Raw genomic sequence first — 576,716 nt, forward strand, 5'->3', positions numbered from 1 at the left:
AGTACATTTCTCTAATAGTTTAAGACAAAATTGTCATGGTTGACAAAATGTTTTTTAATTTTCCTTTCTGTGATTGCAGAATTTGTTTTCTTATGGTTTTTAATAACTTCCCCCAGTCACTGGCTTATTTCAAGAAACCAACATATATTGGGTGCATCAGTCCTTTCTCACCCTGCTATAAAGAAAAACACGAGATTGGGTAATTTTTAAAGAAAAGAGGCTTAACTGGCTCATTGTTCTGCAGGCTGTACAGGAGTCATAGCAGCTTCTGCTTCTGGGGAGCCCTCAGGGAGCTTTCAATCATGGCAGAAGACAAAGGAGGAGCCAGCCCTTTACATGGCCAGAGCAGGAGGAAGAGAGAATGGAGGGAGATGCCACACACTTTTAACCAACCAGATCTGCTAAGAACTCCATCATGAGAACAACTCCAAAGGGATGGTGCTAAACCATTTATGCAGGATCCACCCCCATAATCCAATCACCTTCCACTAGGCCCCACCTCCAACATTGGGAATTACAACTGAACACAAGATTTGGGTGGGGACACAAATCAAAACAGATCAAATCACATCATTGGGTTACTACTCTATAAAAGGCATTGGGCTACAACTTTATCCAAGAGTTCACTCTAAGTAAATAGACACCTAGAGAACAAATAACTCTAATCTAGGGCTGTATATACTTATCTGTGTAACACAGGTTTCAGGTAAGATGGAGTTCAGTAAAGGAACAATTTGCAGCTGAGTGAAGACATCAGCACACATATACCCTAAGATTTTTGTCATAGTGCCTGAAATGCACCATAGTGGTGCTACCACTTGGATTTGAGGCCCCTTTGCACAATCAGAGAAAGCTGTTGAAACCCAAGAGGTTGTGCAATTTCAGGATCTATGACCAAACTTTAGGAAATGTTTCAGGTGAAGACCATCTCCAGGACATCTCAACTTTTTCTCTTCATGTGATTGCCATTCTGCCTGCCTAGACTGATTGTATTATAGCACTAGAAACCCTTAAGTCTACTCAATATAAACAGAAGGTTGCAGCTGTTTGAGAAAACCCATGGGGCCTTGCCCTGATGTGTCAAAAAGGGTCTGCCTTCTCTTAAAAAATACTAATCTGGTTTAAAACTATCAGAATTGGCAAAATAATTTCTCTTTTATTTTAGTTAATTTGCATAAGCAACTTGTTTTCTACCATTAGTTTTTTTTTTATATTATAATTTAAGTTCTGGGGTACACGTGCAGAATGTGCAGGTTTGATACACAGATATACACATGCCATGGTGGTTTGTTGCACCCATCAACCTGTCATCTACATTAGGTATTTCTCCTAATGCTATCCCTCCCCTAGCCCCCCACCCCCGACAGGTCCCAGTGTGTGATGTTCCCATCCCTGTGTCCATGTGTTCTCATTGTTCAACTCCCACTTATGAGTGAGAACATGCAGTGTTTAGTTTTCTGTTCTTGTGTTAGTTTGCTGAGAATGATGGTATCCAGCATCATCCATGTCACTGCAAAGGACATGAACTCATCCATTTTTATGGCTGCATAGTATTCCATGGTGTATATGTACATTTTCTTTATCCGATTTTATTCATAAAGTCTTTGCCAATGCCAATGTCCTGAATTGTGTTGCCTAGGTTTTCTTCTAGGGTTTTTATGGTTTCGGGCTTTACATTTAAGTCTTTAATCCACTTGAGTTAATTTTTGTATAAGGTGTAAGGAAGGGATCCAGTTTCAGCTTTCTGCATATGGCTAGCCAGTTTTCCCAACACCATTTATTAAATAGGGAATCCTTTCCCCATTGCTTGCTTTTGTCAGGTTTGTCAAAGATCAGATGGTTGTAGATGTGTGGCATTATTTCTGAGGCCTCTGTTCTGTTCCATTGGTCTATATATCTGTTTTGGTACTAGTACCATGCTGTTTTGGTTACCGTAGCCTTGTAGTATAGTTTGAAGTCAGATAGCATGATACCTCCCACTTTGTTCTTTCTGCTTAGGATTGTCTTGGCTATGCAGGCTCTTTTTTGGTCCATATGAAATTTAATGTAGATTTTTCCAATTCTGTGAAGAAAGTCAATGGTAGCTTGCTTGGGATAACATTAAATCTATAAATTACTTTGGGCAGTATGGCCATTTTGACGATATTGATTCTTCCTATCCATGAAGATGGAATGCTTTTCCATTTGTTTGTGTCCTCTCTTATTTCCTTGAGCAGTGGTTTGTAGTTCTCCTTGAAAAGGCCCTTCACATCCCTTGTAAGTTGTATTCCTAGGTATTTTATTCTCTTTGTAGCAATTGTGAATGGCAGTTCACTCATGATTTGGCTCTCTGTTATTTGTGTATAGGAATGCTTGTGATTTTTGCACATCGATTTTATATCCTGAGACTCTGCTGAAGTTGCTTATCAGCTTAAGGAGAATTTGGGCTGAGACGATGGGGTTTTTCTAAATATACAATCATGTCATCTGCAAACAGGGACTATTTTAGTTCCTCTTTTCCTAATTGAATACCCTTTATTTCTTTCTCTTGCCTGACTGCCCTGGACAGAACTTCCAACACTATGTTGAATAGGAGTGGTGAGAAAGGGCATCTTTGTCTTGTGCCAGTTTTCAAAGGGAATGCTTCCAGTTTTTGCCCATTCAGAATGATATTGGCTGTGGATTTTCATACATAGCTCTGATAAATATTTTGAGATATGTTCCATCAATGCCTAGTTTACTGAGAGTTTTTAGCATGAAGTGCTGTTGAATTTTGTCTAAGGCCTTTTCTGCATTTATTGAGATAATCATGTGGTTATTGTCATTGGCTCTGTTTATGTGATGGAATATGTTTATTGATTTGAGTATGTTGAACCAGCCTTGCATCCCAGGGATGAAGCTGACTTGATCATGGTAGATAAGCATTTTGATGTGCTACTGGATTCGGTTTGCCAGTATTTTATTCAGGATTTACACATTTAGTGTTCATCAGGATATTGGCCTGAAATTTTCTTTTTTTGTTGTGTCTCTGCCAGGCTTTAGTATCAGGATGATGCTGGCCTCAAAAAATGAGTTAGGGAGGATTCCCTCTTTTTCTGTTGTTTGGAATAGTTTCAGAAGGAATGGTACCAGCTCCTCCTTATAACTCTGGTAGAATTCGACTATGAATTCATCTAGTCCTGGAGTTTTTCTGGTTGGTAGGCTATTAATTGCTGCCTCAATATCAGAACTTGTTATTGGTCTATTCAGGGATTCAACTTCTTCCTGGTTTAGTCTTGGGAGGGTGTATGTCTCCAGGAATTTATTCATTTCTTCTAGATTTTCTCATTTATTTGCATAGAGGTATTTATAGTATTCTCTGGTGGTAGTTTGTATTTCATTGGGATCAGTGGTCATCTCCCTTTTATCATTTTTTATTGCATCTATTTGATTCTTCTGTCATTTATTCTTTATTAGTCTGACTAGTGGTCTATTTATTTTGTTGAACTTTTCAAAACACCAGCTCCTGGATTCATTGATTTTTTGAAGGGTTTTTCATGTCACTATCTCCTTCAGTTCTGCTCTGATCTTAGTTACTGCTTGTCTTCTGCTAGCTTTTGAATGTATTTGCTCTTGCTTCTCTAGTTCTTTTAATTGTGATGTTAGGGTGTCAATTTTAGACCTTTCCTGCTATCTCTTGTGGGCATTTAGTGCTATAAATTTCCCTCTACACACTGATTTAAATGTGTCCCAGAGATTCTGGCATGTTGTGTCTTTGTTCTCATTGGTTTAAAGGAACATCTTTATTTCTGCTTCATTTCATTACTTACTCAGTAGTCATTCAGGAGCAGGTTGTTCAGTTTCAGTTTCCATGTATTTGTGTGGTTTTGAGTGAGTTTCTTAATCCTGAGTTCTAATTTGATTGCACTGTGGTCTGAGAGACCGTTTGTTATGATTTCTGTTCTTTTGCATTTGCTAAGGAGTTTTTATTTCCAATTATGTGGTCAATTTTAGAATAAGTGCAATGTGGTACTAAGAAGAATGTATATTCTGTTTATTTGGGGTGGAGAATTCTGTAGATGTCTGTTAGGTCCACTTGGTCCAGAGCTGAGTTCAAGTCCTGGATATCCTTGTTAATTTTCTGTCTTGTTGGTCTGTCTAGTATAGACAGTGGAGTGTTAAAGTCTTCCACTATTATTGGGTGGGAGTCTAAGTCTCTTTGTAGGTCTCTAAGAACTTGCTTTATGAATCTGGGTGCTCCTGTATTGGGTGCATATATATTTAGGAGAGTTGGCTCTTCTTGTTGCATTGATCCCTTTACCATTTTGTAATGCCCTTCTTTGTCTCTTTTGACCTTTATTGGTTTAAAGTCTGTTTTAGTAGAGACTAGGAGTGCAACCCCTGCTTTTTTTGCTTTCCATTTGCTTGGTAAATATTCCTCCATCCCTTTATTTTGAGCCTATGTGTGTCTTTGCACTTGAGATCGGTCTCCTGAATACAGCACGCCAGTGGGTCTTGACTCTTTATCCAATTTGCATGTCTGTGTCTTTTAATTGGAGCATTTAGCCTGTTTACATTTAAGGTTAATGTTGTTGTGTGTGAATTTGATCCTCCCATTATGACGCTAGCTGGTTATTTTGCCAGTTAGTTTATGTAGTTTCTTCATAGCGTGAATGGTCTTTACAATTTGGTATGTTTTTGCAGTGCCTGGTACCGGGTATTCCTTTCCATGTTTAGTGCTTCCTTCAGGAGCTCTTGTAGGGCAGGCCTGGTGGTGACAAAATCTCTCAGCATTTCCTTGTCTGTAAAGGATTTTATTTCTCCTTTGCTTATGAAGCTTAGTTTGGCTGGATATAAAATTCTGAGTTGAAAATTCTTTTCTCTAAGAATGTTGAATATTGGCCCCCAGTCTCTTCTGGCTTGTAGGGTTTCTGCTGAGAGATCCACTGTTAGTCTGATGGGCTTCCATTTGTTGGTAACCCAACCTTTCTCTCTGGCTGCCCCTAACATTTTTTCCTTCATTTCAACCTTGGTGAATCTGAAGATTATGTGTCTTGGAGTTGCTCTTCTTGAGGAGTATCTTTGTGGTGATCTCTGTATTTCCTGAATTTGAATGTTGGCCTGCCTTGCTAGGTTAGGGAAGTTTTCCTGGATAATATCCTGAAGAGTGTTTTCCAACTTGGTTCCATTCTCTTCATCACCTTCAGGTACACCAATCAAATGTAGATTTGGTCTTTTCACATAGTCCCATACTTCTTGGAGGCTTTGTTCATTTCTTTTCACTCTTTTTTCTCTGATCTTGTTTTCTCACTTTATTTCATTGAGTTGATCTTCAATCTCTGATATCCTTTTTTCTGCTTGATCAATTTGGCTATTGATACTTGTGTATGCTTCACAAAGTTCTCGTGCTGTGTTTTTCAGCTGCATCAGGTCATTTATGTTCTTCTCTAAATTGGTTATTCTAGTTAGCAATTCGTCTACCTGTTTTCAAGGTAGCTTCCTTGCATTGGATTAGGACATGCTCCTTTAGTTCAGAGGAGTTTGTTATAACCCACCTTCTGAAGCCTACTTCTGTCAAGTCATCAAACTCATTCTCTGTCCAGTTTTGTTCCCTTGCTGGGGAGGAGTTGTGATCCTTTGGAGGAGAAGAAGGGTTCTGGTTTTTGGGATTTTCAGACTTTTTGCACTGGTTTCTCCCCATTTTCATGGATTTATCTACCTTTGGTCTTTGAAGTTGGTGACCTTCACATGGGGTCTCTGAGTAGACATCCTTTTTGTTGATGTTGATACTATTTCTTTCTGTTTGTTAGTTTTCCTTCTAACAGTCAGGCCCCTCTGCTGCAGGTCTGCTGGATTTTGCTGGAGGTCCACTTCTGACCCTATTTGCCTGGGTATTACCGGTGAAGGCTGCAGACCAGCAAAGAGTGCTGCCTGTTCCTTCCTCTGGAAGCTTCATCCAAGAGTGGCACCCACCAGATGCCAGTTAGAGCTCCCCTGTATGAGGTGTCTGTTGGCCCCTACTTGGAGGTGTCTCCTAATCAGGATACCTGGGGGTCAGGGACACACTTGAGGAGGCAGTCTGTCCCTTATCAGAGCTTGAACACTGTTGGTAGATCTGCTGCTCTCTTCAGAGCTGCCAGGTAGGGACGTTTAAGTCTGCTGAAGCTAAACACACACAACTGCCCCTTCCCCCAGGTGTTCTGTCCCAGGGAGGTGGGGGTTATATCTGTAAGTCCCTGACTGGGGCTGCTGCCTTTTTTTCAGAGATGTCCTGCCCAGAGAGGGGACAGTCTGGCCACAGCGGCCTTGCTGAGCTGGGGTTGGCTCCGGCCAGATCGAACTTCCCTGCAGCTTTGTTTACACTGTGAGGGTGAAACTGCCTACTTAAGCCTCAGCAATGGTGGACGCCCCTCCCCCCACCATGCTCGAGCATCCCAGGTTGAGTTTAGACTGCTCCTGTGCTGGCAGTGAGAATTTCAAGCCAGTGGATCTTAGGTTGCTGGGTTCTGTGGGGCACTGAGCCAGACTACTTGACTCCCTGGCTTCAGCCTCCTTTGCAGGGCAGTGAACAGTCTGTCTCACTGGCGTTCCAGGCGCCATGGGGGTATAAAAAAAAAAACTCCTGTGGCTAGCTTGGTCTCTGCCCAAAGGGCCGCCTAGTTTTGTGCTGGGAACCCAGGGCCTTGGTGGTGTAGGCACAAGAAGGAATATCCTGTTCTGCAAGTTGCAAGGACCGTGGGGAAAGTGCAGTATCTGGGCTGGAGTGCACGGTACAGTCCCTAATGGCTTTCCCTGGCTGGGAGACTGAGCTCCCCAACCGCTTGCACTTCTCAGGTGAGGCAACACCCCAGCCTGCTTCAGCTTGCCTTCCTTGGGCTGCACCCGCTGTCCAACCCGTCCCAGTGAGATGAACCAGGTACCTCAATTGGAAATGCAGAAATCACCCGCCTTCTGTGTCAATCTCACTGGGAGCTGCAGACGCAAGCTGTTCCTATTCGGCCATCTTGCCAGCAATCCCCATTAATGTTTTTAAAAATGATGGTTAAATACCTGTCACATACAATAGCAGCTGAGAATATCTAAAATATGAAAATGTATAGTGCTCTTTGGTTAAACACTTTTTCATAAAAAGTCAAAATTTTGCTGCACATAAGCTTAGCTATTGTTTGGACAAATATTATGCTCTCTCCTTTTTTTACAAAGGAAAGAGGATCAAAGAAATTGCTTGGCGAGAATGACATATCTAGTAAGTCCAAAACCCATGTTCTTTCCAAAATACAACACTAAAAACCTCATAAAATGGCACTTCAAAATTTGCATTGTCACAATTATGGAAGGTTAAAAATCTAGAAATGAATCCGAGTAGACATAAAAATTTAGTATATGATAAAAGAGGCATTTCATACCAGTGGAAAGGGGATGGATGATTTCATAAGTGATCTTGAACACTGTTAAATCATCTGAAAAAACAAGTTTCTTTCTCACATCAAAATAAATTCTAGATAGACCAATAATTTAAATGTAAAAGGAGAAATCCTGAAAGAACTACAGCAAAATATAGGTAGTTATTTCTATACCTCTGATATGAAAATGATTTACTAAATATTACAACAAAATAGAAATCATAAGAGCAGCAAGTGATACATGTGATTACATGAAATACAAAAATTTCTTTAAGACAAATTATTATATACGAAATTAATACAAACAACACACATGAGAAACATATGCATGCTATGCCACAAAGCATTATTATTAATATATAAATATTTCTTACATATCAATAAGAGGTGAACACTCTAAAAGAATAATGAAAATGTCTTAAATAGAAAATTCACAAAAATAAGAAAAAGAAATAACCAATAAACATAAGAAGAAATGCAATCTTACTATCACAGGGATTAACTAAGCTACAAGTTAGTATATGTCCAAATCCAGGATTAACTACAAGTTAAAAGATTTAAACAAGGGTAAATTACTTAGTTTAACATTTCAAACTATGAAAAAGTCTCTGTTCCTCATTTTCCTTGCCTTTGATATAATGGTATTAAGAGGAATTATGTCAGAATATTTCATACTGTTATTGTGAGGATTAAATTCTGTAATTCATTTTAAATGCCCTAAAATGTGTTTTTCTCGCATATAGTAAGTGCTGAAGAATTTTTAGGTAAACAATGAGAATTCATCTTTCACTTCTCATATTGTAAAAAACTTGTACACATCATAATACTTCTAATAAGCCATGAAGAATTAGACCCTGATATACACAGCTAAGTGAGTGCAAATTGATGGAGTCTTTCAAAAGGACAAAATATATCAAGCCTTAAATATATATATATTTAAGATAATATATATCAAGACATATATATATTAAGATATATATATATCTTTCTCAAAATATATTAAGTTCTGAGCAAATAACTAACATTTATCAAATGTGTTATTTTCATTAGAGAAAAGTTAAATAATCAACAATCTGAAGATGGTTAAATAAATTATGATATATCTTTAAAAATATGTGTATTACATATATGTGTGTGATATATATGTATATATAGTATATTTAGCACTATCTACATATTTGTACATATAATGTTTTATGTGAAAATAAGGTATAAAAGTATGATCAGATTTCAAGCAGGTAATATATATAACATGTATACACAGGTTATTACTGAACACAGCCATGGCAGATGATTTGAAATTTCTTTCTTAACTATAGTCTCCAAAGTTTTATAGTGATTAGTTTCATAATAAGAACAACAATAAGAAAAGTGTGGCATTGTTGTTATTGTTGCTTTCCTTAAAAGGACAAAGAGGGAGTGGGAAATAGAAAAATATTGCAATAAGCATTTAGGAGAAGTTGGTTTTAGATATCCATATGGTTCAGATTCTAACACGGTAAATGGGGACATTATCTCTAGGATATGCAACTCATTTAAGTAATGAGTGCCAACCCAAATCTTGCTAATGTATTTATAACAAAATAGATTGAGTGTTTCTTAAAACCATGGCAAAGGCTGTTAATATACTAGGCTAAGTCAAAAGCTAACTTGTTGACTTTCCCATCGACATCATATAAACCTTAGCAAATCAATCATCTAAATGCATATAAATAAGCAATTCACATGGATAATAGGAACATTGCATTTGGTTTTCTAAAATATATTTATTGGGCATCTAATTTCACACCAGTCCTATACTATACCCTGGGGAAACTGACCCTGCTGTAGCAAACTGCTCACTCAGGTTGGGGAGAGAGACATTTAACAAACACTCACTGTCAGATGGGAGGGGAAGTGTGGCATGCTGCTACTCAACAGATATTTACTAACTGCCTACTATGTGTGAGGTGCTGCTGCACACGCTGAGGATACTGCCATGAACGCCGCTATTGAATATCCCTTCCCTTACAGAGCTTACATGCTAGTGAAGGAAGAGAGAAAATCAAACAAATAAAATACAAGGTAGGTGAAATGGTGGTAAATTCTAAGAAAAAAAAAACAACTGGAAGGTGGGTGGTGAATCATGAGCAACCGGAATTAGGTAAAGAATCATGGAAGCCTGCCAGAAAAGGTAACATTTGATGAAGACCTACTGGAGTGAAGAGGGTGAGCCATATGGTATTTAGAGGAGGATTATTCTGGAAGAGGGAAAGGAAGGGGAAGAAGGAGAGATAAGCAGAAGAGAGGGCCCAGCATGGCAAGTCTAACACTTTCCTTGAACAGTAAGTAGTCCACATGGTTGGAGGCAGTGAGGAAGGAGACAATACAGCAGGTGATGCTGTCAAAGAGATGAACAGTAATTCAGATCCTATGCAATCTGGCAGACCAATGTAATGGTCTTTGTGTTTTACTCTGAATTCATGGCAGTGTTCCAAGGATAGGAATCACATGATCTCTATGTTATAATAGGATCACTCTGGTAGTTTTATTGAGAATAGATTGAAGGAATGCAAATATAGAATTAGGGATACCAACTATAAGTATATTGTACTTGTGCAGGTGATGATGCAGGTAGCTTGGAATGGGTCAGTGGCAAGGTATGAGGTGAGAGGTTGCTGGATTCTGGATATAATTTGAAAGCAGAGTCAACATAATTTGCTGATGCATTGAAAATAGGGTATTACAGGAAGAGAGAAGTTAAAAGTGACTTTTAAAAATATATATGAGCAAGGGAAGAATGAAATAACCATTAAAAAATAAGAAAAAGCTACAAGAGAAGCAGCTTTCGAGAAAGAAAGATAATAAGTTCAGAATGTGAAGTTCAAGACTCCAAATAGACATCTAATGGGAGACGTCACAGAGGCAGAGGTATAGAAGGAATCTGGGGAAGGAATTAGGGCTGGGATATAGACATGAGCGTCATCAGCATTTAGAAGTTATTTAAAGTCATTGGACAAGACAACGACTATCTTAAAGAGGGGCTATCAATAGAGATAAGAAGAGGTTCAAGACTAAGCCCCAGGACTCCAATGTTAAGAGACTGGGAATATAAGAAGGAATCACTAAAGGAGAGTGAGAAGGAGAATTTCTTACAATAGAAAGAAAACCAGTAAAATATCCTGGAAGCCACAAGAATAAACTGTTCTAAAGAAGCACAATGGATCAAGTGTAAAATGCTGTTGGTAGGTCAAGTAGAGGGAAGATTGAGAAATGACCATTAGATTCAGAAACATGGAAGTTATAAGTGACGAGGACAGAAGCAATTTTAGAGAAGAGGTGGGGGTACACTCATGAAAGGAAAGGAAGCCAAGAGTTAGATACAACTCTTCCAACAGTCTTGCAGTTTGAAAAATAGAAAAAGGAAAAAAATGGAGCAGATGAAGAAAGAAGTAAAATCCAGGTGGTGTCCAGATTTTTATTTTTAATGTGAAATAAATAACAATGGTCTGTATCTTTATAGGAAAAATTCAGAACACAGAAAAAGATAGATGATGCGAGAGGGGAGATTATTGGAGCAGTGTGCTTGAGTAAGCAATGGAGGACCCAGTGCACAGGTAGAGGGTGTCTTAGCGTGTGTTCTTACTAAAACAAAGGCTTATGTGTTAACATTTTATCATGAGGGTGAAATCCCACCCAAGGAAGCAGAAGTGAGCATAAAAGGAGTGTTGTCTGAAAGAAAAAAAAATCAAATATAAGAGAATATGTAGGATCTGACAATAGCTTTATGACAAACGAATTGCTTAATCTTGCAAGACATCTTCAGAGATACTATATCGGAGAAGTTAGTGAATTCCCAAAGAATCCATCTAAGGGGGAGACAGGGAGAAGAATTCGTTCAATTGTTCATGCCTCCCATATGTCAAAGTTGCCTCAACGAGGGAAGATGAGGGGTGGGAGGCAAGAGGTGTGCGTCCCTAGCAAGGAGTAAGGAAGCTGCCATTGAGTTATGCTTATGAATGACTGAAGACTTGAAGCAGCTCCCAGAGTACGCGCCTTGTCTGGTGGCAGCAGCAGTATGAACCTAGCTTTTTAATGGTGTAAACTGTCATTGCTGCTCCAGGCAGAGAAAAAGGAAAGTACACTGATCTGTGGTGATACATAAACCGTAAACAGTACAATAGGTTCAAACCTTTGGTTGGAGAATTGATAGTTCATCCAAGAGATGAACTAAGAGAGATGCCAAGTTATTTGGGCATAGATGGAGGTAGGTGGGTAATAGTGGGACTTGTAAAAATGCACTTCTGTTTGCCTCTATTTATCAATAAAATTATCTGAGAATGAGAAGAGGGGATGAGGAGGTTTTAGAGGCTTGTGAAGAGGGGAGATTAAAATAGTAATGTAGGAGTATTGGGGTACTTGTTTAGAGAGTCTGCCACTGCTTCCTGGGGAAGGGAATCTTGAAACTGAGACCTTAAGAATAAGCTGTAGTTATTCTAAAGAATAGAGGATTTATCTTCTGGAAAAGGGAATATAGTATGTGCTATAAGACCTGAAGACTGGGAAAAGCATAGCACATTTGAATCTGAATATTGTTGAGTCCAGTGCATGATGAGAAGAGTAGGTTGGGATTATAGAAATAGATGGGTAGAAGATTTGTTTTTCAGGTCTTATATTTCCAGGAATTGTATAGATAATATCTATGCCAGGAAATAAAAATTAAAAATATACTAAATCAACCAAAATACATTCAATTTTAAAATAGCTTATTATTCTTAATTACTTTTGATTAAGCAGGAGTTTGGTCTTTTCTGATGACATGGATAATAAAAATATCTGGTGAATTAGTTATTGAAGCACAAGTCAAGAGAAGAAATGCATGTCTACTTGGAAATTTCAGATACACTGGAAATTACTGATTTCCCTAATGAAAGTCACAATTAGCTTCATGAACAGTAAGCATAAGTGCAATTCACAAATATGAAAAGTATTCATCATTTCACACATAACAGACTATATTATCCTCAGCTTCTCGGTAATATAGCTTTATAGCTATTACATTGGAGAGGAATTTAATGATGTACTTATGATATTTAGTATCTTTAGTAGAAGCATACTAAGAACGTACTCAGAATTGCACAAACACACACCTATGCACAAACATATACATTCATAATTTTGCAAAGAAGCTAGATAAAATGTGAAATGCAAGAACATAAAAATAAAACCAATGACTATCTTGGCAATAAGAGTTCTTTCTCTCTACTTAGGCATCTCTCTGAAAATAAGAGTATGCATTAGCATCAATTTGGATAGTAATATGTTTCAATACTTACATCTCTAGGAGGTTTTTATTCTTCTCATAAATACTCAAAATATACTTGGACATAATGGCATCTAAAACTATAGAGAATTAAGGGCAAATTTGACGGAGTAATAATTCTCTATTTAAAAAGGTAACATGGGGTATATTCAAATTTTAGGACTTCATATAAACTTGCTAATATTTCTGTATTTATCTCACATGTCCTAAAATATATCTCTGAGGACAACCCTTTGATTTTATTCATTCTTCAATGTAGTATCAGTGTGTCTACTATGTTTTTAGAGTTATGTTAAAAGTTGTAGAGAATACAAAATACATCTCCTTGGGGAGATGCCCAGAAAATGCTTGTGAGAACTTCAGCTTTCCCTTTATCCCCCATTCAAATAAGGTAATCGGCTAGGCTTCTCTAACTGGAAGGGGAGTCTGCTAGAGTGCTTCCATCATTAGCCATTAAAATACAACGGAAAATTTAAGTCACCACATGCATGACATGCTGTGAAACAGGAAGGGGGCTGAAGTGGCTGTGGCGTGCCTCCATTAATTACTCCCATGGAACTGAGCACATGTCTAGCCAGGGTCTTTTACTATTTTCCAAATAATGAGTACTCTAATGGCTTCAGCTGGAGCAGCCCGTGCTCATTCCCATACTTGGCAGCCAGTGTTCTTTCCTTTCTTCCTTCCCTCTATTCTCCACACACACATTCTCCCCCCTTCCTCCCTCCCTTTTTTTTGGTCTAAATTTGATGAAGGTCTGGTTTTTACTTCCTGAAAGCTTAAGTGGTTGAATTAAATCCCAACTTACTTTGGTCAATCATCTAGGGAGCTCTTTAGGAATTGGGGAAACATTTTATTTATGACTCAGCTTTCCACCTGTGCTGACATGGCATGGAATTTACAGCTATTATTGAAAGCGTTATAACCAGCACCTCAGAAATTCCACATTCTCTTGAGCTGCATTATTATGGAACATTTGTCAGGCAGCCAATTGCTGTGTCAGCCCCTAATTGATTTATATTAGCATCTGTAGCAATGAAGTGGGGTGAGGGAGGGGGTGAACCTGGGCCCACTTTAGACTACCTAATTGCCCAGTTACCTGTGGACATGAGAGATTTGCAAAAGAATTGAACATATAGACCATATTTTTCTTTTTATTTTTATGCAATGTGTTTAACATTATACATGTTAATAAAGCCAGTATAAACTTTTATTACTCTGTGAAAAGTCCAGTGAGCTTAGCTTCTCCTTGCCATTATCACTTAACTATAAAAAACACCTGGCTCTAAAAGGTGGGCTTCATTTTTCCCTTGAGGGGGCATAAAAAAAAAACTTCACAATTTTTTCTTCTCACAACCTTATTTACACAAAAAAAGTAGTTAGCTTTAATAGTTCTTTTTTACATTTAGGCCTCACTCCTCCTGCATTAGAAATATACATTACTCATTTAGAAACACCTGGTCTGAGGTTGAGTCCAAGTGGAAGGAGCCTGAAGAAATCGGCAAAAGGGAGGTCATGGTGAGAATGCACAAGAGACGCATTCACTATAATTTTGGTTCTTGGTACAAATGGTTATATGCAAGAGTTCCCAAATAGTAGTGAAACTCCTAGAATGTCTTGGCAAACATGATTTTACCTGTTGGCATCTTTGGTGAACACCGTGATCCCTGCCACTTCCTAATGTATTATATCTGGCCTTGCCAGATGGCTGCCAGTCAGAACCACTCACTTCTTCTGGCTTCTGGACACTGTCTCTGCTACTCTTTGGGACCACATTGAGATAGTGGTAGAGATGAGCAGGAATCTATCCCTTCATCTTATTAATCTTTGCCTCCTTAAAAGCCTGCCTTTCCTTCCCCTACAGAATATGACAGTACATTTCTATGCATAAATACTCAATGAACCTTTGTTAAATTATCTATAGCCAACTCCACTCTGTAGCAATTCCATAAAAACTCCTAGAAAATGAAGTCTTTAGAGATCATTTTCTCATTTTTCTTGGTCTCTATGTTGAAATGCAGCGACAGTGTTCTAGAGAGCAGGTTACGTTACCTATTCTGAAGAGCCTCTGGAAGCTACAAAGCGAAGCTTTATTCGAATAAAGCTTCTCTTTGTAACCAACTTTCGGTGCTCTTTCTTCAGTAGAGGCTCATTGCTGACCCCAAGAACAGTTAAGGGACTTGCCCTAGGATCATTCAAAAAATACCAGCTCAACCACAATAAGAACATGGGAATCCAGCTTCCCCTGTGGGATCCTGGGTGCTTACACCCATTCTTTACAGAGCACTGTACAGTTTTCTGAGTGCTTTGGTATGTCATTTCCCTTGATCTCCACAACTTTCCCATGACAAAGACTATACTTTTTTCAATAACCACATTTCGTAAGTGAGGAAATAAAAAATAATTTCCAGAAGCACTCAAAGTATAGTTTCAAGTTAGACCCAACTCTTTGATCTCTAATGTATGATCATAAGTATAGCTTTTCCTTTAAATCTATAATATCAGAGTGAGATAAGTGAGGTAAGTGTAGGAGTAGGTCTCATTGTTCCAGAACAAATATAGTATTTGCTCTAGATTTTCACGGGCAAAAATAAAACCATGTTTCCTATTTGCCCCATGTTACTCAATAATAAGAGTAAAAAAAAAAGAATGTTAGTAGCTATCTTTATTTAATCTGGGTGCTGGGAATCATGCACTCTTGCATTACATATAACAGTCATAGTAACCCTGAAAAGTAGGTGTTATTTCCAATTTACACATAAAATAGAGGCTTAGAAATATTAATAATTCATATATTAAGTATGGAGTTAGAGTAGAGATTGGAGTCTAGATATGTCTGACTCCTAAATCTGGGATCTCGTTATTAAACTACTGTGCCACATTAAGTTATAAACATTTGTTTTGTTTGTGTAACATTCTCAGTGCTTGTTTCACAGTAATTAAAAAGCATTGATGAGGTCTGATATAATCATTTTTTATATCAGAAAGTTTCTCCCTTATTCTCATCCTCTTGACATATTTTCTCTTCATTCAATAGTAAATACCCAGACATTTCTAAAAATATGGCCTCCCTGAAAATAAACTCAATTGTAAATATTAAAACATAAAATAGATTTAGTTCATATATTTCTTTCCAACTATCCCCTCAGAAAGTCATTGAGCCTTCTTGATTGTGAAAAGGTAGATACATAATTTGACTGCTTTTACCAATAGGTATCTAACTGGTCACAAAGTAGTAACTTAATCATACAACACATCATTAGACTTAGCTTGTCATTAATCTTTACAATATGGTCAAGAGGAGTCCAGAGTTTATGAGCCATCTCGTTGTATTCTTAGAAAGCATTGCATTGGTGGGCAGGCATGATTAGTTACATCTGGCTACAGAGCGAAGACCTAATGTCTAAAGAAAATGATATTACAGTTCACAAGCTCAAACACAATTACATAATTGAGGATTAGGAACTACAGCTTCCAGTTCCACACAAAATATCTATCATGACCTAACCTCTTAAATAGGCTTTAGTTTCACTTACTTGTAAAACATCCGAGATGCTGTGGTTGGTTCTCAATTAGCCAAGATGACCACATATTTTAAGAATGATTTTCATTGACTCCATCTTCCAAGTCTATAAACTGAGTCATGTTTTTCCCCACCCTAAGTGTAACTTTATTTAATCCTGCCCTCCTTCAAGGTACAAACTCATCTTTCAACCTCCCTTCATTGACACACTCCTTGGTAACAGTTTACACTTGTCTTCACCTCAAAACCACTATTCAACTCACCTAGGTTCTACCACCACTGCTCTTCTGATATTGATTTGACAGAGTCATAAGAATGCTCAAAACTAAAGACCATTCTTGGCATGCCTTCTATTGGAGTTTTCCACAGAATTGACATAGAAAGAACATGTAGGTACATTCCTAGGTTCAGGCCCTGAAATTCTCTGTTTCTCTGTCTCCTTCTCTCTGTTTCATCAGTAATTTTTAATTGTCTACCAGATCTCTCTAACTGGCATATAAATATGCTGGGCTTTTACTTATCATCTTATAAAACAAAACCAAACAAACCTCTTTTTACCTAGTTTTTCTTTTGCAGTGACTGTTCTATTTCTTGTTCCTCTGATAGTAGAATTGAAAGGATTGTTTATTTTTTTATCTATTTTTTTCCCCTCCCACTCTCTCTTGAACCCATTGTAATCAAGCCTTGCACCCATGAATCCATCGAAACAGTGACTATCATGGTCACAAATGATCTCCACATTATTAAGTTTACTGATAAATTGTCAGTCCTCATCTTGTTAGCCGACTTGATATGGTCAGTATATTAGTCTGTTTTCATGCTGCTATAAGTGTTACCAGGGGTTCCTTGCTCCCAGAGCTACCAAGAAGGTGGCAGGCTGCATCCAAGATGGTGGCAAGCCTTGTGTTCTCTGACCTGGGGTTATTGGCCTCACGGATTCCAAGGAATGGAATCTTGGGCCATGCAGTGAGTGTTATAGCTCTATTAGAAGCTGTGGGTCACGGAAGAGAACCATGGAACCCAGTGACTAGTGTTCAGCTCGATTAGGATGAACCCGGGCACATAGCTGTGCAGGAACAATGGCAAGCCTTTAGCCCAATCCGGAGCAGCAATGGGTGCCTCACTGGATCAGGAGCACAGCGGACACCCTGCTGGATCTGGAGGGATGGAAGTCAATGGCGGGTCTGCAATGGCAGCAAACAGCAGTGGTGGGCGGCGAGCGAAAGATGAGCTCGAGCCATAATAAACATGGACCAAAAGAGAGTGCAGTTGCAAGATTTAATAGAGTGAAAACAGAGCTCCCATACAAAGGGAGGGGACCAAAGAGGGTAGCTGTTGCTGGCTCGAATGCCTGGGTTTATATCCCGATCATTGTCCCTCCCGCTGTGCTCTCAGGTGATAGATGATTGGCTATTTCTTTACCTCCTGTTTTTGCCTAATTAGCATTTTAGTGAGCTTTTCTTATTACCTGATTGGTTGGATGTGAGCTAAGTTGCAAGCCCCGTGTTTCAAGGTGGATGTGGTCACCTTCCCAGCTAGTCTTAGGGATTCTTAGTCAGCCTAGGAAATCCAGCTAGTCCTGTCTCTCAGTATCCCCTCTCAACAGGAAAAACCAACGGCTGTTGGGGAGTTTGGCCAACGACCACTTTAACTGCCTCCTGCTGAATCGGGGCATAGTAGGGGTTGTGCAGTTGAGATTTCCTTGGGAGGGGTGCCTTCAATGTCATTAACATTGGAGCATGGGCTAGCAGGCCAGTCCAGGGGTCCACAGTAGATTTTAGTCATGGACTGCATCTGCGGCTCCATTTGAAGAACTATTTGTAGTTTTACAGCTTTGATTCTGGAAGAGACAAACTTAACAAGGAGGGTAAAGATACAGGGATTGAAATGTATGGCCTGCAGTGCACGGGATTATTTCTTTGGCACACTTCACAGGCCCTGACTATCTGCTTGATAGTTTCAAAAAGGCCTGGTCCAGTAAATAATGATTTGGCCATCTGATGGGTGCTATCAATGCCTAAGTGAAAGGTTTGGTGAAGGGTTTTAAGTAATTTCCATTGGTTAGCTGCAGGCAGAAGTATTTTTTCTTCTTCAGTGGCTAGCCATCTTGAGGGGAGGAAACTATGTTCTCATGAGGTTCCCCATTCTATTTCTTCTGCTGAGTACTGGGGGTTGGTTTCCCAGAGGGGATTACCCCATACTAGGTGTCTTTCTATAAGCATTTCTAATGGAGGGTCCTGCCTTGAGGCTCTTTTGGCTTCAATATCCGCTTGGCAGTTCCCTTCTATTTCCCTTTCCTTTCCTTTCGGATGACCCCAGCAGTGTAAGACTGCCACCTCTTCAGGTTTCTGTACAACCAATAATAATCTCCTAATGGCTTCCTGATGTTTGATAGGTGTTCCCTCGGAAGTTAGGAATTCCCTTTCTCTCCATATTGATGCATGGGCATGGAGGACTAGGTAAGCATACTTAGAGCCTGTATTTATATTTACCCTTTTTCCTTCTCCGAATTCTAGTGCCCAAGTGAGGGCTACCAGTTCTGCCAGCTGAGTGCTAGTTCCTGGAGTGAAGGGATTACTTTCAAGTATTCCATTATCACTGACCACTGCATATCCCGCTTTTTGAAGTCCTTTTTGTACAAAGGAACTTCCATCAGTATACAAGTTGAGGTCGGGATCAGTCAAGGGAACCTCTAAAAGGTCCCCTCGAGTGGCGTAGGTTTGAGCAATTACTTGTTGACAGTTATGTTCTATCTTTTCTTCATTGTCTGGAAGAAATGTGGCTGGGTTAAGAGTTGCACAAGTGCGCAGTTGCAGCACTGGCCCTTCAAGTAATAGAACCTGATATTTAAGTAAATGGTTATCTGACAGCCACAAGTCTCCTTTAGCAGTGAGTATGCTGTTCACATCATGAGACGTCCACACAGTAAGATCTCTTCCCTGTATCATTTTAACTGCTTCAGATACTAAGACTGCTACTGCCGCCACTACCCATAAACAATGAGGCCAACCCTTTGCAACAACATCAATTTCCTTACTCAGGTATGCCACGGGTTACAAGCTCATCCCTCGGACCTGTGTAAGGACTCCTAGAGCTATTCCTGTTTTTTTTCTGTGACATAAAGAAAAGTCATGCCCCGTTGGCAAGCTTAACACTGGGGCTTAGGTTAGGGCCTTCTTTAGGGTCTGGAAAGCTGCTTCTGCTTCAGGTGTCCATCTTACTAAATGGGTATTGGCTTTCCGAGTCTCCTTAATTAGTGTATATAATGGTCTGGCTATTTTGCCGTACCTGGGAATCCATATTCGGCAGAAACCTGTTATGCCAAGGAACGCTCTTAGTTGCTTTAGGGTTTTGGGATGAGGATAAGCCAGTATAGGCTGGATACATTCCTCACTGGGGGCCCTGGTGCCTTTGGGTAATTTTAGCCCTAAGTATTTAACCTGCTGTGAGCAGAGTTGAGCCTTTGGTTTGGAAACCTTGTAACCACAGGTAGTGAGGAAATTTAAGAGTGCTTGGGTGGCTTGATGGCACAAGGTTTCTGAACAGGCAGCTAAAAGTAAATCATCCACATGCCAAAGGACAAGAGTGTCCAGGTATGAGAGCTGGCTCAAGTCTTGGGTTGATGCCTGGCCAAATAGATGGGGGCCATTCCTGAACGCTAGGGGTAAAACAGTCCAGGTGAGTTGAGATGTTGAGTTTGAAGGATCTTCAAAGGCAAACAAGAATTGAGAGTCAGGATGTACAGGGATGAAGAAAAGGGCATCCTTAAGGTCCAGGAGTATAAACCACTCTGCTTTCTCTGGTATTTGGGAAAGCAGAGTGTAAGGGTTAGGTACAGCTGGGTATAGAGGAACAACAGCCTCATTGATAATCCTGAGATCTTGCACTAACCTCCACTGTCCGTTGGGTTTCTATACTCCTAAAATTGGAGTATTGCAGGGTCTATTGCATGGTTTTACTAGGCCTTGGGCTTTTAGGTCCTTAACAATATTTTGGAGTCCTTGTTGGGCCTCGGGTCTAAGGGGTACTGCTTTTGGTAGGGAAAGGAGGTGGAATCCTTTAGTTTAACTTGAACAGGATGGGCATTCTTTGCTCATCCATATTGTCCTTCTGTTGCCCAGACTTCAGGATTAATTCCTTCCTCAAGCAGGGGACAACAAACAGGTGTTCCTTCTCCTATGTTCAGGTGTATAACGGCCCCTGCTTTGGCTAGGATGTCTCTCCCTAACAAGGGAGTGGGGCTTTCAGGCATAATTAGAAAAGCATGTGAAAAGAGTAAAGTTCCCCAGTCACAACTTAGTGGCTGGGAGAAGTATCTAGTGACTGGCTGTCCTAGGACCCCTCGGATAATGACAGATCTGGAGGACAGTTGTCCAGGACAGGAGAGTAAGACTGAGAAGGCTACGCCAGTGTCCAGGAGACAGTTAACCTCCTGGCCCTCAATGGCCAAGCATACTGGAGGCTCTGTGAGGGTGCTGGCATGGGCTGGCACTTGCCCTGGGCACCCTCAGTCCTGCTGCTGGATTATCTGGTTAGTGGCTTCTGACTCAGAGGACCTTCATCCCCTGGGTCAGTGGGCCTTCCAGTGATTCCCTTGGCATAAGGGGCATGGACGAGGGGGTGGCTTATTTCTACTTGGACAATCTTTTTTAAAGTGTCCTTGTAGACCACACTGGAAGCAAGCCCTATTAGGCATTCAATTTTCCCAGCTTTTCCCTTTTCCAGAGGCTCCAAAGTCCGCTTGCCTGAGGGCCATGACTAAAGCGGTGGCCTTTTTTGTATCCTGTTTGTCCCGTTCCACTTGCTCCTCCTGATCTCTATTATAAAAAACCGAGGTTGCCAAGTTCAATAGGGTTTCTAAGTTTTGCTCCAGGCCTAAGGCAGACTTTTGAAGTTTTTTTTTCTAATGTCTGCAGCTGACTGAGTGATAAACTTATCTTTTAAGATTAGTTGGCCTTCAATAGAGTCAGGTGACAGGGAGGTATGCTTCCTCAATGCCTCCCTTAGTCTCTCCAGAAAGGCAGTAGGATTTTCTTCCTTTCCCTGTTATAGTGGACATCATTGAATAATTCATAGGTTTCTTCCTAGTTTTCCTTAAGTCCTTCTGGCACGCAAGTTACCAAATATCTGCGACACCAATCTCCATGTTCTGATTCTGTGTCCCAGTGGGGGTCTACACTGGGAACTGCCTGCTGGCCTGTGGGGAATCGTTCTCTTTCCTCTGTTGTCATCCTATCATTGACCTGAGTGAGATACCAGAGATCGCCAAACTCTCAGGCTGCAGTTATGGCGGCACTTCTCTCATTTGGGGTTAGTGTCTGATTTAGCAGTAACATTATATCTCTCCATGTCAGATCAAAGGATTATCCTAACCCTTGTAAAACATCAATATAGCCATCAGGGTTATCTGAGAATTTACCAAGGTCTATTTTAATTTGCTTTAATCTGAGAGAGAAAAAGGTACATGCACTCTGGCTGGGCCGAATTATCCTCCTCCCACTGCTTGGAGGGGGCATAATCGGGGAATATTGGCACTCTTTGGTTCCTTGTTTACCCCTTTGTCTATCTCCTTTTGGACAGTTTGGGTTAAAGGGGGGTCCTTATTAGTTGGGGAAGGAGTCGGGGGCATGCTGGGGTAGGGAGGTAGACTCTGAGGGCTTCCTGTAAGGCATAAATCACACTTTTTACATAATTGCGAATTGTCTTTTAATGAAAAGAAAGTTTGTATGTATGGCATTCCACTCCATTTGCCTTTTTTTCTACAAAAGAGGTCTAGCTGTAAGATGGTGTTATACTTTATACTTCCCCCAGGAGGCCAGGTTTCTCCCTCTTGAAGAGGATATCATGGCCAGGTGGTTCTGCAGAAGAATATAAGTCATTTCTTTCTTAGCGTCTGAGGGTCAAACTTGTCTCAATTCTCCAGAATACATCTTAGGGGCGTTTTTGCCTTGGGGGGAACATTTCCCTTCTGGAAAAAGAACATAGGGATGCCAGCACCCCTAGTCATTTCCCGTAGAGCATTAGTCCTAGAGTGTCCTCTATGGTACTAATGCTTATTCCTTTCCAGGGTGCACAACCATGGACTTCTGCTTATCAGATTAGTTAAGCTCACTGATGCAGCAGTCCTGCACTCCTTTTCCCGCCTTTCTTGACCACAAAGAAAGGGGTCTGGGCTGCTGAATTCTAGTGGTCCTTTACCAGGGTGCCCAACATTGCTTTTGTGCTCAGGGGTGAGTCCTAGAGCTGGGCTGGGTTCCTGAGTATTTCATAACAACCCAGCTGCCCCATCAAGATGAACTCCCATAAACAGTTCTTATGCAAATTCATTTCAGAGAGGGTGTAGGTAACCTTTTGAGTCAGGATTGAGTAGTCTTTTTTGATTGTGTAAGTACTTTAAGGCTTGGCTGAGTGCAAACAGCTCACACGTTTGAGGAGACCAATTATTAGGCAATTTTTCTAACTCTGCTTCCACAAGAGTCTCCCTATCAATTACTGAATACTCATTGTGGTTTTTTCCTCAATCACCTGGGAGGAATCATCTATCATCCTGTCCTGAAGGGAATTCCTCCTAGGTCTTTTTGGACTTTTATATGGTAATTAAGATTTAAATCCCCTGTTAGGAAATCTGCTGGGTTAAGGGAATTATCAGTGGTTGGTGTTAAATTACCTTTTTTTAACAGGATAGCCCCATACTTTAAGATTTTTGAGTTAGTATGCTACCTTTTTCTTTTTTGACTCAGGATAATTCTGAACTGGTGAGGTGTGCTCACAATGAGGTTTCCTCACAATGAGGTTTCCTCTAAAAGTTTCTTTTCTACTTTCTTCTGTTAGCAAAGCAGTTGCCGCTACAGATTGAATGCATCGGCGGGTTACAGGGTTAATGAAGGGTTTTTGATAGGAAAGCTACGGGTTGTCAGTGGTCTCAGTGTTTTCAGGCTACGCCCTTGTTTACACTGACAACAAGGTAGTATTGGAGTGTTATGGGGTCACGGAGAAGACCTTCAATTATCAATTATAGGTTTTAAATTTACCCTGGCTTTTAAAGGAATAGGGCACACTGATTTTTACTATTACTATCTTTCTCTTTCTCTTTGACTCCCTCTTTTTCTCTCTCTCTCCTCTGTCTCTTTCTCTCTCTCCTCTATCTCTCTCCTCCGTCTCTCCTCCGTCTCTCTCTCCTCCATCTCTCTCTCCTCTGTCTCTCTCTCTCTCTTCCCTCTCTCTCTCTTCCCTCTCTCTCTCCCTCTTCCCTCTCTCTCTCCTCTATCTCTCTCTCTCTCTCTCCCCTCTGTCTCTCTCTTAGCCATTTACAAACTTGAGGCCCTGGCAAGGGTGGTAGAGAACGGGTCCCACGTAACTGCCCATGTTGAGAGCTGTATACCTAAATCGGGAGGGACACCAGGGATAAGACTCCCTGGGTTTATTGTCTAGATGCCTAAGGATGCAGCCTAGAGCTTCCTTAGATCCCTTTGGAGATACAACTTGCTAGAGGAAATGAAGTCTGAACCATTAGTGCCTAGGAGGCAGGGATCAGAGGAAGTAGATTCGGCGGTAAGGAGAATTTTGGGGCTACACTTTCAAGAAAGTCCTGGTCAGGACCCAGGAGGTATGGGTCAAAAGGAAAGGTAGGGGTGCACACATGGGCGACTGTTAAGTAGAGACTTCTGGCTGTGCCATGATCTCAATGGGCTAATGCTGGGAGTTCGGGACAACAGGTTTCTGCCTCTAGTCAGCCCTCAGCTTCCCCAAGAAAATTGAAAGTGGAAGCTGGTTGTAGGCTCCCAACCCCAGATAGCCTCACACCTGAGTCTTAAGTCCGGTGGCCACACTAATCGTTTTTAACTGGCCGACAGGTGCTCGGTATTTTCCTCCAATTCTAAGGAAGGATAGGAAAGAATAGCAAGTGAAAGTGGTCCGATATTACTCACCATTTTGGAGGTCCCTTCGTGGTCGCCAAAATGTTACTGGGGGGTCCTTGCTTCCAGAGCTCCCAACATGGTGGCAGGCTGCTTCCAAGACGGTGGCAAGCCTTGTGTTCTCTGACCTGGGGTTCTTAGCCTCATGGATTCCAAGGAATGGAATCTTGGATCATGCGGTGAGTGTTATAGCTCTATTAGAAGCCGTGGGTCATGGAAGAGAACAGTGGAACCCAGTGACTAGTGTTCAGCTCGATTAGGATGAACCCGGGCACTTAGCTGTGCAGGAACAATGGCAAGCCTTTAGCCTGATCCGGAGCGGCAATGGGTGCCTCACTGGATCAGGAGCACAGCGGACACCCTGCTGGATCTGGAGGGATGGAAGTCAACGGCGGGTCTCCGACGGCAGCAAACAGCAGTGGTGGGCGGCGAGTGAAAGCTCAGCTCGAGCCGTAACAAACACGGACCAAAAGAGAGTGCAGTTGCAAGATTTAATAGAGTGAAAACAGAGCTCCCATACAAAGGGAGGGGACCCAAAGAGGGTAACTTGCTGGCTCGAATGCCTGGGTTTATGTCCCGATCATTCTGCCTCCCGCTGTGCTCTCAGGCGATAGATGATTAGCTATTTCTTTACCTCCTGTTTTTGCCTAATTAGCACTTTAGTGAGCTTTTTTTAATTACCTGATTGGTCGAATGTGAGCTAAGTTGCAAGCCCCGTGTTTAAAGGTGGATGCAGTCACCTTCCCAGCTAGGCTTAGGGATTCTTAGTCGGCCTAGGAAATCCAGCTAGTCCTGTCTCTCATAAGGACATATCCAAGACTGGATAATTAGTAAAGGAAATTAGTTTAATTGACTCACAGTTCTGTAGGGCTGGGGAGGCCTCAGGAAGCTTAAATCATGGTGGAAGGGGAAGCAAACACGTCCTTCTTCATGTGGGGGACGGAAAAAGTGCCAAGCCAAGGTGGAAAAGCCCCTTATAAAACCATCAGATCTCATGAGAATTCACTATCACGAGAACAGCATGGGGATAACTGCCTGCATGATTCAATCACCTCCTATCATAGGTAATTGAATCATGTGTGTGATTCAATTCCGTGTGTCCCTCCCACAACACATGAGATTTATGGGAACCAAAATTCAAGATGAGATTTGAGTGGGGACACAGCCAAACCTGGACACTCCCAAATCTCATGCCCTCACATTTCAAAATCAATCATGCCTTTCCAATAGTCCTCCAAAGTCTTAGCTCATTTCAGCATTAACCCGAAAGTCCAAGTCCAAAGTCTTATCTGAGACAAGGCAAGTCCCTTCTACATAGGAGCCTGTAAAATCGAAAGCAAGTTAGTTACTTCCTAGATATAATGTAGGTACAGGCTTTGAGTAAATACACCCTTTCCAAATGGGATAAACTGGCCAAAACCAAGGGGCTACAGGCCCCAATCAAGTCCGAAATCCAATAGGGCAGTCATTAAACCTTAAAGCTCCAGAATGATCTGTTTTGACTCCATGTCTCATATCCAGGTCACACTGATGCAAGAGATAGGCTCCTGTGGCCTTGGGCAGCTCCGGCCCTGTGACTTTGCAGGGTACAGCCTCCCTCCTGGCTGCTTTCACAGATTGGCATTGAGTGTCTGCGGCTTTTGCAGGCACAGAGCGCAAGCTGTCAGTGGATCTACCATTCTGAGGATTGGAGGACAGTAGCTCTCTTCTCGCAGCTCCAGTAGGTGGTGCCCCAGGGGGAACTCTGTGTGGGGGCTCCGGCACCACATTTCCTTCTGCACTGCCCTAGCAGAGGTTCTCCATTAGGGTTGAACCCCTGCAGCAAACTTCTGTCTGCACTTCCAGGCATTTACACAGATCCTCTGAAATCTAGGGGGGAGTTCCCAAACCCGAATTCTTGACTTCTGTGTACCTGCAGGCCCAATACCATGTGTAAGTCATCAAGGCTGGGGGCTTGCACCCTCTGAAGCCACAGCCTGAGCTGTAAGTTGGCCCATTTTAGCCCCAGTTGGAGCAGCTGGGATGCAGGGCATCAAGTTCTGATGCTGCAGACAGCAGGGGGGCCTTGGACCCCCTAGGGGTCCCTCCTAGGCCTCCAGGGCCTGTGATGGGAGGGGCTGCCGTAAAGGTCTCTAACATGCCCTGGAGACATTTTCCCCATTGTCTCGGCAATTAGCCTTTGGCTCATTTCATATGCAAATTTCTGCGGGTATATTGAATTTCTCCCCAGAAAATGGGTTTTTCTTCTCTACTGCATTGTCAGTCTGCAAATTTTCCAAACTTTTATGCTCTGCTTCCTCTTGAATGCTTTGCTGCTTAGAAATTTCTTCTGCCAGAAACCCCAAATTATCTCTCTCAAGTTCAAAGTTCCAGAGATCACTAGGGCAGGGACAAAATTTTGCCAGTCTCCTTGCTAAAGAATAGCAAGAATCACCTTTATTCCAGTTCCCAGCAAGTTCCTCATCTCCATCTGAGACCACCTCAGCCTGGCCTTTATTGTCCATATCACTATCAGCACTTTGGTCAAAGCCATTCAACAAGTCTCTAGGAAGTTCCAAGCTTTCCTACATTTTCCTATCTTTTTCTGAGCCCTGCAGACTGCTCCAATGTCTGCCTGCGACCCAGTTCCAAAGTCACTTCCACATTTTCACGTACCCTTATAGCAGCACCTTCACTCCCAGTACCAACTTACTGTATTAGTCCATTCTCATGCTGCTGTAAAGGCATATTCAAGACTGGGTAATTTATAAAGGAAAGAGGTTTAATTGACTCATAGTTCCATAGGGCTGGGAGGCCTCAGGAAACTTACAATCATGGCAGAAGGAGAAGCAAACATTTTTCTTTACATGGCAAAAGGAACAAGTGCCAAGCAAAGGGGAAAAAGCCCCTTATAAAACTATCAGATCTCATGAGAACTCACTACCCCAAGAACAGCACAGGGGTAACTGCCCCCATGACAAAATTACCTCCCACTGGGTCCCTCCCACGATATGTAGAGATTATAGGAAGTACAATTTGAGATGAGATTTGGATGGGGACACAGCCAAACCATGTCCGTCAGTCATTCCCCTCTCCTTGATACTTTTTTCACTTGGCTTTCACTACCTTTGCTTCTTTTCCTCCTATGTAACTAGTGGCTCCTTCTCTATCAGCTTAGATGAATACTCCTCATCTTCCAGACCTGTTACTGTTGGAGAGGCCCAGAGCTCAGCTTGGACCTTGTCTGTTTTCTGTCTATGCCCACTCCCAAGGTGAACTAATTTGGTTCAAAGGCTTTAAATACCATCTCTATGCTAATGACTCCTGAGTTTATACATTCATCCTAGATTCATATTCAACTACTGCCAACCTGACAGTTCCATTGAGATGTCCCTCAGAATCCATACATCTATCCAAAGCTGAGCTTTTTTTTTTTTTTTTTTTTTTTGAGATGGAGTCTTGCTCTGTCGTGCCCAGGCTGGAGTGCAGCAGCACAATCTCAGCTCACTGCAACATCCGCCTCCCAGGTTCAAGAGATTCTCCCTCCTCAGTCTCCCAAGTAGCTGGGATTACAGGTGCCTGCAACCATGCCCAGCTAATTTTTTGTATTTTTAGCAGAGAAGCGGTTTCATCATATTGACCAGGCTGGTCTTGAACTCCCAGCCTCAGGTGATCTGCCTGCTTCGGCCTCCCAAAGTGTTGGGATTACAGGCGTGGGCCACAGCGCCCCACCAGCTGACCTTCTCTATGAACCTGATCCTTCCGCAAACTTCATCTGAGATTTGAAAACTCCATCTTTCATGTTACTGGAACCAAAAACCTTATGGTCATCTTTGAATCCACTTTTTATGTTATACCCTACAGCCAACCTATGGCTATATAAACAATAACCTCACTACCTTTACAGGTATAACTCTAGTCCAAGTTACTATCACATCTTGCCTGGATTATGAAATGGTTATAGTCTTCTTGCTTCCAGCCTTGCCCTCTTTAGTTTATCCTCAGCATAGCCATAAAATGAACCTGTTAACATGCCTTCCCTCTGACCAAAGTCGTTCAACTTCTATGCCTGTGCCATAGAGAAAAAGCCAGAGTCCTTGCATGTAAGGCCATTTTTAGGACCCCTGTGTTACCTCTCTGGCTTCATGTGTGACTCTTTTCTCTCTTGGCCAGCTGCTTCTAGCTACCTGCTCCTGCCCCAACACCACTTCACTGGCAGTTTGTCCGTTCTGTGTGGAGTGCTTTTCCTGCACATAACATGACTGGGTCCCTCACTTCTTTAGGACATAGCTCAAATGAGTGAATTTCCCCTATCTAAAATTTCAGCCCCCACCCCAAATACTAGTAAACTCATCTCCTCGCTTTTTCTTTCTAGCACTAGTCACTATGTAACATACTATATAGCATTTATTTTGCATAATCATCTATCCTTCTCTATAAGCTCAATGAGAATAGCATCTTTTGTCACTGTATCTTCTGCAGGTAAACACAAAAAATAAAAAGTGTTCAATGCATGTTTGTTGAATAAATAGTAGGCAATGAATACATTTTAAAACTCTTCGTTGCTCTTCATTTTTCTTTTACCTTTCTGAAAACTCTTTTCAGGTTTCCTTTCAATTCCACTTCATCTGTTTGTCCTGTATACTTTTGTATCTTATCTACACACTCAACAAACTCTCTTCATCTTGTAACCTCTCAGAACCTAGACTCTAACTTGCATGCAAGTGATTCTCGCCTCTTCAATCTCGACCATTTTCACATTATACCCACTTTCTAAGAGCCTATTGGAATTCTATTTTAGTTTTCTAATAAATCTTTCAAATTGTATAAAATAAAATGTATTATGTCCTCTCTCCAAACTTACCATGTTTCATATCTTGCTTAGTGACGTTAAACTCCATCTAATCACAAAAGCTAGAGCCACAGTCTCTTTCTCAGTTAGGAAATCCCTTTATGGCCAGAATAGCACTATGCTTTAATCTTCACCCAGCAAATATAAACATATATGCATGTGTATGTGTCACATATATGGTACATACACATGGCTACATATGAGACATAGAATTAGAGAACATATTTATGGACCACATTCAAGCAACAAAAAACAACAGAAACACACACAGCAGTGACAGAGACTAAAGTCAGTGCTCTATAAAGCTCTAAGTCAGAACACTGGCAGAGCCAAAAGCTTAATCAAGAGCCAAAAGTTCCCTTGGTGTTGCAGGAAATGGAGGCAGGCTCAAACTGGACACGGGAGCAGGGCTCTCCGCCTATGGAAACAGCAGTGACCACTGACTAGGACTAAGGTATATGTCAATCTGTGAACTTACAGTGCTTGAAGGAGGTAGTACTTGAGCCAATGCTGGCCAGCTCTATGACTATGACAGGTACCTACATCATCCCTAGCTTTTAATACAAAAGCTGGTTCTGGACTAAGAGTCCCGTGGTACCACAAGGCAATCATAAAACCACTAAAAAGGGAGAGTCAACACTAAAAGGAAGAAAAGGAAAAAGATAAACCTGCAAACAAAAATTCCAAAGCACACAACCAAAACTAAGAGAGATGGTAAACGACACAGAGATTCTGTCAGTTTTGAAAAAATAAAAATACAACAATCTTGGTGATTTTGAAATAATTTTAAGATTATCAGAGACACAAGAAAGCACCATATAATTTTGTGAAACACAAGCAGGTGGATACAATTTAATAAGAAATGGCTAAAAACAGAAACATCTAGCATTCTGACATATGTAAAGATACAGTCCTTGACATAAAAAAGGACTTTTTAGATTGCAGCTAAAAATTAGAGCAGTAAGATAATTAATCTTAATAATTAAGATAATTATTCACCTAGAAAGAACATGTGAGAGTAAATGAGAAATATAAAAGATTATTTGAGGCTCCAAAACACATCTTAAAGGGATTTGAGAATTTAAGAGTAAATGGAAAGACAGGTAAGCAGTTTTCTAAAAGGGCAAGGTTTTTCCAGAATTATAACAAATTTTCAGATTAAATGTGCATCAGGTCAGGTATGTTAAATAAACGCACATTTAGAACCATTACAATGAAACTGAAAAGGATGAGAGATAAAGCAAAAAGACTTAAAAGCTACCAGACGGAAAGATGGATCAGTAGCAGAGCACTAACAATAGAGTGAGAACAGATTTCAACAAACGATTCTGAAAGACAGTCAAGTAAAACGACCACCAATTTAATACTTTTTATTCACTAAACCATTATTCAAGTTAGGGCAAGATGAGGATATCTTTAGACCCACAAAAGCCATGAGAACATATTTTTTAACAGGTTAAAATAATTCCTAAGGAATACACAGCTGGCTCTTCAACAGTCTGAATTTGAACTACATGGGTCCATTTATATGGAGATTAAAAAGAAAAAACCACACACACATGGACCAAAAGTACAATATTCAAGGGATGCCAAACCTTCATATAAGGAAAGTTGACCTCAAATATGTGGGTTTCACAGGGCCAACCACGGGACTCGAGTATGTGTGGATTATGGTATACACAGGTGCTCCTGGAATGAATCCCTGGAGTATACTGAGGGACAACTGGTTTATCAAGAAGAAAAATTAACCAAACATAATGAAATTAAAGTGATTGAAGGAATGGTAAAGTATGTTGGTCATTCTAATAAATATGAATGAAGACAATGTAGGTGAGCAGGAAAAGTTTGTTAAATCACTATCTTTTCTTTTCTGGGAAGACAAAGAAGTATAACCCTCTATTAGTAAAAAAAACAAGAGGAGAGGGATAGAGAGAGAAAACATGTTAAAATTTTAGTAGTAACTTTACAAAGAATAAAAATATAACTAACCTGTAAGTTCCAAACTAGCAAGGGAAAACAAGAAAAAATTCAAGTCAAGAAAAGGAGAAAAAGAAAAATGATGAGAAACAGAACAAAAAAAAAAATAGCAGAAAGAGTTCTGCAGAGCGTGGTGGCTCACACCTGTAATTCCAGCACTTTGGGAAGCCGAGGCAGACGGATCACAAGGTCAGGAATTCAAGACCAGCCTGGCCAACATGGTGAAACCCCATTCCTACTAAAAATACCAAAATTAGCTGGACATGGTGGCGGATGCCTGTAATCCCAGCTACTCAGGAGACTGAGGCAGGAGAATGGCTTGAACCCAGGAGGCGGAGGTTGCAGTGAGCCACTATACTCCAGCCTGGGTGACAGAGTGAGACTCCGTCTCAAAAGAAAAAAAAAAGAAAAAAAAAGTTCCAAAGGTATTCATAATTCTCAAATGATAACAGCATGAACTCACTGTGATGGTTAATTTTACATGTCAACTTGACTGGGTTAAGGGATACCCAGATAACTGGCAAAATATTATTTCTGTTTTTGAGGGTGGTTCCATTAGAAATTAGCATTTGAATCAGTGGACTGAGTAAAGAAGATCCCTTCACACCAATGTGGACGGGCATCATCCAATCCACTGCGGGCCCAGATAGAACAAAAAACAGGAAGAAAAGTGAATTCACTCTGTGGTAGAACTGGGAAATCCACCTTATCCTTGTCCTTTGACATCAGAGCTCCAGGTTCCCAGGCCTTAGGTCTTGGACTGAAAGTTACATCATGTTTTCTGGTTCTCAGGTCTTTGGGTCAGGCTGCATTACATCACTGGCTTTCCCGGTTCTCCAGCCTGCAGACAGCATACTGTGGGATTTCATAGCCTCCATAATCACATAAACCAATTCCCATAAAAAATCCTCCCATATGTCTATATATATCCTATTGGTTCTGTTTTTCTGTAGAACCCTAATACACACGCCTATAAAAAACTATAGATGACCATGTTGGGAAAAGTTTTAAGTATATTTTGATTATAACAGACACAATTTTTTTATTGTGATTAAAACAACACAACATAAACTTACCATCTTAAAATTTAAGTATATAGCTCAGTAATGTTAAGCATATTCACATTGTTCAGGAACAGATTTCCAGAACTTTTCCATCTTGCATATCTGAAAATCTATACCCATTAATCAAGAACTCCCATTTCCCCCTCCTGCCAGCCCCTGTAACTACTATTCTACTTTGTTTCTTTGGCTACTTCAGATACTTCAAAAATGGCACAGTAAGATTGGAAATGACAAAACTGGGAAAAATATACCAAGCAAATAAAAAAATTAACTTTGTAATGAATAGACAGATATCAGACACTCCAAGCAAATTTAAACCTTGAGTAACACTGATTTTTAAGAAGTGGGCCATGGGAGATACATCAATGAAAGAGACAAAGGAAAAAGACCAGCAAGACAAGTAGGACTAGAAAAATGTAGAGATTCAGAAAGGTGCTACAACAATGTTTAAGTCCAGTAAAATAAAAACTGTAAACATATGGTCAAGTTTGGAAGTTAGGAAAACTGGCAATCTTGGCAAAAGCAATTTCAATTGAACATGAACAAATTTTGATCTTCCTAGGTTGAAGAGGAACTAAGATTTTGAGACGTTTGAATGAGAAAAATAAGAGAGGGGATAATCTAGAGGCAAGGTTAAGGGAAGATAGATATTGAATTATAGGATTCTCACAATCATATTTATAGGTTGAGGACAAAGTTAAGATGGAGGGACAGCAACTTCTCACTCCAGCTACATCACTATAGTTCGTTCCCCCATAAACCCCATACTTCTTAACTTGGAGCCACTCACTGTTCCTACAGAAAAAAAAAAAAAATCTCTTGATGCATGTGGCCATCTGTTTACCTTTAGTAAACTGCATAAGGTGACTTCCTGCTAAGTGCCCACACATCATCTAATTCATCATGTGATTACACTGCTAAGTGCTAGACCACATCATCTGGCGATTGTCAAAAACACAGATTGTTTTACTTCATTTCTTCCTAGAAAGTATCTGATTAACACAGAGGTTAACTGTCTTTAGTATTTCTTATACAATGATATCACAGCTGGCTTAGTAACTATCTGCTTCCCTGTGAGTTTCTCAGATGGTTCACATGGTTCTATGGGAAAACAGCTATTATGCTTGGGGTAAAAGCAAAACTTTTGTCTTAGAAGAACTGGATTCTGCCAAGTGAGAAAGAAGAAAAAACATTTCAGGACAAAAGTTTTGTCATTTATCTAGCACTTTCTTGAGAGAATATTTGTCTTAGTAATGTTACCATAGCCATAGCATCTAAGATAGCACCTAGCACGGTAGCCACTCCAATGTTTGCAGAACTGAAGATGAGATAATATATACAATGATGTTTAGTTTATAAAAGGACACGGTGCATAGGGGCGGATAAGGAGTACTGTATGGTCAAAACATTCGGGGGTGATGAGAGCATGGCTTGAAGGGTGAGCTGGGATGTGTACGAAAGGTCTTATATGACATAACTAGGATTTAAAATTAGTCATGGAAGGTTTTTAAACAGGGAGGTTGCCCATTCAGATTTATTTTAGAAAAAAGTATTTCTGGTGACAGCAAAGACAATGGATTGGATAAAACAAAGGAGGATAAAGACTAGTTAAAACACTGCTACAAAAGACAGACAAGGGGTTGAACTTCAGCTGTGGCAATGGGGTAAGAGGGAAGGTATCATCAGCCTTGAGAAAACTCAGGAGCAAAACCATCAGGAATGGTGATTACTGGTGATTAAACAAGAAAGAGTACCAGAACTGGAACTGCTGTGGAATGCAGGTGGAGAAAAGAGATAATTGGCTTAGCCTGGGACACGCTGGTGAGGTGCATGTAACACTTCCAGGTAGTACAGTTAGAAAGTAAACATTCGGAGACAATCACTGCCAATAACAGGGGCCTACTGAGCTATAGCATTTAACACATCGATAATAAGTATTTATTCATGAACGTGCTTCCTGTCCCACTGATAATTAGAATAAGATTTTATTCATTTTTCACATCACCAGAGCATAAGAAATGTGTTTGAAAACTGAGTGTATTGTTACCAAATTTCAACTCTGAGCTGTAGTTAGATCAAAATAAAACCATAGGAAGTAATCTCAAAATAACCAACAAAACAACTACGATAACCTCATAAAAGTATTAGGTGTTGTACTGAAGAAAAAAAGAATTAAGAAAAAAGTTATACTTGTAAAATAGAAGACAAAGTTCAACATGAAACCCAACAAAGGTATATAAAAAAATTATAGAAGAAAAGCAAGAACTATACAGCAGTTGTGAATTCCCTTGTCATATTCTTTAAACTGTATTCTTAAAATTTCTTTAATTAAAACATGTAATTTTAATTAAAAGCCACATGTGAATGTTGGTTTAACTTTCCAGGTATTCATGGATATCAACCATCATGCAGGCAGATATGGAATCCAGATCTGACACTAAAAAAAAAATAGGAATGAAAAATGAACTTGTAATTTTTACAGTAGTAAGAATGGACTTGATAAATTATGCACATTTTAATCTAAAATATAGACTTTCATATGTTTTATCTTAATAATATACCTTGAGTAAAATAAAATGTCTTTGTCAAAAGACATCCCATTCAGTAACAGATTTTTCAACAACAACAAAAAACCAAATGGCCCAAGATATTGAGATAATTCAGAAAATATGTGGGCAAAACCTCTTCTCTATTAAAATAAAATACCAATGAAAATACTTCTGTGCCATTTTAGCTCACGTTTGAGACCAAGCAAGACAATTATTTCAGGACTTTCCTATTACACATTAGTTTAAGAAATGCCCCATAAAAAAGGTTAAGTTCTGGCACCTAGATATTTCTGGAGTATGAAAATTATTCAATTCATGAAGAAACTGTACCTTTCTTTGAAGACTAATTGTTTTCTTGGCAGGGTACTGTGTTATCCAATGTGTTAACAGAATGCTGTCTTAAACAATGAGTTCAAAGTTATCCTATTACATAAATCTGATCATTTCAGATCGCAAGAGTGGGAAGGACAGCTCAGGCATTTTGCAAGGACATTTGGTTCCCATTCTCTTGAAGAATACCAGTGTAGCACATCTATCATAATATTGGTTATAAATTACTTCCTATCACATTGAATTGAAAGAAATAAAGCCTCCCAAGTGTGTAGAAACACCAAACCACTTTCCTTGGTTCTGTCAATCTTTAAAAAGTAGTGTGGCTCTATTCTGAGCAGTAACTTTTGGTTTCTTTCTGTAGAAAGGCTGTGAAAATAAATTATATATATTCCACAGATACTTAACTTTCATAAAATTTTGCCAGAACTAAGGAATATTTTTCCCCAATATCCTACAATTAGTGCCAATAGTGGAATTAAGATATAAATAATACAGAAATTTTGTGAACATCTATTAAAATATGTTGTACATGAACTCCTATCAAAAAGCATAGGATGATTAAACTGGAATTTTTAAGTATTCCTCCAAGCAATGTGACATTTATCTACATTAGGCTTTTTACCTTGAGTCTATGTTATTTTAGGTTATCTTACCACCTACTAGATTGATTTTGTTAATTCAATTTGGAGTCTCAAAATCATATATATTCTTTTCCTGCAAATGTCAAAGAGAAATCAAGTTCCTACTCTTTCTCCAGACAGTTAACATTACATCTAATCCACAAATTTCAGCACATACACCCAGTAAAAGGGTAAAATCATACTGATGTAGAGTGAATCTAATTTTTGAATTTCAGGCGTTAATGATTTAAACCTTTGTGCTTAAGTACGGAAAAATTAAATCCTTTAAAAGAAGTTCATAATAACTGAAAAAGGCCCCATCTGGCAATAATGAAGACAAATTAACAATAAAATTTTGAAAATCTGGCAATATGATCAAGCCAAAGCATACGAAATTACTTCTCTGTACTTAGTCACTGGTGGTCCAAGGAAGGATCAACTTCCTGTCTTGGATTCTGGCGTCTAAATTAAAGCAGGAAAATCGACTGCAATCTGGGTTCCAGGCTTCTGGCTCACAAGCAACAAAGCTCGAAACTCACTAAAAGCAGGAAGACTTTAACCCCAACATATTCTCTAAGAAGAATCTGCTTTTTGAATAGCTGCTTTCAGTTTAGTTCAAACACAAGACAATGGCATAAATTCACACCTTGGAGGTTAGTTGACTTTTAAAGCTTATTGTGCTATATTAACTCCTTTTGTGCCAATTTATCTTGAGCAAGAGGGTTTTTCTTTAAACTACACATATGAGCTAGAATTTACTACAGAAGAAAAAAGTTTTATAATCTGAATTATTAAACTGAATTTTTTTTCCTTTCAGTTACTTTGAATTGTGTCATCTAGTTTTGAAAATATGGTTATATTCCAATGAGAACACATGGACACAGGAAGGGGAACATCACACACTGGGGCCTGTTGCGGGGTGAGGGGAGCAGGGAGGGATAGCATTTGGAGATATACCTAATGTTAAATGATGAGTTACTGGGTTCAGCACACCAACATGGCACATGTATACATATGTAACTAACCTGCACGTTGTACACATGTACCCTAAAACTTAAAGTATAATTAAAAAAAAAAAGAAAATATGGTTATATTCATTTTTCTGTGTATATATGCCTGCCATGTAATTACATTTTTCAATGAATACTGTTTTAAAACAAATGTTTTAGTTTTATGTGCTTAAGTAAGATATTTTATACTTAGTTTTTAACCAAACCTTGATGATCAAAGAAAATATTTTGGTAATTGTTCAAAAATAGCTTAGAAGTACCATTTATATACAAACTGCTCTTCCAGCAGAAAATCAATAAAAACAGAAAACAATTCTAGCAGCATCTCATTACAACCTGGAACAGTGCATGAAAGTCCACTTCTGCTAGAGCCATTTTAGCTATAGACATATGCAATAAACCACTCGCTTGCTGTAAGAAAAGGGACGGCAAAAGTGAAACTACTTGGATAAGCATAAGGCATTAGACCACGTAAACCATTATTATAATTAAAGAAACATGAATTGAGCAGTGATTTATGGTAGTTGTACTATATTACACCAGATTATAACAACAAATCTTTTTTTGTTCGTAGATTTAGAAATAATGTACCTTAAATCTCTGTAGCTCCTTCTCGTTTACAATTGTGCTTTCATATGCACAATCTGATTTCAATCTGTATTACAACAATCCTGGGAGGTAGAAAAAACGGTCATTTTTGTTCATACTTTAATGGGCTAAATATAATTCCCATCCGTTTGAGACATGATAATGTGAACTAATTAAGCCTAAATTGTGCTAAAAATAATAAAAATTGTTATTGTATAAATGGGGCTTGGCATCAAATTGACACATTTTATTAAATATAATGTGCAAAATATAATGAAGTAACTTCTATTTAAAAAATGGTACAAGGCAGGTATTATTTAAAATGCTTTAGTAACTCATTTTCCATAAAAAGAAATCTGGCATTATAAAAATACATAAAATAATCATGATTTATATCATTAATTTACGTAAGATACTTTTTTGCATAAAACAAAGTTAAAAAATAGTTTAAAAAGGTATTCTTATATGAGCATCATTCCCAGTATAAAAATTTTCATAACTTTTTGTAATTTTGGTTCATCTGTATAAATAAAGCATTTTTATCCTTTTAAAATTCATAACTCCATTTAAAAAACATAAGATTCTCTCTCTTTTAAATAAAAGTTCACTTGAGGTAGTATGTTAAGCTTTTCCTTTGGTCTCATTCAGTCTATGTGTCCAAGTCATAAGACTGAAAATTTGGAGTCCTGTAGTTTTCTAAAGTCTGTTTAAAGGTACAAATGTGATTTTCTTCCTGAAAATCTGTCCTTTCTTTCCCATCTTCCTCTGACCCAGAGTCCAAGTCTGGGGAAGAATGAGCTTTCAAATAAAAGGCTCTTGGCTGACAATCTGATGGCTGTCCAAAGCTTGAATAGGCATCTAGGTGAGGTCTCCTGAGAGCTTTTCCAAAGGTACCTGAAAGAAAGAAACACCTTGAGCACATGGGTCCCTTTGCTAGCATGTGAATCAATAAAACCCATTGCAAATGAAGGAACATCTTACCCCATGAATATGAGTAAGTGTTTTCTACAAGTCCACATTATGGCACTCACATACATGTACATCTGTCTTACAGCCAGATCACTTCTAGAATGGAGCAAAAGACATTTGCCTTCCCTCATATTTACATCCACTGAACAAATGCATCTATTCTTTATCATTTCTCATGACCTGTAGTAATGTTAATGGTCATGCAATAAAGTTCCCCAATATAAGTTTCCCCACATCCTAGCTGAGAGCCCAATTTTGGTGACGGGTGTGTTGGATGGTAACATCCAAGTTAACTGAGGCTAAATAAAGAAATTTTCTTTCAAAATAAACCTGTGTCCTGCCCTTTCTTCATTAATTGTAGCCAAATATTACTCAATTGAATCAAATTCTTGCCTCAGTTATACAAAGCATATTATTTTAATTTTTTCCAAAAAAGGAATATAAATAATTACACTGTGATAAAACATAACATTTCGTAGAAGTTGGGTAAAATATTTGAAAATTCTCCTTTTTTAAATTTTATTGTCAACATGGCAAGTTGTGGCTGATTTTTCCATCTCTCTGTTCAGTGAAAAGATGACCTCAGCTCTTCCATCCTATTATCCCCATGCATCAGACGAAAAAATTCACTACCTAATCTCAGTGCCAGCCAGCATCTAACACCACCGACTTGGACCTTAAGGCTGGTTTTCTTGGCCAAAGGTAGTCCAGCTTGTCAGACTAGCAGTTGTTGCTAGGTAGGATGTTGTTTTCCACCCTTCGACTGCGGGTTCAGTTGGAAGCCACCAGACATACCAAACCACAATCATGCAGAGCACACAACTCCACCCCAAAGGCCGTGGGAGCCCAAAACCACTTTTTCCACATGGCTGACAAGCTGAGCTCCTAAGTCCTCCCCAAACCCTTGTCTTGGAGTAGATGCCACACACAGTGCTACCCAGAAAGCTCCTGAGGCTTAGTTATAGATTAAACACATCATCAAGTAAAATCCCACCTCTGACTTTGCTTTTGGAGGCATTTACACTAACTAGTCGGATGTCATGGCAGCCTCATTCAAGAAACCATTTTTTACCAGTTTGACATTCAAGGCTGTCATTGCTCTCTCACACACAACTTGGAGTATGGATCCTCAGACGAGGTACCTGATAACTTAATAAACTTACCCATGAAAGAATTACTCGAGGCAACCGACGCTGGCTCTGGATTTGCACTAAAATCTAAAGAGGACTTGTTTAGACACAGATTTTTCATTCCAGGTCCTTCATTGTGAGAGTAACTAGTGTTAAGTAGCTTCCTCACATGTGAAGGCCACGATATATTACTGAAGCTCCGTTCGCAGGATTCTTCTGAAGGATGAGAACATGGGTAGCACTCCTTTTTCTTTATGTAACTGGGCTCATAGTGGTCCATTAAAACTGTTCTTGGGTCAGGACTGCAACCTTTTTAATATGGGGGCAGTAACAGAAGGAGATTACAGTTAGCACATCTAGAAGTCTCTCTAAGAAACAGAACTGTACTCAAGCAAGAAAACCACCTACCTGTATGATATGTTTCAAAAGGATCTGAGCCATACACATTTCCCTTCAAATACATAGGGCCTGTGGATCCCAAAAACGGACAAAGGAACAGATCTGTGGCAGCTTCCACATCAGCTTCACTGCTATTGTCAATATGGCAGGTCCCTTTGAAACAAAAATCTTAGTCAATGATCCAATTATTCAAGTGCCATTCAACATTCTCCCCAGTTTTGGCATCTTCCATATTTATAGATGAAAGTTTGACTAGAACATCATATAGACAAAAAAATTGCAAAAATTTACAGTAGGGTTTTAAAAAATTTATTAGAGGACTTAATTAGCCATTGTGCTAGGTGTGGTGGCCTTATTGCTCACTTGGTTTCTACGGGAAACTGATATGTGCAGATCCTGCAGCCAAAGCAGCCATGGTCTAAACCACATACCATCAGCACTGTCCCCTTCTTACAAAAGGTCCCAGATGACCAGAACCAGGATTGGCACTTGGCCAATGACCTCTTAATGCCCATCTCAAAGATAAGCTCAGCTAAACATATCATCTCATGAGTATCTGAACCAAACAACACAGAAATATACGCCATTTACTGCTGGACACAGCAGGTGAAGAGTAAATGATATCATCAGGGTTAGAGATGTCACGATGACGCATGTGTCTGGGAAGCAGAAACTGGGCAGCAAGAGGTGGTGGGCTGAGAGAAAAGCAAATATGCAGAACGTGACACAGTAATGCTGGTGGCCCAGAGCTACTCTGGGAGCAGCCTCATCTCCAGCCTCAGCATCTAGGCAGCCTGGCATTATTATGCCCCAGTTCTGTCCCTTTAGGTTTTCCTTAAGTGTCTTTTCAGTTAACCCCATTATGCTTTAATGAGCTTGGGTCTCCACTCTGCCTCTAAACGGGTCTAACCAGAATACTCACTTCTATGCTCAGATCCTGTAACTCTACGCTCTTTATTTCTGGCTTGCCAAGCACTTTTAGTTTATCCACCTCTGACGAAACTGTGAAATTGAAAACATATACTTCTCTCCCAACTACAATGTCTGGCACAGAGCGTATAATAAATACTTATGGGAAAAGTTGGTCATATATTTTAGAATAACATCGATGGCTTCCACTTGCTGAGCCCTTAATATGTGCCTAGCGCCATGTAGTTTTCCATCTTCATTTCATTTGCACAAGTACCTCACCAGAAAGTATTGTATGTGCCCCACAGTACATGCAGTAAGTAGTAGGTCTTGTACCAAACCTGTGCTCTTGTATTATGCTGTCTCCATTATTATTCTCAAAACTATGCAGCATTGAAAGCAAGGGTCAGAATTAGACTTCTCAAAGAGGCTGGGTGCGGTGGCTCACGCCTGTAATCCCAGCACTTTGGGAGGCTGAGGCAGGCAGATCACCTGAGGTCAGGAGTTCAAGACAAGCCTGGCCAACATGGCAAAACCCCATCTCTACTAAAAATACAAAAACAAAAGAAAGCATTAGCCAGGCGTGGTGGCATGTGGCTGTAGTCCCAGTTACTTGGGAGGCTGAGGCAGGAGAATCGTTTGAACCCAGCAGGTGGAGGCTGCAGTGAGCTGAGACCACGCCACTGCACTCCAGCCTGGGTGACAGAGCGAGACTTCGTCTCAAATAAATAAAAATAAATAAATAAAAAATAGACTTCTTAAAGAAAATAATGTAAACCATTAGACTTTTAAGCCCATTCATGTAACCAGTTAATATCATTTAAGGGCCAAAGAACATTTATAATGTAAAGGATACACAAATATCCTTTACACATGGAATAATTACATTTTTCTAAACCTACTAGTCTTTTTTTATTGTTAGAAACAAAGATTTATTTCTTTCCTAGTATTTAAGAGAACGGTATAGAACTATACAATTTCAACCTTGCTAGTGATCTTGGGCCAGGTCCTAAATGTCAGTGTTATCAATGTCTTGTGAAAATGAATATCATATCTGAGCCTTCCACCATATGACTTCAAAACAATTACAGCCCACATTCATTTTAAACACTTACCACTACTGTCATGTTGTGGTAAGAAAAATCCAGCACCTGAAGATGTGACAAACTGGTGGTGGCTTCCACTTTCTGAAGACACGTACCCATCCTGCCTGTCAGCTAACGTTCCCTGAGATGACAAATAACTAGGAATATCTGCTGGCAAGTTGGTCTCATCTGTAATAAAACAGCAGCATTTTATTAACCAAGGATGATCGTTAATTGTCCCACAGGCATCCCGGGTGAATGGCATAGACTATTTTGGCTTCTGTATACATCAAATTAGGGGAGATCTACTCTGGCAAAACCATCTCGATTGTACAGTATTCTGGAACGGCAAATTAGGGCTTTGCTGCTCTGGGACGTATAAGCTGACTTTCTGTTTTATCACCCATTGGATGCACCTCCCAAATTTCAAAACAACAAATGTTTAAACAGATTTTTTAAAAGGCTGAAGGCCTAAGAATTTTCATGGGACAGTATCTAAGCTTTCGAATTATGCTTGATTATTGCCATATTCCCTTCTTAATATTACTAATCAATATCTGACTTTGCACATACTAATCAAGTCACAGCTCCTCTTCCACTAATAAAATCCAACCTAAGTACATGCACATACGCACAGACAACAAGACATACAACTACTGCAGAGAGTAAACCTTATCATTAAAGGGCTGTTCCTGGTTCTCCATCACTATCTTATGAAGGAGTTAGAAATATTTTAGTCAGTGACTTGGATTTTATCTCACAGCCACAGGATACCCTGATGTCATTTTAACAAAAAGTATTAATCTTTAAACATCAGCTTTATTTGGGGCTGGAGTTTTTTAGCGAATCATATTTCTGCAGCTTGAAACAAATGAGTCACCCTTCTGAGATGAACTCAGACTGCAAGACACACGTTCTAGAAGTATTTGCAGAACCACAAATACACATGACTCCGGTGACCTGTGCCAAGCTTCTGTTTACACACCTGTGTTGGTAATGCTGCAATCTTCATTCCTCCGCCTTGTGTGGTATATGATGACCACCCACACGAGTGACGTGCCCACCACACAGCAAACCACGGCTATGATCACGACACCCACAGTGGCCCATCCGTCATCGTCTAACGATGGGGCTGTCATCTGAGGGGAGTCGCAGGTTGGAGTGGGGATCACACTGAGGCGCACGTTTCCTCTCTCAGTGCCAAGGGTGTTAGACATCTCACATGTGTATTTCCCAGCATCACTGACATCTGAGTCCACAATAATCAGAAGCTGATTGCCTGCTGCAAAAAAGTGCCTCTCGGTTACCACCAATGGGCTATCATCTTTGGTCCAGTTCAGTTTAGGGGGAGGGCTTCCTCCAGCAATGCACTGTAGGACGGCTGTTTCTCCCTTGGTTACAGTTCGGTCCAACAGTGGCCGCAAAAATGATGGTGTTTCTGAAATAACAAGTTATGCTTTTAATTTCCCAAATAAAATTTAGTTTCCATATCATAAAATGTAGCATTTAAACTTATTCAAATTGTAACCTAAAATTTTATTCTCCCACAACTTACTGGACACACTTTTCTAAGAGCCTAAACATATACAACATTCAGTATTTCACTATTCTGCTGTCATTTACTCATAACACCAGTTAAGGATAATATCTACTATTTTTAAAATCTCAGCTTCCCTCACTTTTGCAAAAGTCGGGAAGCTGGTAGTAGGGGGGGAGAGTGGGAAACAAAAGCTTTTTAAAAATAGAAAGTACAAAAATAATTTCAAGCACAAGGGTATGTTGATAAATAAAAAAAATCAGAATGCTTAAGTTTTTTAAGTGAAACTTTTTAGGGCCGGATGCCTGGGCCTATATTAAAACTCTGACAATAATTTACTTTTATTATTTAGTATCTTAATAGGTTACGTTAATTAGCTCTTTCAAAGATACGTGAATAATAATTGTGTTTACATTTTTAAAAAGCATTTGTTTAGGTAAAAGATGAAAAAAAAACTCTGACTTCCGGAGAGGTATGGTAGGCTGAGAAAAGAGAGTAAGGCCTTCCCAATTTGTTCCCACATTTTTTTTTAATGTTCTTTATGGTGTTAAGACTACTGATATAGACAGCACAGTGGGGAAATTAGAGGAGGGTGATCCCCCATAAAAGGGAAAGCATCCCAACTTTTCCTCGGCCCCTCTCTTCAGGATGGAGGGGGCAGGGATTCACCTCAGTGGCCAGACTTGAGGATGTCATGCAATCCCTGACTTCAAAGTGTTCAAGAGGCCATTTGCATTAATACTTTCTAGGAAAAGGCAATGCCCCATACATCTTCATCTCTTACTCTCACAACTTCTGATACTTAGGGACCTTGGATGAGCTAGTATCTTCAAGACTGATTTATACTACAGAATCTTAACAAATTCACCCACCTAGGACAGTCAGAGTTGCATTTGCTGAAATACTTCCTGCACTGTTCTGAGCTGTGCAGCTGTATACCCCAATGTCCTCTATCTTCACATCCACGATAAAGAACACGTCATCCTCGGGCATCACATGCATGCGTCTCTCCCGTGCAGCTGGGAAGTCTGTGCCCCCATCCTTCTGCCAGGCTATCTGGGGGGCTGGGTGCCCCACAGCAGCACACTCCAAGCGTGCCATGGCCCCAGCTCGGATGGTGAGATCCATGGGGGTCTTGGTGAATGAGGGAAGCACTGAAATCAGAGAAACAATATAGGCATTAGCACAGTGGAGTCTTACAGGTTCACTTGCATTCCTTTTTATTATTTGTTTGTTTGTTTGATACTTACAGATTGTCCCTGACATAGATTGGGCAGGGGTTAATTCCAATTTCAAGTCAAGGAAACTAAAGTTGAGATGGAAAGATTAAAAGGCTTGCTCAAGGTTACAGATACAGAAACAATGAAGTCAGGATAAAACAGAGGTCATCTGATTCTCAGAATGAAGGTCTTCCTGCTATTTTCTGCCACTTTTTAGTTTCCTCAACAATCAACTGTGAGATCTTGGGTGTATCAATTAATCTCTTTGTACCCTGACCACTCACTTCATCTATTTTTTTTTTAAAGTCTCTCCTGGTAGCTCTAACATTCTGTGACTTTTAAGATACATGTTTTGCCCTACAATTTAAACTCAAAACTGTTCTATGTGCCAGGCCACAGCCATCATTTGCTGAGTGAATGCATTAATGAATCATATTCAAAATCTTCTACCACGGCAGATACAGATAGTTAAATGATAAAGTGGCAAGGATCCTACTGTAAAACTGTATACCTACCACACAAAGCAAACAAGAATAGACTTCTGTTAACAGTGGCTAACAGTGCATTTACTGAGCACTACCTTGTAGCCATTTTGCTACATCCTTTACACATATTATTTCACTAAATGAGCATAATGCCTCTAGGGGGCAGGTCCTATTATCCCTAATTGAAAGATGTGGAACTGGAGGCGGAGAAGTGAAGCAACCTGCTGAAAATCACGCAGGAGTGGCAGGATTCACACACAGATCTCTGAATTAAAGGCAGTGTGCATCCAGCATGATGCTTTGCAGCCTTCCAGATCAGTATACTACACTGTAAACTCTCAAAGAGGAAAACATTGCTGGGCACGGTGGCTCACACCTGTAATCCCAGCCAGCACTTTGTGAGGCCAAGGTGGGCAGATCACAAGGTCAGGCGTTCGAGACCAGCCTGACCAATATAGTGAAACCCCGTCTCTACTAAAAATACAAAAAATTGGCCGGGCATGGTGGCGCACGCCTGTAATCCCAGCTACTCAGGAGGCTGAGGTAGGAGAATTGCTTGAATCTGGGAGGTGGAGGTTGCAGTGAGCCAAGATTGCAACCAGGATGTCATCCAGCCTTGGGTGACAGTGCAAGATTCCGTCTCAAAAAAAAAAAAAAGAAAAAGAAAAAAAAAAGAGCAAAAACATGTCTGGTTCATCTCTGTGTTACTCACCACACTGAGTACGGTGTCGTCTTCAACATAATTGCAGGTTTAGATACAAATAACCAAGAATCTTAATTTTGTGGAATGAAAGGTAGGGAAAGGAAGAGTCAGGTGGGGAACTGTGAGAAGAAAAGACAGGGTTAAGATTAAGAGAGAAAAACAGGTGCTTTCTATTTCTAAAAGGTATCTTTAAATGCTAAAGGAAAAGTCAGATCACATACTATTTACTGTAAGCTTGGCTTTGACAGAGTAGGATGAACCAAAGTGATTGGAGATGACACACTGATATTTCCCCTCACTGGCAAATTCCACCTCGCGCAGCCGAAGGATGGTGGTATACTCCATCACCTCGCCACCTTGGGCCCGGAGGTGTGCATAATTTTCCATTTCAGCATCATGCAGTAGTTCATTGTCTTTTTTCCAAGCAAAAGTCATTGGGGAATCACTGCTGCTGGCAGCTGAGCAGATGAAACTCAAATTGGAACCTTTTATTGCCGACTGTGTTTCTGGCTGAACCGTGATCTGGGGTTTGGGAAAATCATCTGTTAAAAATGGAGAGGAGGAGACAAAACAATGTTAAGGCTCAAGAGTCCAAATACTACTCAAATTTGAACACCAAGAAATGCAAAAACAGTGGCTTAGGTTTTACCCTTTGTGTATGTTTTCCAGATGGACTAGCCGTCCCCATGTTGAAATGATACACTGGGAGAGTATTTATAAAGTAACTCATTCATCTCGAATACAGATGCAGATCTATTTATCAATCACTATTACCTGAGAAAAGACTGTTATTTTGGAGCTATCGGAAAACCCACACTTTATTCCTGATCCCTTATGCTTTCTATAAGTAGAAGAAGAAAGCAGTTTAAAAACTTCCAGGCTCAGGGATCATTTTTGAATGCTACTATCAGAAACTGCAATTGTTCCCATGTTCTCCCCAGATAATGAGCAGCAAAATTAGGAAATCAAACATCAATCATGATTAATCAACAAAGACAGCCATTAACACTTCATTTACCAAAACAGAACCACTATTTAAAAACAGTAATTTAGGTAGAGGCAAAAAAAAAAAAAAAAAAAGCTGATAGCAAAAGAAAAAGCATCTGTAAAACAAACTGTAAGACACTGGCTTCAGCCTGGAGCTTTGAGCGGCCAATCGTGCCGCCGCGCTGCCCTGTCAAAGCTACATTATAATTAGAGCTAAGCAACTCTTTCATTCTAACAGTTATTTTTAGTTCTCTGTTACATTTTGGAAAAGTTACCTTTTTGAACTTCAGTTTCTCAGCCATGATCTAAACCCAGAAGGAAACATCTGAGATCTACCAAAGCGTACCATTTGGGTGCTACTATTTGAAAAGACAACTTTTTATGTGTATTGAATGGGTTATAGGGGATGCTTTGATAACTCCAGGGCTGCTATTTTTCAATGTCTGCATATTGTAATCGAGGTGTTTTCTGTACTATTCTGAAATTCTCATCTAATAAATCGATGTTCAGATTCACAAGGAAGTGAAAAAAACGATGGATACTATACATGTGTTTCAACGTAATAGGGGGATCAGATCTTGGGACTAAAAAACTATGAAACAAGGACCATGGGAAAGGAGCAGTTCAGGCCCTTACAGATGAATGCCAAAAGCTTATTCAGTTCCAAAAGCTACATCAGAGGTTTTATTTCCAGAAACTACTGGCACTGCTTAATGCTGCAACCTAAAAATATATATCGTGGACAAAGCAGTTTTAAGTAAATTTTTAAATGCCAATGCAAAAGAAGGTTCTTAATATTTTAACACCCATGCTTAAATAAAAGCAAATTCTGATTTATTGGTTTATAAAACATATTTATTTTTACAGAGGTCTCCATGGCAGCTAATAGTAAATGGCAGCATCATGTAATAGACAGAAAGTTACACCAGAGATGAAAACTTTTCTTTTAAATCCAGATCTGCTACTAACTAGCTATGTAAAGTTCAGGTAACTAGATTTCTAATGCTGAGATTCTTGGATGCTAAAACAATGGACCTTAAAATTATTTATAATAAATTCACATTTCCTATTACTTGTAAATGTTTTACCGACCAATAGTTAATTTTTTAGCACCCCATAAATCATTAATAATTTTCTCTTTCATGTAAACCTCCCAACAAGCCTCAGAGTTGGGAAGAGAAGAAAGGAGAGTCCCCATTTCATGGATGCAGAGACTAATATTTAGGGAATTTAAGTTAAGTAGAAGGGCTGAGATTACCCTTCCATTCTCCCAAGATCCAATTTCATTCTCATTCCACCGCACCATCCTGATGCCAAAACAAAGATGAAGCAATTTTAGAAAACTCTCTTTCCCATCTGTGAAATTAAAATAATCAGCAAACTATAGACCCATTTTCCTCTACCTCAGCAGAAATAAAAGCTTTATAAAGAGATCATAAATCTATTCAAAACCATTATTTGGATAAATGGGAGGGGGAAAAAAGAAGAATAAATAAAAGGCAAGGGCAATACTTATACTCACCACACACAAAGCCATCTGGGCTAACAGCAAAAATGCTTCTTCCTTTTAGCAGCTGAGGATGGGCACAACTGGCATTTACAAAGCTCTGAAAGTTGTTTTCCGCCACCCACTGTGGGAGCCATTTTAGCTGGCAATCGCACAAAAGGCTTGATGTATTTAAATGCCTGAGGAGAGTAATTACATTCAATTTGTTCTGTATGAAATGCAGATTTCTACAAGTAAACTAAACCCAAGTAAATATTAACAAAGCAATGAATTTGGAAACTGAATACACACATCCCATGGAATAAGTATCCCACAGTCCATTTTAAAATACAAGAAATGTATCTAGCATGATTTTCTGTTGTTCTTACTGTCCTACTGAGACAGAAGTGTTGATTTATCAAAAGTTCCTTACAACTGAAAAAATTACTACTATATTGGGTGACTGTACTATATTTGGTCCCACAAAGTTGCGAATTTAAAATAGAAAGAAAAACTCATTTCAACAAAAAGAACAAATAAACTCCTTTTCTGTTGCCTAGTATAAAAATTAAGTAATGTTAAGAATGTGCCAGGCACTTTTTATAGATACATAATCCAGGATGCCACACCATATGACAGTTTTCCCCTCTATACTTTCAGACTCCTAGAAGGAAAAGAAAAGCTTACAATTGTTGCAGTTTCTTCATTTGTGAAAATGCATTGCCTTGTAAAGACATGATTGCGTTGTCACTCAGGTCTCTGAAAAATCACCAAATCAAATGCATCAGAGCAAACTACCATCATTTCGTGCTTTTGGACAAAGTTTGGGCCCCCACTGCCCACCCCATTTGCCAAACAAATACTCCCTCTATGTGTCAAATACATGACTGGGGCAGCCCCAGAAGAATCCACTGCAAAGCTTGTGCTGAAGACCCAGGGCATTTGTATCACAGATAGGTTTTGTTTTAGTGAAAAAGATTCACTTTCTGTCATCACTTAAAGATTATTTGACTCATTAGGGCCCATGCTGTTCTATTATTTCATTCTATTACTCTTTATTCAAATTAGCAACTATTGGAAACTTCTAAATATACAAATAAAATATACAAATAAAAAATAAAAATAATTATGCTTTTATAAAACATTTACACAGTATTTTTGAAGATATGCACTCAGTTAAGTGATTTACAAGTGTTACTGCATTTATTCCTACAACAACCCAAAATATGATGGTATTACTACTTAGCTCAGCACGAAAGGGGAAGGTAAGGGTTGAAACAATTATTTTCAATTCCAAAACCTGTGCTTTTAACCATTAACCTAATTCTGTCACCCACAGCTCACTAACATAAACGCAGTAAGATGTTCAGACAAGATATACTTGTTAAAACCAATACTTCAGGCAGGAAATTCATAAAATGAGCACATATTCTGGATTAATTCTCTTTATACAGAGACTTATAAGCACTCTGCATTAAAGTATTCACCACAATGATTACCACTCTGTTTTTCTTTACAGGGGTCACAGTATACAAAGGGAATATTGAGTGAGACAAGTGGGAAGAGAAGACAAAGAAAGAAGGGACCAGACATGGCTAGACGAAGAGGCTGGGGCAATCAAGGAAGATTTAAGAAAACTGAAGCAGAGATTAATACTCCACTGATCCACTAATTCCACGTTCCCAGAAACGGAATGGGCCAAATGACAAACCCTTTTGGCTAGTTTTCTTTTCAAAATAATCGGTTTCAATAAATACTGCAATGTTGGTCTGCCCTTCCAAAACTCAGCTTTGCAGAATCATTCTACTATAATTTGAACTGCCGCACTCACTGTCTGGGTGGCTCACGATCCAAGTCTCCCTCAGAGGAACTGGTGCAGTCAGAAGGTGACAACACAGTGGTTTACAGATAACAGCTAAATCTTCACTCTCAATACACAGCACACATAGGAGAACCCAATATGTATTTTAAATTGTAACTTCTTTTGTCCTGGTTAATACATATTAAAACTTCTGGATACAAGCATTCCTTAACAGTCAGAGTCGATATTATACATTACTTTGTACTTTTACTGTACAAGCGTAAAACATACATCCATGGTTATAAGCAGCTGGTTGGTTCCCTTAGTTAAAACATGCAAGTTTTGATTCCTATCAATGTTAGCTAGCTTTCCTCTCTTAGTGGCTGAAAATTCCTGAGCCCCTAAATGACATTTCAGAAATGTGTGCCAGGAGTTACTAGGAGCTACTGGGAGTAGCGGCAGAGATTGTACAGGCAAGAGCTAGTGTGATGCAGGGACACTGTGCAAGTCGGGGCAGCTCTGGGTTGCGTCCTGCTTCTGACAGCTACTAACTGGTGGGTCAAGACGAAACAAAAGAAAACAACAAAAAAGAGAACAATGGTAAGGGGGGGTTGTATGTTTCATAATTAAACAACAATAAGAGACCAACAATTCTCAAAGTAGTGCTAAAACTCTCCTATGTCACTCTTAAGGATTGTGGAACATTGTCTTTGTTCTTTAAAAGCCAAGTCATCTCCTTTAACTGTCCAGTGGAATCAATAAACTCTTAGAACCTCCGCTTAACAATAAAGATAATAATAGCTATTGAATTGTATTCTGACTAAGAATTAAATGAGAATATATGTGAATATGTGGTACAATGCCTGATATATAGTGGATGAACTACACCTAGTAGTTTGTTTTTTTTTTAATTAAATAATCACTGTTTGAGAAAAACAATTAAAAACCCATTAAGGAGATATAGCTTTTGTTCTTAAATACAAAGGAAAGCATACACCTGTATACTTCTATATAGGTAGGTAGGTAAGTAGGTAGACAGAGAAAGAAATAGAAAGATAGGGAGATGTTTAAATATATTTTATGGAACCGGAAGGATGCCAACAAAATTACATTCCAGTTTGTTTTATCTTTCATGACACATAAGTAAAAACCATCTTAGAGATTCTCTTTTAGGGTAACTAAATTCTAGCTACTCACAGATGCTCCAATGCATCCAAACCAGTGAAGGCTTTTTTAGTAATAGAACGGATCCGATTTCCTTGGAGTATCCTGGGGAAAAAAATTACATTGGAGCACTTAATTTAAAAAGCCATTTTGGGGTGGAACTCTCATAAACAGAACTGCTTTTTAAATTATGTGTGAGCAATTCCATTTTCTTCAATTAAACAATATATCCTGTAAAAATGTGTCCATGCCATCTATTTCAATAATGTAGTCGAACATGGTTTTTGAAGCATTCAACAAAGAGCCCAACAAAAATAGGTATTCAGTAAGTCACTCTGCTGATTAAGTTAAATCACTGTTTTTCAGAGTCCTTTTAGGAATAGGTAGAGACTTTATTTCAAGTAAACTGTCTCAGAACACTAACAAAGCAGATAATAGTGAACGTTTTCTCCTTCCTCTCCTTCTCTGTGGATACCTTCCATCCATAGGAGTTTGGGACTATAGGGAGCTGAATTTGAATACTGCTGGCTTAACACATGTAATTTGACCATCTGCAAGACCATTTTATGGTTAATTATAAGATGTTTTCATCCTGTTTTGCTTGTAACCTACCACAGCATTATCAGTGGCTACTAGATTACTTCATTAAAAAAATTCCTACGGGGACAGTACAACATTGAGGATTTCAAGATGTGGAAGTGCCTGCACTAACTTTTACGCAATGATAATTCCAAAAGTGTAAGCCCTCAACATAGATGAAAATTATTATGAGGATATTAAAGTAAATTACACATACTAAAATGTTGAATAAAACACTTTCACCTAAGGAAGAAAAAGTTAATAATATACATCTTGCGCAACAGCAGGCATTTGGGGAGAGGATCAAGGGTGGTAACCAGATTAAGCACTGATTTCTCATCTCTTCATGATGTCAACTTGTATAGCTGACTTCAGTGAAGACAAAATTTTTAAATCAAAGAGTGAGCTAAATTATGAGGCAATTCATACTCACAGTCGCCTCAGTTTGTCAAGCCCAGAGAAAGCACCATTCATGTCTTCAATAGTCCAGGAAATTTCATTGTTCTTCAGATCCCTAATTTTAAAAGAAGCATTCCCTTTAGAGTGATAAGCTCAGAAAGCCTAGTATCACCACCCAGGTGGCATATCATTTGTAAAAAATTTCTCATAATTCCCCACATTATCTCCACCTCTCTCAAAATAATAGAAAACTCTTTTTCTCCAACTTACCTCTTACACCCTGCCTGATTCCCTCAACAACATTTTAAGTTTTTCCCTAAAATCCGAAAAAGCTGACACTGGCCCTATTAATTCCTCTATCAAAATGACTACATTCTGAATGATCCGAACAGTCTGAAAAATACATTAAACTTTAAAACCACTCTTCCAACCACGCATGCAGAAGTTCGCCAAAGCATACAGTATGTCTTTCAATTACGTAATGCTTCAAATAGCGAACAGAGCAAAAGTTTCTGACAGAGCAAAAATCAAAAGCCCATTGCACAACCTTAAATTACCATTTGAGAAATTTTTCAAAGGTCAATTAATTTAACTCCCTTTTCTTTCTCTTAGGACAGAGATCAGGTTGAGGATATAACTGGCATGATAAACAGTATCTTCCTTGCCCTTTGTAGACCTTTTTGCTCTAAGTAATTTTTAATCTGTATTTTACAAAGAAAAACTTAGTGGACTTAAAATTGTTTCCCTCTTAAGCAGTTACCAATTTCCTGGAGATCCTGAGAAGGTTCACTGTAATCACCAAAACAAACTGATCACTGTCCTTTTTAATCCCTATACGAAACACATATGGATGAAATGGATCCATTGTAATCAAACTGATCTGGGAAAGATTAAGATACTACTTCTGAGGCTGTATGCATTTCCTTGACAACAAAGGAAATCTGCTAGGAGAAAAGTGGGCATATTTAGGAACCAATTACGTTCGAGTACTGACAGCAAAACGTGTAACTTACAAAGTCTTTAAACTGGAAAGCCCCCGGAAGGCACAATCAGCAATGTAGCTGACTCTGTTGTTCCCAATGTGCAGTGTATTTAGTAAGCTTAGGCCAAGGAAGCTTGAATCATCTAACCTTGATAAGTGATTGAAAGTTAGGTCCCTGTAAAGAAAAAAGAGAAAAGCAATAGCTTTTATTTTTCAATTCAACACAATGATTTGTTTTCCAAAAGACAGGTACTGTATGAGCTACACTAATCCTTATTTTTAAATTCTGCCTTAATAATATCCAAGTAAATATTTCTAATATCAGTAATTAAAAAAATACGTTCTCTTTACTTGAAAATAACCATCATTGCTTTTGCCAACGTGACATAGAACTGCAACAGTAGAACTGGCTTCAACTTATCACAACAAAAATAAGACTAGGTTGCATGTGAAAAAAGCTGTCACCTTGGAAACTTTGTTATGAAAATTTCACAGATCAGTGGTAAGAAGCTCATGCCCTGGCATGATCCCTGCTCTCAAACCTGAGGAGAATAAATAAAAGGCAACTCACAGCTCACTGAGCTTCTGGCAGAACTCCCAGGCATCAGGGCTGATCCTGTTGATGGCATTTTGGCTGAGATGAAGTTCCTGCAGCATCAGCAAGCCGTAAAGCCAGCCTTTGGTAATCTCTGTTAGGTTGTTATGGTCCAGCTGCCTACATTTACAGTAAGAATCAAAAGCAGGATCAAAACTTCATTATCTAGTCTCTTCAAAGGGGACATATGATTACAACCTATTACAGATTCCTATTGTTATTAGATGTTTAGCTTTTGTTATATGAAGACGTCAGCAAAAAAATACTATATAGTTTATACTATACTAAATTTAGGTACTTATAAATTATCGATCACATTACCTGAATCAAAACTGAATACTGACTTATAAATAAGATTGTGGATGATGAGATTTTAACATAGGATTTCACATAAGACCTGCTGAATGTACACTGAGCATTCTATGATCATACTACCTCAGTAGGAACTGTGATAACCCACACTTACAAAATTTCCATGTTGCTCAGCCCCCAAAAAGCTCCATCCATAAGTTTCGTTACTCCATTTCTTTGCATTTTCAGAGACTTCAGAGCACCAAGGCCTTGGAATGTCAGTCCATCTACATTTTTAATCTTGTTTCGGTTCAATTCGCTGCATTGAGTATTACAAGAGTTAGCTTATATGACAATTAAATTCTGGAGGTAGTAATAAAATGTGTCATTACTACAATATAGTTCAACCAGTCAGTGTTCAATTACATACAGTGTTTTCAGTTTCTAAACATTTTTATTGCAAAGAATTTCAATTTGTTAAGCAGGCAGTGAATTTCCTACTGAAATGTGTCATGTGTTTTTGGAATAATAAAATACTGAAACTAGACTGCACTTTAATTTCTAAAGTCTTGTCCACTCAGTATAGACACAAACAAATTAAGATTTGTTTTTAAACAATCCAGAATGAGATTATTAAATGTTACACTAAAACATGAGGTCTATCAAGGAGCTGGGCCTCAAGTTTATCCTGTACAATCTGTTTACAAGTTGGTTACTATCTTTCACCCTTCTTTTTAGGTTTAATGCTTTCTCTTTAAGGCAGTAGTTCTCAGCCTTGGTTGCACACTGGACGCAACCTGGGAGTTTTAAAAATTTCTGAAGCCTGGATCTTACCCTTAGAGGTCCTAATATAATTGGTCTAAGGTGTGGCCTGGGCAGTGAGATTTTTTAAAAGCTCCCCAAGTGTTTGTAATGTGCAGCCAAAGTTGCCCTATTGCAGGAGTCTGTTCACAGATCGCTCTACCATTATTAACAAGACAGATCTTTACAGCCACTTAAGCTATCAGAGCCTCCTGGAGTTGCCGGTATTATTCTCATAAACCACAGCTGTTGAGACCTCGGATTTTTTCAGTGCCACAATGGCACTTTTGTACCAGCCTTGTTCAATGATTACACTGTTCACTCTTTCAGTAACAATCTAACGTGTCTTGTCAAGCAGCAGCTGGCACGAGGTGACGAGATGATGTTTAAGGCTCTTTCCAATTTGGAGATTCTACAGCTCCAACTCTCAAAGGAAAGGCAGCTACATCCTTGCTCCTAAACTCCTTTTTGCCACATTGTAGATTTTAAGGAAAAGACACCAAGGGTTTGGAGGAGGTGAGAAACAGTATCTAAGAGGACATTTTACTTACAGATGTTGCAGTTGGGGCAGTTTAAACATCTTGGGTGGGATAGCTGAGATTCGGTTCCTGTTCAGCTTTAACACAAGGAGTGTGTTGGCCAAATTGTCAAAATACCCAGGTTCCATTGATGTGACTCGGTTGCTGTTGAGATACCTGTTGAAAGTTTAAAGATGAGCTTCTCCTTCTGATTTATTTGCAAGTTAAAGTGCAGGCCATCTCTGTATTAGAAGGAGTCTCCAGAGAACTTAACCATCAATGGAAACTTAAAATAATTACTTTTTAGGTCCTCAAGGACAGATGTTAAGATTCACACATATTGCTGGGAAAAGAGTGATTAAAATATGTGACGGATGCAAAATTTTTTTATAAATATCCACTTTTTATGACATTCATTTATTAATAAAACATAGCAATGGTCTGATTTTGATTGTTTTTTTAAAAATGAGCACTTTTCACACCATCTAGGTTTTCTAATAAAAAATATGTAATTTTTTGTAATCTAAAAGTGTAAGAATAAACTGAAGATTGTGGTCATTCGAGCTTACAGCAAATTTCAAGTCAATAAATTATACTTTCAATCCATCAGTAGTAAAGTAGACAAAGTTTGTTATATCTTATTTTTTCATTGTAATATTTTCATTACAGGTGAAAGTTTTTGCTAAAGAAAACTTCACTTACAGATATTTGAGCTGTAGGGCTGGAAATGCAGTTTGGAGCTCTGAAATATTGTTGCTGCTAAGGTCCAAAGTTTCAAGGGACTGAAACTCTTTCAGATGTTCAGGGAGTATTTCAACAATCCTGTTTCCAGCCCTAGAATTAAAAGAAACCACAGTTAACAAGGTTAACGGTACAACAATCTGAAAGAAGAAAAATATTTTCTATTCCTGACTGGTTCTTCAGAAATATGGAACTGACTAATCTGAACAGTACTTTTAAAAGTTAAAGAGCAATACCATGGCCATTTTAAGTTATTCATTAAATTATAAATCATAATATTCAAATATGTGGAAAACATTCCTATATAAATCTGGGGTTCTGTTTAGCAGCTGTGGCTGTCTAAATGCTATGCACTTAAAGACAGTGGTTTGATTTTTCTTTATCCTATTTTTCTTTTTTTTTAAAAATTTTTATTTATTGTTATTTTTTAGAGACAGGGTCTCACTCTGTCACCCAGGCTACAGCGCAGTGGCACACTCATAACTCACTGCAGCTCAAACTCCTGGGCTCAAGGAATATTCCCACCTCAGCTTCCAAGTAGCTAGGGCTACAGGTAAGTGCCACCTCATCTCGCTAATTTTTTTATACAGTCGGGGGGTCTCACTATGTTCTCTAGGCTGGTCTCAACTCCTGGCCTCAAGCAATCCTCCAGCCTCAGCCTCCCAAAGTGCTAGGATTACAGGTGTGAGCCACCACACCTGGCTATTTTTCTTAACAGCTCTGCTCCCTTCTCCTTATTAAATGGTATACGAAATGCCTAACACCAAGGTGGCATACCAGGCACTCATGAGTTAATTCCCTATTCCTTCTTCTTGATTCCTAATCTATTTCCAATTCTTCTCTTGAAAAGTGCCCATATTACAGGTGCCAATGAATTTAAAATACTTGTCAGATTGGGGATCTCTCTAGAACCATGCTAGAGAGATCCCCTTTTCTTTAAGAAATAGCAAGTTTCAAGGCACTGCCATAGTCTTCAACACCAATGAATATGCTCCAGCCCTTTCAATAGTACAAAAGTATTACATAAGAAGAACACTCCAGTTTGAATAATCCCTTGGCATAATTAGATCCAAACATGTTTTACATTAAAAGTCTTAAACATCAGACCATGACGTCCAGTATGGCAGCCACTAGCCACATGAGGCTCTTTAAATTTAAATTAATTCAAATTAAATGCTAAAATTTAGCTACTTAGTCACAGTAGCCACATTTCAAGTGCTCAATAGCCATCCACTCCTGGTAGCTATCAAATGGTACAGCACACATACAGAATGCTTCTACCATTGTGTAAAGTTCTACTGGTGACTGTTATACTGAACAAATGGAAAGAAACAAACAGAAAAAAAAAAAAGAAGTCATTTCAAAGTTCTTCAAAAGTCATCAATCAATATAGTAACTCCCAAGGGAAAATGCAGCATTAAATGACAATTTTGTTAGAAAATGGCAATCAAACGGATGTGCAAGCCATCATAATTGTCATATTAGATCAGGCAGTTTGGTCTTTTTTAGACCATCTTTTGGCAGGAGAAAATAACGTCAAGGTAGAAAGGATACCTACAAATCATAGAAAGGTCTCCTCTTTACAACGCGAGAAACAATGAAACAATCTGAATGCTCTAAACAGAATTCTGTGTCTTACATAAGTCACACACTGGTGTTTGTACACGGTCTGCAGTTAATCTTCGATTAAAAAGAAAACTTACAAAATATATCTTGTGTATTTTTTGCACCCAAAACTGGATTTCTACAGTGTTCTGAGCTCTTCTGCATTATTGTAACTCATCAGTCTCTCACTATCACAGTAGGTTCCCAAGTGAGGTGTACCTCTTACATATTTTCACAAAATCTTGTGCTGCAAGCTGACGTCAAACTTACACCACTGGTCTTCTCTGCCATACTGAGATATTCTTAGAAGCAGAATTCTCTCTATATATCACCCTTAGAATGTGTATAAAATCTAACAATATTGAAGATCGATTAAGTGCCAAGCCCTATGCTAAACACTTTTCATATATTATGCCCTTTAATCATAATAAAATTTCTCTGGTACAGACATTACAAAACATCTTAAAATTAGGGCTTTTCACCTAACAAGTTCAAGCATTCCCGAGCCAGCTCAAAGAACAAGTCTGATTGTTCCTAAAGCAATCCCTTAAGGCTTCTTTCACAGAATACAGAGTATGAAAGATATTCTGGCATTTAATTTCTTATGCAGATATGTACCTCCCTTGAAAAGGCCGCTACTTCCCACCTTGCAAAAATGCTGAACTTCTGGTTTTAAACTGATCTGGGAATCTACCCTGGCTCATTGAGCCATCATCATGCCAACATTAAGAATGCCCCAGAACAGAGGCCCTCCCAATCTGTGCTTGCCCACTTTGCAGGTGAGAGGAGGCCCCAGGGCTTGTGTGTATTTACCATCTACCAGAGTCAGATGGCCGACTTTCTGTCAGGTGCCACCTTCTTCACAAGAGAATAATAAGGGGACAAAACGGGCATACATTTTAAATTTAAAGAACAAATTAAGAAAGCTTCTCGAAATAGTGTTAAAACTCTTCTGAACAGTATTTTTAAGGACTGTGGGTGGATTGTCTTTTTCCAACTTTAAAATCCAAGTCATCAGAAAATCTAATGTCAGGTAACTAGCATAGATAATGTATATCTTAAGAGCTGAACTTTATGATAATAGTAAAGTTTTAAAAAAGAGACGATTCAGCAGTCCCATGTACAAGTCACAAATGAGTATCAAGCCCTTCAGATTCTCATAAAGTCTTAGAGGCTTTTGTTTAGAGTCAAGTCAGCCATGACCTCTGATTTTGACCATTTCCCACATCTGGATTTGCCTGTGTATAAAGTCCTTGATCTAGCTGTGAGGTATAGGGTAATGCAAGTGAGACAATTAGTCAATTCCTAGGTCCCGGAGATGGATTCCATCCAGGAGACACGCCACAAGGCCTTAGGGTCAGGGTGTGTGGGTTAAATAAAACCACACTGCTCTAGGGGACAGAAGTTTTCTCTTAAATGCATAATCCAAATGTTTGCATTACTAGGATGTCCTCCTACAAACACTGGAGTCACTCTGAAGTGCCCGAGTGCCCCTCTCTCTATCCCCTCCCCTATCCCTAGCCCTATCTCCCTTCAAACTTTGCATCTGGTTTTGGTCCCCAGGCTGTCTGAGGCAAGTATAGCTACGCTTGTATTTAACAACAACAAAAACAAAACACTCAGCTATGGATGTGTGCAATAAACAAAGCAAATTAGTTGGGGGTGGGGAGGCAGGGAGGCCCACAGGTGTCTATCACGTTGGTCAAATAAGGCTACCAGTTAGATAACAGACCATACAGTCTTTGGTTTATATATCCGTTTGTTTATAAGGTAATTATGAACAAGGTATTAAAACTGCCAATTACTTGAGTGACGAATAAAATTTTCCTTGCAGTAAAAGTATGCTCCAGCCAAAGCCAGCAATTTCCTGAACTGCACACCTCCTAAATCGCAGTGTGAAAGTGCTCAGTTCTAGACGGAGCGTGCACAGTGCTGTCTTTGTCAGCACTGCTTCCTAGCACAAAAATCCCTTACAACTGTGAGAATAATAGTCCTTGTATCACAAAAATTTAAATCTGTCCTAATGGAACTGAATTAAATCCAAATACTCGTTTCTTATTAGCTCTCAGACTAACTGGCAAGTACCCACCTGATATACACCATACCAGTTTAACACAAAACAAACAAACAAAAAACTTGCTTTGTATAATAAAGGGGGCTAAAAATGGGAGACAACTACCTTAAAAAAGCTAGATTAAAAAATCTTTTTTATCATCTAGAATCCTAAAAAAAAAAACATATTTTATGGAGTTGGTCAAAAATACCCACTTCTAGTAGACAGAGATTCAACTCAACCCCACCTTTCATTTTTCTCCAAATAGGAATAAATGCCAAACTTGATCAACACATTAAAAAGCGCTGTAGTTAATTAATATTTTTGGCAGGAAATGTGCAACGCTTGAACAAAAACAAAACTCTGAATACCTTTTTCCATTACTTAATGTGGAAACACCATCTTTCCATTGTTCAAAAATCACAAAATAAACTGTAAATACTGGAAGGTGTTTCAGTCTTGTACAAATCCATCTTAGAGACTAGGAATATTTTGGTCTTCTATGTTTGTTGATAGTACAGGGAGTTCCATGGTTAACTAATTTCTGAAGTGAAGTATAATTAGTCCCTGTGGACACACAGACCTGGGGACTTGGGTTGGTCAGGAACACCAGATGGTTCCCTCAGGCTTCTAAGAGACCACTGGAAAAACAGGAGAACCACGTATTTTGGCCTCAGCTTCTCGGGTCCAGTGATAATGGTTTCATTTTGTTGCCTATTTCACTTTTCAGCCAACTTTGCCAAATACCTTTAAAATGCAGACGCAAACATGGCTTACCATTTTCATCTGATGATATTTACTCTGAGAGCACTGGAGTTCTACATGAGCAAGATGGACATGCCCCTTGACCTCACAGAGCTTAAAGTCTAGTGGGGAGGATAGCAGGCAACAGGGAGCTGTCCAGTGTGGTAAGTGCAGCGACAGGAAAGGAGGAGTGGGCAGTGGAAGTACTGTGGACAGACTTCTAGAATGTTGGAGGTCAGCAAAACTTCCCAAAGGAAGGGAAGAAACGGCCACACTGAGATCTGTGGGATGAGTTAGCTCAGCAAAGGACAGTAGAGGCTAGTGCTCTAAGCCGAGGCAAAGATTTGGGCAAGTGAGAGCAGAGCAAAGCTTCCCTTAGAGGAAATGAAGGAACACCTGATGGCTAAGTACAGAGTGCACGGGTGGAGAGTGGAGAAAGAAGAGGCTCAAGAGTGAGGCCGCCGGGAGATGACAGCAGTCAAGTTGGGCCCTGGAAACCACATCAGACATTTGACCTTTATCTCAAGATCAACTGTGGGGAGGGGGCCAGAGGATGTCAAATGGTGGGGTGACAATATCACATGTACATTTTAGAATGGCTACTCTGATGGCTGTGGGTGGAAAGACTGGGAGGAAGAGGGCATGACCAGGCGCAAGGGCACCAATCGGAGGCTCCTAACTTCATGCAGGACAGACGACAGAAGGATGACGAGCGACCTTGATGCCCACTTGGGGGGCGAAACATCACACTTCCTCTGGTTTCCAGGGCACACACTGTGCTTTTCTCCTTCCCTGACATACAGGATCAGCTCTTCCAGCTCTGCAGCCTCTGGCCACAGGGACCCAGTTCAGCTCTACTGGAGTTCTCATTCACTATCCATTACCATTGCATTTGGTGCTTCTGATATGGGAGGTTTTCTAAGACACAGAGTGCAGACTAGGGTCCCCCTGTGCTCAGGTGTGAGATGCTACTGCCCAGAACAGCCCAATACTGGCATTTTAATGCCTCTGTAATCACTAAGAAAATGGATAAGTGCATTATTCTCACATATAAGAACTGTGCTAGTTTGTTCGGATACTCTTAACACCTGCCTTGAATCTAAATCTGGACCAAATTAACAACAGTAAAATATAACTTATGAGGTTAGTGATATGACCACTTAGTGTGATGACTGGTTCTACTTCTTGATTCACTGTAATCTCCAGAAAGCATAAGTGTCTCAAAAGAACCTTCATGCTCTCTTAAGTGGATATAAATGGTGTTAGTTTAATTCCAGGGTCTGAAAGGAGAACCACAGAGTGGAATATTCTTTGTTAGTGAGGAACCAGAATATCAGGTTTTCTCACACTGGAATTCCTAAACCAACAAAAGTGTAGCTTCCTGTTGAATAATGTATATCTGTCAATAGTTTTAGCTGTCTCCTACCTAGTACACGGATAACAGGCAGCTTAAGACCTTGCAGCTGTGATGTGTAAGGACATGCAATCTAGGCAATTTAGAGAAGGTATCTGCATGCAGCATTTGCCTTTTAGAGGATGTGTGCACTGAAATTTAATGTGAAGCCATTTTTTATGTTTGCAATACCGTCTTTCCTTAGAATGCATCACTCTAACCACATCCCCTAAGTCCAATTCAGTGATTGCAACTAACAAATTGCTGAATCTGTGGTCATTCCATACAAACAACCATCGAGCAAGCAGATTAAATGTATGGACTGGTACAGTCAAGCCTGGCCCCAAGGAAATACTAATTTCTATATATAACTTGCAAACAACCAGCTTAGCACCATTTATAAAGGAATTACAAACTGTTAAAGAAAACACTACATTCTGCAAACACATTAAAGGTCACTTATATTTCCAACAATAACCCCCACTCCCTCCGAAAAGCTTCCTTGAAAACTATCTTGACTGGAATAACTAACACCCCATAATATCAGGCAACTTTTAACAGAAGTTTGGCAAGCAAAGAACTCCTCTCATATAGATAAAAAATAAACTGCTCATCTCTTTTCTAAAAAGATAATTAAGAGGTTTCATTAAAAGAACACATGTTTAGACTGGTCCATTGGTACTGCAGCATCAAAGAATAAAGCCAACTGAGGAAACTTGTGTAAGGAGACAGATTCTTGATGAAGAATTAAGGACACTAACCAGCAAACGAGTGTTGGTGTAAGAAGCAAAGAATCAGTTCTTTCAGCAAAAAGTCAGGTCAACATAAAATATAATTATCCTTTGGATCACAAACATAATAAAGATGGCCATGTATTAATATTTTAATATAGAGGTCCTGCAATAATCAGTGTCTTATTCATGCACCAGTCATAACACATGTTAAAAATGAAAAAAGAAATATGAGCCAAGCTCCACGGTGCATGCAAGTAATTCCAGCTATTTGGAAGGCTGAGGTGGGAGGATTACTTAAGGCCAGGAGTTCAAATCCAGCCTGAGCAACATTGCAAGACCCTGTCTCTTAACACAACAACAACAAAAAATCAATAAAAGAAAAATAAGTCAAAAGCCCCATTCACACCACATACAAAACAGCCCTTCTTTGATCTCCAAGTATAAATTCAATCTAGTCCTTCATGTAAATGGAAATTTGAAAAGCAAATCCTAGAAGACAACAGGATAAAGAAAACATTGAAAAAATATTTAATCTGAAGTAATTTATGTACAATAAAAATGGACTCTACTTTGATTTAGTAAACTTAAAAATTTTTACTGTTTCTTTTTTGGGGCAGAGGCCTTCCACCGTCATTTTCACATATCGGACCATTGATCTGGTTTGAGTCTCCCCTACTAGGCTTGTGATTTACTTGTGAGTGGAGAGAACCTCTGATTTATCTTTGGTTCCCCAGAATTCGGGATAAAACGAATGGGTACAAGACCCCAGAGTGAACAAACTGGAGTGCAGACACTCAAGAGCAGCTGTAGATTGCACCATAAGGATTTAACTTAGCTATTGTTCAAAATGCATATGAACATCAGAAAACAAAATGTCCATTACTGCTGCCAGCCAGAAAGCGTAAACATAAAACTGTGATACTCTATATTAATCAACCTGCTGATAAGATCTGACACAGTAACTCAAACTACAGCTCCCCAGAGAGGAGATTTAGATTCTATTCCTGGTTCTGTGTCTTTATCTACTACGTTTTTGTGAACCTTAATTTTCTCACCTGTAAACAGAGGGAAATGAAATGAAATGATCTCTTCCAGCTCTAATGAGTTGTGACTCTAGATCTGGATGAGAAACACTGCAAATGACCAGATTTGTTGCAGAGAAGTCATACAACTGCATCATGTAAATACTGTAGCCTCTTGTAGAACCTACCCTCCCTCTTGGGGGTTTCTTTCACCTCTCTCCTCCTGGGAGCCCCATTACCTGGCTGTCTAGTCTTCCTCTTTCTTGGCTTGCTCCTTCATTTTCCTGGGGTCTATCTTTTGTTAGCTTTGCAAGAAACCATGTGTAAAAGCTGTCACTTCATGTTTGAAAATATCTTTACAGGACAATTTGGGTGTGTATAGTTTAGGTTATTAATCCTTTTCTCCCTTGTTTTTTTTTTCTTGAGACGGAGTCTGGCTCTGTTGCCACGGTGGAGTGCAGTGGCACGATCTCGGCTCACTGCAACCTCCGACTCCCTGGTTCAAGCAATTCTCCAGCCTCAGCCTCCCGAGTAGCTGGGATTACAGGCACATGCCACCACGCCCAGCTAATTTTTGTATTTTTAGTAGAGATGGAGTTTCACCATGTTGGCCAGGATGGTCTCGATCTCCTGACCTCATGATCCGCCTGCCTCAGCCTCCCAAAGTGCTGGGATTACAGGTGGGAGCCACCACGCCCAGCCTCTCTTAGGATTTTGAAGACACTGCTCATGGATAATGCCAGCTTGGGGAGCCAGAGGCCATTCTGACTCTCTGCACCAGTGTTTTGTAAACTTTAGCACACATCAGGATTGGTGGGCAGGGGCTTCTGGAAGACCAGATTGTTAAGCCCACACCTTCAGGGCTTCTTTTTCTCTGGGTGTGGGTGGGGACCAAGGAAGTTGCATTTCTACCAAGTTCCCAGGTGATGGTGATGTGCTAGGAGCACAGTCCTCATAGGACCATCTTTGCCTTGTTTTCATTGAGACGTAACTCAGTAGGTCCTTTCAATCTAGAAATGTATATTCCTCACTTCCAGGAAATTCAAAATTTTGTATCTTTCATAGTTTTCTCCTTTCCATTTCCACTGACGTCTCTTTGTGAAATTCCAATTAGATAAGTGTTAGCCTTTTTAGTTCATCTTCCGATTTTCTTATTTTTTCCTCCCATGACTTCCATACCTTTGTTTTTTGGTTCTTTTTTCTGAGTTTTTCAACTTTCTCCCAACATTTTTATTATGTTTTTAAAGTGTCTGGTACTGTATTTTTAACTTTTCTGAATATTCCTTTTACTGTTTTTTTCATCATGTTTTTCTGATTTTGTGGACATAGTACCCTTTCTTTTCTCTCCAAAGATATTAAATTTGTTTTGATGTTCCTTTCTCCTTCCATTTATCTCTGATTCTCATTTCTCATTTGTTTCAAACTCTGACTTCATTGTTAGAAACGTCTTCAAAAGTCTGATGATCACTGGCTACTCATTCATACTTAATAAAAAGCAGCACTAAAAGCCTTCTGAGGGCTGTGTGTGGTATGGGCTTGTTGAATGGTGAGTGCCAGCACAGGTGAAGGAGGGACCTATTTTAGGACAAAATGGCCACATGTCAGTTTCTGTGAATCTTCTCCCAAATTCTCCAATCTCCAGTCTGGTGAGTAGAGCTTGGATGCTACCATCTGGGAAGGCTAACAGGAAATAAACTGAGGGCTGGGGGTGTTGCCTTCAGTATTCATATTTGACTTAATTTTCCTGATTTCAGAAGATGTTGCCCCCCCTCAATCATTACCCCTGCACAGCTGGGCCTCTGTCCTGAATCCCAGGTACTTTCTATTTAAGGTCTCCCAAAATTAAATTTCCAGACCTCTGTGTCATGGGAAAGGTAGTTACTGGGCTGAGTTTTGGAGGGGAAACCTGGAGGTCTGATTACTTCTATCCTCCTATACAAAAGTTTTAATCAATCCTGTTTTCAGTCCTACTCTGCACTCCCATCTTTATAGGTTCTAAATTCCTAAGCCACTTTGAGGTTCTCAAGCACCTTTTTTTTTTTTTTGATCAACTTCACTATTTCTCTAAGTCAGTTACAATTTATCCATTTGCTTGCAAAATTTGTATGGCATCTTTCATTTGAACTGTATCTTCTCTTCATGTTCTCTATTTTCTCTTTGCTCCCGTTGGTATGCACTTTTTATTCTTTTACTTTTATTTTAAAGGGATTTTAGGAAGGAGCAGAGTGAAATAAATGCACTCAGTCCATCATGCTTAATAGCACGCCTTCTATAGAAATTCAATGAATGAAACCAGTTTTTCTCTAAACACTAAAATAAAACCATTAAGTTACTATAGTCTGTTTTACTGAAAAAAAATTCAGCTTAGATTTGTGTATTTTTTAAAATTAGCCTACATAAAGAATTTTCACTTCAGATGATAGTACAAACCAGAAAACACTGCATCAGTTATCATATAGACAGTTGATTCCATATAAACACATTCAGTTAAACTAATTTCATTTTATGTTCTGATATGGTACACAGACCAACGGACCAGAATGCAGACACAGAATAGCTTTATTTCACCAGAATATTTATCTTGTCCTTGTGAATAAGGCATAGAAAATGTGGTGACAATTATCACATAGGCAGGTGAGTTCACATCCTTTGTCTTTATTCACAGACTGGCATTAACCTTTAGGGAAGCAGCTGGTGGCAGCTACTGTGGCCCCGTGCTGTCGACATTTGTATGAACATAGAGACGTGAATGACCAAGTGCAAATGCCACAAAACTAAAAGTGTAATTCACATATTTGATGAATCGTGATCCAAAACCTCTCAATGTACTAAAATATGCTCAAAAAGCAAGATGAGAATTGAGCTGGGATAAGGCAGTGTTTTGGAATTTTAATCAAGCATTTTTACAAGGCCCATGTAAAAGCAATTCTTATGAAAAGTGACAACAAGCTTACTAATAACAGCTGACTACAAACTCAGTATGAGCCAATAATACAACATGGTACTTAAAATGCTAATATAATCTGAAACTTCATTAATGTCTGGTATTCTGGTTGAGAGATGACCCCACCATATTCTGTATAAGTCAGACCACATCTCAGTTACCTTGTTCTGGCCATTGTGTTTATACTGCCATGCCAGACAGGTGTGTGATGGAGCGGACTTTAAGGCTCTAGACTTGCATTTTCCAGTATAACAGCCATTAGTTATGAGTGGCTATTTAAATTTACACTGAAAATTCAATTCCTGGGTCACACTAGCCACATTTTAAGTGTTCAATATTCATGTGTCTAGTGGCTACCACCGGGTACAGCACAGATACAGAACATTTCCATCACTGCAGAAAGTGCCATTGGACAGCACTTGTCTATACCCCATGTCATACAAGAAATGGGAATGAGAATTTAACCCAGGAGAAGGGAATGCTTTAAGAAAATCTCATATTTTAAGACTCACAAGAATTATGCAGAAAAGAGAACTGCTCTCTCTAGCACACAGAACGACAACAGGTAGAAGCTGCTGAAGGGTAGACCTCTGCTTAACGTATAACAAGACCTAGCAATTAGAATTAGTCACTACGGAAAGGCTGCTCACCAAGAATGAGCTTTCGTTCTTAGAAGTGATTAAGGAGAGGGCAGTCAGACAACCACCCTTCCAGGGATTTCTCTACAGAGAAAAATATCTCTTCTGATTCCAAGTTGCTAGAATTATGCAACAACGCACTAAACTATCAACAAATGGGTTATAACCAGTTATATAATATAATATAGCAAGCTGTTCCTAACTCCTTTCACTTTTTCTTTGAAATTTACATGGCAACTGTACTGAGGAAATTAAGACAGGAAAGGCCAGAGGAGAATAAGAGAAAGAGAGATTTATACAATTAATTGACTACTTCCCTGAGTCTGTAAACATCCATTCATCTTTGAAGAGTACTGTCCTCTATCCTAGGTCGATACTTTGTGTGGGATCACAAAGCGATGTGACTCAATTCAAAAGCATCTTATTCTTAAAAAAAAAATGTAAAAAAAATGCTCATTTTGATTCTATATCATAATTTCTTATTTTAAAAATGGTTAAAATTGCTCATGCACACTAAAAATGACAGTCGGAGAATGTCTACTATGTTTATCCTACCCTGTATGGTACCTGCAGCATGAATGTTACCTTAATATTTCATTTTGCCTTCCACCTCACTCTAGAGACTGCTCTATCTGCTCAATAAAGCTATATGAGAGACAGGGAGATGGCAGGCAGGTGATTTTAAGTATTAGAAAGCAGGTGTTTATATTTATAATTGCCTTTTCTCTTTTTTTTATTTTTTCATTATTATAATACTTTAAGTTTTAGGGTACATGTGCACAATGTGCAGGCTACATATATATACATGTGCCATGCTGGTGTGCTGCACCCATTAACTCGTCATTTAGCATTAGTTATATCTCCTAATGCTATCCCTCCTCCCTCCCCCCACCCCACAACAGTCCCCAGAGTGTGATGTTCCCCTTCCTGTGTCCATGTGTTCTCATTGTTCAATTCCCATCTATGAGTGAGAACATGCAGTGTTTGGTTTTTCATCCTTGTGATAGTTTACTGAGAATGATGATTTCCAATTTCATCCATGTCCCTACAAAGGACATGAACTCATCCCTTTTTATGGCTGCATAGTATTCCATGGTGTATATGTGCCACATTTTCTTAATCCAGTCTATCATTGTTGGACACTTGGGTTGGTTCCAAGTCTTTGCTTTTGTGAATAGTGCCGCAATAAACATTATGTGTGCATGTGTCTTTATAGCAGCATGATTTATAGTCCTTTGGGTATATACCCAGTAATGGGATGGCTGGGTCAAATGGTATTTCTAGTTCTAGATCCCTGAGGAATGGCCACACTGACTTCCACTAGAGTTGAACTAGTTTACAGTCCCACCAACAGTGTAAAAGTGTTCCTATTTCTCCACATCCTCTCCAGCACCTGTTGTTTCCTGACCTTTTAATGATCGCCATTCTAACTGGTGTGAGATGGTATCTCATTGTGGTTTTGATTTGCATTTCTCTGATGGCCAGTGATGATGAGCATTTTTTCATGTCTTTTGGCTGCATAAATGTCTTCTTTTGAGAAGTGTCTGTTCATATCCTTTGCCCACTTTTTGATGGGGTTGTTTTTTTCTTGTAAATTTGTTTGAGTTCATTGTGGATTCTGGATATTAGCCCTTTGTCAGATGAGTAGGTTGCAAAAATTTTCTCCCATTTTGCAGGTTGCCTGTTCACTCTGATGGTAGTTTCTTTTGCTGTGCAGAAGCTCTTTAGTTTAATTAGATCCCATTTGTCAATTTTGTCTTTTGTTGCCATTGCTTTTGGTGTTTTGGACATGAAGTCCTTGCCCATGCCTATGTCCTGAATGGTAATGCCTAGGTTTTCTTCTAGGGTTTTTATGGTTTTAGGTCTAATGTTTAAGTCTTTAATCCATCTTGAATTAATTTTTGTATAAGGTGTAAGGAAGGGATCCAGTTTCAGCTTTCTACATATGGCTAGCCAGTTTTCCCAGCAGCATTTATTAAATAGGGAATCCTTTCCCCATTGCTTGTTTTTCTCAGGTTTGTCCAAGATCAGATAGTTGTAGATATGCGGCGTTATTTCTGAGGGCTCTGTTCTGTTCCATTGATCTATATCTCTGTTTTGGTACCAGTACCATGCTGTTTTGGTGACTGTAGCCTTGTAGTATAGTTTGAAGTCAGGTAGCATGATGCCTCCAGCTTTGTTCTTTTGGCTTAGGATTGACTTGGCGATGCGGGCTCTTTTTTGGTTCCATATGAACTTTAAAGTAGTTTTTTCCAATTCTGTGAAGAATTGCCTTTTCTTTCATGTTTTAAATTTAGTACTTAAGCAACTTTCAGCCAAAGAGAGAGGAGGTGGTACTGCTAGAGCTCTGTTTCATTTCTTTGGTCTCCATCAAACGAGGACCCTGAACCTCTGCCCTATAGAAGACAACTGAGAAACCAAAATAAGGAAGAGAAGGGGGAAAAATAACTAGGCCAGGAGAGAGACACATGTTGAATCTTGCCATCCCAGTCATGAAAAGAAACTGGCTGTAGCTTTATTGTCTTGTCTCTCTTGGTAGAACAAGTCTCCTTTTGGCACAGAGAAGTCTCTTGGTAGAAGCTGTACCTGATACTTTAAAGCACCAACTGAAATGGCTATTACTAGAATGAAGGTGAGAGAGGGCATGAGGGAATAGTGTGGGTTCAGGATAAGTATCGGTAATACAAGAGTTTTTGTGGCAAGCTATACTGAAAAGTCAAGTCATGCAGGTGGGAATGAATTTTACGGGCTTCAAGAAACACCACAGAAAGGTTGCCCAAAATGGGTCATTGTCAAATCTAAAATTGTCATTACCTTGGAAAAAACAAGTCTTATTAAGGAAAACAATGGAGACACAGGAACAGAAAAGTTACCCATATATATTAATCTGGACTAAGCCATCCATTCATTCATCCAACACACATGTACTGAGCATCCACCATGGGCCAGGCACTATGCTACATGCCAGGGTTGCAATGGAGAAAATAAAAGACATGATCTCAGCTGCTGTAAAATTTCATTTTGGTGGGGGAAACTTCTTTTAAAAGAATAACAAATAGATGAGTAAAAAATACAATTACTTATATGATGATAAAGTAGACATTATAATAAAGAAGATATAAAAATGTATAAGGGGAAACCTAAGAGTCTGATTTAAACAGTGCAGGCAGGGTGAGTATTCTAGGCAGTGGGAAATACGTATGCAAAAGAACACAGGGCTGGAACAACCTGGCACATCTGGAGAACTGAGGAGTGACTCCAGAGACTGCTCAATGGGCCAACAGGATGCAGATCATGCAGAGCATTGTACGTCTTGAGAAGGATTTTTTTCTTCACCTCAGAGCAATGGGAACTGTTGAAGGGTTTAAGGAATCATGCAGCAATTACAAATTTATGTGTCAAATACAGTCATTCTAAATTGAGAATTCAAAAACCTAGCAACCTTGAATTCTGGGGGCCAGTTTATATTTAAATGTGAAGATAAACTTACAGTGTTTGTCACAAATACAGCTCTGTGTATAGTAAACTCTCTTTTATGTGTAAGTCATCTATAAACATTTAAAATCCAATAAAAGATTACAACTTATCATATTAAGACGTTTATGTGTTTATTTTGTAAGACTTGAGCTGCATAAGTTTATTTCCACTAAACGTAATATCTGGTTTGTATGTACTGGTGAAGGCTGCAGTCCCCTGCTGTGGTTTTAACATGTGTCCTCTCCAAAACTCACGTTGAAATGTAATGTTCAATGTGGTCGTACCGATAGGCCCTTTAAGAGGTGATTGCGTCATGAGGGCTCTACCCTCGTGAATGGATTAGTCTACTGATGAATTAATGGTTTAATAGATTAATGAGCTATCATGGGAGTGAGACTGGTAGCTTTATAAGAGGAAGAGACACCTGAGCTATCGTGTTCAGGCCCCCTTGACACAAGATGCCCTACACCGGCTTAGGGATTCTGCAGAGTCCCCACCAGCAAAAAGGTTCCCCAAATGAGGCCCATCAACCTTGGACTTCTCAGCCTCCACAATAAGAAATAAATTCCTTTTCTTCATAAATTAAAGACTCTATAGGTATTCTGTATAGCTTTCTGCATAGGTTTCAGGTATTCTGTTATAAGCACAGAAAATGAACTAGGACAACCTCTAATAAAATGATGTCCTTTACATGTGAAGCAAACAGCCCATTCATCTGCATCAGGAGAGCACACGTCCTAGATAAATTTGGCAGTAAAGATGTCAAATTCCATGGGTTTCTCTATACTCAGATCAGAGTATAAGGATGGGATATGGTTTCTGTCCACTTAATAAAAACAAAACTCTCCAATTTCCCCAGAAACTTAAGTTCTAACTGTGGCTAAAGCTGCTCCTCAACTTCCATAATTAATATGAAAAACTGATGACCACTTTTCAAATACTGAGTTATAAAAGTTCCCTTTTTTTAAAAAAGGTAGCAACTATTTGCGGTCTACTGCACGTTACTAAGAGATACCCTCACTTGAAAACACATTTAATGCTTGCCTTCCCTCTTTGCAACTTTACCTCTGAATTCAGAGCATATTAAAATATCAATATTACTTTAAAGTTATATGTTGAGTTTGATGAATTAAATAAACTCTGTGCCATGTACTCAAGCAACAGTCTCTCAAATGTTTCCCAAAGCTGTTTTTTTCATGGTCTGATTTTTGGAATGTAATGAGAAATGCACGCTTATGAATGAAATTCTCACTTAATATGATGCTGGGTTCAGTATATAAATAGCAGAATATTGCAGATCTGATTTGTGATCACTATGGCCAACTCTACCCTATTCATCATTCATAAGCCAACGCTCCTATGACTCCCACCTCGTGGCCAGTTTCCCTTTGTGAGAAAAAGAGATGTGGCCCTAACACATGGTAGGGCTCACAACACTGAACAGCTCCAGGGGTCAATGGAAAAGAGGCATTTGGCAAGTCAAAATTATTATCAAAGCCACATTTATTTGTTTTTATCCACTTGATTTTAAAAATTAAATGACTTTAATGAATGAAAATGAAATGACCTTTAGTACTATCAAACACAAGGAGAAAAGTAGATTCTTTGCTTAACTGTAGTCATTTTATTCCCCTGCTTAAAAAAAAAAAAAAAAGTCTTCAATGAAGACTCCCCAAACATGCAAACCACCTAAGCATGGAAGAAGCTTCCTGAGCTGATCCCTGCAAACTCACACAAGTTTCCTTCCTTCTCCACCTCACTTCCCCTCACGCTCCACACATCCTGAAACCTATGTGCTGGTACATGCCCAGGCATCTTCCACTGTCCCAGGCACACTCCACGTGTGCTATGTCTTTACCGTCTGTCTTCTCTCTTGTTCAGAGCACCTTGAAAGTGGAGGCCAAATCCTATTTTTCCTTGTTCCCTAGCACTTAGCACACAGTAGGCATTGTTGCTGGGCATTCTGAAGAGCTTGAAATTCACCTTATAGATACAAAAGCCCTCAGGCTACAAATATTGTTGTTATTTATAATTGAGTACCCACCAAAATTATTAGGAACCATGAAGAGAGAAGTTTTCCTGAAAATTCACCCCCAATGCAAAATGGTTTTTCCTTCCCTCATCTCTTGCTGCCAGGATAATGTTTCTAAATCCTGCATTCCTCCTGTGACCCTCCCATTCAAGAATCCACTTTGGCCCACTGCCTCCAGTCTCTGCTCCTCTGCCAAGCCCACCACAATGCAAAAGCAGCAGCTGCTGGCGCTCACATTTTCAGAACTCTTTCATGTACATTATGCCATTTGATCCTTTACCGGAACCCCAGGAGAGAGATGGGCAGACATCTTAGACTGTTTTCACAGATAAACAAAGAAAAGTTAATTAAGTCTGTCTAAGGTCAGACAGGTTAGTAGTGTGAGACGAGACGAAAACCTGTGCATCTGTGAGTCCAATTCCCAGCTCAGGGCTCTCTTCTAATGCACAAGGGCCCGTGATTTCTCTTGTCTACTCGATTCTTAGTGAGCACCTTCTGTGTGTCTGAGACTGTAGTGGGCTGAGGGGATTGAGAGCTCGCTAAGATAAAAGTTGGACCCTGGAAGGAGATGTGTGACCATGTCATTAGAGACTACACATGCTGTGCTTGTGAAAGCTTCAAAACTGGAAAAGAAAAATCGCCATCCTTGGGATTCTACAATAACTATAGTTAATGACATACAAATTGCCAATACTCCCTACCACCCAGTATTGATCTCTGTAGCACAGCAATGGGCATGACTGTCCTAATTTCCTGCATCCCCAAAGCATCTCCAATACAGAAGGATGCATGATGTGATGGAACCACATCTCGCGGCATTAGGTTCCAAGCCAGCAGATGGCGGAAAACCATGTATCATCAACACACCCTTGAAGATCTCTTATGACACCAGCAAGGTACTTTATGTAGACAGTCTTCCCCTCTCAATGAATCTAACATGGGCAGTTTTCCTTCAGTGTGGGAAGAGATCAGTGTGGAAAGAGGAGGGTTTTGTCACTGTTGTGCATTTTAAATTTTTAGTTCAGGGCCTGTCAAAGTAGTTCAGAAATGTGAAGGGCACAGGGGCCGTGAAAAAGCTGTATGCCTGAACACCAAAGTCACCCTCAGTGGGCTGAGATATTCATGCTTAGAAAGGCATATGGGAAAGGGGGCTTTTATTTCCCACCTCATACATACTCCAGGGCATACACTCACCAGCTAGGGTGGTCAGCTGAATCCTTGTGTTAAGTGACTTCTCTTGTTCTTTTTTTACTTTTAATTATTGCTGCTATTGTCAGAATTATTATTATTTTCTCAAGCATGCATAGTTGAACACAAGTTATGTAAAACGTAGGTATGCTGTTGCCACTGTAAATCTTTAGCCACTGGTTTAAACTAAGTGTATAGAAGGAGATCTGTCTGAATTACGCTAAGTGCAGCAGCATGTGGTTATTCCATGAATATTCTTTAATTCATACATTCATAGATAATGTAATTCATACATTAATTAAGCACTAACTTATGCCATATACCTGCATTAAGTGCTGAGGAAAAGAAGAGTTAGCTACAGAGGCCTCAAAATACAGCAGAGGATAAAAATATAAACAAAATTATTTAATTACTGCGTAAGTTGGATATACAAGGTAAGATGGGCCTGAATGTGGCAGGGCAGGCTCAGCAGAGATGACTCAATGTCCCCAGAAACACACACAACTCCCTCCCTCACTTTCAGTCCCTGATTCAAGTATCTTCCTCCTGGCAAGCCTTTCTCTACATCCCCATTTAAAACTGTAAAACCCCTCTTTGGCCACATGCTTCCGACACCTCTTCCCTGCTGCTTCTCTCCAGGACTTAATCCCCTTCTGATCACATCTCTTATTTATTTTTTGTGTTTCTCCTTCCATGAGCAGGTCAGCTATAGAGGGCAGGGATTCCTGTCTGCTTTCTGAATCCTAATCTTAGAACAGTACCCAGAACATAGTAGGATTTGGTAAATATGTGCCTTTCCTGACTACATTAAAGAACAATTGCCAGAGCTCTCTAATCCCTTCATTCTCCTTTCTTTCTCTTCATAGCATTGATCATGAACTGATGTTATCTTTTCTTTTCTTCATTTATTTTTCTCTCCTCACTAGAATGGAAGCCTCAGGCGTCAGGATAAGAGGGAGTTTGTATGCTTTTTCACTGGGTGTCCTAGCACTTAAAAGAGGGCTTGGTACATAGTAGATACTCAAAACATTGTAGTTGAATGAATCGTCATCCTTATCACAGCTCACATTCACTGAGCACTCAGTACATGCAAGACAGCTTTACCTGTATTCCCTGTATCTTCACAATAACTCTATGAGATAGACATCAGCATTATTCTCATTTTAGAGATGACTGACACAGTCAGTCAGTAACTTGCCCAAGGTTACAAACCTGGCAAAGGGTGGAGCCAAAAGTTAATTCCAGGCCACCTGACTTGAGCTTTACTTTTAATCACTGTTCTACTGACGTGACTTCACTGAAGAACAGGCCACCATGGCTTCTCAGCCATCATGTGGTTTAATTATCTGCCCCTCTAAACCATCCTCCTGCCACCTCCAAGTCATTTGCCACACTAAAGACAGTATGACATTTTCAAATAGCAGCTCTGATCATGTCATTCTGCTTTACGTCTCTTCAATGGCTTTCCATTGGTAGAGTACATGTTTCGGTGTCCTACCAGCAAAGGTAATCAATATATATAATAACCTCTCTGGAATGATGACAATGTCACCTCTGGGAAGATGACAGGCTATAAAGACAATGATGGACTAAGAAATGCTTTACTTTTGAGATAAGAAATAAAGAGAAAAGGCTTAGTTGATTATGATATGACCTTTATCAGTAATTCTAGAAATATTTATGCAATATCTGATAAGAATATTGCATATGTTAAAATGGATACTCCTGGGCCCCACCCAAATCTACTAATTTAGAATCTCTAGGGATAGTGTCTGATAATCTAACCAGCACCCTGGCAGGGCGCGGTGGCTCACGCCTTTAATCCCAGCATTCTGGGAGGCTGAGGCGGGCGGATCATGAGGTCAGGAGATCGAGACCGTCCTGGCTAACACGGTGAAACCCCATCTCTACTAAAAATACAAAAATTAACTGGGCGTGGCAGCATGCGCCTGTAGTCCCAGCTGCTGGGGAGGCTGAGGCAAGAGAACGGCATGAACCCGGGCAGCGGAGCTTGCAGTGAGCTGAGATTGAGCCACTGCACTCCAGCCTGGGTGACACTGCGAGACTCCGTCTCAAAAAAAAACAAAAACAAAAACAAAAAAAACAAGTACCCTAGGTGCCTCTTTGACAGTCACTGACCTAACATTCTTCAACTCTAGGACACCAGGCAAGCATCTGCATGCTGGGTAACACTATATAAACCATTAGCATCAAGACTAAGACCCAACTAGCTCCGTTTAATAACCAACAAGGCTCTTTTGTTCAACTACAATGCTGTAGAACTCACAGATTCAAACTTCCCTAACCCAAGGCACAGATTTCAATCATGTCCAATGCTCGAGCAGGTCATTCCACACCACGCAAAGCCAGAGTTCATACATTCAGAAAAATCAACTCCCTCATGTAAGCCAGGTCAATAGAGTTTTACTGTAAGATATGTTCATTCCAAAGACTATTCCACTTCTTTAAAATATGTCATCCTGCAATAGCTAGGATATTGTGAGAGAAAAATTTAAAAAACATACAAATCATGCCTTGCACCTAGCACACTGGTTGACTTCTGAGCTAGTTCTGTGTGGGATTCAAAGGAAAGCATGTCTATTCAGGCCTTGTGCATGCTAAAAAGGTTAGAGATGAGCTTTGTTAGTGGGAAGATTATCGCAGATTCCTATCATCCCAGATTCCCTGATATTATGAGAATAGGTCCCTAACTGAATTTGTCTCTGGACATGCGGTACCCTTTGATCTAATTATCAGCTCCTGGCTCCTATAGCTAAGAGAAGACAAAAGTCTCACCAGGACAGTCTTCTCTGCATGCAGCCCCTCCAGCTGGGAGGGGTCTTCATGGCACAGAGTAGAAAGAGTATGGAGCAGTAATATTAAATCCTATGGTTAAGACTTCAACTAATTACTCATTTTCTTTACACACAAGCTTTCAAACTATTTAACCTGTGCAAATAACTCATAAAAATGTTTTCCTCTGCAAAATGTAAAAGATACAAACAAAAAACAACCACAAAAAACTCTTAATATGAAAGTCAAATCATTCTAAAAACTACTTTGAAAGATATGAGATTTAATTGTGACGCTACAGCAAGTTTTCAATCTGTGTCATGTTATATAACTTAACAGATTTTTTTTAATCTCAGAAAAGCATTTAAGAACTCATTTTTAGCTTTATTTTCAAGTGTTTTTATATAAAAGAAAATGTTTTACTCTACACAACACAAATTAAAAGTGCTTGAGAAACAATAATTGTATATTACAATATCCAATCAAGCCTGCAGGAGGAAACAAAACATTCGTAGATGAAAACAACCAGAGAGGTAAATTTTTCAAGATATTTCATAGGTATAAAAAGAAGTTTTTACTCTCCACATTGAATTATCAGGCCCATGATATAAATTACTCTTCGCAGAGTCTATGTAATCTAGGTAACACATTGGATGTATCATTATGTGAGACGAACAAAGCAATCACTGGCCAGAGGTATTGTAACACATTAAGGAGAAAGAAAGTGAAATTATTCAGGGTGATTTCACACCCAGCACTTGCTAAAGTGAAACACAAAAACAATATGGAGAAGAGGACAAATTTTAAAGGAGCACAAATTTCTAACTTTTGAGAGATCATTGTAGCTTTCTAATTATAAGTTATAACGTTAAAGTGTAAAACACTAGGGGCTGGGCGCAGTGGCTCACACCTGCAATCCCAACACTTTGGGAGGCCGAGGCGGGAGGATTACGAGGTCAGGAGATCGAGACCATCCTGGCTAACACGGTGAAACCCCCTCTCTACTAAAAATACAAAAAACTAGCCGGGCGTAGTGGCGGACGCCTGTAGTCCCAGCTACTTGGGAGGCTGAGGCAGGAGAATGGTGTGAACCCAGGAGGCGGAGCTTACAGTGAGCCAAGATCGTGCCACTGCACTCCAGCCTGGGCAACAGAGCAAGACTCTGTCTCAAAAAAAAAAAAGTATAAAACACTAGGTTACTTATAATTTTCTAACTTCCTCACAAGTTCTTAATGCTCTCAACGCTATACCATGCCAAAGAGTAGACTGCTTTCCCCATGCTGCCCAGATTACAAAACTGCACTGCAGATCCTCTCAGCCATGAAGTATGCCATGACCCTCAAGCTCTCTTAAACATACTGACAGAATCTGCCAATATGCAGTGCGAGGACAGCAAGAGCAAAGTGGAATTTAAAAAGGCCACCTTGGTCAAACAAGAATAGCTGCAGATGTTTACGATACCAAAACCAGCACTCCATTTAGATTCTAAAATTTTAAGCAATTGTAAAAGACAAAGAAAAAAGGTATTTATGCTAGCATAAAAATGTTTTTTAAATACAGTGTTTATTTGTCAAATACCGACTGCTTTTTCTTTCACTCCTTTCTGTTTCTGATCTTTGGAAAAACCACATCAGTATCAAATGTCACTTAGCTCTTATTCAAACAGAGGAAAGCAGACACAGCGGCTGCACCCGTGACTTAGCTGACCTGGGCCCTCAGTAAAAACAAACCTCTATAAATCACCAGATGTAAGCAATTGGGTAGTGATCACTCTATTAATTGAACAGCTTTCCTGAAATTTACTGTATAATTTCAACCCTCCCAACACCTCTCTCAGAAGCAACTAACAATGGTGGTTTTTTCCTTAAGTTGCTTAAAGAAAAACATTTTTTAACATCAGTAGCTTAAATATATTTTTAAATTATTTAAGATTAAGGTGGTAAGCTAATTAGATTTTAGAAATTAAACCACAGGCATTCTAAATGCTACCTTTAAATGCTGAAAGTCAGAATTATTCCAAAACCTACGTCAGTGCATGTATATACAACGTTACCTACACTAAAAATACAGAAAACTTGGTACAACCTTAATTGTATTTGAAAACTCATATTTGCAAAACAACCTGCAAAGTTATTTCTGTCTTCAGTCACATATTTACTTTTTTTGAGTTGATGTCTCTGAACTCTGATTTACACTGCAGGTACCACACTTAAAACAGGATACTCCAATGGCTTATTCTCAACTCCGGTTTCTCCTCACAAAGCAACTCTGATCATTCTCCACTAGGAACTACGTAATACATAACCCACAGATCCCCATGCCAACCATTGAGCGATACTAAAATTAAAGTCCTAGTCTACAGAATACGATAAAATACACATTTCTATGGTGTAAAGCTGGCCTCTTTGAATCTCGAAGACCAGTTCGGCAACAACAGCAAAGTGTAAAGTGTGTTGTTATAAGAATACATGAAATTTAGCAGTGAGAGAGTTAGAGGCTAGAAAACAAGTTAACCAATTTAAAGCGCGTATCTTTACTATGCCCTGAAAAAAATATTCCATTTTTTTCTTCTAAGATCTCTATGCTAGTCCCTATGGAACTCCCACTCAAGGTTCCTGCAAACATACATGAGGAATTCTGCTGATATTCACTTACAAGGAGAGAAGTGTAATATTTGCCGAGACTGGTCCCAGATTTGGAATGGTCTCCAATTCATTGTTGTTCAGTTTCCTACAAATGCCAAAAAAAAAAAGAAAAAGAAAAGCTGATTAGGTAATCTGTAATTCACAGAGGTGAAAACTTTACATATTATTTCAAGATACCACCCAAGTTAAAAGTTTTGAATAACTCACTATAATCCAAGTATTCCTTACGGTTAAATAGTATAAGGGGTAACGTATTTTACTCAAACCTTAAAAACAAAATAACGAAGACTCACACTTCTCGAAGGCTTTGAAGGTGGCTCATGGAACTTGCCTTGATGAAAGATAATCTGTTGTGACTTAAGTCCCTATAAGAAAACAAAAATAAAATTATAAGTCATTTCTAAAAATCACTAATAGTGCTAACTGGGCTTATGAAGTATCTCTATGAACACCAGTGAGAGCAGGAGAAATAATTGGTCTATTCTGTCCACAAACTAGATGGCAACCAAAATGCCAAACTCAAAAATACAAGCTCCAAGGACAAAATTAGTTTAGGGAGACTGGCAGATTCAAATACTTTAAGCCCACAAATGTTTTAAGAGATGTTTTTTTGGCACGTGGTGAACAGATCTTTTGTGAACTGGCAGGTCTGCTTCACCCTCCCATCTCCCCACTCCTAACCTGATATGATGACATCATGGTTTAAGAAAAGGAGCTAATTAGGCAGGTTGCTGAAACTAAAGCCTCTATAGAAATCTTTTTATTGTCATACATTTAAGCATCAATGTCCTTATTGCAGTCAAGGAAAACAGAAATTGCTTTGCATACATATTTGTTTCTCTGCGTTAAAGCACCAAATCATTTAAAGCATTATTTTGTGTGTGAGTGTTGAGAGGGTAGAAAACAATCTGAACCCTCTGCTTTCTTAAATTCCCCAAATATCAATATCTGATAATATAAAATTTAAACCACATCGCCATCTAACAAAGTTCAGCAGATTGCACAAAAACTTGTGAACAGATTTCAATCATTAAAATAAATGTGCTTCTTACTCAATAACTCAATTTAACTTAGTAACAATTTCCATAGAACATCATTACTATTAAAAACAATAACAAACTCATACATATACAATACTCTAGGCTAGAAAGTCATCTCATTTAAGATTCAAAATATGGAACAAATTCCAGCAAATATTCTTGGTTATATTCCCCATATGTGTTAACACATTGACTATGTGCCTTCAAAATAGTGTAATAAAAATGAAATGGTTCCAGAGTGATGAAAAACCGGGATAACAAATAGTATGGCTTGAAGCTTCCCACTGAAAGGGTTATCCAACCCATACTAATTTTTTTGGTGTTTAAAACGGAGTTTTTTAAATAACCAAAGTTGATTGGAGAAAAGCATGAATTATTTGTTATATGCATAAGTACACCCCTCCTAAAAAATAAATAAAGAGAAATCACCTCCAGAGAAGCACAGTGTTACTCAGTGTTTAGTTAACAATTAGAAATCAGAGTTCCTTTCAGTCTTTGAGTTTCTGTTTTGAGAATAAACCTGGATTCTCTTTTTCACCTAAAAAAAAAAATCTGCAAGGTTTTATTTGAAGTATGTTTGCCCAAAGACCTACCAGACAGTGACAGACATGAGTAGATTTGTTCTGGTAGAGTTATAACATGAAAAAAATCTGGCACAGTCTTTAAACTATAAAAATCCTGCAATTACAACCACTGCTGTGCATGCTCACCACGCTGGCTGGAGCCAGACACTTTCCCTTGCAGCCCAGCTCAAGTCCATCTGGAGTTCATCAAGGAAACCGTGAGCCCAACAACTCACGTTAGGATTCAAACAAAACCTGTGTGCTTTTAGCACCCCAGACAGTCACAGATTTCCCACATGGTTTAAAAAACAACCAAGGAAAAGAGTCTTTCACCTGGGAGGTAGCCTGAGTCAACAGAAAGTCTCATTTGGACCCACTTAACTAAAGAGCATTGAGCCAGCGTAAAACTGCATCCCCTATTGTTTCAGGTCTTAAAAAGAAAGGGGAAGCAATCTGGCATTAATATTTAACACAGGTGATTCTCTTTTTAATTAAAAATAAAAAAACACTAAAACTGAGGATTAACTTCATTTTAAGGATTATTTCACAGGGCAATCCTGTGAGAGAAATGAGACGGAGTGCTTAACTTTTTTCAACTAGTAATGGGATAAGATTCCTCCTACAAAAGACCTGTAAAAAATAAGAAACTCCCTTCAGAGACCAGTGCACATGCTGGGGACCCCTCATTTCTGATCCAGAAGCAGGAGCTTGAAACTTTGAATATTTCAGTTATTGCAACACATTTCCATTCTTGAGTTTTGTGTACTATTAAAACTACATTATATGTAGGAGGAAAAAAAACACCCCTTAAATGACATTTACTGCTAAATACTTACAGCTATGAAACTTTTAGTGTACCTAAATTTAGATTTAATATAGTTTACATTTGAGAAATGATTACTTTCCAGTTAAGGGATGTCACATTTTCCTAAATCTTCCTTACATTGTTTTTATGGCTAGACCATTAAAAACAGATTCAAGTTGTACAACGTCGATGTTTTCTTAAACCCAGATCATAAAACATTCAATAAGAAAGGCAGATTCTTCATGTTTAGAGTTCCATTAATAGCATCTTCCCCACAAAACTTTTACAAAAACTTTTTGTAGTGGGGTTAATGAATGGGAAAGGTAGTAAGGTACGGAAGTGTTAACTGTACCCAGAGCTCAGCTGGCCAACACTTGAAAGTCAAACTCTTTCTATATGGTTAGACAGACTTCTCTCTTCCTGAATATTAGCAAATGAATAAATATATATGAAAATAATCAATTTGCAACATTTGGTTCAAGCTGTCATTTTCTTCCTTTTAGCATTTGGAAATCTGACTTCCAAGTCAAATTTTAAATGCAAATCCAGCACAGCTTCTTAAGCAATCCCACTGGGGCCTGCAGAGCTGCTAATTCAGCACAAATCTGGAAAGCTGAAAAACAAAAAGCCAGGCTATAGCTGTTTTAAGACACTGATCCAAAGTGACTCATAAATCAGCCTGCTATATTCAAGTTTTAGTCTGGAAAATACAGAAAAACAGCTGTGAAAACCATAAGGACTATTACCCCCACCCCACCCCCAACTGTGGTCCGGACCATAAGATTTATAACAGGTCAACACTAAAGAAGTCACACCAGCAGAAACTACCTTTGGGACTTTCGCCTGGGTCCTGTTGAGAACTCAAACATTTCTACATAAGACAAATAATTCTGAAATGCCAGTGAGAATTTAATAATACTGGAAGTTCTCATTGGCAATTTAGCAACTTTTCCGTCTCTGGGCTAAATAACATTCTAACAAGCATTCCTCTTTAGGTTGAGAACTGTTTAAGCGCAAACTCTTGACATAAACTCTAGCTTGCCTTTAATGGCAGTTGTGAGCAAGGCTTGGCGTAGTTACTGGGTTGTTTTTTTTTAGACAAAGTCTCGCTCACATAGTTACTCTTTAAGAGCCACTTTCATTAAAGCATTAGAGGTTATTTTCTAAAAGGAGTACTGATACAGTATTATTATTTTACAGCTCAAACTATTCGACTTTTCACACATGGGACTCCTATAGTAATAAATCACAACCAAATAAAGTGGAAAAAATACATACACACGTAATTTTTCTTAAACTTGCAAATTCAACAAATGAAACAAAAGATAGACACTGAACTTTTTCTGAAAAGTGCTTTCATAAGCCAGTCCAAAGACAAACTCCTACTATTTTGATTACCCAAGGAAAGGGAAGGTAAGATATGGGGAACAAAAACATGCATTTTTCTATTTATATCTGAACTCGGAAATCATCTCCTTAAGACGATTTTTCTAATTACGAAAAACTTTAGTAGCTTTTTAGACCACCTATTCTAAAATACCAAATAACAGAGAAAGTAAAACTCAATTCCACGTGTTTTTCTGCTCCTTTCAAAAGTGGAAAGAGGAGACCTCTAGAGCTTTAGGTACAAACAAAAGAAATATTTACAATAAAGAATCCAGACCACATGGTTTGGTGACACCTACAAAGATGGTTAAAAGTCACAGAAGTACAGGAATGACAGAGCTGTCCAATAAGTGATCACAGCAGGGTTCCTGACAACAGACTGAGTGCTTATTTATACAAGTGGAACTTATTTTCACATACATTTAAGGAATGTGGGCTAGTATTGAGACAATTTACTGCTGGTGGAAATGTAATTAAAGACTGTGCTAACCAAATAAACTCTAATTTGTTTTTAGTGTGCCACCAAATTATCTGCAAAACAAAATCCTAATTAGGTCAGCTACTTTTAAGACAATGTTTAAATAGGTATCGAACCCCTTTTGGTTCAACTCAACTTCTGATCAAGGGCAACACAGATTTTTTTTCTAAACATCTAAATCCAGGAAAAAAGAAAAAAAGTACTGCACACTAGCATGATCACAATAGACAACTTGACATTGAAAAACTATCGAATACAAGTTAGATGCCGTGAATAATCTAAGCATATCTAAATACACTCCAGGAAGCACTGTATTCATTTTCTCTTTCTCATCCCTCTATTATTCCTAAGTGTTCACCTCCAGTCATTTACATGTTCAGTTCCATATGTTGTCAATAGAGCCATTCACTCATGAATAAGGCAGCATGACCTCCACAAGAGGCAATTTAACAGAATTAGCCACAACTAATTGAAAGTCTCCCTGCTTTCGGTTAAAGACCTTATCTCCTCTTCCAATTGCAATAAAAACTACTAAATAAAACGTCCCAAGAAATTAAATATCAATCCAATACTAATTCTACTTTATTAAACTAAGGCTTATTAAAAACACAAGGAATATACTTTCTGATGGCCAACAATTCTACATTCACAAAAGTTATTTAGATTAGCACAATAATTTTAAAATATAAATTCTTAAACACCTGACCAAACCTCCTACCACATTAGGGCATTGGAATAGTTCACTAGAATTGTTTTAAAAACTTAAAATTTTCATTGCAATTCTGCTAAGTCAAAATATAAGATTACGTATGAAGTGCACTTTTATTTTAAACAGAACAACTACTTTAAAAAATACAAATTTTGATTGTTTACTTTTTACAGCACTCCAATTTTAAAACTGGGACTGAGGAAGAAAAGAGATGACATTTGGAAAAGATCAGCATTTCCAACTAAATTACATTTTCTTCCTTGTTCTTCACGCAGTTGGCAGTGATTTCAGGTTTTCAGACTTCGCAGCTAAAAATCCAAAAACTTGCATAAGAGCTCCCTGCGCTCTCCCCTAAACCGTCTGGGCGTTCTGAGGAGCTACAGAAATCACGCCCTTGATTCTGGATAATCGAGTTCCGCCCTTTCCATAGCTACCGACCAGTCTTTACAATCTGGTTGAGGAGTGGGAACTTACGGTCTGCTAATGTGAAAAAGCAAGCAGAGGGAGAACAACAGAAGTACGTCCACCATAACTTGGAGAATGACCGAATTCTGTTGAGGGGGCTTCCCAAATGAAAAGCCTGACTTCAGTTACTGGGTGGGAACAGGAAAAGGAGTCTGACGCAGCTAGAAACTAAAACTGAACCAGACTCATAACTCAGCGAGAACTGCAAACTCCTGATGTGTGCAGGTTGCCGCTTATCTCCCCTGGGCCTGGCAGGAGCAAGCATTTGAACCCCTTGGCTAGCTTAGGGCGCAGGACTTCATCCCCAATCTCTGGCGTCGTTACTGGCCCCCAACCCTGGTCTACCTGCAGCCAGTTAGGACGCGCCAAGAGCCCACCTGCGCCGCCCGCAAAGCACGTGGGAGGGAAACTGAGGCCCGGACAGTTCTTTTTCCACGCCCACGGAGCGCCGATCGCGGCCTGGGCCAGAAGGAGCTATACGGCAAAAAGGGGACTGCACGCCGAACCCCATTCCCCGCCGGCTCCTGTTTTCTCGAATCTCCAGCGGCCCGGGCCCCCTCCCCCCGCGGGAAGAATACTTACAGCCGAGCGACCCAGGACGGGAGTGGCTCGGGAAGACGCGCTAGCCGCTTACGACTGCAGTCCAGCAGGTCCCCGAGGCAGCGGCAGGTAGTGGGGCATGGGCGCTCGGCGGCTACCCCAGAGGGCTGCCCGAGTTCCCCGCGACCGCCGCTGTCTGACCGGCCAGCGCGCCCCAGCACCGCGCACAGCAGCAGCCCCAACCCCGCGGCGCGCGCACGGAGGCTCGGCGCGCTCATCGCGGTCCAGCGGCCTAGGTCTCTACCCGAAGCTCCCAGCCGGCGCGCGCTCGGGGCCCGGCACAAACTTCCAGCCGAGGGTGCACGCCCGCCCTCGCGGTCGCGTGCGCGCTCCTCCCTCGCGCTGCCCGGTCAATTCCTTCTTTTACTCCCGGCGGCGAAGCCCTTTCATGCCCCCAAACAGCAGGAGGGAAACCGAAAAGAACTGCCAACTGCAACAGAGTTGCAGCTTGAGCAGCGTCGGCTCGCCGAAGCCCCTTCTTGTCTGCAAAAGAAACTTTTTCGCCTCCACCCCGCGGCACTGCGCCAAGTCCCCGCGCGGCGGAGTAGCAAGGCGGGCGGGTAGAGGCCGACGCGCGCCCATTGGCCGACTCGGCTGCGGGCGTCCCCGTGGCCACGTGACAATAACACCGCTCCAGCCGGGGGCCTACGCGCGGGAGAAAGTGGAGCTGAGATTGTAGGAAATTCAGAGTTATATTTTCCAGCCTCTCCAGCCAGAAGTCTCCACTACGTCGTGGGAAACATATATCAAATGGAGTTGAAAGGCAAAAGGAAGTGAGCAAATACTGGGCTAGTTCTCGGAGTTGGAGGTATTTAGGAGAACTTCAGGGAAGTAAAGTTTAATTAGCAGTGTTTTCAGGAAACTTTTCAATTCCAAATTAAAGACACTGATAAATTATCCTACCATCCACAGATGAAAGAGTGGTTTCAATGAAAACAGCTCTTTCAACGTTAATGCTGGTGGGTGTTCCCCCATACATCGGCTTCAAAAGTAAAAACAATAATAAAACGTAAAACTCGTGGTTTTGGAAAGTGTATATTGAATTACAAATAGCCAGCCTTCGTGCACTGGATAAAGCTGGGCGGGGTGGGGGATGGGAGATGACCTTCTAATAGACCTCGATGGCAATCATAGATTCCTGGTAATAGTAATAATAAAAGTAGTCACAGTGACATTTCAAAGTAAAATGAAAACTAAGACCTTGGAGGAAAAAATTAGTATATGCACCTTGGTCCACTTGCGCTTTGAGTAATGACACATGTTGATTGAGAATGCTACCAGGGTAAAAGTACCTCCCGGCCTCCTCAGCTGGGGGAGTGGATGTTTGGGGCTGGATTCAGGCTACAGGACTTCCCAGTGAAGTTTGTTCCTTAACTTACAGGTGATCAGCGCCACAAGATGTTGAAACTAATGGAGACCGCAGAGATCATGTGCTAAGGGGCCTTCCTCCTCTGGGTAAGGAAATAGACCTAGAGAACGTAACTAATGTGTTTGTTGCAAAAAAAATAAAAATAAAAGCAAGACAGAAAACATGAACAAACCAAAAAACAAACCCTGGAAGCTTAAAGTAAGTTTTCACTTCTATACATTGTTTATTGCATGCTGTCTGCCCAAGCTTGTCTGTCCTTGGAGTTGCGTAAACTGCTCATGATTGAGGAGTGGAGATAGCTTGTGGAGTTGAGACTTTAACCCTGACTCTAAGGCCCATTGATTTTTCACTGTAGCAAATCACTCCCACTTACGGGGGAAGGAAAAGACTCACTTTGAAGTTAACACACCCTATTTTAGATATGGTATCCCATTTTCTTATTTCCAGCTACCATTAACAACAACGCTACTACCTTTTTGGATGATGTATAATTATAATTAGAAAATATCTATAATGATGGCACCTTGGTTTTGAATTTATGATTTTGTCTGCTTGGGAGTAGACAAAACACACTACAGTCATAGTAAGGATTTTCCAGCTCAGTATCCCCCATCTATTTTTATTTATTTTTTTTATTTTTTTATTTTTGAGATGGAGACACTCCAGTCTGTCACCCAGGCTGGAGTGGGGTGCAGTGATGCGATGTCGGCTCGCTGCAACCTCTACCCCCTGGGTTCAAGCAATTATCCTGCTTCAGCCTCCCAAGTAGCTGGGATTACAGGTGCCCACCACCACACCCGGCTAATTTTTTTGTATTTTTAGTGGAGACAGGGTTTCACCATGTTGGCCAAGCTGGTTTCTAACTCCTGACCTCAGGCTATCCGCCCGCTTTGGCCTCCCAAAGTGTTGGGATTACAGGCGTGAGCCACCACACCCGGCCCCCCATCTATTTCATACAAGGAAAATTAGGTATAATTCATTGAAGTTTTTAAAAAGAAGAAAGATTCCATTGTACACATGCCATTATGCATAAGCAAGGTAACATCAGTATGGAGGCTTGCTCTTGAGACATGAGACATATGACAGGGATATAAATGTGCTACCATTTTGGGGAGTTTTGGCTCATTTCCTTTTCTCATTCTTTATTCTCCTTGTATAATTTCATCTTCTTCCATGAATTCCATTTACATTTACATGCTGACATATACAACATCCATATTTCAGCCCAGGTCTTTTTCCTAAACTCGAAATCCATATGTGCAATTACCCACAGGTCATTAAAAATTGGATGTTCAAATGTAACATGTCTAGAATTAAATTTCACCACCCTTGAAACTGACTTGTTTCCTCCTGAATTCACTGTCTTAAAGAGTGGATACTTCCCTCCATCCAGATGAATGCCCCAGAAACCTGAAAGTCACCTTAACATTACTTCATTCTCACCACCACCACCACCACCACCAGAGTCAATCAATTAGCAAGTCATGTTAAAGCTAGCTCCTAAATGTATCTTCTCTCTGTAGAAATTATGCAAATCCAGACCACCAGCAGCTCTTGCCACCTATCAGGCATTCCACTGCTTTCTCCTCAGGGCAGTTAAGTGATATCTCTGAAGGTCAAATCTGAGCCTGTGACTCAACTGACCAGTTCTTTTCTTGGGTTCCTAGTGTCTTGAGAATAAGGTTCAAATTCTTTAGAGTGACTTATACAGTTTTGTTTGTTTGTTTTGGCATTGAGCCTCTATTTATCTCTTTAATTCATTGTCTTTCATCATTTTTCTCCTACTCTAGGAGCTACTTGCAATTCTCTTCCCAGCTGTACTCTTGCCTTCAGCCCTCTTGCAAATGGTTCTTCTGTCCAAATCATTCTCTGCTCCTTCTTCTGCCTGGTTGATGGCATTCCTTCTTTGGCAAACACTTCCCTGAGTCAGGTTTAACTATCTATACCTCCAGTATACTTCCAGCACATCAGTATTGACTGGAATGTAATAGACCATTTTCACTCTAACCCCCAGGTAATACTACAGAATTTTCCGATAACCATGTATTCCTTATCGCCTTTAAGGGTTTTACCAGCTATTGTGAAGTTAAATTACCTAAGTTTTCAGTACCCCAGTTTCTCAGTCTGTAAATTGGGAATACAATAAAAAACGATCTTATCTGGCTGGCTTCCATTTATCAGTTACTGGATTAGCAGTCACTCTGTTCTCTCTGTACAACCTGACTGATGCCTATGACCAGCTGAAATCTAGAAACTACCAGCCTCTCCTTAGAACAGCCTTTGCATATTTGCTCCTACCTGTCAGGTGCTGATCCACAGTAGTTACAGACTTGTTTATATATATTATTAATGTTACACAATATTGTGTAAACCAAATACAAGTGCAACAAGAAAATACCTTTATTTCTATGATAATGAATTTGAAGGTTGGGAAAGATTCTTTAAAGGTAATCGATAAAACAATGCTATCCAATTAGATGAAGATAAGACAGTTGTAAATATGGGAGGAGGAGATTACAAATATCTAGGAGATTTTTTTGGAAAGGTTACTTTGCAAGTAAGATCTTGTTCCACTTTAATTGTATTTGGGAATTAATCAACAGAGGACGTTTTATGGGTGTGGCTTAAGCTTACTCAGAACTTAATGGGATCATTGAGAGAGTAAAAGAGGATGACATGGAAAGAATACAGCGCACATTAAAAATCACTGTTCTACATTTCGATATGTGCTTAACCATGTGGTCAATACAAAGGGGAACTAGTCCTACATGAAAACTTAATTTTTTTATTTTTATTTTTTTGAGACAGGGTCTCACTCTGTCACCTAGGCTGAAATGCAGTGGCGGGATATTGGCTCACTGCAGCCTCAACTTCCTGGGCTCAGGCGATCCTCCCACTTCAGCCTCCTGAATAGCTGGGACCACAGGCGCATGCCACCATACCAGTCTAATTTTTGTATTTTTAATATATGTATATATAGATATATATATATATAGAGAGAGAGAGATGGCGTTTAACCATGTTGTCCAGTCTGGTCTCGAACTCCTGGGCTCAAGAAATCCATCTACTCGTTTCGGCATCCCAAAGTGCTGGAATTACAGGCATGAGCCACCTGCCTGGCTGAAACTTTACATCAATGTAATATTTTCACAGGCTTCTCAAACCTTTCATGAACCACAGGGCAGAGAGAACTTCCACTGGGTATCCATCTGGGCAGATGAGAACTAATATCTTTTGAGGTCCCTTACAGCTCTGTTCTGATTCCTTTACAGTATATAGAAAATAGGCGTGAAGGCAGAGTGACAGCAAAGATAGTTGTAATAGAGGAAGAAGAGGTACATAAAATTCTGTTTAATCTCCCAAAATGTATCAGGGAATAACAGTGACCTAGAAACAGGATTAATGTATCACTGAATTCTCTGATACTCTTATGATGTCATTTTCTTGTATACACACACACACACACACACACACACACACACAGAGGACACAGTGCTATCAAATGTTGAATCTCAGTTTTTGTGGATAATGGCTTACAAATAAGAATTTAGTATGAGAAAGTCAAATTCATTTTGACCAGAGGTCTTTTAACATTTGAAATAAAATGAGATAAGATGTTGGATTTCTCTACTCCTTCAGAGGTTTACACTGGTTAACCAGGTAGTTGGAAGTTAGCTTTCCATTGGAAATTGCTGAGATCACACCAGACAGTTTCTCGTTTCCAGCTGTGTCCCAGTGAATGGCAAGTTTCATCCATTTTCAAAAGGGTCTCCTACCACCCATTTTGTGGTGAGCATAACCCAATCCCAGTGCTCTTTTTAGTTTTCCTGGTCTTTTTTCTTTCTCTGGCAAGTGTGAGACTTTCTTATCTTGAGTGCTGGCAAGGCCAGTGACTCACCGATAAAAAGTAATAGAGGTGCTAAACTGTCAGTTTTAACATCCAAGGACAAGAATGAAAGCTAAACACTCAGTACTTGCTTTATCATTACAATGAATGACACAGTTTGTGTAAGTGGGAGCTGTGAAAAGGGAAAAGAGATAAGGCAAAGGAGGAAGAAAAGCACAAAAATCCCCAGATAATGATGCCAAAAGCAAATGTTGCTGTACTTTGTAACTTAACCATATCTTTTCCCATTCATTAAGGCATTTTAGAAGAAATAGATAACCTTCCTTTCTCTCTCTCTCTCTCACACACACATACAAACACACAAAATGCACAGCTTCACTTAGAGAGCAGATTACTTTACACAACCCCTGCTATGAACATGTCTTAACTTTCAGAAAATATTTAGAAAAATAAAGATAGCCACCCATCTGTTTTTCTCAAGTTGGCCAACTGTGTGATATTATTTGAATTGAAAACAAACAGTGTTATCTCAACTGCAAATTAATATATGCTATTTTGTATTTTACTCATTTCCCATGTCACCGTCTGGGAATAATGTGAGCTCTGAGGAAAACTCATACTGTAGACAACACTGGATATCCTGGAAATCATTTTGGAGCTGCTGGGAGTCTGGAGATGGGGTAGGGAATGGGAAAAGGGGGAGGGCGCCTTCAGCTTCCACCAGACCCTCCTTAAGGCAGAGTGTCCTTCCCAGCAGTAGAGCCTTTGAGTGGTCTCCAGTTTTCCCATTCCTTTGAGAACCTCAGAACACTTTCTCTTCTTTTTCCAATCCTTGCTTCTTCTTCTTCTCTTTTTTTTTTCTGTAGCCAGCTGCAATCCTAAAACTCCACTGAGAATCTCAACTCATGTCAAATAGCCTACCCTGTCAGGAATACAGAAATCTAAATGCTTGAAAAATTGTCAGAGAAGAAGCGGGGTGGTCAGAAGGTGAAATGCTGTAACTTTGGATTTCCTCACACTTCTATGCTCCATTTTTCTCACCTGTAAAATCCAGTGAAAAATGATACCTTGCTGTACCGTAGTACAATATTTTGTAACTATAACGTCCCATATAGATTCTAGTTCCTATTACTTCCAAATTGCTGTTTTCATTATTCAGGGAGACAAAGTGAGTGCGCTACGGAAACATCCCACTGCTGAGATTAATTTCCAATGGAATGTTGGGATTAAGTAAACCTTCAACTATTAATATAAAATAGAATGAGGAAAATAATATTTAATTTTAAAATGAAAACAAAACTTAAACCACTTTTAACCTTAATACAAGGCTCTAAATCTGTCTGTTATGACAGCATACTGTACATATTCTGAGATTTTTTTTTTTAGTAGGAATTTTATTATGCCATCTCAAGAAGTTACTGCATAACTCAATTTGTTATGATTTATGCCATGAGTTCAGAAAGAATCATTAGGCATATTTACTAAAAAGACTTATATATCCCTCCTGGGAACTTTTTGCAGAATGTTTTTCTCCCACTTCTTGGATGAACAGTTGGCCTATGCACTATTCTAAGAATTAATTTGCATTTCAGAACCATGAGAGCACTTATACATGAGTTATTTATTGCTTTTATTTATAGTTTCATCCTCTTACACATATTACATTTACCCAGGCCTGACTATCAAATTATTAAGGTGACTTTGTCATAAACATTGTCAGAATCAAGTTCCCTGCACTGAAAGCTCTGCTTCTGTCCCTAAATATAAGGATTGCTATCGAGTTACAATATGATTCCACATATGTATTTTCAAATAGACAGTGAGGGATAATTTTGGTGGAATGGGGTCAGTTTCAGCAAGATGCTGTGCACCTGTCACAGTACGGACAGTACGGATACTTCCTTGATAACATCTTAAAATTTAGCCCAAAGCTTTCCACACTTCTGCTATGTGTATACATCCATGCAGAAAGATTTCCGCTGAAATACTGACGTGGAGCATGAAGATGCTCTGCAAGAACACCTCACTCATCTGCTTGCCCCAGGCACAACTGTGACTACAGCAGGAAACCTCTTCTGCTCCCACAGCAGTTATTTCAGACTTGAAAAACTTTTTTTTCAGTCAGAACATTCATCTTTACAGCCCACATAAATAAACTTCTGCTCTCTTGTCATTTGAATATGTTTGATCTATTTTTATCCTGGGCAAAATCGAAGCTGTCACCAGCAATATTCCTTAGCTATCTCTTTGCAAATTAAATAATTACAATTCTTTTTTTTTCTTTTTTTGAGATGGAGTCTCGCTCTGTCACCCAGACTGGAGTGCGGTGGCATGATCTCTGCTCACTGCAACCTCCGCCTCCCAGGTTCAAGTGATTCTCCTGCCTCAACCTCCTGAGTAGCAGGGATTACAGACACGCACCACCATGGCCAGCTAATTTTTTGTATTTTTAGTAGAGACGGGGTTTCACCATGATGGCCAAGCTGGTTTTGAACTCCTGACCTCAAGTGATCTGCTCGCCTTGGCCTCCCAAAGTGCTAGGATTACAGGCATAAGACACGGCACCCGGCCTAATAGTTACAATTATTTTAAACACTTTTGCATGAACACTACTGTTCTTCTATCTCACACTCTTATGTGTATCAGGGATGTCTTTCTGCTTATGTGCCTTATAGAAATGAATATGGAGACATTGAGGTATGAGGCCCTTTCAGCTATACAAATGATATTTGACATTTATCAAGCTCTTATTACTCTTACTATTCTCTAGATATTTGATATTATTAACTAATTTATTTTTTATAATCACCTTCTAAGTTATTATCCCCACATTACCAGATAAGGAAACAGAGGGATGGAGATGCTAAGGAATTTACCTGTGATGGAGTTGGGATACAAACTCAGTCAACCTGACCTCACAGTGTACCCCTTGACCACTATGCTACCCTGCTTTCCACTAGAGTCAGAAGAAGCAAGGATTTTCACTGTCTTCCTTAGTGCTAAAAAGGAGTTTCCAGTAGATTGAAAACAATAAGGAAAGTATGGACCTTGCCTGGTTTTTTGAAGGTGGTCAGTTGCAATCACTCCCCCTCCTTTTTTTCCTCCTTTCCTCATTGATCCAAAAAAGATTCATTTTATGCAGATGTATGAATCAATCACTTTAGGGTCCGATTTGTGAAGGTTGATGTCCTGCCCAGATATCAGAGTAGTGCTCCGAATCTAACCATTAGAGATGAACTATGGGGTTCAGACATTACTGTCTTTCTGAAGTCCTCTTTGGCAATATCAATATACCCTCACCTCCAGGAGTGTTACATAAGGTATCATTGACATTTTATGGTCAGTGTTCTATAAAACTAAGTTTGGCTCACAGGAGAACCTAGGTGGTTGGTAATCAGAAGAGGAAAAGGATGCAGAAAGGGAAACAGGCTTTTCTTTCTTCACAGTTTTGTCTAGGGCTGCACCTAATTAGGGGAACCATGAATGGGGTGCATGTGGTCCCACAAGTCCAGGGAAATGAAATATTAATGCTAGAGATTGTTTTTACTGTTGAGATACTTCACATGTGGTAACAGAATTTTTCTTTTTGTTTATGGGCAAATGCTAATTTTTATGCTTTTCTAACTTCTGAACAGTATAAGGAAAAAATTTTAAACAAAAGTGTCCCAAATTGGCTGAGTTTAAATTCTAGTTTCCCATTCAGCTTTTTATGTTTTGAGGCTGAGCTTCAAGTCCACTGCCAAAGGAACATCTCAGAGGCTTCCGTTCTTTAGGAGACTACCTGAGTCATCTCAGTGAGGCTTGAGTTAGAATCTTCCCTCAAATTCAGACACAACACAAATTCTAAAAGTCATTATATTCATTTAAGTTATATTCATTGTCTTAATTTATACTTAAGCCATTCAGTAACATGATAAATACTTTCTGCTATGAGTAACACAATACACCTACTAGAATTCTGATAAAATCTATATTTTCTGATAAGAGAAAGTACTAGAGACATATACTCCTTGTGTTAAAAGCTGTGAATTCATTTTTGAATTTTTATTATCATCCAATATTGAGAGCTCTAATTATGATTTTATCAGTCTATGCACAAAAGTAATTCATATAAAAGTGTATCGAATTTTTCAGATATATAAAAAATATGTTCTTAAAAGTAAAGCTTATTTGGGCAGTTAGTCCTAGAATATTAAATTATTTAATGTAATGGTAATATTTTTTAAAGCCAAGGCATCTTAACAGTAGGAATTTGGATAAAACATTTATTTCACCTAATGAAAATACAATATGAGGAAGTTAACGGAAACATGAATAATTAATTGCATTAAATGTCGGTAGGTCTGTTCGAAAAGGATTCTATAGCATTAACAGTTGATGGACATTTTCTTGAAGTTTGTGATTATTCATTTAAATTGATAAGCTTGTGAAGTAAACAAGAAAATATACTATGTTTTTACCATAACTTTTGATCTTTTTCTATAGTGTTCATGACAAATGTCTCAAGGTGAGGATAGTATTCTCCATCATGTTAATAATTATACTTGAGTTCTGGTGATCTAAGACAAGAATGGTGGAAACAAAATTATGCATAATTTGAACATACTGATAGCAGCCACTAAAGCTCTTTCTAAAAGTTTTGCCCTAGGCAAGTTTTTAAAAATCATCTTTTATAAAATCACTCAAATGTAGTATTCTTGCCTCCATTAAAAATAGCTTCAATATCCTAAGGCAATCCATATTTGGTAACTATAGTTACATCTTTAAGTTGCATTTTATATGTGACTAGATCTGAGATTAAGAGCTGTCAGCTTCTTATAACTCTGATATTTAAAGGAAAAAAGTTTAGGTCAGAGAATCTTTAAAATATCTTTCATCTTTTATCCTCCTTAATTATGAAACTTTATCCTGAATATGATTCCTCTGTCTGCAGTTTAGAAGGCACAACACACTAAGATAAAATTGAACAATTTATAGATGATAGTGGTTCTCCGAGGATGATCAGTGTAAATCTAGCATCAGACATGGAGGAGGATTATTAAACACAAAAACTATTCAAGCCAGGTATGGTGGCTCATGCCCGTAATCCCAGCACTTTGCATTGCCGAGGTGGGAGGATCACTTGAGGCTAGGAATTCGAGGTTATGATGAGCCATGATCATGGCACTGCACTCCAGCCTGGGTGACAGTGACCCTGTCTCTAAAATAATAATAATAATAATAATAATAATAATAATAATAATAATAAAAAACCAGAAAGACTATTTGGCTCTTTCCCAACTTACTGAATTAGATATTCTACAGATGGGTTCTGGGGATCTGCAGTTTAACACACCCTCCAAAATTTGAGAATCTGCAAGTTGCTACTCTGGAATTGTGAGGAACAAGTTCTATTACCATGTAGCTCTTCTTATGCTTTCTTTCCATGGGTGATGAAATGCTAAACGTGCATAAACTCTTCTCTTTTTCCATCTTATTCCATCAAAGAATATAGATGAATCTTAAGGAATACAGAAAAAGACACTCTGATTCTATCTTGAGTAATCATCATAGCCTGGACAAGTTTGGAAATTTGGAGAAAGGCGGAGGGATATTTACTGGACAAGAATACCTTCTGTGATGTGAAGGAATAGATACTTATATGGTAAATAACCATGAAGAATCTGCTGCTGTACAAACTAATTTGTACAGTCAGCCAGCACAGAAATATCAGATATCCACATAGCAGCAGGCCACATCATTCACTTGTCTATTTATGCAACTGACAAAAGGAGAATCATTTAACTGAAAGTTATGAAAAATCTAGAGATAAGGAAATTCCTATGTATATTTTTATTGTAACACTTGTTAGGGGTGTGTGTGTGTGTGTTTATGTGTGTGTGTGTGTTGGTTGGTTTATTTCCAGTGATGTGAATTCCTTGCATCTTGAGTCCAGGGCCTGTCTTAATGATCTGAATACCCATCTCAGCTAGTAGTATCACTTTTTATCCACTCACCCAAATTCTTACGGATCTTCCTCACTCCTCTCTTTCTCTCACAGTTTCCAACCCACCTCCCACCTCAGCAAGCTCTGTCAGCTCTACTTTCAAAATACATACTGATTCTGACCAGTGTCAACACCTCCACTCCCACCACCCTGTTTCAGCCATCATCGTCTTTCACCAGAATTAATGGGAAAGCCCCTTACCCCATCTCTGATACTAGTCTCAAATCCTGTAATCATTTCTTCACAAAGCAACCCATGTCTCCTGGTTAAGCATGGACCAGATTCCGCTGCTCTCCCACTCTGAATCTTCCCATGGTTTCTTTCACACTTGGAATAAAATCCAGAGGTTTGCCTGAGGTCTACCAGGCCCCACAGGATCCATTTGCTTTCTCAACCTTATCTCCCCCTGGAAATACCACACTTGCTCCCCTTCCTTTTATTTCTGGCACATACCAAGGCTATTATCATCTGAGGCCAGTTGCCCTTGCTGTTCATTCCACCTGGAACGCCAGAGCCTCATGCCTCATTGTCGCCTCCTTAAGGCCTCTTTTCAAATTTCGCTTTCCAACGAAACTTTCCTAACCACATCTTCAAAATAGCTTTCTTCCTCTCCCTGCCTCCAGGCAATCTCTAGTCCTTCTGGGACTTATTTTTCTTCTTTGTATTACCACTATCTGAAATTATATCTGTATTTTGTATTGTTTATGCCCTCCACCAGAATATAAGCCCCGCAGGGTAGGAACTTGGTCCTGTTTACCACTGAAACTCCATGCCCAGAGCAATGCCAGCCATGCTGTAGTAATCAACAAAACCTTATAGAATGTCTAATCCCCAGCGCTGACACATAACCAGAGCTTCACATATCTATGCTGAGGGTCTAAATGAATGAATATTAGAAGCTTTGTTTTTCTGGTTGCAAATATTCCCCTTGAGCAGAATGTACTCCGTACAGGTGGCCATTCTAGCCTAGTCCTGAATTCTATTTCCTTGACCATATTTCCCCATGGGAAGGTTTATTTTCTCTTGTTTGAATGAAGGAAGTCAAGGAGCAGTCTATTTCTTATTAATTAAAAAAAGATTTGGGATTTATTTCATCCTGTAAAGTAATCAGAAATTAATTTTGCCCAACAGAAGGATACAGGGTGACATTCAAGTTATCATTAAAGCAAGTCAATATGAGCGATAAAACAACAGAGAGTTAATAATGGGCAATTCTCTACTTGTTTCTATCTTACTCTTCTCCAGTGAGGACCTAAATATTCTAAAACAATCCAGTTGTGTCTCCTTGTAATTTCAGATTCCTCATGAGATTACCAGGGGACACTGACTTAGGTTTTAGACACAAGCTGTCTTACTGTCACATTTCTAAACAGAAAGTCTTTCTTTATGGAACAAAAATAGTAGAGCGTGTAGCTGGAAAGCTAAATGGAGAAGCTAAGACCAAGCAGCCCTTTGGTCTCATGGAACAGTGTCTTTCTATTAGTACCTTAAAAAGTATCTTCAAAATATCATCTGCTTTCATAGGAAGAGAAGTATACCCTCTCATAATATTATCCAAAATGTTTTGGAAACTGACATTAATGATGAATGCAAAATAAAATCATACAGTAGCTTTATGTTACAGTTTCTTCCCCATCTTAGAATCAGTTTGTGGAGAATTTCAGTTTGTAGACAACTGATTCCCACATGTGAATTATAGTTAAATTACACCAGTGATGTCACTGATGTGGAATAAAAAGTGCTGTGAATTTTAGTGATCGCTATTTCACTACAGCTGTGAGCAATGTGTTCCATAAAGACTGGTATAATTCTCCCAGGAGTCATGTTAAAAACTTCACTCTTGCAACTCGTAAGCAACTAATGCTTAAAAATGTATGCAAAAGACACTTACCCACAAGGTCAGTATTTTATGTATTTCCTAGCTAACAAGTTTTAAAAAGTTCTTGTATTATTATCTCCATTAAACATTAGGCTAAAGTCCAGCATATGCTATGTAAATAAGCAAGTCTGCAAATTAAAGTAAGAGAGTGATCAAATACAATAAAGGTGATTTTCTGGTTTGAAATAAAAGCATAAGCACGCGATGTCTTTCAGCTTTAAATATTGAAGAAAAATAGCCTGGGTCAAAGGTAGAACAAGATTTTTCGTAAAGAGCTTTAGGATTGCCTACTTTTATTTTGGTTGGATTAAAGCAAATCGTTTGCATTACTGTAACCTGGGTCAAAGCTGGCCTGCGGGGATGGCTGTGTGCCCAGCAGACCCACTCCACCAGGGAACTGCCATGGTGGCCCTATCCACAGGTGTCCCATGGAGCACAGTCCTCTCCTTGGGGGGTCTCAATGAGTCACCATGGAATTTTCATTGAAGAGAGAAAGTTTCCCAAAAGAAAAACAACAACCGGCAACTAAAAATAAGCAGCTGTATTTAGTGTGGAGAAAGTGAAATTATTTCTTATATCCAGAATCCTTTACCTTTTTGCCCAAATCTGATGTGGTATGACTCTTAACAGATTACAGTCTTTGTCTAAGACATCTGTCTGGGTCCTTCTTGGCCACATTTTGCAAAAGGAGTATTTATTCCAGTCATTGAAAAAAATAGAGACTCAGGCCCGGCGGGGTGGCTTACGCCTGTAATCCCAGCACTTTAGGAGGCCGAGGTGGGCGGATCACGAGGTCAGGAGATCGAGACCATCCTGGCTAACATGGTGAAACCCCATCTCTACTAAAAATACAAAAAAAATTAGCCAGGCTTGGTGGCAGGCGCCTGTAATCCCAGCAACTTGGGAGGCTGGGGCAGGAGAATGGCGTGAGCCCAGGAGGCAGAGCTTTCAGTGAGCCGAGATCGTGCCACTGCACTCCAGCCTGGGCGACAGAGCAAGACTCCGTCTCAAAAAAAAAAAAAAAAAAAAAAAAAAAGAGACTCTTGGGTTGAGATTATGTGGGGGAAGAAAAGGGTTATTTGGGACAACAGTTGATAAAAAGATTATCAAGAGTGAACGTGGATAATGTCTTTGCTATGTGTCCCTACTATTATGAGCACTGAGAATGCAGAAATTATTTCTAAGTTATTTATCACCATACTCCCTGAACCTAGCTAAGTGTCCAGGGCCTAGAACATTGTACATGCTCAAGAGGTGTGTGTGTGTGTGTGTGTGTGTGTATGTGTGTGTGTTGAAATGAATAAAGGGAGAAGGGAAAAACTTAAAGAGGGAAAATGACCATGATACTGAGTATCAGGTCTAGAAAGTGATATATGGCCATTTTCAGAAGAACATGTAGATCCCTGAGCCTGAAGAACTAGGCTGTTGAACAAAGGACAAATCAGTGTGGGTGTTAAGAACTAAGATGGTGAACTCTGCCAGGACATTGGGTGCCTTTCTAAAAAGTCCCAATAGTGTGGAAACAAAGCTGCCCGACAGCTTATGGAAACTGTTTATGACAGCCACAAATGCCCAATGGACATATTTGCTCCTGTGGCAAGGCCCACTCAGCAACACCTGACACACTGGCCAGTGCTCCCTTTCCTTGCAACACTCCCTCCTCCTGCTCTTCCCACTCGAGTGTACATGAATCTTGAGAGCACGTGGATCTGTCTCTAGGCCTGGAAGACATAGAAAGGTTTCCAAAGACACTTCATTTATAATCAGGAAGTCTCTCAGACATCAAGCTATTTTGGCTTAATTAAGAAAAAAGATCCTTGACAGCTACAAGTGGAAAGTTCTTGGGATGGGATAGCCTTTAATAGCCCCAAACTTGGCAACCTTCTAAGAAGAAATTCTGCCAGTTCTTAATTTTAAAACTAAGGCTATATTTATGCAACACTTAAACAACTGGTTAATTCAGTGAAACTATCGCCCCAATTTAATTTGACGACATGTAAATGAACAGACTTTTGATTAACTAATTCACCTTCCAACTACTTGTCAAGATCTTCCAAAAGTGGGCTGATTTCTATTTCACACAGCTGAGATTTATGATATCATTAAAGAGCTAAGATTCAGTGACTTTAAACTATGCTTGAATTATAACTTAAAGCAATGTCTTACCTTAATAATGGTAGGGATATGAAGATTTGCTTTCAAACTTAGTGCAGCATTTCTGGCTTTTAAGTTTTAGTGACATATTTATCAAGGGCAACTAGGTGCCGAGTGCTCAAACGCACCTGTAATCATGCTTTTATCTTATGTTCAGAAAACTATAGCAGCCTTATTTTTTTTCTACATTTTGTGACACTAATCTCTTTCCTCTAATCTGTTTTATACTACTAAGGAAATCTTAAATATTATTTCATAGTTTTCCTCCTCAGAAAACTTCAACATTATGTATGTATACATATCTCATTATACCCAATATAATTGAACCTATAAAAATAATAAAAATATGAATAGGTATACACCAGAGTGATGCATATGGAAGTGTTTTAAAGATTCTTGTTTATAATCTGTGTTTTATTATTTTCTGCAATGCGTCTTACCTATGTAAAAGAAGTTCATTTACTTTTTTTTTGAAGATTCAGTAACTCAATTTTCTTGATTTAAAAAAAAGAAAAAGGTGGAAAGCATATATGAGTGTAGAAATAATCAAAATATAATGGTAATCACTATTAATGTAAATAGACGAAACTTTCTCGTTAAAAACAGTTGTCAAATTGGATTTAAAAACAAATAAAATACAAAAATCAAGCTGCATTATGTTTACAGGATATACACTTAAAACTTCTGGATAAAGATTTAAAGCCAAAAGACAGACAAACTCTGTTTACCACTCATTGATAAACAAAAGAAAGTTAATGTAGTCATTTTATTATCAGAAAAAGTAAACTTTAAGAGGCATTCCTAGAGATAAAGAATTCAACCACTGCTAAGATATAATAGTGCTATTCTCATATGCACCTAATAATATAGTCTCTGGGTATAGCCAGAGATTTTATACTACATCTCTCAGTAACTGATAAATCAAGCAGAAAAAAATCAACAATTCCACAGAAGATTTGAACAGTACAATTAACAAATTTGATCTGTGTAATATTCAGAGAACATCATACTCCACAACTGGGGTGTAAATATTCTTTTCAAACACAGGAAAAACTTTATGAAAGTTGACTGCGTTCTAGGACATAAAGATATACTCAACAAATATTAAGCCATTGATAACCATATAGCTCACATTTCTTAAATACCACCCAAGGAAGTAAAAAATCAATCTAGGCATAATTCTAGGCAAAGTTGACTACGTTCTAGGGCATAAAAGATATACTCAACAAATATTAAGCCATTGATAACCATATAGCTCACATTTCTTAAATACCACCCAAGGAAGTAAAAAATCAATCTAGGCATAATTCTAGGAAGAAAAAAACAAATATCTGAAAACTTAAAAATACATTTTCAAATAACTGATAGGTTTAAAGAAAGAAATCATAATTGAAATGTTAAGTATTTAAAACTAAATAATAACAAAAATATATTACAAAACCTGTGGGTTGAAAGTAAAGTAAATTTTGGAATGAATTTCATAGCCTTAAATATTTTAATTATATAAGAATGCTCAGAATTAATGAGCCAGACTGTTTATCCTAGAAAACCAAGGTTAATTTGGTAGCAAATTAATTAATTTAATTTACTGCATTAATAGATTAAAGGAGAAGTGCTTAATTATATTAATAAATACAGAAAAAAGTTTGGTAAATTCAATATTTATTAATGATAGAAAGATCTTAGCAAGCTAGGAATAAAAGGGAATTTCCCAAATCTGAAAAAGGTCATATCCAGAAGTATATTATAAATGTCATACTTGGAGTGAAATATAGGAAACATTCTCTTTATAATCCAGAACAAGACAGATATGCTCATTATCATAATTTCTAACCAGTTTAAAAGAGTTTTGCAAATGTATTTGATAACAAAATCTATATACAAAATTCATTTGTAAATCCACATGCCTGTAACAATCAGGAAATGTAATTCAAATAAAACAAACCAAAAAACTTTTTTTAATAGCTCTTAAATCAACAATAACAATAATAACTACCATGAACAAGAAAAGAACTATTAAAATACACTAATGTCCTTTATTGAGAAAATTATAACATTTTATTGTAAGATATTAAGTAATACCTAAATAAGTAGAGACATATACAGGTTGAGCATCTCTAATTGAAAATCCAAAATCTGAAGTGCTTCAGAATCCTAAACACTTTGACCACTGACATAATGCCACAGGTGGAGAAATTTTACACCTGATGTCATGTGACAGGTCGCCGTCAAAATGTAGTCAAAACTTTGTTTCATGCACAAAATGATTCAAAATATTGTATAAAATTACTTCAATCTATGTGTATAAGGTGTATATAAAATGTACATAAATTTCGTGTTTAGACTTGGTTTTCATCCCAAGATGTCTCATTATATATATTCAAATACCTCAAAATTCAAAACATTCCAAATGCTTCTGGTTCCAAACATTCTGGATAAGAGATGCACAACCTATATACCATGTTCTCAGGCATTATAAGGAAGTGAATTCTCTCAACTTTGGTCTAAAAATTCAAATTAATTTCAACTGGTTTTTCATGGAATTGGACAAACTAATTCTACCGTTTGTATCGATGAACAGAGATGATCCATGTGCCACTTGACCAATCAGATATTGTGACAGTGGACAGTGTGTTGTCACAGTACAAAAAAAATAGAACATTAGGACCAAATAAAGAACCTAGACAGAGATTCTTTCCTATTTGGTATTTGGCTTTTGGAAGAAGAGACATTGCAAATCAGTGGGAAAAGAAAAAAACAATGTAATTAATGACGCTGGAAAAAATGATGACCCCTGAGGATGAAAAGTGAAATTGAAGCCCTATCTCATCTCACACTCAAAAATCAATCCCAGTTGGATTAAAGACCTAAATGTGAAATGCAATATTTAAGAAATGTACTTTAAAAAGACAATATACCTCAGTATATCCTGTTGTTGGGATATAGAAGCATCTCTTAACATATTTAAATGCATTTAAATTAAGTATTTCTGGGCTGGGTGCGGTGGCTCATGTCTGTAATCCCAGCACATTGGGAGGCTGAGATGAGTGGATCACTTGAGCTCAGGAGTTTGGGACCAGCCTGGGCAACATAGCGAAACCTTGTCTCTCTCAAAAATACAATTAGCCAGGTGTGGTGGCAGGCACCTGTCGTCTCAGCTACCTCGGAGGCCGAGGTGGAAGGATCACCTGAGCCCAGGAGACAGAGGTTGCAGTGACCTGAGATAGCACCACTCCACTCCAGCCTGGGCAACAGAACAAGGCTGTCTCTAATTAATTAATTAATTAATTATTTCTGTTCAGAAAAACACTGTTTCAGGACACACACACACACACACACACACACACACAGAGAGAGAGAGAGAGAGAGAGAGAGTAAAAGATAAGCCAGGGACTGGGAAAGAATATTTCCAACACATGTCACTGAAAAATGTTTGCTAACTAGTATATACAAAGTCCTCCTATGGTTTAAAAAGGGGAGAAAACCTAACAAAAGCGAATAGAGAAACTGGCAAAAGGCATGAATAAACATTTCACAGAAGAGGAAATCGGAAAAGTCCATAAGCATATGAAAAGATGATAAACATCATTAGTAATGAAGTAAAATATAATTTAATATATTTACATGTTAAATCACAATGAGGTATTTTATTATGCACCAAATTGCCAAAGATTTTCAAAGTCAGAAAATATCAAGTGTTTACATGGATATAGGACAGAGACTGGCTAACTTTCCGTAAAGAGCCAGATAGTAATTATTTTAGGATTTGCATAAATTTTCTCATAACTACTTGACTGTGCTGTTGTATTACAAAAGCAGCTGCACACAATAACTCACCAAATGAACATAATTTTCTTCCAATAAACCTTTATTTACATAAACAGGCAGCAAACTTGATTGGGTTCATGGCTGAGATTTGCTGATCTCTGATGTGGAGGAAAACAGAAATCACGTGGGAGTATAAATTGGTATAAACCTTGGAAATAATCTTTGAAACTAGTTTGTGTACAGTGTATCCTGGCATGTACTATATAGGAACTCCAGCATATGTACACCAAAGAGGAATGTACAAGAATGTTCATGGCAGTTTGCTTATAATAACAAAATAACAGAACAACTTGTTTTAGCCTATTCAGGCTGCTATAATAATATATCATAAATTGGGTAGCTTGTGAGCAACAGGAAATTTATTTCTCACAGTTCTGGAGGCTGGGAAGTCAAAGATCAAGGTGCCAGCAGGTTCAACATCTGATAAGGGCCTGTTCACAGACAGCACTTTCTCACTGTGTCCTCACTTGGCAAAGGGTGGGAGTCCCTCTTGGATCTTCTTTATAAGGGCACTATCCCATTTATGAGGGCTCTTCCCAGGTGACCTACCACGCTCTCAAAGGCCTCACCTCCTTGTATCACTACATTGGTTATACACATTCAGATTATATGCTATAGCATGATACGGTTAGGCTTTGTGTTCCCGCCCAAATTTTATCTTGAATTATAATTCCCATAATCCACACTTGTCGAGGGAGAGACCAGGTGGAGGTAATTAAATCATAGGAGAACTTTCCCCCATGCTGTTCTTGTGATAGTGAGTGAGTTCTCACGAGACCTGATGGTTTTATAAGGAGCTCTTCCCCTTCACTCAGTTCTCCTTCCTGCTGCTGTGTGAAGAAGGTGCCTTGTTTCTCTCTAGCCTTCCACCGTGATTGTAAGTTTACTGAGGCCTCCCCACCCATGCAGAACTGAGAGTCAATTAAACTTCTTTCCTTTATAAGTTACCCAGTCTCAGGTATGTCTTTATTGGCAGTGTGAGAATGGACTAATACACAGCATAACTCACATTATATCATCAGTAACATGGATAAATGTATTTTGTAATGTTGATACAAAGAAATGCTATGCAACAGAGCTAGACGCAGTAATTCCTGGATGCATCTGAAAAACATAGTATTGTAAAAAAGGAGTGATCACCAAGGAATATGTACAGTATGAGCCCATTTGAATAAAGTACAAATAAACAGACAACACTAAAATACATATGTGTGTGTGTGTGTGTATATATATGTATATATAATTTGAATCACATGCTATGTGACCACACTAAATTGAGAAGCAAGACAATAATTAGTACAAACTTTAGGAATGTGTTCACCTCTTGGGGGAAGGACAGACTGAGATCTGGGAAGGCCAAACAAGGGCTTCTAAAATACTGGGAATGTTCTCTTTCTCAGTGAAGTTAGTAGACCTTTAGTTGTTGGTTTCATTTTATTCCTTAAATGCTAAGTATGTATTTTATATACTCTTGCATATGTGATATTTTGTAACAATATATCAATTCAACTGCAGTCTGAAATCAAATTAAATTACGTTTCAGGAAGATCACTCTGGCAGAGGTATTTGGTACGAACTAGAAGAGGAGGAAAGTAGTGTCAGGAAGACTAGGTTAGGAGAATATTATAGTATTCCCTGCATAAGGAGTGGTAGTCATGTAATTTGAGAAAAAGGAGTGCCTTTAATAAATGTTTTGAGGTAAGGATGTAAAGATATTAGGTAGAGGTGATGGAAAGGATAGATAAGCCTAGGAAATTATTGTTGTTGTTGTTAACAATTTGGACCTTTTTAAAAATAGTTTTTGAGTACTTAATGAAAATATTTAAGAAAATGAGAGGAAAAAGCTATTGGAGAACTTTAGAGTGATCTAACCAAGTAATTATCCCTCCAAAGGAGCCTAAATGAAATGTTTACTTGAATGAACACAAAACAGAAGAAACAAAACAAAGTCTTGTTGTAGCAGTTCCCGAGGAAAGTTGAAGAGCATTTATTTTGATATAAAATAATGAAAGAATGGGTCACATTAATAATATCTAATGAATAAAGACCAAATACCTGGTACCATGCAATTAGTAGCTACTTAGAACATGAAAAGGTAGGGAGAAATGTTATCAACTTACATGGTGGCTAAGCCCTGGGTTCAAATCCTAAGTGATCTTTGGCAATGTTTTGAGAGTTTCTAAGGCTCGGTTTCCAATCTATAGAACAGGTATAATAGTATCTATTTCAGACAGTTTTTTGTGAGACTTAGTGTTTTTAATGTGCTCACTAGATCGCATAGCATACAATCAAAATATAAGTGACAAGAAAAATACAATGACTTTACATAATTAGCAACAATTGCGCTATTAAAAAATAACTGTTAGGTTTCTTTTTCTAATATCATTTTGGTTTGTTTCTAAAGTTTTTATAAGTGGAACTATCAGCCACTTGGGTTTTCTGCTTTGTTTTGCTGGAATTGCTCTCTTCCTCTGTCACTTTAACGAAACATTGGCTAAAATGTTGACTTTGTTTTATCTCATGCCTTGATACATTTCCTTATCTTTCAGTGACTTTTGAAAGGGTATATTCACTTAGTAAGGCTAGTTATAATTTCACAGAAAATGTCTTTCTCTCCTGTGACAGGGGTGTATTTTTAGGAAAAATAAAAAGTAAGTATACATCTTACTTCTAGCCACCTGCAAGAGAAAAATGAGTAGAAACGGGGTGTACATGCATTTAAATTTTGCTACTCCAGCTTCCCTTTCCTGTAGGAAACTCAGTTATAGTTTTAAAAAAACAAAAGAATAGATGAAAAGAAGGAAATGGAAAGCCCTTGGGGGAAGGAAGAATGTCACCGTTTGGAGTGAATAACTTAAATCGGCTACTGATACAGCTTAAGTTGAAGTTGTCGTTGCTTTTCCTGTTTTATTTTTTATAGGGTACATTCAACCTTTAATGGTTCAAAACTTATTTTTTCCACTTAATAGTAAAAACTATAAAGTCATGTCTTAACTGTATGAATGGGGATTACTTTAGGATTTTTTAAAGAGGCATTGCCTTGGGAGAAAAACACATATAGTCTTCAAGGTGAAACTTAAAATATTACCTTTAAATTCTTAATTATATTTTATGGAGATAATACTTCAGTCTTACTTGACTTTTGAATTAGATTGTTTAACACTTGGGGATATACACAGCTGCTATAAGAAATTAACTTTAGAAATATTTTAAAAGAAAATTGGAAAAAGAAAGAAAATGAAAATTTGTCTTCTCTATGAAAACCTAAATCTCTGTAGTCATTTTCTCAAACTGATCCAGCAGTAATATGTTGATTGCCATATTTGTAATATTTTGTTTTTTATTTTTATATTTAATATATATTTTTTAAGACAAGGTTTCACTGTGTCGCTGAGGTTAGTGTATAGTGGCAAGATCATAGCTCACTGGAAGCTCCAATCCCTGGGCTCAAGCGATCCTCCCTCCTCAGCTTCCTCAGTTGCATGTGACCACACCCAGCTAGTAATATTTTAATAGTAAGTTATGAATCACCAAACTATATCTATATAGTGCTTTAGTTATAGGTAGTTTTGCTATGTTTTATAAAAGAAGACAAGTTAGGTTTTCCTAAAGATATAGCCAGTCTTTTTCCTTTTTGGGGGGTTAGTGGGGGTGAGCTAATCACTTCTATTTATAATTTGCTTTCATTCACTTGCACTTCTTATATAGGTTTTCAGATGTCAACCTAAGTAAATACTGAAAAAAAGAAAAATCAAATACATACATATGGAAAATCAGAATCATTCTTATGAAGAAACTCATTCATTAGAAAAATTTGAAAATGGTTTCCTACCACTTCCTTCAAAACTAGGAGAAAATAAGTGGTGACCAAAACCGTAAGACTAGAAGCATGGATAAATTCAATTAGCAATTAAAATTTTTTTTCATTTTGGTAAAATCCAGTCAAAGTAAGTTATAGACTCTTAAACTAAATTATTTTAATACGCATTTTGCTTTTTGCCTGTTACGTAGACAGGAGCCAACCTCAATGTCAGTTTGGTGGGATATGAATCAGGTAGTTACAGTGCCCACAGCTCTTTCTGTTGGTGGCATGAAATGTAGTGAGCTGTGGACTGAGTTGTAATCCTGTTTACTCAGGCTATTTACTATCTCCCAATGATAAAGGATGCAGTAATACCCAAGACTGGCAGAAAAACACAGGAGTGTGAGTAAATAAAACCAAAAATGAGATGTAGGCCCAGGCTTATTAACCCCACAGCAATGAAAAGATGACGACAGAGTCTAGACTTTACTCTCCAAGCCTGATAAATGATTATAATGGCCAGTACTTTTCAGTGTTTGCCATACCCTAGACCTGGAGTCTGCTACCCCTGGGCCATGGACAGGTAGCAGTCCGAGGCCTGTTGGCAGCTGGGCCACACAGCAGGAGGTGAGCGGTGGCTGATGGAGCATTACCACCTGATCTTTACCTTCTGTCGGATCAACCTTGGCATTAGATTCTCACAGGAGTTTGAACCCTATTGTGAACTGTGCATGCAAGAGATCTAGGTTGCATGCCCCTTAGGAAAATCTAACTCATGCCTGATGATCTGAGGTAGAACAGTTTCATCCCCAAACCACCTCCTTGCTTCCTGTCCTTGTAAAAATTGTCTTTCATCAAACCAGTCCCTGGTGCCAAAATGGTTGGGACCACTGCCCTAGACACTTGACTAAGAACTTCTTCCTGTTTTTTTTTTTTAGATGGAGTCTCGCTCTGTAGCCCAGGCTGGAATGCAGTGGTGCGATCTCTGCTCACTGCAACCTCCACCTCCCAGGTTCAAGCAGTTTTCCTGCCTCAACCTCCCAAGTAGCTGGGATTACAGATGTGTGCCACCACACCCAGCTAATTTTTGTATTTTTAGTAGAGACGGGGTTTCACAATATTGGCCAGACTGTTCTCGAACTCCTGACCTTGTGATCCACCTGCCTCAGCCTCCCAAAGTTGCTGGGATTACAAGGGTGAACTACCATGCCCAGGCAAGAACTTCATATAACTTATATTGTGTCTTGTTCCTCCTGATAATATTGTATAGTAATTACTCTTATTATTATCATTCCATCAATGGGGAAACTGAGGCCGAGTGAAGCTAAATAAATTTGCTTAAAGTTACAAGCTAAGTAAATGAAGGAGCTAGCTTTTGAACTTAGAAGCAATACTTTCTTTATTTTTCCATAAGTTATTGGGGTATTTGGTTACATGAGTAAGTTCTGTAGTGGTGATTTGTGAGATTTTGGTGCACCCATCACCCAAGCAGTATACACTGCACCATATTTGTAGTCTTTTATCCCTGTCCCCCTCCTACTCTTCCCCCCATGTCCCCAAAGTCCATTTTATCATTCTTATGCCTTTGTGTCCTCATAGATTAGCTCTCACATGTCAGTGAGAACATATGATGTACGGTTTTCCATTCCTGAGTTACTTCACTTAGAATAATAGTCTCCAGTCTCATCCAGGTCACTGCAAATGCTGTTAATTCATTGCTTTTTATGGCTGAGTAGTATTCCATCATTCATATATATATATATATATATATATTATATATATATATATATACACACACACACACACACACACACACACACATTTTATTACATTAAGGTATGTCCCTCGTATGCCGATTTTGCTGAGAGTTTTAAACATAAAGGGATACTGGATTTTGTTGAATGCTTTTTCTGCATCTATTGAGATGATCATGTGATTTTTGTTTTTAATTCTGTTTATGTGGTGTATCACATTTACTGAATCGCATATGTCAAAACATCCCTGCATCCTTGATATGAAACCCACTTGATCATGGTGGATTATCTTTCTGTTATGTTATTGGATTTGGTTAGCTAGTATTTTGTTAAGGATTTTAGCATCAATGTTCATCAAGGATTTCAGTTGGTAGGTTTTTTTCTTTATACTTTAAGTTCTAGGGTACATGTGCACAACATGCAGGTTTGTTACATATGTATACATGTGCCATGTTGGTGTGCTGCACCCATTAACTCGTCATTTACATTAGGTATTTCTCCTAATGCTATCCCTACCTCCTCCTCCTACCCCACAACAGGCCCTGGTGTGTGATGTTCCCCACCCTGCGTCCAAGTGTTCCCATTGTTCAATTCCCACCTATGAGTGAGAACATGCGGTGTTTGGTTTTCTGTCCTTGTGATAGTTTGCTCAGAATGATGATTTCCAGCTTCATCCATGTCCCTACAAAGGACATGAACTCATCCTTTTTTATGGCTGCATAGTATTCTGTAGTGTATATGGGCCACATTTTCTTAATCCAGTCTATCATTGATGGACTTTTGGGTTGGTTCCATGACTTTGCTATTGTGAATAGTGCTGCAGTAAACATATGTGTGCATGTGTCTTTACAGCAGAATGATTTATAATCCTTCGGGTATATACCCAGTAATGGGATGGCTGGGTCAAATGGTATTTCTAGTTCTAGATCCTTGAGGAATCACCACACTGTCTTCCACAATGGTTGGACTACTTTACAGTCCCACCAACAGTGTAAAAATGTTCCTATTTCTCCACATCCTCTCCAGCACCTGTTGTTTCCTGACTTTTTAATGATCACCATTCTAACTGGTATGAGATGATATCTCATTGTGGTTTTGATTTGCATTTCTCTGATGGCCAGTGATGATGAGCATTTTTTCATGTGTCGGTTGGCTGCATAAATGTCTTCTTTTGAGAAGTGTCTGTTCATATCCTTTTCCCACTTTTTCTGTGCAGAAGCTCTTTAGTTTAATTAGATCCCATTTGTCAATGTTGGCTTTTGTTGCCATTGCTTTTGGTGTTTTAGTCGTGAAGTCCTTGCCCATGCCTATGTCCTGAATGGTATTGCCTAGGTTTTCTTCTAGGGTTTTTATGGTTTTAGGTCTAACGTTTAAGTCTTTAATCCATCTTGAATTAATTTTTGTATAAGGTGTAAGGAAGGGATCCAGTTTCAGCTTTCTACATATGGCTAGCCAGTTTTCCCAGCACCATTTATTAAATAGGGAATCCTTTCCCCATTTCTTGTTTTTGTCAGGTTTGTCAAAGATCAGATGGTTGTAGATGTGTGGTATTATTTCTGAGGGCTGTGTTCTGTTCCGTTAGTCTATATCTCTGTTTGGTACCAGTACCATGCTGTTTTGGTTACTGTAGCCTTGTAGTATAGTTTGAAGTCAGGTAGCGTGATGCCTCCAGCTTTGTTCTTTTGGCTTACTGTAGCCTTGTAGTATAGTTTGAAGTCAGGTAGCGTGATGCCTCCAGCTTTGTTCTTTTGGCTTACTGTAGCCTTGTAGTATAGTTTGAAGTCAGGTAGCGTGATGCCTCCAGCTTTGTTCTTTTGGCTTACTGTAGCCTTGTAGTATAGTTTGAAGTCAGGTAGCGTGATGCCTCCAGCTTTGTTCTTTTGGCTTAGGATTGTCTTGGCAATGAGGGCTCTTTTTTGGTTCCATATGAACTTTGAAAGTATTATTATTTTTTTTTTGGTTATGTCCTTTCCTGGTTTTGGTATTAGGGTGATGCTGGCTTCATAAAATGAATTATGGAGGGTTCTTTCTTTCTCTATCTCATGGAATAGTGTCAAAAGGATTGGTACCAATTCTTCTTTGAATGTCTAGTAGAATTCTGCTGTGAATCCATCTGGTCCTTGACTTTTTTTTTTGTTGGTAATTTTTAAATTGCCATTTCAATCTCGTTGCTTGTTATTGCTTTGTTCAGGGTATCTAATTCTTCCTGATTTAAGGTAGGAGCATTGTATTTTTCCAGGATTTTATCCATCTCTTCTAGGTTTTCTAGTTTATGTGCATAAAGTTGTTCATAGTAGCCTTGAATTATCTTTTGTATTTCAGTGGTGTCAGTTGTAATTCCATCTCTGTTTCACTTCTTAGTAAGGTTATTTGGATTTTCTCTCTTCTTTTCTTAGCTAGTCTTGCTAATGATCTATCAATTTTATTTATCTTTTCAAAGAACCAGCTTTTTTTGTTGTTGTTGTTCTGAGACAAAGTCTTGCTCTTGTTGCCCAGGGTGGAGTGCAATGACACAATCTTGACTCACTGCAACCTCTACCTCCTGGGTTCAAGCAAATCTCCTGCCTCAGCCCCCCGAGTAGCTGGAATTACAGGCATGTGCCATCACACCTGGCTAATTTTGTATTTTTAGTAGAGACAGGGTTTCTCCATGTTGGTCAGTCTGGTCTTGAACTCCCGACTTCAAGTGATCCACCCACCTCGGCCTCCCAAAGTGCTGGGATTATAGGCGTGAGCCACCGCGCCCAGCAGAACCAGCTTTTTGTTTCATTTATCTTTTGTATTTTTGTTGTTGTTGTTGTTGTTTCAGTTTCATTTAGTTCTGCTCTGATCTTGGTAATTTCTTTGCTTCTGCTGGGTTTGGGTTTGGTTTGTTCTTATTTCTCTATTTCCTTGAGGTGTGACCTTAGAGTGTCAGTTTGTGCTCTTTCAGTCTTTTTCATGTAGGCACTTAGGGCTATGAACTTTCAACTTAGCACCGCCTTTGCTGTATCCCAGAGGTTTTGATAAGTTGTATAATTATTGTCATTCAGCTCAAATTTTTTTTTTTTTTTTTTTTTGGGACAGAGTCTCTCTCTGTCACCCAGGCTGGAGTACAGTGGCACGATCTCAGCTCACGGCAACCTCCATTTCCCGGGCATCCCAAGTAGCTGGAATTACAGGCATGTGCCACCACATCCAGCTAATTTTTGTATTTTTAGTAGAGACAGGCGGGGTTTCAACATGTTGGCCAGGCTGGTTTCGAACTCCTGGCCTCAGGTGATCTGCCCGCCTTGGCCTCCCAAAGTGCTGGGATTACAGGTGTGAGCCACTGCGCCCAGCCCAAGTAATTTTTTAATTTCCATCTTGACTTCGTTTTTGACCCAGTGCTCATTCAGGAGTAGGTTATTTAATTTCCATGTATTTGCATGGTTCTGAAGGTTCGGAGTTGATTTCCAGTTTTATTCCACTGTGGTCTGAGAGAGTACTTGATATAATATCAATTTTCTTAAATTTATTGAGGCTTGTTTTATGGCCTATCATGTGGTCTATCTTGAAGAAATTTCCATGTGGTGTTGAATAGAATGTGTATTCTGTGGTTGTTGGATGAAATGTTCTGTATACATCTGTTAAGTCTATTTGTTCTAAGGTATGGTTTAAATTCATGTTTTTTTGTTGGCTTTCTGTCTTGATGACCTGTCTAGTGCAGTCAGTGGAGTATTGAAGTCCCCCACTATTATTGTGTTGCTGTCTATCTCATTGCTTAGGTTTATTAGTAATTGTTTTATAAATTTGGGAGCTCCAATATTAGGTGCACATTTGTTTGGGATTGTGATATTTTCCTGTTGGACAAGGTCTTTTACCATTATATAATGTCCCTCTTCGTCTCTTCTCTTTCAACTGCTGTTGCTTTAAAATTTGTTTTGTCTGATATAAGAATGGATACCCCTGCTCATTTTTGGTGTCCATTTGTATGAAATGCCTTTTTCCCCACCTTTACTTTAAGGTTATGTGAGTCCTTATATGTTAGGTGAGTCTCCTGAAGGCAGTAGATTGTTGGTTGGTGATTTCTTATCCATTCTGCAATTCCCTATTTTTTAAGTGGAGCATTTAGTGTGAGGTACCGTTGCATTCATCGTGTTCCTTGCTGCCTGTGTACTTTTGTCTTTTTGCTTTCTCTTTTTAACTTGTATTTTTGTTTTATAGGTCGTGTGTGATTCATGCTTTAAAGAGGTTTTGTTTTGATGTGTTTTCGGGATTTGTTTCAAGATTTTAGAGCTCCTTTTAGCCGTTCTTGTAGTGATGGCTTGGTAATGGCGAATTCTCTCAGCGTTCGTTTGTCTGAAAATGACTGTGTCTTTCCTTCATATGTGATACTTAGTTTTGCTGGATACAAAATTCTTGGCTGATAATTGCTTTGTTGGAGGAGGCTGAAGATAGGGCCCCAATCCCTTCTAGCTTGTAGGGGTTTCTGCTGAGAAATCTGATGTTAATCTGATAAGTTAATCTGCTATTTATCTTATAGGTTACCTGGTGCTTCTGTCTCACAGCTCTTAAGATTCTTTCCTTCATCTTAACTTTGGATAACCTGAAGACAATATGTCTAAGCAAAGATCTTTTTGCAATGAGTTTTCCAGTTGTTCTTTGTGCTTCTGGTATTTGGATGTCTAGGTCTCTAGCAAAGCTGGGGAAGTTTTCCTCGATTATTCCCCCCAATATGTTTTCCAAGCTTTTAGTGTTCTCTTCTTCCTCAGGAACACCGATTATTCTTAGGTTTGGTCTTTTAACATAACTCCAGACTTCTTGGAGGCTTTGCTCATATTTTCTTGTTATTTTTTCTTTGTCTTTGTTGGACTGGGTTAATTTGAAGACCTTGTCTTCGAGCTCTGAATTTATTTCTTCTGCTTGTTCAGTTCTATCACTGAGACTTTCCAGAGCATTTTGCATTTTTAAAAGTATGTCCAGAGTTTTCTGAATTTTTGGTGGTTTTTTCTTTAGGCTCTCTATTTCCTGGAATATTTCTCTCTTCACTTCTTGTATCATTTTTTGGATTTCCTTGCATTGGGCTTTGCCTTTCTCTAGTCCCTCCCTGATTAGCTTAATAACTAACCTCCTGAATTCTTTTTCAGGTAAATCAGGGATTTCCTCTTGGTTTAGATTCATTGCTGGTAAACTAGTGTGATCTTTGTGGGGTGTTGAAGAGCCTTGTTTTGTCATATTACCAGGGGAGGTTTTCTGGTTCCTTCTCATTTGGATAGGCTCTGTCAGAGGGAAGGTCTAAGGCTAAAGGCTGTTGTTGGCAGATGCTTTTGTCCCACAGGTATTCCCTTGATGTAATACTCTCCCCCTTTTCCTATGGATGTGGCTTCCTGTGAGCCAAACTGCAGTGATTATTGTCTCTCTTCTGGGTGTAGCCACCCAGCAAGTCTACCCAGCTCTGGGCTTGTACTGGGGGTTGTCTGCTTAGAGTCCTGTGATGAGAACTGTTTATTGGTCTCTCAGCCGTGGATCCTGGCGCCTGTTCCAGTGCAGGTGCTGGCGGGTGGGGAGGAGGTGCAATGGACTTGGTGAGGGCACTCAGCTTTAGTAGTTTAATGCTCTATTTTTGTGCTGGTTGGTCTCCTGCCAGGAGGTGGCACTTTCCAGAAGGCATCAGCTGTAGTAGTGTGGAGAGGGACCAGCGGTGGATGGGGCCCTAGAACTCCCAAGATTGCATGCCCTTTGTCTTCAGCTACCAGGGTGGATAGGGAAGGCCATTAGATGGGGGAGGGGCTAGGCGTGTCTGAGCTCAGACTCTCCTTGGGCAGGTCTTGCTACGGGTGCTGTGGGGGATGAGGGTGAGATTCCCAGGTCGCTGGAGTTGTGTACCTAGGAGGATTATGGCTGCCTCTGCTGAGTCATGCAGGTTGTCAGGGAAGTGGGGGAAAGCCGGCAGTCACAGGTCTCACCCAGCTCCTATGCAAGCCAAAGGGCTGGTCTCACTCCCACTGTGCCCCCCGCCCCAACAGCCCGGAGTCTGTTTCCAGTTGGTGGGCAAGAAGGGCTTGAAAACTTGCCCCAGGCTACCCGCCTCCCAGCTGTGAAAGAAAAGGGCTTGGTTCTTCCCCTACCTGTGGAGTCTGCACACGGGATTTCTGCCCTTCCCATAGTTCTGGCCCAGAGGTTTCTCACCTGGTTCAAATTATTACAAAGTTCAGCTAGAGATTTTCTTCTCCCTGTGGAGTTTTACACCCTGCTCCTCTGGTCACCCTCCCGATGGATCCCTGTGGTGCCAGGCAGGAATGACCTGCTAGGGGCTGCAGTGAGCTACCAGGAAACTGCTGCTTCCTCTACTCCTATATTTTGCTAAGCTTTGAGCTGATACTTTAAACCTTTTACTGTTGTTCTGGAGTGAAGGAAGATTTTAACTGACTCCTAGTGTAGGAGATTCTATGGAGAGACCAGAATTAAGTGTTCATGTGTGTTAGTTAAGATACTAACATTCTTGTTCAGTTTGATTTGAGGATCTAGTAGCAATACCAATGCCCTGTGGGTGTCCAATGGTATTATGAAAAATCTGATGAGAAATATTGCTTGTTATAATTTAGATAAGCAGTTGAAAAACATTTTTAAAAAGTTATATCTGTAAATTAGACATTTTGTTTTGATTAACTGTCATATCTCCAATTGTGTATGGAGTTTCAGCAAGAATATCAGAATAAAGGCATCCCAAAATAATTCATTTTAGGGAAGCTATAATATATGTGTGGAACATGCACTAGGTTAATTATTGCAGTCATTTACAATGACATAAGGTTTATGTAGCATCATGAAGAAAAATAATGAAAATATTGGGATATGCAGAGAATATATTGCATATATACTATAGTTATGACTATATTCTGAAAGGCACTTTAAAATATTTAGAAAGAAATACAGCAAAATGCTAACAAATTGTTGGATCATGTGGGTGGGATTTTTTTCTTTCTCTAATTATGAGTTTTAAATAATGTATTTAAATTACTTTCATAATGGAAAAGAATGAATAGAACACCAAAACAGAAAAGCAAGAATGTATTTGGAAGAGGCATTTCAGGCTTGTAATCAACAGAGTTTCTTGACCTGTGCATGTGGCTGATGATCAAGAAGGAGGAGCTGAAGATGATTCCAAGTTTTTCTGAAAAGTTAAATGGATTCTCCAAGATGGAAGGTGCAGGTTTTCAATGAAGGTAATTGAGTTCAGTTTAGACATTGTTGAGTATTGCAGTTAACCCAAATAGTGAATACAGGAGGTAGGGAAAGGGATTTTTGAAGAAGAAAATCTGTTAAGTTTTTGCTGTCAGGTTTGTTATAAGCTGAACATCCACCAGACAACTGGTAATTTTATACTGATGTTTGGAACAGAAGTAAGTAGTGATTATCAGTAGGAGAGCTACCTGCTGATACATAATGACTGCAACTCTGAGTGTTTGTAAAATCACCCAGGAAAAGATCTCAGGGAGGAAAGCAGAGCCAGGGAAAAAACCTTGTGACACTCAGTTGGGAGGAATGGACTTGAGTGGGTGAGATGGGGATGCAGAGTCCACTTCAGAGGCTAGTGCTTCATTTCTTCTGTGAGTTATTGAGGATATTGGGAATAAGAGTTAGACACTGAAAGTAAAAGCTACTTAGGCATATAACTGAGTTTGAGAGGTGATGAAGAAAGTAAATGTGGATGACTCTCAGGTAAGTACTATTTGAGGGTATGAATGGTAATGTCACCAAACTTATTAATGGAATAAAGAGGGCAAGCAGGTTTAGGGAAAAATCATGGATTTAAATTTTGAGTCTTAAGAGAGTTCATGGTACATCCAGGAAGAAGTAATCAGTCGGCATGTAGATCGGAGTGGAGCTTATGAGAGAGGTCAGGGCCAGCAATAAAGACCAATGTGGAGATGACGGTAAAACTGTGGCGCTGGGTTGACATCCCAGAAAGAGTAGGTCAAACAGTATCAAATACTGCATATAGGGCCAGGACAAAGACTGAGAGGTAGCTGCTGATTTGGCTGTTGGGAGGGTCATTGGTACTTTGGTCAGAGTATAGGACAAAAAGTCTGAATGCAGTGGGTGGGGTAGTGAGTGGGAAGTGAGAGATTGGCAACAGCAAATACAGGCCACTCTCAAGAACATTGGTAGATATAAGGTGCAGAGCCCCTTAGACTGGGGAAGAGATGTAGGTTATGGTTTTATAATGTAGAAAAGGAGCTAGGGAAGAAAGAGTGGTTGAAAAGACCTCCTTGGGAGATAATGGATCAAGTAGGCCCTAAAGAAGGTGGAGGGGAGTGGCGATACCTGTTGCTCTAAGGAGACCACCCTGAAACACCTTGTAAACACATATTCAACCAAGAGTTCTCTTCCTCTCTCTATATACATGCAAACTTAAATTTATGTTATAACTAGTCTGGGATTGTTCCAGAAAAATAATTAACAATCTTTAAATAAATATGTTCCTGCTGTTCTTCACCCTTGAGCTAGCTATTAGAGTTACCCAAGTAAGGAACAGCTCCATTATCAATCAGGTCCTGAAATTTGGATTGCCTGCCCTTTGATTTTGAAATCAAAGCCTATTTCTCCTCAATTCTTTGACAGTGGAGACTGCCTTACTTTCCTCAATAGGTGCCCGAAGCGAATATTCCTTGGAGCTTATCTGTTAAGTCCTATCACCCCAAAATATCCTCCAAGTTTGGCAAAAATCGACCTAGCTTTTTTTCTTACTTTATAAGGTAGTAATAGAGAAAAAGTCAATTTCATTTACCTATACATTAAGCATATAGTGCATATTTTGCATATATTGCCCCAAACCTTCATTTTTAGAGTAAAGAAAAAACAAAGGTCTTAAGGGGTGACTAAGTTGTCTAGGGTCGTAGAGCTGGGCAACAGCACAGCAGGAACCAGAAATGAGGCTCACTGGCCTGAGTATCTTATATTGTATGGCATGTGATTGCCAATTTATATCAAACATGTGAATGCTTTTTCTTTCTTTCACTTCTTTTTCTTTAAATGTGTATACTGTGTTTGTCGTACTTGGCTTCAAACAATAGGTTCATCTTCTTATTACTGTGGACGATCTGTTTGAAAGTTTTGCTACCTTCAGGTGTGAAAGGATCTGGCTGCCAAATAAATGAAATACTGTTTCCACTTGCCTCAACTGTGATCTTATAAAGCAGCTATAATTGGTTTATTCCCTTTGTCAAAAGAATGAGTTTGTAGGACTTCTTAAGCTTTAACATTTGCACGGTTGCATATACCATGTCTGGAGTGATGTATAAGTAATAAAAAATAAAAATAAAATGAAACAAACCTATCTTAGAACTGGTATATTATTGATTTCAGAAGTTGGTTGGTTCTAGTTTTATAGATTTAAATATAAAACATATGAAAAGATTCTTTTGAAATTGAGCCTTTAAGGTTTTCTTAGAAGAGGAGATTTTGTATGTGTCAATTGAATTAAACATGACGGGGGATTCCCAGGGTGGAAATTTGAGCTCTTTAGAGAGTGTTAGGTGGTTGGACTGAAGGGACAAATAATGCAGCGACTTGGAAAGTTTGTAGGTCTTATCAAATCTTATTTACCCTCTTGAGGGTGGCAGCTTGTAAATCAAATTAAGATGTGTCACTGTTGGTAACTAAATTCCATGATAATTTTTCAATTATTTTCTGTGGCAATAATCCTACGTATTTAGTTTGGGTTGATTCCATTTCATTTTGGAACTGGAAGTTCATTTGTATATCATGGACCTTTTTTGTTTCATTTGAATGATATAAATTTTTTGATGACAGAGTACAACTAAACAAAACAAACCTATAGCCATTGCCGACTCTGTTATATTTAAGGGTATTTCTTCAAAATCAAGACATAAATAAAGTGCATCAACAAATAGGAATGGGTTGGTCTGACTTTAACAATTATGTGGGCAGGAGTAGGCTTAAATTATAGCTCAGCAGTTGGGGAAACCCTTCTTATTCTAAGAAGCTGAAGTCAGTGACTTGGAAATAACATCAGTGTGTTAAGAGTTCAGTGTGTGACACGTGTTACTTATTTGCTGTGGACATCACTATAGTGCATACACTTTGGCATTTTGAGGATTGAAAATTGTCATAGTGATTGTTTTTCATGTTTGTATTAGGTGATTTTCTTTTTCATTGATTTTAAAAGCCTACTATGCATCTTGTTCTAAATTTTTAAAAAACAGAAAAAACTTAAATAGAAACACTGCCATATTAAACTTACCATGTAGAGGTAACTACTGTAAACATTTGGGTCTTCTTCCCTCCTGGATTTAAAATATATTAATAATAATAGTAATACCAATAATAATAAAAACAAAACAATAACATAATACCAGCTAACATTTATTGAGAACTATGAACCAGACACTTCTCTGTGTGATTTATATACATTTCTTCATTTGATTCTAACAAAATATTATGGGGTAGGTAATATTACCATTCCAATATTACAGGGGACTAAGACACAGAGAGGTTAAATAACTTGGCCAAAGGTACACAGAGTAAAGTGTGGAGTGTTTGAGTGTAAATTCAAGCAGTCTGAACTGTTACTTTCTGCTGCCACAAATATATGCTCATTTATATTTGATTTAAATTATACGTTAGAAACAATGTAATATTCTGCGTTTTTAAAAACTTATTTTCATAAAGATTTCTCATGTTAATAATTCTTTATAAATGTAAAGTCATCTAATTTTTCATTATATAGCTGTACCCTATTATATATAATTATTCCCTTTAAGTCAGGCATTTAGATTGTTTATAGGTATTTAATATAAATAATGCTATGATGAACTATTTTTATATAAATCATAGCTTATCTGATAATTTTCTTTCTTTCTTTTTTTTTTTTTTTTTTTTTGAGACAAAGTCTTCCTCTATCACCAGGCTGGAGTGCAGTGGCATGATCTTGGCTGACTGTAACCTCCGCCTCCTGGGTTCAAGCCATTCTCCTGGCTCAGCCTCCCGAGTAGCTGGGATTACAGGCGCCCACCACCACACCCAGCTAATTTTTGTATTTTTAGTAGAGATGGGGTTTCACCATGTTGGTCAGGATGGTCTCTATCTCCTAACCTCGTGATCCGCCTGCCTTGGCCTCCCAAAGTGCTGGGATTACAGGCGTGAGCCACCGTGCCTGGCATCTGATAATTTTCTTAGGATAGATGTCTAGAAGTAGAATTATTGCCTGCTATGAAGACATTTTAATGTCACACTTTTCTAAATTATTATGACTACAAGGCCATTTGGAAAAAAATACCCCACATCTACACATAAACTTCAAATCTTCCTTAAAATTTAATTAATGGGACTACTTACATTTTAGAAGCTTTTATGATGTGATGAGAGAAGGCAGCAGGCTAAGCAACGGGGAGACCATTCTCTAAGTCAAGCCTGACCTTTGCTCATTAACAGGCCACTGCCTTATCTTTGTATGAAACTCCTGGAGTTAATCCATACACAGAGTACCCATTGGTTTTGAATATGCTGTGTTCTCAGAGCAGCTTTTTAGGGGAACACAGCAAGAACAGAAATTAGGCCAAAGATTGCAGAGCATGTGCAGATGCTTAAAAGGCACAGCACAAAATGTTGTTTTTAATCACAATTCTTACAGACTTCTTTGTAACAAAAAAAAGAGCATAAAATAAAATTCTGTCCCAAAGGAGCAGTTAGCATGAATATAGGAATTCCAAGGTACATTATGAAATAAAGACAGAACGAGGCCTTGGGAAACATCTTTATTGTTGAAGCGGAAGTACCAGTGATTTGAATACTTCTTCAATCAGTACCAGTGATTTGAGTGTCCCTAAAGTGCTACTGGTGGTGGTAGAACTCAGTTCCCCAAAATATTTTTGCTTCTATTAGTAACCCACCTGCTTTTCTCTATTTTCTTGTTTAGTTCTTCACTTCTGTCTTTCATCCTGGCCTTATCATTCCCACCCCCCAAAAACCATTTATTTGGCTTTATCTTAGTTTACATATGTATATGTATATGCACACACACACACGTGCATGTATGTGTGCATGCATATGCATGTAAATATTTTTAAAAATATGTACGGTCTTCATTAGCCAATAGTCCTGGCCCTTAAGTGAAAATATAAATCATTATGCAATGTCCCCTCTTTATTCTTTGTCTTCACTTGGTGTTTTCATGCTGTCCCCTGTTCCAGGCAGATTTTTCCACCTGGGACCAAATTTGTCATGGCTATTTTCTGAAAAATGATGGCTAACTAATCGAGTGAGCAAACTCATGCTAAATGAAAGGGTATGTTCCTGGCTCTAGTAAACTGAAAAATGAAAGCAAGAGGCTTAAATACAAAGTGATTATAATGAGAATACATAAATTTCTAATAGCATTTAGGATTGTCTAGGAGATTAAGTTTCTGCAGTTATACCTTTCCTTAAATAACATACAAATGCCCCTTTCTCAATGCTCCCTCAGGGAAGGTAAAACTATGTATAATGTTACCTATTATATAGGATCTATTGGTTCTTTATTCAGAGGCTTAGGTTTAAATTCTTGACTTTCAAGGAACACTATAGAAAAAACTCCCCCTTGGTGACTCTCTAAATACCAAACAACTGTGGCTCCCAAATTTGGCTGCACATCTGAGTCCCCTGGAGAGATTTATAAAAATGCAATGAGGCCTGGGAATTTACATTTTTTCAAAAGCTCCCCAGTTGATTTTGCTGCTCAGCCAGGTTTGAGGACTGCTGTTAAAGTGGCTGCTTGGACATTAGCTAAGTCATTTTCTGTGCCTTCAGTGGATGTTCAGTAGGTGGCTAACAGTTATTGAGCATGTACATTGTGCCAATCACCATGACATTTTACAGCCAAGGAAATTTGTTTAGGTTTGTGAGTGGCAGAAACGGCGTTGAAGTGTCCAACCCTCATTTTTATGATGCTTCTCAACAAAACGTTGATTTAATTACCAAAAAAGGTAAGGGACAGGCTGAAGTTAAAAACTCACTCATTAACTCTCACATCTTAGTCAATCGGTTTCTTCATCATAAAATGGAAGTAATATCTTTTTAAGATACTTTTTTTTTTTTTTTTGAGACAGAGTCTCGCTGTATCGCTCAGGCTGGAGTGCAGTGGTGTGATCTCGGATCGCTGCAACCTCCACCTCCCGGGTTCAAGTGATTCTCCTGCCTCAGCCTCCCTAGTAGCTGGGACTACAGGTGCATGCCACAATACCTGGCTAATTTTTGTATGTTTAGTAGAGATGGGGTTTTGCCATGTTGGCCAGGCTGGTCTCGAACTCCTGGCCTCATGTGATCCACCTGCCTTGGCCTCCCAAAGTGCAGGAATTACTGGAGTGAGCCACCGCATCTAGCCAAGATACTTTTTACTTTATTATGAAATAATTTTATACTTAGAGAAGAGTTACAAAGCTAGTACAGAGAGTTTCTATATACGCTTCACCCAGCTTCCTCTAATGTTAATTTCTCATGTAATTTATATCTAATATAAACATTTTACATAACCATAGTATATTTATCAAAATAAGAAATTAACATTTGGGCTTCCCCAGTTTTTATACTATCTGAGTTCATTCAGGTTGCTATGAAAAATACCTTACACCTGTTAATTTATAGATAACAGAAACTTATTGCTCACAGTTCTGAAGGCTGGGCAGTCCAAGATCAATCCAAGATCAAAACACTGGCAGCTCTTTTGTAGAGTATCCTTCATTTTGAGTTTGTCTGATATATTCTTATTATTACATTGATGTTATGAATTTTGAGATATACCCCAGAAGTGATATATTTGTGTTGCATTGTACTGGGGCCTTTGTAAGATTTTTGACAAAAAATACATGTATTCTCTCATTAGATATATTTAAGTAACAGATAGATGACTATTTGCAATGCTGAATGAATCTCTGTGCTGTGTGGGGCTGGATCTTCAAGACCCCTTTCAACTCTAAAAGTCTAAAACTAATAATTGAGCATTGCAAATAAAAAGTCACATATGAAAGATGAATATGAAATTTGAGTAGAGCTAAAAGACTAGAGAATTAATTTTCCAAATAGTGATCCCTACTTTAAAGAGTATTAGGGTTTTCCTACCTGGGGGCTGAACTCAGAATGTGTTCTCTGCTTTGTACTGGGGGCTTTTCCCAATGTGGAATTGGGAATGTGGAATCCCAATGTGGAATTGACCTTCAGTCAATTTCCCCTTATTATAGCCCCTGAAGTGGCATCTGTAAATGCATGTTTGCTATGGGTAATTGAAGCTACTAGGTTTCTCTTGTGGTTTTCCTCTGTGTTACTAAAGATTAAATTGATGTGTAGTTGAGTAGCAAGCCATCTAATTTGAAAGATAGAAATGACCTGACTCTAACTATGAGTGTAGTTTGGATATGTTAAGTAACCTTTTTGTCTTAATTTTTCCAGCTGTGAAGCATAATTCCTACTGAAATATATTGACTTCTACAAGTATTGGACTAAAAACATATCTCCAGAAATATAACACCTACCCCTGGGAAAGTCTGATGTAACATGGTTAACCTAGAAGAGTTAATGCTGTGTGTCAACATATGCCTTGTAAAGGTGCTACATTATATAATTGTAAAAATGAAAACACTAAACAAAAGAGTTTATTTGAAATCTACTAAAGTCCCTCTGGTGAAAAGGAGGCACGATTTTAACACTGTAAATGCTATGTTGGCATGTCAGCTGTATATCTTGGAAAGACCACAGTGCTATGGAAAATGGTCTCAGAAATTAGAATGCCTGATTTAGCCAAAAGGCTTCAGCCACCTGCCAGATATATGACCCCCTAACAAATCATCTAATTGCACCACTTGGCTTCTTCATCTGTTACAGTAGACAATCAGACATGAATTCTAAGATTCCACCTCCTAAAATCTATAATTCTTTGATTTTTTTCAAGACCTCAGCCTACATATCCGTAAAGTGATTGATTCTGTCTTGCTAATACTGTTCATAAATACATATTTCTGATATTCCTTTGACCATTCAGAAAATGCTTGGCTACCCATTTTTTCCAGCCTGAAAAAGCAACTTAAAAAATGGTTAATCATTTGTTTGAAAAAATTGATACTTTTTTGTTATATATAAAATGACCTCTTCAATCTCAACAGAGAATATGGGATCTGGTCATGTTTGAAATAGAAAATGATGTCATAAGTAAATACGTATAAAATTTAATGATTAAACTATCTGCTCTAGATGTTCCAAGTTATTTTATTGGCATGAAAACTGTAAAGTGTTTGGAAAACAGTTTCATTGTGACAGGTATAATCAACACATTTTCTATAGTTGCAGACCTGTTCACAAACAATGTTAAAAGAAAAATAAAGTGACATAATGTCTGGGAAAGAATTCCCTAATAGAAACAGACCCAAGTCCATGGTTTGTGGTTTTGCAAGTATATAATTCCTTCTGGGAGGCCTTCTGGACAGATTTGTATCTATCCTAAAAGGAGTATCTATGTTTAACTGCACAAAGGTGATATCTCTTCTGTGTGGTCTGGTCCCTTCTGTTATCCTTGCTGATCTAAGAGAAAGAAGCATGTTACCCTATCAAACTCCAAACTACACTTTATGAACATCTACTTCCTTCTGTAACCTTTGCCAGCTCTAGCTAACCCTTAAAGGTTCAGGACAAAATACCTTTTGAGGGTCTTTAATGTCAGCTTCAGTCAATTTCTCATCATGCTGAAAGGCAAATGGAGCTTTGTGATAGGCCAAATGTGTCATGAATAAGCAAACATACCAATTCATGTTGAATTCTAGTGTGGGATCATTCCCATTTAAGAGTTATTTGTTTTTAAAAATAATGGGGAATCAAACTCTTCAATTATGATTTTTTGTAATAGTTTTAATGGTTTACAATAGACCACCTTCAAATAAATATATCAGCTGCTTTGGTGATCAGTTTCAAAATCAGAATATTCAAATTTACATAGAAAATGGCAAAATCAAACACACTTTTCAACAATGCCTATAAAACTTGTCATTACACTATAAATATGAATATCACACTCAATCTCAGTTGTGTAGTAAATGTTTAACAGCTAGCTCTCTGGGGGAAAACCTTTGATATTTGTAGTGTTTGCCCATGTTCATGGTGTAAATAATCTCATTATGGCCAATTTCAAGCAACCCAAGTTATTGAATATGGAATTGGGAAGAAATGTGTACAGTCAGCTCTAGTACACCACTGATCATACCCATTAGATGAATGAAGAAAGATGAAAACCATTTGGCAGAGTCATAGACGGCAAAAGGCCTGTTTCCCAGGTTCAGTCCTGCAAGCCCAGCAATTTCAGACGTAATTGCCTACTTCACAACATTAAGAATATGTTTCTGGTCAGGTGCAGTGGTTCGAGTCTGTAATCCGAGCTACTCAGGAGGCAGGGGTGGGAGGAAGGCTTGAGATCAGTAGTTCGAGACCAGCCTGGGCAATGTGGTGAGACTTTCTAAAAAAATTAATTAATTAAAAAAATAGTAATTTTCTGTACAAAAGTAGATTAAAACCAAATGTAATTTCTTTTTGATAATACTTTTTACCACTATTTAAAAAATGAATTCTTAAGAATTGAGTAATTTTCATTCAAAATTACATGTGTAAGAGATTCCTCTACATGAAATTAGAGAGTACTCTTAGGCTGTTCAGCCATACAAAGCAGACAAATAAGTGAATAGTGAGTGTCCTGTTGCTCAGCCACTGAATAAAGACAGCCCTGGAGATCTTAGCTGTCGCAGCTTCCTATAACTTTGAAGAAAAGAAATTTGAGAGCTAGGACTTTGCTCCCATGGGCTGTGCAACGCGATCTGGTTGCACCCTTTTGCCATGTCATAGAAAAGTCAAATCCTCTTCCTTACTTTTGGGTCCTAATTAAGCCTTATTTTAAAAGAACAGCTAAAATTACAATTCTGACATTTGACAGGAAAGACTCTGAAGATAAACTTGGCAAATGGTTACTTAAAGTTCTTAGCTAATGAAAGTATTTATTTGTTTTATGGTGTTTGCTGTAATCAGAACACATATACGTTCACACCTCTTTTGAATGCTTGTATTCATTAAATGTCTGCTTAAAATACCTCTTCCTCAGGCTAAGGACTTCCCTCTGCCCCATTTCTGGAGGGAATGTTCATTTAAATGTTACCTTCATAAATCTTTTAAAAATAAATATTTTACATATTTAAGATACACAACATGACATTATCAGATACATATATAGTAAAATGATTACTACGATGAAACCAATTAACATATTCATCATGCCATCTAGCTACTCACCCACCCCACATCCCCCCACCCTCGCCCCCATGACAAGAGCAGCTATAATCTCCTGAACACTTTTTCTGTTTCTCTTCTTTCTCTCCCTTTCTTCTTTCCTGCTGCCCTCTCTCCCCACTCCCCCCAGCTCTTTTCATGAAGAATGTGAAGAAATAAACCCGGAAATTGAAACACAAATACAGGAAATTCCAGGGTAAGCTTCATATGGGAGAGTTAATATGGTCATCAGGATGTTGCATTTTAGACTCTTCTGATGTATTGACTATACTAGTATAAGGTAACCAGATGTCCTACGTTAGGCAAGACGGTGTCTGAGATTTCAGCTTGTTTTCTCTTGACAATATTTCTCCTCAAATGCTGCTACTAAAGCCACCCTGTTTACTGGCTTATTTTGATTATAGAAATGCTGAAAGCCTCCCTGACAATCCTACTTGTCTTCTGGGGTCCTGGGAAGTGGGCATTTGACCGCATGTTCTCACTTATAGGTGGGAGCTAAACAATGACTACACGTGGTATTAAGGTGGAAAGAATAGACACTGGGGATTCCAGAAGGTGAAAGTGAGGGAAGGAGGCCAGGCTAAAAACTATCTAGTGGGTACTATGTTCATTATTTGGGTTCACTAGAAGCCCAACCCCCAATATCATCCAACATACCCATGTGACAAACCTGCACATGTACCCTCTGAATCTTAAGAATAAAAGAGAAAGAGAGAGGACACACAGATTTCCATTAAATATTTCAACTTTTCTGTGTGGCTGAAATTTTTCATTCAAATTAAAAAATAATAGGAAGAAAAAGAAAGTGGATATTTGATCTGAGATGAGCTACGATAGTACTCAAAAGGCAGCAGCAGAGAACTCAATCATTCACTAGCTGGACCAGTCATTGCCATCTAGCAGAGAACAAGTCCGTAGCCAAGGGCCTTCCTTTCTAGTGGCAGAGGTAAAGAAAGGTGCTTTGCTTGAGCATCATGAGGATTCTTTGCTTTACCAAACTTTAGTCAGGTTCCTGGACCTTCTCCTAGGCCCATCTGTGCACCTCCTTGTAAAATCCAGTTTTAGAAAGTCCCTGCTAAGTTTGTTTAGTCGGGATCCCCCATCCTTTGTATCAGATCATTCTTTATTTTATTTTATTTTATTTTATTTTATTTTATTTTATTTTATTTTATTTATTTATTTATTTTTTGAGATGGAGTCACCCAGGCTGGAGTGCAGTGGTGTGATCTCAGCTCACTGTGACCTCCACCTTCTGGGAGTCAGGCGATTCTCCTGCCTCAGCCTCCCGAGTAGCTGGGACTACAAGCACGCACAATCATGCCCAGCTAATTTTTTTTTTTTTTTTTTTGAGACGGAGTCTGGCTCTGTCACCCAGGCTGGAGTGCAGTGGCACAATCTCGGCTCATTGCAAGCTCCGCCTCCTGGGTTCACGCCATTCTCCTGCCTCAGCCTCCCGAGTAGCTGGGAGTACAGGTGCCCGCCACTACGCCCAGCTAATTTTTTGTATTTTTATTAGAGACGGGGTTTCACCGTGTTAGCCAGGATAGTCTTGATCTCCTGACCTTGTGATCCACCCGCCTCGGCCTCCCAAAGTGCTGGGATTACAGGTGTGAGCCACCGTGCCCGGCCTTTTTTTTTTTTTTTTTAGTAGTGACGGGCAGGCTGGTCTCGAACTCCTGACCTCAAGTGATCCGCCTGCCTCGGCCTCTCAAAGTATTGGGATTACAGGCATGGGCCACTACACCTCGCCAATATCAGATCATTCTTGATATCTTATCAGGTTCTTCCTTCTCCACCACTCCCCAAGTGATGTCTGATCTCCCTGGTCTTCAGCAAGAATCCATTTAGGATGGTTTAGTAAGAAACTCCAATACCCACAATGTTTCCTTTATCCACTGACCCTCACCCTGCTCCTTGGCTATAAAGTCCCACTTGCCCATGCTGTATTTGGAATTTAATCTAGTTTTGTACTGAGGTCTCTTTTCACCTATTACAATAGTCCTGCAAAAATTTGGTTTTACTGTTTTAACTGCTGTCCAGCTATAGTTTTTCTTTGAACCAGCATTGATGCAAGCAGCACCTGGAGACAGGAGAAGAGGGAGGCTAGTAAGAAGGAAGTAATTATCTTAAGGATCAGTGAAGTAGTAAAAGCCGAAGGCTACCTGGACACACTTGACATTTCCCCTGCCCTATTGTTCTCAGAAAATTCTGTCTCTAGCTTCATTTCCTGGTCTTACTTTCACCCCCACTTTAAATTATATCTATCTATCTATCTATCTATCTATCTATCTATCTATCTATCTATCTATCTATATATGTACTTATATATATATATATGTGTGTGTGTATTTTGTTGCTTTTTTTTGAGATGAAGTCTTTCTCTGTTGCCCAGGCTGGAGTGCAGTGGCACGATCTCGGCTCACTGCAACCTCCGCCTCCCGGGTTCAAGCAATTCTCCTGCCTCAGCCTCCCGGGTAGCTGGGATTACAGGTGCCTGCCACCACGCCTGGCTAATTTTTGTATTTTTAGTAGAGACAGGGTTTCACCATGTTGGCCAGGCTGGTCTCGAACTCCTGACCTCAGGTGTTCCACCCACCTGGGCCTCCCAAAGTGCTGAGATTACGGGTGTGAGCCACCACACCTGGCCTGTATTTTTTTATTTTTATTTTTATTTTTTGAGATGAAATGTCTTCTGTGGCCCAGGCTGGAGTGCAGTGGCACTCCAGTAACATCAGTAGGGATAGCATCAGGTTCAGGAGGCTGAGAAAGAGACTCAGATCCAGCAAACAGGACATGGGGTCTTATTGAAGGAAACTTACACATAGAGCTGGTCCAGTGGCAGTGAGCTGTACAGGAGAACTGCAACCACTTGCAAGAAGCATGTGGTTTATATGACATTTCACTTAGCACCCTCTCCCTAACAACCTCCACCTGGCAGCCTTCATTTAACCCAAAACAAAGGGGCTTGATTCCTCGAGTGGCCCGTGTTCCAAGGGAACAGGCCAGAAACTCAGGTGTTCTTCATAGATAAGGAATGAATCTTGGTGTTGGCTACTCCTAGGTTCCACAGTTTGGAATTCTGAACGTATATACATTCAGGTGCATCTACCAAACAGGGTCATTCTCAGGATTTGATTAAGATTTTGCTATCGGGTATGTCTACTATACATGATCATAGCTTACTGCAGCCTCTAACTCCTGGGGTCAACAGATCTTCCTGCCTCAGCCTCCCTAGTAGCTGGGACAACAGGCAGGTGCCACCACACTCAGCTGATTAAAATTTTTTGTTGTTGTTTGTTTTGTTTTAGAAGTAGAGTCTCACTATGTTGCCCAAACTGGTCTTGAACTCATGGCATCAAGCAATCCTCCTGCTTCAGTCTCCTAAGTAGCTAGGATTACAGTCTCCAACCACTGTACCGGGCATCCACGCACCTCTATAAAAATTCGTTTACTTTTGTTGCTCAAGATAATACTTATTTGTGAATCCAGTGGGCATTTATTCCTCGAATTTCCACAACCAGGGGAAAAGCCTATCAACTTGACTTGATTGATTCTCTGTTATCTGACAATGCCCATTTCCTGATTTTACACATCAGATGGATTTCTTAACCCAGAGCATTATCAACCTATCAGTGAAGATGCATCCCACATCTGTGCTGAGTCTCTATATTTGAAATCACATCTGAAATTTATGTTGATTTTCTGCTAGTGATGAAATCCTACATTTAAATTTGTGCCACCCCATAGTTATATAAGTAAATAGAGTCTGGTCAGAGTATGTGGAGTATCCAAGCCTTCCATGAGCTGATCCACTCATGTTTCTAGTCTGACCTTCTGTCATTCATTACCTGCCACACCCAAACCTGAGCTCCTAGCATGCGCACAGTTGAATCATCAGGCACACTTTGCAGCTTCCTATTTGTCTGTCTCCGTACAGGCTTTTCCTTCTGGCTGGAATGGACTCCTCTCGACTTCCCTTTTCTCACCTCTGCTTGAAATATGTGCACCTTTTCATAATGGTAAGACAAATAAAATAAATTCAGTTTGAAGTTTTAACAAGGAAAAAGAAATCTGAAATGTAAAGGCCAATAATAATCTGCATCTGCCCCAACATGGTGTTTGGAATTTTTCAACCATGATAAAGAATGATCTAAGCAAGGGTGTTTTTACACCATTCTTCTAATGTTCTTTATTTCTTACTGGTGTCAAGACCTCACTGATGTGAGACAACCATGACAATGATGCGGAGGGTCTGATTCCATATATATGTACAAATAGCAAAATCTCAGCAGTCCTGAGCTTTTCTAACGTATGTATATGTTGACATATAATACAATATGTCATCTATGTTATATATAAATGTGAAAGAAAATTGTTTTAAAAATAGTTTTTTAATTTTCCAGGGCAAATACTCCTCTTCCAAAATATAACTTCTGTAAGACAGAAATGAACAATAGGAGCCAAGAGTAATATATTTCATTCATTTATTATTCATTCAAAAACTATTTTTGAGTGCCGGCTATCTGACAGACACTGTACTAAGGAAGTAGCATTGAACAAGCAGTGCCTTTATAGATCAATAGTTTTGTAGAGGAAAGTGGAAAATAATAAGCATAATAATAATACTTAACAATATAACAACAGCAATAAGATTACATTGTAATCAGTAGTATGATAAAGGAGTCAGAGTTATGCCCAGCATACGTAAGGCTATCTAACAGGGCAAAGATGGAGGCTTTGACTAGAAAAATAAAGTTTTTTTTTTTTTCTTTGAAAGCTTTCAAACAGCAGAACATGATCAAATTTGCATTTCGTAAGATCACCTTGAAGGGAATAAATTGGTTAGGCATGAAGTCACATACGATGAAAATAGAACTGTCCCCAGAAGTTTGGTAGGGGTCGTCTAGAAGTTCAAATACTTCTAAGCAGAGTGAAAGCATATCGGGTAGCTCTGGCAATACATTTCAGGAGGGAATATGCACGTGCAGGTCCATATTTGGAAGTAAAGGACGCAGGATGGCCTTGTCAAGGCCTTACTAAACCAAGGTCCTGGAGGGACTTGTGTTCATTGCTAGGCAGGTAGGATGGAGGAGGCTGACCTCACTGGGTGCAAAGTAGTCGGGTGTTAGGAGTTCCCGAATGCTCTCCTCCCTGCCACCAGTGTGCCTCTCCTGCACTCCATGTTTTGATTTGTGATCATTTTAGACCATGACTCAGCACATATGACTCTCTTCTCTCATAGGAGACTTTGCCTTCTGTTTGCTGCTTGGCCTCACAACTTCCCATTCTCTGAGCAGATGTACAAGCCATTTGCCAGTCATAGAAATTTCCCTTTCTAAAATCAATACAACTTTCAAAATGAAGCTGTGGGTTTATTAAGATAATTGCAAATGGTAACATATCTGAGAGAAAATCTTAATAGAAAGTTATTTAGAATACAAGTCAGAAAAAATCAATGTGTTTATTGAGGTAGACATTAGTCTAGACATTAAATACCATTAACAAAATAGTCTCACCTGTTATTTCCACCTAAACTCTATTTTCAAATTTAGGCATGCCTTTTAAACTCTTCCTTATGTTGTCATTGAACCTGGTTAGATGCTGTTATGGTTAGGCTTTGTGTCCCTACTCGAATCTCATCTTGAATTGTAATCCCCAGGTACTGAGGGAGAGACCAGGTGGGAGATGATTGATAATGGGGGCGGTTTCCCCTATGCTGTTCTTGTGATAGAGAGTGAATTCTCATGAGATCTGATGGTTTTATAAATGGTAGTTTTTTCTGTGCTGACACATGCTCTCCCTGGCCTGCCGCCATGTAAGACGCACCTCTTCCCCTTCCGTGCCTCTTCATACTTCATGCATGACCAGAAAGCTGTTGCATGACATCATGCCTCATCCTCTGTATACAGATAGTGGACAAATAATATAAAGGGAGCAAAAAGCCACTTCTTTCCAGGAATATTCTAGTCCTTCAAATTGAAAGTGATGATCAAATGAAATGAGTTACTTCTAGTCTTTAAATGGAACAGAATTTAGACATTATGAAATTTAACTCTAGATGTTAAGGCAGACTTTGGATTCATCATGGAGAATATACCAAATGCTTAAAAGATTCTTACTTTGCTTATAGCTTTGGATGATCTTTGATACTGAGAATCACAAAGAATTATACTCTAAGTAATCACAGATGTACTGTGAGAGAATGGTTTCTTATACACACTGATACAGTTAGATTTGACTTTTAATTTTTCTTTTGGTACAATATATACCATAGTAATGTAATCAGATTCTAAACTCTAATTTTACTTGCTAAGTTTCCATATTTATTTTGTTGATAACTGATGCATGATTTATGAACATGTGTGCTTTTCTATTATGTGTTCATATTTCACTTCCTTAGAGTTTTACTGTTATTTCCTACAGTAAAGGAGCTACTTTTTTTTAAAAAAACTAAATTATATTTCATATATTTAGGATAGTTTATTTCCTTTGATACTCATTTATAATTAATGAAGCAAAGTTTAAAATTTTTAATAGGATAACGTTTGAAATTAATAGTGTTTTGAAAAGTAGAGATGTAAAAATCCTTGGCAAGAGTTTTTATCTCATATAGACTGAATGAATTATTAAAAGCGAACTTCTACCTAAATCTAAACCTTATTTTCTTCATTATATTGATTTTCTTGTTCCATGAAAACCTATCAAGTTTTCTAGAAAGTTTATGGTAATATTTTTGTGTTCTTTAGTCATAACTTATTTTCATGTAATACATGTAATATATAGGTTTTTGGGGATAATTTTCAGTAGTCTTTCTAGATTACAAAATGGATACCTATGGAAACATAAATGTATATAATTTTGAATATAAAACCATTTGTAGAATGTAATAGGAACACATTCAAAGCAAACCTGCATCACAATCTTTTGCAAAGTAGAGAATATTCATACCATGAATACTGACCATCTATTATATCTCTCTGGATTCTGCTACTTTATGATTTTCATAAACATGACTATTTTCCTTCATGTGAAGACTAAAGATAAAATGCCTCTCTCCCTGATCAAACTTCTTCACACTGTTCTCCAGTAGCATCTTTTCCCACTTCAACATCTGGTAAAGCAGCCTAAAGACAAGAAAGTATTTCCTGCAGGGAATGCAATTTTTGGCCTTCTTGGTAAGGAGGACTTCAAATGAAACCAGACCTGGCTATGAGCTACCCATCCATCTTAATATTGCCTGGACTGAATTCACTTGGGGTAATCCTTACTTTCATTTGCAAAGGAATTGTAATCTGCTGTACTTTATTTGTGGTTTTTGAGAATAGCTTTTCTGTCTTCTATACTCTTCCTTAATATTACTTCCTCTGAGCCAGCCTGTCTAGCCTGGTTCTGAGTATAAATAGCTCCAAGTGTGGAGCACTAATGCCCTGCTATTGCTGGGTTATGTGAAACCCTTTTTTTGTGTTGAACACAAGAAGCCCATGATTATTCCTACCACAGATTCTCACATTCTTAATCAGTTCCACCTGGCCAATAAACAGTAACGCCAGGACAGCTTCTCTTCTGTGTGGGTTTTCTACTTTATGGGTAATAAAACTGTCCTTGGTGTTATTTAGGAATCCCTTTGATGCCTACTAGTTTACTGTATTGATATTTCAGGGGTATTGGCAGTCGCTGGTGAGCCTTCATTACTGGCATCCCTGAACTGTGGCAATGAAGTAGTTTGGGTAAATAATGGCGGGGTGGGGAACACAGCTGGTAAAGCTTTTTTTTTTTTTTGTACTTACATGTATCAAGGAAAAATTTAGAAGTGGCCTTATGGAAACAAGCAAGGCTAAGAAATGGTTAGATTTCTTTCAAACCTACAGGAAGGAAGTAAGGAAAGAAAGAAAGAGAGAAAAAGGAGAGAGAAGATGCAATGTAATTTTTTGAACTTGTAAACACCTCACATTGTTTATTTGCAATGGTATTTTGTTAAAATCGTTACTAGATACCAAGCTCCTAGTCTGCAAGTTAAAAAGATGAAGCTGGGCTAATTCTCAGCTTCTTTGTATTGAATTAGCTAGTAAAAATGCTCTCTGCAGATGTTAGGGAAGAGAGGGTATTAAGGGCATTCTTTGTCATCACTTTTCTAGTTCCAAGTTTGAGTTCCATTTTCAGTACATGGTTTCAGTAACGTGTAAATGTTTCTTGAAAGGTGGCTTATATTTTTATTTTTATTATTAATGTTTTTTTTAACCAACCGGTGTAGGATATTTGAAATGGGAAAGACTACATGGTAATAGAAAATGAACTCATGTTAGATCAAAAGAAACAAATAACCGATGCATCCAAGAAAAGTAAATGCTTTGTGAACTTGAAGAGCTCTTGTTGGATGGCACTATTTATTTTGAACAAATTATTTTAACCACATTAACTGTTAAAATGGGGACTCCTTTGGGCTTTGAAACAGCTTTTGATATAGTGCCTTTCTTTGTATTAGTATTACTTATTCTTACCTTAATTAATTATTGCGGTCACTTCTTGAATGGAATAAATGCCATCAGCCTTGTCATTACTATCACCATCATATTTTTATCATAAACAATATTAACTGGCTACAGTGTAAAGAGTTTCGAGTGTGTTTTATAATATACAAGAGAGACCTCTCCTGTCAGTGCCTAGTGCCCAAATGTCGTTTATCAAATGTATGATTACTGTTGGCATCATTATGTATACTTTTAAAGATTCAAGTTTTTCTTTGAAAGTACTTTTCCCCCTGCTTTTAAAAAATATTTCTATAGGTTTTTAAAATGTTAATCAGGAGAGATAAAGCCATTTTGCAGATGGTGAAATAAACTACTTGAGATAGCACAGTACATTAATATGAGCAGAATGTGTATGTGGGTGTTCATGTGTGTGCATGTGTTTAAGCTCATCCATTCAACGAATATGGACCCAGCATCGATTATACATGTGCTCGGTGCTGTAATAGTTGCTGGAATACAAAAATGAATAATACAGAGTTACCATCCTTGAGAATCATATAGTGTCATGGGGTGATAGATTTTCAAAACAAGTAATTACAATAAAAATGATAGTACTGTAATAGAGGCCAACTGTGCCTGGAGGAATTGAGAAAGACTCTCTGAAGAGGTAACGTTTGAATGGAGCTTTGAGTGTTGAACTAGGGTTTGGCAAGAGTAGAGCAGAGAAGAATGTTGCAGTTAAATGGAGAAGTTGAAGAGATTTTGAGGATTAAGAGCACATGATCTGTCTGGAAATAACTGGAGTACAGATAATAAAAACAAGAAATAAGTTCTTGTATGCTATTGCATAGCAGCATGACTATAGTTAACAATATTGTATTGTATATTTTAAAATAGCTGTAAGAGACAATTTTGCATGTTCTCATTGCAAAGAAATGATAAGTGTCAGAGGTGATGGATATGCTACATACCCTGATTGGATTATTACACAATGTATACATGTTTCAAAACATCACACTTTGCCTCATACATATGTACAAATATTAAGTATCAATTAAAAATATTTTAAAAGAAAAAAAGTAAATATGGCAAAATGTTAAAAAAAATTCACAACCCTACCTCCAGCAAATTTTCTGCAGTTATTATTCTGGTATTTATTTTTGGTTGATTTTCTCCTAAGACTAGTTCAGAGAGCTATAGAGTCTAACTAATTTTTAGTTCAATCTCTCTCTTTTTTACATATGAACACTAAGTTTCATCTGTTAGCAACTTTTTGAAGCTAAACACGTTGTATACTAAAATATATTTAGTGTGTTTTTCCACTTCTTGTTTCAAGATGAGAATATTATCAGCGTTCTTTAGGAAATTTCCCATACCACTTCACGGCTCTCCTTTAGACCTTAAAATACCTAGTATTTTCAGTCCCTCCCACCTCCAATATTTCTGTTTTAGAATTTCACTTGTCCTTTATTTATACTGGTAGTGTTCAAAGGAAGTTTTCTTTTATGACATTCTTATATGAAACTCCAGTATAGAAATCAGATTAAAATTTTTTTATACAAAGATGTATATTGAGTTCAAATTCATATAATATGCTTATTATAAATCTGTTAATAAGAACAATGAAATTACTTTGATTAGCACAAAAATTTAAAAGGTATATTAGAGAAGATAGTTGTAACCTTATATCAACTGTAGCATCAAATTGATTTCTGTATTATTTGGTTTCACAATATTGAGAAAATCCTGATTCACACATTAAAGTGGTTACAAATGGTAGCAGTGTTTTTTGTTTCCTCATTTGTTTTTATTTTATTTTTAATTTTTGTCTGTACATAGTAGGTATATATACTTATTGGATACATGTGATGTTTTGATACAGGCATACAATGTACAATAGTCTTATCAGGGTGAATGAGGTACCCATCACCTCAAGCATTTATCATTTCTTTGTGTTAGAAATATTCCAATTCTATTTTCTTTTTTTTAATGTGCAATAAATTATTGCTGACTATAGTCCACCCTGATGTGCTATCAAATACTAGATCATATTCATTCTATCTAACTATATTTTTGCACCCATTAACCATCTCCACAACCCACCCCAACCCTTTTTAAAACAACCTGCCTTGAAGTTTCAAGATACTCTTCATCTAAAATGATCCAGAAACTCAGAAAAGTTGCTGGAATTTTTTGTCCAAGATGATGCAGCAAAATCTAATATGTGAACCTATTTTCATTGTTAAATATTCAGCTGAGAGGTGGTTAATGTATTTCTTTTCTTTCTTTCTTTTTTTTTTTTTTTGTTTTTTTTTTGAGACAGAGTCTCACTCCATCACCCAGGCTGGAGTGCAGTGGGAGGATCTTGGCTCAATGCAACCTCTGCCTCCCAGCTCAATTGATTCTCTTCCCTCAGCTTCCTGAGTAGCTGGGACTACAGGTGTGCACTACCTTGCCCCGCCTTTTTTTGTATTTTTAGTAGAGATGGGGTTTCACCATGTTGGCCAGGCTGGTCTCGAACTCCTTCACCTCAGGTGATCCACCCGCCTCTGCCTCCCAAAGTGCTGGTATTGCAGGTGTGAGCCACCGTGCCCAGCCTGGTTAATATGTTTCTTAGCCAGCCTAAATTGTCATTGTTGCCTGGAAAAATACTCTTTCAAATGAATTTCTTGTAATGGGAGGTTTGATAATAAAATAATATATATGAACTAAAAACAATGTAATTTCTTCTTCTCTCTAATTTTTACTTACTAGTGTCTCTGGTAAAAGGGTTTATGCGGGAGCAAGTTGGTTGACACTTGTCATCAGTCTGCCACAACTTGTAGATAGTTGAAAGTATGTTAGAAGAGAGGAGTGAAAAATGCAGCAATTCTAAACCAGAATGGCAGGGTCTCCATGGAGGGCCTCATGACCACATACCTCATTCTTCCAGAATTATTATATCTGCTCATATGAGTTCTCTGTGCATCCTTGCATTTATTAATAATGTATACTTAGTCTTTTAAAAAAGTACTTGAAATCATAAAGATTTTGATAGCTTGATACTATTTGATCACAATGAACATAGGGAATTTCTTACAATTATATAAAGTCAACATTTCTAGCTGGTTTTAAATAAGAAAATAACCTAGGCATTGATAAAATTGACTTTCAGTAAATCTGAAGTGTGAGGGGGAAATATTTTATCATGGTGTTTGTCTCTGTGAGTTAATATTTATAATACTTTTTCTCATTTATTTTTCAATGGAGATAAAATTTATGCAAACACTAATAAATCAGTGTCATCCTAATTGAAACTTGGCAAGTGAGAGACACTCGGTTACCTGTCCTACGTTATGCACGCCCACCCTTTCATACTTGGGGCAGATGAAAAGGGGAAATGTCAAGATATCACTTGAAAAATGCATTTTTAAAAGTTAAATTAACAAAAAGTAAGACTTACAATTTAGGAAGTGATGGGGGGTACCACTGATGAATACTTTGCTGCACTGTATTTCAGCAATGCAGTCCAGCATTGAAGGTCTCTTTTATTTCATAAAGAAGTATACTTTTCTGTAGAAAATTTAAATATTTTAACCTGCAATGCATTACAGGGGAAATTATTTATGAAACCACAAAAACAAAAGGTATTTATTCTACCATGGAAATATACATTTAAAAAAATGTCCATCTATAGTTATTTCAGTCCTTCAATGTAGTATGGACATATTTTTGAGGCTATGTCTGGGCACACAAGCTTTTAATGTAACTCAGTTAAAAGTAAATTTATTAAAGATGTAATTTGTGGGATTATGTATGCTATGAAACCTGGTCTGCTTTAATTATGACAATTTCTTTATCCATTGATGGGCACTTGGGTTGATTCCATATTTTGGCTATTGTGAATAGTGCTGCAATAAACATGAGAGTGCAGACATCTCTTTGATGTATTGATTTCCTTTCTGCTGGATATATACCCAGTAGTGAAATTGCCAGATCGTAAGGAACTTCTTTTAGTTTTTTGAGGAGCCTCAATACTGTTCTCCAGAGACTATACTAATTTGCATTCCCACCAATGGTGTATGAGGCTTCCCCTTTTCACAGTGATTTCTAAGGACTTTACCTTTACATATGGGACCAGAGTATGAACATTTTGAACACCATATGAGGTGATATGGAGATTCAAGGCTCCAGTCCCTGAGTAGCACTCAGTTGTCCCTCAAAGCCACCAACACCGGAAAGAACTAGTCAACATATTCCTGGAAGTGACTCCCTTGGTCAGTAGCTGCTAAATGATCTTGGGCAAGCCATTTCTCCTTTTTCACATATGTGATTTTTAATGTCCTTTTAAGCTAAAAAGCATTACCTCCATTCTAAGGAGGTAATGCTTGCTATCTTTTTGAAAGCGCAGTACTTTCAGAGGATAATCATTAAGATGTGGTGATTCTCATCTTAAACAGTACAACAAAGTGTATATTTCTTGAGCCCTCATTTATATATAATAATGGTGTAAATGGTGTTTATTAAACTAATGGGTAAATGGTGTTTATTAAACTATGTTGACATTTGTTAAACTCCCCATGTTAAGGCTGAGAGAGCCTGGGAACCAATGAATAAGAATTCCAAAAAAATCACATCACATTATGCCATTTTCTCTGAATTTTCTCTTTTTCACAGAATCCTATTTGTTAAAACCCTAGCTTCATGCTATTCTTTCTCAGTTGTCCACCATTTCAGATTCATTGTATTCATTAGGCATGACAGGCACATAGCTTAGGTCCTAGTAGCTTTTTAAAGGTCCTTTGGAAATATTTGAGCCCTGAAAACAAATGATGTCTTCCAAAGTCCAAAAATAAAACCATAAAACCAGCATTGATAAATGTTTAATGAAATGCCTACAAAATATAATATTAAGTCAACTTCATTAATTGTTAAAATTAGTATTCATAAAATTTTCATAATATTTGGAAATAAACTGTAATTTAGATTTCTCTTTTTGTAAGAATTTCTGAGTATGCAAAATGATTATCATAAAATTATAACCAATTGTAAATTCAGTGAGATGCTTAGCCAAAGAATTTCAAGAGCAAAGTTACAGGAAATCCTTTCATAATTTTGTACTAAAAAATTGAATTTATATGTAATCTGTGAAAACTTTAATACGTTGTTTATTAGGTATAAAAATCAAATAACAATCACTAACATTTATCAGATGTTCATTATGTGCCAAATATTATTCTAAGATCTTGTTCATTATGAATGTGCTATTGATTTTTTTCTCTCTCCCTCTACTCCATATCTAATCAATCTCCAGCCAGACATTTCACTTGTATTTTTTCCTTAAATCCATCCGATTACTTTTCTCTCCATTGACACCTGCCCGTCCTCCAACTCAGAATCCCAGTATCTTTTGACTAAACTACTTCAAAAGTCCTCCTGCATCCCCTCCTGTCTCCAGTGGTAGAGTAAACCTATAAAAGGGAAATTCTGCTTTAAGCCTTTTCATGGCTCCAATTACTATTATGATAAAGTATGAAATCCTAAACATGACCTCAAGTCTCACCCTTTTGCAACCAGTCTGTTTTCAGGGGCCCCTCTTTATGCTATACCCAGAGAAATTGAACATCCTCCATAGCCTCCTGCCTCAGGGACAGGACAGGAGCCCCGAGGTTTGCGCAGGGCGGGTGTGTCTCATACAGGGAGGCACTGGCAGTAGAGTAAGACCCATATGAATCTGAGGCTACTGTCAAAAGGAGGGCATGAGTTCCCACTGGGAGGGAAAGGAAGGAACACTTATTGAGGCATGGCAACACTTGCAGGGCCTGGCTAGGTGTTGGACATGCACCGTCTCATTGAATACTCCTAACAGCCTGTGAGGTTGATCTTATGATTGTGTGCACAGATGAGATGTGCAGGGCAGCACAGCTAGTGAAAATTAGACTTGGAATTTGAAACTTGACTCTCAAGCCAGTGTTTTTCCACGCACCATGCTGTTCTGCCTTGTTGTTTCATCACTGTTATAACCCCAGTCTACCACAGAGTCTCAAGACAAGGAGTATCTACCCAATAAATGTTGGGTGAATTTGGAATGTCAGAGTAAGTCACCTTTAGTCTAGGGGCTTTTCCTTTGAAGAAAAACACTGTTTTCATCCTGGGAGTTGAAACAGGTTTTGCAGAGGCTTTGTGACCTTATCCATCTATCTATGTATATATCTATGTATCTGTGTATCTCTCTATCTATCTATCTATCATCTATCTATCTATCTATCTATCTATCTATTTATGTATAGGTAACTATATTCTAGAGGTTTGAGACCATACTAGTAGGATACTGTTATGGATACAACACACACACACACACACACACACACACACACACACACACATATGAGATATTAGAAATATATCATATTAAATATATATCTGATATATGTATCATATATATCTTATATATGTATCTCAGATATATATCTGATACATATGTAATATCTGATATAAAATCATATACATCATATATGAAACATATAATGATATATATAATATAGATGTATATATTATATATGTATAATATGTATATATACATATATTATATGTATTATGTATATATGTGTATATATTGTGTATATATACAATATATAGATGTATATTATATATAGATGTATCCATAACAGTATCCTACTAGAATGTATATATATAACATATCCTACTAATATATACACACATACACAGACACACACACACACACACACATATATGAGATATTAGAAATATATCATATTAAATATATATCTGATATATGTATCATATATATCTTATATATGTATCTCAGATATATATCTGATACATATGTGATATCTGATATAAAATCATATACATCATATATGAAACATATGATAATGATATATATAATATAGATGTATATATTATATATGTATAATATGTATATATACATATATTATATGTATTATGTATATATGTGTATATATTGTGTATATATACAATATATAGATGTATATTATATATAGATGTATCCATAACAGTATCCTACTAGAATGTATATATATAACATATCCTACTAATATATACACACATACACAGACAGACACACACACACACACACACACATATTTCCAGCATGTCTGTTATGAAGTGTTTACTCAGAAGTAAAATTTAGCAGTTTTTCAAATATGATGACATAGTATTGCAGTGGCTTTTAAAAAGTACCTGGGTACATTGTTTAGTTTAGTTTTTATTAGCATGTATATATAAATATTTTAAAATGTTCTCTCGAGCGGGCAGGTAAGCACTTGGAGGCTTGCCTGGCAGCAGCTTACCAGCAGCCAATGGATTTCTCATGCCAAAAGCTCCTTCTTTCAGCAAAGGAACAGATGAGCGTCCAGATGATAGCCACATGTGTGAGAGGCGGATGTCAGCCTCCATCAAAGTTCCTCAGAAGCTCACCCATCATTGTAGCTTTCTTTGTTGCTTTCTGTATATGTGGTTTAAAAAATCTTTTTAAAGATGTAACAAAGACTTATGACACTTTTAGATCAGTTCTTTGACTTACAATAGAAACCAGTGATGGCTTCAAACGGTCATCCCCAGCATTGTTTCCTGATTGTTAAAGTTAACAACTAGGAATATTTATTTGTGTAAGCGAGTATTTTCTCCCTATAGAAAGTCTTCAATACAGACCTTTGATTATATTTTATTCCCAATAAATTATAATTTAGAACATAAAATATTTTAGATGAGACATGGGACAGGAGGAGGGGTGTGGCTACCCGGGAGGTGAGTATAGGCACTTACCTGGTCTAAAGAGAAGACATCGGGGATCTGCACTTTGATTCTGGTTCCTGGACTTTACCTATCCCACCTAAATCAGGTTCTGCTAGAACCCCTAGCTCACTAGAGATGGTGGCTGCTAAAAACTGTACTACCCTGAGATGTGTGAGAATAGTCGAATGGAAACTGTGATGTTCTCTAAGTGAATGCATGTTTGTTGGAGGTAATGCGGAGCAGGGAATGGGATTCCCAGGAATATGGACCTGGATAGAGGCATCTTATTCTGCTGTTTTCTAGCATGTGACCTTGACCAAGTTTTCTGACCTCTTAGATCTTAGCTTTTTTTTTTTAAATCTATCAATGGAGATCGTAATATTAATACTTTCCTTTGTGCTGCTGCAAGAAACAAATTAAATAAACCATGTGTATTAGACTCTCAGGGATGCCATAACAAATTACCGTAAGCAAAGTGGCGTAAGACAGCAGAAGTGTATTTACTTTACTCTCAGAGTAAAGGCTACTCTGGAAGCTAGAAATCTGAAATTAAGGTGTTTGGCAGGGCCATGCTCTGAAGGAAACTTTCCTTGCCTCTTCCAGCTTCTGGTGGCTACTGGCAATCCTTGGTTTTCCTTGGCGTTCCTTGGCTTGTGGCCACATAGCAACAATCTCATCCTCCATCTTCACGTGGCCTTCTTTTCTGGGTATACATGTGTCTCACATCTCTCCTTTGTGTAAGGACATCAGTCATAGGATTTAGGGCCTATCCTAATTCAGTATGACCTCATGGTTTACCTTTATTATATCTATAAAGATTTTATCTCCAAATAAGATCTCGGGGTTAGGACTTCAACATAGCATTCTGGAAACACAGTCCAATACACAACAGTATGTAAAAATGCTTAGTACAGTGACAGTACATATATATATATATTTAATAGCCTATTGCATTTTCATTTTTAGATATGTGAAAAATTCATCTTGATAACGGAAAGCTTTCTTAGAAATCATTTTTGTGAGCTTCAGTTTATTCATGTTTTCCTTATATTTCATAGTTTTATAGAGTCATAGATTCCGACTTTTCAGACTTCAAAGGTCACTCAGTACAGCTACCCATCCAGCTGGTTTGGAGTATTCTCTGCATCTTTAACAAGTTGTTCTTTAGCCCCTGCTTCCCTTTCTAGCTCCAGGATAAGGAACACAGAACCATTCAAAGAACCTATTTTACCTTCTAGTGTCAGTAAGTCTTCTGTCTCTTAAGTCCAAATCTGTCTCCTTTAATTTTAGTCACTAGTTCCAGGTCTCCAGCTGGAAGTAACATAAGAACCAATTCAATTCTTCTTCCCCATCTCTGCCTCTCACCTAGTTCAAGTCAGTTATCACGACCGTGATAACCATAACCCTCATGGTTCCCCGCTGATCAGCCCAGTTTCCCCGGCTGGGCTTTTTTTTTTTTTTTTTTTTTTTTTTTAATATGGTCGCAAGTTCCTTCAACATTCTGGTTATGATTTTATTAATAGATTTTAATTTGTCTATAACAAATAATATGATTTGCCTTGTCAGGTAAATCGCAGAGTGGAATCCTTTGGAGGCCTCAGTTCTGACACAGACTGAGGAAATGGGCGCTGGCAGTGGTTCAGCTGGACCTGAGAGTGGACCCCAGGCTGACCCAGTTGGATTGAGCAGTGGTCTGGGAAGGGGGCTCTGGGGCCCAGTGACTCCAGAAGAATTTGTGGTATTTTAAAAAATGCAAACAATCCTGGCTAACACGGTGAAACCCTGTCTCTACTAAAAATACAAAAAAATTAGCCGGGCATGGTAGCAGGCGCCTGTAGTCCTAGCTACTTGGGAGGCTGAGGCAGAAGAATGGCGTGAACCCAGGAGGTGGAGCTTGCAGTTAGCTGAGATCGTGCCACTGCACTCCAGCCTGGGTGACAGAGCAAGACTCTGTCTCCAACAACAACAACAACAACAACAAAAGCAAACAAATGATACACAGGTACTTAATATAAATAAACATTGATAGTTGTGGTGAACTTACTTGAGCTCTTCCAAATGGATGATCATTAATAGACAAACCACTTAGATTTAGGAGGTCTACATTTCCTCAGCTGCTAAATAATAGTACAGGTAGAATCTGTGTTTTCCTATCTGAATTCCTTACCTCTAAATTTTTTGTTTGCTAATGTTACCTAGTAAAGAATTATATTTCTGATCATTATCTTTTTATTCACTTATTTGCAAGTTCTTGCCAATGTCCAACAAATTGATGCATAAACCCAGTATCATTTTTATCAATAGTCTACCATAACATTCTTTAAAAAATTTATTTAAAGTGACACATACTGTACATATTTATGGGGCACACAGTGATATTGTGATACATGTAATGTATAGGGTTCAGATCAGGGTAGTTACCATACCCATCTCAAACATTTACCATGTTCTTAATTAGAGACTACGGTATGCAAGGCATTGTGAATTTTACAATCTCAGGGTACAAGGCATGTGTGCAGGATTTTAACTCATTGACACACACGCATTCACTCATGAAACAAAAAATACAGCTTATGGGATACAGTGCATTAAAAAAGACAAAGATGGCTTGTATCTGTCCTACTTAAATATCTTGGTTAATTTGAAGATTAAATGATGTAATGTATGAAAACAACATTAGCAAGTGTTAGCAGACACTGCAACTCACTGTGCGCCAGATTGTTCCACAAGCTTTACATGTGTTCACTTATTTAATCTTTCTAACAAGTCTATGTGGTACATGCTAATAATATAACCAGTTTTCAAAAGGGGGAACTGAAGCTTAGGATGGCTGAATGACTTACTCAATCATATGACTAGTCACTGGAGGAGCTAGGATTCAAATACAGCCAGTCTAACTTGAGAATTTGTTCTCATAACCACTGTACTATATTACTACTCTTAAAAACATGTAAAGATATACATTAATCTATTCATACAGTATGTTACCACATCATTACAAAATGATGTATCTTGCATGAAAATGGAATTGCTGGAATTAGGCAAGCTTTGTTCATTCTGGGGCTTTATATTTACTTGATTATTTTAGTCTAAAATCATCAAATTAGGTATGAGATGGCCACATTAGGATAGTCAAATTATTTTAGTTACTAAAAAGTCCAGATTATATTCTGGGTGTTTTGTACAATATTAAGATAAGTTCTGTACTTGGCTTTAGAAAAATACTTGGGTGTAAAAAAAATGTTTTTCTCTTACTTTTTAGGTTACCATCTTGAAAGAAAAATAAGAAAGCATTGTTTTTTTTTTTTTAGAACATAGAAATTATATTCTTTGAGATCATGTCCTTTGCAGGGTCATGGATGAAGCTGGAAGCCATCCTCCTCAGCAAACTAACACAGGAACAGAAAACCAAATACTGCCTGTTTAAGTGGGAGTTGAACATTGAGAACACATGGACATAGGGGACACAGGGAGGGGAACAACACACACCGGGGCCTATTGGGGGTGAGGGGCGAGGGGAGGGAACTTAGGGGATGGGTCAATAGGTGCAGCAAAGCATCATGGCGCACTGATACCTATGTAACAAACCTGCACGTTCTGCACATATATCCTATTTTCTTTTTTTTTAAGAACTGAAGAAAAACAAAAAATAAAAACAAGAAATTATATTCTTTTAATTTGAAAATTTTTTCCCATCCTTTGATTGTTAGAGGGTTTACTTCCCAAATAAAACCAAAATATACATCATTTGCCTTAAATTCCCTTCTTATTTCTGAAATTTCTTTACTCATAGTCAGGGGATACTCCTGCTGTGAATGAATAAGAATTTTTGCTACTTTGTTCCAATTTGAAAAGGAAAACGATTGGTAGAACTGGGCATCTCTCAAATTCTTCCGGTATTTATTCTCCTGACCTTGCTCTTTAAGGTCACCAATATTTTTGGTGACATTGATAGATGAAGTAGCAGGTGATTCCCAGGGATGGATATGTTGTTCCATATCTAATTGATTGTGGCACAAAAGCCTTTTATGTTTCTGTCCCATGACCAAGGAGAGGTAAAGAGATTATACTCCGTGCTCTCACAATATGTGGGAAATCAGTATTGGAGGAACTATCCACACTGGGGGTGGTTGGATAGATAGGGATTGAAAGTAGGATTGTTTATGTCTCCCTCTTAGCTTTCTTTACCAGAACATTAATTAGATGTGAAGCTAATAGAATACAGTATATGCTATAGGGAAAGAATATGACCTATCATGAACATGGGTTCTTGAATTAGATTCCTTGGATTCAAATAATATTTTATTGCTTCATAGGTATGTGTCCATAAACAAGTTACTTAATTACTCTGGGCTTTGATTTCCTTATCTACCAAACAAGAATACCAAAAGTAGCCATTTCATGGCTTATCATTGGGATTATCAGCTAATTCTTATAAAATAGAATAGTAACTGACACATGGCAAGCTCTCAATGAATGTTAGTGATCACTATTGTTATCAACAAAGAATACTATTATTTTTGCTTCTTTTTATGTCTGGCAAACTACTACTCATCCTTGAATGTTCCGTTGTCTCTTCTATGAAGTCTTCTCTGACAGTCATTTGCTCCTCTTTGTAACTTCCATATTAAATTGCCTGCAACAATTACAAAAATTCTTCCAACAAGAATAAAACTTCATGGTCCACAGCAAGAATAAAAATTCTTCCAAGAATATGCTTGTTGTATATTTTTCATCTCCACTACTTGCAAACTCTCAGATATCAGAAATTACTTAATTATGTAATTATTTTAGAAAGCAATGCTCAGCACAGCACTTACTATATTAGGCATCTGTGATTGGTAAATAAATAAAAAATGAGAGGATGCTGAACTATAACATGGTCTTTGCTATATCATTGTCTATTCTTGGTTCTAAGTATACTGCCAAATTAAAGTTCATTGCCAGAATCTGTTATTGGCAAGAGCAAGGCAACTGAATTACCATAAAGAAGGTTATCAGAGTAAAATTGAAGATATGATTTTGGAATTACACTTACTTTTGGCAAAATGATACAAGACCATACAAATAATAAAATTTATAACTAGTTTTCCCATCTCTAATCTCAATGCTGTTGAATCATTTCTATTTCGTTCTAACAGATTATTCTTTCTAAAGCACTGCTTTCAAGATTTTTTTTCTGCTCCCAGACCTACAATGTTTTGTCATACCTAGTGAAAATTATACTAGCTAAAAATTTTGAGTGGTTATTTGGTACCAGGTACTCTGCTAAGCATTTCCATCTTTATCTTATATAATCAACCCAGGTATTCTCTTAGAAAGGAAACTCAGTGAGAATGGACCCTTATCTTTTTAAGTCAATACTCTTCCCAGATTAATGCCTGATTAATGCTCTCGATGGTACTGAATGAATAAGTTAGGCACTATTATTTTTATTTATGTATTTATTTATTTATTTTGAGACAGAATTTTGCTCTGTTGGACAGGCTGAGTGCAGTGACATGATCTCGGCTCACTGCAGCCTCCGTCTCCGGGGCTGAAGCAATTCTCCTGGTTAGGCACTATTATTATTCCCTTTTTATAAATTAGAAATATAAGAAACAGCAATTGACCCGGAGAATAAAAGGCAGAGTTAGGATTTTAACATATGTGGTCTGTCTTCCTCTTCTACAGATAGATATTAATATCCTAAAGGTTATACTTCACCCTTTTCAGCCTAGCATTTGAGTAAGGAGCAGCAAACTCTGACTGCAGAAAGCTTCAGACAGGCTGCTGAAACTTTTGAACTTGCCGGGTTTATTTCCAGTGACAAGTGTTTGCCCTCCCTAGATCATCTTTGCATTTTTTCTAATTGTGTTCTATGTATTGACTTTGTCGTTCCAAATAGATTGCAGCTCTTGGAAGGCAGTATGTTATCCTAGTCTTTATTATTTTTCACTGGCCTAATTCAAGTGGCTAAGCTTTACATTTCTGAAACAAATAAGTATTTATTCATTCAGTGAGTATTTATTGAGCGCACCAATTATGTGTGATTTTGGATCTGAAGTTGCAGCAATAATCATGAGAGGCAATGTTCTTATTTTCAAGATATTTATCTTTGAAGGCAGAAGATAAGTAATAAACATAATAAGGCAGTGATTAGTGCAATGGAGAATATAAAACTGAGGAAAGAACTGGCAAGTGATGGCAGGTGGCAATGTTAATTTGGTAGTGGTGGGGGCGAGGGCAGCAAGGGAAGGCATTTCTGAGAAGATAGCACTTGAAGTGGGTCGGTGAGACCTGAAAGAGGAAGGAGGCAGTCATGAGACAATACTCTGTCCCGGGGCAAAGGCAACTTAAAAGATGGAAATAAACTCGGCATGTCTGAGGAAACAGAAGGATGGCCAGTGTGGGTGGGTCATTGGAATTGGGAGAACAGACATAGGCAGTAACCAGACTGTGTGGCACCTTCTTGGCCATGGACTACGGACCACTGACTATGGCTTTTAATTCATTAAAGTGAAATGAAATGCTGTAAGAAGATGTTAAGCAGCAGAGAAAAATATCGGCTTTGTATTTTGAAGGATCATTCTATTAAAAGGTAATTTTAGTAGGATAGGAGTGGAAGAATACACAACTTTTTTTTCTTTTTTTTTTCTTCTTTTTCTTTTTTTGAGATGGACTCTCACTCTGTTGCACAGGTTGGAGTGCAGTGGCAGGATCTTGGCTCACTGCAACCTCCACCTCCCAGTTTTAAGCGATTCTCCTCCCTCAGCCCTCCTAGTAGCTGGGATTACAGGCACATGCCACTAATTTTTGTGCTTTTAGTAGAGACGGGGTTTTGCCATGTTGGCCAAGCTGGTCTTGAACTCCTGACCTCAGGTAATCCACCCGCCTCAGCCTCCCAAAGTGCTGGGATTACAGGTGTGAGCCACTATGCCTGGCTATAGACAACTGTTAGTAAGCAAGTGTAGTAATCCAGAAGAGAGATGGTACAACGTATTTCAGGACAGAAGGGATAGAGATGGAGGGAAAAATCAAAAAACCTCCAAAAACAAATAGGATGTAATTAGAGGAAGAGCCAATAGAATTGACTAGTGAGTTGTATGTGAAAGGTGACGAAAAGAGAATTATAGATGATTTCTAGGTTTTTGGCATGAAGTCTGAGTAGACAGTGTAGCTGTTCACTGAAGAGGGGATGCCTTGGGAAGGGAGAGAGAATAAAAAAAAATTAATAGGTGGATCTAGGTATTAAAGAGATAGATCATACGTATCTATTTAGTTCCTTACTTATTTACCATCTTGGTCCACAAAGGATTTGAAACATTTTATAAAGGGAACACATGTTATAAATAATGATAAAATAGACATACAGAGTAGGGAAGAAGGGAAATATAAGCAGAAGTAGAAAGTCACATACTGGGTAGAAAAAATATATGCAGGTGATTAGACTCTAAGTAGTTACTATTATTCAGACTTAGATTTGTCTCTGAGAAAAAAAGTGAGTCTTGGTCAGTTACTTAGTTTTTATTATCAGATCAGAGGAAGCATAACTATCCTTCAGAAGAAGCAAACTTTTTCAGGCCTTAGGTTTTAAAAGAAATTCTTCACAATGAGGCTCAGAGGAGGATGCACTAGAGAATGGAGTGAGAATTCTGATTCAGTTTCAGTGAAGAGCCTTCTTAGGAAAGGACTATGCTAAATAGACATAAAATGCTTGTAGAGTAATTCAAAGAATTCAAACTTTTCAATAGGACCTACCCCTGAGGATTTCTTTTCTAAGCTCAAATTCTTCTTAAGGACTTTCCTGGATGATACTGACAGTCTTCAGTGGACAGCCCAAGCTACCAGTCTTTTAGGTGGATTTAGCCACCATTATTAACATTAAGGCCAATGGTCTATACGAATTTCCTACTTAATGTGTGATAATGAAGGTCTTGGTTTTTTCTAAAAGCTCAGAATTGATTTTGGGTTCAAATTTCTAAACCAGACTACTTTGCTTTTTTCCCTTCCCCTCCTTCAATATTTCATTTCTTAAAAAATTCTTCCCATGTACCCCCAGAGACAAGTTCTTTGCAGGACCATGTGCTGTGGCATTTATGATGAAGAATATGCACTCCTACAATTGTATACAGACGAGGTTATCTTGAACTTTGGGCCATGTTTCAAGACACACATGTTTATTTAGACATCGGGCTTATCTAGTAATTTTTTGAAAATTGGAGAGCAGGTCTCTGTTTCTCTGAGATAGATCTATAGAAGATTTTGTCTACAATCTGTGATTAAAGATAGAGTTAATAATTTGAACATGGAATCTTTTCTTAAAATATGTAACAAATGTAGGAAGACAATTTTACAACAAAGAGCTCTGCTCAAAGTTCTAATGAAATTTCTTCTTATAAAAATATTCAGGATGGTATTAGGTATTATAAGTTTTCTCCTAGAGTTGTTTTAGGTTTTACATTTAAGTCTTTAGTCCATCTTGAGTTGGTTTTTTTGTATGTGGTGAAAGGAAGGGGTCCAGTTTTGATCATCTCCATATGGCTATGCAGTTATTCCAGCACCATTTGTTGAATAGGGATTCCTTCCCCATTTTGTTATTGTCGAAGATCAGATGGTTGTAGATGTACTACAGCTTTATTTCTGGGGTTCTCTAAGCTGTTCCATTGGTCTATGTGTCTATTTTTGTTCCAGCACTATGTTGTTTTCATTACTGTAGCCTAGAACTATAGTTTAAATCCAGGTGGTGTAATGTTTCTGGCTTTGTTCTTTTCACTTAGGATTGCTTTGGGTATTTGGGCTCTTTTTTGGTTCTATGTGATTTTTAGAATAGTTTTTTTTTCTAATTCTGTGAAAAATTTTGTTGGTACTTTGATAGAAATAGCATTGAATCTGTAAGTTGATATAGTCAGTATGGTCATTTCAACTTTAGAAGAAAACTTAAAAGAGATCATTCTGGATGGACACAGGCCCTGGCAAATATTTCATGATGGAAACTCTAAAAGCATTTCAACAAAAACAAAAATTAACAAATGAGACCGAATTAAATTAAAGAGCTTCTGCGCAGCAAAATAAATTAACAGAGTAAACAGATAACCTATAGAATGGAGGAAAATATTTGTAAACTATGCATCTGACAAAGGTCTAATATCCAGAATCTATAAGGAACTTAAACAAATTAACAAGCAAAAACAAACAATCCCATTAAAACATGGGCAAAGGATATGAATACACACTTCTCAAAGGAAGACACACATGCAGCCTACAGGCTTATGAAAAAATGTTCAGCATCACTAATTATTAGAGAAATGCAAATCAAAACCACAATTGAGATACCAGTCAGACTGGCTATTATTAAAAAGTCAAGAAAGAACAGATGCTGACGAGTTTGCAGAGAAAAGGGGATGCTTATACACTGCTGGTCGGAATGTAAATTAGTTTACCCACTATGGAAAGCAGTTTGGTGATTTCTCAAGGAATTTAAAACAGAACTACCATTTGACCAAGCAATCTCATTATTGGATATACACCCAACGGAATATAAATTGTTCTACTATAAAAACACATGCACGCTTATATTCATTGCAGCACTATTCATAATATCAAAGACGTGGAATCAAGTTAAATTCCCATCATTGGTGGATTGGATAAAGAAAACATATACACCATGGAATACTACACAGCCATCAAAAAGATTGAGATCATGCCCTTTGCAACAATATGGATAGAGCTGGAAGCCATTATCCTAAGTGAAGTAACAGGAACAAAAAACCAAATACTACATGTTCTCACTTACAAGTGGGAGCTAAACACTGAGTACACATGGACACAAAGAAGGGAACAATAGACACGATGGCCTACTTGAGAGTGGCAGGAGGACAATGAGATAGGAAGAGATTCATTTCTTTTATGAACTTAAGAAAACATCTTGTGAAGCTGAGATTTTGAGAAAAGAAATGAGGTAGTCTTTTGATAAATTGAGATAAAGAGGTTATTAGATATGTGTTTTAGCACACTTCCATTTCTGCTCATTACATACTCTTTTTCCTAATAAATTTCAAAGATTACAAAGCAACAAGAAACATTACAGAGAAAGGTTTCCTGTTTTGACCGATTTTACATATTTCTTTATTTTTTTACCAGATTGCTTCATCATTATTTTCCCTGTCTGATATATTTGGATGTGTCCCCAACCAAATCTCATCTTAAATTGTAACTTCCGTAAATCCCACATGTCATGGGAAGAGCCCAGTGGGAAGTGATTGGATTATGGGGCAGATCTTTTCTGTGCTGTTCTTGTGATAGTGAATGAGTCTCATGAGATCTGATGGTTTTAAAAACAGGAGTTTCCCTGCACAAGCTCTCTCTTTGCCTGCAGCCATCCATGTAAAATGTGACTTGCTCCTCTTTGTCTTCCACCATGATTGTGAGGCCTTTCCAACGACGTGGAACTGTAAGTCTATTAACCTCTTTCTTTGGTAAATTGCCCAGTCTCAGGTATGTCTTTATCAGCAGTGTGAAAACAGACTAATACAGTGTCTATCCAGGCAATAGGATGAAAAGTCCCTGTTCATAAAGTCCTCTCTTCCACTGGAAGATGTTAAGGAACATCAGAGAGTGAGGGTTTGGTGCCTGTTGTCAGAGGACCAATGTTTCAATTATTGCTTTGGGTAAGTTAGGGAACTTCTGAGTTTTCTTATTTCTAAAAACGGAAGAGGAGATGATCTCATCTTCCTCTTTGGGCTGTTCTCAGGCTTAAGTGAGTTAATATGAAGGAAGGGGCCCAGCCTTTACATAGATGTTTGGGAAAGAGTCACCAAGACAGAAGGGAGAAATTACAGCATTTGTATAGAAAACAATATGGCATATTCTAGTTTCAAGTATTGCTATTTTTGAAACCAGCAGAACCATTGTATATTATAGGTTCTCTTCACAGGTTTTAAGTTACACTCTTCTTAATAGTATAATTGCATCCATTCACTCATTATTCATTTATTCACTCACTTAAATATTTATTGGTACCTAATTTGGGTCATGACACAGTTTTAGGTACTGGGTGTGAGAACATGAGCAATATGTAGAATGTTGAATTTTATATGCAGCTGAATTATCATATAAATGTGAAGGTTTGGTTATGTGTCTCAGAATATTTACTATACAGAGACCATCTCTGAAAGAATTCTTAGAGGATATAGAACAAGAAGATGAGAAATGAATTGAGGGGGAGAGATAAAATATATCAAGTTAGGTTATATTAAAATTCAGTAAAATGGCCAGGTGCAGTGCCTCACACCTGTAATCCCGGCACTTTGGGAGGCTGAGGCAGGGGCATTGCTTGAGCCCAGGAGTTCAAGACTAGCCTGGGAAACATAGTGAGACCCTGTCTCTACAAAAAATAAAAAGATTAGCTGACTATGGTGGCATGTGCTTGGATTCCTAGCTCTTTGGGAGGCTGAGCCAGGAGGGTTGCTTGAGCCCAAGAATTTGAGGCTATAATGAGCTATGATCATGCCACTGTGCTTCAGTCTGGGCAACAGAGCAAACTGTGTCTCTAGAATAAATAAATGAATATAATGTATTTTTATATAAATGAGGAAAGATTAAAAGGGAAACCTGTATATCCACAAAAATCTCGCAGAACAATTTCAGATAAAACCCATATGGGCCTGAGAAGGATGGTTGTGGAACAGATGAAGTAAGAGCATATTGAGCTTCCCATTGTATTCAAGGGAACATATGGATATTGAAAACCTCAGACACTAATTGGAAAAAAATTAACATTAGTCTTGGCCTCAAAAAGAGAAGAATAAACATGGCTTTTATTACATTTAAACTAAAAAATGAAATATTCTATCTATATCCAATGGAGCCTAGAAAAACAAAAAAAAGGGGGGAAAAACACGGAGTGTTTCATAGATAATACAAAATATGCCAATAGAAATCAGTTTTAGTATAACTAAAGGAAATATGATCTATAAATTCAAAGATCAGAAGTCAATCTGGCTGGATCTAAATATAATATTCAGTAATATTTTGGATAATGAAGACATACTTAAAATGATGCAAAAATGTTGAAAATAATGGGATAGAAAAAGATTTTCCAGGCAACTAGGAACCATGTGCTTAAAGTAAAACAAAACAAAAAAGTTTCAAAAAAGACAAAGAAGATCATTAGATCCAGAATTTACAGAGGCCAAGAATGCAATGATTTGGAAGGTAGACTAAAAGAAAAGAGCAAATAAATAAGAGCCAGTGATGCTCTTGTAGGAGGGAAAGGAATGGGATCGAGATTTTTATCTATTGGAAAAAATGGTATAAATCAGATGGATGTACATGAACTAATGGTGATACATGCCATGGCCAATTATGTCCACTGATGTTCAAAAGAAGCAAAATAAAGCAAGGTGATGGGAAGGGGGGATATGTACTTAGAAGGCTATGGGGCTAATTAGGAAGCCCTTGGATTGTTATGAAGCTTGCCGTATTATTTGTCTAACATACTGATGCAGAGATATCCTAATAACTACTTAAGGGAGTTATATAAATGAGTGAATAAGAGCAAGGACGTTGGTGTCAATGAGACATGGGTTGAAGTTCTTACTATATCTTGTGTTTGTGGTCTTGGGGGAACTGCTTAATTCAAGCTTTGGTTCTTCCTTTTTAAACATCACATTATAGGGATGATATGAGGATGAAATGAAATAATGCATGTAAACTGTTTAGCATAGTGCTTGCCACGTGATACTGTCAAGAAAAGAGCATGTTTGGAACAATTTTCAGGTCTCTTTAATTTCTCTGACAATGCCTATTATCATTATTTTCACTTCACTGCATATGTAATTCTGGGTCATAACTTTATTCCTCAAAACTGTCTTGCTGTTTTCCCATTGTCTTAGAAATTTACAGTTGCAGAAAAGGATGAAAGATGCCAGATTTATTTTTAGGACACCTGTTTCCTCAGTTTGGATTAAAAACATATATTTTCTATGTCTTTGAATTCCAAAAATTTTGCTGAAATTCATGTAAGTATGGGTGCTTTTATCAGTAGTTTAATCTCAAACATGTGTGACCTTTCAATCTACCTATGGAGTTCTTTCTTTAGCTCAGAAAAAAGTTTATTATATTTTTGTTCAGTGCTTTGTTTGGTTCCATTTTTATCCAGGTTTTCTAACATAAATGTTTGTTTTTTACAAATATTTCGTGAGCAGTATAGAATACAGTTTCTTCTTTGTGTGTGCACGTATGTGTATGTGTATGAAATCAGCCTTTTTAATTACACTTATCTTCTATGTTCATGTTTGTTTTTGACCATTTGATATTTGCCTTCCAAAATTTTAATTAGCTCTCTCTAAATTTGATAACTTGTTTCTTCACTAAGAAACAATTTTTCTACCTTTTTCCAATACTTGAATTATTAAGTAAATGTTGATGTCACTAAGACATATTGAAAGATAAATAAGCCAAATGCTTTTGAATTGTGATCTATTTAAGAATGTGTCAATATTAAGTTTTCTATACTATTGTGATTTTGCCTATTTCTCCTATTAACAATATTTAATGAAATACGATTTAGGGCATAAAAGTATATGCTATCTTAATGATTTATCCTTTATCATGTTAAAATGTCACTCTTTAAAAACTATCTATTTGATATTTATTTTTAATGTTTCTGGTATTGAGTTTCGAATACCTAAACCTATTATGTTTGAATTTGTCTAAAATATGTTTGTCTGTCGTTTTTGGATTTTTGTGATGTTGTTTTAGCTTTGTTCTTTGTAATCAGCATACTCATGTAAACACCAAATTTTGTCTTTTGATTCAGTTTACAAGTCTTTTAACAAGGAATAATTATCCATTTTATACTTGAAAAGTTTTAAATAAATAGTGCACGTTCCTGTCATTTTGTCCTTTTTCTTTTTTGTTTCTCTATACTTGCCTCTATGTTGCCCCTTTAAAATTTTTATTTGTCTTGAAAAAAATTTTTTTTAAGTTACAGTATAGTACATGGTTTATTATCTTTTATGTCTTCCACTCTTTTGGAAAGTATAATTTTTGCAAAGTGGCTTCCTTTAAATTTTCAAACGTTATGTTTAATCTCTATTCAGCTCATTTTCAAAGTTGAGTAAAATATTTGAGTGGCTCCCTTTGAGATATGGTGTTTAACATGCTATAATTTTCTTCTATCTCTTCCTTCTACCTCCTTTTCAATATAACATGGAATTTTAAATGCAGATAATTTGTATAATATTGCATAATTTTACACTATACTTTTTAAATAAATGGACTGATATTAATTCTTTAAGTCTTAGCTCAGGTGTTGCCTCCCCCGCTTATGCCCCCTACTTCATAAAGTCTCTCATATTTCTTTTTTTTTAATTTTATTATTATTACACTTTAAGTTTTAGGGTACATGTGCACAATATGCAGGTTTGTTACATATGTATACATGTGCCATGTTGGTGTGCTGCACCCATTAACTCGTCATTTAACATTAGGTATGTCTCCTAATGCTATCCCTCCCCCCTCCCCCTACCCCACAACAGTCCCCGGAGTGTGATGTTCCCCTTCCTGTGTCCATGTGTTCTCATTGTTCAATTCCCACCTATCAGTGAGAACATGCCATGTTTGGTTTTTTGTCCTTGTGATAGTTTGCTGAGAATGATGGTTTCCAGTTTCATCCATGTCCCTACAAAGGACATGAACTCATCCTTTTTTATGGCTGCATAGTATTCCATGGTGTATATGTGCCACATTTTCTTAATCCAGTCTATCGTTGTTGGACATTTGGGTTGGTTCCAACTCTTTGCTATTGTGAATAGTGCCACAGTAAACATATGTGTGCATGTGTCTTTATAGCAGCATGATTTATAATCCTTTGGGTATATACCCAGTAATGGGATGGCTGGGTCAAATGGTATTTCTAGTTCTAGATCCCTGAGGAATCGCCACACTGACTTCCACAATGGTTGAACTAGTTTACAGTCCCACCAACAGTGTAAAAGTGTTCCTATTTCTCCACATCCTCTCCAGCACTTGTTGTTTCCTGACTTTTTAATGATCGCCATTCTAACTGGTGTGAGATGGTATCTCATTGTGGTTTTGATTTGCATTTCTCTGATGGCCAGTGATGATGAGCATTTTTTCATATGTTTTTTGGCTGCATAAATGTCTTCTTTTGAGAAGTGTCTGTTCATATCCTTCACCCACTTTTTGATGGGGTTGTTTGTTTTTTTCTTGTGAATTTGTTTGAGTTCATTGTAGATTCTGGATATTAGCCCTTTGTCAGATGAGTAGGTTGCGAAAATTTTCTCCCATTTTGCAGGTCGCCTGTTCACCCTGATGGTAGTTTCTTTTGCTTTGCAGAAGCTCTTTAGTTTGATTAGATTCCATTTGTCAATTTTGGCTTTTGTTGCCATTGCTTTTGGTGTTTTAGACATGAAGTCCTTGCCCATGCCTATGTCCTGAATGGTATTGCCTAGGTTTTCTTCTAGGGTTTTTATGGTTTTAGGTCTAACATATAAGTCTTTAATCCATCTCTAATTAATTTTCGTTTAAGGTGTAAGGAAGGGATCCAGTTTCAGCTTTCTACATATGGCTAGCCAGTTTTCCCAGCACCATTTATTAAATAGGGAATCCTTTCCCCATTGCTTGTTTTTGTCAGGTTTGTCAAAGATCAGATGGTTGTAGATATGCAGCATTATTTCTGAGGGCTCTGTTCTGTTCCATTGATCTATCTCTCTGTTTTGGTACCAGTACCATGCTGTTTTGGTTACTGTAGCCTTCTGGTATAGTTTGAAGTCAGGTAGCGTGATGCCTCCAGCTTTGTTCTTTTGGCTTAGGATTGACTTGGCGATGCGGGCTCTTTTTTGGTTCCATATGAACTTTAAGCTAGTTTTTTCCAATTCTGTGAAGAAAGTCATTGGTAGTTTGATGGGGATGGCATTGAATCTATAAATTACCTTGGGCAGTATGGCCATTTTCACGATATTGATTCTTCCTACCCATGAGCATGGAATGTTCTTCCATTTGTTTGTGTCCTCTTTTATTTCATTGAGCAGTGGTTTGTAGTTCTCCTTGAAGAGGTCCTTCACATCCCTTGTAAGTTGGATTCTTAGGTATTTTATTCTCTCTGAAGCAATTGTGAATGGGAGTTCACTCATGATTTGGCTCTCTGTTTGTCTGTTATTGGTGTATAAGAATGCTTGTGATTTTTGTACATTGATTTTGTATCCTGAGACTTTGCTGAAGTTGCTTATCAGCTTAAGGAGATTTTGGGCTGAGACAATGGGGTTTTCTAGATATACAATCATGTCATCTGCAAACAGGGACAATTTAACTTCCTCTTTTCCTAATTGAATACCGTTTATTTCCTTCTCCTGCCTAATTGCCCTGGCCAGAACTTCCAACACTATGTTGAATAGGAGTGGTGAGAGAGGGCATCCCTGTCTTGTGCCAGTTTTCAAAGGGAATGCTTCCAGTTTTTGCCCATTCAGTATGATATTGGCTGTGGGTTTGTCATAGATAGCTCTTATTATTTTGAGATACGTCCCATCAATACCTAATTTATTGAGAGTTTTTAGCATGAAGGTTGTTGAATTTTTTCAAAGGCCTTTTCTGCATCTATTGAGATAATCATGTGGTTTTTGTCTTTGGCTCTGTTTATATGCTGGATTACATTTATTGATTTGCGTATGTTGAACCAGCCTTGCATCCTAGGGATGAAGCCCACTTGATCATGGTGGATAAGCTTTTTGATGTGCTGCTGGATTCGGTTTGCCAGTATTTTATTGAGGATTTTTGCATCAATGTTCATCAAGGATATTGGTCTAAAATTCTCTTTTTTGGTTGTGTCTCTGCCAGGCTTTGGTATCAGGATGATGCTGGCCTCATCAAATGAGTTAGGGAGGATACCCTCTTTTTCTATTGATTGGAATAGTTTCAGAAGGAATGGTACAAGTTCCTCCTTGTACCTCTGGTAGAATTCAGCTGTGAATCCATCTGGTCCTGGACTTTTTTTGGTTGGTAAACTATTGATTATTGTCACAATTTCAGAGCCTGTTATTGGTCTATTCAGAGATTCAACTTCTTCCTGTTTTAGTCTTGGGAGGGTGTATGTGTCAAGGAATTTATCCATTTCTTCTAGATTTTCTAGTTTATTTGCGTAGAGGTGTTTGTAGTATTCTCTGATGGTAGTTTGTATTTCTGTGGGATCGGTGGTGATATCCCCTTTATCATTTTTTATTGTGTCTATTTGATTCTTCTCTCTTTTCTTCTTTATTAGTCTTGCTAGCGGTCTATCAATTTTGTTGATCTTTTCAAAAAACCAGCTCCTGGATTCATTAAGTCTCTCATATTTCTATGTGGACTTAATCATGTCTTCCTCTTTGAATATTTTTCATGTGTTCTTTCCAGCATGTTCCCTATTGGCATCATAATTACTAGTGTAGACATATTGCTGGCATTGTAGAAGAGTCCTGTATATTTAAACTACCATCAGAAGTTTTATGTTGTTGAATAGAGGTCACATAACCCTGCTTTTTGGCTAATATTGATTTAACCTGGTAATTTAAATACATTCTTAGTATATGTTTATTCTAATTGAAACCTTTCCTTTCATCATAGATGGGAGGTGAGGTATGGATAGAAGGAATTTCAAATGATTTGGATTTGGGTTTGATGTGTTAAGCTCACTTTCTGATTTATCTGCTCCACAAGTGAGATGTTTTCCAAGGAAATCAAGCATGACGCTTGTGTCTTTTGATACCCTGTGCTCCGATTTCAAACATGATGCAGCTGATGCTGATGCCCCCATCACTGAGAACAAGAATTCTCTCCCTGAGGTTGTTAGCATTACTGGTACCACTCATGACTTTAGGCAAAATGCTTATTGATAATGTCATATTTTTACTCTTAAGGAAACTAAACTCATTGATTTCTAGAATTTATCTAAATGATGCTACAAAGTTTCAAACCTATGTTTATCATAATTGATAAGAACATTTCATAAGAACAATTTCATTTCAAGTGTAAATTGCTGAGCAATGCAACTCCAAGCATTAAATTCAAATATCAGCAAAAATGTATACGTGTATACACCATACATGTTTGTAGATAATAAAGAAAAATAGACTGTGTCCTGCCACATCATATTTATTATGCAAGTTACTTGTAATATATTTAAGTACAAAAATGAAGCTTTGAGATAAAAATTTAAATAAATAAATACAAGGAAAAGTAGTAGAAAGTGAGTTTTTCTCAGCCACACTTTCCCAATTCCCCATTAACTTCAGTGGTATCAGTTAACTCCTCTTTCTTTCCCCACTGATCCCTACCAAACTTTAAGCCTTTGAAATTCTACTCTCCCCAAAGAAGGAGGCTATATCCTTTGCTTACCTGCTTCCCTTAGCTAGGTGAGACAGGTTTTTCTTTATGTCTTTTGTTCACATACTAAATCTCAACTATATGGAGAGGCACTAGAGTTTTCACAGACATTTGCTTGCCTTAAAATTTTTGTAACTTATGCCTTCTTTTGAAACTTTTTTTTTTTACAATAAAAGTGCATGAGACAACTTCAAATCACATCAAATCACATGGCTAATGATATATTAAATGTGGAAAGTTTTTATACCTACTTTCTCTTCTCCCCAAGAGGACACTCTGGGGACTATAAGGAAATATTTTGTTGAAAGGAAATAGTTAAAATTTTGCTTTAACATATCCTTAGCAAGAGCAAGCCATTTATTCTCTTAAACTCAAAGGATAGTGTCCCTTGGGGACAGGGCCAGTCGGATTTGCTCTCCAATCCAATTCTTAGTGAAGAGCTTAGACTGAGAAGGCTGAGTAAATGTTGAAGGAATAATTTTTGCACAGCTTCACTGAAGAATGAAATGGTTGGGAGAAAGGATTAAATAATTTTATAATGGTTCTTTACTCATTATTGCATCATGTCTTCCTATAAAAATATTTTCATACTTAAAGATAGTATACTTCTTTGTGGATAAAATATTTAAGTTCATAAATTCATGTATGTCATTTGAAAACCAAATTTGGAAGCACTGAAAAATTAAATATAAATATTAAATTTCTGCTTTGAACCCACATGGAGTAAGAGGGACTAGATTTACCCTCTCCCCACCCATGTGAACTAGAAAACAAGGTGAAATATATGAGAAACACTGAGGATCTGGCTCAGTGTTTGGTACTGATGGACAATGAACACTGAGAGATGAGAAACTAATGGTGTGAGTCCTATGATTGCCTCAGGTTACTGCCTTGATAGAGTTTCTAGGCCATGGTATAAGTAGAGAGAACCCAGGCAGAGCTTGGTGGACTGCCTGAGTTGGGGAGATGGAACTGGGACTATGGAGGGATAAAAATACCTGGAGTTCAGGGGACAGGATTCAGGAGGATAGCAGGTTGCATGGGGAGAAAAAAGTTTAAAGATCGTAGGAGTCCCATTTGAGTATTTGGCAGAGTATTGATAGGCATGTGTGTGAGAAAAATACCTGAGGCTGACAAAGAGCCAGTTGAGAGTATCGGTGGGTAGAATGCCTAGCACTCTCATAGGATTGTGAATAATACCTACTGGTCAGACTCAAAAACCTTATAATTCACAGGGCACTGGGCAGAGAACTCAGAATGGTCTTGCCTCATTAGAAGGGACTAATTAAACTTAGGCTAAGTGCTGTTCTGATCTTACCTAGCACATCTTAGAAGAAAGGCATGAAAGAATATTTTTAAGTAACTTAAGTGCATCCCAGAACAAAGTTTTAAAATATTTGTAGTAAAACAAAAATATCTAGTACCTGATATGATAAAATTTATAATGTTGGCATCAATCAAATATTACCAGGTATGCAAAGAAACAGAAATAATATGTTATATTACTGATTATCATATTTCTCTTCATAATACATATTACCATATTTCTCTTCTTAATACTGAAGAGAAAAATCAATTAGTCAAAAGCAACCCAGAATTATCAGGCAATGACATTAAGACAGTTATTATCATTGTATTCCATATATTTAAAAAGTTTGGTAGAGACCAGAAAGATACAGAATCATCCAAATTGGACTCCAAGAGAGTAAAACTACAATTTCTAAGATCAAAAATACACTGTATAGAATTATCAATTAGACATTACAGAGGAAAGATTAGTGAACTTGAGGACATAGCAATAGAAACTATCCAAAATGAAATACAGGGATAAACTGTATGAAATAAATAAAGCATCATTGAACAATGAGACAATTTCAAGAGACTGATATATGAGTAATTGAAGTTACTGAAATGGGAGAAACAGAACAAATACTTGAAGATATATGGCTGAAAAGTTTCCAAATTGGATGAAAACTGTAACTATACACATCTACAAAACACAATGAATCCTAAGCACAGAAGTATAAAGAAAACTAAACCTGGACATATTATAATGAAATTGCTCAACATCAGTGATAAAGAGAAAATTCTAAAAGCAGCTGTAGGAAAAAAAGATGTTACATAGAAAGGAAAATTTTAAGAATGACAGCAGATTTCTCTGAAAACAGTGCAAGTCAGTGGATCAACTGAAAGAACTGCAAGGAAAAATACACAAATCCACAGTGATATATCAAGATTTCAATATACTGTCTCAATGTTTGATGCATAAGTCAGAAAAAATATGGAAGCCTTGAAAAATACTATCAACCAATTTGACCTGGTTGACATGTATGAAATACCCACTACTGAACAACAGATAAACATTTTTCCCAAGTGCACACCAAACATTTACCCAAGTAGACCGTATTCTAGACCCCCAAATAAGTCTCAATAGATATATTGAGACTGCAAAACTCATGCCTGTAATCCTAGCACTTTGGGAGGCTGAGGTAGGCGGATCACCTGAGGTTAGGAGTGCGAGACCAGCCTGGCCAACATGGTGAAACCTGGTCTGTACAAAAAATACACAAATTAGCTGGGTGTGGTGGCGCATGCCTGTAATCCCAGCAACTCTGGAGGGTGAGGCAGGAAAATCACTTGAACTCGGGAGGCGGAGTTGCAGTGAGCTGAGATGGAGATCGCGCCACTGCACTACAGCCTGGGCGACAGAGTGAGACTTTATCTCAAAAAAAAAAAAAAAAAAGTTATATGTGAAATTCCCAGATATTTAGAAATCAAATAATGGACTTCTGAATAATTCAGAGGTCAAGGAAGAAATAAAAAGTGAAATTAGAAATTATTTGAATTGAATGAAAATGAAAATAGAACATATAACAATTAAATGCTACCATCTTAAGAAACTAGAAAAAAAAAAGAACTAATTAAACCCAAGGTAAGGAGAAGAAATAATATAATAAAAGTCACAGTGGGAATCAATCATTGAAATAGGAAACTTAAAAACAATAGAGAAAAAGTAAGTGAAAGCAAAAACTGGTTCTTTGAGAAGACAAAGAAAATTGATAAACCTTTGGTCCAAGTGATTAAGAAAAAGGGAAGAAGAGACAAATTACCTATATCAAGAATAAGAGCGATAACATGACTCCAGATTTTATAAATATTAAAAAGATAACTTTATAGGAATAAAGTCAACATCTTAGATAAAATGGACAAATTCCATGTAAACCACACATTGTTAAAGCTCTCTCAAAAATAATTAGATAACTTGAATAGTCATAGTAAAGAAATTGAAGTTGTAATTAAAAATCTCTCCACAAAGAAAACTCAGGTCAGACATCTTAACTAGTGAATTCTACCAAACATTTAAGAATGACATGAAAGAATTTTAAACAAGCTTTTCCAGAAAATTTAAGAGGAGAGAATACTTCCCAACTTATTCTATGAGACTATTATTGTCCTGATTTCAAAATCAAACACATCACAAGGAAAGAAAACTGTACATCATTATTTCTTGTGAGCACAGACACAAATTTTTTTAAAAAGTTAAACAAATCAAATCTAACAATTTATAAAAAGAATAATACATTGTCACTAAGTAGAGTTTTCCAAGGAATGCCGTGTTGGTTTAACATCTCGAAATCAATCATTGTGATTTATTTTGACCTCCTAGTCTCAAGGGTTTCTCCTGTATCAGCCTCCTGAGTGGCTGGGACTGCAGATGCATGTCACTACACCTGGCTAATTAAAACAATTTTTTTTGTAGAGATGGAGTCTTTCTATGTTGCCTAGGCTAATGTATTAATTAAAAACTATACAAGTATCTCAATAGATACAGAAAAACTTTTAACAAAATTCAACATTGATTCCTGATAAAAACTGTTATCCAAGTAGGAATAGAAGGCAGTTCCTCAATCTTCTAAAAGTCATCTACAAGAAACCATCAGCTGTTGTCATAATTGTGAAAAGCTGAATTATTTCTTCTCTAAAACCAGAAACAGTACGAACGTTTCCACTCTCACTATTCCTATTCAGTACTGTCCTATAGGTTCTAGCCAATGTAATGAAAGAAGAAAAAGAAATAAAGATAGCTGGACTGTAAAGGAGGAGGTAAAACTGTCTTTAGTCACAATTGACATAATTGTCTATGTACAGATTTTGATGGGATCTACCAAAATAATTATTAGAACTAATATATGTTTAGCAAGTTTGTAGGACATAAGGTCAATACACAAGAATAATTGTATTTCAGTATACTATAAACTAATGAGTAAGTATTAAAATTAAGAAAACATTGCCATTTACAGTAGCATCAAAATATAAAATACTTAAACATAAATCTAACAATAATGTACAAAATTTGTACATTGAAAACGACATACTTACGATGAAATAAAGGAAAAAGATACCTAAATAAATGGTGAATTATACTATATTAAGGGGCTAGAAAACTCACTATTGTTAAGATGTCAATTCTCTTCTAATTGATTTGTAAATATAGTGTAATCCCAATCAAAATTTCAGTGTAGGCTATCTTTTTAGAAGTTGACAAACTGATTATAAAAGTGATTTGAAAATGGAGAAGACCTAGAATTGCTCAACACTATTAAAAAGAACACAATTGGTGGACTTAAATTCTTCCTGATTTCAAGACTTAATATAAAGCTACAGTAACCGAGACAGTGTGGTGAAAGTGTCAAGATAGACATAGATCAATGGAGAAGAATAGAGTCCAGAAATAAATCCGTATATATATGAAGAATTAATTTTCAATATAAATGCAAAGGCAATCCAGTGAAAAGGGATAATGTTTTAAACAATGGTGCTGGAGCAATTGGATATACATCTACAAAAAAGTAAAAAATAAAAAACAACAACAAAACAATTTTAATCCATACCACGCACCAAAAAAAAAAAGGATTATAATTTTAAATGGAAAACCTACAACTATAAACCTGCTAAAAGAAAGCATAGGAGAAAATTTTTGTAGCTTTTAATTGAGCAAACATGTATTAGGTAAAGCACTTAAAGCAAAATCTACACAAGAAAATGTTAAGAAATTGGACTTCATAAACATTTAAAACTTCTGGTCTTTGACACGGTTAAAAAATGAATGAAAAGGCAAGCTACAGCCTGGCAGAACATGTTTACAAATCATATTTTTCATAAAGGACTTGTATTCAGAATATATTTTAAAACTCAAAATTTAATAACAAGAAAAAAATTCAATAAAAAGAGGAAATCATTTAAACAAACACTTCACTAAAGAAGATAATACAGATGGCAAATAAACGGATTCAAGGACTCTGGATATTATTAGTCCTTAGTGAAATATAAATAAAAATCACAATAAGATTACAGTATGAGCCTATTAGAATGGCTAAAGTTAAAAAGACGGAACTTACTAAGTATCGACCACGATGTAGTAAGAATTCACTTTGGAAAACAATTTGGCAGTTTCATAGAAATTTAAAGTATATAGCTACCGTGAAATGCAGCCATTCCACTCCTAGGAATTTACCCCACAGAAAAGAAATCATGTGTCCAAATGTCTACATGAGGGTTTTTTTTTTTTTTTTTTTTTTTACCGGCTTTATCTGTAATGAGAACAAACTAGAAACAACCTGAATGTTCACCAATAGGTAAATGGATAAACAAATTGTAGTATATTTATATAATACTACTCAGCAATATAACAGTATGAACTATTGATGAATACAAGAACATTTATGAACATGGGTGATTCTGAGTTAATTGTGCTAAGGCAATAAAACCGGGCAAGGTAAAGTAGATACTATATATACTGGAGTAGTGTACCATATGATTTCATTTAGATAAATTTTTAGAATTAAAGTTAGCAAGTTAAATGTTGTTTTGATATAATATTAAATTTTTCAAATTTATGATGGATATGGAGAATCTCAATAGCTCCTTTGTAAAGAAATGCATAATGCTTATCTCAATTCTTAATATTATAAGAATGAATTATTTGGGATTTTAGATCATTTTTAAACTGGCTTGCGAGAGTATTAAGTCTTTTGGGAATCTTTGACTAAAAATTAAGGAATGTGAAGTTCAAAATAGATTTTTCTTTTTAGTTTTCTCACAAAGACAGTTTATTCCTCTGACTTAAATTGGATGATTGGCATAAAAGTATCAAGTAAGCTTCATGCAAGAAATTTTATAGAATATTATGACTTCAGAGAGCTACAGACATCAACGTTTATGATTTTTTCTTTCTGATTTTTTTTTTTCTGAAGGAAACACAATGAGGCAAATGTGATCTGCATAGCTCCACCCTTTGTGAACATCCTTGAGTTGGAAAAGTGCTGTGAGAGGCACGTGTCAATCTTCAGAAGCTGAAGTGACTTGTCTAGGTAGGGAGCATGTTCTGACAATGGAGACCTCCCCTGGGGATGTTTGCAAAGTGAGAGTTCGTTTTCACTCAGCCTCTGTATAATTTCTAAAATATTTTAAACCAGTTTTTATGTCATTTTGATTTTCAAATGAAGAATAGATTCAAACGTTTATGAGGAGTGAACTCATTCCTGAATTTCCCAATATATCCCAATATGTGATTTCTTAGAGATCATCGAAGTGCCTCATACTTGAAACCTCCAAGAGGTCATCTTGGAATGCATTCTATACTAGCAGCTGTGTTTTCTGGTGAGGCCTTTGCACACATAGATTCTTCTTGAAGAAGTTTGAGATCAATAAGGCGGATTCACTATGATCCGTATCCTTTTACTCATCTTGTGAAATTTTCAAATTTTATTTATTTATTTTACATTTTTTTAGAGACAATCTCACTATGTTGTCTAAGCTAGTCTAGAACTCCTGACCTCAAGCAATCCTCCTGCCTCAGCCTCCTGAGTAACTGGGATTACAAGTGCAAGCCACCACGACTAGCTTAATTTTTCAAATTTTTGAATTTGTCAATAAATTTTCCATTGGCATACCTTCACTTTATGTATGTATTTGTTTTAGACCTAAAATTGGTACAAAAAGCATCTGGGTAAGGAGTAAGCATGAAGAAAGATGTGTCAGAATTGGCAGTAAAGAAGAGCACAATGCAAAAATGTTTTTTTTTTCCCCCAAGGTTTATTTATTTATTTATTTTTATTTATTTATTTTTTGAGACGGAGTCTCGCTCTGTCACCCAGGCTGGAGGGCAGTGGCGCCATCTCAGCTCACTGCAACCTCTGCCTCCCAGATTGAAGAGATTCTCCTGCCTCAGCCTCGTGAGTAGCTGAGATTACAGGCACACGCCACCACTCCTGGCTAATTTTTGTATTTTTAGTAGAGACGGGATTTCACCATGTTGGTCAGGCTGGTCTCGAACTCCTGACCTCAAGTGATCCACCCGGCCTCAGCCTCCCAAAGTGCTGGGATTACAGGCATGAGCCACAGCACCCGGCTAAAAATGTTCTTTAAAAATATGTATACCTGTGTCTGTCCTCCTCACCTTCTGGAATAAAATTAAGGAGAAAAAATATCTATAATGTTGGGCTGCATTTAGGAAAAATGTATACAGCTAATAGAGATAGATGGTTTTTCCAAATACCAAATATACATGCTCCATCATTGGTATCTGACTTGTGGAGGCAGTAGCCAATTCAAAAGGGTGATCATTACAGTATTTAAATTCCAAACATAGTTCCAAATAAAAGGACAAATTCGGTAAGAGATAAGCTGGTGTTGGCCAAAAAGAAAAGACTCTCAATATGGCTTTGTGGATCGTGTTTTTAACAACACAAAGATTTCTTTAGTTCATGTTTAAGAAACAAATGATCAGCAGTTCTTTCTGGTGAGTTAGCAAAATGTCACATCTAAATTGATGCTGATAACTCCATACTTAATTGGATAGATTTGGTTAAATAATGTTCATAACAACAAGTTAGTCTTGAGCCAGCCATGGTAGTGGAAGTCACTCTCACTCACTAATTATTGTTGTTGCTATCAATGAGACCCTTTTTTCTAAAACTATTAAAGGGAAAGAAAGAAGATGGTTGATAGTCACAGAAAGAGTGTTTTCCTCCACTTCAGTTTTACCAGTTTCAGTTTTGTAGAATTAGAGCAGCATGTGTAATTGCGCTTTTTGCCATTCATCTGAGTAAACTTCCACAATTGTACAAATAGAGATCATAGAACACATCTTTAAAGCTAATTAAATCAACATGATGGGCTCCTACAGCTGCTTAGATTGTGTCTGTGGCTTTCCAGTACGTAAAACAAATGTGTGGCCATGGAATAATAAACTTCTTGCTTTTCTACCAAAGTAACTTCCCTCCTCTACAAATCTTTACTTACTGACCATCAAGCACATTTTCCTCTATTTTTGTTCTATATTATGGCCCACATTTTACACATTTTAAATAACAAGTTTTAGTAGGGCAACTTTTTTTTTTTCCTGAATACTCTTTTATTTACTTTGATACAATAACAGCTTAATTATTATATAGTAAGTGGAATAAGTCTTTTCTGCTAAAACTATGAGCTGAAGAAAGAATATGATTTCTATAGCATTGTTAATATTTAAATTGTTTTCATATCAGCTATCAATAGCCAAAGCACCAAAGTTTATTTTATGTTTATTATTTTATTATCTCCACTATGATCCTATGAGGCATTATTACCCTCAGTTATCAAAAGATGAAGCTGAAGAAAAAAAGGTGGAGTGATTCAGGGAAGGGAGAACTGAGATTAATGTCCAGTTCTTTTGATTTCCACCTTAGCTTTCTTTGCATCCAAGTAGAATATTGGCTTTGGAAAATAATTGGGGCCTTTTAATTGAGGGAATGGACTACATTCTACTGGCTTTAAATAATTCCTTTTCATATTTATTGGCTAGATATCTGTGAGCAAATTGTGGTCATGTCCTTTTTTTCTTTTTTGCTGACAAGGAAATTTTCTTCCTTACTACTAAAGAAGGAAGTTTGGCGCATTTTGACTTATTTCTTTCAGAAATAAAAATATCTCTCAGTTAGGCACATGTAACACTTGATTTCTTCACTCCTCTCCCAGAAAGTAGGGCAGTGAGGACTCTTCATGTAACTAAAGGCAGGACAATTTTCATGTGCTAGATAAAAGATAAGTTGTAAACCACTTTTGGTAAACTCTTTTTGTCCTTTTTGGGATATTGTTCTGTAACCATGCATACATAACACATTACATATACACGTGTGCTCACGGACACTTGCCAGATAGAGCTGGGGTGGAGCACAAGCCTCAAGTTTCATGGAAGTGTTTTCTGTTTTGGAGCAGAGAAGTGTTCTTCTAAGCCATCTGGCTCCTATTAGTGCAGGTTCTGCTGTCAGCATTTACTTAAATAGGGAGAGGCCCTGTCTATGTCACCCTCGGGAGGATCACTATTTCATGGCTAGATTGGTTTAAGTTTTTATTTATCTACCAGGACAAAATGGTAACACAAATAAATGCCTTATGAGATATTTTCAGAGTTTAGTCATAGTCTCTTAAATATAACTCCATTGTTCATTTCCACCATAGTCTTTATAAACTAAAGCAATCTTAGTAGACCTTCAAATAATATTTGAAAAACATCTTCTCCAATTATATCTAGGAATATCTTTAGCCAAATCCCGATGCACATTTCCTACATAATGTATCTATACACAAAATATGTATAGATATATATAGCAACATGGGACAAGTCATGACGATCCACATGACCACTGGAGAATGTAACTCTTTAAAATATTCTGTTCCGATTTTCCGTTTGTTTTGTTAGAACTAGTACATTTTGCAATTCTGTTACCATCATTATAAGAAATAATATGTGTGGTAATTAAGAACTTGGACTCAGGAAACAGACAGTCTGGGTTTGAATCCTAGCTGTACCACTTCCCTGCTGTGTGATCTTGAACATGTCACTGTACCTATCTGTGCCTTTATCTGTAAAATTGATATCCTAATAATAGCTACCTCATATGTACTTGTGAAGATTAAGCAAATTAATATACATTTACTGCTTAAATAGTGTCTGGTACATGAGTGCTCACTAATTGCAAACTGCTATTTTATTACAAGAGAATATAAAAAATGATCTTAATGTGCTCTTTGTATTTAATACTATTTCACCAAAGGTAATTTTAACTTAATAATTGTTAGAGTTACAAAGTATTTTCCATCTATGTATTAAAAAAAAAAAAAGACATGCAATTTCTTCTTAAGGCAACTCCAGTAATTGGATATTTCGAGACCAAGAAGGAAATAAGGTTACTTTATAACTAGACCCATTGGGGTTAGATGTAAATTCATTTCAAATTCTTTCAGAAAATTCTACTTTCTCTCTTTTAGTTATCCTTTTCATCCTTCTAAAACAATATTCCCTTAGGGGGTAGGGGGAATAACTTTAATCGCTATCTTCTCTGCTCCCTTACCCCAATTTTATTTGGCCAGCAAAAGTCTCCCGGGAATCTCAGTCAATACCAGTCTCTCTCCCTTTCTCTCTGTTTTTCATGCTTCTCATCTCTCTCTCTCTCTCTCTCTCTCTCTCTCTCTCTATCTCTGTCTCTCTGCCCCCAGCCCAATTTTCACTTCCCACTAGAAAACCTTTCACTGATCTTCCAGAAAGTGATTTTTCCCTTCTTTGTGTCATTACCAGATTTTGCTCATTATGACTTATTATATTGCAATTACTATTTGATATGTTTGTTTACCATGCTTGATTGTGACTTTCTTGAGAATACCAATCATATTGACCTTTGTATTGTCAACATCTAGGACAGTGTCCACTACACATTTTTTTAAATTCGGTACATATTTTTTGTATAGATAAATTATGTAGGAGATGTGCATCGGGATTTGGCTAAAGATATTCCTACATATAATTGGAGAAGACGTTTTTCAAATAAATATTATTTGAAGAATACCAAGGAACCCACTCCTCAAATTTGTCTTTTCATTGGCTTGCTGCAGTCACCTATAATCCCCTATTAGGGATCATTTAAAGGTCTTGGTACATGTTTATCTATTTAAGACATTATCTTGTCCAGGATTAGTAAAAACTAACAAGCCAATATGCCTATTAGCAAGGATTAGCTTATGTGAGACTGAAGAGATTGATAAACAAAAATGGTAAATTGTGATGTTAATAGGGTCTGGTGTATGGATTATTAGAGAGGGCATTGATCAGTAAGGGAGTGACTTAGAACCCTAAAAACTTTGTAACTAGGAGCTGGAGTTGAAGGGCATCCAAAGGTTGATAGATATCCTGAAGGCCAACTTGGCTTATGTTGCCATTAAGCTGAGATTTGGCTTCACTGAGTCACAGCAGTCAGAAAAGGGAGCTCCGGGTGAACATTTTGCTTGAGTCATGCAGCTCTCCTCTCTCCTACAAAGGTGGAAAACCAATGTCCACGTGCTAGAGCTCACTGGGCCCATTGCAGTTATACAGGACAGGCACTGCTTGCTCTTAGAAAAATAAATTAGATTCAATAGTGGGTTGAAAGTTTAAAAAAATGATCGTAGTTTAATACAAGACAGATACTCTGCCCTGTTATTTCTTGATTCTCTACTCATTAGAGTTGCTCAGAAAGTTAATCTATCCACACACAATTCATCACATGTGTTTATATTTCAAAAAGATATTGAGATGGGAATTACTGGTTTTATAAGCCCTGTCTGTCTGACTATTAAATCATTTGCAGACTGTCAAACAACATTCACTTTGGAGGGGTTAGAAGGTCCTAGAACCGCACTGCCCCCATTTCCTTCACTGGGAAAAGCTGTTGATATATGAAAAATAGATGTTTAAATAAGCTACCTGCTTTTGTATGAATAACTCCAGGCATTTTAAGCCACATGTGCAGTTGGGTAGAGGACCTCACATATAACTTTTGGAGCCAGTTTTATACAGTGTTTAAAGTTTTCTCTGGCTAAAATTTAACCACATTTGGAAATTCTATGAACTTTTAAATGAGTGCTCTATCATTCTGTTATTCTATGGCCAGTTTTTTATAGCGATAACTGCAGCATCTTCTGATTTGCCCCCTCCCTATCCATTTCCATAGGTACAAATAACAGTACCTAGCCTGTCTTTACCTTTCCATAATCAGATACATCACAGCAAGAATTGTCTTTGAGTGCAATTTTATAATATGCTGTTTCTTTTACTTTTATACACATGCAGTGGCTCTTCCCTCATATTAAGTCCCTACTTTAATTTTGTGGCTCAGGACCTTCTACTGTTTCTCAAAACTATAGATTGCCCTCTGGGCTACATTCTAGCTTATATCCTTTATTCTACCCAAAAGGCACCTAATTCCTACTCCGCTTACCTCACTGTCCCTCCAGTTAGCTTATTTTTAAGCCATTGTATTCTATTCTCCATGTCTAGAAATTCTTCCCTCTTCATCTTAGCCATTGTTTCTTTCTTTCATATAAGCCTTTCCACTGAGGCACTGATCAAAATAACCTGTGGCTTTTCAGTATGTAAATGTGTTTATGAAGAACTACAGTGTAATCAGTTATGTCAACCAATTGATCAACTGTTTAATGATCACTATGTTCTTACAATGTGGTAAGCATTATAAAGATTAAAAAATAATTATCATAAAATATAGTTTTTTATATATTATAAAAATACATAAATTATTATAAAATATAGTTTTTGTCCTCAACTATGATATAATTATGACTTGAGTGCAGTATTAACATAATAAAATTCTAAATACTGTGATATAGATACAGTTAAATATGGTAGAACTCAGTGGGTTAAGAACACTGCTCTAAACCCTAAGGACATCCAGCATTCAGTCTCTTAAGCACCTTTTTTACATTCGATTATTGGTGTCCCTCCTTCAGGACTAACCCTACCACGTTCTAGCTTTCTGAGCTGTCCAATATGTTAGCCATTTGTCACATGCGACATGTGGCTAAGGAACATAAAACATGTGACTAGTGTGACTGAGGAACAGAAATTTAATTTCATTTGATTCCATTAATTAAAATTCAATTTAAAAATGAAAATTCAATTCAATTATTAGAAAACTTTTACATACGTTTGGAGCAACTTAGGTTCATAAATCTACTTTTCCATCTGTAAATTTTATAAATCTAAATAAAGGCCAGTATTACCAGTGAAAATTCATCACCAGAATTGAGATGTGCTATATGTGTCAACTGGATTGTGAAGACTTAGTAAAAAGAAAATAATGTAACATATCTCATTTTTAAAACATTGATTGCATGTTGAAATGATAGTATTTTGGATACATTGGGTTAAATGAAATACATTCCTAAATTTTATTTCACTTTTTTTTACTTTAAAAAATGTGACTACTAGAAAATTTGAAATTACACATATGGATTACATTACATCTCAATTAGACAACACTGTTCTAGATAAACCAGATCTGTCCTAGATTTGTACATGTCCCTGAACCCCAAGGCCAGCTATTTCTATGGTGTCTCTTGGTCACCCAGAGTTCTAGTGCATTTTGGCCTTCTGCTGATTCTACCATATTAATCTACAGGTAGGTTGTATTTAAAAACATAGTCCTGTATTATCATGTGCTACTGTAGTGAAATATAGTGAAATACAGACTTCTGCTCAGATGGCCCTTTTGCTGTTTGTCTATTGATCTAAATGTTTTTATTCCTTCTTGTTCACTCTTTTCTTTTGCTACAATGGCTTTGGTCTCTGTACTAGGCTTTCTTCTTCTTCCTCAATCTTGTGTGAGAAAATGAGTTGCTTTTGGCTTTAGCTTCTTGTCACAATCCTTCTATTTCTGGGACAAACTTGTTCTTGGCTTTGGGCCCTTCCTTTCTGCACCCCTCCCACTGTTGCAGGTCAACTAGAGGATAATGCGAACCTTCGGGGAAACTGCTCAGGTTCCATGTGCATAAATCTAAGCAACATAGGCAGCGTTGCACTCATGATATTTCCAGAGCATAAGGCTCTGGGGCCCTGTGCTTTTTAATTTTTATTTCCTTAAATCTACCGGACATGGTCTTTAAAATTCATGTTTGCCTCACCATCCCGTTATTTATCATTAATCAGATTTAGATCCAAACTGGCAATTTCCTTAGGCGATTCCTCTTTTCTTTGGAGATGAAGTCCAACATCCTTCTCATATCATTTAACATTCTACACCATTTGACCCCAACTGAGTTGTCCACTTTGACCTCCAGAACCTAACTGTAGCACATCATGGTCTCTTTCTTTCTTAGCTCTCCTACCATTAATTTTTTATACCACATTTATAATGTAGCTCGTTCTGATTTTCAGTTAAATAGAGAGAACCAAGTTAACTGAGTTATGAAACTGCAACAATAACAGTACAATAACAATAGTTGACATTCATATAGTGCTTAGTGTATGCTAGGCACTGTTCTAAACACTTTATATACTTCTACTCATTTCATCTTCCTTCGGTAACCTATAAGTGTTGTTATTATCTCATTTCACTGTGCGAAAGGTTGAAGTACAGCAGATCCTTGAATAACATAGTTTCTTTCAACATTATTTCATTTTAACACTGATGAGGAAAAAAAAACTTCACTCTGGCAGGGGCCACTGTGTGTGTAGAGTTTGCACATTCTCTCTCTGTCTGCTTGAGTTACCTCCAGGCACTCTGGATTCCTTCCACATCCCAGAGGCATGCGCATTAGGTGAATTGCATCTGCGTGGCCCCGGTGTGAGTGAGTGTGGGTGTGTGTGAGTGTGCCCTATGATGGAATGGTGTCCTGACCAGGGTGGTCCCAGACTTGCTCCCCTAGGTGCTAGGAGAGGCTCCAGCCATCCAAGGCCTGAACTGGAATAAGTGGGTAAACACTTATCATACTTGTTTTTGTTAATCTTTCTTAAATGTGTGTATTACTCACATTTATTTCAATGTTTAATACTAGAAGTGTTTAAGGTCTTTATTTAGAAGTTTAGTGATGTTTTGTGACCAGAAATATAGGAACTTATCTCTTTCTTATGTCAATAACCTGTGATAAAATGTTTTGCTTAAAGTTAGTTTCTGAGAACCTATGGATGATGACATTAAGGGAGGATTTACTGTACAGGGAAATTAAATAACATGTACAAGACCACATAGCTAATAAAGGGTAGAGCTAGTATTTCAACATAGGCAATCTAGCTTTAGAGTCTATGCTTATGTATTTGAGCTAAATTGTTTTGGAAACTTTGTCTCAGGCACTTTACATAGATTTTCTCATTTAATCTTCACAACAACCTGTGAGGAAAGCTATTAGAAGGTAAAGTAACAAAAAGAATTTTGGAAGTAAAAGAGATTCCACTGGACTAGACATATGGCAGTTACTCCCAAAACATTAGTTTTGATAGTGCCCTACATCAGAAGTCAGAAAACTACCAGTGTGCAGGCCAATTCTGGTCCACTACCTGTTTATGTAGATGAAGTCTTATTGGATCACAGTCATGCTTTTTCATATATGTGACAACTATGGCTACTTTTGCATTACAATGGTGGGATTGAGTAGTTGAGGGTGAGACTCTATGGCCCAAAGCCTAAAATATTTTCTGACTCTTTATAGAAAGGTTTGCCAACCCTTGCTCTGCAACATACCTGAAGAGTAAATGAACGCTGCTATTAATGTTAAGATTATACAATAAAAGAAGTGCTTGTTTACTGCTTCCTGCCCAAACACCCTTTTATTCCTTTTTTTTTTTTTTTTTGAGATAGAGTCTTGCTCTGTTGCCCAGGCTGGAGTGCAGTGGTGTCAACTCAGCTCACTGCAACCTCCGTCTCCTGGGTTCAAGTGATTCTCCTGCCTCAGACTCCCAAGTAGCTGGGATTAGAGGTGCACACCACCACACCCAGCTAATTTTTGTATTTTAGTACAGACAGGGTTTCACCATGTTGGCCAGGCTGTTCTCGAACTCCTGACCTCAAGTGATCCACCCAAGTCGGCCTTGCAAAGTGCTGGGATTACAGACGTGAGCCATGCCGCCTGGCCCCAAACCACTATTTGTTTAAAGACCTTCTTTATATTATCTGAGGGGACATTAGGTGCTTCACTAAGAACTAATGGTTTTATCACTTCCTGTGGCTCACGTCAGCAAAACAGCCCTTCGTCTCCCATATCATATTGATTCTTTCTATGGCAGGTGTCGTGCTATTTGATTAAATTGATATGTTCTCGAAAAGCTGATATAAATTAAAGTTTGGAACATTGAAACACATTTTCTGTTCATTTGTATTATAATTTATGTGATGTTTTATCTACTTGAAAGGACACATAACTCTTTATAAAATGTTATGTGGCTGCTCTTTCATGATGCCTTCTTTCCACTCCCCCCAAGTACTAGCACTGATGTTTCTGTCCACTTGTCATTGTTCTATAGAAAGAGTTGAATCCCACTGTGAAAGCTACTATTATAAAACAAAAAAACAGGTATAATGATTCATAAAATGAATAATCTTTTTCTGATGGAAATAATTGACCTATTGAATTTTAGTATTAACATTTTCTTAAACTGAGACACCCCTATTGTGAGCAACAATGAATGTTTATGAACTACCTCTTCTATTTAAAACATTGTATTAAGTAGTATTGATGATTTTTCATCATTATTATACTATACCAACCAATGGCAATGCTAAAATAATAAAAAACCATCTTTGTTATATTTATTAAAAAAAACCAATAAATTACAGGAGGACTAACCATGTACTGGCATTCCGCTAAGTGCTTAACATGTATATGACTTAATTATCCCTTTAACTCTATGAATTCAGTTGTATTTTTGTCCTCATTTTGCAATGCATACTTTGCAATGTCTACTTCATAATGTATATTTGACATTAATAGAGGAAAAAGAATACAATTGTTTGAAATTAAGTATGTAAAAGAAGGTTAATTGATGGGTTTCGTTAATTTTCTAAGTGATGTATAATGCTGTATATCTAAGAGTATTATGATTTTTTAAAAAGCTTTAGTGATACAGCTAAAAAACAAAGATTTCCATGAATAAAGGATTACATTTGGGATACTAGAAGCTATCTTTTTAAGACCAGAAAAATTGAAAAATGTGAGATGAAATCTGTATATTTGTGGGTCATTCATTCACTTTTTATTTAGCATTTATTTATTGAATATTTACTATAGTCCATTTTCTCATGAATCTTATAAACAGGGATGTATTCAACAAGCAAGTAAACATATTAAATTGACGATTATGAAAAGGGCTTCAAACAACATGAACAGAGTGGTGATGTAAATAACAATAGAGATGATCATATAGGTTAGACATAGGAGACTCCTCTGAGAGGAAAAAACTTAAGCTTGTAGCTTGAGAATGAAAAAGAGCCTGCCATGGAGAAGGTATGGGAGCGGGTGGCACATGTAGGTAGAAGGAATGGCATATTCTAAGAGTATCAGTTAGTCTTGGAGCTAACAAGGCAAGAGGTTGACTTTAAACTCATTGATCCATGAGCTTTTAAACTCATTTAAACTCATTGATCCATGGGCTTTTTCCCCTTCCAGGAGACACTTCTGTGGCCCATCCATCTTTGGGCTTCTACAAGGAAAATTACAAAAGTTTATTAAATGTTTCTATCATCAGAATAATTAGCAATTATTGTAACTGCATTTAAAAATAACTAAAATATTTATGTTAACTAACGTAGAAAATGTCTTTTTAAAAATGTCAAACTTTTATAATAATATGAATGCATTGTATACCCATCAGCAGACTCCTGGAGGGCCAAATGTAAGGTCACCATGGAGCAGTTATAATCCTTGTTCCTTAACTCAATTCCCAGCTCAGCATTCTGTCAACTCTGTTTGTTTAGGCAATTTACATAACCTCTCTGGGTTTTAGTTTACTCTTTAGCAAAACAAGGATAAAGATGTATATTTAAATATTACTATGAAAATTGTTTAAAATATTTTGAACGTAACTGACACACTGTGCTTGGCAAGAAGTAGGCATTCAAATATTAATTGTGATAGATCTTTTATGTATGTTAATAATAACAATGATTCATATTTATTGAGAACTTACTGTGTACCAGGTGGTTTTCAAGAATTTTCAATGTTCTTAACTCATTTTATCCTCACAAAAATTCTGTGAAATGATTCCACATGTTTTACATGTTTTCTTATCTCACATCTAAGGAACCTAAAGCTGGAGATTATGCAGCTTGCCCAAGATCACAGAGCCAGTAAATGGCAGAGCCAAGAATTCAACCCTGGTGGTCTGGCTTTGGAGCTTGTGCCCTTAATGACTACCTTTTAAGTATGTTTTCTCATATAAAAAGAAATTGTTGAAAACTGAATCTTGTCAGTTTCTCAGGTAAGCAGCACAAAGCAATGTAGTACTTTGGGGTGAAATCTGAAGCTAAGAGAATGTGCTTACTTCACACAACCAATGCAGGCAATGCATTCTGTTCATAAGTGACCTCTGCAGTAGATTAAGACCAGTTTTCAAAAGAAAAAAAAAAAGACAAATTGGCCATCAAGATATACAGCTTGTTATTATAAAGAGTCCTGAATGTGTATCACATAAGAGTTTCCAGAGCAATTTATTGTCAAACAGATAGCAGCATGTAAATTTCCAAGAATCAACCTGGCATCACTGGAAAAATCACACCCTTGAGGCCTGGGTATTGTAGACAGTTCCACAGCAGCTGAATCATAAAGACTTTTATAGATCAATAACCCTCAACCTTGCTGCATTACAAAGCATCTTCATCAACAAAGAGAGTTTCAGGGAGCCGCAAAAGCACAGTGGAATTATTGGAACAGGTGGGTTTTGTGTGTATGTATGTATTTTATTTTTCACAAGGTTATTGCTGGATAGATACATCATGACTTAATGTTGATATTCCAGAATAATGTAGAAAATGATACAATGTCTAAATACGTGTTACTGACTTTTTCCTCCTTTTCTGGGGCAATAGAATGCTTTTCATACACATCCTTAAATCTAAATAAAGGATAAGTTATTGGAATGCATTTAGTTTCAAACAACAATGTGTCCTAAATTTTTATTCTGAAACTTTTTGTGTCCTTGAGCCTTTGTTGCTTCACCTGTAAACTTTAAAACAATAATAACAGCTTTGTAAAGTTCTTAACCCCCAAAGACATATCTCATTGAGCTACTTATCTGAGAAAAATATGACTGAGATGATTTATTTCATGGTAATTTGTTCCAAGTAAAGTTTAGATTGCTGGTTATCTTTCTTTACCATATTGCCTAACATAAGAGAAACAAGTAAATTCTTACATATGTCTAATGAAAAAGCAAAAAGATTGTATTTTTTGAATGACGATGGTCTATTATTGCTGATCGTATGAGGCAGTGTTTGAAATATTATACAAAACGTTTAAGAGACATGTGAACTGAGGGTGATTTTTTAGGTTGCTTCCATCTCATTGTTGGATATTGATTAAGGAGTTTTCAAAGAAGAAATTTTGAGTGCCTATCATATGGCAGATGTTTTATAATTCGTGTAAGAATTTATATGTTTCACAATAGTTACAATGGTATTTTTATCTCTGTGCTTCAGGTGTAGTTTTGAGACTCAGGCTCTTAGCTAACTAGTTGAAGTTAACAAAGGCATTAAGTAGCAGAGTAGGAATTAGAACCTATATTTGTGTGAATTCCAAAGCTCTCCTTCCACTCCCTTACTGCCTCTCTGTTTTAATTGCTTTGGAGTAATCTCAGCATAATCTATTTGCTTTAATACTAATCATCTATTCTTGTGATTACATAATGTGGCATCTACAAAAGTTGACTATGATGTGGTTGATTTGGCCCAGTGTGTATACACCCAGATGCTTATATTTAAGATGAGGTCTGTAGCCACAGATAGTTTAACTGATTTGACTGGTTAATATAGCAAAAACAAGCAAAAGAAAAAAAAATCCCTTTAACATTGTTTTTAACTGAATTTACCAGTTAACTTAATTAAAACATTAGACCTGGAAAATACATGTATGGCCAAACTAAATATTTACACTTACATAATAATATAGAAATACTAAATTATATCTACCCTATTTATTAAAATATAACTGTTGAATTTAATAGTAAATATAATCAACTATGACATGAAGAAATTGTTTTATAATGGCAATGAAGATTGTATAAAATCGATTAGATATGAACATTGAAATATTTTTGGGTAAAATGACACGATGTCTGGAATTTGCTATAAAATATTCCAGCAAAGAATAAAACAATAAAAGGAACATGATTGGTGAAAAATTGATAAAGCTGAGTGATGAGTAGGTACATAGAGTTCATCTTTTTCACACATGTGAAACTTCCACCATAAAGAGCTTGGAAAAACAATCAACTAATTCTATATACACTAGGTTGAGGCAAAGAAACAAGATAACTTTGATTGCTTTGATTGAATATGGGTTTAGAATTTTAGCAGTTTCATGTGTTGTTAAAAGGCATCCAGAATGCATATTCTCAGGACGCACTGATACTTTTCAATGTTTTAATAAGATATAATTTAATGATATAAAGGTATGAATTTCAGGAAAACATGATATTGTATATCCCTGACCAAAAGAGACCTGGCTTTGGGATCACATTTACATTCAAATTTTTATTCCCTTGAACATAGCACTATAGTATGACTTTAGTACAAATATTGTGTGTTTCTCATTTAATTTTAATAAAAACTAAGACTTTCTCTGGAATAATATTTATATCCTAAAGAATGATGGCATATTGCTTCATTGTATGTCATTAGCCCTTCATAATTTTTTTCTTTTGTTCATCATTTAAAATGTCATTAAAACAATTACAGCCTACACTCTGCTGAATCATATAATTGGAGATGTCTTATTAAGATGAGATTTACTGTATAACTTTATTTTTAATATACGAGAAACCAACATTTTTTAGTTTTATGCTTTTAAAATGTGCAAATGAATGAGTTCTCTCTCCTTTATTGCTAAAAGAATAGTTTTAATTACTTGCGTTTTTTTCACTCATTTTTTGAGAGCATTTTTTTTAATCACCAAATTAAATCAGCAGATTTTCTATTAAGCCTCTTTCTTTGGCCTTAGGCAAATTGTGAGGTAAATTTGATTGTGGTTCCCTGCAAGCCTTCCTTCTGCAGTTTATCTCTTTCTTGTGGCATTCCTTTCCTCCCAGGAGCATCAAAGTATCATTAGAGTTGAAGCTTGCTTTCCTTCGCTGCTGGCTTCTCCTCCAGTCTCTGAATCTCTGTCTTCACTCAATCTTTCCAAAAAATGAGGAATCAATTGCAAGTAGCCAATGCATCTATTTGGCATCTTGCTAATGAATATTAGCAGTTTAAAGGTTAGCATGCCTTGGTAGGTCTTCAAGGGAGTGCAGGAGTTCCAAGCCACACTTTCTTCATCTGTCAGTTTTAACCCAGATAAGCAACTTAATTTTCATATTAAATCAAACAGATATATTGGGGAGCAGGAGGCACAATTTGCATTCATGTTAAAGCAATATTAGAAGACTTCAAAGAAATTTCAGATGGGAGATGGGTTGCTTTGGGAGATGCCCTCCAACTCCAGGGTGTATGTATTCACTCTTCAGTTTCGTCCTGACCAGTGATGCCTCTGTGGAAAAGTTTGAGAAGGGCCAGAATGTGACCTCTCTCATGTACATTTATGTTCTCTCTTGGTTTTAATAACGTGGCCTTTATGGCATTCTAAAAAATGGTGGAAATATAGATACTTTTGAAAAGGATGAGGATCTTACTACTTTCAAATTGCTTGTTTATAGTTACTTTCACTTATAGAGATTCTGGGGCATTGATCACATATGTATTTTGCTATTAATCTGACTTATTCAGAACACTTATAGAGATCAGATATCTAGAGCACATGAACAAATCATTACTCTAGAGAGACATGGTCATTGCCTTTTAGCAATGTACACCGTATCAAGGAAAATTATAGAACAAAACCAAAAATCTATGTGTGCAATACTGTATAGGATCAAGAGCTAGTTGATATAGCTGACACCAACAATTCTCCAATATTTTATGGAAATTAGAGGAAAGGCATGCTTCAGAACAGGGATATAAATGACACATTCTTCCTTTTTCATGTCCTATATGAAATATATTAAAAAGTGCACCTTGTTCTAAAGTTTACTTTTCTTTTAATTATTTTTAAAAAACAGCATCTGAAAGATAAAAAATGTATCAAAAATAGAACAATATTTTCTTGACTGAAATTCCATTGTACTCTAAATGATTTTCTCATTAATACTGAGAGCCTTATTAATCCAAAAATTGGACTTGAAAATTAATACAAAAATAAATGGAAATGTAAAATAAAGTATGTTAAATGAACATTTCACTGGAATAGATGCCTGCCAGTGGGTTAAAAACAAGAATCTCTGAGTCTGAATTTTCATTTAGTCTTTTGTATTATAGTTAATATGAAAATTAAAAAAAATAGAGGGAAACAGAAGGCTCTTTGCTGGAAAATTGAGTTCCTTGGGGAAAAGAAAACAACAGGAGAGAGACCAATTTAGTCAGGGCAAGTTATAATACACCAATCATGATGATTGATCCTGCGCAAGCAGAAGGCACATGGAAACAATTTAAATGTTGTCCATGAAACTACTGCTTTCAGACCTCATGGGATTTTATTTATCAGGATCACTGATTTCAGAGGCACCGTAGAGCCAGGAAAGAATAAGAGGTTTGGAACGTTGTTCTTTGGGATTCAAGGTGGAAAATGTACAAAAAGAAGGGAAGCAGTTGGTATCACTTCTTGTCTCTTTGTCTACTGCTTCTGTAACAGAATTTTCCTCTGAACCTTATATTCAATGCTTAATTTGAATAGTCCATGTAGTTGCATTTTGAGAATTTGGAAAAGGCATTTTAGTTAGCGCCCCATCCTGTCCCTGTATTCTTTTTCTTTAGCTAACTCCAATTCTGTCTGGCAGGTAGGAATTCATTTAGGTGGGCTGCTTTTTAAAAACTAAACAAAAAACAGTCATTACTACTATTATGCAGGTTTTACATATAAATACTCTGTTTTGAAAAATGACTCTTTCTTGGAGTCACTTGAAGGTAAAACAGCCTATGTTTATACATGCACATTTTTCTCCCTTACACATATGGAAGAAAAGTAAAACCGTTGCAAAATTATGACACTTTCAAGCAAATTCTTTTTATGATTAATTTCTTGCTTTTATTTAAGATAGATTCTCCCCCAATGTTTATATTTTGATTTTGAGGGAAAAAGTAACATTTTTGATGATGCCATTTAGTAAAGGGATTATCTGATTCTCTAAGGTTCTTGGGGCCCATTGGGCTCAGGCAGGAATTTTTTGGTAGTATGCTAGACTGATTCTGATTGTGAAGATTGTCAGACACCTGTGATTGATTGAAAGGAAGAAAAGCATTCCTCTCAGCTGCTAGTAGAATAGGATGTTTATTTTTAGTTGACTTACTTTTTTTTTTTTTACAAAAATGGCAAAATTGGTGATTTGACTAAATTGACTCATTCAGAACACTTATAGAGATCAGATATCCAGAGCACATGAACAAATCCTTTTCTTTAGTTTTGCATTGGTATCTGAATGCTGGCTTTCCTGTTTACTGGATTAACATCACTAAACTTTAGCTTTGCCATCTAAAATGAAGAATAATAATACTACTTGCCTCATAGAGTTTTTGTGTTATTTAAATGAGATAATTTGGGAGGCCAGCATCAACAGCTTCAAGATGAAGCTGAACATCTTCTTCCCAGCCACTGGCTGCCAGAAACTCATTTAAGTGATTGATGAATGCAAAATTCTTACTTTTTATGAGAAGCGTATGGCCACAGAAGTAGCTGCTGACGCTCCGGGTGAAGAATGGAAGGGCTACGTTGTTTGAATAAATGATGGGAACGACAAACAAAGTTTCCCTATGAAGCAGTGTGTCTTGACCCATGGCTGTGTCCACCTGCTACTGAGTAAGGGGCATTCCTGTTACAGACCAAGGAGAACTAGAGAAAGAAAGCGAAATCTGTTAGTGGTTACGTTGTAGATGCCAATCTGAGCGTTCTCAACTTGAGAGAAGGATATTCCTGGACTGACTGGTACTACGGTGCCTTGTTGCCTGGGGCCCAAAAGAGCTAGCAGAATCCACAAACTTTTCAATTTCCCTAAAGATGATGTCTGTGAGCATGTTGTAAGAAAGCCCTTCAACAAAGAAGGTAAGAAACCTAGGACCGAAGCACAGAAGATTCAGCGTCTTACTACTCCATGTGTCCTGCAGCACAAACAGTGGCGTATTGCTCTGAAGAAGCAGCATACTAAAAAAATCAGGAAGAGGCTGCAGAATATGCTAAACTTTCGGCCAAGAGAATGAAAGAGGCTGAAGAGAAGCACCAGGAACAGAGTGCCAAGAGATGCAGACTCTTCTCTCAGCGAGCTTCTACTTCTGTCTGAATCCAGTCAAAAATAAGATTTTTTTGAGTAACAAATAAGATCAGACTAAAACAAAAATAAATGAGGTAATTTATGACTCTAATGCCTAGGTCGTAAACATTAGCTATTATCATTCAGATTCATAATTATATATCTAGATTTCTATTCTCCTTGTAGGAACAGAGTGAAAATGCCAAATTGCTTATGGAGAGAGAGAGGAAGGCATTTCTTCTTTCATTATAGAGATTGAGAAGCTTGGACACAGGGCATTCGTGGACACGGTTATCTACTACGTGGCTTCTTTTTCCGTTTTGTTTCTACCATCCACATTTCTCCACCCCTAACCTTGCCAGGCTCTTCTCTTTTCCTGTGTCTGCTTTCTCCTTGCTTATACTCCTCTTCCTCCTTGTTACTTGAAATTCCGTAAAATATTTTTTCTTCCCTGGGCCTTTGGACATGCTGTTCTCTCTGAGTGGGATGGTCTTTCCCTCCAATCCCTCTGTTCATTGAATTTGAAACTATTATTCAAAGCAACATGTCTTACTTCTATATTTTCTGATTCACTACTGGGTGTTCTTTGCCCTTCTGTGAGCACCACTTGTATTCTGAACCTCTCTTCAAACCATTTCTTGAACTGCGATATTGGTTATTTATGTACTTGATTTTATATACAGACCAAATTGCATATTCTCTCTGGGTAATGGCATAGGAAAATGACATAGGTAGGCAGTATGAAGAGATCCCTTCAATAACCATTTCCAAATAACTATAAGGAAATGCTAATAGATATGAAAGGAATGCTGCTGACTTACTTTGAGGAAACTACAAGTACATCAACGTGGTAATATCAAAGGGAATCTTAGAATGACAGGATTTTAGAGAGGATCTTAGGAGGATGATAACAGGAAAACATTTAACTTCTCAGGGATTAAATTTCTCACAGAACTGGATTTCCATGCGGATGCTCTATCACATCTTCCCTGGCCATGAGTTCTCTGCCTTCTCAACCCTTGACTTCCAGGGTCTTCCTCAATAATAAAGCCTAATGTGGATTCTTTCTGGGGATAATTATCCACCAAAGATGGGAAGGTACCATGGATAGCCTAGAAATTTATGAATCTCTAGTCCATTTTGTTGCCCACCTTGTGCTCCACTGAGTGACATCAGTGGCTGTGGGACATACTCTGCCATGAGGCAGACAGTAAATTGACACCACATCCACTTTCCAGAGTCCTGAATAAATAAGTGGGGGGCCAGGAGAAGAGCATATGCTCTTGATGTCTTAGTTAGCATTTAAGTTATTCTTAGATATAAAATAATATATATGGCAGGCTCTATCCCCCAGCTTATTTGGTGCACAACAGTCTTTCACTCAGCAACCAAGCTGGAAATTGTGCTCCTATTCTCACTCAGCTCCTCCCACTCCCTGGTGCTACTCAGTGGACCTCCTGGATATCTAATCTACTCTGTACACTTGTCAGCATCCCTGCCTACGTCTATGCCTGCGCTAGCTTTGTAACTAAACTGAATGATGCTTTCACTCTAATCTATTTTTTTCACTCAGACAGGAGTTCTTTTTCTAGGATCCAATTGTTTTATGGCATTACCCTAGTAAAAACTGCCAAGAGCTTCCACCTTCTTATAGGATTTTGTCATGTAACCCCCTTCCCAATCTGGCTAGTTTGTGTTTTCCTATTCCTAAGATCCTCTCTGAGATCCTGTCATTCTAAGATTCCCTTTGATTTTCCACATTGATGTACTTGTAGTTTTCTCAAAACAGCATGTCATTTCATATCTCTTAGCATTTCCGTGTCTTGTTACCTGCCAAGAATGCCTTACCCTGAACCCTACTCTCCTTTACCCAGCTAGTTCCTACTTATTGTTTAAGATCAGCTTCAAATGAAATCTTCCCCTTTATATTTCTGTGTATCTACAACACTGGGTGTTAATACATTACAGTATTTCTCACATTAAATTCTAGCCATTTGCACAGTTCTCTCTCACTAGACTCTGAGCTATTCATTTTTATAATCCCACCTTCCCACACATTTCAACCATCTTTTCTTCAATCCCTAGCAGTAGCTATTATATAGTAGATGCTTAATTTACTCAAAAATTAAATCGAACTGTTAAATAAGAATGACTACAATTTAAATAAAATATTTAAATATTTTAAATGAATAAATTAATTTTAGAATAAATATACTGAAAATTCTATTAATGTGAACCCTAATTGACCAGTTCATTTCATAGAAGAGTTCTCAGTTATATTCCTCAAATAAATTTCCTAAATAAGAGCAGCTAAATTATATTTTCTTTTTAAGTTATAAACACTTGAAGTTCTCAAGTTGAAAAACTTGGATTATATTAATGATCATGCATAATGTATAAAATGATCACTTATAAAGTTAATTTTTAAAAGTTTGTAGATTAACAAAGCAGATCTACTGACTTTTGCTAATGTTCTAGCTAGTGAACTGGACTTTGTAATCCAATTAAAATGTTTGTTTTTTTTTAAAAAAAACTCCAAACTTTCTGTGTCTCTGGAGTGCTCAGCTATAGTGTATGATTAGTTAAGAAAACATGCATATGATCACTTAGTTGGTTTGCCTTTAAGTCTCAGCTTTTCATTTTTGAAATTATCTTAAACAGTATTTAGACTTTGGAGTCCTGTACTGTTTTTCAAGTGTTAATGGAAAAAAAAAAAACAAAAAACAAAAAACTTCAAAGACCTGGGCCCTTTAGTTAAAAAAAAAAATAATCTGAAAGTTCTCACAGTTATTGGAGATTTATCTGGTTTAGCAGAAATTGTTTGAGTTGTACGGTCATCTTATTGATTTTTTATTTTTTTTCAACAAGATTACTCATTGGAGACTAGGAGTTCTTGATATCCAATTTTAGTACCTCATCTTTCCTCTACCTGCAAAAAAGGATTTTTTAAAATGCTGTTTGAGCATTTTAAAATTTTTGGAAAATAGTTTTCTGAATATCCAGCATTAGTTTTTCACTTCTGTTTCTTTGGGCAGAAATGAAGATTATGAAGAAAACTGCCGAAGAAGAGTTAAATAATCACCCTTTTCTGAGCCAAACCCAGGGCCTCTTGGTTTGGGTGAGATCAAGTATCAGCACAACATTTTTTAATTTGTGTCCTTTAAAAGGGTTCTTTTCAGGACACTGTGAGGAATGTGAGGTTTGGCTTCCTTTTTCACGTAGGAAGTGCTGAAAGGAACACTTTATGCCTTTTATGACTATATGTCTCATGAAGAATTTTTAACTTTGTCATGGTGTACAACTAGAATAGTATTTATTAACTTTTAGCTCGATAGAGCTGTGTGCATCTACAGCCAGGCCCAGCTACTCCTCCTCCATCAGGTGCTCCTATATCCATCTCCTTTATTCCCTCCATCTGACCAGTTGCCACTCCTATTGGTTTCATTTGAAACGCCTCTAAAACACACCCTTTCTCACCCAGGCCTTTCTATCTTTTCCTCCTCATTCCTTGTTCTCTCTGGTTTAAACCATTCTTCACACAGCTCTTACTCATCTTCACCCCTTTTCCAAAATGTCCCAATTTATCATACAAATTGAAACGGTTTTGCCTAGTTTACAAAATGCTCCTTAATCTGTTCCTATTGTCTATACCCCGTCTTGATTGTTACTGCTCTTTTGAACCTACTCACAAATTTCCTGTTTCCCAAAGTAGTGAATTTTGGCGCATACTTCAGAGTCAGAGCTGTTTGTTAAAAAATATACATTGCTGACTTCAAATTTTGGGTTCCAGCTTGGGAATCTGCATTTAAGTGGATTCTTCCAAGTGATTCTTATGTGCATTAAAGTAGAAAGTCTCTGCCCACTTGCCTCTCCTGTCCTCACTGACTCTGCTTCTCTTTAAATTCTAGAAAACATGCCTCTTCTGCATAGGGTGAAGTCTCCAACACATGTTCACTTGTGCTGCTTTCTGATGATTTGTGTTTCTGCAACTGGAGTATAAGCTCCCTGAGGCAGGGGTCATGTTTGTATTGTATGATGAGGCAGAAAGATCACTGGGCTGGAAGTTGGACAAGTTGACCTTTATTGCAGTTTCTACCTATGAGGACAAACATGGGATCTTACCATCTCAGTTTGCTCATAGGTGAGGGTGAGAACTGGCAGCAATGATGTCTAAGTTCCTCTGTGCTCTAAAAGCTGCAGTGTCACAGTTACAGAAAGGTCAAGAGCTTCAAATCTTAGCTCTGCCATTAGCTGTGTAATTTTAAGCAAGGAATAATTTCTTCATGTCTTCAATGGGGGGGGTAACATATACCTTCTGAGGTTGCTATGAAGGTAATACATGTAAAGTGCCTGGCACAATGCTTATATGTAATGATATTTGCATATTATTATTCCGTGTTCTCCCACACCTCTCCTGGTGCTGGATAAAGACAGGCTATGACTTATTGGAAGATCACACTCTTTTAGGACACTGTCCTCTTGCATAGCTTCTATCTGTAGACAGTTTAGTTCAATGATAAAACATGAAACTGATTAGGTGCACACTTGGCTCCACTGCTTAATAACTCAGTGACCCTTGTGCTTGTTATTTTAACTTTTTTGAAATGGAAACTCAAATACTGTCTTTACCATAAAGTTGTTGTGAGGTTTAAATGAAATAACACATTTAAATGCCCAGCCAGTGCTTAACCCAGAGCGAACGTTAGCGACTATTAATACTTCTGCCTAGGGTTAGCCTGATTCAGATGAAAGCACACTGCTCTGAGACTCAAAAGACCTGCATTTGAGTCCTGAAATAGCCATTATCTCACATGATTTTCGACGGGTTATGGTATCTGCCTAAACTTTAGTTTCCTGCTCTGCAAAATAATAGTAACCCATTCCGTAGGGCAGCAAAAGAATTAGATAAGGAAATGCATGGGAAAATATTTTCATAAGGTGAAGTGCTACACCAGGCATTACTTATATTTATTGTTATTATCTTCTCTGTATCCATAAAACGAAGGAATTAAATAAAATAATAGCCAATTACTTTATTGTTTATTTAAAATGTACCAGGTTACAAGCATTTAATCCTCTCACTTAATCCTCACAAAATCCACTGTATATATTATAATTCCTCTTTTACAGCTGTGGAAATTGAGGTTCAGAGAAGCCAAATAACTTGCTCAAGGACTCACACCCAGTTGCAAAATTGGAACTGAAAACCAGGAAAATCGACACCAAAGAGCAAACCCTCAACCACTCTTAGATTTCTAAGATCCCTTCCAGCCAAGCAATCCTGTTCTCTTGGTCATGGCTCTTCACAGAGAGATTGGGCCTGGTGGTTGGAAAAACATGTTGGGAGCTTTCCAATTGAGTGGAAGAACCCCTGGAGTTTTAGAACAAAACCAAGTAGCTGTTAGATGGCTACACTTTGCCTTCACTGCAGGTTCCTGATTCTTTATGGTTGGACATAGAAGCTCCCGGGACCCTGCAGCCCTGCCTGCATCTCCACGGACTGGAGAAAGCCCAACTGTTTAAGTTTCCTCACAGAGAAGACTCTGGCTTCTGCCTCTCCTTAATTTTGTCAATTGCATTTCTTTATTTCAATGCCAATCTAGTCAGAGGTTTCTTCTGCTTCAGCTTCCATAAGCTTAACACCTTTCCACATCACGACTGTGACTGTTTTTCTTGTGATGACACATTTTAAATCTGGCATGTGTTTGTGTTTACCAAGTTACTAAAACCCCATTCAACGAAACGGACTCCCGAAATCTTATCTTTTTGTTTGTTTGTTTGAGATGAGGAGTCTCGCTCGGTCGCCCAGGCTCGAGTGCAGCGGTGCGATCTCGGCTCACTGCGACCTCTCCCTCCCGGGTTCACGCCATTCTCCTGCCTCAGCCTCCGGAGTAGCTGGGACTACAAGCGCCCGCCACCACACCCGACCATTTTTTTTTTCTATTTTTAGTAGAGACGGGGTTTCACTGTGTTAGCCAGGATGGTCTCAATCTCCTGACCTCATGTGATCCTCCCGCCTCGGCCTCCTAGGGTGCTGGGATTACAGGTGTGGACCACCGCGCCTGGCCCTGAACTCTTATATATTTTTCAATGATTTTTCCATTAAGTTGATAATTAAGTCCCCACAGTACTCCTTTCTCCACCTTTACCTTGTCTCACGTACAATGGTTTTTAAAAGTCCAAGTGTCTGATGATGTGCATCAGTGCTGAGACGTATTATCTCCGTCTGACTTTTGAACAACTATAGGTGGATTTATGTGGTTTTTCGCACGTTTACTGTAAACTCGGTAGCTACTGAGAATTATGGTTGATTCTTATGTAGCACTTGTAAATTTGCCAAGTGCTTTTATATATATTTTAGATCTCAACAGTATTATCCCCATTCTGTAAATGAGGAAACTGAGGTTCAGAGTGGTGAAGGGCTCTGCTCTAGGTCACAAAATAGAGTTGTTGGGACTCGAATATGTTTATTGAGTCCAGGTCTCATATTCTTTGCATTACACCACTCTCCCTATATATTTTCTAATCCCTAACTGGTCTAACTTGCAAAACGAGATTATGTAATTATGGCAGAAATACCTTACATTGACATAGTGTTTTATAATGCACTCATATCTCATTTGATCTTCACAGCAACCTTTGAGTGAGATTCTTTCTTACAGGTAAGGAAACTAAGGTTCAAGGGAGCTAGATGGCTTGCCCAAATTCACACAGCTAATCAGAAGCATAACCAGAATTATATTCTTCGTGGTTTTTATACTCTGCCAACCTGCTGATTGTGACTTGGATAATAAGATACTTTAATCCCCATTTGTTTTATTAAAAAAAGATAGGGAAACCAAAGATTAATACGAAGAAACCAGTCACCATCAAATCACATTCGCAATTATATATTTTCTTTTAAAGTTCTGTAATTGAAAATATTCTTTTAAAGATCTGTTTTAAAATTTAAGAATAATGATAGGGATTTAAGTTAATGATTGAAAAAAGCCCCTCCTTTTTTCTTTTAAGAAATGATAGAATTATTCTATTATCATATTCATAAGATAGCCCAAAATGGGCTTTTGATTAGGATTGCAATTAATGACTGAAGACATCTGAAATTTATATTCTTTCACTAATTAATTAATTTTTTCAATCATTATTCAACAACTGCATTGTAGCAAGTGCTATGCAACAATTGCTGCATTAATTATTACAAAAGAGAATTTGAGATACATTTATAAACAAACCAAAATCAAGGCAGAGTTAGGTAGTTTGGCCTCCAGTGCATATGGGATTAGACTTTATGTCATTCTTTATTATTTCCACGAAAATAACAATGTAGATTAGCATCACTCCAGCTTCATTTCATTTAAGCCAAAAGGGGAAAAAAGTTCAGTTTGTAGTTGGATAGTCTTTATTCCTCTATTTTGTAGCTATATAATTTCCTTTTCTTCCCCGCTTACCTTGCTGTGTGTGAGTGGGTGCCTTATTTGGGGTTTATTTTTATTTTTAAAAATTCTGTATTGTATCTATAAGGAAAAATATACACATTGAATAAAATTGCATTAAAAATTAACTTTACATTGTTGCTTTAGAGGTTTGGAATTTGATTTTTTTAAGAGAATTAGAATTTAATTAATTAAGGAAAACAGGAGAGAGTATTTGGCTCATATGCCACATGCTAATCTATACATCCAGAAAAACATACCAATCTAAGTTAAGAAGAAAGACAGCCTGACAGTGAGTGGGATAGTTTTAAGAGTGAGTCTCATCCGAGGCCAGAAAGGCACACATCAGCCAGGGTCAGCCTGATGGCTCTCAGCAGCTCTATGGGTCTCCTGTCATCTCATCAATTCTTCTCCTGACCCTACTTTTTAGGCTTCCATTCAATGCAAAAAATAAGTCTATAATTGCACAATCTGAATGAGAAACAAACAAGTCCTAAGCAAGTCCTTATTTGTTCAATTTAGAAACAGCATCTCTGGGTGACCCCAAGCGCAACATTGGCCAAAGGAGCTACTCTCCATTTTCACTTTATGTCGATCATTTTTTGCTGGTGTAAAAATTTTGATTTCCATATTTATATGTAGAAAGTAATAGAATTTTAATTGGCCTGACATGTTAAGAATTTCTGTAAACTAACATTGGGGTTTTCTTTGAATATCAAATGTTACCTGTGGAAATGGAATACTCTTAACTCTCACACAATGTAGTTAATTCATGGGCCTTTGACAAGACTGTAATGCTGGGAGACTCCTCATAGCAAGAAGTGATTTCTTCATTGAGAATCGAGAAAAACGTTCATGACTCCAGAACAACACTTTCTTTTTAATGAGAGAATATTTCTCCTTTGACTATAACTTTAATTAAACTCTATTAACTTTAATTTAATTTAAGCTATTAAATAGTTCAAATGCTATTAAACTCAAAGAACATATTTTTTTAAAAGGTATTTAGTTCCTGGGCATTTTTCCTTAATCTCACACAGCCTTAATTACTATGCACTTATTGTTAAGTATATCATAAAATAAAATATAATGTATAAATTGCATTAATCTCTATAAAAGTAAACTTGAGGCAGAGCCATAAACTAACCAAAATCAGAGGTACAATAAAAAGGCAAGGTACATAAAACATCTTCAAACACTTGGACCTCCATGGATGGTGAACAGATTTTATTGCATTCCTCTATTATTTCCCTAGAAATTAGAACAGACTTTTCATGTATGGTGCATTATTATGTAATATTCTCATTCTATTATCTTTTTATCCTGCCCTATTTTATATTCTTTATTCTTTTATTCTATATTCTTTTTATCCTGCCCTATTTTAATGTCTTTTCCCCAAAGTAGAGCTTCTCTGAATCTGTAATAATTTTCAGAAGTTTGCCAAGTCATATATTCTCCTTTCATAATTACTCGTATAATTATGACACCCTGGCACATATTAGTAACCAGGGAAATGGGGTTATTTAATTATATGCTAATGAACATTTGCAATTATACAATTTTTTAAATCCATAGGAAATTAAGAAAATGCTTTTCATCAAGCAGAGTATTGCTTGAAATCTATTTTTTTCAATAATACAGCAGATTAAATCACTAAATAAAAAGTTTCATTGTCATAGAAGCTATGAATGTTAACTCTCAGAATATGGAATCTTTGATTCTTGGATTGAAATCAATTTTGGATGTCCTCAAGTTCAATTTTTCTATGGCTTCAATAACAGATGTTTTATTAAACCTTTTCTAATTTGCAGTACACACTTGTTAATGAGACGTTGCTTAAATACCTCCAGGGATGTAATGTTTACCGTCAAAGAAGGCTGCCTGTTCTGATGCTGAACAGTGCTAATGATTAGCAGATATCTCTTGAGCACCTAATATGTGCAAGACATTCTTCTAGACATGATGTAGAATATAAATTTAAGTCAGAATTTACTTTTGTACATAAAGTGCTGACACTCAAGTAGAAGATATCAGAAGTCTACATTAAAAATGGCATGATTGGACCACAATATACACACTGCTCACATGCCAGTTTAGATTTTATATGCTCTGACCTCCACTAAACAGTTGAAGCAATTGCTCGCTCATTAGGGCAGAGATAATTCCATGCCACTCATCATAGCCTTTACTTTCAACTTTATCTCCGCTAGGTCCCCCAAGCTGCATCTCTTTGAGTTTACACTTGAACCTTCTCTTCCTGCCCAGCAACTTTTAATTGACAGCATATTTGCACAGGTGTCTGGGAATTTGATTTGGCACTTCCCAGAGGCTCTTGTGCCTGACTGCACTTTCAGTTCTTTGTCACTTCCTTGACTGGGCAAACAGTCACCACCCACCTGTTCAATTCCAGAACATTCTGGCACAGGTGCCAGTCCAGCCTCAGTGCTCCAGCCCTGCTGCAGCCAGCGAAGCCAAGTACATATTTCATGGAGAATAGTCAGTCATAAACGCTGTGGAAAACTGAATGAAAGTTCTCTTTTGAGAGGGTCCATTTTACTGTTGGAAAGCCCTTCTGGTAAAGGCAAGAACGACCAACCTTTTCAAATATGGAGATCACTTTTAACATCCAAACGCAAATGTCCAGTCACCTGTTAGCAGTTATACTGTGGCCTCTCTTGATAAACTAATAGTAACAATAACAATAATATAAGTTAAACATATTCAAAATACTATTATGTTATTTTCTATTTTATTGATTCTAATCTTTTTATTTTTTAAAACAGTGGCACTTATGCTAGTGAGATATATTATTCCTTCCAATTGTTGGCAGTGCTTTTTGTTAGTAGCTTTATTAAACGCTGGTAGTAATTCCATGTACTCCTGAGAATACATATTTCATAGAATTTGAACCAGATGATGATAAAAATACAATATGGACACATATTATGCAAGCTGATTATACACATTATCTCCTTTAGTCTTCAAAACCACTCTATGGGATTTGCACTATCACACTTTATTTTATGGGTGAGGAAACAGGTTTACAGAGAATGAACAACTGCCCTGGTCATAGAGTTATAGGTGACAAAGCTGGGGTTTGGCTCCAGGCTGGTCTGTCTTCAGGGTCCCTACTCTGTGACTATGCAATGGTGTTGCTCCAGCACCAGGAAGGTGGTTGCAAACAAAGGTAAGAAAGTCTGAGGTGGCTGAGAGTAAGAACTGAATTGAGAGTTACCACCATCCCCAGCCCAGCTGCCTCTGTTGTGCTAGCTGATATGTCAACCAGTCTTTAAACTAACAGGAACTGAAAGAAATTTATTTCAGTTTCCTAAAACAGCCACTGAGGCAACTTAAATTTTGAGTTTCAGGTGATTTTATTCATCCATACATGTTTGTTTACTTAGAGCTTTCAAGGTGTATGTCTATAGAATGATAAGCATCTAGGTTATCTGAACACATCCCTTGGTTTTATCTTCTAACCAAAACAAGATCATTATATAATTATTAACTTGGGTCTTCCAAGTGAAAACAAGGACAGTAAGAAGTTCCAATTATAACAAAGTATATGATGTTTCGTGGATCATAAACAGGAGAAGCAAATGAAATAGGAGTTAAAGAGGAAGGTGGTGTTATTTTGGCCTTACTATGTCAGATAATGCTTTATGTAAAAATAAGTTGGCATTTTTCCTGCACGTTGAATAATAGTTAAGCCTTGGGAATTTAGTGTTGATAAGGGGATGGGCCTCTAGATAGAAGGAACTTTCATTTATCATGAAAACCAGGACCTATTGCAGAGTAAATGGGGGCAGATTTAATAATTACAACAAAGCGATGAAAACACTGGGACTGTTCTGGTTAAACTGGCAGGTGGTCACTCAAACTATAGAGGAAAGGGTACAATAGCTAGCTCTATTGGCTACAACAAGGGAAGAGAATAGTAAAGAATAAAATGAGAAAAGTGCATTGGAATCATATTGTGAGGACCTTGAATGTCAGGCAGTATTTTATGGACAAAGTTTAGTCACTGAAAATTTGTGAATAGATGGATGTGTGATATAAACTGAACTGTCTTCCAGAGAGATGAATTTGACAGTAGAGAGTAAGATGAATTGAAGAGGGCAGATAATGGAAATATTTACTTGATATGGCCATGATTTCTCTTCCATCTACAAGACTTCTTAGAGAATTTGCCTCATCCACAGTAAATAAGGATAGTGCCATGTATCTTTATTTTTCCTGATCACATCTGATAGAACCAGGGGTGGACATAGGGCTTTTGTTGGTTCAGTGAGATATTTTCCTCTCAGAAATTTGGAATTGGGACCAGAAACTGGGTTGTTAAACTGTGGAAATTCATCTTTTTGGAATTCTTGAGGTGGACCATGAGCAAAAGGATGAGTCTAGCAGGAGAGTAGTTGCGTGTGGAGAGAGACTGATGCTGCAAATGTGCAAAGTGAAGCAGATATGTGAGAACAAGTGTGCGTGTGTGTGTGTGTGTGTGTGTGTGTGTGAGAGAGAGAGAGAGAGAGAAGGGAGGGTGGAAAAGATAGGAGAGGAGGGGAGGGGAGGAATGAGAGATGTTGCCTAATGGCTTTGAGGTCCTGGAATAACTCTTGTACATCATGCTCTATAACATTCCTCTGTGTTGTCATTGTTAACTATTTTTGTTTTAATATAATTTGATTCAGTTTATTTTCCATGAAAACAAATGAGCTCTAAGATAAAGTAGGAATAGTTCCCCAGTAAGTCCCACACATTGATTCTAGAGCTGCATTTTTGAACACAAAACAAATCTCCTCCTTCCTATCTAGCCCTTCAAACATTTTAAGACAGCAATAATGCCTATTGCTGTTTCCTACGGTTTCCTCTTCTTCAGGCTAAATATTTCTCTCTTTAACAACATCTGTTTCATCATCTGTTGCTTTTTAAAGATGACACTCAAATTGAGCACCTTATTTCAGAAATCTTCTAACTAGTGCAAAAATAGTCAAGCTGTGGCCTCACAACCCTCTTTTCACTTTTCATCCCTTGACTTCAGAGGTAAAAAAATTAAAGCACTTCCTGTCCCTGAGTCTCTTCCAGCTATGGGAGTGGGAGTGCAGAGGACTTGTAGCATGTTTAGCTAATATGTAGGAAGAAGTCCCAATAATACTTCTTCCTGAATAAAAGGGCAAAAATTTACTAGGAGAAGGATCCTTTATTTTTCTCTTGTCTAGGGTAAGGACATAATGCTTAAAAGTTGATGTGGTTTGGCTGTGTTCCCACCCAAAATTCATCTTGAATTGTAGCTCCCATAATCCCTACATGCCATGGGAGGAACCCAGTGGGAGGTGGGTTCCCCATTGAATAATGGGGGTGGGGTTTTTTTATGCTGTTCTCGTGATAGTGAATAAGTCTCACGTTATCTGATGGTCTTATAAATGGGAGTTCCCCTGCACATGCTCTCTCTCTTGCCTGCCACCATGTAAGATATGCCTTTGCTCCTCCCTCATCTTGCACCATGATTGTGAGGCCTCCCCAGCTGGATTGGATTGTGAGTCCATTAAATCTCTTTTCTTTTATGAAATACCCAGCCTCAGGTATGTCTTTATTAGCAGCTTAAGAACGGATTAATACAAAAGTGTAGCTCCGCTCATGCAATTATGAGGATGTGTATGCTGATGCCAGAAAATAGAGGGAGCCTAGGCCCTGAATTCTGTCACTGAGCTGGCATAGCCTCTATGGACTGCCATCACCACACTACTTGTTGCAGGAAACAATAAGCACCTTTTTGTTTAAAGCAATGTAGTACATTTTTCTGTAACTTGCATACAAATCATAATTGATAAACTTCCTAAGGCCTGGATATGATACTTTTTGTAAATGTGATTTAAGATTATATGGGCTTTTAAATCATCCATATCATATAAACACTGTAATTCATTCAATCACAGTGAAATTTTTCCTAATTTTCAAATGTATCTTCTGTGATAAGTATTTATAATTTCAAATTGTAAAACACAGAAATAATTTTACTCCATTTCCTAAGACCTGCCTATTCTGTATACCTGCTTTTCTTTCCTATGTTATTAAAAAAAAGAAGAAAAATCAACATCTAATAAATCGATAGAGAAAAACATGGCAGAAAATTTTCAAAGCTCTAAAGCTAGATTGTAGAGTAGGATAAACAGAAGAATAAACCAGGATTTAAACACAGTTTTCTTCTAGTAAGGACAATAAAGCATATTCCCAAGTATAGATAAAGCAGGCTGAGTGAAACCATGCTCTGAAATAATAATTAGTACAATTTTAAGGTCTATAACTGTTTCCTACTCTTATCCAACAACGGCATAGAGTGACTCTAGTCAAGTAGAAATGATGGTGTGTGTGTATGTGTTCAGTTTAAAGAGTGTTCAAGATGAAGTCCTACCCAACTCTGGTTCCATGTGGTGTATGTATGGCATGAATAGATGTAGAAATTCCCCTTCCCAGAAAGGAGAACCAAGGAGACCTGATGTCAGGGCAAGTAAAAGGCCAAATGGAAATCCTTGGGTCAGGAGTCATTGTGGACCCTGTGGGCATCAGCAGCAGGTGTAGGCAAGTGTATTAAGGCTCGGGGAGCACCAGTAGATGCAGAGGGAAAAGAAACCTTCGCCTAAAGGTCAAGTGCAGCAACACAGCTCAGTGAGACCAGTGAGGAGCTGAGGACTGAAAATGTCTCAGGGACCTCTCACTCCTGCCACCATAATGATTTCTAGAAATCTCATTGCTTAGAAACTACTTGGGAAGAAAGGAGAAGGTGAAGGGATGGGAGATAACCAAGAAAGCATGTGCACTTAAATAGACCAAGTTAATCTGCAGAAGGCTAAGCTTGAAACAGAAGTAGAGTATGTTACTTAGAATGGGTCTTTTTTTCCATTACTGTTCAAAGAAATAGGGGCTTATAATTAGATTTCATTTCCTAATGTAATTACATCTTAAATTATATCTGATTTATGGTGTGTAAATTTTAAAGCCACTTTAAATACAGATACTTGATTTAAGAAAGTGACATGTACAAAGTCAGATGAGGGTTTGAGAGGGGAGAGCTCACTTATAGTTGGGAGCTTAAAAGGCGACATTTGAACAAAGCCATAAAGGATGTGTATGATTTTTAACAGGAGAGAAAAGGAAGAGTGAAGAAGGGTATTTTAGAGGCATGATGCTGGAGTAGAGGAACAGGGGCAGCAAGGGAAAAGCAAGAAGCTTGTTGGTTGGAGGATATATATGTTGACAAAAGCATAAAGTTTCAAAATTGGAAAGGACTTTAGAAATATAAATTTTTGAAATCTGGTCTTCTCATCTTACAAATGAGAGCTCCATAATGTCATGCTCACATTGATAGTGAGGTTTAGTCTTGGCTCTCGTCACCAAGCACAGGTGAGTTCTTGATTTTCTACAACACCCTGCCAGGATTTCAGAGAGGAATAATGAAGGCTGTTATTTCACTGGCTCTGCTAAGTCACTGAATGTTTATGAGAGGATTTTAATGAAATCAGTCTGGTTGTAGAGTAAAAGGAAAGACTCAGGAAAGAAACAGATAGATTAAGGTCCAAGAGAAGTGCAGTTGTTTAGGGAAGAGGTCACAGAGCTAGGGTGGAGCAGTTGAAATAATTATAATTTTTGGATGATAACTATCATTTCTCACTAGGTTATTTCTTGAGGTTCTCTGGTTTTCTAGTGCCTAGAATAGTGTTCAGGAACCTTGAATGGACTATTTAATGAATGAGTGAGTAAACGCTAAAGTTAGTGGCCCTTCAGAAGGAAGTGTAAATGAAAAAAAAAAATACTTTTGTGTGTCCTTTATAGAACTTTTGTGGCTCCTTCAAAGGAGAAATGTTGAGTTTGAAGGAGAAATGTTAAGTTAGTTTGGACCTACTGGGTTTGATATAGAGCAGTGTATTCTACGTGGATTTCTCAATCAGGCCATTGGAATGTGGACCTGGAGCTGTGAGAAAGGTTAGGACTACAGATTTATAGATCTTGAAAAAAAAATCAGAAATATGGTGCCAGTGATTTTAAAGCTCTACACAGGGCTCTTCACATAACTAGCAAAATGAAAGCTGGTCCTTCTCTCAGCAAAGTGGACTGTGCCCTCCACTGAATATTTAGAACTTTCCTGTCTTAGATGCTGATCTCTCTTTCTGTGTTTTTTGTTTTGTTTTTGGGTTTTTGTTGTAGTGTTTTTCAGCACACATGCGAAAGTTCAGTAATCTTAACTCAGCGGTCATAGCTAAATCTGAAACTGAATAATGTATGGGTGTGGTGCTGTTTACTGGAACAAGTGGTTTATTTTATTGCCTAAATTTCAAATCCTTTAATATGTTTCCTAAGAAGTCATCTGATTTGGAAAATTATTGCAAAAATAAAACTGAAGAACAAGAACTAAACCTATGTCAGCCAGTTGAAGTGAATTATTCTGTATCTGTTTTTCTAGAATACATTTACTAATAGGAAATCAGTGTCTACCAATCTATACTAAATAAGTGTTGAACAAATATTTAAGTTATTAGTTTGAAGATGTGCTAGCATTGTAGCCTGCATGCCTGAGTCCTGCTCTTGATAGGGAGAAAAGAAAGAAAGAAAGAAGTGAATGAAATGAATAGTAGCCCACAAAGGAAGTTCAAGGAAAGGACTGTTTTTATGTTTTTTGAAGATGGGAGACCTCACATCAGCAAACAGCATTACAGCTATTGTCACATCCCAGATGTTTATTGTGTGGAATTAATGGCAGCAATGAGTGGAAGTGTTTTAGGCTTACTTTAACGTCACAACCCCCAGACTATGGATAAGCTGAGAGGCTTCACAGATCATCCTTTGAGAACCACCAGTCTGATGGCATCAACATTGACCTTGATGTCAAGGGACTCGCATTCTTGTTATGGTTCTGTCTGTGGCTAACCATATGTCCTGGGGAAAGTCATTTAGCGTCTGCTTTGGTTTCCTGTCTGAATACCTGACCCTTCCTGCTTTATGGGGATGTTGCAAAATGAGTAGAGAGAGGGTATGAGAGAATGCTTTGTATTCTTATAATAAAGGTGCTCTGTGATTCTAAAGGATTATTATTAATTCATCCAGAATAAAGAGTATAAACTAAGCTGAACAATAAATAGACCTGATGAAAGTGCTCACAGTTTCCTGCTTTGCATAACACACATCTCTGCCTTGGCTGCTGTTAGCACCAAATGATTCCAGCTACTTGTTCCAAATGTTTAATCAGTGATTTTCTGTGATGGCACATTTGGTAATGTTTAAAAGAATGTGCATAAAGATGAAACAAATGTTATCTGGGACAAGTTGATCCAAGGATAGGAGTTTTATAATTAAGAACAGTATTTTACGCACCACCACCACCACAAGCACCCAAACAACTGATTAAACGATGGAACAGTAACCAAGTGCAACCTGATGTTGGATTAAGATTAGCTCCATAAACAGCCAGCAGCAACATGTTAGCCTACAAAGGACTGAAGAATCTTGTGGCAAATCTTTAATTTGTGGCTAATGACTTAATCGATCTCATGCAATTTCAAAGTCAGAAAAATTTGAGGAAACAAATATATGAGAGGTTGAAGACCCAAAAATACAAGCCTTGCAACTTAAACCCTCAGCAGTTAAATTTATATTTAACAGTGATTAAGTATTGGGATCATATAAGGGGCCATAATTTCATCAGGAGGCATGAAAATGGCTATGTTCACTTTTTTAACTGAACTAAGCAGATTTAATGTTTTCCTAAGAAAGGATGCGAAATTCAACTGTTAGCAAGTCACAGATTATTCTAGTTGGCTTATGGTGGACTAAATAGAAACTTATTTTTAAGGGAGTGAATAAAAACATTTTTATTGGATACTTTCTATACTATCCCTGAATCTAAAAGTTTGTGATTTATAGGTTAACTATCCAAATTATATAAATATGAAAATTTTCTCCCTAAACTAGTTCATTAAAGAGTTAAAATGAAATTAACAATCTGACTCCTGCCTTCAGTTTAGCTTCATCTCCAGCTGCTCCTAAGAAGCCCAGCCATCAAGCCAACTGTGACAAGGTTTCTGAAGCTGCCGTGATTTTATAGGGGGTTGCCTCTGCCTGGAATGCCCTTTTCTTCCCCTGTCTGGCTAACTCCTGCTCAGGCTTAGAGAATCAAATCATCATTGCTTCATCTGTGAAGACCTCCACAAGCCCACTCTCACCATCTCTGCTGCATCACAAATGAGGTCTGTCCTCTTCCTTTATGTTCCCAGAGCTTTATACATTTGTCTTTATTTTACCCTGTATTGACTTTTCTAAACTTGCCTAGCCTCCCAACCCTATAAAGCTAGAGATCAATAAGCTATATTTTCAGTTTTTGATCAACCTTCTTCTCTGTCTCTATCACACACAGTTTCCTTCTGCAATTTTCATCTCACTTTCTTCTAGATCTACCCAGTATTGCAGACTTTGGGCTTGTTTCTTCACCTTAGTGTTCAATTTAGCCTTTGAATCACTTGATGCATTTAACTCAATTTCACTCTGAAGTGGATCTTTCTGCTTCAGTCCACCTTCATTGTGATTTCCTAGTCTAGCCTGAACTCTCACCTCTAGCACCTAAATCTACCTTGGATCTACTCGAATCCCAGTAGGATAGGGATGGAGGTAGAAAAGGCAGCTAAGGCATAGCTATAATAGCTAGTTACTTGTCTGTCTTCTCCAATTGACTACAAGTTCTTTGAGGGCAGGACTTTTGTTATTTTAATCTTGGCATCTAGAGGATCTGGCACAGTTCCTAGTACATCGTAAATGCTTGATAAATATTTATAGAATATATACAATTTATGTATTTTTAAAATTACTAAAAGGGAAATAAAATTTATTTATTTGCCACTTATTAATTTTAAAATAAATACATAAGAATTATTTGTTTTATTAAATAAATAAATAAGCTTCATTTATTTGCCATTTATTAAATGACAAACTTGGAGCATGGTATTACTTTGATATTTTAATCACTCCATTAGGAAATGTATTCTTCAACCAGGACAAAGTACGTTTATTTACAAGGAAGCCAGATGAAAGTATATAGATATATTGGTCCAAATGAAGCCCTCCTCTTTCTTCTCTCTGTTCTTTGCCAATGCAGGGGCATTTGATAGCTCTGAGAAACCTACTTTGAAAGCCTACTAGTTATCTAGCAGACTGATTTTCCTGTTTTTTAGTTCTTTATTTGTAACCTGTCACCATCTAGAATGGGGAACTCCAACATGAAGGCTGGCCTCTGGTTTACTTGCTGAGGAGACTAGAATCTGGCCCACAAATTCAGATCCTTCGCTGGCTTACTATTCCCTGTGAACTAAGTTCCTAGATAGCAGTGTCCACCATGCTGATCACTTATATCCCCAGCATTAAGCACAATGTCTATAACACAGTAGATGCTCAATATATGTATTTGTTGAAAGAGTTAATGATAACCTCCAGGGCTCTTGTTTGCCAAACATCTCCTGCTCTGGGTCCTTTGTCATCGGCCATACCCAGCCACTGGGAGACCACTATTCCACTAGGCAAACATTGCATCCTGCACATGCACGCAGACCATCTCTGAACTTTGTATGCTGTATCTGGTGCATCTGGCTGTGCTTTCTGAGCCGATTTCTATAGTCAGTGCTCTCAGTACTGGTTCCCTCTAATGTTCTGGGTTCAAATCACAGGCTACCTATCTCTTTGTTCCCCAAGCCCAAAGTGGTTCATTAACATCTCTTGTCTGTGATACTCTTTTTGATACTGAACATCTCTTAGCACCCAACTGGCCCACCAATGCTGGCTGAATGGAATTAAATTTAAATTTGCATGGCTGCGTGCTCCTCTCCCTGTGTTCTCAGGGACGGTGCTCAGAGGCCCTCTGATGAGATGGGAGAAGAACCTGTCATGGGCTAGGTTCAGGCCTCTGCATGCTGCTTGTGCAATCTTACAGATTCTTCATAAGCTTTGGGATAGGCCAGTTCAACAGGAACCCATGTCCTTAATAGGAAGTTATGAATTTTAACTAAGGTTAAGATTAAATTAATAATACATTAAACCAGATCTGCTTCCTAATTATCATTCTAGGTTGAAGCAAGTTTTTAGAAGTGAGGCAAAGTCAATGATTTCATTCAGATTTTGGATAGCCAGAATTCCAGGAGACCCAGACTCTTCCCTCCCACCTCCCTTCCAAGTCACTCCCTGCTGAAATAAGCCATGGCGGGAAAAGTTGTATTGTCTGTTTTGATATAATTTTTAGATCTCTTCTTCCTAAGTTCATTAAAGCTTTTTTTCCCCCTCCTGTAACAGTACGTTGTTAGCCTTGGGGTTCTGGCCAAGTTCCAATTTGAGCAATTAATTTTATTTCAGTGCTCAGCCCTCCCTGAAGTTTCAGACAGGAAAGGTGCGTTCTTTGTCTTCCTCAGCAAGTCACTCCTGATGGTGAAGCAGCTGTTGCTGCCTTCCCAGAGGAGAGAAGGTTGAGAATTGGTGAGAAAGCTTCCTGGCTCTTTGAGGGAGCTGCTTGCAGAGTGATCTGGGACAAAAGGCATCCTTGGGAATGTGAGGCTTTTTTTCTTTTTTTTTTTTTTTTTAACTACAGCAGTCTCCAAGCCATCCATCACTCCTCTTTTGAACCACTGGCTTAGCACAGAACAAAATGGGAAGTGATTGTGTTTTCTTGAAGAGCTGTTTCTGAATGTGATGGCTTCCTTTGAAGCCCAGTCAAAGGGATGTTTTTATTTTGTTTTTGTTTTCCTGAAATCCCACCAGTTTCCCTCACCTCCTACAAGACCTCACACCACAGCCTACCATCATGCCTGATACCTAAGTAGCTGCCTTCACAGCTAACAAAAGACAAAGAAAACACAGATGCAGATTATTCTAAAGGAGTAAGTTAAAGAAATGAAAGGGGCTTCCTTTTTAAGTTCAAATAGCAAAAGCAACTAATATACTTTGGAAAGCACACGCGATAACACAACACCCAAATTCACTTGGAGAGGTTCCCTGTGACATGCTCTAACAAGTCAGAAATTCAGTAAGTGTAGTTATATCCTGCAAGTGATTTTGAAAAGGTGTAGAGAATAACCCTTTCTAGATGCATACTCTATGTTTTACTTGGCCCAGACAACAGTGTTTGATGGAATGATAATTGGATGTTGATGAAAAACATCAATCATCATTGCATTGTGACTTGAGTTATATTTGTTTAATGTTAAACTTTCAGTTGTGAAATAAACCATTCCGGCTGGGGAACAGATGATTTTGTTTCTAAAACTTCATTCTTTCACTTATTAGGCAAGAGTGAGTCATTCCTTATAACAACTGGGCTTATTGAAAATTCCAGAATTACTCACACAGGTTTGAAGCATTTTTCATGTAAAGAAAACATCCTTTTTTTTTTTTGGTTGCTGACTGTAACTATCCTTTCTAAAGCTCATGGTTCTGGTACAGCCCTATTGCTAATACTGTTATTGTCCAGGCATGCTTTATGTATATTTGTATTCTTCCAAAACAGGTCATCTATACTGTTCTGGGATCAACTACCTTTGTATTCATTTCTTAGTGGCCAATGTCAGCCTCACAAACATACATCTCTACATGCAAACAACTGGTTGCACTCAGCTCCCTCCCAGGTTTAGCCACAATGTAGGAGAAACACTATCTCCTCACCATTTCATTCTTTCCCTTCCTGAGTCATTCCCTGTGGGGAAGCACCAACAAATCCTCACTCTTGTTTTCACCAATTACAAGTCAGTTAACGTTTTATCCCATAGATCACTCTCACATATAAACACTCTGCCTTTGTCAGTTGGTTCTGGATTCCCTACCATGTCCTTACTCCTTTTCCACCATCCAGGGAAATCATTATCTCCATCATTCTATTCACTGCATCATCAGGGATCTTATCTCAGCCTGAAAGTATAAATCTGTTCTTAAATATCTCCCTCACCAGACTGTAAGCAACAAGAGTGAAGTGTTCCCATCTTCATTTGCTCACTGCATAATTTTTTTTCCCTTTTTCCAGTGCCCAGCCTGGAAAATGATAATATTTATTAGATAAAAAAACCACTAGAAAAGCTTCAGGGACTTTTAACTTTCATTACGAAATATACCTTTCTTTCAAGCACCAATAATCAAGATGTTTAAGTTGCATGTAGGAACACAACTTTAATTCCTCATTTATTTAATTTTTTATTTCCTATGTTGCATTAATTAGACATGTGGCAACAATATGATTTCTTTTATTTTTTTTTCATTGAGATAGACATATTTCTGTTACATAGTGTGGCTGTCTTGGTTTTTGTGAACTACTTGGAATGTAACTACAGTCTCTAACATCATTTTAGTGTTGAAAGGAGACTTATTGAGTCGGGCATCATGCTAAGTACTTTTGCACATTTTAATCTATTTCATCCTCACAATAGCTATGTAAGGTTAATATTTTTTATGATCATTTTACAGAAAAAGAAATTGAGGATTGGAGCGGTCAAGTGGCTTGCCAAGGTCACACAGCTAGTTAATAAAGTTGTCAGGAAGATCTGCATGACTTTAAAGCCCATGCTTTCCCTGTTATATGACCTGAATTTTAAATACATGTTTTGAGAACAAGCAAAAAAGACATCCTAATTAAGTTCATTTTGGATTAGTGGGATCAACCTTCTAATGAAGCAAACAATAAAAGCTGCACAGCTCGGTCAACAGTTGAACTAAAACTTTTGTTCACCAGATTGACCATTAGTTTGCACTGACCAAATTAAATATAATGTAGTGTGGAAGTATTAATAGCTACAGCCATGTTTAACCAAAAATATGACAGTCTATTATAAGTTTGTCAATTGAAACCAAAAATGTAAACTTTATGATGTCGAAGGTCAAAGGCTGGGGCTAAGGGTGTCAGATGTCTGAGAGAGTCTCTAGAACCACAGAGAACAGAGTCCCTGTTTAATATTAATATTATCCAGTAATGACCCTAAGTATTAGACAATGGGAAATGTGTCGAAAAATATGGAAGTCACATGAAGGCAATTTAGCTACTCCAACTAAATTGAATCATTTCTGCAGAGTGGTAATTTTGATGGAATACCAATCATACAATGGGTCTCATCCCACAATACGTTAAAAGTGCTGCCTGACAGTTTTCAAATAGAAAGTTAAGTACCATTCTGCTCCTGAATGCAGTCTAAATTTTAATACCTTAAAAAGCAAAAAGCAAAAATACAGGTGTGGTAAGCAAGAATACTTTTTGTGGGGGTGGGACTGCATGACACAAGATGTTTAATAATTAAGTTGATTGGATTTTGCAACTTCCCATAAGGTATTTTGGCACTGTGCACTAATCATTACACACAGAATGTATTTGTTTAGAGAAAACAGCTCACAGATTCATTTCTTTATTTAGGTATGTACCGAGAAACATTTTGAATGGTCAAACTAAGACTTTATTTACATAGTTATATAATTTTCTTTCATCTTGGGATTTCAAAGAGCTTTGTGATGTTGCGTTTCGAGTTGATTAAGCCTCACAGCTTCACTAAACACTGTATTATAATATTACAGATGAACAGAAGAGGCAGAATTTCAGTTTCTTGGGTGGATTTTCTTTATGTTTGAAATTAGCTAATGAAGAATGCATGATGCTACATATAAAGATTTTCGTTTTTTTTTCTAAGATACAGTTTTTGCTTTGGGATAATTTTAGATTTAGAAAATGTTGCAAAAATAGTACATAGTTTTAATACATTTTACCCAGTTTCTCCTAATGTTAACACCTTATAGAATTGTGCATAATTCCTCATTTATTTAATTTTTTGGGTGCATTACTACTAAATGGGTACATTACTACTAAATATGCTACTGACTTTATTTGGATTTCACCAGTTTTTCCATTAATGTCTTTTTTGTGTTCTGGGATCCAACCCAGGATTTCACCTTGCATTTAGTCCTCACATCTTCTCAGTCACCTTGGGTCTGTGACAGTGTCTGAGACTTTCTTTATTTTCATGATCTTGGTAGTTTTGAAGAATACTGGTCAGATATTTAGAAGAATGCCCCCCAATTTGGGTTTGTCTCATGTTTTTCTCATGGTCAGATTGGGGTCATGGAGTTTTATGAAGTACTGTGACCTACCACCACTGGCGACGTTAACCTTGATTGCTTGTTTCATGTAGTGTTTTTCAGGTCTTTTCACTGTAAAGTTTTTCTCCTTTCCCCACTGTATACTTTGTAAGAGGGTCACTAAGTCCTAAATGCAGCCCAGACTCAAGACAGGAGAGATGATTAAACCGGCATAGGGAGTATCTACATATCTTAATCGGAATCCTTTCATAAAAGACATTTGTCCCTTCCTTTTTTATTTTACTAATTTATATCAGGATAGACTCATTTATATTTATTTTATATTTTGGGTTATAATCTAATACCACATTTTTATTTTATTGCTCAAATTGTTGTATATTTGACTATTGGAAGCTCTTTCAAAATGGCTTCTATGTAAAAGCTTGTTTTTGAAGTATTTATTCTTTTAAAAAGTCTACTCCAGTTTATTGTTATGCACGCATACATTCCACCAATATTCGGGGGAGGGGCAGGGTTTACAATGCCAAAAGTAATGTGCCAAGAAAATATCAACCTATATTTACTGAACTTGTATTATTTGCCAGGTGTTTATAGACATTATCTCAATTAATCTTTAAAGCAGTCCTAGAAAGTATAATACATTCCTTTAAGACATGAGATAACTGAGGTTTGGACATTCTAACCAGGCTCCCAATTAGTAAGTAGCAGAGAATTTTAAAGGTATTTTATCCTTTGTAGATAATAAACAGCATTTCTAATGGAAGGTGGTATATTTTAAGAGATTTAAGAATATGATAATTAAGAGGAAGTGTAGTGGGAAAGCATATCTTGGCATCAAACAAACCTAGGTCCTCTCAGTTGTTAGAAATTTCCAGTTTCCCTCATCCCCACCGTGATTCCTGGTATACTTTTCCAGCATCTGGTTATACTAACCACAAAAAATAGGTTACACATATCTATTTGGTTTACGGTTGTATAAATTCATTTTTGTCTTATGCCCCTATTTTTGTTTTATACCTGTATTTAAAAATATATATTTTAGCTACTGCTTTTCAAATGTAGTTTACTACAGGGCATTGAAATTTGCCAGCATCTGCTTCTCTGTTCCTAAGAATGTCCTATGCCCGCATTAGCCATCGAATGGTCGTGCATAACTCATGAGTTTCTTGAGAAGAGTTAGGATAATAATCAATTTGCCATCTCCATTTAGCACAGCCACCCTTACCACACAGTATACACACACATACACACAAACACAGGCCTGCAAACACAATTGCAAATGAAGCTCTATTTTGGCAAAAGCAGACAGCAGAGTTATGGGGGGAAGGTCGAACCCTAGAAGTAAGAATTGATGGGCAAAAAGTATTATGCATAAATAAAGGATGCTTAATTAATATTTTGTTTGTTCCGGAGTATGAGAAAAACATGGCTTATATTAAAGCAAAAGGGATTTCAGTTGGATGTAAATAAATAAAGAAGAATCACTTACAAAACTGGGAAATTGGAATATAAAGCCCTCACAGTAAGAAAATAAACTAGCCTTGATGAGGTGTCATCAAGAACATCGTTGTTTTTCAAAGAATGGCCAAATTTAAATAATTAACTAAGTAAATAAATAAGACCACCTATTATGTGCCAGACCATTTCTGGGACTTCGGAGATAAGATGAAGAGTAGTGTTTGCGTTAAGGAGGCATGAAAGTATTTCCTGAAATCACAAGTGTCAATAGAAAATTGACACACACAAACAAAATTTTACCCTGAATTTGAATATATGTCTCAATCAGCATGTAGTAATATTCAGTAATTGTGAAGAAGGTAAGTCACATGAGAAGAACACTTAAATATATTAATTTCCAAACGCAACTGCTTATCAACATTATATTACTGACATCTGTCACTGATGCAAAGGACTATGCCGACGCTGGGTTTTCTGTGTGATGTGGGCACCAAATGACAGAGAACTGACATCCAGCAACCAGCTCTCCACTTTCCAGCTGTAAGAGAAGTACATATCGTCACAGTGTGGCTGGCAGTGAATGTAATCATTGATACAAAGCATGGCACTAGGAACTGGCTTATGCATTAAAAAATTATGTTAAGGCTCATAGCTCTTCTCTGACATGTTTGTGGGTTTGTATGGGGTTTGTCACTAATGTAGACATCTAGTTTCCCGAAAATGTGAAATTCGGCAGTGACTTTTGAAGACCCTTTTCATTCTCTGATTGTAAAATTTAAAATTCATTTAATTCTATTCTTATTCTATTTTTAAACTGTGTAACACAATATGATTGTGAATTTAAAAAAATAGAAAAAGCATTTCTGGCCTATAGAGATTTGCAATAAATAGGAAGGATAGATATATGCAATAATAAAATGTGGTGATGTGGAAGAAACAATGATTTTAAGAGTAATTATACATTTGGCAGAGGTATGGAAGAGAAAGACCCTAGGAAATGCCCTTACAGAAAACAAAAATATTTGGAATTCCATTGTGTGTAGACAAAATTTCCATGCTACCAGACAGTCAGTTTAATGTCTCATATTTACATCCTAGGTAGAACCCATAAATAGTTCAAGTATTTACTGATTATTTCAGATAGAACATTTCTTCATAACAGAAAACTGACAGAATTATCTGATTTAGTTTAGTCCTTCTGTAATCTCCTGGATTCTTTCCAGAAGTAGAGTTAGATGGCATACTTGCAGACATGCTTATTCTTGCTACCTTGTTTCCTATTTACCTTTTCCAAACTAAAAGCATATTCAGCTAAGTTATGTTACACCATGGAATTATTGGCAGTTAGGTCTCGGATGGTGTGTAGTTTGTTTTAACAACCAGTATTTGAGGCCAAACCATAATACCAGGCCAGCACAGACATGCTTCCTATTAGCCCATCTATTTTAAAGGGAAACACACTGTATGCTGAACTAACTGAATTTCCACTCACTGCAGTTTGCAGCAAAACCAGCCTGGAAATGGCCTCAAGGGGACCTCACTTCAGATTTTATTAAAGTCCATGAAGTACATATTATGCAGATACATAAAAATAGATTAACAATCATAAAAGAATGACTCACGTTTATTACCTTGAAGAATAATTGCATAAGACAAAAAAAATGGAGCATTGCTAAATCTTAATAAAGTTGAAGAGGACTACTTCCTCTGTCAAACACAGCAAAACTAGATTTTTGGGAGAATGCCGCATTATATCTATTAGCTGAGCTATTATCATATAACATTTTTTTAATGATTTTAAGGTAATGAGTCAAAATTAAATCCAGAAAAATGATCATACTTACAAAGCCTTTGTCCTTTGTGGCTAAAATCCAGGTGACATATGTCAATTGTCTTGCAAAAAATATCCAAGCATTTATGGACAATAAAGTTCGATCCAATAGAAAGAAACCAAAGTGCAAACACGTTCATGTCTGTGTATGGGTATTATGGGCTGAATTTTAAAAATGCATATGATTTTTTAAAATTCCCATGACCTCTGAATGTATTTAGACACAGGGTCTTTAAAAGATAATTAAGTTAAAATTAGGTAATTAGGGTGGGCCCTAAAGGATATGATTGACCTTAATCCAGTAAGAAGAGGAAATTTAGACACAGGCACATGCTGAGGGAACAATATATGAAGACAGAGAAAAGACGGCCATCTACAAGCTCAGAAGAGAGGCCTGGAACAGATCCTTCCCTCACAGCCCTCGGAGGGAACCAATCCGCTGACATCTTGATCTCAGACTTCCAGCCTCCAGAATTGTGAGATGATAAGTTTCTGTAGTGTAAGCCAGCAGTCTGTGCTACTTTGTTATGGCAGCCCTAGTAAACTAAATAGGGACACCTGGAAAGTAGCTGTCTATGTACCAATTACTTGCCGCCTATCTTCTGAGAACAGGTTCAGGCCCTGACTACTGCTAAAGTTTGCATGGTCCGGGAAAAGAGAATAAATGGAGGCCACTTAAGAGAAATAAAATACTAATTAAAATTTATCAAGTTATTCTTTTCGTTTTGCATAAGATAGATTGTTCCTTAATGAAGTAGTGCTTCTTAGTAATTTAAGTATTTAACAATTATAAATCAAGCTAACAAATTATTATACACGTTTTATCCTTTTGTGTTGCAATAGTTTTGTAATAATAATAGTTCAAAAATATTTTCAGTAATTGTTTTAATGAGTGAAAATAAGCAAAATATCAGGGAAATGAATTTAATTATTATTGTGCTGATATGAGTGTTCCACTGATGAGTTGGCAAAATTTGGAGTAGTGAAACAAAAATATACACAATATATCATTATATATTAATTTCATCAACTTTACTTTGTCTTCATTTAGTCACAACCACTAATTATATAACTATACTCAAGATTTTTTTCTGATTTTTGTTCTACTTAATTAATTTTAAAGTATACACTATTTGAATATACCTTCAACGTAGTATAAATTAAACAAAATGTAACTACTTTCAGTGTGTACGCAATTTGAATATATTACCATCAGAAGTATAAACTAACTGGAATGTAAAATATTAAAATTATTTTATAAAGTTTTTTCTAAAATATGCAATATCATCTGTTAAAATTAAAATATAGACTACAACTTACAATGAGTAAAAATAAAAACGGTAAATCTCAACTATTTAAAGCTAACACTTAAAAATTCAATTAACTAAATATTTTTAAAATGAGACTATTACCAATTTTTGTAGTCAGTGTTTACCTAGTTGCCCAAATAAAGAGTATCACACTTAATACGTATGTGATTTAGACATAGATAGATGTACATATATATTCAAGCTTAAGAGAAATATTAAAAGTTTGATATTGCAAATGTTCCCCAGCTGGCAAGTAAAACTGTGTGAATACCATGCTAATTCACACACATTTTGGATCACAAACCAAATCCACAAATTAGAATACCATGAAGAGTCTGGATGCAGTGGCTCACACCTGTAATTCCAGTACTTTGGGAGGCTGAGGAGGGTGGATCACTGGAAGTCAGGAGTTTGAGACCAGCCTGACCAACATGGTGAAACCTCGTCTCTACTAAAAATACAAAAATTAGCCGGGGGTGGTAGTGCACGCCTGTAATCCTAGCTACTCAGGAGGCTGAGGCAGGAGAATTGCTTGAACCCAGGGAGGCAGAGGCTGCAGTGAGCCCAGATTGTACCACCGCACTGTACCCCAGCCTGGGTGACAGAGTGAAACTCCATCTCAAAAAAAAAAAAAAAAAAAAGAATACTGCGAAGAATAGCAACTAAATGGAGCCTCAGCACTATTGGAGAGTGACATTTTATTATGTAACAATCTATTTGAAAGGAAATAATTGACAAATGCATTTGTCTTCTCTTTTTTATTTTTTTGAGATTCAGAAATATTTTATTGGAAATGTGATGCAATTTCATTGTAACATCAGCTTTTATTTCTGTATACTGCATGAACTTTTCAAAACCATTCTCCAAAGTTAACCATTTAAAACTCATTCATGTATTTTATTATGCATCCTACAACAAAGACTAAGAAACAGGCAAGAATGACTATAAAACACGACTAATTACAGAAAAGTTAATCTATCTTTACATGAAAAAATTTTGAAACCAATTTTGTGTTTATTGAAGGATTTTTCTCATGCATATTATCCAAGATTTTTTTTCTGTCAGAGTATTAATTTCCTAGGATTGCTATAACAAATTACCACAAACTGGGTACCTTAAAACAGCAGAAATATATTCTCTCACTGTTCTGGAGGCCAGAAGTGCAAAATCATGTTAGCAGGGTAGCTACTACTGGAACTCTGAGGGAGAAACTATTCCATGCTTTTTTTCCTATCTTCTGATGGTTGCCACGATGTATCACTCCAATCTCTGCCTCCAGCTCCATGTGGCATTCTCCATTGTGTCTCTATCTTCTCTCTCTCTCTTTTTTTTTTTTTTTTTTTTTTTTTGTCAGAGTCTCGTACTGTCTCAAACTCAGGTTGCTCAGACTGGAGTGCAGGGCGCTATCTCGGCTCATTGCAACCTCTACCTCCTGGGTTCGAGTGATTCTTGTGCCTCAGCCTCCTGGTAGCTGAGATTACAGGCACTCACCACCACACCTGGCTAATTTCTGTATTTTTAGTAGAGACGAATTTTCGCCATGTTGGCCAGGCTGATCTTGAACTCCTGGGCCTCAAGCGATTCGCCCGGCTTGGCCTCCCAAAGTGTTGGGATTACAGGCGTGAGCCACCATGCCTGGCCTGTCTTCTCTTATAAGGAACACCAGTCATGTTGGATTAAGGGCCTGCTCTGTTCCAGTGTGACCTCGTCTTAGCTTACTTACAACCACAATCACAGTATTTCCAAATAAAGTCTCGTTCTGAGGCTCTAGGAAGTACATTAATTTTCGGGGGACACTGTTCAACCCAGTACATTCAGTTTCTATTTAACGTAAAAAATAATTCCCATACTATAAAGGACGAAAAAAGGACTTGTGAAATAGGTGAATGATTGTTGAATATACAAATGTGATCTTTTATTTTCCAACCACATACAGGGATAATAATTTTTTGGGAATATGTCTCATTCACAAATATGAGTTACATGCAAAGAGAAATTCATACATCGTTCAAGTAGGATTCAGGGAATTAACCTAGGTGCATTCTCTTGTTTCTATTTCAAGCATATTGTTCTCCAGATTTTTTTTCTAATCCTCATTTCCCTGTAGGATTGTTCAGATTTAAATAAAGCCTGTAAAGCAGAAGTAGTAAACAAGCCTGGGTACTAAAGTTAAATATTACAGAGGTAGATAAAATAAGTCTGAGGTAAATTCATGTATTTAATTCTTATCTATTTTGCCCATACAGTTATGCTGATATTTCATTCACTTGGATTCACCAACTTAAAATTTGTAACCATAATGGAGAATCTTTTTTCTGTATTTGAAAAAAGTTTACTAACCACATTAATAGCATATAAATATGATTTCAAGGTTAACTATTTAAGAGAGTATTTATTTATATGTATCATTCATCAACATGCCTCCTTCCATACCCCATGTGCCATTTGACTAATTATCTCCAACTCATCCTTCGGGTCACAATTCAAGTATGATGTTCTCATACCTGGTTTCTGACAACAGATAAAATCCTTACTAGATGCTCTTACAGTACCATGCATGACCTATTTGTAGTATTTACCACTGTGTCCATTTTGTATTGATTTTTGTGATTATAACTAACATAATTTTCCTCTACTAACCTCTACAGGACATGTATTGTGGGCCATGTATATTGTACTTACCTTTGCTTTTCTAATGACAAGTTCAGTGCTCACTGAATAACTGAATAAATTAGAAGTACATATTACACATAAAAAGTTAACATGTGAATTATGAATCAATCTCATCAATTTGTTAAAGAATCTTCTACCAAGCACTCTTTTCCTGAATAAACTTTTACCCTTATTACAGTTACCATATCTTTGTAACAACATTAAGGGAGTGTTGATTTTACTATATTAAATAGATAGCTTTCTATTTCAAATAGATTTGGCTGAATTATTTTGATTAGCTCAATTAAAAATACAAGATTCTAATAAGAGACTTTATTACTTACTAAAGGCATTGTGATCTATTATTAGATACAATTGACATGAAATATGAGTTTTGTGAAACAATTCTCTGTAAGGATTTTACATTTTTACTTTGAGATACATGAACAAAATGGCCATATCATACTGAAAAATCCGTTAAAAGTAATAGACAATAATTTGAAAAATGAAATTTTATCAGTATAACACATATTTAAACAAATATTTTAAAATATAAAATTTGTAAAAAGCCTACATTTGAGAAAGCTATAGTAATTATTCACAAGTAGGGACATTAAAATTCATTCCATAATCATCATTACTTGAGCCAGAGAAAGACTGTTGCAAATTAGAACATCTTTTTTTTTTTTTTGAGACAGAGTCTTGCTCTGTCGCCCAGGCTAGAGTGCAGTGGCGTGATCTCGGCTCACTGCAACCTCCACCTCCCAGGTTCATGCCATTCTGCCTCAGCCTCCCGAGTAGCTGGGACTACAGGCGCCCACCACCACGCCCGGCTAACTTTTTGTATTTTTTAGTAGAGACAGGGTTTCACCGTGTTAGCCAGGATGGTCTTGATCTCCTGACCTCATGATCCACCTGCCTCGTCCTCCCAAAGTGCTGGGAATACAGACGTGAGCCACCACACCCAGCGCAAATTAGAACATCTAAATTCAAAATGTAGGACATGCAGATATGATTATAATATCTTTCTCTTTGACAGCTTGAGTTTACGTATTTAGATAAACACAACATAGTATTATTAAAAAAAATTTCCTGGCCAGAGGAAGGATTGCATTTCAAGAGTCCAATGTGATGCAAAATTAATACATTTTTCCGGTCTTGAGATGCTACTCCCTGAGTGGAACTTTCTCTGTCATGCTAATATTTTCCACAGTTTCTTTTTGAGGAAAAAAAATGCTAAATGTTATCAATTTTTAGACTGTCCCATACTTAAACCTATATCAAGACATTCAGGAACATACCATGAGTAAAGACTAGAGAAACTGCAGAAAAAATTTGAAGAATAAGATGATGGTAACTTATAATTTGATAGTGGCTCTAAGCTTGGCTGAGCGCCCTCTGGGGTTATCTTGTACATCCTGATCTTATGGACTAAGTACCTTCTTGTATATCAATTCCCACATTAAAAGAGCTCTTCTCATAGAGCCGCCTTCTGTGTTTTCGTGGTCTGAACTCAATTGCAATGTTTTCATCACTTACTGTCTAACACTTAGGTTAAACCTTTCTGTCATGCTATTTCAAGCGAGTTCTTTTGACGATGCAATCCTGTAGTGAATGGAAGGAGAGGGTAACAAGGCGACCACCAGGTCTCAGAAACTTCTGAGCTGTCTTCAGTCCTGTGTAGAGTTCATTGAGCTCATTGTTCACAAATATGCGAAGAGCCTGGAAAGTCTTGGTGGCAATATGGGTAGGTCGCTATAGCAAGTCTTTTCGTGCATAAATAGCAGAGAGAGGAAATGCACCTGCGACGATGTTGGCAAGCTGCTGAGGCAGATGCTGCGTGCCTGAACAATTGCTGAAGCGATTTTCTTGGCATGCTTCTCCTCCCCGTATGTTCTGAGGATAGAAGCAAGTGCCTGTTGATCTAAAGCATTCACAACATCAGCAGCAGTGGGCATGTCAGGGTACCTGCTACCATCCATCCTCATGTCCAAGGGGCCATCTTTCCAAAGGGAAAAATCTTTCAGGAGTATCAAGTTGCATGGAGGAACACCCAAGATCCATAAGAACTCCATCAAAAGTCCCTGGCTGCACTCCAGCTTTCATTAACAAGGCTTCTGCCTGGCTGAACTGGCCCAGCATAGCTCGGATTTGTTTAGGATACAACTCTGAAAGATGTTCAGCTAATGCATAAGCTGTCGGGTTTGTGTCCAAGGCATACAGAACAATATCTGACTCCTTCTGTAGAATGGCTTTTGTGTGCCCTCCCGAACCAAATGTCATATCTAGAAAAAATCTGTCCTTTTTGTGGTGACAAACAATGAACAACATCCACCGTTACTGGAGTATGTAATTTAGCCATAGTTTCAAAATCTCTATCTTGAGATCTGCATAACTCCTGGGCTTGAGTTTGGTCTGTTTGCTACTGGGCTTCATATTCTTCATATTTTTCTGCTGTAGTATGTATTCTTTTTGGCCAGATACCTAAATTAGGTATGCCAGATTCCAACCAACATGAAAGACATTCTTTATACATTCTACAAAAATAAGGATACTGAAGCATTCTGTAGGTCAGCAAATCTGAGGCACGAAGACTTCTCAGCTGGCCTCTAACTTGGGCCGGCGACTACCACTACAGTGCCAGAGAACCTGAATTTGCTGCACGCCCAGGTCTTACCCCTGAGGGAAACTCTGTCTTCTCTTTCTTAACTGTTTTTGCCACTTACACTCTTTTTGCATTCAGAACCACTCTCTGCCAACCCACATAATCATGGCATTTGTAGATAGATGCCTTCTGTCCTAGGAACATAGAGCAGTAGATTAGGAAAAACATTTCCTTGGGGCTTAATTTGTTTGAGTCACAGAAGAGATGTTTAGGCTCACAGGTTGTGCTGTGATGGTGCTGCGTGCCAGACCCTGAGATACAGAGGTGCTCATGCGTTCTTTAATACATACACATTTTTGTTTGTGCCCCTGGCATGTGTGGACATATTTTTGTGTTTGTGATCTGTGAAGCTGTTTGAAGAGTGGGAGACAGAGTAAGGGCCTGCATCTCTTCCTTATGTCTGAGGGTGTGCAGGGGGTTGAATAGTGTCCCCCAAAATTTATGTTCACTCAGAACCTCAGAATGTGACTTTATTTGGAAGTGAGGTATTTACAGATGTAATTAGTTAAGGATTTCCAGATGAAATAATCCTGGATTTACGGTGGGCCTTAAATCCAGTGGCTCACGGTGTCCTTAGGGGAGAGAGCACAGACACATATGCACAGGGACGAAGGCCACAGGAAGAAGGAGACAAAGGCTGGAGGTAGACTGCCAAAGGCAAGGAAAGACTGGACCATTAGAAGCTGGGAGAGGCAAGGAATCATCTCCCCTAAGCCTTCAGAGGGGAGCAAGGCCCTGCTGGCAACTTGATTTTGGACTTTTAGGCTCCAGAGCTGTGAGAGAATAAATGTCTGTTGTTTCAAGGCTCCTTTTCGTGGTACTCTGCTGCAGCATCCCTAAGAAACTAATCCAGCGGGGTCCTGGTCACAGTGGATTTCCTCTGACATTGACTCTTGTCTTTAGTAACCAGGGAGAATAATCCAAGAAATATTTTTCTCTCCATGTACCCTAACAATTCTTGTATCAACATGATGGAACCCCATTATAAGTGCATTTGATTTAATCAAATTCAATTTCTCAAAAAAAAGGAAAAAAAAAAGAAGAGAAAACTGATAATTTCAAGTGTTAACAAATAATGTATTTACCATTTCAGTGAGCATGTATCCCATTCAGAATGAACTCTGGGTTTGAAACACAAATCTGTGCTCCTTTATCAGTCATGTTTCCTCATCCTCTCACACTGTAAGCATCTCTCTTTCTTTCTCTGACTCTCTCTCTCTTTTATCACCTTTATATCTAATAAAACCTTCTTCCCAAGTTCAAACACATTAATATACCTGTGCTTAACCAAAGAGAAAGTAATCTGTTCCAATCCTAAAGGAAATGACTCAGCTGCACTGAAATTAGTCACTGCTATGTAACCTAGGAACAAGATGTCATTACTATGTATGCAGTCTGGGAGCTGAATATCAAGCTCTAGACCTACCTGTGAACATTCAAACACTCATTTCCAAACTGAGTAAAATGGTATCTGCCTCTGATGTTGCTCAATTCGTTAACCATTATTGCCATATTCTCACTGTATTGTGATAATAAATAAAATATATAGTTGTGATTCTCAAAAGTTTCTTGAAACTATTCTTAGGCCATAATGTTTACAGGGAAAAATTATGAGAAGAAATACACTCATAAATGTTTGAAAAATCTTGCACCATATAAAACTTTATAAATTTGTCTTGTAATACTTAGGCTATGTTTTAACTTCCTTATTTTTTCCAGGGTGGGAGAAGGAATGTTCTCTGGAGAAATCTGTATGATAGAATAGTGAAGGTAACTGGCCTGAACTACAGCTCTTGAGCCATCTGGTTTCACCTTCAGGGAGGTAAGTGCACTGAGAAGTACTAGCTAAGTGTGGGCACGGACATTGGAACCTCAAGATGCAAAAGAAGAGATATTTTCTTCACATTTGTAGGCAGACTCAACAGTATCTTTAACAGGTTCTTTGAAAAAATATTTCATTGAAAATAGCATGTTATCTGCTGGGTGTGGTGGCTCACGCCTGTAATCCCAGCACTTGGAGGGGCCGAGGCAGATGGATCACCTGAGGTCAGGAGTTTGAGATCAGCCTGGCCAACACGGTGAAACCTTGTCTTTACTAATAATACCACAATTAGCCAGATGTGGTGGCACACACCTGTAATCCCAGCTACTTGGGGGGCTGAGGCAGGAGAATCACTTGAACCTGGGAGGCAGAGGTTGCAGTGAGCCAAGATTGCACCATTGCACTCCAACCTGGATAACAAGAGTGAAACTCCATCTCAAAAAAACAAAAACAAAAACAAAAAAAGTGTGTGTTATCTTGTTAATCTCTGAGATATAAGTAATATTGAAATTTAATATCCCAAGATTTGAAATTCAAGCATCCTAAGCTTAAATATTCATAGCTTACTGGATGCTTGATATTGGGGAATCTATTTAACATGGTAGGGTTATCAGTTTCATTGTTTATAAAATGGGCAAAATAGCAGTTGCTTATAGAATTCTTACAAGGATTAAGATAGCTCCTACAAAGTTTCTGGTGCAGTGCCTGATGTATAATAGGCATTGATCAAATGAAACCTACTATTCTTTATCCTACTGCACAGAAATTTGTATGTTATTTTAATTAAAAATTTGAAAAACAATTTGTAAAATGAGCACTGTTCATCAATAACAGATATATTTTGAAATGATTTGCCGCCAGAAATGATTTTGATTGGGGCTGGTGATTGCTGCTACTGTTTTCAAACAATTTTGTTATATTTACAAAATTTGGGGGCCACAGGAAAATCTCCGCCAGGATTATTCACACCCTGTCACTTCCTTTCTTCTCTTTTGAATGCCTAACATGTAAGTGTATGGAAAGCGTTGCCCAAGAGGAGAGGCCCCAGAAGCTGCTATGCTTCTCCAGACTCTTCCTTTAAAGCTGTAGATGTAAATTCATCCACAATGGAAAGTTTAATGTGTGCCATCTTAGAGTGGCAAAGTGCAGTGTATTTGCAGTAAGACTGCTTAGTATTGTAGGCTCTAATCTATTCATTGTTTATTTCTTGTTGATAATCATGACCACTTGCTGATTGCCCCTCTTACGTTGGCCAGGACAGGGTAATTTTACAGGCTGTATTCAGGGTGCAGACAGTTTCGTGGATGCTCTTCCTCCTGCAAGAAAAATCACTAGAGACAATCACAGTGTTTAGAAGGCTTACAACAAATTATTTTCCACTTGGTAGTCCTAATATTTCGGTTTCAGAAAACCAATTAATACAGTTTACTGGTAAAGAAAGGGAATTAGGTTGGATTAGGATACAAATTCACTGCAATTTTATCTCTTCTGCTGGTGGTAAGAAAGACAAAAAAAGACAAAACAAACTTAACCTGTGAGTACTGATGTACCCACAACCTGCTCACATATTGTGTAGAGATTCTGCCTGTCTGAGGCCTTAATTCTAATAAAAATCTGATGAATATTATGAGATGTTTAATATTATGTTGTCTTAACTTAGAACCCAAGTTAAAATCTGTTAATATTTTTAGGATTTATTTTTCTCTTTTTACTAAAGCGAGCCCTATTGGTCTTAGAATGTTTCTGAGCAGTACATCTTTTAAATGACTTTAAATGACCCCTTACCTCAATATCTTGTTTCTACAGATAAGAATATATTTCACAAAAAGTTGGAATTACAAAGAATATTTTAAAACCCAATCATTTTATCTTTATCGTTTTTAAAATCAAGTGACTCAAAAATATGCATAATTTTTCACCACACAATTTGAAGGTTGTGACACTGACTGGCCCCATTTTGTACATGGTGGACCTGAAATTCCAGCGGTTCATTCCCGTCTTCTGCTGTGTCTGAAAACACACATGCCAATATAATCACAGAGGGAGAACCATGAGCGGAGAACAGGGCAAAGAGGACACAGCCTTATTACATGTCAGATTACTGCTATCTCCGATAGCCTAGGTGCTCCTTCCTTCTTACAAAATAAACATCTTTGTTCCTTCAATAATATGACTTGGCATCTATACAGCATATAAAATATTGTTATAAAATATTGGAAATTTTCGATTCAGACCCCTTAAATGATTTACTCATTTAGTGCACCCAGAACAAAGAAACATACACTGTACGGCAACAGGTGCTTAAAAGAGCCTTGAGGGAAATACATTCATCAGAATGTCATTATATGCTATATGCACATTACTTATTTATTTTCTCATACTGTCCTGAGGAAAAGTAAGCACCTGCAACCCATAGGTAAGGCTTTTATTTACAGGGTCCTTTTACACTCTGGGTAGTTTTTGCCAAAGCATCAAAGCATTGTAGCTGTTACCTTCTTTATATACTTTATGTATATAAGCAGACTCTTTAGCTAATATAAAAATAAAGAAATAGAGCTACAGAAACCCATTTTATTTATTGCCTCTCCCACATCTAAACATCCATTTTAAAATAATATCACTATGTCCTGGAGTATCTCTGTCCTGCTTTGTGTTTTGCTAGTACCAGGTTGGACCTCCACTTACTACATACTTTCTCAGTGCATCATAACTACAGAAGGACCCATGCTATATAACTTTACACAGGTTTTCCTCGTGATAAAAACACGATGGGTTAACAACCCTTAAAATTTCTTATTTTCTTTACCAAATATAATGGTTTTGTAATTTTACACCAGGATCTGCGGCATAAGGAAGGTAAGAGCATTCTGAGTGTGTTATAAAATAATTATCTCTGGTAAATAAAGATCCATATAATTCTTTCCTTACTTATATTAAGATTTCTCCCCCTGCACTTGAATCCTTAGAAAAAGATGCTTTAGTATAAACATGGTCTTTGGCTTTACTTCTAAGAGCTGACATGAACCATAAAGATTTTTTTTCAAGAAGCAAATGCAATAAAGGGAACAATGGAGCCAAATATTGCTTAGTGCTAGGGATATGGGCCACAGCTGTGAACTGGATGAGTAGATTTCCCTGTGCATTTCCACTTTATTCTTCTAAGTATGTACATCTACTTATTCTATTTTATTACTAGTTAGGAAATGCCAGTAAGCATGTGTTTGGCGGAGGTGAGTACATGTCCTTCCCAGTGTAGTTTGGCTCTAAATGATATTCTTATTAGATCCCTGGTGCACTGGGCCAATGGAATAGGCAGCTGAAAAGATATAGAGGAAGGAGTCAGTAGTCTTAAGAAGCAGTCAGGAATTGTATCAATCAGGATTTTTTTTTTCAGTTGCTGATGTCAAAGCCCAATTCCAGTTAGCATGAGCAAACAAAGGTGGTTTATTGGTACTTGTAACGCAATTGCAGGTCGTATAGGTGCAGAGCTGTCCTTAGGGATGATGGAGGCCTTGGAGGTCATCACCTTCGAGACTCTCTGCCTTTATGTGTGGGTTGGCTTTATTTTTTCACTGATGCAGATGGGTTTTCTCTGTGTGTGGTAGAACTCCAGACTCACATTCCTCCAGTTTCATTGTTTGAAAAGAAAGTAGTTCTTTCTCTTCCAGTTCTAGTTAGCAAATCCTCTGGTGCTTTAAGCCAATTACTCACACCTCCTAACTTCTGGGTTCTATCTGAAAGAGAATAACTGGTAACAACTGTTAGAACAACTGGGATCAGTGCATAAAGTCAACCACTGCAAAACAATGGACTGACTGTAGAATAGGTTTACTCCTTCCTCAAATTTAGTCTCAGAACTACCTATGCTTCTACATAATTAACTGTCTGCCTATCTACCCAGCTTCACAGAGGATTGAAGGCCTGCTTCATGCGCTTCTTCGCTAACAGAAATGAGAGAAAGAGAGAGACATTTTGGTCAGGCTTATCTCTCGAAATTAGATCTTATGTACCCTAACTTTGCATGGCAGCAAAGAAGAAAAAGAGACCATTGTGTTTCTTAGATATCTGGAAGACAGAAAACAGGATCCGGGGCAAGAGTCTATTACTTCTTTTTAAGAGTGGTAATCTGACTCCATGGCCCAATGAGCATGAAGCTCTGACCAGGTAGAGTGGTTATTTCTCCTGTAGTATGGAGGCATGGTAGCTGTGCTCCCTCCAACACTGCCTTCCCAGGCAGAGCAGTTGTTCTTCCTCCTTTAGACAGCTGAGGAGGAAGAGAAACATTTCTCCTTCCCCTTCAGCAAAAAAGAAAGAAAGAAAAAAAAGCCCTGCTTCATGCTGGTCAGGTCACATGTTTATCCCTCAACCACTTACTAAGACCAGGGGACTCAGACACTGTGATTGACCCCAACTGAGACCATGTCCACACTAGTGGATGGATGGGTGCTGTAGGAATTTTACCAGAGATAGAGTGGAGGGATATTATAGTTCAGACACGACCATCAACAATTGTTCTAAGCCAAACAGCCTCTGTGATAAAGATAAGAGGGCAGGGTAGACTGTTGATTTGGAAATTTTGACAGAGAAGTCAGTACATGGTAGATGGATATCAGATACTCAGTGAGTGACAGACCATATACAACATTGTCAAAGAAAACTCTCAAGAACTAGTTCCATAACTTCTTTTTTTTTTTTTTTTTTGAGACGGAGTCTTGCTCTGTCGTCGCCCAGGCTGGAGTATGATGGCGTGATCTCAGCTCGCTGCAACCTCCGCCTCCCGGGTTCAAGTGATTCTTCTGCCTCAGCCTCCCGAGTAGCTGGGATCACAGGCATGCGGCACCACACCTGGCTAATTTTTGTATTTTTAGTAGAGACGGGATTTCACCATATTGGCCCGGCTGGTCTCCAACTCCTGACCTCGTGATCCACCTGCCTCAGCCTCCCAAAGTGCTGGGATTACATGCGTGAGGCACCACAGCCTGCCAGGTTCCATAACTTCTAATCTCGTCAAATGCTTTAAGAATACAGAAGTCTAGAGAAAGTCAAGAAAAGAGAATTTCCAGTAAATCCCCAAGGAAATGTTACTGGGGAGAACTGTTGCCCTGAGAATCTGTACCTCCCACTCAAGGTGGGATAGATAAGAACTTTAGTATGTGACACCTGAAGTTGTGGGGGTATTTATTTCTGCTGCTGGCTGCCTGGTGAGCTCTCCTACCATCAGGACAGATTAAGAGAGGAAGTTGCTTCTATTTGGTGAATTAGTGGTAGTCCTCTAAGAGGGCTGGCCAAAAGTACGTGAAATCCAGGCCATAGGTATAGAGTCCATGATAGGAATTTTGGCCTAGAGTTGTTTCTGCCAGAGGATGAAATAACAGAGAAGTGAGAGTTTATGGAGGATGGGCATTGGGAAATCAGAATTGTAGAGAGGATCAAGATGTCTAACTGAAGAAAACATCCTGTACCATGGGAGCTGAAGCCAGACTGGTGGTAGTCTGCAATGCTATTTTCCTATATTCAGTGCCCTGCCTTTCAGGAGAATTATAAATATCTGCCCTAGTAAACTCAGCGTGGCTAATGAAAGGTGAGCAGAGGTGGTGTTCAGCTTTCATGTGAGAGCCAGCACGTGCACGTTATTCTCTTTTCTCTGCCACTGTGATCTTAGAATCATGTCTTGTGTGGTGGAATCCTGATTAGCCTAAGTCTCCGAATGACTACAGTAAGCACAGCCTGCTTGCCACCCTGGAGGCACATGTTGAGTCAACAGAAAATAAACTGTTGTTTTGAGCCATTGATTCTAAGGGGTTATTTTTACCACAGCATACTTACCCTATCCCAATCAACACAAGGGACATTGCGTGAGAACCTCCAAAGGCTAGAAGCACTCCTCAGGCCTAACTTTACACATCTGCCAGTCCCAGACAGTGGGGCCAGGTACTAGCCACGTAAGAATTCTCCTCTCTTGCTCCTTTATTACGCTAGCTCTGTCTCCATTCTAGAAAACCTTGGCTGGAAGGAGGGAGATGATGGACATCTACTGGTACTCATAATTCTGATTATTATCTGGAACTGGATAACCTAAAACTACTGCCTTGAGATTGTGTTGGCAATGTAATGTGATCATAGGGATGTTTATTGCCTGAAAGTGACCAGAAAAGACAGGAGCCTGCCAGACCCAGTGGCGAGGCAAACGCTTTTCCCTATCTCTCCAACTATTAAAAAACAAAACAAAACTAAGCAAATTAAATCAAAATAGAACAACCCCAAACTTCCCTCCATGAAGTAGAATTATAAGAAAGTGGGAAACAATTTTAAAAATTAGAATCTTAAGTTTATCTTTTGCATTGTACTTAACAAACCAGCTACATGAATAAAGACAGCAGATTTTAAACTAAAATTTTAAGTTAACTTCAGAACTAAAGTTTATTTTTAAATGCAAATGAATGGATGACACTTAAATCTTACATTTATACATAAGAACAAAATTAAATATGAAATTTTAAACATTAGGGCAGTGGTTTGTTTCTTTGTTTCTGTTCCTGGGTGTGTTGTGTGATAGGAGGAGGCTGAAATACAAAGATTTGTGGCGGGAAGCACTGACCCGGCTTTAAGCACAATCCTCAGAGTCTACATCCTTCTTCAATCTTGTCTTCTACTAAAAGGCCTCAAATCTTTGGCAATTCCCCTGACTTTCTATATTCTACTTTCCTCATCTATTAGCTGAGGGTGACTAACTCTGACTCTTCAAGTTTATGTGAGGAGTATCTAATTAAAAGTCTTGAAAATGTGAAGTGCTCTCTATATATTAAATGGCAGTAGCTTTACATTTTCTCTGTGGGAATTAGAGGATTACTGAAATGGATAATTTTATACTTTCATTTCTCTAAAATGGATATACTCATACTCTAAATAGGGAATGTCATTTATTATTCCAGAAATTTAAAAAATATACCTTAAGTGCTGAAAATTTAGTTTATGCTCACATTGATGATTTTTCAGATAGTCAATTCAAAATAAAAACATGCTATGCATATTTTTAATAATAGTATACATTTCGAAGAGCTTGCATATTTATTACTTTAATTGAACCACAGAATTATAGGTTAGGAAGAAACTTTAGCCAACATCTAGTTTAGTGCCATTTTCCTCCTTTTTCCAAGTGTGTGATCAGAGGTCACAAGATGCTCAATAACTGTTTTAGCTCTTATACAGCTAATTCATCTGATACTTTAGTAAATCATCTGAGATAGGCAGGACATTTTTCTATTTTCATTTTCTAAATAATTAATTTGGTTCAAAATATTTTGAAGGTTTTAGACAAAAGTGTCAATTTTGGATTAAGAAGCAGAGATGGGGAGGTGAATTGGCTTGTATGCAGGATTATGGGCAGACTTGGCAGAGGAAGCCCAGGTTTTTTGACTCTTAATTCTGGTGTTCTTTCCATTCCACTTAGGTGCAATTAATTCTGCCTGTCATATTAGGCTCTTAAATTGAGGTCTAAGCTGTGTACCCTGCAGTTTAGGTTCATATCACATATCTTGGGGCTGGTAGAGTTTGACAGGAAAAATAAATGACTGGCTTTGTCTAGGTTGGCACAAGAAGAGTATGATCCTTCAGCTGTTGGGAAACAACTTTCATTCTAATCAGAGAGAGATTTGAGAAGCAGTTGCTTGAGTATTGAACATGAAGCTGAAGGACAATTGGGCGCCTCAAGGCAGGGCTTAAAGTTTCTGGCTCTGTTCTCTTTAAACCTGTGTTGGAGACCTTTAGAAAAAAAAAAGGAGCTACGAGAAACCAACTATAGCAGCAACAATAAAGCTAGATCACAGTTTCTTGATGAAGATGAGAGGATGGTTGTGTGGAGCCTCAACCTGGTGTGTAAAATATGCTTCTTTCTGCTCTCTTAGGTGCAGAGAGTGCTGGAATGGAGGGTTAATTGACCATGGTGGAAAAGAGAGAAACATTTTGAGGTTTGTGGATTACCCAGATGTAACAGTGACTTGCACATATTCCTCATGGTGTTGTATACAAATGGATCAGCAAGAATCAGATACTACACATCACAGATAAAATCCATAGCAACCAGGAAGCAAGATGGTCACATGGGAAAATAGGGGATGGAATTTTATGGACATTATTCAGACCACCTGGCCTTCTTACTCCCATGTTGACACAAAGAAAGAGGACATGATGCTGAAGGACAATTGGGTGCCTCAAGGCACCTGTCTTGCAGGACTGTAGTCCTAATGATTCAGTTGGTGGAAGGGAACCACGGAATCACAGATTCTGTGTTTGCACAGCCATGCAGTACTGGAAGACCTTTGCACATCTAGGGATGCTGATGTGGGTGGTGTATTGATTCTGATAATGGTGATTAAATGATGACCATTCTCATTCATTAGCAGAAATTTTACCTAACCTAAAAATGTTTAAAAAAACCTAACCATTGTCTTATCTTTCATAGCATACTGTGAGATTGACTATAAAGATGAACATTAGGGAAATGAAGATGGATTAATGTTCTTGGCAGTCTCCAACAACCCCTGCCTTTCATAGGTAGTCTTACTTCTTGTCGATTTATCAGTTACTTTCTGGCTCTTAAGTCTTATGCTCCTCTGTGAGACCTGTTAAGAGGGATGGTATATACTTGTAGGTAGAAGACTAGGGAATGGAAGTTGGAGACTTCCATTCCATTAACATAGAAAGTAATCTAGGGATATAATAATGGACTGTTTAGGGGTATAGTACAATGGCCCATCCCTGAATAAGGAATATGCTATAGGTTTGCTAATTTTACTTGTTCAGGGTATTTCCAAATTATCGAATTTTTGTTTGTTCTTTTTCTATAAGTGAAAGTATACATCAAAATGTTTCTGATGTTTGCAGGTGTGTTTCCTTACTACTGTCCTCCCTAACTCTGGCGACCTCTTTGACCCAGCCATCATCAAAAAGCATGTTTAAGGCCATGATTAGGGTAATTAATGTTAAGAATAAATATTATTTCATTAAGAAACATTATTTAACTCATTTTCCTTATGTGTCACTTAATGTTATTAAGTGACCAATTAGTTTTTAATTATTTCAAATAAAATCTAATTGTATTTTAATGTCATATAGGTAGATTTTTCAAATATGTATGTTCACATTTATATTTAGAAACATACAATGGGTCATCTAACTAGATATTAAAAACTTTGTATACACTTTTCAAGATCTTTACCTTTGTGTGGAAAGCCAAGCTGCCGAAAAAAATATATATTCTATAGAGTTCTATAACTGGTTAAAGCTCTACAGGACCATCAATAACCAAACATGTGCTGCAGTTGCCTGGAGGCATCGTAAAGTGGTTATTTAAATTAAAGTTGTTTCTTAGTACTTGGGGAAAAAAACTAACACAAATCTAAATCAGATGAGTCATTGTGCATTTTAATGAAAAGTTTTTCTAATATGTAAATAAATCTAGCAAAATATCCTCAATAGTATATGATCAACCATGTATAGGGATCCTCAAAGGATCTGTTGTTCTATACTGTGCCCACTGGCCAAAGAACAGGTACCTAACGTTCTCTAAGAGACTTTACAGATTATACGATGAGATATGGTTTGAACTCCTGTTTTGGCTGACTCCATGCAATCGCACAGTGCTTTAAAATTGTCTTCTATCCTGCATTTTTCTCAGTCGCAGATAATTCTGGCTCACCTGGATTCAAATACTTGTAGACTTGACGCAATCCAACTACCTAAGATCCAAGTGCCCAAGAAACAACTTTCCAGGCTCAAAAAGGTGTCACTCGCTGGCTGTCATAATACTTGAAATTTCTATCACTATATCACTATACTCATTCTATTAATATAAGCTGATGGCTCCTCTAAAGTGTGAGTATATTACCTACAAAGGGGAACAAATTAGCATATTAAATTTATTATCAACATGAGATTATACTGTAGTATGGGCAGCACCCACTCATTTACCCCTAATTTTATGTGTCCCTGCCGAAGAAGCAACTCTGCTTCCAGTCTTGCTACCTTTGACTGCTCATTGGAGCAATGGTTTCCACTGTCACTCCTCATACCTGTTTCCACCTAGGATGAACTGGCCATACAAAGCGTATTAAATAGGGAGAGATGATGAAAACTGACCATTGACAGGAGAAAGGAGAGAGAATATAGGGAAGTTTTACGACACAGATACCTGCTTAGTGAGGGCAAGTCCAAGTTGGATACTTTAGAGTGAGACTCCCAACAGCCATGTGGACAGCATGAATATGCCAAGAGTTTGAAAAAGGAGCCCCAAATGGACTGGGGCCAGGAGAGTGAGATGACAAAGACAGACTGAATCTTTTACAGTTTTGAGCTTTCTTTGAGTACATACTAGAGATATAACAGAACCAGGTGGAGGAAGGAGGCAGGGAATCTAAAATATTTATGAGCTTGATAAGATTGGAAGAGTTTAAAGCAGGAGGTGGAGACAAATGAGGGTAGACTGGAGGGAGGGATACAAGCAAGGGAGGGCATCTTAAGAGTGCTTCAGAAGAGGCAGTGATGTCAGTGGTGCAGGTGTGGATCCAACTTAGACACCCTGTTCTTGTGGGTAAATGCATATTTTCTTTTTACACGGCTGGGTTAAATTACTTCCCCTAGGTCATTCAATTAATCACTTGGAGAGCAAGGAATAGAATCCAGCTCTCAAGGCTCTCATTTCACATCTGGAGCAGGCAAACTAGGGTTCTCCTTTCTGAAACACCCTCTTTTTTTTTTTTAAGTCTTTTGCAAATCAGTGAAGTTTTGAGCTCCTTTATAAAGAATTTATGAAATCCTGTTACTCTTTGCGTGATTTAAAATTAAGGTGGTGTTAGTACAAAAAAACACTATAAATTGCTTTTTGGTTTATCTTCCATTCAAAAATTTAAAATATCTGTCAAAATTTCTTTGATTTTTTCCCTGCAGATTTCAAGTTATTGTTCTGGGGAGCTGGAAGAAAAATGAGTTACAGATCTGAAAAAGCAGTGTGTGCAGAGCTTAACTGCTGCATGACTGATTGTGTGATATATTGCTCTTTTCACTAATAACCACAAAGCAGGTAGAGGCATGGCAGACTAATTTGGTTTATATGTCCAGCTGTAAGGCTAGACACTGCATCATTCTTTTCAGAAACCAGTGACTTTAGGCATGTGGAACTCGTAGTCATGACAACAATAAACCAGCTTTGAGTCTGTGTTTCAGCTCAGAAACTGCCTTGTCTCCATTACTTCCTGCTCATGACCTGACTTTTCTTACTCTCTGGGGCTGGGGGCTGGGGATTTATGAAAGATCTATTGAACAGAGCTCCAGTATATGTTTAATGCTTAAAATGTCTCGGTTGAAAGTTTTGCTTGCACAGATGGCTAAAGGCTGGAAGGAGGATAGATCAATCATTATTATAGCTAATGACACGGTTATAAGGGCATACACAAAGGTGAGCTGATTTGGAAAATGGGAAAAGGCAATGTGAAAAGTGGGACTTGGAAGCATTGCTTTGAATAACATAAAAGTGGTTATCACAAATAAAATTTTATTTTAAATACATAAGGGAATTTATGATTCTGAGAGGACTTATCCAAAAGGTAAAATGAATAATCAAACAAAAATTAATACAAAAAATTAAGTGAGTGTATGTGTGTGTATATTTATGCAGTTTTTAAACCTGAAGAAACAATTAGCAGAAGCTCATGGCAAAATCTACAAGTGTTCATTTTAGTGTCCCACTAGTTTAATGGTATGATAGTGACTGCCTTCAGAGACAGCGTAGCTCAGTGACCTCTGGGTTCAATGGTCTCCATTTAAATATCAGCTGTAATATTGGGAAGTTGTCTATACAAAGTCTCTCAACATTCTGCTCTAAAGAGAAATGATATGATTTGCACTTCAAAGGGTTGATTGTTGGTGAAATGAGATAATGGAGGAGAAAGCTTAGCTCAGTGCCCTGGATAGAGTGAACCTTCAATAACAGGTAGCTGTCAATGTTGGTTCTATTGGTGTTGTTGCTAGTAGGGTTTGTCATTAATTGAAATCTGTCCTTCCTGTGATTATCATGGTTGAACTCTAGTATTAAAGAGGCCTGATCATAGCGATGGGAAGATTTATTTTTCTTTCTGGAGAGACGTTCTCTGGCTTTACTATTTTCTTTGTATAATCTAGATTGTAAGGAGGGTAGATAGTGGCTAGAGAAGGCATGAATGCCAGACTGAACTGCCAACATAAAAGATGGTGTGTCTGGAGACTTTTGTGCCTTTTAACTGCCCAGTTGTGTTTCTCCCATCACCCAACAAGAAGCGAGAAATTCTACCATCAATTTTGTTTCATTTTCCTTAGCACGTTGGCCTAGTTCTATATGACTGCCTTTTTTAAAGCTCTTATTTTCCAGCAAGTTACCCCTACAAGCCAATAGACAGAGACATAAGACATGAATCAAACCCTAGATAGAAGCCAAATGCTTCCTTTCTTTTCTATGTACTGAGAAATTGAATGATTTACTTTCCCTGAGATCAGCTTCATGATTTCATGATCATGTGGTTAAACTTAGTAACCAACATGCTCCCTGGAGGCTAGCTTTCCCCCATCACCTTGTAGAGTTTGGCTCACCATGTAAAAATCTGATCGAGTAAATTCAATTATTAAGTTATAATTGAGAAATCATGAACCATTAACCGATTATGTACTTTTTCTTATTATAAGAGTTTAACACTGTCATAAACAATTAGATTTCTCTTTACATTGTTCCCAGAGCAGCAGTTATAATTTATAGCAATATGATTGTTTTCCAAAATATATAATTAGATCACATTTTTCTATTAGAAGTTTTATGAGAAAAGAAAATTTTCATATGCCCGTCATTGCATGAAAGAGTTAATATACCTCCAGAAAAGAAGATATATTATTTTTCAATAGTAATATTAATTTTAGAAATATTTAAATTGAGTAAGATAATGGGGTGATTAATATGAGGGAAATGTAAATACTATCATGTTAGATATTTGAAAATATAAAATAAATATATATTATATAATTAATGTATGGCAGAAAAGATGTAATTGAGTGACTAACTTTTCTGGATATCCTAGGTGTTACCGAAAAGTGTAATTACATGCTTATGAATGACCATTAAAGTAGCATTATTACAAAAATATTTTTCATACAGAATGATTTTGTATTGGTAGCTTTTTTAACATCTTTTAATAAAATTGAGTGAGATAAAAATACACCCAAAGTTTGGAAGATTTTCTGTTTTGTCTTAAGGTCTTGTAATTTCATTGATACTAGTCCTAATGTCTCTAAGCTTTAGAGATGTTTTAAAGCCCAGGTCATTTTTCCTAAGTTAGACTGTTTAGTCTATGCAAAAGATAAATCTTCTGAAGATTCAAAATCTTTAAACATGCCCAGAGGAAACAATTGTCTCTCTAGGAGTTCCTTCTTGGAATATTTCTGTCTCTTCAATATTGGTTTATTTTTGTTATTGCTCACAAATGTTGCTGATAAAGGTGTTTCGAGTAAGGAAATTGAAACAATGGAAACATAAATCTATTTCTTAAAATGTAACAGAAGGCTGATTCATCAAATATGGCTTAATGTTTGTGATGTACTTAGCAGCAGAGAGCTCCAGAGTTTTTCCTGGTAGAAATATAGAAATATTTATAACAAAAGGCCAGATTCTTCCCCTTGGAATTCTCTGTGGATCTCTCTCAACCACCAGGGAAAAAGCAGTATCCAGGAATACACAGTCAAAGTAAACTTCTACTCCACAACTTGGTTATATGATTTTATTTTATTTATTTTTAAAATACCTAAATTTTTTACTAATAAGTACAATAAATCAATTAATTTGTAGAGAAAATTCGAGTTCTTCAATTTAGCAGCCAATTTTCCTAACATGGGCTGGAACTAAAAAAACTATATCATCTAGTTTGCAACAAACTTGCTGCAGTTAAAGATGCTAATTGCAATGATTCATCATAATTCATTGTCAAGATTTGACATAAAATAGCTGGGATGATTTATTTTTAGTTTACATAGTTATATATTGTGATTTCAGTAAATGTTCACTCACATTTTACAAAGGCTTATTATTTCTCTACTATTATTATTATGCTCTGAAAATTTCAAATAATTTCCTGTTTATTTTTCATTGTTTACCTGTCTAGTATTGTCACTGGTAAATGTGAAATAGGGTGGGTTTTTGTTTTCTTTTCTTCTCACTGACCTTATCTTTTACATATTCTGATTATTCTTGAACCAGTAGCTTAAGTATAGATGCAAAAGTGATGAGAGTTTGACTTAGCTTTGGCTTTTATTATCAGATACCCACAAGGAAATAAAGCTTTGATCTACTTCCTTGGAAAGTTAATCCCAGTGATTATGTGGAGATGTGTGCAGTGTTAGCTACAGGGATATACATCTTTAATCTCTTGGCGTTGAATACTTAATCCAGTTCAGATTCTTGGCAAGGAGATTTAAAGAAAGAACAAAATAATTACACTCTTCATGGGCTTTGTTTTCTGGAATGAATATTTGGTAGCTCTGCCTGGTGTTTTACTGTTTAACTGGAGTGCTTAGGAAAATAGATTTGTGTTTACTTGGAGTGATGTAAAAGCTGATTTTTGTGGTCCTCGGTAGGTAAATTTAAAGTATGTCTATTAACTACGGGGCATTTTGGGGAGGGCTTTTACTCTTCAGCTTGTTTATTTTGGCAGAGTGAAGGCTGAATAGAGAATGCACTATTTCCTGTGGAATAATTTCACAGTTATTCTAAAACTGGAACTACTCATTAAAAAGTGTTCATCTTTTCTTCATGTAAATAAAAACTTCATATGCTATTGTAGGCCATAAAAATGCCCACTAAATTTAAATGTAACACGGCTTCATTAGAAAAAGATTTTAAACTAATCATATTTATTTTTTAAAATGCTACTCCAACTTATTGAGAAAATGTGGATTAGGTTAAAATATATTTAAACAAATGTTATTAGGTAACCCATTAGCTCAAATAATATATGTTTTCTTTTGGTTTACATTACACATTATAATCCATAACTACATATCTAAAAAGGAAGATAGAAAACAATAGAAATCTCGTCAACCTTACATAAACATTAAAATATTCATGATGCTTTAATGCGGTAGATACAAAGTTAGTATCTTCCAATTAGTATTATAATTTTTTTCTGCATATTAATCCTTATCATGCATAAATATAATCTTATACCTGCATAATATGCCATCAAGTTTATTACCATAATTTACTTGACTACGCTTCTAGTTTTCTTTCTCTGTTTCGAATAATGCCAGAACTTATTTGTATTGAAAATATGAAATGCTAGCAAAGTGAAGAACATCATTTTATTATTTATGCTAAGTCTTTATTCCTGATTAAAAGAAGATATAAGCAGACCTGTTAGAAATTAATCCTGATATCAGAACAAGGATGAGTGAAATTTTGCACAGGTCTCACTCATTTTAAAATTAATAACCCATATTTGGGTGTTTTTATTGGGTATTTTATATTGACATATAAAACAAATATTTACATAATTTGACTTTTACTTAGAAGTAATTTTTGGTTACTAATATATTAGCAGTTTGCTAGTAATTCAAGTTCAGCCATTTATGTTAATGCATCACAAACAGAAGTAGCCTTTCTTCTTCCCCCTTTCCTTAAGTAGTGTAGCTCTTGTTTCTTCTGTGATTTAGGCTCCAAAGTTTTGTGTCCTTTTTAATTGTCTTCTAAAAGTGCATGTTCCCAATGAGGTAAAATTAAATCTTCAGAATTGTGTCTCAGTAATGAATAGAATCACAACTGGGCAATAGTTGGGTAAAAGTTTCTGGGTCATTTGGGAGAAGACATGTTTGATTTTACATCTTATCAAAATATTTTTTTTAAAGAATTCCTGAAATACTCCCTGGAAAATGTGTCATGGTTTAAGTGTCTCCAAAGTTTTCTTAGAATTTCAAAAGAGTTTTCAGTGTGGACACATATACATTAAGAATATACTTGAAGCTATGTTGTTTTTCTGGACCCCCTCTAAAGGAAGAATGTAAGAAGGTGTTTTAAGTTGTGTTAGTTTAGTTTTGTTTTTAAACTGAATTGATAGAATACTCTGGCATTAGGCAGACAAAGAATAAATTTTGCTTGTAATTAGCTCTAAGTATTCCTTCTTACATAGCTTTGCTTCCTGTGTTTTACCTACCCTGTTCAATGCCAATTTATAGAGGTGAGTGACGGCTACCTCTGTATTTTTTATTCAGGAACTTTCCCAAGAGTAGAGAGAATAAAATCTTCGAAAAGAATATTTCATTCAACATAAAACTTTGTTTTCCATTCCATTTTTGAAGCCAACCTTAACATTGTAGGGGATGCCTGGCTTAGGCAAAAGCATTCTGTCTCTCTCTCTTGATCCATGCCCATGGCTCTCTGTACATAACGTGTATAAGGTGTGTAGTGGTTTCAGAAGAGGAGGGGGAGCTGTAGGGAATAAAAAGTTCATGTTAAGCAGGAGTAACACGTGCCGGGTAAAGGAAGATTAACCTCATTCTTAGAATATGTGTTTTTCCTCAACTCACAAAGAAAAATCATTTCATAGATAAGAAGAGTGTCAATCCTTGTCACGGAGCCTTTTGAAGTCATCATTTATAGTGCTTATTTGAGTATTGTTATCCTTTCTCTCTGGATACTGCAAAATCTTTAGTGTGCTTGGATTTCCATGGCCAACTCTACAAGAATTTAGATCAGTGTTGCTTAAAGTGGGGACCAAGGATCTATGTGGGTCCCAGAACTGTTTGTTAGTACCTGATGATGAGATAAAAAGTTGGGGTCAGAATTGCTAAGCATATTGTTTATTCATTTAATGTTTTTTATGTAGCTAGACTTTCTTGATTATTTCCTGGAGTGCTGGAAACAAACAAAGACAGGTTACCTTGAGTAGCAGTTATTTATCTTTCGGCCTCTGTATTAATGTTAAATATGCGAAAACATTTAAGTACTTGTTGTGAAAAAATGAATGTTTGCTGATAAAACTGTACAGCAGCCTGGAGAGTCAGAGATCCTGGGCCTTAGTTTAGACCCTGGTGCCTACCAACTGTGTGACCTGAAGCAACCATCTCTGGATTTCTTCATTTGCAAAGTGAGCTGGAATTGTTGTGGATTAAACATTTTAATGACATGTAAGAAATTTAAAGGAATGAGTGCATCGAAGCATTACATTCTCACATCCAGACTCACGTTGTTAACATATTAAAATTGACCATTGATTGAATGAGAGGACAGGGGCTAAATGTGTTAAGTTTAAAATTTAATTTAGATACTCCACAACTCTTATCCCTTGAATATTTCCCATCTTTAAACGCATACTTTGGTAGGCCAAAAAATCTTCTTGTGGTCATAGTGTGTCTTCATTGCTATAATAATGTTCTGGAAATATACTCTAGCCAAAAATCTCATTTATTTCCCTGCCACTGTTGTGAAGAACCATGACAACATCTATTTTCTCTTTTTTACAAATCCACAAGACCTAACAACCTTTAATCTGCAGAAGAATATATTAAAAGTTGACAATGTTTTTTCTGCACCGCTATGTATGGTAAAACCTTACTCGTTTTCTCATTTTTTACTCATGACAATAGCAATATAAGTAGGTGTTGCAGATATTTCAGTGATACTTCAAACAGGATCTTTTCCATGAGGCAAACAGAACCAAATGCAAAGTTGAAAAACATTAAGAAAAGGTATTTTGCTAGAAACAGAAATAGCATTTCAAGTGATTTGTTTTGGGAAAAGCTTGCAACGTTACCAAAAATTAACATAAGTAAATTTGTTCTTTTTATTAAACAGAAATATCATTCAATAAGCTGGTCAACTAATGTCATTCGAATCTGGGTTGGGGGTGGTTTTCCAGGTTGTATTTTGGGGTGTGTGTGTATGAGTTTGCATTATTGTCCTTTTCCTCTTTCCATCCCTCTCAGTAATCTGTCACTGTCCACTGGGTTGAATGCATTGGAACCTCTTTTTTTTTTTTTTTTTTTTTTTTTTTTTTTTTTTGAGACGGTGTCTCGCTCTGTTGCCCAGGCTGGAGAGTGTAGTGGCACAATCTTGGCTCACTGCAACCTCCTCCTCCCAGGTTCAAGCAATTCTCCTGCCTCAGCCTTCCAAGTAGCTGGGACTACAGGCAAGCACCACCATGCCTGGCTAATTTTTGTACTTGTAGTAGAGACGGGGTTTCACCATGTTGGCCAGGCTGGTCTTGAACTCCTGACCTCAGGCGATCCACCCACTTGGGTCTTCCAAAGTGCTGGGACTACAGGTGTGAGCCACCACGCCCAGCTGGAGCCTCTCTTTAGTGTTCCAGATGCCTCCATAATGTAGGAGTACCCAGTATTTTCCAATTCCTTTTCTCCCTAATTGTTTGCATAGTGCATCCCACAAGTCCAAGTTGACTACTATTCCAGATCTCTTCTCCAACACCACATCCCTGTTCTTTTGGTATCTTTCCATCTAGAGCCTTTTGCCTAAATTGCTTACTTACTCATTTCCAACTCAAATTTGAAGTCAACAAGCTGTTATAGGTTTAGCCCACTGCTGTATTTTGACAAGGTAGGTGCTCACATGAATATTTGTTGAGTTAAATTATTTAAATACAACCTGCCAAAAGCTGGGTCAGTTTCTTCTTTCTTGATATCAGATTCCTAACACTTCAGTTGGACGTGCTAGCTATCTCCTTTAGACATATACAGCATTTTCTTTGAACACATCTTGTGACATTTATACTAGTATCATGTTAAAAACACAGGATTTGTTGTCAGACAGAAGTTCAAACCTCGGCTGTCAAATCTTGAACATGTGATTAAATTTCTCAAGGATGCAGTATGTTCTGTCAGGTGAGGATGTTGATGCCTACCTCATAAACTTCCATGAAGATTACATGGCATAATATGTATGCAAAGTGCTTTGCTTCCTGTAAGCATTTCATCATCATAATAGCAAACACTTGTACATACTAATGTGCCAGGCACTGTTTTAAATTCTTTATGTTTGATAACTCATTTGTTCCTCACCACACAATGAAACAGACGCTATTCTCCCTGTTTCCCACCTGAAGAAACTAAATCACAGAAGGATAAATTATCTTTCCAAGCACACAGACCTGGCAGGCTGTAAGAGTCAGGATTAAAACCAGGATGTCTGGGCTGTGCATTTAGCCACTCTGGTATACAGCTGCTCAGGAGTTGTGTATTGTTCTCTCCTCCTTATCATAAGGAAGCGTGTAATGTAATGGAAAGTGTCATGAAACTTGAATTTTACTTCTAGATTATCAGCAGCTGTTTACTCTTAGGCAAGTCATTTATTCTCTTTAAGCCGTAGTTTGGTATTCTTATCTAGGAAAAAAAGGATTTGAGTAGCAATCACCTTCTTTTTGTCTTCCTGGCATTCTTTTTTGGGGGAATTGCCCCTCTTCCAGTGTATTCCAGAAGGACTCTCAGTCACTGTCAGTGGCCATCAGCTCCGCTACTGCAGGGCTTCCTACTCCCAGACAGAGATGGTCTGTGACTCCCCTGGGTTGAGCATATGAGCAATGCAGGATTAGAATAGTGTGTATTTGTGGCCGGGCGCGGTGGCTCACACCTGTAATCCCAGCACTTTGGGAGGCCGAGGCGGGCAGATCACGAGCTCAGGAGATAGAGACCATCCTGGCCAACATGGTGAAACCCCGTCTCTACTAAAAATACAAAAATTAGCTGGGCGTGGTGGCGCATGCCTGTAATCCCAGCTACTCAGGAGTCTGAGAAAGGAGAATCACTTGAACCCGGGAGGTGGAGGTTGCAGTGAGCTGAAGCCGAGATTGGCCGCTGCACTCCATCCTGGTGACAGAGCGAGACTCAGTCTCAAAAAAAAAAAAAAAAAAAAAAAGGAATAGTGTGTATTTGTAAACTGTATAGAACTGGGGGAAAGCAAGCCCTTTTGTATTTTTCAAAATACATAAGCTGAAATAATCATGAAGGCATGAAGCTGTCAGGGACCATCTCTGCCACCAGATGGAGAGAATTTGCTTGAGACAGAATCCAAAATAAAGAAAGCAGAGATGTGAAATGCGGTTTGGGTGGAGAGAGACAGAGAGAAAGAGAGACAGAATGACCATTATGACAATGAGTTTGGTACCTGGATTCAGCTATATCTGAAGTCAGTCTACTGCTATACTTTTCAGTTTTGTGATCCAACAAAACACTTGTCTCCCCTACAGACAAGTTTGAGTTGGCGTTCTTTCATTTGTAAGAGAAAAAGTTCTTATTCACACAGACTTAAGGAGATCATCTCCCTTTTAACTACAGTGTTTTGTAAACTTAAGTTTCATTATATCTTTGCAGTCATAAAGAAATATATTTTTGAGCAAACAGATATTCAATGAATTTTTAAAAAATAAATTGAATTGTTGAGCCTATGTAATTCAGGATAAAAATAGGTGTATCTGGGATCTTGAACATATATTTCAAATGACTTTTATAGTTTCTTGGTGATTGACTACTTTGATCATGATCTAAAATAATTTAAAGCCAATGTTTCATTGGCTTAGATATTTTTCTTAACCAGCTGACTTCTTCTAAACCTTGTTTGGAAAGTCAACACTCTAGAGGACTGATGCAAATTAAAGTGTTTTCCTGGGCACAGAGATAAGTGTCTTCCTGAAATCACAAGCAAAACACAAGATAGAATTGTTGAGGGTTGAGTAGGATGTAAAGGGAATTTCCAGTCATTGCCTCTGCAAAATAATATAGGGTCAGAAAGTTCAAAGGGGCTCTGGGAAGGAAAGAACAGAATGGCCCCCTCAATCAGAATTATATCCATTTTATGTTAAAACCACCGAACTACTTTCAATCTGGTACATATGTATTATACATATACCTACTGCAGCTTACATGCAAATGTGTTCATATACTTAGAACCACATGCAATGATCCCCTCTGCAATTATTCACAAATTAATCCTCCAAAAAGAAAGCAAGCTCTCTTAAATCTCTCCCATGTGCCAGGAAGTATGCTAAATGCTTTATACATTATCTCATAATTCTCTCAACAGAGATATGAGACAGATCTCTCCCATTTTATAGATGGTGAAATTGAGATTTAGAGTTTAAATAACTTGCTCAAAGTCTCACACCTACGAAGCAGTTTAAGTCATTCTGGCTTAAATACTCAACTTTAATCACTGTGCTATGTTGCCCCTCCCAGGTGTAATCTGTTTTAAAGATAAAAATACAGAGATATTGCCTGCCCAACAAAAGAGGTTGTAAAGTTTAGTATTCTTGGAACGAGGCAGAAGGAGTGGGTATATGATACATGGGAAAAAATCAAGTTATAAACATTTAGGAGGCTAATACTGGGGGAAAAAAGACGAAGACACATATTCCCTTCCTAGAAGTGATAAATCCTATTTACTGAGACTTAGTTTATTTTATGTAAATTCTATGTTTAACGTGAACTCATAGTTTCACAGCTCAAACCTGTTTGGCTGCTAACATCCTCCTTAGAGCTCTGCCAGCCAGAAAGTAAGCCAAACAGCAAAGCAATGCATGCTACAGCCTGCCAGATGCAGCTGCTGAAATCTAGCAGCAGATTTAGTGTTTCCTGTAGAGGCCTCCTAAAAACAAAAGTTCCCAGCTTGTTTGTATGTGACCAGCTTATGTTTCCATGATGCCTTGGACCATGGCTTTTTAGGGGTCATTTCATTTCATAAACCTTGTTCTGACTCTATAGGGAGTCCACTGCGTTCACACAGCCATGCTCATGGATATAATGAAATTTGATTTTTAAGTGGAAAATACATTGTTTATTATTAGCTTACAAACCAGACTTTTCCAAATCATGCAAAAGATTAGGGCAGTGTTTGATGCAACGTTCATCCATTTACTGAGGTGATGGAGACAAGGTCATGCTTGCTGATGAGATGAAACTTTAAATGCCTTGAAAATGTGGGAGGTCTTTGTGAGACTAAGCAAGGAATTCCATATAGCACAACACACACAGTGTTAGCTAGCTGCCCACATCTGTGTGTGGCTCAAGCAGAAATAGTGATGGAGTCTCTTAGAGCTAGGGATTGGTTCCCAACGGCCTCAACCCAAAGAGTTATACAAGCTTTGGGGAATAGTTTTAGTGTAATTGCACATGTGGTTCTTTTTTGTGACGTCAATCTAAGAGCCGATTCAACATTACTGAACCTTAGATTTTTGTCTCAAACACTTCTTTAAAAGTTTAGAAGATGCAATATTTCCTTATATCTAGCTTAATGTATTTGTTACATAAGCTTCTATAGAATGAGGTTATGAGAAAACATACTTGATATTTTTACCTAGCAAGTGTTTTAATAATTTGAGGCATTATACTTTATTTTTGTTAACACTTACTGAAAGCTGTCTGTATATTAGACATATAATATATATTTAGTCTCCATGTAAGGTTTAGTGCATTTTATTCCTTTGCTCCCTTTGTTGCTGTCTCCCTTTACTAGAATGTAAGCACTACAAGGGGAAGTTGTTTTGTCTGTTTTATCCAGTGATAAATCCTAAGCACCTCCAATCATGATTGGCTCAGTTAGGTTTTTAATAAATACGTTTTGTACAAATGAACAGGGAGTATACTCAGGGTTTTATAGACATATCCCTTTGAATCTTCATATCAACCCATATAAGCATGTTATGTTTTCATTCCTATTCACTGATAAGGAAAATGAGGCTTTGAGAATTTAAATAACAATTTCTCAAGTCCATATAGCAGATAAATAATCAGCCTGAATTCAATTATTGAACTCTTTCTCCGAACTCCATGTTTCTGATTTCTGGTATACGTTCTCCTCTTAAGCAATTGTGTGTAAAATCTGAGTTGTATGGCTAAAATGTCAGGCTCTCTTCTGGATAAAGAAAGTCCCAGAGGGGAGGAGAAGGGTTGTCATGGTCTCTAGAACCCCAGGGAGTTTCTGGGGTGCATCACTGTCTTTGCCACCTAGTCTGACTGTCAGAAGGCTGGGGAAGAGGTCATCATTTTGAGGTTCCTCTTTTACTTGTCTGACAGTGAAACAGCTATGGAGAAGAAAGAACCAGGCACCTAGTGAAGCATTAAGAAATCATTCCTAGCCCTGTCTCTCGATTTCTTCATCAGCTTGGGTGTGTCTGTGTTCTCGAAAATACACAGGTTTGAACAGAGCATGTTTGTGGTTTGGATTTAAAGAGGAAGGAAAAAAGAGAAAAGGATTGAAGAAAAAGCAAGGCAAATAAAGGAAATGAGTGCTTCCGACACTGAGGAAAAATAAAGTTATAAAAACAAATACTAAGAACGGTATATTCATTAGAAGCTATTCTCCTTCTAGAACAGGAGAAAAATTCTCCATAACATTGGTACCAAAATATGCAGTCAAATCTTCCTAGAACCCTGGGGTCGTGAGTGTTTCACCAGCCACTTGCTGCTGTCGTTCTGATCTGCCTATTAGTCTTATTCGCTTGATCATTCTCCTCTACCTCTCCCTTGTTCTTTTGTTCATGGTTTTGCACCTCTTGAATGGGAAGTCTGAGTGATGACTCAGACATATTAAGACACATTTTATGCATTAAGATTTTTTAAAAATGGCATGTAGACACTAACATCATGCTTTTCCTAAAGACAGAATTACGTTTGCCTGGAATTCTGTGTTGAAAAATCTGAAGATGCACTAATAAATACTTGATGCCTAGTACCTTGACCTTCTCTTTGGGGACCAAGATCTAGCTTGAATATTATCTGTGACCTTTTAGGTTATTTAACTAAACTGAATAATTAAAAGTTTTTTATTGTTCAGTAACCTGAAAGTAGGGTGTGCATTTGAGAGGTGGGTGGAAAGCGAAAAGAATGGACATAAGAAGGTTATTATTTCCCCTTCAAATAACATTCCCAAAGACTCATAACACTTTGATTGCTAGCATGGTACACAACTGTGACTGTCAGCACTGGCTGCCATTACCTGGGGAGATTTTTAAAAAGTGCTTATACTTGGGTCTACCCCAAACAAATTAAATCAATCTCTAGCAGAGAGGCTTGGGCATTGAAATTTTGTGAAAGCTTCCCAGGTGATTATAATATGCAGCTAGGACTGAGAGCCTACCTGGAGTAGAATAAGGATTTCATGCTTTAGAGTCTGATAAGCCTGTATTTCAATTCCAGATATGCCACTTTTTGTGCCAAGTGACATTGGGCAAGTTTTTGAAACTTCCGCAACTTATGTTCTTACTCTATGTAAGGAGCCAGTGTGTCTTCATCAGAGGATCATTTTAAAGATAAGATGAGAAAACATATGTGATATAGCTAGTATAGTACCTAGCATGTAATTGGTGTTTAATAAATTAGGATTATCACCTCTATCATCATCATTAGGCTTGGAAGAGACCATTGTTTCTACAGGTAAACATTACATGGTAATAGAGAAGAGCAGACATGCACTGGAGACCACTCCAGCCATCTGCTCTTTGTCCGATGGAATATATACTATGAGTATTTCTACTACTTTATCCAATCTATCTTTGAGCCACAGTACTGCAATGATCGAAGCTATTCTGACAAGTTTCTACCACCAATGGATAAAGAGTTCTAAATATTAAGACACTTCTTTCAACATTTAGTTTATTCAATTAATTCTGATTCTACTATGCTTTTGGAACCTTCCAATGTGCTAACAATTTTAAAGCACTTATCTTTTTTTTTTTTTTTTTTTAGACGGAGTCTCGCTCTGTCGCTCAGGCTGGAGTGCAGTGGCACGATCTCTGCTCACTGCAAGCTCCGCCTCGCAGTTCACGCCATTCTCCTGCCTCAGCCTCCTGAGTAGCTGGGACTACAGGTGCCTGCCACCGCGCCTGGCTAATTTTTTATATTTTTAGTAGAGACGGGGTTTCACCGTGTTAGCCAGGATGGTCTCGATCTCCTGACCTTGTGATCTGCCTGCCTCGGCCTCCTAAAGTGCTGGGATTACAGGCGTGAGCCACCGCACCTGGCCAAGCATTTATCTTATTATATTGTAGATTTCATCAGCCTTTGGCAATATTAAAAATCAATTTATTTATTTATTTATTATTTATTTTTGAGGCGAAGTCTCGCTCTGTCACCCAGTACAGTGGGGAGATCTCAGCTCAGTGCAACCTCCACCTCCTGGTTTCAAGCGATTCTCATGCCTCAGCCTCCCAAGTAGCTGGGATTACAGACATCCGCCACCATGCCCAGCTAATTTTTGTATTTTTAGTAGAGACGGGGTTTCACCATGTTGGCCAGTTTGGTCTCGAACTCCTGACCTCAAGTGATCTGCCCATCTCAGTCTTGGACATTACAGGCGTGAGCCACCGCATCCAGCCAAAAATCAATTTATCTCAGTAACATGTTCAAAATAGATAGGAAGCCATACCACGTTTTTGCTCCTTGAATCACAACTTGATCTTGAATCCATTGTCATGGATTCTACCTTCCTCTATGTAAACCAGGCATTTCATTAGCTATGGAGGTGCAGACTGGATTAAACCCATCTATAAAACTGGTAAAACCCAAAATACTGTTCACTATGAATGAGACTCACTTGAATTAGTAGTCTTGCACAAAATAAATACCCATGACTATTGAATTGAGAGGCACTACTCTACTGTTTAACAGAAACAAAGTAATTTTCCTAATACTGATTTGTGTACTTAAAAAAATCTACAAATGTGTCAAGGAGAAAGTTTAATCTCCATTTTCCGTATTCTAGGAAGGCAGATAGACTATGACTTTGATAAATGACACCAGTGTTCTCACAGGCACTGTTCCTTAAAATCATTTGTGACTTGTGACCAATAAACCAAATGGATCTACTACATCTTAAACTTAGGATTTACTTTTGAAATCTCTCTCCAATGTTTTGCTTTTCTCAGTGACTCTAGCCTGGCGCTAATCTTCATGGTCTTTTGTCTCTTCATCTTAATCTCTGCACCTGCCAACACATTCATACAATTAATCCAGATATCTTTCCTGGTCCTTTTCTTTCCTTATTCATGAATCTTTAATAACTCCTTGTATTTGTAATAAAATCCAAATCATGTGAAAAAATGGAAAGAGTTTGACTTACTTGAGTTTGGAGATAAACAGATCTGGGTTTGGATCCTGGCTTTGTGGCTTTTAGCTGTGTGAATGTGAGTATATTATTATTTTTCTCTAAGCCTGTTTTGTTATTTGTAAAATAAAGATAAAAATAACTGTCTCAAGGTTGAAATAAGCATTACATGAAATAACTTCTGCAAATCACTTAGTATAGTGTCTGGCCCCTAGTGAAAGCTCAATTAACATCAGTCACTTTTCTGACCCCCTGATTCTAGACCTGACCCACCTTTCCAGTTCTGTCTCTCACTGTGGTCTCCCTCTGTCTCTCACATATCCTTACTTCCCTTCCCTGCCTACTGTCACTGTATACATGTATCTTCCATTCCACTGCTTCTATGGCTTTATTCATCTATATATTCATGGGGTTCTCTTTGTCACAAATGCATTTTTTTGAAATTTCTGATCAGTTCTTCTCTTACACTTTCTTGAGCTTTCTAGTCAAAATTGATCTCTAACTCCCTACTCATAATCCTTGTCATACCTTCACTGATCTTTCTATCTGTCTTCAGATCCATTTCATGATGTTGTTTGCACCCACCTCCTCCACCTGATTACGAGCCCCTTAAGGGCAGGGGCAGGGCCTTTCTCATCTTTGTCTGTACCTGCCCATCTCCCTCACCCCTTCCAGAGGGCTAGGAAAACTTCTTGAAAAGGAAACACTCGAGAATAATTCTGTGAATATATTAATTATTTAGCAAATTCATTGTACTGTTGAAATGATAAAACATTGACATGGGTAGGATGGTAATATGATTATTATTAATTATATAACTAGAAAAATTAATCAAGTCCACCGAGCTCAAGTAACTTCCTAGAGTAATATTATGAAAAAAAATTCTCGTGACTTGAAAGCTGTTATAAAATCCCTTAACAGGCCATGGGGACTAAAGTACACCCAGTAAGCTCACAGCAATACAACACTAAGATTAAGGCAGTAGAAGAAAAATCAAAAGGCAAATTGTTGAGATGCAGGATAATGTGTGCATGACCCAAGAGTATAGGTAATTTAGTTATTCTTATTCTGGCCAGGGGAGCCTGGAGGATAATCATCTCTTCATTCTCACTGTTCGCATTGGCTAGTAGAGAAGTAGAATAAATAGAGGAGAGGACAGAATTCTGAGATTAGTATAAACCAGTACTCCATCTTCTTCGATGGTTTATATTAACCATGCCTTTGTCTTCCTCTTGTTTATATATTTCATGTGTAATAGATCTCTGTAAATAGTACATACTGATTAGGTTTCTCTGTCATATTTTAATTCACTTGATGATGACCTTTAGTTTTTCCATTTAAATATAAAAATATTGAAAACATTATAATTATTTAATGTTTCCACAGTTAGTCACAGGTTTTTTTTTTTTTTCCTGAATCTTTCATTTATGCTTAGTGGATAGGGTTACCAACCAGCCCAGCTGAGATGAAAGGGTTTTCTGGGACATGGGACTTTCAGTGACAAGACTGACACAACTTCTAAGGAACTAAAAAACTGTACCATGCTAAAGGATTTTTCAACTTTTCAGAAAGAACTCTGAGTATTGTTTCTTTTTACAAGGTGTTTGCAATGTAGTTGAGGGAATATGATGCATGAAGCCAAATACAGGACAATTCAAAAGAGAATGAAATCTAACATAAATGGGAATGGTGCAGAATATAGGGATGCAATGTTTTAGAACTGGGAGTGTCAGGAGGATAACAAGGAGGAGGCTACTTTGCAAAAATCAGCCTAGAGTGGTAATGCTCAGAAGGCTAGAAGCTTAGAAACTCAAGAGGAAAGGGATGAGGCGTAAACAGAGAAGAGACATGGTATGAGTATGAAACAGTGAGGAATTTAGCAGCCTGACCTGTGGCTGGTGAGAGTGAGCTGAGGTGCTGCAGAAATAAATGGATTCAGTAAATACAAACTGAAATAAAGTCTGACAAGGATGCAGTAGGAGATAACTTTTGTCTGGCTTTCCGACATTAGCTGGAATAATTGGGTAGTGGCTGCAATAATGATTTATATTTGATTACTCAAATTTCACACAATGATAATATATGCTTCTCATGAAATAAACCACCTCATGTGTTACCAGTGCAAGTACATGTTTAAATGAATGGCCATTATGCAGTGAGCCAAAGAGAAAGACAACATCTCTCATGAAATGTTTTGTGTGGTGAAATACTCTATAGCAAAACCAAAGAAGTTTCAGCAAAGAAAATAAATAACTGCTCTTTTCAAAGAGAGTTTTTGCCCTTTATCTGATATTGGCAGCCCCAGAGGTTTGGCTTATAGAAAGCACCTTTGCCATTTGTTTTATTGCTTCTCTGTAAGTTATTTGCCTCCAATTTTTAGCAGCTGCATTATTTTTCTAATCCTTCTCAATTAACATACCCTCTGCATCATCGAAGAACTCTGAAATAGAAGAGGAAGTTACATAGGAATGACATTCCATCTTTCCTGAAGAACAATTTTCCTGTTAGACATTCAGAAGGAAGAATGTGAGTTTTTTTTCTTCATTTGTTACCAGTCTCTGCTTAAAATTCAGATGAACTGCAGTTTCTGTGACTGGTTATGCTTTAATATGAACTCTGTAAAAAATTCCCCCCTTTTTTTAACCACTCTTTTTCTCTCCTCAAAAGCAAGCTCTTGTCGAAGAGGAAAGGAGAACTCTGCTTCTCAAAGTAAACAGGCCTGCTGAGCAGAGCCCGTGGCCCATAGAAAGCCCACCCCTTCAGAAGGAAATCAGATCCTTGGGCGAAAGAGGTAAAGAAAAAAAGAGCAGCTGTTAAAACATTTAGTCTGTTTTTCTGCTCAGCCCCTGCTGGTCCCCTTGCTTCTCAGCTCCGTGTACTGTACTCGGTGTTGTGTGCTGGAAATGCAGGACCCTCACTGTGGGGCAAGCATATGAACAAGGACATTCCCTGGCCTCCGCATCCTCGCGGCCATCTTCGGCCTCTCCACCCTCCTTGCTACATTCCTGGAGGACAGTCGAAAGATTGATTGGATGATTTTTTGGCAGCTATTTGCAGAGCCTGCAGCCACAGCTTGGTTTAATTAGGGAATCAGAGCGTTTCTTTTATGTAGGTCACATTAGGTTTTGATTCCAGATCTCATACAGCTAGAACCTTTCTAAAAAGTCAGAAATACATGTACAACTGGCAGGCTTTTCTTTCTCTCTCTCTCTTTTTTTTTTTTTTTTTAGAAAAAAAGGTTTTTAAAATAGTTCTCATCTGGGTCATGTATGCTAGTGTAGCCGTTTTCTGTGTCCTTTTGTCTAATTATCAGAATAAGAGTGATATTCTACTTTTCTTCCATGAAGCTCCTGTTGTCTGATGTACATATGCTGAACACATATTATAAAATTACTGGCAGGGATCTGGGGGTGGTGGGAGGGTTAATGGTTATTTGTTTGCTTCTTTGTGCTTTTGCACCCGAAAGGTTTAATGGGTTCCCTTTCTATGGAATCTAATCCTGAAGAATCCAGGGAGAATGTAAAAACAATTATCCAGTTAATCTTTGTGCTGTAGTTAGGAATAAATACAAGGCAGTAAGAGAGATAGGAGACTGGGCATTGTAATGACACTGCAGGAACTGAAACCCAAAATTAAATATTCTCGGATTATAGGCAGCCCTTAGGAAACCTTGTCTAAAGAGTTTATGATGCACAAAGAATACTTCTTGGTAGGTAGCCAAGTAAGAGCCGCTAATGATTATGGACGTCTGAATGATGAACATGGATTCTAGTATTGCCTTAGAAAAAAAACCTAAGCTAATACTATTTGCCTTTCAGAAATTTGTTACAATTAGGACATGATTCTGATTTAAATTGTGCTTCAGGTACCATGTTATATGTATACTTCTGCTTATAGGAAATTTGAAATTTTAGCAGTCAAATAAAACATAAATGCTAAACATTTAAACATTAAAGAGCAAGACAGCCACCTTCACCACTTCCAAAAAATATATTTGCAGAGTATTTGCTGATATAGGCAATGCGTACTTAACTGACTAATGTGATTTTGTGTAGTCTACCACCCAGAGATGATTAATTAGGCTACTCAGTGAGGGTCATGCAAACAAGTTTTAACGTTACAGGCTCTCAGGAGTGTGAAGCAGTGTCCTGTTTACATTTCCTGGATGGTTAAATGAAGAGCGGTGTGAAACACTGAAATGAAATACGATGAAACATTTCAAGTTGTGTACCTCTCAAAATGTTAAGAGGGGCTATTATCCCTCAAAGCCTGCAGATTCAATCAATTTCAAATTGTTAAAAGCAGCTGGAAGGAGACGTCTGTCAATGGAGGAGGTGTCTTGTCTGTTGGAGAGACTCACAGACTCTTGGTCTCATTATTTTCAGAACGAAAAGGGAACCACAGCTGTCTGTTCTGATACATCTGATTAAACTGCTACACCAAGGGTCAGAAAGAGATGGAGGAACTCTAAGTTGAGCTTTGGAAGCAATAGTTTCAGGGCATCTATTGACTTTCCAAACTTCTTATTGGGCGGGAAGTATCACAATAATAGGACTTGCCATCAGACATCTGGCATGATCATTGTTGGAACCACATCATTGAAACTGCCTGTCTAAGGATATTTTACTCTTGTTCTCCTCTCTTGCAACTCTCACCCCAATGAATAATATCCAAGAAGAATAAAATGAATTCATTATGGTTTCAAATTGCCCAAGGCAGAAATGTTGCCTTTACATTTCAGAAGAGGAGATAGCACTGGTACCAAATGTATAGAAAGGGTGGAGTTTATCTATTACCAAATCAAATTTAAGTTGCCAAAGGTCTCTTGCCTATCATCTTACTTTTTTTTAGAAAAGTGTCTTAACTATAGCTCTTGTGTCTCTCTGCTGTCACTCAATTCATTCTGTAGAATATAGAGTTCCATATTTTTATTATGATTGGAGTTAAACCACAGACCCTCACAAATTTGTAGTTGGTGGTAGTTCAGTACACCTAAATTAAAAAAATAAAAATAAAAAAATCCACAGTGTATTTTATAGAGCTGCAATGCCCCCTTCTGTCTGCAGTGCCTGGGGTGGAAAAACTCACTTGGGTTTATGAGTTGATTGTGGCAAGTGAAAACAATGTTTATACTTTTCTTATAATGGTTCAACTACACACATGAGAGGGCTGTAAACCAGCAGTGACAGTGATCATTCAAATTCTATCCCTTCTATTCCATTTCCTCATTTGGCCTCCTATAATCTATAGGAAATTAATATAACACTGATGATTGCTGCCATTGGCCAGAAAACCCAATTATCTGTGTGGCTGTGAAGGTGGATTAGTAATGTCCTTTTTACTGTGATATGTAGGTAACCTAAGATGTACATTTAAAGAGCAACAAGTGTGTTTCAGCCACTAGAATCTTGATGGGAATGATTAGTTAGACTTACATGTCTATTTGTCTATCTGCATAAACTTCATTGATTCCCTATAAGACCATGCTATAATTTATAAAACATGTACAGTACAGATTATGTCTTAACTCCTAATAACTTCTCAAAAAGGAATTGATGATACCCTTAGCCAGAACTAATCAGAGAAAAAAATATCTTTGATTTGGTCTGCACTCTCTTTTTTCACCATCGGTTTGGCATGTTTTACTCTGCTTCTCTTACACCCCTTATCAATTATGCCCCACGTGGTTGGCATGCAGTAGTTGTTTCCCTGGGCAAGGCTTTTAATAAATATTACAGAAGATTCTCTGGACTTCTCACTGCATTTGTTCAAAGTCAGATTTTCCATGGAGTCTTCATCAACCATATTTTCAAAGAAGGTTTACGTGTTTCTAATATATTCTGAAAACTAGCTCAAGTTCTTATTGCACAAATGGAGTATGAAAAATCATCTCTTAAGTGTTGCAGGTGTGTGTGTATGTGTGTGTGTGTTTGTGTTGTAAGTGGTATGTCTGTGTGTGAATGGGAATTGAATTTGAATGATGGAGACAGTACAACTGCTGGCTTTGCGTTAGGAGAGGAGAAGCATAATCTAAAATAGTTCTTTCCCATTACATACAAATAATGAATCCTGAGGCTTTCTATGTACCAATATTAATTTCTTGAATTTCAGATTTCTGTGCGCCCTAATTGTGTTGATGACAATAATTATTAGATTGAACCACTTTTGACGTACAAAATGAACTAAAAGATTCATTTATACATTCTTTTAAAATGCAGTTAGGTTTAGAGTCTCCACATTATAGCTTTGGATTAGAGAAAAAACACCTTAAATAAGATGCTTCTTTGGGCACAAAAACACGTGCTGTGTGTGGAGGTCAGAGCATGGGAGATTAGGCATGCTTCAAAGATTTTTTATCACACATTTTTGGGGCCTTCATAGTATTAAATATTAATGAATCTTAGTGTGTGTTAGAAGGTAGTAGAGAATCAAATTGAAAAGACTGTGAATAGAAAGAGATGATCTATTGATACCGTTTTTTCTTTAGTATCCCTCTTTATTTGATAATCCCTGAATTGATTATAACTCAGACATGAAGCAGTAAATTCTCTCCTTTGGGCCACTCTATATCCACAAAAAGCATTTGTTGAGTAAGGCCTTGTGAGGAGGTCTTGAAAACCTTGTGTTCTGATCCCAATGATGAGTCAGCGCTATCTCCAGCTGGCTATGGGAACGTTGGAAAAGGCACTAATTCCTGTCAAATTTTCCCTCTGGGTCTTCCAACTAGTACTCAATCACAAACAATGACCTATTTTTCTTTAGCGTCTGGTGGTAGAATTCTTTAAGATTCCTTCATAAATGAATCTTAGCCCAGAAAGTTAGGACTTTTCATGACTTACGATGAAGCTCAATGTGAAGTTGAAATTGTAAGTGCAAGTGAGAGAGCATGATAAATATTTAACACCTATCTGACTCCAGGAGAATGCTGTTTTTAGAAGAAAGAAACCTTTTGCTTGCTCCATTTTTATAGTGTTCTTAATGGCAAAAGTTAAACAAGTCCAGTTTCCCATACTGGATCTACTATTTGAGGGTAGTTCCCCGGCAATCAAATTTAAAATACTTTAGGTGCAAAGGAGCGAAGTGAGAAAAGCAACACTTTGAAATAAATAGAGTGTACCAGTGAATATACTGGCTGTCTATTCAAAGGTCTTACTCACTAGTGACCCAATAGGAAAGTTCTGCACAAAGTAAGGGATAAAAAAGCTAAAGAGGAAAAACAATTAGGAAAGAAACAGTTCAAACACAAATTATGCCATTTATCCTCAGCATCAAAATAAGCTGTTTCTATAGGGGAAACAATGCAAAACAAAACAAAAATCAAACAAATTACTTGCTTTTAAGATGCTTGTCATTCTTTAAAATATATTTTAATTTCTAATTAATTGTTTTTCTAAAAAACTGCGTAGGCTTAAGATATCATCCCCTCTTGCTAGACCTTTTACATTTTAATTTTTGAAATATAAAAACCTATAAATATAGTATATGCAAAAAGGATCAAATTTATGTTTCACAGCAATTACTGGGTGCTAGACAGTATGTCAAGGGCTTTCCAAATGTTTACATATTCAATACTCACTGCTCTCCCAGGAGGTAGGTACTACTATTGTATTAGAGATGAGACACTGAATGGCAAAGAGGAGGACCTTGGATTTGAACATGTGTGTCTAGTGGCAGAACGCAATGGTCTAACTCGTAGGCTTTGCTGCCCTAGAAATCATTTGGTAATAGGATGCATATGACTCAAATACAGTGGCTATTTCTAACTCTTATAAGGTCACCTTTGGGAGCACTAAAAAGAAAACATCTCAGATCATTATTTGTTCTGAAATTCTTTACTGAACAAACCAATAACTTCCAGTTGCTGTATTATGGATTCATTCATTCATTCAGTCAGCAATACTTGTTAAATATCCACTTTTTCCTTTCTTGAGTCTACGTTTTTCCCCCAGTCTTGGTGAAAAAGATCCGGAACTTTAGTGATTATAATCATTATAAAAACCTCATCATAACCATAATAAACTCAGGATGCCCACCTCTTAGGGCAACTCACAGAGGTGGAGCATAACTCCTGACTCCTTAATCTGGGCTGTGCATAGTGCATTTCTTCCAAAGACTGCAGTATGGAAAGAGGGGAAAATAGTAACTTCATAGTGCATAAACCCGACACCTCAGCCAGGTGATCAAGGTTAACATCAACAGTGACAAGTCATCTTGACAGTATTTGCCCTTGAGATGTTGTGATGAAAATGGTACTTTACTTGTGCAGTCTTCCTCTGCAAAACACATCGCCCTAGTCTAATCATGAGAAAAACCTCTGAAAAATCCCAACTGAGGGACTTAATATTAATACAAAATACCTGACTAGTATTCCTCAAAAGTCTCAAGGTCATCAAAAGCAAGGAAAGTCTGAAAAACTGTCATAGCTAGGAGGAACCTCAGGAGACATGATCACGAAACATAATGTTATCCTGGAGGGGATGCTGGGACAAAAAAAGGACAGCAGATAAAAAGTAAGAAAGCCTAAATAATGTAATGCACTTTAGTTAATATATAATAATGTATCAATATTGGTTGTGACAAATGTACCATACTAATGTAAGAAGTTAATAATAGAGGAAACTGGATATGAGGTATATGGTAACTCTCTTTACTATCTTTGAAATTTTTTTGGTAAAAAACCTAAAGATGTTCTAAAATAAAAAGTTTACTTTCAATAAAAGTACTCTGTAAAATCAGTAACACACTGATTTAAACATCTATTGATTTTGATGTCTCTGTTGTCACATATTTCTTTTATTTCTTTCCCAAAGGTGATAACTTCATTAGAGAGTCTGAAGAGAAAAAATTACTTATTCATTCACTTATTCAACAAGCAAATACTGAATAATAATAATAACAGCTAATCTTGATTGTTTATTGTTTTCCAGACAACGTGCATGAAACTTGGCTTATGTAATCTCATTGAGTTCTTACAACAACATTATGAACTCACTGTTATTATTGTCCTTATTTTATAAATAAGGAAACTGAGGCATAGAGAAACTAAATATTTTGCCACAGGTTGTTTGGCTGATAATTTGTAAATCTGGGGTGTAACTATCAGCTTCCTCTCCATACTGTCTCTATCCTCCTAGATTCTTTATCAGGTAGGGTTGCATTAAACTGTATATAACAGAAACCCAACTAAAATGGTTTTGCTAATAGGGTTTTATTTTTCTCATATGAAAAAGAATGAGGCTTGTATGGCTGATTCAGGAAATAATCAAGGACTCAGATTCCTAGATATTTCCTCTTTTATCTTGATTGTATAGCTTTCCCCCTTATAATTCAGCCTCATGTATGTATGTATTCTAGGATAGAAGAAGGAAGTCATGAAGAAGAGAGCCATAGAGCCATACATTAATATATCAGGAAAGCAGAATTTCCCCCCAATCCCCTAGTAGCCTTCTGTTAATATATTATCACCAGAATGCTGTCATCTAGTGCAAGAGTGGCTGGGAGATTTAGTTCAGCATTTTTTTTTTTTTTCGAGATGGAGTCTCGCTCTGTGGCCCGGGCTGGAGTGCAGTGGCGCGATCTCCGCTCACTGCAAGCTCGGCCTACCAGGTTCACACCATTCTCCTGCCTCAGACTCCCGAGTAGCTGGGACTACAGGCGCCCGCCACCACGCCCGGCTAATTTTTTGTATTTTCAGTAGAGACGGGGTTTCACCGTGTTAGCCAGGATGGTCTCAATCTCCTGACCTCGTGATCCGCCCGCCTCGGCCTCCCAAAGTGCTGGGATTACAGACATGGGCCACCGCGCCCAGCCAGCATTTTTTATTAATTAAAAATAAAATCCTTTGGCCAGAAATTGCTGCTCAAAACAAAATAGAATTCAACGAGCAAAGAAGAAGAAGAGAGAATATGTAGTATATAGTGTGTGCTTAGTAAATAATTGTTGCATGAATTAAAGACTGGATATTGGGTACCATTGAAATGTCTACTGTAGTTATTGAGCTCTGATAGGCTACTTGAGTAGAAACCTATTCAAGGCACAGTTTTAAGAGCCCATTCAAGGCTCCTGAATCATTCATAGTTAACTGGAGGAGATGGTCTTATAGGCCATGTAAAATTGGAGAGATAGTCATGAGGGGAAAAGAATGGCCCTGAAATGCAGCCTAAGAAAAGTGGAAAGTCTTCCTACAGGAAAGGGCAACTGAGTGTAGACTAAGAGGATGAATGAAAGGTATGCAAAAGGAGGGGAACGTGTATTTCAGGCATTGAGGTGAAAACACACGATGTTAGGAACCAAAAGCAATGTGGCATTGAGGGAGCTCTGTACTAGTTCGCATGCTGCACAGGTCATTGTCTTCCTGTTTCCTACTTCTCATAGCTCCTTTGCAGCTGCTGGCTCTCAGTGCATATGCCTTTCCAGGGAGACTTCCCTGACCACCTCAACCAAAGAAATACCCCAGCCTTCCCTACCTGTCCGTGTCTAACTTGAGCTCTTGTTTATCTTTCTTAATCTTACTCTGTGCTCAGTATAAGCATTTGACAAATATTTGTAGAATGGCAGAAATGATAATCCTTTAATTTGTTTAATTTTAGAGGTATGAATCTTAAATTATTTCCTTCTGGGTATAATTCCAGGCATGTCCATCAGATATTTAATCTTTGATTACCCTTTAGCATTAATCTTATACATTTTTTCTCTTTTTTCTCCTGAGAATTTCTTTTACAGTTTGATTAATCAGGAACTAATGGTCTTGAAGTAGGGATCATGTCAAATATGTTTCTAGATTTTTCAAAGTACTTCATATGCTAGCCCATAGTAGATGGACAACATTTATTGTTATTAGATGCACATGTAGCATAAAACCAGGGATTCATAAAAATGTATTAAATGTAATAATTTCTATTGTAAAGAAATTGGAAAGTTCATTTCTACCATTATTTAAGACTATTCTAGTGTGTCTTACTGGAAGATCAGTCGATGTTTTGGAATTTCAAACAAAATTTGTCTACTGTTGATTATTGTGACACAGAAGAGTAGAATGTATGCCATAGCTTTTTATGATTCACATTTCTACAGGATTGCAGAGACATGTTTATGTATACCATTCCTCTGCCTGCTGAGGACCCATCAACTGCAAAGAAATACCATAATAAGAAAAATAAATTCATTTTGTAGAAATTCTGAAACAACTAAATGCAGTCTGTAGAAGTGTATTCTCATTGGATACTCCTCATTTATACTGGAATGGCAAAGTTTCCAATAGTTTTGTTCTTTATTTATGAAGCATTTTCTGCTTTTGCTTCATGCTATGTCACAGCAACTAATCTTGTTTTGCAATGCAATATGACAAGGAGCCAAGAGACCAGATCCCTAATGCAATGCTTTCCAGAGTGGAGTCCAGGAACACCTGTGGGGGCCCTTTGACTTCATGTAAATTTGTCAAAGCTGAAAATGTTATCTGGGGGAAAAAAGCTAAAGAGAAACTGGGGGGATAGTACTGAAGGAACTGTGGGTAGTGGGGAAAGGGTAACAAGGCTGAAAGTTATTAGCCAAAAGGAAACATGGAAAGTTCCAAAGAAAGGCCAAAATATAAAAACCTTTGGCCATAAGAATAAGAAAAATAAAGACTAACTATGAAAACTATAGCTTTATTCATTGGAAATCTTAGTATAAAAATCACAAAAGTATAGAATTTACCTCTCCAGACAAAAATAGTTAGGTGTTCAGTGAGGAGAGCTGCAGATTCTGCCAATGGAAATTCAAGAGGAAACAAATCCAGGCCAGCCATGAACTGGGGCTGTTTCTCAGAGATGCTCCCTGATTCTGCTTAGCGTCTTTTCCTAAGGTTCTATAAGCGCAGACTGAACCTGATACCTCTGTCCAGGCCTATTACATAGAACAGCTGAAAGTCATGTGATCTTCCGTACCTTCTGCTTCAAGCATCATCCTGTCCTATCACTGCTTCCATTTCTTCTTCCTCGGTGGCATGCAGTTATAGGTTTGAGAAGAAATAATGAGTTACCACCTTCACATAAAGAGGCAACTTGAAAGCTTTGAATATGAAAGGAATCTCGGGGATCCAGAGCTTCTTATTCAGCCCAGGTTTGGACATCTTTTCTCCATGAAAACTCAGAAAGAATTAGCTTTCTTATTCCTAGTTTCTAATAAATATGCATTAAATAGGATTGCCACACAAATTTGAATACTCTTGAGCAGTATCCTCCAAAAATAGGAGACAATCTGTTAATCGTGGTTGGAAACTGGATTCCTTGGCCTTCCATGGAGATATTTTACTAAGAACATGGCAGAAGTTGATATAATAGTAGAAGTATGCCAGCTTTTATGGGTGTCAACCACTAGCAGAATTTAGTCTTGGCGGTGGGATGGGGAAAAGTTGAAGAGTAAATCCATGATGATGATATTTTCGGAGCAATCGAGGTGCAGAGGGATTTTAGGGATCCTCACAACACAGGGTTTGCAGGTGTTGTTTCTGGGGAGGCAACACCTAAAGGAAAAAGTGATTAAATATGTCAACTGAAATCTGAAGAATAAATATGAATTAACCAGATGAAAGGGAAGGTGGGAAGTTCGGAGTAAGTGACGAAGAATATTTCAGGCAGAGGCACGGGCGCCTTCACAGGCTGAAAAGTCTGTGGCACATCTGGCAGAACTGCAGGTTGTCTGTACGGCTGGGATATGTTATACAATTGAGGGGGCATATGGGGAAAAGGGTGAGATTGTAAATGACCTGTGAAGTCATATGAAGAGATTTAGAGTTCATTCTGACAGCAATGAGGAATCCTTGAGGTCTGTTAACCAAGGAAGTTATGTAATTAGAGATGCATCTTCAAAGATTCCTCTGCAGCGTAGAGAGTAATGTGGAAACCAACAGAGACAAAGCATAGGCAGAGGGATGAGGAAGATCTTACAGGAATCCAGTCCTGAAATTGATCAGTTTCTCGGTTGTCTATTATTGTATGACAATCCTTCTTCTCTCCAAAAAATGTAATAAGATAATGAATGGATAAAACAGCAACCATTCTATGGTAGTTATTGTGAGTGAGGAATTTGCACAGAGCATGGAAGGTGGGGAGGACGGATTGTCTCCGCTGTCTGAGGACTGGGCCTTCAGCTGGGGTGACTGGTACAGCAAGCTATGGCTCGATGGCCAACTGGGGACTCTGTCTGGGGCTTTGCTTTTTCTCCTCATGGCATCAGCTGAGGTAGAAGCCAGAATGGCTTCTTTTCTGCCTTCTTCACACTTACAGGCACAAGGAAGAATTAATACCTCCTCTAATCCTTGTTCCCATAAGAGTTTATATATTCTTTTTATTATAGTACTCATTGTATTGATTACATTTTATATATATAGTGATACATGCAAAGAAAGTACTAACATGCAATTTCCCTTTTTATCATTTTCAATCTAGAATCCAAAGCTATTCAATATATATTTTACCTCAATTGAATTTAATAATAACAAAATAAAGTGATTCAATGATTAAATTGGCATCAGTGTCTAATTTTAATTAGGATGCTGGTCTAGTAAACTACAGAGGTAAAAAGTTTTAATCTGTTCACATATAAAAACTAATGTTTTTTTGATAACTAGTTCTAAGAAAAGAAGATAGTCAAACATTATTGTGTAACTCTAGGGTAGTCCAATTTTGTGCTTAATCATCAAAGCAATGAAATCAGCCACCATTAATATTTCCTGCTATTTATTTTATAGCCTCGATTCTACCTTTTAATCTATTTTAGTGAAACTTTTGGTAAACATGCCCTAACTTACATTTCTTTTAGAAAGAGGTGGATATAAGAAGCAATATATGAATAATCTCAGATGAATCATTATATCATCATCTAGACAGAAATTTATGTCTTTTAAAATTAAAACATTTCTTTTTTTTAGTTAATTAATACAATGCTATTTGCAGCTCCCTCCTACACTTTCTCCCACATATTTGCTTCTATTTAATGATCTGGAAAAAAAGACTGTAGCACAACAATGAAAATTTTAATGATATTAAATTTGGTGGCTTGGCAAGCAACTATAGAAATAGAGAAACTAATGAATGGGCCTAAAGACCTTAGAAATCTGAGCAAAAGATAAAACTAGATTCAAGCAGGAATTAAATGCAAATTAAGACATCTGGAGAAAGGTATTAAACACAGACATTCAGGAGGCAGGTAAAATCATAAAGGCTGTGAGACAGCAATGTGAGGTAATAGCACATCAGCTATTTCATTATGGAGAGGCAACATAATGACTAATTCACTTTTGTGTCTCCAATTTTGAATCCCTCTACAGAAAAGTGATAGATTATGTATCTCTTGAAAGAATGTTAGTATTCCAGAAGCTTCAATGGAAGTGCCATATAATTACCAGAATGAGGAAACTGCCTACTATTATGTTACAAGATCTCCACCTGCTTCTCTCATTTACTTCACACTAAAAAAGGAAGTATTCCAAGGTCCCTATCAAGGGAGCAACTAATGTGATGAATAAGAAAAACATCCATATAGAGAGTCACTGAAAACCTCAACATCCTTCGTTAACCTTGGGGTTCCCAGCCACTATTTGTTTTAAAATAGCCTTATGTGAACATCACATTGCAAGGCATATGTGCCACAGTTGACGGTAAAGGGAGCCTGTTCCTGTTCATTTTATAAAAGTTGTGACTGAGGAAAATTTCAAACATGTATAAAAGCATAGAGGATGAATTTGGAGCAGCAGCTTATCAACTCTTGTCCAATCTTGTTTCTTCTATACACTCTCATACGCACTTGATCTCCTCACACCCTGGGTTATGCTGACGCAAATCCCAGACACTTTTATATCATCTTTTAGTATATATAGCCAAAAGATAAATATACATACACCTCTTTTATAGCATTACCACTATATCATTACCACTCCTAAACATTATTAATACTTCCTAAATAACATATTCATTTTTATATCCTCAGTGCCCAGTCTGGTCCCCACATAATAAACATCTCTATGAATGAATGAGTGAAATGTCTCCCCACTTACTCAATTTATTAATTTAAGAACAAATATTGCTACTTTTAGTCTATTGCTACTCTTCTTTATCTCTCAAAACCCATCCCAAGGGCTTCTCTTTTGTGAAAACTTTCACAATATTTCTAAATAGAGTTTGTTACTTGTATGTTTATTTCCCTGCTCAACATCTCTGTGCATTCTTTGTTTTTGAAGACTGACAATGTATTAGGCACTGTGCTAAGCCTGTTGCATGGAAAAATACTTCTATCTCTATTTTACTAAAGAAGAAATAGAATCACATTGGGGTTAACTAACTACTCTGGGGCACGTGCCAGTGAATGACAGGGCTAAGATTTGAACTCAGGCAGTCTGATTCTAGAGTTCATGCTTTTCACCAGTTTTATCCATCTTTATACTCTACTTAGGAACAAAGTGGCTGGATACATAGTAGAAAATCAAAAAATGTCTTGGAGAAAAGGATAAAAGGAGGAAGGGAGAAAGAGACGGAGGGAAAAAGAAGAGAGAGGAGGGAAGAAGAAAAGGAGAAAGGGAGAGAAGGAGGATGAAGGAAAAAAGGAAGAAAAGGAAGTAAGGAAGGAAAGAAAGAAGGAAGGGAAAGAAAAGAGCATATGATTATTGAGACTACTTGAGAGGGAGAAAAGATAGGACAATAAATTATATACCACCATACAGTTTCAAAAATGTATTTTTATTAATTTTACTTGCTTTTTTCAATAAGTGTAAGGTAGATATTAATACTCATTTTGAATATTCGGGAAGTAGTTCTTAGAGACAAGGAGAGAATTGTTGAAACTGGTAGAACTGGCTCTGACTCCTCAATCTTGACTCCACATCCTATTCTTTTTAGTGACTAAAATGTCATTCATGTCTTTCTTTGGTTAAGACTGGCATCCCCATAGAAAGAGCTGAGTGGCCATTGTCTAGAATACAGTGCCCTAGGTCAGAGGTCTGAAATGCTTTTTGAAGAGAAGCAGAATGGTTGGGGAACAGAAGTCTCAAAATTGCCCTGGCTGATGAATTGGCAGTGAAAAGGTGTTTACAGCCAGGGAAGGCCATCAGTATGGTGTGGGGGAAGGGGTCCCCAAGACAGCCACACTTCAAACCATGGCCCTGGAGCCAGTTATTCTTGACAGAAACACAACCACCCAAACATTGCCTCTTATAATGTGTTCTCAGTTGCACGATAAATTTATGATGAAGAAGTGGATAAATGAATAAAACATCTGCCATGTTTTGTAACTTTGAGAACATTGATACCATTTTCATGTAGGGTGAAAATGTTACTGTGCAAAAAGGATGTACTAAGAATTGTCAATTTGTAGTGAATCACTATTTGAATATTAATTTTTGTGTACTGTTTTATATTTTATTTTACAATTCAGATTTAAATTAATATTAGAGTAAATATTAAGAGGAAGAGGAATATAAAAGCCCAAGGGTTGACTGCACATGAGTGATGTTAGATACCTATTTAGTCAAAAAACCTTATGAAGAAATCTTAGAGTCTATATAATCCCATTCCTTTTTCCTCTGTCATTTTAAAGATTAAGCTAAAGGCTTTATGCAAGGTCACAGTTAATTAATAGTGAAAATGGACCAGATTGAAAGATCTTCCTTTCAACTCAGTAGTTTCCCCTTAATTCATCCTATCTCACATTGTCACAAGCAATTCAGCTTTAAAATTTGTTGGGTTTTAGGGGCTGAAATCTGAAAATTTAACAATGTATTTTCAAGTATAAAATTTAAGCTTACTTTTGTAAGTGAGCATTTATACGAGTTCATACTGTTCAAAGGAGGTAAAATGTGAATATTTCTTCTAAGCATTAAACCCACCATTTGAAGTCATGGACAATAAACCATTTATTCATGAATACAACCCTCTCGGTGTGCAATTTCTCACATATATGATTTCATTTCAAAAACACAACTTGAACTATTTTCATGGTAATATAACATTACAATACTGCAAGTGGTTCATAAACAAAGGAAAAAGTCCCATGTTGTACCATTTGAGGATTCACTCATAAATCTGAGTTGCAGATCTAATTTCTGAAATATTTCATTATTGTGTCAGACATTGCAAATTAACAAGAATTTTTCTATTAGGGAAATCTGAAAGCCATACCAGTTAGCACTAATGAGATGTGAACTCAGAATAAGCTTGACAATTAAATAATTCAAAAGTTATATAAAAAGCAAATCTATTTAAAAATTAATTTCCCCCAATAACGTACTACAATTTTCAATTTGTAAATCACTCTAGGAGTGATTTTGTGGGGCTTCACTTCTATGCCTTAATATTTTGAAAGAAAATATTGTGCCCAAGTGAGACATAAGAAAGGAATATGTCATTTAATCTAAGAACATAAAGTTAATGATTAAAATAAATAAATTTTGTCCCTTAGGAACGCATACAATAACTGTTTAAGTCTACTAGTGGATCAGTACTCCACATCATGGGGCTCAGTCAACATGGACTTGTCTAGCCATCTCTACTGAAGTTGGCATTTTTATTACAGTAACATTGATTAAGGGACATAAAGACTGGCTAACTGAAGCATATACTATCTGTTTCAACAGCTTTCATAATCTTAGCTGAATCTCTTGAAATGTGGGTAAAAAGTAGAAAAAAGGAAAAAGAAGTCTTTATATCAAGTAGCATTCATAGAATGGGTGATCCCAGAGGTCTCTTCTTCCTGAATCTCCTTGACAAATTTTGTGACAAGGCAATTCACCTCCTCACAAAGCCTCTTCTTCCATTGTCAGGTAGCTTTCATTTATTAGGGAATTTGTTTTCCTATACTTTCCAAAAATCAGTGATGGTTCTGTCTTCTGGGACCCCATAGAACAAGTCCAGCTCCTTTTTGTATCTAACAGATATACAAAGACTACTAACATAGCTGTTGACATCTCTTTGCAGGTGATTGGAATTGCTATTATGGGTAAGGAGAAGGACAGGCGGAGTTGCCATGGGTTTGATGATGCTCCTGGTACCTGGCTGCTATCAAATTAAAGGCAGTGGGAAAAAAGACAGTGCAACCTGGCAGGGGATCTTGGCTTATTGTCACTGATCTATACCCCCGCAACCATTTCTCTCTGCGTTCTCTTCCTTTACATTCATACGTGGAATGGGTGGATCTAAACCCGTGAGAAATAAAATAGGAAATGTGCCAAGAGCCCCAGAAATAGATTATGAAGGGCCAGAAAAAGAGAAAAGGGAGAATAATGAAGGAAAGAAATCAGAGAAGCTTAAGGGAGAGATTTCATCCTATAAGAAAATTAAATAAACACCTACTGAAATACATAGCCCACTATTGGCTAAAAAATTGGAATCTGGATTAATATAAGTGGTTTAGAAAGTAGCAGTATGCATACTTTCTACACCATTTCATGCAGATAGGTGAGGTGACAACATCAGGTTCAGTGTAGCAAGGAAGGAGAGTCGAGAATCTGAGCTCTGAAAGAGAATGGAAGGTGGCTGAGAGAAGCACCCTAAGGGGGACTCCGAGCGCTGTTGGGAGAGGGTGCAGCCACACGCACATGTAGTGCTGGTTTGGGCATGAATGCATGCTCTCCTGGGTGAGTCCCTGGCCTGTTGTGTGTGTGAGGGAGATTGCTGTGTGTTGTGTTTGGAGATTCTGATGGCTTATAATACATGAATATTTATACAAAACAACCTCATTAACTTCCTTACAAACTGTATTTTCTTGCTGATTTTACTATATCAAGTCATTCATTTGAGAAATATTTATACAACACTCAGAAGAAACATTTTGAATGGGAGGAGATATTTAAAAAAATAAGTACACTAACAACTCTGCTTTTGAGGCACTCACAGCTTTGAGCAAATGATATGAACAGATAAATTATGATATCATGGTGTAATAATATTTTGGAGCTATGGGAGCAGGGAGACCAGTGCAAGAGTCCTTTCAACAATACTAGAGAAGTCTCACTGATGACCTAATGTTTGAGCTGAGTATTGAGAGATAAATTGTAGCTTATAAAAAAAAATGGAGTGAGCGGGAATGTTTTAGGAAATGGGAAGAATTTATGTATAGGCAGTATCATGAAAGGACCCGGTATGTCCACGACTTGAGAAACATTCAGTGAGGCAGTAGAGGGAGAGAGAAGAGATGATTTGAAAGACAGAGTGCATTGGATTGTGAAGAGCTTTGTTTGGCAAACCATAAAGCTTTATTCAATATCCAACAAGAAGCAAGAGGTTTTGTTTGCTGTTGTTGTTTTTTGTTTTTGTTATTGTGTTTTACTTGAGGAGTGAAGCCTAAAAGATATTTTATTTTGCTTTTTTGGACCTTTAAATTTTATTGTAAATTGACAAGTTATAATTTTAGATATTTATACCATAACACAACAAAGTGATGTTATGATTAGGTATATGTCAGGCCTCTGAGCCCAAGCCAAGCCATCGCACCCCCTGTGACTTGCATGTATATGCCCAGATGGCCTGAAGTAACTGAAGAATCACAAAAGAAGTGAAAAGGCCCTGCCCCGCCTTAACTGATGACATTCCACCATTGTGATTTGTTCCTGCCCCACCTTAACTGAGTGATTAACCCTGTGAATTTCCTTCTCCTGGCTCAGAAGCTCCCCCACTGAGCACCTTGTGACCCCCGCCCCTGCCCACCAGAGAACAACCCCCTTTGACTGTAATTTTCCATTACCTTCCCAAATCCTATAAAATGGCCCCACCCCTATCTCCCTTTGCTGACTCTCTTTTTGGACTCAGCCCACCTGCACCCAGGTGAAATAAACAGCTTTATTGTTCACACAAAGCCTGTTTGGTGGTCTCTTCATACGGACGCGCATGACATTTGGTGCCGTGACTCGGATCAGGTGACCTCCCTTGGGAGATCAATCCCCCGTCCTCCTGCTCTTTGCTCCGTTAGAAAGTTCCACCTACAACCTCAGGTCCTCAGACTGACAAGCCCAAGAAACATCTCACCAATTTCAAATCCGGTAAGCGGCCTCTTTTTACTCTCTTCTCCAACCTCCCTCACTATCCTTCAACCTCTTTCTCCTTTCATTCTTGGCACCACACTTCAATCTCTCCCTTCTCTTAATTTCAATTCCTTTCGTTTTCTGGTAGAGACAAAGGAGACACGTTTCATCTGTGGACCCGAAACTCTGGCACCAGTCACGGACTGGGAAGGCAGTCTTCCCTTGGTGTTTAATCATTGCAGGGGCACCTCTCTGATTATTCACCCACGTTTCAAGGGTGTCAGACCACGCAGGGATGCCTGCCTTGGTCCTTCACCCTTAGCAGCAAGTCCCACTTTTCTAGGGAAGGGGCAAGTACCCCAACCCCTTCTCTCCTTGTCTCTACCCCTTCTCTGCTTTTCTGGGGAAGGGGCAAGTACCCCAACCCCTTCTCTCCTTGTCTCTACTCCTTCTCTGCTTTTCTGGGGAAGGGGGAAGTACCCCAACCTCTTCTCTCCTTGTCTCTACCCCTTCTCTGCTTTTCTGGGGAAGGGGCAAGTACCCCAACCCCTTCTCTCCTTTTCTCTACCCCTTCTCTGCTTTTCTAGGGGAGGGGCAAGTACCCCTCAACCCCTTCTCCTTCACCCTTAGCAGCAAGTCCCGCTTTTCTAGGGGGGCAAGAACCCCCAATCCCTTATTTCCACACCCCGACCTCTTATCTCTGTGCCCCAATCCCTTATTTCCACACCCTGACCTCTTATCTCTGTGCCCCAATCCCTTATTTCTGCACCCCAACCTCTTATCTCTGTGCCCCAATTCCTTATTTCCATGCCCCAACCCTTTCTCTGCTTTTCTGGAGGGCAAGAAACCCCTACCCCTTCTCCATGTCTCTACTCTTTTCTCTGGGCTTGCCTCCTTCACTATGGGCAAGCTTCCACCTTCCATTCCTCTTTCTTCTCCCTTAGCCTATATTCTTAAGAACTTAAAACCTCTTCAACTCTCTCCTGACCTAAAATCTAAGCATCTCATTTTCATCTGCAATGCCGCTTGACCCCAATACAAACTCGACGGTAGTTCCAAATAGTCGGAAAATGGCACTTTCAATTTTTCCATCCTACAAGATCTAAATAATTCTTGTCGTAAAATGGGCAAATGGTCTGAGATGCCTGACGTCCAGGCATTCTTTTACACATCAGTCCCTTCCTAGTCTCTGTGCCCAGTGCAACTCATCCCAAATCTTCCTTCTTTCCCTCCCACCTGTCCCCTCAGTCCCAACCCCAAGCATCGCTGAGTCTTTCTAATCTTCCTTTTCTACAGACCCATCTGATCTCTCCCCTCCTCACCAGGCCAAGCTAGGTCCCAATTCTTCCTCAGCCTCTGCTCCTCCACCCTATAATCTTTTTATCACCTCCCCTCCTCACACCTGGTCCGGCTTACAGTTTCGTTCTGTGACTAGCCCTCCCCCACCTGCCCCAGCAATTTACTCTTAAAAAGTGGCTGGAGCCAAAGGCATAGTCAAGGTTAATGCTCCTTTTTCTTTATCCCAAATCAGATAGCGTTTAGGCTCTTTTTCATCAAATATAAAAACCCAGCCCAGTTCATGGCTCATTTGGCAGCAACCCTGAGACACTTTACAGCCCTAGCCCCTAAAAGGTCAAAAGGCCGTCTTATTCTCAATATACATTTTATTACCCAATCTGCTCCCGACATTAAATAAAACCCCAAAAATTAGAATCTGGCCTTCAAACCCCACAACAGGACTTAAGTAACCTCACCTTCAAGGTGTACAATAATAAAAAAAAAGTTGCAATTCCTTGCCTCCACTGTAGACAAACCCCAGCCACATCTCCAGCACACAAGAACTTCCAAACGCCTGAACCACAGCGGCCAGGCATTCCTCCAGAACCTCCTCCCCCAGGAACTTGCCACAAGTGCCAGAAATCTGACCACCAGGCCAAGGAATGCCCACAGCCCAGGATTCCTCCTAAGCCGTGTCCCATCTGTGCGGGACACCACTGGAAATCGGACTGTTCAACTCACCTGGCAGCCACTCCCAGAGCCCCTGGAACTCTGGCCCAAGGCTCTCTGACTGACTCCTTCTTGGCTTAGCGGCTGAAGACTGATGCTGCCTGATCGCCTCAGAAGCCCTGTAGACCATCACAGACGCCGAGCTTTAGGTAACTCTCAGAGTGGAGGTTAAGTCCGTCCCCTTCTTAATCAATACGGAGGCTACCCACCCCACATTACCTTCTTTTCAAGGGCCTGTTTCCCTTGCCTCCATAACTGTTGTGGGTATTGACAGCCAGGCTTCTAAACCTCTTAAAACCCCCCAACTCTGGTGCCAACTTAGACAATACTCTTTTATGCACTCTTTTTTTAGTTATCCCCACCTGCCCAGTTCCCTTATTAGGCCGAGATATTTTAACCAAATTATCTGCTTCCCTGACTATTCCTGGACTATAGCCGCATCTCATTGCTGCCCTTCTTCCCAACCCAAAGCCTCCTTTGCGTCGTCTTCTTGTATTCCCCCACCTTAACCCACAAGTATAAGATACCTCTACTCCCTCCTTGGCGACCGATCATGCACCCATTACCATCTCATTAAAACCTAATCACCCTTACCCCACTCAATGCCAATATCCCATCCCACAGCATGCTTTGAAAGGATTAAAGCCTGTTATCACTCGCCTGCTACAGCGTGGCCTTTTAAAGCCTATAAACTCTCTTACAATTACCCCATTTTACCTGTCCTAAAACCAGACAAGCCTTACAAGTTAGTTCAGGATCTATGCCTTATCAACCAAATTGTTTTGCCTATCCACCCCATGGTGCCAAACCCATACACTCTCTTATCCTCAATACCTCCCTCCACAATCCATTATTCTGTTCTGGATCTCAAACATACTTTCTTTACTATTCCTTTGCACCCATCATCCCAGCCTCTCTTCACTTTCACTTGGACTGACCCTGACACCCATCAGGCTCAGCAAATTACCTGGGCTGTACTGCCGCAAGGCTTCACAGACAGACCCCATTACTTCAGTCAGGCCCAAATTTCTTCCTCATCTGTTACCTATCTCGGCATAATTCTCGTAAAAACACACGTGCTCTCCCTGCTGATCGTGTTCGATTAATCTCCCAAACCTCAATCCCTTACAAAACAACAACTCCTTTCCTTCCTAGGCATGGTTAGTGCAGTCAGAATTCTTACACAAGAGCCAGGACCGCACCTGTAGCCTTTCTGTCCAAACAACTTGACCTTACTGTTTTAGCCTAGCCCTCACGTCTGCGTGCAGCAGCTGCCGCTGCTTTAATACTTTTAGAGGCCCTCAAAATCACAAACTATGCTCAACTCACTCGCTACATTTCTCATAACTTCCAAAATCTATTTTCTTCCTCATACCTGATGCATATACTTTCTGCTCCCCGGCTCCTTCAGCTGTACTCACTCTTTGTTAAGTCCCACAATTACCATTGTTCCTGGCCTGGACTTCAGTCCGGCCTCCCACATTATTCCTCATACCACACCTGACCCTCATGACTGCATCTCTCTGATCCACCTGATGTTCATCCCGTTTCCCCACATTTCCTTCCCTGTTTCTCACCCTGATCACTCTTGATTTATTGATGGCAGTTCCACCAGGCCTAATCACCACACACCAGCAAAGGCAGGCTATGCTACAGTACAAACCACTAGCCCGCCTCTTAGAACCTTTCGTTTCCTTTCCATCATAGAAATCTATCCTCAAGGAAATAACTTCTCAGTGTTCCATCTGCTATTCTATCTGCTATTCTACTACTCCTCAAGGATCATTCAGGCCCCCTCCCTTCCCTTCACATCAAGCTCGAGGATTTGCCCCCATCCAGGACTGGCAAATTAGCTTTACTCAACACGGCCTAAGTCACAAAAACCAAAATACCTCTTAGTCTAAGTAGACACTTTCACTAGATAGGTAGAGGCCTTTCCTACAGGGTCTGAGAAGGCCACCGCAGTCATTTCTTCCCTTCTGTCAGACATAATTCCTCAGTTTAGCCTTCCCACCTCTATACAGTCTGATAACAGACCAGCCTTTATTAGTCAAATCAGCCAAGCATTTTTTCAGGCTCTTAGTATTCAGTGACGGACTAATGGTCTATTAAAAACACACCTCGCCAAGCTCAGCCACCAACTTAAAAAGGACTGGACAATACTTTTACCACTTTCTCTTCTCAGAAGCCAGACCTGTCCTCAGAATGCTACAAGGTACAGCCCATTTGAGCTTCTGTATAGACGCTCCTTTTCATTAGGTCCCAGTCTCATTCCAGACACCAGACCAACTTGGACTGTGCCCCCAAATAACGTGTCATCCCTACTATCTTCTGTCCAGTCATACTCCTATTCACCGTTCTCAACTACTCATACATGCTCTGCTCTCGTTTACATTGCTGATTTACACTGTTTATCCAAGCCATCACAGCTGATATCTCCTCATGCTATCCCCAAACTGCCACTCTTAATTCTTGAAGTAAATAAATAATCTTTGCTGGCAGGACTATGCCGAACCTCTGTAGGCACTCTCTAATTAGATGTCCTAGGTCCTCCCAATTCTTAGACCTTTTATACCTGTTTTTCTCCTTCTCTTATCCCATTTAGTTTTTCAATTCATACAAAACCATATCCAGGCCATCACCAATCATTCTATACGACAAATGTTTCTTCTAACAACCTCACAATATCACCCCTTACCACAAGATCTTCCTTCAGCTTAATCTCTCCCACTCTAGGTTCCCACACCGCCACTAATCCCGCTCGAAGCAGCCCTGAGAAACATCGCCCATTCTCTCTCCATACCACCCCCAAAAATTTGCGCCACCCCAACACTTCAACACTATTTTGTTTTATTTTTCTTATTAATAGTATACGATGTGGAATGGGGTTAAATCAAGCTAATTAATATATCCATCACCACAAGTACTTATAATTGTTTTATGGTAAGAACATTTGAAATTTACCCTCTTAGCAATTTTAAAATCTGTGATACACTTAATTATAGTTACCAAGCTGTATGATAGATCACAAAAGTCTTATCTCTCCTATCTAACTAGAGCTTTGACCAACAGTTCTCAAAAATATGTTAGAAGGAAGGTTTCTCTGGAGTCAATGTGAGATATATAGGTGAAAAAATATCAGGAGACCTTTTCAATAGTTCTGGGAAGATGATGCAGGTTTGAATTGAAAAGCAGTGGCAGCAAAGATAGAAAAAATACACTTTTAAGAGTGCTTTCTGAGACATAACTTAAATTTGGCATCTAACTGGATGTCGATGATGAAAGAAAGGCAAATGGGCTTGTTCAAGCTTCTGAATAGGAGACTGGTTGGAGGGTTGCACCCTTATTGAGATTTAGATTATAGAAAGCTAATATTTTTAAAGAAATTACATTTGAGGCCCCTGCATACATTGAAGCAAAGACTGCTATAGACTGTGTGATATTTTGGTATGTAGACTGGAAAAGACAAACACAAAGTCCGGCATACAGGCATTTAGTTTGTTTACTGCCTCTGAGCACCCTGTCTCAGGGAGCACCATTCACATCATGGATATAGGTGCTGGAGGCTCCTAGAGCAGTGATGGGGGGCTGTCTCCTATACACATCCCTCCCTCACACACACAACAGGCCAGGGACTCACCCAGGAGAGCATGCATTCATGCCCAAACCAACATCACATGTGCGTGTGGCTACACCCTCTCCCAGTAGTGCTCAGGGTCCCCCTTGGGGTGCTTCTTTTGCCACCTTCCATTCTCTTTCAGAGCTCAGATTCTCGACTCTCATTCCTTGCGACACTGAACCTGATGTTGTCACCTCACCTATCTGCATGAAACAGTGTATGAAGTATGCATACTGCTAGAGGCAAGTGAGAGCTTGGCATCTGGGGAAGGAGGATGTATGAGTGGGCAGGTGTGTGTGTGTATATGTGTGTATGCATGTGTGTGTGCACTCATGTGTACGTCTATGTAGAAAGTGCCCACAAGCTGTTCATGTTGTGCAATTGTGGGGAAAAGAAAGAGAGATCAGATTGTTACTGTGTCTGTGTAGAAAGAAGTAGACATACAAGACTCCATTTTGTTCTGTACTAAGAAAAATTCTTCTGCCTTGAGATGCTGTTAATCTGTAACCCTACCCCCAACCCTGTGCTCTCTGAAACATGTGCTGTGTCAATTCAGGGTTAAATGGATTAAGGGCTGTGCAAGGTGTACTTTGTTAAACAGATGCTTGAAGGTAGCATGCTCGTTAAGAGTCATCACCACTCCCTAATCTCAGGTACCCAGGGACACAAAACACTGAGGAAGGCCGCAGGGACCTCTGCCTAGGAAAGCCAGGTATTGTCCAAGGTTTCTCCCCATGTGATAGTCTGAAATATGGCCTCGTGGGAAGGGAAAGACCTGACCGTCCCCCAGCCCGTAAAGGGACACCCATAAAGGGTCTGTGCTGAGGAGGATTAGTAAAAAAGGAAGGAACGCCTCTTTGCAGTTGAGACAAGAGAAGGCATCTGTCTCCTGCCGTCCCTGGGCAATGGAATGTCTCAGTGTAAAACCTGATTGTATATTCCATCTACTGAGATAGGGGAAAACCGCCTTAGGGCTGGAGGTGGGACATGCGAGCAGCAATACTGCTCTTTAAGGCATTGAGATGTTTATGTGTATACATATCTAAAGCACAGCACTTAATTCTTTACCTTGTTTATGATGCAGAGACCTTTGCTCACGTGTTTACCTGCTGACGACCTTCTCTCCACCATTATCCTATGACCCTGCCACATCCCACTCTCCGAGAAACACCCAAGAATGATCAATAAATACTAAGGGAACTCAGAGGCCGGTGGGATCCTCCGTATGCTGAACACTGGTCCCCTGGGCCCCCTTTTTTCTTTCTCTATACTTTGTGTCTCTTTCTTTTCTAAGTCTCTCGTTCCACCTAATGAGAAACACCCACAGGTGTGGAGGGGCAACCCACCCCTTCATGCAATAATATGTAAGGTTATTCTTTTTCTTACATGTAAATGGGGGTAACTTTTAATTCACACAAAGTTACTATATAGGCTAGCACACCATTGCATAAGGGCTACAGACACAGATTTGAGAATCATCAGCGTAAATGGCCTTTGAAGCTACAGGGTAGAAGAGGTCACTCAGGGAATGTTAGTAGAAAAAGAATATAAATAAAGGCAATGATAAGAAACTTTCTTGTAATGCAATTGCACTCTCTCTCTATGGAATATTGTCATTAAAAAAATTATCTAGTAACCTATCATTCATGTAATTTTTTTTTAGACAGAGTTTTACTCTGTCTCCCAGGATGGAGTACAGTGGTGTGATCATGGCTCACTGCAGCCTCAACCTCCCTGGCTCAAGCAATCCTCCCATCTCAGCCTCCCAAGTAGCTGGGACCACAACTGGATGCCACCATGCCTGGCTAATATATTATTATTTGTAGAGTTGGGATCTCAATATGTTGCCCAGGCTGGTTATAGCTCCTAAGTTCAAACAATCTTCCTGCCTCAGCCTCCCAAAGTGATGGGATTACAGGCATGAGCCACCATGCCTAGTCCATTCACAAATTTTTAATGAGCACCTACTTAGATGCCTTATTCCATGGAAGTGCTAGGATATAATATTGAACCCAACAGACACAGTCTCAGCCACATGGCTTTTAAAGCTAGTGGGGGAAATGGACGTTAAGCAAATAACTTCATAAAAAAGCTGAGTCGGGGACAATAAAGCAAGAAATAAGTCCTATCTATGAGGATTCTAGTTAGGCCCCAGGGAAATCCTCCCTGAGAAAGATCCAAATATGGAGCTGGAGTTAACAAGGCAAAGCCAGTATGGATGTTGGGGCAGGGAGTGGGGAGGTGGGTATTTAGGGACAGAGCATTAAAAGCTGAAAGAACAGCATGTGCATAGGCCCTAGGATCAGGGGAAACAAAGAGATTTTACCAGGAAGCCATTGTGAGGAAGAGAGGGTCTAAGATCAGGTCAGAAAGGACTGTTGAGTGGGACAAGGTCATGAAGATAAGTATGCACATGAAATATTTTGATCCAACAGCAAAAGAAACCATTGATGAGTTCTAGCCAAGAGAGGTACAATAATCTAATTTATACTTAGAACTAGGTTTGGTTGGGATTGAGGCATTTACCAGGACTTGGACATTCAATGCCAAAACCAGAAAGTTCTAAACAAGCTGAGTTGTTTACCCTGCTTTGGACAGATAGCTCTGGCTACTGTATTGAGAACAGATTAGAGAAAAACAAGCACAAAAGAAGAGAGACCAGTCAGTAGTCTGTGGCCACCGTCCTCCTTCAAGATAATGGCCTAGGACCAAGATGGTGCTACAGGAGGGACAGGGAAGTAAGGAGAAGTGACAGAAGGACTTGGAGATGGTTTGAATGGAGTGGTAAGGAAGAGCAGGTTTCCAAGGCTGGCTTCAGCGTTGAAATCCAATTTATTGTAGAATTGGATTGATGGTAGTGCCATTATAGGAAACATCCTAGGAGAAAGGATGGGCAGGGTTCTGCATTCTGAATACAGAATAGAGCAGTGATTACACAAGCTTTGGGGTAACACTGGCTGAGACTGAATGACAGATTTTCCACTTGCCAGCTATGACCTTGGCCAAGTTATTGAATTTCTTTAGTTGCAACTTCTCCGTCTCTAAAATAGGTATTATAATAATAATACTCATTTCACAGAGATTTAAATGGATCAAATAAGATAATGTATATAAAATTCTTACGTCAGCCTTAATATTTATTAAACTGATTGTTTTGGATATTATTGTTATTTTATCTCCCTTTCTAATCTCAGAGGTTTTACATAAAGTGTTTTAAGAGTTTCATGTTTTAGAGAAGCTTACAACAAAAATAGCTATGCCAAAAAGGAACAGGGAACATAACATCTTTACTATTGCCTCAAAGAACGAAGATCCAAGATGACACTATTATTTACTGGTTGAAATAATTTTTAATTTCAGTTGACAATTACTAGGATATATTAATAGCTTTTATACTTCTCTTTTATTACCATTAGTCAATTACTTATTTCTTTTGTTATATTTTCCATAAACATAATTTTTTTGAACCATTTACTATATGCATATTTACTGGTATGGTCATATTGACTTTTGTTAATTTTGCAGCTTGATCTCAGTTTCTATTGCAATTTTATGTTTGTTCCATCTGGGATTTGTGGCTTCAATTGTAGGCTCAAAGACCATGGGACCATGTTGAGCTTGCTTTCTTGTGGCTTGATTTAGGGCTGTACGTATGCAAATGTTGTTTGAAAAATAATTGTGGATAAAATATACACATCTAAAATTTAGTCTATGATTATTTTGCCTGGAGTACCTCTATTAGAAAACAAATTTCCCTTTGAAAAGTAAAATCATTCCACATTTATTTCTGAAGCACCTATCTTTTACCTTAAACTCAGAACACATGTAACTATGCATTAGAAAATTAGAAAGTATTAGAGGCTCTACTAGTTATATATTATTTTTATGATTCATTTAGAAGTAGAAAGAAAACAATCATTGTTAAGTGATATCTGAGGCAATATAGAATTAATGTAATAGAATTAAGTGGTATCTGAGGCAATACAGAATTAATGTTTAAAAGATTAATCTCTGTTTGACAGTGGAACAATTATTATTCATTTTGAACTTAGACAGTGGGATATTGCAGGAATTTTACTCTAAAGAGGAAATAAATTGTAATCACTAAGATAGATAGAGATATATACACACGTGCTATGATCTGAATGACCACCAAAGTTCATGTGCTGAAACTGAATAAACAGTGTGATAGTGTGAAGAGGTGGAGCTTTTAGGAAATGATGAGGTCATGAGGGGAGCCTTCATGGATGGGATTAGCTAGCTTGTAAAAGGGCTGGAGGGAACGAGCTATGTTCTTTTTTGTCCTTCCAGCTTCAGCTGTGGGAACATAGCGTTCAAGGTGCCATCTTAGAAGCAGAAAGCAGGCCTCAATAGACACTAAACCTGCTAGCAACTTGTTCTTAGACTTCCATCCCCAGTACTGTGAGGCATACGTTTCTGTTCTTATTAACTGTCCAGTATCAGGTATTTTGTTATAACAGCACAAACAATGCACACACACAGACACATATATGCAGATAGAGAGATGTCTTTGATACAGTATCTTAGGCTCCCGGAATCCTACCATTGATGGACACTGGCTGCAAGAATGTTGTCAGCAACTTCAGTCCCAACCCCTCCTGGATATTCCGCTTAGGAGAATCATGTAATAGGACACCCAGCTAAAGAGCTCTGGAGAGTGAAGGGGATACCAAGCATAAGAAGAAAACCATCACAGTTATTTCCATTTTTAACCTGGAAGCAAAAAGGTTATTAAAGATAACATTTTTGTAAAATTTGAAATGGGCACTTTTTTTCCATGTTTATAATTTTATAAAACCAAATCAATCAATCAATTATCATATTGATAGAACTTAACATGAAGTCATGTTGATAAAATTAAATGTACAGTGCAAATATACATATTTCATTATAAGTGTCTTCCAAGCCTATTTGGATATCAGAGTCATCTGTGAAGACTGTTAAAGCTTAGATGCCTCAATTCCATATATCACTGCTACTTACTTTAGGCAAGTCACCTAAACTCTCTGTGCCTCAGTTACCTCATCTGTAAAATGGGGATAACAGCCCTATCTTCCTAACAGGAATGTTATGCTGATTAAATGAGTTAATGTATGTAAGGTCTTTTGAAAGTTCCTGGTACGTTAAAAAAGAAACACATGCCGACATGTAGTGATTGCTATTCTTATTCCCTGTGTAAGTTACTTGGATCTTTATTTCCAGGGATTTTGGTCTGGCTCTCACTATGGGTTTATTCCTAGAGGGAGCTCAGTTTTCCTAGCCAGGTACTGTGAATTTGGGGTTAAATGGAGAGAAAATGTTGTGCATGATGCTGTGGCTGTTGGGGCAGTACTTCTATTAGTATGTGTGTAGGGCAGCTGAGGGGCAAGACAAGGCATTCAGAGATCATACTTTGGAACTGGAAGCAGGTCATCCTGTACCCTAATAATTCCCAAATGGGATTTAGCTTTGTCATTTCCCCAAAGTGTTCCATGGCCTACTGAAACATGTATTTTCTAAATGAAAATAGATTTGTTTATGCAACCATAAATATAACTTTGAATTTATTTCAAAGCATAGATTTGAAACCTTAAAATATGACAACAAAATGGGGAACTAATCTTGGACACAAATAAGCTTTGGCAAATATCGTGACAGGTCCCACTGAAGCTGAATGACTGTGCAGGTTGATACACTGGACATTTTCGGTGAAACCTGTGTGAACAGACAACTGGAGGGTCAGATGATTTATCCTCTCCCCAGTACCTTGGCACAAGGTAAAACTTCTCGATGTTTGATGCAACCTAGAAGGGGTTGGTTACAGTAAACAAATGAAGTTACCATTTCTTATGCGGAGAAAGGAGAGGGTTGAACAGAATGTGTACAATTTTAGAAAGTCCACCTGGAATTTTGGCCTGAGATACATGCTTTATTATGGAAGAATTTTTCTGGTATTATTAAGAATTTTTATGCATGGTGACAGTTATCAATTTATTGCCTTTCAGCTCCAAATCTACCCTTATATTACCTGTTCTGAAATAACAGACAAGACTCTTTGAAGTCTTTCCTCTGTAGTAAGCATGATGCTAAGTTTGTCAGTAGAGGGCGCTGGAGGGCCGTGGCAGGAGGAAGGAGTTTCCTTTCACGGTTCCAGTAAGTTGCAGGTTTTTTGCTTCTTGCTCTTTCTGCGTTGCTGCCAAACTGCACTGTCCCAGCCATGCACCCAGACTGTGCTGCCTGACTTCCTGCAAACTCAAGGCCCCATCTTAGCTCAGTAATCACCTCACTGTGGCCCCCCTGATGTGGATGCCAGGTGCCTAGGCCTCCTGTAGGCCTGCCAGGAAACTGCCTGCCAAAGCCCCACTGCCTCAGTGTGCCCTCCCGCCAAGCTCCCCCTGCTTGAGGAAGTGTGCTTCTTGTTTATACATCGACTATGAACCAGGTCTGGCCCAGGCAATGCAGCCAGTGGCTCCACCATCCAGTACGCTCCAAACACATCTTCTGGAATAGGTTTAAATCCCAGCCTCAGGAAGACGGCCCCCTTGCCAAGTTATTCCTTTCTTGGGTCCCAGGGAATTCTTTGGAACAGGGGTCCTCAATACCATCTGTTAGATTTTGTAAATAAAGACTTACTGGAATACAGGCATGCACACTGATTTATAATTTGTCTCTGGCTGCTTCGATGCTGTAATGGCAGAAACAAATAGTTGCAACAGAGACCCAATTGTCCAGAAAGCGTATGCTCCGTACTATCGGACTCTTTACAGAAAAAAATTTGCTGACCTCTATTTGAGAGTTGTCTTTTCTCTCTTTATAGTCACTTCATAGTTATAGTTAATCATTATTTTTTGACCAGGCGTGGTGGCTCATTCCTGTAATCTCCCAGCACTTTAGGAGGCCAAGACAGGTGGATTGCTTAAGTCCAGGAGTTCAAGACCAGCCTGGGCAATGTGATGAAACCCCATTGCTACAGAAAGTACCAAAAATTAGCCAGGCATGGTGGTGTGCAGCTGTGGTCCCAGCTACTTGGAAGGCTGATGTGGGAGGATGCCGTGGGACCTTGAGCCTGCAGTGAGCCATGATTGTGCCACTGCACTCCAACCTGGGTGACAGAGTGAGACCCTGTCTCAAAAAAAAAAAAAAATTATCATTATAACTTATATTAAAATTTCCCAGTTCAAATTACTATGTTGTTTCTGTCTCCTGGTTAGACCTCATTGATAAATGCAATATATACTGTAATCTGATAGATTACATCCCATAGAATGGTGCCATTTTAATTTGAGAAGGAAGCAGCTACTATTTTACCTCTGGCCAATAAAAATCCTCCAGGCAAGGAAATACTCTGAGTCTGGCTACTGCCTACAAAGTGGGAAAGGGAAAAAAATAGAACAATCCTTTAGCATACAAGTTAATTATATCGATAAATTATTTCACCACATCTATACTTTATTCATTTTGTTGCACTTGGAAGCAATCCAGATGCCTACCACGTGGTAAGAATTTAGTAAATGATTTTGAATGAGTGAATTAATGAGTCTATGAATGAATATAAGGAGAACTGAAAACAAACTATAGGCAGCATTTTCCTTTCAATGCAAAGAAATGACAAATAATAAAATGTAGATAAGCTCTGGGTAATTTTTTCCTCAAATATTTACTCTGATTGTATGAAAATTATGGAAAATATATAAAGAGATGTGTCTGTGAATACATTATCTTTAAGCTATATATGCAAATGAAGTGGAAAACACAAGAAAAATAATTTTCTCCTGAAACATTCTGATAATTGAATCAAGCATTGCATTTTTGGTTTGAATTAGCTGAGCTGAACTGGTGATTCATTTCACTTCGCGTGTGAGGCCACAGCCATAGAGAGGTTCATACTGGGTTCACTTCAATAAACAGCTGCGGACTGGGGTCAATTTTTATTTTATTTAGCATTATTCATTCATTCAGATTCCATATTCAGCTAATTACTTGCAGGAACAGTACTCATTAAGAAAAATAACTCATTTACATGGAAGAAGGCTACAGTTTGCCCTTTTGCTTTTATCTCCCTTCCTTCCCGTTGCATTTATTCTTCTTTCATTTTGAGTAACATAAAGCACAAAAATCAAATCAAGGCACTTTAAATTCTGATTTCTTGTTTCCCAAACATTCAAACCTTTTTATGGACAGAAATTAGCCTTTGCCAGGTAATTCAAATAAAGAGTTACATTCTATTTTAATCCTCTTTTCAAGTGAGCATTTTGCCATATTGCTCACATCTTCCTGTCTGCTCACAGACCACTTTGCAATGGTTTGCTCTGCCTTCCCTTTAGCTGATTGCGGGGCATTCAGTGGAAAGCCTCAGATGCTGGTGATATTTTCTCTACTGTTTACAAGAGCAGAAAAGAATTTCACACTTTTTTGAGCACTGCAGCTGTTTCAGCACCTTTAAATGCCACTTATAAGCCATTCTAAACAAACCAACCTGCCTACCAGAAAACCAAAATACCTGTTAGTACTTTTTTCTCTATGAAGGATGAAGAGTTTTCTTTAATGTTCCAAATAAATTCAAGGAATGCATTTTCATTCTAGGCCTTCATACAAAGACAGAAATATAGGTAGATCAACATTAAAAAGATAAAAGTAGTTCCCATTTTTATTAGCAGTAGGAATTTGAGAGATCGAGAAAGTAGTGATTATTCTCTAATAGCAATCTTAAAGAAAAGTATGTAATGCTAGTTAGCTTGTCGTTTTGTTTAACCTGACCTCTAGGTTAGTGGTTCTCAACCTTGTTTGCAAGTTGGAATGACATGGGGAGCTTGAAAAAGAAAAAAGTGGAATGCCTGTATCCACCCCCAGAGGTTGGGAATAAACTGGTCTAGGCTGTGGCTGATGTTTGGAAGTTTGAAAAGCTCCTCAAGTAATTGTAATGTACAGACAAGTTTGGGAACCAGTGCCCTGGATTGACCTTGGGTCCAAGGTCTTGTGTCATGGCTGTCCAACAGAACTTTCTGAGATTATGGAGGTAGTAACTGCAGTGAGAGCTACTACCCCTGGAACAGAAGAGACAAAGGGAAGAGAGTGGTGTTTTTGATATAAGAGCTAAGAAGAAAGTACTTAGGCAGATAGTGAGGGCATGGGAATCCTCCGTAAGGTCTTCCTTTTAATGAAAAGCAGCCCCAAAATCATTTTCTTTTCTAATAAAGAGCAGCCTGTAAAATCGAACTGCAGACATAGACAAGCAAGCTGGAAGCTTGCACAGGTGAATGCTAGCAGTTGTGCCAATACAAATATACTACCTGGGAGTAAGCATGTTCAAAATGGTGGCTCCATCTTCTCCTTTTGCCAGCCATGTGTACAGTAAAGAGCAGACAAGATGGCACTGGCCAAATGGAAAGGCCGTTTGCGTAATAAGATTAGGGTGGGGCAACCAGGCTTTCCATGCCCTATGTAAACATCACACCTGGTTAAACCAATCTGTGGGCCCTACAAATCAGACACCGCCTCCTCAAGGCTGCCTATACCATCTGCTGCGATCTGCAGCCTTTCCCTTTTGGATGCCTCTCTCTCACAAGAGAGCGGGAGCTGCTCTCCTCTCTCCTTTCTGCTATTAAAATTTCTGCTCCTTAACCCACTCCAGTGTGTGTATGTCCGTGTGGTTAATCTTCTTGGTGCGAGACGACGAACCCTGGGATTTACCCCAGACAATGATGCTGCTTCATTTTCACAACCAGGGAGCTTCTAAGAGGACTCTACAGAATTGAAAGTGACTCCTGAAAAATGGAACTGCCCAGTTGGTGCTACTATCACTGAGGTGGAATGCATCATTCTGGGAGTGGGGAAAGAAAATACCATCAACCAACTGTTGCTGCCGAACCATTGCTGGGAAGACTAATGGGAATAGACAAGAAAGAAGTCTTTTCCCCTCTCCTCCTACTTTGTAGTCTCACTTTTAATGCCCTTAGTCATAGAATCTAACAAGACAGTAACTGGTCAAAAGGACACAGTTTGCAGAATCCCAACTCCAGTCAGCATCTCCAAGCCAGATACGGAAGCCAACTATGGACTGCATAGTTGACTGAAACCACAAAAATACCACAATGGTGGTATTTTAATAATAATTTTAGTAGTAGTAGCGAGATAATAATACTGTATTTTTACCATATCTTTTCTATGTTTTGATATGTTTAGATACACAAATACTTATCATTGCGTTACAATTGCCTACAGAATTCAGTACAATAACATGCTGTACAGGTTTGTAGCCTAGGAGCAATAGGCTATACTGTAGAGGCTAGGTGTGTCATAAGCTTGTAATAGCAATCATTATTCCCACAGATCAACTGTGTTTTTCAGTTGTTGATCTAGGTTGTGCTCACCTAACGTTTTAGCCTTCTGCAGTAGTTGGATTTATCGTTCATCAAATATCTACTCCCTGTTAATGTTGGACTTGGCTGTCAGGTATGATATGGCTGATGGAATTGTAAAGCAAAAATTAAATCTAAGTCCTCCAGCTCACTGAATGGACCCTTCTCTTGGCTAAGGGGACCTGATAAAACCTGAAAAACTAGTTCAGGCCATGACAGGAAGGTGGGTAGATGATATTGGACATGCTTCATTATACTCTTCTTCCTTTGGAGTTCAGGCATACAATTGACCAACATTAACTTTAAAATAGAAAGTCTAAGACTGGCAGAACAGACTCTTTGTAGCAATAAGATACAAACTCCAATCCCACCCAGGTATGACGTCACATGGCAGAAAATAGGCCCTAAAAGGAAATCAAAGTATTTTACCCCGAAATGTGTATCTTTGACATATTTTGAAATTGTATCAATCTACTTAGAAGTTTATTTTGCCAAGGTTAAAGATCAGCTGTTCTTGTGGGGGAAATTTACATTCTGTAGAGATTCGGCTTCCTTTACTAGGTCTCTCCAGAGAGTCTGACCCTTTGATAAGAGAGATTCACTTTTCTCTGAAGTCTGCTACCCGGAGGCTTCATCTGTATGACAAGAACCTTGGCTTGCACGACTCTCCTCTTACTTTAACTCAGAGCTGATTTCACCTCTTCAGGCAGAGCTTCACCCTTTTAACCAATTGCCAATTAGGAAATCTGTAAATCTATCTATGACCTGGAAGCGCTATACCTCCCCCCGCCATCACTAGGATATCACACCTTTCTGGGCTGAAGCAATCTATAACTCACATTTATTAATTTATGTCTATGCCTAAACTTCTGTCTCCCTAAAATATTTAAAACCAAACACCAAACTAACCCAACCACCTGGGCACATGTTCTCAGGAACTCCTGAGGTCGTGTTATGGGTCATGATCTTTAACCTTGCAAAATAAACTTCTAAGTAGATTGATACTATCTCAGATACTTTATGGTCTACAGAATGTTAGTGGACACAAATAGATGCCTTAAATGTGTTTGCCAGATTTGGAATTGCACCATGAGAAGAATATGACTGTATTACTTCATTCTTGCCTTATTATAAGTAAATACCTGAGACTGGGTGATTTATAAAGAAAACAGATTTAATTGGCTCATGGTTGTGCAGGCTGTACAGGAAGTATAATGCTGGCACCTACTTGGCTTCTGGGGAAACTTATAATCATGGCATAAGGTGAAGGGGGAGCAGGCATGCCACATGGTGAAAGCAGGAGCAAGAGAGAAGGGGGAGGTGCCAAACTTTTTTATACATTCAAATCTCACGAGAACTCACTCATCATCGTGACAGCACTAACGGGATGGTGCTAAACCATTCGTGAGAAATCTGCCCCCATGATCCAGTCACCTCCCACCAGATTCCACCTCCAACATTGGGGATTACAATTAAATATGATACTTGGGTGGGAACACAGATCCAAACCATATCAATGCCATTTCAGCCTAGGCTACAGAATGAGATGCACGTAAGAAGTCTGTGACCTGGACCAGAGCAGCCCAGCTGAACACATGCTGGATTGGAAGAACCACCTTTGACCTGAAGACCTGTGAGTGAGAATAAATGCTGTTGTAAGTCACTGAGTTTTGGTTTGTCATGCAGCATTATTGTGTAAATAGCAGGATGAATCACACCCTTAGCTTGTACCTTTGGCTCTTTAGTTGAAGATGAAAAATTTTAGGCAAACTAAAACTGCCTCAAAAAACAGCAGCGTATTATCACACAAGATAAAGAATGTGTAGGAGTTCTCTGAATTGCAGCTAACATAATGTTATCTGAATAAATGTTGAATTCTTTTTCTTCTTGGGCAGTAATAAGTTTGTTTTTGTTGTAGGATATTTCAAAATAGTAGATAACCATAATTAGCATGTAATTTGTTGGCAACACTGTCTTTTTAGCAGTTCTAACCCATAGAAACTTAAATTCATAGTTATCAGTAATGCTTATTGTGAATGCTTTAATGTAGCAATTCTTGCATTTTTATGCATCTTGCTAATTAATGGTTTACTGTTTTCCTGGTCTTATGTATCTATAGTCTCATTTAATTTTAACAGTTATGTCTTCTAACTAAAGGAATTAAAGCCAGAAAAGGAGGTAATTATTGGACTGATGACAAAGTGATCTATTCAGTTATCTTAGATTAGGTAGGGCCAAAGCCGAACTTAGAATCTAGGTAAGATTTGGAAAGGAGCGGAAGAGGGCATCCCTATTTAGGCCAAAACTATTAGAGTAGGGATTTTTGAAGGATGAGGATTGACGTCAATTGAGATTCCAGCATACCTGGAATAGAGGATTTGTTTTAGGAATTGGTAATAAATATGTTAGATTAAAAAAGCAAAAGAAAAAGAAGTTTGCACTTGATGGAGTGGGCAGTGGAGAACTTGTATAACATCATGTTAATAATGCTTTATGGAGATTTTTCTGATGATAATATTCAATTAAAATCTTTAAAGTTTGTAAAACATGTTTAACTCCCTCGTATATGTCTATTACATGCTAGACACTATGCTGGGTAGTTATATTCACGTAAGTGGAGAAGTAGGCATTGTAGGGGTTAAAAAATTTAATAAGATATGGCCCCTGCTCTCAATGGAGCAGACAGATATTTTTACAGCCATAATACAAGTTATAGTTTAATAAGCACTATAATAAAGGTAAAATAATTAAGAGAATATAGATGAGGGAAAATTAATTACTATTAGGAGGATCAAGGAAGTTTTATAGAAGAGGTTGTAAATGGACTGCTAGTAAATTACTCATAATGGACAAAAAAGAAGGCAGAATCAAAAGTGATGTCAAAACTTTTAGTCCAGGAAACAAATAATGGTTTTGTCATGGCCAGAAATAGAAACCTGGAAATTATGATAATATTAACAACAATTTTGCATCAATTTCATAATTGATGTGTGTTGTGATGAGTCCACTTAAATTTTCTGATTCAATTCTAAGTGCTTTCCAAGGCATGGTTTAAAGCATTAGAGCATGTTTTTATTTAACAGTTAGCCTCATTGACTCAGGGTGTTTAACCCAGTTAGGCTTGGCATTTAAATGAGTAAGACATGAGAAAATATATCCCCATTTGGTTCTTCTTGTACATAAAGAGTGTTTTCAACAAACGTGACTAACAATGGTCTTTGCTAAAAATATATTACCTTATGTAGGCTATCTATAGTATCTTATCTATTAGAAAGTTTTGGGGATGGGATAGAAACCCCAAAAAGTTTTAAAATAATCAAGATATATACAGACACATAGACATATAAGAAGAAGAATCTCATAGTGTAGTACAATAGAATTTTAGCAAACGTGGGCTTTGGTCTAAGGAAAGAAAAGTTTAAGCCAACATCATGAAGTCTTGGAAAATGTGTACAAAGACATTGCCAGTAACATTACATTCCAATCAGTAACACATGCTTTTCTTGAGGTTAAAATCACTCTTTTAAATAAGTCAGCAAAGTCAGTAAATTTCTGCCGATGCTCTCATAAGTTCCTTATTAATGCTATAAGTGAGACTCTCCTTTCCCATATAAGATGAAAACTGCTCTGGCCTGGTTGACTCTAACATGTTACTTCAGTAAATTGGGTAAGGCCACTTTTATCTCTCAGAACCTGTTTCCTCATCTGAGGAATGAGAAGGTAGGACTTGATTCCTCCTCCCTTTTCCCTAGTCTTCCTCTCTCTCTCTCTCCCTCCTTCCCTCCAAAAGGAACCTCCTTTTGGGACTTCCTTTGTGTCCTAGTTTAGATTCTTATATATTTTACCCAGAGTACTATAATCCCTAGCAAGTCTCTTTACTGCCAATATTGTCTTCCTCAAAGCTATTCTCAAAAAAATGACCTGAATAATGAATCTAAAACCCCAATGTGACTATGTTTTTTTCTTAGTTGGCTACAGGTGATTCTACCTGATGTAGCTCCTGTTGTTTTTGCCATAGCTTCATTGCGGGCTACTTTCCCCTACTCTCTCATCACCTGGTTACTGCTGTCCTCTCTGAATGTAGTGAGTGCCCTCTATGACTTTGTGTATGGGCAAACTCCTGTTCATCCTTCAAACTCTTATCAAATGTCCTTTCCTCTGTGATACCTTCAAGAAGAGTAAATTCTTTCCTTCTCTTTTGTCATTATACTTGGTTTTTGCTTCTACGGTGGCACTTATTCCATTGTATTACACTTAAATTTCTGTATGTCTGACTCTTTACGCCCTGGGCACAGTGCCTTGCACATAATGGGTAGTCAATAAATACATATTGATTTGTGAGCATTTTGGTGATTTTTATTGGAGACTAAACTGCATAAGTGTTTTCAATTTTCAACTTCTTTTTGATAAATCTATAAATCACTGAAAATTAAGGGAGCAGGAAAATGTGACTTTAATATTTCTTAATACTAAAAAATATATCTGAGATGCGATTATTGATCAATTTCAGTATTTTAGAAACTAAATAAAACAGTAAAATTTGTGATCACTCTAAAGTATGAAGACATGTTTGGGCTTCTTCTAAGTGTAATGAAAGCATCGGGTGATTGTTCATATTATGGATTCCTGAGCTATTTCTTTACCAACTGCCCAAAAGGCAACACATCTGTTTCCTGAGTCCTGGATAAAATTCTTTACCTACATGTAGCCCAACTTCATGTTATGACTTCTGATATGCACTTGGAAAGCCTGTGTGACACATTTTCCTATGAATTTGGCTGCAGAATTCATTTGAGCCAACTTGACCCTTTTGCCTTACAAAAACACTGGAAATTCCAGGATCTAATTGGCACAAGAGTTATTTTTCCAGAAAGGAAGCCAGGTTCAGAGCAGTCACCAGTTATGTTCCCTTAGCTAGAATTTTCTTTCTTGTTTTCTAATAGCGTCTCTTTAAACAATATCGGGGAATGGAGCAGAAAAAATTTATTTGAGGAGCAGTTAAACTATGATTTGGAGAAATACATAGAAAATGTTATCTTTACAATTTTACTACCTAATTTTTTTTGTGTGTGTACCTATAACAGTTTTACTAAAACTTTACTTTTCAAATGCAGAGTGTTGCCTATTGCTCGTTTTAAGTATAAATATCTTAATGAAAACCCTTAAATCATATTTAGGTGTCAAAAGAATTATCTTTTGGAAAGAATAATATAAAAATATTTTATTTTATTAATATTAAAACATTTTTAAAAATTAAACGTAGGTTGAGGTTGAAATTTGAAATTGAGACAACTAGTAAAAGACAAGCAAGGTTAACAATTTTACTTGCAACTTAGAGTGAACAGGCTTTTTATCCTGGTGAGTAATTACTTGTTAGTGACTTTTATATGAACAGATATAATAAAATGGTACAAACTTAAACTATTCTATAGTAGATAAAGAAGGTAATGGATGGTGAGAAAAATAAATCCACTATATGTAAAATGTAACGAACTTGGAAGGGAAAAAAAAGATGCTACCTGTATTAGTCTGTTTTCATGCTGCTGATAAGGACATACCCAAGACTAGGCAATTTACAAAAGAAAGAAGTTTAATTGGACTTACAGTTCCACGTGGCTGGGGAAGACTCACAATCATGGTGGAAGGCAAGGAGGAGCAAGTCACATCTTATGTGGATGGCAGCAGGCAAAAAGAGCTTGTGCAGGGCAACTCCCATTTTTAAAACCATCAGATCTCATGAGACCCATTCACTATCATAAGAATAGCACAGGAAAGATCCACTCCCATAATTCAATCATCTCCCACTGGGTCCCTCCCACAACACGTGGGAAATATGGGAGCTACAAGATGAGATTTGGGTGGGGACACAGAGCCAAACCACATCATTTCACCCCGGCCCCTCCCAAATCTCTTATCTTCACATTTCACAACCAATCATGCTTTCCCAACAGTTCCCCGAAGTCTCAGTCCATTTCAGCATTAACCCAAGAGTCCAAATCCAAAGTCTCATCTGAGACAAGGCAAGCCCCTTCTGCCTATGAGCCTGTAAAATCAAAAGCAAATTAATTACTTTCTAGATACAATGGGGGTACAGGAATTGGGTAAATACAGCCATTACAAATGGGAAAAATCGGCCAAAACACAGGGATGACAGGCCCCATGCAAGTCCGAAATCCAGGAGGGCAGTCAAGTCTTAAAGCTTCAACATGATCTCCTTTGACTCCATGTCTCGCATCTGGGTCACACCGATGCAATAGGTGGGTTCCCATGGTCTTGGGCAGCTCCACCCCTGTGACTCTTCAGGGTACAGTCTCCCTCCCAGCTGCTTTCATGGGCTGGCATTGAGTGTCTGTGGCTTTTTCAGGTACAGGGTGCAAGCTTTTGGTTGATCTACCATTTTGGGGTCTGAGGGACAGTGGCCCTCTTCTCACAGCTCCACTAGGAGGTGCCCCAGTAGAGACTCTATGTGGGTGCTCTGACCACACATTTCCCTTATGCACTGTCCTAGCAGAGGTTCTCCATGAGGGCCATGCTCCTGCAGCAAACTTCTGCCTGGACATTCAGGTGTTTCAATAAATCTTCTAAAATCTAGGCGGAGGTTCCTAAACCTCAATTCTTGACTTCTGTGTACCCACAAGGTAAATACCACAAGGAAACTGCTAAAGGTTGGGGCTTGCATCCTCTGAAGCCATGGTCTGAGCTGTACCTTGGCCCCTTTTAGTCATGGCAGGTGTGGCTGGGACGCAGGGCACCAAGTCTCTAGACTGCACACAACACGGGGACCCTGGGCCTGGCCCACAAAACTACATTTTCCTCCTAGGTCTTCGGACCTGTGATGGGAGGGGCTGTCATGAAGACCTCTGACATGCCCTGGAGACATTTTCCTCACGGTAATGGGGATTAACTTTTGGTTCCTAATAACTTATGCAAATTTCCACAGCCAGCTTGAATTTCTCCTCAGAAAATGGGATTTTCTTTTCTATTGCATTGTCAGGCTGCAAATTTTTTGAACTTTTGTGCTCTGCTTCCCTTCTAAAACTGAATGCCCTTAACAGCACCCAAGTAACCTCTTGAATGCTTTGCTGCCTTGGAATTTTGTCTGCCAGACACCCTAAACCATCTCCCTCAAGTTCAAAGTTCCACAAATCTCTAGGGCAGTGGCAAAATGCTGCCAGTCTCTTTCCTATAACATAACAAGAGTCACCTTTGCTCCAGTTATGAACAAATTCCTCATTTCTATCTTTCAGATTTCACCACCTCAGTGTGGACCTTATTGTTTGTATCACTATCAGCATTTTGGTCAAAGCCATTTAACAAGTCTTTAGGAAGTTCCAAACTTTCCCACATTTTCTTGCCTTCTTCCGAGCCCTCCAAACTGTACCAACCTCTGCCTGTTACCCAGTTCCAATGTCGCTTCCGCATTTTCAGGTATCTTTTCAGCAGCACCCCACTCTACTGGTAACAATTTACTGTATTAGCTCATTTTCATGCTGCTGATAAAGAGATACCCGAGACTGAGCAATTTAAAAAAGAAAGAGGTTTAATTGAACTTACAGTTCCACATGGCTAGGGAAGCCTCACGACCATGGTGGAAGGCAAGGAGGAACAAGTCACATCTTATGTGGATAGCAGCAGCCAAAGAGAGAGAGAGAGCTTGTGCAGGGCAACTCCTGCTTATAAAACCATCAGATCTTGTGATTCCCACTCAGTATCACAAGAAAGACCCACCCCCATAATTCGATCATATGTTACTGGGTCCCTCCTACAACATGTGGGAATTATGGGAGCTACAAGATTAGATTTGGGTGGGGACACAGAGCCAAACCATATCACTATCTAAAGAGTTGGGGCATCATCATCAAATAGAATGACTTTTAAATGAATATTTATGTATTATAAGGTAATGTGGGGAAGAATTTGGTTAGAATTCAATCCTTGAAGCGTGGCTGACATCCATGTTCATTTTTGCTTAAGGGTTAATCTATGACATGGGGTGGGCAGAACTTAAGCAGAAAGCCATAGTCTTACTAGTTTTCGGTATTAGAGGATAGAGTTTGAGGCTTTCAGAGTGGTTGACAATTGAGGAGAACGTTCTTAAAAGGATGAATTCAAAAGCAGAGAATCCCTAAATTGTCATATAAACTGCCACTGAACTACATATGCACCAGGGGGACTCCAAGAAACTTATCAGAAAGAAAAAGCTAGATGGCTGAAAATGATGAACAGAGATTTTAGCTGCTGCTAAATCAGAGTATCTAAGAATAATAAAAATAGTTGACCACACAAAATAGTTTTAGAGAAATTGCAACTTTAATACACATCTGGTGAGAATACAAAATAGTAAACTACTTTGAAAAGTGTTAAACATCCATCTGCCATATGGCACAGCCATTTCATTCTTAGGTATTTGCCAAACCAAAATGAAACCTATGTTTACATGAAGACTGCATGTGGATGCTCATAGAACCTTTATTTGTAACAGCTACAAAATGGAAACAACCTAAATATTCGACATGGGAATGAATAAACATATTGTGGTATACCCATACAATGGAGTACATTTTACTCAGCAGTAAAAATGAGCAAACGGTTAATACACTCAATAACACTGATGAATCTCAAAGTTGCTATTTTGAGTGAAAGATGCAGGCAATAAAACAGAGTATACTATATTAGTGAATGTACATATCATTCAATGAATTTCAAATTAATCGACAGTAACAGGAAGTAAATCATTGGTTGTCTGGTGAGAGAAAGCAGGTAGAGGCAGAAGGAAGGGGCTACGAAGGGCAAGAGGACACTTGGGGGATGATGGAAATATTTTTTATATTGTGTGGCAATAGCTTCATGGGTGAATACATATGCTAAAACTTATCATCAAATTATATACTCTAAATTATGTGAGGTCTGTTGTTCTTCAATTATACCTCAATAACTGCATTAGTCTGTTTTCACACTGCTATAAAGAACTACCTGAGACTGGGTAATTTATAAAATAAAGAGGTTTAATTGACTCACAGTTCCACAGGGCTGGGGAGGCCTCAGGAAACTTACAACCATGGTGGAAGGTGAAGGGAAAGCAAGGCACATCTTACATGGCAGCAGGAGAGAGAGGGAGTGAAGGGGGAAGTGCCACACTTTTAAACCATCAGATTTTATGAGAACCCACTACCATGAGAACAGCACGGGGGAAATCTGCCCCCATGATCCAATCACCTCCTACCAGGTCCCTCCCCTGACACAAAGGGATTACAATTCGATATGAGATTTGGGAGGAGACACACAGCCAAACCGTATCAATAACCTTTTAATATTTCATATTCTCTGTTAAAACACAAGCTACTTGCTTTGCTTACTCTTTTCTCACAGCAACATTTAATTGTCCTTGAGGACTCAAAATGCAGTGTGGTGACTGATCATCTTGGACCATGTTAGGCACTACCTTGAACTGTTCCTCAGGGAGCAGTTACTTCCCTATTTCCATTGTTCTGAAGACAGATATACTAACCTATATGACATGTTCTCACCAAACTTATAAATGACCAAAAGTTGAAAGTGTGAAATGGTGACACATAAAATGAATCTAAGAGATAGATACTTTAATTTGAATTATTGATTATCTTACTTTTAACCTTCATATATTAACTGCCAATATTAAAATGAAATTCCTATCTCATGTATGCTAAATACAAGTTCAGACTACTCTCATGCATTTGAAGGATGTTCTTCCAACACCAGAATCTTTAAATGATCATCTTTCAACAATGAATCCTTCCATATATATATATATATATATATATATATATATATATATATATATATTTTTTTTTTTTTTTTTTATACCCTTATGTATATACCCTTAGCGTCCATACTAAGGGTATGGATAATGTGTTTCTTTTGCAAACAATTTGTTTTTTGTCTAGAATCAGCCAGCATCCATTGTGACTTAAGGAACATTGTGTTTCAGTCTTAACTAACTTTATGAATTTACATAACAGTAATTAAGAGAGGTAGACATTGCAGTCTTTATTTTTTTAATAAAATTATAAAAAAACAGATAAATGCTTTCCATAGAGAGGCAATATTAGAATTCATATTAAAACTCAAGAATCCTTAAATGATCAGACGATTAATAACACTCTGTCTTTATGAAAAAGAAATGGTTTCATAGATGGAACCAGGGACCAGTGCATCAATTTAATGGTGCAAAAATTCTACCAACTTTACAGAAATTATGCATAAGAACTTGGTCTGCATTGTCAGTTAAGATAGCTCTTATATTTTGTATGATATTTATTTGCTTAGTTTGCTTAAAGCATTTTTACATACTTACGTAACTTAATCCTATCAAATTATCCACAAAAGGTGGAGTGAGAAACATCATGATAAAATTTTTATAGTCAGGAAAATAAAGCTGCAAAATGCATATTGAAACTTGTAACATATTTAGTAGCAATGTTTCTGCTCTGGTAACCTCCACACCACCAGATTTCATTTTTCCAAGCATTCTTAACTTTATTTTGGAAAAAATATTGACATATATTGTTAGCATTAAGAAGCAAGTACTTAGAAGCAATTATTACTATAACCTCTACCCATGTGCTACTTATCTCTAAAGAACTTGGAGCTATTAAAAAAAAAGTTTGTTTTTTTTTTTCTCATAATTGCCTTGTAAAGTAGGTTAAATAAAGGTGTGGACAAAAGTTATCTGAAAAAGAACTTGGAGGAAAGACTTTATTCTGGTGAACAGTTTGCAAATTAGGAAGACCACAGTCTTCTGTGTAAAAGGAAGATGTTTCTAGGGAACAAAGAGAGGGTTCAGATTTTTTTTTTTTTTTTTTTTTTTTTGAGACGGAGTCTCGCTCTGTCCCCCAGGCTGGAGTGCAGTGGTGCAATCTGGGCTCACTGTAAGCTCCGCCTCCCGGGTTCATGCCATTCTCCTGCCTCAACCTCCCGAGTAGCTGGGACTACAGGTGCCCGCCAGCATGCCCCGCTAATTTTTTTGTATTTTTTTAGTACAGACTGTGTTTCACCATGTTAGCCAGGGTGGTCTCGATCTCCTGACCTCGTGATCCACCTGCCTTGGCCTCCCAAAGTGCTGGGATTACAGGCATGAGCCACCATGCCCAGCCAGAGAGTTCAGATCTTATAGCAAAAGTTTCTACCCAGGTTTCCAGTGAGATCTGTTTATGCAAATGAAAGATTGACACTTGTTTAGTTCTGATTGGTCAATAAGCTGAGATCTGATTGGTTGAGGCAGTTAAGCTGTGATTGATTGGTTGGTTCAGGTGAGCACTGAAAAGTCTCAAAGTTAAAAACGTACAGTTTTCCAGGGTTTTCGGGCAACTCAAAGAATATGTGTAACCTCTACTCACCAAATGGCCACTTGGCTCTATTTTAAATTTAGGCCCAGTTAGCTACTTGGGATCCATCATGAAGGACTGGCTCTTTCAGGTTCACATTTGTTCACCAAGTGATGAACCTCATTTTTGAGTGTGGAGATTGGAACTTAGGGAAGTGATTTGTAACTTTGCTCCAGCTTGAGACTTGGCTTGGAAATAACCTCCAAGGCCTGGAATACCAGCATTGACAGCCTTACCTGGGTGCACCTCAGGAGTATGCTCAAAGAGGTGAGGCTATTAGGTGGTGAACTGCTGATGAGAACCCCGTGCTAACAAGACAGAGGTGATGCATACAATCCCTTTAGACACCAGTTAGCTCAGCCCTGGTCTCTAATTTAGTCAAATCCAAATAAGTATTTTTACATGTATATTTTTCTAATTAGCTCTCACTCTTTTAGCTGAAGTCCAGAGATAAAAGACACATGCTTAAGATTTCTTCTACCTTAGTAAAACTAGGTCTAGTATTTTCCCAGCACCTGGAGAAGAGATCTGTACAGAATTAAAAAAAAAAAATACCTGACAAAGTAAAACTGATATCAAGATGGGCAGGGTGTTACATTAATCTGGGGTGGAAGGCATGTTTGACAGGAGTAAATATTAAAGAAAGAAGTTAATATGTCATATTTTTAAATTATTTTATTTGAATTTTTATTAAAGTGCTTTCTATATTTTTAAGGTTTGAGCAGTATGGAGGAGAAAGGTACATATATATAGATATATATGTAATTTTTCTATGAATATTTTTAAAGAACTCTATCACTAAGTTCATATGTCTTGCATGTATTGGGAAAATGGGTAGTTGTAGAGGGTAGGTGGCTTGCTGTGGCCTAATTTGATATTGCAGATATAACCTTGTAAGTTTAGATTTACTAAAATTAAGAAAGTTTAAAATGTAAGGACAGGCACAGGAAAAATCAATGTGATTCTTATATTTATTATGAACAATTAGATATTTATGTAAACTAAAATAGTATCTCTAGATTATTTTTGGAGAAAGTCCTGCCACTCCCATGCTTTAAAGACCATTTTTTTTATTAATTAAATAAATTATTTCTTGCAGTGAGAAAGGAGTTTGGAGACAGAAAGACGGAAGAGTTGATATTCCGCTCACAGATGTCAATTTTCAAAGAAATTTCTGCCCATTATGGATGCACCACAAATACTAAAGTCTATGCAATATATATTTTGAAAAGAATTTTTTTCGTGAAACTGTAATTTTCGTTCATAAGAGTATATTTCCTGACTTAGCATTTTATTGACTAGATTAAAATTTTGTTCCCCAAAGTAAGTGTGTGTGTGTGTGTGTGTGTGTGTGTGCACGCACACGTGTGTGTGCATTCCTGAGGATTATTCTAAGGCTGAACTCCTTCATAGAAATGGAATTTTTCTCTCTATGCTCACATTTTAAAACAGCTCACACAAGCCAGGCAGAAACTGCCAACCCCTTGGTTTCTAATTCTTTGTGCTAGTTCTATTAGAAGGGGCAAGTGTAATCTGACAATGGGAAACAATACACCCTTTCTCATATTCTTTATCAACATACATAAACTGGAAGAAAGAAAAAGAAAGAGAGGGGTACAGAGGGAGGAAAGGAGGAAGAAAAAAGATAGGAGGGGAAGTAGGAAGAGAGGAGAAGGGGACTGTAGTGGGGGAAAGAGAGGAGAGACAGAATCTTTCCACTAAAGTTAGCATCTGAGAGAGAGGCCCACGGAATTGATTTTTTTTTTTTTATCCCTTTGGCAAACCAGCATTTGGTCTTTGCTTTGGTTATCCTGAGATAGTGCTTTGTTTACCTGAGCTAGCTGGCCATCTCAGCTGTGACAATTTAAAATTAGGCCACTATTTATAATTCAAGCTATGTGTAAACAAAACAAAACACAATACAACCAATGAAGGAGGTTTGTTTGTTTGTTTTTTTAAAAGGTAGGGGCATTTTGTAAATCAGACAGAGATAGCTTTCTTGAATAAAATGACATTTTTAGTTATTTCTTTGTCTTGAACTTTCTCCTGAGACACCTTCTGGCTCACTAGTCACGAGGAACTGAAGAGGAACTGAAGGAATTCTAAACATCCCCAAAGCCTCTAGTGATTCTCCAGATGTGTCTTTTCAAGAGGCTGGCGACTTGTAGGGAGGGTGGATATACCTTAATTATTCAGTCACTTTTAACGTTTTACCTAAACTATTTGTCAAATAAGTAGTTTTTGCATTGCTTTAACTGTATACAGCCATCATTTGATTATACATTCTATCAAAGATTGATTGCCTGATTTCAGGTTTAATTTTAAGATTTAAATGACTGACTCCTTAGCTTGCTCAGTTGTATTCTTTGTCTCTGATTACTTACTCCATAGAACACTGCTTACCTTTAAATAAAATGTATTAAACTCCTTTGTTTTCAGAATCTCTAATATTCATGCCTATTGGGGATTCATACCCTAATAACTTGGGCTACTAGTCTGTCATAAAATATAAACTCCAGCCATATTAAATATGGTAGACTTGCCCTAAAAGTCAGATTTATACCTTCAATATACCATGGAATTTGTAATACAAATAAATTCCTTTTTTTATATTGGTTTTAAAATAAGAAATTGTAGTCTCTTGAGTTCTAGAGTTTCTGTAAGAACAACAGAAGGAATGCTCAGCTAATGTTTAGTACCCATATGCTTCATTAAAGTGACCAGATGTCCTGCATTTGTCAAGGGAAAAGGGGAATTGTTTTCTTCTCTCTCAAATATCTCCTTCAAAAAGTCTATCATGGATACATTTTGTGCCTTCACTGCCCTTTTTAAATAATTATTATTCATGCCTTACTATAAGAACATTACAACTGGTAACAAACTGCTTTTAAACTTGGGGTTTCAGATTTTCTAAAGCCAAAAATTTATTGTGTTTGTTGTTTTTTTTTGTAGTTCTGTAGTTTAGTATTACAAAAATTTATATCAGAATTCTCATCCTGCCTACATAGTCCTAAAACTAAATTTATAATGTAAAGCAGGCATGATCCTGTTTATTTTTTTAAACGCTGAGTTCCAACACACATTTTAAATCTCAGTAAAATGTGGCTTCTTTTCTCAGTAAATACTGTCAGGAAAAATTGTCCAAACCTTGGAAATGGAAGAAGAGATTATGGAGCATCCTTTAAATGAAGTGCTATGTTTTGTCTGTTGAATTTTTCAAGGTTTATCAGATTCTGAAGAGGTGTGCTCCTTTGAGTGACTTCCTATTGACAAGGTTAAATGTCTCAAACCTTTTAGTCTCAGGACCCCTTTACACTCTCAAAACTTTTTGAGGGTCCTAAAGACTTTTGTTTATGTGCATTTTATCTATTGATATTTATCATACTATAAATTAATGCTAAGCAATTAAAATATTACACATATATGTGTTAATTTATTTTAAATAACAATAATAATTCCATTGCCTATTAGCATGGGACACTGGCTTATTTTTATAAAAAATAATTTTTATTTCGAAATAAAATTTTCAGGTGAAGAGTGATGTTGTCTTTACAATTTTGCAAGTTTCTTTAACATCTGGCTTGATAGAAGGGAGTGGATTATCGTGTCTACTTCAGCCTTCAATTGGTTGCACTCTGTTATTTTGGTGGAAGTATATATAAAATGTCTGGTACCACACAGTTATGTATGGAGTTGGAAAAAGGAGGAATATTTTAACACCCCTTTCCTATAATTTTGGATGTTTTTCTTTGATATTACACCAAAAGTTGGCAAGTGGTAGTTTCTTAAAGGTTAGTTGCAATGGGGAATCTGAAGCCATATTGATAAGCTTTAAAACTATTCCTTTTGAATCTGTTGGCTTATCTTGCACATTAAATGGGCCATTTATCTATGTCAAATTATGTAACATTATTTAATGGTCATATAGAAATTATTGGTTTATGGATATATGCAGATTTTCTAAATGTTCACACGTTTGATTGCCCAATATTAAAATATCAAATCTGTCTATATTACAACCAATTCCATTAGACATTTTTGCAGATTAGATGTTCTAAAGGAAAGGTTCATTTATTGTTGTTTGGAGAATAACTTTAAAATGCTCATGACATTAGACCCAGGGATCTTATTGAAATATATTTTCTTAAAGAGATAATTGCACAAGTGTATTAGTCCATTCTTAAACTGACATAAAGAACTACATGACACTGGGTAATTTATAAAGAAAAGAAGCTTAATCAGCTCATGGTTCCATGGGCTATACAGGCTTCTGTTTCTGGAGAGGCCTCAGGAAACTTACAATCATGGCAGAAGGTGAAGCACATCTTCACATGGCTGGCAAGAGAGAGCAAGCAAAGGGGGAAGTGCTACACACTTTTAAACAACCAGATCTCATGAAAACTCACTCACTGTGACAAAAACAGCAAGGGGGGAAGTCCACCCACATGATCCAATCACCTCCTACCAGGCCCGTCCTCCAACATTGAGAATTATAAATTGACATGAGATTTGGGTGGGGACACAGAGTCAAGCCATATCATTCTGTCCCTGGCCTGTCCCAAATCTTATGTTCTTCTCACATTTCAAAACACAATTATGCCTTCCCAGTTATCCCCCAAAGTCTTAACTCACTCCAGCATTAACTCAAAAGTCCAAGTCCAACATCTCCTCTGAGACAAGGCAAGTCCCTTCTGCCTATAAGCCTGTAAAATAAAAATCAAGACATCCGAGACACAATGGGGGTACAAGCATTGGGTAATTGTTCCTATTCCAAAAGGGAAAAATTGGCCAAAACAGAGGGGATACAGGCCCCATGAAAGTCTGAAACCCAGGAGGGCAGTCATTAAATCTCAAAGTACCAAAATAATTTCTTTTGACTCCATGTCTCATGTCCAGGTCACACTGATGCAAGGGCATTGGGGATAGGGTCCCAAGGTCTTGGGCAGCTCCACCCCTGTGGCTCTGCAGGGTACAGCCCTTGTGGCTGCTTTCTCAGGCTGGCATTGAGTGCCTGCAGCTTTTCTAGGCTCACTGTGCAAGCCATTGGTGGATCTACCATTCTGGGTCTGAAGGACAATGTCCCTTTTCTCACAGCTCCACTAGGCAATGACCCAGTGGAGACTCTGTGTGGGGGCTCAAACCCCACATATCCCCTCCACACTGCCCCTAGTAGAGGTTCTCCATTTGGGGTTTACCCCTGCAGCAGACTTTTGTATGGACATCCAGGCATTTCTGTACATCCTCTGAAATCTAGGTGAAGGCTCCCTAAGCTCAACTCCTGTCTTCTGGGCACCTGCAGGCCTAACACCACGTGGAAGCTGCCAAGGCTTGGGGCTTGGACACTATGAAGCAACAGCCCAAGTTGTACCTTGGCCCCTTTTAACCAAGGCTGGAGTGGGAGCAGCTGGGAGGCAGGGTGCTGTGTACTGAGGTTGCACAGAACAGCGGGGCCCTGGGCCTGGCCCAGGAAACCAGTTTTCCCTCCTAGGCCTCCAGGCCTGTGATGGGAGAGGCTGCCACAAAGATCTCTGAAATGCCTTGGAGGCATTGTCCCTTTTGTCTTGACTATTAACATTTGGCTTATCTTTACTTTTGCAAATGTCTTTAGCTGGCTTGATTTCCTCCCCTGAAAATGTTTTGTTTTTTTTCTACTACATAGGCTGCAAATTTTCCAAACTTTTATGCTCTGCTTCCCTTTTAAATATAAGTTCCAATTTCAGGTTATTTCTTTGTTTATGCAGATGAATGTAGACTTTTAAAAGCAGCCTTGACACATCTTTCTAAGCATTTGTTGCTTAGCAATTTCTTCTATTAGATACCCTAAATCATTTCTCTCAAGTTCAAAGTTCTACAAATTGCTAGAGCATGGGCACAATGCTGCCAGTCTGTTTACTAAGGCATAGCAGGAGTGACCTTTACTCCAGTTCTGAACAAGTTCCTCATCTCCATCTGAGACATCCTCAGCCAAACATCTCTGTCTATGTCACTATCAGCATTTTGGTCACAACAATTTAACAAGTCTCTAGGAAATTCCAAACTTTCCCTCATCTTTCAGTCTTTTTCTGAGCCCTCCAACCTCTGCCCATTAACCAGTTCCAAAGTTGCTTCCACATTGCCAGATATCTTTATAACAATACTCCACTTCCCCGGTACTGATTTTCTGTATTAGTTCATTCTCGCACTGCTGTAAAGAACTACCTGACACTGGGTAATTTATAAAGAAAAGAGGTTTAATTGGCTCACAGTTCTATGGCCTGTACAGGCTTCTGCTTCTGGAGGGCCTCGGGAAATTTACAATCATGGCAGAAGGTGAAGGGGAAGCAAGCACATCTTCACACGGGCTGCAAGAGTCAGAGAGCAAAATCGGGAGTGCTACACACTTTTAAACAATCAGATCTCATGAGAATTCACTATCATAAGAACAGCAAGAAGGAAGTCCACCCCCATGATTCAGTCACCTCCAACCAGGCCCCTCCTCCAACACTGAGGAATATAATTTGACATGAGATTTGGATGGGAACACAGAGCCAAACCACATCAACAAGTATGTAAAAAGTGTGTGAAATATAAACACAAAGTTATTTTTATAACTGAGAAATATTGGAAATTACCTAGATTTCCCATAGTAGATAACTGATTAAGTGTAGAGATATGGAAAGCAGAGATTATTTTACACATTAAAATACTTTGTGTGTGTGTATATATATATGTACGTGTGTATTTAGTGGCATGAAAAAATATATGCTTCTTGTAGAGTGAAAAATTTTGTTATAAAGTAGCATTATAGTATGATCACAAAGAATTTCTGTGTATGCATATTAGGATAGATAATAGACAGATAGATAGATAATGTTTTAGATAAAGTTTTGAAGAAGATTTGCCACAGTGATAATCACAAACATCTCTGAATTGACATATTTAGGAGATTTTGTTTTTCCTTGTAAGAATTTGATTGTTTAATTTTTTTTTTAGAGAAACATGTATATTTTACAGCCAGGAAAAATAATAAACCATTAGCTTTTTGGAAATGAAAGTCAGTTTTATTTCTAAAATTAGATAAAATAGATGTGTTTTATTTTGATAGCTAAAGTTGGCAAGATTTCAAGGCAGTGTGTAGATTATGTGCTACTTTCTGCTAGTGCAATCTACCTGACAAATAGTTTGGGTTAAAAGCCTTAAAATTTTCATTCTTGATAATTTATCTAGTTTACTTCTACTAATTATTCATATAGGCATACTCAGTGATATATTCAAAGTTTTGTATAAAATGCAAATGTCAAACAATAGAAAATAATTCAAATATATTATAGTGTATCATTTGGTGGAATACCTTGTAGACATTATTGTAGATCACTCATAGATTTTTGCCTGATCGTCTATAGTTGTATGCTGCTGTGATTTGAGAAAGGAAGGAAGTAGAAAGTTGAGAAATGGGGGTCATAAGCCATTTTCCCTCTTTGTTAGGTTCTGTGGGATTTCTTTCTTCTCCATTCCTTCCTTTACTTGTCCCACTTTGATTTCAAGTCTCCACTTATTCTTTGGCCACTATCTTGATTTTTAGTCATCCATGAGTCTAGTTGTTACTTAGAATGATGGGTCCACATGCCTATATTTTTCTTATGGTATTTTACTTCTGAGATTCAGAAATACTGTTTCAGAAAACATTGAAAACAATTATTCTACATTGTAAAGAAGTATGCAAATGAATATGGGTAAGCCAGAGATACTCATAGGTGCCAGGGAATACATTTTTCATTCAGAGAACAGAAAAAAGGAAATTTCTAATGCAGTCATGCCTTACTTCTTGATGGGGATACATTTTGCGTAATGTGTCTTTAGGCAATTTGTCATTGTTTGAACATCACAGAATGTGCTTACACAAACTTAGACTGTATAGCCTACTACACACCTAGGCTAGGTGGTCTAGCCTACTACTCCCAGGCTGTAGTGCATGTTACTGCCCTGAATAGTTTGTGTATCTAAACGTATCTAACGTAGAAAAGGTACAGTAAGAATACAGTATTAGAATCTTATGGATCATGCTCACATATGTGGTCCATTATGAACTGAAATGTTGTTATGAGGTGTATAACCATAGTTTCATGTCTTTTTTATAAAGGATGATGTAAATATCAATTTTCTTTTTATTTGTTTTTTATAAAATTATTAACAGTTGTTTATTTATTTATTTATCTATTTATTTATTTTTTGAGATAGAGTCTTGCTCTGTCACCCAGGCTGTAGTGCAGTGGCACAATCATGGCTCACTGCAACTTCTGCCTCCCAGGTTCAAACGACTCTCCTTCCTCAGCCTCCCGAGTAGCTGGGATTACAGACACCCACCACCATGCCCAGCTAATTTTTGTATTTTTAGTAGAGACGGGGTTTCACCATGTGTTGAGCCAGGCTAGTCCGGAACTCCTGACCTCGAGTAATTTGCCCATCTCAGCCTCCCAAAGTGCTGGGATTACAGGCATGAGCCACTGCACCTGACCTATTATTTGAAAATACATGTCCTAAGTACATTTAAAACAGTTTTGGGAAAAAATTATGTTAAATTTAGGTTTCTGTATACTTGAGAGCAACTAAAGAGCATTAAACTTTGTGATCTAGCAGATACAGATTCTCAATGCTAACAGCTAGAAAAATTTCTCATGAGTAAAATTAAATTGCTGATCTATAGGATCTCTGAGTCTTTTCCCAGTTTCATAGCAAAAGAGATTCCCCAAATTACCTTTATTTATTTATTTTTAAAGTAGAATTCTGAAATCCTAGGTTGAATGAGATATAATAATATGCATATTTTAATATCTAAATTTTGGTTTTTCTAATTAGCAACACATCCATATTGAATTGCTAATGAAAAATTATCAATCTTTAATATTAGCGTGTATTTTTGTACCAGAACCCTACTCTGAAGTTAGCATTGTTAATGCCTTCAGTGAAGTCATAGTTATTTTCTTTGGTTATGCCGACATAGGAGGGAAAAAAACCCAAAAGTCTTATCACATTAAAAAAACCAAATAGAATATAATTTTCATCTAATCATATGAAATGATATTTACTGTCCAAAAACTTTCCTATAACTCTGTTATAAAAAGATATGCTATGTCTGGACAATGTCAAACTCACTTTTCATGCATTCCCATTTCATTACTATGTTCAATGATTAAATCTAAAGAAAATTTTAATAGATCCCTTGCCTAAAGCAAACACAAAGAGCATCAGTGGCAACAATGAGGATGAAAGGAAAATGCTGTAGCTCTCACTAAAGGGCCTAAAAAAACTTCTGCTTTAATTTCTTTAAATCTATGATAATGTTGTGTTGTTTTAAATTATACTCTAAGTTCTAGGGCACATGTGCAGAACGTGCAGGTTTGTTACATAGGTATACGCGTGCCGTGGTGGTTTGCTGTAGCCATCAACTCGTCATCTACATTAGGTATTTCTCCTAATGCTATCCCTCCCCAGCCCCCTCCAGCCCCCGACAGGCCCTGGTGTGTGATGTTCCCCTCCCTGTGTCTATGTGTTCTCATTGTTCAACTCCCACTTATGAGTGAGACCATGCGTTTATTGGTTTTTTTGTTCTTGTGGTATTTTGCTGAGAATGATGGTTTCCAGCATCATCCATGTCCCTGCAAAGGACATGAACTCATCCTTTTTTATAACTGCATAGTATTCCGTGGTGTATATGTGCCACATTTTCTTTATCCAGTCTATCACTGATGGGCATTTTGGTTGGTTCCAAGTCTTTGCTTTAGTGAACAGTGCTGCAATAAACATATGTATGCTTGTGTCTTTGTAGTAGAATGATTTATAATCTTTTCGGTATATACCCAGTAATGGGATTGCTGGGTTAAATGGTATTGAGGAATCACCACACTGTCTTCCACAATGGTTGAACTAATTTACACTCCATCAACAGTGTAAAAGTGTTCCTATTTCTCCACATCATCTCCAGCCTCTGTTGTTTCCTGACTTGATGATTGCCTTTCTAACTGGCATGAGATGGTATCTCATTGTGGTTTTGATTTGCATTTCTCTAGTGACCAGTGATGATGAGCTTTTTTTCATATATTTGTTGGCCACATAAATGTCTTCTTTTGAGAAGTGTCTGTTCATATCCTTTGCCCACTTTTTGATGGGGTTGTTTTTTCTTATAAAGTTGTTTAAGTTCTTTGTAGATTCTGGATATTAGCCCTTTGTCAGATGGATAGATTGTAAAAATTTTCTCCCATTCTGTAGGTTGCCTGTTCGCTCTGATGATAGTTTTTTTTGCTGTGCAGAAGCTTTATAGTTTGATCAGATCGTTGTTGTTTAAGTACTGCCTGTGTAGATGATTTAAAATGATGTGAAAATTCAGGGAAAATTCAAAGGGTTTGGGGCTTGGGTTTATGTGGATTTATCTCCTCTAGTTTTATTTATGTTAAGTTTCACATATGTTCAGAATTTCTAAACAAGGTCTGATATTACTGCCAATATTTGCATGGCTTAGAGTATAAACTATTATCAGCCCTAATGATAACAAAAGCAAAAATTGTGCATTTCTGAATACTAATTGCACACAAAATGCCTAATGACATTTTCACCTTTTAAGAGAGCATGTTTATGGGGTATGAATTTGAACTTACTATTCTAGAAGGCTGGTTTTACAGAATTTTAACCCTAGTAAATTGGAAAGAACTCTAATTTTCTTTCCATCGAAAAATAAGGTCACTCACTATGGATGAAGAAAAAAATTATATACATTATTCATTAATAACATTACATCATACATGTATTTATATGCCCTAAAACAATCTGGATGCTGCTGAGAAAATAATTTTTCCAAAGAGCACATTTTCAAAAAGTGCTTTAATGCATTTTCAAATATAATGCATTCAAAAAAAATGCTTCATATTTTTTCTCTCTAATACATTAGCTTTTATATTTTGCTATCAAATGACTTTGCTTTTTAGGTATACCTATTACAATGTCTTACTAAAAATAATTCATGCAACCAATACAATGTTGGTTAGGGAGCGAGTTTTCATAAGGGATTCATTATACTTACAAAATTATCTTTACAAAATCATTTACATGTAGTGTCTCATTGCTCATCAAAATAACTTGATTGTGCAAATATTATCTGTAGTGACCAGAAAATAAAACTATGACCCAGAGAGATTAATAATTGCTGGTTAAATGGTGAATTTGAAAAAAGCATGCAGTTCTCCTGACTGCTTATTGAGTGTTCTTTTCACTACCACATTGAGGGAGGGGATCATTAACTCACATCCTGGAGGCTATCAAACTGACATGAATCCTTGATCATAATTGACCTAAATTATTCTGATCTACCACTGTTTAAATTAAAATTCAACAAATAATTGCTCAACTTCAATTTTATGCTGACTATAGAGACCTGGCCTTGGAGGGCCTCAAAAAGGAATCTATCTCTCAGAAAATAAAGAAAAGCTTTTATTGGATTGAATTAAAGTGATTAATTTCTTTTTTCTTCTTTAAAGATCTTTTCATTGATTGTGATTTTTAAAAATCCCTTAGGAAATTCCTTATAAATGTATAAAGTTGATTTCATTGTAAAACTCTGTTCTGCTATTTACTTTTTTTTATTCCTTGGAGTGCTTGGAACTTTGTTCCTCTTTATGTCTACTTTCATTTCATCCATGCACCCATGATCTCATGTAGCTTTTCCACCCTTTAATCTTTTTTTCTGCTCGCTTAAGATAGGCTTACTGCGAACATACATTTCAACCTTATGGTGGAGTATTTAAAATTGAAAATTGAAAGAACAGAGGGATATACTTAACATTCTGTCAGTGTTGCTTCTGCCTTTATAAGTTGAGGAAATTTTTATTTTAGTACAATTTTATTTAGTAAAATTTAGCATATATAAGCTGAGAACATTTTTATTTTATTAAAATTTGTAATCAGCCTTTATGCTTTTGACCAATATCTTTTGAGATTTCATTAAGTGTAGAGGCCTGTGCTAAGTGATGGGAATTGAAAGATGTTTAATACCCAGTCTTCCATCTTTAGAAGTCTTGGCTTGAGTAAAGGCTGCCAGTTGAGTATATTGGCATGTTTTTTTTTGACCAATTTTTAGATTTTAACAGAATCTTAATAGGTTTTTTATTTAACCATAACTCTGTGACTCTTACATATCATACAATGGAATTTTATTAGTTAACATTAAATTGGAAGGAAGAAATGAGTTAGATGGAGAGGTTACTAAGCCTTCTTGGTTAATAAAAGTATCCTTAAATAATTCATGGCTTATACGAATCAGTATTGTCAAATGTCGAAGAGCTAGAATTTGGAAAGCCATAATTTATCATGTATTAAAGGAAAAGCACAACTCATTTTCTTACATTACATTTGACTAGCTGAAATTCCTTTTTTTTTTCCTTCCAAAATTGGCTTGAAATTTTTAGGCACTATTCAATATAAAACCTGTCTCTTTTTAGTTCAGAGGAATAATATTTTGCATATATACTTATACATATATATATGTCTGTGTGTGTGTGTGTGTGTGTGTATAAAGCATTTCATACACATGAGCACTAAGACTTTTTCTTTTTTTTCAGTTTAGCTGATTAAAATATTAAAATTTTATCTAGCTGTGGAGTAGGGCTTTTTCCATGATTTCGAAAGCATGGTTACTGAAACAGTGAAACCCTGTATTTTATTGGCAAAGAATTAAAAGATTTTGAATCTTTAATCAAGAATTGTTAAATACTTCAGTTTATAATTGGTTATGAATTAACCAGAATTCTCCACACAAATCTGTCTGCTTGAGTGAAAAGACTGGTTCTCTGCTTACAGTATCCCCTACAGTACAGCCTTCTACTATTCACATGTGACTGTAGTCCAGATGACATGAGAGTGATCTGATCATGTACAGAAACGCTTAAGCATTGTTGGCATAAATCCACTCGGAGTTGCTGGGTTTTCACTTGAAAAGGAGTCTGGAAATGTGATTTAAATGACATTCTATCTTTTCTTCTGCTTGTGTCTTAAAGTCCTTGCCTGTCTCTTGTTGTAGCCAATGTAATGCATAAACTCTTCCAAGGAAGACAAGCAGACAAGCTCAGGGTTTGATTCACCGCCAGTTTTGTTCCAACAGTTGTATGAGTGCCACATTCATGAAGCTAATGCCCCTTTTCTGGCCCTACCACAGGATTCCAAGTTTTCTTTCCAGATGGATGTGCAGCTTCAGCCCCACCAGCAGGCTGGAGTCCTTATCCACTCAACAAAAGAGATGTGTGCTTGACTCTGAAATGTTAGCATGGCATTTCTAACTATGACAATAACAAGAATCATGCAACTGGAGATATACATGGAGAAGTCAACTTGTTTGGTAAATAGTGATATGGATTTTTTTTTTTTTGGTCACTTATCCCAAGAAATAGTATGTCCTATTTTTAATATCAAGAGAATACATTCCTTCATTTAAGCATTCAATCATTTATTTAAAAATTACTTTGCTGAATATGATTCACTATGTTTTTCTCTTAGCTAGGTGCTGGGACTATGGAAACAAATCTTTCATTTCTATGGGCCACGGACTCATAATTAATTTTGAGACAGGTCAGGATGGTATGTCTGAGGATAACAAAGAGGCAAGAGTAACCAATATAGCTCTGGGGGCAGATAACACTGTAGAAACATGGAAAGTTCTGGAAAGTAGGGGAGTTCAGGCTGAACATGGAGGTTTTTGATGTGTGGTTTTTTTTTTTTCTGCGTCTCTCAAAGTGAAAGACATTTTTTCTTTCCCAATTTAAAATTCATTGTTTTTAATCCTCCAAAGATGATCTCTTAATTCTCAGGATAAGGGTCTGATATGTGTGCGTTATTCCCTCTTTTCATATATGAAACAGTTGAGCCTCATAGATTAAACAAGCTTGCTCATGGTCACATGTCTGGTACTTAGAGAAAGAAGAGCTAAAAATACTCTCTTGAAAGTGGTACTGCCCCTTTCGGCAATACTCCCTTGGCACCTATGGCCCTGCCTTTTTCAGCATCTGTCTCCTTTATTTGATGGTGTTTTGGCCTCAAAGTCATAGTATTTCATGACTTAAAGTCAACTCACAATTGATTATCCAATTTGATTTCGGTTGACCCACACACTAAGGCATTATCCCTTGCTTTTGATTGCAGATATTTGACAGAGGAACAAAGTAAAATTATACAAGTAATAATGTTTATTGAACAATGATGGCCAGGCACTACATTTAGTACTTTAGTGGTTTAGCTCACAATAATCTTATGATCAGTTACTTTGTTTCCATTTTACAGAGAAGCAAACGAGTCTTGGAGTAATTAAGTAACTTGCCCAATGTTGCTCAGTTTGCATGTGGAAGAGCTTGGATTTAGCCCAGGCAGCCTGATTCCAGAGCTCAAGAACTTCACCACCATCAAGACACAAGTTTCGTTCCCTCTATGATAGTTCAATAATTAATAAAATATATGATCCAAACTATCTGGAAATAGATGACCCAAACTATCTGAAGAGTCTTTCTGAACTTTTAAACTACAAAATTATTCTGCTGTATAAACATTAAGGAAAGGTAGAAAAGATTTGATACTGGGACACATACTGTGCCTTTTCTCAATTCACCATGTTATATCGGTTTCCTTATATTTAAAACATAAAATGATGTAACAGCTTCTTATTTGTGCACAATACATTGGCATATTAAGGATGACATTTTAGACAGCAAGGCAGAGTACACAGAGGTGTTTAATGTTCTTACATCTCTTCTGCCAACACTGTCTTAAAAGTGCTTTCCCAAAACTATAGTAATATATTGTTCCTATCACTTTGGCTCGCCTTCCAGACTTGGCCAAGAATTAAGATAATCTATCTCATCAACAGATTCAAATGTGTTTGTATTTTCTCTATCTTTGAGGAGCTTCTGAATTGTTCTCTCCAAGTGTTTAGGGAAAAGAGAAAAGATAGGAGACAGAAGAGAAGTAAGAGAATATAAATTCCAGGAGACAGAGAATTAACATTCTCTTTTTTTGATTCATGATTCAGAATAGGGTTCCATGGAGTGTTAAATCAGAGTGTGATTCTGTGGTAGAGAAACATTGTAGTTGGTGTGGTGTATCATAAAATCCTAGAAATGAATGATGAAAGGTATTTCTGGAGAAGTTGGTTATTAGTACAGCAAAAGTTAAGGTATATGCCATATATAGTTCAGGCAGCGACATACTCTTGAATATTGGATTTCTTTCTTGCAGGCTTGATTTTCCTAATGGCAAAATTAATAGTGGGTATTATATTAAGTAAGATTATTCAGAACTATCAAGTTATGGACACATTTCCTAAGTTTACTTGACAGGGGTAAAAAGTCCACATTCTTAATCACTTATGAAATTCTAAAAAATTTCAGTTGTATTTCCAGTTGCAGCAGGATATGACATAAATTAGATGTCATGTAGGAGTGTTATTTATCCCAATTAATTTAACTTTTGTGTGTGTGTATATTTTGGACTGCTTTAGTACTTAACATTTTAGGGCTAGTTGACTTGCATAATGCTTCCAGAAAAGTACATGGAATATAACATTGCAGCTTCCTCAAATAAAAAATGCATGTGTATTTAAAATGAACCTAAATAGCTGGTAAAAGAGCTTCTTAGAAGTTGTACTTATTTTAAATTAGAATTTTAAAATAAAACATGAAAATGTTTTTTGCGATTGCAGAATCATATTTTTGCTGCCATTATAGGAGAATAATTTTTAGAGTTATCTTGAAATAGAAATATGTATTTTAAGTGCTAGTCCAAAATTAAAAGAAGATCACTCTGTAACACCATTAGAGAGAAAGAGATTGAAATGGGGAAGAGATAAGTAATAACAATTAGAAAAATGTGATAACTGCAAAAACCTCATTTATGTAATATTTGATCTCTGAATTACTTTGTTCTTCCACAGAAACAGGACGTACTATGTCACATGAAATTACTAAAATAATAAATTCTTATTTTCTTGAGGGAAAATTATGTAGTCTGATTTAAAAATATAATGTGGTGACCAAAACAGCAGATTAGCAGAGAATATGATTGCCTCTGATTGTCCTTCAATATCACCTCAGATTCTAAGTTATTATTCATTCATTTGTGATGAGGTATCTCATCTCCTCTGTCATTTGCTATGTTTACAATCCCACAAGAATCTATACTGCTTCCAGATAAGTGACATAACACATAGATTGGCATGTCCTTGTGAGCAAGTTGTGTACCAAAAACATAATGTATTCACCAAAAATGAAGTCATTTTACATCTTCTGTCACTGGACTTAATTGGGTAGTTAGGTGACTTACAAGAACATTTTCTTTGCTATATCTAAGTTAAAGTTAAACTTGTGAGTCCTTTCACGTGGAAGGAGATTGAAAAAGATAAGCTTTCACATAGAAAGTGATTTACCAGTCATTTAAAGAATTCATTGAGAATAAAATACCTAGGAATCCACCTTAAAGGGACGTGAAGGACCTCTTCAAGGAGAACTACAAACCACTGCTCAATGAAATAAAAGAGGATACAAACAAATGGAAGAACATTCCATGCTCATGGGTAGGAAGAATCAATATCGTGAAAATGGCCATACTGACCAAGGTAATTTATAGATTCAATGCCATCCCCATCAAGCTACCAATGACTTTCTTCACAGAATTGGAAAAAAATACTTTAAAGTTCATATGGAACCAAAAAAGAGCCCGCATCACCAAGTCAATCCTAAGCCAAAAGAACAAAGCTGGAGGCATCATGCTACCTGACTTCAAACTATACTACAAGGCTACAGTAACCAAAACAGCATGGTCCTGGTACCAAAACAGAGATATAGATCAATGGAACAGAACAGAGCCATCAGAAATAACGCCACATATCTACAACTATCTGATCTTTGACAAACCTGAGAAAAACAAGCAATGGGGAAATGATTCCCTATTTAATAAATGCTGCTGGGAAAACTGGCTAGCCATATGTAAAAAGCTGAAACTGGATCCCTTCCTTACACCTTATACAAAAATCAATTCAAGATGGATTAAAGACCTAAACGTTAGACTTAAAACCATAAAAACCCTAGAAGAAAACCTAGGCATTACCATTCAGGACATAGGCATGGGCAAGGACTTCATGTCTAAAACACCAAAAGCAATGGCAACAAAAGCCAAAATTGACAAATGGGATCTAATTAAACTAAAGAGCTTCTGCACAACAAAAGAAACTACCATCAGAGTGAACAGGCAACCCACAAAATGGGAGAAAATTTTTGCAACCTGCTCATCTGACAAAGGGCTAATATCCAGAATCTACAATGAACTCAAACAAATATACAAGAAAAAAAACAAACAACCCCATCAAAAAGTGGGTGAAGGACATGAACAGACACTTCTCAAAAGAAGGCATTTATGCAGCCAAAAAACACATGAAAAAATGCTCACCATCACTGGCCATCAGAGAAATGCAAATCAAAACCGCAATGAGATATCATCTCACACCAGTTAGAATGGCAATCATTAAAAAGTCAGGAAACAACAGGTGCTGGAGAGAATGTGGAGAAATAGGAACACTTTTACACTGTTGGTGGGACTGTAAACTAGTTCAACCATTGTGGAAGTCAGTGTGGCGATTCCTCAGGGATCTAGAACTAGAATTACCATTTGACCCAGCCATCCCATTACTGGGTATATACCCAAAGGACTATAAATCATGCTGCTATAAAGACACATGCACACATATGTTTATTGCGGCACTATTCACAATAGCAAAGACTTGGAACCAACCCAAATGTCCAATAATGATAGACTGGATTAAGAAAATGTGTCACATATACACCATGGAATACTATGCAGCCATAAAAACTGATGAGTTCATGTTCTTTGTAGGGACATGGATGAAATTGGAAATCATCATTCTCAGTAAACTATCGCAAGAACAAAAAACCAAACACCGCATATTCTCACTCATATGTGGGAATTGAACAATGAGAATACATGGACACAGGAAGAAGAACATCACACTCTGGGGACTGTTGTGGGGTGGGGGGAGGGGGAGGGATAGCATTGGGAGATATACCTAATGCTAGATGACGAGTTAGTGGGTGCAGCACACCAGCATGGCACATGTATACTTACGTAACTAACCTGCACATTGTGCACCTGTACCCTAAAACTTAAAGTATCAAAAAAAAAAAAAGATTATTACTTCCAAAAAAAAAAAAAAAAGAATTCATTTCAGTTTTTTTCATATATTACTACTGGGCTAAGTTTGTTTCTTTCTGGCTTTTTCCTAAAGCAGGATTTCAATTGTACTGATGCCATCATAATTCACAGGAGAGAAATTCTTCAACTTTCTCTGGAGTCAGACTATATGTAATGAAGTTGTTCCCGAGGTGATTAGTCATTACATATTCAAGTTATGATATGCTTTGGTTGTGTCCCCTCTCACATCTCATCTTGAATTTTAGTTTCCATAATCCCCACATGTCATGGGAGGAACCCAGTGGGAGGTAATTTAATCACAGGGGTGGTGACCCTCATGCTGTTTTTGTGATAGTGAGTGAGTTCTCATGAGATCTGATGGTTAAGTGCTTTTCCCCCTTTGCTCACCACTTCTCCTTGGTTGCCATTTGAAGAAGGACGTGTTTGCTTCTCCTTCCACCATGATTGTAAGTTTTCTGAGGCTTCTAGAGCCATGCGGAACTGTGAGTCAATTAAACCTCTTTCCTTTATAAATTACCCAGTCTCAGATATGTCTTTATTGGCAGCATGAGAACGGACTAATACAAGATATAACAACAACAACAATAATAGTAATGTCAAGGTGTTTATGCATATAATCAGTTGCAGCCACATCACATCAAAAGTAATAATGACAACTATTCAGTTAAAAAAAAAAGAAAGAAAGTTCTGAGGAGAAATGAAAAAGTGCCAGTGTTTCAATGGAACTCTTGGAAACTTTGTCTTCTAATTGATTTATTTTTTAATTTGTTGGGGAGGAAAAAAAATACATTTTCCTTCTAACCCATCATAGGTTCATTGGCTGGGGCCCCTATAACAAAAGACAGATTAACAAGAGAAAAGCATACACATTTATTTAATATTATTTTTTACATGACACAGGAGCCTTCATAAAGAAGTGAAGACTGAAAAAAACAATTAAACCTGAGTGTTTTTAAATAGATTTGAGGAAGTGTTTTAAATAGGTTTGAGGAAGAATAGAGAATCATGGAAAAGCATAAGGCAAAAAAAAAGAGCAGGAAGAAAGAAAGAAAAAAGGAAGGAAAGAAGGAAGGAAGGAAAGAAGGAAGAAAGAGTATGAGTTAAGGGTAATAAACCAGGGGAACTTGGGCCTTTTTGTTCAGATTCCTCTTGGTGTCCCTGTGATCTGTGTCTTTGGAGGTAAGGATGCTCCTTTCCTCTAGGTATTGAGAAGCCACCTCTCACATGAAGCCCTATGACCTTCTCTAGGGGAGAAGTGAAGGAGAAGTCAGAGATATCTTCCTGCATATCTATTTCACAAATTCCTTCAACTTAAAATATTCCATATGTCAAGGTGCCACATTTTAGGATAGCACATCTTGAACTCTGTCAAGTTCTATTTGTTTTTTTTAATGTGATGGAGTTTTTGGTGTGTGTATGTGTTTAGTGCTGGGTGAGAAAAATATCTTATATCCTAAAATACTAGTTGTAATTATGCACAAATAGTCATCAACTCAGAATTTTATAGAGAAAATATAAATCTTAACCATCATTTAGCCCAATAGTTATAATAATGACAGACCATCAGAATTATCTAGAATTGCATGTGTGTATAATATGATCTTAAATTGTATCATATGTATATGTATGTATAGATGTTGCTGAGTTTCATTCCTGGAGAGTCAGTGCTAATTCACAAGGTATGGAGAATGACAATGCAAGGTTTCCTCTATGAGCAGCCAGGTTGGGAAACCATTTACGTTACAAGTTCTGTAACTTTGCATGAGGCAACTGAAGCCTGTGTAGATTGACCAACCTACCACTTATCATACAGCCATCAGATACTATAGTCAGTAATAAACCCAGGCTTTCTGACTCTTGACTTTTCCCCATAACCGAGGTTTCTTCTTCAAGATGTTTATGAGACATTGCTAATCCCTTGACTATGACTTTGAATGTCTAACACTTCACTGATACTCAGCTCTTGTTTTTTGTCTAATAAATAATTATTTATGCTGTTGATTCACTACTTATCCTTTAAAAGTAACATGATATTGCATTTGCCCATAAAAATAAAATTGTTAACACTTGCTCCCTTTCATTGGAAATGATTTTCACATTTTATTGTTTCTATTTGTTAACACTTATCTTCTAACTTATGGTTTTTCACTTCAAAGTTAAATTATTTAAATCTAGAAAAAATTGTTTATTAAATTCACTTGTTTAACAATTTCAGAAAAGTCAGCCAATGAATTGTTTATTGAGAGGGTTGTTCCCTCCCTCCCTTCCTTGCTTTCTTCCTTCCTTTCTTCCTTCCTTCCTTCCTTTCTTCCCTCCCTCTTATAATCCCCAGAGGAAATGGCAGATGCGAATGGCTGAAATGTAATGTAATTGACTTGTCTCCCTAGTTTGTGTATTACTGCCCTCTGTTGGATACAATTAGGTCTACTCTAATATGTTAGACTGTCTTGCCCCCTAGTGGTTTGTGCAGAAGACAGTAATGAGGACATTGGAAAACACTGTGTGAAGGATCAGCTAATTATTTATTTACTTTTAGATAAGTACAATTTGACAAAAACCTGATTTTATAATAACTGATTTAACATGTAACAACTCACCTTGCTTGTGTCTCAAATTTCATTTATGAACAAATCAATAGACTAATTACTAAGTTAGAGAAATATGTTGCTATATAAGAAATATAAAATTTATGGTAACTTTTAATGCACAACTCAATTTATCACTTCATTAATTGGAGACTTCTAATGGGCCATTTTCTGAAAATTGAATTTATTTCTTCTTCTTCTTCTTTCAGAGACAGGTCTCTCTGTTGCCTGGGTTGGAGTGCAGTGGCCTCAAGTTCCTAGCCACAAGCGAACCTCCTGTATCAGCTTCCTTTGTAGCTGGGACTACAGGTGTGCATCATCACACCAGGCTAATTTTTAAATTTGTTTTTGGAAAGACAGGTCCTGTTTAATTTCCCAGCTGGTCTCGAACTACTGGCTTCAAGAGATCCTTTTACCTCAGCCTCCCAAAAGTCTGGGATTACAGGTGTGAGCCACTGAGTCCAGCCTGAAAATGGAATTTCCTGAACTGGAATGAGTTTTATTCACTATGCCTGAGATTCTGCAAACTGAAGCAGAGACATGCAGCAGAGAATTTTTTTTTTTTGAGGCAGGGTCTCACTGTGTCACCCAGAGTGGAGTGCAGTGGCATGATCTTGGCTTACCACAACCTCCACCTCCCAGGCTCAAGCAATTCTCCTGCCTCAGCTTCCCGGGTAGCTGGGATTACAGGCATGCACCACTACCACCCGGCTAATTTTTTTTGTATTTTTAGTAGAGACATGGTTTCACCATGTTGGCCAGGCTGGTCTTGAACTTCTGACTTCAAATGACCCACTTGTCTTGGCCTTCCAAAGTGCTGGGATTACAGGTGTGAGCCACTGCACCTGGCATGAATTTAAATTAGAAAAATAGAGACACTTTAAGCAAAATTTTTTGACAAAATATGAAAAATAAATTGGCTATAGTAAATTTACTACTATTTCAAAATAAAACATAATCAGCATAATCACCCATTCAATTAATTCATTAGAAATTAACAAACCTAACTTGTGCAACTCTCAGATGAATAAGAAGTAAAAAAGCTCTTGGTTTCTTGTAGCTTACATTCCTTAGATTTGTAGATCCTGTTGGGTTGAGTCATTTCTAAGAATAGATTAATTTTTCCCCCTTTCTCCTATCACTCCAAACTTACTCCTCTCATGGCTCTTATGAATTCAGTTTTTTTTCTTGTTTATCATCCCAGTAATCCATATCTGTATGTCCTAGGTTATAGTACCTGAACCAAGGTGAGCTTTTAATGAATCTTTGTTTTCAGTACCCCCTGTCTCCTTATAACCCTTAACTCTTCTCTTGCCCCCTCTGGTATTCAAGAAACCCTGAGACTTTACCATGAAAACCTCCTCCACTGAAAGGTCAATCAGCCCTCTATTGCCTTAAAATGAAGTCTTTGCCCAGAAAGTAACAATGCATTTGCCCAGAAGTACAAACATATTAAGCTTTATCTTGAGCTTAAAATCAAATATATATTTAATTCATCTTCCTCTTCCAGGCTCCCCCCTCCCCCGCCACACACATGTATACATAGACAAAGGATAGACTCTGGAGGACAAAGGGCAGGAATTTATAGCACAGTAGGTCTTCTCACTCCATAAACCGTATGCCTTAAAACAGCAAATCTACCTCATCTTTTTTTTTTTTGCTTCCTTTATTCATCCTTTTTGTTCTTCTTAAACTAAAGAACTTGCCCTTCTCTCTCAGTGACAGCAGGGATGACACTTAGTCAGGTATGGCTGTATTGGTTGTGAAGAGCTGGTATCTGTCCGAATTGATTGCTACATCTGTCCTGATGAGCTGGTGCTTATTACAGATTCCGAAGATTACCATAGGACAGCAGGCAGTTTGCATTTGTCCACACCAGAGTTTTGCGTGTGCTATTCCCTTTTTCTAGAATCACTTACTTCTGTCTCTTCTAATCCTGAATTCTCAGTCATATTCTAGTAGTCTACTTATATGTTATTTGGTGACCCTGAAAAATTCCAGGATAGAGTTGATGACAACCTCATTTGAGTCCATTCTGTACTTTGTGAAAACCCTATTAAGGTACCTTATCATTGTTCAGCATATTCCAGAACACTGGGAAACTTCAGCTATGAACACTGTTTCTTTTTTTTTTAACTTAAAACTAACATTAAGTTATTAAACTTGCCTTGTATTTTAAAATTTGTTCATTTTCACCCTTTTGGGGGATCATTTCTTAGATGTTATGGATTCTGACTAGGTCTTTTTGAATTTTGTTCTATCTTTCTATAAATCTGAGATTTTTTTAACTTTTATCTTCCAATTAATTAGTCCTCCAATCATTTTCTTTTAATTTCTAAAAGCACTCTTTTTCTTAGATTTTTTTTTCATAGCCTTTCATTCCTATTTGGTGGATACTGTATCTTCTTTAATCTTTGAGAAAACATATTTGACTTTGAACAAATTTTCATCATTATGTTACACAAATTATCGGTTTCTATTGTATGTTTTTCATGTTGCAGATATCCTGCAGTTTATGTTGAATGTTTGTTTTATACTGACACTTAGAAGGAATAAATAGGAAGCTCTGTGTGTGGTCAAGTTCAGCAGGCTTCACTTTAAGGTTAGTGGGCGGGGGTAGCCATTAAACCAAAAAGCCTCTTAATGCTGGAATAAGGAAAACTGTGCTCTACAGTTTATTTAGAATTTCACTGATTAACCAGAGGTAGATGATGCAGTTTCTTTGGAGAAAAGCCCTGTGATTTTTGTCCATAGCTAAGTGCCAGGTAGCAGGATATAGTTCATCCAAGTCCTGGGAGACATCTACTCTCTGCTGACCTTGGGTCCCTGAGGCAAAGCCACTCAAGAGTCTCCTTAGTCAGGCTGAATTTATCCTTGACTTTGTCTTTTGCAGCTTCCTTCCCAATTTTTCCAGTCTGCAGTTCAGTGTCACTTCTGCTTCATCCTTTATCTTTTTTCATCTTCTGGAATGTATGATTTTCTTGCCCATTGACTTCATTGTCATTATTTTCTTCGTTGCTGTGGACTTTACCCTTCCTGATTATCTTTCCTATCAATTGAATAGGTTTAGAGATGGAAAGAAATAGTTGTCTGTGGTCAGCCCACCATCTTGAAACAAAGGTCCTAAGAAGGATCAAGGGAGAGGACCTCAAACACTAGTATTGCCTTTGTGATGAGAAAATAGAGAGTGGCAGATAGTAATACAGTGTGTTTTAATTACTTTCATGTTCTGAAAGTCTATCTATTAAATTAAATATGCTATCTTTGCTTACATCCAATAATAAAATAACAGCGTATTCTCTGAGGCCATCTTGTCAAACTTCAATTTGGAAGTTAGAATTCCTTATGCACAATTTCATTCAATCTGGTTCCAAAGTATATTAATCATCCTCACCAAGGACTTACTGAAGCAATGCACAGTGTTGGAAATTCTGCTTTGTTAGAAGCCCCTTCGAATATGAAGATGGAATCACTTCTCTCTTAGTTTTACTAATTTATCCATTACAAACATGTGCTTCAGGGGATGCTGTGGACACTTGAAATTGTATGTAAAAATTGTTCTTGTATGTGCATAAGAACATTTTTCTGGGAAAATGATCCATTGGGTTTGTTACATTCTCAGCTTAATCTGTAAACAAACAAAAGGCTAAATGCCACTTGAAGATAGCAGAGAAAGCTGGCTTTCTTTAATTTCTGAAAATTCTCCGAATATTCAAGAATAGCTGTAATTCATTTTTATTTTTGGTATGTACAACAATGAAAGCTTGAAAGTCATCAAATAATATAGATCGGTGGCTGTTTGAATAGGACTCAGATTTTGAAGAGCTCAATCTATAGTTACTATACACCTGTTCATACCCATACTCATACATTTAAAGAAAGTCAATTAGTAAAACAAAGCAATAAATTCAGCATACTCTAAATCACAGAATCTAAAGGTTTCTTGACCTTCTAAAAAAGTAGAATTAGCACAATAATACTGGTGTATTAGCCAGGGTTCTCTAGAGGGACAGAACTAATGGAATAGATACATATATAATGGGGAGTTTATTAAGTATTCACTCACATGATCACAAAGTCCCACAATAGGCTGTCTGCAGACTGAGGTGCAAGGAGAGCCAGTCCGAGTTCCAAAATTGAAGAATTTGGAGTTTAATGTTCGAGGGCAGGAAGCATCCAGCACGGGAGAAAGATGTAGGCTGGGAGATTAGGCCAGTCTCTGTTTTCACATTTTTCTTCCTGCTTATATTCTAGCTGGACTGGCAGCTGATTAGATTGTGCCCACCCAGACTAAGGGTGGGTCTGCCTTTCCCAGCCCACTGACTCTAATGTTTATCTCCTCTGGCAACACCCTCACAGACACATCCAGGATCAATACTTTGTATCCTTCAATCCAATCAAGCTGACATTCAGTATTAACCATCACAACTGGAAGTTCTCTCTATGCTCTTATGTTAATTGTCATACTTGAAAGTCTTCAGTAACAAAGGATGAGATCAAGAATGAAGGATGGGATATTTGTGTTCACTTACAAATACATCTGCACTATCTTTTAAAAACCATTGTAAAATCTTCAGCACATTTTAGAAAGCATACCGTTTTGCATAAAATTATTATGGCTTTTTGAAAAATATTACAATTATAAAGACTTCATGATAAATTTAATTTCTTCCATTTGATAGCATAATGTTTTCTTAAATTATTTAAATAATGAATGATAATTATAGATATAAATTAGAAAAAATAGGGAAACTAATATGTGAAATATCACTGTCGAGTGTATAGGTATTAACTCTGGTGTATACTTTCAGAATAAAATATATTCTTTGATCTGTATCTGTTTATTTATCAATATATTATGAAGTTTCTTTCACAAGAGTGAATATAGATGAATCTACTTTTTCATTTTATTAATATTAATAAGTTATAGCATAGTTTTCCATTGTTTAGATGTACTGGTTTATTTAACCTTTCTAAATAGATACTTTGTTTCCAGTTTTGCTTCTAAAAACAATGGTATAATACAAACCATATGCATATAGATATTCTCCACTATATATATTATATAGCCAAAATTCTTTTGAGATATTTTTATATTCCTATCCACAGTGAGTTAGAATATTCTCTTTTTGGACATTCAGGCTAAACCAATATATCAAAACCCATTTTAGTTTTTGCTAATGTGTAAGGCAACCTGTGGTGTATGTCTTTGTTCTTTGTTTTATGATACCTACTTTTGGTAGGGGCTGGTGGAGGCAGTTATTGCAAAACACCCTTATTTATATCTAGAGGTAATAACAGGGTCAGTGTGAGTTCTCTTGGTTTCTGAGCTTGTGACTTCATGAATAATAAGGGTTATTGTAAGAAGTCTGAGAAGATCTTATAGTTTTGAAATAGCCCTTGCTTGATAATTCAAAAAGATGAATTCAATCCATCTCTATAAAGAAAAATATACATCCTCATACCCTTATAAGGATGAAAAATGCGGTATAAACATCAATACCTATTTGAGTGAATTCCCAATTTGTGCGATATGAGAATGAAAAATAGTAAAAACAAAGATGCTGACAAAGAAAGGATTATTGGAGTCAGAGATAATCCAAAAACTTCATTCTGTCCAATAGCTTATGTGAATCTCTGACACTTAATATTTTCCTCAAACTGTCAACAATAAATTATTTAAAACAAGTAAAAACTGAAAATAAAATTAAAATTAATTAAATGCTATAAAATAGTTCTCTTTTATAACACCTTAGTTTAAAATACAGTTATTAATGAGCAAAAAAAAAACCAAAAAAACCCAAAAACAAACAAACAAACAAAAAACAGGCAGAAAGAGCAGAAAGACCCAAGTTTGGATAAATTGACAATGACTTCCTGAAAAATTACATTAGCATTCTTATTCAATTATTTTAGTTACAATGCATCTGAAAAATATTCTGTTTATTGTACTCCAGATATTTCAACGACAAAACCCAGAAAATAGACCCAATGAAGTAATACATAATAGGGTTCTTTAAATTGAAAATATATACAGAATAATTTTATTTCTCATATTTTAAATATGACAAACAACATTTAGTATATTAGAGACTAACTGAAAAGAAGTTATGATTATCCATATTTTTTCTGAAGACTATGTAAAGGTAAAAATGTATAATATTTTTTTTTGCACCCATTTCAAAGTGCACAGCTGACATTCCTATAACAAAAGACAGATTAACAAGAGGAAAACATAACAAATTTATTTAATCCAAGTTTTATGCGTCCCAGGAACCTTCAGAATGAAGACCCAAAGACCTAGGAAAAACTGTATTTTTATGCTTATGTGCAGTAAAGAATTGATGGCTGTGTAGAAATAAGATTGGCTAAAAAGGGTATGATCTAATGGTAATGAATTCTGGGGGGAACCCAGCAAGGCCTGTTTGCTCAGATTCTTCTCAGCCTCTCAGCGTAGCATCTCTTTCTTTAGGTATAGGTTAGGACACTTGTCACATGCGGATCTTCAGGGGAGAAGAAAGAAAATCATAGAGTGACATTTCTAGATTTTATGGCTTGTTTTAGGGGAAAGGAGTTCTCCTTTCTAGGATCTTCCTTGGGGAAGAGGAATTCTAGTTCTGTGACCTGCTTTGGAGAAGAAACGGAGAAAGGAAAAAGGAGAACAGGAGAAGGTCACAGAGAACTTCTTGCTTCTGAGGCCCTTCCAGTCTCCTACAGTTCAAAGCACTTAGCATGGCAAAGTGCCTTCTACCTTGAGGTATCATGGTTCTGCGTACCAACACCTCAATAGATCGTGCATGTGGTTTATGGACTTTTAAAGCCCACATTCAAGAAAAAAGGCAATTATGGATCTGAAATGTCCTGGTATTAAACTGAATTGAATAGTATTGCCAGAATATAGATAATGTTAAGTCTGTTTTTTTTCTATTTCTGCATCTTTGTCTAGCGATAAGCTCTGTAATTTAAATGCATAACTTGAATTTAATGCTTTAGAAATATTTGCCACCCCCAAACATATAAATGATTGACAACATTATTCCTAGTGCTTTAACAGAGAGACCACTTTGATGTCACTGTGATGATCCATTTTGATCTCATCTGAGCTGTCTGTATCACACGGATTGGGCCTCCTTAGCAGCCTGATTGGTCATTCATAGCCTGGCTATCATGATTTTATTATGTGCTGTGCACAATGCCAGATTAATTTCCTCTGGTCCAGTCTCAATAGGCTGCTACCTAGGCCTGCCACGTCCTTGGCATCCTGGCACTTCCCTTCAGTCTGATCCTCTTTGCTTTTAGTATCATTCCCTTTGCATTTCTCCTATGTTGAATGCCCTGTCTCCTCTTTTTATTTTTTTTGACAGATTCTCTGTCTGTTGCCCAGGCTGGGGGGCCCCATACTTTCTTCTTTTTTATTTTTTTTCCCTTATTTTGTTGGAGCACTTTCTCCCTTAGCTTCCTGAGAAGCAAGTTTTGAGAAATGTATTTTTTTAACCCCTGCGTGTTTTAAAATTTTTATTCTACCCTCATTTGTGATTGCATTGCATCAGGATAGAAACCTCTAAGTTAGAAATAATTATCTTTTAGACTTAAACCTTTATATTTATACTGTTAAAATCATTATACCATTGTCTTCCAATCTCCATTGTTTTTATTGTGAAGTCCCATACCATTCTGATCCCGACATTGGATATATTACACCGAGAGATGCAAAAGGAAGAGTTTATATAATCTTTTTGGCTGACTCAAGGAAACACAACTCTTAGTTCCTTTAGATGGTTGTTATTACCACTTTGCTTGAGGGTGGATTTGGGCAAACGTCAAGATTTCAGGGCAGAATTTTGTTGCCCTCGTAGCTGGAATTTGTCAACCAAACAAAACACTCTAAACCCCTGGAGTTCACAGCTGGACACAGGACCACTTAGGAATTCAGCCCAAGGCATCTTTCCACTTAAAGGAAATAGATCTAGCTGGCTTCTTATATCTGGCTTATGCAAGAAAGAAGAGAGTCTCTAAAATACTTTTATACAATGATCCTATCTTGGAAAAAATTTAATTTCAATAATGAAAATTTACATGCAATATTTCTCAAACTAGTCAACATATTATACTAACATTAGTATATTAACTATCGAGCTTTGGATATTAATTAATATATGGATAACAGAAACAACTGTGTTAGCTACATTTTGAGTAGGGCCTTCCGTAGAATGCTAGCTGCTCACAGCTCAACTGTACATTCTTGATTAGTATTTTAGCTGATCACCATTGGCTTGGACATTCTCAATTAGTACCGGGGTTACAAGCTAAGCTAAGTAACACACGTTGCATAACACACTACAGTTCTTCAATTTTTAAATAAAGTCCATTAAGACTTTGCCACATTTATATTCTAAGGAACTGATCCAGGGCTCTTCGGTACTTACTGGCTTGCTTATATTGGTCTATGTTTTCTAAGCATTCTCCATTCCACTAAGTCATCCACTTTCTAGTTAACAAAAAATTGCTGACATCTGTCTTCTGTTGCCATATATTATCTCATTTTCCACATCCTTCTGGATTTAATATACTTACTGCTTTTTAGCAAGGTTACAGAAAGAGTAGCGATAAACCTAAATTATTGACGCTGCATCTCTTAACCAACATTCCATTAAGCTTATTTTCCTAAAAGTGAAGACATTGTCTTATCAGATTATTTAGGTAACATTGGGTAAACATATATATTTACTGCCAAAATTTCTTATAAAATAAGAAAAAAGCTATGGAATTAATAGTTTTTTTAACATCCTCTGTATCCTTATCTGGAGAAAGAATTATCTACAAACAAAAGTAATGAATTACCAGAAATAATAACAATCATTAGTTTGACTTGCATTATTTTAGAACTTTTCCGTTATTTAAAATATAGGTCAGCAGGAAATACAAATTTCATTACAAAATAAGGCATAAATAATAAAAATATCCCAATGAGTCCTTTAATTGTTCTCTAAATAATGAATATGGATGCTTTAAAATAGAGCTAGTATTGTGATAGTTGATTAAAAGATTGTTTAAGAATGTCTCTGTGCCTGGAAAAGTTAAGAGTGAGCTTTATGGAGATTGCGTATAAACAAGCTGTGAGAGTTGATCATTGCAAAAAATCCAAGGAAGAAGTGTCCATGCCAATACTGAGATTTGCCTTAACTACCTGTAAATGACATTTTCTCTTATAGTTTTTTATAAACACATCTTTGTGCTGGAACTAATTCTAAAAGTTGGATTTCAAAATCTAATTTCTTCTGTGTGGCTATGTTATAACAATTAGGATTGTTCCTGTTGTTTCTGTCTCAATTTGGTTTACACTGATTAAAAAAATTAAAATCTATTTTTGTCAATTATAATTAAGCTGCAAAATAAAAGCCACATTGTAAGTTAGATATCCAATAGACTGTACTTTACAATAATACCATAATATTTTTGAAAAAATTGTGAATTTTAGAAAATGAACCCATATATTATTTTCACAATTGGTATTTTTACTAGGCTTGAACTATTCAATTACTATCACTATTTGAAATATCCTTGTTCAAAACCTCTGCTTTGAAAAAAAATGCCTTTTAAAAAATCTAAGTAATAACTGCAAATATTAGAAAAACATCCCCTCTTTTTCTAGAAATAATTTTAAGTCAAACGATTAATATTTTCATTTTCTTTTCGAAGCAGAGACATTAAATGGAATATATAACCTTTCACCAGGCAGTTTTTTGCATCGCAGATAATCAGTGCCTAATCTGTGCCATCATTAGATTGAAAAAAAGTCCAGAGAAATCCTTTTTTTCTGTAAAATATTTTATGGAATGAAGCAGATGGGAGAAAGGTGTGCAGGAAAATTAGCAACTAGATTTATACCATATCCTTTTGGCCTTTGACAATCACCAATATTGATAAACATTTATAAGTTACTAAAAATGATCCTACCATTCTTATTTCACTACAATGTAGATTAGTACTGTATGTAGACAAACTCTATTATATCTTTTTTTTTTTTTTTGAGACAGAGTCTCGCTCTATTGCCCAGGCTGGTGTGCAGTGGCGTGATCTCGGCTCACTGCAAGCTCCGCCTCCCGAGTTCATGACATTCTCCTGCCTCAGGCTCCTGAGTAGCTGGGACTACAGGTGCCCGCCACCAAGCCCAGCTAATTTTTTGTATTTTTAGTAGAGACGGGGTTTCACCGCGTTAGCCAGGATGGTTTTGATCTCCTTACCTCGTGATCCGCCCGCCTTGGCCTCCCAAAGCGCTGGGATTACAGGCATGAGCCACCGTGCTCAGCCTATATCTATTTTTTATTCGATGGAGTTTTCTTTCAGGATATGTTATTTGATTGGTTTATATATAAATATAACAAAGTCCCACTGTGTAACACATGGGGATTGAGCTTTCTGTAACAATAATTATAAGTTAAATTTACCAATTATTATTTATTGAGTCCATGTTTGCACATTGTTTTAAAACAACCCTATGGAGCAGGTACTATTATTTTCATATTTTACATTTTCACGTTTTATTGAGTGTATTAGTCTATTCTCATACCACTATAAAGAACTACCTGAGACTGGGTGATTTATGAAGAAAAGAGGTTTGATTGACCCACGGTTCCGCAGGCTGTACAGGAAGCACGGCTGGGAGGCTTTGGGAAACTTAACAATCGTGGCAAAAAGGTGAAGTGGAAGGAAACACGTCTTCACATGGTGGCAGGAGAGAGAGAGTGAAGGGGGAATTGATACAAACTTTTAAGCAGATCTCATGGGAACTTACTCACTATCGCAAGAACAGCAATGGGGAAATCTGACCCCATGATCCCATCACCTCTCACCAGGTCCCTCCCCCAACATTAGGAATTACAATTTGACATAGATTTGAGTGGAAACACAGAGCCAAACCATATTATTGAGATATACAGAAACATAGTATATTCAAACTGTATGTAGAGTACTTAAAATACTCTCCATACACTGGGTGAAGAGTAATTTTATATGGACTAAAAATTATTAAATTTTGTGTCTATGCTCCCATTTAATATTTATAAAACTTCTAAGAAGGATACTATTATTTCTATTCTAGAAGTAATTGAGACTCAGAGATATTATATTAAGTAAATTAGTAAAGGTCACATAACTAAAATGTAATAGATTCTAGAAACAACTCAGTTTTCTGACTGCATGTCAACATACATTTTAAAAGTTATGTGACATATTAAATATAATGTTTGTAAAACTATACTTCACGTTTATGCTAACGGGCACATGAACATTTATAGTGACTTAAAAATATACAACTTTCCATATTGACTTCTACGTAGAACATTTAAGTCAAAGAGTAAACATTTTATAATAAATAAAACCAGTTTATGTCATGTAAAAAGATTTCTTTTTTAGTATCATTCACTCATGGGTAAAATGAGCAAAGATCCACCCTATAACTTTACTCAAATCACTTGGAAAAGGTTTTTTTTTTATTATTGTCACATGGATGTAAGTTTAAGTTATAGGTGAACTAACAATGATAAAGTGATTAAATCAACATAAAAGCACTGTGCCGTTGACCTCAGCATTGCAACTAAAACATATGATTAGTTTCAAAATAAATGAGTCTTTATTACTAGCACCATTATACCCAGTGAAGTTCACACAACTTTATCATTAATGTATATATAATTTTTTGTTGCAAATTAATAAAGAGGGTATCTATTAATATTGATAATGTATTACAATAAAAATATATTTATCTTGAATATATTATTTTTTCCGTTAACATACATGATATGGTTTGCCTTTGTCCCCACCCAAATCTCATCTTGAATTGTAGCTCCCGTAATTCCCATGTGTTGTGGGAGGGACCTGGTGGGAGATAATTGAAAAATGGGGGCAGTTTCCCTCATACTGTTCTTGCCACAGTGAATAAGCCTCAGAAGATCTGATGATTTTATAAGGGGAAACCCCTTTTACTTGGTTGTCATTCCTCTCTTGCCTGCTGCCATGTAAAACATGTCTTTCTCCTTCTGCTATGATTGTGAGGCCTCCCCAGCCACATGGAGCTATGAGTCTGTTAAACCTCTTTTTCTTTATAAATTACTCAGTCTTGGGTATGTCTCTATCAGCAGCATGAAAACAGACTAATACAATCCATATTACACATTGTCCAGAAAAATTATTTTCTTCTTTTTGTTTTTTTTTGAGACAGAGTGTTGCTCTGTCACCCAGGCTGGAGTGCAATGGTTCCATCACTGCTCACTGCAAGCTCTGCCTCCTGGGTTCAGGCCATTCTCCTGCCTCAGCCTCCTGAGCAGCTGGGACTACAGGCACCTGCCACCACGCACGGCTAATTTTTTGTATTTTTAGTAGAGATGGGGTTTTACCGTGTTAGCCAGGATGGTCTCGATCTCCTGACCTCAAGATCCACCCGCCTCGGCCTCCCAAAGTGCTGGGATTACAGGCGTGAGCCACCACGCCTGGCCCAGAAAAATTATTTTCATGTTCACATATTTGCCATTGCTTAAGACATTTATGTTAACAAATCTAAAACTTAACTGTTTCAACTCTGTGTAGCCCACAACCAAAAAAAGATGAATACAATTGGAACTAATTGTATAACTATCTCAGAAACTTTGGTACGTGAAGACTGGAATCCAGAAGAGAGATTTACACTAATCATCTCCATACAAATGGCAATCAAAGCCATTGATCTGAATAATATTAATAATATTAATAGTAGATGTTCCATGAATGTGTTACAGCTAAATCTTATAATATTTCCCAGATACTCAATATGTGTGTCGTAATATGCTTAAGCTATTCCCTTCAAATGTTATTGACTTCTTTATAGCAAAATTGATGTCAAGAGGTTAGTAATTTGGAGACAGATCAAGATGAAGAAACAAATAGCAGAAAGGTTGTTTTTCAGAACTAACACAGGGTCCAAATGAAGGAGTCAAGACTAGAAGTATGTAACAAAGGAGAGAATATTAAATAATGAGTCGTTTATGTATTAAAACAAACTGAACTAGAAGTTTTACTACAAGGATGAATTCCTTTCTGTACACTGGAAGCTAGAGTGATACTCATAGGAGACCATAGTTTTCTGTTTACAGAGGCTGAACAGGCATGAACTTAACTATGTGAAGATCGAACAGAGATGGCAATAATGAAAGATTTTTAATGTAATAATGATTAATACTAAAATCTAGAAAGGTAGTTTTTGAGGTTAAACTGGACAAGGTAATCATATTTAACAGAGAAAACTTGGTGAGAAATGAAATATAGTCTGAAGAGTAAGTGGTTCTTGGGTTTATAGTAATAATTTATTAATTTTATTTGAACATTTGGGAAGTAGCTTTAAAAATTCCTTTTTGTATTTCCAGAAATGTATATCTGAACTCCTGACTTACCACAGAATTTGGGCCCCTCTGACATTGTAGCATGCCCTGTGGTACTTGGCTATTGGGATATTTAATCCTTGACTACCTTATCTGCTCTCTTTTCTTCTCCCGGCAACCATGTGGAACCAGTTTGTGAGCAAAGAGTGGCTTAAGATGTAGTAAAATTGACATGAAACATGTATTTACTTGCTTCATGAAGTTTTTTTTTTTTAATCAGTTAAAGGGGTGTCTATAGAAAAAGTTAAGAGCTTAGGGCATTACTGTTATCAGAAAAAATTTGGAGTTAACATTAACAGAAATATTCAGTATTAGGAATGTTAGCTGTTGAAGTACGGAAATGAGTTCCTACATATTATGGGAAAAAATTTAGAAACTTTACATGGCATAAACCCAAAGGAAAGTAAAATTTGATTTAATATTCATTAATTTGCTCAATCATTAAATAAATGTTGCATGAATGCCTACCATATAGAAGTCTTATGCTGGACCTTGTGGGTAGAATAACAATGAGTAAAACATATCTCTCACCAGAGGGACCTCAGTGTTATGGTCTAGTGAACAATAATAATAAAAAAAACTAAGTACATGAAGAAAGGGATTTGTGTGATCAATGTGTTGGGAATTGAAGGCTGGTAGGCCATCTAACCACAATGGTTGAATTATTGATTTTTATCTTATCTTACTCCAGAAAGAATGTTTTAGAAATGAGATAGACAAAATGAAACAAACATGAAATCTGGGGTGTTAGGAACAAAAAACCAACCCTTATAAAGGTGGAAATACTTATGCACCTCCCCTTCTGAAAGATAAACTACAACCCAACCAAGTTTGAAGTAGGAACAGTAAGAAAGAAAAAATGAGTAGAATGTTGATTTCTTTCAGACAGAAAAAAGTAACCAATTGTATATATTTCAAATATTGTTAAAGTTACTCAGTAAGGCTTTGAAAAATTAAATATCATCTCTCAGTGTGAGATGATATCCATAAATGTGCTTTAAACTCTTCAAAAGGCAGTATGTGGCACTCACTGTTTGCTATTTTTTATCTCTTTATACATTTTTATTTTGCTGTATTGTCATGTCTCCATGACATTAAAAATGGATAATGAAAAGAGATGAAAAGCTTAAATCACTGTTATTTTCTTACAGCTTCAGGAGAGATTTGATGAAAAAAATTATATTTTGGCATCATCTTGACTCTTGAACTTACTCCCAGATCAGCTACAAATTTGTCCTATGGCCTGAGGCACTGAAAACACGACAGAGCTCTGCAATAATTTCCAGTCAGACCAGACAACCTAGTTATTCCCTTTTCCCAGGTGTCCCGGTGACCTATATTATTGTCAACAACAAGGCATTACTTCAGCTTCAAGTCTTGCAAAATCTACTGGATTGGAAGACCAGATATTCATTTCACCATTTAGCTGAAAATGCACAGTACATTTTAGAATGATGGGGTTTGTTTAGCTCATCTATCCGTCCATCCTTACTTTTATTCTATTGGGTTCTTAATTCAAAAGAAAGACTGCCACCTACTGGATGTGTGATACGAAGAAGATATTAGCATTAAAATATACTCTCTCATTAAAGGTTGATTCAAAATAATTGCAGAAGAAAATATTCAAAAGAATGTCCAATTTTTACAGATAAGTATTGAACATATTTCCTTAAATGATTTTATTATCAGCAAATACTGAATAAAAATTATTTAACAATGTCCATCTAATTATTTAGAAATAAAATTCCTTCTTCCTGTTCTTATTTTAATACATTAAAAATTAATTTACCTTTTTTCCAGTAATAGGGAATAATTAAGTATTCTCTTATGTTGTCTGTATAAAAATAGAATAATGATCTTGACAATTTAATACTATTTTGTGATACAAAAACTCAGGTTATAGAAATACTAACAACTTTTATAACCTAGATTCTAGTAATTAAAAGCAGTCAAATTTGAAAAGGAGAAAGGTGCTCTCGTGGTTCAAATAGAACCAATGATTTTTATCAACCTAAAGTTAGCATTTAAAGTCTAAATGGTTGGTTCTCTAACTTGCTATATTATATTTCTTATGTCTCTATTATTATTTATTCTGTAGAGTACTAGTTAGCCTTAAGAAATAATTAGCCCCTTTGCCTTCAGATGCCCTAATATTTACGTCTATGGGGGTCTACACCCAAAGAACCCCATTTTATCTGTTTGACTAGCCACATTTCAAGTGCTCAGTAGCCACATATGTTAATGGATACTGTATTGGACAGCTGGATTTATAGAACATTTCCATCATTGCAGAAAATTCAGAGGGACAGTGCTGATAGACATAAATACTGCAATATTCACTCCATTTCCCTTGTATTACTCTTAAAAATGTGCCATAATGTTATCTTTAAGAGTCAGTACTCTAGATTCCGTCTGGATTTTTATCTCAGTGTGGCCACTTACTGGATGATTTTCAGTACAATCAAGAAAATAACTGGGGAGGAAAGCATGAGAGTAGTTGTAGTATTGAGGGGTAAATCAACAATTAGTAAGCAAATATATATAGAACACCTACTAATCATTGGCATGACTGGAGCAGAGTCCCTATTCTAAACAGTTTATGCTCTAGCCAGGAAAAAGAGAAAATAAGCATGTAACCAAGTAAAAAGAACAGTTTTAGGTGCTGTGCAATGATACAGATAAAATGATAATATTATAGAGACAAGAGGGCTGCTTTGTAGGTAGATTTATTAGCAAATGCTCTCTGAGTTATCAGTTGATTGATAAGAAAATGATAGAGGGTAAAAATCTTGGGGAGGAGTGTGTGAAGCAAATAAAGCAATAAGTATAAAAGCCCAACAGAGAAAAAACTTGACATGTTTAAGGTACAAAGTCCAAAGTGGCTAGAGATTAGTGAAAGGGATAAGAATAAGAGAGAGATAAAATCAGGGAAGTCAGCCTAGTAGTTTGTATTTTCTTTTGGTTGCAGTGAAAAGCTCTTGAAGAATTTTAAACAAAATAGTACTATGATCTAAAATATACTTTTAACAGTCACGAATAAAATGAATCATGATTCATGCATCTATTAATCAGGACAAACTGAATAGAAGTGACCCTTCATCTGCATTTTGAAAGCATTGCTGCTGCTTCATCATCATCCTTTATTTTGCACATTTCCAGGGTATGAGAAAGGAAGTTCTCCCTTATCGTTTTCAGTAATAAACTTTTTTTCCCAGGCCACTTAATGAACTTTCTGGGCAGGGATCTTGGTGTGAGGAGAGATTAGCGTGGAGGCTGGGGTGGTGAATTAAGGGTGGATAAGCAGACTGCATTTACAACTAAAGTGGATGTTAGATTTACTGGGAAGAAGTCATGAAAGTCAATTTGGATAAGTTGGAAATAGAAGAAAAAAAATACTGCATGTAAATTTTCTGCAAATAAATGAAATGCACTCAATTGATTTCTGATTCTATTGTACAAGTAATGTAAAAACTAAGGGTTTGATATTCTGTTTTAATAATATCAATTACGTATACCTGCATATGACTTTTGAAGCCCCAATAATGCAGCTGTAATGGGGACAATGCAAGCTCAAATCACTGGAGGATAATATTTTAACCCTGTTTGCATTGTTTAGTGAGACAATGAATTCAGTTGATTTCATTGTGACGTATCTTGTAAATCATTGAATTATTATCTTTAACAGGGTCAATGTATGGCTCCCATCTCCATTTTACAGCATCACTGCCCTAGATAACACCTGGGGAATATGGACTAATAATCTCCACATTATTGGCTCATAAGTAGAGTGACCCTGTTATATATGAGGCATTTAAAAGGAAGATGCACTTATGTGCAAGGAAAAAAAGAAAAATAAATTCTTAGCTTTTAGGTAGAAAACAGAATTACATTTTTTCTCTTTCCTCCTTTGTTCAGTGAGAACATGAATATGACAGCAAATGAAAATTTGTGTTTATGGACACACTTATTCAATTTTGCTAATTTCCCTAATCTTAAGTGATTTTATGAGTTTTAATTTTAGTGCAACAGTGAAAAAAATTATAATTGCTGTTCTTCTCTATGCTTTACTTAGAATCTCCCAGTGTATATTTCTTAGAGGATGGGACTGACACCAGGTTACAGTTCCTATAATGTCATTCTAGTAGCCCGAAAAAAATGAGATACTCTAGTGCCTTAGTGATTAGTGCCCACTTGGTTGAGTGATTTAAATTATTTCTACCTAGCTCAGTATATTTTGAAAGGATTTGACACTGATAATAGCTGCGCTGGTTATGGGTATGAGACAATTCTCCGTTTCAGGGGCTAATTGATGTATCAAGAGAATGCAGCTGTCATAATTAAGAAGAAAAGACATTTAAGCCACCAGACACAAGATACTGCTGTAATAAATCGAACCTACAAAATCTGAAGTGAGTAGCCCAGTTACGCACACGCAATCTGGTTTCATTGATATCTTTTCCTTGTTAGAGTGTGAATCTAACTTCTAGCTTCAGGCACCAGGCCCAGGAAGCATCATTACTCAGTTGCCAAATGACCTAGATTTAAGATTCCTATCCATCCATAGGTTTGTGAGCTTTATCAAAAAATTGTGAACAGGTAAGGAAACACTTTTGCCTTTTCCTTTGACTAAATTAATTCCACCTAAATGACAAGTGTCTTGATTCTGAATCGCACTTGTCATTGAGCTGTTCATTTAATTAAATTCATGTGAATGTTCTGCCTAGTCCCTAAAATAATTTTAATTTCTGTACCAGTGCTAGTATCAGAGAAAAACAATTGAATGTAAAGTAAACACAGATCTGGATTAGTAGGGTAGTTTTCCAATTTTCACTAGATGAACCGATCTTGGTAACTTAGTGCTGTGAATTCTTACTTGTCTGTGCTAATTGGATCTAGAAGGGAAAGAAAAGTTTCCTGCCCTCTTGTTCCTCCTGGATTTAAAAACACTGAACAGATGCAGTGATATAAACCTGCATTCGAGTCCCTTATACTTTCCTTTACAGACACAATTGTGAATTGTGTTCTTCCTGCATTTGTAATTAGAGGGTGAAACAGATGGCAAAGGCTCAGTGTAAAGAGATGTCCATTAAAATAACTTATGCTGCCAAGTGATTGTTCATTCCAAGAGGGGGATTCAATTCAATTTCCTCCATGCAAAATAAAGCAGCAGCACGTACATGCTTTGAAGAAATGTCATTATGTAAGGCAATGAACACACTAGCTGGACAATACACTGAAAATACTAAAACTAAAAAGGCATAAATGACTTCATCTTTTTTTATAAATGAAGTTTACTGAAGGTGGAAGTTGAGGGAAGTTGAGGTTTAAATGGAAGTCCTTCAAAGTACAATTTAATATATTAACAATACCTGCTGTAAATCTGCTGTGGGTATACAGAAATGTAGAGTAATGTGTTTCTCTCCAAATGTTTAGCTGGACTTCTGGAAGCAAATGTAGAATCACTAGTAATGATGTGAGATATATCCCTCTACGTGTTAAACATTTATTTAGGAAGGCAACATAATGAAGACATTTTAACTATTATGTAAGACAACACAACATAGTGGTTAAGAGTGAGGATTCTGGAGTCATCCCATCTGGGTTTGAATGGCACCAACCATTTACCTGCTAAGTTACCTTCAGGAAATTATTTAACAATTCTGTGCTTCAGGTTTTTCCTATATTTAGTTGGAATGACTAAATATATCAATCTCAATGATTTTATAATTATCAACAGATGTAATTGATATTTTATTATTAAATAAATAAAAAGCACCTTTACTAGAATTTTATTTTATATCATACCAATATTAAGTACTAACTTCATCGTTTTTAAACATAAATCATTTTAAACATAAAGAACTTTAACAAATAATTTCCAGAAAGAAGCAACTGCTATTTTTCTGCTGTAAATAGGTAGGTGAACACCCTGGAAAATCAAGGTGGATCTACATATAACCACAAATTTCAAGTTTAAAGCTCGGAAAATTTTCTTGTCGGATGCCTGTGTTTTTGACAGCTTTCCTGTGTACTCAGAGCTGAAGAATATAAAACTGTTATCGAGATGAAAATTACAGAGAAATAATCCTTCAGAATGAAAATGATGTAATATTATTTTGGTAACTTAGTATCTGAGAATCCTCAGTGTAGGTGACATAAACATGTATGTGTTCTTATCAACCAAAAATTTTTAAAAGTATTTTAAGCTTTTACTATACACCTTGTACTATTCTGGCCACTGCATTTTGAGAGCCACTCAAATTCTGCTTGCAGGGAGCTTATGTTTTAACAGGAAGAACACCTCTGCCTTTTATTCTTCAGTACCTCTCAAATAAACATGAAGGGAAAAGAAAGATCCACAGGTCTAAAGCCATCTGCAAAGTTGGTAGAAGCTGCAAAACCTAGGAGTTTATTTAGTCTGTAGAATTGCAACCAGAATTTAAATGTTGCATCAAACTTTGTATCTAACCTTGGTCAAGTTGCTTAACCTCACCTTCATTTTAAAAGTCAAATTGTGGCTCTGTATCTTAGAGAGTTATGAGGAATAATTCAGTCAGTCTCAGGCAGTTTCTGGATCATATCTGGTATTCAATGAACACATGCTCCTTTTCTTCCTTTTCTTTTAGATACCACCCCAAAATTACTTCAATGCACTCTGTTTAAGATATTAATAACCTTTGAAACCTAATGTTAATGCAATGCAATTCTTTCTGCTAATATTTGATAATAGTCCAAATTTCACAGATTTGTGTCTAGACCTGAGGGCATTAACTCATATCAAACATCATATTTAATGTCAAAATAGGAATAATAATAGTTAACATTTACATAGCACATGTGCCAGGCACTGTTACAAGCAGTATTCATATATTCACTCACTTAATCCTCACAACAACCCTATAAAATAGGCATTATTATTCTTGAGGCACAAGGAGCTTAAAACTTGCTCAAGGTCTCGCAGCTAGTAATTGGTGAAGTTGGGATTTAAAGTTAGTGTTTGGCACTAGCATCAGCAATGTACTCAAATACTGCATATACCACATCTCAAAGCTACAAGGACCTTATAAATTCAGGTACAAGAAAAGCACTCTATCTTATGGTATTTTACTTGAGGCCCTAGACCTGCAATAGGAACAATAAAAAATGAAATATAAATATTGGAGAGAAAAATATGAAGGCATCTTTCTATGTGAACAATATTATCCTTTACCTAGAAAAACCCAACAGAATCAACAAAATATAACTGAAGCAATAGTAAAATAGATCAGTAAAGTGATGTTATGTAAAATTAAAGTATAAAATCATTATTTTTACAAATAGCAAACATTCAAATAAGAATATAAATCATAAAATTGTAAGAATAAACCTTGTGCTCTGGCTTAATGCTGGAAACATAAAACTTTAAAGCTAGAGGAACTAAAAGAAGATTTTCATAAATGAAGAAATATAATGTGTTCATGAATGTAACATCTTAGTATTCTAAAATTTTAATTTTCAAAATAATCTTTAATGTTACTATAATAGCTGTGGAATTTCCATCAATATTTTTCATGGAACCTGAAAGTCAACTCTAAAGTTCATATGAAGAAGAAAATAACAGAATAGTAAAAATAGTTTTGATGAAGAATAACAGATGTCATATTAAATATTAAAACATAGTTGAAAAATATAATAGATAATAAGTTGAGATATTTAATGGAACACAACTGATCCAGAAATTGACATATAGAAAGCTAAATACCAAAAAATCTTTTTCAGATCAATTAATAAAAGATAGACTACTTAATAAATGGAGTTGAGATAATTTTCTATCCATTTGGAAAAAAATACTTGGAATCCTACATTTGAAGAGTCTCAAAAATGTGTTCCAGATTCACCTAATATATATATGTAAAAATAAAAACTATTTGCTATTTGCAAAAAAAAAAAAAAAAGAAAAAACATAAAAATAAGAAAAATGGGAAACTGTGTCCGTGACCTTAGAGCAGGAAAGAAATTCTTTCAAAAAGATAAGGGGAAATATATGAATAAAAATTGATAAATTTGATCATGGTAAAATATTTCCAAAGACAAACTATACCACAAAGTTAGAGAATAAGTGGCAAGCTGGTAGAAAGCATTACAGCATACAACACAAAATGAAGTTCAACAAATATCTAAAAAATAAGGAAAGCATATGAACAGTCAAAAGTCGTATGAGAAGAGTAAATCAATACACACATGAAAAGATAACTTTTAATTACTTGCAATGGGGAAAATGAAAATTAAAATAATGAGATACCATTTTCACTTATCAGACTGTCATCAAATTTAGTCTTTAAGTACAAAGTGTTAACTACTGTGTGGAGAAACAAGTACTCTCTATGTTACTGGTGGTTGACTAAAGGTATAGCAATTTTTTTTTTTGAGACAGGATCTCACTCTGTCAACCAGGCTGGAGTGCAGTCGTGCAATCACAGCTCACAGCAGCCTCAGCTTCTGGGCTCAAGCAATCCTTCCACCTCAACCTCTCAAGTACCTGGGACTCTAGGCATGCACCACCACACCCAGCTAATTTTTATATTTTTTGTAGAGACAGAGTTTTACCATATTGCTCAGACTGGTCTCAGCCTCAACTTCTGAGCTTAAGCAATCCTCCAACCTTGGCCTCTCAAAATGCTGGGATTATAGGCATGAGTCACCATGTCCAGCCAAGGTATAGCAATTTTGCGGAGTAATTGGATAGTTTCTGTGAAAAAAAATTTAAACATCTATAATTTCCAATAATTATTTTAAAGTATCTACTCTGGAGAAATTCCTACACATATACAATATATCTCATCCAAGAATGTTCTCTGTATTATTTGAAATACAAAAACAAAAGAGAAATGGAAACAACATAGATAAATATAAAAAGAAAGCTGTTAAATAAATAAATTATGGTACATACATACCATAGAATACTTTGGGTCAGTTAAAAAAAAAGATGGAATTTATGGACTTCTATGGGAAGATTTACAACACAATGCTTTTGGGTGAATCAGTGTGGTATAATTAATGTATATTACCTATAAAATCTCTACATATATATATACTACTTGTACAGTTTTATAAGACTGGAAACTCTTTTTACAAGTTCAAGTTGTTGACAACAGAGTGGCATCATTCTGGCTGCCAGTGATTAGGTAGAATCTCTGAAAGAAAAGACTCCTAAATTAGAACTTGATGTGGGACTAAGGGAGCAATCATGGGATAGGGAAATACAGGCCGAGTTCTTATTTCAAGATTGGTTAGCATCTTGACAGTGCACATTTCATCTAGAGTAACTAAAGTGAACATTAGAGATGACGAAAATTGACGATATTGTATTTTATTCACTTCATATTGAATTGCCATTAATGTGCAGTCATTTTCAGCCCTTCAGTATGTTTTGAATTAGTAATTTGGGAACAACCTAGAACGTAATGATTGTGCATGTTAAAATAGCAATAGATATGTTGTAGCTTCACCAAATAGATTCTTATTGGTAACATTTATGATATTTTTTCTTGAGCTCTTCATTTTGGTTCTAAATCTAGTTTAGCATATTTGTTATTGCCTCAGTTTGATATTGAAATAGCTGTAAAAATAAGAATGTCATGGTTCTTACCATAACAAATATTAAGGTAGTGTTGTGAGGCACTTAGTCATCAATCCTGTAGCCTCTGTTATTCTTTCAAATATTTCCCAAAATACTGAGGTTTAATAATAGTTTTAAAAATTATCATATGAACACAAACTTTTTAAAAAGACATTTCTAATTCATTGTAAAATTCTGTGGTGAAAGTTATCTCGTCAATTTGGACTTTTTAAGGCTGTGGTAAAATTATTTAAATGGGGAAATAATTTTTGCTTTTCATAGAGATTACTATCGGGAATTTTAGTCTGTACTAAAATATTATCAAAATGGAATGAAATAGACATTATGTCTCATTTTGAAAAAGGAGACAACCTTCCTCGACAGTGTTCTGGCTTCTTAGAATCACCTCAACATTAAATTGCGTTCTAATGTTAGATTAGCTCTGAGAATCAACATTAAATGGTACAGCTGCTGCAAGTGCAGTATGGCTCTGAGGCTGCAGGATTTGACCAGCAGAGGGATATCTAAGAAGCATGAGAAGCATTAGCAAATACACAGAAGCACCTCTGAGACTTTAAAATTTTTTCTTTATTAAAAAAAAAATTATCCAAACCTTTCTTAGAAGAGCGTGCCGGTGAACTGACTAATAGCATGAACTTTCCAACCAGACACATGTCAGTTGAATTGACTCCATCATTACTAGCTGTGTGATCACAAACATTTTTCTTTTTCTTTTCTTTTTTTTTTGAGATGTAATTTCACTCTTACTGCTTAGGCTGGAGTGCAATGGCACAATCTCAGCTCATCGCAACCTCTGCCTCCTGGGTTCAAGCGATTCTCCTGCCTCAGCCTCCTGAGCAGCTGGCATTACAGGCACACACCACCACGACCAGCTAATTTTGTGACCCAGATGCAAGACAAGAAGTCAAAGGAGATCATCTTGTAACTTTACTGCCCTGATAGATTTTGGACTTGCATGGAGTCTCCAGCCCCTGTTGTGGTCAATTTCTCCCATTTGGAATGGATTTTTTTTTTTTTTGCAATGGAGTCTCGTCATGTCGCTCAGGTTAGAGTGCAGTGGCATGGTCTCAGCTCACTACAACCTCCACCTCCTGGGTCCAAGCAATTCTTGTGCCTCAGTCCCCTGAGTAGCTGGGATTACAGGCACTGGCCACCACATCCTACTAATTTTTGTATTTTTAGTAGAGACAGGGTTTCACCATGTTGGTCAGGCTGGTCTCAAACTCCCAACCTCAGGAGATCCGCCCACCTTGGCCTCCCAAAGTGTTGGGATTACAGGTGTGAGCCACTACTTCTGGCCAATGTTTTTCTTTAACTCTAAATCAGACCTACAAAATGAGGATAAGAATATCTACCCTTGGTTACCATGTGTCTCAGTCTGTTTGGGCTGCTGTAACAAAAATACTTAGAATGGGCAGCTCAACCAAACATTTATTTCTCACAGTTCTGGAGGCTGGAGAGGTCTAAGATTAAGGCCCTGGCAGATTCAGTGTCTAGTGGAGGCCACTTCCCAGTTCATAAATGGCCGTCTTCTCTCTATGTTCTCACATGACAGAAGAGGTGAGGGGGCTCTCTGGAGTCTTTTATAAGGGCACTAATACCATTTTTGAGGGCTCTGCTCTTATGACCTAATTACCTCCCAAAAGTACCATCTCCAAATAAGATTTCAACATACGAATTTTGGAGGGGCACATTCATTCGTTAGCAGCATGATAATTAAATGAGATAATGCCTATAAAGTACTTAGGACCCGGTACATCACAGATGCACAAACTATTAGATTTCATCAATCTAAGATGCCATCATTGTAAAATGGACCATTATTTTATGTACCATATGTAAAAAGACTATAAATTTCAAAAATGTTAACGTGAAAAATATGTAATAGAATAGATAAAATATAGTGATGACCTCATTTATCAGACTGTTGTTCCATCCAAACAAATGTAGCCATTTCAAGGACTACTTGACGTTTAAATTGAGTATTTAACAAGAATTTATTTTCTTAAATACTACTTTTATATGGAAATATACAAAAATACAGACACATGTACCTTTCTTTCAAAAGAATTTGTAATGTATTTGGAAAGGACAAATGTTAATTAGTCATAAGGAAGTTCAGGCTTCTTATGAAGAAATTCCTTCAATCCTGTATTAGTCTGTTTTCATGCTGCTGATAAAGACATACCCGAGATTGGGTAATTATAAAGAAAAAGAGGTTTAATGGATTCACAGTTCCACATGGCTTAGGAGGTCTCACAATCATAGCAGGAGGCAAAAGGCCCATCTTACACGCTGGCAGACAAGACAGAATGAGAACCAACTGAAAGGGGTTTCCCCTTATAAAGCCATCAGCTCTCATGAGACTTATTCACTACCATGAGAACACTGTGAGAGAAACTGCCCCCATGATTCAATTAGCTCCCATTAAGTCCCTCCCACAACATGTGGGAATTATGGGAGCTATAATTCAAGATGAGATTTGGGTGGGGACATAGCCAAACCATATCGTTTCACCCCTGGCCCCTCCTAAATCTCATGTCCTCACATTTCAAAATCAATCAGGGCTTCCCAACAGTCCCCCAAACTCTTAACTCATTTCAGCATTAACTCAGAAGTCCACAGTCCAAAGTCTCATCTAAGACAAGGCAAGTCCCTTCCATCCATGAGTCCATAAAATCATAGGCAAGTTAGTTACTTCTTAGATGCGCTGGGGGTACAGGCATTCAATAAATACAGCTGTTCTAGGCTGGGTGCGGTGGCTCACACCTGTAATCCCAGCACTTTGGGAGGCCTAGATGGGCATATCACCTGAGGTCAGGAGTTTGAGACCAGCCTGACCAACATGACAAAACCCTGTCTCTACTAAAAATACAAAAATTAGTAGGATGTGGTGGCCGGTGCCTGTAATCCCAGCTACTCGGGGGACTGAGGCACAAGAATTGCTTGGACCCAGGAGGTGGAGGTTGTAGTGAGCCGAGATCATGCCACTGCACTCTAACCTGGGAGACATGAAGAGACTCCATTGCAAAAAAAAAAAAAAAATCCATTCTAAATGGGAGAAATTGACCCCAACAAAGGGGCTGGAGACTCCATGCAAGTCCAAAATCCATCAGGGCAGTAAAGTTACAAAATGATCTCCTTTGACTTCTTGTCTTGCATCCAGGTCACACTGTTGCAAGAAGTAGGTTCTCATGGTCTTGGGCAGCTCTGCCCCTGTGTCTTTGCAGGGTACAGTCTCCTTCCCAGCTGCTTTCACAGGCTGCTGTTGAGTGTCTGTGGCTTTTTCAGATGTGCAGTGCAAGCTGTCAGTGGATCTACCATTCTGGGCTCTAGAGAATGGTGGCCCTCTTCTCACAACTCCACTAGACAGTGCTCCAGTGGGGACTCTGCATGGGGGCTCACACCCCACATTTCCCTTCCACACTGCCATAGCAGAGGTTCTCCATGAGGGCCCCGCTCCTGCAGCAAACTTCTGCCTAGACACACAGGCATTTCCACACATCCTTTGAAATCTAGGTGGAGGTTCCCAAACCTCAATTTTGACTTCTGTGCACCTGCAGGCTCAATACCATGCAGAAGCTGCCAAGGCTTGGGACTTGCACCCTCTGAAGCCATAGCTCAAACTGTACCGTGGACCCTTTAGCCATGGCTGGAGCAGCTGGGACACAGGACACCAAGTCCCTAGGATGAACACAGCAGGTGGACCCTGGGCCCGGCCCAGGAGACCATATTTTCCTCCTAGGCCTCCAGGCCTTTGATGAGAGGGGCTGCTGCAAAGGTCTCTGACATGCCCTGGAGACATTTTTCTCATTGTCTTGGCGATTAACATTTGGTTCCTCGTTACTTATGCAAATTTCTGCAGCTCCCTTGCGTTTCTCCTCAGAAAATGGTTTTTTTTTCTTTTCTATTGCACCATCAGGCTGCAAATTTTCCCAACTTTTTGCTCTGTTTACTGAATGCCTTTAACAGCCCAAGTCACCTCTTGAATACTTTGCTGCTTAGAAATTTCTTCCACCAGATACCCTAAATAATCTCCCTCAAGTTCAAAGTTTCATAAATCTCTAGGGAAGGGGTAAAATGCCACCAGTTCCTTTGCTAAAACATAGCAAGAGTCACCTTTACCCCAGTTCCAACCAAGTTCCTCATCTCCATCTGAGACCACTTCAGCCTGGATTTCATTGTCCATATCATTATCACCTTTTTTGGTCAAAGCCATTCAACAAGTTTCTAGGAAGTTCCAAACATTCCCATATTTTCCTGTCTTCTTCTGATCCCTCCAAACTGTTCCAATCTCTGTTCGTTTTCACACTCCTCATAAAGATATGCATGAGACTGGGTAATTTATAAATCAGAAGAGGTTTAATGAACTCACAGTTCCATGTGACTGGGGAGGACTCACAATCATGGTGAGAGGTGAAAGGCACATTTTACATGGTGCCTGACGAGAGAATGAGAACCAAGTGAAACAGGTTTCCCTTTATAAAACTATCAGATCTCATGAGATTTACCAAGAGAACAGTATGGGGGAAACCGCCCCCATGATTCAATTATATGGGGGAAACCACCCCCATGATTCAATTATCTCCCACTGGGTCCCTCACACAACACCCAGGAGTTGTGGGAGCTGCAATTCAAGATGAAATTTGGGTGGGGACACAGCCAAAGCATATCAAATCCCTTTGACCGAGAGGCATCTAGCAGATACTTGAACACCTCCTGATGGTAACCTTAGTTCAATGAGCTTGTCCTGTCCTTACATTTCTGGATAGGCCTAGTCTTTAGAATGTTATTATTTCTATCTTTTATTAAACCTGTGTCTCAAAAAGCCATTGTGTGACCCTAGTTCTTTCCATAATCACACATAATATTAACTAACTGTCTTACACAGTGGACTGACAACTATTAGATGGTGGCTATTTTGTCTAATTTCTCCTCAAAAAGTTGTTTCTTCTTTGCATAGTAGTAATAGTTAATATTTCTGAGAGCTAAATACATTCCTGACAATATTCTAAATGTTATGCATGGTTTAGTTCATACAATTCTCCAGTGATCACTGGATCATGTTTAGCACATACTATTGATGTCGTAAGTTAACAGTGAAGCAAGTGGGTATGGAGAACTGGAATAACCCTTCCTAGCTTCCCTGGGTGGTATGGAGGTAGAGTCAGGATCCAGCCCCAGGCCTTTCTAACTGTTGAGAAAACATCAATTACTAGTGGGATGCATTGCTACTTAAAACAGTCTCAGCTATCTCGTAGGATTTTCATAATTTGTATTAAATTTCTTGAAATATGCTGTAGTTAATAAAAAGTCCCTCTTAAAATGTAGTATACCAGTAAAGAAACAGTTCTTCAGAAGTGGCCTGATGCCACAGAGTAAAGTGAACCTATTATTTGCCTTGGCAGTTAGGTAGTAGTGCTCTGTAACCTAAGTTTGTACTGCACTTGTTTCTTAAGTAGATTCATTGTGCAGGAGGCTCATTCTGAAAGGATGTTCAAGTGAGAACCCTAGGATCTTATTCTATAAACTTCTGTCAACATTTGTAGCTTCTATTTTTTAACTTATATAATTGCTTGATAATGTTTTCCATTTATTTTTGAAGCAATACGGAAATTTACATTCATACCTATTAAAGTTTCTGGTGCTGTGGAGAGCTACTGAGATATATTATAATTTGAGGTTTATTCCTCAATGTGTTGGCTGTTTTTCCTGGGAATAATGTACAAATTTTAGTATTTCATTTACATTTATAATTATACATATTCATTATAAGAAGTTAGTTAGGGTATCTTTAAAAATAATTCTGCCTCTGAATTCCCAATACTCTGTGTGTATGGGTATAAACCCACCACATTATTTCTGCATGTTTCCCCTTTTCTGTATCAGAGCATCATGGGGCCATTTGTTAGAGGAAATTGTTTCTGGTATCTGACATATTGCTAACTAGTGTTTAGTTTCTAGTTATCAAATATTGCATCTCTTTTGCGTTTTCATAAGTATTTCATAGAGGAAATGAGTAATCAAGTATCAGGTAATATTATATGGTCATCCAACCCACAGAGTGCTAGAAAATATTCACAAACTATGCATCTGACAAAGGACTAATATCCAGAATCCACAAGGAACTCAAACAGAACAGCAAGAAAAAAAACAATAATGTCCTTGAACTAGGCAAAGGACATAAATAGACAATTATCAAAAGAGGATATACAGTCAACAAAAAAATAAAAAAATGCTCAGCATCATTAATTATCATGTAAATGCAAATGAAAACCACAATGAGATGCCACCTTACTCCTGCAACAGGGGCCATAAAAAAAGTTGTTGTGGATCTGGTGAGAAGGGAACATTTCTACACTGCTGGTGGCAATGTAAACTAATACAACCACTATGAAAAACAGTGTAGAGATTCCTTAAAGAACTAAAAGCAGAATTACTATTTGATCCAGCAATCCCACTACTGGGTAGCTACCCAAAGGAAAAGAAGGTATTGTAGGAAAAAGACACATGCACATGCATGTTTATAGCAGCACAATTCACAATTGCAAAGATATGGAAGTAACCTAAGTGCCCATCAACCAATGATTGGATAAAGAAAATGTGGTATATATGCACCATGGAATATTACTCAGCCATAAAATGGAATGAAATAATGTCTTTTGCAACAACTTGGATGGAGGCCATTATTCTAAGTGAGGTAACTCAGGAATGGAAAATCAATACTGTATGTTCTCACTTATAAGTGGGAGCTAAGCTATGAGGATACAAAGGCATAAGAATGATATAGTGGGCTTTGGGGACTCAGTCAGGGAAGGATGAGAGGAAGGTGAAGGATAAAAGACTACATATTGGGTTCAGTGTACACTACCTAAGTGACAGGTGCACCAAAGTCCCAGAAGTCACCACTAAAGAACTTATCCATGTAACCAAAAACCACTTGTACCCCAAAAACTATTGAAATGGAAAATAAAATAAAATTAAAAAAATATAGTCATCTTGATCAGAAACCCTTGCCATTAATAAAAAAGAAACGAAATAGTTGCTAATTTAAGTATAAGCTGGCATACAGCTGAGTTCTTAGATCTATGGTGTGCATCACTGTAATAGTGCCTTTTCATGGCTGAGATGTCGTTGTTTAGTACAGTAGTTATATCAGCTACTAAGCTATCTTTGGAAACCTGGTGGTAGCAATTACCACAGAGATCTAGACCTAACCCACAGAACTTCAAGTTGTTCACCAAATGCTAGGTCCTTTGGTCAGGTCCAGAGACCAAAAAAATGGGTCATAGTAATGCCTGGGGTGATTGAATTATGAGAGAAAGATTCACAGTAAGTAATCTGTACACAAAATTGCCACTGACAGAAGAAAGCAAGTCATCTACTGATTAATAACTGTCAGAATTATTGGACACTGGAAATGCACACAGAGTCTTTTTTTTCTTATGTTCATTCAACAAAAGGAGTTAAATAACAATCAAAAGATTCTTCTGGTACATATAAAATCAAGGCAGAGAATATTTAAGCATCTTGGAAAAAACAGAAGTAAAACATTAACATGGAGATGGTAAGTTAAGTGTACAATCCCTCATTTGTGATTAAAAAAAATACTAAAAAAAACTCTGAAAATTGAAAAAAAATTAATACCTCATTTAGAAGCAAACTCTGCTCTTACCTGGAAAACTGACTATTTTACTGCAGAAATACGAATATGTTTGATTACATAGCACTCATAGAGATCCTGCTGGGGTTGGTACATAATATATGGTATTTGGACTATTTTGGCTATCTAAAATCTGAAAATACATGATGCTAAATGTATCTAACACTAAGAGATTTTGGAAAAAAGATTATAAACCTCTACTTAAAGTCCTTCAGCTAAGAGTCCTTTTAAGTTAAGAGAACTTGCAGGACATTTTTTGTACTGTACAGATAACTTTGCCAGTGGAAATAGAAAACTCCAAGTTAGTTTGCCAGGGATTTTTCCACTCTGAGTAGTGAATATGTAATATCCAGTTGGACATCTGTTCTCTTTGAATGTTGGTTCTTTGGTTGTCATTCTGTTTAGATATATTCATATTATATTCAGTGCCTGTGCTAGATATGTTCATTAATAGGCCCATCCTCCACCCTGGTAATCCCTTGCCTAGAAACCACGAGGTGTATATGTGACTCACACCTGTCCACAGCTAATTGGGCCAGGAGCTGTCAACTGGTCTGAGATGAAAGAGGCAGTGATTTGGCCTGACCCAAAAAGATGAGCTGGGTCTCTCTCTCCTTTCCTCTTTGGAATTTAGATGATCAGAAATGATGCCATGAGATATATTAAAGGCCGTGGAGATTGAATCCAGAAGGAGCCAGAGTTATGAGGAGGGAGACATTGTAAGGGGCATTAGAGAGGAGAGCAAGTAACAATTACGTAGAGAGATATAGTTATTCAATGAGAGAAAAAAATCATGAGCCCCAAGAGAAAAATAGATCAACTCATTGGTAGGGCTCTCCTGACTTTGGTACTTTTTCCAGTACCAGTTCTAGTCCCATGTATCTGCATAATTTGTTTCTTTTGATTGCAGTAGCTTGAATGAGTCTCCATTCTTTGCAACTGAAAGAGATCTAACCAAAATTGTGGCACAGCTTTAATATACTAACACTGCCTGATTTTCCTTAACTTAGGAGTTAATGTTGCATTAGGAAAAAAAATTGGAGCCTATTAATTAGAGTTTTATTTTTAATTGGGGGTAAAACCACAACCTATGGTAAATATTGATTCAATTGTTTTACTCTAAGAAGGCAATCTCATTTTCCCATCTAATTTCCAAGTGTTTGAAAATATTATTTGAAGTTATGTGCAGCCATATGTCTGAGATTTAGTTCATGGAACATGTGCGGAAGTGATAAATGCTGATTAAAGTCAGAAAACACCTTTCTCTTTCCCTTTCTGGTGCCTGGATGCTAATGCCAGGGTGACCTCAGAAACCAGAAGATGATGATATCACTGTCTCCATCAGCCTGGATGTCTGAATAAATGAGTGCAGTAGGGACTTCCCCCGCCCCCATGCCTAGAGCTTTCATATTTGGCTCTTATATAAGTGTGAAATCAATGTCTGTTGTGTTTCTTTATTTTATCCGTTAGAACATAAACATTAACATCCATACTTGGATGTTAATAAGAAATCTCCTTTAACGTCTAAGTACAGAAAATACTATCTAATTTTACTATTATCTAGCTTGCATTTCCTTATGAAAATATACTTGGGAGATGTATCTTGAAAAATTGGATAAACATCCTGCTTGAATATATGGATCCTGCATTCCTTATTTTACTAATTTATTTGTACACTTTTCACAAATAAGATATTTTACTGTTTCCTGTAGAAGTGATTGCAGTTTCTTGAGAAACTTTGTTTATTCACATTTAGGTGCATGAGTCATTCTAATATTTAGTTGCTAAGGATATTTAAGAGGAAAGGGATGATTCTTTTCCATACATAATACATATATGATACCAAAAGTGTGTGAAAGGCTCTGATAGTTCCTAGAGCCTGATAATAACTTTTAAATATCTTATACCATTTTAAAGTTCAGGCTTATGTCATTTTTAGTGATTACAACTAAGGTAGAATAGCCTTTCATTTATAGTAAAACTGCTTCTTAAACATACACTTTCAGCCAAGTATGGGGGAGTTATGCCTCTAATCCTAGCACTTTGAGAGGCTGAAAGTGAGGGGATCACTTGAGCTCAGGATTTCAACGCCATCCTGGGGAACATAGCCAGACTCTGTCTCTACAAGAATTAGCTGGGTATGGTGGCTTGCACCTGTGGTTCCCGCTCCTCAGGCGGCTGAGGATCACTTGAGCCTAGGAGTCCCAGGCTCCCAGGCTACAGTGAGTTAGGAAAGTGCCACAGCACTCCAACCTGGGTGACAGAGCAAGACTCTATGACAACAACAAAAAAAAGTACACTTTTATTCTTTCAATTAAAAATTTGTCCATTGCCTGATAACTGAAAGTTGATTTTGCAAACATATAAGTTAGATTGTGCTTTACTAGGAAAAGGTAGCAAAATTTCAAGAAGTCACCACGAGGACCTGCTGGAGTTTTTCTCCTAAGGGTCTGAGATACTCTGCTGCTTTGTTTCTTGCTTCCCTTCCTGATAAAACATAGTGTTTGGTTGTTATGCTTTACTTTAGCAGCACATTAGTGTCATACCTTCACAGAAGAGAAAATTCATAGTTTACAATGCATTTTCACTATGAAACGTATCTGATGGTACAAAAATAATCCTTCTAAACCTTTGGGTCAATTTCCCCCCCGAAAATGTTATTTTAGTTTTACGTAAAGTGAAACCCACATATTACCATGGCTTCTTGTATTTCTCTGACTGCTTTACATTTCACCCCCTGGAAGGGCTTTCCGTGAATCTGAAATACATAGATTTCTCTATGGAATTCCTTTTGAGATCATAAAAAAATGTTAAGTGAATTTATTTGTTGAGGATTCCCATCATTAACTTTTCTCTGTTCAGAAAAGTGCCCATTTGTTCCAACTTACCATCATTTCTCGGGTATAAACAGATATTTATCCAAGAACAAACACTTTTCCCAAAATGGGATCAATCTTAGGACCTTAGGAGTCACCTTTTTCAGTATCCATCCAATGATTAAATTCAGCTGTAATATAAGGATGCTTTAAGGCGTTTCTGAGGCAAACAATTTTACCTTTAGGCAGTATTATCTGTTACGTGATATGTGGACATTACCAGAGTTGGCCACAGATTTTCTTTAAATATTTAAATTTTCTCATGTCTTAGGGGAAAAAAAACTGTAGAAATTAAATTTGCATACACATTTGTGTGAGTCTAAAATAATATTATATATTGCCATGTAAGTTGTGAGAAAACCTCCTTTTTTGTAGTTAGGCAATATATTCCTATTCAAGAAATTTGATATGTCCAAATTACTCTTTAAAATTGTCTACCTCTCCTCCCTATATAATGTGGTATAGCAGCAAGACAGGGTATAGAGATCAAAGAGTCTAGAATGAAAAGTAATTTTCTATCCCGTTTCTGCTGCTTGCCGACTCTGGAAACTCAGCCTCTCTGAGCCTCAGTTTATCCTCATGTAAACGGTAAGAATAATAGCATTAGTATAGATATTCTTTATGTCTCAGGTTAACTGTATGTATCTAGTTGAATTTTGTGTATAAAAATACTTTGTAAAATGTGAAACCATGTATTTTCTTTAATTATGTTTATTAAAGAAACAAATATATTTCTAAGGTACGTACCATGGAATTGATTCACATGAGGCAAAGAAGCATGCTTAGTTGGCCAGTATTTTTCACATTGCATATGAGAATGTTGTAACTCATTAAAAATTTATATTGTATTTTTCAAAATCATGTGTAACCTGAGTAACATAGCCATGCTATAATTCATAATATATGAGACATTTAAAATGACCTTCTTGTCTTACATTATTGTCCCAGAAGCTCATTTTGGAATATGTGGAGACTAGACAGAAACCAATTATTGGAACATGTCAGTTAATTGATTTTATATCTGGTGGGGAGTGCAGGAGATTGGGGTTAGTCATTTTAGGAAATTGGTAAATGTCACAATTTCTGGGATAAGCAAAGGGAAACACATGTGAACGTTATTTAAAGAGCTCCATCTCAGCCTGAATTTCTTAGAACTGTAGCTTGAGACAGAACTTATATGCTAAAACTGTATTGGGGCTTATTACCTGGGAAGGCAAAAGCCAAAAAAAAGAAAAACAAAACAAAACAAAAAAAAACAACTACAAAAAAAGGGGAATTGAGACAAGAAAGAAGGGAAAACTGAGACATGGTGTTGCATTGCCAAGCTGGCCTCAGCTTCTCAAGAAAACACAATTGGTTCCTGGATCATACATGAAGCCTCCAGAGAGGAAGAAGGAAAATATACTTGCTTGCTCCTGTTCCTTCTTGTCTCTCATTGGTCAAAGTCTGACCCACAACATGTTAACTCATCTGCACATCTGGGTTATTTGACAAGGATTCTCTGGGCAGCTGTTGAGGAAACCACAGTCTCTGTGGTCGAGAAGCTCAGATGTCACCACTGAGGAGGCTGGGGCTGAAGTGTTTTCAGGAGATGAAGTGGTTGCAGGGGTTGCGGTGGTTGCAGTGGTTGCCAGGCCTTTACGACCATAAGCAGAGCTTGGGTAGTCACTGGGTTTCTCCAGACAACCAGGAAGAAAGCACGTGGCAGAGGCTTGGATGGGAGGTGGAGGTGTCAGTTGGGTTTGGTATAAGTCTGCCCCAGCCCACCGGCATGACAAGAATTACACAATTTGTCTTATTAGATAGGAAAATGCAATAAACTTTCTCAAACCCATATGCCTAACTTAGCTCATCTACTTAGAGGAATTGTAACCTAGGAAGGAAGTAGCTTTTGGTTCCCTACCAACTATAAACCATACTTACAAAAAATCATTTATACAAATGACTCTGCATGTTGTAAATGACCAAGATCATTATCATCTAATTGCAATCATTATCATTATCTAATGGTATTTCTGAAAGGGACCACCTGCCCATTTCTAAGCAGATGCACAAGTGATGGATAGATAACTAAATCATTACATTAGGGTACATTTAAGTAGATTAAAAATTTGATTTGGAATTAGACCAAGGTAAGCCCGCATGACTTTCCTTAATAGAAACATATTTAGAAAAAGACATAATTTTAGGGCTGTTGGAATTTTTAAATAGTTTTTCCAAAAATTTGTTTGTTAAAACATTTATGTAGCTGAGATGACATAAGAAAATGTATTGCAATAAAAAACTATGTTAATTTCAACTGGAAAAAGTGGTATGCATAGAGACTGAGGAAGTAAATCAAGAAATATAGCATATTAGCAAATACATTAAAAGTGAAGCTTTACCGTAGGAAAATATTTGCTATCAACACATAGCTGCCCTCTGAGGGAGGTAAAGATACACTGTATTGAAAGACAAAGAAGGATAAGGACTAGCTAGCTGGATCATTATTGGAAAGCCAACAAACCAAACATTCAGGGGCTAGCCTAATGACATAGCTGCTGACTTGAGAAAAATTAATCCTTCTTTAAAATATTTGATTAAATTGCACAAATGAGAGTCCAACTTAATCAAACCAAATAAATTCTTTCTTGAGCAGCATAAATTATGCTTTTCCTGCTTCGGTGCACATACTCACAGGCTGTCGACTGGCCGTTTTAGAGTGCAGTTCTGCATTTAACTGCTGTGTCATGCCTAATGGAAAATGTACTCAGCAAGATGGTTATTCCATTGAATTTTGGAAGCAGTTAGGAACACTAATAGCCTCTTATTTTTCCAACATGCTTAATGATATAATGAATATAAAATAATTTCATCTACAAATCAACATGACCTTTTTATAACAAAAGAGAAACAAAAGGATCCATTACTTTACAGAAATTCTCGTCTACAGCAGATGTTCCATTGAATTCTATCCTCAGGATTCTATAAAAAGTACAGACTGTGAGGTGAAAAAAGGGTTTTTTCTCTCTCACAATTTTTAATGTTAAATGAGAGTATGAAAACTAGATGATCCAAAGAATTGACAGATACTCCATAATAAAAAATCCTTCAAACTCCATGGATATAGAAAACATAGTAGTAAGTCAATTTTAACATGTACTTTGAAACCAGTTTTATTAGTAATTTTTTAACAAAAGCCAGCATTAATATAATCTTCTAATTTGTTTATACTCCATGATGAGAGAGCCTCCTATTGTTACAATCTGCTGGATTGTCAAGAAACAAAGGAAGACAAACTAAATTTAAAGAAATTTCTCATCAGAAATCTTAAACATTTGAGCAAAACTAATATATGCAGACAATTGAATGGAATTTTCCCATATCGGAATATAGATGACATTTAACATGTATTTGTATGTGAGAAAATCTTTAGACACCTAGTGTAACAAATTATCACCATTTGCAAGGAAAATAGGACACTGTGGCATAAAACAAGGGACTGACACTATTTAAACAGATTTATGCTGTAAGTGAGGTGTTTGGGAGGTGAAGTTATGAGATTAATTGGTCCAAATAAAAGTCACAGTAATGGTTTTTGGAATTTAGATGATCCTTCAGGCTATTGCCTAGGCATTGCTACCTTTCTTGCCCATCTTCTGACTTCTATCACTTCAATACCTTGAACTATACCAGGCTTTAAATTATCTTTGAAGTTACTTGATTTAATCTTTTCTATGAGCTGCAAATCTGCCATGTTTGCTCTGACCTGTCCAAAGAGTCATCTTTCTCCTAAAAAGCAAACATAAATTATGATTTTAGGTGAAAGAAGGGGAAAGAGAAGGAATAAAAGGCAGATGAATAAAACTGATTGAGATAATGCACATGAGGAAATTAGCACTTTGCAGAAGAGCACATTGGAATGCTCAAAGATGTGAGTTGTTATTAGATGAAATGAATTCATGCTTCACAACTTCATTAACTTGTGTTGTAAGAGGCCATTTAGGCCGGGCGCGGTGGCTCACGCCTGTAATCCCAGCACTTTGGGAGGCCGAGGCGGGCGGATCACGAGGTCAGGAGATCGAGACCATCCCGGCTAAAACGGTGAAACCCCGTCTCTACTAAAAATACAAAAAATTAGCCGGGTGTAGTGGCGCGCGCCTGTAGTCCCAGCTACTTGGGAGGCTGAGGCAGGAGAATGGCGTGAACCCGGGAGGCGGAGCTTGCAGTGAGCCGAGATCCCGCCACTGCACTCCAGCCAGGGCGACAGAGCGAGACTCCGTCTCAAAAAAAAAAAAAAAAAAAAAAAAAAAAAAAAAAAAAAAAAGGCCATTTAAAAAGCAATGAAATAATATTAAATTAAATCATGAATATTTATTAAAGAATGTGTACATTTGAATATACATGTTTGAGTTAAAGTGCATTCAGTAAATCACTTTTATTTTTACACCATCAACCGAGAGCTCTCCATGAAAGCTTTTACTCCACGTACTTCATCTCTTCTTGAGGTATTACGTCTTCTGCATCATCTTATGCAACCATTCACAGGAAGAACATTGCTACAATGTTTGCATTATCTTTTTGGTCCCACAAGCCAAAAAAAATTTAAAAAAAACCTTTAAAACCTATGGGTTTGTAAATCCAAGTGGCTTCTGTTAATTCTAATCAATGTATGTGTACCATAATCAGAAGATACATGTGTGAAAGAGAAGAAAATCTATCCTTAGGACATCAGAGAGCAACAATAACAGCAAAATCAATTTAAGCCAGTGAGTGTAAGTATACATATATGTGTGTCTCGGCAGGGGAAATGGGGAGGGAGTATTGTATAGGAGTGTAATCGCACTGATCATAACACATAAAATAAAAGAGAGGCAGCCATTGCATTACCAAACAGAGCAAATGTGCAAGTACCATAGTCATTTGGTTGTCTCTGCACACAAACTGTTTTGATAACATACATCTAGATTAAATTTTATGTAAATATAATTTTTCTACAAGTGTTTGAGTTCTACTCAAGATATTGTAACAGAATTTCACACTTCATTTAAAAAAAAGCCTTTAAAATATAAAGTGTACGTTCATTCTAGATGTCTGTTAAATGTAAGTTGCAGAGATGTAGATAGGAGATAGGTAGAGATTTTAGAGAGAGAGTTTCTGAGAGTTTTTTTTTTTTCACATTTTAAGCTACTCACTGGGTGACAATGTCATGTTGAGATTGTCAGTGTTTTGGAAAGGTCATTTTCCAGGTGCTACTGCTCCAGTCCCCTAATTTGTCATAACTGATGTGATAGACAGACAGATTTTACCATTTGCTTAAGTGTGTGTTAAATCTTCCATATAATAGGCTGATAGCAACCCTGTTCAAGAGCTTGAGTGTTCGTACTTTTTATTGTTTCTTATCTTTGTGGGCATTTTCTGCTTCCTCAGAGGCTTTTTTTCCCAAAGTGACTTTTTTTTTTTCTTTTTCTTTGGCTTCCTTGACCTTCTTTATAGCATAAAGCTCTTAGTTTGCAATTTATTTCAAGGCCACCGTTGCTACCCTCAGTTACGCCATTTTGTCTGTCTGTGTATGTGTGTATGTTTGTTAGAGTGGAGGAGAGGGTGGAGAAGGAGTAGAAATGTGTAACTTATTCTGAAATGAGTTATAGTTTACAAGTATTTTCAAATCTTTGAGAAAATAAATAACTTACAAACTTAATGACCTATTTCATCTATACCTTGTCCTCATCTGAACATGTGAGATGGATTTAAAAAGATAAAATACTTCCCCTGACCCTAGAGGAGCAAAAAACTATATGGCATACAACAAACACCTGTCTGATATTATTGTTGATGACATTTGTCCAGCTAAATAAAGCTTATTTTTCTCAGGCCACAAATGTATTTCTCAAATCCTGGAAAAATGAACAGCAAAAAATAATTCTCTATTCTCCCATCTTCAAAGGCACATGTCTTAAAGTGTAAGTTTTCCTTTAATGAAAACATAGTAAATGGTATTTCTTTAAAATGATTAGCTGAACAATGTTTGACTATGAAACTATAAGAAAGGTTAAGTGTTTTTGTTTGTTTAAGTGATTGATTTAAGAATTTCAGGACACAGTAGGTTGTTTTTGTCATTAAAAATGTTTCCCAACAAAGCAAGTATGCAAGACTTTAGTTAACTCTTTTTCATATCCACAAACTTCTGTTAAAAAAAGAGTTGGGATACTTTTGTCTGTATTTCTCTATTTGAGTTCATTTACAACCAGTATTGTCCAAATGTAAGAACAATCTGTTGGCCTACAAGACATCAGACAAATCCTGTAATATTCAATACAAAAAGTTTTTATATTTTTTGAAGCAAAATGTTGCATGCCATGAGATATAAAGAGATTGTACTTCCAGGACAACTAGCATTCAATTCTATGTCTAGAATTCAGTGAGAATTACATGTATGTTTATTGCAGCACTATTTACAACAGCAAACACTTGGAACCAACCCAAATGCCCATCAATGATAGACTGGATAAAGAAAATGTGGCTCATATACACCATGGAATACTATGCAGCCATAAAAAGGAATGAATTCATGTCCTCTGCAGGGACATGGATGAAGCTGGAAGCCGTCATCCTCAGCAAACTAACACAGGAACAGAAAACCAAACGCCACGTGTTCTCACTCATAAGTGGGAATTGAGAACACATGGACACAGGGAGGGGAACGTCACATACTGGGGCCTGTCGGGTGATGCAGGACAAGGGGAGGGAGGACATTAGGACAAATACCTAATGCATACAGGGCATAAAGCCTGGATGATGGGTTGATAAGTGCAGCAAACCACCATGGCCACATGTATCCTATGTAACAAACCTGCACATTCTGCACATGTATCCCAAAACTTAAAGTCAAATGCAAAAAAAAACTAAATGCCTCTAACAAGACCAAAAAAGAATTATGAGTGAGTTATAAACCTTGGTAATGTGTTTTCTGCCCCCAATTTCAGTTTCTTATTATAATGTGCATCCATAGTTCTTATAAGCTTTTTAAAAGAAAGTCCCTATTTTAAAAGTGTAACCTAAAATAGCTCATACCTGAGAAAATGCTTGCTATTGTTTTAAACAGTTAAAGAGACATGACTCAGCTTATTCTCATTTAGCTAGTATTTTATCCAACAGCTTAAAAATAAAAAACTAATTTTTAATAAGATACAGAAAAAGGAGATTTTTTTGCCTGAGCATAATTGGGAACAGAAGAATGGGAAAGCAGAAATAAACAATGCTGAACAAAAGCTAAAGTAGAGAATAGAAGAGGAAAACAAATAGAAAGCTATAGTTCAATTTGGGATTTCATATCACTGTAGAAGAGGTGCATGGCTGCTAAATACCTAAAAATACATGTAATAAAAATGTTTGTTTTTCCATCTGTCCTTGCTCTTCCCTCTCTCTTCATTCATTAAAAATGGAAGACAAACTAGGTAGAAATGCTGCATTACCATGGGGGTCAGCAAAGTCCTGATCATCAAACCTAGCACAGATTGGGGTTATGGGAAGGTTAAGTAGTAAAATGGGAGAAAATTAACTTGTCAGGAAAAGGCTGTGAAGCTGGCTGGTGAAGGTTGTTAGGTCTCTGTGCATGGTTACAGCACACTGACTCAGGTGCATCAAGCAGGGAGAAGGTCACACCCCTTGAGGCTGGATGACAATCTGCCGATTTAGACACTAGCCCTGGGTCATCCTAGTTTTACTAAGTAATATCTCAAACTGGGAGTTGTCTGACAAGGTGTGTATATGAGGATAAATTCCAGTCAAATGCATTCCAGAAACAACTTCTTTTTCTGTTCTGTTAACTGCAGGACATTTGTTTAATTAGATAATGTGCAATGAAATGCAAGAAAATGCCTATTGCTGAATAGTCATGAGAAGAGAAAAAATATTTGCCTTTCTTTTTTAAAACACAGGATGTTAAATTCTCTTTAGTTAAGATGGTAACTTATTTTCATGTTCCATATCTAAATGTATCTCTTTGAAGCACAGGTAGATTTTTTTAAAGTACAACCTATTAGATTGGCAAAAATGAAGACTTTTAAAACATAATATATTTGGTAAGGCTGAGGGAGCTAGGTAGTGTCAAATACTGCTGATGGGAAAGCAAACTGTTACATCACCTATGAAACGAAATTTAGCACTACACAGCAAAATTGTATGTGAATATAAGATCTCATTTCTAAAAATCACCCCTAAAATACACTGCAAAAAATACAAAGACAGATAATCATGAAGCTATTCACTGCAGGCTTATTTGTGATAGCAGAAGACTGGAAACAACTCATATGTCCTTAGTAGGGTTCCAGTTGAATAAGCAATGGTACAGTCAAACAAAGGAGCATGCAGTTCTGAAAGAACAGGAGAAATATTTTTATACATTGCTGTGCAACTATCTCCAAATTTATTATTAGGTGAAAAAAGCAAAAAGGAGAAGGCATGTATTGTACGCATCTACTAATTTAATAAGGAGGTGAGATTAAAATACACATGTATTTTTTCATACTGCAAATAAATCAACATTGAAATACAAAGTTACTGATGGGGAAAGGAGGAGGAAGTGGAAAGGACAGAAATAAAAGTTAGATTTTCCTGAATGTATCTTCTTTTGCAGATTTGATTTTGTCACTATGTAAATATTTTACATTACTAATTACGTTAAATCTTTAAAATGGAATTCTTAACAAAAAGGAGCAAATAAATCTAACTGCATGGAGGTAGTGACACAACCACACAGGGAAGAGTTATTTCAAGTGACTTTGGCATAGCATAGTTTGATTATTTATTCATTATGAGACAGACATACCTGAAAAACAAAACTTTGGGTATAGGAAATTTGGGTATAAAAATTACTTTTACTATTTTTATTGTTGGTATTTATTCTGAGATTATTTGCTACCTTTGTGGAATTGAACATATATTTCATTATGTTGGTATTACTGGTAATTAGTATTTTTAGCATGGGGGAAGGAGATAGGGACACAAGATCAATGAGGTGAGTAAAAACTCTGTAGCTCTGAATTTGCATTTGAAATATCAGAAGGAAGGAACTCATACTGCATTTTATCCTAAAAGGAACCACAGCTTTTAGAGAAACGAAGGATTCTGTTTCTGGAATGAGAAATGTTCAAGATGAGCCTGGAATATCATGCCATGCCAGGAAGTAAAGAGACTTTCAAAACCTGTGGAGTTGTATCAAAAGAACTAAGGTGTAATTTAACGAGTCTTTCACTTGTCAAGATAATGAATTTATACATGAGTGGAAACAGTAACTGTAATGATTGGAATATATAAAATGTATTAATTTCCATGAATTCATAATAATAATAAAGATAAAATGGATTGGATCAACTTTGTTGGATGCTGTAACAATGAATTTTAGCAAAAAGTGATAAAGAAATGTATCAAACTGCATTTTCCAAGACGATAGCCACAAGATTTACCGTCTCATGTGATCGTACAATGTAAATTTTCATTCTTCCCACTGGGGTGTGTGGTCCATGCTCCCTCCCCTAAATTTGGTGGACCTGTGATTTTGGTCTGTGATTTCCAAGACTAGGTCATAAAATATGATACAGCTGTTATTCTTAAAAATCAACCACTATGCTGGAGAAAGCCACTGGCTAGAGTGGAAGTGGACATGTGTAGGTGTTTCAGATGACAAACCCACTTGAAATCTTCCATACAGGTGAGTAAGGATGAGCCTTCAAGATGACTTCAGCCCCAGTCACGGTCTGACTGCAACCATATGAGAAACTCCAAGTGTGAATCAACTACCTGAATGCAGAACTGTGAGAGATAATAGTAACATAATTGGTATTGGGTTTTTGTTTGTTTTGTTTTTTGAGACAGGGTTTCCCTCTGTCACCCAGGCTGAAGTGCAGTGAGCAGTTATGGCTCACTGGAGCCTTGACTCCCAGGCTCAAGTGGTACTCCCACTTCAGTGTCCTGAGTAGCTGGAAGGTACAAGCCACTATGCCTGGCTAATTTTTGTATTTTTTGTAGAGATAGGGTCTTGCTCTGTTACCCAGGCTGTTCTCAAACTCTTGGGCTCAAACAATCTTTCAGCCTCAGCCACTCAAAGTGTTGAGATTATAGACATGAGCCACCACACCTGGCATGGTATTGTTTTAAAGTACTAAGTTTTGGGGTGTGTTAGCCACAGGTAACTGCAATATATTAGGGGGAAATCAAGCATTTGTTGTGCTTTTCCTATACAACAAGTAAGTGACAAGAATAAATTTTTAAATCTGTATTTTATCTAATAAATGTAGAAAAATGGTAGAATTTGAATATCATCGTGAATAGATTCAGGCAATGATCACTATATTAGTCCGTTTTCATGCTACTGTTAAAGATGTACTCAAGACTGGGCAATTTATAAAAGGAAGAGGTTTAATTGGACTTACAGTTCCACGTGGCTGGAGAAGCCTCAGAATCTTGGTGGAAGGCAAGGAGGAGCAAGTCACATCTTACCTGGATGGCAGCAGGCAAAGAGAGAGAGCTTGTGCAGGGTAACTCCTCTTTCTAAAACCATCAGATCTCACTATCACAAGAACAGCATGGAAAAGACTTGCCCCCATGATTCAATTACCTCCCACTGGGTCCCTCCCACAACATGTGGGAATTCAACATGAGATTTTGGTGGGGACACAGCCAAATCATATCATTCTGCCTCTGGCCCCTTCCAAATCTCATATCTTCACAGTTCAAAATCAATCACGCCTTTTCAACAGTCTCCTAGAGCCTCAACTAATTTCAGCATTAACTCAAAAGTCCACAGTCCAAAGTCTCATGCAAGACAAGGTAAGTCACTTACACCCACGAGTCTGTAAAAGCAAGTTAATTACTTCCTAGATGCAATGGGGGGTACAGGCACTCCAAATGGGAGAAATTGGACAAAACAAAGGGGATACAGGCCCCATCCAAGTCCCAAATCCATGGGGCAATCAAGTCTTAAAGCTACAAAATGATCTATTTTGACTCCATGTCTCACATTCAGGTCACACTGACGCAAGAGGTGGGTTCCCGTGGTCTTGGGCAGCTCCACCCCATGGCTTTGCAGGGTACTGCCTCCCTCCTCCCTCCTGAGTGCTTTCATGAGCTGGCATTGAGTGTCTGCAGCTTTTCCAGGAACATGGAGAAGCTGTCAGTGGATCTACAATTCTGGGGTCTGAAGGACTGAATGCTTTTAACAGCACCCAAGTCTTATGTTGAATGCTTTGCTGCTTAAAAATTTCTTCCACCAGATACCCTAAAATCATCTCTCTCAAGTTCAAATTTCCGCAAATCTCTAGGGCAGGGCAAAATGCCACCAGTCTCTTTGCTAAAACATAACAAGAGTCACCTTTGTTCCAGTTCTCAACAAGTTCCTCATCTCCGCCTGAGACCACCTGAGCCTGGATTTCATTGTCCTTATCATTATCAGCATTTTGGTCAAAGCTATTCCATAAGTCTCTAGGAAGATCCAACTTTCCCAAGTTTTCCTGTCTTCTTTTGATCCCTCCAAACCTGTTTCAACCTCTGCCTGTTACCCAGTTCCAAAGTTGCTTCCATACTTTTGGGCATCTTTTCATCAATGCCCCACTCTCCTGATACCAATTTACTGTATTAGTCAGTTTTCACTCCACTGATTAGGATATACTCGACACTGGGCAATTTACAAAATACATAGGTTTAATTGGACATAAAGTTCCACATGGCTGGGGAAGTCTCACACTCATGGCAGAAGGCACAGAAGAGCAAGTCACATCTTACATGGGTGGCAGCATGCAACAAGAGAGAACTTGTACAGGGGAACTCTTCTTTTTAAAACCATCAGATCTCATGAGACTTATTCACTATCACAAGAACAGCATGGGAAAGACTTGCTCCCGTGATTTAATTACCTCCCACCAGGTGCCTCCCACAACACGTGGGAATTCAAGGTGAGATTTGGGTGGGGACGCAGACAAACTTTAACATCACAAAAAGAGACAACACAAGGTTACATGGCTCCTGATGGAATTATACACTGCCACCTATGAAACATCCTGTGGGAAATACTGGGGACAGAGCGGCATATTAATTCTGAGATATAATCAGCAAATTTCAGGGCATAAAAAATATTAATAACAAAAGATCTGATCTCTTAAATGAATTTCAAGGGAAGAAAGAGGGAAGAAAACCGGTAGTTTAAAACAGTGATAACCAATTGCAATAGACCCTATTTTTATTCTGATTCAGCAAAATAAGCCTTAAAAATATGAGACAGAATATTTGATGATTTAAAGTCATTTTTAGTATTTGAAGAAAGGTAATGATATTGTGGTTGTATCACAAAAAGAATCCTTATGTTTGGAAATACATATTGAAATGGTTTGATGTTTAAGATTTGCTGCAATGTAATCTAGGGCAGGTCAGGAACATAGATGGAGTACAACTGGCCATGTGTTGGTAATGGTGGAAACTGAGTCATGGGCATATGTAGGTGCTTTATATTATTCTTCTTTGATACAAGTTTGAATTTTCTCCCTTTTTTCTTTTTTTAATACAGAGTTCCGTTCTTGTCGCCCAGGCTGGAGTGCAATGGTGCGATCTCAGCTCACCGCAACCTCTGCCTCCTAGGTTCAAGCAATTCTCCTGCCTCAGCCTCCTGAGTAGCTGGGATTACAGGCATGCACCACCACACCCAGCTAATTTTTTGTATTTTTAGTAGAGACCGGGTTTCTCCATGTTGGTCAGACTGGTCTCGAACTCCCAACCTCAGGTGATCCACCAGCCTTGGCCCCCCCAAAGTGCTGGGATTACAGGCGTAAGCCACCTTGCCCGGCTTGAATTTTCTCATTATGCAAAATTTAAAATGTGCACTTGAAGTGCTGAATGCTAATCCTGGGTCTGTGATCTCTTGGGCAGTCTCTTCATTATCCACATTATGATATGCCCAGTTGGTGAACCAGAGTAGGTGAACTTGGCTATACAAAAGCCTAAAGTGATTTCCTACATGGGTGGGGCAGGGGGAACCTCTTAAATATTACATTTCTCCTTCTTCCAGTGATTTCTATCTAATTATAAAACTAAGTTAAGATGAAAAGTCTAGGCATGAAAACAAAATAAAACTAGCAAACAAATGAAAACATTGCTTCAAAACCGAGCAAATTATCAGAAGCAGTATAGTGGGAAGAGTGTATTGCTGGGTTCAGTGAAACAGGATTTTTTTCCAACTAATAAAGTAAGTGACCATAGGCAAGTTATGTAATCCTGTAGCCTCATTTACCTTATTTGTTCAGGTGGACTATTTGTGATACAATCTCTGTAGAATGCAATCCAATCCAGCTCAGCTCAGCTCAGCTTAGTCCAACTCAACTCAACTCATTTCAGTCCAGTTTTGTTCTGTTCTATTTTATTTTATAATTTTTTTGGTTTCAAAATACAAATTGCAATAAATTGTTGAGTCCATCCTGCCTAGAAATGGCATTTGCTGGTAGGGGTGTTGGGAGCATTCTTATTCTAAAGAATAATCTCAGGAGAGGCCAGGATGGCGATTTAGAAAGAGATGCGGTCCGTGGTACTCATGAAGAGAAGAGTGAATTCTACACCTTCAACTGAAATATCCAGGTTCTTGCATTGGGACTGACATAGGCAAACAGCTCGACCCACAGAAAGCGAAGAAAAGCAAGGTATGGCGACAGCACAAGCGGGAGCAGCATGGAATCAAAGGAACTCCTATCCTCAGCCAAGGGAAGTGATGAGTGATTATATGATCCTGCCCAGGAAACCACGCTTCTCCTATGGATCTTTGCAACCAGCAGATCAAGAGATTCCCTCATAAACCCATGCTACCAGGGTTTTGGTCAGATACACAGAGCTGTGTGGAGTCCCAGCAGATCAGCCGCTTGGGCACACACAGAGACCCGGGAGTTTAGCATACTCCAGCCCTGGGATTCCCAACAAGGTGGGAGGCCCACCGGTACATTCTCCTAGGAGGGACACTGAATCCAGAAAGCCAAGGCTGCTGCTTTCAATCAGAGGCCTGCAAATGACCAGTTCGGTCTGAGACTGGGTTAATCTTTCTCTTTTTTATGTTTTAGCATTACAAATAAGCAAACTAAGTTTCAGAAACATGGCCAGATCACATTACTAGCAAATCATAGAAGTCAGTACTGGTCCTAGAGGGAGACTTTAAGTCTTCAGGAGCCAATTTAAGAGTATCATATCCCAGCCAGGGGAGGTGGCTCATGCCTGTAATCCCAGCACTTTGAGAGGCCAAGGTGGGCGGATCACTTGAAGTCAGGAGTTTGAGACCAGCCTGGTCAATATGGTGAAACTCCATCTCTAATAAAAACACAAAAATTAGCCGGGCGTGGTGGTGTGTGCCTGTAGTCCCAGCTACTCGGGAGGCTGAGGCAAGAGAATTGCTCAAACCCAGGAGGCAGAGGTTGCAGTGAGCCGAGACCACGCCACTGCATTCCAGCCTGGGTGACAGAGTCAGACTCTGCCAACAAAAGAAAAACAAAAAGAGTATCATGTCCCTTTCCCTGAAGCAGATTGAGAAATAAATCAAGTAGTAGCAGATAGAGGAAAAGAGATAATCTTTCTATTGAAAGTTAAATTAGAGCACATGTGCTTGCTAATACTTAATCCCAGCATTCGGCGGATTTGCATGCACAGGACTGGGGCAGGCCTTTCACTCTCATCCCTCCACACTCCACTTTCCTTCCTCACCTTCTGTCTAGACTATAGGGCAAACTAAGGAGAAGGCTTGCTCCTGAAAGTAGCTTATGCTCACGATTAAAATAGAGCAGAGGGGATGACCACACCAGGCTTAGCCTTCCCCAATTTGCCAGTCAGCTTCCTCTAGGGCTGAGTGAATGAAAGGTCACAGAGAGGATTCCTGATAACTCTAATGTCTCTGCCTACACATGGAAGGAAACATCCAGAGTGGGGAAGAATCATTCACCCCTATATTCCCCAGATTAATTTTTCTTTTCACCCATTAAACTCATGCTCAGCCTTCAGAGGAGGAGATGCACAAGTTTCAGGATAATTTTACTCTGATTTTCATGAAGTTGTTCTCCAAATTCCTAAATCAAATTCACTGGATTACCTTGGTATTCCTGGACCACTGTAGAATTTGCCTCTAGAATGCCCTGAAATTGATATGTACATTACATTATGTATATAAACTTTAAGGCCAGTCTCAATCCAAAGTTAAAAATTCATTCTCTATTTTCTTTCAATTTCCAAATTATGTCCAGCTACATTTTTCAACAGCATGCCAGAGGTTTTTCAATGAGATTTAATGACAAAAAGGAAGAAAGCATTAAATTTCTCTAGTAGCAAGATGCCAACACCATCAAAATATCCCAGATCTGAATATAAAGGGTTTATAAAGTATTATACAAATCCCAGGACAAAACTGAAGTTCAAAGATGAAATCTCTTTTCAAGTTAAAGCCAAAATGAAGTTCAAATAAATTTAAGTTCAATATCAAATTATTTTCCCCTTTGGAGTTAAATGTTAGAAGTTTAAAAAATTTATAAATTGTAATTAAGACCTCAAACTATCCTCCCAAATTTATCATTCAGCTTAGTCCTAGTCAGGGCAATTCTGAATGCCTGTGTGAAGTTGGTCTTCTTTCAGCAGCTGCCTTCTGAGATGTACATCACAGAAATAGGTGCAGTTCCTTCATTTAGGGCTTCAAAATTTGTAATGTCAAGTCTCTGATGCACCTGACTTTAAGGAATCCAAAGGATGAATAAGAAATAAGAGATTATTATAACATTGGCTCCATGCCTACCAAATTTAAAAAACAAACTGATCTCTAGTGCCTATATTAATCATCTCTTGCAAACTATTTTTCCAGAAGCCAATGTTACCAAAGACCAAAGCAGTGACTCAGTGTTCTCTGAGAAAAGGGGAAAAGGATGCAGATAAATCCATGCTAGTTGTCTGCAATCCTTAACCTATACAATTAAATTCCACTGGGATGGATCTTTCCGCAAGAGGCTAATTTAGGCACCACAGATTTGCCTGTCTGGGGTAGGGAGGGTCCACCTGTGTATCTTGCTTTCTCTCTTAGAGTGACAAAGAGCCACTGCTGCTTTCCCACAAAGTTCAGAAATTTGCATTCTTGAGAGTACAAAATACCAGGTCTTAGCTAAAGTGCCTTTCTGGTCACTCAGAAGTATATTCAAAACCTCTGGATTTCTACTACCTCTAGAAATGGGTAGGGACTGTATGCACTGTCATAGCATTGTCTTTCTTTAAGGAGCAGGTGTTCATTCCTGGGCTACTATTGTTGCTGCTATGTCCTTTTATATAAATCATATTTGGGCACCCAAAACTTGTTTCCCTGAGAATGTTTCTCATTTTAATTATAATTTTATAATAAAATTATAAATAAAACCAGTCTAGAATCAAAGTGAATTTGTGGACAAGCCTCACAAATCCAAAGCTAATATTGACGTTTTCTCCTTTTTGGGCTTTGAAAATAATTCAAAACGTAAAAGCAAGAATAATTTAGGAAGCCTACACAGGCCTGGCACTAACAATTTAAAGGCAGAGCTTCAATAGTACTAGTAAAACTAGAAGAACTCAACGCCCTGTCATTCTAGATCAGCAAATATTCTGTCCAACAATGCCTGCAAAGTCTGAAAAGACCTGTAACAACTGAACTTTGCCTTGACCACAACTACTTTCAAAAAGTTGTGTTTGTTCTATATAATGACTGGGTCACCTGCAACTTGCTGAGAGCTTCCTATTTTGTCCCTATTGTTAGGTCCCCAAGGCTACCAAGGATTTGACTGAGGCCAGAGTCCTTAATCAAGGCCAACACCCTTTGCCTAAGTCCTGGTCTCTAAAAAACCCAGTCATTTACATGTGGACGAAGCTGCTATAACCTATTTTGACCCAATGACATCAAAATATTATGTTCCCAAAGACTTAACATCTCTTTTTTATGTCATAGTATTTAAAAGCTAGTCTCACATGCACACGTATGTTTATTGCAGCACTATTCACAATAGCAAAGACTTGGAACCAACCCAAATGTCCAACAATGATAGACTGGATTAAGAAAATGTGGCACATATACACCATGGAATACTATGCAGCCATAAAAAAGGATGAGTTCATGTACTTTGTAGGGACATGGATGAAGCTAGAAACCATCATTCTGAGCAAACTATTGCAAGTATGGAAAACCAAACACCACAAGTTCTCACTCATAGGTGGGAAGTGATCAATGAGAACACTTGGACACCGGTTGGGGAACATCACACACCAGGGCCTGTCGTGGGGTGGGGGGAAGGGGGAGGGATAGCATTAGGAGATATATCTAATGTAAATGACGAGTTAACGGGTGCAGCACACCAACATGGCACATGTATACATGTGTAACAAACCTGCACGTTGTGCACATGTACCCTAGAACTTAAAGTATAATAATAAAAAAGTTAAAAAAATATAAATATAAAATGAAAAATAAATAAAAACTAGTCTCATATACATCTAAAAATAAGTCAAAGAAAGGAAAAATATAAGTTCAAAATGCCTAGCCAAAATAGTAAATTCCAAGTCTAGCATTAAATATCTTGGTAGTCCCTTCCCAAAGCCTTACCACATGTACATTTGTTCTTGGGTCTCACTCGTCTGTTTTATTTTTCAGAGCTCCTGGTCGATGGGTGAAATGTTGGGGATCTTTAAGGAAGGGAGGGAAATACATAGCATCCCTGTCCCATAGCTAGATTCTGGATAAATTCAAAAATAAAACGAAGAGACAGAGATGAAGTTCAAAAATATCAACTTTATTTTTGGTCAGTGCAAAGTTGGAGACATGCCTTTATATATAAGCGAGTGAGTTTCCTTCATGTTAGAGTAAGACAGAATTACCCACATAGTTACAGATAGCACAGAACTGGCAGCCCTCCTGCCATAGTCAGTTAGAGTGATCAAGAAAGCTTTCTCCCAACTCCCAAGAGGAAGAAGGGCAGAGCTAACCTGAAAATGCTAAATTGGTTCTTTACAAATTTAGCAATTGTGTAGTATAAGTCTTTCCCCCTCCCCAGGGAGAATTGAGAAAGGGAATGAAGAGTGTAACACTAATGAACTTTATAACCAAAGAAGGAAAAATTATAGGGAATAAATACCTCCCCACAACCTCCACCCCTAACAGATCCAAATGCTTGTGATTCCCAAACTTTCTATTATAGAGCAACCATTTTCCTATTCTCAAAGGAAATATTATTGTTTGTGATGTTATTCGGATATATATCTGATATATAAGCAGTTATATTTAAATAGTCTATTATTTCTATTTATGGTATCATGGGCTAAATGTATGTAAAACTATCTACAAGTCTGTCAAAATATGCCTTGTCACTAGACTCAGCTGAGACTATTAAAGTGGTGGTGAAATTCGACAAAACAAAACTGGTCTACATCAAAGTACCTTCACCTTATCCCCAGAATGCCAAGGTGTTAATAATGTACCCCACAGGGACCAGTGACATTATCACTTTTCTCTTTCCACAGCTTCCAGAATTTTAATAGACAACACCAGTGAGAGGCCATCCATGTGAAAGGCACTTCCCTACAATTAAGGGGAAATACATATTAATTTTCCTTTTTCGTTCTTTGATGAGACATATTCATAATACATTTGAGAATGGAAACAAATGAGTAGAAGTTTATTTTTTATGCTGAAATGACCTTCTTCATTTAAATGCTGATGACACTTGGTGGAGCATCCTAATTATACTTGTAGCCAGAAATAAACCACTTGCAACCTTCCTTCTCTGTTTCTTAACAGGGAAAGAAATTAAGAGAAATTCATCAGAATGCAGCCAGCAGTTATTATTTGACTATGCCTGTTGATTCTTATTTTTGCCATAGAAATTCTCTTTCTTATTATTTCAGATCTGTTGCTTATAAAAGGTAAGGATTATACTAAAATCATTGGCACTGGGGAGCTGAAGAGCAAATAATGCTAATGGAATAAATAATACATCATCTATTAGAACTGTTCTTTAGGGACTTATACCAATTCTTTACTAGCATCAACTGCGTAATATTTAGCAACCTCTAACAAGTTTCAGGGAGATATATTACCTTGTGACTCAACAAGGATCCTTAATACACTGCCTAAATTAGACAGCATATTAAAAATTAATGGCAGACCAATTTTCTACAATTATATTTTTATCTGGGGAGCAGACTGTCAGGTTTGCATGGTGTTAGTAACTTTTGGCTGTGCATCACTTTTACAATTTCAGTTGACTGAGTTTGCTAATAAATTTTTGTCACACATGGGCATGTTGATAACCGCATTTAAATGTTTATAAAACATAAGATAAATATTTGAGTATGGATTGAATTTGTCAATGGTAGTAATTTAAGAAGGTGACTGTATGGTGAGGATGACACATAGATATACTGCCTATGTGAAGAACTGATTCATACAGCAGCAGAGAGTGATGCTGGAATTCAGTTCTTAAGTGCCAGCTCTTAATAAGAGGATAAAAACAGTGATGGTGAAGAAAGTTGCCGCACTCAAGGTCAAATCTCCTTCCTGAAGAAGTTCAGATCTGATGGCTTATCAGTGTAGGGATATAGAGACAAGGTCCCCACCTAAGACAGGATAATTATTATATTCAAAATGGTGAAGAAAAAAACCCTTGCCAACTGAGACTATTTATCTGGGAAAGTTGTCCTTAAGGAATTAAGTCGAAATAAATTTTCTCAGACAAACAAAAGGTGGTGAATGAAGGGAGTTCATCAACACTAGGCCTGCTTTACTGAAATTGCTAAAGGGAATTCTTTAAGCTGAAACAAAAGGCAGCTAATTAATAAAAAACATATGAAAGTAAAATCTCAAAATGTAATACATAGTCATACTGAGATTATTTAATACTGCAAAGGTGGTGTTTGAAGAATTTTATCCCTACTATGACAGGTTAAAGATTAAACTATGAAAAACATCTACAGCTACAACAAATAGTTAAATAATACAAATTACCTAAAAAAGGAAAATTTTCACATCAAAATTATAAAATCTGGGGGGTAGAGAATGAATGTTCACGTGATTAAAGTTACTACCAGCTCAGAGTAGCCTGTTCTAAAGACAAAATATTATATGTAAGCCCCTTGATAACCACATATGTTTTTGCAACTGCTATAGGCATTTGCTTTGTGGTTATCATGCACAAAATACAAAAAGAAAGGATTCAAAGCTTGCCAGCACAGAAAACCGTCAATCCACAAAGGAAGACAGAAAGAAAGGAAAAAAGAAATAAGGGACCTACAAAACAACCAGAAAACAAATTTCAAAATGGCAGTAGCAAGTCTTTATGTATCAATAATTACCTTGAATATAAACAGATTAAATTATTTGATCTAAGACATAGAATGACTAAATGAATAAAAAAACTAGATCCCCTGCCTACAAGAAACTCACTTTATTAGTAAGGACATAGATTAAAAGCAAAGAAACAGAAAAAGGTATTTCACACAAATATAAAACAAAAGAATGCATGGGTACCTATATTCATGTCAAACAAAAAAGAGTTCAAGTCAAAAATTATAAAAAGAGACAAAGATAGTCATCAATAATAATAAAGCGGTCAGTTAACAAAAAGGACATAACAATTGTAGATATATGTGCTCTTGACATCACAATACCTAAATACATAAATAATCTGAGAAGAAAGATAGACTATAATGCAATAATAATAATGGACCCCAATACCCCACTTTCAACAATAGACAAATTATTAGGAAAGAAAATCAATAAGGCAACATTGGATTTGAACAACACTTCAGAACAAATGGACCTAACAGGTATATAAAGAACATTCCATCCAACAACAGCAGAATACACATTCTTCCCAACCACACATGGGGCATTCTCCAAGATGTATCATATGGTAGGCCACAAAACAAGTCTTCACAATTTTCAGAAGATTGAAATCCTGTCAACTAGTATCTTTTTGGATTGCAATGACATGGAACTAGAAATCTATAACAGGAGAATTTTGTAAAATTCATAAATATTTGGAAATTAAACTACATGCTTCTAAACAAATTATGGGTCACAAAAAATAAAAATGGAAATAAAAAATACCTTGAGACAAACAAAAGTGGAAGCACAACATACCAAAACTCACGAGATGCAACATAAACATCCCTAAGAGGAAAATTTATAGCATTAAACTCCTAGATCAAAGAAGGACTAAAGACTCAAATAAACAATCTAACATTATATGTAAGGAACTAGAGAAAAAAACAACAAACTAAGCCGGAAGTTGGCAGAAGAAATGAAATAACAAAAATCAAAGTAGAAATAAATGAAAAACAGACTGGAAAAACAATAGAAAAAAATCAACACAACTAGGAGTTGATTTTTTGAAAAGATAAAATTGACCTTAGCTAGACCAACTAGGAAAAAAAAGAGAAGACTCAAATAAATAAAATCATAAATGAAAGTGGGGACATTACATCTAATATCACAGAAATACAAAGCATTATAAGAAATAACTATGAATGGTGATATGCCAAAAAATTTTATAACCTACCAGAAATGGATAAATTCCTAAACACATACAATTTACAAAGACTGAGTCATGAAGAAATAGAAAATCTGAACAGATCAATAACAAGTATGGAGATTGAATCCATAACAAGAAGTGTCTCATCAAAGAAAAGCCCATGACTGGACAGCTTCACTGCTGTTTTACCAAATATTTAAATAATAAGTAATGCCAATTATTCTCAATCTCTTTCAAAAAATGAAAGAAGAGAGAATAGTTCCAAACTCATTTTCTAAGGTCAGCATTACCCTGATACCAAAGCCAGACAAGGACACAACAAGAAAAGAAAATTATAAACCAATATCCCCATTGAATATAAATGCAAGAATTCTTAATTAAATAATAGCAAACCAATTTTAACAACACATTAAAAGAATAATTCACTATGATTGAGTGGGATTTATCCCTGGTATTCAAGAATGGTTCAACGTGTGTAAATCAATAAATGTGGTACACCACATTAACAAAATGAAGAATTAGAATGATCATCTCAATAGATGCAGAAAAATCAATTGACAAAATTCAACATCTTTTTATGATAACAACTGTCAATAAATTAGGTAGAGGAAATGTACTTCAATACAATGAAGGCCGTATATGACAAACTCATGGCTAACAGCATACTTAATAGTGAAAATTTGAAAGCTTTTCCTTTAAGATAAGGAAGAAGGATGTCATCTCACTACTTCTATTGAACTATGTACAGAAAGTCCTAGATAGAGATTAATCAAGAAAAAGAATTAAAAATTATACTAATAGGAAAGGAAGAGTGAAATTGTCTCTGTTTGCTGATGATGTGTTCTTATATACAGAAAACCCAAAACACTCCACCAAAAAGCTGTTGAAGACTCCACCAAAAACCATTAAAACTGATAAATTCAGTAAAAGTGCAAGACACAAAATCAACATACAAAATTAGTAGCATTTCTATGTACTAATAATGAATTACCTAAAAAACTAGGAAAACAATTCCATTTGTGATAGTAATAACAAAAAATAAAATACTTAGATGTAAATTTAACCAAGGAGGTGAAACACCTGTATACTGAAAACTATAAAAAAAACCATAGAAAGAAATTGAAGAAAACACAAATAAGTGGAAAAGTTTCCCATGTCTATCATTTGAAAGAATTAATATTGTTAAAATGTGCATACTACCCAAAGCAATCCACAGATTCAATGTAATCCTTATCAAAATTTCAAATGTATTTTTTCACAAAATTAGGAACAAAAATCTTCAAATTCATATGGAACCACAAAATATCCTGAATAGCCTGAACAGCCTTGAGTGAAAAGAACACAGTTGGAGGCATCACATTCCCTGAATTCAAAACATATTATGAAGGAATTGTTATCAAAACAACATTGTACTGGCATAAAAGCAAACACATTGCCAAGGACAGAAACCTTAAACTCATGCATTCACAGTCAATAGATTTGCAACAAAGGTGCCAATAATACACAAATGTAAAAAGGAAAATCTCTTTGATAAATGAAGAAGTTTTCTGAAATGGTATTCAGAAAACTACTTATCCACATGCAGAAGAGTGAAATTGAATATTTATCTCACACTACATACAAAAATCAGCTCACAGTGGATTAAAGGCTTAAATATAAGACCTGAAGCCATTAAACTACTAGAAGAAAACACAGGGGGAAAGCTCCATGACATTGGTCTGGGCAACAACTGATTGCCTATGACCCTGAAAGCACAGACAATAAAAGCAAAAATAGACAAGTGGGATGACATCAAACTAAAAAGCTACTACACAATGAAGAAAACAATTAACAAAATAGACAACCCACATACTGGGAGAAAATATTTGCAAATAATTTATTGACAGGTGGTTAATATCCAAAACAGATATTAAATAACCTGATTAAAAATGGGCAAAAGACTTGAATAAACATTTTTAAAAAGAAGACATACAAATGGCCAACAGTACATGACAAAACTCTCAACATCACTAAATCATTAAGGAAATGCAAACTAAAATCATAATCGGATATCACCTCACATCTATTACAATGGCTTTTCTCAAAAAGATGAAGGACAACACATGTTGGTTAGGATTCAGAGAAACTCTTGTACATCACTAGTGCAAAAGTAAATTAGCAAAGCTATTATGGATGGTGTTTTCTCTATAAACTAACAATAGAGCTACCATGTGATCCAACAATCCCACTTCTGGCTATACATCCAAAGGAATTGAAAACTGTGTGTCAAAGGGATATCTGCATTCCCATGTTCATTACAACATTATTCACAATAGTCAATACATTAAATCATCCTAAGTGTCCATCAACAGATGAATGGATTTTAAAATGTGGTACATATACACAATGGAATCATATTCAAGGTCTAAAACAAGAGAATTCTATCATGTGTAACAACATGAATGAATCTAGAAGACATTATACTAGGTGAAATAAGCCAAGCACAGAAAGACAAATAGCACATGATCTCACCTATGTATGAGATCAAAGAAAGTTGAACTTACGGAGTAGAGAGTAGAATTACGATTATCAGAGGCAAGGCGGGAGGAGGGGAATGGGGTTTGGGAATGAGAAGTTATTGATCAAAGGGTACAAAGTTTTGATGAACAGGAGGAATAAATTTTGAGATCTATTGCACAAGGTGAATATAGTCAGTAATGTATATTTCACAATAACTTAGAGAGTAAATTCCAAATGTCTCACCATGAAAATAAGTGATGCATGTTTAATTAATTAGAATTAATGCTAATTATTCCATATTGTATACATACATCAAGACATCACATTGTACCCCATAAATATATACACTTGTGATTTGTCAAGTTGAAATAATATTTTAAAATATCAATAGCTACAAAATAACAATGTTGTAGTTTTCTCTGTATTTATGTTTATAATTTATTTGAAATTAGCTTTTGTGAATTCTATAATGGAGAAATCTAGCTTCATCTCCATGTAGATAGCCAATTGCTCCTGTAATTCTACTGAATATTTATGTTTCCTCCACTGATTTGAAATACTTAATCTATTATATTAAAGATATAATATATTAAATCTAAATATATATATTTGAATATAAGAAAAGAAATAATAACTTTTAAGGGCCATCTTGACTCTAGAACTTCCAGCGGGCTCATTTGTGAACTTGATTGGGACTGAATCACAAGTCAGTTTATCCGTTTGTCCAATCTTGCTTCCTTTTCCTCCCATCCAGAGGTGCTGATCTCAAGAACACTCCCTAACTGATGTTCTGCATGCTAATGTCTGTATCAATGTCTGCTTCTTGGGGAAGCTAAACTGCAACAGGGTGTCAATACAAAGTTATATTCTGAATCAAATTTTGTACACACACATGCATACATGCACAACAACTACTCATACATTCATCTGTTGGCTCATGGGGAAGAAAAGAAAGATTTAGGCCTCTCTTTCCTTATGCATTTTACTGTACCTCTTGAGCAAGAGTAGTGTTGCTATGGATTATCAAATACAGGGATAATGGATTGAGCACAATCCAGGAGCTTTAGGCCAATACATATGACAATTAATAGTACTGAAAGACAGAAAAGACCAAATTCGTCAGAAGAGTATAAAGAAAATCTGAATAACGTATACTTAACAAAAATATTAAGTTTCTAATTAGAAACTTCTCCACAGACATAATCCAGATCCAGATGGCTTTCCTGGTAAATTCTAACAAATATGTAAGAACAAAATAATCCCAACCCTACATGAAAGCCTCGAAAAAGTCTTAGAGGAGGGAACGCCGCCAACATATTTTATGAAGCTAGAATTACATTTATTCTAAAATTAGACAATAACCCTACATGAAAAAATATTATTTCTTAAAAAATAGGTAATCCTTATCTAAATATTATCAAATTAAACATATGTGCATATAAATATACTTAATATGTGTTTAATTAAAACACATGTATAAGTATATATATTTTTTCATATATATTAATTAATACAAATTAATCCATCTTGACTACTGTCATTTATTCCAGAATTTCTAGGTTGGTTTAACATTGGAAAATTGATCAGTACATTCACCATATTAACAGAATAAAGGATAAATATAAATGATCATGCCAGTAGACGCCCTCTGAAAAACAGATGACTCTATTCAAACCCATTAGTGATAAAAATCTCAACACACCAGGAATAAAGGAATGTCTTAAAACTAATTAAGAGCATCTACAAAAATGCTACAGCTAATGTCGTGCTTAGTAGTAAAAGACTAAATGCTTTTCCGTTAACATTGGGAACAAGGCAAGATATCTGCTTTTATCAGTTTTATTTAGCATTTTTCTGGACAGTCTGTACAGTGTAGTAAGACAACAAAGAAAAATAAAAGGCATAAACACTTCTGAGAAAGAAATATCATTTTTCTTATTCAAAATATGGAAATTGGTCTTACGTGTGTGTGTTTTAATTTTTTGAGACAGGGTTTCTATCGCCCAGGCTGGACTACCCCGGCTCAAGTGATCGTCTCACCACAGCCTTGGGAGTAACTGGGACTACAGGCATGCACGACTAGGGCAGATTAGTTTTTTGTATTTTTGTAGAGACGGGGTCTCGGTATGTTACTCCGGATGGTCTTGACAAACTGGACTCAAGTGATCCACCCACCTCAGTTTAGCAAAGTGCTGGGATTACAGGTGTGAGCCACTGTTCCTAGCAGCTATTGTTTTAAATACGAGATTTTAATCTTTACCTGTTAACAATTTTGTGGTTTTGAATCTTCATTGAATATCTTCAATTTCTGCCACATTCCTGATTATTTTTTACTTCATTCTTTGTCTAATTTTGTTTATTTGGTTGTTTTCCAGCCTTTCTTCCATATCTCTTATTAAACTTTTAAGTTTTTAGTTGAATCGAGCTCTTGTAATTGGTAACTGATTACAACTCATCGGGACTGAATCACTTGTAATTTAGTCATCTTGAGAGAGGTGTTTTTTGGTTTTTGTTTTTTTTTATTTCTTGGAGTTTGGTCAAAATCTTTTTTATCTATCTTCCTATTTTTTGCCTATTTTGAATCTGAATTTTTGAATTTCTGATTTAGGCATTCATTAAATACCTGCAAATGCATATACAGGTATACTTAGCCCAGATTCAAGTGCAGGGTTATTTTTTCTTCTGCTTTGTGGTTGTTTCCCTTTCAGGAGGGAAGATTTTTCACCAACTGAATTATTTTAATTTTTTTAAAGTTTTTTTTAATACAAATAGACTTTTTTTTCTGTTTGTATTTGTTTCTGCACAATTTATGCACCCAAGGGTAAAGGATTTTTTTTTTTTTTTTTTGGAAATGGGATGGCATGTCTGGATTTTGCTGTTCTCTTTTGTTTCTGAGACCCTTAATTTCTCTCCTTACTTTCTGCTTTTGCTTTATCACCAAATCTTCAAAAGTGCCCTCCAGATCCTATTCACTTCCCTCTTTTCCAGGAAAGTTTCCTTTTTGAATTTGGTACTCCAGATCAGACATACTTTCAAGGTACCTTTTCTATGGCCAGTGCTCAGATAGACCAGGTCCAAGGTCTGTTTTAGAATGTTTGTGGCTATATTGGGCCTTTGCATATCTGGATATTATTTGCTCTAGACTCCATCGCCCTCTTTTCCATCCAGGCCCTTCAGATGCCATCTTATTTCCACAATCTTAGGGAGTGAACTCACAGATATCTTTGCTGGAATATAGGGTTAGCTTCTTTCTTTATATGTAGTTTGAGGATTGTGGCATTCTCTGTGTCCAAGTTATGCCAAATAAGTCAGTTTTGTGTGGTTTCATTTGTTTCGTTTGCTTTTCTTCTTGATTAGTTTGCTTTTGGAAAAAGTATTGAGAAGCTTTAATCTAAGAAGCTAGCATTATCCTGGGATAACCCAGAAGTACACTGCAAAGATTTAGTAAACAATTTCCTATTTATTTATTTATTTATTTATTTAGAGAGAGGGTGTCTTGCTCTGTCACCCAGGCTGGAGTACAGTGGCATCAACTTGGCTCACTGCACCCTCTGCCTTGCAGGCTCAAGGGATCCTCCCACCTCAGCCTCCACAGTAGCTAGGACTACAGGCAAGTGCCACCACAGTTGGCTAATTTTTAAATTTTTTGGTAGAGATGAGATCTCACTATATTGCCCAGACTGGTCTCAAACTCCTAGACTAAGGAAATCCTCCCACCTTGGCCTCCTAAAATGCTGAGATTACAGTTGGGGTCACCACACCCAGCCCAATTTCCTATTTCTTACATAAGTGTGATTGTTATCTTGTGAAGATAATCATGTAAAATTGCCAGAATAGGGAAAACCTGAAGAGACAGAAGGTAGACTTATGGTAGTCTTGAGCTGGGGCAATGGAGGGATGGGAATTACTCCTGCTGGAGATGGGGTTTCTTCTCTTTTTCTAAAGGAAGAAACTATTTCCCAGAGCAGTTTTAGGTTCACAGCAGAATTGAGAGGAAGGTACAGAGAGTTCTCATAAACTGCCTGCCCCTCATTCATCCCACCTTCCCCACTATCAACATCCAGCACCAGAGTGATGCATTTGTTACAACTGATGAAGTTACACAGACACATCGTCATCATCCCAGGCCCACAGTTGACATTAGGACTCACTCTCGGTGTTGTACATTCTATGATTTTTGATGAATGTGTAATGGCATGTGTCTACCATTATAGTATTATACAAATGACTTTTACTCCTAAATATCCTCTGTGATCTGCCTGTTAGTTTTCTTTCTGGAGTGAGAAAACTGTTGAAAATTAGATTGTGCTGATTGTTGAACGTCTGTGAATATACCATAAAACATTGAATTGTATGTACCCTTTAAAAGGGTGAACTGTGTAGTATGTGAATTATATCCAGTGAAGCTGTTAAAGTACTTTGTGAATATTTTTATTGTTTGGCTGCTTTCATTGTTCACATTTCTGGCTAATTCCCTACTCAGAGTTCCAACTGCCATAAATAATCAACCTTTGACTATTTTGAATCTTTTCCTTTTCCCACCTAGTAAATGGGTCCTTGCTTTTCTTGCAAGATTTTTCCCTTAACCTCTTCGTCTGTTGGTTAAGTCATGAGACTAATTCTTCCTCTTTTTTCCCTGATGCAGGTTTGAGAAAGGGAAGAAGGTACTATAGACAAAAAGGCATGCATGTTCTAAGGCTGAGGTAGAAATTTTTTAGATAATTTGAAGAGTGGCACCAAGGTTACTATAGGAAATGGAAGGAAAGAGGCTATAATTAAGCGTGGCTGTGACTTAAGTATCATTTTCTTATTATTTGAGAATTGCAAGTATGAATTTGCTTGTTTTCAAGTTACATTTTAGTTGTAAAATTGTGTTTCTTTAATGATTACTGGATAATTTGTATCATGGCTTCGATATGTTTATAATTTTTGGAGATTTCCTTTAAGAATAGTGGACTTAAATTTTGACCCTCAGCTGAATACTGGGAAAAAAAATTGCTCTAGAGCCAAGCTATTTGTTTTTTTCAGTTTTGTCAGACAGTTGGAACTGATGTGCAAATGAATAGAGGGCTGTGAAGATGGAGCCAATAGGTTATCAGAATATTGTCAGAACACAAGAGAAACATGTTAGAGACATGGTGCTAATGTCAGAAGCAAAAATCATAGGAACACTTGCTTTTCTGAAGTGAATGTACCTGCCAGAGAACTACATTCGTACAGTGATTTTTTTTGAGTCACAAAGAGAAATTTAAAAAACAAAATTAAAATACCCTCAGGAAGCAGCAAACTTGGCATTTTATTTTTTATTCCAAAATCTATCAACATACACTTTCTTTTAGATGCCTACAGGTGGTTAATACAAGGTATAAAAGAGTTAGAAGTCAGCTTCATGATCTTAAACAATTTTCTTAATCTTACTAAATCTTGAGGCTTTCATTTGTAAACTAGAGATTACACTAAAATGTCATGCAGTTATTGGGAGATTTAAATTGGATAATATATCAAAAGCACCTGGCATATAATAGTTGTTTAATAAATGCTAACTTCATTTGCTCCTTCCTCCTTTCCTCTTTATGCAGAATTTCTGCTAATCGCAAAAAAAGCCATACATTTACATGTAAATCTTCCTTGGTTGAAAACCACAGGGAAAGATAATTAAGTTTAATCGATGAGCAGATATAAACACACATTAACAGATGCCCCATTTTATAGTGGCAAAGGCTGACTGCTTTACAAATGTTTGTTATAAAACATGACATTAATCAAGAGGACTAATTTTGGTGCTGATGTGATTTGAAGTGCTTCCACTCAGACTCCACCTAGGGAAAGTAATATATTCAGAAACAGTAGCAATTGGCGCAAATCCCTGTTGCTGATCTTACCTATATTAGCTTTTCTGCCTATGGGAATATGATTAATTTCACTGTGTAACAGAATAGGATGCTGAGAGAACTTCAAATTTAATTTCTTGATTAGTTAATGTTTCAGCTCTTAGGATTTTACTTTTATTCAAGTCATTTCTCAAATCAGTATTTTGTGTGATCTGATCTGGAGCATTCAAATATAAGAAAGCAAAAGCTGTATTTTCAGCACGTATTCTCTTAATTCATCAGACAATAAAACTTAATTGTATTATAGCATTCTCCACATCATATTGCATGTGGATGTCTGCTTGTATGTTTGGCCATCCAGACAAATTCCAAGAGGAGATAGATGTTGACACATGATTTCCTCGATGTCTAGAATCAAGCTTGAAACATATGAGGGTCATATATGGAGTCATAGTTGTTCAATATGGCACAAAAATTATCCATGGTTGCTCAATAACATTGTTTGAAAAAAATACTTGGGAAAGTTTTATTTTATATTGATTTATACTTTAAATACTTGGCTGGGCATGGTGGCTTATGCCTGTAATCCCAGCACTTTGGGAAGCTGAGGTAGGCGGATCACCTGAAGTCAGGAGTTGGAGACCAGCCTGGCCAACATGGTGAAACCTCATCTCTACTAAAAATACAAAAATTAGCCAGGTGTGGTGGTGTGTGCCTGTAATCCCAGCTACTTGGGAGGCTGAGGCAGGAGAACTGCTTAAACCCAGGAGGCAGAAGTTGCAGTGAGGTGAGATCCCGCCACTGCATTCCAGTCTGGGCGACAGAGTGAGAACCAATCTCCAAAAAACAAACAAACAAACAAACTTAAGTGCCAAACTTAAGTGCCACTTACTTAACTAAGCATAAGGAATACAAAAAACGGGAAAGATATTCTGACATAAAGCTTGCATACTAGCTGTGCCCAGAGGACATTATAACATTAAGAGCATAGAATCTAGAGACAGCTCACCTGAGTTTCAAACCCACTTCCCCTATTATAGGAACATTTGCTGTTCTGAAATGAATGTACCAGCCAGAGTTAGTGTGACCTTGGGCTGATTATCCTACCTCTATATGCCATCTATTTTTCCTCATATGAAAAATGGGCATATTAAAAGTAGCCTCCTAAAAGGGTAAGACAGTGCCTACTATGTAGTAAGTGCTAAATTAGAGCTCACTAAATATAGTAAGAAAAAAATAAGCAATTGTAATGAACAGTGAGTTATAAAATGGAGCTTTTGGAGTTTGTAGTAGATGGAATTCTAAGAATAACTCCCAGTGATCCTAATCTCCTCCCCTTGAGTATGAGTGGAGCCTGTGCGTGTGATGAGATATCACTCCCCTGGTGATTATGTTACGGTGAAAGGAATTTTTGCATAATTAATTAAGGTTTCTAATCAGTTGATTTTGGATTAATTAAAAGGGAGATAATCTGGAAAACCCAACCTAATTACACAGGCCCTTTAATAGCAGAGTCTTCCCTGGCTGTAGCAAAAGGAGGAAGTCAGAGAGCTTGACAGCTTGAGAAGGGTTGGACTTGCAGTTGCTGATTTGAAGACAGAGGAGGCCACAGGCAGAAGTTCCCTGGCCATTAAGGGTAAGCTCCTGCCTGACAGTCTGTAAGGAAATGGGGACTTCAGTCAAAAAAGTGCAGGCACTGAATTCTGTCAGCAACATTAATGAACTTGGAAGCAGATTCTCCACTGAAACTTCCAGACAAGAGCCCAGCCAGGCCAGTCCACACCTTAATTTAGCCATGTGAGTCTCTAAAAGGAGAACCCAGTCAAGCCTGCTCAGACTTCTGCCCTATGGTCTGTGAGATAATAAATGAGTGTTATTTTAAGTAGTTGAGTTTGTAGTAACTTGTTACGTATCAGTAGAAAAAGAAATAATACAGGATCTGATGGAAGCATACAGCACGCTCATCCAACTTCATCTAGGCAGATCCTTAAGTCTTCCTAGAGGCAATTATATGAACCCCAGATTTGAAATGATGAGTAAGAGTGAGCAAGGAGAGAGCAGTGGGAGGAAGAACCCAGGATGAGAGATATACAGATGCCTAAATGTGAGAAAAATGCATGCACTGGGGATGGAAACAAGATCATATGACTTCTGAGGTGACAAGAGTGACAGACTTGCATGCGTAGTTTGCCAAACCTAACTGAGCAAGCCAGGAATGGTCTTTTACATTAAATTAGGGCATATACATTTTATCCTTTATATATTTGTGTGATGTGTATGTACACATGTATATATGCAGAAACAAAAGATGTATGTGTCACACACACACACACACACATATCTCTCTTTGGAAAACCATTGAAGGATTTGAATAGCAGGAGAGGAAATTGGTTAGAATTTTCTCATCTTCTTTCCCTGCTGAGAATATCCTATTCACATTTCAAATGCACCCTTTTTTTGTGAAGGTTTTTGTTATACCCAAGGTTCACTTAATGACTTCTTCCTCTGTTGTACCATACTTCTAAAGTCTCTCATTCACTGAGCATACATTGTTTCAGGCATAGTTCTAAGTGCTTTACATATATTAATCCAAGTATTCACCATTATAACCCCATGAAACAGGCATACATACCAATCCTCATTCTATTTACACGAATAAAGTGCTGAGCGTGGAAATATTAGGAATGACACAGTCTTCACAGCAACCTGTGGTAATTCTGTAGATAATAGCCACCTCATCTACATACAGTTATGGCAGATCAGTTAACAAATACTTATGGAGTGCCATTTCATAGCTTATACAGTGCTAATTTCAGAAAAGTTTTGATGAGGCAGTCTAAAAGGAATCATCAGTTAGTATATAATTCCACTCAGTAAGTAAATCTGATTTTTTTAAAAAGTATAATATTTATAAGTTTAATCAAAGTATTGACATGTGAATTTTAGCTCAGAACTCTCCCCCAATAGAACTATACTTTCTCTATTTTCCAATCTCTTCTGAACCTGAAGACATGTTTGCTTATTACCTTAGAGTTTTATTTACATCCAAACTCTCCCTGAAGCTCTTTTGTTTGCTTTTTCCACTGTGAGAATATTTGAGAGTTCTGGTGGTTATTATAGACAGTTCTAATCAAGGCTTCATCGTGCACAATATACACTTGGAAAAATCCACACCTGATTATGCCAAAGCAAGTTGAGGGCTGTTTTTCATTTCACTCAGTTGTGGCATTTTTATTAGGTCCCAGATTGCTTACTTTGCCTTAGACATTTTCTATGTTAATTAAACTCATGATTGTTCCACTGCTTAAATTCTTCCCTTTTAAATAGTTGAATAAAAGAGAAAATGCCTTAGAGTATTTTTGAAATTTTTGTATTTTAACTGCAATATTAATATGTTATCTCATTTCTCCTTTCTATAATCATTAAAATTCCAGAGAGATAAATATTTGCAGCCCAATTTATAAACTCTTGATTGACAATTGAAAAGTTGCTTTTTGTCAAATAAAAGAGCATCTCTTTAGAGGTCAAGAAAATTAGGCACAATACACAAAGCTTTTTCAAAATGATCTCATAAAAGGCCATAATTCTAAAATAAAATTTGGTGTGATGTTGTGTCATTAATATTGTCAGGTAAAATTTTACATTTATTTGTAATTAGATGGGGATATTAGGCTCTGCAATAATTTTTTTATATTTAAAAGTAAACACTGATAGTTACAAAACTTTCTTAAAATCCTTGACACCAATTAAAAATTTTTTTCTTTTAGAAATATGACATTGGAGTTTAGCGAGAATACATTTACCATATTGTATTCATTATTAAAACTCTGCCAAGCATCCCTACTCCCTTGCTAAGGAGAGCAACTGGTGGCCCCTTCACAAATCTGGAAGTGTTCCTTTTCCTTTTGCTACTATTCCCTTGCAATGTCAGGCTTAGAATAGGATCTAAGTGTCTTGACTCCATGTTTCTAAATCTGGAGACAGAACCATTACATGGCTCTCGCATTAATAATTTTTGAGACAAGCAAAGTTGGTTCTACAAATGTAAAGCACGGGGCTGAACACCTACTGGCCTTGTGTACAATTTTCTAGAGAATCTTAAGTTGACATTTGTGGTAGACCAGCCCATAAAATTTGCACCAATAAAGCATTTTGTAAGACTGTCCATATGTGAAACTGCCTCCTCAGTACTGAGTGACTCTACAAATGAAAAATCATGTGTTGTTTTTGAAATACAAACACCATGTAAGAGTTGCTTAGCTTTCACTCCTTTTTTCTCTGCTGAAATCTGTTTGGATAACTAAACTCTCCTTCTCTTAGGTGCAATTTTATACATTGCTTCTAACTTTCTCCCTTTCTTTTATTTGCCAAGATAAAGGCCCTTTTCTTTCAAACCACAGCTCACTATTAGAAAAAATGAATACATTTCCAAAAGAAACAAGGTAGAAAAGCTATTTTTTGTTCTGGAGGCTACAAAGGAAAAGGTTTTGTATTAACCGACTATTGGCTTTAAAAGGTATCTTTTATATGCATCTCAGTAAATGGGAATTCTGTTTGGCTTGGAAGTGAATACATAAACAAATAGTGTATGGTTATATATAAAAATACTAAAAGTAACCAAACCTCTGCTAAACAACTCAGAATGAAGAAAAATTTTCCATCATAGTGGCCTTTATTATTCGTCTACTCTGCCCATTTTCTATTTTATTTTGAAAGCAGCAAACAGAGATATGTCTTACAGAAATATATTTCTAGAAGTTGAGTATTAAATGATGGTCTGAAGTTCTACTTGTGTACATGGAAAGGACTTAAAAACTTTTATTTGTGTAAAATTGATGAAAAAATGTTCACTGAATGTAGATTATGATCAATAACTCTGTTAGGAGCTTGGGAAAACACATTACATGTATAGCTTCTGCATTTGAAGAGTTTGGAATCTGCAATTAGTAATCTTTTGTAACCTAACAACTTACCATACACTTAGTGGCTTAAAACAACATACAACTATAGTCTCACAGTTTCTGTGAGTCCAGAGTCTGGGCATTACTTAGCTGGGTCCTCTGCTTTGGAATTTTTCACAATCCTGCAATCAAGATGTTAGCCAGGGCTGGGTTCTCATGTAACGATCCAACTGGGGAAGAATCTTCTTCTGAGCTCACATGGTGTTGATGGCAGTCAGTTTCTTGAAAGCTATCAGACTGGGACCTCTGTTTCTTGCTGATTGTTAGCCAGATCCTGCCTTTAGTTTTTCGTTAGGTGGGACTTCCCAACATGTTCATTTTCTGTATAAAGTTATTTAAGTATATATTGCTTATTTGAAGGTATATAAGCTTTGATTATAATTATAATTTTTATTTTCATGTCTATTTTTTTCTCTCTGTCACACACACATACAGACATACACATGCAAGTATATGCATATGTCTTTATCCTTTTATTTTTTCTTACCAACTGTGCCTTCCCTAAGGTCTCTGTAGACTACAATATTTTGCATTTGGGTTTGCAAGTGATTTCTATCTAAGGAGGTTTGTGCATCTACACCTTATGTCACGTGACCCTCTTCATATTTGACTCTAGTGTGACTTTCTTAAGAATATCCACAGTGAAAAGGTATAACCCAAAGAAAGTAATGGTAAAATTAGGAACTTAAAGGAAATCTAGTTTAACTAGTTGTCCTAGTGTGCTGTCTAATAGATTTAAATCATAAAATGCTAGAACTTAGAACTTGCATATGTCTTTTGTTTTTCATTTCTATTTTATTCTACAACAACGTTCACTGTAGTCACTCAATCAATTCTTGTCTTCATGGTTAAGTGGGACTTGATGGCTGATTATGAGACACTATACCTAATTTTGCTAGCTAGTGAAGAGTTCTGTTCAGTAATTAGAGTCTTGGAGTTCCTGGGTACATTATCACAGCAGAGAAAAGAGCCAAGAGCCTTATAAAATACAGACCCAAAATGTGCCACAAGGAACTGCCCTCAAGTTAGCTGGCATTAGATTGTATCAGCTAGAAGGCACTTTTCCCTCCCAGTTTACATTATCTCAGGAAGAAGAAAAAATTTTATGTTGAATAAAGTTTTAATTTTTGACGATTCAAGAAATACCATTATTAAAAATGATTCATGAACAGAGTTGTGCCTCCTAAATCTGCACAATGGAGATGTCAAATTTCCTCACTTTATTAACCATAAATTTGGTATCTGCTGAATATTAACATGCCTCCTTTAATCTAACCATAACAATATTATTTTTTTCAAAAATAAAATTTTTTTTTTTAAACCATGGAACGTCCGGGTATAACACAGACCTGTTGAAGAAGTCTAGGTGACACCAAAACTTCCAAGTGAGAAATTTCAATCAGTAATTTAAATATTTTGTTAACATGATACCAAACATCTGAACATTAGGAAACCTCCAGATGACTGGTAGAAGTATTCATTTTTTATCCATATGTCTTGCTGTTTTGATGATATACTGATTAACTTTCTTTCCAGCCTACAAATTTGTTTCTTCTATCCTAAAGGAGAACTGAAGGATTGGGTGAGGAAAATTACATTTTTTTTTCTTCAGCTCATCATTAAATTGAACAATGTGAGAGGTTTTGAAGTTTAACAACGTGTGGTTTCCACCATAGTGGATGGGTGTACCTTTAGTAGAGTATTTGACTAGCTTTAACCTGAATGTATAATTTCTCTGCATTCTCCAAATCATCATGAGCTTAATGCAATTTAGTAACCCCAATTCTCCTGCACAGCAGTACATTCCTGTCAGGTTCACACTTCAAGGGAGTTCTCTCTGAGAATGAAAGAAGTGAGCAAAACAAGCACATTCCCAGGTTGTATATATATTTTGCACATCATAGTTTCAAGGGCAATAGGAAAGGCATAAATTACCTAAAAACATCTATGACTTACTATACTTGAGAGCCAAAACCTTATCCATTCAGTCTTATTTTAGTGCTGAAATGTATTTATTTGTGCAGTTCCAAGAACACAATTTATCACTTTTCTTCTGCTGCAGAGAAAGAAAAAAGGCCAATAGATCATCACAGTAAGAGCTGAAACTACTAAATATAGAGATAGAACCTTTAGTTATTGTTAAGAAAAGTCAGAATAGAAAGAAACAGTGAGAAGTACTATTTTGTATCCTGATTCCTCACAGGTACACTTAAATATTGAGGGTCAGAGATGTGAATCTAAATCTTGTTTCAAATATTTGAAGCATTTTTAAAAGGCAGAAATCTAGTCTCCTGAGACTCAATATGGTTGTGGCAATTTCTACACAATCTATAATAATCTAATTTCCATGTAGAACATTCTTAATCTCTATAGGACAATATCTAGAAAGTATTATAGAGCATAAACTTTATGAGTGATAAATTTAAAAAAATTCAAAGTCTGCATCTTACTTTGATTTGTCTTTATGATAAATGGTAAAAATAGTTTATGTAAGAAGTTATTGAAAACACCAAGAAAATGTTAAAGTTTGTATGATTTGCTGCTATACTGAGATTTCCAATATAGGATAATACATGAGTGTTTATATTATTTTTAAAGGACTATGATAGAATAACACCTTTTAGAAAGTGGTAATTACCTATGAAATACTATTATGTTTAATTGTTCTGCATTAACCAGCTACTGTTTTCTGACCCTTTGCAGATAATTCTTCTCTGTTTTTGTAGGCCATAATGGGATAATTTTATTTTTTTCTTGCTAAGGCTATAACATAAGCCATTTAATTCAATATAGTTTTGTCAAAATCTGCTGCAGAAGGTGTGCCAGGAGAATGTACTGTCATCGAGAAGTTCCAACCTCAAATATTAGTTTTGCCTCTATTTTTATTCAATCAGAATATTCTTCATATATCATTGGAGGACTTACAATTGAGAAACGCTTTTTATGTTTTTGGCCCAACATAATACTTTAGCAAAACCTTTTCTAGCTTTATTTTTAAAAATTATACAGAATAATAATCCTTTCAACAACACTAAAATTCTTTTGTTCAAGTTTCAAAATCTGGCATGTTTGAGATAATTTTAGGATTTTCTGTTTGATAATACCATATTTTTATCTATATAGTTCATGATCTATGTAAGTATATCTTAAAATAACTAATGAAAATTAATAAGCGATAATAATAAGTTTTCTGAAGAGGGAATACAAATAACAGTAAATATTTAGTAAGTTGCTCAATCTTCTTTTTCTTTTTTTTTTCTTTTATTATTATTATACTTCAAGTTTTAGGGTACATGTGCACAATGTGCAGGTTAGTTACATGTGTATACATGTGCAATGCTGGTGTGCTGCACCCATTAACTCATCATTTAGCATTAGGTATATCTCCTAAAGTTATCCCTCCCCCCTCCCCCCACCCCACAACAGTCCCCAGAATGTGATGTTCCCCCTTCTGTGTCCATGTGTTCTCATTGTTCAATTCCCACATATGAGTGAGAATATGCGGTGTTTGGTTTTTTGTTCTTGCGATAGTTTACTGAGAATGATGATTTCCAATTTCATCCATGTCCCTACAAAGGACATGAACTCATCATTTTTTATGGCTGCATAGTATTCCATGGTGTATATGTGCCACATTTTCTTAATCCAGTCTATCATTGTTGGACATTTGGGTTGGTTCCAAGTCTTTGCTATTGTGAATAGTGCCGCAATATACATACGTGTGCATGTGTCTTTATAGCACCATGATTTATAGTCCTTTGGGTATATACCCGGTAATGGGATGGCTGGGTCAAATGGTATTTCTAGTTCTAGATCCCTGAGGAATCGCCACACTGACTTCCACAATGGTTGAACTAGTTTACAGTCCCACCAACAGTGTAAAAGTGTTCCTATTTCTCCACATCCTCTCCAGCACCTGTTGTTTCCTGACTTTTTAATGATTGCCATTCTAACTGGTGTGAGATAGTATCTCATTGTGGTTTTGATTTGCACTTCTCTGATGGCCAGTGATGATGAGCATTTTTTGATGTGTCTTTTGGCTGCATCAATGTCTTCTTTTGAGAAGTGTCTGTTCATAACCTTTTCCCACTTTTTGATGGGGTTGTTTGATTTTTCTCTTGTAAATTTGTTTGAGTTCATTGTAGATTCTGGATATTAGCCCTTTGTCAGATGAGTAGGTTGCGAAAATTTTCTCCCATTTTGTAGGTTGCCTGTTCGCTCTGATGGTAGTTTCTTTTGTTGTGCAGAAGCTCTTTAGTTTAATTAGATCCCATTTGTCAATTTTTGCTTTTGTTGCCATTGCTTTTGGTGTTTTACACATGAAGTCCTTGCCCATGCCTACGTCCTGAATGGTAACGCCTAGGTTTTCTTCTAGGGTTTTTATGGTTTTAGGTCTAACGTTTAAGTCTTTAATCCATCTTGAATTAATTTTTGTAAAAGGTGTGAGGAAGGGATCCAGTTTCAGCTTTCTACATATGGCTAGCCAGTTTTCCCAGCACCATTTATTAAATAGGGAATCCTTTCCCCATTGCTTGTTTTTCTCAGGTTTGTCAAAGATCAGATAGTTGTAGATATGCGGCGTTATTTCTGAGGGCTCTGTTCTGTTCCATTGATCTATATCTCTGTTTTGGTACCAGTACTATGCTGTTTTGGTTACTGTAGCCTTGTAGTATAGTTTGAAGTCAGGTAGCGTGATGCCTCTAGCTTTGTTCTTTTGGCTTAGGATTGACTTGGCGATGCGGGCTCTTTTTTGGTTCCATATGAACTTTAAAGTAGTTTTTTCCAATTCTGTGAAGAAAGTCATTGGTAGCTTGATGGGGATAGCATTGAATCTATAAATTACCTTGGGCACTATGGCCATTTTCATGATATTGGTTCTTCCTACCCATGAGCATGGAATGTTCTTCCATTTCTTTGTATCCTCTTTTATTTCCTTGAGCAGTGATTTTTAGTTCTCCTTGAAGAGGTCCTTCGCGTCCCTTGTAAGTTGGATTCCTAGGTATTTTATTCTCTTTGAAGCAATTGTGAATGGGAGTTCACTCATGATTTGGCTGTTTGTCTATTATTGGTGTATAAGAATGCTTGTGATTTTTGTAGATTGATTTTGTATCCTGAGATTTTGCTGAAGTTGCTTATCAACTTAAGGAGATTTTGGGCTGAGACAATGGGGTTTTCTAGATATACAATCATGTCATCTGCAAACAGGGACAATTTGACTTTCTCTTTTCCTAATTGAATACCCTTGATTTCCTTCTCCTGCCTGATTGCCCTGGCCAGAACTTCCAACACTATGTTGAAAAGGAGTGGTGAGAGAGGGCATCCCTGTCTTGTGCCAGTTTTCAAAGGGAATGCTTCCAGTTTTTCCCCATTCAGTATGATATCGGCTGTGGGTTTGTCATAGATAGCTCTTATTATTTTGAGATACGTCCCATCAATACCTAATTTATTGAGAGTTTTTAGCATGAAGGTTGTTGAATTTTTTCAAAGGCCTTTTCTGCATCTATTGAGATAATCACGTGGTTTTTGTCTTTGGTTCTGTTTATATGCTGCACTACATTTATTGATTTGCGTATATTGAACCAGCCTTGCATCCCAGGGTTGAAGCCCACTTGATCATGGTGGATAAGCTTTTTGATGTGCTGCTGGATTCGGTTTGCCAGTATTTTACTGAGGATTTTTGCATCAATGTTCATCAAGGATATTGGTCTAAAGTTCTCTTTTTTTGTTGTGTCTCTGCCCGGCTTTGGTATCAGGATGATGCTGGCCTTATAAAATGAGTTAGGGTGGATTCCCTCTTTTTCTATTGACTGGAATAGTTTCAGAAGGAATGGTACAAGTTCCTCCTTGTACCTCTGGTAGAATTCAGCTGTGAATCCTTCTGGTCCTGGACTCTTTTTGGTTGGTAAGCTATTGATTATTGCCACAATTTCAGAGCCTGTTATTGGTCTATTCAGAGATTCAACTTCTTCCTGATTTAGTCTTGGGAGGGTGTATGTGTCGAGGAATTTGTCCATTTCTTCTAGATATTCTAGTTTATTTGTGTAGAGGTGTTTTTAGTATTCTCTGATGGTAGTTTGTATTTCTGTGGGATCAGTGGTGATATCCCCTTTATCATTTTTTATTGCGTCTATTTGATTATTCTCTCTTTTCTTTTTTATTCGTCTTGCTAGTGGTCTATCAATTTTGTTGATCCTTTCAAAAAACCAGCTCCTAGATTCATTAATTTTTTTTTTTTTTTTTTTTTTTGAGACGGAGTCTCGCTCTTTCGCCCAGGCTGGACTGCAGTGGCTCTGTCTTGGCTCACTGCAAGCTCCGCATCCCGGGTTCATGCCATTCTCCTGCCTCAGCCTCCCGAGTAGCTGGGATTACAGGCACCTGCTACCACGCCCGGCTAATTTTTTTTGTATTTTTAGTAGAGACGGGGTTTCACTGTGTTAGCCAGGATGGTCTCGATCTCCTGACCTCGTGATCCTCCCGCCTCGGCCTCCCAAAGTTCTGGGATTACAGGCGTGAGCCACCGCGCCCGGCCGATTCATTAATTTTTTGAAGGGTTTTTTTGTCTCTATTTCCTTCAGTTCTGCTCTGATTTTAGTTATTGCTTGCCTTCTGCTAGCTTTTGAGTGTGTTTGCTCTTGCTTTTCTAGTTCTTTTAATTTTGATGTTAGTGTGTGAATTTTGGATCTTTCCTGCTTTCTCTTGTGGGCATTTAGTGCTATAAATTTCCCTCTACACACTGCTTTGAATGTGTCCCAGAGATTCTGGTGTGTTGTGTCTTTGTTCTCGTTGGTTTCAAAGAACATCTTTATTTCTGCCTTCATTTCGTTATGTGCCCAGTAGTCATTCAGGAGCAGGTCATTCAGTTTCCATGTAGTTGGGTGGTTTTGAGTGAGTTTCTTAATCTTGAGTTCTAGTTTGATTGCACTGTGGTCTGAGAGACAGTTTGTTATAGTTTCTGATCTTTTACATTCGCTGAGGAGAGCTTTACTTCCAACTATGTGGTCAATTTTGGAATAGGTGTGGTGTGGTGCTGAAAAAATGTATATTCTGTTGATTTGGGGTGGAGAGTTCTGTAGATGTCTATTAGGTCCGCTTGGTGCAGAGCTGAGTTCAATTCCTGGGTATCCTTGTTAATTTTCTCTCTCGTTGATCTGTCTAATGTTGACAGTGGGGTGTTAAAGTCTCCCATTATTATTGTGTGGGAGTCTAAGTCTCTTTGTAGGTCACTCAGGACTTGCTTTATGAATCTGGGTGCTCCTGTATTGGGTGCATATATATTTAGGATAGTTAGCTCTTCTTGTTGAATTGATCCCTTTACCATTATGTAATGGTCTTCTTTGTCTCTTTTGATCTTTGTTGGTTTAAAGTCTGTTTTATCTGAGACTAGGATTGCAACCCCTGCCTTTTTTTGTTTTCCATTGGCTTGGTAGATCTCCCTCCATCCTTTTATTTTGAGCCTATGTGTGTCTCTACACGTGAGATGGGTTTCCTGAATACAGCACACTGATGGGTCTTGAGTCTTTATCCAATTTGCCAGTCTGTGTCTTTTAATTGGAGCATTTAGTCCATTTACATTTAAAGTTAATATTGTTATGTGTGAATTTGATCCTGTCATTATGATGTTAGCTTGTTATTTTGCTCATTAGTTGATGCAGTTTCTTCCTAGCCTTGATGGTCTTTACAATTTGGCATGATTTTGCAGTGGCTGGTACGGGTTGTTCCTTTCCATGTTTAGTGCTTCCTTCAGGAGCTCTTGTAAGGCAGGCCTGGTGGTGACAAAATCTCTCAGCATTTGCTTGTCTGTAAAGGATTTTATTTCTCCTTCACTTATGAAGCTTAGTTTGGCTGGATATGAAATTCTGGGTTGAAAATTCTTTTCTTTAAGAATGTTGAATATTGGCCCCCACTCTCTTCTGGCTTGTAGAGTTTCTGCCGAGAGATCCGCTGTTAGTCTGATGGGCTTCCCTTTGTGGGTAACCCGACCCGGCTGCCCTTAACATTTTTTTCCTTCATTTCAACTTTGGTGAATCTGACAATTATGTGTCTTAGAGTAGCTCTTCTCGAGGTGTATCTTTGTGGCGTTCTCTGTATTTCCCGAATTTGAATGTTGGCCTTCCTTGCTAGGTTGGGGAAGTTCTCCTGGATAATATCCTGCAGAGTGTTTTCCAACTTGGTTCCATTCTCCCCATCACTTTCAGGTACACCAATCAGACATAGACTTGGTCTTTTCACATAGTCCCATATTTCTTGGAGGCTTTGTTCATTTCTTTTTATTCTTTTTTCTCTAAACTTCCCTTCTCGCTTCATTTCATTCATTGCATCTTCCATTACTGATACCCTTTCTTCCAGTTGATCGCATTGGCTCCTGAGGCTTCTGCATTCTTTACGTCGTTCTTGAGCCTTGGCTTTCAGCTCCATCAGCTCCTTTAAGCACTTCTCTTTATTGGTTATTCTAGTTATACATTCGTCTAAATTTTTTTCAAAGTTTTCAACTTCTTTGCCTTTGGTTTGGATTTCCTCCTGTAGCTCGGAGTAGTTTGATCGTCTGAAGCCTTCTTCTCTCAACTCGTCAAAGTCATTCTCCGTCCAGCTTTGTTCCATTGCTGGTGAGGAGCTGCATTCCTTTGGAGGAGGAGAGACGCTCTGCTTTTTAGAGTTTCCAGTTTTTCTGCTCTGTTTTTTCCCCATCTTTGTGGTTTTATTTACTTTTGGTCTTTGATGATGGTGATGTACAGATGGGTTTTTGGTGTGGATGTCCTTTCTGTTTGTTAGTTTTCTTTCTAACAGACAGGACCCTCAGCTGCAGGTCTGTTGGAGTTTGCTAGAGGTCCACTCCAGACCCTGTTTGCCTGGGTACCAGCAGCAGTGGCTGCAGAACAGTGCATTTTCGTGAACCATGAATGCTGCTGTGTGATCGTTCCTCTGGAAGTTTTGTCTCAGAGGAGTACCCAGCTGTGTGAGGTGTCAGTCTGCCCCTACTGGGGGTTGCCTCCCAGTTAGGCTGCTCAGGGGTCAGGGGTCAGGGACCCGCTTGAGGAGGCAGTCTGCCCGTTCTCAGATCTCCAGCTGCATGCTGGGAGAACCACTGCTCTCTTCAAAGCTGTCAGACAGGGACATTTAAGACTGCCGAGGTTACTGCTGTCTTTTTGTTTGTCTGTGCCCTGCCCCTCGAGGTGGAGCCTGCAGAGGCAGGCAGGCCTCCTTGAGCTGTGGTGGCCTCTACCCATTTGGAGCTTCCCGGCTGCTTTGTTTACCTAAGCAAGCCTGGGCAATGGTGGGCACCCCTCCCCCAGCCTCGCTGCCGCCTTGCAGTTTGATCTCAGACTGTTGTGCTAGCAATCAGCGAGACTCTGTGGGTGTAGGACCCTCCGAGCCAGCTGTGGGATATAATCTCCTGGTGCGCCGTTTTTTAAGCCCGTTGGAAAAGCGCAGTGTTAGGGTGGGAGTGACCCGATTTTCCAGGTGCCATCTGTCACCCCTTTCTTTGACTAGGAAAGGGAACTCCCTGACCCCTTGTGCTTCCTGAGTGAGGCAATGCTTCGCCCTGCTTCGGCTTGCGCACGGTGCACTGCACCCACTGTCCTGGGCCCACTGTCTGGCACTCCCTAGTGAGATGAACCCAGTACTTCAGATGGAAATGCAGAAATCACCCGTCTTCTGTGTCGCTCATGCTGGGAGCTGTAGACTGGAGCTGTTCCTATTCAGCCATCTTGGCTCCACCCCTCAATCTTCTTTAATATTAAAGATATGCAATTAAAAATGAGACATCATTTTTTGTTACCTATAGCTTTAGCAAAAATTAAACAAATTAGAGTACTAAATGTTTGCAAGAATATTGAGAAACAGAAGTACCTAGGTAATTTTAGTGCGAATGTGAATCCACATAACCCTTTTGGCGTAGAGAGCTATGTATTAAAATTTTGGATATCCATACCCTTTAATCTAGGAAATTCACTTATAAAAATTTATTATATTTTAGAATTTTATTCACACCAATACCCCAAAATTATGTATACAAGAATAATTAATACAACAATAGAAACCAACAAAGTCATCTGAGCTTCTATCAACATAAAAACAGTTAAGATATTATCCATTGGATCACTAAGCTATTGTGCAGTATATAGATATTTAAAGACATCGTATACATTTGTACATGCTCATCTGCACATTTGGCCACTATTTTGCAAGTTTAAAAATGCAAGTTCCCCAAAGTTAAACATTTATTTTGTGAAAGTATTGCAAAAAGATTTTACATTTTTCTAATTTCTGTTTTATTATTCCTCACTCTTCATGAGATGCTACCTTTTTTTCTCCGACTAGGAGAACTTTTACTTCTGTTTTATAACTTTCTGTTTTATTTGAATTTGGTTTCATAAAATAATTCAAAAACATAAAAGGGGTAGATCAGAATAAATATTTTAAACCTTTTATTTTTACAACTAATGACAAGTCAGTATATGGTGTCTTCTGAACACCAGCATAAAGACATTCTGCACACAGTTGAGAAAAGTAAGAATGAAATCTTGCCTGGAGAAGCAAGTTTGAGAATCATTAGCAGTGGGTTTAGATGAAGCCTCCTAAGGTAAATGTGTATACTGAGAAAAGCACATAGACTGAGGGCTATGACATTTAAGCAGTAGATGTAGCAGAGGAGCAGGAAACAGAACCTGACCTTCGATAACTTTTCAACGTATTGAATAAATGAATAAAGAAGTTAACAGGTTTTTACTGAGAACCAGGAAAGATACTTATATGTAATATCAAGAAGGAAGACATTTTCTAAGAAGGAGTGTCAATCAGTTTAACTGTTGCAAAGCTAGGCCACCAATGACCTCCATATTGCTTCATTTGTGACCTAGAATGGGAGGTAGAAACCAGATTGTATCAGGTTGAGGAGAAATAAAAAATAAAAAATTGCAGACTGTGAGTTATACACCTTTTAAAATAAATTGGCTGTGAAGGGAAAAATAATAAAGTAGAACTCATAAGGGGTTGTGGGCATAAGAAGTATTGTGTTTAAGACTCTAATGTTTAGACCTGAGTCACTTAAACAGGAGTGTATTCTGGGATAACGTTTGAAAAGAAACAAAATCTGTTAATGACTTAAGGCTCTATCTCTCTAAGGCCAAAAAAGAGAAAAGATGGAAAACACCAGGATTCCCAACATTTACATATTAATGAAGAACCATCCAAATAATAAGATGGTATTTTTTCTTCTGTAAAATCTTCCTGCTTATTTGTCACCTTTAAGTGTAAAGTTTGTAAATGCTACTTATGCATAGGTAATTCATTAAGAGTTCTTTTTTTATAAGGAAACGAAAAATTCATGGTCATATATCTACTGAGACAAATACTTCCATGCAGCAAATATCATGAAAACATTGTAGTGTAATCTATCACAAAGATATCTGAATTGCAGGCAAAGTTTTGGTGAGTTTATAATTTCCTGAAAGCTTAAAAGATAATAGTTGGCTGGGTGCAGTGGTTCACGCCTGTAATCCCAGCACTTTGGGAAGTGAAGGCAGGCCAAGCACTTGAAGTCAGGAGTTCGAGACCAGCCTGGCAAACATGGTGAAACCCCATCTCTACCAAAAAATACAAAAAGCAACTGGGTGTGGTGGTGCATGCCTGTGGTTCCAGCTACTCCAGAGGCTGAGATGGGAGGATCACTAGAACCTAGGAGATTGAGGCTGCAATGAGCTGAGGCTGTGCCACTGCACTCCAGCCTGGGTGACAGAGACAGATCCCATCTCAAAAAATAAATAAATAAATAAATAAATAAATAAATAAATAAATAATAAAAGTTTAAAATTGTACAATTTTCTTGAAAGTTTAATAGATAAGATTATCTAGCAATAAATCTGTACTTAATGAAGCTTTAATAAAAAGGAGAGTAGACAACCTTTGTGTGTGCTTAGTTCAAATAAAGTATACATGCTTGAGCTTCAAAGAAAATAAAATATAATTATTTTACACTATTTGCACTATGCTTGAAGCAGTGGACTTGGTAGAGGCCAGCCAGCAGAAGCCTGCAATAGAAGAATACAGGCTTTTTGATTTTATGGCAATGGGTCTATTTTCATGAGACGTGATTTTATGTTAAGAAATGAAATGGTTTGAAATTGATTCTACTGCATGGGAGGAGAGAGGAGCATAGCATATGAAGAACACATTTTGCAAATGCTTTCTTTCACCAAAGCCTATGGGAGGGTGAGAGGAGATAATGAACTCTTACCTGAACTCATCTTTCCTTCACTATTTGTAAGAGAGAAAATAAAAAATGCAAATGAGAGCAATTTTTCTGCTAGTAACAGCAAGAGGTCATGTTGGATCAGGTGATTTACAGAATTGTTAGTCACCATACGTGTTTAGGATTGTTCCTTACCTTTTTCTTTCTTCCTCTTAGTGCTATCCTTTCTCCATTTATCTTTTCCTTCTTAAAGATTCCACACATGAAAAGTGGACTAAGTACCTGGCACCAGGGAAATCAGAAAACTTTTATCAATAAAAATGGAATAGTCCTCTCTTTAATTAATATGATTTATTAGATTTGAAGCTAGATCAACAACTCCTGCTAGAGTTTCCCATGTAGCTCTCTCATTGCTATTGTAATCTATTGAGCTCTCTACTGTACTCTCCTAGTTAATTCTGGTACATTCTCCAACAATTCTGAAAATGACTTAATGCTGCTGTTATGTTTAAGAGTCTGGTGATGTCCATTTTCCTTATGCCTCTTGTAAGGATGTTTGGATTAAGTAGAGAAATGTTACATTATAAAATGGCCACAGTGGACCATAAAATTATTAAAATTCTTCTTTATAAACCACAAATAAATGGTGGAAATGGTGAAGAAGAAGAAGAACATTGGTAGAAATTTTATTTATTCTAAATAATACGAACAGGAAAAAAGTTTCTTTTGAAATAACTATAGCAGCTCCTAGTTTCATTGTATGACTAATGGCATTGCCTTAACCCTGTTGTTAAAAATATATCTTTCTTCAAACTGACAGAGACAAAATTAAGTTTGTATCTTAAGCTTAACCCCAGCCTGGTCTAACATTTCATTTAATAACTCCATATAGTGAGACTTAATATTAACAGTTCAATGGTACTAACTCAAAATGACATTGTGTCAATTGGTTCTATTTTCAAAAACAATATTTATATAATATTTATGCATATGTTGTCAAGATCAGCACTTGGTAAGTTTTTATTCACTCTTAAAGTCAAACTCAAGGTCAACCATTTTTGCCCATATTGATTTGTCTACCTCTTGTGCCAAACCCTTTATTAGCTCTATCACAAATTTTGACATTCAATTATATGCTGTGGTTTATTTATCATTAATTGAGAATATGTCCCAATGAGGAATTAAACTATTTAGTATAGTAATCACACAGTAATTTAATTCTCTCAATTACCAACATACTCTGGAAACTCAGCAAAGACTCAGCAAATGCTCAGAGAACTAAAAATATGGGACAGAAGGAAGATTGTCTTATAGACATAGTTTAGACTTTGACTCATGTTGAAAAATCATTTTTCCCAGATTCACAGAAATAAAGAAATTCCAGTATTGGAAATGACTTGAAGTTATATAGTCTAATGTCTCTGGCTGGCAGCATAACTAAGACGTGGTTGGCCAATCTCTAGTAAGAATGAATTACCACTTTCCAAGGCAGTTATGCCTTTTCAGATGGTTCTGACAGCAAGTTTTATTTCAAGCTTAAATTCAGCTCCTTGTAACTTCTACTGACAATATCTCCACTATGGCCATACTCTTGAAAAGAGATTTTGGGTTCCCATTTGTCTTCTCTTTTCTAGTTTGCTTAATAATTCCTCATATCCCTTCATATATTGGTCAAGATGCTTTTGACTATGAAAAACAGCAAACTCTGACACTAATAAGCTTAAGCAATATGGAAAATTATTATCTCAGATAACAACAAGAGGCAGATGGATTCCAATGTTGGTTGATTTAGCTACTCAAGGATGGTATCAAACACTCTCATTTTCTTTTCCTTCCTTTCTGTCTCCTATCATTCTTGGTGGTGTCTTCACTATTAGGCTGATAGAAAAATGGCTTCTTTTCATATATCAGACAAGGAAAAGATGGAAAATTATCTTTTCTTGTCCATCTTTCTAGAGATTTTTTTCTAGAGTTCTCAGCAGGTTTCATGTCTCATTAGAAAAAAAAATTAGGCAACATATCCAATGTCTGAAGCAATTCCTGGCAAGAGTGATGAAATTACATATAATTGGTTTAGATAAGTTATCTGGTGTGAAATAGATTCAACTGCAATTCTATTACACATGGCTAGATATAGTTTTTATTTGCTTTTATGTTCGATCTCTTCTTTATGCAGGTGATTATAAACTAATGGATTTTAACCCTTTATATTTTGAAGATCATTAGCAAGTCACTATTTTATGTTACAACCAAGCTGTACCTAATAGAAAGTCTTGCTGATTCGATGATTAAGAAAAAAAAAAGGAGGTTCCTTGTGAAATAAAAGTGCTGATTTATTTTAAGTAATTTGTACCTACCTTAGAGTGTATCTTTTTGTATTTTGTACTTTGAAAACATTATCTTAGATTTACATTCAATTAAGTAGATAAAACTCCTACACAATGAGAATGATTTCATATGTTGAAATAAGTTATAATCTTATCTAAAAGTGTAGTTGGTGGTTTTCAAGCAAATATTATAATTTTGTCTCCGTGTTGGGTGACAAATTTTTGTTCTTTTCAAGGTAGCAAATAATGCATTCAGGCTTTTAAAATTTTTTCTTTCTTTTCTATCATGCTCATTTAATGAAAGTAGCAATTTAATATATAATTGGTAAACTAAATAGGCAGGTATTATACTTTTATGCACACAATAATTATAATGGGATTTACACAATTGCCAAGATAAAAGAATCACATTAAACAGGAGCAAAGGAAGACATACGATATTTAAGTTCTTTCCTGATACAGACGGTTGCATACTGAGAGAAATTGTCTCAATAAGATATACTAGCTGCATCACAATAATGGAAAATTTCTGATAACACTAGGAGCTCATCAAATACACATACAAACACATTCACTGGAAATCATAAAACCTAAGTAAGAAAAATTATTGAGTTTTTCTTTCATTGCTTAGATAATTACTTAGCTGTCATATAAATACTTAGCAGAGTATACCATTTCAACAGTATACAATATATAATACAGGAAGCATGTTTCTTCTTAACTGTTGGGATAAATTTTTGTTTCATGAATAATTTAATTTATTTATAAAATGATCTTGCACAGAGCACTTCACTGATGGCGACAGGAGACAGACAAATTCTTAGGCAGACAGGGTCGGGTCCCCCAATAAAACTCAACCTTCAAACCAAGGACAATTTAAAGCCTGAAAACTAAGCTGCCAATCCTGGATAGAGTCCACGACTGAAGCGAGACCTTCTATCCGTGTCTTATCCACTCTCTCGACTGGTTCCTTCTGGATGATGCCTTTTAACCAATGAAATGGTGCTTTTTCCAAGAACACCTATGGACCCATCAGCATGCACTTCCCCATTCTAAGGCCATAAAAAACCCACACTCAGCCTCACAGAGGGCTACCCACTTTCCTCTTGCAGGGGACAGCTTTCCTTTTGTCACTCAATAAAATTCTTCTCTGCCTTATTCACTCTCTGGTGTTTGTGTACCTTATTTCTCTTGGTCTCGGGACAAGAACCAGGAACTTACCAAGCTGTGGGAGGTGGGAATGAAAGAGCTGTAACTCTCCCTCCCGCTTGCCGAACTGTGGGAGCAAAAGAGCTGTGATGCTCCTGGCTGCCTCGCCAACCTGTAGGTGGTGGGAATAAAAGAACTGTAACCCTCCTTCCTGTTTACTGAACTGTGAGAGCAAAAGAGCTGTAACACGCCTGGCCAGCTCGCTGAGATGCGGGTGGTGGGAATAAAAGAGCTGTAACCTTCTCTCCGGCTCACCAAACTACAGGAGTAAAAACGTTGCTGGGTGCCACTCCCTCCTGCTCACCGAATTATGGGAGTGAAAAAGTGAAAAGCCACTGGGCACAACTCCCTCCTGCTCGCTTAACTACTGGAGCCACAACATTACTAGGCACCATAGGGCAGGTTAAGACCTAGTTCCTAGTCTTCTGATTACATTATTTATAAAGCAAATTTTTCTCTCCTGACATTCTACAAAAATGCAGAAAATGGATAATAAGCACAGTCCATAAAGACAAATAATTTCAGAGAAGAAACACAACAAACAAGCAATGTAGACCAACTTATGAAAGAAAGAAAACAGAAGGATGAATAGTAAATACCTTAGGTGTTTTGTTATTTTGCTCTGCTAATGGCTAGTAAGAGAGAAACCAGTGAAAATCAACATGCAGAACTGTGGAAAGATTCAGAAAGTGAAGGATCCATATATAGAAGTGTGGTGTGGATTGGTTGAAAGTGTTTGTGACAAGCTGTCAAAATGGGACTTATTTTCTGCTAAGATCTCAACAGATGAAGAATAAAATAGGAAGTTGGAAAGAATTCTTGCATTCCAAAAGATAAAGCAAACAATGGCACTGACAAGTTTTAGCAAAACATCCATCTAATAGATAAAAAAGTATCAAGCATGAAGAGACTGGGACAAAAATCTTTTTGGAGACAATTACAAGAGCACTAGAGAGAGAATGTTGCAACATTTTCCCTCTTCACCCTACCTCTCCATGGTTCTGTGGGAAAGAAGGTGGCCTTTGTCTCTTACCCCAAGCCTACGAGAGAACCTTCAGTGGAATTCCATTGAAATCTTGAATTTGATCCCAAGGGCACATGCATTTGAGTTTTACCCATTCCAGAAAAAACTAAAACTTGCTGCACTAGGAGTGATGGGAAAGAGAAGTTTCTTTTCTGGGATCTAGATATTGGATCCCTGGGTGAGCAAGATCCAGCCTCAATCATTTTACAGGGAACCTTAGTCAAGACTGCTTCTTGCTACAGGCAACATAATCTCAGTAGAAAAAGATGAGAATTGTACATATGGATGTAGAAGCTGAAGATTTTGTTCTTATTACCTTTTAGTTGTGTGTGTTTTTTAATGTCCAGCCAGAGGAAAGGCACTGGCTCATTGAGGCAAGTGAAGTCAGGCGGTCCCACTGTAGGATCTCTCTAGAACCAACTTCAAGAGGGAATGAATCAGTTTTAAGCATTCTCCAAGCCCAAAGAACAGCAAAGCCTGATGGTAACAGAGTCTGTTAACCAACACCTTGTTATTCCTCTCCACTCTTTCTTCTCTTAGCCCCAACACTGGAGAAATAAAAAATCAGGTGGAGTCAGCTGGTGGGAGAAAGGAGATGTGCAGGCCTGGGAAACAGAGAAGCTGAGCAGATGCTTATTTTCCATATTGAGTGGTTGAGGTCCCTTACTGAAAGGCCACAGGGCTGGGGAAAGAAAAATGCTGCTCTCTCAAGTCAGAAGAAACCTTTTATGATTAAGCTTAATGAACATTTTTATTAGTTAATCAAGATTGCCCTTGGGTCTAAAATGACTGAATATTGTTAAAGTTCTGCAATATCCTACATATCTAAAAGAGTATATAAACTATGTGTGACATAGCTGTAAATTTAGATAGTAATTATAGAGCAAATGTTGTGTAATCACTACCCAAAATTAAGAAATCTAACATGATCAGACCTTAGAAGCCATTTCTTATATGCATCTTCTCTATCATTGCACTCTCCTACACCAACCCTCCGACATTGGTGGCAATAATTTTTCTAATTCTCTTTTTAGTTTTACCAGGATTAATTCATTCTTCTTACTGTTGATGGACATTTGAATTGTTTCTATGTGGACATTGAATTGTTCCTTTCTAAAAGGAAGGTCCTTTTAGAACTGACCTTCCAGTGAACATTTTTTATGCCTCTTTTAATGCACATACACACTAGTTTCTCTAGGGGTTACATTTGGCGTAGAGATTTAGAGTCCTAGGATACACATTTCTCTATCAGAGGTTTCCAATTTAGACTCCCATCACAGTGCATGATAGTTTCTCTTGTCCCATGTGCTCACCAACACTTGTTACTGTCTGAATTTTCAATGTTTGCCAATTTAGTGGGTTAAAAAGGGTATTATACTGTGGACTTATTTCTTTGATCATCAGTGCAATTAATCACCTTTTCTTATGTTTTGCATTAACCTTTTGGATTTCCTCTTTTCTTATATGCCTGTTCAAGTATTTATTTTTATTTTAGGCTGTCTGTCTTTTCCTTGCCAATTTAAAGGAATTCAGTATGTATTCTGAATGCTAGTTTATTTTGTTTCTTTTATGTTGTGCAGAAATCGACCTTGTAACTGGCTTTCTGCTCTCTTTGACTTTTGATGAATATAGATTATTTAATTTTTCTTAATTAGACATACAATTCAATTACACATGGAATTAAGTTTAATACATTTCAATGTACCAGTGTTTTTAGTGCTCTGTGTTTCAAGAAATTATCACCTTACCAAGATAATGAAGTTATATTTTATTTTATCTTCAAAATAAAACAAGAGCTTTATAAATTTCCTGTACCCATTTAGATCATTAATCCTATTGGAATGCATTTTTGTGTATTTTGTGAGATAGAATCCTTTTACTTTCCTGTTTTTTTCCTTATGGCTAGCTATGCAATTCTCCTGGCACCAATTAATGAAAAACACTGCTTTTCTCTGTTGATCTGCATAATCACTGCTGTTTTATAACAAGCATCCATAGTGTTGAGTGTCTTCCTAGGCTGTATATTCTGTTTCATTAGTCTGTTTGTCTATCCCTATATAATATCACACTTTAATTAATATAGCTTTACATATGCTTGAAATTTGAAGAAAAATAACTATTTTCTTTTTTATCAATAGCATCAAGGTTATTCACGACCCTTTATATTTTCATATAAGTCATAGAATTTGTAATATAAATATAAAATATGTGTAAGTATAATTCTATAAATTATAGAATCAGTTTTTCAAGTCCACATTGAAGCATACAAAAACCTTGTTGTGATTTTCATTTGTATTACAAGTGATCTATTTATCAATTTGAAGAGAATTTACGTTTCCTATTACATTTCACATGGAGTCGTCCAATTCATGAAATAAGGCATTTCTCTTATTTTCATGTAGATCTGTTTTAAGAGTTACTATGGACTGAATTGTGTCCCCTCAATTCATATGTTAAAATCTTAACCCCCTAAGTGACTATATTTGGGGATAAGGCCTTTAGGAGGTAATTAAGGTTAAATAAAGTCATGAAGGTGAGGTCCTAATCCAGTAAGGTTGATGGCCTTATAAGAAGAAAAAAGACAGATCTCTCTCTCTCTCCCTCTCTTTGTCCATCAGGAGACCACAAGCACACAGCAAGAATGTGACCACACATAAGCCAAGAGAAGAGGCCTCAGAAAGAAATCTGCCTTGCTGGCATCTTAATTTAGGACTTCCCAGCCTCCAAAAGTGTGAAAAATACTTCAATATTGTGATGTTAATGTAAATGACATATACTTAAAAATTCCTTTTTTTTGTTTCTTATGGAAAAATGAAATTGATCTCTATATTTTGATCTTGTATCAATAAATCTTGTTAATCTCTCTTATTAAATGCCAACTACTGATCTATAAATTCTTTTAGAATTTCATACAGAAACAAAGATATCTATGAATAATGAAAGCTATGGTTTTTTGCAATCTTGATTTTTTTTGCCTTAATGTGCAGATAAGGGCCTAATTTAGAAAGTCTGAGGTGGACTCTGTGAATCTTCATTTCTGACCAATATCCTTGGCTGAATATTGAATGTTTATGAATTTCCAAATTACAGTAATTGGGTTGTAAAGTTCTGATTGGCAGATATTTGTTGATTGACTCACATTGTCTGTGAATCTTCATTTCTGACCAATATCCTTGGCTGAATATTGAATGTTTATGAATTTCCAAATTACAGTAATTGGGTTGTAAAGTTCTGATTGGCAGATATTTGTTGATTGACTCACATTGATTGGTTCACCTTTTTTCTTTACAATAACAATTTCTGAAAAGTTAAATTTATCTCTGGTTCAGCAATGCAGCTGGAGGTATCTGGGCCAAGAGGGGCCTCCACTAGGGGACAGAGCGGTGGGTAAGAGACCGTAAACTGGAGATGGGTGGTGACAGTGGAGACTAAGAGTCAGCTTTAGGAAACTGAAGAGCAGAGAGATAGGGAGATCGATGACACAGAGATGAAGATATTTAACAAAATAAATAACAAGAGTTCTTTGCACACTCCAAGCTCACAAGGAGCTATTCTTGAAGCTCTCCTTTGTTTTCTAGGTCAAATATAAACTTCAGCTAATCTGTTAAGCCCTCCTCTTTCCCTGAATATCTCCCACACTCGGCTTCTCTAAAAAAAAAATGACAGAAGCCCACTTTCAACGTGTTTACTCTTCCACCTGGCACTATAAACTCCATTTACAAACAATGGTTCAAAGGAGAAACACTTCTTTCGCAAAGGCAAAATGTTTGAAATATAATATATATATAATAAATGATAGTTAAAGGCAAAGGTAATTTCAGGAGAATAATAGGAATGAAATCATCAAAGAGATAAGAGATAGCAACTGAACTGAATTTTAAAACAGGTAGGAATTTAAAATGTGGGAATAAGAAAGCACAGTGTTTATTAGCTAGAGAAGAGGCTGTGTGCAGAGGGCAGTGGACGATGAAGTTTGGGAGTCAGTTTAATAATCAATTTCAGAGAATCCTAAGACCAAACAAAGGATGAGAATGTAGCCTAGAGGAAGGCAGAGTCCTCTAGGTTTATTTTTGATGGTCAAGTGACACATATAAAACTAAATCTGTTCCTCTTTTGCAGGAAAGAATGAGGAAAGGAAAGAATGGAGTAAAAAAAAAAAACCATTTACCAAACTATAACTTAAGTACGACGTAAGGAGAACCCAAACTAAAATATCATTAAAAAATAGAAGAAAGGAATATGTTTAAAGGAAGTCTAAAAAATTCATCAATATAAAAGTCACTGCTGGAGGAAAAAGTGCCTTCAGATCTTACCTAACACACTTATTTCAAGGGAGGCCCAGATAGTAAAATATTCTACAGAATCAGGTCACTAATCAAGAAAGTTTTTTTTTCTTTAGAAAGATTAAAAAAGAAACAGCTAAAGGTTTTTGAGATATGTTGTTCTTTTTGGAAAATGTCAGGCCCTGGTTTGTATTCAAGAGGAGTAATTTCAGGAGATTTCTCTGATGCGGTCCTCTAAAATTTTGTCAGGGTGACAATACCTTGTTTATCCCCTGATTAATGTATTACTTTTAAAGAACAGCTGGAGATATCTGATGTGTCAGTTCATTTAAATGCTGCCATTTTGCTTTTGTTGGAGATATACAACAATCACCCCCACAGTGCAGTGAGTAAGACTTTGGCAGTTGCTGCTGTACATGTCTGATCAGTCTTCACGCCTTAAGCAGGCAAAGAGGGAGGAGGAAAAAAGAAGGAAGAGCTCCTTTTTATCCATATTTTCCAGAGCCCCACTGACAGACTGTGCAATTTCTGATTTATGTTGTGTGAAAAGTGAGCTACAGAATGGCTCACTTCATTTGCAGCATAATGTCTTTGAAAACTGAAAAACAGAAGCATGAGCTCTCAGCAAGTCAGCAACATGGTCTTAAATTTCAGGCGGAGTGATCAATTGTTTAAATGTGCAGCAAAAAAAAAAAAAATATATATATATATATATAGGGAGAGAATTTCTTATGTTGATAATATTTTACTTTATACATGTGGTTGATTTAGCATGTGGTACTCTGGCCTTAAGAATTTATTTCTTCTCTGGACAGTCTTACCTTGGTTAATGTCCCCACCATAGATCTGTTTAGTTGTTCATGTTAAAGGATTTGGAATTCTTGACTCTTTTTCCTACTCAAAGCATCTGCACCATATATCCCATCTCCCCCAAATTCTCACACTCTTCTGCATCCCATAGATTCTGCTTTATTTTGGCTTTTATTAGCTCTTGTCTAAACAATTTTAATAACCTTTTAACATGTTTTCACTCCAGTTTCCCCACAAAAGCCAATTCTTCACAACCACTGATAAGATTCACATGTTCAAAGATGAATGTCATTATTCCACTTTTCCTTGGTTAACATCTTTCAATCTCCACCTTCACTTCCCAGAATTTTTTCTAGGGATGAGTAGAAATAGCATTTATTCACTGTTCTCCAAAACATGGCTTCAGGCTACTTTTCTGACCTCATGATTCTCACAATCACCTACGTGGTCTGCTCCCCCTTCCTAAACCTAGAAAATACATTGGATGAGACTCAACATAAATGGTACCTCCTACATGTAACATTCCCATCTTCCCTACATTAAGATTTGATGAGCACTCCCACTCTCTGTTCCTACAGCATTTTAATATATTTCTGTCAGTAGATTTTATTTCTTTTTTTTATGATATGACAGTCTTGTCCATTTATAAGACAGATTGTATTTTATTCCAACCTTTCACACCTAATTACCACGAATCACCTTAACAAGAAATCTGGTGCTATCAAAATGAAAACAAGGAGAAAAACTACTTTTTAAATTTTTTTTTATTTTCTCAGAAAGGACCCGTTTATGCTTTATGCTTCTAGTCTTCTGTAAATACCTCAATGTTTTCTATGAATACCTTTCTGTTAAGTATTACCACTAGTTGAAGACTACTGAAATATCCATATTTATACTTTGAGTCCTCAGGAGTTACCAGAAAAGACTAAGCAAGCAACAAAATTGTTAAATGGTTGACTCAAAGCATATTTTTCAATTCTGTTGTTTCTTACAGCTCTGGTTTATCATTATCATAGCACCTGACTGCCACCTTTTATGCATGAGGTGTATTTTACAAATTCCTGCAGAAATCACTGATCCCTTGAGGATTATATTATGCAGAGCTATCATCTTCTATTCCTTTTAATCACTGTTGTCTACCGACCTACTGACACCTATTAAGCAAAATTTTAGTGCCAGATATCTTTTATTTTCATCCAAATCTTATCCTCATCCTAGATTAATTGAGTAGCTAACTCCTCCTCACTTTGAGTCTTGCACTCTTTCAGTTCTACTGGTTTTTATTTCCACTTTACTTTGGGAATCTATATTCAAACCTTGGATACTGACAACATGTAAGAGAAGTCTAACTCAAAATCTTAAACTTTATTCTATGCATTTAGTCTCTCAATATTTTAACATTCTTCGTTCCTTACACCCTTTACTCACCCCCGATTTTTCTGCTTTCCTGCCTTTTTAAAATTTTCTTAATTAGTCTAGACCCAAAGGTTTCCTGTTTGAACTATTATTTTATCATTACTCTCCAAGTTTTTTTATCTCTTCCCTATCACACCTTCTTTGTAAAACCACAATCCTGGATTAATATAGCTGTCTGACTTATCTACTCTAGGCAATGGAGGTTTCAACATTTACTGAGTAAAAATTACTGCAACTGTGTAATTGGCATGACTACAATTTTGTATTTTCTGTTATCTTCTGTCATGTCTATACTGCCTGACAACCCTGTAACAAATCCATAGTCCTTCAGTATTCCATTTCCCACAAGAGCTCATGTTATCTGCTTTTTCTCCCCAGCCCTCCTTACATCTGCATACATTTTTTATTGTAAAAAGATATTTGAGTCTGTTAGGTGGAAATGCCCTCAGCCTCGTGCTTATTATCCTCTTGAATAAGTATGTCAGTCTTTCAGTTCTTAGCTATTTCCCCTTCCAATTTCAGTGGAAGGAAGATGTCTCTTTCTATCTATGGCTATTTCCTTTTGCTGATCCCTGAAGTTTCTGCCTTTCTATTTTCTTGACTTGTTTATTCATGAGCTTTTTCCTCCTTATCATTAATCTCTTCATATATTTTTTCTTAAAAATACAAAAATGCTCTATGATCATGTCTTCAAAAATACTTTTATGTCATCAGCTTCCTTCAGCAACAAAGCAACAAACTTCTTTCTGCTTCACAATTGTCTCTTGAAAAAGTTTTCTCCACTCTCCACATTTTTTTCTTGCCTCCATGTGTCCCCCAAACTACTGCAGTCTAGCTTCTATCTTTATCCATATAGCCTCTATCTTTATGACTCCAACTAAATAATTTTCAATAACAATCTCTTTTTTGCTAAATTCAGTGTAAAATTTTGTACTTTTTTCTTTCTTTACCACTCTAGCATGTGACACTATGGTTCATTTTATTCCTTTTCTTAAGTCCTGCATTGACTATCTCATTCTCTCTCTCTAAACAATCCTTTTAGTATGTATTTACGCTTCTCTTCTCTTCCACTGTCTTATATATTGGTGTTTTCCAGCATTCTGCCCTTGGTCTCTTCTTTCACTGTCATTGGAATAAGGGAGGAGACCACCTCTCATAGTGTCTTATGCCCAGCTTCTGCCTCCATATTGTCTTATGCCCAATCTCTGACCACCTTACTGAAATAAGACATGCAGACTAGAATAAAGGAAAAAGAATGAAAAGGAATGAACAAAGCCTCCAAGAAATATGGGAGTTCATAACAAAACCAAACCTATAACTGGAGTACCAGAAGGAGATGGGGACAATGGAAACAAGCTGTAAAACACACTTCAGAATATTATCCATGAGAACTTCCCCGATCTAGAAAGACAGGCCAATATGCAAATTCAAGAAATACAGAGAACAACATTAAGATATTCCACAAGAAGATCGACACCAAGACATAGAGTCACCTGATTCTCCAAGGTCAAAATGAAGGAAAAACTGTTAAGGGCAGCCAGAGAGAAAGGCCAGGTCACCTACAAAGGAAGCCCATCAGATGAATAGCAGACGACTCAGCAGAAACTCTACAAGCCAGAAGAGATTGGGAACCAATATTCAACATTCTTGAAGAAAAGAATTTTCAACCCAGAATTTCATATGCAGCCAAACTAAGCTTCATAAGCAAAGGAGAAATAAAGTCCTTTCCAGAAGAGCAGATGCTGAGGGATTTCGTTACCACCAGACCTGCCCTGCAAGAGCTCCTGAAAGAAGCACTAAATATGGAAAGGAAAAATCGGTACCATGACTGCAAAAACACACCACAATATAAAGACCAATGACACTATGAAGAAACTGCATCAACTAGTGTGCAAAATAACCAAATATCATCATGAAGGCAGGATCAAATTCACACATAACAATACTAATCTTAAATGTAAATGGACCAAATGCCCCAATTAAAAGACATACACTGGCAAATTGGATAAGAATTCAAGACCCATTTGTGTTCTGTATTCAGGAGAACCATCTCATGTGCAGAGACACACACAGGCTCAAAATAAAGAGATGGAGGAAAATTTACCAAGCAAATGGAAAGCAAAAAAAAGGAGGGGTTGCCATCCTAGTCTCTGACAAAACACACTTTAAACCAACAAAGATTAAAAAAAAAAAAAAGACAAAAAGGGCATTACATAATGGTAAAGGGAAAAATTCAACTAGAAGAGCTAACTATTCTGAAAATATATACACCCAATATTGGAGCATCCAGATTCATAAAACAAGTTATTAGAGACCTACAAAGAGACTTAGACTCCCATATAATAACACCTTACTATCAGTATTACACATATTGATGAGAGAAAATTAACAAGGATATTCAGAACTTGAACTGAGCTCTGGATCAAGTGGACCTAGTAGACATCTACAGAACTCTCTATCCAAGATCAACAGAATATACATTCTGCTCAGTGCCATATGGCACTTATTCTAAAATCAACCACATAATTGGAAGTAAAACACTTCTCAGCAAATGCAAAAGAACTGAAATTATAACAGTCTCTCAGGTCACAGTGCAATAAAATTAGAACTTGGGAGTAACAAATTCACTCAAAATGACGCAATTTCATGGAAATTGAACCACCTGGTTTTCAATGACCCTTGGTTAAATAATGAAATTAAGGCAGAAATCAAGAAGTTCTTTGAAACCATTGAGAACAAAGAGACACCATACCAGAATCTCCAGGACACAGCTAAAGCAGTATTAAGAAGGAAATTTATAGCACTAAGTACCCACATCAAAAAGCTAGAAAGATCTGAAATTGACACCCTAACATCACAGTTAAAATAGCTAGAAAGGCAAGAGCAAACAAATTTAAAAGTTAGCAGAAGACAAGAAAAAACTAAGATCAGAGAAGAATTGAAGGAGATTGAGACACGTAAAACCCTCCAACAAACCAACAAATCCAGGAGCTGCTTTTTGGAAAAAATTAACAAAATAGCTAGACAAATAAAGAAGAAAGAGAAGAATGAAATAAACAATAAAAAAGAAAGGAGATATCACCACTGACCCCACAGATACAAACTACCATCAGAGAATACTGTAAACAACTCTATGCAAATAAACTAGAAAATCTAGAAGAAATGGATAAATTTCTGGATGCATACACCCTACAAAGATTAAACCAGGAAGAAGGTGAATCCCTGAATAGACCAATAAAAAGCTCTGAAATTGCGACAGTAATTAATAGCCTACCAATTTAAAAAAGCCCAGGACCAGACAGATTTGCAGCTGAATTCTACCAGAAATACAAAGAGGAGCTGATAGCATTCTTCTGAAACTATTCCAAACAATTGAAAAGGAGGGACTCCTCCCTAACTCATTTTAGGAGGCCAGCATCATTCTGATACCAAAACTGGGAAGAGACACAACAAAACAAGAAAACTTCAGGCCAATATCCTGGATGAACATCCATGCAATCCTCAATAAAATACTGGCAAACTGAATCCAACAGCACATCAAAAAACTTATCTACAACGATCAAGTCAATTTCATCCCTGAGATGCAAGACTAGCTCAACAGACACAAATCAACAGACATAATCCATCACCTAAACAGAACCAGAGAAAAAAACCACATGATTATCTCAATAGATGCAGAAAAGGCCTTTGATAAAATTCAATATCTTTCATGTTAAAAACTCTCAATAAACTAGGTATAGAACATATCTCAAAATAGGCCAGGCGCGGTGACTTACGCCTGTAATCCCAGCACTTTGGGAGGCTGAAGTGGGCGGATCACCTTGTCTTCTGCTAGATTTTAAATTTGTTTGCTCTTGCCTTTCTAGCTATTTTAATTGTGATGTTAGGGTGTCAATTTCAGATCTTTCTAGCTTTTTGATGTGGGTACTTAGTGCTATAAATTTCCTTCTTAATACTGCTTTAGCTGTGTCCCGGAGATTCTGGTATGGTATCTCTTTGTTCTCAATGGTTTCAAAGAACTTCTTGATTTCTGCCTTAATTTCATTATTTAACCAAGGGTCATTGAAAACCAGGTGGTTCAATTTCCATGAAATTGCATCATTTTGAGTGAATTTGTTACTCCCAAGTTCTAATTTTATTGCACTGTGACCTGAGAGACTGTTATAATTTCAGTTCTTTTGCATTTGCTGAGAAGTGTTTTACTTCCAATTATGTGGTTGATTTTAGAATAAGTGCCATATGGCACTGAGAAGAATGTATATTGTCAGAAGTTCGAGACCAGCCTGGCCAACATGGTGAAACCCCGTCTATACTAAAAATAGAAAAACAATTAGCCAGGCATGGTGGTGGGCTCCTGTAATCCCAGCTACTCAGGAGGCTGAGATAGGAGAAACACTTGAACCTGGGAGGCAGAGGTTGCAGTGAGCCGAGATGGCACCACTGCACTCCAGCCTGGGCGACAGAGTGAGACTCTGTCTCAATAAAAAAGAACATACCTCAAAATAATGAGAGCTATTTATGACAAACCCACAGCCAATATCACATTGAATGGGAAAAGCCTGGAAGCACTCCCTTTGAAAACTGGTGGATGACAAGGATGCTCTCTCTAACCACTCCTGTGCAATATAATATTGAAAGCTCTGGCCAAGGCAATCAGGCAAGAGAAAGAAATAAAAAGTATTCAAATAGGAAGACAGGAAGTCAAGTTGTGTCTGTTTGCAGATGACATGATTTTATATTTAGAAAACCCCATCATCTCAGCCCAAAACCTTCTCGAACTGATAAGCAACTTCAGCAAAGTCTCAGGACACAAAATAAATGTGCAAAAATCACAAGCATTCCTTTACACCAACAGTAGGCAAGCAGAGAGCCAAATCATAAATGAACTCCCATTCAAAGTTGCTACAAAGAGAATAAAATAACTAAAAATACAACTAACAAAAGATGTGAAGGCCCTCCTCAAGGAGAACTACAAGCCACTGCTCAAGGAAATAAGAGATGACACAAACAAATGGGAAAACTTTCCATTCTCATGGATTGGAAGAATCAATATCGTGAAAATGGCCATATTGCCAAAGCAATTTATAGATTCAATGCTATTCCCATCAAACTACCATTGACATTCTTCATATAATTAAAAAAATTTAAATTTCATATGAAATCAAAGAAGACTGCATGTAGCTAAGACAATCCTACACAAAAAGAAAGCTGGAGTCATCATACAACCTGACTTCAAAATGTACTACAAGCATACCATAACCAAAACAGCATGGTACTGGTACCAAAACAGATATATAGATGAATGGAGCAGAAAAGAAACTGCAGAAATAACACCACACATCTGCAACCATCTGATCTTCAACAAACCTAACAAAAACAAGCAATGGGAGAAGGATCTCCTATTCAGTAAATGGTGCTGGGAAAACTGGCAAGCCATATGCTCAAAACTGAAACTGGACCCCTTCCTTACACCTCATACAAAAATTAACTCAAGATGGATTAAAGGCTTAAATGTAAAACCCAAAACCATAAAAACTCGAGAAGAAAACCTAGGCAAAACCATTTAGGACATAGGCATAGACAAATATTTCATGACAAAAAGGCCAAAAGCAATTGCAACAAAAGCCACAATTGACAAATGGGATCTAATTAAACTAAAGAGCTTCTTCATAGCAAAAGAAACTATCATCAGAGTGAATGGGCAACCTACAGAATGGAAGAAAATTTTTGCAATCTGACAAAAGTCTAATATCCAGAATTTACAAGGAACTTAAACATATTTACAAGAATAAAACAAACAACCCCATCAAAAACTGGGTAAAGGATCAGCCTGATCAACATGGAGAAACCGCATCTCTACTAAAAATACAAAATTAGCTGTGCATGGTGGGGCATGCCTGTAATCCCAGCTACTAGGGAGGCTGAGGAAGGAGAATCGCTTGAACCCAAGAGGCAGAATTTGCCATGAGCAGAGATTGAACCATTGCACTACAGCTTGGGCAACAGGAGTGAAGCTCCCTCTGAAAAAAAAAAAAAAAGGGGGGGGGGGATATGAACAAACAGACACTTCTGAAAAGAAGACATACACTACTTAACCAACAAACTTAAGAAAAAAAGCTCAATATCACTGATCATCAGAGAAATGCAAATCAAAACCACAATGAGACATCATCTCACACCAGTCAGAATGGCGATTATTAAAAAGTCAGCAAACAATAGATGATGGGGAGGCTGTGGAGAAATAGAAACACTTTTACACTGCTGGTGGGAATGTAAATTAGTTCAACTATTGTGGAAGAGAGTGTGGCGATTCCTCAAGGATCTAGAACCAGAAATACTGTTTGACCCAGCAATCCCTTTACTGGGTATATACTCACAGGAATATAAATCATTCTACTATAAAGACACATGCACATGTATGTTTATTGCAGCACTATTTAAATAGCAAAGACATGGAACCAAACCAAATGCCCATCAATGACGGCTGAATAAAGAAATGTGGTGCATATACACCATGGAATATTATGCAGCCATAAAAAGGAATGATGTCATGTCCCTGTAGGCACATGGATGAAGCTGGCAGCCATCATCCTAAGGCAACTAACACAGGAACAGAAAACCAAACAGCACATGCTCTCACTCTTAAGTGGGAGTTGAACATGAGACCACATGGACACAGAAAGGGAAACTCACACAAGGGCCTGTTAGGAGGTGGGGAGTGAGGATGGGTAAATAGGTGCAGCAAACCACCATGGCACACCACCTATGTGACAAACCTGCATGTTCTCCACATGTATCACATTTTTTAGAAGAAATAAAGAAAAAAAGAGAATTATTACTGATACATGCTACAACAGGGATGAGCCTCGAAAACATGTTCAATGAAAGTGAAATATTGTAAGATTTCATTTATATGAAATATGTAAAGTAAGCAAATCCATGAAGACAGAGAGCAGTATAGTGGCCACCAGGTGCCATGAAGAGGGGGAATTGGAAGTGATTACTTGATGAGTATAAGGTGTTTTTGTGTGATATAAAAGTTATGAAATTAGTGGTGGTGATTGAAAAACATTGTGAATTCACTAAATGCCACTGAACTAAACACTATACAATGGTTAATTTTATCTTATGTGAAGCTTACCTCAATACAAAATTTTTGTAATGTGTTCATTCCCTGCCCTCCACTACTCTGGCACCAAAGGGAGACCCAAAGATTTTATCATAATGGTTTCTTAATAAGTCCATGAATCCTCAAAGTAATAATTATTAATTAAATGACAATGTTCAAATTAATGTATTTTAAGCTCAAGTAACTTTGTCTCCTAAATGTATACCAAACAATGGACTACAATGTATGTGTAAACCTGGATGTTTTGCAGGCACTGATATTCAATATATTTCAGATAGAATTCATCAGCTCCTAACTTGCTCCTTCTATGCTGTTTCCTATTTTTTCTATGTAGTTCAAAAACCTGGGAGTCAGCATTGCTTCCTCCCTTTCTCCCATAAACAACAGTCTTGAGTCTGTTTATCTTCTATCAATATATGTTCCCATTGCTGTTCCCTTTGATCAATGTTTCAATGTTTTTTCTCCCTAAACTATTTCAATATTCTTCTAATTCAACACAGTCCACTATTACTTTCTTCAATGGTGAAAATATTCCATATATGTCTGCTGTAGCTATTGTGCTCTTGATATGTGGCTCTTGTAATTAAAAACCAAAATTTTAATTTTATTTAATTTTAATTATTTTAAATTTAAATTTAAAAACCACATGTATTTAGTGTTTGCCATATTGAATGACACAGTCCTCATCTCTTGCCACTTAAACCATGACCCATGAACCAGCAATATTAGAATTACCTGAGAACTTGTTAGAAATACAGAATTTTAGGCCCTACCCAAGACCTAATTTATAATTATAAAATTATAAATTGAGCATGTGACATACTTTTATTAAATCTTTCCATAGATTTCCATAGGCTTCTTAACAACATCTTTACTTCTCAGCCTGAAATTCCAGGCTATCTAAGACTTGACTCTTCTCCAATCATTTTTTCCCATGTTCCCTCTGATTTCTCTATTCTGTATATCTTACACAAGTGATTAAACTCCTCAGTAACTCAATTTCCCCAAAAGTAAAATGGAAATAATAATAATGCCCACATTATAGAGTGTTATGAGGATTTCATGAATACATACTTTCAATATAATAGTCCTTGGGACCAAGTAAGTAATCAATAACTGTTAGCTGTCATTATTATGTAAAAATTTCCTTTCTTTATTTAAATGCTTTCCAGAAAGCAGCTTATGGATACTTTTCCTCAGAATAATCTAGAGTGAATTTGTTTAAGAAAAAAAAGAGGAGATTCCTGGCTCCATAGTAGATCTATGGAATTACAATCTCTGAAGTTAAGTTTCAGATTTTTTTTTTTTTTGAGACAGAGTCTTCCTCTGTCACCCAGGCTGGAGTGCAATGGCATGATCAGTGCTCACTGCAGCCTCAACCTCCCTGGCTTAAGGGATCCTCTCATCTCAGCTTCCTGAGTACCTGGGACCACAGGCAAGGACAACCACACCTAATTTTTAAATTTTATGTAAAGATGGGGTCTCCCTGAGTTACCCAGGCTGATCTCAAACTCCGGGCTCAAGCGATTCTCCTGTATCAGTCTCCCAAAGTGCTGGGATTACAGGAGTGAGGCAACATCTTACTTTTTTAGTAACTATCTTAGGATATCAGCTTTACAAACAAGGCATACATATCTCTAGGGGCACATAAATATTTTCCAAAGAAGTGTGGGGGCTCAGAGAGTTCTAAGAGAGTAAATTTCCCCATTAACATAAATGCCATTTATAAAAGTGATCTGCCTGAGAATGTACTTAGATCTTCCTGTTCTGTTATTATTGTTGATCACATCCCTTCTAATACTGTGGCTTCTTCTGCTTCACAAAAGAAAAGCCTGACCTCACACATTGTGAATTTGACAATTGTGCATTGTCTCCAGCATGTGAAATCCTCCACAGTGCCAAATACAAAAAGAGAATTTAAAAAATTGATGTTGATGTTGGGAAGGTAAATGTCAATAATGACTAGAAAATAAATCCTTCTGCAAGTACAGTGGTTTCTAATTATTTCCTTTCAATGTAATTATAAGAGAACTCAATTGAGTTGTCAACTTATAGATCATTAAATACAATCTTTGATGATGGGGATTACTGAAATTTTTGGCATATAACTCCAAAAGAATTCAGAGCCATGTTATATTGTTATGACAAAATTTTCTTCAAATCCCATCTAATTATTTATGTGAATGAAGTTTCTCAGTGGTTAATTTTTTTAAATAGGAATAGATTAGTGTTAAAGCCTGTCTCATTATGATCACAAGCAATATTCTTCCTCAGTCAGATACAGGACCTAGCTCAGAGAAAGAACCATTCATTTCATTAATAAATAAATTTCCAATAAAATTTTACTTTATGCTAAATTATTATTATCAAAGTTTAAAATGTGCTAGCAATCTTGTGGTAAAACATGTACTAATAATCATAATGATGACTCAATCTGGAAGAAAAATTAGGACAGAATATTATGGTCAGAGGCTGTTTTTAAAAACTAATTTTAACTTATATGCTTAATAATTATATACTTTATATATTTAATATATAGTTAAATATATAATGTTTATTTTTATAACTATAACATGATCATTAAAACTGTTGATCATAAAATATATAAATTAGGATTAAATTCTCTGTTGAAAATAGAATTAAAATATTATTTTAATGAGAAAATAGAATGGTATTAATTCTCCAGCTATTGAATACATTTTTTCATGTATCCCTTTAACTACATAATATTGCATATCAAATCAGCATGACATTTATATTCCATTTATTATAGTAAAATAGTAACCAGATTTTTCTAAAATGCTTAGATTTACAATATTTCAGAGGTTGTACCCTTTACAACTATTTAAAATTATGATGGAAAGTTTTAGATGTTAAGCTAAAGTATGGAAAAGGTAGTTTTACAAAATTAGCTTAGGGCAGTACCAAATAAAGAAAAATAACTTAAGAACTCTAAATAATTGCCTCTTACATACACTAGTTTTTAAGAAGCAATACCTCATACGATAATCTGCCTTTTGTAAGTGGTATAAAGACACAGGAACATAATAACATGGTATCAGTATGAGAACAATTTAATAAAGAAAATTGGTACCAGGAGTAGGGTAGTGATATAAAGTTACCCTAAAATATGGAAGTGACTTTGGAACTGGGCAACAGCCAGAGATTGGAACAGTTTGGAGGATTCAGAAAAAGAAAGGAAGATGTGGAAAAATTTGGAACTTCCTAGAGACTTGTCTAATGGTTTTGACCAAAATGCTGATAGTGTTACAGACAATGAAATCCAGGCTGAGGTGTTCTCAGATAGAGATGAGGAACTTGTTGGGAAAAGGAATGAAAGTCATTCTTGTTATGCTTTGCCAAAGAGACTGAGGGCATTTTGTCTCTGCCCTAGAGATCTCTGGAACCTTGAACTTCAGAGAGATGATTTAGAGTATCTGGTGGGAGAAATTTTTAAGCAGCAAAAAATTCAAGAAGTGACCTGGCTGTTTCTAAAAGCATAATCTCATATGTGTGAACCAAGAAATGGTCTGAAATTGGAACTTATTTATAAAAGGGAAGCAGAGCATAAAAGTTTAGAAAATACAAAGACTGACAATGTGGTAGAAAAGAGAAACCCATTTTCTGAAGAGAAATTCAAGCTGGCTGCAAAAATTTGCCCAAGTAAAGAGAAGCCAAATGTTAATAGCCAAGACAATGGAGGAAAATGTTCCCAGGACATTTCAGGGATCATTGCAACAGCCCCTCCCACATCACAGGCCTGGAGGCCTAGGAGGGAAAAATGGTTTTGTGGGCTAGGCCTAGGTCCTTGCTGCTCTGTGCAGCCTTGGAACACAGTGCCCTGCATCACAGCTGCTGCAGCTCCAGCCATAACTAAAAGAGGCCAAAGTACAGCTTGGGCCATGGCTTCAGAGGGTGCAAGCCCCAAGTCTTCACAGCTTCCATGTGGTGTTAGGCCTGTGGGTGCACAGAAGGCAAGAGTTGAGCTTTGGGAACCTCTGCCTAGATTTCAGAGGATGTTTGGAAATGCCTGGATGTCCACACAGTAGTCTTCTGCAGGGGCAGAAACTTCATGGAGAGCTGCTACTAGGACAGTACAGGGGGAAATGTGGGATAGGAGCCCCTGCACAATCTCCACTAGGGCACTGCCTAGTGGAGCTGTGGAAAAGAGGGTCATCATCTTCCAGACCCAAGAATGGTAGATCAACCCATAGCTTCCATTGTGCACCCGAAAAAGCCTCCAGTACTCAACATCAGCCTGTGAATGCAGCCATGTGGGCTGTATCTGGCAGAGACACAGGTGGTCAAGCTGCCCAAGGCCTTGGGAGCCCACCCCTTGTACCAGCATGCCCTGGATGTGAGACATGGAGTCAAGGAAATTATTTCAGAGCTTTGAGATTTAATGGCTTCCCTGATGGATTTTGGACTTACATAGGGCCTGTAGCCTCTTTGTTTTGGCCAATTTCTCCCATTTATAATAGGAGCATTTATCCAATGTCTGTACCTCCATTGTATGTTGGAACTAACTAATTTGCTTTTGATTTTACAAGCTCATAGGTGGAAAGGACTTGTCTTGTCACAGATGAGACTTCGGACTTGGACTTTTGGATTAAGGTTGGAATGAGTTAAGACTTTGGGGGACAGTTGGGAAGGCATGATTGTATTTTGAACTGTGAAAATGATAGAGTTTGGAGGGGCCAGGGGTGGAATGATATGGTTTGGCTCTGTGTCCATACCCAAATCTTATCTCAAATTGTTATCCCCACATGTTGGGGGAACAGGCTGATGGGGAGTGATTGAATCATGGGGACAGATGTCCCCATTGCTGTTCTCATAATAGTGAGTGAGTTCTCATGACATCTGGTTGTTTGAAAGTGTGTGGCACTTCCCCCTCTGCACTCTCTCCCTCTCTCCCTCCTACTCTGCCATGATAAGATGTGTTTTCTTCCCCTTAACCTTCCACCATGATTGTCATTTTCCTTATGCCTCCAGTCATGCTCCCTGTTAAACCTGCAGAAATGTGAGTCAGTTAAATCTCTTTTCCTCTTAAATTATTCAGTCTCAAGTAGTTCTTTATAGCAGTGTGAGAACATACTAGTATACCCTCTTTTTCATCTCTGATTTTCATAGAATTAGATGTTAATTTCTTATTGGGGTCTCCTCTTTCTTCTCCAAATTAATTTTTTCTAATGGCTCTTTTACTCATTATGCACCTTTCAGCCACAACCTTTCTGCCAAGTATTTCTCTGTCTTAGAAGCTTCACACATTGTATTTCCATCTTGGAATCTTCTACCTCTAGAATGACTGGCTGGCTTCTGATCTTTTTATTTCAAACTCAATATGGCCTTCTCAGATAGATATTCCCTGACTCATTGTCTCTGTATCTCCCCACCCTTGTCATTGTTCTCTATCACATTTCTTGCTTTATTACTCTTTCCTCAATGTATAAACATATACTGGTCCATTTGAATTTCTATACATATACATATGTGTATACATATATATGTATATATATATGTGTGTGTTTATGTATTGTGTATATCTGTGTGTGCGTGTGTGTGTGTGTGTAAAATCTTCTATGCCTCTAACTCTCACTTCCATGAGGGCATAGATTATATCTACCTCTGGCATGTAACGGATACTCAAAAATATTTATTGATTAAATGAATGAATGCATGAAGGTCCTTTCACTTGGTATTTTAGCACGTTATAAGTTCTGAAACCAGAGTCGTTTATGGAAATTGTATTATGCACTAATAGTAAAATATCAAATTTTGAATTTAAATATCTATTTAACTGTTAAGTTTAAATAGTTAAATTTAAGTAGTTATTTAACTAGGGTTTTAGCATACATATTTGCATTTTCTAAATTTGTAGATAAAGAAGACTAACTAGAAAAGCACAGGAAAATATGCAGGTGAAGCTCCATCAATGAGACTGTACATTATTGAAGGAAAACAGATTATGAACATTGCTAAGCAAAGTAGATTTTTTAAATTTAGCAAATATTTCCAACTTACTTGGTTTATAAAATGTTAAAATCTGGTGAATTTTTGCCCCAGTTTCCATGATGAAGCTTACCTTTGTAACAATTTTTACATGGGTATAAAGAAAGAAAAAATAATCATCAGAAATAATTCCCACATTACTTCACTAGAATTATATCAGCCTAGATATTTGTCTTGAGAGATGTACGTAACAAAACAGTGGCCTGCACTTTACAGAAGAGTAAGTTATTGGAATACAAGAGAGGCCAAGAACGGTGGCTCACATCTGTAATCCCAGCACTTTGGAAGCCCGACATGGGCAGATCACTTGCGGCCAGGAATTCAAGACCTGCCTGGCCAACATGCTGAAACGCCGTCTCTACTAAATAATACAAAAATTAGCTGGGCATGGTGGCACATGCCTGTAATCCCAGATACTCTGGAGGATGAGGCATGGGAATCGCTTGAATTTGGGCTGCAGAGGTTGCATTGAGCCGAGATTACACTACTGCACTCCAGTCTGTGCAACAGAGACAGACTCTGACAAAAAAAAAAGGAAAAGAAAAGAAATACAAGACAGATTAAGATTACAAAAGCTCAGAATGCTCCTACCTTATATTGTATACAAAATCTTAATTCTGAATAGAACAATCAACTGTTTGAACTTAAAAATTTTTAAATTTTGTAGTGTATTGAGTTCAAAATATTTCTTTAGTTCTGAAGAAAGTAAACATTTATGTTTGGTCTTTTGCAGTGATATGTTCCCTGAATTTAGATGATAAATTAATAAATATATTCTCTTACGTCATTTTGTTCAGAAAAGACACCAAAACAAGGATACAGCTCAAAAGGCAGAATATATTCTCAAAGCATTATACAAAAATCAGTATTAGAGATAAATACTTTATGAAACATGTGAGGGAAAGAGTGGTTATAAATTCTTTCTAGGTTCATGGTTTTCATGCTACAAAGCACTTCACTTGTCAAAATGTCCATGAATTACTTGATATCCACACACATTTGTCACTGAAAGAAAAACCTCTTAATAAATCAATGATAGCAATAACAGCATGCAGTTTGGTGTTTGTTTATATTATGGAGAAATTAGGCATTCCTTTAATCCTTTAATATTTACAATCATCCTAAAAGGTGTTATCTCACCCTCAGCACCCACCACTCAGCTTCATCTTAAAACGTGCTCACAGGAAAATATAGCTTGAACTACAAGTGGGAGATGGCAGCACTGAGGTGCAAACGTAGCTCTGAGCCCCTCATCCTCTACCTTTTCCTTACAAAATGGGTGAAGAGGCTCACTGTAGTTTAATAAGATGCCAATGAAGAATATAAGAAGTCCATTTTCTGTTACTATAACCAAATGTCTGAGATTGGGTAATTTATAAAGAAAATAAATTTATTTTTTACGGTTCTGAAGGCTGGGAAGTCCAAGAACATGGCTGTGGCATCTGATGAGGTCTTTCCTGCCATGTCATAACACAGCAGAAGGCATCGCATGACAAGAAGGAAAGAGCATACCAACTCTTATCTCTCTCCTTTTTCTTACAGAGCCACCAGTCCCATCTTGGTGGCCCCATCCTGATGACCTTATCTAATTTCTATTACCTCCGAAGGACCCCACCTCCAAATGTCACGAATATATAAATTTGTAGATTTAGTTTCCAACATGTGAAATTTGGAGGATGCATTCAAACTATAGAAGAAAAGAAATATGAATCTATACCAAAGATCAAAGTTTAGCCATTGGGATGATTTATTTCATCATTAATACACAAAAAAGCTTGCTGAGCAACACACTGGAGAACTTCAAAGACCACCTGCCATCCCTGGCTCACACTTTGGAAAAAGATAGATGGATGATAGAATTGAAGCACCAAAACTTTCTGAAAACAATTGAGAAACTCAAATTTTAGAGTGATTCTAGGCTTTGAGGTTAGCATTTTATTTAAGAAAACAATAAATCTAATTGATAGCCTTAGCTAATTAGATTCCTTCATTGGAAATTTGTAAGAATCCTGCAGGTTATTAAAACCCATTAGGCAATTGTTTATTTTGGATCTTTGGAATTGTAGCCACACATACAAAGATGATCAATAAATAATTATTGAATTATTAAAGATGAATTCAAGCTTAAAATAGATATTATATAATGCTTCTCTTTCAACTTGAGAGAAAGTTTATAATGGAAAAAATGCATCTGCTATTTAAAGTATATGTCAATAATTGACTTTAAGAGGTAGATATTATTGTGCAAGTTTTTTCCATAAAGACCTGCTCTTTAAGATAAAAAGAATAGGGATATTATAAGACTTTAATATGCATGTGCATGTGGTCATTTCTTCTGCTTAATATTTTATGTGCAATTTTGTAGATACATTACCACATATTTGTTTTACTTGCTGTGTATTTAGACCCTGCGTTTCATGTGGTTATCTCACCTGTGTCTACGTCTTCAATACCATGACAGTCCTGGTATAAATGTCAGCTACTTGAGGATAACAGTGAAATGAATCCCACAGTAACCCCACTGTGATTCTGATGTGCTCATTCTAGACTTTTAGCCTCATCCCCCTCTTGTAACACACTCTTGGATCTTAGAGTCATGCACTCAACTATTTGGTGAAGTTGAGATAGATTCACATTCTATCCTCACATATTTCCAATCCTTTGCTTTTTTCATGTGAATTATTGACTGTCTCTAAAGATGGATTTGTTCCCTCACTACCCAGCATCACTTTTTATTTGCTCAAAATCATTAAACTCAGTGTCTTAAATTTGTAACTGCACAAGCTCTCTTACTTGAATGCTGTGAAAGAACAGTATGAAATCCAAATGCTGCATAATGCACTGAGTATATTAATCAATAATAAATAGGAAGCAAATAAGAAGGAAGAATATGATCATGCAAAGAAGTTTCTATGTCAGACTGGATTAGGAGACAAATTCACTGTAGCTGTCATGACTGAGCTATAATGTAAACTTATTTAAAAATAAATGGGATGTTGGATCTTCTGAGAAGCAGCTCTTTTTCAGACTTGGACAATAACTTCCAAGCAATACTCTTGTTATACAATCTTGAAAAATTTCCTCTCACAAAAGAGATAAAAGTAAGGAGAATGGTCCTTAATGAGGTAGTTTCTGATAATTCAGCTATTTCTGGAGCTATTTGAGAGGAGCTATGCAAAACAACAATTTTTGAAGTGGCTATGTTTCCTGGACAGCATTATCTATAAATGTTCCAACATATTCTCATACTTGAAGGTAAGTAGACATTTTGTAGTTAATATATTTTTGTTAATAAGAGCTGAAAATAATTTCTGTTGGCTTGGTTATTACCGTCAATTAGTTACGACATCTGTGGGCGAAATAAAGCCCTCCAACTGTGTTCGTGTCCTAGTTCACAGAATTTGGGAATATTTTGTATTACATAGCATGGGGAAATTAAGGTAGTAAATAGAATTAAGTTTGCTAATCAGCTGACCTTATAATAGAGAGATCATACTGGGTGATCCAGGCAGATCCAATGTAATTGTAAGAGTCTTTGAAAGTGGAAAAGAGTCACAGAATTCAATGTCAGAGTGATATGATGTAAGAATCAACTAGCCATTGCTGACTCTGAAGATGGAAGCAGGTCACAGCCAATGAATGTTGATTGCCTCTAGAAGCTGGAAAAGTCAAGTAAAAAGAACTTTAGAGCTTCCAGAAGGAATGCAGCCCTGATGACACCTTGATTTTACGCTGGCAAGACTTATTTCAGATTTCTGATCTCAACAAGTGTAAGATCATTAAATATGTGTTGGTTTAAGACAATAAATTTGTGGTTAATTTGCTATAGCAGCAATAGAAAACTAATACATCTTTTCTTTTAAAATTTAAGTGAGGCTTTTACATTGTTTTACATTGTTGGTAGGAATGTAAATTAGTACAAGCATTATGGAAAACAGTGTGGAGATTCCTTAAAGAACTAAAAGTAGATTTACCATTTTATCCAGCAGTCCCACTCCAGGGGACTTATTTCCCAGAGGAAAATAAGTCATCATACAAAAAAGATACGTGAACATGCATGTTTATAGCAACCATGGAATAGTACTTAGTCATAAAACGTAACTAAATAATGACATTCACATCATTATGTGATTCACATGATGTGATTCACATCATAGAATTGAAGATCATTCTTCTAAGTGAAGTAACTCAGCAATGGAAAACCAAACATCATATGTTCTCACTCATAAGTGGGAGCTGAGCTATGAGTACGCAAAGGCATTAGAATGATATAATGGACTTTGGGGACTCAGGAGAAAGGGTGGGATGGGGAGAACGATAAAAGACTACACATTGGGTACAGTGTACACTGTTTAGGTGATGGAAGCATCAAAATCTCAGAAATCACCACTAAAGAACTTATTTGTCTACAAAAGTAAATAAATAAGAATAAAATTTAAGTGGGAAATTTTTATGTTTTCAGATACCATCTGCATTTTGCTCAGAATAAAAATATAATACTTTGTGTTATTCCCACCTCCTCTTCCAGACAGCATAGATAAATGGAAAAAATATCCCTGGATTTCAACTACCTGAGTTTCAATCCTACTCATGCCACAGCATTAAAACCTGCCAGTGCCTCAGTTATCTTATTGGTAAAATGGAACAATAAGAGGTCTTACTTCATAGGGTGGTAACGAGGATCAAATGAGATAACACATGTAAAGAAAAGTACTTGACACACAGCAAATGTTCAGTCAATGGAAATTATTAACCATCACAGTAAATCAATTATTCATTTTATCTTTTTAATATGTCCAATATCTGTTCCTGCTTTCCATCCCAGGTGTAGATGCTCATCACTTCTCACTGGGATTATGGAAGCAACAGTCTTCATAGGCTAAAGTACAAGTTCCATGGCGTCATTCAAGATTCTCCATGACCTAATAGTTTCTTCCCGTTTTTCATTGTTTCAATTCTGACCAAATCTGTTATTGAGTTTTATGTTCTAGTGATATGGAACTGCTTTACTGCATTTGCTTATGCTCAGTCTTTGCCCACATTCTTTGTTTTACTGTCTTTTACTCATTTTTCAAGGTAATGTGAAACATTTCTCTTCTCATTAGTGATTAATGTTTTCTTAGACTCTTTGAGCATCCCCTATCTCTGTCATAAAGTCCTATGCAAACCTTACTTAGAGTAATAGGCTGTGCAAATTACTTCCAAAACGCCGCAAGGTTACAGCCTCCTTAAACACAGTACAGAGCTTTATTCATTTTTGTAGCTGCAGGATATGGCTGAGTCAGACACAAAGTAGGCCATCTGCATATCCATCTATTTCCATCTATCTATTTTCTTGCTAAATTGAATAAACTCTACCAATTCTAAGTGTTTAACAAGGTTGCATTCTCTTAGATCAGAATTTTAATATTGAGTGGATTCCCATTCTTTGACAACATAAAGTGACAATTGACAGCAGGTGTAGAATAACCCTAATTTTCTTTAACCAGGAGAAAAAACATATTCTAACTTATTTATTAAATATTCTCTTCATCGCATTTTATGAAGCAAAAACATAGCTATTGGAAAAATTACTGACACTAGACCAGAAGCAATAATAAAACTTTAACTATGAGGGATGCTTAAAAAACAACCTATAATACACTTTTATTATTTCTTAACTTACTTTAATCTTAATTAGATAATTTTATTCACTGAAAGAAATTATTTACTGTTGGAAAAATGTCTACAACAAAATGTATTTGAATACCCTGTTGCCTTGAGTAGATATGTCTATATTTCATCTGTAGCTTTGTGTGTACTGTGTCATTGCTTCTCAGTATGAAGCTTATGTGAACTTTTCATACTGAGTCACTAAAATAAATCAGAAAAATCATGGTTTAGATTAAAATTCCCTCTTACAGGCAACCTAGAAACAAATGATGGGGGGATGTTATCAACTGATGAGTGGAAGACACTAGACGCCAACTCTGAGGAGGCAGATGTATGGCAGAGAATTGATGGGGTGGTCTGGCAAACAGAAGACACAAACATGTGGATCCTGTGTGAGAACTAGGATGATGATGAGAAAAGTCTGAAATAATACCCTTGAAATGTGTATTTTCCTGAAGCTTATTTTACAGTTTGCTTCCAAACTCTATATGTCCACATGTACCAATATTTCAAGGCAACTGACTCACTTGAGTTTTTATGTTTTCTTAAGTTTTCCATGAAAAGAGCTGATCAAATAAAGGTCAATGTGTCAATCAAGTGATAGATGAAACTACTGAGTCAAGAAACCATGGTGTGTGAGGAACTGTTGAAATAGTTTAACAGTTGAACTAAAAATTTGTAATGTAAAGAAAAAGATTTGGTGTTGGGAGAGAAAAAAAAAGAAACAGTTACTTTTAAATATTGGAAAGGCTTCCATACAAAAACCGGATTATATATGTTCTTTGTAGTTCTGGAAGGAGCACAATTCAGAAACGGGGTTAGTTCCTAATAAAAAAGCAATAATAATGACAAATCTTCAAGATTAGGATTGTTTTGAATGCTTATGAGCATTCTTTCACTGGAATTAAGTCAATTCTGAAAGACTGCATGTTAGGAATGTGGTCTAGGCCTTTGTAAACTGTGGGGTATGATGTGCTAAATTATCTCTGTCTATGGCTCTTTATTAAACAAATATATATCAAGCATCTCCTATGCTGAGCCATCATATTGCGACTACAACTTCATATCAATGAGACCCTGTGCCTACCATCAAAAAGCTTATGTCACCATCTCATATGCTGTACTGAAGGTAGGATGGCTACCATCATAACACCCAGAAAATATCAAGTACTGATGAAGATGTGGAAAAACTGAAACCTTTATGCACTTTTGATGGAAGTATAAAATGGTGCAGCCACTATGAAAAACACTATGGAAGTTCCTCAAAAAATTAAAAATAGAGTTACCATATTATCCAGCAATTTTACTTCTGATTATATATACTCAAATGAATTGAAAACAGATAAAATCATATTCATAGCAGAATTATTCACAAAAGCCAAAAACTGGAAGCAACCCAAGCCTTCATCAACAGATGAATGTACAAACAAAGTGTGAATAAAATGGAATGTTATTCAGCCTTAAAAAGAAAATAAATTTTTAAACATTCTACAATATGAATAAACCTTGAGGATAATCCCATCTCAAAAGGACAAACACTGTATGATTCCAATTATATAAGGTACCTAGAGTATTCAAATTCATAGAAAGAAGTAAAATAATGGTTACTGGAAGTTGAGGAGGGAAGGGAAATGGGCAGTTATTATTTAATCGGCACAGAATTTTTGTTTGTAAAGATGAAAATGTTCTGGAGATGGATGGTGCTGATGGTTGATTAAGATGGTAAATGATTAAGATGGTAAAATCTAGGTTATGGGTATTTTACCACAATCTTTTAAAAACCTCATTGTCTAATTGTCCTTTTCCATCTCCAAGCAGTTACTAAGTCCCATTTTTCTGATCTCTTTAATATGTTTCAAATCTCACACTTCCTTCTATCTCAGCAGCTAATTCCTTGTTCAGGTCACCATAATTTGTTGTGTGAGTTAATGTAGTAATCTTTAATTCAACTCTTTACCTACAGACATATCCCACTTTGATTAATTTTTAACATGTAGTCAGAGCAATCTTTATAAAATGAACTTCCCGATTTAAATTTCAATTTCTCCCTAGGGACTTCAGAATAAAGTTGAAATAAAGGATAAAGCATAAAATCTTAGTATTGCCTATGATGTCTGAACTCTCTGGACTCTTGCTAATTTCTCTAATCTCTCTCTGCCTTCATCACTTATTCATTCAATCAAGAAATGTTTATAGAGTACTTTGTATATGAAAGGTAGTTTGCTAGTTTATGGGGGTAAATGTTAAATAAAATAGACAGAGTCTATGGTTTCACGGAACATATGGTCTAGCATGGGATGCAGACATTAATTTCAAAATTACACATAGAAATACATAATACAAAAAAGTGATGAGTGCTAGGGAGGAAACACAGAGGATGTATCCGTGTAAAAAATACATCACATATTCTAGGGGTTTGGAAAGGCCTCCCTCTCCAAGGAGGTGATATTTGAGTTAAGATTTCAAGGTTGAGTATCGGTTTTAAGCACAAAATGAGAAAAAAAATTTCAACCAGGGAGAAAAACATATGCTCTCTTTTAAGCAAGATGGAGGATAGAGCGTCTGAGGAACTAAAAACAGTGTGAGCTGAGCACAGAGAATGGAGGTACAAATGGAAACTGAAGAGCTGGATGGATGGCTAGGATTTGATTTTTACTCTTCAAGCATTCATCCTCTAGTCATTTTGCTGTCTTCTCTCAGCCTCATTCTCTCGTGTTTCTTGCTCATTGCACACTCTGTGGCTTCTATTGGGGGTATCGTTTCTGAGTCTTTACCACTGTTCATCCTTGAGGGGTCAGTTGAAGTCTCTCCTTGTCTGGGATAGGTGCTGTGCTTGTGTATATCCCTTGAGCTGTGTATAACTCTTCCATAGCATTTTCTGTCCTAAAAAGTCCTATTGTTTATTACGACAACACTAATGCCTTCAGAGAGGAAACAGTATCATTCATCTTTGTATGTCCAGCACCTAGCATCATTTCTAGGGCAGTTTCATCAACAAATATTTATTGAGCACTTACTCTGGAAAGGTACTAAAATAGGAATTCTGAGGAATACAAAGTTGTGTAAACACTACCTCGAAGGAACTTGATGTTTATTTCAAAAAATATACAATGAAGAACAGCTAGGTTCATACTTTCCTGTGGCCAAATGTGCACAGAGACGACAGATACAAGAGCTTCCTTAAACTAACACTTTTAGGGCAAACATATATTACAGTTTAACAAATACATTATACCTTCCAAGAAATCATGTTCACTTTAAGTACCTTCCAACTCTTTTCTTGTTTTAACACTTCTATATTCGATAGAAACTTAAGAGGAAAGTGATAAATCTACAGAAAAAAAAACAAGAAAATATTTAAGAACTTTGTTATGTTAACATTCTGTTCAACCAGGCCAATGCCATCTGTCAGAATATTTAACTAAAATATTATATGTTATCTGATTTCTTACTTTTTTATTTTGAGATAATTTTCTTTTTTATTTAGAAGTAGAAGTTGTATGTTTATGGTATACAACATGATGCTTTTATATATGTGTACATTGTGGAATGGCTAAATCAAGCCATTTAACATAGGCATTACCTCACATACTTACGATGCATGACAGATCTATTTAAATTCTTCCTCCTACCTAATAAAATTTTGTGTCTTTTTATACAGTGTGTGGTTTTAAAAGCTTTCTTCATTTTTAACCATGTATTTCTATCTACTTTTTTTACATTCTTATATTTAATCTATCCTACATAAAGCTTACTTTAAATTTATATTAGTTTCCTATCCAGAAGTTGTTGTTAACTCTACAACAACAAAATCAATAAGAATATATCGCAGCAACTTTTGGATGACATTCATTAAGTTTGTTTTTATTTGATGGAATAGACTTTTGCCATTAATACACTCAGAATCCTTTCATAATTAAGGATCTCAAAATTTCAATTTTAGCCTTATTTGAATCTGTTGACACCATCCATTTTTATTCAGTTTCTCTGGATTTGCCTTTATCATGAAAACTCTAGATTCTGTATTTTGTTTGAGTAGGTGCAGAATATATGGTAATGATAGAATCCTGTGGAGCAGAAATGATGTTAGATCTCCAAGTATATTTCTATATTTTCTAGCATATGATCTAGAGAACATTAGCCAACAAGACAAACTATACAGAAGTGTTCTGTATCTTAATAGGTTTTGGAAACACTATCATAGCTCTTTGTTGGAAAGACAATTTTGTTTTAATTTTAAGGCTCTGCTATGACAATCCAAAAGTAAGTAAATTTATTGGCACAGTCCAAAGATCTTTTACCATAGATATTATATTTCCAGCAATATCTACTAAACCATGTGGGTAAATTTTATGGACGTTTTGGGAAATGCTAATATGGTAAATTCTTTTCACTTAATATATGAATAAAATAACCTGAATTAGTAATTACATAATATCATCATGAAGGTAGTTACTGGCAGAATAAGGAATAAAATCCAGCTCTTCTTCCTCCAAGTCTTGGTTCATGTTCTTTAAGAAAATGATAGAGAGGTATGTGAGTGCATAAACAATCTGTGGAATTCCTAAAATTACTAAGGCTCTGTAAACAAAACAGATGGCTGAGCTAATGCTGTGAATTAACTAAGCTTATGTTAATATCACATTGGATGATTTAAAAAATATATCAGTGAAAACATTTTCTGTTGACATTTAGGCAAGATAGTAAAATAATCCACTTGTAAGACCATATGAGGTTTGTGGTGTATTTTCAGTTTGGCCAAGTAAGTAACTTGGAATTAGGTTCTAAATGGAAAGATAAATCAAATATAATGCATATAATAAGGCTATATTTCAATAAGATATTTGTCAGGGACTTTTTATTTTACTTGAACAAAATAAAGAGAAATGCTATTGGATTGGTTGTATTATTTGGTGGATTAGCAACTAACTAAAATATACTACTCCGCTCTGATTTAGCACTTGAGGACAATTTGAAGGAAGATTTTTAATGATCTTTTCTTGATCCATTCCTTTTCAGTGATTTTATCCATAACCAGGAAGAAATTATAAAAATTGCTAATGGCATAAAACTCAAAGAAACTGTGAATTAGACAGAAACCAGAATGTAGGTTTAAGAATTTTTTGACAGGGTAAAACCTGTCAAACTGTTCAATTTGACATGTTGAATTTCAACAAAAGTATATATAGGGTTCTGACGATGAGTAGAAAGTAAAGGAAATAAAGAAACCAAATACAATATTCTGCAAGCCCAGGATGGGGAAACACATTCACTGATCTTCAGGTCAAGTTGGAGTAGAAAAATTGTGATGAAAGTCATTTAATGTATGGTCCTCCAAGCTTTTAAGGATCATGGGAGTTCAGAGGCAAAGGGAAGAGGCAGCATGGTGTAATGAAAAGGAAGTAGCCTTCAGACTCAGGAGTCCAGAATTTGGGATGCATGTTCAAATCACAGTTCCATGTTTACTAGCTATTTGTTCTTGAACAAGTTTCTTTTATATTCAAAATACAAATATTAGTAACTTCATCCTTTTCGTTTGTTTTCGTTGTCCTCCTTTCCTATTCTACTTACATCCATCATTTTCTTTACTTCTGCTCTATCCTCACACTTTCTCTTTTCCTTCTTCTTCCATCAACTTTCTCTTTCTCTTACTTTTTATTCTTCCAAGTTTTCTTTCAAAATGTCATTTTCCTGTAAGTTCCACATGAACTTAATCTCATGACCTTCCACTTAGGTGGTGTCCAAGAATTCTGGGCCACGGATAGCAGTTCCATTGCCCTATCATTGCTGTGGCTATGGGGTTACCATTATTTTCTAGAACATTCATACTGATGGATCATAGTCCAGAATTTGCAGTGCCAGAGAATGTTCAGTGGAACAGGTAATGACAAAACGGGCAGAGGAAAGGGCAAATATTCAGATCACTATGAATACTATAATAATCTTCATAATGTTCAGAAAATATTCATCTATATAATTTTCTAACTATTTAAAGTAATCTGTTTTTGAATTAAATTGAATGGTTGTTCAGTAATAATTGAGATTATATGATGCTGTTAATTATTCAATAATAATATATCTTAAAGTAAAATATGTTCTAAAATGAGAATATCAACATTTCTGGATAAACTTTGTCGTGAAGTTATATATGTATATGCATGTAGACTTGTTAGCTTTCTTCTTTTTTAGGAGATCTGAATTTTCATGTGTATTTTCACAAGTAAGTGTGGTCACTGGCTTTCTTTTGAGTGCAACAGTATTTGCATTTTGGTAATACATTATGTTAGCTTCACAAAATACAATAAGGTGTTTTTAGATGCTCCTCAATTCTACAGTAGATAGCATTATATCCACCCCATCCTAAGCCCAGTACCTATGTTCTAAAGAACATAGAAAGAATATTATCTTCTTTACATTATTATCTGTGCTCTTTAGAAAGTCTGAAAGAAATCATCTGGACAAAATCCTGGCCTTAGATCCCTAAATCTATTGAACAAAAATCCTTGATAGCTTTTTATGATTCTTCTGTGTTGCCTGGTCTGTTTAGGTCTTCTAGTCCTTCTCAAATATATTACTTATAAATTATACTTAGAAAAATTTTTGATTGAAATTAACATATGTCTAGCTGTTAGCATAGAACTATGTACAATACTCATATATAAAAATCTTTATATTAATGGCTTTAATCCTGTTTATTTTTTCATTTTTTTTGTTGCTTTGAATGTTTCCGAAAATTGTTGCATCGAGTCTTCTATTCACTAGAATTAACACTATTTATATATCCAGCATCTAGATCAATATTGAATGTGGTAGTAGGATCTGGCAAGATGGCCGGATAGGAACAGCTCTGGTCTGCAGCTCCCAGCAAGACCAATGCAGAAGGGGGATGATTTCTGCATTTCCAACTGAGGTACCCAGTTCATCTCATTGGGACTGGTTAGACAGTGAGTGAAGCCCACGAACACCGAGCAGAAGCAGGGTGGGACATTGCCTCACCCAGGAAGTGAAAGGGGCCAGGGACTTCCCTCCCCCAGCCAAGGGAAGCCATGAGGGATTGTGGTATCTGGCCCAGATACTACGCTTTTCTCATGGTTTTTGCAACCCGCACACCAGGAGATTCCCTCATGTGCCTGCACTACGAGGGCCCTGGGTTTCAAGCACAAAACTGGGAGGCTGTTTGGGCACACAGCAAGTTAGCTTCAAGAGATTTTTTTTGTACTCCAATGGCGCCTGGAACCCCAGCAAGACAAAACTGTTCACTTCCCTGGAAAGGGGACTGAAGCCAAGGAACCAAGTAGTCTCGCTCAGTGGGTCCCACTCCCATGGAGCCCAGCATGCTAGGAACCACAGGCTTGAAATTTTCACTGCCAGCACAGCAGTCTGAAGTCAACCTGGGATGATCAAGCTTAGTAGGGGGAGAGGCATCCACCATTACTGAGGCTTCAGTAGTCAATTTTCCCCTCACAGTGTTAAGGAAGCCACTGGGAAGTTTGCACTGGGCGGAACTCACCTTAGCATGGCAAAGGAGCTGTGGCCAGAGTGCCTCTGTACATTCCTCCTCACTGGGCTTGTGATCTCTGAAAGAAAGGCAGCAGACCCAGTCAGGGGCTTATAGTTAAAACTCCCTGAGACACAGTGCCTGGGGGAAGGGGTGGCTGTGGGCTCAGCTTCAGCAGGCTTAAACACTCCTGCCTGCAGGCTCTGAAGAGAGCAATGGATTTCCCCCCACAGAGCTTGAGCTCTGCTAAAGGACAGACTGCCTCCTCAAGTAGGTCCCTGACCCCAATGCCTCCTGACCTGGAGACACCTCCCAGCAGGGGTCGACAGACACCTCATACAGGAGAGCTCTGGCCAACATCAGGCAGGTACCCCTCAGGAATGAAGCTTCCAGAGGAAGGAGCAGGCAGCAATCATTTCTGTTCTGCAGCCTCTGCTGGGGATACCCAGGCAAACAGTGTCTGGAGTGGACTTTGAGAAAACTCCAGCAGGCTTGCCAAAGAGAATCCTGACTGGTAGAAAGAAAACTAACAAACAGAAAGCAATAACATCAAATCAACAAAAAGGATGCCCACACAAAAACTCCATCCAAAGGTCATCAGCATCAAACATCTAAGGTAGAAAAATCCACGAAGATCAGGAAAAACCTGTGCAAAAATGCTGAAAATTCAATTAACCAGAATGCCTTTTCTCCTCCAAATGTTTGCGACTCCTCTCAAAACTGGATGAAGAATGAGTTTGACAAATTGACAGAAGTAGGCTTCAGAAGTTGGGTAATAACAAACACCTCCGAGATAAAGGAGCATGTTCTAAACCAATGCAAGGAAGCTAAGAACTTTCATAAAAGATTACAGAAACTGCTAACCAGAATAACCAGTTTAGAGAAGGACATAAATGACCTGATGGAGCTGAAAAACACAGCACAAGAACTTCATGAAGCATACACAAGTATCAATAGAAAAATTGATAAAGCAGAATGACACCAGAGATTGAAGACCAACATAATGAAATAAAGTGTGAAGGCAAGATTAGAGAAAAAAGAATGAAAACGAATGAACAAAGCCTCCAAGAAATATGGGAATATGTAGAAACACCAAACCCATGGTTGATTGGTGTACCTGAAAGTGACAGGCAAATGGAATGAAGTTGGAAAACACACTTTAGGATATTATCCAGGAGAACTTCCCCAACCTAGTATGACAAGCCAACATTCAAATTCAAGAAATACAGAGAACACCACTAAGATACTCCTTGAGAAGAGCACCCTCAAGACACGTAATTGTCAGATTCTCCAAGTTGAAATGAAGGAAAAAATGTTAAGGGTAGCCAGAAAGAAAGGTCAGGTTACTTAAAAAGGGAAACCCATCAGACTAAAAGCAGATCTCTCTGCAGAAACCCTACAAGCCAGAAGAGAGTGGGGGCCAATATTCAACATTCACTAAGAAAAGAATTTTCAACACAGAATTTTATATCCAGCCACACTAAGCTTCATAAATGAAACAGAAATAAAATCCTTTACAGACAAGCAAATGCTGACTGATTGTGTCACCACCAGGCCTGCCTTATAAGAGCTCCTCAAGGAAGCATTAAATACGGAAAGGAAAAGCCGGTACTAGACACTGCAAAAACACACCAAAATATCAATGACACTATGAAGAAACTACATCAACGAATGTGAAAAATAAGCAGGTAGCATCATGATGATAGAATCAAATTCACATGTAACAATATTAGCCTTAAATGTAAATGGGTTAAATGCCCCAATTAAAAGACACAAGCTGGCAAATTGGATAAAGGGTCAAGACCCATCAGTGTGCTGTATTCAGGAGACCCATCTCATGTCCAAAGACACACATAGGCTCAAAATAAAGGGATGGAGGAATATTTACCAAGCAAATGGAAAGAAAAACAAACAAACAAACAAAAAAAAGCAGGGGTTGCAATCCTAGTCTCCGATAAAGCAGACTTTAAACCAACAAAGATCAAAAAAGACAAAGAAGGGAATTATATAATAATAAAAGAATCAATGCAAAAAGAAGAGCTAGCTATCTTAAATATATATGCACCCAATACAGAAGCACCCAGATTCATAAAACAAGTTCTTAGAGAACTTCAAAGAGACTCAGACACCCACACAATAATACTGGGATATTTTAACACTGTACTGCCAATATTAGACAGATTAACGCGACAGAAAATTAACAAAAATATTCAGGACTTGAACTCAGCTCTTGATCAAGTGAACCTAATAGACATCTATGGAACTCTCCACCCAAAATCAAGAGAATATATTCTTCCCAGCACCACATAACCCTTATTCTAAAATAGACCACATAATTGGAAGCAAAACACTCCCCAGAAAAATGCAAAAGAACAGAAACCATAACAAACAGTCTCTCAGAACACAGTGTAATCAAATTAGAACTCAGGATTAAGAAACTCACTTAAAACCACACAACTACATGGAAACTGAACAACCTGCTCCTGAATGACCACTGGGTAAATAACAAAATTAAGGCAGAAATAAAAAATTTCACTGAAACCAAGGAGAACAAAGAGACAATGTACCAGAATCTATCTCTGGGACACAGCTAAAGCAGTGTTAAGAGGGAAATTTATAGCACTAAATGCCCATAGGATAAAGCAGGAAAGATCTAAAATCAATACCCTAACATCATAATTAAAACAACTAGAGAAAGAAGAGCAAACAAATTCAAAAGCTAGCAGAAGACAAGAAATGACTAAGATCAGAGCAGAACTGAAGGATAGAAACACAGAAAAGCCTTCAACAAATCAATGAATCCAGGAGCTGGTTTTTTGAAAAAGTAAACAAAATAGATAGACCATTAACCAGACTAATAAAGAAGAAAAGAGAGAAGAATCAAATAGACACAATAAAAAATGATAAAGGGGAAATCCCCACTGATCCCACAGAAATACAAACTACCATCAGAGAATACTATAAACACCTCTACACAAGTAAACTAGAAAATCTAGAAGATATGGATAAATTATTGGACACATACACCCCTCCAAGTCTAAACCATGAAGAGGTCGAATCTCTGAATAGAACAATGACAAGTTCTGAAACTGAGGCAGTAATTAATAGCCTACCAACAACAACAACAAAAAAAGCTCAGGACCAGAAAGATTCACAGCCAAATTATATCAGAGGTACAAAGTGGAGCTGGTACCATTCCTTCTGAAATTACTCCAAACAAAAGAAAAAGTGGGACTCCTCCGTAACTCATTTTATGGAGCCAGCATCATCCTGATTTCAAAACCTGGCAGAGAAACAACATAAAAAGAAAATTTCAGGCCAAAATCAATGATGAACATTGATGCAAAAATCATCAATAAAATACTGGCAAACCAAATCCAGCAGCACATCATAAAGCTTATCCACCATGATCAAGTCGGTTGCATCCCTGGGATGCAAGGCTGGTTCAACATATGCAAATCAATAAACGTAATCCATCACATAAACAGAACCAGTGACCAAATCCACATGATCATCTCAATAGATGCAGAAAAGACCTTCGATAAAAGTCAACACCCCTTCATGCTAAAAACACTCAATAAACTAGGTATTGATGAAACATATCTCCAAATAATAAGAACTATTTATGACAAACCTGTAGCCAATATCATACTGAATGGGCACAAGCTGGAAGCATTGATTTTGAAAACTGACACAAGACAAGGATGCCTTCTCTCACCACTCCTATTCAATCTAGTATTGGAAGTTCTGGCCAGGGCAATCAGGCAAGAAAAAGAAATAAAGTGTATTCAAATAGGAACAAAGGAAGTCAAATTGTCTCTGTTTGCAGATGACATGATTGTATAGTTAGAAAACCCCATCGCTTCAGCCCAGAAACTCCTTAAGCTAATAATCAATTTCAGTAAAGTCTCAGGATACAAAATCAATGTGCAAAAATCACAAGCATTCCTACATACCAATAATAGACAAACAGAGAGCCAAATCATGAGTGAACTCTCATTTACAATTGCTAAAAAGAGAATAAAATACCTAGGAATCCAACTTACAAGGAACATGAAGAACTTCTTCAAGGAGAACTACAAACCACTGCTCAAGAAACTAAGAGAGGACACAAACAAATGGAAAAACATTCCATGCTCATGAATAGGAAGAATCAATATTGCGAATATGGCCTTACTGCCTAAGGTAACTTATAGATTCACTGCTCTTCCCATCGAGCTACCACTGACTTTCTTCACAGAATTAGAAAAAGCTACTTTACGTTTCATATGGAACCAAAAAAAGAGCATGTATAGACAATACAATCCTAAGCAAAAAGAACAAAACTGGAAGCATCATGCTACCTAACTTAAAACTATTCTAGAAGTCTACAGTAATCTGAACAACATGGTACTGGTACCAAAACAGATATATAGACCAATGGAACAGAACAGAGGCCTCAGAAATAACATCACACACCTACAACCATCTAATCTGTGACAAACCTGACAAAAACAAGCAATAGGAAAAGGATTCCCTATTTAATAAATGGTGCTGGGAAAACTGGCTAGCTATATGCAGAAAACTAAAATTGGGCCCCTTCCTTACACCTTATATAAAAATGAACTCAAGATGGATTAAAAACTTCAACGTAAAACCTAAAACTATAAAAACCCTAGAAGAAAACCTAGGCAACACCATTTAGGACATAAGCATGGACAAAGACTTCATGAATAAAACACCAAAAGCAATGGCAACAAATCCAAAATTGACAAATGGGATCTAATTAAATTAAAGAGTTTCTGCACAGCAAAAGAAACTAACATCAGAGTGAACAGGCAACCTACAGAATGGGAGAAAATTTTTGCAATCTATCCATCTGACAGAGGTCTAATATCCAGAATCTAAGAAAAACTTAAACAAGTTTACAAGAAAAAAACAAACAACCCCATAAAAAAGTGGGTGAAGGATATGAACAGACAGTTCTCAAAAGAAGACATTTATGTGGTCAACGAACATATGAAAAAAAGCTCATCATCACTGGTCATCAGAGAAATGCAGATCAAAACCACAATGAGATACCATCTCACACCAGTTAGAATGGCGATCATTAAAAAGTCAGAAAACAACAGATGCTGGTGAAGATGTGGAGAAATAGGAACGCTTTTACATTGTTGGTGGGAGTGTAAATTAGTTCAGCCATTGTGGAAGACAGTGTGGTGATTCCTCAAGGATCTGAAAGCAGAAATACCATTTGACCCAGCAATCCCATTACTGGGTGTATACCCAAAGGATTATAAATCATTCTAGTATAAAGACACATGCACACATATGTTTATTGCAGCACCATTTACAATAGCAAAGACTGGGAACCAACCCAAATGGCCACAAATTTGGGCCATTAAAAAAAAAATGTGGCACATGGAATACTATGCAGCCATAAAAAAGAGTGAGTTCATGGCCTTTGTAGGCACATGGTTGAAGCTGGAAAACATCATTCTCAGCAAGCTAATGCAGGAACAGAAAACCAAACACCACATGTTCTCATTCATAAGTGGGAGTTGAACAGTGAGAACACATGGACACAGGGCGGGGAATATCACATACCAGGGCCTGTCAGGGGGTGGGGGCTAGGGGAGGGATAGCATTAGGACAAATGCCTAATGTATGCAGGGCTTAAAACCTAGATGATGGGTTGATGGGTACAGCAAACCACTATGGCACATGTATACCTATGTAACAAACCTGCATGTTCAGCACATTCATCCCAGAACTTAAAGTATGATTAAAAAATATATATTGAATTTGGCAGAAAATAACAAAGGGCCGAGTTAATTATTTTAAATTTATTTCTAATAATAACAATTTTGAGCCTCATACTTGCCTTTGACCATAGCTTTTACCACATTTTATAACATTTTATATTAAATACAAGGAGATTTCAGAAATCCATGAAAATTTGAATTGAATGATAAATAATTTAAAATATTAACTGTATTTCTCAACATAACTTCCATTAAGTTCAATATACTTTTGTAAATGATGATAACAACTATTTAGTCCATCCCTAAAAAAAACTGAGGGTCCTAGGAATTTGCCCATGTCAATGCAGTTTTCTTTACATTGTTATCTGAAGAAAATGGGTGCCCTTTACAGAGTTTTTAAGATCAGGAGACAAAAAGAAGTCAGAAGGAGACAAATCAGTACTGTAAGGAGAATGGATAATGATTTCCCATCCAAACTCTCACAGAATTGTCCTTATTTGATGCGAAGAATGAGCAGGAGCATTGTCATGATAGAGTACTCACTGAAGATTTCCTTGACATTTTTCTGCTAAGTTTTTGCTTTCTCAAAACACTCTCATAGTAAGCAGATGTTATTCTTTGGCACTCCAGCAAGTCAACAAACAAAATGCCCTGAGCATCCTGACATACTACCACAATGGCCTCTGCTTTTGACCAGTTTGCTTTTGTTTTGAGGGACCACTTCCACTTCTAGGTAACCCTTGCTTTGATTATGTTTTGTCTTGAAAATCACATTGGTAAAGCCATGTTTCATCTCCTGTTACATGTTTTTTCCAAAGAATACTTCAGGATCTCCCTCCCACTTGTTTAAAATTTCTGATGAAAGCCCTCCTCCTATCTGCAGCTGATATGAGTGCAATGGATTTAGCATCTATAGAATGGAAAGCTTGCTGACCTTTAATTTTTTCAGTCAGAATTGTGTAAGCAGAGTTGAGATGTCTATGGTATTGGCTAGTGTTCTATTGCTAATCACTGGTCCTCTTCAATCAGTACACAAACCAACAGGTTAGTTTTTTCTCATAAGTTGATATAGATGGTCTGCCCCTGCAGGCTTCATTTTCAACATCATCTCATGTCTTCTTAAAAGAAGTTATCCATTTGTAAATTGTTTATTTCTTTAGGGGCGTTGTCCCCATAAACTTTTGCTACAGCATCAATGATTTCACCATTCTTCACCCATGCTTCACCATTAATTTGATGTTTGTTCTTGCTTCAATTTTAGCAGAATTAATGCTCCTCTGATAGAGATGCTTTTCAAACTGATGTCTTACCCTTCTTTGTGCCTCAAGCTAGATCCTGTTTAGACCTGTTTAGACTCAAGCTATAACAAGTTAGCATGAGTTTATTTTGGTGCCAAAAAAAAATTGAAATCCACTCATAGTTTTTTCATAATACACATTTTCCAATGAACCTTTTGAAAACCTCTTATATGTTTATGATTAACATGAAACAACTATAATTACAATTTTTCAATTTAGTTTTTTATTTTATTCGGTTGCCTACTAAGCAATTTTCTATATTTAATTTCCTTGAGATTGTGTTTTCCTCTGTTGAGATTACAGATTTCTCTTGTATTACTTGTGGTTAAATAATGCAGTATGTGTAATTTATTTTTCATGGCATGTATTGAAATCCATTTTATGGTTTATAAGTGATAACTCATATATCCAAGACTGAGTGAAAATGTATATTCTTTGTAGGAAGCTAAGTATGATGTACTGGCCTACTAACCTTATTGGTTATTTTTATCAAATACAATACGGTCTCATTTTAATTTTCATTATATAACAAAAATTATGTTTAAATTCTCTGTCTGTTTTGTTTAACGTCTCTTTAAATTTGTAATGAGTTTTTGCCAGCATACATTTTGGTGCTATTACTTTGTGCGTAAACACATGTTAATCTAATTTCTGCTTTCAATCAAGATAAAGTAACAGAGACCAGGGATACCCTACCACCAAAGACAACCAAAAAATTTTAAAAAATGGAAAAAATATGAAGGCAACAGTTTTCAAGATCCTGAAAATCAGAAAAAATGTAAGTCATTGACCTCTGAGAAATGTGAAATAAACGTTACTATTTTCTTACTATTTCCTTACTATTTTCCCAGGCTATTTCCCAAGATGGTTTACAAATCACAGTTTTCACAGACAAAGTCAGGTAGAGCCTGACAGACTCCCTGAGTTGTAAAGACAAAGTTGAGAGCCAGCGTAACACCAAGTCAGCTGGAGTTTCTAATACAGAGTACTGGAGAGGAGATTGCTACACAATAAACTCTGGAAAACTGCGGAGGATTTCCCTGAAGTAATTAACTGAGTACTGATTAACACATAAATATGAAGAAACTACCTGTGTCCAATGAAAGAACCACCTGAAAGCATGAGGGAAAAATATTTATTATTTATACAGGGCCAGGAAGGATCTTGCCTCAATATTGAGGAATACAGGTGCTTCTCAATTTTTAATAGGGTTATGTCCCCCAAACCCCTTCTAAGTTGAATATATCATGTTGAAAATTTAATACATCTAACTTACTGAACTTACTGAAAATTTAATGAATGCATCTAACAAAACTGTTTGCTTTTCATTGTTTTTTAGATTCAGTCCCTGGATTATCATTCAAAGATAATCTCACTATATCTCTGTCATAGAACCAGTTAGATTCCATGAAATTGTCAATATCTGGGTGGAGAATTTGGATAATACATGTTTAGAATATATCTTAATTTACTCATTGAGATATCAGCAAATAATAATGTTTAACTTTTGAGAAGGTGGGCTATATGTTGGCAATGCTTATATTACCACTGTGATGATTGAGTCTCTCTACTGTACATGAATAATGAAGAGTGGATCTGAAACAGAAAACTGGCCAGGTGCAGTGGCTCATGCCTGTAATCTCAGCACTTTGGGAGGCTGAGGCAGGTGGATCACGAGGTCAGGAGTTTGAGACCAGCCTGACCAACATGGTGAAACCCCGTCTCTACTAAAAATACAAAAAATAGCCAGGCGTAGTGGCACGCGCCTGTAACCCCAGCTACTCAGGAGGCTGAGGCAGGCGAATTGCTTGAATCCAGGAGGCGGAGGTTGCAGTGAGCCGAGATTGCACCACGGCACTCCAGCCTGGGTAACAGAGCAAGACTCTGTCTCAAAAAAACAAAACAAAACAAACAACAACAACAAAAAAAACCTGTGTGTTTTCTGATATCATTTTAGTTCATTATGTTTATAATGTAATCTATTTGAATATACTTGTTTCTGCGCCAAACAGAGACTCTTCAAGGGAGTTTAGAAGAGAATGTCATGATTATTAGAAAGTAATATGTGTTAATTGTAAGATCTACCAACCTAGCTTCATTTATTTTGATTGTTTTTGGAATTTTGATTTTGATGTTTAATTTTTATGTCATAATAGTACTTTTAGTTGCCTTTTTAACCAACATTCTCTCTTTTCTTCCAAATAAAGTCCTGATTTTATTTACAGAAGTATGCTTAGTCTGCATTGAAACCATGTCTAAATCAAGAGACTGAGCTATGATCAGTTGAAGCCAATCACAGTGGTACTATTTCTCTCATTAGTGATAGATTGTTACATGAAGGTGACACATTTCTAGTCAATAAAATATGAGGAGGTCTGTTGAGGTTCTTCTTTGAAAGATATTCCTCAGTACTAAAAAGTGAAACAGAGGAGGAAATAACTTCTTCTCCCACTGAATGCTGTGTTATCTGACTATAATGGCTGGGTCTTGGGTAGCTTTATTGTCATCTTGAAAGATCAGGGACACACTGAGCATGGCGGAGCAAGAACTGAGGAGCTTGATGACATTATGCAAAAGCTCAGTTCATTAGCCCTAGAGGAGCTTGCCCCCCAAAACTTTTTATTATGTGGAGTTAATATATTTCCTTTATTCTTTAAAACAGCTGACTGGAAATTTTCTGGTTTTCGTACTTTGAAAAGTTTCTAAAACATTTTTAAAAGATAATAGTAAATGTTACTTCAAAAAGCATGTTTATGTTATTTCTATGGATAATATGAGACCATTTAAGTAATTTTATGAACTATTAAGCAAATAATTTCCAAGAGAGCTAGATTGTGGATCAGAGTCAAACAGGAAATGGGTCCTTGGATAGCACTCTATCCTAATCAATGTTTTTATCCATTTTTAACTATTTTTGCCATTGATGTAAAGGAGAAAACCTAGAGGCTGAAGTCTAAAGTTTGTTGTTCAAAGTTGTTGACAATATTTGCTTATCATTTCAGCATCATTTCTCATTGTATATGATGTATATATACATATATATGTAGCATGTTATACATATAACATGTTTATATTTTGTATTATATATAACATATGTTAAATATTATATTTATCACTTACATATACATGCATATAACATGTCAACAGAACACAAAATATGGCCTATTGCACATGCTCATGCTTTCCACATGCTGTTTTCTGAATATCCTTCTCATTTTTATACAACTAGTCAATTTGATTGGTGCTCTATTCAGATCCGTTTTAATAGGTCAGTGGATAGAATTCCCAATTGCTGAGAGTATTGACTGCTAATGGCTCATGTTTGCCCCCTTTTCCAGAGAATTGCCTATGGCTGGACAGGAGCTGCCATAGCTAGGAGATTAATCCCACTTTCTGAAGTGACAAACTGAAGCACCTGTAGTGATAACAAATGGATGACTGACATGGTGGTACAAAAGAGAGCTCTTCTGTTTCAAAGTGGAGACAAATAAGTGGACTTCATCTGAGATGAACAAGACTGGAACCTCTCTACGTATGCTCTCTTATACATGAAGAAGTTAGTTCAAGCTTTTCCACATAGTGGGTAAAAATGTTTCAGGAGACAGAAAGCTCTAATTCACAAGTGCTTTTCATTTTATGCTCGCAATGCATCTGCTAATGTTGCATAGGCTAAAGCACATCATACAGCCAATAACAGTCAATTTTGGAGAGTACCATGTAAGAACATGGATACAGGGAAGTTGATTCCTTGGGGGCGACTATAGAAATATAACACCACAGATACCCTCTGGCCTCAAAGGTCTCATCTCCCCTACTAACTAAAACTAAAATAATTATCTATCACCTCCCCACAAAAACACAACATATATTTGCGAGAGAGGAAAAAGGATAGCTGCAATAACTGCATTAGACAATCTCACTCAAAGAATAGAAGGCATACAACAGTCATTTGTTCATAGCAATTATGAAATTTAATCAGGCATATTTTGTTAGGCTTCCTATCCCTACTACTAGCTCAAGGGGTGTTCCTTTATCAGGACCCAGCTCTGCTTTCATAGTCATTTGCTAGTCTGTTGTGCTTCATAGCTCTTGGATCTGCCTCCCACTCCCCCCAAAAACCTTATTTTTCATAAGTGGGTGAGTAGGTTCTTCATCCTGCTTCCTGTCTATTGAAAGTTGGATCTCCGGCTGGACATGGTGGCTCATGCCTGTGATCCCAGCACTTTAGGAGGCCAAAGCATGTGGATCACTTGAGGCCAGGAGTTCAAGACCAACCTGGGCAACATGGTGAGACCCTTTTTCTACAAAAAATAAAAAATTGCCTGTAATCCCAGTTACTTGGGAGGCTGAAGTAAGAGGATCCCTTGAGTCCAGGAGATGGAGGCTGCAGGGAGCTTGCACTGTGCTCCAGCCTGGATGACAGAGCAAGACCCTGTCTCAAAAGTAATAAGAATACTAATAATAAGAAGAAACCGAAGAAAAAGGGATCCCCAAGCTCTCTTTGCTTTTGAGTTGTTTCTGTCCTCATAAACATCCAAACTGATCCAATTCCCTTAAAAACGTTATGTTTTCCATGAATTATAGTTCACTTCATTAGACAAAAGCCACATCTACAACTATTTTCTTTTTGAGATATCCTTTTTCTAGATATCTTTAAAAGTATTTTGAAATTAGACTTTTAAAGAACCATAACTTTAATGTTCTTGAAGTCTTCTGTCAAAAATGAGAAAGTCAAATAGATACTACCTTGAATATTTCAGAAGTCCTAACAAAGGCTCTGATGTCCTTGATGAGATATTTACTCTGTGACCATTTCTTTCTCTGAGAGTGTTTTTCTGTCAAGGACTGGAGATGTGAAATAGTCCTTATAGTCAAACCCAGCAATCCTGTCTTCTCTATATTTGTTCTAATTTTGCTTGAAAACATAATAGTTTTCTCTTTAGCTCATCTTCCTCACCCTGTACTTTAGTGTATGCCATTAAAAGAAGACAATTGACATTTTAATAATTATGCCCAGAAAACTTCTTAGCAGATTTACAATTACATATACAGTTTACCCTTGAACAACTCAGGGATTAGGGATCCCAACACTCCAAAAATTCACATATAACTTTTGACTCCCCAAAACTGAACTATTAATAGCATGTTGACCAAAAGTCTTATCGATAACATAAACAGTTAACACATATTTTGTATGTTATGTGTACTATGTACTCTATTCTTATAACAAACTAATCTGAAAATGAAAGTGTTATTAAGAAAATCAGAAGGAAGAGAAAATATATTTACTATTCATGTAGAGGAAGTTGGTCATCATAAAGGTCCTCATCCTTGTCATCTTCATGTTTAGTAGGCCAGAAGGACGATGAGGTATGGGTCTTGCTTACTTAGTGGTGATAGAGTCAGAAGAAAATCTACATATAAGTGGACCCACACAGGTCAACTGCATTGCTTAAGGGTCACCTGTATATTCTACTTCACACTGATCTTTTGACCGCTTGTTCCAATACTACATGCATGGCTCACCATTACTTCCAGGCTCAAATATCACTTTCCTCACATAGTTTCTGGCATCCACTAACAGGTTTTCTTTTTTAAAAACTTGGATTTTGATAACAGTTTCCTCAACACTTTTATAGCATTTGGCTGCCACCCAGTCCCAAAGTCAAGACCACATCTTAAGTTGCTGCAGGTACATATGACACTCATTAAAATAGTATCTTGGTAGAAAGGTCTTCGAGACATGCAAACTGGAAAAGGGACTGGTTAAGTTCCTAGCTCACTACCAGATTAGAAAGAAAGTCATTGATGGGAGAGCCAAGTTTATGTTAAAATAAACAGAATATTTCATTATTTCAACTGGGCTGAACAGGTCCTTATTTATAACATATCCTATATTTTAATTTTCTAGTAGATTATCATTTGAAACACGAAAATACAATTTAATTTTATCATAACAAAACAACTCTTCCCAAATTTTGTTTGAAATGTATTGCTTCTTAAAACATCAATAATTGCAAAAACAACAACACAAAAATATGATTGCCAAAGTATTATACTGTTCTCCAACTAGCCTGATCCTAGTACGAGTTTCTTTTAGTAATGCAACTTCTGAATTGCATCCTTGCTGTCTGATATTTCTATAATTATATGGCTAACATAAAGAGTGTTATGCAAATGAAATCATGCGAGATATGAGATAGCAGTGGTACATAAAGTTATTATTTACAATGGGTTTATGGCATGTTTATTACAAATGCCTAATTTTTTCCACCCTAACCAAGTAAATAAATCATATCACAGTGGTAGGTTGAGAATTACCAGAATAAAATATTACATTAAGAAAACATCACTCATAGGAAAATCACAGGTTTATGGTTCATGGCCAAAAAGCAGGGGGCGTCGGGAGGGAAGCCAACACTAGCATATTTGATCAAGGTAGCCCTGCTCCCTCTTCTCTGATTATCTAAAGTTCATTGTTTCTTGAATTCATTTTTGGCTCCTCTTTGGCAGCTTCTAGTTGCCCTGTCCTTTAGGAATGTGCTCTCTTCTAAGCTGTTGTAGCTCTTCTTGACTTGAATTTTCATTTAAAGACTTAACTATTGAGTCAAATTTGTACATATTATCTTTTATGGACATCCTGTCCCTGTAAAACTAGTTCTTAAACTCTTGAAGTGATTTTCAGGTATTTTTGAGTGTCTAGTACACCATGTGCCAGGCACAGTGCTGAATTTTGGGTTTATATTGGTGCAAATAAACATCCCCACAAAAAGAAAAACTTCTGAACTTATGGAGCTTATATTGGATTGGAGGATCCAGAAGTTAATAAAAGATTGCATAAATACAGGCTGGGCACAGTGGCTTACACCTCTAATCCCAGCACTTTGGGAGGGTGTGGTGGGTGGACTGCCTGAGGCCAGGAGTTCGAAACCAGCCCGGCCAACATGACGAAACCCCATCGCTACTAAGAATACAAAATTTAGCCAGGCATGGTGGCACATGCCTATAATCCCGGCTACTTGGGAAGCTGAGGGAGGAGAATCACTTGAACCTGGGAGGCGGAGGTTTCAGTGAGCCGAGATTGTGCCATTGCACTCCAGCCTGGGCAACAGAGCAAGTCTCCATCGAAAAAAAAACCTTTAAAATATATCTGTGGTAGGTGCTACAGGGATGAAGTACATGGTTATGAAAGCATATGATGGGGGAAATTTAGGAGGCTAGGTAAGTGATAATAGTTCTCCCTAAAGAAAGAAAGGCTGAAAAGGAATCTGAAATAATGGTAGGATTTAACTAGGTAAAGCAAGGCTGGTGATTAGAAAAGAACATTCTAGACACAGGCAGCAGCATATTCAAAGCCTCTATAATGCAACACAGGATACCAAGTAGGGGGAAATGAAAGTATAACACTGTGGTTGCAGGGCAGAGAGCAAGGGGGCTTGTGAGAGGGGCTTGATGACGAGTTAACCGGGTGCAGCACACCAACATGGCACATGTATACATATGTAACAAACCTGCATGTTGTGCACATGTACCCTAGAACTTAAAGTATAAAAAAAGAAAGAATCCAAATCGCATAGGTCATGTTAAAGATGTTACTGTTTATCCTAACAGCACTGGAGAGTCTTTGATGAATTCTAAGCAAATGACACTATATCCTACAAAATTGATTATGGCCGTGGTGTTGATAATGGAATAGTTAGAGATGTTATCAGTCAATGTAGAAAGTATTGTCAAGATATGTATCTGATACTTCTTGAGCACCGCCCTTTGTGCATTCTCTCTTACATTTCAGCTCTTTGCATCACTCCAGCTGCAGCTGCTTGGCCCCCCTGCTGTTCTACTCCCTGGAGTCTACCAGTCACTCACCTGGGAGGCCCACTCTTCCCCTGTGGCTGCTGCTGAACTGCTGAGTCAATGAACCTCATGTTCTGAGTTTCCAGTTTTTCTTGCTAACTCTGGATTTGTATAAAGTATCATTTCACAGGATATGAGATTTAGCTTTTCAAGTTGCCACCAAAGGGGCCAGATAATATTGCTCTAATGTTTGGAAGTTAACCCTTTGAGAAGCCGCTTTGATTATCAGAAAACAGGTGATAGGAGACAGCCCGTAAATAAATGTTGTCTCTTTCCTCCTCCCTATGGACAATACCTTGACACATTACCTTTGCATGGTATGTCTAGAGATATCTCATGTGGCTGAGCAACCAGCTGCATCTATTTTGTGGCTCGTGATGATGCAGTGGTCAACATAATAATGCATGATTTTGCATCACTTCGAATCTTTCCCCCTCTTACTTTGCTGTGTCCTCACTCTCCATGCCCTGGGGTGGCGCCTCAAAAATTAAACATTAGTACTTAGTCTTTGTTTCAGGTTCCAACAGGTGAAGGCGGAAAGCTTTTGTAGCATGTGGATGATGATGTCCTGGAATAGAGTGATGAGGCAGAGATGGTGTATTAATTTCCTAGGCCTGCCATAATGAAATACAGAAAACTGGGTGGCTTAATACAACAGAATTGGCCGGGCACGGTGGCTCACGCCTGTAATCCTGGCACTTTGGGAGGCTGAGGCGGGCGGATCACGAGGTCAGGAGTTCAAGACCATCCTGGCTATCACAGTGAAACCCCGTCTCTACTAAAAAAATACAAAAAAATTAGCCGGGCCTGGTGGCGGGCGCCTGTAGTCCCTGCTACTGGGGAGGCTGAGGCAGGAGAATGGCGCGAACCTGGGAGGCGGAGCTTGCAGTGAGCCGAGATTGTGCCACTGGACTTCAGCCTGGGCGACAGAGCGAGACTCTGTCTCAAAAAAAAAAAAAAAAAACCCAAAAAAACCCCAGAATTTTATCCTCTCACAATTCTGGAGGCTTAATGTCTGAAATCAAGGTGTTGGTGGTGTTATGCTCTCTCTGAAGGCCCTAGGGGAGAATCCTACTTTGCCTCTTCCTTGTTTCAAGTGGTTGTGGAAAATCCTTGCTGTCTTCGGCTTGTAGATGTATTCTTCCAATCTTTGTAGCTGACTCTAATGGCTTTCCCCTTGGGTGTCTGTGTCCAAGTTTCCTCTTCTTACAAAGATACTAGTTACTGGTTTAAGGACCACCCTAATCCCATGTAAACTTAACTTGATTACATCTTTAAAGTACCTATTTCCAACTAAGGTTACATTCACAGGTTCTGGATGGACATACAGTTTTGGAAGATACTGTTCAACCTAGCATACATGGAAAGATATATGGAGTTAAACCAGCAGGACTTGTTAATAGATTCGATATTAGGGGTGAGGAAACGGATGGAATCATGGATAACTCTTGATGTCTGGCATGTGTAGTGATGTGATTCATAAAGATGAGGAACCTTGAAGAAAAATCAGGTTTTAGGATAAAGATCCTGAATTAAATTTTAAGCATGTTGTGTTCAAGTCACTTTGAAAGGGCCTGTGTGTCCTATCTCTTGTTATTCTCAAGATTCAGCACATAGCAGGTGCTCAGTAATTATTGATGGATAGCCTATTGATGGTGGCAATAATGACAATGATAATAAAGCTTAAAATTTTTAGCAATTTTAGCCTTGGCTGTTTCTTTTTCAGTATTGACTGCCAGTGCCAACAAGAGGGAATAATATGGTGCTATTACTATGAATGATGATAAGAATGAAACAATATTTACCATTTATTGAGCACTTATTATATTTATGACTCCATTAAACACTTTACAAACACTATTTACAATCTTTAAACAAGCCAGTTTTTAGATGAGACACATGATGTTCACAGCTATTAAGTAACTTATGCAAGTTCAGACAGACAGAGAGTGTTAAAATATTAAACCTATGCTCGTTTTATTGAAAAGCTTTTCTTCATACTGCTGTATGGCTGGAAATGAGGGTGTATTTGGCAAATTGACAGGATAATCATCTCCCACCTTCCTGCCAGATAAGTATTCCTTTGTTTCTATAATTCAGATGTCCAACACACAGTAAACATGAAACATCTTCCTGAAATGTTTATTATATTTGAAGCATTAAAACATTAGTTTTATTGCAAAATAAGGAATGTTATATTAATAGTAAAATAATATATTAAGTGAAAAATTTTTAGTTTTTCAGATAAAACCTAAAATTTCAAAGAAATTTTAGCCTGGTAGCATGCTGTTTATAGTCACATTTCCAGACACCTGTGAATTCTTTTTCACTTTTATCTATCCTTAACTGTAACTTAGTGAAAAACTAGAAAAGCGTGGTATAATACTTAAGAGTTTCTGGATAGTAAATCTCATTTGAAAAGTTTTTCAGTGGTCACATTCATCTTTATTTCTTTTTTGTTTTTTTCATTATAGAATTTATTATTATTATTTTTATTTATTTATTTTTTAATTTTATTATAATTAATCTTTATTTCTTTGAAGTTTTGAATTAGAAACTTCACTGTTTTTTTTCTCTTCATATGTACTAGTTTCTCATGTAAAAAGGAATTAATAAAAACAAATTACATTTTGAACATATTATATTCATATGGAAATTTTAATCTTTTTAACACATGTCAATTAAACTGCATCTTACATCACACTTAATGACTCAAAAACAGCAATAAATATTTAAAGATATACACCTAATACAATCAGTCTTTTCTCATTAAGCACTGGAACTCTCATGTTCTCATACAGAAACCATTCAGCCATGCTTAGGTACTACCCATGTTTTGAATTGCTCCCTATTCTTGTATAAGTTTGGAAGGATAGAAGAAAAGTCAGCTGCTTTTTTTATTAAGTAGATACTAATCAAAGCGTGGTAGTAACTGAATGTCTTATTTGATGAAAAACACTTTTCTGCCATAAACAAGGGAAACAGATAATAGTTTATTTAAAAAACAGAAATTCTCTTGTTTTGGACTTTGCCTTAGGTAACAAAATATGCTAACTGTACAACAAATGAAAAGAAAAGACACTCATATATGGGTATGTGCACATACACAAATCCACAAAGAGTAAAATATATGTGTCATACAACCAGACTCTTTTGGACCTCCAAACCAAGTACAAATTGGTCTGCACTTATTTCTTTCTATTATCGCAATCAATAGTCACAAGGATCTAGTTTAATTTCTTCTCCTTTCTCCATACCTATTAGCACAGTGCCCAATTAATAGTAACTTAATAAATATTTATTGAATAAATGAACAAATGGCCTTATATTTTTTTGACCCTGATCACTCTAACCTACTATTATTTAGGTTTACAATAGTATCTATTTCTATTAAGTCATGAGTAATCATCCTGGCCCACGACATCACTGTAGCACGGTGAAAAGGAGTCTGATTGCTCTCATTTTGAATCTCATGACTGGGAGTGAAAATGTGGACAACTTCACTTACCCTTCTGAAAGCTAGATTTTTTCTTCTGCAACATGGAACTCATAAAATGGTTTTAATTTGTTGAGAGGTTATATAACTAAAGTGTGTAAAATATTTTGCACATGATACTCTACAAAGATAAATTCCCTTCACTTCTATGTCCTTCGAAGTCAAATCAGAGGATGAGAAATGATTGATGTAGAAAACCCTTGGATGTTTAGACACACACAGAAAAGGTGTCTTAGATAACAGGAGTCCTTAGATGACACTTTGATAATCGCTGCTACATCAAATAATTACTAGTTTCACAAAAAGCAAAACAAATACTACTACTTAAGAAACTGCAGTGTATAAATAACCTTTCTGTGACAGAAACTTTGACCAGACATACAAACTGAAAATCATAAGAATCGGATATATGAAGGTACTGTGCACAAACAAGAAACTAACCCAGTAGAAATTCAGCACAATTAAATTTAAAAGGTTATTATAAAAAATACTTTTGAAGTCTGACTTTCCTCAAGTACCAAAAAAAGGAGAAAAAAATAAAAATAAATATTTCTTAAACTCTTCCAAAAAATAGAGCTAGTGGGAATATTTCCAAACACAATTTGTGAGGTCAACATCACCTTGACTAAGCCAAACAAACACACCTCAGGAAAAGTAAGGCCAATATCTATAATGGACATTGATGTAAAAATCCTCAGTAAAATGTTAGTAATAGTTTATCGAAAGGATTACACATCATATTCAAGTGGAATTTATTCCTGGCATGCAAAGGCTGGTTTAACGTGTGCAAACCAACGAAAGTAATATTTCACATTAACAGAAGAAAAGATAAAAACCGCGTGATCATCTCAATTGACACAGCAAAAGCCTTTAACAAAATTCACCATACTTTCTTGATTAAAACTCTCAACAATTTAGGTGAAGAAGGAAAATTTCTTGACATAATAAGCCATTTATGAAAAACTAACAGCTAACATTAAAATAAATGGGGGAAAACTGAAAGTGTTTCCACTAAGATCTGATACAAGGCAGGTTTACCCAGTCAGGTCATTCTATTCAACATAGTACTGATCATACTAGCAAGAGCAATAGGAAAAGAAAGAAATAAAAGACATCCAAGTTTGAAAGGAAGAAGTAAAATTATCTCTATTTGCAGATGACATAATTGCATATATAGAAAACTTCAAAGATTTCACATACATAAAAACAAGAAAATCAACAAAACCAAAAGCTTGTTCTTTTAAAAGATCAACAAAATTGATAAGCCTCTAATTAGACTAAGAAAAAAAGGCAGAAGGCACAAATCACTAATATCAGAGATAAAAGAGGGGCCCTCACTATAAATCCTTGGACATTAAAGGACAATAAAAGAATATTACAAACAACTATATACCCACAAATATGATAACAAAGATGAAATGGACCAATTCCTTGAAAGACAATCTATCCAACCTCACACATAAATAATCTGAATAGGTCTATATTCATTAAGGAAGTTAAATTAATAATTAACAATTTTTTAAACACTAAGCAACAGGTCCAGGTGATATCTGGGTCTTTCTGCTGTGCATATAAATTTTAAAATCAGTTTTTTCTTATCCACAAAACAACTTTCTTGGATTTTGATTGGGATTGCATTGAATTCACAGATCAATTTGCAAAGAGCTAACATGTAGACAGTATTGGGTCTTCCTATCTATGAACATGGAATATCTCTTAATTTATTTAACTCTTATTTGATTTATTTGATCAGCATTTTGCAGAGTTTTCCACTAGTTATAATTAAATACTGTTAATAGTTAATCAACGTTAACCTTTTTTTTTCTCTTCAGACAGAGTCTTGGTCCAGCAAAATCATACCTTACTGTAATGTTGAACTCCTGGGCTCAAGCAGTTCTCTTGATTCAGCTTCCCAAGTAGTTATAACTATAAACACATGCCACTATGCTGGACTAACTTAAAAAAAACTGTAGAAACAGGGTGTCACAATGTTGCCCAGGCCAGTCTTGAACTCCTGGCATCAAGTGATCCTCCTGCCTTGGGCCTCCCAAGTGCCATGATTGCAGGCATGAGCCACTGTCTCCAACAACATTAACTATTTCTCAATGATCTGATTTATGATAATTTTTTTCTCATTTTATTATTTCCTTTATAGTATTAATTTTTTTGACTCAATACATTTTTAAAACTATGATTTTGATATCCCACATGGGAAGATCAGATAAGCATTACCACAGAGCTCAGATTTATAGGTAAAGGTATGTATTTTTATAGATTTATATGTATATATATGTATAATTAAACAATATAAGAATAAGATGAGAAAAAAATTGTATGTCAAAAAGTCAATCATTATCATAAGTAAAAACATACCTAATGTTACAGTTTTTTGTGTATTTTTATTTTAATGTGGACTTTCTTTGAAATTTTTTATTTTTTAACTTTTATTTTAGGTTGAGGGGTACCTGTGCAGGTTTGTTATAGGTAAATTGCATGTCACAGGGCCTTGGTGTGCAGGTTATTTTATCACCCAGGCAATAAGTATAGTACCCAATAGGTAGTTTTTTGATCCTCACCCTCCTCCCCAACCTCCATCCTCAAGTAAGCGCCAGTGTCTGTTGTTACCTTCTTTGGGTCCATGTGTACTCAATGTGTTCCCCTTATAAGTGAAAACATGTGGTATTTGGTTTTCTGTTCCTGTGTTAGTTTGCTTAGGATAATGGCCTCCAGCTCCATCCATGTTGCCACAAAGGATGTAATTTTGTTCCTTTTTATGGCTGTGTAGTATTCTATGGTGTACATGTACCACTGACACAGAGTAGATGGCAAATAAATATTAGCTTGTATTGTTCACAGATGTGAATATCTTAATTCTGACTACTATAATGAGTGGATATTTGTTAATCGTTAATGTTGATCATTAATCAACATTAACATTGTTTGTTTTAACCCCATCTAAATTAGGATGCTGCCCATCCTGGATATATATAAGATAGACAGACAGATAGATAGATAGATAGATAGATAGATAGATAGATAGACAGACAGACAGATAGATAGATCTTAGCTAGTTGATTTCTGTCTGGATGGCTTTTATAGTATGCTAAACTGTGCTTTTCAATTAATATTTATTGAGTGCTTGTGTTTTATGTCAAGTTTTATTTATGCATTTCCAGCAATATAAACTAATTTATGGATAATTCTGCAATTATATTTTTTTCTGTAAAATAGATTTTTTATGTAGGGGACAAGATGCTCCAAGCTTTCCATTTTTCTCTTCAACTTATATGAAACAATAATTGAAGTTGATTACCAACACAGATGGGGGAAATTATATTGATTTCCTAGGGCTGCCATGAGAAAGTATCACAAATTGGGTGGCTTAAAAAACAGAAATTTATTGTCTGTCCCACAGTTCTGGAGGCTAGAGGTCCATAATCAAGGTGTCAGCAAGATAATACTCTCTCTGAAATCTGAAAAGGAGAATCCTTCCTTGCCTCCCATATCTTTTGTATTATCCAGCAATTCTTAACATTCCTTGGTGTGTTAATACATTCCTAATTAAGTCTCTGCCTGTGTGTTACCTGGTTATCTTCCTGTGTGATTTTACACTGTCTTCCCTCAGTGCCTATCTGTGTTTTTGTCCAAATTTCTCCTTCTTAGAATGACAGCAATCACACTGGATTAGGCCCCTTCCTAATGACCTTATCTTAATTACATCTACAAAGACCCTATTTCTAAATAAGGTCACATTCACAGATACCAGGGGTTAGAACTTCAATATATCTTTTTGGGGGACACGATTAAAGCCATAACACAAACCCTTTTGCCTTACGCAAAAAAAGCTGTAAATATCCCTACCGTTCAGTAAACATCTCAGCAGAATAATGGAAAAAACACTTTTATAGAAGAAAAATTCTTAATTTCTGTGTAGTCATTCTTCGTAGGATTATTGATAATTTGGGGAATATTCCAAGCAAAAATATAGCCATGCATGTGTGAACATATTTGTACAAGAATGTCCATCACAGCATCATATTTTATAATATCAAAAAATCAGAAACACTGTCAAGAGTCATTAATAGGGAGTTGGTTGACCACATTGAGATTCAACCTTCATAAAGTAAAATACTCTTTTTGGTCATTTTAATAAATGAAGTATATTTATTACTAGTGATATGGCAATAAGAATTATAAATTAATAGCTGAAATACAATGATTGATTTCCAATTACCAGGCAATATGTTATGTGCTTACTGTATCACATTTAATCTTTACAATCATCATATGACGTAGATGTTCTGCTATCTCCATTTTATGGATAGGCAATAGTTAATAAGATTGATTAAGTAATTTACCCAATTATACCCAGTGCTGAGTGGAGCAGACAGTATTTATATCCAGATAGTCCAATTGCAAATCTCAAGTGCATTGTCCCTATGCTGTTAATGATTGAATAGATGCAACAACACATATTAATTTCAGGAAGCAATCATTTAAGGAATACTTTGTATAGTGTGATTCCACCATGGGGAAAGGTGTGTGCATGTGTGTGTGTGCGTGCGTGTGCCTGTGTGTGTGTGCGTGTGCCTGTGTGTGTGCATGTGTGTGTGTGTAAAAGGTGAAAGCAGGTACAGTGGGGTAGTCAGAAATGGGGATGGGAACTAAAATTACTGAGTAGCACATACCTAACAATACCGAAACTTTGCAAATTATAAGAGAAAATGCGATTTAACATCCTTCTATGTCTTACCAGGAAATAAAGAGATATTCTCAGAAAGAAAGTGAAAAGGAAATCTTGAAGGTAAGTTTGCAAATAACGTGTTTATTTACACACAGCTCATTTTTCTACTCTGCAGTCCTGGAAGAGTTTCTCCAACATGATCACCTTGGTGAGTGACAGATCTGCTATCACAATTTGCTTCTACAAAAATTACATTTGTATCTGAACAGGAAGCAGAGAGAGACGTTGAGATGCAGGATTGGTAATAGCTAGTTTAGAACAGCTAAGATAATTTTTTGATCTGCCAGGAGAAAGAATGGTAAGGTGGGGAGGTGGGGGGATGTATTTTTGTCCTATCTCTAATATAGAGAGGGCAGACTTGGAAGGATTTATGGCCCTAGACTCACAGAGAAAATAGTATTCACAACTCAAAGTGCTCATTAAGCTGCTGAAGTAAAAAGGGCTTGGGAACTCCTCACATGAGAAGGCAGCAGGATACTGATAGTAACAGTTGGTGGATGGATGTTAAGTATTCAACTACTGGGAAGCAAGTGAATCTTTAAAAGGAGGTTCATGATTAGAGCCCAGCGGTTTTGACACACTGCAATCAAGCTGTAAAGAAACATAGCATAGTAAGGGATAAGCTTGTCAAAAGAGTAAAAACCAAGGACACTCAGGTAGAGCCAAGACATAAGCTTTTGGAAAGAGAAAAACACATTAACCAAACTAATTTCAGGCAGCATTGTTTTTACTTGATTCAACTATTTGAGTTGAATAAATATTAAACACATTAAACCTTTTCTTAGGGGACTAAAATGAAACTACCTATGGGAATAAAACAAACAAACAACAACAACAACAAAAAAAAACAAAGAGAATCACTCCCAAATTGGGGAAAAGGAGGTAAATCTTTGTGGAAATATAAGTAATGAAGTATTATTACAGTGAATGTTTAAATACTGGCTAATGAATTGTGCTGTGTTAGGTAAGGTATGTTTATTGTCCAATGATTCAACCTAAATTTCTATTTTTGACAAAGAAATAAAAATATATTTCTGACTATAGAAATAAAGTCATTCCTATATGGCTGAGCTACTACAATTAAAGTCAACTCAGAATAATCATTAAAGCTTATTGAGCTTCTAATGCAACAAGTAATATTCTAAGCACTTTTTAATATCCGTTCATGTAGTACTCATGAGAAGCCAAAGGTAAGAACTATTATTAGCTCCTGTTTGAAGACAAAATGCTGAGGCACAATCTATCCAAACAATTTACCCAAGATCACACAGCTAGTACATATTAGAGCCAAGATTGTGACCTGGGAAGTCTGGCCCCAGCATCTGGGCTCTTAGCACTACATTACATAGCCCCATTAACTGATAAGGTAATTCATAGAGACTTAAATGTTACTGACACATGCTCATCTCCCTTTAATAGCCACATCCTAGAAACACCTCTAAAATAAACAACTGTGGTAGTTTAAAAATATGTACACAAATTATTTTCTTCTTTTCCTTTCAAGAGATGGAGCTTATCACGTTCTCTAGAGCATGGGGTGGACTTACTTCTTTGTTTCTAATAAATAGATATGAAAAGAGAAAGTAACCATGCGAGACTTCAGAGACGAAGTCAGAAAAGACAGTGTCGCTTCTGCCTTTCTCTCTCTTGGATCACTTGCCCTAGGGAAAGCCAGATGACAACTTATGATGACACTCAAATAGGCTATGGAGAGGCTGATGTGTGAGGAAGTAAAGAAGCCTCCTGCCAACCGCCATGTGAGTAAGTAATCTTGGACACAGTTTCTACAGCCTCAATCACACCTTCAGATGACTGAGGCCTCTATTAACTTCCTAACTGCAACTTCAAAAGACTCCACTCTGCTCATCTGTTTCTGAATCCCTGAACCACAGACACTATGAGCTAATGAATATTTATGGTTTTCAACCGAGATACATTGTTATGTAGCTATTGGTAACTAAAACACACCTATAAAAATAATATTTTAAAGTCATTAGACATTTTTTAGTTATAAAATGTATAATAAGATTAAGAAGATAGGATACCTGTTTATAAACTTAAATCTATAAATTCATACATTTTACTTCACTAAAACAAATCAAGATGCTCTGAAAACTCAGAAATATGTGTTGCAGAAAGAGGCACAATAAGCCTTAATTCCCTGTAACTTTCATTATATCTATCTGGAAAATCACTTTTTTTTAAAGAGCTTTTTGTACTAAGAGGACTACTTTCTAAAAAGTTGCTATTCATTTTAAATGTCCATAGATGCTTGCCTATGCATTCTATTGCTTAGAAAAAGCACTCAATGGAGCCGGTTCCACTTGCTGCCTTGAAAGCAAGAAGACCTTCAGGCTGTAATCCCTCACTGACTTTCTAAGAGACCCTGAGCAGCCCATTTACCCTCTCGGCATCTCCACTTGCTTCTTCTGCAAAATTAGGATGCTAATAAGTGCTGAGCTTCCTTACAGGACTGCTGTAAGGGGTAAGGGATAAAAATTCTTAAAAGGTCTTTGAAAATTTGGCATGTCAGATAAATTTAAAACTCCAGCTTCTCATTAAACTTCCTGGTGCTTTGCTTAGCATTGCTCTGGCTAACATGACTATATTGTTAAAAAAAGAGAGAGAGCTGAATTTCAAACAACGTGCTGCTTTCCTATAATTTTACTGATTATGGAGTATGTCAACTGAACAAATATGTTAAAGAGTTCTGCACTTAAATATCATCATCATCATAAGAAACATGATGATGACATTAAAACAAGCCCATTTCTGTTTCCCTGACGTGTTCGTCTTATTAAGATACTTGTTTGATAGGTGTCAAATTAACACCTATCGAGGTCACTGCTGTGATAACAGGGTGTTTTGCTGAGAGCAGAATGCCAGGTTATAATCTCTTACTAATTACTTCTAAGGATTATATAGCTACCCAGGGCTGTAGTATCTTTCACACTTATCCTGGTTGGCAAATTACTTATCTATGGTGCTAGGAAAGTTCACCTGCTATTAAGCCTAAGGAGACCTTAATTAAAATCAGTTGAGTGTATCTGTGTGTCTTTGACATTAAAAGAAACACACTCGTGAGTTCCCTTTGGAGAATTTATCTGTGCTGCTTCTCACTACCATTTCAGTATCGACTTTTCTTGATTTTCAAGGAAGCCTCTTATGCTTTCTTTAGAAGGTGTGTACATAGCAATTTTTCTCTTAGTTAAGAAGCTCAAGAGGTTTGGAGGGAAAAAAAGTTTAATGGGCATAAGTACCTTTGGAGGCTTCATCCTAAGCTGTACTTCATTTTTGCATTGACTTTTCTCCTTTCCTTTGAAATATGGCAAATTACCCAGGAGTCCCAGATGTGGCTACTTGTGGGGAACAAATTTTAGCAGGAACAGAGTGGAAGGGAGGTAACCAGTGACGTGGCTCCTGAGGTCATTTGGATAAGATATGATGGATGACATAACTTGTCCTGGATGACAGTGTCCTCAATTTTTTTTTGTATTTTAGGTTTACCTTTTACAAAAGGTGAGAAAATTTGAAAGACATTTATCTTCCTAAAATGAAAGGATTAGATGTCACTTCTTAATGTTTATATGGTATAAAGACTTCATTAGTTTATCCAGAAAATATTTATTGGGGACCTAATAGGTGTTGAGTAATTGTGCTCTGAGTAATTGTGCTCCTATTAGGTGTTGTGCTAATTGCTGGGCATACAGTAGTGAACAAAACAGAAACTTTCCTGGCCCTCATGGTGCCTATATACTTATGGGGGAGATAAACATCAGACAAGAAAACCAACTATTAACTGTAAAATCAATAGTTGTGTTTAAGCATTCTCAAGAAAAACAACAGGTAAAGTAACACAAGGACTCTAAGAATGAGTTATCAACAAAGGCCTCATTAAAGAAATGATATTTGATACTGAGAGGTGAAGCCAGCTGGACTTCCTGGGTCAAATGGGGACTTGGAGAACTTTTCTGTCTAGCTATAAACGTTTGTAAATGCACCAATCAGCACTCTGTGTCTAGCTAAAGGTTTGTAAATGCACCAATCAGCACTCCGTAAAAACAGACCAATCAGCACTCTGTAAAATGGACCAATTAGCACTCTGTAAAATGGACCAATCAGCAGGATGTGGGTGGGGCCAAATAAGGGGATAAAAGCTGGCCACAGCAACCAGCAGCAGCAACCAGCTGGGTTCCCCTTCCACCCCCTTGGAAGCTTTGTTCTTTTGCTCTTCACAACAAATCTTGCTGCTGCTCACTCATTGGGTCCCTACTACCTTTATGAGCTGTAACACTCACCACGAGGGTCTGCGGCTTCATTCCTGAAGTCAGCGAGACCACGAACCCACCAGGAGGAACAAACAACTCCGGACGTGCCACCTTTAAGAGCTGTAACACTCACTGCAAAGGTCTGTGGCTTCACTCCTGAAGTCGGCAAGACCAGGAACCCACCGGAAGGAAGAAACTCCAGACACATTTGAACATCTGAAGGAACAAACTCCCGACACACCATCTTTAAGAACTGTAACGTGAGGGTCTGTGGCTTCATTCTTAAAGTCAGTGAGACCAAGAACCCACCGGAAGGAACCAATTCTGGACACGATATGACTACAAAATGTTAGAAGGAGCAGTCCAGAAAAGGAAACAGCATGTGCAAAAGCTCAACTGTGGGAAGGAACTCAGTGCATTCAAGGAAGAAAAAGTAGACCAGTGAGTCTCAAATAGAGTGAATTCAGGGAAGAAGTGCAAGAAATGAAGATGGAGAGTCAAGACAGATCCAGGTGGTGCAGGGCCTTGTAGGTAATGATAAGGAACTTGGATTTTTATGTAAAGTGCAATGGGGATTTATTAATATGATTTTATTTGCATTTTGAAGAAAATCACTCTGGCTTTCATTAGAGAGTGGATTTTCTTTTCTTTTCTTTTTTTGATGGAGTCTTGCTTTTGTCACCCAGGCTGGAGTGCAGTGGTGGAATCTTGGCTCACTGCAACTTTTGCTTCCTGGGTTCAAGTGATTCGCCTGCCTTAGCCTCCTGAGTAGCTGGGATTACAGGCGACCACCAGCACACCAGGCTAATTTTTGTCCTTTTAGTAGAGACGGGGTTTTGCCATGTTGGCCAGGCTGGTCTCGAACTCCTGACCTCAGGTGATCTGCCCGCCTCAGCCTCCCAAAGTGCTGGGATTACACACGTGAGCCACTGCGCCCAGCCGAGAGTAAATTTTTGTAGAAAAAGAATGAAGTTATTGGAGTGGTATGAATAAGATGTGATGATGACTTGTATGAGTGTCATGGTAGTGACCATAGAGGGAAGAGAAAGTACATATGTTGGAACAAAATGAGTATACCTGGTATACTTAGTATATAAATACTAGATTTCTGGTTTTTAAAAAATGAATGTTCTGGTTATAAGAACTATCATGGAGGATTGGAGAACAGCTATTGTGTATGTGGGGAAGTTAAAGATTACATGTTCGGTTTTACACATGTTGAGTATTGATGCCTTGGAGGCACCTATGTCGAGATTTCAAAGGCAAATTTGACATATAAGTTTGGAATTCATGTAAGAGGTTGACAGGAGATGTAAATTTGGATGTCATAGAGATGCTGTAAAATTTAATGAAAAGTAATAACATCAGGAGGGACATAATACAGAGAAAGAAGTGAAGGAATGCAAAATATAGTTCTGAGAAAATTAAAAATTATGGTATTATAAGGAAATTGAAAAATTAGCAAAACAAGCTGAGAAGGAGCCCACAAAGGAAGGAAACAAACTGGGAGAGTGTGGTAATGTAATTAAGAACAAAAGCCTGATTAATTGTGTCCAATACTAAGGTAAGTCTTAGCAAAATTAAGCACTAAAAATATCCATTAGATTTTTCAAAACAGCGGGTTTGCCCTTGACCAGATCTGTTACAGCAGATTTATAGGGAAAGAAGCCATAACAGAAGGTAAAGAAATGAAGAAGGCAGGTGTCAGATTACTCTTCAATACAATTTCGTTTTGAAAAAAAAAAAAAGAAGAAAGAAAATAAGAAATTAAGTGGAAGGAAATGTGGTGTCGGAAAGTTTTTATAAATAAATTAATATGTAATTATTATAGTTTATTTCTTCATTGTTATTTATTTATTTAAAACAATAATTACTGAGTATGTGCTTTATGCCAGGCATTTTTTATAGACAGAAAGACAAATTATTTTCAGACAATTAGGAAATATATATGCAGTATGCTAAAGATGCTACACAATTGGAAATTATTTATTTAAAATGTTTCAGCCATTAAAGTGAGATTCACCAACAAAATTTTCGTTATACTGTTTAATTTTTAAACAGGTGGCCAGTTGTGTGGGCTACAACTGCTGTACAGTTGAGTAAATAATTACAACCATAAAATGTGATTGAATCGACAGTTGGGAAATACTTGGGTAAAAAATTTCCTTGCGGAGATGACAAAAATAAATTAATGATAGAAGAGGAACTGTATACTAGATAACCTCTAAGTCTCTTGATTAATTAATTAATTGATAACTTTCCATGATTTATACCTTAAACACAGTTTCCAGGCTCAACATTTTAAGTTATTGGAGAGTAATGATAGGTAAAGTGTTATTTTTATAATTTTTTCTTTGGCATTAATCCAGGTAACATTTCTCAGAATGGGTGCTGACAGCTTAGTCATAAGCTTTTGTGGTCCCGAAGAAATATACTCCTCAATCATAGCTTCCAACGATAATTTCTACTGACCATTTCAGAAACTGTAAATAATTCATATGGAAAATGGTTTAGTGCAATCTATACTCACTATTAGGAAAAAAAGTCCCATGCCTTGAGACTTCGAGTCAATAGAATCTTTAATGATTTAATTATGGAAAATTTTGAACATATTCAAAGGTAGGGAAAATAGTACAATTAACCACCTGTGCCTGTGATTCGGTTTCAACAATGAACAACTCATGGCTATTTGTTCTTACCATACCTCCAGACTGGCTCACTCACATGGATGACAAGTTGGGCTGAGGCCAGGGTCCTTTCCCATATAGGGCTTTTAATTGGGCTGATTGAGCATATTCACAGTATGCTGTCTGGCTTCCTCTGTAGCAAATGATGCAGAAGGCCAAAAGGGAAGCTGCGGTGCTTTTCAGGACAAAGCCTCGAAGTCACACATCCTCACTTCTGTTGTTCCAACCATGATTCAATGTGGCAAGGGGCTGACTACACAAGGCTGTGAACACCGGGAAGGAAATATCACTGAAGGACAAATTGATGGCTAGCTAACACAGTGTGTATGTGTTTAAGACAATAACTCTCTTTTTAAAATGTAATTGCAATATAACTTAATAAGACTTTAATATCATCAAATATATACATATAGTTCACATGTTCCCAATTTTTTAATGGTTTATTCAGATCAGAATTAAAATACAGTCATGCATTGCAATCGGTTGAAATGATTAAGTCTCTTTTAATTTCTCTAATTTTTCTTTCTAAATTATTTGTTAAAGAAAGTGAAACATTTGTTTTACAGAGTTTCCCACTTTCTGGGTTGTGTTGATTTCATCCTGATAGAGCGTTTGTTCATTAGAGGCTGGGTAAATGCTTGATTAATTCCTTTCCAATATTCGGAGATCTTTCCTTAGCATCCTACATAAGTCACCAGTAGAATTTTACAAAATTCTATCATGGGCTCCTGGATTTAGGTATATTTGATGTGTTTCAGTCCATTTCAGTTATTTTCTTATTAATGATACAATTATACCATCTTTGGCCAGTAAAAGACCTTTTAAATTGATCCTTGAATCTTTTGCAAGTGACTCCAGTTGTCTTGACAATTTTCTTTTCTTCTAGAATAAAAAAATTTTCTAGGTTTATCTTATGTATTAGCTGGCCCAGACATAGAAACAAACATGTCTCTACTAATCCCTAGTTTCTTTTTGTGAGTATGGTCAAGAAATATGTATTTTTAAAAGCAAATTATGTGTTCATATAGTTATTTGAAATTCAATTTAATATTTAAAGTTTTTTATTTATTTAATTTTATATCAAATTTCATTTTTGGGGGTGAAAGATCTTGGTTCTAACTACAATAACTATACATTAACTATATTAGCATATTTATTATACATATATGCACATATACATAGTTTCAAAGAATAATGCTAATAATAATATGATTATGAAAAAAGTATGAGTTTTTTGCAGTTATTTTTATCCTTAGGATCCATCTGCAAGTATATACAATCAAATTACTATACATAAAGTCACTTGAGATAAATCCTTGGCATACAGTCATATTCGTTTATTTCATTTTACCTTTGATTTGTAGGTATTATTTTTATAAATTTTGTTTTGTTTTATTATTATAAAACATTTACATGCTTCTAAATGTGTATTCAGAGAAGTTGCCTTCTTCACCTGTTCTCACCTTCCACTTACAGGAATTTTTTTTAAGCTTTTGTTTTATCCTTCCATCATTTAAAATACTTGAGAAAAAAGTGTATATTTTCTAGATCCTTGAGGAATTGCCACACAGTCTTCCACAATGGTTGAACTAATTTACATCCCACCAACAGTGTAAAAGTGTTCGTATTTCTTCACATTGTCTCCAACATCTGTTGTTTCCTGGCTTTTTAATGATCACCATTCTAACTGGGGTGAGATGGTATCTCATTGTGGTTTTGATTTGCAGTTCTCTGATGACTAGTGATGATGAGCATTTTTTCATATGTCTGCTGGCTGCATAAATGTCATCTTTTGAGAAATATCTGTTCATATCCTTTGCCCACTTTTTGTTGGGGTTGTTTTCTTGTAAATTTAAGTTCTTTGTAGATTCTAGATATTAGCCCTTTGTCAGCTGGATAGATAGATTGCAAAAATTTTCTCCCATTCTGTAGGTTGCCTGTTCATGCTGATGATAGTTTCTGTTGCTGTGCAGAAGCTCTTTAATTTAATTAGATCCCAATTGTCTATTTTGGCTTTTGTTGCCATTGCTTTTGGTGTTTTAGTCATGAAGTCTTTGCCCATGCCTATGTCCTGAATGGTATTGCCTAGATTTTCTTCTAGGGTTTTTATGATGTTAGGTCTTACATTTAAGTCTTTAATCCATCTTGAGTTAATTTTTGTATAAGGTGTAAGGAAGGGATCCAGTTTCAGCTTTCTACATATGGCTAGCCAGTTTTCCCAGCACCATTTATTAAATAGGGAATTCTTTCCCCAGTGCTTGTTTTTGTCAGGTTTGTCAAAGATCAGATGGTTGTAGATGTGTGGTGTTATTGCTGAGGCCTCTGTTCTGTTCCATTGGTCTATGTATCTGTTTTGGTACCAGTACCATGCTGTTTTTGTTACTGTAGCCTTGTAGTATAGTTTGAAGTCAGGCAGTGTGATGCCTTCAGCTTTGTTCTTTTTGCTTAGTATTGTCTTGGCTATGTGGGCTCTTTTTTTGTTCCATGTGAACTTTAAAGTAGTTTTTTCCAATTCTGTGAAGAAAGTCAGTGGTAGCTTGATGAGGATAGATTGAATCTGTAAATTACCTTGGGCAGTATGGCCATTTTCACGATATTGATTCTTCCTATCCATGAGCATGGAATGGTCTTCCATTTGTTTGTGTCCTCTTTTATTTCGTTGAGCAGTGGTTTGTAGTTCTGGTTGAAGAGTTCCTTCACATCCCTTGTAAGTTGGATTCCTAGGTATTTTATTCTCTTTGTAGTAATTGTGTATGGGAGTTCACTCATGATTTGGCTCTCTGTTTATTACTGGTGTATAGGAATGCTTGTGATTTTTGTACATTGATTTTATATCCTGAGACTTTGCTGAAGTTGCTTATCAGCTTAAGGAGATATTGGTCTGAGACAATAGTGTTTTCTAAATATACAATCATGTCATCAGCAAAAAGAGACAATTTGACTTCCTCTTTTCCTAATTGAATACCCTTTATTTCTTTCTTTTGCCTGATTGTTCTAGCCAGAACTTCCAACACTATGTTGAATAGGAGTGGTGAGAGAGGGCATCCTTGTTTTGTGCTGGATTTCAAAGGGAATGCTTCCAGTTTTTTTCCCATTCAGTATGATATTGGCTGTGGGTTTGTCATAAATAGTTCTTATTATTTTGAGATACATTGCATCAATACCTAGTTTACTGAGAGGTTTTAGCATGAAGGGCTGTTGAATTTTGAAGACCCATCAGTGTGCTGTATTCAGGAGACCCATCTCACATGGAAAGATGCACATAGGCTCAAAATAAAGGGATGGAGGAAGATCTACCAAGCAAATGGAAAGAAAAAAAAAAAAAAACAGGGGTTGCAATCCTAATCCTAGTCTCTGATAAAGCAGACTTTAAACCAACAAATATCAAAAGAGACAAAGAAGACCTACCATAATGGTAAAGGGATCAATTCAACAAGAAGAGCTAACTATCCTAAATATACATGCATCCAATACAGGAGCACCCAGATTCATAAAGCAAGTCCTTAGAGACCTACAAAGAGACTTAGACTCTCACACAATAATAATGGGAGACTTTAACACCCCATTGTCAATATTAGACAGATCGAGACAGAAGGTTAACAAGGATATCCAGAACTTGAACTCAGCTCTGGACCAAGCAGACCTAATAGACATCTACAGAAATCTACACCCCAAATCAACAGAATATACATTCTTCTCAGCAGCACATCACACTTATTATAAAATGGACCACATAATTGGAAGTAAAACACTCCTCAGCAAATGTAAAAGAACAGAAATCACAACAAACTGTCTCTTGGACCACAGTGCAATCAAATTAGAACTCAGGATTAATAAACTCACTCAAAACTGCACAGCTATATGGAAGCTGAACAACCTGCTCCTGAATGACTACTGGGTAAATAGTGAAATGAAGGCGGAAATAAAGATGTTCTTTGAAACCAATGAGAACAAAGACTAATGTACCAGAATCTCTGGGACACATATACAGCAGTGTGTAGAGGGAAATTTATAGCACTAAATGCCCACAAGAGAAAGCAGGAAATATCTAAAGTCGACACCCTAACATCACAATTAAAACAACTAGAGAAGCAAGAACAAACAAGTTCAAAAGCTAGCAGAAGAGAAGAAATAACTTAGATCAGAGCTGAAGGAGACAGAGACACAAAAAAACCCTTCAAAAAAGTCAATGAATCTAGGAGCTGGTTTTTTGAAAAGATCAACAAAATAGATACACTGCTAGGCAGACTAATAAAGAAGATAACAGTGAAGAATCAAATAGAAGCAATAAAAAATGGTAAAGGGGATATCACCACCGATCCCACAGAAATACAAACGACCATCAGAGAATACTATAAACACCTCTACACAAATAAACTAGAAAACCTAGAAGAAATGGATAAATTCCTGGACACATACACCCTCCCAAGACTAAACCAGGAAGAAGTTGAATCTCTGAATAGACCAATAACAGGTTCAGAAATTGAGGTAAGAATTAATAGTCTACCAACCAGAAAAAGTCCAGGACCAGAGAGATTCACAGCTGAATTCTACCAGAAGTAGCAAGAGGAACTGGTACCATTCCTTCTGAAGCTATTCCGATCAATGGAAAAAGAGGGAATCCTCCCTAACTCATATTATGAGGCCAGCATCATCCTGATACCAAAGCCTGGCAGAGACACAACAAAAAAAGAGAATTTTAGTCCAGTATCCCTGAAGAACATTGATGTGAAAATCCTCAATAAAATACTGGCAAACCAAATCTAGCAGCACATGAAAAAGCTTATCCACCACAATCAAGTCAGCTTCATCCCTGGGATGCAAGGATGGTTCAACATATGCAAATCAATAAACATAATCCATCACATAAACAGAACCAATGACAAAAACCACATGATTCTCTCAATAGATGCAGAAAAGACATTTGATAAAATTAAAACTTTTATTTAAAAAATTTTATCAGCTGGGCGTGGTGGCCCATGCCTGTAATCCCAGCACTTCGGGAGGCCAGGGCAGGTGGATCACAAGGTCAGAAGTTCAAGACCGGATTAGCCAATATGATGAAACCCCATCTCTACTAAAAATACAAAAATGAGCTGGGTGTGGTGATGTGCCTCTATAGTCCCAGCTACTCAGGAGACTGAGGCACTGCAACCCAGGAGGTGGAATTTGCAGTGATCCAAGATGGCACCATCGCACTCCAGCCCAGGTGACAGTGCGTGACTCCATATCAAAAAAAAAAAAATTATCAATATGCCGTGATTGCCCAAGTATCTTTGTGCTAGAGAGGATGTAAAACAATTTTGTAAGGGGAACCTTCATAACTTCCAAGGTAAGACTCTCTAATCAGGAATTCAGTCTTGTTGTGCTACTCAGTAGAGATAGAGATAGATAGTATTATATCTAGGTGAATTGTCTTCAAGGTCTGCAAACCTGTATTTAACTGGTTACCCAAAATGATATATTCTAGATTAATATGCTCTCCAGTATAATGTGACTGTGCACCAACAGATATTTATTAAAACTGAGCTAAGCAAAGAACCTCTTGGAGAATAGACTGTCCATTAAGTCAGATAATTTAAAACATATTCTTGAAACAAGCTATATCAATAGGAAGCTGAGTGCCATGGGAGCATTTTATAGCTCTCTCTCCTTCCCACAACCCGCTCCCTCCCTCTATTGAATGATGTTTAATAAAACAGCACTATGAAACTTTATTTGAAGGATGTTGTTGAAGGAAAGCTCTCTTACATTGAGAATAGATGTATGTCTCGTGAGTAACTGGTTCTGTTTTCTTTTATGGACACTGAGAAGTAACAGATCTGGCTTTCTTTGACACCGCAGCTGCTGAGAAGCTATTTTGGTAAGCACACTTGCTGAAGTATCAGAGGTTGGCCAGGAAAACATGAGCCATTCTGGGTATGCTAAACAGTAAGAATTTTAATACAGAGAATTAGCTAGTGGCAGGCTTGGGCATAAAGCTGTTAGAGTTGGTGACATACAGGAGCTCACCTGGAAGCATTGATAAACCTCAGTAATTGCAGCTTCTAGCCTTATCTGGTTTCTAAAGCAGATGATTCTCAAAATCTTTTCTTCTGCCCAGGTGTATTCCTGCAGCGACCTCCCACGATTGCTAATGGCATTTCCTTCCTTTCTATCTTCCTCATTTCTTATAAGCTGAATCCTACAGGGAAGGGCATCATGGTGATGCTCAGTGGAAAACATACACAGGATGCCTGCAAGTTCTAGGCGACTTGTAAACTCAGTGGTTTATAAAAGCACACATGGCAAGAAAATGCCATTAGAAGAATCATCCAAGTCAAATGTAAAGGACCCTGTCCCCACTGTCTGTCCAACTCTGTATAGGATTAGAATACTCACCACAGATACTGTCCTGGAACATGCACCTTCTGGTGGAGTTGACCTCACTCACAGAAACAGGCGATCATTAGCACATTTGCATGACCTAGTTACTTCAATATTTTACTTGTTTTTATATTTTTGATTCTAGCTGTTGCTTGAGTAAATATTTCATATACAGTCCAGAGCTGTGGCTGACCCTTAGCATTTTAATCCTTTCTAACCTCAGCAACTGTGCTATATTATTCTAACATTGCAGAGCAATATTTTTATTCAATTCTCTACTAGAATTTTTATTGTATGTCTCTAAAACTGTGATTCCTTTTTTTCCTAACACAAAAGAATAAGAGGCTAGACCATGGGGGAGAAAAGTTTTGGTGACCATCTCTCCAATTAAAAGTTTAGAACACGACAGGCTCTGTGGCTCAAGCCTGTAATCCCAGCACTTTGGGAGGCCGAGATGGGCAGATCACTTGAAGTCAGGAGTTTGAGATGAGCCTGGCCAACCTGGTAAAACCCTGTCTCTACTACAAACACAAAAATTAGCCAGGAGTTGTGGCAGGCACCTGTAATCCCAGCTACTCAGGAGGTTGAGGCAGGAGAATTGCTTGAACCCGAGAAGCAGAAGTTGCAGTGAGCTGCAGTCGCTACACTGCACTCCAGAGACAGAAAGAGACTCTGTCTCAAAAAAAAAAAAATTACACCAAATTGAGGTGCATGCATAGCAAAGATTATCTAATTCTCTTTTGATTCGAAAAGTAAGCTGTACTCTTTTATTATTTATCATTGGGAGGCTCCTCATATTCTTTCTGGGACAAAAGTAATATATGTACAAACATAAGCATTTTTCATTTACTTACAAATAAATGGGATCTTATTCTAAGCAAGTTCTGCTTTTTAAGGGATCATTTCAGTTTGCCTTGCTGTGAAAAAGACAAGAAAAATGTTTTGTTGCTTTTTCCTCAGATAGATTTTTTTTTTAAATCCCCACCTGGCTAGGTGTGAAGTCCAAGCCAACTGCTTTGTATATTTATTTTCGATTAAAAAAAATGTGTCAAAGAAGTGACTAGGGTGTTAGCTTTACCTGAGTACTGAGGACTGCAAACTTTGCTGGTAGTACAGGTTTTATGAAACTATTTTAAAAGGGTAGGAAGATGTCCCCAAAGAACACCAATAATTGAATGATTTCTTAAGGGACACTCATACAACCCCTTAGGCAGAGTCAGGTAGGGAAACAATGGCAGACCAAGGAGTTAGGAATCCTAATTCTAGGCTTTGTCAGGAGTAGTCTACTCTCTAATCACCCTTGTAATGGTTCATTTGAAAATTATTTAATTATAATACATTCATTTATAGGAATAAAATGAGTATATTTTTATACTACCCTTCTCAAAGAATTCTGGATAGGATAAGATGTATGATGGAGAGGGTATATGAGCAGTAAAAACTAATTTGAATTCTGTCACTGTCTGCTACTAATTGTGACATTGAACAAATTATTTAGCCTGGGGAACCAATTGCACCTTCTAAAACTTATTAAATTTCATATCCTAGTTAGTAATCTACTATAAGATCTACTTTCTAAAGTTGTTTTGAGGATTAAATGAGGTAATGCATTAAAAGAGCTTTGAAAACTGCAAATTCTATACACATCATTCCAGCTCAATAAGTAGCCATGCCAGGAGGCAGAGAGAAACTTAGATGCTTTGCATTGAGAAAGCTTTGAGAATTTATTGACATGCTAACTTGAATTCATTGAACAGGGAAAGCGGCGTCCACAGGGTTTCTCCAAGAAAGTAATTCAGCCTAAATAGGTACCAACGCACAATAGCTTTAGTGATACTGCCAAAGCAAGGCTGAGCCCAGAAGGCCACCAATCAAGGTCTGTTAGCATTCATTCTCATCACATTCCTAATTTGTTGGGTTGACTAGACAATGTCTTGAGTATATTGACATATTATAATTAAATTTAATTATATTACCATCCAGGAACAGATAACAAAGCAAATACTTTTACTGTTCTGATTATTAGCACTTTACATTCCCAATGTTAGTAAAAGTCAGAATATGTATATATTTCTCAAGACGTGTGTCTGCATTCAGATAGATAGATGAAGTATATAATTTATCAAATTGGAATTGTCCTATATGCAGTAGACATCACTAATGACAGCAATATCTAGTTATCTTTCCCCATGAAAGATTGTACTTTTCAGGCCTTTTGTAGCCAATGAGATGTCACTTTAGGATGGGGGCAGTAAAATATTTACAATTTTTTTAGTCTCTCATTTTCCCCTTCTGAGAAGAGACTTGGTGTTGAGGTGGTCAGCCTTGAACATTGAGATGGGGCATAGAGGTCAGACACTGAAGAGAACTGCCCAGGCCTGCAGTGGACTTTGCATGAGCAAGTAATACATTTAAGTTAGGCCAAATAACTAAGATTTTGGAGTTGTTATTGCAGCAGAGCGTAGCCTACCTGGATTGATTGATAAATCGATAGTGGGTGTATTGATAAATCGATGGTATATGGTTTATCAAAGTGGAATCAGAATGTTATCTTGTTTTTTCTTAAGCTATATGACAACAATGTTTCCTTGCTAGTTAAAACTTTGTCCCTATAATTTTAATGCTTATTAATTTTATGTATCACAATGTACTGAATAAATCCTGCACATTATATATTTAATTTATTAATGTTGAATATTCCTTAATAACATATTTAAAAGAAATTCACTCATGTGGAATTGTGCTAATTTATTTTCAACCATCAGTATAGAAAAATTTCTACATCTTTACCCGCTTACCATAACTGTATGATCAGCTTTTTTCAGTTGTTAGCTAAAAATTCATTTGGTGGCTGCTTTAATTTGCATTTTATTAATTTGAAGTGGGTTTGAATATTGAAAAGCATTTTTTAGCCATTTGTATATTTTACTAATGAAATTCTTGCCAACTCCCTTAATCTTAATTTTATGAGATGCGTATCTTCTTTTCAGTGATTTGCAAAATCCTTATATTAGGAAAATGAATTCACTGTCCATTCAATATATGATTATTTTTGCAGATGGTTTTACCTTTTGATGACCTGTGTTTGATTTTGATGACCCATATTTTAAGATCTGGGTTTTTTGGTTTTTATTTATTTTTTCTTATTTTGGTCCATATTTACCTCTGCGTAATCCCTCTGTTGTATATTCTCATTCCCCAAATTTCCAGTTTTTATAATATTAATAGTAATTATTTCTAAAAGTAATACATCCAATGTAAATTACTATATAATATAAAACAATTTTTAAAGAAATACTCCTTACACCTTGACAATTTGATGACCACATCTCAAGAATAAATTGTAGATAGCGAACCTGGCAAGTGAAAAACTGATAAGATGTCATACTGCGCTGGAATATTAGTTCTCTATGCAGAAAACATCACGTTTGTTAATATGGCATGATGGCATTCTGTCCTCTCTTGGTCTCTATATACCTTTTTTATATATTTATTTAACAGTTATATGCCAAGGACTGGTAAGCAGGGCTGGCACATATGGTTGTACTTAAAATCCTGATTTTTAAAAATAGTTTTTAAACATAGGGCTTAAGTTACCTTGAATTTAGTATATTAATCTGAGGAATAAGTAAATATGTGCCAACTGCTTTTTGCATGAAAGATAATCATGGAAACGTGGAAATTGGGAAAATTTATCATTAATATGCATCTCTCTCTCCTTCTCTCTCTGTATGTACACACACATACAATGACTGTGTATATTCATTTATGTGTTATTAATTAAGGTACAAATTCAAAGGCTCTCTAATAGACGTGACACATTTATGAACTTACAACACATTTAAAAATAAATATTTAAAGGCATTTGACTGCTACAATGAGATACTGTTTCATATCTAGAAGGGCTATAATCAAAAAGTCACACGATGAAAATACTAGGAGCCTCAAGGTAGAAATGTAAAATGGTATAGCCACTTTGGAAAACAATCTTCAGTCAGTTCTCCAAAATGTCAAACAGTATTACCATATGGTGCAACAGTTCCACACTTAGGTATATAACCAATGAGATTAGATTCGGTAGTCTCAGTAGAGGTAGTGAAGTCTAAGCTGTGAATTTTGGGAAATAGAAATGACAGCATTCTGAGGTCTTACATGTTACAACTGAGAGGCTGGGGGGAATGACAGTTTTCTTTTGAGTACTCTGAATTCTCTCTGGACCTTTGCACATAGAGGGATCAAGGACTGGGGAAGAGTGTTCTTAGTTTGATTTCTTAGGGCTCCTTTATGACCTCTTGAATATCTGGAGAGTCCCTTGTACCATGCCCTCCTTGGGCAGAGTCAATCTTATCTAGACAGCATAGGGTACACTCTTTATACTTGCATTTCTTGATTCCCTGGAAGCTATAATAACTCTTTCTATTGATATATAGTAGTTACATATATTTTGGGGGTATACGTGATGTTCCTATACCTGTATATAATGTGTAATGATCAAATGAAGGTAACTGGAATATCCATTGACTCAAACATTTATCATTTATTTGGGAACATCACGATTAGTTGATTATTAGGTATACAAATAAAATGTGGCCTCCAATACATATAAACCAAAATTGACAGAATCATATGGACAAATGAATCTATCTACAGTTCTTTCATATTTGCTATATCGTGCAGAAAAAAAGATTTGAATAATATAATTAATAATAATGATAAAATTAAAAATAGAACTCTTATGCAATAATTAGTGAACAGATACTTTTCTCAAGAACATAGACAGTATTTCTGCAAATTAACCATGTACCAAGGCATAAAACAACACAAATTTCAAAGAATTAGTATCATACTGATGTGTGTTATTGATTTCTAAGCTAATTACAATGTGGCTATTTGGATGCACATTGTAATTAGTTTAGAAATCAATAACAAACATTATAACAAAAAGAAAAATATATATAAATTTAGTAAAGAAAGAAACTTCTAAATAACCAGGCAGGCAAAGAAGAATTTTAACAGAAAGTAGAGAGTAGATTTTGGAGAGATGCAGAATAAGCATTAGACAGAAATTCAGTGTCATTGACTTATAGTTGAGAAGAAAGAAAAGCTGAAGGTCAATGAGTTTAATGTTCTATTTAAGAGGCTGAAGAAAAAATTCACAGAATAAATTTAAAGAAATTCAAAAAATGACAATAATGAAGAAGCATCTAAAATAATGAAATAAAGATATAATAAAGAGCATCAAGGACAAAAGTATGTTCTTTGAAGCTAACAAAGTAGACAAAAATTGGTAAAAATAACAAATACAAATGAAATAAATATCAAAGTGGAATATAACCACAGACAAGCAGAGATTTTAAAAACAATACCAGAAAACATACCAGTTTAATGGACTGAACCTCTTTAGATATAAGCAGAAATGAATTTCCCATTTTCATACCCTTCTTGTGCAAAGATCTAGTAAAAAATATTTTGTTTTCCATTGGAAGAAATCTCTAGCAAAGCTCATAATTTTTCTAGTGTCTTAGAAAATGAAAAGTCCTTCATTTTGAGTAATAAAAGTCCAGTCCTGGTTAACATCAATACTCCAAATTGATAAAAGATTCCCTTCCTCTTCCAATTAAACCTGATTCAGTCTTTAGTAAGTGGTAGTGGTAGGAAAGATGGTGGGAGTCTTCTCTCCCTGCTCCACCCATCCCCAACTGACTAGCTGCAGTTTTACGTCTTCTGAGAAGATATTAAGAATAAAGGGGACTAAGGGAAATGGAAAAATGCTTATATGGCTAATAGTTTGCCTCTTGATGTGGAAGACCCACTCTTTTTTTCAATAATTTCCATTTTTGTTTTAGATTTGAGGGTTAAATGGGCAGGTTTGTTACATGAATATCTTGTGTGATGCTGAGGTTTGGGGTATGGTTGATTCTGTCTTTTGAGTAGTGAGCATAATGCCTAATAGTTAATTTTTCAACCTTTGGCCCCTCCCTCCTCCACTAAGTACTTCTCAATATCTACTTTTGCCATCTTTATGTCCATAAATACTCAGTGTTTAGCTCTCACTTATACGTGAGAATGTATAGTATTTGTTTTTGTTTCTACATTAATTTGCTTAGTACAATGACCTCCAGCTGCACCCATATTGCTGCAAAGGGTATAATTTTAGTTCTTTTGTATGGCTGCATAGTGTTCCATAGTGTACATGTACTACATTTTTTATCCTATCCACCATTAATAGATTCCTACGTTGATTTCATGTCTTTGCTGTGGTGAATAGTGCTGTGATAAACATATAAGTGCAGTTATCTTTTTGATAGAACAATTTATTTTTTTGGATATATACCTAGAAATGCAATTGCTGAGCCAAAGTGGTAGTTCTATTTTAAGTTCTTTGAAAAATTGCCAAACTACTTTCCACAGTGCCTGAATTAATTTTCATGTCCACCAACAGTGTATAAGCATTCCCTTTTCTCCATAGCTTCAACAGCATCTATTGTTTTTGGGCTTTTTAATAATTGCCATTCTGATTGGTGTGAGATGGTGTCTCATTGTGGTTTTGATTTTCATTTCTCTAATGATTAGTGATGTTGAGCATTTTTTTCATGTTTGCTGGCTGCTTGAAAGTCTTCCTTTGAGAAATGTCTGTTCATGCCTTTTGCCCACTTTTTAATGGGATTATTTGCTTGACTCCTCCCTAACTCATTTTATGAAGCCAGCATGACCCTCATACCAAAACCTGGCAAAGATACAGAAAAAAAAGTACAGGCCAATATCCCTGATGAACATAGATGCAAAATCCTCAACAAAATACTAGCAAACCAAATATAGCAGCACATCAAAAAGTTCATTCACCACAAACAAGTAGTCGTTATTCCTGGAATGCAAGGTTGGTTCAACATATGCAAATTAATAAATGTGACTCCTTACATAATCAGAATTAAAAACAAAAATCATATGATCATCTCAATAGACATGGAAAAAGCTTTTGATAAAATTCAACATCTCTTCATGATAAAAATCCTCAACAAACTAGGCATTGAAGGAACATACCTCAAAACAAGAAAAGCCATCTATGACAATTCCACAACCAACATTACACTGAATGGGCAAAAATTGGAAGCACTCGTTTTGAGAACTGGAACAAGACAAGGATGCTGAGTCACACCACTCTTATTCAACATAGTACTGGAGGTGCTAGCTAGAACACATAGGCCATAGAGAGAGATAAAAAGCCTCCAAGTAAGAAAAGAAAAAGTGAAACTATCTCTCTTTACCAAGAATATAATTCTATACCTAAAAACCCCAAAAGAGTACACCAAACGGTTCCTGGAACTGATAAATGACTTCAGTAATGTTTCAGGATACAAAAACAATGTACAAATCAGTAGGAATTCTATATACTAAAAACATTCAAATTGAGAGCCAAATTAAGAACACAAGCCCATTAACAATAGGCACACAAATAATAAAATACCTAGGAATACATCTAACCAAGGAGGTGAAATAACTCTACAAAGAGAGCTATAAAACGCTGCTGAAGGAAATCATAGATGACACAAACAAATGGTAAAACATTTCATGTTCATGGATTAGAAGAATCAATATCATTAAAGTGGCCATCCTGCCCTAAGCAATCTGCAAATTTAACAGTATTCCTGTTAAACTATTAATGTCATTTTTCACAGAATTAGAAAATGACTATTCTAAATTTCACATGGAACCAAAAAAGAGCCTGAATATCCAAAGCAATTCTAAGCAAAGAGAACAAAGCCAGAAGCATAACATTACCTGACTTCAGACTATACTATAAGGTTACAATAACCAAAACAGCATGGTGCTGGTACAAAAACATACAATAGACCAATAATACAGAATAGAGAACCCAGAAATAAAGCCACATACCCACAGTCATCTGATCTTCAACAAAGTCACCAAATAAACAAAGAGGAGAGGACTCCCTATTCAATCAATGGTGCCGGGATAGCTACATATTCCATATGCAGAAGAATGAAACTAGATGCCTACCACTCACCATACATAAAAGTTAAATTTAGGTGGATTAAAGATCTAAATGTAAGACCTCGAACTGTGAGAATCCTAGAAGAAAACTTAGGAAACACTATTCTGGACATCGGCCTTGGGAAATAATTTAAGACTAAGTCCTCAAAAGCAATTGCAAGAAAAACAAAAATTAACAAGCAGGACCAAATTGACAAATAGGATCTAATTAACCTAAGGAGCTTCTGCACAATAAAAGAAACTGTCAACAGAGTAAACAGACAACCTACAGAATGGGAGAAAATATTTGCAATCCATGCATCCGTCAAAGCTCTACAATCCAGAATCTATAAGGGAACCAAACAGTTCAACAAGCCAAAAGTGGATGCACTCTTATTTGATCTTTCTCTCATGAGCACTTTTATGACTCCTTCAGAGATCCCCTGTTGGGGGCATCCTCCTTACGGGGGATAACCTGGCCGTGTGGCCAATTATAACTTCACCTCAGTCCTTGAATTACTAGCTGGGTCACATTGTTTCCTCAGAGGATCCTTTTGGGTTGAGTCCCTTTTAAGATGACTCTTGGGTGACTCCCTTCTGTGGTCTCTCACCTCCTTGCCCTTTTCTCTCTCTCTTTTCTTTCTCCAGCTTTTTGGAGGCATAATTGGCCTTCTCTTGGAGGAAGAGCATTTGGTATGAAGGTAGCCTTCTCTTTCATTGCTTTGTCGGCTCCAGATTACCTCTTCTCTTTGTTTCTATGAGAATTAAGCACCATTCCCTAAATACTCTCAACTTCAGGAGACACATGTGAACCTTTCTGAGTGGCTCTCTTAAAGTTCTCTTCACTCAGCTTACTAAAACAAGGGAAAAGGAAATTGCTTCATTCCCACCCAGAAAAACAGGGGCCTGAAGAGTACATTGCCAAATCGCTCCAAAGACAAGCTTCCTTCAGGCCTTATTAGCTCTTGCTCTTTACACCAAAACAATTTGTCATGAAAAAAAATGCTGGCAATTTCATAGGAGGTAACTTGCTCTAAGTGGAGTACTTCATAGTGATTGTGTTATTTGTCCTGGGGTTTCAGCTAAGGCTGAGACAGGAGTCCCATTTTAACATCCTGTTATATCACAAATAACATTTTGCTAACTAACTTGAAAACCTAGGGAAAAAAAGGAATATTCATTAGAAAAATATAAAATTTTAGAAAACTTAAGAAAAAGTAGAAAAACCGAATAGACCTAATCATCAAAAAATTAAATTAATATTTACAAATTTAACATATTACCTCAAAAGCTAAACAAACAAAAAATAAAGTGGAAAAATATCTGCATTTTACTATGCATTTTCAAAATTTTAATGGAGGTTCTAATCATTGAAGTGGACAAGAAAAAGAAAATCTTTGAAAATTCAAAAGTAGAAAACAAAGTTATCATTTGAAGACATTTTATTTGTCCTACATAGGAATCCCCAGAGAATGTACAAAAAAAAATACTAGCTAGATTGGAGGAGTAAATGCTACTGTTCCATGTCACTAGGATGACTATAGTTCACAACGACATGTAGTTTCAAATAGCTAGAGAAAATGTTGAATGCTCCCAACACAAAGAAATGACAAGTGTTTGGGATGATGGTTATGCTAATGACCCTGGTCTGATTACTATACATTATATGTATTTAAACATCACTATGTACATGTCTCCAGACAGCTAAGATATTGCAAATAAAATAGAAGAGAGCATTGACAAAAGACAGACAGGCATCTTAGAAGTAGCAGATGAAGAGAATTTTTTCTAGTTACCAGGCATCTATTTAAAAGTAACCCCTGAAGGGAAACCTGAATTCATTCTCTGTTCTTGTCAAAATTAGTATTTTCTGAATGTTTTCTTTTCTTCGCATTTTGAATTTTAATGCTGTACCAACGAATAATGGAAAAATCATTTGACAAAGCCAAAGATTGCATTAAATTCTAGTGTGTGTTAATTGGCTTTATTAAAAATTAGCATTTTTGAATTTCTAATTCTCTTCCTAATTTATAAAATGTCATTCATTTTATCATGTATTATATTATAATTAAATTTGCATGAGAGTAAATTTTATTTGTCTGTTGCTGAAACACATAAGAATTGTCTACACAACTAATGCAGGATATTTTTATATTCTCATGTTGACAATAAAATATTCATTAATTTAAACATGGCAACAGCAGTACACATGCTGCAGTTGTAATTACCATTGCTTAGTAACTGCATGTCTCTGAGTGACAATGGGAATTAACTGAATAATTATTACATGTGCTTCTGTTTGAAATATTTTCTCAATGTAGTACTGATCCCTAGGTAGAAGTTGCCGGTTCAGAAGACATTTGAGCCAAATACTGATTCTGCTTCAGAAACCATCGATGTAATCAGCCTAAGACCAACAGCAGTCAACGATTAATCATATAATAATTAGATTATTCCTCCAGTGTCAATACGTTAGAACTAGCATGGAAAGCATTCAGGAAAACTATTTACCAGACCTGAATTTCTCCAGAGAAATCAAACACTGTACAATTAACTGAAAAAAATGAAATGTTCATGCTTTGGTTTAATTGGAAATGCAACATATCTGAAGTCCTCGCTGCCAGATCCTTTTATTGATTAGCTCTGGTGTTCTCCCAGAGTTCTCTTCTGTTCGAGTAGATTTTGCAGCATACCTTCACCTGTATCATCACTCTGATGTTCCTTATTCTAGAAGCTACAGCCATATAGAAAATTTACTTTTGCAAAATTAAGTGTTATTTTTGTCTCTCTAAAATCTGATGTTGGTTATGCATTCTGATACCTTCTTCCTACGAATACAATTGAATTTTGGGTAGAGTAACTTTATATGACAAAGCATGAGATCAGAAATGCTATTTTTATTATTATTAAACAAATTGGATTGTATTCATGTGTGGTCATTGGGATGCTCCAGATAGGTTAATGTGCGTAACTTTCCCATGGTCCATTTACACCCAAGTACTAGTGTTGGGACTTTTCCTTTTATGTTACTCCTTCCTTTGATAATCAAAAATCACAACTTTGTTTGGGGGAGGATGTTAATGAGTGTCCTAATCTCTTGTGATATGGCTGTACCTACAAGGCCAATTTTCAAGGAGACTCAGTACTCTTGGGATAAGGGTGGTCAACCTTTTCTGAATGAGCCAGAGGTGAAGAACAGGCAGCAATTTATAGAAAGTCTTTGATAGGCAATAATGGAGACCAATTAACATACCTCCCCCAGAAGGCAAAAAACTGAAGGTATTAAGAAAATAATTTTCAAAACTTGGAAATAAGACCAAAAAATGCCTGTATGTTTTTTAAATGTCATATTGGAGAATAATCTGAGAAGTCTGCCTAGACGTCATCTGTTATTCAGGGACTTCTAACTTTGCTTGACTTATTATTGGTTTTGATTTTGGCTTAGGCCCCATAAAATTAGACGTTATCTTGGAAAAATAAGAAATTGCAACTGATTTTTGCCCAATAAAGATGCAAATAATGTTTGTCAAGTACATATGTCTGTGGGGGGTGGGAGAGGGGGAAGTGTTCTAGATTTATTGTCTTTTAAACATTTTTGTACCTAATTTAGATATCTCATTTCCATATCAATTGTTTTAGCTGACTATATAAGCATCTATCTTTTTTTTTTTTCCCCTCTGTTGCCAGGGTGGAGTGCCGTGGGCACGATCTCGGCTCACTGCAATCTCCGCCTCACGGATTCAAGCGATTCCCCTGCCTCAGCCTCCCAAGTAGCTGAGACTACAGGCGCACACCAACCACGCCCGGCTAGTTTTTTGTATTCTTAGTAGAGACAGGATTTCACCATGTTGGGCAGGATGGTCTTGATCTCCTGACCTTGTGATCCACCCTCCTCGGCCTCCCAAAGTGCTGGGATTATAGGCGTGAGCCATCGTGCCGGCCCTAAGCATCTGTCTTTCATAGCCTCTTGCATTTGCTTTGTCTTTAATCATTAATAAATAATTATCGGACACATGCTCATTATATATTTATATGAGAATTCGATTATTTTTACAAAAAAATTAATAAAATTATACTTTTAATTAACTCAGCTAGAATTTGCAAAAGCTGCAGAGTTCCCATTTGTCTTTCACATGGATTTCCCTAGTGATAACATCTTATGTAATGATAGCATGATAATCAAAACCAGAAAAATAGTGTAATTACAAAAATACTATTAACTAAACTACAGACTATATTCATATTTCAACAGTTTTTTATGGGTACTTTATGCTTGTGTATAGTTGTATGAAATTTTGTCATATGTACATATTTATGTAACTACCACCATAATCAAAATCAGAAATGTTTCCTCACCCTAAAGGAACTCACTCATGCTATCCCTTTATAGTCACACTGCTGTGAAAACCTAATGTCCAGCAACCATTGATTTGTTCTTCATCACTGCAATTTAGTTATTTTGAGAATTTTATGTAAATGAAATGTATATATTTTATTCCATAAGTTTTCTTTTGTGATTGGCTTTTTTTTTTTTTTTTTTGAGGGTGTCACTGTGTCGCCCAGACTGGAGTGCAGTGGTGCGATCTCGCCTCACTACTACCTCCACCTCCTAGGCTCAAGCAAATCTCCTACCTCAACCTTCCAAGTAGCTGGGATTACAGGTGCGCTCCATTACCGCCAATTTTCGTATTTTTAGTAGAGATGGGGTTTCACCATGTTGGCCAGGCTGGTCTTCAACTCCTGACCTCAAATGATCCACCCGCCTGGGCCTCCCAAAGGGCTGGGATTACAGGCATGAGCCACCGCGCTCGGCCTGTGATTGACTTTTTTACTCAGTGTAATTCCCTTGGAATTATTCAAAGTTCAGATATCAATAATGCAAGGTTTGTCAGGGAGAGGGAAGGTGAAAGAGAGAGAGAGAGAGAGTTAGTGGCTCAACAGCAACACAGGTTTATTAAGGAAACCTGCGGAGGGGGACACCAGCACTGGAACCCACGCCCCACTTACAGAATGGGGCAGTTACAGGTCTGGACAGGAGAGGGGGAATTGTTGCAAAATGGGATGGGGCGGTGTGGTTAGCTGCTGATAAGGGAGGACTTTCCTGCAGGCAGGTGATTGGGCCTGGGACCGGCCCAGGATGTTTCTCACGGCCTGGGCCCCAGTGGAATTTTCCATGCTGGCCAGGGTGGGCTAAATGGTGGGGTTTACAAAATGGCGCAGGTTGGGCTAACAAACAGTATGTTTCTTTTTCTTACTGAGTAGTGTTCAATTTTGAAAGTGAACTGTGGCTTGTTTGTCCATTCACTCATTGAAGGATATATGAGTTGTTTCCAGTTTTTGACTATTTCAGATAAAGATGTTATAAATATTTATGTATTCATGTACAGGTATTTGCATGAATATAAGTTCTTATTTCTCTATGCCAAATTCTTAGGAGTAGGATTGCTAGGTTATGCGATAAGTGTATGTGCAATTGTGGTTTTAAGTTGCCTCTAATTAATGGTTAATGATATTGGAAATCTTTTCATGTACTTATTCTATCTATATATCCTGTTAGGTAAAGTGTCTGATTAAGTCTTTTGCCTGTTTTTTAATTAGGTTGTTTGTTTTTATGCTTGAGTTTTGAGAATCCTTTATGTATTCTGGATATATGGACTATTGAGCCTACCAACCGAGTTTTTAAAGGTTCAGTTGATTGTATTTTTCGCTCCTAAAATCTCCACTTGTTTCTTCTTTGTATCTTCTATATCTTTTATGAGACTTTCTATGTTTTCATTAATTTCAGGGGTATTTATGATACTTACTGGGGCATTTTTATAACTGTTTTGAAGTTCTTCACAGATAATTCGAATATCTGTGTTTTGTTGGCATTGCCATCTCTTGTCTTTCCTCATTTGACTGGAGATTTTCCTGGTTCTTGATATGCTGAGTAATTTTGGATTGTATCTTAGATATTTTGAATATTATACTCTGTGACACTGGTTGCTATTTAAATATTTCATTTGAACTGGCAGCATTTAGATTCAGAATGCACATTCTGGCTGGGTGCAGTGGCTCACTCCTGTAATTCCAGCACTTTGGGAGGCCGAAGCGGGTGGATCACAAGGTCAGGAGTTCAACACCAGCCTGACCAACATGGTGAAACCCCATCTCTACTAAAAATACAAAAATTAGCCGGGTATGGTGGCATGTGCCTGAAATCTCAGCTACTTAAGAGGCTGAGGCAGGAGAATCTCTTGGACCCGGGAGGTGGAGGTTGCAGTGAGCCAAGATCGTGCCATTGCACTTCAACCTGGGTGACAGAGTGAGACTCTGTCTCAAGAAAACAAAGCAAAACAAAAAAAGCACATCCTAGCTGGCCTTTGTATTACAAGAGACCAATTTGAAACTTGGGTGGTATTCCATACCACAGTTTTGTTCCCAAAGCTTTTGCCATTTTGATTCTAGTTGGTTTTACACATGGACCACTTGGGGATGAGCTTAATATTGCATACACAAATTTAAATAATTCTTTCCACCAGCTCCTTTATTATTAGTATTATTTCAATTTCCTCTTGCACTCTAGCTGAAAGAGGGAAGGGTGCCATGTTTCTGACTGTCATTTGTTTTGTTCAGGGCATGAGTAGTCCCCAAGTTCCACTCTCTACAAGGTTTGATTCCAAACAACTTAATTTATATGTCAAAAGACAGAATATCCATGGTTTCTCTTTTTGTCTAACAATCCTTCTCCTCAGTGCCTTGTGGATGGTTCTGACTGCTTGAAGGCAGGCTCAAAATACACATGGAAGAAAGAAAGCACACATGGATTGATATTTTAAAACTTGATCACATTATATTTCTACAGGCCATTCTTAATTTAGATTGCCAATTAGCTATGAAAATGTATGGTTTTGATTGCTATGCACAGCATTGACTTTCTGTTTGCATTATTGTTGACATATCACCCAGGATGTTTGCTCTAATAAGTACTTGCTGCTTTTCACTCCAAAGCTTTCCCTGGAGTTGGGTTGCGAAGTGTTTAGTTATAAAACTTTAGTAGCTTTACTCAGAAACAATGATGCAGTTGAGGATTGCATTCAGATTCAGTATTTGGACACAAATAAGTCACAGATGTGATTAAAAAATTGGTGTTTTAGTAGAAAAAAAAACAAGGATTTCAAGGTTATGCAGACCTGTTTTCAAATCCTAGCTTGGCACTATAAGTTTGAGTAAGGTTATTACTCCCTGAGACCCTGTTTCATCATTTAGGATAAGAGATAACCACAACCAGGAAAGGACTGTGGGCCTAATCAATACTTTATACAAAGAGGCCATTAGGGACACTTCTTGATGCAAGAACTGTCAATTTACTTCTTTACCAGGCACAAAAAGAAGAAAATGACATTAAGAGTTGGTAGTAATGGAAAAGCTAAATTTAAAATTTAATATAAAAATTATGATCTAAGAAAGAGAAATATTTCAGACCAAAAGAGACTTTCTAACCCAACTTCTCATTTTTCATATAACAAAACTGAGGCTCCAAGGGGTGAAGAGACTTGTCTGGTGTATTTCATGTGTCCAGAGACAAATCTGAGGCCAGAATTCTAATCTCCTGATCAGTAGGCCACTAGACCTTAACACCGTGGCACAAATATCTCATATAAAACCCTCTAAAATGGAATATATTATGCTAATGGATCTTTACAGCAGATCCTAACATACTATAAAATGTAAACAGGACATATAAACTAAAACTCTACTGCATCACTAATTATTATCATTAACTGATATGCTAACTACAAGAAACATTAAACATTTGACTAAAAGCATTGCTTGCTTTAGAACACAGGAGCTGCTGGGGATGAAATAGATGATTCGAGTCATTTGAAAAGGCTATCTTGGGAAATTCAACTGGATACTTTTTATATTTGTAGACAAATATTCTTATAGCAAAGGAAGCTTAAAAGTTCTATCATTGCCGGGTGCGGTGGCTCACGCCTGTAATCCCAGCACTTTGGGAGGCCGAGGCGGGTGGATCACGAGGTCAGGAGATGGAGACCATCCTGGCTAACACGGTGAAGCCCCATCTCTACTAAAAATACAAAAAATTAGCCGGGCGTGGTGGCGGGCGCCTGTAGTCCCAGCTACTCAGGAGGCTGAGGCAGGAGAATGGCGTGAACCTGGGAGGCGGAACTTGGAGTGAGCCGAGATTGCGCCACTGCACTCCAGCCTGGGCGACAGACTGAGACCCTGTCTCAAAAAAAAAAAAAAAAAAAATTATTTCACTGAATATTTATTTATAAACATCATGACTAGGTATGGATGTTTGATTGCATCTTTAGGATTTGGAGAGGAATTGGCAAAAGAAAATTTTGTAGTATATATCCTGGACTAGCTTGACATTTTACAGAAAATCTTTTTAAATTTCTTCCAACTTATAGAGAATCTGGTACCTCAAACAAATGAGATCTCTTTATTTTATTCTTATAGACAAAAATGGAAGAGACACCATACCTATTATCCTTCCTGCTCATTCTCCCACCCATGTCATAAGAATATACGTTCAATTTTCAGATAATTTTATTATCAGGATATATGTAACTTTTGGCTAGGATTGTGTTCATGTCTTCCCCTGGAATATGACTTAGTTTTGGTGCTAGCTCTTGCCCTGAAGTGGCACTAAATCTAAAGCTAGATGGGTTATTTATACATGATGACCAAATGTAACAGTCTCCATTTCCAGGTCTCTGATTGGGCAATATTCTCCAACTCTCACCCAAATCATTTTCCATGGATCAGAACAGATCCAATTGCTTCCTAGTCCCTAATCCCAAAGGCTGTCACTTCACTTATGGGAGGAGGCTTGTTTCCCACTGTTGTTTCCTCCTAAGACCCAGGCAGAAGAGAAAAATCTAGTTTATAGATGTTCCTATAGTTATCTTCATTAAATCAGATTTTTTTGCTTAGATTATATTGACCAGTACAATTGGTACAATTTTGCCTTTGTTTCATGGTTCATATTTGAGGCAAAACACCCTTTTGGAACTCTGACATTAGTGGTACTTTCAGCTCTGTTTTTCAAAGGGAAGAAAAATCAAAACAATTTTTTTAGAAAAACAGCTTACTTTCCCCTTTTTATTTGCCAAGATAACAAACAAAACCTTAGTTATTCATTCAAATAAAAAAGACTGTGCATTTGTGTTTATGTTTATTTTTAATTCTCCATGACATTAAACTCTCTTCAAAAAAGTTGATCACTCTAGCCCTCACACCAGTGGGCTCCAATGTGACATGTGTTATGTTGTAGCAATTATTTGAATGATGTTTATCGAAAGTCCCAATTTGAATCTCTTTTGCGTTCAGCCTAGCATTGAGGAATACATGGCTATAGCTGGCATTCTTGTAGGTTGGCTGTTCAAAGGCCTTGTTTAGATGAAAACCAAGAAACACATATCCTACAAGAAGAAAAAGTAAAAGTGCACCGTCTGTTTCAAAAGCAGTAGTTTCCTGCTAGAAGGCAAATTTGAGTACAACTTGGTATTGGTCACTCAAGTTGTTCTCCAGTTGGCCCTTACAAATTCATGCCTTGATTCTTGGGCAAAAAGGCTAATAATAAAAGAGTAGATGAAAACTAAAAATGCCTCTTCTTTCAAACCTGCACAAAATATTGAGAGCATGGAGCATCAGAAATGTTAGTGTCAGCAGTTATAAAGGCAAGGAGGGGTGGTACCATTGTACTGGCAAGCATGAGAAATGGTGCCAGAAGTACAGACAGCTATGCAGGACCTAGATATCGGTCAGTGGCTGTTGAAATGTAGAAACTGGCAGGCACTGGTCCCAGTGGTGGCACCTTCAGTGGCCATCTGCAATAGTATTTCTGGTAGCACCACCAGTGAGCAGCATCAGCATGTCATATTCAGAAGGCAGGGAACAAGAGACAGGCTGCTTTGAGACAGGCCCTGGATGACGGCCAACACTGGCAACAAAGCCTTCTGTGTGCTTTGGCTTTACAGTTCAAATTTCTTTTTTGAAGAATAGAGTGATGGTCATCAGAATTAGCTGAGGCAGAAGAGGAGGCAAAATGGTAATCTGGAAGGTTGGTTTATGGCAAATTCATTAGGCACTCCTTGGGAAATCTCAACTGTGTGGTAGAATTTGAAGAAAACTGTTTTTGCTAATAGAAAGTCAGTAAAATCCAGTAAAATGCTGGTTTTGTGACTGCCTCCCCTCCCCCATCCCCCTGCAGACTGGTGTGATCAGAGAAAAATAGGCCGCGTTTGCTCAAATGGTTACTAAATAACTCTTGTTTTCAAGGATAGCTTTAAAGAAAAAAAGAATGTACAAAATGCCACTTGAGAGATGTGTAATTTGAAAAGAAAAAGAATGGTTGTTCTTTTTTGATTTGCTGTTGTTGGGGTAATTTCAGACTATTTTAAAATATTCACTGGTAAAGTCTCTTTCATGTGCGTCTGTGTGAAGAGACCACCAAACAGGCTTTGTGTGAGCAACATGGCTGTTTATTTCACCTGGGTGCAGGTGGGCTGAGGCCGAAGAGAGTCAGCAAAGGGAGACAAGGGTGGGGCCATTTTATAGGATTTGGGTAAGTAAAGGAAAATTACAGTCAAAGGGGGTTTGTTCTCTGGCAGGTAGGAGTGGGGGTCGCAAGGTGCTCAGTGGGCAGGAGTGGGGGGGTCACAAGGTGCTCAGTGGGGGTGCTTTTTGAGCCAGGATGAGCCAGGAAAAGGACTTTCACAAGGTAATGTCATCAGTTAAGGCAAGGACCGGCCATTTACACTTCTTTTGTGGTGGAATGTCATCAGTTAAGGTGGGGCAGGGCATATTCACTTCTTTTGTGATTCTTTAGTTACTTCAGGCCCTCTGGGCGTATATGTGCAGGTCACAGGGGATGTGATGGCTTGGCTTGGGCTCAGAGGCCTGACATTCCTGCCTTCTTAATAAGAAAAATAAAACAAAATAGTGTTGAAGTGTTGGGGCGGCGAAAATTTTTGGGGGGTGGTATGGAGAGAGAGTGGACGATGTTCCTCAGGCCTGCTTCAAGAGGGATTAGGGGCGGCGTGGGAACCTAGAGTGGGAGAGATTAAGCTGAAAGGAGATCTTGTGGTAAGGGGTGATATTGTGGGGTTGTTAGAAGAAACATTTGTTGTATAGAATGATTGGTGATGGCCTGGATATGGTTTTGTATGAACTGAAAAACTAAATGGAATAAGAAGGAGAAAAACAGGTATAAAAGGTCTAAGAATTGGGAGGACCTAGGACATCTGATTAGAGAGTGCCTAAGGAGATTCAGCATAGTCCTGCCAGCAAAGATTATTTATTTACTTCAAGAGTTAAGAGTGGCGGTTTGGGGATAGCACGAGGAGATATCAGCTGTGATGGCTTGGATAAACAGTGTAAACTGGCAGTGTAAAGAAGAGCAGGGCATGTATGAGTAGTTGAGAATGGAGAATAGGAGTATGACTAGACAGAAAACAGTAGGGATGACAAGCTTTTATTGGGGCACAGTCTAAGTTGGTCCGGTGTCTGGAATGAGACTGGGGCCTAATAAAAAGGAGCATCTATACAGGAGCTTAAATGGGCTGTACCTTGTAGCATTCCGAGGACAGGCCTGAATTCTGAGAAGGGAAAGTGATAAAAGTATTGTCCAGTCCTTTTTGATGGCTGAGCTTGGTGAGGTGTGTTTTTAAAAGACCTTCAGTCCATTCTACCTTTCTTGAAGATGGAGGACTGTAAGGGATATAAAGGTTTCACTGAATACTAAGAGCCTGAAAAACTGCTTGGCTGATTTGACTAATAAAGGCTCATCTGTTATCAGACTGTATTGAGGTGGGAAGGCTAAACTGAGGAATTATGTCTGACAGAATGGAAGAAATGACTGCGGAGGCCTTCTCAGACCCTGTAGGAAAGGCCTTTACTTATTCAGTGAAAGTGTCTATTTAGACTAAGAGGTATTTTAGTTTCCTGACTCAGGCATGTTGAGTAAAGCTAGTTTGCCAGTCCTGGGTGGGGGCAAATCCTCGAGCTTGATGTGTAGGGAAGGGAGGGGGCCTGAATAATCCCTGAGGAGTAGTAGAATAGCAGATGGAACACTGAGAAGTTATTTCCTTGAGGATAGATTTCCACGATGGAAAGGAAATGAGAGGTTCTGAGAGGCGGGCTAGTGGCTTGTACTATAGCATAGCCTGCCTTTGCTGGTATGTGGCGACTAGGCCTGGTGGAACTGCCATCAATAAATCAAGCGTGATCAGGGTGAGGAACAGGAAAGAAGGAAATTTGGGGAAATGGGGTTAATGTCAGGTGGATCAGAGAGATACAGTCATGGGGGTCAGGTGTGGTATCAGGAATAATGTGGGAGGCCGGATTCAAGTATGGGCCAGGAACAATGATAATTGTGGGAGACTCAACAGAGTGAGTATAGCTGAAGGAGCTGGGAAGCAGAAAGTATATGCGTCAGGTATGAGGAAGAAAATAGATTTTGGAAGTTATGAGAACTGTAGAGAGTGAGTTGAGCATAGTTTGTGATTTTGAGGGCCTCTAAAAGTATTAATGCAGTGGCAGCTGCCGCACGCAGACATACGGGCTAGGCTAAAACAGTAAGGTCAAGTTGTTTGGACAGAAGGCTACAGGGTGTGGTCCTGGCTCTTGTGTAAGAATTCTGACCACCCTAACCATGCCTAGGAAGGAAAGGAGTTGTTTTGTAGAGTTTGGGGTTTGAGAGATCAGTCAGACACGATTGGCAGGGAGAGCACGTGTGTTTTTATGAGAATTATGCCGAGATAGGTAACAGTTGAGGAAGAAATTTGGGCTTGATTGAAGTAATGGGGGCTGTCTGTGAAGCTTTGCGGCAGTACAGCCTAGGTAATTTGCTGAGCTTGATGGGTGTCAGGGTCAGTCCAAGTGAAAGCGAAGAGAGGCTGGGATTAAGGGTGCAAAGGAATAGTAAATAAAGCATGTTTGAGATCTAGAACAGAATAATGGGTTGTAGAGGCAGGTATTGAGGATAGGAGAGTATATGGGTTTGGCACCACGGGGTGGATAGGCAAAACAATTTGGTTGATAAAGTGCAGATCCTGAACTAACTTGTAAGGTTTGTCTGGTTTTAGGACAGGTAAAATGGGGGAATTGTAAGGAGAGTTTATAGGCTTTAAAAGGCCATGCTGTAGCAGGCGAGTGATAACAGGCTTTAATCTTTTTAAAGTGTGCTGCGGGATGGGATTTTGGCATTGAGTGGGGTAAGGGTGATTAGGTTTTAATGAGATGGTAAGGGGTGCGTGATCGGTCGCCAAGGAGGGAGTAGAGGTATCTTATACTTGTGGGTTAAGGTAGGGGGATACAAGAGGAGGACGCAAAGGAGGCTTTGGATTGGGAAGAAGGGCGGCAATGAGATATAGCTGTAGTCCAGGATAGTCAGGGAAGCAGATAATTTAGTTAAAGTGTCTCAGCCTAATAAGGGAACTGGGCAGGTGGGGATAACTAAAAAGGAGTGCTTAAAAGAGTATTGTCTAAGTTGGCACCAGAGTTGGGGAGTTTTAAGAGGTTTAGAAGCCTGGCCGTCAATACCCACAACAGTTATGGAGGCAAGGGAAACAGGCCCTTGAAAAGAAGGTAATGTGGAGTGGGTAGCCTCCATATTGATTAAGAAGGGGACGGCCTTACCTTCCACTGTGAGAGTTACTGGAAGCTCGGCGTCCGTGATGGTCTAGGGGGCTTCTGAGGCGATCGGGCAGTGTCAGTCTTCAGCTGCTAAGCCGAGAAGATCTGGGAAGGAGTCAGTCAGACAGCCTTGGGCCAGAGTTCCAGGGGATCTGGGAGTGGCTGCCAGGTGAGTTGAACAGTCGATTTTCAGTGGGGTCCCACACAGATGGGACGTGGCTTAGGAGGAATCCCGGGCTGTGGGCATTCCTTGGCCCAGTGGCCAGATTTCCGGCACGTGTAGCAAGCTCCTGTTGGAGGAGGTTCTGGAGGAACGCCTGGCCGCTGTGGTTCAGGCGTTTGGAAGTTCTTGTGTGCTGGAGATGTGGCTGGGGTTTGTCTCACAGTGGAGGCAAGGAATTGCAACTTTTTTCTATTATTGTACACCTTGAAGGCGAGGTTAATTAAATCCTGTTGTGGGGTTTGAGGGCCGGAATTTAATTTTTGGAGTTTTATTTAATGTCGGGAGCAGATTGGGTAATGTATTTTGAGAATAAGACGGCCTTTTGACCTTTTAGTGTCTAGGGCTGTAAAGTGTCTCAGAGTTGCTGCCAAACAAGTCATGAACTGGGCTGGATTTTTATATTTGATGAAAAAGAGCCTAAACGCTATCTGATTTGGGACAAAGAAAAAGGAGCATTAACCTTGACTATGCCTTTAGCTCCAGCCACCTTTTCAAGAGTAAATTGCTGGGCAGGTGGGGGAGGGCTAGTCACGGAATGAAACTGTAAGCCGGACCAGGTGTGAGGAGGGGAGGTGATAAAAAGATTATAGGGTGGAGGAGCAGAGGCTGAGGAAGAATTGGGACCTAGCTCGGCCTGGCGAGGAACAACCTGGGGAGGAAGGGAGAGGTCAGATGGGTCTGTAGAAAAGGAAGATTAGAAAGACTCAGCGACGCTTGGGGTTGGTACTGAGGGGACAGGTGGGAGGGAAAGAAGGAAGATTTGGGACGAGTTGCACTGGTCACAGAGACTAGGAAGGGACTAATGTGGAAAAGAATGCCTGGACGTCAGGCACCTCAGACCGTTTGCCTATTTTACAACAAGAATTATTTAGATTTTGCAGGATGGAAAAATTCAAAGTGCCATTTTCTGGCTATTTGGAACTACTGTCGAGTTTGTATTGGGGTCAAGCGGCATTGCAGAAGAAAATAAGGCATTTAGGTTTTAGGTCAGGTGTGAGTTGAAGAGGTTTTAAGTTTTTGAGAACACAGGCTAAGGGAGAAGAAGGAGGAATGGAAGGTGGAAGCTTACCCATAGTGAAGGAGGCAAGCCCAGAGAAAAGAGTAGAGACACGGAGAAGTGTTGGGGGGTTCTTGTCCTCCAGAAAAGCGGAGAAGGGGTTGGGGCACGGAAATAAGGGATTGGGGCACAGAGATAAGAGGTCAGGGTGTGGAAATAAGGGATTGGGGCACAGAGATAAGAGGTTGGGGTGCGGAAATAAGCGAATGCGGGCTTCTTGCCCCCTAGGAAAGCGGGACTTGCCGCCAAGGGTGAAGGAGAAGGGGTTGAGGGGTACTTGCCCCTGCCCCAGGAAAGCGGGACTTGCCGCTAAGAGTGAAGGGGAAGTGGTTGAGGGGTACTTTCCCCTGCCCCAGGAAAGCGAGACTTGCCACTAAGGGTGAAGGACCAAGGCAGGCGTCCCTGTGTGGTCTGACACCCTTGAAACGTGAGTGTATAATCAGAGAGGCGTCCCTGCAATGATTAAACACCAAGGGAAGGCTGCCTTCCCAGTCCGTGACTGGCGCCGGAGTTTTGGGTTCATGGATAAAACATGTCTCTTTTGTCTCTACCAGAAAATGAAAGGAATTGAAATTAAGAGAAGGGAGAGATTGAAGTGTGGCGCCAAGATTGAAAGGAGAAAGAGGTTAAGGGATAGTGAGGGAGGTTGGAGAAGAGAGTAAAAAGAGGCCGCTTACCAGATTTGAAATTGGTGAGATGTTTCTTGAGCTGGTCGGTCTGAGGACCTGAGGTCGTAGGTGGATGTTTCTCACGGAGCAAAGAGCAGGAGGACAGGGGATTGATCTCCTAAGGGAGGTCCCCCGATCCAAGTCACGGCACCAAATTTCATGTGCGTCCGTGTGAAGAGACCACCAAACAGGCTTTGTGTGAGCAACATGGCTGTTTATTTCACCTGGGTGCAGGCGGGCTGAGGCCGAAAAGAGAGTCAGCGAAGGGAGATAGGGGTGGGGCCGTTTTATAGGATTTGGGTAGGTAAAGGAAAATTACAGTCAAAGGGGGTTTGTTCTCTGGCGAGTAGGAGTGGGGGTCGTAAGGTGCTCAGTGGGCAGGAGTGGGGGTCACAGGGTGCTCAGTGGGGGTGCTTTTTGAGCCAGGATGAGCCAGGAAGAGGACTTTCACAAGGTAATGTCATCAGTTAAGGCAAGGACCGGCCATTTACACTTCTTTTGTGGTGGAGTGTCATCAGTTAAGGTGGGGCAGGGCATATTCACTTCTTTTGTGATTCTTTAGTTACTTCAGGCCATCTGGGTGTATACGTGCAGGTCACAGGGGATGCGATGGCTTGGCTTGGGCTCAGAGGCCTGACAGTCTCCTAATTCTTTTTTGTGCAGATACTGCTAAATGGGGAAATAAATGTATTGAGTTGTCTGAACTGTAACTTGAGTCCTGGACCCCAAAGACACATACAAGAACATTATATTTTTATTTTCTTTCTTAAAACCCAAATAACTACCTCTTCCATTCTCCAAAGAAGTATGCCTCAGGCAGTCTGAATCACATGACAAAAAACGTGTATATGCTTGCTTTTCCAAAAAAGGTAAGAAAATCACCTGAAATCAAAAGATGTCTTTCCATAATAAATTCCCCTCAGGTATTTTAAGTGTTTACCATCTTGTGGGAGAAAAAAATTTAGAATGAAGTAGGTGACACACTGAAAATGAAGCAGTTCCATTTGGAAACATATACTGCCAACAGGATTTATCATTTTCAACTTTTACCGTGGGAGTTGAGCACAATATCTTAGTGAATATCTTTCTTTCTCTGCACAAACCCCATTTCTCTGTCCTACAGACAGTATTAGCAGCTCCTGTCTACTTAACATCAAAAATGAAGATAAAACATCTCTGAAGCAAATAAAATCGATGAATGAAGAAGTTTTGATTTACAGTTCAAATTCAACTTTCCTTGACACATCTAGTGAGATATTCCCAGCTGCATTTCCCCTCTGCAGGGCTTGTTAACTGCTCCTCTGAACTAAGATGCATCTGAAAGTCTGTGTTCTCTCTTTGAAGGGGACATAATAAATACCGACTGGTCATCCTCTTTGTTATATGGTTGCTGAATACAAATACAGTGGTTTTCATTGGAAAGTGTGAGGGTTCTAACCAGGTTATTACAACTTCTGAAACCATGAGAGTGACCATGTTTGCAGGGATTTTCTGAAACAAACAAACAAAATCTCTCCATAGCTGCCTAGATATACAGATCAGTCTAGGAAAAACACATACATTCTCTATCTCTCTCTCTCTTGCACACACACACACACATGCACAAAGTGATATATGTATGTAGACATGTGTAGAGATGATAGATTCAGAGAAGGAGCCGGATTGATAGATGTAGAGAGATTAATAAATGAAATGAGACACTGTAAAATGAACACATACATCATAAATATTAGGAACTACAAATTTGCATAATTCTAAGGAACACTTGCAATTATAACATATACCAAAGTATTCACTTATAATCAAAGAAATATTTTTGTGTATACTTGAGGTAATCCAGCAAATGTACCCCACTTTCTCATCTGATCTCACTTGGTGAGAAATAGATAATAGTGAAGCAAATAGCAAAGCACTGTGTCCTTAAACATTTCAAAAGGGTATGGCATGTGAGGCTCCCATGGGAATTATCGTCACATTTTCTAAAACCGAACCCCAGTGTTAAACAAATCTTTTCTATCCAGCCACAAGCAATGCTGTGTGCTTTAAGCCTCCCTGAGGGAGTGCTCTTGGAACTCTCAGAATCATATTCAGGGTTGCTATATTCAATAACCCAATATGTCTTACTCCATGACATTCCTTGCAAAGAAATGCAATAAGCATAGTTTAAGTCTTTACTCACCTAAAGCAGCTCTCAAAAGACTGCCCTTCCTAGAGCCCTTTGAAAGGCAATAAGTATGCTTTTTCTATCACAAGACCCCACCCCAATGGCTAACTGCATCAAGAGTGGCCCTAACACAACGATGACCATCTGTACACTCCTTGCTTACTTAATTGTAATTTGTGAGGCTTGGATCAAGACAGATGAGATCAGTGATTTCGAGTTCTGTGAAGAATTTACATGGAGATACTGAGAAACTGTGGAGTTTAGGTGTGGTGGGTCATCATCATAAAGGATTCCTTGATTTTGAGCAAAGCGCCTGAAGCCAAGATAATTATTAAGAAACTTCAAGAGGGAAGATGGACCTCGGAAAACCAACATGAGATTCTGTTTTCTATACACACATGGAAATTAAATATAGTTTTATGTTTACTAAAGAATATTGTACTGTTTTTAAGCAAATTAGCAAGTCAATGAACATAATCCTAAAAAACATATATTTGAAATTGATGACATTTAAAAAGTTAGATTTTTAATTTTACCTTATAATTAATTATATTATTTAACAGAACAATATTAAAAAACTCACCACTCTTCATTGGCCTTTAAATTGAGTCAAATATGTCTCAGATTCTTTAAGTGTAAAGAAAAAAAGTGACCACATTTTTCTCCTTGAGGAATGGATGCTACTTAACAAGCACTATTAAGGAATCAACTGCAAACTAGAATAATTTAACCTCTTTTTTCCGGCACTGAATTGCCCTTTAAAAATGATAATTGGTGAGTTAAATAAAAATTCATATAAGCTTGCCCTTTACATAGCTATCAATATTTGTCAAGTTTTTATGTAATAAAATGTTCTTGGCATTTCTGTAGCATATCATATGCCAATGATTTTCAAAATGTGATAGCTAATTTTATGTAGAGATTCTTTTTAAAGAAAAACCCTATTAGCTTGAATAATCATCATTATGAACAATAATGGCAGGAACAAAAAAGAAAAAATTTATTTCAAAATTTAGTAAATTAAAAATAAGTGAACAACTGACTTGGTGGGGTAAGAAAATTAGGCTTAGTGTATCAAAATTTGGGAAGATGTGTATGATTACAACTTGGATGTTGGGAGCATTCTATAAAATATTGGGAACATTCTATAAAAATTGATTTTATCAAGCACGTTTTTCAGAAACTCTCTAAAGTTTATGTATCAACAGTTAGTATTTTAGGTTTATAAATGGAAATATATAGAGAAAAATACATCCTACTTTTTGCTATGATGATTATAAACTGTTAGAAGAGCTTTTAAATCCCTAGGTTTTTGTGGGATCTTGGTTTACATATGACATTTTAATTTTTCTGTACAGATCTTCTAAAATAGTAATTTAGTTTTCTCTCCTTTTTTGTTTAGTGTATCCAACAAGGATTTTCAGAGATTTCTACCTAATGCTTTTAAAATAAATGACATCCTAAAAGTATGCTTACTAAAGGCAACAAGAACACAATGAGACACAAATGAGAGATTTTGTTTTTATTTACATATGGGAAATCATTTTTTCAATTATTAAATCAGTAATTATGGCTATTTTAGAAAAGTAATAAGGCTATATTTTATAACTGAGGGATCTGTAAGAAAAATTTGCTTTTTAGAGTCTGTAAAATAGAATGATAAATGCAACTTTAATCAGAACTCTGTATGTAGGATTATTGTTAAAAACTTTTAACCTAAAACATCAGTTGCTCTTGAGAGAATCATAACATGTATATTCTGCATTTCAAGAAATTTAAAAATACAACCAGATAGATTCATGTATTACAAATTTTTGTATCTATACCAGTACATCCACCAGTACATCAAGTGGAAATGAAGAGGTTGATAACTTAGAACACACTATATAATCCACAACTTCAATTCACATATATTTCCTTTTATTTTTATGATACTTTTATCATATACATTGACCATCAACATTTATATTTCAATCAATATTTTAATGTAATGTCCTACTATATTGCCATCTAAAAATGAACATTTTTGTCATGGCCTGATTTTTAGTTTACTATTGTCCAATTTGATTTTAATATTGAATTTACAATCACTAGAGAATGAGAACTAGGATGCACATTTAGCATACCTCAAATAGGGTACTATTAGAATACTTAGGTAAAGTACCACTTAAATGTTAATATTGTCTTTCTTATATAGATTACAAAATCCAAACTCCTAATAAAATTTCAAAAATAACTTTATAAAACCAAGAATGATATTTGAAATTGTCACATTGATAGAATGTCATTGATAATGACATATGATAGTCAATATAGTTTAATTGGTGAAACATGCAGTATTATAAAGAGAAGGCTTTTAGCTTTATGAAGGTTAAGGAATAAATTCCTTGTGGCAGATGTATTGGAAATAATGTCTGATTTGGTAAATTGTTGTTTAAATAACTAGCTGTGTCTATTTTTGTAAGTAACTGACAAAGTGACAAGTTTGAGTTAGACAGCCACTTACTTACCTAGAACTGCTACCCACCTGCACACTGGAGGGTACTGTTTGCTTTTCTTAAACAGATGTTTTGATTCACTAGAGTAGCATAATTAAGTATGCACACACTAAATATTTGTGAGGTTCCAACGTGTACTGATTGCTAGACTCCGACTCATTTAATAATGTTCAATTAAAATGAGCAAATGACTGAAGATATCGCTTCTATTTTCTGGAAGAGATTATAGAGGATTGGAATAATTTATTTTTAAAATGTTTGGTAGAATTCACCAGTGAAACTATCTGGGCCTGATGTTTCTGTTTAGAAAGATTATTAGTAATTGATTCAATTCTCTAATAGATATAGACCTATTCAGATAATTGATTCCTACCTGTGTGAAGTTTGAGATTGTGTCTTTCAAGGAATTGGTCTATTTCATCTAAGTCATTGAATTTATGAGCACAGAGCTGTTCAAAAATAGTTCTTTATTATCATTTCAATGTCCATAGATCAGTAATGTCTTCTGTCTCTCACTTCTCACTTTTATTTTGGTTAGCCTGACTAAAGCTAAAGGCTTATCAATTGTTTTGATCTTTGTTTTTCTTACCCCCACCCCTACCCCAGACAGAGTGGTGCTCTGTCGCCTAGGCTGGAGCGCAGTGGCAAGATCTCGGCTGACTGCCACCTCCGCCTCCCAGGTTCAAAGCGATTCTCCTGCCTCAGCCTCCCCAGTAGCTGGGATTAAATGCGTCTGCCACCACACCTGGCTAATTTTTGTATTCTTAATAGAGACCGGGTTTCACTATGTTGGCCAAGCTGGTCTCAAACTCTTGACCTCGTGATCCACCTGTCTTGGTCTCCCAAGGTGCTGGGATTACAGGCGTGAGCCACCACACCCAGCCCTGTTTTGATCTTTTTGAAACGACAGCTTTTGGTTTTATTTTGTTTTTTTTTTTTCCTGTTGATTTCTTGTTTTCAATTTTACTTAATTCTGTGCTAATAATTTTTTTTTCTGTTTACCTTGGATCTCATTTGTCCTTCTTTTTTCTAGTTTCCTAAAATGATAGCTTAAATTATTTATTTTTGATCTTTTTGAATATATGCAGTCAATGCTGTAAATTTCTTTCTAAACACTACTTTCACTGCATCCCACAGATTCTGATAAGCTGTGTTTTTATCTTAATTTACTTCAAAATTTGTTTAAATTTCTCTTGGGACTTCTTCCACCCAGGTGCTATACTGGAATTATTGAATCTCCAAGTTGTTTGAGATTTTTCGGGTATCCTTCCATCATTCAGTTCTAGTTTACTTCCATTTGGTTCCACTCCCTTCTACCTTGAATTGTTTCAGTGGAATCCCTGTCCTTGCTCCTACAGAGGTAAAGAGTAATCCCACTCCCCAGCTTTTTAAAATATTTTCTCTATTTTGATTTTCTGCAGTTGGAATATGATTTGCCTAGAGGTATTTTGTTTTTGTATTTATTCTGCTTGGTCTTCTATGAGCTTCCTGGATCTGTGATTTGGTGTTTATCATTAACTTTTAGAAATTCTCGTCATTATCGCTTCAGATACTTCTTCTGTTCCTTAATCACTTTCTTCTCCTTCTGATGTTCCTATTACAGGTATGTTACACCTTTGCAATTGTCCCATAGCTCTTAAATTTTCTATTCTGTCTTATTCATTCTTTTTCATTTTGTGTTTCAGTTTTGGAAGTTTCTATTGGCATTTCTTTGAGTCACTGATTCTTTTCTTGGCTTTATCAAGTCTACTGGTGAGCCATCAAAGATGGTCTTTATTTTTCTTACAGTGTTTTTGATTTATAGCATTCTCTTTTGATTCTTAGTTTCAATATTTCTTCTTAAATTACCCATCTGTTCTTGCATGTTGTTCACTTTTCCCATTAGAGGCCTTAGCATATTACTGTCATTAAACAAATAATTAAACAAACAACAAAAACAAGAAGCTCCTAGGGGTGAGATTTGGAAGGTAGATATCAGTATCCAGAGTGTTATAATAGTGTAACTAACCTGTCCAAGTTTTAACAAAAAAATTACAAGACATGCAAAGAAACAAGAAAGTGTGATCTATATACAGGAAGAAGAACAGAAAAAATAAACTGTCTATGAGATTCCAGCTGAAGATTTAATAGACTAAGACTTGAAAGCGGCCATCATGAATATGTTTAAATAACTAAAGTAATCATGCTTAAAGAAATTAGAAAAGGTATAGTGACAATGTGATTGTAAATTAGTGCTGCAGCTTTTGAAAACGGCTTGGCAGTTCCTTAATAAATACATAATAAACATTAAGTTTCCATATGGCCCAAAAACCCCATCCTACATATATACAAAGAGTAATGGAAATGTGTCCACACAAAAACTTGTACATGAATGTTCAAAGCAACTTTATTTATATTTGCCAAAAATTGAAATAACCCAAATGTTCACCAACTGATGAATGAATACATAAAATATATTTTTAATATAAAAATATATTAATATATTTATAATATAAAAATATATTAATATATTTATATAGGGTATTCAGCAATTACAAGCTAAATGACTGGTACAATGAATTACTGATACATAATTCGACATAAATGAACTTTGAAAAAGCTATGCCAGTGAAAGAAGCCAGACATAAAAGACAGCATATTTTATTATTCCATTTATATGAAGTGCCCAGAATAGGTAAATCTATAGAAACAGAAAGTATATTATCTTTTAATTAGGGCTAGGGGTAGAGATATCAGGGGGAAATTGGAAATAATTGCTAAAAGGTAGAGGATTTCTCTTTGAGTTATTAGAAATGTTCTAAAATTGATTGTGTGATGGTCACACAGTTTTGTGACTATACTAAATACCACTTAAATATATACTTTAAATGAGTAAATTGTATGAAATGTGAACTATATCTCAATGAAATTGTTACAAAGAAAGAGATCAAGAACATGAGTTAACAAGAAAGTAAGAGAGAGAAAGAAAGAGAGAGAGAAATGAAAGAACCAGAATTTAACCTTCTTTTATGGAGACACCCAACTCTGAGTATATTATTTTCTCTTTAGTGAAGAAAACCTAACAAACTCCCTAAGCTTTAGCTTTCCCTTTAGTAAGGTGAATATAAACAGTGTCTAAGGCATGAGCCCTTGTCCAGGAAACACAGCTTCAAAACCACTACTTATTTTACACTTGGGCAAGGTGTATAAAGGATAACTAACTTTTCCTGGCTGTTGTGTACAGATATGTGGTTCATGGGTTTGTACGCATATCAAGCGATAACAAAGAGAGGCAAGCAGGAGGCAGCGAATGCAGCCAATGTCAATGGAAGCATTGCTTACCAGCATAAAGTGGCCAAATATAAAGTATTTTCCAGGTTAGGCTGATAAGAAATAGGTTTAAAAAGTCAGACATATCTAAACTGTTGGCCCTGAAAAGAGTGTTTCATGGGGAAGTGAAATATTTTTCAGGATGATAAAATAACTAACTCTATGATTGTTACACGTGCCTAATCCTTAAGATAATTCCTCCTTTGACTAGAGGGATAATTTAATTCTAGCTTCTGAATTTACATTGTTTATTAATAAAATTCAATTGCCATTGTCTCTTGAAATTAAGAAAGAAAAGACATTTCGAATGTCCTAACCCATATTCTGTTGCTACTCGAAGGGCCTACCCAAGATTTCCATTTGTTCGAATGGCCTTTTTTTAGAATTCTGTTTCTAAGTTTATGTTTTCTCTGAACTATCCATTTTACTTGTATCTCATCGTCCTTGACTATCATTTTTCCTCTGTTTTCACTTATATAAACGTAGAATTTATTCTGTTTATAAGGTTCTCTAGCCACACACACTCACGAACACTGGAACAAATTTCACGCAAAGTACTTGTGGCAAGAGTAGATTTCACTAATGGCTTGAGGAAAATGGTGAGGTTTTATATCATGAAGTTACTCATCCCTTTTTCCCCTCTAGACTCTGATAACAACCCACCTTTTCCTCTTCGCTAGTCCCCACCCTTAGGTACCCTTGAAGATATGCAAATCACCTCATTAGGCAGAGCAATTTAGTTCTCCGAATGCTTGGTGAGACTCTGTGCATAATTTCACATATCCAAAGACTCAATGCCTTTGCTATTTATGTCCATTCTTTCCTTTCAGTAGGAAAAGCTGGCAGAGGCTTTGACATTTCACTTTTCCTATTCTCTCATCTCAGTCAGTCTCTGAATAAAAGGGAGTAGTATAGAGATTTATTTTCCCTTTAAAATATTTTATTTAAAATATGTTATTTCTTTATAAGAATGAAATGGTCATAACCAGTTAGATTTTTAAATATTTTCTTATTTGATATAAACATCTAAAATTTTTTTTCAAATTCCTTCTATAATTAAGGCCAAACTTTTTCATCAATGTTTACAAACTTTATCAGAGGTGAAAATTATTCCAAAATATGTGCCACTACATTAAGTAGTGAATAATAAATCAATTGTAGAACTGTAATGTGTGCAGTAGTACTGACAATTCTTGTTCTGAGAATTATGCATTTCCCGTTTTTGAAATTCACTGCACATGCACACACACACAGTGCGTAGGAGTCCAGAGGGCTTCTAAACTATTTTAAAATGGAAAAATATTTACATAGATTGTCATTAAAATCATTAATTCATGCCACCAGTTTTCACTGACATGGTTACTAACAGGTAAGGAGAATCTTACAGCCACACAGACATTTCTGTGGTGGGGATTTTCGAGGGAAGGGCTGGCCTGCAAAAGCAGAAGGAACACTATGTGAGTGTGGAAGATATGAAGAACAGAAAATGGGTATCGTGTATGGAAAAGAGGATGCACTGGAGTGCTATAATTTTCCTGTATCCTTTGGCTTTCACCTCATCACATACCTTGCTCTATCTTCCTTGCTGCACTTCTCTCTTTCCTCAAGCATCTTCTGTTTACTCCCACCACAAGATCTTTGCACATGCTGTTCTTTCTAACTAGACCACCCAGTTACCACTTTAATTATCTCTCCTCCAACCCTTCACCATGTTACACCCCACATTTCCAGTAACTTTTAGTATTTTTACAATCTCAGTTGAATTATCTCTCAATCAGAGATGTATTTCATTCATTCTATCTAGATTAGGCCTCCCATCATGTATTTCCTTTTTTTTTTTTTTTAATATTCACCATTGCTGACTTAGGTTACCACAAGACTTGTCTGTATAAATATTATTGAATAAATGAATTCAGAGGAAAAAAGAACATGGGAACAGGTTACAGATGAAAACCTTCATTGTGCTGTGGTTAAGGACTAAGCCTTAATGATTGTGTTTTTCTTAAAAAATGAAACATATTTGTAAAGTGGCTTGACTTCAGTGGTTAAACTCTACATATAAGAGGCCTGCTAAAGGTGAAATACTTGTCCATTATTTTGAAAAATTTCAAATGTAAGCTTTTTTTCTGGCTGCAAAGAAGTTCACTCTAACCCTCCATCCATCTTGATCAGAATGTGCTCTACTGGTTTTGTACTGTGTAAATTTTGAAGAAACTCTCTCACATACCATCTGTTCATGCCTTCAACAATTGATCCATCAATCCCTGTATCAGGGCAGACCATAAAAATTTTTTTTTAAAAAATTTATAACAAATTATTATAGTATTCCTCATTATATGAATCTTGAGACTATGTTGCTAAGGAATGTTAAAAGGAAAAATGTGTCCATGTTAACGAAAGATGTTAACTTATTTTAAATAGAGTTGTTATTTGAAAATAATTATTGTGCATGGAGCATTAAGGTACTAACAGAAGCTTTGCCCATATTGATTATGTGTCATCATCCGTCTTGTCAACATTTTTAACATAACTTGACACTTGTAATTTGACAATGCTATAAACATTATTTGAAGTGAGATGATGAGAATACATACAGTTCTAGAGGTTCTTTTGGTGGTTTTATGCTGACTGAATGCATTAACAACTAAATTATTCTCATTTAGAATGCATTGATTTTCTGTCTTTAGGGTACTCTAATTATCTTCAAGATAAGAGACAAGCAGATCTACTTTCAAACTGAATGCACACCTTTTCACAGTTTGGGCTGCTTTTGAATGCTACCTTCTCAAACCAATATCTTCATTCTAACTCTGGGGGATGTAAATCAAACACATCAGCAGTTGTAAGTGTAACGAGTTATCTCCACAAAGGAACTGCATTTTGAAGTTGGAGTAAGCCACTCTGACATTTAAAAAGCAATTCAGTGGAAAGGTATCAAATAAAAGGAAGGAACTCTGAAACAGGAGTTTTATTGCATACCTTTCTTTTTTTAAATTTTTTTAAATTTAATTTTTTTACATTATACTTTAAGTTCTAGGGTACATGTGCACAACATGCAGGTTTGTTACATATGTATACACGTGCCATGTTGGTGGGCTGCACCCATTAACTTGTCGTTTACATTAGGTATATCTCCTAATGCTATCCCTCCCCCATCCCTCAACCCCATGACAGGCCCCAGTGTGTGATGTTCCCCACCCTGTGTCCAAGTGTTCTCATTGTTCAATTCTCACCTATGACATATGGTGTTTGGTTTTCTGTCCTTACGATAGTTTGCTGAGAATGATGGTTTCCAGCTTCATCCATGTCCCTACAAAGGACATGAACTCATCCTTTTTTATGGCTGCATAGTATTCCATGGCATATATGTGCCACATTTTTTTAATCCAGTCTATCATTGATGGACATTTGGGTTGGTTCCAAGTCTTTGCTATTGTGAATGGTGCCGCAATAAACATATGTGTGCATGTGTCTTTATAGTAGCATGATTTATAATCCTTTGGGTATATATCCAGTAATGGGATGGCTGGGTCAAATGATATTTCTAGTTCTAGCTCCTTGAGGAATTGCCTCACTGTCTTCCACAATAGTTGAACTAGTTTACTGCTAGCCTGGTAGGTTTTTAATTTCTATGTTCCAAAATCCTCCATCTTCACTCACGTTATCAGGAATGTTCACATATTAGAAGAGCTCCGTGGAATTTCTCTCTTCTGTTTTCAATTCCTGTTCTTCCCTCTCTGACTTAATTGTGACACTCGAACTTGCTCCTTGGCCTCATTAAATGATCCTTTTTCGATTCTTTCACCACTTGTTGCATTAGCCCCTTCTGAATTTATTTGCTTTCCTCACTTGTGAGACCCCATAGTCAATCTTGACAATAACTACTTCAAGCATCCCTCTGCCTTGTTGGTCTTTGCTCTGCCCCCAGCTGTATGCAACCGTAACTTAGAAATGCTGGCATCCACCTTCTCCACTTTCAGGTTCTGGAACAGCACTGGAGAAAATCATGACCCACTGAGACTTGCTTCCTTTATCAGTTCATCTTATCTCAACTCTTGTTGCTCAGTTGCCACTTACTCATCTTTCATTAAATCTTGTAACATTTACACAATTTTTAATCCAAATTAAGTTAGACTGTCAACTACAATTCTTGTAGCTTCCCCTGTATTTAGTAGATTGTTTTCATTTTTTTAGTCAACAGAGTTCACAGATCTCTAAGGTGAAGTACTTTATCTTCCCTAAATGATTTTATTTCCCTTACCTCCTAAAACAGTGGAAGAAAGCGTGGCTTGGTCTTCTTCCTAAGACTTATCTTTTCAATTATCATTTTTGTTTACATGATTTCTTATCTCCTCTGAAACTTTGCTTATTTAATTATACCTTCTTTTTTGAGCATTAAATATTTCTCTACTACTTCCTTCCTTGTACCCATAAACCAACTTTCTCCAATGACTTAACAAATTAGAAGCTCTCCCTTGACCCCACAATCATGTCAGGCTCTTCTCTCTATTTTAACCATTTTTTCTTAAAGATGTTATATTGTTGCATCAGGTTGTTTATTCAATTTGATCACATCTTTTAACTGGTGAGTTTAATCCATTTTATTCATTGTAATTGCCATTAGATTGGAAATTATTTCTGCTCTTTTATCTTTTTAAATATAGTATTTTCTTTATTGAGTTGTTTGGTTTTCATCTTTCCTGCTTTCTTCCAGGTAGAACCTTCCGCAGAAAGGCAAGTACTTTATTTAACTTGCTCCCATGTTTCTTTGATCACTTATCATCTGTTTTCCTTTCCTTCTTCTTGTCTTCATGTTCTTTAAGTAATGGTAAATGTCCCCTCTCCCCACCAAAACTGATCGCCATTTGTCCACATACAGTCTTGCAGAATGCTCTCAATGTGTTTCCCATGTGAGTGCCTTCTCCAAAAGTAATACCACTATAGGTTCTCAAATTACATTTTTAAGGTCTTGTATGCCTGAGAATATTCTTCGTATGCCCTTATAATTTAATGACTGATGGACTGGACAAACATTATGTTTGAAGTTTTTACTTTTTATTCGTATTTTTAAAAATTACTTCATTATCTTGGATCCTCTATTGTTGTTAAACAGTATGCAGTAGAGCTACTTATTATTTTTTCCTGGGCAATCTCTTCTTACTTTCTGTGAGTTTTTAGAAATGATTTCTTTTTGATATTCTTAAATTAAAAATTAATATATTTAAGTTTCAGTTTGTCCATATTCCCTTGGGTTCCTACTCTACATACGCTAAGATTTATTTCATTCTGAAATCTTTTTTTAGCTTTTTTGAGGCATAAATGAAAAATAAAATGTACATACTCAAGGAGCTCAACGTAGTGTGTTTTGTTGTACATATACACTGAAACGATTAACACAATTCAGCTAATTAACATATCCATCACCTTACAAAGCTGCCTTTTTGTGTGTAATGAGAAACTTACTATATTAGTAAATTTCAAGTATACAGCACAGTATTATAAACTATAGCCACCTGCCGCACATCGGGTCTCCAGAAGTTATCCATCTTATAAACACAAGTTTGTAGCCTTTGACCAACATCTTTTGCTAGTCTCCATTTCCTGATCCTCGGTAACTACCTTTCTACTCTCTGTTTATATAAGTTTAACATTTTTAGATTCTACGTATAAGTGCAATTATACAAATTTGTCTTTCTGTGTCTTACTTATTTCACTTAGCATAATGTCCTCCAGATTCATCCTTGATGTTGTAAATGACAAGATTTCCTTTTTTTGTATGGGTGAATAATATTTGTTTGCATGAGTACATACATATCACACACATGCACACACACATCACATTTTCTTTATCCAGTCATAATGCTGCAATAAACATGATAGTGCACATATCTCATCAAGATAGTAAATTTATTTCGTTTGGATATATACCCAAAGATAAATTGCTGGATCATATGGCAGTTCTGATTTTTTGAGGGACCTATTAATTCTTTCGTTTTTCTGAATTCTGTAAACTGGTAAATGTATTATTTCTTTTTCTCTTGGACTTCAGATGCGTGACTTGATTTGATCATAACCTGGACTCATGACACATCATCATTGTTGGTCCATGCATGCCCTTTCTCTCTTATTTGTGTAGTTAATAGTATAATTACTAAGTATGAGTGTAGAATTCATCATAACACCTAAAGTACTTCTAATAACTTACATACTTACATCCCCACATATACTCTTTCTCTGGCTTTTATGACCTGAATGCTCCACTCCAACCCCAACCAAGTAATAAATAAATACTTAAATAAATAATATGTAATTTTTTGAGACAGAGTCTGGCTATGTTGCCCAGACTGGAGTGCTATGGCAATCAGTATTGTAGTTGTTGTGTTTATCATATGCTTTCTTTTTTAATTATATTCTTATATATGCCAGCAATAAATGATTTATCAAAATTATTTTTATAAGATATGTAGTAATACATGTTGTTTTTCTTGTGGTTTCTTCATTAAGACATCCTTTAAATATCACAAATTATGAACATAACACAAGTCACTTATTCATTCTGATGTTGATGACTACTTAAATTGCTTCAACTTACGTGTTACTACGAACAGTGGTGCTGGGAACATTCTTGTTCAAGTTTACTGGTATACATATAAGAGTTTCTCTTAAAAATATGTCTAGTCATAGAAGTAATGCTTGTAGGGTAATGACATGTTAGACTTTAAAAGATAATTTCAAACTGTCTTCCAATATGGTTGGACCAATTATTAGAAATATGTTAGAGTTAGCCATAGATACATGTCTATTATAAATTTAGGGATTTAAATTTTTACAATAAGGTGCTTATAAATAAACACATCAAGGTCTTTATTTTCTTTCCTCTGATTATTATTCATTATGTGGAGTATGTCTTTTTCTTCTTGGTCATATATGTTTTCTGTGAAACATTTTTGCTTAATTTTTATGTTTTGCCCAGTTTTCTAATTTATCTTTTGCTACATTGCTTTTTAAAAAAGTTGTCTAACATTTTAATTTTAAATGAGGTAAAATTTATTAATTATTTTATTAATATAATTTTTTCTAAAAAGTTTTAAATTTCTGCCTTTGAAATGTAAGATATTAATCCATTTAGAGTTTAATTTTGTGATGGTATAAAGTAGGAATTTATTTTCTTTTTCTTTCCTATATAAATAACTAATAGTTCAGGTATACAATACAGTATTGTTAAATAGTATTATGTGTTAAATAATCCCACTCCAAAGTTTACCTTGCCACACCCCCTCTGTCATCTGTCAAGTTGCATGTAGATATGATCTGCCTTTCGTCTTTCACGCCTAATTGCAAGTGTCAGTTTGTCTGTCACTGTGCCAATAACATGTGCTTTTAAGAACTATCACTTTACAATAAGTCCTTATCTATATTGTAGGACAAATGCTTTCTTCTTTTCCTTTTCCTCCTTCTTCACTTCTTGGAAAACTAGTACAAATTTAAAGTCAGCTTACCAAGTCCCATCTATAACCCTATTGGAATTTAAATTAACATTCTATCAATTTGATAAAGTTGAGGAAAGTGGCATTTTAAAAATATTCTCTTTCGCCGGGCGCGGTGGCTCACGCCTGTAATCCTAGCACTTTGGGAGGCCGAGGCAGGCGGATCACGAGGTCAGGAGATCGAGACCATCCTGGCTAACGCGGTGAAACCCTGTTTCTACTAAAAATACAAAAAATTAGCCAGGCGTGGTGGCAGGCGCCTGTAGTCCCAGCTCCTCAGGAGGCTGAGGCAGGAGAATGGCGTGAACCCGGGAGGCAGAGCTTGCAGTGAGCCAAGATCGCGCCACTGCCTTCCAGACTGGGTGACAGAGCAAGACTCCGTCTCAAAAAAATAAAATAAAATACAAAATAAAATAAAATAAAAAAAACATATTCTCTTTCTATATATAAATGTGGGTTACCTCCCCCATTTGATTAATGCCCTTCAGTAAGGCCAATTTTCAGTTTGGCCTTAAGCAATAAAGGATTCTTAATGCTCAGCCAATTGGTATAGAATGCGCTGCACTTGGAAGACACTTTGACCCTATAAAAATATTGCAAACAGCCAGAAGATAAGCTAGAACCATGAGGGAAAGTTTCAAGTTTTACCTAGAGAACAAAAGCAAACTCTTTTGTTATGGTGCTTAGGTGCACTGCTGATTTTACTTTTAGGGAGGGTCTGTTTAGAAAACATCAATATAGATTTTAAAATAGCCCTCATTTATTCACTGTAATATAGGACAGTGGCAGCATGTGTAATTAAGATACACAGATGTGTTTGGACTCTTGAACCCATGAAACTCACATAAATCTATTTCTGATACAGAAATATAATCCTGGAGTCTCAGGAGCAGCCACAGATGCAACATGCTGCCATCAGCTGCAGCATTCTGCCACTTAACATTACCCAATGACAACTACCAAAGATCATTATTTCCCATCACCTTCTACACCAGAATATTTACCAGAGTTAACAAATAGCTAAACTGACTACATTGAAATTATCCTTCTGTTCTTCCCTAACCTTCTTTATTTGGGACAATTAAATATTCTAAAAATGGGAAGCAAAAAGGAAACAATTAGAGAATTGGATTGGAAAGCCAACTCTTTGGCTTAAGGTATTAAAGTTTCTTTAGCTGAATCACTGACAAAATCAATAATTTAGGCAATGGATTCCATAATTTCCCCAAATATATGGGAATGTTTTGTAAACTGTAGTAAAACCATATTTTTTATTTTTCCAGAGAGAAACAAAGTCGACCATCTAATTATTACCTCCATATATGAGGTACAAGTTACTGACGTGCAGTATACCTTTCTAAATTCCATCTGTAAATTCTACCCAACCTTTAAGACCCAAGTAAATGCAATATTAAGCTTTTCTAGTTACCAAAACAAAATATGATTTCTTTCTCCCCTACTCCCCATGCTACCTTATACCTATTATGACACCGAACCATATTTTTCATGGCATAGAGGACAATACTTTCACTAAATCTTAAAAACTTTAAATATCTATAAAATATTTTACCTGCTCCTATCATAATTTTTGAAATGTCTCATTTTATATCTACTGTTAAGCTACCTAAGGGAAGAAAAAATAGTGCAAATATTTTTTCAAGAAAGGCAATTTTGTAGGATACACCGTTGAAATGTGATATTTGTCTCATGAGATGATGTTCAATAAATATTTGTTTAGTCTGTTAAATAGCAATGTAACATCAGAAAGCAATCAGTTGGCTTTTCATGTGGCAAAATATGATGAGTTGCATATTTCCGTTTAAGACTTGAGTCACTAGAATGTGGATTATTGGCGATAATGGAATAGGCCAAGCTAAGGATAAGCACCAACTGATTAGGGCCAGTTGGAACTGGACACAGTGCTATAGCAAGCCCAGTCTATTTATATTGGCTTCATGCAACCCGTTTAGAAGAGCTGCAGGCAGCCACTGAACCATATTTTTCATGGTATAGAGGACAATACTTTCACTAAATCTTAAAAACTTTAAATATTTATAAAACTTTATCAATTTATAAAATTTTAAATATTTTAAACTTTAAAATATTTATAAAACTTTATCAATTTATATAACTATCAATCAAAAACATTGTAGCATTTTAATCTAAATATGGAAAAAATATCTGAAGTAATAATGGAGAGCTAATATGTTACAAAAGGCTGGACTTAGTTGACTGAGATATATAAGTAGTTCTTTTAAAAAATTAATTTTCATATGTTCCTTAATTTAAAAAAACCACAGAAACGTTTAGAAACGATTTCCAGAAAATAGCATTTTGCTGGTTTGGAGAAAACGAGCACCTGGGATAATAAGGCCATTTTTGTAAATCTGTTGAATAAATGCACATGTGAGCCCTAACAGATTCCCTTAGACACCTGCCTGCTACTGGTCATCTTGTTTTTTTTTTTTTTTTTTTTTTTTACATTTTACTTTAAATTCTGGGATGCATGTGCAGAATTTGCAGGTTTGTTACCTAGGTATACATGTGCCATGATGGCTTCCTGCACCTATCAACCCATCATCTAGGTTTTAAGCCCTGCATGCATTAGGAATTTGTCCTAATGCTCTCCTTCCCCTTGTGCGCCCCCTACAGGCCCCGATATGTGATGTTTCCCTCCTTGTGTCCGTGCGTTATTGTTCAACTCCCACTTAGGAGTGAGAATATGCGGTGTTTGGTTTTCTGTTCCTGTGTTAGTTTGCTGAGGATGATGGCTTCCAGCTTCATCCATGTCCCTGTAAAGGACATGAACTCATTCTTTTTTATGGGTGCATAGTATTGCATGGTGTATATGTGCCCATTTTCTTTATCCAGTCTTTCACTGATGGGCATGTGGGTTGGTTCCAAGTTTTTGCTGTCGTAAATAGTGCTGCAATAAACATATGTGTGCATGTGTCTTTATACTAGAACGATTTATAATCATTTAAATATATACCCAGTAAAGGGATTGCTGGGTCAAATGGTGTTTCTGGTTCTAGACCCTTGAGGAATCACCACACTGTCTTCCACGATGGTTGAACTAATTTACACTCCCATCAACAGTGTAAAATTTTTCCTATTTCTCCACATCCTCACCAGCATCTGTTGTTTCCTATGCTTTTAATGACTGCCATTCTAACTGGTGTGAGATGGTATCTCATTGTGGTTTTGATTTGCATTTCTCTAATAACCAGTGATGATGAGCTTTTTTTCATATATTTGTAGGCCACATAAATGTCTTCTTTTGAGAAGTGTCTCTTCATATCCTTTGCACACCTTTTGATGGTTTTTTTCTTGTAAATTTGTTTAAGTTCCTTGTAGATTCTGGATATTAGACCTTTGTCAGATGGATAGATTGCAAAAGTTTTCTCCCATTCTGTAAGTTGCCTGTTCACTCTGATGATAGTTTCTTTTGCTGTGCAGAAGCTCTTTAGTTTAATTAGATCTCATTTGTCAATTTTGAGTTTTGTTGCAGTTGCTTTTCGTGTTTGGTCATGAAGCCTTTGTCCATGCCTATGTCCTGAATGGTATTGCCTAGGTTTTCTTCTAGGGTTTTTATGGTTTGGGGTTTTACATGTAAGTCTTTAATCCATCTTGAGTTAAGTTCTGGGATTCTTGTGCAGAATATGCAGGTTTGTTACATAGGTATACATGTGCCATGGTGGTTTGCTGCACCTGTCAACCCATCATCTAGGTTTTAAGCCCCACGTGTATTTTTGTATAAGGTGCAAGGAAGGGGTCCAGTTTCAGCTTTCTGCATATGGCTTTCCCAGCACCATTTATTAAATAGTGAATTCCTTTCCCCATTGCTTGTTTTTGTCAGGTTGTCAAAGATCAGATGGTTGTAGATGTATGGTGTTATTTCTGAGGTCTCTGTTCTGTTCCATTGGTCTATATATCTGTTTTGGTACCAGTACCATGCTGTTTTGGTTACTGTAGCTTTGTAGTATAGTTTGAAGTCAGGTGGCATGATGCTTCAAGCTTTGTTCTTTTTGCTTAGGTTTGTCTTGGCTATATGGGCTTTTTGGTTCCATATAAAATTTAATGTAGTTTTTTATAAGTCTGTGAAGAAAGTCAATGGTAGCTTGATGGGAATAGCATTGACTCTATAAATTACTTTGGGCAATATGGGCACTTTCACAGTATTGATTCTTCCTGTCCATGAACATGGATTTTTTTTCCCATTTGTTTGTTTCCTTTCTTATTTCCTTGAGCAGTGCTTTGTAGTTCTCCTTGAAGACATCCTCCATGTCCCTTGTAAGTTGTATTCCTAGGTATTTTATTCTTTTTGTAGCAATTGTGAATGGGAGTTCACTCATGATTTGGCTCTCTGCCTATCTATTATTGGTGTATAGGAGTGCTTGTGATTTTCGCATATTGATTTTGTATCCTCAGAATTTGCTGAAGTTCCTTATCAGCTTAAGAAGTTTTTTGGCTGAGACGATAGGGTTTTCTAAATATACAATCATGTTATCTGCAAACAGAGATAATTTGACTTTCTCTCTTCCTGTTTGAATCCCCTTTATTTCTTTCTCTTGTCTGATTGCCCTGGCCAGGACTTCCAATACTATGCTAAATAGAAGTGGTGGGAGAAGGCATCCTTGTCTTGTGCCAGTTTTCAAAGGGAATGCTTCCAGCTTTTGCCCATTCAGTATGATATTGGCTATGGGTTTCTCATAAATAGCTCTTATTATTTTGAGATATGTTCCATCAATACCTAGTTCATTGGGAGTTTTTAGCATGATGGCATGTTCAATTTTATCAAAGGCCTTTTCTGCATCTACTGAGATAATCATGTGGTTTTTGTCATTAGTTCTGTTTATGTGATGGATTACATTTATTGATTTGCATTTGTTTGAACCAGCCTTGCATCCAAGGGATGAAGCCAACTTGATCATGGTGGATAAGATTTTTGATGTGCTGCTTGATTCTGTTTGCTAGTATTTTATTGAGGATTTTTGCATCAATGTTTATCAGGGAAATTGGCCTGAAATTTTCTTTTTTTGTTGTATCTCTACCAGGTTTTGGAATCAGGATGTTGCTGGCCTCATAAAATGAGTTAGGGAGGGGTCCCTCCTTTCCTATTGTTTGGAATAGTTTCAGAAGGAATGGTACCAGCTCCTCTTTGTACCTCTGGTAGAATTCGGCTGTGAATCCGTGTGGTCCCAAGCTTTTATTGGTTGGTAGGCTATTAATTACTGCCTCAATTTCAGAACTTGTTATTGGTCTATTCAAAGATTTGACTTCTTTCTGGTTAGGTCTTGGGAGGGTGTATGTGTCCAGGAATTTATCCATTTATTCTACATTTTCTAGTTTATTTGCATAGAGTTGTTTATATTATTTTCTAATGGTAGTTTGTATTTCTGTGGGATCAGTGGTGATATCACCTTAATCATTTTTTATTGTGTCTATTTGATTCTTCTCTCTTTTCTTCTTTATTAGTATAGTTAGTGGTCTATCTATTTTGTTAATCTTTTCTACCAGCTCCTGGATTCATTGATTTTTTTGAAGGGATTTTTATGTCTCTATCTACTTGAGTTCTGCTCTGTTCTTAGTTATTTCTTGTCTTCTATTAGCTTTTGAATTTGTTTGCTCTTGCTTCTCTAGTTCTTTTAATTGTGGTGCTAGGGTGTTGATTTAAGATCTTTCCAGCTTTCTGATGTGGGCATTTAGTGCTATATATTTCCCTCTTAACACTGCTTTAGCTCTGTCCCAGATATTCTGGTACATTATCTCTTCATTCTCATTGGTTTCAGTGAACTTCTTTATTTCTGCCTTAATTTTGTTATTTACCCGGTAGTCATATAGGAGCAGGTTGCTCAATTTCCATGTAGTTGTGCGGTTTTGAGTGAGTTTCGTTCTTTTTTTTTTTTTTTTTTTTTTTTTGAGATGGAGTTTTGCTCTTGTTACCCAGGATAGAGTGCAAAGGCATGATCTTGGCTCACCACAACCTCTGCTTTCCAGGTTCAAGTGATTCTCCTGCCTCAGCCTCCTGAGTAGCTGGGATTACAGGCATGTACCACCACATCTGGCTAATTTTGTATTTTTAGTAGAGACAGGGTTTCTCCTTGTTGGTCAGGCTAGTCTCGAACTCCTGATCTCAGGTGATCCACCCGTCTCAGCCTCCCAAAGTGCTGGGATTACAGGTGTGAGCCACCATGCCTGGCCTTGAGTGAGTTTCTTAATACTGAGCTGTAATTTGATTGCACTGTGGTCTGAGAGACTGTTATGATTTCGGTTCTTTTGTATTTACTTCTAAGTAATGTGTAATTTCTTCTAATTGAATAAGTGCTATGTGGCACTGAGAAAAATGTATACTTTGTTTATTTGGGGTAGAGCTCTATGGTTTTGTAGCTGTCTATTAGATCTGCTTGATCCAGAGCTGACTTCAAGTCCTGAATATCCTTGTTAATTTTCTGTCTTGTTTATCTGTCTGATATTGACAGTGGGGGGTTAAAGTCTCCGGCTATTATTGGATGGGAGTCTATGTTGCTTTGTAAGTCTCCAAGAACTTGTTTTATGAATCCATATGAATCTGGGTGCTGCTGTATTGGCTGCATACATATTTACGACAGTTAGCTCTTTTTGTTTCATTGATCCTTTTACCATTATGTAATGTCCTTCTTTGTCTTTTTTGATCTTTACTGGTTTAAAGTCTGTTTTATCAGAGACAAGGTTTGCAAACCCTGCTCTTTTTTGCTTTCCATTTGCTTATTAAATATTCCTCCATCCCTTTATTTTGAGCCTATATTTGTCTTTGCACATGAGATGGGTCTCCTGAATACAGCACACCAATGGGTCTTGACTCGTCCAATTTGCTGCTACTGGTCATCCTTAAGATCCATTGGCTACAACCATCATCGATCACCTTTTGTATACAGGTTTATTCTTTTAACAAAAATGACTCCTTCAGATTTCATAAATAAAAGATTAGGAAAAATCCCCATTCATGTACCTCAAATTCAGTATGCATTTCCTGGCAGTGGATGTGGCCAATGTGTCTAACAACAAACAATTGGTATCTTTGTTCCATATTTATTGATGGCTTCACAATATTAAAAGAAACAGAGATCAGCAGTGTACAGAGTTATTTAAATAAATGAGCAATTCCTGGAGCTGTTGAGCTTTTCACTTAAAAATACACTAGCAGCTGATTTGTTTTACTTTCTCAACATTACCTTTGCATTAGCCCTTGAATCAGAACACCAGATATAAACCACAAATTAAGTGCATAATCTGTTAGACGAATGCTTCGAATGCAACTTTCTTTACTAATGACTCAAATTAAAGTGGTTACTCACTGTAGATAACTATTAACAACCTGCCAAGATAACTGTGCTTTTTAAAACTATATTAAAAATGGAATGGTAAAAAGACTGGACTATTAATAATTATATTTGAATGAAAATAAAAATATTAATAAATATAAATACTCATAAATTCAATTGAACTTTATGTTATCCAAGGTATGGCGGGGGCAGGGGTTGTGAGGAGTGATCAAGTCTGTAACATTCCCGCAGAATAAGATCTCTGGAACTGATGGTTTCCTAAAATTGATACTGTTGTCTGTAGTATTTGGTTGGTGCAAACATAATTGCGGTTTTTGGCACTGAAAGTAATGGCAAACTGCAATTACGTTTGCACCAACCTAATAAGTTTGGGATCTATATGACAAACCTTCACTAGTGAGATTAGGTTTGGTATCATTTATTTATGTTATGTCTTCTATTTTTTTTTCATTTTTATCAAATTTCCTGGAACAAGTTATGAGCTTATTTCCTGACCCCGTTTTTGTAATGTGGAATAAGGTAGTTTATTTAATTAAATGTTTTTTTTTCATATAAAAGTTAATTTCTTTAAAGTATATGTAACTTCTCAAAGGTAAACAATTATTGTGCTTTCTAGGAAGACCCTACCTAATATGGTAACTTCTCAGTTAACATTAGGTTCTTGGAAAAAGTGACTTTAAGTAAAATGACTTATAATGAAACCAATTTTACCATAGGCTAATTGATATAAACAATATTTAATTTCTGCTCAGGAGCAGTGGCTTATGCCTCTAATCCTGGCACTTTGGGAAGCCGAGGCAGGTGGATTGCTTGAGTCCAGGAGTTCGAGGCTACTGCACTTCAGCCCAGGTAACAGAGTGAGACCTTGTCTCAAAAAAAGTAAATAAAAGTAAAAATAAATTAATTTCCTCTGGCATACTTCTGGTCACAAAAACATCACCAAACTTCTAAATAAAGACTCAAAACATTTAAATGTTAATCATATTAATCATTGAAATAAATTTACTAAATTATGCCATTTCAGGATTATGGGTAGCTGGGGCCTATATCAGCAGCTCAGGGATAAGGGCAGAAAAACATGCTGGACTGGTTGCCATTCCCTGGCATGGCACTCATGCAAACCCACACTCATACTGGAATGGTGTAGACACACCAATGAGCCTAAGATGAGCAGCTTTGGGATGTGGGAGTAAACCAGAATGCTTGGAGATAACCCCAGCAGACATGAGGAGAATGTAGACACAGACTGTGGCTCTGGCTGGGAATCAATATTTTTTTCTCATCGCTGTTGTAACCAAACCACATTGACAAAATGACATTATTCAAAAACCATCTCTAAATTGGGATTTATTTCGTAATATTGTTCTTTTTTTTTATGTGAAAAGGACTTGACAAAGTTATCTAGGCCTTCAGAATGTTCACACTTCTAGCTGTTGATCCTCATTAAAGGAGGCAGGGGTAGAATAGCAGTTATTTTTATTTCTGAATGAAATGGCTTCTCTTGGTTTAGAAGCAACATCAGAGCACAACATGAAGAGTTTGTGAAGTAAGGAATGGATACGAATTAAGTGGATTAAATCACATCCTATCATGGAAAGAGCATGAAATTTGGAGCCAGACAAACCTCCTAACTCTGCCACCTGCTTTCTAGGGGACTTTATGAATTTTACTTCTCTAAGAGCACAGAAATTATATAGAAAAAGAAGTAATGGAATTTATACTGAAAGATATTGGAAGTAAGGAGAAACATAACTGATGAGTTGAAATGTAAACAGGATTTACTACATGTCATGTCATGTCATGTCATATGCATTATGGGAGAATTGTTAAATTCTCAAAGCAAAATTATGAGATAATTTTTGAATGGGAAGTATGTGCAAAAGGAAATAGAAAGAACACATACTGTTTTGATGGAATTACAATTAATTTTTAATAATCACTATGGCTTGGATGCAGAATATAAGATGTAAAGGAAAAAGAAAATTTAAATGAGGCTGTAAAAGTTGAACCAGATCATCTTGGCTAAAAAACTAAGGACTACAAACCTTATGGGGCAATAAGGATAGTGTTAAAATATTTTGTAATATTTAGTTTAGCATCTCTATGCAAGGATCCTTTCTCTTAACACAAAAAGATTAATTATTCTTGTCTGTTAAAACATGGACCCTTATATTATTAAGTTACTCAGAAAATTACAGACCTAGATAATATTCCAGTTCTGAAGGTAGAAATGCTATGTAGCAGGACGAAGTCGCAGACAAAACTCCTCAGACACCGGATTAAAGAAGGAAGAGGTTTTTTATTCAGCCAGGAGCGTTGGCAGACTCGCGTCTTAAGAGCCGAGCTCCCCGAAAAAGAAATTCCTAGCCCTTTTAAGGGCTTAACAACTCTAAGGGGTCCACGTGAAAGGGTCATAATAGATCAAGTAAGTGTGAGGAACGTGACTGGGGGCTACACACATCAGCTAACAGAACAAAAAGTTTTACAGTGCTTTCTCATACAATGTCTGGAATTTACAGATAACACCAGTAGTTTTGGTCAGGGGTTAATATTATTATTATTATTTTAACCACCAGGGCCAGGTGGTGGCACGAAGGTCGTCTAGCTATTTATCTTACTTCTGTTTCTTTCCAACTTTTTGCTTTCTTCCTTTTCTCCTGTCTTATAAACTAGGGAAAAGGGGAGTTTGGGGAGAAGCTGGGAAGGACAACAGGAGAAATGGTGGTCTCATTCCATAGCTATGTATTACAGGGAGTCTCCTAAATGCATGCTTTCTTCAAAAATACCTAACGGATTTCCTGCTTGATATATTTCTATCTTAACTTGATGCCACTCATTTTTGCTCTCAATTATAGTAAATTTTATCTTCATCTAAGATATTCATGGCAAAATTTAAAAGTGTGTCTGACATGGTGTATTTACTGCCTCCTCAATTTATTTTTAACTTTTAAGTTCAAGAGTACATGTTCAGGCTTGTTACTTAGGCAAATTTGTGTCATGGGGTTTTGTTGTATAGATTTTTCATCACCCAGGTGTTAAGCCTAGTACCTATTAGTTATCTTTCCTGATCCTTTCCCTCCTCCCAGCCTTCATCCTCCAATATGTTCCATTGTGTGTTGTTCCCCTCTTTGTGTCCATGCGTTCTCATAATTTAGCTCCCACTTAAAAGTGAAAACATATGGTATTTGGTTTTCTCTTCTTGCATTAGTTTGTTAAGGATAATGGCCTTCAGCCAGCTCCATCCATGTCTCTGAAAGGACATGATCTCATTCTTTTTATGGCTGCATAGTATTTCATGATGTATATGTACCACATTTTCTTTATCTGGTCTATCACTGATGGGCATTTAGGTGGATTCTATGTCTTTGCTATTGTAAATAGTGTTGCAATGAGCATAATGCGTGGCTGTGTCTTTATAATAGAATGATTTATTTTCTTTCGGGTATATACCCAGTAATGAGACTACTGGGTCACATGGTATTTCTGTCTTTAGTTCTTTGAGGAATCACCACACTGTCTCCCACAGTGGTTGAACTAATTTACATCCCAACAGTGTATAAACATTCAGTTTTTTTTCTACACAACCTCACCAGCACCTGTCGATTCTTGGGTTTTTAATAATACCGCTTCTCACTGGTGTGAGATGGTATCTCATTGTGGTCTTGATTTGCATTTCTATAATGATCAGTGATGAGCTTTTTTTTTCATATGATTGTTGGCTACATGTACATCTTCTTTTGAAAAGTGTCTTTTCATGTCCTTTGACCACTTTTTTACGGAGTTGTTCGTTTTTTTCTTGTAAATGTGTTTAAATTCCTTATAGATGCAGAATAAAATTTTTTCCCATTCTATAGGCTGTCTGTTTACTCTGTTGATGATTTATTTAGCTGTGCTGAAGCTCTTTAGTTTAATTAGATACTATTTGCCAATTTTGCTTTTGTTGCAATTGCTTTTGGCATTTTCATCATGAAATCTTTGTTCGTGCCTATATTCTGAATGGTATTGCCTAGGTTGTCTTCCACTGTTTTTATAACTTTAGATTTTACATTTAAGTCTTTAATCCATGTTGAGCTAATTTTTGTATACAGTGTAAGGAAGGGGCCCAAATTTAATCTTCTGCATATGGCCAGCCAGTTATCCCAGCACCACTTAGTGAATAGGGAATCCTTTCCCCATTGCTGGTTTTTTGTCAGGTTTATCAAATATCAGATAGCTGTAGATGTGGGAACTTATTTCAGGGTTCTCTATTGTGTTACATTGGTCTACGTGTCTGTTTTTGCATCAGTACCATTTTGTTTTGGTTACTGTAGCCCTGTGTTAGAGTTTGAAGTTGGGTAGCATGATGTCTTCAGCTTTGTTCTTTTTGCTTAGAATTGCCTTGGCTATTTGGACTCCCTTTGGTTCTGCATGAATTTTAAAATAGCTTTTTCTAGGTCTGTGAAGAATGTCAATGATAGTTTAATAGGCATAGTATTGAATCTATAAATTGCTTCAGGTAGTATGGCCATTTTAATGATATCGATTCTTCCTATCCATAAGCATGAAACATTTTTCCATTTGTTTGTGTCATCTCTGATTTCTTTGAGCAGTGCGAATCAATTTCTGGACTTGGTCCTCTTGACTTTATTGACTCCCACAGCCTCCTTTGGTAGATATGCATCATCTTCCTACCCCTAAACATTGGAATTCTTTAAGACTCCAGTGCATTTCTCTTCTGTGCTTTAAATTCAAAGCTAGGTGCTTTGAACTCAATATCTAATTGATACCACTGGCCTCAGCTTCTCTCCTTATCTCCAACTCATATATTCAACTGCTTACTCAATGCCTCCACCTGAATTTCTAGTAGATATGGCAAACATACCCATTCCAAAAAAATAACTTATTTTTTCTATTTCTTCTCTCTCCAAACATGCTCCTCTTCCAGTCTTTATTAGGCCACAAATGAACCTCATCATTATTCTGAAAATGTTGACCGTTTTTCAGTTATATTTTACATACTTTATGATTTCTCACATGCTATATATATTCCATTTGAATACAGTTGTCCCTCAGTATCTGCAGAGAATTGGTTGCAGAACACTTCCATACCAAAAAATCTGCAGATGCTCAAGTCTCTGATATAAAGTGTCATAATATTTGCATATAACCTACAGCAAATCCTTCTATATAATTTAAATGGCCTCTAGATTACTTATAATACCTAATAAAATGTAAATAGTTGTTATACTGTATTACTTTTAAAATTTTATATTACTTTTATTGTTATATTGAATACACACACATACATTTTAACATTTTCCATTTGTGGTTGAATCCACAGTTGCAGAAACAGGAGGCGCAGAGGACCGGCTGTATATAGTAAATGAAATCATTTATCTCCACTTCCGTTGCTACCATCCCAATCTAAGCCAAATCGTCTTTGCCTAGACCATTTAAATTGTCTCCAAATCTGCTTCTACACTTGCCTTCCTAGAAGCAGTTCATGCAGCATCCTAAACAACATTATTGACATATATAAATGATTCTGTCAGTCTCTTGCTCAGAAGTCTTCCTAAGACACGTAAAATAATCCAAAATTCTTACTATAACCTTCAAAGGCCTAGGTATAAGGTTTCCTGTCGCTCATTCTGGCCTCTTTGTCTCCCTCCCACACTTGTTTACTCCATTCTAGTGAAACCATACTTTCTTCTGCTTCTCAAAGACATGCATTTTCACCTCAGGGCCTTTGCACTTATTTTCTTTTGCCCCAAATATTCTTACTACAGGTAATCACTTGGTTTATTTCTTCCTTTCACTGTTCTCAAGTCAAACGTTCCCTCTAAAGAGAGTCCTTTTGTGGTGGACTTTACTTAAGATAGCCCATTCTTGTTGTCTTATTTTCTCATTCAGTTTATATTTCTATATATTGCCTATCACTAACATCGCATTATACACGTATTTGTTAATTATCTGATAGTTCCACAAAATGTAAGCTTCCTAAGGCCAGTTTACCATAGTTATTTAATTCTCCCTAGCATCAAGAATATTTCCAGGCCTATAGCAGGTGCTTATTATTTGGTAAATGAATTCTTAAAGGGGAAGAAAATATGATCATTTTGAACTCCTCAAAAGTAAGCTAGATGACAATTTCTAAACCATTATTCATCACTGCACTGAGTTCATCTCAGTGCAGTGATGGATAATGAGATCAATAGAACACAAGTGAGAGTTCAGGACCAGAACTGAACATATATGGCAGCTTGAATTATGTCAGAGGTGGCACCATTGATTGTTGTAAAAAGGATATACTCTTCAATAAATATATTAAGACAATTGGTTATCCAAAGGAAAAAATCTAAAATGGAGTCTCTAGCTCCTATTCTATAAAAAAAGTGAATTGATGAAAGAATTCATGCAAAGTTCAATAATATTTAAAAACATATATAGGACTATAGAAATATATCATTATAACCTGAGAGTAGAAGTGGATTTACTTAACAAGACACAAAGAGCAAAAACCATAAGAGAAAAGATTGACATATTTGCCTAGAATCATAATGCAAAACTTCTTTCTTTCACCAAAATAATACCATAAAACATAAAAAAATCAATGACAGATCAAGAAACTATTTGCAACACCTGTAATTTACAAATGATTAGTGATGTAGAATATGAAAAAACTTCTATATTATGTAGGCATATAATAAGGGGGAAAAAAGAGCAACATTCACATACTAGTGATAGAGGCAGGAGGCAGACAAATGCCTAGGCAGATAAGTAAGGGTCCCTGGAGAATCTCCAACCCACCTCACTAGTGTTTGTATCAGATGTGCTTTTGCAGTTAAGAAAACCCTCACAGGGTCTTGCCTGGGCATGCCTGCAGTGGACTGGAGGCCCACATGCACTGTAGAGTGGGGTGGAGCCAGCAGGAATTTACACCTTATCCATGGGAGGATACCCTCTTCATCTCGTGTGTGGTGGCCTGGTATTTGATCTGTGAGGTGGGAGCCTGCTGGCAGGACCCCTCTCTCTGCTGAGAGCTCCCTTTTTGCTTAATAAATTCTGCCCTCCTCACCTCTCAGTGTGAATGTGTGTCTAACTATTCCTGGTTGTGAGAAAAGAACCTGGATTTAGCTGAGCTAAGGAGCAAAAATCCTTCATCAATAGCAATTTACAGAAGAAACCAGCCTGTTTAATTAATAGAAGATAGTCAATGACACTTATAATGAAGAGAATAAAATAAAAAAAACCATGAGATATATTTGCCATTCCTCTGAAAGGGAACAGTCTTAAAAATGGCAATACCAAGTTTTGGTATGCAAGGGTAAAGTGGTAAAACCACTTGGGAGATCAATGTGGAAATATCTAGTAAAGTTCCTATGAACCCAAATTTTACTCCTTATAATATATTTCAGGGAGTGTCTTACACACACAGGAAGGGAAAATGTATAAGAATAAATTTGAGCTACCTAAACATTTATAGAAGCTTTTATCTAAAAGTAGTATTTTATACAATGAATTATTGTACAGCAGTTAAAGTGAGTGAACTGGAGCTACATCTGTCAATATGGATGCATCTCTCAAATATAACACTGAGTAGAAAAAAGCGAGGTGAAGAAGAATACAAACATGTAAGTTATACAAATACAAATACGTAAGTTATAAAAGCTTGCAAACATTAATCTGTTATAAAGGAATACACACAGATTAATATATATTTATTATACATGTCTCATTGTATGAATGTAATTATCTTATAGGAATATGTACTAAAGAAATTTAAGAAAAGCATCAATGTCAAACTTCATCTATTAATTAGGGCATGGAGGGAGCTGAGGAGAGTGTGATGAGGGATCAAGGAAAAAACACAAGGAATTTGAAAATACACTGGTGATATTTTATTTCTCTTGTTGGGTATGTGCACATCATTGTCAATTTCATTTTCTTTTATATATTTGAAATATATTAAATATATTAAAATATAATTTTCAATAATATAATTACTATTATGAAAATCTAAGATGAATATGCATCAACAGTTTTGTTCAGCTCATTAGTTAATGAGGCAACTAGAAAGATGTTGTGACCAGTTGAAAGAATATTTGAGAAGTATTTGAGAAGCTAGAGTATGTAAAAGAAAGTAAGGTTTTTGAATAAGATACAAAACAGGTCCAATTTCATACTTTTGAGATGTCTGTTCAACTAGAGAAAAGCTATCTGGCGTCTTGTCCCCTCAAATCCCCAACTGCTTTGCCAGCCCTGAACTCTACTGTTTGTTTCTCCATAGCATGACATAGTTGTAGGCTCTATACTTTACACTTCCTATTTGACCTTCTTGCCTTCTGCTGGGATTAGCAAATACCCAAAAGGAAAATAGTGGTAGTGGAAGTCTGTCTTTCCTCAAAGCATTTCTCTTTTCTCCGGAATCTCAGCTCCTTAACTCTTGGCTCTTTGCTCACCAGATATCTTTAAAGAGGTCTCTTTTGAGTATCTTCTCTTCTCTTGTCCACTTTCACCATTGCTCTTGATGAGAGAGTTAGTCTAATACAAAGTACTTTATCATCAGTGAAAGCAGAATTCCCTTCTTGATTTTAAAAATCTTTTTAATTTCAGTATTTTGACAAAAGAGAGTTAGTCTAATACAAAGTACTTTATCATCAGTGAAAGCAGAATTCCCTTCTTGATTTTAAAAATCTTTTTAATTTCAGTATTTTGACAAAAGATAAATGTGGAATTTATTTGAGTAATAGGTACACTATATTTAGGATTGATGGAACAAATATTTTTCTTCTCAATTTTTATTCCTAATGATAACAGTAACAATAAAAAGGGGGAAGACCAGTTATTAAAGCCAGAGTAGAGCTGTGAAATACAATATAGTTTGTACTAAGTATATGTAGAAGGCCTAATGCAGGAATTGAGGGGAAAAAAAGATTACTGAAAGGAAGGCAATAAAACTAGAAGAAACACAATAGGAAACTCTAAGAGTCAGGAAACACAGGCCTGATAAAACAAATCAAAATGAAATGACAATGACAAGATAAAATGGTCACAGAGTTAAATGATTGATATGAACTGAAAACAGATATCTACAATGTGTGGCTAACATGTCTCTATAAGAATAAAACAGATTGAAATAAAATCAAACTTATAAGAAAAGTATTTTTCTGAAATATAATATTATAAGCAAATTTAAAAGCATGTTTTAAATTTGTGTCCTAGGAAGAGTTGACACAAAATTAATCAGTATTGAGATGTATCCTTGAAGCCTCCAGTCTTTCAAATATTAGAATCTTCAGGACATTCTGGCAAAGTACCAAATTGTATATGAAAGGGGCAAAAATCAAACTAATCTCAGACTTCTTTACTCCAAAATTCTTTACTCCAAAATGACAGTGATATACAGCCCATAAAAATGTCAAGATATTAAACTCTAACCTAAGATTATCCTTCAAGTAAAAATGTAAGAGTAAAGTAGTCCCAAACACATGAAAATTAAAACACTATGGCACCTCTAAACTCCTTTTACATAATTGAGTGAATAATAAAATTCTAAATGAGAAACACATCCAAAAAAGAGTTCAGAAGTGAAGAAGTAGTTCTAAAGCCATTTAAATACATAATGTAGCCCAAAAAATAGCAATAGTTAAGATAACAGAAAATAATATAAAAGTTATAAACTTTAAATGTATGAAAATTTTAAAATAAAAAAAGCAGGAGGTGAAAGCATAAAAGAAAGGCAAGTAGAAGAAAATATATCCACTGTTTTATTTATTACAAGTATTAAATAGAGGAATCATAGAAGTTTAAATATATTACTAAAATATGAAGTTTTTCGTAAGAACATAAAAATACTAAAATAAGCCATCGAAAGATGAGAAGCAAAATATATATAAGCTAAAGCAAAAACATGGATAATATAGTAAATGATAGAAATGGGAAATATTTAAAACACAAAATCTAACATAAATTAAAATGATAAATTGAGGAAAAATTGTTATATCACTAATTGTACCCGTTATAAATTAATTTAGCAAATAAAAAGTATTACCAGAAAATATATCTGATAGAATACATAAACTATACTTAAATAATTCTAAAACAAATTGATATTTAAATCTCTGAATAAAAGTAAAACTGTAACTATAAACAGATGAAGCAAATGCCAAAAATTAATAATTAAGAAAGCAGTGATTCAGCTAAGAGTATATGTACAGGTTGAATTTACAGCAAAAACTTCAATACAAAGGAAAATTTTATAAAGATTAAACAATGCAATTCCAAATGATCTCTTTAGCATGCATATTTCTATACCAAATAACATAGAATCAAAATCTAGAGAAGAATGCTGCAGGAAGCAAAAGTAAAAATAGAAAAATCTGTCCTAAAAGATATATGTATCCTTAAATGTTTTCACTTCTTTCAATACAAGACGAAGTAAACAAAAACATTTAAGAATATAAATAATATTATTAAAATAAACTAAAAAAAATTAAACTACATCCTAAAATAAAACATCAAGTTCCCATGAAACATTGACCAAATATTAGTTCCTAAAGGACACTTTCTTAAATTCCAACTGTTGAAATAGCAAGGACGACTGCATTCTGTGACAACTATGCAAAAAAACTAGGGATAAATAACCAAGATGAAAAAACTCAAAATCCAACCACATCAATCTAAAATAAGAAATTTATTTTTTATTTCACAAATTAGATCAAGGGGGAAAGCAGAAATTAAAGGATTGCTGGGAATTAATGGTAATTTCAAACATTACCTATAAATTAAAATACTGTATTTTTATTGAGAGCTTTTAGTAGTAGAGTCTGTGCAAAAAGGAAAATGCAAACAGATAAGAAATGTAGGAATTCATAAATTACATGTTGTATCTTAAACAAGAAAAAAATCCATGAAAGGTAAGGAAATAAAAAGAAGAAATAAATAGTTGCACAGAAACTGGTGATCAAGAATACCATCAAACTATAACCAACACATACAAGTTTGCTTCCTTCAAAAGAAAAGTGGAGCAGTAAGTAACATAATGTAGAATAAAGGGGTGAAGCCCAAATGCAGATAATTTATACTAAAAAAGGGAGAAAAAACATCAAACATTTATAAGACATAAAAATAAGTAAACAAAGAGCACTTTGATTAAATTTATGCAATCCTTGGTTTGTCTTTTTCTCAGAACATATAAATTAGGCAAATTGACTTCAGGTTAGATAAACAGACCAACTTTTTGGTTAGAGAATAAGAAAGGTTGTCAAACAGCAGTCCTTTGCCCTCTCCAAATATATACACATACAGAGCACTAGGGCATTTTTTCTCTGGTGAATTCTACTAAGCCTTCAAAAACATAAAATTCTTATATTATTAATACCAGTGTTCTCAAACTTACCAATCATTTGGAGATGTTATTAAAATACAGATTCTGATTCCATTGATTTGGGTGGGATGTATGATTCTAGCAAGCTCCCAGGTGATGCTGATGCTGTTAGTTAACAAGCCACATGTTGAATTGGAGAGGTTTACATTGTTTCATTACCTAGAGAAAGAAAGCTTCCAAGCACGTTTTACAAAGTGTACTCTAAAATTGATATTAAAAGCTTATACATATATTCCCTAAAAGACAACTACAAAACAGTTTCTGTTATAAATATTGATGGTATTAATACTAAGGCAAAATAAAATATTTACAGATAGAATCAAGTTGGTTATTAAAAGAAACACACAACATGATCAAATAGTGCAGTTCTACTAAAGTCCCCATGGTTTGGTGTTAGCAAAGACGTTAATAAAATCTACCATATTACCAGGTGAAATGAGAAAAACTTATTATCTTCATAGATGCTGAAAAAACATTTGATGAAATTCACCACACGTTACTTATTTTTAAAAGTCTAAGTAAAATTAAAATTATAGATTAAAACTGAATGATAAAATTTAAAAAGTCTCATTAAAATTAGAAACAAAACAAGGATTTTTGCTATCACCATACTTATTGTATATTGGGTTTCGATGACTGTGAAATTAGGCAAAACAGTATCAGATACTTTCAAAAGAGAAGGAAAAATGTACCATTATTTGTAATTGATGTAAATGTAATACAACTGGAAAACCTGAGAAAATTAATTGAAAATCACTAGACCTTTAGTTTATGATAAAGTTTGCATTTCAAATCAGTGGAGGAAATATTTCAATACTTGTGTTGGGATTACTTGCAGAGGCATATCTTACAGAGCCTAATCCTTACTTTACCTTGAGCAAGAACAAATGCTAGATAGAGAAAAAGTGCAAATGTAAAACAAACTAACAACAAAAAGCAAACAATAACTACCTGAACACCCCCAAAGCAAGTAAATATTTATACACACATGTAAACAAACAACCTAAAAGCAGCAGGAAAAAAAGATGGACTTCTTTTTCTGTAAGTCATAACTCTTTTATGCATTTTATAACAGAGAAGCTGCTGAGAAAAAAAAAATTGAATTATTTGACCAATTAGAAAGTCAAAACTCTTGAATAGTAAAAGTATCCAAAAAAAATCAAAAGACGTGGAAACTGGAACATATTTGTAACACATAAAAAAACAAATCTTCTAATGCCATATTGGCAAAGATTAAAAGATTATATAACAAAGGATGACCATCTTGCAAATAGATTGTGCTACAATCATATAATGTTACATGATTACTGCCATTACAAGAATGCAACATATTTATATATGCTGCTATGAAAATATCCACAGAATATTGTATTTGTCCCAGCAGGTAGAAACAAATACCCAAGTTGAATCTGGAATAATTTGTAGTCAAAGGAAGAGAACCTAGAGGGGAGACATTTTGAAAACAGAATCAGCAAAGTAAAGGAAGAAGTAAAAAATATTCTGAAATTTTTCAGCCTTAGTGACTGGGATAATTATTATTATTATTATTAAAACCTGAAAGAAAAGTTTATTGTTATTAAAGTAATACAAAAAGAGTACCAGGTATTGGCAAAATCTGAGTATTTCGAAGCCAGACTTTGATTCTCACGCTGTTACTTACTGGCTGTGCGACCTTACGCAGGTTATTATTTTTTCCTCTGTACCTCTTTTTCTCATCTTTGAAAGAGGGTAAGTATTCACAGAATTGTTTGATTTACAGCTCTAAGGATTAAAATAGTTAATATTATAAAAGTGCTAAGAAGAATGCCTTGCTTATAGTACATGTTAAGTATCTGTTAGCTATTAATATTAAAACAAATTATGGGGTGCTGAGTATGAAATACTACTTGAGCATTTAGGTCCTGAGGTACAGAAGACAGAAATGCTGGGCTAGGCTGGATGCTTATGCCTGCAATCTCAGCACTTTGGGAGGCCAAGGCAGGTGGATCACTTGAGCCCAACAGTTTGAGAACAGCCTGGGCAACATAGCAAAACCCTGTCCCCACAAAAAACAAACAAACAAACAACAACAACAACAAAAAAAAAAACGCAAAAATTAGCCGGGCATGGTAGCATGCACCAGTAGTCCCAATTCTCTCTCAAAAAAGAAGAAAAAAAAAGAAAAGAAAAGAAAAAAGAAATGCTAGGTTAGATCTTGGCATACAGACCAGAGTAATAGATATGTTTGCCTAGACTGAGGAGTTTCTCAGGATGGCTGACTCTCAGGGCAAAAACAAAGTTACCCTATCATTACTTGGAGTGGGGAGAGACAGTGCTCAGCACCAAGGTAGATTTTCTAGGCTGAAGCAACTTGTGGAATCTCACAAGTTGATGTTATTTCAGCCTCCTTTCAGAAGACGTTCTCTAATGACAGAAGGCACTTGCCAAATCATCTTCTAGGGAGAATGAAGGGGGAATCATGGTCTTGGGGTAAGATTCCAAAACCTAGCTGTATAATTTCCTCATGCTGGAATTGTGTCCCCTGGTATTAGTCAGGATTGTCCAGAGAAACAGAACCAATAGGAATATCTAGATATATTAAGAGAGGGTTATGGTGGGAATTGGCTCACATGACTATGGAGGATAAAATGTCTCATGATATGTTGTCTGCAAGTTGGAGATCCGGGAGAGCTAGTGGCATAATTCAGTTTAAGTCCAAAGGCCCAAGAACAAGGAGCTTTTATACCCAAGGGCAGGAGAAAATGTAAGTACCAGCTCAGTAAGAAAGAGCTTGCACTTCATCTGCCTTATCTGATCAGGTCCTGCTACAGATTGGATGATTGGATGGTGCCCACCCACAGCTGATAAAGGTGGATCTTGTTTGCTCAGTCTGCTAATTCAAACACTAATCTGTCCTGGAAACACCTTCTCACAGACACACCCTGAAATTGTATTTTACCAGCTATCTGGGCATCCTTTATCCCAGTCTGTTGACACACACGAAAAAAATTAACCATCATAGTCTTGATTGAATGATCAGGCCTTTAGTAACTAAGTAGATAGTTGTTGATTTTACTTCTATGTTAGTTGGTCTAAATGTGTCCTTGAGAATTATTAAACATATTAATTTTTTTAATGCAGTATTCTTTAAGCTCTTAGAATATCTGAGAAAGAAGCAACTTAATTAAAAATCAGCATCTGTGATTAGGAATGTGTTGTTCTTCCTGTCCGTGGAGTTTTAAAACACGTCCTCTTCCATCCAAGTTACACAAGCCTCACTCAGTTCTTGAAATCTCTCAAGAATTGCTGTTTATTTCTTTAGGGTGTTCCCCCACCAGGATCCCACAAGGTGAATTTTGTGTCTGTTAGAACATCCCAAACAAACCACAATAATTTACTCTAGCCAATATTCCATGATGGGTCATCAAATAAGTGACGAAGGTGACAGAAGTTTATATATATTTCTTGACCAAGAGTATTTGAAATTTCCCATCTCATGGAAATTCTTCTTTTCCATCAGTCTAGTGAGTGTGTGGTATAGTTTACCTTCTATGCCTAAGTACACACAAAACTTAGGTGAGGGAAACTAGATAAAATTTATAAAGTTTACCAAAATGTTGGTGCCAGGAGGTAGAGGGTGAGGTAATCATTCCAACTTAGTCTCTATTTTATATCGCCTCACTTATCTGAGGAGAAACATCATAGAATTTTTTTTCCATACAAAGCTCAAGGTGACTTTGTGCTGCAGGTTATTATATTTTAATCTCCAGATTAGATGCTTGAATACAATACAATCTGAAAAAAATTATATGTACAATGTTTAAAAGAATTGATAAGAAAGGTTATGTTTAGGTGAAGTTGAAAAAGGTCAACAGAATTGTGATTCAGTGTGGTAAACTTAATATATATGCACGAAAGAATGGCCACAGAAATGTTCTTTTTCCTACAAAATGTTTATTTATTTACTATTTTACACTCGTGGGGGAAAAGTCCTAAATTTGAAATTGTCAATAGTGTCATTTACTATTAATAGATTCACACCACACTCCTAGATTAACTTTTAAACATATTTTCTGACAAATTGTAGGCTGGTACTGATGACCTAGTTTCAGCAGTGAATAGCTGCCACTCAAATTTCTCAAGAGAGAACAAAAACTTCATATTTAAAAATACAGAATTTCTCAGTACTGTATAGCAAAAATGTTTATGGACAGAACCATGTAAATTATCATCATTTTTAAATATGTCTGAAAGATCCCTGTTAGAAAATACTCAGAGAGACAGCAATCTCTTAATACAAATTGAATCACCAGTAGTGTACTCATATTGTGACATTATCAAAGCATGCAAGATAGAGTATTTTGAGCATTGAAGAAGATACCATATTTCAATGTATGTAGCAAATATTAATGTATAATAGCTTAGTATAAACCAGGCTGATATGGAGCAAATAGTTCTCTTAAAAAAAAGCTGATGTGAAAGGAAGCAGTGAAGCAACAAAAGTTGATAATTCTTCATAAGGCAATTTAACGTGATAAGAATTGGCATTCTTTTCATCGCAAAAATGCTTATAAGAAGTAATAATTGTGGAAGCATGAGAATTTACTGCAATAAGCTGAACAAAATGCTTAAAATTCAAAAATACAATTCACCCCAAAGAACTTCAGATTAAAAATGAAAAACTGCTCAGAATATACATATTTACACTTATCTCTTGTAGAGCATATGTTTCCTTCCAAGCTACGCAGGGATTTACCATTTGCCATGTTTTCACAGATTAAATATTGTTAAATACTCCAAGGCACAGTTCATAGCTACTTTCAAGATTAAAACTAATTAAAAAATCTGTTTTAAATACATTCTTATTATTTGACACTTTAGTGGGTCTAAATCATATAAAGACAGTCAATTTTATTTTTCTATACTTCAATACTACAAATGTTAGTGTAGTGAATATTAATACGATCAATTGCAAAACATCTAATTCAATTATATATCCCTTTAATTCTGTACTAGATACTTTTACAAAGTTGGTAGAGATATTAGAGTCTTGAGTATTCTTTTTACCTCACTTTTCCTCTTCTATGTACAATTATGTGTTTATGTTTTTATCACTTTTTGCTTTTTTCCCACTATTCCTTATAAAAGCAAGCAATAATTTTAAAATATATAGGGTCCTCTGTGTTTAACTTTAATCTTTTCTTCTGCATCTTAATAGTAATAATACTACATTTGAAATTCAGGGTATAATATCTTAAGTGGTATGTCTATACAATTTCCTTAAGGTAATTACACTGTAAAATTATAATACATGCATTGGTACTACAAACTACAAATAGCCCAAACTGTATTCTGGTTTGTTTATGCTTATTTTAATAATCTTGCAATACATTATTTTTATGTACAAATTATTTTTGCTTGGCCTGTCTGGGCTAATATTGACATGTGTAGTATATGTTTATGCTAAAAATAAGAAGCTCAACCCTTAAAAATACATCCACTACACCAAAACCCAAAAATCACTTTTACAGAAACCTATCAATTAATGGGCTTATATCCAAACATCCAATGTAAGACATCAAGTATTTAATAAGTTAGGATTATATAGTTTGATTCAATAGAGACTCATGTCACATAGATATTGTATAGATACTTTACTGAGATTTTTCATTTTTCTTGTAATGGACTCCTTTGCTTAACAGTGTTCTGGGTTACAATTACTGTGTTCATGTTGTATATGGAAGAACAGATCCAGAATTACTTTATGAGAGAAATCATAATCTTATTCCTAGACAGCCCTCCACTCAGCTATGGAAATAATTTTGAAGTCTAAGTAGGCTCTTGAATGAACTACAGAAGATAGCCACCTTCCTCCTGCTGCCCTTTCTCCCAGCTCAGCTTCTAGCTGGGTTCCAGTTTCTTATCTTAAAGTAAAAATACAACTAGTGCTTACCTCATAGAATTATCATGTTGATTAGATAAAATATTTAAAGCGCTGTGTGCCAGACAGTATGTAGCATTCAGTAAATTCTCAATAAATATTAGCTGTTTAGATAACTGCATATTAACATAGTAAAAGCTCTAAGAAGTCCTTTAGTGAAGACATTTACTTTGCTTAACTTTATCTCAACATTTCCTTATCTTATTAGAGCCTATTTACAACCCACTATTGACTTTGGAAACAGGCTATTTGACAGGTATGCTGCCTGCCTGGCCACGTTGTTTTGCCCTTTTGAGGTAGGGGTGTGTGTGTGTGTGTGTGTGTGTGTGTGTGTGTGTGTGAGAGAGAGAGAGAGAGAAAGATAGAATTGTCATTTGCCATTATGCCACTGGCCAAGTTGAAACATATTTTATAAAAACATAACTATGATACTTCCTGTTTTAGATATTGAAGAGTTCAATTTGGTGACATTGCTCCCTACATTATACATTGTATCCTCCTTATAGGAATCCTCTGCATTAATTGTTCCTCTATATCAGATCAATGAAAAGCAATAGTCTCTTTATGATGTAACTTTTTAAAATTAATTTTTAATAGACTACTAACTATAAGCAAATAATTTAGAGTCTACATAGCAAAGTATTTTTGTTTTCTTTTTCGTGTCATCCTTGCACAGGGGCCATGCTAATTGTCTCTGTATCATTACAATTTTAGTATATTACTGCTGAAGCAAGCATGCAAAGTCATTTTTTAATGATAGCTTTAACATCTACACTACTCAGAATAAAAATAACATTTTATTCCTTATTTCTAGCAGGGTCTCTGTCAACTAGTAGGAAACCATTAAGTGCTTTCCTAATAAAATAATAAAAGCAGTTAACAATCACCATATTTATTTCATCTAGATAATTATGTTTGTAGTTATAATGCAAATATTCTAAGAAAATTATTTATATTGTTTAAAAACAGCAGGTTGTATCATATTTTACACTTGAAGCGGCCTATGAAAATCCAGTCTCTACCGCGCTGCTCTCCACCACCTGACCTCTTCCCAAAATGTCTCGACTTTGTTCAGGTTTCTCTACTTCTTTGCACTCAAAGAATTCGACCCATCCCTGGTAGCAGGAAGTGAATCCTGATTTGTCTAAGCTAGCAGATGGAGGTTCCATTCAACCAACCAATAATTTTAAAGTATGGGAATAGTTTGTAGTTCTGGCCAATTGTATGAGAAGAAAAATATATTGGGGGAACACTTGGAAAATTTCCTTCACTTTTTAAAATCAGAATATAAAAAGAGTTAATCTCCTTTGCTGGTGGTTATCGTTGCCATGTCTGGGTGTGATGTCTGGAACTCTGGGTAAGTCAAAGAGCAAAGTCAGTAAGTGTGGGGGTCGGCGGTAGAGCAGAGATACCAGAATAAACTAAGTTGTTCATTTTCTTTTCTCATCACTGGAATAACCAATCCTGAAGTTGTCCTTTCCTGTTATTTTCTGAGTTTCTTAAGTAGTGAATTAGTAAATTTTCAAATAAAACCCAACTAAGGCTATTGAAACCGTGATTTTCTGTCACCTGTAGTTGGAACATCCTAACTGCCATACTCATCTGGCTCCCAACACTTTTACTTGGAATTTTAAATCACCAAATGTACTTTTTGTATTTTAAACTTGTTATGTGTGATACTTTTACTTTCCTCTTATTTCACTAAGATTACAGATGCTAGACAACCCTTCTCTCAGATTCATTGGCATTTTGTTAAATTGAATTTCTTTTGCCTATCTTGAGAAATGTTAATCTGAATAGAAATGCTCTATTTTTAAACAGAAACACTTGTTAAAGTTACACTTCTAGAATACATAAATGTGTGGAAACTTTAGAAGCGATGAACACTTTTCCCTGATAAATGTCCCACTATTTTTGATTCATGGTGATTTTGTTTTCTTCCACATATATTAAAAACACAGAACATTTCAGTCTCATACTTTGGCAAATCTCAAGTAAACACTCCAGAACTGGCAAACTGATTGCAATCGAGATATTCTTTACAAATATCTTTAATTGCACATTTCAAAACTAAGTCCTCCTGAGCTTGAAATTTCTCTCAAGAGAATGTATCATGTGGAGTTTAGTAGAAGGGGCAAGCGCTTGCATTGCTCCTTATTCCTCATAGTGGTATTTGTATGTCTCGGTATTTTGGATTTGAATATCCTGCTGGAATCTGTCTTTACTTTTCTGCTTGTGAAACATACTAAATAAGGTAGAGGCTATTTCCCTGTAGGAAAAAATAAGCCAAAGGCAATGAATTCTGTCTTTATCTTGTAACGTATCCTTCCCATTAAGAGAAATCCATTATATCAAATATTACGTACACTGACAGCTGAAATAAAAATTTTTATTGGTTTAGTTTAGGGATTTGAGAAAAGAAAAAAAACTCATCCACCAGATAATTCTAAACTGGTAGCATTTTTATTCAATTGTGACATGATTAATTTTTTATCCATGCTAAACTTCTTCCACCAATTTCGATTTGCAAATTCAAATGAGTGTCAATAGACTGAAGCTTTATTTGTATGACTTCCTTTTAATTACCAATTTCACACATAGATAGACAATTGATGAAAAGTAGAGACAATGTCTTTGAATAAAGACAGATGAAAACTTTGTACTTAAGTAACTATGGGAATTACTAATTGAGTCAGCAAATAAAAATTTGAGTCACCATTAGGATCGGATGAAATTTTTTTCTGTGCAGTTACTGATATGTGTGTACTTACTTATTGCTAAACACAGTTTCTTCAGAAGTTGGTCAACTACTTTAGAAAGAAAACTTGCATATTCTCAGGGAGCCTATGCTATAAAATCCAATTATAATTTTTCTCCCAACAAAATTTTAGATTTCCGAAAAAATACATTCATAAGAATTTTTTTAACCATATTTGTTGAAGCCTAAACTTCTGGAGTTTACAAATAGATTTTTGTTTCACCAAATGTCTTCCAAAAGCAATAATAGTATACAAAATGTAATTGCATACTCATGGAAAAGGGTCTGTGTTCAAAGTAATTTTGTAAACAAAGCCTAAACAAAGTTATACTACAGAACTTCTACTGCAGGACTTCTCCAAGCTTTTAAATTGATAACGTTTATTGTACATATCAAAAAGGGGATAACAGAGATAGTATTTTTCATACTTGTTTCACCTTGGAATCCTACTGGCCACATGCAGGCACGTGTGTGTGTGTGTGTGGCGGGGGATGTGTGTTGTTAGGCATCCATCACTGTGTTTCAAGATATCCTGTAAGACACAACTTAGGAAAATAAGAAAAAGTATCAAGATGAGTGTCTTTAGTTTATTCTCACAACTTTGGGGAAACCTGAGTTGATTAAATAATGATGAAATATGTAAAGTTTACTTAATGGGGTACATTTGTACATGGGTGTTTTATTGATTTAAATATTGCTATAAGCTGTGACTCTAAAATTTTTTATCAATGTTTAGTAATTTTTTCTTATTAAACTTATACAAGGCCTTAGTCTCATAAATTTAGAAAGCATTTGAGCCATGTTTATATATTAGTACATTTTTCCAGTGTTTGAAGGAAATGTCTTCTCTTTAGTATACTAGGATGTTTATTAAGCGATGGCTTCATGTAATACAAAGATTAATATAATTTGTAAAATTAAATATCTTGGTCATTTACTCCCATATTTCTGGCACTTGTAATGAAAGAAAATGCATAGTCCTTCCTTCCCCACAATACATCATTTGCTTGTCAAGAAGTATTTTTCACTATAAACAAATATTACTATAAACAAAATACCTTGAATTTATATTTAAGAAAATCTCTTTTAGCTCTCTTATTTATGAACTAGCCATCTACTTCTATTTAGCCATCTGTCGTCATATCTTTGGTGAAGGAACATCTTTCAATTTTCTGCAAAGGACTAAACCTACTGGAATCATGTTCCTTCTCTCCAGATAACTTTAGCGTTCTCCCTGGGATTGCAGAATTAGCTGGTCTGCCTTTGGTCTCTTCACCTGGGTGAACACATTTCATTAGTTTGTTAGAAAATGCTTCAATAAATTTAACTCTCCTTTTCCTTTTTTTTTTTTTTTTTTTTGAGACAGAGTCTTGCTCTGTTGCACAGGCTGGAGTGCAGTGGCGTGATCTCGGCTCACTGAAACTTCTGCCCCCCAGGTTTAAGCAATTCTCTGCCTCAGCCTCCAGAGTAGCTGGGATTACAGGTGCGTGCCACCTGTAAAAAATTTTTTGTATTTTTAGTAGAGGTGGGGTTTCACTATCTTGGCCAGGCTGGTCTTGAACTCCTGACCTCGTGATCCACCCACCTCAGCCTCCTGAACCACTGGGATTACAGGCGTGAGCCACTGTGTCCGGCCTCCTTTTCCTTTTTAACTTCAGTGATTTGCTTAATACATTATTGAGACGTGATCAACTATAGCATCACTAGGGAAGAGTTAAGAATCAGGCTATTTTTCACCAGGAGGCCTGGATTGAAAACTCTTCACTATTATAAGCTCTGTGACTTTGATTGTAAACCAAATAATAACTCCTGGTTTGGTTTTCTCTTTTGTAAAATTGGAATCATATTTATGCGGTAGGACTATTTGGAGCTTGTCAGTGTGTAGATGCCTGAATAAGAATGATGGGGTATTTCCAGAAAGTGACTGGCTCAGGGTGAACCAAGCCGAACTCTTCTCCGGGGGAGGTTTATGCAGGGGAAGCAGTGGTGAGAGCACCACCTACTGGGGTAGAGCCATGAAATATACTATGTCTAAAGGGAGAGTTTTTATTGTAAAAAACAAAAAAGGTTGTGTTATAGACAATTCCAGTCTACAATATAATAGAATGAGATAGGCACTTGCTCTTTCTTATTCTTTCTTGGTCTCACTGCTTTCTCTCCTGTTTCTTCTTGTCAAGCCTCCCTCTGTCTGACTCTAACCTCCTTATCCCTCTCTTTTTACCATAGTACTTTCTCATTATGTTACTACGACTTTGCCAGTGTATTAAGATATTATTTATTAAAATATTGTGTATTCCATGTTCCCCATCCTAGGTGAGCTCATATGGCAGCCTCCAAAGGTAAATACTAGGAAGACTGAACCATAGTGGTAAAGACAAGAAGATAGTTACCAAAGAGTGACCAAAATTATGTTCTGTGGATATACTTGTGACATCCATAGAGTCAGGATGGAACAGGCTTGTCTAAGGTATGGAGTGAAAGGGGACACAAAGAAAAAGCAGAATGTGCTGTCCTAATGTGTTAAGATAAAGTTTATAAGTCAGAGAGTCCGATACATACTCATTGAAATGCATTTAACAAATGCTCATTGTGTACCTACTGTATGCTGCACATTGCTCTAGGTGTTAATTTCACAGTGAGATACTGTCTCTTTTTTCTTGGAATGTGTTCTTTAATGAGGGATAAAGACAATAATCACACAAATGTAACAAATGTAAAAATGTAATTTGCAACTGAGATGAACAAAGAGATTTAAGTGATATAATGAGACCCCATAATACAAAAACTGACCTAGTCAAAGAGAAAAAAGTTTTGTTTAAACTGAAATCTGTAGGGTAAGCAAGAATGAACTAGATAAAGAGGAGAGATGTACATTACAGGCAGATTAACAGCAGATGCAAAGGCTCTCCATTTCTCACATTTGAATTTGAAGAGCCACTAAAATGCCTAAGGCAAGATGTCAAGTAGAATTTATTATGTAGAGAGAAATAAAATAAAAATATATAATATGTAAAATATGTGTTAAAATATATGTTTTACATGCTGCCCATCCTAGGTGAGCTCACAAAATATATGTTTTACATGCTGCCCATCCTAGGTGAGCTCACAAAATATATATTTTACATGCTGCCCATCCTAGGTGAGCTCACATGACAGACTCCAGAGGTAAATGCTAGTAAGACTGAACCATAGTGTTAAAGGCAAGAAAGCAGTTGCCGAAGAGTAACCAAAATTATGTTGTGTCAGTATGCTTGTAACATGCTTGTGTCTGTGTGTGTGTGTGTGTATATATATGGATATATATATATTTGGAGATATATATATATATGGATATATATATATATATGGACTTTCAAGAAAAAAATAAAAAGTATCAGATTGAAACTTCCTCATTTTCTTTACTTAAAACATTTCAACCTACCCACATCTTCACATGTCCTTTTTAATTTTATACTATCCATTAGAGAACTAACATCTCGTTTTCTCCCTAAGGTGGCTTCTGCCACCTCTGCTGTGGGCTCTATTCCCTCTCACCTTTGGAGGTCATAAATAATAAATTTTTCTATTATTTAAACTTTTTCTCAATGTGCCATTCCCATTGTTTCTTAAATTGCTCAATCTTTACATTAAAAGAATAACAACTTATTAAAAAAGAACCTTACTTAGGGGATTTGAGGAGCTTCCAGGTTGGTGAGTACATCAAGCTTCTGGGAGAGTCCTGCCCAGAGAGGGCAAGGAAGCTCTCAACACCCCATTCTGATACTTTTTATTTTTTTCATTAAAATAGAAGTCAAGATGACGTCATGAGAGTAAGCAAGTTAAGGTTATTATAATGTTTGAAAAAATAGTAGAAAAGGTTTGAGATAATAGTAGAGAATGTAAGAGAGAGTTAGAGAATCAGAGAAATGTGGCCATCATGAGGGCCCATTTGAAGTTGTTACTTCTCAATTTACAGTGGAATTCATATATTGTCTAATATGATATTTTTCAGGGTTCTTAGGATAATCAGTGCAAGCTTAGAGGAAACAGATGGTTAGGTTCATTAGAGTAAGGGTTTGGGCAGATGTGTTCAATTAAAAATTAAGAAGAAAGGATTAAGTTTTGCAAAAGGTTGCTGAAATGATGAACTTTAAAATCTAAAGAGGATAAGAAGTGAAGGGACCACCAAAACAGGTGGTCCCTATTTCTTGAAGAACAAAATGTGAATAAGCAAGTTGAAAAGAGAGGAGGTAGTATCTTATATTTTATTTTCAGTTTTATAGTTGTTGCATGTGTTGACAAGAGCCAAAGTATGATGGCGAGAGTAGCTAAATTAGAGGAAGAGAAAATTATCCAAGGTGAATAATTTGAAGACCTGGGAGGTCACTGGAGCAGACATGCCATTCATGGGGACACTTAAGTCACCAGGGCAATAGCTAGATGTCAGATACAGAGGATTTCAGAGGAATTCTGTAAGCCAGGCCATGAAATCCCTAACAAATGAAAGGGAACCACATAAAAATTGGTGAAGATAGTAACACTTATCAATGTAAATGTTGAAAGCAAAGAGAGTACTATAGCTGGGTACTATAAATCTCAAAAAGACTTAATTTTCTTAAAAAGATAGAGAAATTATGATTCAGCAGAAGCATCGACAATAGGAGGAGGGGCAAAGATTGCACAACTCATCCCCGAGATTAGTAAGGAATGAGAACATCCGCAATTTGAGAAGACTCCAGAGAAAATGGGATATGGCGCATAGAACCAGTTTCACTTAAGTCAAAAAAGCTGAAGGAGCATCTTAAAGACATATAGAAATCTTCTAGGAGATATTGCATTTATATAGGTCACAGTTTGAGAAGTCTGATTTGAGGGACCAGATTCAGGTGAATGAAATATAAGATTTTAGGAACCATAGTGCAGAAAATGATCAATAGAAAAGGGAAAAGTGTAAGAGGTAGAGGATGTAATGGCTTGTAGTCTACATGTTGACTGATAAAAACTGGAAAGTGGGCATAATGGATTTGGGTTCAACAGTTACTGCCAAGAAAGTATCCAGCACACAGAAGCTATATGAACATTTATTAGCTCAGCTGATAAAAATTCATGAACCAATGGAGGATTAAATATGATTATTTATGGAAATGCTTCATAAAATAGAGGGTAATATGTAGATATCCATTATTATTGAAATATCTGAATCAAATTTCACAAAACAATTAGTTATCAAATATCCTATTCTTACCCCTTCCGATGCTATAAGCATTATTCTCATGATTACTAGAGTTAGTAATAACAATACAGAAAAGCATATGATGGCATAGTATACATAAGATTTAAATTTGATCAAATTCTGTTCTACCTTGATTCTAGATTCTTCATTATGTGGTTTGAATTTTTAAGGTGCCTGATTGCCAAATTCCCTTCTTCCAGTTTTTTCTTATCCTAATTTTTGCTAATTCTGTTTACAGCACCATTTGGCATTTTTACTTTGAATACGGAAAACAGTAAACCATATGGTGAGACTATTTTGTGTCAAATTAAGCATGCTCTTAGAGCCATGAATAATATGAAAACATGCATTTAAAGATTCATTCAAATACTGACTTTTTATTCGCTATATATAATATGTATTATGTGGTAATTTTATCCGTATGCTAGATATTTTATATATATTATTTATTTATTTATTTAGACAGGGTCTCGCTTTGTCACCCAGGCTGAAGTGCAATGGTGCAATGATGGCTCACTGCGACCTTGAGCTCCTGGGCTTAAGGAATCCTTTCATTTCAGCCTCCTGAGTAGCTTGGACTACTACTATTACTGAGACTATTTTTTTATTATTAGTATTGTCAAGATGGGGTCTTGCTGTGTTTCCCCAGTTGGTCTTGAGCTCCTAGCCTCAAGCAATCCTCCCACCTTAGCCTCTAACAAGTGCTGGGATTATAGGTGTGTCCCACAGTGCCCTTGGCCACATATATTATTTGTAATCTTCATAAAAAGCTATAGAAGCAAGTTTTATTAATTTCATTTCACCAATGAGACAACTATGACTTGGAGAGATTATGAAACCTATCCAAAGTCTCCAGTTTATGTAGTGATTGCACTGAACCTGAGCCTATCTGATTCCAAAGCACATGTTCTTTAATAATACCATGTTGCCTCTAACTCATTGTAATCATCTTTTCTGATGGGATATGATTTCAAGGAATCTAGGGAAAGGATCTAGCTCCCTAAACATTTCCAACAGGTTATTGCAGTTTTGAATTTTCACCAATATGGAGTCAATTATTTGGGTTACCATTGGTATTTTTCTATCAAATAACTTCTATGAACCATAATATGTAGGCTGGAGTCACTCACACTTTAACATACATTTATTCATCAGATCTCTTTCTTTTTGAAAACAGTATTCAGAAATCATGAATGTTTGGTGTAGAAAGATAATTGGGTCAAAAAAAGTAATTTTGAGAGACAGCATTCTTCCTATGATGACTATTGGTAGGACAACACTGAGAATACTGGCTTGTACATAAGTTCTTGATACTGTAGGGCACAGTAACTTAGAGCAAAAATCAGAAATTATATATAAAAATGGCTTATAAACAAAATGCTTTCTTCATAATTTTGTTCACAATTAGGTTTACTTTACCCAGCTTTAAAAAATAAAAATAGCATGCACAGCAAGACATAAATTTTTGTACTCTGCTTACAAAAGGTGACCAAATATTTCAAATAATATTTGATTTTTGACACATTAAAGATAACAAATGGATTTTTTCCATTTCTCCTATGCTTCAACAAACATCTATGTTGCTGAATAATTTTCCTTATGATGTGCACATTTTAAATAACTGATTTTTTAATAGGAATTGTTAGTCTTCCACAAGTATTAACATCACAAGGTAGCTTTTACTCCCTTTTTTAATTCATCATCCCTCCACATTTATGTATTCCCTTTGAGTATGAGCTAACTGTCTAAGTATGTACACACATAAAACCAGATGCTCTCGGCATCAAAATGGGTTATATTGATTTATGAAAAAAGTAAGATAAATAATTTAACTTATTGTTTTTACTAAGTTATACAGAATTGTCATTTATTGGTTCACCACACATTTAAGAGACTGTTAATTTGTAGAAATCACGTATCTTGGTTAAATACAATATCTATACTATAATGTTTCAAATATATGTATGCATATGTGTGTATATATGTATACATATAAATCATATTACAAAGAAGAGGTATTGCCTTTATCTGTTTTATTGTCACTTGAATATCAGTAAAAAAAAGTCTTACGTCTGCTATAATCACAGAACTTTGTCACGAAATCTGACAAATTTGTGTTATACATATTAATATATGTATTAGTCAGTTCTCATGCTGCTAATAAAGACATACCTGAGACTGAGTAATTTTTAAAGGTAAGGGTTTAATTGACTCACAGTTTTCCATGGCTTGGGAGGCTTCAGGAAACTTACAATCATGGCAGAAGGGGAAGCAAGCACATCATTCTTCATATGGCAGCAAGAGAGAGAATTGAGTGCCAAGTGAAGGGGGGAAGCCCCTTACAAAACCATCAGATCCTGTGAGAACTCACTCACCATCACAAGAACAGCATTAGGGTAACTGGCCCATGATTCAATTACCTTCTACCAGGTCCCTCCCATGTCATGGTGGGGATCATGGGAACTACAATTCAAAATGAGATTTGGGTGAGGACAAGCCAAACCATATTAATATATAAACTTGTAAGTAAATAAATCTTTTTTTCTTTTTTTTTTTTTTTTTTGAGACGGAATCTCACTCTGTCACCCAGGCTGGAGTGCAATGGCGTGATCTTGGCTCACTGCAACCTCCACCTCCCAGGTTCAAGCTATTCTCCTGCCTCAGCCTCCCTAGTAGCTGGGACTACAGGCACATGCCACCATGCCTGGGTAATTTTTTGTATTTTTAGTAGAGACGGGGTTTCACTGTGTTAGCCAGCATGGTCTCGATATCCTGACCTCGTGATCCACCCACCTTGGCCTCCCAAAGTGTTGGGATTACAGGCGTGAGCCACAGCGCCCAGCCGGTAAATCAATCTTAATTTTCCTGGTGATTGCAAGTTCTGCAAATTCAAGATATTTTAAAGTCTGCCTTCTTTCATAGTGAGATCATTTTGGTTTAATATTAAATGAGGGAATTCAGAAACACAGATTAGTTCAGAAAACATAAAAATTACACTCTGGCCTTGATTTTTTCCCATTTTCCCCCCTAAGTAACATGTGATGTGAAAATGAACTTTTGAGCCCAGACAAAAAAAAAAGATAGTCATGTGTATATTAGAACAGAATAAAAATAATTAGCATTTCACAATATTCTGAAAATTTGTACCCCCAAATTATCCATAATTAGATACTAATTTATTTATTATAATTTGTAGTGCCATCTGTAGACTTATAAATATAAGCTGAATTCATTCCTTGTAAACAATATTGTAGATTGTTATTTACAATATTTTGTTTTAACAAGAAGCAAAGACTTTTAGAGCATAAAACATGCTTGCTTGATTCTATATCTCAGATGTTTTAGGTTCAAAGTTTAATTTTCAAGTGATTTGCTTTGATTGTGACACTTGAATAGGTTTCTTTCTGCCAGTCTCCTTACTTGAAAAATAGGAAAACAATATTGACCTCATGGAGTTCTCAGACTAAAAAGTCAATGAAAGTGGTAGCTATCCTCAACTGTGGTGGCAAGGAAAACTGTTGATCTAAAATGTTTAAGATCAGACCATCTGGGTCATGATCTGGATAGTCTGTTAATGCCAAACAACCATGAGATGTAACCAAAGATTCTTTTCTAACCTAATGGAAAACAGAATTGCTCTATGAGCTCTGGAGGGGAATACGTGAACAGTTTAACCAACTTGTACAAATTCAAGAAATGAAGATGACTATTTGTATTACAGGAAATTTTACTATGCCTTGGCCACACCTTTCATTTAGAGTAATTATTAATTCATGCCCCTCATATGATATATATGACACCTTTTCACTCTAACATGAAAAAACTGAAATACAGTTTTAAATAATCTGTTAGGTAATTGTCCAATATTTTTTCTTTCAGACTGGTATCATAATTGAATTGCCCGATATTATTGACAATCAGATAATTTTATGAAGTTTGGAGACAATAAATAAAGAAAAGCTATTAAGATAGCACAGAAATCATTTTTGGCTAATAGCAGAACAAAATATTTCATAAACATTTTTCTCTGTCACTATTATAAGTTGTCATTACTTTTTAAGAGAGTCAGAGGCAATGATATAATTTTAAGAGAGAAACTATTTAAAAGTCGTAAGTAACACAGAAATAAAACCTAAAATTAAAGTAATAATTAAATGAAATGATTATAAATAAATTACCAATAATAAATAACTTAAGGCTCTTCCACTTTCCTACCTTAGAAAAACTTGTCATTGGGGAGGTGGTGTTTTGCTTTCACTTTGTAAGGCTGTTGTGACAATTGCATTAGATAATCTATCATCTAGTAAAGTATCTAGCATATTGTGCTGCAAGGATTATTTGTAAGGATTATTTTAGATAATGTTTTCTAAGATAAATAGAAAAGTGGCCAGGCGTGGTGGCTCATGCTTGTAATCCCAGCACTTTGGGAGGCTGAGGCGGGTGGATCACCTGAGGTCAGGAGTTCGAGACCAACCTGGCCAACATGGTGAAACCTCATGTCTACTAAAAATATAAAAAATTAGCTGGGCGTGGTGGCAGATGCCTGTAGTCCCAGCTACTTGGGAAGCTAAGGCAGGAGAATCACTTGAACCCTGGAGGCAGAGGTTGCAGTGAGCCAAGATTGTGCCACTGCATTCCAGCCTGGATGACAGATTGAGAAAAGTCTCACTACAGAATACTTTTTCTTAAAAAAAAAAAAAAATAGGTGATTGGCATCAGTTTAGAGTATAATAAACACTCAATAAATGAAAGTCTATGGTTTTTAGAGTCTACATATATAGTGTCTGACATACAAAACTCTATCATGTTCATCCTATGACATTAATTGATTCAGGCCACACACACTTTTAAACCTTTGTTTCTGTACCTGCAATTCATTTCCTCTGTATACAATAGCATTTTGCCCCAACTTGTCTAAAGCCTCTTTCCTTTAGTGAGTTTTTCCATTTACAATCCAGCCCTACTTATGCAGCTCTTCCTAGGAAGCTTAAACATCTTGGTCTGAGAAACATCTTTGTTTCTCAGACAGGCTATTGCCAACCACTGATTTTTACACAACTATAACCCAGTCTCTTTAATGTCATCACATCTAGTACTATGGTTTAGAAACCTTACTTGAAGCTCTTCTCAGTCATTCTCTGGTCTGGTTGAACTTGACAACATATTGAGGTCAGCTCCTGCTGTAAATTAGCCATAATGTCTGGGCATGCACTGTTGAACAGTCTCTTATTCACTGTTGCTATACATTTGTACAAATGTACACTGGTTTAAGTCCATAAACTAGCTTTATCCATAGTGCTACTGAGCATTAGCTTCTACTGAGCATTCTACTGAGCATTAGCTTTGAAAGAATATTAATGGGCACTCCTCCTCCTAAAAGGAATAATGTGATCAAGTTGTATCAGAAATGCTAGACTGCAATCATTCTTCTTTGAGGGTCATAGGGTACCTTGACATGCCAACAAAAGATCTAGAGCAATCCTTCAACAAAGACACCTGTTTTATTATTATTTTATTATCATTATACTTTAAGTTCTGGAATACATGTGCAGAACGTGCAGGTTTGTTACATAGGTATACACGTGCCATGGTGGTTTGCTGCATCCATCAAGACGTCATCTACATTAGGTATTTCTCCTAATGCTATCCCTCCCCTAGCCCCCCATCCCCTGACAGGCCTTGGTGTGGGATGTTCCCCTCCCTGTGTCCATGTGTTCTCATTGTTCAGTTCCCACTTATGAGTGAGAACATGTGGTGTTTGGTTTTCTGTGACTGCAAAGGCACCTGTTTAACAGAGATTAACAGAAGACTATGGCTGAAAAGTACAATAAAATTAATGGTAACCTCGTATAGTTTTATATTAAAATATTTTCCTACTCTTTTCCTTTATTGTCATACCTCATAAAGAGAGCAAACAAATTAGCCAGAACCCCTTGCTTCTTCTGGCATAATATGCATGGAAGTAGCTCTTTTTGGGTAATTAACCCAGGTCAAAGTTGCAAATGGCAGAACTCAGAGCTTCCCGGACCACACACAGCAGGAAGCAGAAGGGAAAAATTATCAGTGCAGAGCTATTTGTGTAGCTCATTAAAATGTAGATCTTAGCCTAACCCCATATCTACTGAATCTGTTTCTCTGAGGGTGAGGCTCAATAATTTACATTTTAAATCAACAATCTAATTGTAAAAGCATGCCAGAGTCCATACTGAAGAAGTATCATGCTCTACCACAACAGAATAAAATAAATTCTAACTAAAAGTGTAATTTTGTTCCATAAAATTATACAACTCTAAGAGGATAGGCTCTCCTAAAAATGGACGATTGACAGGGTAGTGGGTAAGACCCAGATTAAAACACAAATTTTTCTGTAAATCTCCAAGAGCTTGGTTTACCTTTTTTGGAAATTATCTTTCTGTTTCCTCTGATGTTGACCTAATTCTTTTTTCACTCACTCTACTGCTTCCCGCCCAGTCTTGGGTTGATTAGCATATCCTTTCCTTTTATGTCCTACATCAAACCTCTCATTTTGACAATACTTTCACAAAGCAACCCTGGTCACAATTTGCTAGGAAGTTTCAATCTCTTTCTACCTTCCTAGTATATACATAATTGGCTCAAACTGACATTCCTGCATCTGTGCAAAACATGGTGACTCTTTTATACCATTAGTTTACTAGTCAGTTCCACTTTGTTTTTAAAATCTCATAAATGTTTAGAGGGATATTTCAGAAATAAAAATGTTTCACGATCTCTACCTTCCCTTTTGCTTTCTCTTTGGTTAAGAAATCTGAACACTGCCTTTGACTTTTCATTTGTATGCTCATCAGCTTCCTGTTTCATCAAGAAAATAGTGGGCTTGAGAAATATGCAGAAATTGTGAAAGTTGTTTGCATTTCACTGGAATATTTCTTTAGCTCAAGGGGATCAAATCAATAAAATATGATGAAACCATATGCTCATTATTTCAAAAAAGAGCAGCTGCTTCAGGGAATATTGGGAGATTTATTAATTCTACCACTACCTCTCATTAAGGTTAGATATCTCCAGACCTGATTTCCTAAATAAAATGCACCTCAGCAGGAAAAGCACTCTTGTAGAATCTGTCCTGATATTCTATTTTGGTTCATTTCTATGATAACATTTATGGTAGAGAAAGTATTGTGCAATTTGAAATTATTAAGCAATCAGATACAATTCATTCCATGGAAAAGGCTTATAGCATAGCCATGGTTTGGAAATGCCATAGAGGAATGAGTCTTGGCAAAGATGAATGCTTACTGCTATGGGCCATATGTGCATTTAATTGAATTTGCAACTTTCCAGGCAAGATGCCAAATGGATAGTCTTCTGCCTGGTAAGAGAGGTAACATGTTCTGTCTTCTTGTTCTCACCCATTTTAGATGCACAAGAAGACTCAAATTTTTTCTTTAAAAGAGTTCTAAGTACAAAATCAAGCAAATAAGCAGACTAAGTCAAATAACCAATGCATTTAAGTTTTTAATTAATTGGGTTTAAACTCATATGCATACACTCAAGGGAGTTCAAAGTAGTGAAAAATCCTTGCCCAAATAGTTAACCCCAATTACAAAATTTAAAATAAATAACAGAAAGGAGGCATTTAATCTAACCTGTGTCCCATTCTTAAAAACAAAAGAAAGCAGAAAAAGCAAAGCAAATAAATGCCACCACCACCACCACCAAGAAGAAAAGCCCAAAATTCCTAGGAGGAAATTTCAGAATCTCTATGGAATTTAACAGATTTTAACAGTACATATTATTGTCCTATATAACTAGAAGTTAAATAAAATTGTTTGATAACATTGATTAAGTAAATTTTTAACACTTTTTTTTTTATTATACTTTAAGTTCTGGGTTACATGTGCAGATAGTGCAGTTTTGTTACATAGGCATACACGTGCCCTGGAATTTTTAAAACATTTTAAGATATAATTGACATACAATAAAATGCATATATTTAAGGAGAATTAATAGTTAAACTTAGACATCAACACAATCAAGATAAAAAACATATTTATTAATCCCCCAGACTTCCCTCATGGCCAATGGAAATTCCTCCTTTTGTGCCCCTTTCCAATGCCAACCCCATGCAATCTAATTTTTAATTCTTTGTTCCCAGGCCTTTTCAACAGTGTTTTAAATTTTGATGAAGCCTAATTGTTAATTTGTTACATACTTTTGCTTTTGATGTCTAATTTAAAATCTATTTTTTAATCCAACATCAATGATTTTTTTCTTGTTTTGCTCAAGAATTTTCAGTTTTTGCTGTTATCTTTAGGTCTATGCTACATTGTGAGTTTTTTTGTATATGTTGTGAGATCAGGATTGATACTCATTTGTTTTTGTGTGTGACTACCCATATATTCCAGAATCAATTATTGAACAGTTATTTTTTTCCTCCTTGAACTGTCTTACATTATTTGTCAAAAATAGACCATTTATTTATGGATTTATTTCTAGGTTTTCTATCCAGTTCCATTGATCTATGAGTTGATCTTTACATCAGTACAATGTCTTGTTTACTGAACCCTTATAATGCTTAAAATCAGGTAGTATATGTCCCTCAGCATTAGTTAATATTTTCAGAGTTGTTTTGGCTATTCCAGGTCCCTTGTATTTTCATAGAAATTTTAGATCAGCTTGTCAATTCTTAATAAAGACAAAAGTAAGCTCAAATTTTTATTAAGATTATATTATATCCTTAGATAAATTTGAGAACCATTGATAATGATACGGAGCAATTAGAATATTCGTACATTGCTACTCAGAATACAAAGTGGTACAGGCACCTTGGAAACAACTTAGTTGTCGCTTATGAAGTTAAACATGCACTTATCATATGACGTAGCAATTCCACTCTGTTTCTCTATGAGAAATGAAAGCATATGTATAAACCAATATTTTTACTAAAATGTTTACATCAGCTTTATTCACAAAAGCCATAAACTGAAAACAAGTGTAAATCTCCATCAGCTTGTGAGTGCATAAACAAATTTGAGTATATTTATATAATGAAGTACTGCTCAGTCATAAAAAGAACAAACTACTGAGACATGCAACAATGTAGATGAATCTCAAAAGCAGCATGCCAAAGGAAATCAGCTTAACACAAATGACTATACATTTTAAAATTCTTTCTATTCATTGAAATAAAAATAGATAAATAGAATAATAATAAATAGAATAAAATTCTATTCACAGGAAATTTTAGAAAAGGCAAAACTATAATGACAATATAGATTAGTGATTGTCAGGGGCTGGAGTGATGGGGAGAGAATCTGTCGAAGATGCACATTAAATAATTGTTTTAGGGTGATGGAAATGTTCTCTAACATGATTGTGGTGATGGCTACACGACTGTACATATTTGTCAAAATTTCTACAATTATACACTTACAGTAGACTTTATTGTATATAGATTATATTCAAAAACTGATGAAAATGTGCAAATATCTTGCGTATCTCTAAATAAAGTCAAAGTTGAGAAAATTCCATGTGATTCTCCTCTTACAACTTAAAATGCATCACCTTTTGAGGCTATGCTTCCTATGTATGGCCTATTCATACATAGGAATAGGATTAGCTATTCAACATAATCCAGCTCCTAAGGAAGACAATTCAATTACCAATTTAAATTACAGGAGAAATGTAGGTAACCAGAAAGCACTGATATAACCTGTAATCTGATATAAACACAATCTTAAAGAATAAAGCTTTGCTGTCACAACCAAACACTTTTCAGTGGAAGATTTACAATAAAAAGATATTCATATTACTATTCCGAAAATAATTATTTTTCTCTGATCTTGAGGCTTAAGGACATGACATCTTCAACTTAAAGTAGCCACACCTGATTCAAATTCACTACAAATGAAGTTAATGCCTATGTTCCCTTTTTATAGTCCCCTTTTGTTCGTTATTATGAAAATGCTTCTCAGTTCAAGAATGCTTAACATTTGGAGTGTTGTCATATAGCCTTTATAATGTAGCATCAACATTTGGTAATGATTCCAAAAATACTTCTGCAATGTTTACTTTGAGTTTTGCATTAAATGTTTTGCATCAAGGGACCATATGTTCAGGCATTTTATAACTTTTTTCAACTGGTATTCTGGCAAAACTAGTACACTGAATATAACTGAGAATATATAAAGTCTTACTAAAATTTAAATGTTCAAACAAGATACACATTGAATTAGTGAAGATGCCAGAATACAATAAAAGCCCTCTAATTTACAAGCTACCAGAGGCAAACACAATTTAAAGTTGATGTAAATCAAGAAAAAAAAATCTGCTTTGTGTGCAAGAAAGATACAATGAAAAGAAATAGAGGTTTTTGTTGTTGTTGTTGTTGTTACCACAAAGGCAGAATTAACATTTAGATTTTTAATATCCTCTGTAGGTCATAGGTCATAGATGAAAACAAAATTTTTTCATTTTACTATCAGTTAATTTTTAATCTGTTAAAGATAAGTAGACAGACAAATCTAAAGTTGTCTATATTCTAGAATCTATTGACATAACCTAATTTCTTTTTTTGTTTTCTTGAGATGGGGTCTCACTCTGTCACCCAGGCTGAGGTGCAGTGACTTGATCTCAGCTCACTGCAACCTCCGCCTCCCAGGTTCAAGCAGTTCTCCTGCTTCAGCCTCCAAAGTAGCTGGGATTATAGGTATGGGCCACCACATCTGGCTAATTTTTGGTATTTTTAGTATAGAAAGGGTTTCACCATGTTGGCCAGGCTGGTCTCAAACTCCTTACCTCAGGTGATCCGCCTGCCTCGGCCTCCCAGAGTGCTGAGATTACAGGTTTGAGCCACCACACCTGGCTGACATAACCTAATTTCAATGTGTACCATTGGAGCCAGTAACAACAATTATTTTCAAGGGATATTGCTAACGAAACATTAATCATAGAGCTGATAGAGTGTGGTGACATGGATATAATATTATACGAGAAAATTACTAAAAGTAAAACCAAATCTTTAATTTTATCCTACCGGTGACAGAAAAATAAAAAGAAAACATTAGACATGGATGGAAGGAGGAAGTATTGAAAATATTATTGCTGTGTCACATCTAATGTCCAAATGAAGTTTAGTCTATTATTGAGATTTTTCTGGAATCCAAATATTATATATTTTATATATATCAAATGTTATATCTATATCAAATACTATATATATTAACATTTTACACACTAAGATAAATTTGTCTAACTAAGGGAGGAGACCACCCCTCATATTGTCTTATGCCCAGTTTCTGCCTCCAAAGAAAGAAGAAGTAAAAACTGAAAGGCAGAAATGAAATCCACAAGCAGACAGCCCGGCGCCACACCCTGGGCCTGGTAGTTAAAGATCGACCCCTGACCTAATTGGGTATTTGCATAAAAAAGAACTGTGAAGATCCCTGTCCTATTCTGTTCTGTTCTAATTACCGGTGTATGCATCCCCCAGTCACATACCCCCTGCTTGCTCAATGGATCACACCCCTTTCACACGGACCCCCTTAGAGTTGTGAGCCCTTAAATGGGACAGGAATTGCTCACTCAGGGAGCTCGGCTCTTGAGACAGGAGTCTTGCTGATGCTCCGGGCCGAATAAACCCCTTCCTTCTTTAACTTGGTGTCTGAGGGGTTTTGTCTGTAGCTCTTCCTGCTACATAACTAGTTAACAATAACTTCTTGAGCCCTTATAATATACACTGCTTGGTAGAAATACAGAGATGAATAAGAAGTTTCTTCCTTATGGAGTAAAGGAAATAAATGATTATAATAAATGCAATGGCAGCATGAAAGATGGAGATTCCCAAGCTCTGCCCTGAGTGGCCAGTTGGATGAACTGTAAAGGAAAGGTAGACACATTTAGGAAGGGAATTCTTGACACAGAGAACAGCTTATGCCAAGACAAAACAGGTTATAGCCACTGTGTAAACATTTTTATAGGACTGAAGTATAAAAGTATCATGTTTGTGTCAGGGGTGCAGTGTAGGAACTAATTGGTCATGAGGCTGGTAAACTAATATAAGTCATATGGCTAAGTACTTATTACACAAAGCTAAGGGGTTTTAGGTTTTACGAATGGTGAAACAAGCCATTGTTTGATCTTTAACAGACACACCAAGATTATAGCTGCATTTATAAAAGATCATTTTATGTCTAAAACTACTCTGATTTGCCGATTTTGAAGCTTTTTATATAATATACATTGTGACACTTCTTTTAAAGACAATGACCATCTCTTTGTAAGCTAACATGTCTATCTGAAGAACCACTTATCATTAAATAAGATGTTTATAACATCATTTTTTTAACTTCTTCCCTGAACTCTGCAGACAGAAAAGAAATATTTTCTGTTGAATTAAGTAGTATTATACTCATGTTCACATATGAAATATTTGAAAAAAAGAATCATTTTCTTTATCTTTAGATCTACAGTACTTAGCAGTTCCCTGACAAATAGTTGAAGATCTAACCACAACTGAACTAAAGAAATGACTGGTAATGAAAAGCAAAGCTGACTTAATATATGACTCCAGTTAAAGTAACCAGAAACAGCGAAAGACCTGGCAAAGAGTAGGTGTTGATAAATGCTGTATTTAATGGAAATTTTTGATGGTGGGTAAAAGATTTTGGCATCTCAAAATCTTACCAGATTTTTTTTTTTTTTTTTTTGCTATATATTGTTATGTTGGAGAGCATATCTTATTAGCGTAGTCTTTGAGTGGAAAATAGAAAATTAAATGCTCATACCTACAAAGTCATTACAAACACAATTCATAGTAATGTAACTTTTACATTAACTAAAGAACTTAAATAAAACCAAAATGTTAATTGCCAACCAGTTCTTGAATATGCAAACTTCTCTGAGAATTTTAACAGAAAAGGAAATTTTTTGAAAGCAGGAAAAAATGAGTTATATGTCTTATTTAATACACCCAGAAAGATGAAGCACTATCAACTACTAGATGAAAAGAATAATCCACTGAGATGACCAAAACAACCAATGAAAAGCAAATGATGTTGACAAAATGATACAGTAAGGATAGATAATATAACAATATAAAACAGACTATAACTTGGTTTTTCCAAAATAATATTGCAAAAATATTTTAACCAAGGCTGGTAGCTATTTGGTGATTCTATATACCAAACATTATATTCTATAATTTACTATATATTTTAATGTAAATTATCATGACTTGTTTGTCAAAAGTCATAACGTAAGAATATTATTCCCCATTTCAACAATATCTCAGAAATTGTTTTTAAGGAACTACTGCCAGGATTTCCTTTAAAAAATTTTATAGGGTGGGGCCAAGATGGCCAACAAGAAGCAGCAGTGGTAATCAGAGGCTCCTGTCAAAAAGAACCATAACATGCGAATCCAGCACCGGCAACTTAGATATTCAGGTTCTTGTCATCAGAACTGACTAGGCGACTGACATGACCCACAGAGAGGAAGGAAGAGCAGTGTGGTGCTGCGGCCCATCTGAGAGCCACATGGGGCAGCCACCCGCAAGCCACTCGCCAAGAGAGGCAGCGAGTGAGCATGCTGCACAGCCTGGGAAACCATGATTTTCCATGGAAATGTGCAATCCATGGATCGGAAGATCCCACTTGTGAACCCACACCACCGGAGCCTAGGGTCCCAACTATGGAGCCGCACTGATTCTCAACAGCCACTCAGCTAGAATCTGCTTAAACCTGATGAATTCCCCGGGGGAGGGGCGACCAGCAACACAGCTGCTGCTACCTGCTGTCTAAGCCTTTGAGTTCCTTTGGAAAGGGGCGGCAGCCAACATTGGGACTGCTAGCTGCCTAACACACTAAGCTCCCAGAGCAGGGGAAGGGCGGCTGCCATCTCTATAGCTCCAGGCCACACTTTTCCCCTGCTAGACCCAGGGAACTGGACGGCTTTGTCCCAAGAGCTGTTACCCACAGCCCAACACACCCGCTGTGGCAGACTGTCGCCAGAGTACCTCTTCGAGTCTGACCCTGACCCATCCCCACCTCACTGGGCAAGGCCTCCCTGCAGGAACTCCAATAACTCCAGCCAGGGATTAGGGACGGAACTCTGATCTCCCTGGGCCTGAGCCTCTATGGGGAGAGGTGGCCATAGTCTCCACTGTCCCGCAGACTTAGTGTTTCCTCCTGCTAGTTCTGAGGAATCCAGGCAGCCCAGACAAGTGGGTTTCCCTCCAGTGAAGCACACTCCCTCCACCAAGGGGCAGCCAAAGTGCCTCATTAAATGGGTCCTACAGCCCATGCCACCCATCTGGGTGAGACTCTCTCAAACAGGGGTTGTCAGACATCCCATACAGTAGCATTTCTATTGGAATCAGGTTGGTGCCCCTTGAAGCCAGAGATCCCAGAGGAAGGAGCAGCCACCCAACTTTGCAGTTCTTCAGCCTCCTCAAGTGATATCCCCATGCACAGGAGCGAACCAGATGAACAGGACCTGAAGTGAACCTCCAGCAAACCACAGCAGCCCTACAGAAGAGGGACCTGACCATTGAAAGAAAAACAAACAAACAGAAAGCAATAACAACAGCATCAACAAAAGGTTTCCCCACAAAAACCTCATCCAAGGATCAGCAGCCTCAATGATTGAAACTAGACAAACTCATGAAGATGAGAAAGAATCAACAACAAAATACTGAAAACACATAAGGCCAGAGTGCGTCTTCTCCTCTGAATGATTGCAACACCTCTCCAGCAAGGGTGCAGAACTAGATGGAGGATGAGATGAATGAATTGACAGAAGTCGGCTTCAGAAAGTGGGTAGTAACAAACTCTGCTGAGCTAAAGGAGCATGTTCTAACCCAATGTAAAGAAGCTAAGAACCTTGATAATAGGTTACAGGAGCTGGTAACTAGAATAACCAGTTTAGTGAGGAACATAAATGACCTGATGGAGTTGAAAAACACAGCATGAGAACTTCATGAAGCATACGTAACTATCAATAGTCAAATCGATCAAGCAGAAGAAAGGATATCAGAGTTTTAAGATTATCTTGCTGAAATAAGGCATGCAGACAAGATTGGGAAAAAAAGGAATGAAAAGGAATGACAAAGCCTCAGAGAACTATGGGACTATGTAAAAAGACCAAACCTACAACTGATTGGAGTACCTGAAAGAGACAGGGAGAATGGAACCAAGTTGGAAAACACACTTCAGGATAATATCCAGGAGAACTTCCCCAACCTAGCAAGACAAGCCAACATTCAAATTCAGGAAATACAGAGAACACCACTAAGATACTCCAAGAGAAGATCAACCCCAAGACACATAACCATCAGATTCTCCAAGGTGGAAATGAAGGAAAAAATGTCAAGGCCAGCCAGAGAGAAAGGCCAGGGCACCTACAAAGGGAAGCCCATCAGACTAATAGCAGATCTCTCAGCAGAAACCCTACAAGCCATAAGAGAGTGGGGGCAAATATACAACATTCTTAAAGAAAAGAATTTCAAACACAGAATTTCATATCTAGCCAAATTAAGCTTCATAAGTGAAGGATAAATAAAATCTTTTACAGACAAGCAAATGCTGAGGGATTTTGTCACCACCCGGCCTGCCTTGCAAGAGCTCCTGAAGGAAGCATTGAATATGGAAAGGAAAAATTGGTACAAGCCACTGCAAAACACACTGAAGTACAAAGACCAATGACACTATGAAGAAACTGCATCAACTAGTCTGCAAAATAACCAGACAGCATCATGATGACAGGATCAAATTCACACATAACAATATTAACCTTAAATGTAAATGGGCTAAATGCCCCAATTAAAAGAGACAGAGTGGCAAATTGGATAGAGTCAAGACCCATCCATGTGCTGTATTCAGGAGACCCATCTCACGTGGAAGGACACACATAGCCTCGAAATAAAGGAATGGAGGAAAATTTGCCAAGCAAATGGAAAGCAAAAACAAGCAGGGGTTGCAATCTTAGTCTCTGACAAAACAGACTTTAAACCAACAAAGATAAAAAAAAAAAAAAAAAAAGGACAAAGAAGGGCATTACATACTGGTAAAGGGATCAACTCAACAAGAACAGCTAACTATCCTAAATATATATGCACCTAATTCAGGAGCACCCAGATTCATAAAACAAGTTCTTAGAGACCTACAAAGAGACTTAGACTCTTACACAATAATAGTGGGATACTTTAACACCCCAGTGTCAGTGTTAGACAGATCATTGAGACAGAAGATTAACAATGATATTCAGGAATTGAAATTAGCTCTGGATCAAGTGGACCTAATAGACATCTACAGAACTCTCCACCCCAAATCAACAGAATACACATTCTTCTCAGTGTCACATGGCACTTACTCTAAAATTGATCACATAATTGGAAGTAAAGCACTCCTCAGCGAATGCAGAAGAACTAAAATCATAACAGTCTCTCAGACCACATTGCAATCAAATTAGAACTTAGGATGAAGAAACTCACTCAAAAACCACACAATTACATGGAAATTGAGTAACCTGCTCCTGAATGACTCCTGGTTAATAATGAATTAACCAGGGATTAACAAGTTCTGTTAACTTGTTAACAGAACAAGGCAGGGATCAACAAGTTCTTTGAAACCAATAGGAACAAAGAAATCTTGTGCCAGAATCTCTGGGACACAACTAAATCAGTGTTAAGAGGAAAATTTATAGCACTAAATGTCCACATCAGAAGGCTAGAGAGATCTCAAATTGACACCCTAACATCACAATAAAAAGAAATAAAGAAGCAAGAGCAAAGAAATCCAAAAACTAGCAGAAGACAAGAAATAACTAATATCAGAGCTGAAATGAAGGAGATAGAGACATGAAAAACCCTTCAAAAAACTCAATGAATCCAGGAGCTGGTTTTTAGAAAAAAGTCAACAAAGTAGATAGACCAATAGCTAGACTAATAAAAAAGAAAAGAGAGAAGAATCAAATAGACACAACAAAAAGTGATAAAGGAGATATCACCACTCACCCCACAGAAATACAAACTACCATTAGAGAATAATATAAACACTCTAAGCAAATAAACTAGAAAATCTAGAAGAATTGGATGAATTCCTGGACACATACACCCTCCCAAGACTAAACCAGAAAGAAGTTGAATTCCTGAATAGAGCAGTATCAGGTTCGGAAACTGAGGCAGTAATTAATAGCCACCAACCAAAAAAAGCCCAGGACCAGAAGGATTCACAGCCGAATTCTACCAGAGTTACGAAGAGGAGCTGGTAGCATTTTTTTCTGAAATTATTCCAAGCAATTGAAAAGGAGGGACTCTTCTGTGACTCATTTTATGAGGCCAGTGTCATCCTAATACCAAAGCCTAGCAGACTCAACAAAAGAAGAAAATTTCAGGCCAATATCCCTGATAAACATCTATGCAAAAACCCTCAATAAAATACTGGCAAACTGAATCCAGCAGCACAGCAAAAACTTATCCACCACAATCAAGTCGACTTTATCCCTGGGAAGCAAAGCTGATTCAACATATGCAAATCAATAAACATAATCACATAGACAGAACCAATGACAAAAACCACATGATAATCTCAATAGACATGGAGAGGCCTTCAATAAAATTCAACACCCCCTCATGTTAAAAACTCTCAATAAACTGGGTATTGATGGAACTTATCTCAAAATAATAAGAGCTATTTATGACAGACCCACAGCCAATATTATACTGAATGGGCAAAAGCTGGAAGCATTCCTTTTGAAAACTGGCACAATACAAGGATGTCTTCTCTCATCACCCTTATTCAACATAGTGTTGGAAGTTTTGGCCAGGAATATCAAGCAAGAGAAAGAAATAAATATTATTCAAATAGGAGGAGAGGGAGTCAAATTGTCTCTATTTGCAGACAACATGATTCTATATTTAGAAAACCCCATGTTCTCAGCCCCAAAACTCCTTAAGCTGATAAGCAACTTCAGCAAAGTCTCAGCATACAAAATCAACGTGCAAAAATCATAAGCATTTTTATACACCAACAATAGGCAAGCAGAGAGCCAAATCATGAGTGAATTCCCATTCACAATCACTACAAAGACAATAAAATACCTAGGAATACAGCTACCAAGGAATGTGAAGGACCTTTGCAAGGAGAACTATAAGCCACTGCTCAAAGAAATAAGAGAGGACACAAACAAATGGAAAAACATTCCATCTTCATGGAGAGGAAGAATCAATTTCATGAAAATGGCCATACTGCCCAAAGTAATTTATAGATTCAGTGCTGTTCCCATCAAACTACCATTGACTTTCTTCACAGAATTAGAAAAAAAAACTGCTTTAAAACCAAAAAAGAGCTTGTATAGCCAAGACAATCTTTGGCAAAAAGAACAAAGCTGGAGGCATCACACTAGCTGACTTCAAACTATTCTACAAGGCTACAGTAATCAAAACAGCATAGTACTGGTACCAAAACAGAGATATAGGCCAATGGAAAAGAACAGAGACCTCAGAAATAACACCACACATCTACAACCATCTGATTTTTGACAAACATGACAAAAAGAGAAATGGGGTAAAGATTCCCTATTTAATAAACAGTTCTGGAGAAAACTGTCTAGCCAATGTGCAGAAAGCTGAAATTGGACCCCTGCCTTACAACTTATACCAAAATTAATTCAAGATGGATTAAAGAATGAAATGTAAATCCCAAAACCCTAGAAGAAAGTCTAGGCAATACCATTCAGGACATAGTCATGAGCAAAAATTTCATGACAAAAATGCCAAAAGCAATTGAAACAAAAGCCAAAATCGGCAAATGAGATCTAATTAAACTAGAGTTTCTGCACAGCAAAATAAACTACCATCAGAGTGAGCAGGCAACCTACAGAATGGAGAAAATTTTTGCAATCTGCCCATCGGATAAAGGGCTAACACCCAGTATCTACAAGGAACCTAATCAAATTTACAAGTAAAAAACAACCCCATCAAAAAGTGGGCAAAGGATATGAACAGCCACTTCTCAAAAGAAGACATTTGTGCAGCCAACAAACATGAAAAAAAGCTCAACATCACTGATCATCAGAGAAATGCAAATCAAAACCACAAAGATACCATCTCATGCCAGTCAGAATGGTAATTATTAACAAGTCAGAACACAATAAATGCTGGTGAAGCTGTGGAGAAATAGGAACACTTTTACACTGTTGGGAGTGTAAATTAGTTCAACATTCCACCATTGTGGAATACAGTATGGTGATTCCTCAAGGTTCTAAACCCAGAAATACCCTTTGACACAGCAAGGCTATTACTGGGTCAATACCCAAAGGAATATAAATCATCCTACTATAAAGTCACATGCACATGTATGTTTAATGCAGCACTATTTACAATAGCAAAGACATGGAACCAACCCAAATGCCCAACAATGATAGACTGAATAAAGAAAATGTGGTACCTATAGAACATGGAATACTATGCAGCCATTAAAAGGAATGAGATCATGTCCTTTGCAGGGACATGGATGAAGCTGGAAACCATCATCCTCAGCAAACTAACACGGAAACAGAAAACCAAACACTGCGTGTTCTCACTCATATGTGGGAGTTGAACAATGAGAACACATGAACACAGAGAGTGTGACAACACACACAGGGGCCTGTTGGTGGGTGGGGCCAAGGGGAGGGAACCTAGATGACACGTTAATAGGTGCAGCAAACTACCATGGCACACATATACCTATGTAACAAACCTGCATGTTCTGCACATGTATCCTGGAACTTAAATAAAATAAAATAATAAAATAAAATAAAAGTTCCCCAATTTGCTCTCAGCCAGAAAAAAAATTATATCTTTTCTGGACTATTCAATGACTAAAGAGGAAAATAAAAATACTAAAAAATAATTAAACTTTGTGGGAAATGGAATATTAGAAACACAATATTATGAAACACTATGAGAAAAAATTAGAGACCAAGTATTTTTTCTGGTCATGTCAGGGAAGAATATAAAGTTGAAGTAGTACCTGAATTGGACATTTTAGAAAAGAGAATTTGCCATATAAGTAATAATTTGTTTTTAAAATTCATTCATTACAGTAGAAACTGTCAATTTAGTTTAAAAAATGGAAAAAGAAACCATGGTAATGAAAACTAAATATAATATAGCATGAAGTATACAGTTCAGAGTGTAATCAGAGTCCCTACTTGTTTGTACTTAACAGTTATTTTTAGAAAAACCATCTTCTTTAGATTGTAGCAATTCACTAAGTAAGTACTGAGCTTACCATGTGCCAGGCACACCTTTTATTTGCCAGACACTCCTCTGGGAGGTACCCTGCTGGCACAGAGGTGAAAAGAGTCTCTGCTGCCAGAGAACTGGCATTCTTGTGGGAAAGATAAATAATACATGAGATGGAATTTGCCCATGATGAACAGGAGTCCACCATGTGACCACTGGAGCAATTGGCCTCATCTGTGAGGATTCTCCAGACAAAACAGAGACCTTCAGAATTTTAGGAAATCTTTATGTGTGTAAGAAGAAAATCCATTTGTTTCTAGATATAGAAACTTCAAGGAAAATTTGAAGTAAATTGTGCTTTTGTTTTAAGGAAAGTGCCTTAGAATGTACTTTTTAATTATATAAATACAGTCATGTGTTGTATCATATTTCAGTCAACGACAGACCACATATATAGTAGTAGCCCCATAAGATCATCACAGAGCTGAAAAATTCCTATTGCCTAATGACATCATAGCTGTCATAATATTGTAGTGCAAAGCATTATTCATGTGCTTGTGGTGATGCTGGTGTAAAGAAACCTACTGCTCGGCCAGTCATATAAAAGTGTAGCAATACGATTATGTACAGTTCGGAATACTTGATAATGGTAACAAATAAGGATGTTACTGGTTTATGAATTCACTATACTATATTTTTAACATTATTTTAGAGTGTGTTCCTTCTACTTATGAAAAAAAAAAGTTAACCGTAAAACAGCTTCAGGAAGGTCCCTCAAGAGGCATTCCAGAAGGCCTGTTATCAGTGGAGATGACAGCTCCATGAGTATTACTGCTCCTGAAGGCCTTCCAGTGGGACTAGATGTGGAGGTGGAAGACAGTGATATTGGTGATCCTGACCTGGTGTGGGCCTACGCTAATGTGCATGTTTGTGTCTTAGCTTTTAACAAAAAAAAAATTAAAAGTATAATAAAATAAAAGTTTAAAATGTTAAAAATAGAGACAAGCTTAAACTGAGAATATAAAGACCAAAATATTTTCTTACAGCTGTACACTGTGTTTGTGTTTTAAGCTAAATGGTATTACAAAAGGGTCAAAAGGTATAAAAAATTTAAAAGTCTCTAAAGTAAAAAAGTTATAGTGAGCTAAGTATTTATGTGTGTTATTATTTAAATGGATGACAAGTAATGCTACTCTTGGGCTATTGTATTTTAACCTATTGGATTGTGCTGGTGAGAGGATGGTTCCACATCCTTTCAGGTAGGAGTATAGGGTTTTCTCTAAGCAGTGAGGTATTCTTACTATCAAGCATCTTCAGAAGAGTTTTGCTGGAAAAAAGAAATAGATTGAGAAATATGAGTCTAAAACTGGGACCTCTCTCCACCTCATGGAAATTTGACTTTTGATTTGTAGTTACAGACACTTTTAGAGAGTATTCATAGCAGCTTCTCAGATTAGTGTGTGTGTGTGTGTGTGTGTGTGTGTGTGTGTGTGTGTGCCTGTGCCTATGTGTATATGTGTGTGTGATCTGAGTAAGAGTTGGCCTCTTCCTACAAGCTAGATAGGGCAATAAGAGACCCTGAGAGTGGCTGTGGACTTGTAGCACCCTAGAACAGGCATATTGAGGAGTCAGTTTTACATTCTTCGTGGTGTTATATTTCAGTATTCTTGTTCTCATATCTTCAGTGAAATATTAGTAGAATGTTTGGTATCATCACAGTTGTGCAGTGGTGGATGGTGAGTCAAGCCTGATCCATGTTAGGGGTGGGGTGGCATTGGAGAGGGTGGTGAGGCCATCCTTCCAAGTGCTTCAGTAAGTGACAATCACCAGGAGTGGCTGACTGTACTGTGTAGAGTGGTTCTCTATCTAATGTGTTATTATCAACATAAATGGTAATTAATTAATGAGGAAGCTCAAGTGGAAAATTTGAGGAACATATTCCTGGGCACTTGTAAGACAGCTTCTTTGAGAGCTCTCAGAAATAATTGGAGTACCATGCACAAGGGGATTCTATGTCAATTTTTATTTGGGTGCTTAATGAAAATATAAACGAATTTCCCCACACTGTTTTGTGAGACCAGGATAAATTGGTAACTTGGAATACTACAAATAGGATGGATGGGGTCATTATTGAGAGAAGGGCAAGAGTCTATGTCACCTTGCATATTGACATTGAACTCCTCAAAAATGGAAAATCAGTGGCTCTAAAATGAAGCCACAGTAACTGCAAAACTGGGGGAGAATTCCATTTTACCAGACTGTAGAAAAGGTGATTTTACTCACTATAGGAAGCTACTTTATTCTAACCAGAGTGTAGAAACTATGAAATTCAAAAGGGATAATTATTACTGTTTTCATTTTATTTACCCCTATATTTCCAACTCCTAGTAAAGCATATTTTACCCTGTGGAACTCTGGAAAATGTTGGTAAATAAATAGATTTTCTCATTAATAAAATCTACAATTGGAATCCATTGCTAAAGGAATAATTCACAAACTCCAGAACAGTGCATGCAAGAATCTGCATCACCTGGTCCCAGTCTACTCAATCTAATCTAATTCTTCTCTTCATGAAATTAGTAGTCATACTAACCCTCAGCCTTTCACTAATCACAATTTGCTTAATCCAGTGGCCCTGTTTTTGCTCAGCTTTTCCCTTAACTGGGGATGTATTTCTCTAAAATCCTATGTTCATCTGTATTTTTCTATTTAATCTTACAGTCTCTACTAACCGCTCATTCTTTTAATACGTTTTAAGTTCACACAGACTGAATTAATCATTACTTCCTTTTCACTGCTATAACACTTTGGATCTATTTTTTAAATATAATTTTGGATAGATGCTGCTAAGGTTTGGATATGGTTGATCTCCACCAAAACTCGTGTTGAAATTTAATTACCAATGTAATAATGTTATGGGGTAGGGCCTTTAAAAGGTCATTAGGCCATTAAGTTGGATTAACGTCTTTCACAAGACTGAGTTAGTTATGAAAAGACTGGAATAGCTCTTGTGGGAATGGAATTGCCTCCCATGAGTAGGCTGATGCAAGTTCAGTTTCTGTAGCTTTCTCTTGCCTCCTCATTCGCCTTTTAATGTCTTCCATCATGTTATGATACAGCCTAAGGCTCTCTTTAGAAGCCAACCAGATGCAGCTGCCCAGTTTTGGACTTCCCAGCCTCCAGAACAGAACTGTAATAAATAACCTGCTTTTCTTTCTAAATTACTCAGTTTCAGGTATTCTGTTATAACAACAAAAAATAAATGAAGATAGATGCTTTTGCTTCTTCTTATGCTCTATAGTTTTCTCTTGGCATTAGCCAGTGAGAGGTTTTACAAATTTATTTGTTTATTATAAATTGGATCATATCACACCATTGCTCAAAACTCTCCAGTGGTTTACTATCACACTTAAAATTCATGTCTTCATTATGTCCTGCAAGGTCTTGATTGCCCTGGCCTCTGGCTGCCTCACCAAAGTCATTTTCCCCCAACTTACTCCCCTCCAGCTGTATTGCTCCATGCTCTGCCTGGAGCCTGACAAGTCTATTGTAGCTTTAGGGCTTTTTCATTTGCTTTTTCCCCTGCCAAAAAATATTTTTCTAGATCTTTTGTGGCTTCTTTATTTTATTCCTGTTTCTATTTATATATTACCTTCTTAGAGAAATGCTCTCTATCTCACCTAATCTAAAATAGCCCCAGCTTGTCTAAAGCTTTTATCTTCCCATCTTCCACCCATTATTTGACACAGAGCAATGTTTACAATGTGCACCACTACTTTCAAATATTGTCTAGTAAAAATTGACATATTTCTTTAAAAATGCCCTAAATTGGATTAGAAATAACTTGCTTAGCAATGAAAAAAATGAGAGTAACCTAAATCTTTAACCTGTGTGTAGCTATTTTGTTCAACAAATTGAACTTACTATAGAACATAGATAAAATTTTACCTCCTAGAAAGAAATACGTTGTGTTTCCTTTTGATCGGAAAACACTTGAAATCATTGTTTTTGAAATAATTGCAGAATAATTGCTTCAACTTTAGCCTCTCTTCAGTGAAGCATATGAGGATGGGATAAAATAGGCCTAGACTGTATATGTGATTTTAATATGTGCTGTTGGTCTGGATGGTATGGACTTAATAAGCAGATTTTGTTCTGGGCAACTATAGCCTGTTTCTCTTCTTTTACCCTTAAATAATTGTACATCCTTAGCTTTCTAAACTTAGATTGGCATTAATCGTAAACCTTAGTAGTCTCTGTCCATGAGTTTACAACCATAAAATATTTTTCTTTGTATAATGCTAATTTTGATTTTCTCAACTTTCCTGTAGTTGCTCCTAAGTAGCTTCTAGCAGTCTATGGCTAGTTTTAGTTGAAACCACAATTTCTTAACACCCTGTTTACAATGCACACAGATAAGCTTCTGGCAATTTACCTAGCTCTCATCCTCCAAAAACTCGAAAGATAAATTTTGTTCAACATATCATTACTTTAAAATTTATTTTGAGATGCAAATAAAATGACTAAATTTATGGTGAAAAAGTTTTTTTGTGACTTCAAAAGAAGCATATGATGGGAAACTATTATCTGATTTATATACAACTATTACTTCTTTCATATTTTTACATTTAAAAGTCTGCCATTATTAGCAGTTAGGGAAATTATTTTGTGATGTATGTATATCTGTATATGACTTAACACTGGATCAAGTTTAAATTGGAAACATAAAAAATAATGAACATTTCTGCATCCATGGCTTTTGTTTTCATCATTAGATATAATGCACAAAGTGTGGGAAGATTTTTGCCAGTGGAGGCAAAAACTAAGCACAGCTAAAGAAACACCTAAATTCCATATTGCCAATGGCAATTGACATCTTTCATCACTCTTTTCTACATTCCTCTTTACAGCTAAGGTTCTGGATGAAATCTAGGTTTTGCCAGGGACAGGTACTCATGGAATATTTGGTAAACAGAAAGAAGGTTTCAGGGAGTAGAGGTGGATTACCAAGAATGATTAAGGAAGGTTTATTTACGATTATGACATTTTATACACAGACATTAACAAAACCTAAGATAAGAGCAGTGAATCCACAAAGAACAGAAAATACAAATTTTCTGAGGTTTTCCAAGGTTATCCTGAGACAGAAAAAAAGGACAGAATGATTAGAGCATAATGAATGGTCATTTGAGGAGTGTATTGAGATAAGGTTGGAGGAATGGTAAGTGGTCAGATCATGCGAAGTCATTGTGGTATAAAACGTAAATTGGCTCATTCAACACCTACTTCAACCTTCTCTAATTTTATTTTCTGTATAATAATGCTAGTGAAAATAAAAATTTCTCAGACTCTTTTTCAACTGGGTTGCTATATGTGACATAAGTTCTACCAAGTAGGTGTGAGTCAGAAATGAGTGACTTGAGGTGGCACCACACACTAGAAGAATGTATCTTCCGGCACATAGAACAGTAGGAGGCATTTGTTTGCTTGGGGCTACTTTAACAGCATTTTTTGCATCCGTTCTCTACTGACTGAATCCTGTGGCATAGCAGGGCATTTTCCCTGGCTCATTTTCCCTGGTTCTGGTTGCACAATATTCAGGGCTAGGTCCTTGACTCTTCTGTATTGTATATTGGAATGATTCTTTTTATTCAACCACCTAAAGTGGATTATGTTGTCTAAAAAAAAACCAAATACATGATACTACTTCTGGAGTTGTGCAGTAAGCAGCTCAACAAGCCCTCTACCGAAAAAGCATTGAAAAAAGAAGGAAAAAGAAAAGGCAAAAATTGACAAAACAGGAATGAAAGAGGGATCATCGCTACTGACCCTGCAGAAATGAAAAGAATTATAAGGAAATACTATAAACAACTTTATTTTAGTAGACAACTTCAATGAAATGAGTAAATTCCTAGAAAAACACAATGATCAAAACTGACTCAAGAAGAAAGTGAAAATGAGTAGATCCATAACAAAAAAGATATTAAATAAGTAATTAAAAATCTCCCCACAAAGAAAATCTAGGCCTACATACCTTTGTTGGTGAATTCTGTCAGATATTTGCAGAAGATATATCAAACCTTCACAAACTCTTCCTGAAAATGCTGGAGAAAGGATTATTTTTCAGTTCATTTGATGAGGGAAGTTTTTACCGAAACTGCAACGAAATCTGAAAAAATAGTTGATTCAAATAATTTCTCTTTGAGTATGTCCTTAGGGAGTCCCTAAGTTGGTGATAATGGGGGCATTAGAGATGGGGTGTTCTGATGACTATTTTTCTCATTGTCTTACTTCTCCTTTGATTGTTATTATTCTATGGTTCACAATATACAATAGCTGACTGGGTCTCTGTGTGAAGTGTTCTTCATGTCTTCTGAACCATCAAACTTCATGATACCCAACAGATTATTTGAACTCCTCTAGATCCATCACACTCCACTGCTGTTTCTCTCTCTTTCCCTCCCTCCCTCTCTTCCTCCCTGAAGTTCCTTTAAATTCATTTTATTTTGTATATATCTAGTTGCTTTAGAAAAGATTCCCACAGCAGCATTATGAAGTCTTTGTACACGGGCCTTCTTTCCAAAGTGCTGACTGACCTTTCTGCTTTTGCTGACGTTGTCAGTCAGGATTCCTTGACCACATTTATCTCGGGGGGCCAAGTGATTTTCTTCCCAGCCAGCTTGGATTCCTTTCACTGCATATCTCAGTCAATGGATCTGTACATGACAGAAAGCAATGCTATGACCACAGCCTGTTTTTTTACACTACTTTTAGGGCCTAAGTGCATTAAGCAATGTGGAAGGGCATTTGTTTCTCCCAGTTCATTCCTGACAGTTGGACATCTCTTGAGGCAGCACCTCAACGATCTCTAGAGGGCAGTGTTGCTTAATTCCAAATGCCGAACTGATCATCGTGGGTCTCTGAATGCAAAACACTGGTGCAATAATTAAAATACAATTTCTCAGAAGTTTCCTTGGAAATGGAAATGACACAATGTTTTAAATGTGTGCTTGAAAACATTTTTATGAAAAAAATCTTTTAAACATAAATAAGGATAAATAAAACTAATGAGGTTAGTTTTCTCTCTTGCCAATTTGGTTACATCATCTCTCAGGCTCTCCTCACAAAATCAAGCTCTCTCCCAATGATTCCCACAGACCCTCACTCTCCTCCTCCCCTGTCAGGGTAACAGGCATTTATCCTTCATGTTTCATAACTCTGTGAGGGAGCCTCAAGACCTCTTCTCTGACTGTCCTTCATCTACCCCAACTAATGATGAATAAATTCTCATGGAAAACCAGGGACATTAAAGTGAAAGCAGTGCTCCTGGGAATGAGAAAAAGGGAAAAAAGAGGACATTTTAATAAATTTTTGATTATGCTCTTATACATTTCAGGAAATGAATTGGAAACACTTGAGACTAATGCTTGAGACTAATGCTTGAGACTAAGGTCAAAAATAGATGAGCTTATTGTGTCCTTCTGGGGCCACAAAAGCCAATCAACTCATTAGCTAAAAAATGTTTTATGTGGTTTCTAAATATAAATATAAAGAAGGCTTTTGTGTACTTTGGAAAGTACTCTTGAACAGGAAAAATTCTTGAGTGTAAAAGAAATCTATTTTCATTCTTGTTAATATTTGTTATTTTAAAATATTATCATAGTTGTACCTTATGATGCAATAAAATCATATTCTAATTCTAGAACCTACAATAGTGAATTGTACTGTTCTTTACACATATCAGTTCTTTTAATAAATATTTGTTCAACTGAGTTGACCAAGATTTCATTGCTCAATAAATGTAATTATTGCATAAAATTTGGATTTACTTCAAAAAAAGAAACAATTGCTTGTATCATTATTTGAATGAAGCAAGCATGAGCTCTGAAAAACAAATGTCTGTAAGTCCAAATATCAGGATCAAATTCACTAAGTAATTGCTCAAGTTGCCAATTTGCCCAAAAAATCATTGAGAAACACTTTAAATTGGCAAGTCCTTCAAAATGGCTTTATATCAACAAGTCATTTTTTCTTTTTCTGGAGAAAATATCTGTCTAAAATAAATCTTATATATACTGTGAGAAAACTGCCGAAACTGGAACTAATTTTTATGTCTCTTTATAAAGTTAGCATAAACATACCTCACATTTAAGAAAACAAAACTTGTCGTGTATATTTTCTTCATAAACTTTTAGAAGTTCCAGTGTTTTTGAAGATTAAACAATGTTTTAATATGACAAAATCAGATGATTCTCTTCTTTTATTTCTGGTTTAATTCACCAACGTTTTTAGGCTTACTCTTTATTTTCACCTAAATGAACTACATATGCTACATATTATAATTTTTCATATGTGAAACTTACAATGATGTGTTTCACAACTGAAGAACAAGTCATATTAACCCAATTGGGGGCTGGGAATTTATATATTTATTCATATATCCATTGTTTGAGCCCAGATGTCTAAGTAAAATAAAAATAGACAAATGAATCTCTAAGCAAAACTTTTTATCTGGCAATATATAAAAAAGAGAATTGCAATTTTGGGCATACATACTGACCAGGGTGGTCTTTGGTATGCATGAAGAAGAAAGAGAAAATTAGACATTTTATTAGAAAGAAAAATGTTATGTATTGTTTTGAAATAAAACTCATCACCATCAATGTTTACAGGAGCTGGCAAGCTCTGACTGATAAGTGACAGTGGTACGTAAAACTAGTCTTAGAATTACTGTGGTTCATTTCTGCAGCTACTAGGTAAAACTACTCTTAAAGTTATAGCAGGTCATTTTGGCAGCTGGCTTGTGAGATAACTCCTGGGCAGGTGCTTTGTGCCCAACTATTTTTTTTTCCTGCTCTCTCAATACTAATTTAGTTGTGTATGACAAGACAACTCCAATTCATATAATCAATTTTTACACACATTTATTAAACAAATCTTATATGTGGGTTATTGTTTTAGCAACCAAGTACATAGTGATGAAAAATAAAAATTGCATACATAGAATTTTAAAACAAGATAACAATTGCTTTCCATTTTACTTTTACCTATAGAAGGCATTCAAGGGTTTCAGAAGGCAGAGAAATCACTTCCACTTTAAGACATTTTAAAAAATTTCCAAAGAAATGTTGAATTTGAGATAGGATTTACAAGAGTGGTAGGATTCTTTAGTTAACAACAGAAAAAGAGTATGTTGGTTGGGGTGACTAGAAGAAACTAAAGTGGAAATGGAACATAATAGTGATAAGAGCTTATTTGTTTAGTGCTTGCTATATGTCAGGTCGTTTATATACATTATGTCAAGAAATTCTTAAAATAATCTGAAATCCCCACTCTGTAAATGGGGAAAATCAAGCTCAGAGATACCAAGTAAATTACTGAAGGTCACACAGCTCTTAGGTAGCACAGGCTGCATTTATTCCTCACTCACATAGATCTGTTGTTACTGGATTGGCATTCATACTGAAGAGGGCTAGAATTTAAGACTAGAAAACTACTCTAGGGAAACCTGTAGGTGAATAACTACATCTGTCAGTAGCTAAGCAATTTCTTGTTTCAATGACAGACATGATATTTACAGTGAAACTGACCTTTTTTTGTATGTAAGAGATTCAGCACAGGATTTCACTTCCTATGGCAGGATATGAAATTGACTCATGAGATCTGACCTTCTTAGTACTTTCAAGGTAAGACAGAGAAAAAAAAAAGAATCCCTAAAATTGACAAGTATGTTACAACCAGTTTCTAAATGTGAACACTGGGAGAAAGATAGTTGAAACACAAAGTTTAGATAAATTTTGTATTACACCGGACTGAATGCCTACCTTAGTTTTAGTTCAACATTTTCTAATACTAGATTTTCTTGGGAATAAATGAGGTGACAATTGCATCAAGATAAAGTAGCATGTCATGAAAATTATGCATAGAATATCTCTATGAAGTCAGATTTTTCCATCACTCAAATTAGATCTGTATTAGACATATGAAGACTTCTTCCCATAAAGTACCTTGCGTTAAGTAAGCTTGACTATATTTGGATCAGCTTTAGTTCATTTAGAATAAGCGCTCACATGCAAAAGTCTGGATTTAATACTGTAGTAATTAAGATGGCCTAAAAATATAGAGACATCTAATTTAAAAAAAAAAAACTTTACCTCTGGTTGAGAAGTAAAGCAGCAAATAAAATTTACTGCTTTACTCTGACTCATTTCTTCTATACCTGTTTCCATTCATCTCACATGTAAACACATACAGACACACACACACACTATACTGCTGAGTAATCTTTATGTGCTATTAGGAAGATGCATGCTGAAATTAATTACTGTGTCAGCTAACGACAGCACAAATGAAGATTCTCAGGTGTTATTTTGCTATCACACACATGAAATTCGTATTGTGGTGTCTTTGTCTCCTTTTTTGGATACTGTGATTAAAATTCCATCTATAGTGAGAGACTTCTTTGCAATATTAGAAAATAATATTTACTCTGTTGGAGATAAATGGTAAATGAACATTTTTGAATCTTGCCTGATTTGCACATACTCAGCTAAGGAAAATAATAGTCAAAAATTACAAGTGAAATACAAGAAGTTCAGCAAAGCTATCTTTGAATTCATGGTTTGCTGAAAAAATTTATTTCCTTACTTCTTTTAATTTAACAAGAAATCTTTCAGTAGAACTCATTTTAAAGAAAATAGTTATGTAATAGAAAAGCTAAGACGCAATATCAAAAGACAAATTTTTACTCTAATTTGGGTAATATTTTCTTAAACAAAATGATGCTATTAAATATAATTTAACAATTCCTGTATAACGAAAATTAAAACTAAAATTTTACCAACTATAGTTATAATAGCTTAAAGAACAGAGATATTTTTCTTGGATATGCATATATTTTATATTGAATGACTCAGAAATTATGCCTGTACCTGAGATCCTATCAATGTAATGAAGATGCTCCCTTTAGAGTAATGGCTTTCTGGTATAATTCTCTTACTTGACATTTAAGTAGCACAGGTTTTGTTGAATAAACCAGGTGGACTTGAGTGGTCAAAGAAAAGCAAAGGCATGCTTTGTGTTTTGAGGAGATATATAATTTCTGTTTTACAATCTAATTCTGTGCTTTTCAGCTTTTTGTGAGTGTACACCAGTCTGGGATTTGAGTTAATAAATTAATACAAGCTAACAAATTAGCTTCCTGCTATTTCATGAATGCTGGTAGAAGACATGAGACTCCAAGGCCAAAGGCAAAGAACTTTAAGAACATCAACAAATGTTTCCATTCCCCTAGTCCCCATGTTCTCCAGAAGTGATGCAGAGGCCTCTGCACGTGCCTCCCTGTGGCTAGAATGAAGGTAGCTGAACTAGAATTATGTCTGAATCTTCTAGCTTTCCTTTTGGCCAGGCTGCCACCCAGAGGCTGTACCAATCAGGCCTGCCTGAGGTCACTGATAAGAAAAAGAGACACATCATGCCCAGGAATTGTTAGGTCAGAATCCTGTGTTTTCAAAATAGTTTTATAAATTGCTCCTCCCCTTTTATCTGATTATTGTCCAGGAGGCAGACGAAAGGAGATGAACTCATTTTAGCCACATTCAGTGACCAAACTGTTATACTAAAGGGTATGGGCCAGGAAGAAATAAGAGAGTTCTAGTCAGAAATAAATTTTAGATGATTTTTGAAAAATCAATTCCACCTGTCGATGCCAGCACCTGAGGACAGTAAGGGTTATGAAAGTCTACTAGAAAATGGTGGGGACAGCAAGTCTTGCAGTGTGCCCTCCCACTGAAGTCAAACAGGCCAACTTCTGGTAAGAGTCACAAATTTGGCAATGAAGTGGTGACTTTTGCACAGAAGCATATAGTACTTTGTGCCCAATCTACAAAAGTGGATGTGTTGCCATGTCCAGTATGCTGATGAATTTCAGTGGTGAGGGTGACCCTCTAAGCAGTTAGGCTTGATCAGCAGCTTGATTCTAGTTGGTCTCAGACAGTGAGCCCTTACCATAGACATCTGAATGAGTGACTCAGTCTGTCAGATTGCCAGGTGATACTGGTTTCTGGAATTCATCTCCAAAGAGGGGTGTCTTTAATCTGCCAATCTGTAGTCTTCCAAGTGGCAGGCCAGACACGTGGGACATTGGTCAAAAAGGTTCATCAAGGGAAGTATTGCCCAGAGCCAGACCACATACTTGTTTGTTTTTAAATAGCTGGCACTACTCATCAGTAGTGGCTCAATGAATGCTATAAAATTTACATTTAGCTGAGCCATCAGTAAATTAGGCTTAGAAATTTAAGAGAATACCTCTGAATCGAGGACTCCAATAAGCTAGCTGTGTTTCTTCATTAAGGCAATGGAAATACTGTTTCTTCCAAAAGTGTAGCTGTCTCCTTTTGATATGAAGTGAAAATACTGCTGGTGTGACTATGTCATTTCATTTGGCTTAATGATGCCTGCTATGTTCTAGTTAATGAACTTAGACATCTTGCTACATGTTTATTGGCTGTGTTTATATTTTTCTATGAATTGTCTGTTTCCATTATTTGCCCACTTTTCTATTCAGCTGTTTCATACCTGCACTGCTTTGTTGAAAATCTTTTTATATTATGTTTTCCAGCTTTTTGTTGCTTGTCATTTATGGCATCTTTCATGACAGGAAGTTCATAATTTCTATGTAGTCAAGTTTATCATTATACCCATATCCGGTCTGGGTTTGGTGCATTACCTCAAAACTATTCTTCTTACTCCAATATTATTATTTCTGCATGTATTCTTGTAAATATTGTAATGTTTGAATCTTTAATCCATCTAGGATTTTTATATATGAAGATTAATAATTAAAATTGTTTTCTTCTATGAATAAAGTCAATATCCAAATAGCATTTATTTTATTATTCTTTCATCTCTCTCTGATTTAAAATGCCACTTTTTATATAAAAACTTAAAATATACTGAGATATATATTTTGGACTGTTCACCTAAGTCTAAAAAATTAATATAATGTGTTGACAGAACAGGAAAATAATTATGTGATGTTGTTTTGGAATAAATAGTAATTTTTGAAGATACTGCCTTGTAGTTTATAATGTCATTGCATTTCTCAGATCATGTTTAGATGTGCCTTTTAAACTTTTTCTTTATAATGTTACAGAATGATTATTAATAGAGTTTATATTAGAAAGAGATAGAATGAAATTTAGTTTTCATAAGAAACCATTCAACAGTCAACATATATTTGATCTTAAAGCATCCGAATAACTTGGATCATCTTGTCGGTAAGGCAAACTGTTGCTTTATTCTATATTCACACTTACTGTATTGTCAGAAAACTCATGATGTAAGTGAGGTTAAAGATGATGAAGGACCCACATCTTCTTTATGGCAATTTTATTTACCTTTATGTCAAGACCAAAAGCTACTAAAGCTATATAATTGACTCCTCAGTGTTAAATGAGGGAAATCTTGAATACTTCCTTTATTTAGTTACGGGCTAGAGAGGTTTCATTATCCACAAAGAGGTAACCTCTCTAACTACCAAATCATCTCATATGAAGCCCCTAAAATAAATCTTATGTTAATAACATTTTGATATTGGGGTCTGTTTCAAGCTTAATTACTGCTGTTTGGTTCTTGAGTTTAGCCTTCAGCCATATGTATTGAATGTAGTCATTCACGATTCAACATTGGATACATTAACCACTCTAAAAAGATGGATCCTTGATTTATTTTCTTTTCAGGTAAACAGGGAATGCATACCCAGCACTCTTTGCCTAATTACCTCATTTGATTTTCACTACCTTCCAGCAAGTTAGATTTTATTATGTTCACTTCACTGATGAGAAAGCCATATTCAAAGAGATTAAGTGTTCCACTCAATGCCATAAACGAATAGAGAAGAAATATGAAACTTGAAATCATATCTGTAAGATTCCAAAGTTCATGATCTCTCTGCTATACTGTCATTCAAATTAATTTTAAGGGGCTAGCTGAAAAATGTAAATTGATAGCCCTAAGCAATAACTCTGCTGATTGAGTGAATGGTGGTGTAATGCTTATAGACCCAGGAGGCAAACATTCTGGTTACCAATACTTGGCATTTGTATGACTTTAGGTCTCTGAGTCTGACATTATTAACCTGTAAAATGGAAGAAAAGACATGCTTTACCTCTTACATTAAATTATATAATTAAAAATTAATATATTTACTTATTTGTTGAATTCTACTATATACACAAAATAGTTTCAGAATGGTTACATAAATGGTTACAGGATTACAATGGTTACAAACTAAAAACAAATCTGCTAAGAGGAATTAGAGATTTGCCATTATTTTGTTTTTAAACTGAAAGGATGTGTTCAAAATACATACTCAACACTTACATCATTTCTCCCCACACTCTTTTCTTCAGGACAGTTATGTTATTAATTTGAATACAGCTTGGCTCCTTTGTTTCTGTTTATAGTCATTTCTGAATATATAAAAACCTGTCAGGGAAATATAACTCCCTTTCCTCTTTCTACCATTTCCACTCACTTGTTCTAGGGAAGCAATTTCTTTCGTTCTGATTTATACTTTCAATTCTATTTCTGAAAGTGAAAAAAAAAGAATAGATACATGTATATTTTCCTACTTCCAACATCATTGCTTTAAAATATAAACTATGTCCTTCTCCTGCTTAAAGCCCTCCAGTGACTTCCTGTCACTCTTTTGAGAAACACAAACTTCCTATGTAATCCTCTATAATTTAAATCATCTGCCTTTGACTATCTGATTTCATCTTCTAGCATTCTACCCTTGGTCATTCCACTATACCTACTTGAATATACATATACTTTTTCTAACCTCATGGTCTTTGAACTTGCTAAACTCTGCTCATATGCTCTTCACGCAGTTCACCCTCTTATGTTATTGAGTTATCTGCCCAAATGTTGCCTTCCCAGAGCTGCCATCTCTGGGCCACCTATTATTAT

The 576,716-nt window shown here is 37.0% G+C and overlaps 1 protein-coding gene, 1 long non-coding RNA gene and 3 pseudogenes across 4 annotated transcripts, besides 22 other annotated features; 2 read left to right on the forward strand and 3 right to left on the reverse strand.

Annotated features, from left to right (window-relative positions):
- Positions 6,536–7,035: an enhancer, noted in NCBI's record as "H3K4me1 hESC enhancer chr12:59235169-59235668 (GRCh37/hg19 assembly coordinates)". NCBI's record gives its function as "activates a minimal SCP1, AML or CMV promoter by ChIP-STARR-seq in naive H9 embryonic stem cells {active_cell/tissue: H9 hESC(naive)}" and the evidence as "EXISTENCE:reporter gene assay evidence [ECO:0000049][PMID:30033119]".
- Positions 25,426–25,949: an enhancer, noted in NCBI's record as "H3K4me1 hESC enhancer chr12:59254059-59254582 (GRCh37/hg19 assembly coordinates)". NCBI's record gives its function as "activates a minimal SCP1, AML or CMV promoter by ChIP-STARR-seq in primed H9 embryonic stem cells {active_cell/tissue: H9 hESC(primed)}" and the evidence as "EXISTENCE:reporter gene assay evidence [ECO:0000049][PMID:30033119]".
- Positions 37,304–85,653, reverse strand: LRIG3 (leucine rich repeats and immunoglobulin like domains 3). 3 transcript variants are annotated; one of them, NM_153377.5, is made up of 19 exons: positions 85,149–85,653; positions 79,414–79,485; positions 79,131–79,205; positions 55,814–55,945; positions 55,145–55,288; positions 53,968–54,111; positions 53,478–53,621; positions 52,938–53,081; positions 51,959–52,039; positions 50,980–51,051; positions 48,669–48,740; positions 48,018–48,181; positions 45,730–46,050; positions 43,973–44,254; positions 42,549–43,001; positions 41,594–41,752; positions 39,579–39,722; positions 39,204–39,479; positions 37,304–37,965 (listed from the first exon to the last, which is right to left on the reverse strand). In NM_153377.5, the coding sequence occupies exons 1-19, from the start codon at positions 85,382–85,384 to the stop codon at positions 37,721–37,723; spliced, it is 3,360 nt and encodes a 1,119-aa protein (NP_700356.2). In that variant the 5' UTR covers positions 85,385–85,653; the 3' UTR covers positions 37,304–37,720. The 3 variants fall into 3 exon arrangements, with proteins under 3 accessions (NP_700356.2, NP_001129523.1, XP_016874279.1); NM_001136051.3 differs by lacking the exon at positions 85,149–85,653 and adding an exon at positions 84,576–84,654; XM_017018790.3 differs by lacking the exons at positions 37,304–37,965; positions 39,204–39,479; positions 39,579–39,722; ... (1 more) ...; positions 42,549–43,001; positions 43,973–44,254 and adding an exon at positions 45,422–45,627.
- Positions 52,696–53,895: an enhancer, noted in NCBI's record as "BRD4-independent group 4 enhancer chr12:59281329-59282528 (GRCh37/hg19 assembly coordinates)". NCBI's record gives its function as "activates an origin of replication core promoter dependent on BRD2, P300/CBP, MED14 and CDK7 cofactors, and independent of BRD4, by STARR-seq in HCT116 cells {active_cell/tissue: HCT116}" and the evidence as "EXISTENCE:reporter gene assay evidence [ECO:0000049][PMID:35650434]".
- Positions 84,550–84,819: an enhancer, noted in NCBI's record as "active region_6570". NCBI's record gives its function as "activates an Ori minimal core promoter by ATAC-STARR-seq in GM12878 lymphoblastoid cells {active_cell/tissue: GM12878}" and the evidence as "EXISTENCE:reporter gene assay evidence [ECO:0000049][PMID:35858748]".
- Positions 85,200–85,279: a silencer, noted in NCBI's record as "silent region_4600". NCBI's record gives its function as "represses an Ori minimal core promoter by ATAC-STARR-seq in GM12878 lymphoblastoid cells {active_cell/tissue: GM12878}" and the evidence as "EXISTENCE:reporter gene assay evidence [ECO:0000049][PMID:35858748]".
- Positions 85,700–85,809: a silencer, noted in NCBI's record as "silent region_4601". NCBI's record gives its function as "represses an Ori minimal core promoter by ATAC-STARR-seq in GM12878 lymphoblastoid cells {active_cell/tissue: GM12878}" and the evidence as "EXISTENCE:reporter gene assay evidence [ECO:0000049][PMID:35858748]".
- On the forward strand, positions 85,853–296,024 carry LRIG3-DT (LRIG3 divergent transcript). Its single transcript, NR_183518.1, has 6 exons — positions 85,853–85,939; positions 86,548–86,621; positions 221,155–221,257; positions 278,639–278,757; positions 284,867–284,971; positions 295,801–296,024. It is a non-coding gene; the product is annotated as an LRIG3 divergent transcript (long non-coding RNA).
- Positions 86,428–86,537: a silencer, noted in NCBI's record as "silent region_4602". NCBI's record gives its function as "represses an Ori minimal core promoter by ATAC-STARR-seq in GM12878 lymphoblastoid cells {active_cell/tissue: GM12878}" and the evidence as "EXISTENCE:reporter gene assay evidence [ECO:0000049][PMID:35858748]".
- Positions 90,193–90,817: an enhancer, noted in NCBI's record as "NANOG hESC enhancer chr12:59318825-59319449 (GRCh37/hg19 assembly coordinates)". NCBI's record gives its function as "activates a minimal SCP1, AML or CMV promoter by ChIP-STARR-seq in primed H9 embryonic stem cells {active_cell/tissue: H9 hESC(primed)}" and the evidence as "EXISTENCE:reporter gene assay evidence [ECO:0000049][PMID:30033119]".
- Positions 98,682–99,182: an enhancer, noted in NCBI's record as "H3K4me1 hESC enhancer chr12:59327314-59327814 (GRCh37/hg19 assembly coordinates)". NCBI's record gives its function as "activates a minimal SCP1, AML or CMV promoter by ChIP-STARR-seq in primed H9 embryonic stem cells {active_cell/tissue: H9 hESC(primed)}" and the evidence as "EXISTENCE:reporter gene assay evidence [ECO:0000049][PMID:30033119]".
- Positions 130,908–131,077: an enhancer, noted in NCBI's record as "experimental_30204 CRE fragment used in MPRA reporter constructs". NCBI's record gives its function as "activates a minimal promoter by MPRAs in K562 erythroleukemia cells, with activity observed for both the introgressed and non-introgressed 12:59359625 variant alleles {active_cell/tissue: K562}" and the evidence as "EXISTENCE:reporter gene assay evidence [ECO:0000049][PMID:34662402]".
- Positions 132,998–135,886: an enhancer, noted in NCBI's record as "VISTA enhancer hs1468". NCBI's record gives its function as "enhancer in: limb[3/5]" and the evidence as "EXISTENCE:transgenic organism evidence [ECO:0001131][PMID:17130149]".
- Positions 170,353–170,522: an enhancer, noted in NCBI's record as "experimental_30226 CRE fragment used in MPRA reporter constructs". NCBI's record gives its function as "activates a minimal promoter by MPRAs in K562 erythroleukemia cells, with activity observed for both the introgressed and non-introgressed 12:59399070 variant alleles {active_cell/tissue: K562}" and the evidence as "EXISTENCE:reporter gene assay evidence [ECO:0000049][PMID:34662402]".
- RPS6P22 (ribosomal protein S6 pseudogene 22) lies at positions 185,293–186,074 on the forward strand (annotated as a pseudogene).
- Positions 218,270–219,461, reverse strand: METTL15P2 (methyltransferase like 15 pseudogene 2; annotated as a pseudogene).
- Positions 220,199–221,398: an enhancer, noted in NCBI's record as "MED14-independent group 3 enhancer chr12:59448831-59450030 (GRCh37/hg19 assembly coordinates)". NCBI's record gives its function as "activates an origin of replication core promoter dependent on BRD2, BRD4, P300/CBP and CDK7 cofactors, and independent of MED14, by STARR-seq in HCT116 cells {active_cell/tissue: HCT116}" and the evidence as "EXISTENCE:reporter gene assay evidence [ECO:0000049][PMID:35650434]".
- Positions 231,558–233,735: an enhancer, noted in NCBI's record as "VISTA enhancer hs1427". NCBI's record gives its function as "enhancer in: somite[5/9] | limb[5/9] | branchial arch[5/9]" and the evidence as "EXISTENCE:transgenic organism evidence [ECO:0001131][PMID:17130149]".
- Positions 247,223–247,392: an enhancer, noted in NCBI's record as "experimental_30249 CRE fragment used in MPRA reporter constructs". NCBI's record gives its function as "activates a minimal promoter by MPRAs in K562 erythroleukemia cells, with activity observed for both the introgressed and non-introgressed 12:59475940 variant alleles {active_cell/tissue: K562}" and the evidence as "EXISTENCE:reporter gene assay evidence [ECO:0000049][PMID:34662402]".
- Positions 279,162–279,421: an enhancer, noted in NCBI's record as "active region_6571". NCBI's record gives its function as "activates an Ori minimal core promoter by ATAC-STARR-seq in GM12878 lymphoblastoid cells {active_cell/tissue: GM12878}" and the evidence as "EXISTENCE:reporter gene assay evidence [ECO:0000049][PMID:35858748]".
- Positions 345,535–345,704: an enhancer, noted in NCBI's record as "experimental_30360 CRE fragment used in MPRA reporter constructs". NCBI's record gives its function as "activates a minimal promoter by MPRAs in K562 erythroleukemia cells, with activity observed for both the introgressed and non-introgressed 12:59574252 variant alleles {active_cell/tissue: K562}" and the evidence as "EXISTENCE:reporter gene assay evidence [ECO:0000049][PMID:34662402]".
- Positions 358,405–359,604: an enhancer, noted in NCBI's record as "P300/CBP strongly-dependent group 1 enhancer chr12:59587037-59588236 (GRCh37/hg19 assembly coordinates)". NCBI's record gives its function as "activates an origin of replication core promoter dependent on BRD2, BRD4, P300/CBP, MED14 and CDK7 cofactors, with strong dependence on P300/CBP, by STARR-seq in HCT116 cells {active_cell/tissue: HCT116}" and the evidence as "EXISTENCE:reporter gene assay evidence [ECO:0000049][PMID:35650434]".
- Positions 488,134–489,027: an enhancer, noted in NCBI's record as "OCT4-NANOG-H3K27ac hESC enhancer chr12:59716766-59717659 (GRCh37/hg19 assembly coordinates)". NCBI's record gives its function as "activates a minimal SCP1, AML or CMV promoter by ChIP-STARR-seq in naive and primed H9 embryonic stem cells {active_cell/tissue: H9 hESC(naive and primed)}" and the evidence as "EXISTENCE:reporter gene assay evidence [ECO:0000049][PMID:30033119]".
- Positions 491,711–492,604: an enhancer, noted in NCBI's record as "H3K27ac hESC enhancer chr12:59720343-59721236 (GRCh37/hg19 assembly coordinates)". NCBI's record gives its function as "activates a minimal SCP1, AML or CMV promoter by ChIP-STARR-seq in naive H9 embryonic stem cells {active_cell/tissue: H9 hESC(naive)}" and the evidence as "EXISTENCE:reporter gene assay evidence [ECO:0000049][PMID:30033119]".
- Positions 493,499–494,391: an enhancer, noted in NCBI's record as "OCT4-NANOG-H3K27ac-H3K4me1 hESC enhancer chr12:59722131-59723023 (GRCh37/hg19 assembly coordinates)". NCBI's record gives its function as "activates a minimal SCP1, AML or CMV promoter by ChIP-STARR-seq in naive and primed H9 embryonic stem cells {active_cell/tissue: H9 hESC(naive and primed)}" and the evidence as "EXISTENCE:reporter gene assay evidence [ECO:0000049][PMID:30033119]".
- Positions 522,532–523,731: an enhancer, noted in NCBI's record as "MED14-independent group 3 enhancer chr12:59751164-59752363 (GRCh37/hg19 assembly coordinates)". NCBI's record gives its function as "activates an origin of replication core promoter dependent on BRD2, BRD4, P300/CBP and CDK7 cofactors, and independent of MED14, by STARR-seq in HCT116 cells {active_cell/tissue: HCT116}" and the evidence as "EXISTENCE:reporter gene assay evidence [ECO:0000049][PMID:35650434]".
- On the reverse strand, positions 534,200–534,300 carry RNU6-279P (RNA, U6 small nuclear 279, pseudogene; annotated as a pseudogene).

The sequence above is a fragment of the Homo sapiens genome, chromosome 12 (assembly GCF_000001405.40).
Source record: "Homo sapiens chromosome 12, GRCh38.p14 Primary Assembly".
Taxonomy (NCBI): Eukaryota; Metazoa; Chordata; class Mammalia; order Primates; family Hominidae; genus Homo; species Homo sapiens.

Excerpts from the sequence above, each read along its gene's own strand:
- LRIG3 (NM_153377.5), bottom strand. The coding sequence starts at position 85,384 with ATGAGCGCGCCGAGCCTCCGTGCGCGCGCCGCGGGGTTGGGGCTGCTG. Across the intron at positions 46,051-48,017 it reads CCCAGATGGCTTTGTGTGTG|ATGATTTTCCCAAACCCCAG; the intron begins GTGAGTATAAGT and ends CATTTTTAACAG. Across the intron at positions 44,255-45,729 it reads AGCCAAGCTTACAGTAAATA|TGCTTCCCTCATTCACCAAG; the intron begins GTATGTGATCTG and ends CTCTGATTTCAG.